The sequence below is a fragment of the Cryptomeria japonica genome, chromosome 1 (genome assembly GCF_030272615.1).
Source record: "Cryptomeria japonica chromosome 1, Sugi_1.0, whole genome shotgun sequence".
NCBI lineage: Eukaryota > Viridiplantae > Streptophyta > Pinopsida > Cupressales > Cupressaceae > Cryptomeria > Cryptomeria japonica.
Window position 1 is genome coordinate 431,378,894 of NC_081405.1, and position 576,716 is coordinate 431,955,609.

Sequence of the window (576,716 nt, forward strand, 5' to 3'; positions counted from 1 at the left end):
ACACATAAAAAGAATCAACAAAGCTTCTAAACAACAAGAGCTACACCATCTAGGGGGATTACAATTATTTGGTTATCCTCATACATTAGCGAGATATAACCATCAACAATTGGTTCCCAACTAATAAGAGCACTCCCCTATTCTTGATCTTAATTTGTAGGTTTTTGAACATGAACATGATAATTTGGAGATTCAGGGAAGGAAACTTGCTAGAATTCAACCATTTGGAAGCAACAAGCTCATGTGAAGCGATTTGATGGTGAGCCAAATTGTTAAGGCCACTTGTAGGCTACATGATCCCTTACTTGTCTAGAAGACGATTGAGAGCCATGTGATTGGGAGCAACAATCTCTTTTGGTAGGTTGGCCATGTTTGTGGGCTTGCATCCACATGGAGAGGATTGACCGTAATGGGAGGCAAAAGAAGGTGACACTTTTGCAGCTAAACAAGGGGAATTGCTTTAGTGATCTAAAAGCACTTGCAAATACGCAACTTTAAATTCAACTTTGTTTGCTTGCAACCAAATCTACATAAATACATTGAAGCATATCATAGTTTTAGCGTAAAAGAAAAACAAATATCAATTACAGAACTAGTAAAATAGCAAATTTTTTAGTCTTTCCGTATGCCAAAATAATCTCCACTTTGAAAGTATGCCAAATTTGGGCAAATTTAAAACGAAGGCAAGGGGAATCTCCCAACAAAACTATATGCCATGAAAATGGGTTAGGCTTGAATGACTTAAAGTAGTTGCGAATCCAAGTCTATGTTTCTTACATTGAAACAAAATGAAAAAATATGTGTTTGGGAGTTTTAGGTTGTCTACAAAATGGACAATGAGGATTGAGGACTCTCAAGTGAGACAATTTGGATTCAAGAGGTCTTGATAAATAATACTCCAAGTAAAACAAGCAAGCTTGAGTTCAAGAATGGTAGATCATACAATCTAGAATTTGTGGTGCCAAGTGCCCAAAGATGATTGGAGGTACTAATAAAGATGTTATTGAGCCACTATGGAGAGATGAGGTATAAGTCAAATAACCCTTGTGTGATTTGTAATTGTGAAATGGTGTATCAAGATACCAATGGTGTATCAAGATACCATTTTCAATCCTTCCACTAGGGCTTGAAAGTCTTAACCACAATTTTGTGAAATTGAGAGTTTTAGGTTGTCTACAAAATGGACAATGAGGATTGAGGACTCTCAAGTGAGACAATTTGGATTCAAGAGGGCTTGATAAATAATACATCAAGTAAAACAAGCAAGCTTGGGTTCAAGAATGGTAGATCATACAGTCTAGAATTTGTGGTGCCAAGTGCCCAAAGATGATTGGAGGTGCTAATAAAGATGTAATTGAGCCACTATGGGGAGATGAGGTATAAGTCAAATAACCCTTGTGGGATTTGTAATTGTGAAATGGTGTATCAAGATACCATTTTCAATCCTTCCACTAGGGCTTGAAAGTCTTAACCACAATTTTGTGAAATTGAGAGTTTTAGGTTGTCTACGAAATGGACAATGAGGATTGAGGACTCTCAAGTGAGACAATTTGGATTCAAGAGGTCTTGATAAATAATACACCAAGTAAAACAAGCAAGCTTGGGTTCAAGAATGGTAGATCATACAATCTAGAATTTGTGGTGCCAAGTGCCCAAAGATGATTGGAGGTGCTAATAAAGATGTTATTGAGCCACTATGGGGAGATGAGGTATAAGTCAAATAACCCTTGTGGGATTTGTAATTGTGAAATGGTGTATCAAGATACCATTTTCAATCCTTCCACTAGGGCTTGAAAGTCTTAACCACAATTTTGTGAAATATGGGGAGGAATGTCTTGAAAAACTATCTACTATCCCTCATTATCCTAGTTGGATATTTGGAATTCGACTTGGCCTCAAGTTAAGATAAAACAATCTTGGCTTGAGTTCATTTAAAAGATTTAGCAACCTTTTGACTCATCTCTTATTAAACTTTAAGTTTCAAACCTAAGGGGCTTTAGTTAGAGGTTGATCTTGACAAGAAAGAGTAGTGACCTCTAGGTAGAATGATTAGTGGAAAGACCATTGCAAAAATAATTATCAACCTACAAAAGCCTAGGCTTGATGGATTCCCAAGCTTTCCAAATGCTTTTCATAACAAAGGTCACATGTATGAAGCCTAAGGCCTTTCCAAGTTGGATGCCTAGATGGCACACTAAAGGAAATACAACGTTGAATGAGGACTCCCTAGTTATCCTCACATTCTAGGGCCCTAATAATCCATTTCGCACAAACTACTAAGCCTTGATGATAGATTGAGTGTAAGCCTAAACCCGTAGAACCATGGGGGAGACAATAATATTCCCAAGCTCACATAAAAACATGAGTAGAAGCCGAAATTTAAGAGCACACAAAATGTATTAGATATAGCAAAAGATTCAGTAATTCACTAAGCCAATGTTTTTGTAGTTCTAGATGTAACAATTTGCTATAAAGTAGCAAGGATTGCCAAGAAATATGAAGAACTCCCCATGATCAATCTAATTCCAATCAAATGGATTTAACCAATTGGGTTGAGGAGGGAATGTTTTTATTGAATACTTAAACTTGAATACTTGTTGAATATGTCAAAGTCATGAAAAGCTTGCTTTACATTATCATCGTCTTCAATCAAAGTACAATTAGAAAATTTAAATTGACATATTACAATTTTTTAAATTAATTCATCCACTAAAATAATTATATAACAATTTAATTCATTAAAACAATAATAATATAGAATAATTTAAAAATAAAATATTATTTGATAAATTTTAAAATTTATTTTTTTATGTTTAAATATATAATTCTATAAATTAAAAAAAATATTGGAAAACTAGAAAAAATTAATTATATATTATTATGTTATAAACTATAAATGTACATTAGAACCTAATATATTATTAAGTAGCATATATATATATATATCATAAATTTTAATCTATATAATATATGTCGAGATAAATCAAGACATTGATTTTTTTAAAATTTCATAATGCATGTTGAATAATAAAAAAATTAAATGCCTCGATATGTCTTGACATATATTATATAGATTGAAGTATACGATATATATGCTAGTGGTAGTCGCGTGGCGCAACACGAAAACCATAAAATAAATCAATATATAATTATATAGTATCTTTTATTTAAATTGAATTATATTATAATATTATTATATTATTACATGGAGATATATGAAATTTTATATATCTATTTAGACTATTTTTAAATATGCGTTGCTAGATCAAAGCATATACTAAAATCTAAGATATATTAAACTTTATTTAATGATAATATACAACTATTTAATGGCCAATATTATGGTTAGAATTAGTGTTAGGGTTAAGGTTATTGTTAAGGTCAGAGTTAAGGGTTACATCATGGTTAGGGTTAGGGTTATGATTAGAGTTACGATTTAGGGTTAGGGTTATGTTATTAGGGTTTATATCATTGTTAGGGTTAGCATAAAGGTTAGGGTTTGGTTTAGGTTTAGGATTATGGAGGGTTTATGATTATGATTAGGATTATGGTTAGGGTTTAGTATTATGATTAAGTTTATGGTTAGGGTTAGGGTTTAGTGTCAAGGTTATAATTATGTTTAGGGTTTACATCAAAGTCATGGTTAGGGTAAGCATAATTATAGTTAAAGTTAGGGTTAGAATTATAATTAGGGGTAGGGTTAAGAATATGATTTGGTTTGTGGTTATGTTTTCGATTAAAGGGTAGGGGTTTGGATAACGATAAATGTTATAGCTAAGAAAAGGGTTGCGATTGCAGTTAGGATAGTGATAAATGTTAGGGTTTGGATTATGAAAATTATCATGTAATGAGACAAGATCAAAATCAAAGAGCATATACATTGAATTGTTTTTGATTAACAAGCAACGTTCACTAGGGCGTCGATCCTTTAACATAGTTAGAGACTATCAACAACACATTAAAAACAAAAACTTGTCAAACCTTCAACAATTCAAACCCAACTCAAGGAGGGGTAGGGACACCCGAACCTTGACAAGGAGGGGTTTGGGGGGGTGTGTGGCGAGAACTTCCCCTTTCGCCTGCGACAAACAACAGTCTAGGTGATATTATCATTGAGACCATCAAGAGAATGATTAGGTGGTAAGGATCCAACTTGGAAACCATCAATAGAGTCAAGAGAGAGCTGCTGCTGGGCAGGAGTTGGTTGCTACAAAACAACATGGGGCTATTGTGGAACAACAACAGGTTGTTGTAGAGGAGCAACATCAGGAGTAGAACCAATAGGTGTAGAACGAAGTTGCAAGTCAGAGGTGACATGAGTTGAATCCAAAACAAGAGCAACAAGAGTTGAATCCTCATGGACATCAATAGTAGCATCAATAGTAGCATTATTAGTGGAGGGCAACTCATGAGCTGAGTCAGTAGCATAGACAGTTAGGTGATCCAAGGTGGCATCCTTCCACCAAGTAGTCGCACCCTTGTGACGTCGGAGGGAGCAAACTGATGCTAAATGACTTGTGGCAAAGCATTTTCTGCAATGAAAGGGAAGGCCCTCAAAATCCAACGGTTGAGTCCAAGGCCTATCCTTGACCATGAGGACCACATCCCAGGGAGGGGTGAGGAGATGTCAATGTCCACTAGGATGCAAACAAAGTTGGAGTGGCCCATGGAAGACGTGGCATCATCTACCATCAAGAATCAACCAAAAGAGTTGTGGATGGTTTCATAACAAGAGTGCTCCCAAAAATGAAGAGGAAGATTCAGAAGATGAACCCAAACTGAACGCACATTGAGTGGTTTAGTAAGGGGATTGAAAGAAGTTGTCTAGGGCTTAATAGAGAGGGAGTGAACTCCCCAAGATCAGGTCACGATCAAATGAAGAAGTAAAGGAAGCAATGCAAAAGATTTTAGCATAGGGAAAGAGCTCAATATTATGAGCAACTAGACGCTTCCATGAGTTACTCACCTAGCAGTGAAGATTTGGTAAAGAAGGCCAAAGGCCAGAGAATCTGCACACTAGAGCACAACATTGGTAGAACCCAATGTTGTCCAAAACGTTTTGTCCACAAACCACCACAAGGGGAGGACTTGGCACAGGGAAGAGGATGAACCCCCTTAGAAGTCTGGGCAATAGGTCTAGCCACATGAGCAAAGCTACGCTTCCCAGCAAAGGAAGGTCTAGGCAAAGCATTAGCACCCACAAAAGGGTCGCCAACAACATCATCAACCCAAGGAGAGTCCTCATTAACCTGAGCAACCCCAACAACAACAACCCTATGAAGGGCATCCACACCCAAAACAAGAGCAGAGACACCTGCCACAAGGGAACCAACTGAGGAATGATCAACCATTGCAGAGGGCGTGGGTGTAACAGGGGCATTTGCATCCACGTACACAATAGGGCATCCACCACTTGCAAAACACCGTGCAGAAGGAGGGACACCAGTGTCAAATCCGTTAGCGCTAGCAAGGGGGTGTGGGGGACACAACCCAACAATACCAGTGGCAGCGTGAGACCTAGTAAGAGCCTCAACCGTCAGAGATCGCCCAAGCCCAGACACAGGAGTGGGAGTAGGAACCGTTAGAGCCTTTTCAAAATCGTTACATTGAACTGTTATTAGCATTTCTATAACAACAGTTTTCAAATTATTTAAAAAAAGAATTTAATATTAGATGAAATGTGTAAAAAATATTCAAATTAACAATTATTTCACATGTATTTTAGACACATTTTATATTTCATACATATTTGTCACACATCCACTTAAAAAATATATTTAGTGTCACATTTTAGAGATTCACATATATTACAAATAAATAGTAACAAAATGTGTTATGAAATTAAAAATATTAGAAGTGGAAGTCTTATACATTGCCACACATCCACTTCAATTTTTTTTAAATAAAGTATTATTTCTCTTATATTATAATATAAGTCAAACAAAATTGGTAAACCTTTCTAAAATACATGTCAAATATTTGTAAAAGAATGTCAAGAATGTTTCATATTTTGTTGCCATACATTTAATATTTCATATATATTTTTCACATATCCATTTCAAAAATATAGTTTAAGTCACACATTTTAGAAAACCACATATATCACAATTAATATTGTTGTCCTTTCAATTTACATAAACGAGGAAAAAAAACATGGTTTGCTACAATCAACTTAAATAAATAAGAAATATATTCAAGGTCAAATAAGAAGTAACTATATTATATTAATAACACTTCATTGTAATGGTGAAAATACATCACAAATTCTTGGATGATGAGATTGGTATTACAACCTTAATTTTCATAATGATCACAATATACTTCTTTTAGCATATTTGGAAATTCAGCCACTATTACAGATGCCTCATGAGCTTTTTTCACAATATCTTCCATTTTTAATATTTCACGTTCTGACATCGTCAATCATTAAGTTTGGGTTTTCAATTTCTTTGACGATTTTGTTGTAGCATTCTAAAACTATTCTTACTCATTTGTTGATATGGGTTTCGACAAAATTGAACGAGTTTATAGAGGCATTTGGGCTTTCAACAATGATTTCTGATTTCGTCTTGTCAAACATCCATATTTTTAAATATTTACTGAAAATAAAAAAATAGTTAAATTAAGGTTAGTATTTAGAAACGATAAGAAAAAAACTATCCATAATTTGTGATAAAAGTAGAAATAATAATATTTAGTAATACAAACCGTGCATGAAATAAATAATGAAAATAATTAATAGTCATTGAAGCAAATTAAACCATTACAATAAGATGTTAGTTGCCTTACTATGTTTAAATGTCACCAAAATCTTTTAAAATAATACAAAAAAATATAAAACTATAAGAATATGATGTTACATAAAGAAAATTAGTCTTTATATTTGATCAATCTATTAAATTGAAATACATTCGATGACTTACTAAACATTGACAAATTTTATACATAATGATTATTTGTGTAAATTAGATAGGAATGGTCATTCGTGAACATGCCAATTTTACTTTTCAATCATAATATGTAGATATAATATCATATTAAAGTTATTTAAAATAATTTACAACTCATAAACATATTATTTAATGTAATATATTTTTGTCTAAATAAACCTAAAATATATTAAAAAAATTAAAAATTGAATATACAATCTCTAAATAATTAACTTGCGTCATTCAAGGTGTTTCAACTAACACACCCTTCAAAAATCTAATAAATTGAACCACACGTAGATTTTTATGACCAAACATTTGCATGAAGAGAGAAAGGATCATGATAGCAAGAGAAGAGAAGAATTGAAGCATTGCTAATTATTTAGAGGACAAACTGCAAGAGTGTGTTAACAATATTTATTTCATAAAATGATTTCTAAGGGTTTTAGTTTGTTTTCTTCTTCCTTTCATCTAGCAACTTGTTTTCCCCTCTTCATTTTTTCATATATGTCATATGTGAAGGGTGACACAATTTGTAGTCCTTGCAAATATTTCACACGTGATATTGTCACAAATACGAGACCATTTCTTTTAGTGGGGCCTATATCAATAGTAGTTTTGTCTAGTTGCCGACCTTTGTAATTTGTGTATGGTTAAAGGCCAAGCCAATCTCAATGAAATTTGTTTTGTGCTAGCTTTGTCAATTGCTGAAATTGGAACTCTTTGGGGATAGTGATTGTCAAATGAAATTCCTGAGTAACTGTCAAGATCTATAATTACATATGATGGTGGTAGAGGTGGTGCACTTTAGGTCTATTATTGTAAGAAATTTAAATATTAATCACATCTCCAAAAATTTTATGACTATTTTCTAAAAATGTTTGTTGAAGATGAGAGTCCATGTTTTCGAGTAACCTCTCTCGCAGTAAGTTCATTACATCTATTAATATGTATTTTATGTGAAAAATTTCCTCTTGGAAACTTGTAAGTCTTGTCCCTTGTAGTTCACTGAATTCTTTTATCAATATTCTCAACTTAGAATGAATCGTTGATGCTCCAATGTTGAATGCTGCAACTCCTGTTGGTGCAAGTAGATGTAGAGGAGAGCATCGTGGAGGTTGCATTTTGAAATGCTTGAGTAATTGCACAATTAAATATGACTTACATGTTCCTACCATGCCTTAGATTATCATATATAAGGGTTATGCATGTTGATATGTATGATAGTGGGAGATTATAATGTTAACTCCTTTGTTTTGTTTGTCACAGAGGTTTCCACAGTCCACACATTGTTGTATGTCATCATGAATAAGACAATCACTATTTCTCATTATGTTAATGAAATTTGTAGCTTCATTTGTGTATTGTTTGCTTTGAAATTTTTGACACTAATTTGTTTGTTGATCTATATCTTTTCTACCTAACATATCTAGGAAAGACTCTTACAATAACAATTATTTTCCTTGGACTCCATTTGTTCTCACCTCTCCTTTTTTGGTTATATATCCATGATTTTGCAACATCAATAAGGCACACAATTTCCATAAATTATGGCTTGTTCTTGTACATATTGATGGAAGATATGGTATGTTTCTCATTGTCATCATCAACATTTAACTCTACACATTTGAATACTTCCCTTGAAATATTTAAGTTGACAAATATTCTACTGCTATATATCAATGGAAGTTCTAGTTGTATGTGACTTATTTGTCGAGCTTCAATATCCCTTTCTATTAGTGTTTCAAATAGAAGCTTCATATGCTTTTGCTGTTAAATCATCAGGTTTTTCTACAATTGCTAGCCATAATAACATCTAATGGTATGATTCTAACCTTTTTTTAAGCTTTAGCTGCATACTTTGCAATATATTTAATACAACATGTCCAATCAATATCCGCTCTCCACAGTTGGAGTATGTATCGATTGTATGAATTAACTCTATTGTCATTTCTAAATGACTCAAATTTCATTTCACCACTTTCTATCTTTATATATTTTAGATCCTTAAAAATTTGAAGGTCATGGGCATTATACCTATATGTCATTCATATGTTTTATTGATAAATTAAGTGATATATTGAAGGAGGACAATATTTACATTTGAAATGAATAAAATTGGTTATGAAGTATTTACTTGCAAACCAATTTTCCTCCTTTATTGCGTAGACATGCACCCTCTCTACACATTGTGTGGATTTGTACGGTGTTCAAAATCTCATCATAGTCATCATTGAAAGGAGTTTCTACTAGTTGTCTTGTGCTTTTCAAACATGGGTGTAGACTAAAATTTTTGTATGCTTAAAATGTAAATTTAGATTAGTCAATTTCTATTTCTACTTATTTTAAAGTATGACGTATATTAAAAAAATGGTTAATTTGTTAATTTATTGTAATCGTACTTGTATGTTCAAGAGGTGTGTATCTTGTCGAAGGTTACATGCATGAACTAAATCATGGAGATATGATTAAGTACAATACAATTGATTTGGATTATTCCAATCAATATTATCCATATTTGGTTCTCCATTTAACTATATGAAACCATGCACGTGTGCAGATCCCCTATGTTGCCCTTCATATCTACACCAATAGTCTTTGACATTCATACCATTCATGAGTATCTATTTTTTGAAAGTTGAGTGTTGCAAATGCATGTATTGTAAAAGAATGTGTGGGTAATTGATGACGTTTTCTTTTCACCATAGTTGTGCTTTTCACGGATTGTTTGGTGGTTTTCCAGGGATCAATGCATGCAAATTTGGCAAACATAAGTCTGTTGTACTTAATGTGAATAATACTTGTTGGTGTTCTAGTTTGATGAAGCATGTTTGTTAATTCTTCTCGACACTTTGTCCAATAATATCTTGTTCCCCTTAAACTAGTTCTAAATCGCATCAATTTGTCTGCTAGATGCGATTGTGGTGTGTTATCCATATGTTCACAAAACTCTTGTATGGTTATTGATATTGTGCAGACTTCTTTTAACGCAAACAGTTGTGGAGTTTTGTGCTTGATGTTATATAATCATATTCATCATATAATAATGAAACCTGAGATGGCCGTCAAATCTATTATCTCTATATCGTAGCAAGTGCTTGGAAAATTCGTGTAGATGTATTTTCCTTAATCGTGGTTATAACCAATTAGATTTACCATTGAGAAATAAAGAGGAAAAGTCATGTCGAACTAGTCTGGTGTAGATATTCATTTATGTTTTTTTTCATTTGTCTCTATCAAGGGGCCACAAAAACAATTTCATTTATTTTAGAATCAAACTCCATATGCATAGTTTTTAACTCATTGAAAATATTATAATTTGAATTTGATGATACATTGTCAAGGGCATTTTCATCAACAATAACGTCAGAGTAAAACTTATCATGCTAGATTTTGTATCGTAGGGTTGTGTAGAGATGAGTTGTATTCACTATAAAATTATAATTTGTTCCACGCCGATCCTTTTTGCGAACTACAATCAATGGAAGATCTCTAATTATATGTGGCAATTTCTTTGCCACATTTTTAATGTTATGTGTAAAGATTATTGTGTGTCCTTTCTATTTGAATTGACCAACAGTTGCACGTGTCACCTATAAAATTAGGCTCACGTGTGCAATCAATATTTCTTCCATTTGAGTTAGATTTGCCAATTCTATCGGTTGGGGTACAAGATCCATATTGTTTTTGAGTGAGGCTATGTGGTTGCCTTTTCTTGTCTGCATCTATTACAAACATGCCCTTGGGGACTATGAGACACACTAATTCCAATGTAATATTCTTGACAAATACAGTACATTGTTTCAGATGAAGGAAAAAATAGGTTTTGAAGGGGCCCTGAAACCCTTTACAAGAGAAAAAGATCAATTTTGGCTTAACAAGACATTAAGCCAAAACAGACCACAAGAACTAGACAACCCCATAAGAATGATTTTCAAAATTACATCAAGAGGGCAACGACAAAACAAACTACCAAACAAATACAATACATTGTTGGTGATGCCTACTTTTCTATCTTATTATGAAAAGCTATTTGAAATTTGTCTCTAGTAATTCATCGACATTTAGGATTTCATGTTGAAATGTTTGAAGAGTAGATTGCAATGCATGTTGATTTACATTTTCAAGCGTTTCTACAACAAATTCTACTGACCTGAAACTTGCCTCTTCTATATTTCTTTCAAAAGCTACTCTTCCTTTATTATCTATAGGATGTACCTCAACATCATTTTGATATCTTATGGCTTGTTGTGAATGTGCCTCCTTAAATATGTGTTGTCGTGTATTTCTATTTGTGTTTCTATGTTGTGGGTTGTCTTGTTCCTTGTCTTGTTGTTGGGAATGAGAGTGATGCTCAGGTATTTGGTGGGCTATATTTTTTTTAACATTTTCCTTTGCTATTGTTTCACCTATAACTATTCAATTGTCACCTTTGTTCTACGTTTAGCATATCTTTCTCTATCAGCTTCATTCCTTTGGCTTCTGTAATATTAAATGAAATATGAGAATAATTTACTTATTTGATTATAGATTTACCTAAAAAAATGAAGAAAAGATCAAATGTTAAGAACTCTCCTATTAAACTAATTTTATTAATTCTGGAGATGATTTCCCTACAACAAATTCTACTGACCTGAAACCTTCCTCTTCTACATTTCTTTCAAAAGCTACTCTTCCCTTATTATCTATAGGATGTACCTCAACATCCTTTTGATCTCTTATGGCTTGTTGTGAATGTGCCTCGTCAAATATGTGTTGTCGTGTATTTCTGTTTGTGTTTCTATTTTGTGGGTTGTCTTGTTCCCTATCTTGTTGTTGGGAATGAGAGTGATGCTCAGGTATTTGGTGGGCTATATTTTTTTTTAACATTTTCCTTTGCTATCGTTTCACCTATAACTGTTCAATTATCTTTCTTTATTAGCTTCATACCTTTGGCTTCTATACTCATCTGATTCAACATCTGTCATTTGTTGCATACGTTGCCTAAGATATTCTCGTTAATAGTCTCTTCATTGTTGTTTTCTTTGTTCTTCCGTCTCAAATAAGTTTTTTCTTGGTTGAACCACATCTAATGTATAATACTCACATAGAAGTCGAATGAACGGAAAATATATTTTATCTATTATTTTCATAAAAAATGGAATTTGAGGAATAAGTAGAGTGCATTCTAAATATTAATTTTCTTTTAAAATATTATTCGAAAGTATTAGAAACAATAATTAAAAAGTATAAATCCTAAAAATAGTGAAGACATAAATACATAAAAAATGTGCATTTGTATTATATATAAATGTAAAAAACATAGCCCAATATTAAATGCGTACTTGTATTATAAAGATACTAGCTTGCGATTCATCATTTATGTAATATTAAATGAAATATGAGAATAATTTTCTTATTTGATTATAGATTTACTTTAAAAAATGAATGAAAAGATTAAAAGTTAAGAACTATCCTATTAAACTAATTTTAGCTTTTCTGGAGATGATAGATCCACTCTTATGTAGCCCTTATTTTATAAAAATATTAGACTATGCTATTAAACTAATCCAACAACCATTATTTTATAAAAAAATTATTTGTGACTTTTAAGACTTCATTAATAATGTATTTTATACGTTGTGGCAATTGTCGATTGTATATTACAAGCAAAAGAAAAAATTGTCTATTGGAATACAAACTATTTTTTGTATCAATAATGTGAAATGAAGAGATAATTGTTTCATGCATACTATTGAACCATTTTTTTTATATTAATAAATACAAAATTTTATTTTATTTTAGATACAAATTTTATTTGTATTTCAAATACAAAATTGTTTCTTTCATACTACTACAAATATTTTTGCATTACATTTTCTTCATAAATCCTTTAATGCGTTTGACATGTTTAACAAAAGCGTGCACATCATATTGTTCATAGAATAACTCTCTAACAAAGTTTGCAAAATTAACATATTTCACAGATGTAGTGCGAAGTATTTTAACAGTTTCTAGAATTTACGTAACATCTTTACCTTTAATTGCAAGTATATGAGATCTTGTGAGTGTGATACTCTGAATGAGTTCTTTGCATTGGTTCCTAACATCTTTTGCCACTTCTTGGAGTTCTGTGTCATTGAAGTCATTCAAACGAATGCTTGAAAATGTAAGACTTGTGATAGAGACCTTAGAATTAGTATCTAGAACATTGATCATTTCTATTTCTTTCATATTGTCTTCCATGCCCTAAAATGAATAATAGACTTAAATCATTTATATTTGAGAACAAAATAAATATGTTGACAATAGTCATATTTAAGCATCTTAGTTTAAACCCATAATTCGTAAGGAAAAAACTATCCAAACCTATAATTTAATACATAGTTGGTCATATATATATGACTATTGTAAACACATTCATTTTGTTCTCATCTATAAACGATTCTTCTATTATTCATTTTAGGTCATGAAAACCATATGGAAGGAATAGAATAATTGACGTTCCAAATACTGACTTTGAGTTCTCTGTTACAAGTCCTACATTTTCAAACTTTTGGTCGAATGACTTCAATGACACAAAACTCTAGGAAGTGGCAAGAGATGTTAGGAACCAATGTAAAGAATTCATTCATAGGCTCATACTCACAAACTCTCGTATACATGCAGTTGAAGGTAGAGATATTATAGAAATTTTAGAAATTGTGGTAATATTCTACACCACATTTGTGAAATATGCTAATTTTGCGGACTTTGTTAAAGAGTTATTCTATGATGGATATTACAATATGCACTCCTCTGCTAAACACGTCAAATACATTCAAGGATTTATGAAGAAAATGTAATGCAAAATATTTGTAGTAGCATGCAATAAATATTTGTTGGGAATGCTACATTAGAATCAATGTGTCTCGTAGTCCCCAAGGGCTTGTTTGTAATAGATGCAAACAAGAAAAAGACAACTACAAATTATCACTTGAAAACAATATGGATCTTGGGCCTCAATTGATAGAATTGGCAAATCTAACTCAAGTGGAAAATATGTTGAATACATAAGCGAGCCCTTATAGGTGACACATGCAACTAGTGGTCAGTTCAAATATAGAGGACACACAATAAGCTTTACACAGAACATTGAAAATTTGGCAAAGAAAATTGCCACACATAGTTAGAGATCTTCCATTGATTGTAGTTCACAGAAAGGATCAGTGTGAAACAAGCTATAATTTTATAGTGAATAAAACTCATGTCTATATGACACTATGATAAAAAATCTAACATGATAAGTTTTACTCTAATGTTATTGTTAATTAAAATGCTTTTAACAATATATCACCAATTTCATATCATAATATTTTCAATAAGTTAAGAATTGTGCATATGGAGTGCAACTCTAATATAAACAAAATTGTTTTTGTGGGCCCCCTAATGGAGATAGATGAGATAAACATAATAGAGCACACAACATCGATGGCTTCCAAACCGCCAAATGTCTAGAGAGAAATGGAGTTGATCCATACATCGGTCAACAACCCTAATGTAGACCCAAGAATAATGATTGATTGACCTATGATTGGTGTGTCTCCCATAAATGAATATACTATGTACTAGACTTGTTCAACATGACTTTCCCCTCTTTATTTCCCAATAGTAAACATGATTGGTTGGAGTTGTGACTGAGGAAAATACATCTACGCAAATTTGTCAAGCACATGCTATAACACAGAGGTAATAGATTCATCAAACATCCTAGGTTTCGTTATTATGTGATGAATATGAATATGAGACATCGAGCATAAAACCCCACAATTGTTTGCATAAAAAAAGTCTGCACAAGATGCCAATCACCATATAGGAGTTACATGAACATATGGATAACACACAAAACTCATATCTAGTAGACACATTAATGCGATTTGGAACCAATTTAAGGAGAACAATATCTTATTGGACAAAGTGTTGAGAAGAATTAACAGACACAGTTCATCAAATTGAAACACCAACATTATTTTTCACATTAAGTGCAATAGACTTGTACTGGCTAGATTTTCATGCATTGATGCTTGAAGCACCACCAAGCAATCCACGAGAAGCACAACTATGGCAAAAAAAAAATGTCACCAACTACCCACACATGTTTCACAATACATGCATTTGTGACACTCAACTTGTAGAAAAGAGATCCTCAAGAATGGTATGAGTGTCAAAGACTATTCATGCAGATACAAATGGCAACATAGTGGATCTGCACGTGTATGGTTTCATATGGTTAAATGGAACACCAAATATGGATAATATTGATTGGAATAATCCAAATCAATTGTACTACGCTAAATCATATCTCCATGATTTAGTTCATGCATGTAACCCTTGACAAGATACACACCTTCAAACATACATTTATGATTACAATAAATAAATTAAGCATTTTTGTTAATATACACTTTACAATAAGTAGAAATAGAGACTGACTAATTTGAATTTATGTATCAGGTATATCGAAATTCCAGTCTACACCCATGTTTGAAAAACACAAAACAACTGATAGGAACTTCTTTCAATGATGGTTATGATGAGATTTTGAACACTGTACATAGACACACAATGTGTAGAGAGGGTGCATGTCTACACAAAAAAAGAGGGAAATTGGTTTGTAGGTAAATACTTCCTAACCAATTTTATTAATTTCAAATGTAAATATTATCCTCCTTGAATATATCACTTAATTTACCAATAAAACATGTGAATGACATAAAGGTATAATGCTCCATGACCGTTAAATTTAGAAGGAACTAGAATATATAAAGACTTAGAAAATGGTGAAATGAAATTTGAGCCATTTAGATATGACGATAGAGTTAACTCATACAATTGGTACATACTTCAACTATGGAAAGTGAATATTGATTGACAACTTGTTATGTTGAAACATGTTGTAACTAAATATATTGCAAAGTATGAAACCAAAACTGAAAAAGGATCAGAATCATACCATCAGATGTTATTACGACTAACAAATGTAAAAATCTTGACGATTTAACAACAATAACAATATATTGAAGGATTCTTACTAAAACACTAATAGAAAGAGATATTGGAGCTCAAGGAACAAGTCACATGCTACTAAAAATTCCATTAGTACAAAGCAGTAGAATATTTGTCAAATTAAAATTTTTAAGAGAAGTATTCAAATGCGTAGACTTAAATGTTGACGATGACAATGAGCAATAGACCATATATTTCCTTGATGTATACAAGAACATGCCACAATTTATGGAAGTTATGTGCCTTATTGATGCTGCAAAATCATGGATGTATAACCAAAAAAGGAGAGGTGAGAACAAGTGGAGTCCAAGGAAAATAGCTGCTATAGTAAGAGTCTTTCCTAGATTTCAATCAATTCCAACACATCACTCAGAGAAATAGATTTATTTTTTCTCTTTAGAGCTGTTGCTCTATGAACCTTTTCGTGAAATTCACACAGATATTGGCCACACTGATGAATTGATAGTTGCAACATGAGATAAATTTAGATATAATCAATGGCACCTAGAAAGAAGAGGAGATATTGAAAATATTGAAAATGAGATTATTCAAAATCTAAAGATAACAACGCCCAAGGTACTACTACAAAGAATGAATAACAAAATTTATCTAGACTTCATCATGGACAAATTATGCAAGTTTCATAAATAGATATGTTGGGCATAATAGATATAGATCAACATACATATTGGTGTCAAGAATTTCAAAGCAAACAATACACAAATGAAGCTACAAATTTCATTAACATAATGAGAAATAGTGGTTGTCTTATTCATGATGACATATTGCAATGTGTGGACTATGCAAACCTTACTGACAAACAAAACAAAGCAATTAACATTATAATCTCCCACTATCATATATATCAAAATGCATCGCCCTTATATATGAATCTATTCCAAGGCACAACATGAACGAGTAAGTCATATTTAATTGTTGCAATTAGTCAAGGATTAGAAAATGTAATGTTTTCACAACACCCTCCTCTACTTCTACTTGCATTGACATGAATTGTAGCATTTAACTTTGGAGCATCAACAATTTGTTCTAAGTTGAGAATATCGATAAAAGAATTCAGTAAGCTAGAAGGGACAAAAATTACAAGTTTCTAAGAGGAAATTTATCACATAGAATACATATTAATAAATGAAATGAGCTTCTTGGGAGTGAGGTTACTCTAAAACATAAACTCTCATCTTCGACAAGCATTTCTAGAAAACAATCATAAAATTTTTGAAGGTATGTTTAATATTTAAGTTTTTTAGAATAATAGATCTACATTTTTGTATATTTTCTTCATTACTATTATATTACTAATTTCGAAATACATATTGTTTGAAACATACGTATTAAAATATTTTCCAGGCATATCTATGATATTGGTTGGAGATTTGACACACTCACCTCCTGTCAACGATAGATCGACGTATACGGAAGTAGAAGGTGTGCAAGTCTACTATGGAGAGAATTGCAAATTGTAGTTACTTTGAGTCATATTTCCAGATAGGGTGGACAAAGCAATGCGAAAGAAAGATTTGTCTTCTTCTATCAAACATAAGTGATACAATCCCTACAATAGATGGTTGGATGTTACTTGTGTCAAGATCAAATGTAAACATGCATATTGCAACAAATGATCAGTTCAAAACAGTGTATATTTATTCTCGAGAAATGATAATGTGCACAATCATAAGAAGAGAAAACTATATTCATTATCAAATGATAATAGGACTACAAATTATGCCACCCTTCACATATGACAAATATGAAAAATGAAGAGGGGAAAAGAAGTTTCTAGAAGAAAGGAAGAAGAAAACAGGCTAAAATCCTTAGAAATTATTTGATCTAATAAATATTGTTAACATGCTCTTGCAATTTGTACTTCTCTAAATAATTAGCAATGCTTCAATTCTTTTGTCTTCTCTTTCTATCATGATCCTTTCTCTCTTCATCCAAATGTCTAATACAAATCTACACAATTCAATTTATTGGATATTCAAAGGGTTTGGAGTTGAAACACATTGATTGATGCAAGTTTATTATTTGAAGGGTAAAAATTGTATATTCATATTTTTATTTTTTAAAATATATTTTAAGTTATTTAGACTAAAATATATTTCACTAAATGATATGTTTATGAGTTGCAAATAATTTATATAAATTTAATATGATAATATATACATATTATGATTGAAAAGTAAAATTGCCACATTCATGAATGACTATTCCTATCTAATTTACACAAATAATCATTCTGTAAAAAAATTGTAACATCTAGTAAGTCATTGAATGCATTTCAATTTAATAATTTGATCAATTATAAAGGCCATTTTTCTTTATTTAACATCATTTTCTTATGGTTTTATATTTTTTGGTGTTATTTTAAATGATTTGGGTGACATATAAACATAGTTGGACAACTAATATCTTATTGTCATAGTTTAATTTGCTCCAATGACTATTAACTATTTAAATTATTTATTTTATCCTAAATGCTAACCCTAATTTCACTGTTTTCTATTTTCAACAAGTACTTGAAAATATTGTTATTTGACAGTACAAATTAGAAATCATTGTTAAAAACCCAAATTCCTCTATAAACTAACAAATTTGTTGAAACCCATATTGACAAATGTGCGAAAAGAGCTCCCATGGCATCTAATAGTGGTTGGATTTCCAAATATACTAATTATGATATATGTGGTTTTCTAAACTATGTGGCTTCAAATATGTTTTTGAAATGGATATGTGAAAAATATATATGAAATATTAAATGTGTGGTAATGTAATGACCCACCTGGGCACATATATGAAATATTAAATGTGTGGTAATGTAATGACCCACCTGGGCACATATATGAAATATTAAATGTGTGGTAATGTAATGACCCACCTGGGCACATTGGGGTTTTGAGTTTGTTTTTGTTTGATTTTGCACTTTTGATTTTTTTTTGGTATTTTGGGAATATGTTGTTTTTTTTTTTGTTTTTTTGATTGAATGGCATTCACACAACAACACGATACAATGAGAATTTTTGGATGAAATGAGACAACAACGTGTCTAGGGTTTAGGATTATCAGGGTTATCATGACGCCCTAACATTGGATATTTGATCTGAATCGTACTCCGACACCACATGCAACTCGTACGATACAATATTGTTGTAAATATGTACAGATGGCTAGTGGTGATTTGGAGTTGCAAGAATATGATCCTAAACCAAACTCCAATAATTTTGTGCTCTTTTAATGTTGCAACCTATGAATGAATATATTTTACCAATTCCTCTAAAAAAACAATTATTTTAGTCCCTTGAAAGGTTTTGCACTCTTGTAAGCTTGTGTCCCTACAACCTGCAAAGCTGCCTTAAAGATTTTCCAAGATGCCCAAATGAAGCCTCAAAGTTGCTTTTATCCTTCCAAAACCCTAAACGTATTTCTTTTAATTTTTAATATTCCTCTTCAGTGGCTAGACGTAGCCTTTTAGTCTCATAATGTTTTATTTTAAAGTCATTTAGTATAGTAACTTTATTTTATAATAATAAAGTCACATTTTCTTTATTTTAATAAAATAGCCTTGTTATTTGAAAAGTCACTTTAAAATATAATATTAAAGTAACTTTATTATTCCCTCATAAAGTATTTATTATTATAATATAAGAGAAATAATACTTTAAAAAAAATTGAAGTGGATGTGCGACAATGTATAAAACTTCCATTTCTAATATTTTTAATTTTCATAACATATTTTTTTTTACTATTTATTTGTATTTCTCTAAAATATGTGTGATTAAATATATTTTTGAAATGGAAGTGTGGCAAATATGTATGAAATATTAAATGTGTTTGAAATACATGTGAAACATTTGTTAATAAATGTTTACACATTTTTTTACACATTTTAACCAATATTAAATTCTTTTTTAAAACAATTTGAAAACTATTGTTATAGAAATGCTAATAGCAATTCAATGTATATGGTCTTTGATTTTGATCTTGTCTCATTATGATAATTTTCATAATCCAAACCCTAACATTTATTACTATCATAATTACGAACCCTACCCCAATTATAACTAACCCTAACCCTAACTATAATTATGCTCATCCTAACCCTAACTTTGATGTAAACTCTAAACATATTATAATTCTAACCCTAACCCTAACCCTAACTATAATTATGCTCATCCTAACCCTAACTTTGATGTAAACTCTAAACATAATTGTAACCCTAACACTACCCTAACCCTAACCCTAATCCTAATCTTAAACCAAACCCTAACAATGACGCTAAGCCTAATTATGATATAAACCCTAACCCCAAACCCTAACTCTAATCATAACCCTAACCCTAACCATGATGTAAGTGTTAACCTTCACCATTATACTAAACTTAACCCTAACACTAATCGTAACCATAATACTGATCATAAATAACATTCTGTATTATCATTAAATAAAGTTTAATATATCTTAGATTTTAGTATATGCTGTGATCTTGCAACACATATATATTATTAAAAATAGTCTAAATAGATATATAAAATTTCATATAACTTTGCTTAATAATATAATTAGTAATGATAAATATAGAAAAATCAATGAGATAAATTTTATTTTATTTAATTAGATATTTTTTTAAAAACATTTAAAAAACTATATTATTACTATATTAAAGTTATATATGTTTTAATATGTAACACTTATTAAATTTCAACCTTACATTTTTAACTTTTTATTCTTCAATTATTTCGTTGTATTGCTAATTGATCACCTCTGTTTGAAGTTGTATTTCACTTAACTCTCATGCTTATAATTCCATACTAAGAGTTTTGAATTTTGTATGCTTATAGTTATTATAAATGACATTTTTAAAATGATTAAAAAATCACATTGAATAATTTATTCATGATTTAATCTGGAATGGCATTTGTATGCTTATAGTATTATAAAATATAATATCATAATACTTCATACCGCTAGCTCTATGTGATTCATGAATCTACAATATGATCCGTGAATCCAATAAGAATTGTCATTTTGAATACAGGATTCTGTTGAATGGTACATAGCAGAGAGCTGTATATATGGAGATTGCTACCCATGCAAAGGAGGGACTAAGCTCGAAAACTCATTATAAGAATAAAATTATATTGAGGAGGTACCTGCACAAGAAAATGAGCAGCAAAAACTTGGAAATTTTTTGCAGATTTAAGTTTAAATAGTGATGTGAAGAGGCGCAGCGGGAGAAAGTAAGAGGCAATGTGAGTCCTCCAAAGTGAATGCCAACAGTGAAATTAGGATGAATTAAGGAGCTAAGAAATGTGTTTAATATGGTTTTAGACTTTGACCAAAACAGATGTTGCAGAATAAGAAAGGGTGTAGAGAATAAAGAAAAGATTTGGAGCGAAGGCTTCGGATTTGGTTGCAGATTTAAAGCGAGCAACAGAGTATAAATTGACAAGAGGAGAGGTGCACTTGATGAGTAGGTTAGCAGAAGATTTGGCTTTTATAAAATATTTCATAATTTTTAAAGAATAGAAGACGGATGATGAAAGAACAGAGAAATTATATGCTGTTCAATTGAAGTTGAAAAGCTGTGTAAAATTAAGAAATTTGTTCTTCTGAAATTGTTGATTTGATTAAATGAATACATGAAGTGAATTATATTTTGTGACATTGCACAAAGCATTAATATTAATTTACTCAACCTTCTCATCAAATTTTCTCATCAAATTTTCATCGATTCAAAGATATAAGTAAAATGGATTGAGAATAAAATATTGAGGAGGTAGTAGTTTGAGATTCCAATAGAACTTGATGAATTTATATAAAAGGAATGAATACAGTAAAATCCTAATCCTACATTTTAGAACACGCTGTATTAAATATGTCCTGGTTATATTTTATGTTGCAGCGACAGTATTTCAGACAAATGTAATTTTATTCTAACAATAACAGGTAACATTTTTAAATAGACAGTATTTGTAAACAGGGAATCTAAAATAATTTTTTTATTTTTAGATTACACAAACGATAATCATTATTTCAATCTAGTTGTATTAAATTAGGAAGGGTCAGTTGAAAGAGGCATACCTGATTTTGATGAAACTACAAGGTACACAACAGAAACAAATTTTATGCACATAAAATGCAATGTAAAGAGCAGATTGATATCTTCAAAGAAACTGTGGATTATGATGCTCTTGAACCTGCAATTACATACATTTCTTAATTCCTAAATACAAAGAAAAATTAGATTAAAAACGAATCATGCCAATCTGATTGTATTAAATCAGGAAGGGCCAGTTGAAGGAGGGATACCTGCTTTCAATGAAACTCCAGCAGAGACAAATTTTATGCACAGAAAATGCAATGTAAAGAGTCGATTGATTATAGCTTCACAGAAACTAGGGATTATGCTGCTCTTCTTTCACCGCCGTTGCAGTTACGAATGAAACAACTGGTCTTCGATTATCATTGCAGTTACAGATGAAATGAATGATCTTCTACTCTTCATAATTGCAGCAAACGAGGTTTGTAACGGATATAACTCCTCAGCGTTTATTATGCAGCTCTACTCATGAGCATTTATTAGATTGCAGATAAATCACTCGCATATTAGAGAGGGGAATGCCATAATTTTATTTAAAGAGATGTATAATGTTGACAAATATGAAACAAATGATCTTTCACTCTTCATATTTTTAGATATTGCAGCAAATATTCCTGACAGTATTGATTTCCATTCCACGTTGCAGACAAATGCGTGTAAAGAGAATGAATTGGGGAAAATATTGTAAAGATTGATTCCGCACAATTCATTTCAGAGAATGGTGTAACTGCCCGCTTCATATTCCGATTCCATACTAGTGGATGTGAGTTTTAACAGACAGGAATATATATATATATATAGATTCGCTGAGTTCTTATTGTTAAATTCCATTTTTTTTTTCCAAAATTAATTTATTATTATAATAAAAAATTAAAAAATAATTTATACTACAATGAATCAAAAATAAAAAAAAATAAAAAATGGAGAGCACTTATAACGTTTGAGGAATGGGGAAAAAAACCCCTTTAACAGTCACACGTGATATTCTTCTATGACTGATTTATATTCAACTATATACTATTTAATGTGGATAAGTGTATAGTGTATAGTGTATATTAGACATTTTAGGGTATAAAGAACTTTTGACCATATCTTTTTGGATTGCAAATATATCAACTAGTTACGTACCAACAAATTATTGTTAGAATGTTTCCTTTTCATTTTTATAAATTTACGCATATGTTCGTTAATGGCACCCTCTAATAACAACTATGACTAATAGTGGTATTTAGAGAATCTTCAAATGACCTTGAAAAATCAAATATGTTTTGCTAAGAGTTCAGATGCACGTTTGGGGCACTAGAATTAGATCATATACTTATATTAATAAGTTTTATAGTCTAGTAGAGGGCAAAAAGATTTTGGGAAAATTTGAATTGAAGATTATATGTAATAATTTATCTATTTTTGTTGCATTTAAAGTGTTTAATTGAATTGATTTTATAATAAAAGAGTAAAATAATATTTTTTTAGATTTTAATTAAATAAATATAAACATTAAAGTTGATAATTAAAACTGTTATTAGGATTTTTCTTTTAAATTGTAGAAATTGGGTTGCTCCCTATAATCTGTAGCACATAGGTTAAAATTTTTAACGTGACCAATAGCATTGATGCAACATGTATTCTAGTACCCTCGAACCTCATGTCTACCATAGGAAGTTCTCACCAATCAAGCTAGGGCCATAGCCCATATTATTAGGAAATTAATAAAGATGGTTGCAAAATATTATCTCTTCATTGATTAATGGTATAGAGGTCTAAAGGTGGTTGGAAATGGATGAAAGGAGGATTTTGGAGCTTTGTGGAGTGCAATAGCAGAATCTCAAAAATTTCAAATACTTGTTTTTTAATTTGAGTGTTGGCATTTGGTTTGATTTTTTTGCAATTTTTGAGGTTGCTCACCCAAAATTTATAAGCCTTGTGATGTGTGCTTATTCTTGATGTGGAATTTCTAGTTTTGAAAAAAATGATGGCTAAGCAATATAAGGAAGAAAAATACTAGTAGAATTATTTGGCATATTTTAGATGCAACACATAGTAGGTAAATTAAGGAGTGTATGATCTCCGAGTGATGGTAATGGTGGGGTGTGCAAGGTTTTGTAGTTGAGGAATAACTTGAGGAGGATGTTTAATTTATGTTAATTTGTGCAAATATAATGAATGAGAGATAGGGAGATGTAATAACTACTTGATATGCAAATTAAGGATAATGTTGAGAGAGGAATCTAAGGAACTAATTTCCAACTAGAAAGAATGGAAGAAGAGATATTTGAAGCTAGGGTCTTGGGAGATCAATGGAGGTGTAACCTAGCTAACAAAATGAGGAGAAGGAGACAATGGGAGTGAAGGAAGTGGAGGGCTCAACACTAACAAAATGAGGAGAAGGAGACAATGGGAGTGAAGGAAGTGGAGGACTCAACACTAACAAAATGGAGGCACAAATGTAAGATTTCAGCTATGGAGGGTGTCTGAGAGGTCAAGGAAGATCTTTGAGACACTTGCAAAAGAATCATTAATGAGATTAGTGAACTTAGATTTGAAGAATAAGAGTGGAATAGGAAATTGGCCTTTCTAAATGAGGGTGATGGTGAGTTTATAGGGAGATTCAAGTAGGTAACCATTGTAAAATATACCAAGGAAGCATTAGGGTTAGGTGTCCAACAATTTGTAGATTGGAGATTGATTTTTTAAAACATGGAAATCGACATTTGGGTGCACTTGTGTCCAATTACTTGACCTCCAAACTTTTACGGCTCTATAAGGATAGAAGTTAAGGTCTAATAATGTGTGCATTGCATACTAGTGACATGTTTAAGATATGAAATAGGTTACATGAGATGTGAAACATGACTATTGGAGTGGACACCAAAATGCGTGCATAAATATAAGATGAAAAGTGCGAAGTATGCAATTTTGGACCTCGCACGTCCTATATCATCTGCACATATTTCACTAAAGAAAGTAATCAAAACATATATATTACTATGAGTGAATACAACACATGATGTACCTTAAAAATGAGAATTTCTTGACATTCTCACCGTAAGGTATCACTATTATGAGACTCCAATCCAAATTATTTCCATCACCTAGCCATTCAATAAGATTTTAATGGAAATAGCTAGATAAATTACTTAATCAAAGGGTTAATTTTTTAATAGCTTGTAATTTATGTTGAAAATGTAGCAAAATGAATGAACAAATGCAAAAAAAATATTACACATTCAAAATTAATAAGGAGCTATCGAATAAATCTTATCTATTCACCATGAACAAGATCTTGAACATATGAGTACAATGTTGGACTCAAGACACCAAATTGCATTGCTCAATTTCTTTGTTTGGTAGAGTAGTTTTGGATGATGCCAATAAATGTTTATGAATAGTATAGAAAATGATCACCATGTGTCGAGAGTGTAGAACACAAGGTATGAGATGAGATACATTAATATCTTATTAAACAAGTTGATTGATGTTAAGAATATGAAGGACATATGTAGAGTTGGGTTTCGCTTTGATTTCTTTAAATGCACAATGTTGAACACGTCCACTCAAATGTTGCCTAATAATCACATTATTTGATTCAATGAGTTGGAGATGTGTGCAAAAGTCTTATTAGAAATTGTTGGTAAGAAATTGTGAATGCAATATATCTTGCGAGTTGTATATGGTTGTAAGGAGATAGCTATCTTGAATGATATTTATCTTTGTTTATTTTGTAGAAATTTATTCATGACTAATAATGCATCCTAAGTATTGAACCTAAACAAAACCTTAGGTGCACTTATGAAATTTGGTATTAACTTTTGTATAATTTTTTTTGTGAACATTTTAAGTGGGTGCATTATGCTCTTTTCTAGCATTGATGTGGATAATAATGCCATCTTAGTAGGGAATGATAACAATATAAATGAGAGGTCACAACATATCATTCATGAACCTCGTGAAGGTTGTAAGTGCATTTTTCTTAAATGCAGCATTTTAAATGTCTTTGGAGCTGTTTGGACTCATTTATATCTAGTTTGGAGATCGATCTTTATGAAGAATTGTGCACCTTGAAGTGAATGCAAAATATCATAAATAGAGGTAAAGGATTCTATTTTTTAGAGGGATCTTGTTTAGTGTTGTCCAAAGGACAAAGGCAAAACCATATGGAACAATTTTTTATTTAAAAACAATAATAAAGATATAATACAACATGTCACACTTGCACTACAATGTGTAGACAAATATCATACAGAACTCAATGACACAAAGTTAACAATGACAAAAATGACTTCACCCTTGCATAAGCAAGGTGGAACTAGTGGAAGACTTTATAGTCGCGGGATGAAACCACCATGATGAACCTACAAGAGAGAAGGAACATCACCTAAAAAATGACCAGTTACAAACCCTTGACCACATTCCCTTGCAACACCACACAAGGGTATGATGGAGCCATCAACCTCCAATACATGCCAAAACACACTTAGAAACCAACATAATCAAAGGGATACCTAGGAGCTAACACTACTTGATTAGATGATATGGTAAGTGCACAAAGTTGCTGTGCAAAAAAGTGGACATCCTCTCAAAAAAACTTCTAAAAACTACTAACGTAAATGGGTTATTTTTAAATTTAAATAACCCATTCACGTTAAGGCTCGTATTACCATGAGTTTTATTTATTAAAAAAGACCCGATTGCATTTTTAGTTTAAAAAACCCATTCGTGTTTTTAGTTTTAAAAACACGTTCATATTTTACTATCAATAATTTTTTTTTGACTACGACCGACTGGGTCACTTTCACTTGCTTCCATGTGAGAAGGGTTTTCTAGAAGAGTCCAAATCACATATACGCGATCGGGTTTTGAGTAAAAAAATATCATACATAATGCCATGGCGACAAAGAGGTATGTAACTCATTATTTTTTATCCATTTTATGTATTTGATTAATTTTATTTGAAATTTGAATGTAATTTCATTGTTTTTGATTTTGATTTTTTTTTTGGTTATAAATATATGTCAGATTCTCAAAACACTACTCCTCAACAAAACATACCTCCTAATAATTCAGGGCAAAACCCACAACAAGACCCTCAAGATACAAACCCTCCATCTCCTCCAATAGAACCTTCACAAACGACACAAGAGGATTTGATAAACCAATTAACACAAAACATTGCAAAAATAACTAGATTGGTGAATAGATTGAAGACCTCCAAGCATGAACATCATGCATCCCTTGCCAGAGTCCTAGAATCAATTGCTAATAGTGCCAATAAAGTTTCCAAACAAGTTACAAAATGGGGAAGCTATAGGGATCAATGTCGTGCATTTTATGCTAGTGGGTTGTCCTATAATGACGTGAAAATAAAAATGATAAGTAAAACACAAATATGTGCTCTTTTTAATGACCCCAAAACCAATGAGACCTTACCTCTTAATTCAAAGAGGTTTCCTATACACTAGTGTAACCATTTGGGGATTAAAAATGCTTTTTGGGAGAGGTGGTGGATGGTCTTTGACCAACCAGCTTGTAATAAATTTGAGGTTTCATCATATTTTTTGAGAAAACTATATTGCGAGTTTGTCCTCAATCAGAGGCCAAACTGTTTTGATATGAGAGACTTCTAGGGTAGAGGTGGAGGCTTTGCCTAGGATTAACCTGGAGCTCAGAGGGTACTAAACCCCCAATATCGCATCGCTCTAGCAGGAAAACCCTTTGTCCATGTCATGGTCCCAATAGCTCTGAAAGAGTTTATGGACGTACAAACTCTTTAGGTGGCCACCGCATTGACTGATGTCATCATTCAACATGGCACACAGTTATCACATCCTGTTAGCCCAGATGATGATGCATCAACTAAACCATTTAGCCTTGGTGACCCCATTCGACATGTGTGTCCCTGCTATTCAAGTATATGCTCTGGGACAGACACCAATGCTCATGCAGATGGTTCCACGTCCCATGTGTGTACATGTTGCGAGGCTAGATGTCAGTGTTACCTAATTTTGCTTTCATCCCAATTAGGTAGAGCTAGTTAAGTTTTCGTAACTAAAATAAAAAGTACAAACAAATTTTTGCTAAGTGTTCATACAAGAAAGAGATGCTATCAAATGAACAATAGATTCAATGCAAATGTTTTACAAGAAACAAGAGTATACATCTTTGCACAAAAGAATTTATTTTCTTTAATTATAAATTTCAAAAAGTATAGTGTCCCACACAAGCCGTGGGAGTAATTGATTCATTGCATCATAAAATAAAACTATACATTTGAAAATGAAGAGCATAAGAAAATAATAGGGATCCTTCATTGCCTAAATGACGAACCCCAAGGTCTAATTGTTGAATCTTCATCTCCTTCTACTTGTATTGCTTCAGAAGTTGCTCAACTCCCCTGAAATTGTTTACAAGAGACGAAGAAGTGGTGTTAGAGATCAAGATGCCTAATCAATTCAAATGTAACATCAACAAATATATAATTTACTCTCATAAGGCATTAGATCAGACTATGCAATCATTTCATGTATCAAATAGAAGCAGAGAACCATCACCAACATTCATCAAGATCAAAACTTCATTGCTTTATCTAACATGTTTGTTCACTGTGCAAGTACAGGTATGATATTCCTTATTGGAATATTTCATATTTTGCATTGATATATTAAATATCATAACATGTGGAGTAAAATGGGATCCAACAAGGGTTGAGCCCAACATGTTGCAATCTAGTGTTTAACAGACGCAAGGATCTTGATTGTTTCATGGTAGTTCAATCAATAAGGGGTTCATCATTCACAACAGTGAATTTATATATAACAAATCACTACTCAATGGAACCGCACTGAAACAATAAAGATCAATCAACCAAGTCACACCAAAGATCAAATGGTGAATTTAAGTCATGTTTGAATGATTTCTTGACAGATCTAGAATAATAACAGTTCATTCAAGGCATCAATAACAGTGGATAAGAATTAAAAAAAAAGATGTTAATGAGTATGATATCAAATAATAATAAAGCCATTACTGGAAGGACAAATCTGGGCATCCAAAGACAGTTTGGGTATACAGTCTTGAGCAGCTCTGAGCAATAATAGAGCATTATGAGTAATGACCATGATCATTCAAGAGATTAATTATCATGACAACTATAGTAGACATAACAGTCATGACCCATAGCATTTATGTAGGAGCATGATCAACAACCATATATGTTTGTATTGGTATGGTAGTGACACAGTCATGACAGTGACAAAGCATTTAAAGATACCTTGGAGGATTCATAGAATACAATGCACATAAAGGATAGTGAGCACATTCAAACATAAAAGCACTTTGAGATCATTATCATAAAGACATATCGACATGACAATTAAAAGATTGAAATAGTAGTCCATTCATCTTAAGTGCAGTCAACATACAATAAAAGGTCATAGTCTTCTAATAGGGATAAGGTCTTAATGGTGATGAACAATCCTCATCAATAGCAACCTTTATCAACAGTTAACAATTACCTTACAATGTCCAAAATCTTGGTCTTAATCAAAACAATCTTTCACAGTCTCAAAGACTGTGGCAGCATTCAAAGTAATTTCATAGTAGCAGTCTGAAGTCTAAATAAAGAGCATCAATACAGAGTCAAGAAATAAATTAAAGTCATCATCAAGCCACAACACAAAGACAAAATCTAGTCTTGGAGTATATAATGATAGAGGTTGACCATCATGTCCATTAGCTAAGATGAGGACAATAAGGATTCGTTGTTCTTATTTTCAAAATTTGTTGTGGAAGAGTATTCCCAGAATACTCCAAAGGATAACATTGACACCAATAATAGGGCTTGAAAGCTTATAAAAAAGACACTGGAAGTTAGGAAAAAGTGCAAGGGTTTCAAGCCATGACTTGCCTTATGACCTTATAATGCAACATCAAGATTTAAACAAGTAAGAATGTACAAAGTTTTCCAGTTGCGGATTGCATAATGAATTCAAACTCGCAAATCTTTCTAAGATTTAATCATCAAAAGGAGCTACAAAATCAGTCATCAAATGCAGAGAGTAACACTACTACCGATTACCCTCACAGTCATAGATGAAGCTGAAAGAAATGTTTTCGTTCATAAGCGATAAGACTTACCATGGCGGCCTAAATGTTACTTCCAAACTTTAAAAAAAACCTTGCAGAAATCCAAGCATGGTGTCTTCAATCTTGTGATCGAATCTCTATTTCAGAAAATCCTCAAGAAAACCCTCGAATGCAAAGAGCATGATGGCGCCCAACAAGGTGAAGCAGGAAAAAAATGAAGGAATGATTAGTGGCTGCGATATCTTTAGGGTTTCTTTTACCCTGGTTCATCACTTGGGCATTTTTGCCTTTCTTTTATAATTTCTCCTTCTTTACTAATCCCCTATGGGCATTAGAGAATGTTCAAATGCTTTGCAATAATATTTATTAAGTGATTTATAATTTGTCACTTAATGAATACCATCAATGTATTTAATATTTATTAAGTGATGAATTATAAATTACTTAATAGATATTATTTATGGAGCAAATAATTACATGTGTTGTCAAGAGCCAAGTCAAAGTGATATACTTGAAATTTATGAGGAAAGGCCAAGTATATTGGGAAGTTGCAAGACACTTGGAGAGTATATAGGGGGTGGTTTTGAGTCAATTTAGGGGAAGTTAAAGTATTTTTGGAGGCCTTTATGATAGAATTGGTCAAGGTTGACATTTTCTCCATTTTGGAGTCTTTTAGGGGGCTCAAAAATAGGCTTTCTAGATGCATTCGACCACAGTTCCTATTTTCATGCAACTGCTTTTGAGAAGCATAAGTATTGATCACATTTTATTTTTGAAGTTCTTATTAGTCATTTTCTGGCTACTTGTAATTGGAGAGAGATTTCTTTTGGTAGAAGTGATAAAATTTGTAACTTAATTTTCAGAGATTTAAACAACATTGTAACACCTTTTGACAACAATAGAGTAGTTTATGTTCCCTTTCTAGGAGATAAGCAGATGAGCATGGTTGGCCTATTATCTGGGTTCTTGTAGGTCAGTCGAATGGTTAGGGGGATCATTTTGAGAGGCATAGAGCTTTGCAAGGGCTCTGTGAACTATGTTGAGCATTTATATGATAGTTCCTACTTTAAGGGAAGTCTCCTATTTTTTAGGGAGAATTGGCAGTTGACTGGATGACCACCCGGGGGACCTCGAAGTAGAGCAGGAGACTTTTGAGCAGTTTCTGGAGTTTGGAGTGAGGTTCTTATTTTTTAGGGCAAGTTCCTATTTTTTAGGAGGAACTCCCAGTTAGCATGCATGACTCACGTGGCATCGGTGACCACAATGCTTCAGACGAAATTCATATCTGAGTCCCGGATTGCATTTTGTGAGTAAATAAAGAAATATTATTAATATTTCTTAAGTTATGGATTTAAATAAATTATATTTAAGTGATATTATAATCACTTTATAATAAAATAACTTATAATAAGTTGGCCCCCTTTTTCCTAGGCATTTGACGCATAAAATGTTGTAATAAAAGGGGAAAACATTATAATAATAAAATATAATGCCTAAGGGGTCGAATTTTAAAGAAAGACTTGTATTTTATTAAAAATAGTAAAGTGAAATCATAAAAACCCTAAAAAGTGACGACCTGGGGTTTGGAGCCTTTTAAAAGGCATTTGGAGGTCATTTTTCATGATTCTTGGTTATTTTTCTTCATTACAAATTGAGGCAGAGCTCTGGTCACAGAGATTGCAACATTCCTCCTCAAGAACGAAAACTCTTGAAGAATTTTCAGGTTGGACGATACCCTAGCTTGCCTGTGGAAGAAGTTACATTGATTTATCAGCTTTTTGAGCAGATTGGTGGTTGAATTTGTTTTGATAATTCATATTGGTAAGTGAGGAGGCAGAAATCTTATTCAGAAGATACAAATCAAATTTGTTGCAATTGAATTGGGGTTTCTTAGACCCTTCATGCCAACCGTACCTCCCTAGAGGCCCACGTGGCACTTGCAACAACAATCTTCAGTATCTAGGATTGGAAAATGGTTGGAATCTCATTGTTAGCAGAAACAAAATAATTAAATAAAGGTTTCTTCAGTCTTTGCAAGGCATACATGAGTGGAATTAGCAAAACATTGAGGAAATTTGCTCCATTTGGTCACCTTGCCTTACAACTTGGAGGAATTAGCTTCAGATCTACCTATTATTGCAATTTTTTTTTTGATAATTATAGTTATAGCAAATAAATAGCATTGGATCCATTATCTTCACTTGGAAGCTCTTGTATTTCTCAATTCATCAGTTCTGGCAATAAATACGCCCTTCCCAGATCAACATAGGACTCCTGGTATGCCACCTCTGATTCAGGATGTTATAAATTGTTCAAATTTTGGTTTTAGTGTTTGTTGCAATAAAAATCAGAAGTCTGCAATTTATCATCAGTCCATTGTTAATTTATGTTTTGCATTCAATTTCCATATTGTATTGGTAAACAAAAAAAAAATCAATCCAGGGTGAACTCACAAAGTTGGTTCCCACTTTTTGGTACATCCTGATTTTTGCTGAAATCATACATTTTTTGGAAAATATAATTATTTAAGCTTTAACAGGTCCCATTTGAAGTAATTAATAGAAGAGAGTTAGATCAAAGGCTCTTAGATCAAAATTTCTTGGATAGAACCTCTCTACTTCTAAATCATACTTGAAATGGAGTCTCCTTTGCATCTATCAAATGCTGATAAAAAACCAATTTTACGTTAGCTTTTGAGGGGTCAAACGAATTCATTTAGAAGTTTTGTTTTCTTAAGGATTTAGTCCTTATTATAAGTTTTCCAAATAGTATGATTTTTAATATATTTAAGTTCATTAATATATTTTTATTTTATTTTTTATGAATGTAGGTTTTTCACCGAACATGAACTTCTTTGTTCAATGCATTGGGAAAAATAGTAAACTAATTCAAAAAAAATCTGAAAAATATCTATGCCCTAGGTATTGATGTCTTCTTTCTAACAAAAAAAATAAAACTTAATTTTGATTATTATAGAGCAAGTTATGTGTTCAAACGTACACCTATATCTAAATTATAATTAGTCGGACTTCAAAACTTAATAAAATAAAAAATATTAAACATATCACTATCAAACCAACTGCATGCCTTGGGTATTGATGTTAAAAACCAAAATTTAAAAGAGATAAGTTTTTATCATTTATAGAAAAAAATTTATACGTTTCGGGATGCACATCACTCTTAAAAAATGTTGTTTGCTGTAAAAAACTACTTTTGAGGGAGATGGAAAAAACAATAAAATTTTATTCAAAAAAATTTGAAAAAAATATATTTAGAATCTACAAAAAGGATGTTACAAATCACTAGTTTACATCATCTTCAAATTCTTAACTATTTAAAAGTTATAGGTGTCGGAAAGTGAAGGTTTTATGCAAAATGTTCATCTAAGTGTCAAAGTTGGTCAAAAAGTGGGAACTAGTATTGTGAGTTCACCCTCCACTTGTTTGCATACGCTGGTCAAAGACAATCATTCAAACCTAAACTCATAATTCAGGGCAGAAATAGAGTTGGGGACCTTCCATTTTGGCCTTCTCATATTTCCAATATTGTGTGCTTGGTGATTGATGCATTTTCATGTGAAGTATCATGTCCTTGTCATTGTGTCTCATATTAGCACCTTTATGCAGGAATACATACATATTTGCAGGTTAAAGTTGTGCCAATGGTAAAATCAGTCTCAAGTTGTGAGGAAGCATCTTTCTCCTACTGAGACTGATTTTATTTTAGCCTTCCTATAAATTATTGATGTAAATATTATGAGTCTCTGAGTTGTGCATAAGAAGTTTTATTATTGGTTATTTTGTGTGTTGGTCAACTATGCAAATTTCAGATTATCTGTTTGTGGCATCACCTTTAGGAGTTAGTGTTTATTTTCATGTTTCCTCCTAAAGATTAGTTTTAATTAGTTTTTAAGTGAAGTATCAAGAGGAAGCCGACCTTCTCCGGAGGTTCATTCTCACTACAGGTTACCGACAACCTGAGAATGTTCCCATGTATCAGTAGATTGCTGAGTTTACTTAGCAGGGTGCAAATCTAGGTGATAATAGTCAAGCTAGTAGAGTAGAGGATATTACACTGATTGATGATTTTATGGATATGGCATTTGCCAGTCAGACGCAGACACAAGAGTGTTGATTTGAATTGATAACATTTTATTTATTAATCACTTAAAACTTGTAAATGTAAATAAATTTTCATTTATAGATCAATTTAAATTGATATGAACAATATGCATTTCAAGATGCAGCAGCTAGTGTTAATACACCATCTCATATTCCTCCCACTTTTGTTGCAACTGCAACTTCAACGTTTGAGGTAAATTTTTTGTATCATGTTAAAATAGAATAGTACCTTGAATTCAAAATAATATTTAATAAGATATACTAACTCTCTTTAATGTATATTTATTTTATGTTTTATAAGCATTGTCAAGGGATCAAATGTCCCAGATTGTTAATGTCACGCTTTTGGCCATTGATTTTGGCCTAGAAAGCTATGCGGTATCATATTTTGCACACCTCTTATTTATGTATTTTTTTGAATATGCGAGTGTATACACATAAAAATGGCTATGAGCGATTAAATAAATATTTTATATTTATTCTTCTATTAAATAGTTAATTTGAAAAAGGTTAATTTATTTAATTCATTTTGTGTCTTTCTATTAATTAATTCATCTATCCTATTCCTTTAATTAATTAAGTATCTAATATTTAATTATTCTTCGGTCAATCAATCCATCGGAAACCATGACCATTGGGTTAATAAAGAACAAAGTGGCAACCGGGGAGGCAATGCACCAGTTTGCGCCACAACCGATGGTTCAAACAGAGAGAAACTCAACCAAAAGGAGAAAGGAGAGCGCAACCGGCAAGAGACTCAACCAAAGAGCACCCCCATCGATGAGATAGTCAGGATTCCATGTCAATCGGTGGAGGCAATACTACCAGTTAGCACCGACACCAACCAACCCATCAGAGAAACATCATTTGGAAGGAGAAGACAATCGGTAGAGACCACTACCGACAAACTCAACCAGAAAGCATCATTACTGGTAGGATAAACAGACCATATCAACCGGTGGAAGTTCAAAAATGGGGTAAAAAACTAGTCAGAAAGACTCGGTCAGAGAGCCAAGGGGAGGTCACCAACGGCTATCGCCAATTTAGAGAGTCTATCAGCCTCTCCATTACCTTCCCTATAGATGTGGCTAATCTGAAATTCATCAAAAGTGTCTAACAACACCAAAATCGGTTGAAGCCATTGGTTAAGGCGCTAACTACAGATGTTGTTATAGAAGACCACATTAACCACATTTAATGAGTCTCCTTCCAGATGAATTCTCTGCACCCCAAGCTCCTTCCCTAGTTGTAGTCCTCTTAAAGCCACTCTAAATTCAACTTCATTATTAGTAGCAACTCCAATCTTTTTGGAGATTTATTTTATACAGATACCATCAGAATTCCTCAATATACAACCAATACCACTTTGACTTGGATTTCCTGCAAAAGCACCATCAAAGTTTACCTTGCTCCACCCAGACTCTGGCGCTTCCCATTTGACACCCACTCTTGGATTGACCTGATCCACCGGGGTTCCCTTGCCAAAAAGCAGTGGAATGAGTAGATTTGGAAGAGCTAGCTTAATCTTCCAATCCCAGTCTGTATACAAATTTTTCTTTAATGAATTGGATTGAGCAACCTCATTCAGGAGCTCAGTCAAGTGGTTCTCAATTTTCCCACATAGAGACATTAAGCTCACCTCTTTACCCTGGAAGATTCTGCGATTCCTTTCTTTCCAAATTTCCCAAATCAGAAGAGATGGTAAGATATAAATCGCATCAACAAAAATAGGCTTTCTTGCCGGTTCAGGCCATTGCAAAAACCACTCATCTAGCCCTGATGGGAAGGGGCCAAAGATTTTCAGTTTTCCCATGAAATGCCACCAACAGTGGCTGGAGAATTTGCAGTGGAGTAGTAGATGATCCGCAGTCTCTTCATGCTTTTGACATAAAATGCATCTGCTAGGTCCATTGATACCCATTGAATAGAACCTTTCTTTAGTTAGGATCTTTTTTTGACAAGCCAACTAGGCAAAAGAGCCTGCTTTGGGAAGGAGATGTCGTTGCCAAAAAAGGTTCACATGCCAATATTTTTTTGTCTATAGCCGCTTCTTTCAATTTGTAGCCAAAACATACTTTATATTTACCATCAGAGGAACCACACCACCTAATAATGTCCTTTTCAGGGGAGGGAAAATAATCCTTTTGCTCAGAATGTCGGCAAACAAGTCTTTCTGATGCTGATCCAAGTCCAAGGGATCCAAGGAGTTCCATTTCCACTTAGCAATACCATTTTCTTGGATAGGATAACCATAATCATAGATATTGTGCCCCCAGAGGCGACATGTTTCTACCATAATAGGTTGCAGTGAAGGATTGAGACATAAGGCATCTTCACCAGCCCAAGAGTCAATCCAAAATGAGGCATCCCTACCATTCTTGACATCCCAGGTAACTTGATCACTTATGATTTCCCTACTATCCACAATAAAATTCCAGATGGCCGAACCTCTAGGGGGGTTGTTGATAGTGAGAATCCTTTTTGGCTCCAAGGAGTCCAGATATTTATGTTTTAGAAGCCTTGCCCATTTTTGTTACCACCACTGCAAATTTCCCAAACCAATTTTGCACCCATTGCTAAATTCATAATCGAGATTTGTCGAATGCCAACACCCCCTGCCTTTTTTGGTTGGCAGATCTTTTTCCAAGCTACCAAAGGAAATTTCCCTTTGTCATCCGAACCATTCCAAAGGAAATTTCTCATTATAGAGATCAATTCATCTTCAATTGCCATCGGTAATCTCAGACAAGCCATGGAAAAAACCGGTAGCGTAGAAAGGACCGATTTTAACATAGTGTGTTTTCCCAGCAGAGGATAACCACTTGCCTTTCCAAATGGCAAGCTTGGATTTTCACTTATCAATAAGATGCTTCCAATAGCGAGTTCTATTATTGACAATGAAGAGGGGGGTACCAAGAAATTTCCCTGGGAAGTTTGCAATTCTGAGATTAAGAATCCTTGATAAGACACCTTGCAAGTTAATCAGAGTATTGACAAAAAACACTTCAGATTTGTGCCAATTGATTTTCTGCCCGGAATCCATATAGTAATCATCGAGGCATGATTTGATTGTTCTTGCCTCCCTCCTACAAGCTGAACCAAATAGAATGGTATCATCGACAAACTGCAAGTGAGTCATTTTTTCAACCCCTATTGCCACATTGACTCCAATCCAACAATCAACTTGTTGAAGAGCTCTTATTGATCGACCTAAAGCTTCAGCCATTATGATAAACAAAAATGGTGACATTGGATCACCTTGTCGAATTCCTCTTGTCGAGGAAAAGAAGCCATGAGATGAGCCATTAACCAAAATGAAGAATTTGGGGGAAGATAGATAACTCATGACCCATGAGATCCATTCCTTGCAAAAACTAAATTTATTTAGTATATCAAATAGGAAACCCCTGTCCACCATATCATATGCTTTCAGAATATCTAGTTTTAAAATCATGCATGAATCCTTGGTTTTCCTGGCCATATGAAGCGTTTTATGGGCAATGATAATGCCTTCCACAATGGATCTTCCAGGGGCAAACCCACTTTGTTCATCAGATATGATGTGTTTAAGGAGGGGCTTCAATCTATTGGCTATGATCTTTGTTACAATCTTATAGACCGTGTTGCATAGAGCAATGAGCCTAAAATCACTCATTTGTTGAGGGTTTTGCTTTTTCGGGATTAAAGTAAAAAAGGTGTGATTAATAACACCTAACATAGTCATTTTCTTTCCTGATTCTTCTACTACAAGATGTAGATCTTGAGTGATGATATCCCAAAAATGTTGGAAGAAAGCAGCAGGGAAGCCATCAGGGCCAGGAGTCTTATCAGGTTTCAGCTGGATGGTAGTTTTCCTTAGTTCATCAATTGAAATAGGAATAAAGAGAGCTGTATTTTGACTATCAGATATTATGGATGGGATTGAGTTGAGAATTATGGCTCTTGCTTCATGATCGATCTGGTGACCACCATTCAATAAAGAATCAAAGAATCTTATAGCTTCTTGCGCAATGTCCTCATAGTTCCTGACAATGTTTCCATCCGGTCTCATAATCTCCGATATTTTGTTTCTATTACGAATGGCAATGGCCAATCGGTGGAAGAATTTGGTGTTTTTTTCGCCTTCCTTGAGCCATAACTCCCTTGATTTTTGACACCAATGGATTTCCTCACACCGAAGGATTTCATTTAGATCAGATTTAAGAGTATTTTCTTTGTTAAATAAATCCTCATTCATTCCTGAAGTAATAACAGAATTGGTTATTTCTTCCAACTCAGCCTTAATTCTTAATTTCTCCATATGAATATTCTTGAAATGGCTCCTATTCCATTCTTTGATCTTAACCTTAATATACTTGAGCTTCTTATTGAGTATGAATAATCTCAAATGGTTCCCTAGAACCGGTTCATTCCACCAAACAGAAATAAGATCATATAGCTTAGGCACTCTGAACCACATTTTCTCAAACCGAAAAGGAGTGCCTCCCTTTGCTTGACCCATGGCGACCTCCAGGCAGATCGGGTAGTGATCTAATCCAATAAGCGGGAGAATTGATGACTCTAATGCTAGATTTTGTCCTAGCCAATCACCAGTAACAAGAAACTGGTCTAGCCATTCAACAATATTAGTAAATCCCAATCTCCTATTCATCCATGTGAAAACTCCATTTTTAGGAACAATGTCTAGTAGGTGATTCTTCTCAACAAATTCCAGAAAGTCCTTCTAGGCCGTACCAATCCTCTGAATACCCCCACTTTTCTCAATGCTAGAAAGGATCATATTGAAGTCCCCGACTACCACACAACTGCCATCGGTAATACTATTAAGCTTGATGGTTAAGAGATCCTAGAGAGCACGTTTATCACGAGTAAAAGATGGCCCGTACACATTAAAAAGATTGAAATTCTCATTTCGTCCAAGGATAGTTACTAGGCAATGTTGCCAATACTTATCTTATCCAATAAGAGAGATCCTAACATTCATGGGATTCCAAATGATTCCCAAGCCACCAGAGGCTCCTTCTGATTTCCTAAATAGACCATTCCACTGTTTCCAAACTCTCATTTTTGCATCAATCTTAGCCTTACTCCATTTAGTTTCTTGTAGTAGCCAAATATCTCCTTTGGTGTCATCTATCTGGCACTTAATCAAGCGCCATTTGTCAGGGGAATTGATGCCCCTAACATTCCAAGATAAGTTTCAATGCTCCTGGGGAAGGGTATTTCCCTTCCCTAAATTAATTTTGGTTTGACCACTAGCAACACCAGCCATTGCTAGCATAATTTTTTTTGACTTGCGCCCCCGCACACCTTTTGGCTTAAAATTTGGTTTTTCAATAGTTGAATCTGACTTCCCAAAGCCTTTTGCAGTAACTTCCAATATAAGATCAGAGTCAGGTTCAAAGTCTTCATCCCCCTCCAAGGAGGAAGACTCAATTTCACCATCTTCCAATTCAATACCTAGCGAGGAGAAAATATTACCTCCCATCTCCCCCAGAGTACTAGCCTCCATACCTTGAGTGTGAATTTTACAATCTTCAATTACTAGTTGATTCCTAGGCACAAGAGGAGAGGGTGGTAGCGAATCCACTAATTTGGATTCAATATCCACCTGTAAGGTTTTAGTCTTTTCCAGAAGCATGAGAAGATCTTGTTGGCTCTCACTTTGACCAAAGGAGGGAGGAGCTATGTTCAAAGGAGTTGCCTCAGTCAATGGAATATTCTCATTATCATGAGTTTTGTTGCAAAAATCCTCCCCGATATCAGTGGAGATAGGAGGTTCCGGTTGCAGATTTTCTTCAATAGGAAATTGCATACATGAATAACTTCTTTGTATCGTAGCTGAAACATCACAACCTATGCTGGTGTGATCCAAGGAGAAGCATTTAGGACAAATATACATCTGATCTTCTCTATCAATCTTTTGGATCCAGATCTTCCCAACACCAATAATTTTGACTTCATCCGGGATCTTGGTGATTTGATCTGTGCTAATGCAAATTTTGAGGAAACTTCCCCATAATTTATCCTCCAAAATGTTATCAACTGATACAAATGTGCCAAGGTTTTTTCATATATCCTTAATGACATCAATGTGCCAGTAATCAGAAGGACAGTTGTAGAATCTTATCCATACCTTGCTGTCCGGTAATACATGAGTTCGGGGATTGAAATTGGGCTGCCAATCAATGATGTGAACTTCAATGCCATCCAGTATATATGGACCTTTGTTTTTAGCTTGCCATTTCTCCTCATTGCTCATAAATTCAATTATAAAGAAATCATTTGGGAGAATATTGATGTTAATATCCTTTCCCCATTGTGCTCTACACCAGGATTCTAAGTTGTCCTTAACCCTTTCCACCATGCCACTTGATGAAAAGGCAAAACTCAAGCAAACTCAACCTAGCAGAATTAATTCTATTTTTATCCAAAAAGATGGTAGGTCTTGAAGTTTTTCTTACCGGTTTAGGATGACGGGGTCGATGAGGGAGGAAGGTCCGTCTTCGGAAGTCAGCGTTTCTCTCTCGGTCTGACCAAGGGTTCTAATTTTTAGGATGGAAGTTAGATCTCCAAAACCTGGCATGGCCCTTGAGTTATCTTGCCCGAAGCGCCCATTCCACATTTGGAAATTACCATGAGCTTTCAGAGGGACCAGATTGGGTTCAGAGTGAGGATTGCCTCTCTCAATTGCTGCATCGGGGATGCTAGATTCAGGTGATGGATGCTAGTTTTGGGGGACCTCAAAAGTAGGATGCTTGGCTTTGTGAAACCAACCTTTGTTATTCCAAATGAAACCATTTTCCTTCCATTTATGCGGGCCAATAGGGCACTGGTTTCCACTTGAATACGGATTTCCATAGTTCATCTGCTGTCTGGGATATCTGTTACCCTAGAACATGTCTGCTTTCCCAGAATTAACCGGTTTCTGAGTGGGTTGCAATCTACCCGTTTCAAGAGGAAAGGAAATATCCACTTCATCGCTCCATGATCCAACCTTCGCGGCCTGAGTGCTAGAACTTTGCACATTGGTAAACCTGCTCCTATCGCTACTGCCGATCTTGCTGCCTTCAAACGCCGCCATTTCGCTTCCTATGATAAGAAAAATGAATTGCAAATTATTCTTCTGATCAATTAATCGAATATCTAAATATTTAATTATTTCCTTCAATCATTTGAATATCTAATATCTAATGGTTATTCTTCTATCCTATAGTCTCAAATATTAAATAATTCTAAATTATTTAATCCCCTTTTCCAACTCATTCTTCCATCTCCACTTCATCTTCCCTTTGCCAACTCATTAATCATGTGGCTAAAGATATTAATATTTATTAAATATTAATTCATCATTTATCTTCAACCTCCAAACTTAATGAAATATTGTGTACATACACATATTTCATAACCTTCTTCTATATTCTCTCCAACATCCCTACATCTTAGGAAGGACTTGAGTCCACTTGTCCTCTCATGCCTAAATTTTCTCCAACCATCCCTAGATTCCCTTAGTCAGCAACCCAGTCAAGGTGAGATGAGTGACACTTTTCTTCTCCTTCCCCCTTTCTCTCAACCTTCACCTTTGCTCACATACATCCAAATCTACAGATTTGATCATGACCATTGATCCAGGCCACATCATCTTATCCTCTCATGGTCTATAAAATCAGGAGTTTGAGTTGAGAGAGAGTTATTTTTCAAGTTAGTCTTCAAGTGAGTTTTCAAAGCTAATCATTTGTGAAAACTTATGCATTCGTGAGTTTTAATAATGAAGCAAATAGCATAATCATTTAGCATAGTCATTTAGCATTGCATATCATAGCATTAGTTAACTATCAGTTATCAGTCCATTCTTCATATGCCATCTTGGAAGCTATCAATGCTTGTTTGAGAGCACACCATCTGCAACCAGGAACAATGGAGTTAGGACACAATGAGACATAAATCATGAAGGTAATAATAGTATTTTTATTTTATATGTATTTCATGTAGTTTCATTGGTTGAGTTTGGATTTCCTGTAGCATTTCCTTTGTATTTTGTGAAACTAACATGTTGCAGGTAGTATTCTAATGATGAAATTCAAGTTGACACAATGAGTCATTTAAATTTAGATTTGTTAAATTATATTTAATATTATTTACTGATATCTCTTGTGTTAATTTTGTTTCTTATAGGGTACCCCTCGTGTGTCTAGGACACCTCCTATGTGAAAGAAATCCTTGAGGATGCCTAAATGTCAAAAGGTAACTGAACACATTTTTAATTGACATAATTGTTTGAAAAGATCGATATAGTCTTAATCGAAACTTGTTGACTGATATAGTCTTTTTTGTCTCTTTTATATACAACGACAATTGGGCTTTGTAGAATTGATGAATGCACTTGATATGCCAGAGGTTCAAGAGAGGGAAGAGGTATGTATCTCTACTTTATTTTATTGATTTCATGATTATATGCACATGTACATGTGAACTTTAGATAAATTACAATCTTATCATTTTTCATACAGGAAACAACCATAGCTACTTCATCAATGATGAGCCCTCCTAGGTCAATAGGAGAACCATTTCAGGCTCCGGTACACTTTTGTTCTATATATTGTAGATTTTTAGTGTTTTTGATTTATATATGTTATTACCTTGTATTAATTGTAATTAACCTGCAATAGGCCCCTTCACGGTTTGGCCATAACATGGATCCTCTCCCGTACCAATTTGCCAAGACTCCTAAAACTGACATGGCAAGGAGAGAAAAGATGGTAGATCCCAGATCAACACATGAGGTAATATACAATTAAACTGCAAAGAAATTATAGTTAAATATATAGTTATTTTGATAATTGTGAACTATTTCTTACGAAAGGAATCTAATTTCTCATTTGAATTATGGTTGTGCAACCATCTACAAAGCCATGTACTGCATCAAAGAGGCTCGATTTTGATGATCCACCACAACTATAGGATCATAGTGTTAATAGTTGTGGTCATTGAAGGACCAATACATGTATATATTCAATATTTTTATTGAATATCAATTTGGACATGCCATATGCCACATTTTTGTAAAACTTTTATTGACTAGGCATATATGCCATTTTTGTATACATACACAATTATTGTGCATTTTGATATATATAAAAGCTGATATTTGATCCAATTTTTTCATTGTGTGCATGTCTTTGTACTTTGAAACTTAAATATTTACAATTGAAATGTGATCCAATTATAGCATATGTGGATTTATCAAATTAAAATCCAATAGAATTTATTAATTTTTACAATAGGCTTTGCATTGTGGTGTGAGTCATGATCATTACATAGAATTTGTTTGACAATTTTATCATTGATGTGCTTCCAAATCTTATATGTGTACTATATTTTTGTATATTTACATGTTTAAGACACATCAATCGTGAGGCACACATAAATACATATGTTGAAAACATATCAGACATGAAGCGATCACATGAATACATAAGACATATGAATATACATGCAACCACATAAACACATAAGACATGAATATACATAAGACATATGAATACACTCAAGCATAAAGTAACTCCTTAATGTAGGAAGTATTCACATGAATGCATGAATATACAAAGCATACTAATAGTATCCACTCAATACATGTATTTCTAGATTATTTCTTATTAACTAGAATAGTTCATTGATTTGTCTTTACCTTGCAGGATTGTAGGATCTGTTTAAATTAGAACCATAAAGCAAAAAAACTCAGATAATTGAAACTAGAAAAACTTATGAGAACAAGATACACAACTATTTATCCTGGGAAAACCCTCCACCCGAGGGTGAAAAACCCAACCACACATTTTTTTTAATTGAATTCTCGAATTGAGTATAGAGCTCTCACGCTAAACAGTCAATCATCTAACAATGATTGATAATACTTAAAATTAAAAGAAGACTACCAAAGTACTGCTTACAAATAAAGTTGGAGAAGATGATATGAGATCAAATCTTCACACACAAATGATCACAACTGAACATAAATAATTATACCAGAATAACTGAAGATGATGCAAGGTCGCAGCAGCAGATATTGATCAGCAAAATCCTGATCTTTTCCACTGATAATCATCAAATACCTAAGAATATCAATCACCTTAAACTTCACACCCCTCGGCATATATATCACATGAACATGGCCTGATATAACTCATGAAGAAGGAGGACAAAAGGCCAAGCACCAAAAGAATTTTTCAGTTACACAACCGACATACACAAAGAGCTAATGAACTTTCAATGAATGAGATCCATAATGGAATAAACTGCTGCCAACACATTCACAAGTCAGAGATGATAATAGAGGAAGTTGTAATACTGCCAGCTAATTGTCGAACAAGAAATAAAGAACAACAAGACGATATAACAACCATCGAAGAAATAAATAACTCTCTATTCTCCTTAAGCTACAACATTAACAGGATCAAATCTTTGATACCATTTGTGATGTCCCTTACTAGTTTTAGACCTGTTTTAACCATAATTAATCTACTATATTTTAAGCACATCCCCATGCATACCACAAATAACAAGCATTTTATTTCTTATAACTTATTAACAATTATGATCGCATTTGATCCATAGTAATGATCAATGGATGCTTTTAATTCCTTTCCTTTATATATCTCAATGTGAGGGAGAGTTCACACCTCTTCATCATGTATGCCCTTTGGAAAGAGACACACCCTTTCACCATTATCATCCTTTGAAAGAGTGCATCTATTCATTATTTGTCCCCTTTGAAAGGGACACAACCTTTCACAATCATACCTACACTTCTCCTTCCCCATTATCCTTCTAAATTGAGGTTATTTTCTCCCTTTTTATATCTCATGTTTGAGGAGTCACAAAAAGATAGGCATGCTTTGAATGGCCAAGAATGACAAAGATAATCTTGAATTGGTGCTCCCAATATCAAAGATGAGAAATGTTCCAATGTTGTAAAGAAGGTTTGTTGTATTTGAATAAATAATAAAATGACATTGTTGGTTGGAGAAGTCAATAATTGCACCTATTTTGCATTGTGCAGAACTCCAAAATAAGAAAATAAGGGCAATATTGACTAGATAAGTCAATAAATGCAATTGGCAAAGGAAAAGATCAAATCCCCAATTTGCATGTAGTGGTGATGGATTCAGTCAATTTGCAAAATAGGCTAAGTTTCATTCCGTTCGTCGTGTGCACAAAATATCAACACGAGTGCATCCGGGTAGGAAGGTTTATGGTAGGTATGCTCCTATAGTGCACCCCAACTCGTCAAAATGTTCAGAGCCATACCCTACTGATGCTATCTCTCACGTGCCCTAAGTCCAAAAAATTCTCAAACTTTGACAAACTGTTTCTTGAAATCCAAGACACATATGAATGATCTGTTTGAAGCTATAGGGTCATGTGAGGCCCATTTATAATGACCTATCTTAGATTTTGAATACTCAGAGCCGTTTTCATAGGGTATCATTTTTTCAGTTGGTGTGAAAACTATTAGATGCATGCAATGCAAGGTTGCAAGATAGCTTAAGTTTCATTCCGTTCATCGTGGGCATGAACTATTAGTACGAGAACATCTGAGTAGGCAAGTTTATGGTAGGCATACTCTTGTAGTGCACCCCAACTCGCCGAAATGTTCAAAGCCATACCCTACCGACACTATTTCTCAAGTGCCCTAAGTCTAAAAAATTGTCAAACTTTGACAAACTGTTTCTTGGAATCCAATACACATATGAATGATTTGTTTGAAGCTATAGGGTCTTGTGAGGCCCATCTACAATGACCTATCTCAAATTTTTAAGAATCGAAGCCATTTTCACAAGGTAGCATTTTTTTATTTGGTGCGAAAACTGTCAGATGCATGCAATGCAAAGTTGCAAGATAGATTGCACATAAACTAGTTTCTCTGGAAACTAGGCCCATCTAACCACCGAGCTCTATGTGTATTCATTATATACTCATTAAATAGTTTCTCTTGAAACATTTTCATAAATTCAGCTACACATATATTGTTTTTCACTAACTCGCATCTCTTCCATCTTTAACCCCATATGTGATTGTCTTCTATTTTCCAAAAGAAACTAGTTTCTTACCAATTTCATGTGTTCTCTCTAAATGTAGACATTTAGGTAAATGTTGAAAACCACCACATGTAGCAAGAACCTTTCAAACATATCATCTTAAAATAAATGCAACCATCATCTCTTTTACATCGTACACTTGAAATAAATTCTCTTGGTGACTTAGAAGGTGCTTGTATACTAAATTCATGCAAAACATTGTTAGTGTGCAAAGTACAATAGATATGACGATAAATATCATAGTGCATGGAAAATTCAATATACATCCTACAGCAACACGTGGTGCGTACATGATTAATCTTAACATAAAAAAGTCTTGCCATTTCAAAAAATCTCTAAATAATTATTATTTGAGGAAACTTTTGAAGGAATCTTTCATATAATTTTGTTTGAGTCATATCCAAATAGTATTTGGCATGTGGTTCATGATTTCTAGATCCAATTTTCCTTCTAACAACATCTCTTTGGTTGGGAGAAACCCTTGTGTCGTCATGCCAAAAATTTTCAATTAATGTTTTTAATGCATCAACAACAACCTTGTCTTTGCATGGTAGTCTACACGAGAATGCCCAAAGAGAATGATTGTTAGTGTAGATAGGAAATGTGGAAATCATCACAAGCAATAGCAAATTGGACTAGTTCAATCACGAAAACTAAAATGCAGTGATAACAATCCTAAAAACATTCAATGAAAACATGAAGACAAGACATTCTAAATGAAATCTAAGCAAACCAAATGCAAATGTCTCCTTCGTGTGGCTCCATTGTCCTTCTTTCTCCTTCAAATTGCTTTGTTTTGTGGATCTCACCTACAAGTGCATAAGCATAATGTGAAAGCAAGTAGACAAGATGATAGCACAAGAATACTAGAAGCATGATTGATTTGACCAGGGATCAGGGGATTCGAAAATGCGATCAATTGGGGATCAGGGGATTCAAAAATGCGATCAATTGGGGATCAGGGGATTCGAAAATGCGATCAATTAGGGATCAGGGGATTTGAAAATGCGATCAATTGGGGATCTTTGATTGAAGAAATTCATCCAATTTATAGACAAATTGGAGAAAAGATCAGATTAGCATTAAAGTGATTTGAATAGAAATTCAAATCAAGAATAGCAAAATTATGACATGCGTATGACAACTTGCTATGCAAGGATTTATGAAAATTTATGACAAATTGCTATGCAAGGATTTATGACAAGAATTTGAAATAGAAATAGACATTTAGGAATTTAGAAATGATGACTTGGAAATTAGGAAATTGATGCAAATTAGGTAAATTAATTAATAATTTCTCATTCATTAATTAATTTACAAAAATAGGAAGAATTAATTAGCCAATTAAATAAACATTTAATTGTGACAAGAAGACTTAGGATAAATAAATAAATTATTTATCCTAAAGAGAAAATGGAGAGAAAATGACAAACAAGGTTAAATGAATAAATCATGAAACCCTAGAAGATAAATTAGAAATGCAAGGACGACAATTAGGTCTTGATGTAAGATTGATTTGATGTCGATTCGATCATGATTTTGAATTGATAAAAGACCAATGCTGATAAGTGATTTGATTAACAAATGCACCAATTGACATGATTGAAGAGGACAAGGATCGATGACAAATTGATCACAAAATTGACAAGATTGACAAGGACGAGGATCAATGACAAATCGATCACAAAACAACAAGATTGATAAGAGGACAAAACACTAATTCAAAAGCGATAAAAATGAGGAATGCAGAAGAAGGACTCAATGCTCACAAATGATAAAGACCAAGTACGCAACATAGAAGAAATGTTAATGCGACGCAAAAACCTAAAATAAGGCAATGCGCCAATGTTAAAGTATGACTCCGCAAGCGTTGACCATTTTTAGGTGTCTACATTTTGCCCCTCTTTGAGACAATGTGAGTTTAAGCGTTGTTTCAAAGAACAATAATGAAAATGCCCTAGACAATGAAAATGACATATGCATGCCCCCTCGAGGAATTGGCTGGAAACATCCAGAAAAGAGGCCAATTGATCGATAAGAATGATAGAACACGATAGGAACAAATAGACTGACAATCGGAGACCGGATGCACGACGGACAAGCAATTGAAGGTGCAAAAGACCGCGACCAACATGAGATGGAGAGAGTGCATGTCCATCTATGCACTGACAAAGATCTATAAATGAGACAAAGAGAGTGAAAATTGCTCATTTGCACTAGCCCAAGAAGAGGATTTGTTGCTCTGGAAATAGACACTTGCAGAGAGATGGCAAATATTCCAATGGCAGATCACCTCAGAGAACGTGTACACACCTACAGATGACCGGATGACATGGGAGCAACGGTATGTATCTCAAAAACCCATATTGTCAATTTTATGAATTTTGATCGCTTGTGGGACATTGCGGGGCCCACAGGGAATGCAGAAACTGACTTCTGCGCCTGTGTGAGCGCATCCTGTGCTTGTGTAGGGTATCCTATGCTTGTGTAGGGTACACAGGCATAGGTTGTTGCTACATAGGTGCAGGACTTAGCACACAGGCGCAATTGTGCATTGGGAACCCTAATTTGGCCAAAAACAGCATGCGAATGATCCGAAAAGGGGGGATAAGAATAGGATAGGTCAAAATAGATGAAAAACACCCTGATTTGGACATGAAACAAGGAAATGTAGCCCGTAGAAGGAAACCCTAAAACTGACAAAATGTGCCCCAATTGTGATGCAGAGTCGACAATATCCATTGATCATGCGGTAGAACCGACCAGACAGCTTCATGTTACGACATAGACTCAGGAGCACGGATAGAGATACATTAGCAGGACTTGGGATATACTATATCACATTCATGCCCGAGATTAGGGCAAACACAGTACTGCTTACCGCATTGATAGAGCGATGGCATTCAGAGACCTCCTCATTCCATCTAGCGACTGGAGAGGCAACTGTGACACTAGAGGATGTATGGCGTATCCTCCGCATTCCGATTCATGGAGAGATGATAGAATATGACCCAGTGATAGGGAGAGACGCTTTGTGTCAATTATTTGAGTGCGACGCAGATGATTTGGATATCGTAGAGAGGGAGATTGGCTGGGAGACCATGGCATCAGAGTACGATCGACGATATGTGGTGATAGCAGTGGTGATAGCATGCCTACTAGCAGGGGACAGACAAGGACATGGATTCCCTATTGGATGGGGAAGAGTGCTAGAGCGGATGGAGATAGAGGGGATTGTGTATGGATGGGGACCATGTGTACTTGCTATGCTATATTTTCAGTTGCATCAGATAGCATATCAGGGAGTTCAGACCTTGAGCTGTGGAGTCACACTATTACAGGTATGGGCATTTGAGCACATAGCCGTATGTCAACTGATTGCAGAGAGACAGGTATTACCACACCGACCATATGTGTATTGCTATGGGGGAGCACTGAGACAGGGTCCTTTTGGATACATATTGTATTGGCGACATGAGCTAGAAAGATTGAGAGAGTTCACATGGAGGCCATATCTTGATTGCCGTGGATGGTCAGATGATAGTGATTAACTATCGTATTGCAGACAGGAGAGATACCTAATTGGGTGACCAGTGAATTGCTAGAGAGTGATTGAGATGTACCTACCAAAGAGAGTCAGACGACAGTTTGGAGAGAGGTAGGATGTTCCTAGAAGGACTGCACACTTTGCCCGATCTCACAGAGAGACGAGTCAGTGGGGGAGGATGATTCAGCCACACATTGCATATGCTAACTTCACACAGCTACAACAGAGACAGCGGGATTGGAGATCAGATGTAGTGGACGCCAGGACGATAGAGGAGTATGAGCAATGGTTTGCACGACGACGGCCAGTGCCATTGACAAATCTTGATATTCCAGTACCGAGGAGACATGAGGATTTCCCACTTGCAGGAGAGGAGGGAGATGATGAGGAAAAGGAGGATGAGGATGGGGAGGAGGATGAGGGGGATGATGAGGATAGAGATGATGAGGATGAAGATTATGAGCCAGATTCAGCCGATCAGGAGTCATTGCAGGATATATCCATAGAGCCGGAGACAACAAGGATAGAGGAGATGGAGATATGCAGGGCTACCATAGCGAGTTAGCATGATCACATTGCGACATTAGAGAGACAAAATGCCATCTTGAGGACAGAGCAGGATCAGTTTAGAGTGGGGATAGCCAGACTTACAGTGGCATGAGATACAACAATAGCTCAGGCACAACGAGAAGAACAGAGAGTCACTGAGTATATTGGGTCGATTAGGGATGCCAGTGTACGGGAGATGGCACAGATGTTGGTAGAGACTGGAGAGGAGATATGCCATTGGAGGACACTATATGAGAGTGTAGTTCCACCAGAGCAGAGAGCAGCGTCATATCGGGCATGATCGAGGACAGAGAGCGGGGCACGCTCTCGGAGGTCAGTGAGTAGCATGGGGGTGAGTGGACCTATGAGACCACCATAGCCAGGACCAGGAGGGACATCATCTGTGAGACATGGCAAGGATGAGGAGGACAGAGGGAGCACCCAATGATAGAGGCACGTGCTCCTTACGAAAGAGACATATGTAGTTGGACATTTTGTAGTCAGCCTGCGGGCCATACTTAGGACAGACAGTCCAATTTTGTACTCCGATATTATTTGGATATATGATATGATATGCATCGATATGATGGAATGCAATGTGTTATGACTTATGTTATTTTCCATGTATGGATGGCTTACGCACTGTTGATGTATGAATGTATTTTTATGTATTTTTGATGTATTTATAATATGAAATGGATAAAATGCTTGATGTGATGTTTGATATAATGCAAATGTACTAACCAATGAATGCAGGATGCAACATATGTGTTTTTGTGTGGAGATTGGAGAACTAGACTGAACTGACTACCCAAACTGATGGAAGAAATGTTAGTAAGAAGAAATGAGACAGAGGATAGTTAGAGACGAAGAAAAACTTGCTTTTAGTAATGCACTTTGTAGGTGAGAACCTTTATTTTAATGTAGCAAAATGGATGCGTAGCATCATGGCATTGAAGGCCAGAGCTGAAATGCAACCCTTTTTGCAAAAGACAGACACATCGTAGACAAACAACAATCACAACAAAAAAGAAAGGGACCGTGAACCATCCCGGTCACTCTAAATCACTCAGTGACATCATCGAGCAACATAGGAACATGATCGAAGATAAATCAATAAATGATAAGACTTGCTAATTTCAACAAGTCAAACAAACATCTTGATCTTCATTGTCAAAAGTTGAAAGTGTTGATAGGACGATCATGCTGTCTGGTTTTAGGACATGTGGTACCCCGTCTAAGACAGGACATAGTCTGGTTTCGAGCATACCACACCCTGTATAAGACCCATGATAGTGTGCCAAGGACCAATGATATTGATGTTAACGTTTGATCGAGAAGACAATTGTGATCAGTTTGAATGTCTGGTTTGATTGAAAAAGTTCATCTATTAAGGCATGATTTGTAGTAAATCATAGTGTGTGATTGCGTGTTGTCGGAGGGATGTATGCTCAACGATCTGTCTATGCACAAAGGGGATATTTATTGACAAAATGCAAAATGCCAAAGGAATTGTTTTTGGAATTTGAATGTTTTGAATTTTTTTTTTTTGTTCGTTTTTTTAGGACATTATTTGATTTTTTTGGATTTTTTCAGGACGTTATTTGATTTTTAGGGATTTTTTTCAGGACATTATTTGATTTTTTTGGATTTTTTTAAGGACATTTATTTGATTTTTTTGGATTTTTTCAAGACATTTTTTCAATTTTTATGATTTTTTTTTTTTTTTCAAGAGAAGATGGACACATGATAGGGGATGGAAGAAGGACTCAAGTGTCTTTTTGTTTGGATAGTAGCCTTGAAAAAAAAAGACCATGACCTTTAAAAATATGCTCAAAGACGTTAGTAGGATAAGGACATAGAAAATAAGATGAAACTAAGGCAAGGATTTATGTAAAGGATGGGATCAAAGGGATCGAAGGATGGAAAATATGCATTGGATAATGGATAGGGTATTGGAAGAATTGGGCTTCAGTGGACGGAAATGTAGACAAGATCAACATTGGCACACACCTTGATGGGTGGTGGATTGATGGAGGAAAAATGGATCTCCGATTGTGAGATTTGGATGGAGAAATAGCTTGGGATTTTGGGACATAAGGGCCCAAAATGGATGAAGAAGGTGATGGAGGAACAAATTTGAGAGGGTTGGATGGAGGAATAGCAAGTTTGGATGCCAAGTTGGATGTTTCTTTAGGCTTTTGTGCTTCAAGGAGCCGCTTAGGGATCCACATGGTTTTTGATTTTTCATGCTTTTGTGGTTCCTTGGAGTGCATTGCTTTCACAAGGGATTTAGGAACCCATATATATATTGACTTTGCTTTTTGAGCAATGGGACTTTGTGGCCTTTTGGATATTTCTTTTTCTTTATAGATAATATTGTTCTTTGTTTTGACATGTCGATTATATTGGACATGTTGATCCTTGAATACATGTGGATTTCTAGACTTATGACTTCTATACTTGGCATCCAAATTGCTTGGAGGGGGAAAGGAATGCATGGATGGATATGAATGAAATGGAGTTCTTTTGGATTGATGAAATTTACTCAAGGATGTGTGCCTTTTCTGACCTTGCATAGAGGACGAAGGGATATAAGGACCTAAGATGGATGGAAAGTATGATGGGGAAGGTGTATGTTTTGATTTTGATGGAGGGATACCAACGTCTTGAGAGTGAGTTGTGTAGACATGACCCTTAAGATCTTCTTTCATATTGAGGAGTTCTTTCTTGTGAAGGTCTACCCCTTGGCCTTTATGAATATCTTGACTTGTAGGATACTCTTTTCTTTGGGAAGAAGACGCGAGTCTATTATGAGGTGGATATGATATGAGAGAAATAATGAGATCTTGAAGTGGACCGGATTGCACCAAAGTGGAAGAACCCATTATGCATGTCAAGGGTTCATGAACATCTTGCACTGACACGTTAGAATCATGAGTGGGATTAGGATCGTGAGGGGGACTAAGATTGTGTAGTGGACATGGTTCAATGACAGGCTCTTCAAGAGATGGAATGGGAGGAATAATGGGATCATCAAAAGAAATGCGATCTTGGAGTGGATATGGAGCATTAGGACAAGGAGGTGGAGGAACAAAAAGATCCTGTGAAGGATTTAAAGGAATAATTTGATCTTGACAAGGAGGAAGATCATTGGAATCCTCTTTAAAGGTGCTTTTCTCTTGACTTTCAATGGGATCATCGGAAAGGATGGAAGGGATATCTGGATCTTTCTTAGGAAGTGGAATGTCAATGGGATTTGAAAGGACATTTTTTTCATGAAATGGAATGGGATCGTTTGGGATTGGATGGACTGGGATATCTTGAGCTTGCTTGGGAAAGGGAGTGTCAATAGGACTTTGGATAGGATGGACAAGAATAGGGGAATCATCGTGAGTGTCTAGGAAAATGGGATCTTGGTCAACAATTGGATGGGATGATAAGGTTTCAAGATCTTGATCTTCATCTATTTCAAGACATGTTTCTTCATGCTCTAAATTATCCTCTTGACATGAGGTTGGACTTTGGATATGCATGGGGGATTCTGACAAGGGATTAATGCTTTGGCCTGAAGGAAATGCACTTTGAACATTTGTGATGGATTCTAGCAAGGAATCAATGCTTGAACATGAGGAAGAGGGACTTCAAATGGGGTCTTCTAAAACAGGTAATTGCAATAAAGTGCATGGTGGCATTGGGTCTTGTATTTCTGAAACATGACAAGGATGTGCATCATGAATTGGATTATCTTGGCAATCAATTATGGATAGCCCTTGGATAATTTCATCCTTGGGTGTATTATTTGATGAGGACAATATGGAAGGTTCTTGTGAAACTTCTAGAGGTGTAGGGATAGATGCCACTGGAGAGTCAATTTGTTTATGGGGGGATGAGGCATTGCTAGACATAATTGTATTATCTTGATCTTCCTCAAAGAATTCACTTGGTAATTTTCTTTAGATCATTGCAATAAAGCAACCTTTCTTTCGAGGTTTTGACATGGTAGTATCTGGAATTTGAACTTGTTTGGCAAGGATTTGGTTTTGGTTTGATGTCATGTTTTGATATTGGACTTGGTTGAATTGTTCCGACATGTTTGAAACTTGGCTTGGTGTGGGCTGCAACCTTTGTTTTTGAATTTGTGATTGTGGTTGTTGACATTGATATGTTAATTGAACTTGTTGATATTCCACCATTGGTTGAACTATTTGTTGACATTGTATAGTTGGTTGGACATATTGTTGAAATTGGACCACTGGTTGTGTTGGTTGAATATGTTGAACCATTGGTTGTGTCTGTTGGAAATGTTTGAACTATTGAACAATTGGTTGTGATGGTTGAAAATCTGATTGATAGTAAACACCTTCTTGTTCTTGTTGTGGAGGCACATAATGTCGAAATTGATGTTGTCTCTTTTCTTGAAAATGTTTCATCATCTCTATTTGGGAGAGGAGAGCTGGTATGTCTGATCGTTCAAGAAGAGATCTGACATCAATGGGCTCAATCTTTGGATTTCGACTTGGAAATTTTTGAAACATTTTGGACATTTGTGATCTATTCTTCTCAATGTTTTTCACTCTTTGTTCCAATATCTCCTCTTCTTGAGCTAGTTTCTCCTCTAGTTTTTGTATTTGGACATTTACATCATCATGATAAGTTTGATCCAAGTTCTGAGACATGTAAAGATTGGATTGACATGATTGATTGCTCAATTGTGATGACATGGCTTTGTAAGAAGGTTGAGATCTCATTTCAACAAACATGTCACTATGCAATGCAACTAATGGGATTGACAAATGCAACCTAAAAGGATGACAATGCAACTTAATGTTTTTGTTGTTTTTCAAGATTTTGACAAACTCATGAATGCAATTCTAAAAATGAGACCCTTAGGAAATTGAAATGATGTCTAGACCTCAAAGGACAAAAGGACCAAGTGACAAAAGGACAAAATGACAATGTCTCCCCTATATGCTTGGATACTAAGCTAGGTTTGACCAAATGACATTGATGACAAAAGGACAAAAGTTTGATAAGGTCTAGACTTCCTAATAATAACTTAGGGTTTATTCAAAGATTTGGATTACTCAAGTATGACAAAACCTAGTTTTTGAGACTACGTGCAAGAAAGCAATGATTATGATAATGACTCAGGATATGATATGACAATGTAAAGCAGTGACATGGCATGAGGGACATGTCAAGAGGTTTTTGAAACTATGTTTAAATTTTGCGTCCTTATGTCAGATCAAGATCAAGGAATGAAAAAGAATGTATGGATAGTGATAAGATATGGATAGGATAAACAAGACCAAGAATGGATAAGGGACATGGACTGAAGGTCGGGATTGGCTAAGGGATAGTGGCAGAAAGTTGCAATAAGATAGGGAATATGGATGAAAGGTTGTATTTAGCAAATGGATAAAGACCAAAAGCTATGATAGACTAAAAGCTGCAAAGAAGATGCATGATGCTCATGACGATCCTCAGCCTTGTCAAGATCATCAGCCTTGTCAAGATCAAAGGTGGAAAGAGGAAATGGACATGAGGGACAATAGGATAATGGAGGAGTATGACATGGTATGATAGGATAATGAAGGGCAATAGGATATGAAGGAGTATGACATGGTATGATAGGATAATGGAACAATGAAGGACAAAAGGATATGATAGGATAAAACCTATCCCCAAGTATGGTGTGCAAGAAGTTCATAAATTATGCATGATGCCTGTTTGCCAGGTTTTCACCAGTGGACGAATTATTTTTGCTTTACTTTTTTCTTTTGGCTTTTTTTTTTCACTTTTTTCTCTCTCGCCTCTCTAATGCATTCCATAATGTCGTTCTACTTCTATTTAATGACTTACTTGTTTTGCCTATTAAATGATCTTTTTTTATTTTCTTTCTCATTATGGTTAATGTAATAACACATCGAGCAACATTAGAATCTTTAGTACATGATTTTGAACCAATTGCTTGATATGCATAAAATAGATTTCTCACAATAGTTCTTTCACTATTATTTTCGGATGATGTTAATCTAAGAATTTTTATTCTCTCTAAATTTCAAATTTCTAATCATTTCAATAATTAATTGGCATCTTGCAATTTGATTTAAGCTTTCAAAATAGTGTTTCTATATTCTTTTAACCATTCTTCTACAAGTTCGTTTGTGTATTTTATCAGAATTGGCTTCAAAATATTCTTATTAATGCCAATTAGATACTTTGGTTTCCTACAAATAATTCTAGGAGGTGTTAACATTGGTGCATTATGTGCATTAGGTACATTCGTTACATCAAATTGAGTTGGTGTATGCTCATCATTTGATTGATTATTGATTGTGGCTTCTTCTTCAATTGCATTAGGTTCATTTGGTAAATCAAATTGAGTTGGTGCATGCTCATCATTTGATTGATTATTGATTGTGATTTCTTCTTCAATTGCATTAGGTTCATTTGGTACATCGAATAGAGATGGTGTAGATGACGTACCTTCTTGTCCCATTCTTCTTAGTTCGCGTAATCTCTTCATATGCTCCCTTTGTCTTTCCTTTTCTGCCTCTCATTATTCAGATGTTCCTCACTTGTTCTTTCCCATTGTTAATAACGATTGTCCTAAATAGCATCATTTTGCACATATATGTTACAAAAACTTATACAATAAAATCACCATAAAAAATGTGTATTATCATTACTTTTAATAATCAAAACTATTAAACAATCAAAATAACATTGAACAAACCAATTAGTAGGACAATTCAATCATTTGAACTCATACAAAGCAAAAGGTTCACTTACTTTGATGTAAACTATCGTAGAATTGCAAAATCAGTTGTAGTGGGGCCTTCATCAAGTTCCAAAAGTGCTTATGTGGTCATTGACAATAAAAATTTATGTGAAAGAAATGTGTACAGGTTATGTTTAATTAACCCGTTCATGCATTTAGTCCCTAAAATACCCCAAGGAACCAACGTTCATAATTCCAATAACCCGTACAATTTTATTGAACAAACCTCATTCACATTACTTAGAGTAAAGAGAGAGAGAGAGAGAGAGAGAGAGAGAGAGAGAGAGAGAGAGAGAGAGAGAGAGAGAGAGAGAGAGAGAGAGAGAGAGAGTCATGTCGTGTACTAGGATGTTATAAGGGGTCATATGGTGTCCTAAGGGGTCATATAGTGTCCTAAGGGGTTATATGGTGTCCTTAGGGGTCATATGAGGTCCTAAGGGGCCACACATGTGTTATAACACTATAAGACCCCTTAGGACACCATATGACCCCTTACAACATCATATTGTCCTAAGGGGTCATATGGGGTCCTAAGGGGCCACATGTGTTAGAACACCATATGACACCTTAAGATACCATATGGTCCTAATGGGTCATATGGTGTCCTAAGGGGTATATGGTGTCATAAGGGGTCATGTTGTGTAATAGGATGTTAAAAGGGGCCATATGGTGTTCTGAGGGGTCATATGGGGTCTTGAGGGGTCAAATAGTATTGTTAGGGGTCATATGGGTTCCTAAGGGGCCACACATGTGTTAAAACACCATATGACCCCGTAAGGAATCATATTGTCCTAAGGTATGGTGTCCTAAGGGTTCATGTTGTGTATTGGGATGTTAAAAGAGGTCATATGGTGTCCTAAGGGGTCATATAGTGTCCTAAGGGGTCATATGGTGTCCCGAGGGGTCATATAGTGTAAGGGGTCATATGGTGTCCTGAGGGGTTATATAGTGTCCTAAGGGGTCATATGGGGTCCTAAGGGGCCACACATGTGTTAGAGAACCATATGATCCCTTAGGACATCATATTGTCGTAAGGGGTCATATGGTGTCTTAAGGGGTCATGTCATGTACTAGGATGTTAAAAGAGGTCATATGATGTCTTGAGGGGTCATATAGTGTCCTAAGGGGTCATATCATATCATGAGGGGTCATACAGTGTCCTAAGGGGCCATACAGTGTCCTGAGCGATCATCTAGTGTCCTAAGGGGTCATATGGTGTCGTTAGGGGTCATATGGGGTCCTAAGCGACCACACATGTGTTAGAACACCATATGACCCTTTAGGACATCATATAGTCCTAAGGGGTCATGTCATGTACTAGGATGTTAAAAGGGGTCATATGGTGTCTTGAGGGGTCATATGGTGTAACTAAGGGGTCATATGGTGTCGTTAGGGGTCATATGGGGTCCTAAGGGGTCATATGGTGTTGTTAGGGGTCATATGGGGTCCTAAGGGGCCACACATGTGTTAGAACACCATATGACCCCTTAGGACACCATATGACCCATTAGGACATCATATTGTCCTAAGGGGTCACATGGTGTCCTAAGGGGTAATGTCATATACTAGGATGTTAAAAGGGGTCATATGATGTTCTAAGTGGTCATATAGTGTCCTAAGGGGTTATATGGTGTCGTTAGGGGTCATATGGGGTCCTAAGGGGTCAGATGGTGTTCTGAGGGGTCATAGAGTGTTGTAAGGGGTCATTATTAGTCCCAACCAGTGCTGAGAGGGGAGGGGTGAATCAACACTATACTGATTTTTACTAGATTTAACCTTAATCAAAGTTTCTATTCAAACTTAACACTTATCAGTATAAGTAGCATTAATAAGAAACATGCACACATAAAATAAAACACACATGACTACCAAGATTTATCACATGGAAACCCAAATGGGAGAAAACCACGGTGTGAGTAGAAACTCACAAAATCTGCACTCTTCTAGAGTACACCCGAAGAGGAGCCATCCCTGTTAGGAGATTACAAAAACACTATTAGGTGCCACCTAGTTAAGGGATTTTCATTAAGGCCTGTTAGAATCTTTACCCTGTTAGAGGTATCCTTGTTAAAGGACTTAGGATCATCAATTGAGATGTCACCCAGTTAAGGGATTTTACAAAGGGACCTGTTAAAGTCCACCCGGTTAAGGGATTTTGCTGTTGTAGTTAATAGAAAACAACAGAGAGAATGATCTGCTATAGTAGCTAATCTTAGCTTAATCAGATCCAATTGAAGCTCTTTGTTTTGACCACCAGTTACACTTGCTCTGCACTCTACTAGTACTCTTCATTTCACTTGCTCTGCACTCTACTAGTGCTTTGCATTTCACTTGCTCTGCACTCTACTGGTGCTCTGCATTTCACTTGCTCTGCACTCTACTAGTGCTTTGCATTTTGTCTCTACTCTTCACACTATCCGAGTCCTGCACACTCTCTTCACCACTCTGCTATTCACTTAGCAGTTCTGCACTCATCTCACCTTGCTGGATCGCCTCTCTTCAAAATTGCAGTTAGCAATTTTACAATCAAACTTTTTGGTTTTTGCCAAAAACCTTTATACCATATTTTGCTCACACATACATGCTGATTTCTAAATGAGTTTACACCTAACACTCGGTAGATTTGAAATTCAAATCTTCCCGCACTTTCTTTGCACGCTCTCCATCAATCTCGCCAGCAACTCATCCTTATTTGCCACCGCAACTCATAATTCTACAAACTTCTAGGTCATGTTCTGCCTTTTTAATGCGAACCGAAAAATCCGCACAAATCTCACCTTAACTGGTTGTTAACTGTTGTAGACTTAACTAGCAATTTGTTTTGATGATATCTCACCATGACCGACTCACCTTTGGTCATCACATCTAGCTTACCGGTCACTGCTCTGAGATTCTCGGTGGATAGCATTCCTCAACCTGTATCACCAGTTCACTGGTGTAACTCTTCATCTTTTGCCACTACTCACTGATCATCAACCAAGCTAATCACCTACTGTCCAGAGTGTTCCAGTCGTGCATAAGATTACTAAACTGCAATTTGAGTCACCTCTTGTGACCTTATCATCATTTCAACTGTCTGTTTAAGAAACTGATCTCAACACCTATCGAATGCTTGCCCAAACCGGTCAGCTATTCTATTTAGCCTTCAACCAATTAGTCTTTGACCAACACACTAATTGATGAACCGGTTGTGCCAACACCATCAGTTATGCCAACAATCATATGATGTTGTTAGGGGTCATATGGGGTCCTAAGGGGCCACACATATGTTAGAACACCATATGACCCCTTAGGACACTATATGACCCATTAGGACATCATATTGTCCTAAGGGGTCATATAGTGTCCTAAGGGATCATTTCGGGTACTAGGATGTTAAAAGGGATCATATGGTGTCCTGCGGGGTCATACGGTGTCATTAGGGGTCATATGGGGTCCTAAGGGGCCACACATGTTAGAACACCATATGACCCCTTAGGACACCATAAGAGAGAGAGATAGAGAGTATTAAAAAGGCTAAAAGGAGACAAAGGGAGAGAGGTCCTAAAAGGACTTAAGGAGAGAGAGAGAGAGAGAGAGAGAGAGAGAGAGAGAGAGAGAGAGAGAGAGAGAGAGAGAGAGAGAGAGAGAGAGAGAGAGAGAGAGAGAGAGAGAGAGAGAGAGAGATGTCTTAAAAAGACTCAAGGGGTGGGGGAGAGAGAGAATACAATTTGCGAAGATATTGAGAGACGACACACACACACACACACACACACACACACACATATATATATATATATGTGTATTTTACATACATATTCACATAGACATGTTATATACATATATATTTCTATACATTGGTATGTTTTTATGTGAACATAACCGACATGGGTTTTTAGAGCTAAAAACTGCGATTGGGCTTTTATATTTAAAAAAACCCATTCATGCTTTTATTATAAAAAACCCGATCGCGTTTAGGCTAATTAATAGCCTTGGATAACAAGGCTAGGGCTTGGGAGTCTGATTTCCCTCCATTTCCCTTCTTTTTTATGTGTTTTATTTTATCAAATTGGTTTCTCAACTTCCTCGTCATCAAGTTTACACCTCATCAATTGGGTATTTGTAAAATTACCACCATAATTTTACACTTCTTCTAAGCTTTCAAACCATATAATTTTTTCTATATTTGGAAAAAATCAACATATTAAAGTTTAAGTTTTTTTACCAATGTCTCCATAGTTCTCAGAGACATGTGTACCATTTTTTTAATAAATTTTGATTTACTTATGAAAATATAATTTTTATTTTATTTTAGTGCACTTGATTCTTTACACAAAAAAAAACTGCAGAGAACTACAATTCTGTTCTTTTTGCATCTTTTAATTTTGAGTGCATGATTCTCAAATTGCTCTTCCAAGTTCAGGTTTACTTGATTTCAGAAAAAATGTGTCCACTTATACCCTCCTTTTTGCACACCATCTTGGTACACTTACTTGACGATATCATTGATTTTCAAGATGAGGAATAGGATGAGGGCCTTGTCATGTCCAATGTACTCAATAAGATCTTAGACAACATCTAACACAAAGCCAACCTACATAGTGGTTGCCTAACTAGGAGGTACAAACCCTCCACCAATTGGCACAACGATAAAACTCTTCTAGGCACAAAATGCTTCCCAAGGCAAGGATATGCCATAAACCTTTAAGCAAGGTACTCGTCAATTAAATGATGACTTAGGAAGACTCTAGAGGTCAAAGGTTCAACTTTTGTGTTCAGGGTTTTCCCAAGAAGTGACAAAAAACCACTCGTGGAAGACAAAACAAAAAAACTAAGAAACTAAGGACACTAACACATGAATTGGACACTAGCACCTAGAGAGAATATTATTGCTCATGCATTGGAGTCCTATTTTAGTGTTAGAATTAATGTTGGAGTGTAATCCCAATGTTGTAGTCATGATAGGGCACTCTAGTCCTAGAAATGTGTTGGTATTTAAACCATTGAGTTAACTCAAGCTAGGGGTGGATTCCCATGACATGTTAATCACCTCAAAACTACTCAAGATATCTCAAGAAAAAAAATTGAACTTGGAAATGTCAAAAACATCACAAGTTGAAATGAAGAATTCCATCAATCGATAACACAACACGACAAACACACAAATGGGAAGGTATCCCCTAGGAGTACAATGACCTCCAAAAAACTCCTACATGTTGCCCTAAAAGACACCAAGAAAATGAGATGCAATACATTTCCAATTTCACAAGGTTACACAAGAGGCCTTGAAATGAATCGAAAGGACTCAACACCCTAGGGATGAATGCCAATAGATTCAACAACCACATGATAGGATTACAATACCATCTTAAAACATTTCAAGATACATTATGTTCATTTTTCAGTCCAAATAAAAATGTCCTACATTTATTTTAAACCCAAATCAAAAAGTTTCTAAGTTCATTTTGTTAGGAAATAATGTATCAATTTCATGTTCATTTAATCCATTTCATACATAACCCACGAGAGAAAATAATGCATACAAGCTTACAAAATAATGATTATGCATAGATCAAATAGACAAGTTGGGAGATAACTCAAGATATAACTTGGTAAAACCATAAAAAGAGAAAACCCAACCTCTAAAACCATCCATGCTTCATTTTATTAATCAACAACAAAGTAATTCAAAGAACTTATAGAGTTACAATGAATACTTTTGAAACATCAAGTTCTTCAATGCATCTTCCTTGTGTCCAAGCATGAATCCACACATCCCATGCCATTCTTCACATATGCACTCCTTAGAAAGACTCGATAATGACAACCCACTCACCCAACCATCCTAAACCACTAAAAATGTGCTTGCTTATATAGACATAGACTCACACAAATACAACCAAGTGGTAAAGTAAAACCATGTGACTTAAAAGCATGAGTTTGGAAAATCATTGACCCTATTGGTTCCTAATAATGTCCTAGTAATTAAGACACATTTCCTTGACCTAATGATTCAATTATTTGCATAACTTGGTTACTAATTCATTAATAAAAGCTCAATCACTTGTCAACCCAGGAATGTAAACTTGAAATAGGTCTGCACTATATGTGCACTAAGAAACTCATAAGGAACACTAACTCTATCTTGAAACAATTGAATAAGGAATTAATAGAATGCATTGAATTATAGTGTTATTTCTATAGATACCAATCTAACCTACCACATATGAAATTTATAACTTCGTGTAGAAAATAAACTAACCAACTAGTGATCTTAAACTCTGCTTTCCTTTGGCTGCAGGAACATACACAAAATGGAGTTTCTATGGCTGCAAGACAGTCAACTGAAAGATTTTAACCAACAAATATAAGCTTTCTAATGAACTCACTCAGTAGATCATGGAAGTAAATGGACGTGGATGCTCCCCAAGTGGGCCCCCTTGGATGAGCTTCAAAAATCTTAACTTGATCTAAAAGTTACATCAACATCATAAACACATTGATACTCTCGACAACAAAATGTAAAACTGAAATTTCTTTATTATTCAGACTATGAAACAAAGTACACTTAATTTTTAAGAGGGATAAAATTACATTACATACTCCATCCTTAACCAACAGATTTATAAGAGATTCTACAACTAGCTTCCTACATAGCCAATCCACTCTGAATAAACTAGGAGGACATCTTTTATTAGAAATAAAAGCATAGAAAGATGAATCATTCTAGGACTCAGTCTCATGCATAAATATATGCCAAGGTTCCCTCTATATTTCCTTGACAATCCGACACATGTTTAGAAACAAATAATTGCATCAACCACAACTAGGAGTTTTGTCACAGTCATCTGCTACTGGCTTGACCGGTTCAATGGTCCTATTTGATTATGACTGCAATTCTTCAAAACAACAATAGATTTCCTTTGTTGACTTAGTCCCTCCTCCATTTGCATACATAGAGGTTAACACACACAACATACCTTTGCATAATATCACCTTTAATCACCATTCAATCAAGCATTCCCTTATCATTAATATGGATTTAGTATATCATTTATAAGGTTGTTCAATAGATAACAAAGTTCATAGATTAAACAAAAAAATGCATATATCTATCACAACCATAATGTCTGAGTCATAAACTGACAAATCTAACTTAATATAAAGTTCATATAGAATGACCAAAAAGGTGACTCATCATTTCCACCCAACCTAACTAATGCTTGTCCTTAAGCATTGGCATGCTCCTCAAATGTCTCAACTCCAAAATATGTTACTTTTGTCTCCCCTGTATCTTGAACAAACGAATCCCAATAAAAACCCTGGCTCTCTTCTATTTTGTTCCATTAGGAGTCCTCAGCTTCTTTGTCAGATGATTGGAGATTCTTCCAATCTGGAACATGGTACAATAAAAGTGGAGGGTGAAATGTAAGAGGAATCCACCTCTCCTGCAATGACCTACCCAACTGAATATACTTTACTACCCTTTTCAACATTGCATAGTAATTTTGCAGAGAGTGTCGTTCCCAATGCTTTAACTCATCTGGCAACCCATTCCATCAGTGAGAAAGGTATCCAAACAAAATGTGTGAAGAAGTCTTACCCAGTGCTTCATATTCTTGGTACACTTGTTCCCTTTTTGCCAAAACAATGTCCCTGTTTTTGTTATCACGTAAAATTTGATTCCACTGGCACAATACATTATCTGAATTAGATGTCTCAACTCTCAATTTTAATGGGGCAGTTAACTCCAAATCTCTATATTGTCTAAATTGTTGTCCCCAACTATTCTAATTTTGAATGTAAGACATGAATGCCTTAAGCTAAACATCACTAATGTATAACAAAGGGTTCCAATGGGTGTCAACTGGAACAACATAACTGTGCAAATATAATTCACAAAGCAAATTTTTTATCAATAGAACCCGAAGTCTCATATGCACATACAAATTCTTTTTGAGTTAATAAATAAGAACATATACTAAAAAATTCTCTTGATAACTAATATGAAAGATATAGTTCTTTTATATGTAAAGAATACACTTTGGGTGGAGGTCGACATTGCACAATTTGGGGAACTAATTCCATGACCACTCCCATACTGGTGTTTTAGTTTCAGAATTTCTTTATCCTTTTTATTGATTTCATTCTGCAATTTTTCCTTTTCTCTTCTCCAAACTTCCTATTCCTCTTGAATGGTTTGGTACATTTGAAACAACAATTCTGGCCACATGAATTGGAAAGTGCATCCTAATTTTCACTTGACTTGTAGAAGCTATCTACTCTGCAACTTTTGCAAGCTTATCTAAACTAACCATCCCTTTAGTTCTTGATTGACTAATACCTTGTACTGGCGCATTTAGGTCAACTAATAGATTTATCCCCTCTTCCTCCTTCATGCCTATATTTTGTGGTGGGGAATCATCTGGAAAAGGCGTCTTAGTTTGAACTCTAGATGACGATTTATTGTACATCATTTTCACCAATTCTCCTACAGAGTTATTATCTAACTCAGTTTCACTTTCTATGACCACCTGCTATGGAATTAACTTTGCTTTTCCTTTAGCTTTGACTAAATTTTGGCTACTGTGCCTTAAAGGCAAATAAGAGGTTTCGGGTAACATTAATTTTGTTGTGACTGCAGGAGGAACTACAAGCAAGAGTTTTGTTTTCTTTACTATAATTAAGCTCCCGCGGACTATTCTTTTTAACATCAGACACTCTTTTCCTAGAGATTTCCTCCTATCCCCTAACCATTTTCTTTAATGGTGCTTTGCCTTTTACATGCTCCTTTTTCTATTTTTTTAGAAGGGGCTGAAGGAGCTAGGGTTTGTGTTTCTTCTGCATTTTTAGGGTTTATACTTCCTTCTTCAGGAAAATATTTCTCATCATGGGTTGTTCGAGAGGAGGCTCCTACTATTTAGTTTTTTGACTTTTTCCTTCTAGGAACATTGGGTCAAGACTCAAGCCCTACATTATGAATTTTTTCACCCGTGAGAAAACTATCCCATGATAACCCAGGATTCATTTCTTGCACACTTCTCTCTACTAATAACTTAATCAAACAATGGTGGGACACAAATGAGAGAGGAGTTTAAAATGTACAACATGTTAGTTAGATGAGAGGGGGGGGTGAATTAGATAAACTCACAATTCAAAATATTCATCAGATTCAACCTCGGTAGAACTTACTTGACATGCAACTATGACTGTAAATCATTCAAACTCATAAACTGATAAACTTGAAACATCAAAACACATTTAACACCAGATTTAACGTGGAAACCCAAATAGGGAAAAACCATTGTGGGATTTCAGACCCACTAAGAAAATATACTCTTCTAGAGTATGCTCAGTTAAAAGACAATCCTGTTAAAGATTACATAAACACATTGCTAGATGTGACTCGGTCAAGGGATTTCCCTCAGATCTATCAAAATCTTGCACTTTGTTAGAAGTGACCTTGTCAAAGGATTTCAAACACTCATTCAGAATGTTACCTTGCTAGAGGATTACAAATAAGACTATTAGGTCCACTCGGTTAAGAGATTTCCTGTCACTTACAAAAATAAATAACAGTAATAAAATATATCTGCAACTTCACATCTGAAATGTTAAAGTAGACTCTATGTGCTTAAAATAATCTTGTCAAAAGACTTATCTTACTCCTTATTGGGCTTCTCAATCTGTTCTTCAATCAGATCTTCAATCTTCTGTACTCGGTAATCACCTCTGCAGTATCACTACTCTTCTATTTGCCCGCATCCTTTGTTCATCAACTTTTCTTTATTTATAAGCAATTCCTAACTGCTTAATCTCCTTAATCACATTTCCCATGATTAATCTTAGCCATCAGATCTTCAAACTTGACAAGGTCATTGAATCCTTCGAACTGAAAAATGTTTTATCTTGCCTTGAAACTTGTATTCCTTCCTTGGTACTTGTGCTCGGTTATGACCGTTCAATCTGTGCTGTAGATCCAACTCTTGAATTTTCATTTCCGTTGATCCTTAACAAACTTCTTGCATGACATTCCAATCTTCTATAAATCTCCAGCTTATTAGCATCCTTCATTTAATAATGTATTTATTCATCCAATGCATTCTGTTACTGCTCGGTTGATACTCGGTAAATACTAAACTTTACTCGGTAACTTCTTTCTTCTTTAACCGACACTGATAACCTTGGTGTTTACCAACTAGCTCCTTACTCGGTAAATTAGAACAATATCAAACCTTTACTCATTCTATTACATGAAATCTTTTCTCCTTCTTATTCAGTCTTCAAATACATATATATAGGATATCAAAACAATCAAAATAACATAATCTCATCACTATCTAACTCGATAATAGTTGCCCATTGAATAACTTATTACTCCCCTTCATTTTCACATTCTTTCTTGTCACTTACCGACATCTTTATACTCATCAAAACATACTCTTTAAGATATGGCAACATCATACTGAATCAGAAAATCAATTGCTTGATATCAATGACAAAATAATATTATTAAGACAGTAATCATCCTTTATCAATTATATCATCAATCTTCAACAACCCTCTCAATATCATCATACCAACAAACTTAATGTAATGCCAACAATCTCCCCCTTTGGCATTGATGGCAATACCAACTTGATTTATTCCAATTGATTCAGACTGCTGTTATTCTTCTCCTGTTATCCTTAAGCTGTAAACTTCTCCTATAATCTTCTCCCCCTTTGACAACAATGCCAAAAGTAAAACTGATTCATGATTACTTCCCCTGTGAAGTAATTTCCTTGTTGTTAAAACATATACAAATGTATCATCTCAGTCTTGGCCAGGGCATCTTGTCTTCATTCACTGTTTCCTGCACAACTTTAGGCAACCTCCTAAAGTGTGTAAATCAACATCAACTCACATATAGTATTCTGTAGAGTCATAGAATTGATGCTTTCACCGAACTCTGTCAGTGAGTACTAGATAGGGGTAGGACCCCTAACTTACTTCTGAGATACTCAAAAGTGTCCCTTGGCAGTGGCTTTGTGAAGATGTCTGCTATTTGTTCCTTTGTGCTAACATACTCTAGCACAACTTTCTTTTATTGAACTTCTTCTCTTAGATAATGATACTTTATAGAAATATGCTTTGTCTTAGAGTGCATTACCAGATTCTTTGAAATGTTAATAGCACTTGTATTATCACAAAATATAGTTACTGGCTCGGTAACTATCTCATTCATACCTTCCAACAATTGTTTGATCCATGCTATATTGGTACAATTCAATGCTGCAGCGACAAATTCAGCTTCAACAGTTGACTGTGAAATGCATCCTTGTTTCTTGCTAAGCCAACTCACTAGTCTTTCTTCCAAAAAGAAAGCTCCACCGCTTGTGCTTTTCCTATCATCAATATTTCCTACCCAATCAACATCAGTATATACTTTTAAGTCAAAATCATTCCTCTTTTTATATAGTAAACCATAATCTTCAGTGCCTCTCAAGTATCTGAAAATTCTATTGATTATTGTCATATGGGTTTCTTTGGGATCTACAAAAAATCTTGCAGCTATACCTACTGCATGTGCTATATCAGGCCTGTTGTGAACTACATATTGCAACTTTCCAATCATAGATCGGTAAAGTGTCTCATCAACAAATGCAGATTCATCATTCTTTGATAGTTTACAATTAGTAGTCATAGGAGTACTTACAGGTTTAGAATCCTCCATTCCAAATTTCTTCAAGATTTCCTTTATATACTTGGATTGAGTAATGAAAATCTCATTTTTCATTTGCAGTATTTGTAAACCTATAAAATACTTTATTTCACCGATTAATGACATCTCAAATTCTTTGCACATTTCATTTCCAAAGTTCTTGCATAAATAATCATTTCCACAAAAAATAATATCATCAACAAATATGGCTGAAATCAGTATTCCATTATCCTCATCATTCTTCATATACATGTTGCTGTTTTCACTAGTCCTCATAAATCCAATCTTGATTAAGTAAGAGTGCAAACTTTCATGCCATGCTCTAGGTGCTTGCTTTAGGCCATATAAAGCTTTGTTCAACTTACATACCTGATCTTTATTCTTCTCTTCAATAAATCCTTCAGGCTGTTCAATATAGACTTCTTCTTCTAGTATACCATTAAAAAATCCATATTTAACATCCATTTGATATACCTTGAAATTTTTGTAAGCAGCATATGCCAACAATGTTCTCACTCCCTCAAGTCTTGCCACAGGTGCAAAAGTCTCACCATAGTCTATTCCTTCTTCTTGAGCATAACCTTTGCAAACTATTCTTGCTTTATTCCGAATGACCTCACCTTTTTCATTTAGCTTATTTCTGAAAATCCACTTTGTACCAATTGCATTTTTCTCTTTTGGTCTTGGAACCAGTGTCCATGTTTCATTTTTCTTGATTTGTTCAATCTCTTATGTCATAGCATTCACCCAATCTTCATTGCTTAATGCCTCTTTTACTATCCTTGGTTCAAACTCAGATATCAGACATGTGTTCTATCTCAGTTTGTTCCTTGTCATCACCAGATCATCCTTATCTCCTATAATCTGACTTGATGCATGATTTCTTCTGACATATTTTGCTAATATAGGCTCGGTAGGCTCTGTATGATCTTCTTCATCACTCGATAACTAAGTATTTTTTTCATCGGCTTTCTCGGTTAGACTTCTTGGTTGTACATATACAAACTCTTCATAATCTTCTGGTTCTTTGGAATTTCCTTCATCATTCCTTTCTGCAAATTCATCAATTTTTACATTTGCACTTTCCACTATTTTGTTAGATGATTTGATCAGACATTTAAATGCTTTACTCCTAGAGGAATAACCAAGAAATGTTCCTTCCTCGCTTTTCTGATCAAATTTTCCTTTTCTGTCATCTTTGTGAACATAACATCTACTTCCAAATATTTTAAAATAACTTACATTTGGTTTCTTGTCATACCATATTTCATACAATGTCTTCATAGTTCCTTTATTCAGTTGTACTCGGTTCAGGGTGTAAACTGCAGTGCTTATTGCTTCTCTCCAAAATATTTGAAGTACTCTCTTCTCTATCATCAAAGTTCTGGCACAATCTACAATTGATCCGTTTCTTCTTTCAGCTATCCCATTTTGCTGTGGTGTTCTCGGTGCAGATATTTGTCTCTTTATACCCTGATCATTGCAAAATAAGTTAAATTCATTTGAAATGAACTCTCCTCCTCTATCAGATCTTAGACATTTCAACTGTCTTCCTGTTTCATTTTCAACTCTTGCCTTGTACCATTTGAACATTTGAAAGGCTTCTAATTTCTCTTTTAAAAACATAACTGACATCATCCTTGAGTAATCATCCACAAATAATATGAAGTATTTATCACCATAATAACTTTGAACTTTCATAGGACCACAAAGATCAGTGTGTACAAGATCTAAAATTCCTTTAGAAGTGTAAGACTTACTTGTAAAGCTTGATTTTGTCATCTTACCCATCTGGCATCCTCGACATATTGCATTCTCAGGTTTTTCCAAGCTTGGTAGACCTCTTACTTGGTGCTTCTTACTTATTTTGATCAGGTTATCAAAATTTACATGACAAAACCTTTTATGCCATAACCAGGTATCTTCTATTTTTGCATACAGACAATTGTTCCGAGTTGAGTCAAGATGAAAAGTATTACCTCTTGTTTGAGTCCCAGTAGCAGCCAACTTTCAATGTTTGTCATGAACTTTGACAATTCCTTTCTGAAATTCTATTCGGTATCCTATATTGTTTAGATGTGCTACACTCAACAAATTGTATTTCAGACCTTCAACCCAATATACATCATCACATTTAGCATTGTCAAGAAGTGTGATAGATCCTTTGCCTTTCACAGGACATGGTGCATCATTACTAAATCTTACATAACCTCCATCATAATCTTCTAATTTAACAAACTTGTGTTTATCACCAGTCATGTGATGTGAGCATCCACAATCTATGGTCCAAGAATCATTATTATTTATGTGTGATATTAAGGGTTTTTCTTCATACCTTTCTTCATCTGATCCATCTTTGATAGCCACATATACAACTTCCTCTGTCTCAGTCCCATCAGATTTATCATCAGCTAATAGGCATGTCTTTTTATCTCTCCTTCTGAAGTCTCGGTGCCCTCTGTATTGGTTGTCTTTCTGTCTGTCATCTCGGTATTCTCTCTTTTCACTAGATTCTTTGTAAGGACAGTTTGAAGCCATATGTCCAATTTTATCACAGTTAAAACATTTCAAAAGTAACTTTCCTTTATACTTACCTTTGCCTCTCGGTAACCTTCTGGCCAATAATGCTTCAAACTCTTCTTGCTTTCTGATTTCCTCATATAGTTTGTGTACTTCTTCCATGTTTTTGTGAAATCTCTCACTTGCTCCACTGTGATTTCCTTCAGCATACTTATACATTCTATCATTGTAATCATTAGATTCATCAAGATGAAAAGAACTGAATGCAAATTCAACTTTGTTAATCGAAGACCCACTGTTATCAAAATTACTCAACTCAAAAGCATGTAGCTTACCGATAGTAGCATCCAAAGAGACTGGCATGTTTGGTACAGACCTTAATTCATTAATTGCAGAGACTCGAATGGCATAAGCAGGTAGAAGTGTTCTCAGCAACTTACTTGTTACATCCTTTTCTTCAATAGTTCCTCCTTCTCCTTTGATTTGATTGACAGTTTCCTTTAACCTTGTACTGTATTGGATTATGTTCTCACCTTCATTCATTCTTATGGATTCAAGTTGTCCTCTTAGACTGTCTACTTTTGCTCTTTAAACCAGTTCATCACCACCATACACAAATATAAGCTTATTCCACATAGCTTTGGCATCATTACAACCTTCTAGATCATTAAACTCTGAGTCGGTCAATGCTGATGTTATTTCAATCATTGCTTGAATATGTTCTTGCTTTGCCTTTATCTCTTCCATTGTCATAGGGTAGGTGTTAGGTGCAGTGTAATCATTCTCCAAATAATATGTTGCATATTCTCCAATTCCTGATAAGTGCAGCTTCATCCTTTTCTGCCATGTGGTGAAACTTGACTTGTTCAACTTTGGTGCATCCCTTTTATACATCTTCAGATCTTGCCTCAAGTTCCTTTAAACTTTTCTTTTGGAGTTATAGCTCTGATACCAATTGTTAGTTAGATGAGAGGGGGGGGGTGAATCAGATAAACTCACAATTCAAATATTCATCAGATTCAACCTCAGTAGAACTTACTTGACATGCAACTATGACTGTAAATCATTCAAACTCATAAACTGATAAACTTGAAACATCAAAACACATTTAACACTAGATTTAACATGGAAACCCAAATAGGGAGAAACCACTGTGGGATTTTAGACCCACTAAGAAAATATACTCTTCTAGAGTATGCTCGGTTAAAAGACAATCCTGTTTAAGATTACATAAACACATTGCTAGATGTGACCCGGTCAAGGGATTTCCCGCAGATCTATTAGAATCTTGCACTTTGTTAGAAGTGACCTTGTCAAAGGATTTCAAACACTTATTCAAAATATTACCTTGCTAGAGGATTTACAAAGAAGACTGTTAGGTCCACTCGGTTAAGAGATTTCCTGTCACTTACAAAAATAAATAACAGTAATAAAATATATCTACAACTTCACATCTGAAATGTTAAAGAAGACTCTATGTGCTCAAAATAATATTGTCAAAAGACTTATCTTCCTCCTTGTTGGGCTTCTCAATCTGTTCTTCAATTAGATCTTCAATCTTCTGTACTCGGTAATCACCTCTGCAGTATCACTGCTCTTCTATTTGCCCGCATCCTTTGTTCATCAACTTTTCTTTATTTATAAGCAATTCCTAATCGCTTAATCTCCTTAATCACATTTCCCATGATTAATCTTAGCCATTATATCTTCAAACTTGACTAGGTTCATTGAATCCTTTGAACTGAAAAATGTTTTATCTTGCCTTGAAACTTGTATTCCTTCCTTGGTACTTGTGCTCAGTTATGACCATTCAATCTGTGCTGTAGATCCAACTCTTGAATTTTCATTGCCGTTGATCTTTAACAAACTTCTTGCATGACATTCCAATCTTCTATAAATCTCTAGCTCATTGGCATCCTTCATTTAATAATGTATTTATTTATCCAATGCATTTTGTTACTGCTCGGTTGATACTCGGTAAATACTGAACTTTACTTGGTAACTTCTTTCTTCTTTAACTGACACGGATAACCTTGGTGTTTACCGACTAGCTCCTTGCTTGGTAAAATAGAACAGTATCAAACCTTTACTCATTCTATTACATGAAATCTTTTCTCCTTCTTATTCAGTCTTCGAATACACATATATAGGATATCAAAACAATCAAAATAACATAATCTCATCACTGTCTAACTCGGTAATAGTTGCCCATTGAATAGCTTATTACTCCCCTTCATTTTCACATTCTTTCTGTGTCACTTACCGACATCTTTATACTCATCAAAACATACTCTTTAAGATATGGCAACATCATACTGAATCATAAAATCAATTGCTTGACATCAATGACAAAATAATATTATTAAGACAATAATCATCCTTTATCAATTATATCATCAATCTCCAACAACCTTCTCAATATCATCATACCAACAAACTTAATGTAATGCCAACACAACATGCAACAAATATTGCCGACTCTCACAAGTAAGATACCTGATAATATATACTACTCTAGGAGCCCATTCTTCTGGCAGTGACATCCTACTTGTGCCCTTCTTGGTAACCATTAATGGAGGATCTCTAGGGAGTGTGAATTCAGCCCTTGCCGACCTTGCATCGAAAGGGTCTAAACACTTTTCTCCAACTGCAGGTATCCAGGTTACCTCTGCTATCAATTCCTCTATAGCTACTACCTTGATTCCTTGTACCATGGCTTCCCCCTGCTGGAATGTAGATACAAATTCATAGGAAATGGCATTGCCAAGACTGTCGAGCTTTAGAAAATAATCTAACCATCCACTTTCTCGAAACACAGGTTCACATTCTACATCTATAAGAAGAAGATCATGGTGCACATGCTCATGCCTAATAGGTGGTCCACCCATCTCTGCTGACTCAGATACTTTCTCAGCACAGAGAAACTTCCTTCTGAAGCTTATCAATTTCCTAACTTGCTACCCACAACCTTCACATATTTTCGGAACTAATTATAACACTTTATTTATCACACGCATGAACTGAAGACAATAGGGTGACAAGAAGGATAAATTGAAAGGTAAATGACTTGAGACTTAGGATAGCCAAAATTAATTTTTTTACAAGGTGACTAATGTGGGAATTTGCATATGTTCCTATAACTTCCTTTGCACACTGCACAAAAAAAACATCTCAAATAACCCGTCCCCCAACCAAAAATTTCACATGGGTCCACACATGGGAAGAGATATCAATAAAAGCAGGTTGAGAAATAAATGATAAAAAAATAATGATAAGGAAATAACTTAAATGAAATGCGATTAATAGTAATAAGTACAAAAATATGTGCACATGTACCTGATGTTTGGATGCATAACAAGTAATAAGTACCCGAGTTGATGTGATTGGCAACAAGAGTTTAATGTAGCAACTGATCCAAAGAAAATGAGTGCGTATGAAAAGTGAAAGATAGAGATGAGGTGGAATGATGGTAGAAGACAAAAGAAAAAGTTTTCATGTGAACATGAAAACTTTATTTGGAAGATGGAAAGTGAAAATTCATTCAGCACGTGGCAAACTAGGAAGCTTGCCAAATGTTTCTGTAGCAAATTGGAAATTTGGATTGTCTGCGAATTGTTGCAGGAACTCGTGTTTAGAACTAGGCCTGTAATAAAGGTGAAGTCGATGGTCATTTACCAACAACAAAAAAATGGATCGGATCTATTGTGGTGAGTCATACAACACCATTGTCAAAGACCTCAACAATCTCATATGGTCCCATCCAACATGTCTGCAGCTTGCCCTGGTTATCCTGATATTTGGAGTCATATAAAAGTGGCCAATCTCCACATGCAAATTTCTTATTTCTGATATGCTTATCATTCCATTTGACACACTTCTGCTGAATGAGATCTGTATGATGGAGAGCTTGCTTTCTATATTCATCAAGGGAATTAAGCTGGATGATGCACTCTTGTTGAGCTTTAGCAATATCTATATCTAGGTCGAGGGCTATTCATAGAGTCTTGTATTTAAATTCTATTGGAAGAACAATTGTTTTGCCATAAAGTATCTCAAATGGTGCGAAACTAGTGGTTGTCTTCCATGTGATCCTGTAGGCCTAGACTACCTTAGGTAACCGAGATGCCCAACCCTTCTTTTGGAGATCTACAGTTTTTGTGAGAATGGCCTCAATCTCCCTATTGGTGACCTCTGCCTAGCTATTGGCTTGGGGATGGTATGGAGTTGACTTTTTATGACGAATATTATATTCATTCATCAGGGTGGTTATTAAAGTAAAGTAAATTGTGGCCCTTGATCAGTGACTAAATATCTAGGGACTCCATACCTAGTAAAAATTTCTTCATAAAGGAATTTTGCAACTTTATTATCCCCAACATTCTTCATAGCTCTAACCTCTACCCATTTGGTAACATAATTAGTATAAACAAGGATATAAGGGTCACCATTAGAAGGCAGATCAATAGGACCAATAAAGTCCATTCCCCATTTATCAAATGGAGTGATATCTACCTGGGATTGCAGAGGCATCTCATCAGATTTAGTCGGTCACCCCATTAGTTGACATCTATCACACTTTCTTGCATACTTGATGGCATCCTTGTGAAGTGATGGTCAATAGTAACCAGTGTTGAGTATCTTCATTGATGTCCTTTTTGTAGTAAAATGTCCTCCACATGGCTCATCATGGAAGGCATGCATACTATCATATGTTTCATCTTCTCTAACACATCTGCGCATCACATGGTCTGGTCTAGTATAGTATAAACATCCCGCAATCCAAGAAAATGGAAAACTCTTTTCAACTAGCAACCTTTTCTCCTTTGGGGAAAAATAGGGAGGAAATTTTCCTAAAGCTAGATAGTTTTCTATGTCTGCATACCATGGGGTGGAGGTACTGATGGAAAATAGGTGCTCATTTGGGAATGAATCATCAATGATAGACTCGGAGGTAGATGTGGTAAGCCTTGAAAGGAAATATGCTACCACATTAACCTTCCCTGGCTTGTCCACTATTGTGATATCAAAATCTTGTAGTAGTAACAACCACCTAGCTAACTTGCCTGCTACCAAAGGTTTGTTAATAAGATACTTGATGGTTGTATGATCAATATGAACAAACACTGGACAACTAGTGATATAATGCCTACTGCTAACATTTCCTTTTTTGTCACTATGTAGTTCAACTCAGATCCCTGCAGGTTCTTATTGATAAAATATATGGCATGTTCACTGGTTCCTTCTTTTTGACCCAAGACTGCTCCAACTACATAGTCAAAGGAATTTGTATGGACATGAAATGGAAGTTCCTAGTTAGGTCCTCGAAGAATAGGTGTTTCAATCAAAGCATCCTTGAGTGTGGAGAATACTTGATCACAAGAATCTGTCCAGTTGAATTCAACATCTTTTGTTAATAAGCCATACAGTGGGCTAGCTATTTTGCTAAAGTCTTAGATAAATCTTCTGTAATAGCCTACATGCCCCAGGAAGCTCCTTATATATTTTGTCTTTGTAGGCACTGCTAGATTTTTGATGACTTCTATTTTAGCAGGGTCCACTTTGATGCCTGATTGAGATATGTGATGGCCTAAAACTATACCTTCTGTCATCGTTATGAAATAGTTCTCACTGTTTAAGGATAAATGATGATCTTCACACCTTTGTAAAACCTTTTCCAAATTGGATAGGGCTCCATCAAATGTGTCTCTGTAGGTTGTGAAATCATCCATGTATATTTCTATATGGTTGAGAGAAATATCAAAGAAGATGTTGATAACTGCCCTTTGATATGTTGCAAGGGCATCGCACAAGCCAAGAGGAAGAACTGAATAAGCATACGTACCCCAAGGGCAAGTGAAGGTAGTTTTCTCTTGATCTCCAAGAGCAATTCTGATTTGTTATATCCACTAAACCCATCCAGATAGGAGAAATATTGCTTCCCTGCTAGATTGTCTGAAACCTGATCAATAAAAGGTAATGGGAAGTGATCCTTCTTAGTGGCCACATTCAGTTCTTTGTAGTCAACACACAATCTACACTTGCTTCTTTTATCTGGTACAATGACCAAAGGAGATACCCACTGGCTATCAGAGATAGGATAGATGAATCTTGCATCTAAATATTTTTGCAATTCTTGTTTAACAATTTCTCTTACGACAGGGTTCACTCTCCTTTGAGGTTGTCGGATTGGTCTACTATCTTTGTTGATGTAAATTATATACGTATAGAGAATAGGATCCAATCCCTTCATGTCATGATAATCCCAAGCAAACACATGTTGGTGGGCTTTTAGAAGGGTTGTCAAAGATTCATGCTGGGTCCTAGTCAATTTATTGTTGATATTTGGGAATCTTCTTGGAGAAATCTCTAATTGCTCAGTCAGTTCTATCATAGATGTTGTACTAATAGTGGGGGTCTTGACTTTATGTGGGAGTAATGTATGCAACATGTGTGACTGGTTTTGGAATTTAGGGGCAGAGGGTGATGGTAAAAGCATTTGCAAGGGACATGAGAGATGATTCTCTGTTTTAGTTCCCAACTCATAATTATTCTGGATAATTTGGGATAAAATTTCATCATCATCTTGCATTTGAAATATAGAACTCCTACCAATCATCATTAACGATTGTAGAGAATTAACCTCCTCGACATCATCACTAAAGTCAGGTCAAACTACAATATCATTCTCTTCATTAGGCTTAGCTAGTGGAAAAAGGATGAGCTTTTTAGTGGTATTTCCATTTGAAATGGTCATATCTCCAGACCTACATCCTATATAGGCATCTGCAGTGGCTATCCATGGTCTTCCTAATATAACAGGATATCCCCCCAGAGTAGCTTTAGGCGATAGAATCATGAAATCTGCTAGATACTCCTAGGAATCTAGGGCAACAATAAGATCTTCAACAACTCCATCTGGTGTAACTGTGGAACTGCTCGCCAGTTGCAACATAGTGGGTGCATGTCTTAGATTTGTGATGTTTAAATTCCACATCAGACTTTTGGTCATTACATTTATAGCAGCCCCTAAGTCTATAAGAGTATTTTTAACCAAAACCCCATTAATGGTAACTTCTACCACTTGACTGTCAGGATCAGAATACTTAGGAATTATAACTTTCCCCAACATAATATCTGCTAATTGGCCCATGACATGAACGGTTTGGGGATCTTTTCTTTTTCTGCCAAATTTCTTTAGGCACATTTCCCTTATGGCTTTACTGTAGATAGGTAAATCTTTGATGGCCTGAAATAAGGGTTTTTGACACAAACATGTTTAAATTGGTCTAGAAAATCAAAGGTTGGCACTGCTTCAGGCTCTTTTACTACTAACCTTTGAGGAAATGGAAGTTTTTGCTCAACTGTTTATGTATGCTTAGGTTGGCCTAATGGAGTAGTCTTGGTGACTTGAGGATATTCATTTTCTATTTTATTCCCATGTTTTGAGGAAAGATTAGTAATAACAGGAGAATGGGGGTTCCTCAAGTCTTTTCCTGAGTGTAATTGCATATTACTGATATTCACAACATAGGCAGGGTATTGGATAGGATTAGTAGAAAATGTTTGTTGATGTGTTTTGCTGTTAGGATTTGGTGCAAGTTGTGCTGGTAATTGAGTGGGTCTAGGTGCACTGGCATTTGGGCTAGCTTGAGGCAATAAGGCTTGTTGAGGAGGAGGAACAGGTGGTTGCATGTAGCCAGTAGATTGGTTTTTCTATTGTTGTCCTTCTCTCCGTTGAGGTAATGATTGCCAGTTCCCCAGAGGAGGTTACCAATTACATTGAGGTGACATATTTTGATAATTTGGCCACGAAGGATGCTGGTTTCCTGAATAATTCTGCCCAAAATTTGACCAAGTGGGAGGATTTGGGGATTGCCAATTATTGTTATTAGCATTGGGATTTGCATAAGGAAGATTGAAAGAAAGAGGATCTTGAGGCATGCCTTGTCTTGGTGCCCATGGTCTCCTTTGTGCCGCAAAGAAGACTTGTCCTTCCTCATTCTCTATTGGTCAAAATTCTAGATAATCAGGCTTGCTCTCAATGCTTGAAATGTTTTTTACATCTGCAATTTCTCTTCTTCTGCCTACAATGAGGATAGTATTTTCCTAACATAGCTTCTGTTTCAACATGCTTCTTGTTGGTTTGAAGTGTGCCCAATTGTGTTGCCAGATTGTTGATAATATCTTCCTTGAAATACTTCAGAAAATGAGTTATCTCTATCTTGGAAGCTGTTGAAGGTGCTTTTTCTGCTATAGAGCCAGTCCTATAGTGTGTTCCCTTCTTGGTAGAAGCCTTGGAATATTTCTAACAAATGCTCCCGATTTCATCCCATTTAGCTTGAGTAATGTATCCTCCTCCCATGAGGTCAAATGCTTCAATACAATCCTCATTGATTCCCCTTAGAAAAATCAATTTCAGAGATTCGTTACTTAAAGCGTCGTGCTTGGACTTTTTGACACTGAACAAAAACCTTTCAAGATAATCTTCCATACTTTCATCCTCCTTTTGTGCCATTCGGAAGATATCATCACCTTGTCGATCAATTCCTCTGCAATAGTCCTTATATTTCTCCAAAATTTTTGTCTTCATTTCATCCCAAGTAGTTTTTGAATCCCTACCTAAACTTATAAACCACCTAAGAGCAACTTCTTTCAGTGTAGCAGGGAATAATTTGAGTTTATGGGCATTAGTGGTATAATCATAGCTTCTACATAGGATATCAAATTCAAACAAAAAGGTATCTGGGTCTTCTGTGACCAAGCCATATAATTTTGGAAGAGAGGAGGCTAGAATATTCTTTAGGTTTGCATTATCATGATGGTCAGGAATAGGGAATTCAAAAGGAGGATTAGGAGGTGGGTTGACCCCTCCACCAGGAGCTGCCATTGGAATTTGATAGGGGACTAGAGGTAAAATATTCTCTTCAGGAGGTTCATTTAAGAAATCAAGGTCTCCTTCCAACAGTTCAAAAGTATCTCGGTTTCTAGCTTCCACAAAGATTTCAGCAAAAGGATTTATATCTGGGGCTTGGTAAGGATTTATTTTAGTATTAGACTGAGAGGGAAGAAATCTTCCTAATGCATCTCTCCTTTTTCCCCTATGCATGCAATTTTTCTCTCAATTACCAATATGGCTACACAAAATGCTGGGTGATAGGTTTGTGATTGTACTTTCAAATGATTCAAAGGTGTCTCTACCTCTAATAACATCAAATTGGAAGCTTAAAAATTCTAAATCCTATATTTCCAATAAGTTCTTAGTTTGACACCGTCCCCGACAACAACGCCAAAAACGTTGGTTCCTAATAATGTCCTAGTAATTAAGACACATTTCCTTGACTTAATGGTTCAATTATCTGCATCGCTTGGTTACTAATTCATTAACAAAATCTCATTCACTTGTCAACCCAAGAACATATACTTGAAACAGGCCTGCACTATATGTGCACTAAGAAACTCATAAGGAACACTAACTTTAGCTTGAAGCAACTAAATAAGGAATTAATAGAACACATTGAATTCTAATATTATTTCTATTGATATCAATCTAACCTACCACATATGAAAATTATAACTTCGTGCAGAAAATAAACTAACCAACTGGTGATCTTAAACACTAATTTCCTTTGGCTACAGGAACATACACAAAATGAAGTTTCTGTGGCTGCAGGGCAATCAACTAAAAGATTTTAACCAACAAACATAAGCTTGCTAATGAACTCACTCAGTAGAGCATGAAAGCATATGGATGTGGATGCTCCTCAAGCGGGCCCCCTTGGATGAGCTTCCAAAATCTTAACTAGATCTAAAAGTTACAACAACATCATAAATACATTGATACTTTCGAAAACAAAATGGCAAAACTAAAAATTCTTTATTATTCAGACTATGAAATAAAGTACACTTAATTCTTAAGAAAGATAAAATTACATTACATACTCTATCCTTAACCGATGTATTTATAAGAGATTCTACAAACTAACTTACTACATAGCCGATCCACTCCCAATAAACTAGGAGGACAACTTTTATTAGAAATAAAAGCATAGAAAGATGAATCATTCTAGGACCCAGTCTCATGCATAAATATAGGCCAAGGTTCCATCTAGATTTCCCGACAATCCGACACATGTTCAGAAACAAATGTCTGCATCAACCGCAACTAGGAGTTTTGTCACAGTCTTCAGCTACTGGCTTGATTGGTTCAACAGTCCTATTTGATTATGACTACAATTCTTTGAAACAACAATAGATGTCCTTTGTTGACTTAGTCCCTCCTCCAACTGCATACACAAAGGTTAACACACACAACATACCTTTGCATAATATCACCTTTAATCACCATTCAATCAAGCATTCCCTTATCATTAATATGGATTTAGTATATCATTTATAAGGTTGTTCAATAGATAACAAAGTTCATAGATTAAACATAAAAAAGGCTTATATCTATCACAACTGTAATGTCTGAGTCATAAAATGACAAATCTAACTTAATATAAAGTTCATACAGAACGACCAAAAAGGTGACTCATCAAATGCCACATTTAATATTGGATACTTTATTAAATAAGTTTTTCTAATGTTCAATAAATACAATTTTGCAACTTGCATTCAAATATACCAATGTCATACAACACATAACGTGGCCCTAAGAATGTTAACTCGCTGTGGTGCACGTACTTCTAGTCCCCTTAGGTTCACCACACACAATAATAAAGTAAACATTATGCAAAGTGTACAACACATTATCACAACATTCTCCCACTTGTTTTATACATTGCATAAGGTTCAATCAATGAAATACATTATCCTAGCCATACATGAAACCACATGAATCTCCAACATGCTCTCTCACTCCATCAAGATACTTGCAATAAATCCTCTCATCTTCCAACATACCACCTGTGGAAGAAAATGAACAAGCCAAGGTGAAGATGCACCAATCCAAGAACACAAGCATCAAATCCAATGTAATAACAAAGGCTCCACGCTACTATCATAAGACAAAAAATCCACATGATTGATAATGACATCCACAACACATGCCAATACATCCAACCATCAATACCTCTAAGGTATCAATAACATTAGTAAACTCATGCCAACAATATATGTTAATCTATAAAATGTAATCAAGCTCCCTAAATCATACTCGTCAATGAAGAACATACATATACAAGAACTCCTATTACATGGGTAAAATTAAATATGAAAATAAGCTCAAGGCATATCAAGTCTACCAATCAATTCTCATATTTGGGTGTAATAAGTAATTAACAATGTAGTACCAAGAACAAATACAATGATCCACACATGCAACCCAAATAGTTGCATACCCTGCAATATGTCATCATCCTTTCAAATCATATAATCATGAATATAATGGAAGAAACCATAGAATGAAGAGAGAAAACACATAAAACATAAATTATCCTTCTACCAATGCCTCAAAGAAGTAGCCTTGTGTTCAATATGATCTCCAAAATTGACCAAATGAGAAGCCATACCAACACCCAACTCGTTCAATCTCATAGATCAAACAAACATATGTATCATGTGTAATGCCAACATGGGTGTAAGATTCTCTAACCAAGAAGCTCAAAATTATAATAACCATTCCCAATAAAAGGAAAAAACCTAATAAATCATCTCCTAAGATCTTGATAATGACATCATAATACCAACTCAAATGCACAATGATATAACCAATGCCAAACATCTCTCAAAATCAATCCTCTAGAACCAACCATATATCCATAGCTCAAGATCCACATCTGCAGAAGATAAAGCTTAACACATAACTCATCTAAAACAAGAGTGGGCAAGTACCTTTTCAAATGATACACTGTAAGGTATACCAAGAGCGAGGAAAGAGAATGCTCTTCTAGGATATGATCCAGTGTTATGTTATAGATCTAGTTGCAAGCCAATAAAGTTGCTAGAAAGGCTTCCCCCTTATAGACAACTATTGCATAGTTGGTTAATGCCCCTTGTGCTATTGCTCATGTGTTACATTCTCTTAACAACAAGAATGCCTTTTTGCATAGATGTTGTTATGGTTAAACCTATAATGTTTATTCAAGTCGTGATACTTATATGTCCTAAGGATCTCAATATCAACAACATGGTTGGTCCTCCCACCATATGGGCAACCTTTTGCTTCTCACTATCACATGGCCTCTCTAGTTGACATGATAATGAGAAGTTTCCTTAGCTAAACCTTGCTATTTCACCTATTTACACAAATTTTGATGATCTAAAAGAAGAAAAATATAAAGAGGATGCCATGAGAAGATGGGTTCCTATTCTTGATGCCTAGGATCCTTTGGATGACTAGGGAAAACCCCTAATAATGACCTCCTCTAATTATTATAGCTCTTGTTGTTTAGTGACACATCTATTTTTAGTTGGTTTTTGTTAACTTCCAACACTCTTAGGATTGTAGTTTCACTCCACCCATATTTTATGTGAGTTGTGTATTATAGTTTTATATTTTTAATACAAGTGTATTGCTCATCATAAAAATATAGTTAAAATTGATTATTTCTTTTATAATTTCATTGCCAAAGACATAATGGTTAGTTATATTACCAAAAAGAAGACATAATAGGCTATGGTGCCATGGAGGGAGGGCTTGCTAAAATTTCTAGGTGGATGTTGCTAAGGAAAAGGAGAAGCCCATCTTAAAGAAAAGGGTCTCGTAGATTTTTAATTTCTCTATTAAAAAATATAAAAAAATATAGTAACTAAATAATAATTGAATTTATTTATTTATTCATATATATATATATATATATATATATATATATATATATAAAAGCTCCTAAATTGGTGAAGGTAAATTTCAGTCTCCCTCTCCACTACTTGAGGGAGTGGTTCCATAAGCAATCTCATTAAAGTAAAGAAAAAAACAAAAAAACTATAAGATTAAAAGGAATATTATCCTTCAAAATAGGAGCCTCACATTTATAGTTGCTGGTCTCATGGAAGATGATCGACCTTTTATTTCTACTTCACAAAGCATTCTTTCGTGGGAGTAAAAAAATGTAATCACAAGATTAAAATCGATATTTTTAGTAAAATAAGAACCTTACATTTATAGGTACAAATTTGTGCCTCATGAAAGCAGTTTGGACTTCTATTTTCATTTTGTAGGTAATTCCATGTAATTAAAAAATACAGCTACACAATTAAGATAAATATGTTCCTTTAAAATAAGAGCCCCACATTTATACCTACAAATTTTAGAAAGGTAGCAGAAAAAAGTGTTGAAATTTTCCTCCCCCAGCTTAAGAACTTTATAAAGATAGTACTATTATTAATTATTTGCTATAATTTTTCAATTAAACATCTTTTTAATTTGAAAAATTTTAATTAAAAAAAATTAAATATCTATGAAATCCTTATATTTAAATCAGGTCTTTTTGGGTTCACTGAGAATAGTTTTTTAATGGCATTATTCTTAGATAAGAATTTTTTGTACTTAATCTAAATCAATATAAATCTTGCAGCTATAGATATGAGATTTTTTATTTAAAAAATAATAATATTTTAATTCTTTCATAAAATTATATAAAATAAAGATACAAATCCAATAGATATGCTTGAAAAAATCATTCAACTCCAAACTTTATTAAGTATCCACCTAATAAATGTAAAATTTTAATTTTATCATATCAAAGATGAAAGAGTAAAGCCAACCTTTAACTAAAGTAAACGGAATACATATAAATTGCATCAAAATCTTTGATGATACTAAATTTTTTGAACATCTGTAGACGAAGCATATGATAATTCCATTGGATGATGATGAGCATAAATTACTAAGTCTTAATAATAAAATGTTCATCAATATTATACTTAGAACCGCTTATTTTGTAAATATAACCCCAACAAAAAATTAAAAATTGTATGATTCCTTTAGCGAAGACAATGTGTTGGTAATATTAAATCCAATGTCAGTCGAATCAACAAAATAAAAAACATACTCGACAATCTTTATACAATTATCCAAGCCCAAATTATAAAATTCGTTTACCAAATTTGCAATTGACGTTCGTTTTAGGATTCTCAACTCAATGAGCTTTGATAAACTTATTGATTAGGAAAAAATTATATTTAAATGAAAATATAGGAAATCAAGGTCCATATATCCATTTTTATAACTACTGTAGAAAATGGATCAAGGTAATTGTATAGTGATTTGCAAGGTCAAAAATGGGACCATTAGGTTCCAAAGTATGGAGAGAAGAAATTTATACAATCTTGGTTTTTAGGCATTTATATTCAAATGGGATGAAGAGGCTGGTTCTAAAGGAACAAATCCTCGACCCCCAAATACAGGACGCATGAATGTGTCATCAAATTTGCGCCACCAGTGATGCACAGTAGATGTAGGAGCGTGAAAAAGCGCCTGAATGCTATTTCTCCTTACAACACTTTGAGCTTCCAGATCCTCCCCATTGTCATTATTAAGAAGTGGAGTTTGTGAATCCTTTGGGATAATGGGCTCTGATTCGCTATTTTGCCTGTCCTTTACATTTCGAAATAGCATAAATCTGATCATAGGCTTTGTCATAAATCCAAATACCTGAAAAGAAGAAGCAATTGATCTGATACTCAAACAAGTAAAATAGACATTATCTTAGCTATAGAAATTGGTAATTTGAAAAAACTTTTTATGACAAATTTAGGTTAATTGAGTCATCTTATGTCTTATGCCTATTCTAGAGAATGAAAAGAAAAAATAGAAGATTTGTAAACAAGGTTTCAAGTCCGTTCAAAACCTATTTTATTCTTTTATCAAAACATAAAAAAAAAATTGAATGTCTGCTTGTATTGATTTAAATATACAATCTCTATCCCATAAACTAAACGTCTAAGAATTGATTTCTATCTATGAATAGTTTATTCTTCAAACTCCTTTTTTTTTTGGTTTCTATGTAAAGCAATTCAAGATGGTTGATTAAGAACATTTATACAAAGGCCGAGATACATTTTCTTATATCAAGATCAATTTTAAAAATCCTTTCCTAAAGGAAAAATAGACCATCTTGGATTAAGGAAAAAGAGACCAAATCTATCCTCTACAAAGATACCATCTTGAGTGATTAATAAGATTGGAATAATAATAGGTTGAGAATTTGAATCTCTAAGCCTAACAAAAAGAAAAGAAAAAAAATGCCATCTCATTAGGCATGTTGCGAATGAAATAGAAGCTTCAATGAGAAGTGAAGATATATGGATGGATTGAACAAATAAATAACACAATAGGAGAGAACTTAGTTTTTGATCTCTTACTACTTTTGTGCATATTAATAAAGAGTTCAAGAATCGTCCATCCCTTCTTTTAGACGAGAAAATATTTTCTCTCTGAATTAAAGTGCTTTTTTACTACCTCGGGAATCATTTGAGTTCACAAATAATGTAAGGCTCAAACTAAATGTTTAGCTATTAAAAGTGAAAACAAAAGTTACCAATTACAATTTAAAAATAATAATGACCTGATAGAGTACTTTTCCCTCCTTTGGTTGGGAATGATAAGAAAGTTGAAACTATTGATGCTCTTTATTCAATACTGAAAATAAGTTACAGTGTGATGATGTGAATGATTGTGGAAATGATGTCTTTCAAGAGGCCTAGGTGGAAGGAAATTTTCTAGTTGTGCACTTCTTGTAAAGTAGATCAATGTCTTTGTTATCATTTTAGGTATTAATTATTAAACATCAAGAGGAAGTTAGGCAAAGGAAATATAGTGCCATAATGAAAATGGATCTTGGACTTTGGGTCCTCTTGTTGATCATAGCAATCTAATTGCAAGATGGATCTATTAAGCATAAAATTGAAGGTAAGTTTGAGAAATATACAGGTAAGAAAGAACTTGGACTTTGGTTCCTCCTATTGATGATAAGTTTGTGATTGCAGATAGGTTTATAAACTAGTGTGATTCTGAAAGAAATTAAAAAAACACAAAGCTACACTTGTTGCTTAGGAAGCAAATTGAAGGAGACAATTAGCATAAGCTTTTGTAATTATAAACAAAAAATTATTAAATTAATGCTAGATTATTTTTCTTGATGATTAACACTTGTTGCTTAGGAAACAAATTGAAGGAGACAATTATGCAGAGGCTTAACTATAGGCAAAAAATTTATTAAATTAATGATAGATTATTTTTCTTGATGGTTATACTTTTGAGAAAATTTATTAGGCAACCAGAAAATTTTATTATCCAAGGAATATAATTTCGGGTGTGGAAGTTGAGCAAGTCTTTAAATGGCCTCAACAAAAACTGAGAGCGTGATATAATGTAATGTCTCCTTTTCTGCTTTAGTTTGTTTTGGGCCCTGTTAGCCTATTCTGGAGACCCGTAGGCTAGTCGAAAGCAAAAATTAGGGTTTCCTACCTTTGGGAGGATGTTTCTGCAATTTCAAAGGCTTACATGTTGGAATTTGTTAGTTTGGATTCTGGATTCCTTCTGGGTTTTCAGAAAGCTTTGCAGTGAGGGTACATGCATAGCAAGTTATGGAGTTTGACCAACTTAGTCTTTTTAGTAAGTGGAGGCAGAAGCAATTGAGTTCTCTGGGTTTTTCTGGGTTTTCTGAGAGCTCTGCAATGGTATAACATGCAAACCAATCTGAAGACCTTTTTCAGGACTTACTATTTTTAATAAGTTTGGCAACTACTCAGAATGTGGTAAAAATCACTTTGGAAACACTTAATATTTTTAGCAATATGCTATTTATAGTAAGTACTATTTTTGGCAAGGATTCTACAACTCAGCTCAATGGCTATTTCTGGCAGTATTAATTTGGTAGGATCCTGTATTCACTCAAAAAACTATTTTTAGCAATTCAGTTCAGAGCTCCAACTTAGTTCAGTTTTGGTGATTTCCAACACTTCAGTCTCCGACTCAATTTGACATTAATCAGTATTTGAGAAGGTATTTTTAATATATTAATACCTTAGGCATGAGGTATTAATATTTGATTATTTTATGAATGGATGATTTAGGAGAGGAGAAAATATTAATTTTATCCTAAGTCTATTTGGGCAAAATTTGCATATGACTTCAAGGGGGTCGTCATGGTGTTAATAATTAAATTATAACTCAAGGCAAATGGGACGATTTTCTAAGTATATTGCCTTAGTAATATTTTTTATTTGGAAGTCATAGTTGGGCGCCCAATTTACACTTTATTTTATGATACTTATATTTATTAAAAAGAGCGATTTTGGGTGAATGTGAGTTGGGCGAACTTGTGCAAGGAAATGAAATGAAATGCAACACAAAATGTGGATGAAATGGAATGGCATTTGGTTTGGGCGCATTTAGAGAGCATTTGAATTTGAATTTGGTTGGCAAAAAGTTATAAATACAAGCCTTGGGCTCTCATTTGGCATCCATGAAAATTTGTATAACGGAGTGCTGCCGAAATGGTGCCAGATTCCTGCTTCGAAGTTGCGAGCTTCCTAGCCTATGTCAATTTCATGCTTGAGAGATAGCACCTAGCTGCGGAGAGACTATTTCTCACTCAGAGGAATAGATAGAGCATATTGGGAATGGTTGCTTCAGTTGGTTTTTTGTTTTTGGTGTGAGTTTGTGTGTTTCCGGGTTGCTGGATGGCGTCATGGCTGAAGCGTATTTTCACTCTTAGTTTCCTGTACGGGCTCCTGTTGATTTTGGGTATTGGCTCTAAAGATTTCTATGCTCCCAACGATAAGATTTTTAAGTTTATAGCCCCTAGTATTGAGTTTCCAAATTTTAATTGCAAATCAAACTTTTTAGCTTAGACGTTTTTGTTGGGGAGTGGATTGGGTTGCGTGCTGAGTGTTTGGGGTTATATTGTTGTTGTTTTCTTGTTGGTTCTTAGTCGCTATATGCTTATTATCAGTTTCGGTGTGTTGTTGGGTGATTTGAGTGGGTTTTGAAATAGTTGGGAGCATTTTGGTGTGTTTTGGTGTTGCTGGTTATGCATTTCCAGCTTGCTATCATAAATATCAGATTTATGAAAATTGGTCATTGGATGTGCTTTTGAGAGTGTGAGTAGATTGGGTAGTTAGATGATGATTGGAGGTGTTGTTGCAGTTGTCAGCTCATAATCAACACTTGGCTATCAAATTTCATATTTATTGTAATGCTGGTTAGTAGTACTAACAACAACATTTTGGCTTTTTGCTGTCCCACTGCATAAGTGGAAGAGGCTGGCTCAACCGCCTATCTTAGATTAGTAATATTTCTTATATTCCGAAATCTTGTAATGAATTTATAAAGCTGGTTAGTAGTACTAACAGCTATCTTTCAGATTTCTTAGTTGGCTCCCACTGCATAAGTGGAAGAGGCTAGCTTGGCTGCCTATCTTGAGTTTGTAATTCTGTCCTCCCGCTGAATAAGCGGTGGAGGTGATATTAATTTCTATTTCTAGTCCTCCCGTTGCACAGGTGGTTGAGTGATTGCATTCTTCAGTTCTTTGGCTTGTCCTTGGCTGGTTGATCGCCAGGTGATTGCATAGTTTTCAATATCCCGTTGTATAAGCGGAAGGGGTTGGCTTGCTGCTTGAACATTGTAATCATTTTCAGTTATTGGCATCTAACGATCCCCTCGACACTGTAAGCTCTCACCCTCCCAGATTGGGCTCTCGGTGAACAAAAAGTGGAGGGTTACTTATAGCAGCATTTGGTTTTCATTTCCTAACCTAGAAAGTGTTGTGTTGAATGTAATTGTGGAAAAAATAAGGGGGATATTACAGTGGTATGAAAGTTGGTTTTCCTACCAGCCTATGCATTCAGTTGATTAGAGATCTCCATGACCGATAGAGAAGTCCGTTACTACATCAGAGAATCAACAGTTGACACTATGGCAGAGAGAATGACATAACATAATGAGTTCGCAGAAGCAAGAGTAAAAAGAAAATTTGACACCATGATGGACATGATGTCCCAGTTGCTGTCCAAACTTAATTAGAATTATGGTGGGACTCATAATCAACCCATTAATGGAGCTGAAGCGAGCATTTATAATAATCCTGGAGGAACACTTGGAGGGTCAGTTTCAAAACCTTTGCAACCCTTCTTCCTACCCAAGGAAGTGCCTCAAGCTGAAATTGAGATATCAATAGTGGATGAAATAAGGAATAGTTATATGGAGTATGCTTCTCTCCCTGCAGAGATTCAAAATATCCTCTCCTTTGACCAGTTTAAGAACCAAAAGAAGAAGAGAGGTGGAAGATATGATAACCACCCTTATGCTCCACGAGATTATCAACAAGCCTTTGGAAAGGTTACTCTAGCCCACTTTTATAGGAGTGATAAGTGTTTTGCTAGATCGTGGGTTCAAAAGTTGGACAATTATTTGTCCTTGAGACCAATGTCGGATACGATGAAAAAACAGTAAGTGAGGTTGTGCATGATGAATCTCTTAATGTTTCTTATGGAGCTAGTGATAGTGTTGAATGCACTCATGTGCTTCTAGAGGAAGAGCAGATGAAAATTGAAGATATTAAACAAGGGGAAAAGGTTAACAGATTGTTGGATGGAGATTCATGTCATGAATCTGAAAATATTGCAGCTAATGATGAAGTTTCTAATGACCAAGAGGCTGTCCTATTTTGTGAGTTTAAAATATACCAAGATGATGACATTCAAGGGGCAGATTTAGAGGACCAATCAGAAATTGCATTTCAGAATAATGGTGTTGAGACTCATAGTTTGAAGAATGAGCTTGACCAAATTCTGAAAGTCTTTGACTTGGAGCAGTGTCCTAAATTGAAATTTTCAGATTTAGGACAGCAAGATAGTTGGTCTAAGTTGGAAAAAGGAAATAATTTTCAGATTGTTGATAACCAATTGTTTGAGATGGGTATAGTGAAAACATATGACAATCCACTTTTTGAGTGGGAAGATGGAACATCACTTGGTTCTAGCATTGCACTTGGTAAAAATAACAATGTGTGGAAACTAAGAGAAGATTCGAGATCTAAGTTGGATGATACTTGGAGCTATGGTGAGCACTTCTTAACTGAGCAAAGTAATCAACCTTTTAGTATTTGGGATTCAGGTGTGAAGGCAGGTAAGGACAATGAGGAGACCGTGTGGGATGAATTTCCCTTTGATCCGGATGATGAAATGGAACTTGATGACGATTCTATATCAGCAAACAATGGTGACGTTACACTTGATCTTGGAGGTGCCTTCTCGTTTGATCAAAGTGACAATGAGGTGGAAGCAGATTTAAAAGTCTATAAGGCTCCTGATATTGAAGGGTTTGATGGTGTTCTTGAACATAAATCAGATTTATTAGTGCACAGTGCTAATCATCATCTTGGTGTTGAGCAATGCCATCACGTGGATGATGTGGGGTGTGAGACTAAGGACAACCAAGGAGTCGTTGAAGATAAGAATGAAAATTTTGATTGTAATCAAAGGCTCGAAAAATTGGTGAAGTCCAATCCTATTTATGATATTGAGCATTTTCAGCTAGTTGGAGTTAGACAAGAGTCTTGGAGTAGCTATGGGAGCAATAATTGCAAGAAACAAAGTTCTAATTTTTTCTTGCAGCCCATCAACAACACACCATCTGTGTATTCTTATGAGTGTGATAGCTTCCAGGTTCTTGATAACCCTTTCTTTGAATTGGCTATTGAGAAAAGTTATGAAAACCCTCTCTTCGTGATGGATGATAAAACATGTGGTGAAGTGATCGAACATGAGACTTAGTATGGTTTCCAGTGTATAGATGATTTCAACATCTTTGGCATCAAGGTGTTGTTGAAACACAGTTTAGCAGCCGTACAAAGTTTCATTGCAGCAACAAGGAGTGCAGATTTCAGACTTGTTACTCATGAAGTAGGGGAGAAAGGACCAGAATGTGGTGATTGCATGCTTGACAACCTATTCCTTGAGTTGAATGATAATGAGGCTCAAACTAGTCCATTTTGGGAGTTGGATTTGAGGACAACATTTGTTCCATACTCCAATGTTGTTCAAGCTTTCATGGTTAGGCTTCAAGGGTTCACTAGAGGAGAAATTGATTTCTTAACTATGCACTTGGTGATGTGTTGATTTTTCTTTTCAGTATGTTGGAAATCACTTTTGGTTGGGTATCCAGGCTCGAGATCATCAACGTGGTTGTATGGAGCTTATTACATGTGGAGAGAAGGAACTTTGGAGGTATAAGGAGCAATTTTTTAGTCTTGATAGTGTTGTTTCCTTCTTTACCAGCCATTTGATGGTTCTTTTTGCTCATCGACTAGTGGATTGGGAAGATATTCTGAGCAAAGGATGGTTCTATGTAGAGTTGGAGTCACTAGAGAGGATATTTTCCGCCTTGCACGTGAGCAAATGCATTGTTTTGAGTGACGATGTCTTGTGTTTCAGCAGCTGTCCATCTTATTGGATGCTGATTCTCTTAAAATCATATCTCAAGTCAATCATTTCAGACTTGGTGGGCTGCTGGTATACTCTTTTTCAGACTTCACAGTCTCCTGGCAAGACGGGTTTATGATCTCAAATGAGAGGTATGGCGAGTTAGGGCAATCAGTATCTGTGTATGGAAAGTGTTCAAGCTATAACTAGTGGTTATTCTTATGCCCTCTCTTCTACTTATGATTGGGATAGTGAACCTTTGCTTTCTATGGTTCATCATTTTGAGGTGCTTGGAGTGGGAACTATAAGAGATTTCAGAAGTCTCCATGGTTGTATTAGAATAATTCAATTGAGGCCTAGTAGATTCATGTGGAGTTATGAGAATGAATTTGTTGAGCTCCTGTAAAGGATCGTTTTGCTCCTTGGAGGGAGATTTGGAGAAGTCACATTTACAGTCATGGCTCTGCTTGACCCCTTTTGGGAGATATGATGTGGAGTTTGATTGTGAGTTGAGTAGACTTTATTTCCTATTGCCCATGCTTGTAATAGATAGTGGCATTGTTGATATTGATTACTCAGAGCTTTATGGGCATGAGATGCTGCATGATATTGATTTCAGTCCTTCAAGATTTTTCAGTTTGGGTAACATGGATGGTAACATTTTGGAGTTACAAAGGAGGTTAGTGCAGTTTTGGCGTGATGTTTTCACCGATGTGATCAAAGTGGCGTAGCATCGGCATGGTGGGTTCTTCCTGAGACGAACATGGGACCCTGGGATCGTGCTTGCTTTGGTGTGGATCAGTTTAAAATTTTCTGGAGTTGTGGCGACATTGCTTGAGGACAAGCAATTTTGGGGAGGGTGGACTGTAATGTCCCCTTTTCCGCTCTAGTTTGTTTTGGGGACCGTTAGCCTATTTCGGAGACCCATAGGCTACTCAGAAGCAAAAATTAGGGTTTCCTACCTCTGGGAGGATGTTTTTACAATTTCAAAGGCTTACATGTTGGCATTTGCCAGTTTGGATTCTGGATTCCTTCCGGGTTTTCAAAAAGCTTTGCAGTGAGGGTACATGCATAGCAAGTTATGGAGTTTGACCAACTTACTATTTTTAGTAAGTGGAGGCAGAAGCAATTGAGTTCTCTGGGTTTCCTGAGAGCTTTGCAATGGTATAACATGCAAACCAATCTGAGGACCTTTTTCGGGACTTACTATATTTAGTAAGTTTAGCAGCTGCTTAGAATGTGATAAAAATCACTTTGGAAACACTTACTATTTATAGCAGTATGCTATTTATAGTAAGTACTATTTTTGGCAAGGATTCTGCAGCTCAACTCAATGTCTATTTCTGGCAGTATTATTTTGGCAGGATCCTGTATTCACTTAGATGACTATTTTTAGCAGTTCAGTTCAAAGCTCCAACTTAGTTCAGTTTTGGTGATTTCCAACACTTCAGTCTCTGGCTCAATTTGGCAATAATCAGTATTTGAGGAGAAGGTATTTTTAATATATTAATACCTTAGGCATGAGGTATTTATATTTGTATTATTTTACGGATGGACAACTTAGGAGGGGAGAAAATATTAATTTTATCCTAAGTCTATTTGGGCAAAATTTGCATGACTTCAAGGGGATCGACATGGTGTTAATAATTAAATTATAACTCAAGGCAAACAGGGCGATTTTCTGAGTATATTGCCTTAGAAATATTTTTTATTTGGAAGTCATATTTGGGCGCCCACTTTACACTTTATTTTATGATACTTATATTTATTAAAAAGGGCGATTTTGGGTGAATGTGAGTTGGGCGAACTTGTGCAAGGAAATGAAATGAAATGCAACGCCAAATGTGGATGAAATGGAATGGAATTTGGTTTGGGCGCATTTGGAGAGCATTTGAATTTGAATTTGGCTAGCAAAAAGTTATAAATACAGGCCTTGGGCTCTCATTTGGCATCCATGAAAATTTGTATAACGAAGTGCTGCCGGAATGGTGCCAGATTCGTGCTTCGAAGTTGCGAGCTTCATAGCCTATGTTAGTTTCGTGCTTGAGAGATAACACCTAGCTGCGAAGAGAGTATTTCTCACTCGGAGGAATAGATAGAGCATATTGGGAATGGTTGCTTCAGTTGGTTTTCTATTTTTGGTGTGAGTTTGTGTGTTTCCGGGTTGCTGGTTGGCGTCATGGCTGAAGCGCATTTTCATTCCTAGTTTCCTGTGCAATCTCCTGTTGATTTTGGGTATTGGCTCTAAAGATTTCTATGCACCCAGTGATAAGATTTGTAAGTTTATAGCCCCTAGTATTGAGTTTCCAAATTTTAATTGCAAATTGAACTTTTCAGCTTAGACATTTTTGTTAGGGAGTGCATTGGGTTGCATGCTGAGTGTTCGGGGTTATATTGCTGCTATTTTCCTATTGGTTCTTAGTCGCTATATGCTTATTATCAGTTTGGGTGTGTGTGGGTTTTGAAGGAGTTAGGAGCATTTTGGTGTGTTTTGGTGTTGCTGGTTACACATTTCCAACTTGCTATCATAAATATCAGATTTTCGAAAGTTGGTCATTGAATGTGCTTTTGAGAGTGTGAGTAGATTGGGTAGTTAGATGATGATTGGAGGTGTTGTTGCAGTTGTCAACTCATAATCAACACTTGGCTATCAAATTTCATATTTATTGTAATGGTGGTTAGTAGTACTGACAACAACATTTTGGCTTTTTGTTGTCCCATTGCATTAGTGGAAGAGGCTGGCTCAACTGCCTATCTTAGATTAGTAATATTTCTTATATTCAGAAATCTTATAATGGATTTATAAAGCTGGTTAGTAGTACTAACAATGTAATGTCCCCACTTTAGTAGTTGACCAAGTGTATGTGCGTTAGCCTAGCTCTACATGGTCCCGAGGGCTAACGAAGGGTTTAAAGGGATCCTTGAGTGTTTTGGCCTAGTCATTTCCAGTTTGGGCCAAAACGGAGTTGATTTACTTAGTTTCAGGTATACTTACTATTTTTAGTAAGTCAGCAGGACACAATAGAGGCTATTTTTGGTGATTGGATTCGATACTCCTCGCCAAGAGCTTTCTGACGAGCTATCACTCGCGCTATTCGGAGTCCGATTGCTAATATATTTTAATGCCTTAAGTGTTATTAAAGTAACATTTAATTTAATTGTAAAATATTAAAGTGTTACTTTAATATTTATTTTATGGGGATGTGTGCAAATCAAAGGGGCACCCAAGGGAGACATAAGGGAATATTTTAATATGTTTTATATTGCACATCTTTTATCCCACATTGCTCAGGTGAGTTGGGTCGACCCTTGGAGAAAGAATAAAAGGAAGCTTTTGTGGCTTCATTCAGCATGTTGAATATGAGAAGAAATTGATGTGTGAGTTGCAGATCCGTTCTTGGCATTAAAGGACGTCTATCCTCTCTTGTGACATTCTAGACGTCATTCCCTTGGAGTTTGGCCTTTGGAATCCATTGCTATCAGCTTCATTAACAGGCAGATTGGGTGCATCTCCAGCTACAAGCAGATTTGGTGTTTTGCTCATACCTTCTTCACTTCTTGCCCAATGCTTATGCCATTCCAAAGGGATGATTTTATGAAGATACTGGACTGATTGAAGACTAATTAATACTGTAGCAGCACTATAGCGTAGCACTATTCACGTTATTGTAGCACGACACTATTCACGCTACTGTAGCGTGACACTATTCATGTTACTGTAGCACGACACTCTTCATGTTACTGTAGCAGCAAGATGGGAAGTCATTGTTGGAACATTATGTCAAAAATGCTGGAGTATTTAGTGAGTTGAAAAATCTGCTATGTATTTGACTTTATTAATTCTGGAAATAATATCATATCAACAGTAGTTCAATCTTCATGTTGCATATTATTGTCATTTCCTTCTAGTTCATGTTATGTGGTTTTAAACCTATGCAAAGACTTAAAAACAAACAAACATTTCATTTCCGAAGCCATAAGAGGTTTAAACATTAAACGGAGAAATAAGGAGTTGGATGCAAACTGTTTGACTAAATTCCTATCAACAGTTGGTTTAGTTTTTGGGCATTCTAGGGTGTCCATTACAGTGGTATCAGAGCTTGTTTTTTCTGCCATCTTATGAGGGTTTCATGCGTCCAGTACATCAGTGTTACTTGAGGAGAAACAGGTCAAACAAAAACTTACAGAATTCACCAGAGATTGAAGAGGAGGGTGACCCTTTTTCAGCACCAGCCATGGGTGACAGAGATGGGGAAAGGGGAGAACCTAGCACTAGGGAGATGCTCAGTGATCTTGCTAGGGGTCAGAGGGAGCTCCAAGCTACATTGCAGCAGATGGCTATAGCCATTACACAACATTTGATGAGAGTAGATCAAGGCAATAATGGCAACCAAGGTAATAATACCAATCAGGGTAATAATGCTAACCACGGAGGTGGACAGGGTAATGGAGGTAATAGAGGTGCATCGGTTAACAGGGGAACCGGGACATATGCTAGAGCAGGTTCTTCCACTACGAGACCACTCATGCCACAGTTTCCTCTGAGACAGAATGACTAGAATAATGCCAGTCCTACACAACAAGAGATTCAAGATATGATTATGGATGATTGGAGGGACTCTAGCCCTGAGTTACAGGCTGAGATGACATTCAGGGAATATATGGATGTTAGACTCAAGAATATGCCCATGAGAGGAAACCGACAACAGAATTATGAGATGAGGAAGAAGTTGGGAAAGTTGTCTATTCCATACTATGATGGTAGAGGGAAGGCTTCAGCACGGACATGGGTCCAGAAATTAGATACTTATTTCTAGCTTAATCCCATGCTTGAGGAGGATGCGATTAAGTATGCTGCATTGCACTTGGATGGGAGTGCACACGAGTGGTGGCACCATGGTATGGTCACATTGGGCCATAACCAGATAGACACATACATAGAGTTCACTGAGAGGTTGATTGACAGGTTTGATACGAAGGATCCAGAACTCCATTTCAAGGAGTTAGCCCAGTTGAGACAGTGAGGTCCTATCGTAAGTTACATCTCAGATTTCCAAAGTCTATCAGTGTTGGTTACAGACATTTCAGAGAGGAGGTTGATTGTACTATTTGTGGATGCATTGTCAGAGCCTCTTCATGGTTGGGTGAAGGGACATGATCCCCTCACATTGCAGGATGCCATTCGGAAGGCAAGATATCTTGCACCTTCCGCTTCTAGGAGTAAGTTCACTCCTAAGGATCCACACTTCAAGAAGGATAAGGATAAGAAACCTCTACATAGGGATTCTCAGCCTCAGAAAAAAGAATCAAAGAGGTTAGACAATGAGACAGTGAACGAGTTGAGGCGGAAAAAACTATGTTTTCAGTGTAGGGAACCGTGGGATTTATCTCACAAGTGTCCTCTGAAGGCTAAGGCCAACCAGATGGAGTACTTCTCTGCTAAGGAGTCACAGTCACAGGATGAGGAGCAGTAGTCAGAGTCTGATGGTGAGAGCAGTGCCACTGAGGAGGGTTTAGGGTATGAGAAGCCCCTAGCTAGATTGACAGGTGCTCAAAAGGCAATTACTTTTAAGGTGCGTGGCACCATACAGGGACAAAAGGTGGTTGCTTCGCTGGACACTGGGGCCACACATAATTTCATAGATTCACAGTTAGTGTCTAGGAGAGGGTGACAAACTGAAGAACATTCAGGATTCCGAGTTATGGTAGCTAGTGGTCACAAGTTACTATGCACACAGAAGATTATAGATCTTCGCATCAGATTGGGAGATGGTTATGAGCTCCAGGATGAGTTCTACATTGTGGACATGGGTGATTATGACGTTATCTTAGGGATGACTTGGATGGTATCGTTGAGAGAGTTTACTCTCAACATGGAGAGAGTAGAGATGAGGTTCTAGCATGAGGGCAGGACCGTGGTACTCAGAGGATTATCAGATGGTAGTTGTAGGGTAGTTTCTTTGAGGAGGATGGAGAGGTTGTTCAAACATGATGATGTTGAGTGGGCAGCGGAGTGCTTGATTATGCCAGCATCACCAGAGCCATAGGTTAAGAGTCATCCCCCTGATATGTAGGACATCCTTGATAGACATGCCAAGGTATTTGGCAATATTCCACATGGCGTTCCTCCAAATAGGGGGATAGAGCACGCCATTGAGTTAGAAGAGGGGGCTAAGTCCATTATGATCACGCCCTATCGTTATCCGAAGAAACACAAGGATGAGATAGAGAAAGCCATCAAGGAGTTGTTGGAGATGGGGCACATTAGGCCAAGCAAAAGCCCTTTTGCTTCAGCAGTTGTTTTGGTTAAGAAGAAGGATGGAACAATGCGCATGTGCATTGACTACAGGGCCTTGAACAAGAAAACCATTAAGAACAGGTACCCCATTCCGAGGATAGATGAGTTGATAGATGAGTAACATGGGGCATGCTTCTTCACAAAGATAGATTTGAGATCAGGGTATCATCAGATCAGTATGAGGGCAGAGGAAATTGAGAAGACAACTTTTTGGTGTCACTATGGTCATTTCGAGTTTCTGGTTATGCCATTTGGGCTAACCAATGCTCTTGCTACTTTTCAGAGTTGCATGAACCAAGTGTTCAGGGGGCAATTGACGAGATTCGTTTTGATTTTCTTTGACAATATTTTGGTCTTTAGCAAGACATGGGAGGAGCATTTGCAGCATCTTGAGGAGGTGCTATCTATCTTGGAGAGAGAGTCACTGTATGCCAAGGAGTCTAAGTGTGAGTTCGGGATGACATAGCTTTTGTACCTTGGTCATATTATTAGTGCAAAGGGAGTTCGGATGGATCCTGAAAAGATTAGAGCTATTGTTGATTGGCCCATGCCTATGAACCTTACTCAGCTTAAGGGGTTCTTTGGCTTATGTGGTTTTTATAGGAGGTTTGTTAAGGGGTTTTCTCAGACAGCTGCTCCCTTGACAGATCTTACTAAGAAGGGGGCTTTCATGTGGACAGGGGCAGCACAAAGGTGTTTTGAGCATTTCAAGCAGGTGATGTCTTCATGTCCAGTCCTAGCTCTACCAGACTTCACGAAGCCTTTTGAGCTTCATTGTGATGCATCGGGTGATGGGGTTGGAGCAGTATTGATGCAGGAGAAGCACCCCATCACTTTTGAGAGTAGGAAGCTCCGAGGTGTGGAGAGGAGCTATTCTATTTATGATCGTGAGATGTTGGCCATCATGCATGCCTTGGCCAAATTCCGATCCTACTTGGATGGAGGGAAGTTTGTGATCAAGACGGATCACAACAGCATAAAGTATTTCATGAGCCAACGAGACTTGAATGACAGGCAACAGAAGTGGGTCACTAAATTGCAGGCTTATGACTTTGACATTGAGTTTGTCAAAGGGAAGAAGAATGTAGTAGCTGATGCCTTATCCAGAAGACCTCACATTTGTGCTCTTGCAGAGATTACAGGAGATTGGAGGGATAAGATTATAGCAGAATATGTCGGAGATACTTGGGCTTCTGGTTTGATTTCAGGTACTATACAACATGATCGCTATGAGGTGATAGATGGATTGATCAGATTTCAGGACATGGTTTATTTGATTCCGTCATCACAGTTGAGAGAGGCGATACTGAGGGCATTTCATGATGCGCCTACAGTTGGGCATCCGGGGGTCTTCAAGACCTACAGGCAGATCCGAGAGCGGTTCTCATGGAGAGGGCTCAAGGATGATGTTCAGAGGTATGTCAGGGAGTGTGCAGTTTGTCAGCAGAATAAGGTAGAGCACACGTTTCCTGCAAGTTTACTACAGCCCTTGCCCATTCTGGACAGGAAATGGGAAAGCATTTCTATGGACTTTATCATTGGTTTACCACGAGTGCAGGGAAGAGATAGCATTTATGTGGTGGTAGACAGATTGACGAAGTTTGCTCACTTCTTTGCTATTCCTTCTACTTACACAACAGCCCAGGTGGCAGATTTGTTCTTCAGAGAGATTTTTAGGTTGCATGGGCTACCGAGATTTATTGTTAGTGACAGGGATAGCAAGTTCATGAGTGCCTTTTGGCTGTGCGGTACAGATCTTACACCTAGTACGAGCTACCATCCTCAGACTGATGGGCAAACGGAGATAGTAAATAAATGGGTGGAAGGTTATTTATGGAACTATGTGACTGCGCAGCAGAGAGCTTGGGTCAGGTGGTTACACATGGGGGAGTATTGTTACAATACCACATATCACATGACCATCAGGATGACTCCATTTATGGCATTGTATGGGTATGAAGCACCAAGCTTCATGGATTTGACTTTGGGGGACATCAGAGTGCCCAAAGCCAAGGATCTGTTGCATGATAGTCAGGATATCTTGAGAGCGCTCAAGGAGAATATACAACAGGCTCAAAATCAACAGAAGTCGTATGCTGACCAACATAGGGTAGAGCGCAAATTCGAGGTGGGGGACATGGTGTATTTGAGGCTACAGCCATATAGAGAGTCATCGCTCAAGAGGAGCGGAGCAGAGAAGTTGAAGCCTAGATTTTATGGCCCCTACAGGGTGATTCGCAGAGTGGGCGAAGTCGCCTATGAGCTTGAGCTTCCAGAGGGCAGTTGGGTACACAATGTATTTCATGTGTCTAGGCTTAAGAAAGCCATTGGTCAAAGTGTAGTACCTTCTGCAGATTTACCCCCTTTGGATGAGGAGGGGAAGCTCGTGTTAGTACCTAAGGCTATTCTAAACACCAGATAGAGGAAACTTAGAAACAGGATAGTGAAGGAGTATTTGGTTAGATGGAGAGACCTGTCAGAGGAAGATGCTACATGGGAGAATGAGCAGGTGATACAGCAGGCTGGACTGAGATTGCTTGAGGACAAGCAATTTCAAGGGGGGCAGACTGTAATGTCCCCACTTTAGCAGTTGACCAAGTGTATGTGCATTAGCCTAGGTCTACATGGTCCCGAGGGCTAACGAAGGGTTCAAGGGGATCCTGGAGCGTTTTGGCCTAGTCATTTTCAGTTTGGGCCAAAACGGAGTTGATTTACTTAGTTTCAGGCATACTTACTATTTTTAGTATGTCAACAGGACACAACGGAGGCTAGTTTTGGTGATTGAATTCGATACTCCTCGGCGAGAGCTTTCCGACGAGCTATCACTCGCGCTATTCGGAGTCCGATTGCTAATATATTTTAATGCCTTAAATGTTATTAAAGTAACATTTAATTTAATTGTAAAATATTAAAGTGTTACTTTAATATTTATTTTATGGGATGTGTGCAAATCAAAGGGGCACCCAAGGGAGACATAAGTGAATATTTTAATATGTTTTATATTGCACATCTTTTATCCCACATTGCTCAGGTGAGTTGGGTCGACCCTTGGAGAAAGAATAAAAGGAAGCTTTTGTGGCTTCATTCAGCATGTTGAATATGAGAAGAAATTGATGTGTGAGTTGGAGATCCGTTCTTGGCATTAGAGGACGTCTATCTTCTCTTGTGACATTCTAGACATCATTCCCTTGGGGTTTGGCCTTTGGAATCCATTGCTATCAGCTTCATTAACAGGCAGATTGGGTGCATCTCCAGCTACAGGCAGATTTGGTGTTTTGCTCATACCTTCTTCACTTCTTGACCAATGCTTATGCCATTCTGAAGGGATGATTTTATGAAGATATTGGACTGATTGAAGACTAATTAATACCGTAGCAGCACTGTAGCGCAACACCATTCACGTTACTGTAGCACAACACTATTCATGTTACTGTAGCAGCAAGATGGGAAGTCATTCTTGGAACATTATGTCAAAAATGTTGGAGTATTTAGTGAGTTGAAAAATCTGCTATGTATTTGACTTTATTAATTCTGGAAATAATATCATATCAGCAGTAGTTCAGTCTTCATGTTGCATATTATTGTAATTTCCTTCTAGTTCATGTTATGTGGTTTTAAACCTATGCAAAGACTAAAAAACAAACAAACATTTCATTTCCGAAGCCATAAGAGGTTTAAACATTAAACGGAGAAATAAGGAGTTGGATGCAAACTGTTTGACTAAATTCCTATCAGCATTTGGTTTAGTTTTTGGGCATTCTAGGGTGTCCATTACAAACAACTATCTTTCAGATTTCTTAGTTGGCTCCCATTGCATGAGTGGAAGAGGCTAGCTTGGCCGCCTATCTTGCGTTTGTAATTTTGTCCTCCCGCTGCACAAGCGGTTGAGTTATTGCATTCTTCAGTTCTTTGGCTTGTCCTTGGCTGGTTGACCGCTAGGGGATTGCATAGTTTTTAATATCCCGCTGTATAAGTGGAAGGGGCTAGCTTGCCGCCCGAAGATTGTAATCATTTTCAGTTATTGGCATCTAACGATCCCCTCGACATTGTATGCTCTCACCCTCCCAGATTGGGCTCTCGGTGAACAAAAGGTGGAGAGTTACTTTCAACAACATTTGGTTTCATTTCCTAACCATAACAAGTGTTGTGTTGAATGTAATTGTGGAAAAAATTGGGAAAAAATTAATGGGGATATTACATATAACAAGATCAATGGGGACTTTGTTGAAATGATTTAATTCAAAGTATTGGGTAACAATCATTTTTATGATGTGTAATCTAGTGAAGGCTATGTACTTGTGAAATGTGCACTATGTGGATGATTTGATTATCATAGGTCATGATGATGATGTAATTGAAAAAATGCAATATGAATTCAAAAGTCCCTTTAAAATGCCCATTCTTTCTTGCAAATCAAGTGAACTGTGAATCATGTAAGGTATTCTTATTTTCTCAATCTAGGCTACAGTGCTACCAAGTCATGTCCCAAGTTTAATAAGGAATATTGTGAGCCTATTGGTATATCTTTTGAGGTTGGATTCAAACATCTCGTATAATATCTAAATTTTTTAAAGTGGACTATAAGTTAACCAAAATGTTTGTTTTTATGATTCTTCATTTGTTGGTCATTAGAGAGAATGTTTCTTTTGCGACTAGCATGATTCTAGAAACATGGAAAATCCATACATAGAGCATTTGAATGCATGAAAAGAGTCTCTAGAATAATTTTTCTTATACCATGAAATAAAGTAAAATTTATGATTTCAACTTTTTGGCTATATTGATTTTGATTGGCTTGGTGATGTTAATAACAAAACATTTATTTGTAGTGGTTTGTTTGAAGTTAGTTTAGGCTTCATAAATAAAACAGAAAACGCTATTGCTTTCTCTTCCATAGGAGCATTGGGTATATGCTATGTCCTTAATTTTGGAGTTGTATTCAAATATGCATTAGCCATCTAGGTACACATTATCTTTATTGTTAGATCCTAGATGGAATCATTATAGGCTGTAATGTCCCCTTCTAAAGCATAATCAATTGGTGGACAATTAGCCTATTTTCCAAATTTTCCCGTAGGCTAACTATTGAGTAAAGGAGAACTCCAAATTTCTTGGAGAGCAAAAGTTTAGTTTAGCAGGGTTGTTATTCGTGGCAATGAGCTTAATTGGTGGTGTGGTTCCTCATGACACTTTCAGAATTGATTTCTAGCATTTTGATAGCTCTCTAAACTTCTTGGAGAAAAAAAATAAATTTTAGTAAGCCACCCAGTTGCTTCAGTTCATTGTCCTTATTAGACCTTAGGATCACTTTGGTATGGTCAGAATTGCATAGTTACATCATTCTGGTACGATCCAGCAACTCAGGTAAATTATTGAGTAATTAATTAATTTTTCACTTTAGTTGTCTAATGTTGAAATAATAATGAAAAAACAACTTAGTGTATTAGCTTGTTATAAAGGTACTCAGTTTCTGTTTCAAGTTGGACAGCTAGGGAAGAGGTGTTTTGCACATGATAAATATTGTTATTTTTCACAAAGGTCATTTTGGAGGATGATGATTGTTATTTTCAAATTATTGTTATTTCCCTCTAGAAAAGAGATAAAAGGAGTCCGAGAGCTCATTTGCAAGGTTATCCATGAGTTGATATTAGATTTTGCTGAGGAGAAAACCTAAGTTCTGCCAAAATCTTTTGAGGACTAAAAATCTCTTAAGATTACTAGTTTATAGGGATGAAAACCCCCTAGCTAGTTAGTATGATTTCATCCAAGAATCACCATTGTGCTACAAATTGAAGCTTCAAATTTTGAGTTGTAGATATGTAAGTTTTTTATGTATTTTGGGTTATAGATTTTTGGTGTATTTTCTATCTAGTTTCAAAGATTATTGAGGGTTTTTGTTTGAGGCTGATTTGGAAGATCAATAGCTGGTCATACCATTCACGTTGGCAGCCTCTTTGTGGGTAAATTTCTGAGTGTCTCTTCTTTAATATGTAGTTTGGTTGCCTTAATCCCATCTTGCAGGTCGTATGTTTCACAAAAATGCTATAAAAGAGAGAGCTGGCCATAAAAAATTTGGTACAAAAGCCGCACCATGATCAAGGAGGTGAGGCATGAGAATCTTGGAATGAAGCGTTGAAGTTTTAGTGCTCAAATGACCTTTTTTAGAGATGCCTTGATCATACTTGCAATCTTCAGGACAATTTGTGGTGAACAAACTACTGTTTAGTGAGTTTTTAGAATGGATGTGATGGCTGTACCTACAACAGCCCCTATATTTTATCTCGGATATATATTGATTCAATATGTATTTATTTGAAAAGAATTATTATCAGTAGCTGGAAATTGGGAAAAAATAATATAAATATTTTAAGCGCTTTATGAAGTTAAATTAAAATCTGATTGTTGGCAAACTGTTTGATGGAATGTCTCTATGAACAATGTCATAATTTAATGATGAAATTCTGTTTAGAATTTTAGTAGCAGCAGTATTCAATGTTAGAACTCCTGAATTCCTCATATTGGGTTTAACACAAAATATTTGCCAAAATTTTAGTTACGTAAAAATAATTTTTTTTGCAAAAGTGTGACAATTTTTGGTAAGGGTTGTTACAGTGGTATCAAAGCCACAAACCTGCCAGCCTGTGTGTTTTCTATTCCAGAATTCAGTAGTGCAGGGTTTGTAATTAGCAGAGTGAAAAGGCTTGCATCCGTTGAACAGCAAAAAGATTAAGACAAATCAAGAACTCATGATGGAATTTTTGCAAGAACTCTAAAAATATTAGAACAATCTTATAACATTGTTGGAGAATCCAGAGATGCTGAAACCTCACTTATACATTAGAAAGATAGGAGAATCTCATGGTGCACACAAAAGAATGGTTTAACTGGAAAACATGTTGAAGCTAATCTTTCAAGAGCATCTCTAAAGGAAGAAGAATACTTGAGCAAGAACCAATTGAGAAGAGAACAACATTGCTTCACATGCTACGAGGCCTAGACACCTACTCACACGTGGAAACAATAAAGGTGTATTAGTGACTCCTATCACATGTTTAATGCAGCATAGTGATAATGAGAGCAAAGAAGGAACTGAGAGAGCTCAAGGAAGTAGAAAAGAAAACATCAGGGACCATTGAAATTATGAGGGGCCCCGAGGATGATTCAGATGACATAAATTTTGAAATCACCAATGATAATATTTTGTTTGCTGCAAATTCCATATTAGAAGATAATGATGAGCACTCATATCAAGCCAGTGAAGTATGTTTTGAAATTGAAGGAGAGACGTGAGACTTGTGGCAGCCTGTAATGTCCCCTTCCTAAGCCATTACAACATGGTGGAGTCATCAGCCTATTCAATTGATTCCTGTGGGCTAATGATTAGGGTTAGGAAATCTTGGAGGCATTATCAAGTGTGATTTCATATTCTGACGATTGAGCGCAATGCTCTTTTCTGGAGCCTTTTCAGGTTATTTCTTCTACACTATTTTTAGTAAGTCAGTTATGAGCACCAACAGAGTCAGTTGGCATGCTTGCTATTTTTAGTATTGTCAGTGGGTTCAATTTTGATGATCATCTCGACTTTTGACATAGTCCAAGGAATTAAATTAAATAACGATAAGTTATAAGTTAATAAAGTTAAAATTAAAGATTTAACTTTATCATTATTTTAATTTATTTAATGAAGGGACTATAGAGGCCAATTAATAAATTAAAGGTGATATATTTTAATGGATGGGCCTTTATTATTTAATGCTACATTGGGAGATTAGAAAGGGAAGTGATTTTTGTTAAATAACAGCAAAAAAAAGCATTCTCGAAAAAATAGCAAAAAAAACAAAAAAATGTTTTTTGAGAAAAGCTATGAAAAAGGCAAAAAACATTCACAAAAAAATAGCGAAAAAACAAAAAGTGTTTATTTCGAAAAAGGAGCCCAAAAGCCAAAAAAAATATAAAAGGAGGATTGGGGTTCTCATTTGGGGATATGTTCAGTTTTGATTTTGATATTGCTTCATCATCTTGGTTTGTGAGGATGAAAACCCTTGCAAGTAACATTGTCTATGTTGTTGAGAGATACAATCTGGAGAATACTTGGTGATTTCATTTAGACATCACATTTGGACATATGGAGATCATATATTAGACTTTAGAGCTTATTGTCAATCATATTTGAAGAGAACAGATTTGGAGAAGATTGAAGAGGGTTTTATTTCTATCTGCTGGTCATCTCTTCTTCTAGCTGGCCGCACCATTCCCAGCCAGCCATACCACTTCTTGAAGGCCCACGTGAGGTTTCTAGGGCAGCCATTGGATTTATTTAAGTTGGTACCTGCATTTATTGGAGTTCTTTGCGTTGACATTTCCAAACCTAGCCATCCTTTTTGGGAGCATTTTTGCACCTCTAGAATTCATATTTTGTGAGCAGCTCCAGTTATTTCTTGGCTGCGTTTTGTGGGTATCTGAGATTTAGACGTCATTTTATGATCTGGGTATTATATTTGAGAAATATTGAAAAATCAGATCAAGAATAAAATCTGGAATTTTCAGCTACTTGTATTTCTAAGTTTCTTTATTTTTCTGAGTTGTTTATTTAGCATAAAGTACTTTATTATCTGCACTTTATTTAGCAACTCAAATCCATTGCATAAACACTCAAAATAAAAAGAAAACAAAAAAATCAAAGCACAAACAAGGTTGCATGCTATAGTGGTATTAGAGCAGTCTATCCTACCATCCTGGAGGGTATAGAATGAAAAATCAATGATATGTTAGGGTTTGATCAGCCACCTTTTACACACCATTATAACACATGTAGAAATAGGTCAAACTCAAATTTGGTTACAGAAGAATGGAGGGAAACAAAAGAACAGAGAGCAACTGAAGTACATGCTACAGAAAATATGGGTGAAAGGAATACCAGAGATCAAGGAGAAGAGAGGTTTTTGAGTTTGTTGGATGCACTAGTTAGAGGGCAACAAGCTACAAAATGAAGGGCACAACAACAAAATCAGCATTTGGAACTATAACAGAAATGATGGGTCGCCAAATGGGGATAAATATTGTTGCAAACAATAATGGAGGTAACAATGAAGGCAACAATAGAGGCAATAACGGCCAATGAGAGAACTCTGTACATGGTGGAGTTCCAAATTAGCAAACTATAACCATAAATTTGAGGCCTCTTATGCCTACTTTTCCACCTAAGACACCAACACTAGTTGACAATGAACCTCAGATAACAGATTTGTAGGATTAGTTCAAACGTGATTGGGAGAGTGGAGATCTTGAGTTCCAGGCTGCTATATCATTGAGGGACTCTATTGATGTCAAAATGAGGCATAGACCCCGCACTGGTGATAGAATACAAAACTACAATTTGCAAAAGAAGGTGGGAAAAATGAACCTTCATTTTTATGATGATTTAGGGAAAACTTCAACTAGAGCTTGGGTTTAGAAGGTCGATACCTATTTTTAGCTCAACTCTATGCCAGAAGAAGAGGCCATTCAATATGCATTGATATATCTTGATGGCATTGCACATAAGTGGTGGCATCATGGGATAATCACCATGGGCATGATAGGATTACTTCTTATGCATATTTTATAAAGAGGTTGATTGAGAGATTTGATAAGAAGGAACCGGAGTTGCATTTCAAAGAGTTGGCACAACTGAACAAGTGGGGTTCAGTTGACACATATATTGCAGAGTTTTGGTACTTTTTATGGATGGGTTGACAGATCCATTGAGAGGTTGGATTAAGACCCTCAATCCACCTACTCTATAGGAGGTCATAAAAAAGGGTAAAACATGGAGACTTCTACTTCTAGGAGTAAATTTCAATCTAAGGGATTCCCTCATAAGAAGGACAAGGACAAGAAGCAATTCCAAAGGGAATCACATCAGCCCAAGAATTATTCAAACAAGTTGGATAGTGAGCAAATTAAATGAACCCGAAAGGAGGAAATTATGCTTCCATTGCAAGGAGCCTTGGGATCCCTCACATAAATGATAAATGCAATATGAAGGCAAAGGCTAAGCAATTGGAGTATTTTTCTGTTGAGGAATCTGCATCAGAAAAATCAGATTAGCCATTTGATTTAGAGAGTAGTGAAGAAGAAAATACATCAAAAGAAGAACCGAAGGAATAGGACCATCGCATAACTTACTAGTGCTTAAAAGGCAATCACCTTCAAAGTAAGAGGTGTAATATAGGCGCAATGAGTAGTTGCTTTGATAGATACTAGAGCTATAGATAATTTCATTGATGAAAGGTTTGTAGCTAAGAGGGGGTTGCAGACTGAAGAACACGATGGATTCAGGTTGATGGTAGCTAGTGGGCACAAGCTTTCTTGCACTCGTAAGATTACAAATTTGAGTATAAAGCTAGGTGATTATGAGCTAAAAGACAAATTCTATGTGGTTGACATGGGGGACAATGATGTTATACTTGACATGACATGGATGTTGTCACTTGTAGAATAATCTTTCAACTTGCAGAAGTTGAAAATGAGGTTCAAGCATCAAGATAGGAAAGTGGTACTCAGAGGACTTTCAAATGGAGGACCTAGAGTAGTGTCAATCAAGGGGATGGAGTGATTGATTAGGCATGATTAAGTAGAATGGGCAGTAGAGTGTCTCATCATGCCAATGGTTCCCGAATAACAAATCAGCAAAAGAGGAGTTATCATCCTAATGTTCAAAGGTTGCTATCTAAGCATAGCAAGGTGTTTGGGAGTATACTTCATGGAGTTCCACCTGAGAGAGGAATTGAACATGTCATTGAGCTAGAGGAGGGAGCCAAATGTAATGTCCCCTTCTCAATGATGTGCTTTCAGTGGTCCATTGGCCTATCTCAGGGACCTGTAGGCTATGTGGAATGAGGAATTAGGGTTTCAAACATTGGTGCAACATGAACTTACTATTTTTAGTAAGTCAGGGATTGACTGTTTAGATGGTGCTATCTTACTGAGTTTTCCATGTTCTGTCACTGGGTGCGAAGATGATGTTTTTCGGAGCTATATTGCTTGACTTACTACTTTTAGTAAGTATTAATTCAGGTGATTCTATTTATAGCAGGTACAAAACTGGACGGCAAGCCAGCCCCTTCCACTTTTCAGCGGGATGAAGAACAAGAACTTGGCGGTAAACCAACCAAGGGAACAAAAGCATAACTAGAACCAAATCACTCTACCGCTTATGCAGCGGGAGGGAGGACTTATGCATAAAAACTATCACTCAACCGCATATTTCAGCGGGAGGACAAAACCACTCAACCACTTATTCAGTGGGAGGACAGAAGCGCAAAGAAATTACAAACACTAAGGTGGCCCAACCAGCCTCTTCCACTTATGCAGTGGGGATTACAATAAGCACTTCAAGTTCAATAAGAGGTTAGTACTACTAACCAATGATACAAGATGATTACAATGAAGTACTACAACATTCTATCATAGTCTAACACTGATTTCAGGCTAAAACATAAAAACAACAATTTGATATAAATACCAACATCTCCATAAATGGGCCAGCAACATAGAAATGCACATGACTCTTTCGAATCAGCTCCAAAATGCTCACGAACTCAGGCGAACAACTGCTATGACCAGGGCGAACCAACCAAGAGCTCAAACCAACACCAAAATCACCACACACAAGTGGCATGTAAACCAAGGCACTCCAGGAAAGGTACGACTAGCTGCAAATTTTGATTTGCTCTTAAAAAATCCACTCAACACCAAATCCAATGCCCTTCTAGAGGAATGATCGCCTCTCTAGTACGCTTCCGACAAGCCTCTCCCCAGAAGAAACGGACACTCAGGCAAAGAGTTATGAACAAAAATATGCTTCAGCCACTCCAAACCAGCAACATAGAAAACTCACCAAAACTCTAAAACTGAAAATCCTCACACCAAAAACAACTCTCATGGAGTTGTTTTTGGTGTGAGGATACTTCATGGAGTTCCACCTGAGAGAGGAATTGAACATGTCATTGAGCTAGAGGAGGGAGCCAAATGTAATGTCCCCTTCTCAATGATGTGCTTTCAGTGGTCCATTGGCCTATCTCAAGGACCTGTAGGCTATGTGGAATGAGGAATTAGGGTTTCAAATATTGGTGCAACATGAACTTACTATTTTTAGTAAGTCAGGGATTGACTGTTTAGATGGTGCTATCTTACTGAGTTTTCCATGTTCTGTCACTGGGTGCGAAGATGATGTTTTTCGGAGCTATATTGCTTGACTTACTACTTTTAGTAAGTATCAATTCAGGTGATTCTATTTATAGCAGGGCAGTTCAAAGATTTAGTTCAGTCTGGTGGATGGTTCAACACTTTAGTCCTCAATTCATTTGGGTTTTGAGCAATATTTGGCTTGCAGGATGATTTATTAAATATTAACACTGCATTCTAAGGTTAATATTTAATTATATTATTTTGGACGACTTTGGGAAATAGAAGTTTATTTTATTCAAGTGATTTTATCAATTTTTCCTAAGTCAATGGCATAAAGGAAATCGAATTATTTCATGAGCATCATTCAATGTCTTGTTTGCAAGTTATTATCCTAGGCAAAAGTTCGAACTTGCCTAAGGGAAGGGGACACCATCCTTGAGGGAATTATTTTATATTTTTCAAATGTATTTGGGCACCTTTGGGGGAAATAATGAAGTGACATGTAATTTGGATGTATTTGGGCGCATTTGCATTTGAATTTAGGGAGCAAAAAAGTTATAAATAAGAGCTTTGGGCTCTCATTTGGAGGATCTAAAGAATTTGCATTGTTATGCTGCCGAAATGGAGAGCAAAACTGAGCTTCGGAGTTGAGGCTTCCTAGCTAGCACAGTTTCGTACATGCAATATAGTACCTAGCTGGTGGGCGTGATTGAGAGTTGTTTTTGGTGTGAGGATTTTCAGTTTTAGAGTTTTGGTGAGTTTTCTATGTTGCTGGTTTGGAGTGGCTGAAGTGGATTTCTGTTCATAACTCTCTACTTGAGTGTCCATTTCTTCTGGGTAGAGGCTTGTCAGAAGCGTATTGGAGAGGTGATCATTCCTCTGGAAGGGCGTTGGATTTGGTGTTGAGTGGATTTTTTAAGAGCAAATCGAAATTTGCAGCTAGCCGTACCTTTCCTTGAGTGCCTTGGTTTGCGTGCCACTTGTGTGTGGTGATTTTGGTGCTGGTTTGAGCTCTTGGTTGGTTCGCCTAAGTTCGTGAGCATTTTGGAGCCGATTCAGAAGAGTTATGTGCATTTCTATGTTGTTGGCCCATTTCTGGAGATGTTGGTATTTATATCAGAATTATTGTTTTTATGTTTTAGCCTGAAATCAGTGTTAGACTATGATTGAATGTTATAGTACTTCATTGTAATCATCTTGTATCATTGGTTAGTAGTACTAACCTCTTATTGAACTTGAAGTGCTTATTGTAATCCCCACTGCATAAGTGGAAGAGGCTGGCTGGGCCACCTTAGTGTTTGTAATTTCTTTGTGCTTCTGTCCTCCCATTGAATAAGTGGTCGAGTGGTTTTGTCCTCACGCTGAAATATGCGGTTGAGTGATAGTTTTTATGCATAAGTCCTCCCACTGCATAAACGGTAGAGTGATTTGGTTCTGGTTATGCTTTTGCTCCCTTGGCTGGTTTACTGCCAAGTTCTTGTTCTTCATCCCGCTGAAAAGTGTAAGGGGCTGGCTTGCCGCCCAACATTGTACTTGCTTTATAATTTCCAGCAAATCAGTGAGCTAACAAACGCCTTATCACCGTATGCTCTCACATTGGGCACTTGGTGATCAGAAAGTGGAAGGGTTACAATTTCAGCAAGCATTGAGATTATATTTTCTAACCTTAACGGGTTACGTGTTTGTTTGTAATTCTTATTGTGCTAAAAAGCAAAAAAAAATTATCCAAGATGCTACAGTGGTATCAGAGCTGGTTTTCCTGTCAACCTGTGAGTTTTAGAGGGGTCAGAATTCTCCATGAATGACATAAACGTCCATTACTACGACAGAGAACAAAAGAGACAACAATTTCAGATTCCTATAGTGCCGGAAGAGGATACCTTTTCAGAGGTATTGAGAAACAGAGGGAAGGAATTGGATTCTGCAGATTCAATGGATCCAATGGCAGATAAGGCTACAAAACATAATGAGGCACCTGATAAGAAGGCTGAGAGATAATTCAATGCCATGATGGATATGATGTCTCAATTGCTGGCCAAACTTAACCAGAATGTTGTTGGGACCCCTAACCAACCCAACAATGGACCGGAAGTCAGCACTTCTAATGCTCCTGTAGGAAATGGAAATGTGAATAACAATGGGAGCAACAGTGTTTGTTCAGCCCCAAGACCTCTACAACCTGTCTTCCTGCCAAGAGAAGCACAACGAGCTGAAATGGAGATACCTACAGCTGATGAAATAAGAAACAACTATATGGAATATGCTTCTCTCCTTGGAGAGATCCGAGATATCCTTACTTTGGATCAATTCATGAATCAGAAAATGAAGCGAGGAAGGAGAAATGACAACATATTTTCTACCCCAAGAGATTATCAACAAGCTCTTGGAAGGGTGACTCTAGCACATTTTGATGGGAGCACTAAGAGCTCAACTAGAGCATGGGTGTAGAAGTTGGACAATTACTTGTCCTTGAGGCCTATGCCTGAAGAAGACGCCATCAAGTTCACTACTTTGCACTTGGATGGAGTGGCCCACGAATGGTGGTACCATGGGTTGGTCACCCTTGGTCATAACTTGATCACCACATATACTGATTTCACCAATAAGCTGATTGAGAATGTTTGACACCAAGGATCCAGAGGTGAAATTTAGAGAACTTGCTCAACTCAAACAACAAGGTTCATTGGACACTTATGTAACTGAATTCCAAAATCTATCAGTTATGGTAAGTACTATTTCTAAGAAGCGGTTAGTGGTCCTTTTCACGGAAGGACTTGAGGAACCCTTGAAAAGTTGGGTTAAAGCATTTGATCCGCCCACCTTGGCAGAAGCTATTAAGAAATCTTGAAGCATGGAGTTGGCTACCCCAAGGAACAAAATTCAGTCCAAGCCTTTCCCTTTCCGAAAGGATAAGAAGAAATTTACAAATTAGACCAAGAGGTTTCCTTCGCGAATGGATGATGAGCTCCGTCAAGAGCTTCGAAGGAAGAATCTTTGCTATTCTTGCAGAGAACCTTGGGCCCTAGAACATAAGTGTCATGGGAAGGGTAGTTTGCATCAAATGGAGTGCTATTCTGCGGATGGATCAGATTCTGAAATTTCAGAACAGCAGATTGAAATTGAGGACAGCGAGTATGAAGAGGCTCTTGAAGGGCCTGAAATTGAGTCAGAAGACAAAGGAGTGGTTGCTCAACTCTCGAGCATTCACAAGAATGAGTCCTTTAGAGTTCGGGGTGTGATAGGAGAGCATCGTGTCATTTCTCTCATTGACATAGGAGCGACTCATAATTTCATTGATGAGAGGATTGTTGCAAAGAGGGGGCTAGTGGCAGAGGAAGTAGAAGGCTTCAAAGTCATGGTAGTAGATGGCTCCACTATATCTTGCAACTGGATGATTTCCAACATGTCTATGAAGTTGGGAATCATGAAATTAGAGATGATTTCTTTGTGGTTAGCATTGGTGGGACTGATGATGCAGTCCTCAGGATTCAATGACTGAGATCTCTTGGTGAGATTACATTAAACCTGCAAACCATGGAGCTGAAATTCATGTCTGAAGGGAAGAAGGTAGCATTGAGAGGAATGTCGAATGGTGGACTCAGAGTTGTCTCATTGAAGAGGATAGAGAGGCTGATCCGCCATAACCAGGTGGGGTGGGCAGCAGAGTGTTTGATAATGCCATCAAATCCATTGGTAGACAAGGGCAGCTATGTCGCAGACATTCAAGCATTGGTCACAGATAGAAGTTAGGTCATGGTTATGCCCTCTAAACCACTAGAAGAGAATCGAAGCTATCCTGAAGATATTCAGGCCTTGATAACCAAGAGGAGTAAGGTGTTTGAGAATCCACCTCCTGGTAGACCTCCTAAAAGAGGTGCAGAACACATCATTGAGCTTGAAGAAGGAGCTAAGCTGGTTATGACTACTCCTTACCGGTATCCCAAGAAACAGAAGGATGAAATTGAGAAAGCAATCCAGGAGTTGCTTGACATGGGTTACATATGGCCAAGCAAAAGCCCCTTTGCCTCGGTTGTTGTTTTAGTGAAAAAGAAGGATGGGACCATGCGCATGTGCGTGGATTACTGGGCCCTGAATTAGAAAACTATTAAGAATCGGTATCCTATTCGGAGAATTGATGAGCTCATTGATGAGCTACATGGTGCAGTGTTCTTCTCTAAGATTGATCTCAGGTCAGGGTATCACCAGATTAGGACGAGAGCTTTAGATGTGGAGAAAACTGCTTTCAGATGCCACTTTGGGCATTTTGAGTTCCTAGTCATGCCCTTTGGCTAGACGAATGTCCCTGCCACATTTCAGTCATGCATGAACAAAATCTTCCAGAAACAGTTGAGGAAGTTCATATTCATATTCTTTGATGACATACTCATATTCAACAAATCTTGGAAGGAGCACTTACAGCACTTGGATGAAGTGTTAAGCATACCGGAATCTGCATCCCTCTTTGCCAAGGAGTCCAAATGTGAATTTGGAATGGAAGAATTGCTCTACCTTGGTCTCATTATCAGTGAAGGTGGTGTGAAGGTAGACCCTGAAAAATATTAGAGCCATCATTGATTGGCCTCCTCTTGAGAACATAACACACTTGAAGGGATTCTTGGGTCTATGTGGCTTTTATTGGAGGTTTGTGAAGGGATACTCTTAGTTGGCTGCCCCCCTCACAAATCTTACAAGGAAAGGAGCTTTTGAATGGTCCAAAAAGGCACAGACAATTTTTGATCAGTTTAAGGGGATCATGATTTCCTGCCCCGTTTTGGCTTTACCCGATTTCACCAAACCTTTTGAACTACAGTGTGATGCATCTGGGGAAGGTGTCGATGCAGTCTTCATGCAGGATAAACATCCTATAGTCTTCGAGAGTAGGAATTTGAGAGGGCTTGAAAGGCTATATTCGATATATGACAAGGAAATGCTTGCCATAATGCATGCCCTTGCAAAGTTCAGGCATTACCTTGTGGGGAGTAAGTTCATTGTTAAGACTGATCATAATAGTCTTAAACACTTCATGCATCAGAAAGACTTGAATGAAAGGCAGCAGAAGTGAGTGAGTAAGCTATAGGCTTACGACTTCAATATTGAGTATGTCAAAGGGAAGAATAACATTGTGGTTGATGCCTTGTCCAGAAAGCCCCATTTGAGCTCACTGTGCGAGCTTAATGCTGATTGGAGGGAGTTGTTGCTTGCTGATTATGCCAAAAATCAGTTTGCAACCAGCATTATAGAGGGTACTTTTCACGATGAAAAGTACAAATTGGTTGAGGGGTTGATTCTATACAAAGGAAGGATCTTCATTGTGGCTGAGTCTAACCTGAAGGAGAAGATTTTGAAGACTTTCCATGACATTCCCCTTGCTGGTCACCCAGGTTACTTCAAAACATACAGGCAAATCCGAGAGAGGCTCTCTTGGAAGGGACTTAAAAATGATGTCTTGAGGTACATCAAGGAGTGTCATACATGCCAGAGAAACAAAGATGAGCACACTCTGCCAGCTGGTTTGTTATAGCCCTTGCCCATTCCCGGTCAAAAATGGGAAAGTATATCCATGGACTTCATCACTGGGTTGGCACGGGCTCAAGGAAAGGATAGCATTTATGTGGTGGTGGATAGACTCACTAAGTTTGCTCACTTTTTCGCCATCACCAGTTCTTTTACAGCTGCTTAGGTTGCTGAAGTGTTCTTTCGGGAGGTGTTCAGGTTACATGGGTTACCGAAGAACATTGTGAATGATAGGGACAACAAGTTCCTAAGTGCCTATTGGCTGGAGATTTTCAGATTATGTGGTATTGTTCTCACTCCAAGCACAAGTTATCACCCACAAATTGATGGACAAACCGAGATAGTGAATAAGTGGTTGGAAGGATATCTTAGAAACTATGTGTCGGAGCAGCAGAAAACATGGGTGATATGGCTTCACCTAGGAGAAAATTGCTACAACTCCTCCTATCACATGTCCATCCAGATGTCACCATTCATGGCATTATATGGGTTATGAAGCTCCTAGCTTCGCTGACTTGGTATTTGGTGATAGCAGAACCCCTCAGGCGACGGATATGATGCAACAAAGTCATTATATTTTGAGGATTCTGAGGGACAATCTCTAGCATTCGCAGAACCAGCAGAAGATGTATGCTGATCAGCAGCGAATTGAGCGCACCTTTGAGGTGGGTGACATGGTTTATTTGAGGCTCCAACCCTACAATCAATCTACTCTAAAGAAGAGTGGAGTTGAGAAATTGAAACCACGATTCTATGGGCCTTTCAAAGTCAACATGAGGATTGGAGAAGTGGCGTATGAGTTGGAATTACCGGCAAGCAGCAGGATTCATAATGTATTTCATGTGTCTCGTCTTAAGAAGGCTCTGGGACATAATGTTGTTGCTTCAGCTAAGTTACCTTCGCTTGATGAGGAGGGAGAGCTAGTTTTGGTTCCTGAAGCTATCCTAGATTTCAAGGAACGTCCTTTGAGGAGAAGGGTGATCAAGGAATACTTGATCAAGTGGAAAAATTTGCCAGCAGAGGATACTACATGGGAAAATGAGGATATTTTACTGCATCCAACCTTAGAGTTGCTTGAGGACAAGCAATTTTCGGGAGGGCGAACTGTAATGTCCCCTTCTCAATGATGTGCTTTCAGTGGTCCATTGGCCTATTTCAGGGACCCGTAGACTATGTGGAATGAGGAATTAGGGTTTCAAACATTGGTGCAGCATGAACTTACTATTTTTAGTAAGTCAGGCATTGACTATTTAGATGGTGCTATCTTACTGAGTTTTCCATGTTCTGTCACTGGGTGCGAAGATGATGTTTTTGGAGCTATATTGCTTGACTTACTATTTTTAGTAAGTATCAGTTCAAGTGATTCTATTTATAGTAGGGCAGTTTAGAGATTCACTTCAGTCCGGTGGATGGTTCAACACTTCACTCCTCAATTCATTTGGGTTTTGAGCAGCATTTGGCTTGCAGGATGATTTATTAAATATTAACACTGCATTCTAAGGTTAATATTTAATTATATTATTTTGGACGACTTTGGGAAATAGAAGTTTATTTTATTCAAGTGATTTTATCAATTTTTCCTAAGTCAATGGCATAAGGGAAATCGAATTATTTCATGAGCATCATTCAATGTCTTGTTTGCAAGTTATTATCCTAGGCAAAAGCTCGAACTTGCCCTAGGGAAGGGGATGCCATCCTTGAGGGACTTATTTTATATTTTTCAAATGTAATTGGGCGCCTTTGGGGGAAATAATGAAGTGACATGTAATTTGGATGTATTTGGGCGCATTTGCATTGTTATGCTACCGAAATGGAGAGCAAAACTGAGCTTCGGGGTTGAGGCTTCCTAGCTAGCACAGTTTCGTACTTGCAATATAGTACCTAGCTGGTGGGTGTGATTGAGAGTTGTTTTTGGTGTGAGGATTTTCAGTTTTAGAGTTTTGGTGAGTTTTCTATGTTGCTGGTTTGGAGTGGCTGAAGCGGATTTCTGTTCATAACTCTCTGCCTGAGTGTCCGTTTCTTCTGGGGAGAGGCTTGTCGGAAGTGTACTGGAGAGGCGATCATTCCTCTAGAAGGGCATTGGATTTGGTGTTGAGTGGACTTTTTAAGAGCAAATCAAAATTTGCAGCTAGCCGTACCTTTCCTGGAGTGCCTTGGTTTACATGCCACTTGTGTGTGGTGATTTTGGTGTTGGTTTGAGCTCTTGGTTGGTTCGCCCTGGTCATAGCAGTTGTTCGCCTGAGCTCGTGAGCATTTTGGAGCTGATTCGAAAGAGTCATGTGCATTTCTATGTTGCTGGCCCATTTATGGAGATGTTGGTATTTATATCAAATTGTTGTTTTTATGTTTTAGCCTGAAATCAGTGTTAGACTATGATAGAATGTTGTAGTACTTCATTGTAATCATCTTGTATCATTGGTTAGTAGTACTAACCTTTTATTGAACTTGAAGTGCTTATTGTAATCCCCACTGCATAAGTGGAAGAGGCTGGTTGGGCCACCTTAGTGTTTGTAATTTCTTTGCACTTCTGTGCTCCCACTGAATAAGTGGTTGAGTGGTTTTGTCCTCCCGCTGAAATATGCGGTTGAGTGATAGTTTTTATGCATAAGTCCTCCCTCCCGCTGCATAAGCGGTAGAGTGATTTGGTTCTGGTTATGCTTTTGTTCCCTTGGTTGGTTTACCGCCAAGTTCTTCTTCTTCATCCTGCTGAAAAGTGGAAGGGGCTGGCTTGCCGTCCAGTTTTGTACTTGCTTTATAATTTCCAGCAGATCAGTGAGCTAATGAACCCCTTATTACTGTATGCTCTCACCTTCCCACATTGGGCACTTGGTGATCAGAAAGTGGAAGGGTTACAATTTCAGCAAGCATTGAGATTATATTTTCTAACCTTAACGGGTTACGTGTTTGTTTGTAATTCTTATTTTGCTAAAAAAAAAATTAAAAAATATCCCTGATATTACACCAAATTAGCAATCACCCCTCCTTATCGACATCTTAAAAGGCATAAGGATGAAATAGAAAAGGCAATTAAGGAGTTATTGGAATGGGGTGCATAAGACCCAACAAGAGCCCATTCACATCAGTAGTAGTTTTGGTGAAGAAAAAATATGGAACAATGTAGATCTGCATTGATTACAAGGCCATGAATCAAAAGACAATCAAGAACAAGTATCCAATTCCTAGAATAGATGAATTGATTGCTGAGTTGCATGGGGCTTGATACTTTTGTGAGATAGATTTGAGGTCAGGATACCATCAGATTTGAATGAGGAAAGAAGGCATTGAGAAAATAGCTTTTAGGTGTCACTTTGGGCATTTTGAGTTCTGGGTAATGCCCTTTGGGTTAACTAATGCTCCAACTACTTTTCAGTGTATGAATCAGGTGTTTCGAAAGCAATTGAGGAAATTTATTTTGATTTTTTTGATATCCTACTATTCAGTAAGACTTGGGAAGAGAATATGCAGCATCTTGAGGAGGTATTGAGCATTTTAGAGACTGAGTCTCTTTATGCTAAGAAGTCTAAGTATCATTGTTGGCTGTAAAATGCCAACATAGGAATAATATTGTGATTATCTTAGTTAATTGGCCATGTAGGGAACCTGTAGGGGTTAGTTGGCGGTTAGGCGACAGTAGCTCCACCAGCTGCCGAGTAGTATTTATGCTGTGTTGTAAGGGAACCCCGACGTTAGTGATTATTATATATGCAAAATAAAGATATATCATTCTAGCCATATTGTGAATTCAGTTTATGTTCTGTGAATTACTTTATAAATAATATCTGTGTACTTTCTGTAATCTAATTTGACACCGTAGCGGTAAACATTTTGGCGCCATTGCCGATATGAATTTTGGAGATCAATATGGGAACAGGCGGTAAGCACTAATGGGCCAACCATTCGATCAACAATTGATAGTAACCGAAAGTGATACACAGGAAGAGGTGACACAAGCAAAAGCACGGGAGCAACTGATGGAAGACTTGGGGACCTATGGGGGGTTTCAGTCACCCAGTACGTGCACAGGGAAACTTGGGAGAGAGCTATCCTTGAATGCACGGTACGTGGCAAACTCACGGTCAACCCTGTTGTATTTGATCTTCTCGGGAGCCTTCCGAGGTTGTTGGTGCGGAACCTCATTGAACTACAAGACTGAAGGGAGGAAACCAATTGTGAACGTCGTCAACAATAGATACTATAGAGGTACGAAGAACAAAACTATAGGGAAGAGGAAGAGAGGGATACGAGTAGACATCGTACCCTTAGCAATTAATGCTCCTATGGTCGAACAAAGACTGACGACATACTAGTACCACCTGAGAGGTAGGGGAAGGATCAGTACAGAGATCCCTCTGTATAAGAGAGCAAAGTGAGCGGAGACAGTGGCTAAGGGAAATTGCTGAAGGCTCGGAGAGTCCGAAAAAGTGAAGTAAGAGTCGGAGCCGTATTTAGGAGAGGTAGAAATTGTGTATGTGGAACTAGTTGGTAGAGGTTGCGAGGAACCTACCACTTCCAGAAGTAGCGGAGGAAGATCTCGCCGACCAAGCCAAACACTCGATGTCGAGTGAAGAGTCCGAAACCGAGTTTGAGAATAGCTCGTTCGAACACTCTAAATGTGACGAAGAGGTAGTATGGGACCTTGAGGGCAAGGTTGCCAAAATTTTTGAAACCAACCTATATAGAATTGGGAATCTATCTTTGGTCGAGCAGTCAAAAATAGGAGGGTTTGAGCCGAAGACTCCTAGAAGGAGAGAATATAGAAACGAAGGTGACCAAGGTGCGGAAGACGCTAAAGGTGGACGTGTAGAGGGCTCGTGCGTGGCCGAGAGTGCAAAAGAGGCACCGGAACGCGAAGAGAAAAAAGGTCCAATCTGGTCGAACACACACAGTACCCTCCAGGCGACACATAGTACCTTCCAAGCGGCACACAATACCTTCCAAGCAAGAACAATGTTGCAGAATCAAAATACTCTAGAGAGGCTAAAAATCCCAAGATTCACAAGTGATAGGTCAGAGGACCCCGTGCGGCATTGTAAAACATGTATAACGATATGGGAGGCAAATGGCCAAGATGACTAGGACTACTAGCTGAAGGCGTTTCCTGCTACCCTTCAAGGAATCGCCATTGAATGGTACACAGATCTGGACGCCTAGCACAAGACGAGATGGAGTGATCTGAAGAAGGCGTTCCAAGACTAATTCAAACTCTCGAGGGATGACAATGAGATTGTGGCCGATATATACAATATGAAGCACGATAAGGCCGAGAGCATATGAGCATTCAATCGACGACTGAAGGAATTATTGAACAAAATGGAGAACCAACTGGTTGATGGACTGAAGAAGCAATGGTGTCGAGGGATTGATTCCCTCTCTTAGAAACAAAATGAAAGTTGTCCCTCCGTCCTCGTACGTTGACGCCTACAATCAGACGATGGACATTGAAAGAGAGAGCAAAACATCCAAAGGGAAGAAAAGCTCAGCGATGACGACAATACAAAGGAGAGCAACGACGGAGAGTCCAACACCATACAAGCCCTCCGTAGGGATATGATGCAGATGATAGAGTTGAAGGCAAAGAAGGAGAGTGGCAAAGAGGGTAAAGCACTTCGGTGCATCAATTGCAAAGCAAAAGGTCATACTAAGGGAACATGTCCAAAGAAGTCTTTTTGTGACATCTGTCGGGTACTAGGACATTGCATCAAGAAATGCTCATACAATTTGAAGACAAGAAGCACACAAGTGCTCTTCGTCCAAGGGAAACAAGCTACCCCACCAACCACACCACCCAATCCACCAGTAAACTTCGATGCTTCACCAGGAAGATACTACAATACTCAGCGAGGGAACAATTGGTCCAACAACAACAGGCTGAGAAGTAAAATCCAGTACAATGCCAAGGGAAGGCCCATGATCCAGTGCTGCAAATTCAATGAGTGGGGCCACTTCGCTCGTGAGTGTTAGAGCATGAACAATAACAAAAGTTTGTTGTGCAAGTGGTGCGGTCCTAGGAACCATGAGGACACTGACTACCCATAGCAGAAAGGGGTAAATACGCTAGAGATCAAGGAGCCAGACGAGGAGGTACTGGCAATCAAGAGGTTATAAAGAAAAAAGGTAGTGTACCCCAATCCCCATATGGAGAAGGAAAGACTCTAAGAGGCAAAGACGGATGTTGAACGGGTAATGGCAGAAGAACGAAGGGCCTCACATGACGCCGCCAGTACCGCACTGAGTAGAGTCTGAGAAAACTATAATAAAACAAATGTTGCAGGCTACCGTGCTAGTATAGGTATCTAACCTTCTGCAGACTATGCCACAATTGAAAATGGCCCTCACAAATGTAGTTGGCGAAAACATCATCGGCCAGGAATGCTACAAGCCAACGACAAAATCATCTAGCATGTTTGCCATGGACCCCTTGCTACTCACCGTGAGTATTGGCCGAAAGCCAGCCGTAGTAGAAATGGAGATTATGGGACGGAAGTTGACAAATACCATCATCGATGATGACTCTGGAGTAAGTGTATTGTTGAAGGAGACAGGGAGGGGTCTGGGCAAACCAACTCTTTGGCCACCAACATTCCACCTTGTAGGTGCCGACCAACACAGTATCAAGCCCTTGGGAACACTGAACGACACAATCTACAATTGGGCGTCCTTCCTCTCAGACAAAATCAGGGAATTCCTAGGATTGCAGCATAAGGCATTTTACGTGTCGCATCATGTGACTGCATCATTTCTGGAGGCCATATGAACAAGAATGCCTACAGACAGAAGAGGGCATTTTCAACCACTCCCCAGAGTGGAACCTTGCAATCTGCCAATTTTCTATTGGACACACTTGGATACCATGGCAATTGGCGGGGACCAACCTCAAAGGAAAAGACGACGACAGGATGTGGTGAAGTCAGGCAGTATGGGAAGTGACGCTAGTGAGGAGGACACTCTGGAAGCTTCATTGTTCGAAGGGGACAACACAGAGTATGATACCTTTAGGGTGGTGGCAACCGTAGTTTGAGGGGAAGATGAAGTGGAGGTAGTTGGCGAAACACCTTTAGTGAAGGGCGTAGGAGAAAGTAGAGTTTCTCTGGAAGTTCTGAAAAAATGAGAGATGCCGACATCCCTGCATCCCTTGGTAGAGGTGAGCAATTGAGAACGTCAAGAATTCTTAGAAGTCAGGATACTTCGGTTGGCAAGATGGAGAATGTGACACTGTCAAGGGAAGGAAGGATCTAGGATGTTTCAAAATGAGTGATTGTTGATGTAGTCGATGTGGAGGCATCACCACCACCAAGGGCGACATCTTGGGCAGGAGCAACATTGACACATTTTGCCATCTGGCGGAAAGGAACTGTTGGTTGAAAATTTTGTACACTTTGGGAAATATACAAAATTATGGCTTCAACCACAGTGTGTGAGTAAAACTCTCCTAATTAAGGGAAGGCTCCCCCTATCTATCTAATACTAAAACTAAAATAGGAAGGAACAACAATCTTTCTTCTTTTTTCAAGAAAGCCAATATCCTTTTCTCTCCACAGAAAAGTGATAGCAATTTAACGTAAAATAGCAGTAACAACTTTTGAAATAAAATGAGAGAAAGGAAATGAAGTTTCTTGAAAGCTCAAAGACTTCTGTCAGTTCCTTCGGGACGGGACAACAATATCAAGTTCAAAGACTTGAATATATGAAATCCTATCTACCCTTTTCTATGCTAATGATATCAAGAACAAATTATAGCAACACAAAGTTTGAAATATTTTTTTTTTCTCTTTTACACTAAACAGTAAGAACTAGTATGAGCTCAAAGACTCACAACTATTTCTTACCACAAAATCTATTTCTAATCTCTCTCAAGAACAAGTGTAAGCACAAAGTCTTACAGCTCTTCCTAAAAGAATATTTACTCTAATTGATATTAACCTCCAATACTTGCAGCACAAAGATTGCAAATCAAATTCGATTAAGCTATCTAAGAAACACTTGCAAGAAAGATAATATGGAACACAAACTCAAGAATGTAGCACAAAGTCTTAAAACTTGAGCAATCTTCTTCTATTCCTTTTCAATTCTTCACTTTACACATAAAAGATCAAAGACTTCTTTGCTGTAAATTTAATAGAGTTTTTGCTTGCTTTCCAAAAAGATAAAGATTACAATAGATCCCCTCAAGTATTTATAGGAGAGGAGTCATGAGAAAAAGGTGGGAGGACCCTAACTAGCTAGAGAAATTCTCTCAACCACCAAGACTTATTCAATAACTAACAATGACTTATTCAAAGTCACAAGTCCTATTCTAAATTGACTTGTTACTCGTCTACTTGTAATTACAAAAGTGCAAGTAATGACATAACTTGCAATTTACAAAATGTTTTTACAAGTAAACATGTCAAAAGAGAAACTACAACTAAGAGATTACAATTCTGAAAAAATGCAACTATGCGTTGAAAAACACTTAGGTTGCAGCATGTGAAGACATGAATCCTTCGAACTCCTGGATGATCATTTGCAGCTCATCAGGATTCGGTTCATAGGTATTCTTTGCCACGACCATGGTTTTCACAATAACATCACTACAACGAAGGATTGTGGCATTATTCTTCTCAAAGGAAGACTGAATTTCCTGCAAGAAGACTTGATAGGCAACCAAGGCTTGAATAGATATAATTGAAAAAGATTCACTCTTCCACTCATGATGAATCTTCAACTGTAGATCTGAGAGAACCCTTTCTTCTGATAATAACTCCCTATTGTGATCCAAAATATTGCAAGAAGCTTTCTCACAACGAGAAAAATATCTTGAAATACTTCCAATCGCAGTCTCATGGTATCATCAATGTCTTCAACAAGTGATTTGAGAACAAGGGCATTGTTCTCCAAGAGCTCCTGATATTCTAGATACACAACTCTCGAAGGAATAACCTGATGTTCTAGAAGACCACTCAATTTTTGTTGAGGGATTTTGAGCCAAGTTACCAAGCTATCTTCCACCTTTTCCAAATTCTGTTTGAAAGTATCAGAAACTTGGTTCAATTGTTCTTCAATGGTCTTCAATTTGACCATCATTTGGAAAACCTCCCTCAAAACTTGTGCACATAAATCATGAAGCTGATCTACCCAAGATTCCAATGCTTATACCTTTTGAGCAGTTCTCTCGACTCCCTGAATTAATTCTTGTGAACCAGGAGAACTTGAAGGATTACTCCCTTCACCAGCAGGTTTTGTGATTTTATGAACAACTGCAACAAGTTGCCTATTCTCCTCTTCTAGCTTGTCTTTCTTCGCAAGAAGCTCATCATACTATTGTACTAGTGAAGCTACAAATTTCTGGGCATCATGCTTGACCACTTCATGCGTTTGCTTACCCAATTCTACCCTTGTGACCCTGTAATCGGCAGCTTGCATTTCCTCGTGTGGCTTATCTACAAGGGGCTCAACAATTTCCGCCATTTCATCTTGTTGCTGTCAACTGTTACCCTTGAGATCGTCTTGGCTCTTTTAGCAACTTTGGGCCTGAATTGCTTAAGCTGCTGATAATCAAAGACATCAAGAGAAATTTCCTGCTTCTTCCTCTCGAGAGTGAAAGAACTAAGCCATGGAGGTAAAACCATTAGTTCTCCTTTAGTAGCAGCTGAAAGCAAATGAGAAACAGTTTCTGTTTGAACAACTGTGGTCATCCTAGGGGAAGTATCTGTCTGGATGGCAACCATGGCTTGTTCGGTAACCAAAGGGCATGAAGATTGTTTCCTAAACTCCTCAAAGCTGGAAGTAGAGGTATCAATCTTTGACAAATGAATGCATGCATGAGCATCCTCGAAGATTTCCAACAAACTCTCTTGTTGATGATCAAGAGGTGGCTCAACTGCTGAAATAGGAATGACATTCTGAGGGGAGACATCTGCTATTGTGTCAGGAGAAGATAGAGGTAGCTCCATGGGAACTGAGGAGGGAATCTCATGAGATGACTCCGAAGCTAGTGACTTAGGAGCATCATCTGATTGCTGTCCTTCTTCTGGATCATCAAGATCAATCACATGAATGTGAAGTTGGGATTTTTCCTTCCCACGAACTGTCGCCTCCTCAAGAGGAAGCACCATTGCTCGACTAACCCACAACTTGATCCTTGTGTCCAAAGATGATGCACCTTCCTTGTTATCTATCTGAATCTTAGACTTACACCTAAGGAGTCCTGTAGAATCATCTTCTTTTCCAACCTTGATCTTGATGAGCCTAACACCATTACCTTTGAGCCAAGTGTTGGTGTTAGCTAAGATGGGCTGAAATCTCTCAAGAATGGAAGTGCATTCTTTGTGTGACCACTGGATTAAAGGAAGTGGGTCTTCATCAACTCTTCGTGAGACGTACTCTGGATCAAGCACGTTCCCATTATCAATCATCCCTTGCGGAATGTCCACCAGGTTCAAATCAATAACTTGCTCAAGGTTGAGCCTGCAGTAATCCATCTTAAGAACTTCCTTTTTTGTACGAAGATCCACCCAAATATCTTCTATGCGATGCACATGTATGAAGGACTTTTTGATTCTCTCCTTCATACCTCGGTAGTCAAAATCTGCCCTTGACTTAAACCTTTTGAGTTTTATCCCCTGCATCTCGGTCTCCATAGCTTTGGCTTTGGTGGATGTGATGAGGGAGTACCGGCCAATCTTCAATGTGTTAGTTGTAGAAATCCCCATTCCAACCTTATGCTTGACAGATTGATGTGCATGAACTACCATGATCTGTCTTCCCAACTCCACAGGAATAATCTTATTAGTTGAGTATCTAGGGAGCATGTATGACTACCCACTGTAACATCCAACTCTCATATAAGTGAAAGTCAGGAATTGAAGGAACAAGCAACCATATCCATTCACTCTTTCCCATGCCTCATCTGATATTCTTCCATTCTTTAGAGTCTTGTCAAATTGACACATGAAATAACCAAAGAATGCATCATGTACCCTTCTTAAATGTAATTTGCTGGGTCTCAAAGACAGTTGATCATAGTACTCCCACACAGGTATAAGCGAGCGATCACCCTTGGTAGAAAGACCAGGGAAGTGTCTAAGTGATGCTGCTAGATACACCAAGTATGAGTTCATATAGAATGTCATGGTAGTAGGGACTGTTGCAAGTTGTTCACACAAAGCGTTACTGATAATTTCTCCCCATGAGATGTGATGGGACTGCCTTATGAACATGATAAACTGATACATCCAGGGCTCAAAAACATTAGAATGCTCTAGTCCCAACATCCTGCTGAGAAGTGTAATGATGTCTCTAATTTCCCACTTGAAGTCACAACAGTACAACTTAGCCCACCTTGTGAAAGCGGCTCGTGGCTCATGGATCCACCTGTTAATGTGGCATTTGCAATCCTTCTCTCTCTTGACATAGTATTCAGCTGCACTATCTTTGGAAATCTCCATATACACAGGTGCTGACGGTATTCTGAAGACTTTCTCAATAGTATCCGCATCAAGGTGGATTATTGCCTCCCCATCATCATTTCTAATGGTTCTTGTCTCCTTGTCAAAATGGTGAGCGCAAGCAAGAACAAATTCAGGTTCTAGGGCAGCCACTGGAAAAGAAGATGCATGATGAATGTGGCTATCCGAAAACTACTGCATATTACTATCATGCGGATCCTCCACCCTTTTGATGAATTCTGACATGTCAACATGCCTAATTTCCGTATCCTTGATATGATCCAAAGGAGAGGAAACTTGTGAAGGGGAGACCTCATTCTGGGATTTGTCATATTTGTATTTCATCTTCTTTGGAATGGAAGATGATGGTAAATCTGACATTGAAGAACAATCTGGCACGTTGCGATTAAGACTTAAAAGTGTCAAAGCAACATCAAGATCAGCTGCAATTAACATCTTTCCTTCTTCAAATGGGAAAAACTCTAACCTTTGCACTTCACAACTTTGTGAAAGGAGGATGGGGAATAAATAAGGATGCTCAAAACTTGGCTTTTGACCAATTTTGGATCTTGGGGAATGTTTTACAAGTATACAAGTGGGGAAGAACAAATGTGCAATCGGACTTTTAAAACCCGAATGCAGGTATACTTGTAAAAAGGAAAATGAAGAAGTGGGTGAAAAATGAGATTTTGACATGTGGGAAATGGCGGAAATGGTATGTACGGATAAGGGCAATGAGTATGAACAAAAATGGAAAGATTTGGGAAGATCATTTTCAAGAAAATGGGAAGAGCTTTCAACTTGTAATCCGGTTTTAAAAACCCGATTTTGAAAGAATGAGTATTTTCCAACTTAAAAACTTGGAATTTGACCAAAAGATGGTTAAAATTTTCCAACCAAAGGGAAGGTCAATTATTTTCATCTTACTTGCAATCGGGTTTTAAAATCCCGAATGCAAGTAAAGAGGGAAAATGGGGAAGACAATGCAACTTGCAAATTGTTTTGCAAACTTGGAACAAAGGGGAAAATCTCTCACAAAACCGATTTTAGGCAAGAACAAAACTAACATATATACAAATTGACCAAGGAAACTAAACAAACAAGAAATAAAAACAAAGAAGAAAGGAAAGAATCATACCTTAATCAATCAAAATGCCCTCCAAGAAGCAAGAAGCAATCCTTGAAAGAGAAGACAATGAACCTCTTAAATAGATACAAGAAGGAGATTCAAACCCTAGCCACGTTTTTCCAAAACACCTTATGCAGCAAAAAAAGGCTATCAAAATGGCATGAGAATTGGTCAAATCTTCATCCAAACCCCACATCTAAGCAAGACAAGCAAAAACGACTAAGGAGGAAGAGGACTCGTGGCAAATTCCAAAGGCAAATCGTGGTATTTCTACAACACATGTTGCTGTTTCAATGCCTTATAACCAGCAAATGAATCCACCAAATGGTGTGGAAAGAGTTTCAAGATGCGTGAAAAATAGGTATGAAACCAAAACGCCTTCCTCCTGCTAAGATTTCTCCACAAAAATCGGATTAGAAGTCTTTGCAAAATCGAACTCTAGGAAGGAGAATGCTGGTCGGGTTCTTGGGAGAGAACAAGAAGTTTAAAAAATGCATGCAACAAAAGAAATCGGGTTTCTTTCACCTTTTTACATGTTTAAAATGTTCACTTTTCCCCTCATAAGGCAAAATCGGGTTTGTGAGAGCAAACAAGTTTAAAGTACTTGTAATAGGGAAATAAAACTCCCTTTACAAAATTTTTAAACAAAAGACTAGTAAAGGGAAAATAAAATTCCTTTAACAACTAAAAGTGACTTTATAAAACTTGTATGAAGGAGAAAAACCCCTACCATAACTTAAAATCACTTAAGTGGAACTTTTTAAATGAATTACAAGTTTATTTAAACTTTATAATTTAAAGTTCACCTGTAATATGTCTACAAAGTTCCTACAATGACTTAAAAAGCCAAAAAGCAACAAGGGGGAAATAAAAAGTAAGTTACAAGTTCTATTTTCATAAAGTGCACTTGTAATTAACTTAAAATTTCCCTACAACACTAAAACAAAGGGAAAATTAAAACTTGCAACTCAAGGAAAATTTCCCACCTGCAGTCAGGGAGAAAAAACACGAAATTGAAGGAAAAACATAGCAAACGAACTCAAAACGCAATGAAATTTGAAACGTGGTTTAAGGATGGACTGAGGATTAGTCCAGTCCAAGGCTAAGAGGAAATTCTTCCTCGGGAAGTGTGACATAGAGTAAAATTTTCAATTTTTGACAAAACTTCATGATGTATGAGGGGAACCGCATGCACAACAGGACCCACAAGGGGTTGGCGAGCACACAGGAGGGGAGGAATTCTCCTCCCCAAAGGTAGAGGAGTTGGTGCTACGTTTGGGTAGGCCCAATCTAGAGGACCCCGTCAATACTATGCAACAATGTGTGTCTCAATTAGAAGGGATTGTAATGGACACCCTAGAATGCCCAAAAACCAAACCAACTGCTGATAGGAATTTAGTCAAACAGTTTGCATCCAACTCCTTATTTCTTCGTTTAATGTTTAAACCTCTTATGGCTTCGGAAATAAAATGTTTGTTTGTTTTTAAGTCTTTGCATAGGTTTAAAATCACATAACATGAACTAGAAGGAAATTACAATAATATGCAACATGAAGATTGAACTATTGCTGATATGATATTGTTTCTAGAATTAATAAAGTCAAATACATAGCAGATTTTTCAACTCACTAAATACTCCAGCATTTTTGACATAATGTTCCAACAATGACTTCCCATCTTGCAGCGACAGTAAAATGAATAGTGTCATGCTACAGCGACGTGAATAGTGCCGCGCTACAGTAGCGTGAATAGTGCCATGCTACAGTAAAGTGAATAGTGCTGCGCTACAGTGCTGCTACAGTTTTAATTAGTCTTCAATCAGTCCAATATCTTCATAAAATCATCCCTTCAGAATGGCATAAGCATTGGTCAAGAAGTGAAGAAGGTATGAACAAAACACCAAATCTGCCTGTAGCTGGAGATGCACCCAATCTACTTGCTAATGAAGCTAATAGCAATGGATTCCAAAGGCCAAACCCCAAAGGAATGACGTCTAGAATGTCACAAGAGAGGATAGACGTCTTCTAATGCCAAGAACGGACCTGCAACTCACACATCAATTTCTTCTCATATTCAATATGCCAAATGAAGCCACAAAAGCTTCCTTTTATTCTTTCTCCAAGGGTTGACCCAACTCACTTGAGCAATGTGGGATAAAAGATGTGCAATATAAAACATATTAAAATATTCACTTATGTCTCCCTTGGGTGCCCCTTTGATTTGCACACATCCCCATAAAATAAATATTAAAGTAACACTTTAATATTTTACAATTAAATTAAATGTTACTTTAATAACATTTCAGGCATTAAAATATATTAGCAATTGGGCTCCGAATAGCGCGAGTGATAGCTTGTCGGAAAGCCCTCATCGAGGAGTATCAAATCCAATCACCAAAGGTAGCCTCCATTGTGTCCTGCTGACTTACTCAAAATAGTAAGTATGCCTGAAACTAAGTAAATCAACTCCATTTTAGCCCAAACTGGAAATGATTAGGCCAAAACACTTCAGGATCCCCTTAAACCCTTCGTTAGCCCTCGGGACCATGTAGAGCTAGGCTAACGCACATACACTTGGTCAACTGCTAAAGTGGGGACATTACAGGGATAGCCAAGTTTCTGAGTAATGTGGGCCACATGGTGAAGGATATTGATGTTGGGCCTGATCCTTGGGTTGCTAGGGTGGCAGAATGACTTCTGTCATTCATGAAAGAAGGGTATAAAAGGGAATTTTTCCGCTGCTCACAACTAAGGGATGGCCGAAATCTGAAACTCAGGATATGTTGGATGAATGGACTGCCACTCTGGTGGTAAATGATGGGCACGACATTTGTGGATCCCTACGCAAGATGGAGATTGCCTTTCGCGGTTTGGTCCTCAAATACCAGAGAATGGTAGTAATCTGGATGGAGTCAGTGATTGCACAACGAGACTAGACAGTATGCGAGGTAGAGGCGGCAAGGAAGACATTGGCTAATCATATTCAAAAGAGCCAGGAGCACTCACGGGTGACATCTCTGGAGGAAACGGTGGCAAAGCATATTTAGGAGTTAGATGTCAGAGACAAACAAAAGGTCGAACAGGAGGAGAAGGCGACATAGTTGGGGGCGAGCTTGGCACGAAAGGAGCAGTTTAAGGGACAACGTGTGGAGCTTCAGCAAGCACGCAACAAGGTCATCGAAGCTGCCTACATGGTAAAAACTGTGTGGGAAAGGGAATTGGCCGCCAACCAGCGTCTCCAACATCTACAGCAATGGTCAAGCACCTCCCAGTCTTCGGTTTTACCAGGGACGCCCTCTAATCCTTCTCAGCAGTGTTTTGTAGGTTAGGTGAGCTCCCATTTTGTTTCGTTGTCTGGAAGACGACTACCTTTTTTTGGGGGGGGCTAATGTTAGTCGTAACATGCCAACATGGGAATAATATTGTGATTACCTTAGTTAATTGGCCATGTGGGGTTCCCATAGGGGTTACTTGGCAGTTAGGCAACGTTTGGTATCTCCGCCAACTACCGAGTAGTATTTATGTTGTGTTGTAAGGGAATCCCGACGTTAGTGATTATTGTACATCCATTTTGCCTGATGCAATAGAGATATCATTCTAGCCATATTGTGAATTCTGTTTATGTTCCTGTGAATTACTTTATGAATAATATCTATGTATATCCATTCTGTTACTTTGTAATCTAATTTGACACCATAGCGGTAAACAGTCACTTTGGGATGACAAAACTTCTCTACTTGGTTCACATTATCACTGTAGAGGGAGTAAGAGTGAACCCTGAGAAGATCAAGGCTGTTGTCAAATGGCCTACTCTACAAATCTCACACAGCTTAAGGGATTCTTTGGTTTTTGTGGATTCTAAAGGAGATTTGTCAAAGACTTCTCACAGACAACAACCCTTCTTACAGACTTGACTAAGAAGGGAGCCTTTGAGTGGTTAGATTCAACACAAAAGTGTTTTGAGCACTTGAAACAAGTGATGTCTACATGTCCAATGTTGGCAATACCTGATTTTATCAAACCTTCTGAGTTGGAGTGTGATTCTTCAAGAGAGGGTATAGGAGCAATTTTGATGCAAGAGAAGCACCCCATTGCATTCAAGAGCAGAAAATTGGGAGGTGTGGAGAGGAGCTACTCAATGTATGATAGAGAGATGTTGGCCATTATGCATACCTTGGCCAAATTTAAACCAATATCTAGTTGGGGGCAAGTTCATCAATTCAGACCACAATACCATCAAATACTTTATGAACCAAGAGGATCTCAATGAAAGGCAATAGAAGTGGGTCAACAAATTGTAGGCATACGATTTTAATATTGTTTGTGTCAAGGGAAAGAAAAACATAGTTGCTGATGCACTTTCTACGAGACCTCACATATGTTCTTTGGCAGTGATTTATGCTGATTGGAGAGAGTTAATTGCAGCAGAGTATGCCAAAGACTCATGGGAAACAAGAGTTATAGAGGGCACACTTCATGATGATAGGTATATAGTGGTCAATGAGTTGATCATATACAAGGATAGAATCTATTCGGTGCCTTCTTGACAACTTAAGGTGAAGATAATGAGGACTTTCCATGATGCACCTATGGCTGGTCACCCGGGTTTCTTTAAAACTTATAGGCAAATCTGAGAGAGGTTTACTTGGAAAGGACTTAAAAATGAAATCCTTAAGTACATCAAAGAGTGTCCCACTTGCCAGCAAAATAAGAATGACCATACTTATCCGATTGGTTTACTTCAGCCCTTACCCATTCCAAATAAAAAATGGGAATCAATCTCTATGGACATTATTACAGGGCTACCTAAGGTACAAGGTAAAGAATGCATTTATGTGGTGGTTGACAGGTTGACTAAATTTGCACACTTCTTTGCCATTTCAATTACTTATACAACAACACAGGTAGTAGATTTGTTTTTTAGAGAGATCTTCAGATTGCATGGGTTTCCCAAGAATACCATTAGTGATAGAGATAGCAACTTCTTGAGCATTTTTTGGTAGGAGCCCTTTAAATTGAGTTGCACTAAGCTCACTCTTAGCACCAGCTACCACCCACAAACAAATCACAGGCAAAAGTGTTCTTAGAATATTCTGTCAACAATTGATATTTCCAATCAGCTGAAATCTCAATAAGAGAGCAGAGTGTAGGTCTCTTGGAAAGAGCATCAACAACGATGTTCTTTTTTCCCTCAACAAATTCCACATAAAAATCATATGTCTAGATTTTGCTCACCCAACTCTGCTACCGTTCATTCAAATTCTTTTGTTCCAAATTAGGCTAGCACAAATTCGGTACCCACTAGATACTATCTGAATTAGGCTAGCACATGCATGATGGCTAGCATCTCCTTATCATAAGTGGAGTAAATTTTTTTTGCATCCCTCAGTTTTCTGCTCTTGAATGCAATCTGATGACGATTCTGCATCAAAACTGCACCAATTCCATGTCTTGATGCATCACACTCCAAAACAAATGACTGCGTGTAATCTGGTAACGCAAACATTGGACCAGAGCTCATGACCTCCTTGAGCTTGTCAAATGTCACATGTGCCTTATCAGACCAATGAAATGCGCCCTTCTTAGTAAGGTCTGTCAAGGGTGACGCCAACTATGAGAAGCCTCTCACAAATATCCTGTAGTAACAACACAATCCCAAGAAGCCTCTCAACTTTGATATATTCTTCAGTGGTAGCCAGTCCAGAATAGCCTATATCTTCTCCTGGTGTACTTTCACACCGTTAGCTCCAATCACATGTCCAAGATAAAGTATCTCGATCATCCCAAACTCACATTTGGAAGCCTTTGCATATAGCGACTGAGCCTCCATGATGCTCAATACTGTATCCAAATGTTGCATATGATCATTCCATGTCTTGTTGTATATCAGTATGTCATCAAAGAAGACCAAAACAAATTTCCACAATTGCTCACGGAAAGTGTGATTCATGCAAGATTGAAATGTTGCAGGTGCATTCGTGAGTCCGAATGGCATGACAAGAAACTCAAAGTGTCCATAGTGACAACAAAATGCAATCTTATGTATGTCTTCTTCCTGAACACGTATTTGGTGATAGCCTAAACAAAGATCAATCTTAGAGAAATACATGGCCCCGTGCAACTCATCAAGAAGCTCATCAATCATGGGAATGGAATATCTATTTTTAATGGTTTTCTTGTTTAGCGCTTTGTAATCTATGATTCTATGCACATACGCATAGTGTCGTCCTTCTTTACTAGAACAACTAATGAAGCAAAGGGATTAGAACTGGGCTAGATTGTCCTATACTTAGCAACTCCTTGATTGTTTTCTCAATCTCTTCTTTAAAATGGCATGGGTGTCAATAGGTCATAGTAATATCTGGTTTAGTGCCCTCCTCAAGCTCTATTACATGCTCAAACCCACAATCAGGGGGACGACCTAGGTGAAGGTCTCTAAATACTGTACTATGCTTATCCAACACTGTATGGATATCAACTTGATACTATGACGCACTATGGGAAGTAGGCTTAGAAAACATAAAACACTGAGTTGCCCAATCCGTGTCACCGTGTCTGAATAGAGCCTCCATCCTCCTTGCTGAAACTACTCGTGGACCACCATCTGACATTGCCTTAAGCACTAACTTTTTCCATCAACCATAAATTCAAGTTGCATCTGGTTAAAGTTTGTACGTACCACCCAAGTGACTCTAACCACTAGAGCCCCAAGACGACATCTATATTGTTGATCCCAAGCTCATAGAAATCATCTGTCAAGGTGTAATCTCCAATCTGAATGCTCAGTTTGGGAATCACCCTGGTGCAACTCAAAGTAAAACCATCAGCAACAACAACACTGAATCCTAGGAAGTCCTCAACCTATAGACCATGCTTCACCATTAATCCTTCATCAATAAATTATGCGTGGCTCCACTATCCACTAGGCAAACCATCTGTTGCCCCTTAAGGACACCTCTCAACCTGAAAGGGCGACTTCTGGGAACTCCAGATAGTGTGGCAATAGTATAGCGTGGAAATTCTTTGGCTGAAGTATCCTCCAATTCTACCTGCGGTGTTTGATCCTCATGCTCACTATCACCTCCAACACAAGCCTCTTGCTCTTCTTGTTCTTCATCATCCGACGTGACCTCAATCAAATGTACTTTGCCTTTCCCAAGGCAACGGTGTCTAGGCTCCCATGGTGCGTTACAATGGAAGCATAAGTTTTTCCTCCTTAGTTCATTCTTGGACTCTTGATCAACTTTTGATGGAGTGTTCTTCTGCTGATTGAAACCTTTTTTATTGGTTTCCATGGGCTGAAACTTTTCTTCTGAGGGTGAAAAGGTGTAATCTCAAGGTCAAGAGCTAACTCAATGGCATCATGCAAGGTGTTAGGCTTATGTGCCTTGACCAATCCCCTTAATATGTCACTTAGGCCTTCTACAAAGAGCATAGTGACTCTCTTTTTTGACATATCTGGAACCATGATGGAAATATTTTGCAACTCATTAACATATGATTCCACATGCCCAACCTATTTATTGAGCCAAGTCCCTATAGTAGACCTCTACATCTTTCCGGTCAAAGCGAGCAATCAGCTTATTAACAAATTCTTCATAAGAGTGTATCGTGGCATGATCCTGTGACACTAAACCATGGTGTCACCAGTCATATGCTACTCCCTCCAAATGCATAGTGGCAAACTGTATTGCCTTTTCCTCCTCCATGGGTTTCAATGATAAAAAAGTATCTAATTTATACCCATGATCTGGCACTGGTCTTTCCGCGTCCATCAAAGGTAGGCAAAGAAACCTTATTTAATGCATCCTTATACTCCATAGGTTGAGTGCCTTGCCTAGTTTGCTCTCTAGGCCTCTTTTCTTGCCTTTCTAATCTGAATCTAGCCTTATCTTTCTGTTGATTCATGAACTGCTTCAGATTTATTAATCCTCTAAACTTCTCTAGGAGTGCCATATAATCATCATAAGCAGCCATGACATCATCTGTAACATGTGTTTCTTCAACCTCTACCGCAAGACCACCTTCCTCTTCATCTCTTCTTGGCAAAAAGGTGGGACAAAGTGGTCGATCAGACCTTGTATTTGCTGTCCTAACAGCATTAGAGGCTGCTCTACCTTGATTTTCATGCCAAACCTCACTTCTTTCACCATCATGACTCTGTGCCTGAGGCTGGATACTCAAATTACCAATTGCATTAAGAAGTTGTTGCTGTGACTACATAAAAGTTTGCATCATATGTTGTTGCTGCTGAGCCATTTGAGCCAGTACCTCTTGTATGTTGGGTTGTCCATTTCCACCCCCTTCTTGTTGTTCTGCCATATTGCCAAGTTCAAACAAAAGTTCCCGTTCTTCAACTATTTCTTCTAATGGTTGTCCTGCTCTACATCTGGTGTAATATCTGTGAGGACCAACCTCTCTCAGGATCATAGAGACAACTCCAGATAATATTGAACCCTACTGTAGGTGAATTCTGACATGCAACTAAAACCCTCACAGGCTGGCAGGGTCACTGAGCTCTGATACCACTGAAATATTCTTTCCTTTGCCAACAAGTAAATTTGTAGAAGTAGCTTGTTTTGTTTTATTGATTTTACTCACAGCCAAACTTGTTTGATTTATAACACCCCAAACAATGAAACATGTGCAGTTAAACTGAAAATTGTCTTTCCTTGGTCGAAGTCTTATTACATAGAACAAATTCACAAACAATTCACATTAAACTGAACATATTAAGCAAATAATTCGCCTGACCTTATTTCTGGAATTTCAGACTTAATTGAATCCGAATATTGATCGCCATATTCATGTGCCTAGAGCAGTGAATCGTGAAGTCCATGAGCCACAATTTTATTGAAGACCAAGGGACGTGAGAAGGGTTTAATAGGCTGCGATTCCTATTCAAGCTGAGCCACCTCAATTACCAATGCTGACTGCTATGCTCAGGCTGTGGCGAAGTATGGAAATTGAATCAAAATTTGCATTGGTGAGTAGATCGAACCTTGCTAAAACCCTCAATCTATGACCTGTAGAAATTCAATGCCAAAAAGCTGATTGAATCGTCTCTTTTGAGCGCCGAATTGATGAGCTGATTTTTGCGAACTTGGAATCTGATTACCATTGACTTGCCCTGGGGTTGTGTCCAAAACTAGTGCTACAGGGGTCCTGAGCCAAAAATCACGTTTTGCAGAGAGAATTGATAAAAACATAATACGATTGTCAAGAATAAAGTCTTCAACTTCATCGATGCCTTTTATACTTCTTCATAAGGGTCGATTCATTTATATTTTTTGATGTTATCATTTAGCATTTAATGCTAATCGCCCAAAGTAATTAAATTTGACCCCATTAATATTGAATTGTCCTAGGTGATAATTAAGTTGTCACTTAAAATGGCCCCAAGTAATAAATAGACATGATGATTTATTACTTTACCCTTTTTCCTCATGTTAAATAATTACCTTATTCCCTTATTAATTAATTTTGTGCTCTAGCCTTCGGGAATAGGAAAGGCTGGCATAAATTACTCATGTCTGAATGTTAAGCGGAAAGGGACATTACAAGGTGCCTCTCATTAAAAGATATTGTTGTCTCTTGCTGGATTGGTGTCCCGTTGTAGGGGATTTGTGTCACATGTGGGTTGGTGCCTATGAAGCTTTGTAAAGAAGATTTCATTTTGTTGAGGCTGGATTTGGACAATAGATCCAAGTAGCTATTTGTTGTGGTTTTCTCCCAAAAGGGTTTCCACATAAAATCTTGTGTGTTTTATTTGTGTGGATGTTTTTGTTTGGCTCATAGCATCTGATGTATGCGTAGATGAAGGAAGTTAAAATGCTTTTACTATTAATTGTACATTTTGTATTGCAGGTCTCAATAAAGTGGGTTTGGCAGCTTTGTATGACATTCCCCTCTTTTGATTAACTAAGTCTTTTTTATTGTTTAACTTAAACTGATCCCAACTCTATATGTATTTGCACTACTCAGTCTCTGCCTTCAGCTGAATAGTATAAGCATGGTAGTTGTAGGGTTTACTTTCAGTCCAAAAAAGCATAAAAAACTTTCACCGCAAGTATAAGTGTGTTTTAGCCTTTGCCCTAGGTGAATCCAAAAAGACACCTTTAGTTTGTTTGGTAAGCATGTGCCACCCCAAAAAACATTGTACAAATTGTGAATAGCAAGAACATATTGTTTGGATTAGGTTAGTTATTGGAGCTTCCTCTTTTTATTTGCAGAACAATTCTACTATAGGTGTTATTCTATTTTGTGTCAAACTAAAAGGGACAAATTACAATGGAATACTATGATATTGCTCTATAATGTGGTTGCCTCTTTTATTTCAAATAAACCATTTCTATTATTTTTACTTGTGTGAACTCTATAAAGCATTAGTTTCTCTCTATTTCAAGTTGGAAATTATATAACATTTTTCACTCACAACATAGAGTTGTTTTAATTAACAAAAAATAAAAGTGGAAAATAAAAAGAATATAGCATGATTTATGTAATAATATTTTTTCAAAATTAATTTAAGTAAAAATAAAAATTTAAGGAATAAATGGCATGATTAACTAGATGGACAATAAAACATATAAATATCAATCCTTTTGATATAGGGCACTACAAAAAGTCATGATCTACATACCCCTGTGCTGAAAACTACCACAATTATGGTGCTTGTAATCATACGAGCATGGCCTTGTAACTTTGTAGTTCCCGAAGTTGTAAACTACAAAAGTTAGAGGCAAATAGTTGTAAAATACATCAGAAATATGTATTTCAATATCCAGCTAAGAAAGACACTATTTTGGTCAGCTTAGTGAAGCATTACAATCTTGCAGAATCCCACCCTGTCAAATACATTTCACCAATATTGAGAAAAAAAAGAACATTTTGACTTTATCATTCATAAGTTACCTGTCTGTAAGCCAGTGCCATGGAAACTGAGCCTCTCATTAGACCAGACCACCATATAATGATCTAGTAAAAGAATAAGAAGATGAATAAGATGCTCACATTAAAATCAATATTTGTCATGTTGAACTCAATATCACGTAAGTGTCATAGAAGGCCACATCAAGAAATTTTACCTGTTGCTTATACTCAAGTTTGGCATCAAGTGCTCTGCAGCAATTCGACAACCATGCAATGGGGAAGACAAAAGCTGCCCTTCCTACTAAAATTAAGCTCAAGAGAATGGCAGCAATTTCAGCAGATTTACCTGGACTGCACTAGAAAGGATTCAATCATTATACCAATTTCGAAATATCTTTAAGAGTAAATAAATATTCATATACAAAATGATCTATACGCATACATTAATGCCCACTTCTTATTTATATGTTTCTTTCTTGTGCCAATGTGACCTAAACAAAAATTTACCTATAAATACTAAAATGGTAATAGCACAGTTAAGAGAACGTAAGAACATATGAGACACTGATTCCATAAATAATTCCCTCATGTCTATAATATTTTTATATAGTTACCATTTAAATTATGCCTTCAAGATTACTTCATTGTGGATAGGCAACTCAAGGTTTTGATGGCTCAAAATCAAACTTAATGCTTTTGGCCCATTGAGTACGTATACTCTTTCTTTTACCTCATCTAAGTTCATTTTATTTAAAAAGAAAGGGTATTTAAAGGGAATAAACATAGAGGGAATTCTTGTACACACATTAGCTTGTGTGTATAAATATCACATAGCATCGTAACATAGAAAAGAAAGTTCATCATACAACACAGGAATATCTATCACACAACATATGGGTGATAATATTTCCATATGGTAGGATAAGGTTACACTTTGGAATGGGAATAAGTACAGCAATTGAAGTTCAGCCCATAGTAACCAGCAGTCTACAAAATCTTGACTAATTCTTCCTAGCCTTATCATATCACACGATAAAACATTCCTCCACATTCTTTTCTTTAATTATTACAAAGTTCCAATACAATCGAGAATTTTCCTCTATCCCTGCTAGTTCAGGCATATTTGTGATCCCTCACAACAGGATGGTGTAGATTGTGACTCTACTTGGGTCTCCCTCATTTGAGGTGGAGTTGGAGCCAATGGCAAGACTAAAGTAGTTGTGGACGCGTAAATCGTAGCTTTCAATGTAGGACATGGTGCTTGAGGCGAACAAACTCCAAAATGCTATCTACCACATGATATATGACCAATAATATCTCCACACAACATGATATGATTATACTCTAAGAAGAAATGACATATAATGTCTAGAAGTAGGAATTGGTACAACTATTGTACAACCTATGGAAACTAACCATATATTATGTCTTGAGTAAACCCTCCTAGCCTAGTCATAACACATAACAAGACATAGTACATTAAATATTTTCATTTCCTTATTACAAGGCATTTTATACAACCAAGAGTCTATGTCCATCCCTAATAATAGAGGGTTTTTTAAATTGATCTTTAAAAAATGGAGATAGAATACAATTAGAAATTAGAGACTTGTCACCATATTTGTAATGTCCCCATTTTTAATTTCTCTAGCATTGCAGCTGGCTTTGACCTTATCAGTGAGTATCTATGTTGTCAGAGGGGTTGTTTGATGTTGCTAGTGAGCTCAATTAGTCTTTAGGCCACTTATGCCACATTTCAAAGTGAATTCTGACTTCTGGTGTTCTCCAAGATTCTTGAAGAGGGCGTTTATTTATAGTAAGTCACTTGATCGGCCTTTATTTTTATTTTTCATCATCAAAATCACCCCAATGCAGTCACATGTTGATTTCAATGCTTTCTGATAGTTTCCACAAATCGGGTGTATTATTGGCTTTAATTTAATTATTTTACTAAGGTTGCTTAATTTCTATGTCACAAGGTTTGAGTTTGAGTTCGAGTTCAGCAACAATAAAATTCAGATGAAATTCGCCAAGGAGAAAAAATTCAACCAAAAAACGGAAAACATTTGGTTTATATAAATTTAAGAATATTAAAATAAAATACTAATACATGTAAAATTTAAAAATATAAATATTATAAAAGCTAAATATAATCAATTAGTATATTAAAAATATTAAAGTATAATATATAAAAAATTAAAACAATAAATAAATTAATACATTTAAATTTTTTAATTTAAATATTATAAAAACTAAATATATTCAATTAGTATATTAATAAATATTAAAATTTAATATATAAAAAATTAAAACAATAAATAAACTTTATTTTGTTCAGTATTATAAAACAATAGATAATTAAATAAAGGAAAAAGAAAAAAACATAAAAAATAAATTATACATAAATATGGAGTTGGGGGAACAAGTGAATGCATATGTATTTTTAAAAATCAGGTATGTTTGAAATTGAGAGTCTAGCTTGACACTCGAATACCCATTGAAATGGCCAACTTCCCCTATTGAGAGCCGCTTGCTACTTTTGATGGGTCGAAAAAAGAGATCGATGACCACATACAATGAAGTTGCAAAAGTCATTTTGTAGGACACAAACATTTGCAACCTGTAGGGTGGATTTTGAAAAGCCCACAATGAAGTTTATGATACCCTTTTTAATCCGAAAAATATAGATGAAAACAAGTTTTAAATATATTTCCAAAAAAAACCCTAACTTAGTTTTTCGTACATATTTAAGGTGGACGAAAATGATTTTTTGGGGTTTTTAAAAATTCGTTAGATTGCAAATTTCATGGATGAAATTTGCTGAACTTTGTGACACAGCTTAATTTTATTTAAAGAAATCACCTTAGTGTTATAGTTTGTTGGAACGAGAATAAAAGGTTTTAAATGATGGATGCTTCATTAAGTGATTAAGTGCAAGCAATAATTAAATAATGAAATAAATCACTTTTCGAGGATATAAATCTTATTTAATTTATAAAGTGACTTTTTATTGTATATCCTGAAAAGTTCCCAAAAAGATTACAAAAGGAGATTTGGAGTTTGGACAACTCATTTAGCATTATGTAGATTATTTTCATTTCTTTTGGGGAAAACCATGAGGTTCTATGGGATTGAACTTGGTTCATCTCACCTGTTTAGAGGATGGAAACCCTCTCTGAGAATATTAGCCACTGTGGTGAAAGATCTTCCCTGGTTAATGCGGCATGGTTCACTCAAAATCATGGATTGTGTTGAAATTTTTTTTGCAAGTATGGTCAAAGATTAGTTTGGGGAAGTTTTGTAGAATATTTTTAGATAGTTTTTGAGAACTCCATGATAGACTAGAAACAAAGTATTGGATGATTTTCAATTAGTTGTCTGGCAAGATATTATAGCTTATGAAGGTATGAATCTTTTATATTCCTATTGAGGCATTAAGTTCTTAGTTTAATCCAACAGTTGGGCGAGAGAACTATAGTAGGTCAAATAGTATATTGGTGTAAGACTTCAATACTCAACGCTAGAATTTAGAATAAAAAGAATAGAGTCAGAACCCAGAACCATGTGAAGTAGGGGGTCTTCCATCGAACGCCATACGTAGTCAAGGCATTAGGTGATATTTATGGGACACAAGTGTAAGGGAACCATGGAAGAAGAAGAAGAAGAAGAGGAAGGAGAAAAAGAACTTTTAACATCCATGACGCTACACATTGAAAGAATATGGGATAGTCAACCTTGCCATCACTGACTTTTGCATTTCGGTTCTTTTTCTATACAAGCTGATGATGAGCTCCCCTAGTTTCCCAACAGCCCCCTCATTGAAAAGACTATACCAAGAAACAGTTGTCAAAACATTATCATAATTGCTCTTGATGTCTCTATAAGCATCACATTTCAAAATGAAGTGTCTTTCAAATTCAACTACCTTAGAAGTGCATAAGATACACACCCTTTCTTCCCATGTTTCTTTTGGCCTTTTCCACCATCTTGTTTCACATCAAAGTTGATGAGAGTTGGTTCTTAGTTGAGCAATTAGAATTTGGCTCTCCAAGGGATACAAGCCTTTATGTAAGCTTTTTGAAAAAGACCACATGTGGGATTGAACTCCTCAACATAATAACTCTTTTCTCTCCCTAGCTCTTTATTCCAAGTATGCTTACTAAATTTATCTATAACAAAAGCCTTAATCTCTTTTCTATCTATGGGGCAAGCATTTAAATAGATATTCCATTTGCTCATCCATCTGTTGTTTTGTCTCATCCATGTCTTCTTTCTTTTGCTCAAGCTTATCACCAAAAACAATCTTAGGCCATCTACTTGCTTCCATTTTTTCAATTCTTTTTAAATATCCGATGAGACACATCATAGCAATTGCTTCAATAGGGACTGCCCACACTTCACTCAACAAAATATCATAATTAACCGAACTTTTAATTTTAAACTTGCTCATGATCAAGCCCTTTTAAATTTTCTCAATTTGTTTCCACTTTGAAATAGAAGTGCTGCTAGCCCACAATTCACACCCATATTTATATTTGTAAAGTTCCTCACTAAATAACACTTCATAGTTGGCAAGAAATGTCATTTTAAAGAAGGAATTAGGGACAATAGCAACTAAACCTTAAGGAGCCATGAGAAATAAGGAGGGGATGCAAATGATGAAAACATGACATGGAAATAAAATCTGGTTTAGTTATGTGGAAGGGTCCAAAGGAGATTATTGACTCCTACGTAGCATAGGAGTCTTCCATAAAGTTGTAATACAAGATAAAAGGTATGTCGTACATATGATATTGCAAGTAAGGTGGGTTGATTTCATGAAGGGGAGCTTGAAACTCATTATATTTTCCAACATGGCCTCCATTTGGAATTTTATAGCTGTTGTTAAAACTTTATGTTGTCTGTAATAGGCCATCCTATTTGCTAAAAAAAAAATTCACTTTTGTAACGTCCCCTTTTCCGCTCTAGTTTGTTTTGGGGACTGTTGGCCAATTCCGAGACCCGTTGGTCAGTCAGAGGTAGAATTAGGGTTTCCTATTTTTTAGGAGGATGTTTTGGCATTTTTGGCGGCTTGCATGTTGGTGTTTTACAGTTCGCAATGATGGTACATGTGTAGCAATCAGTGGAGTTTGGTAAGCTTACTATTTTTAGTAAGTGGGGGCGAGGACATCTCATTTTTCTAGGTTTTCTAGTTTTCAGAGAGCTTCGTGATGGTGTGACATGCAAATGAATTTGAAGACTTTTTGGGACTTACTATTTTTAGTAAGTTGCGACGGCTGCTCAGAATGTGGTTAAAATGCATTTGGACACACTATTTTCAGCAGTATGCTAATTTTACTAAGTACTATTTTTAGCAGTGCTATGTTTAGCAAGGTTTCAACAGGTTTGTTCAGATGGCTATTTCCGATAGGTTAGTTTGAGCAGTTGGTCTTCTAGAATTTTTGGAGCTATTTTGGCAAGTCTAAGCTTATGTTGGGCGAATTCATGGTTGAGGAAAAAATATTTTATAAGTGAATTATTAATAAGGCAAGATGGACGCCTTAGGAAGAAAAAGTTAATTTTATGAAATAATTCACTTATTTACTTTGGATGCCATAATGCACTTTCTTGATATTTTTTATAAAGTATCATTTTGAAGACATAAGGTGGGCGTCCATTTTACAGATATTACATTTAAAGATTATAACCTTTAAAGTGTCGAAGAAAAAGTTGATTTTGGCATCCCTTTTGGAGGAATATGTGATTTAAAATAAAGGCAAATATTGTATTACTATGGGCGTCCAAGTTGGCATTTGACTTCATTTCATTTCATGTCAATTTGGAGGGAGCTGAATTTGAATTAGGAGCTTCAAAGGCTATAAATAAGAGTGTTGGGCTCTTTTTTTGGGTATCCATTGTTATTATAACGAAGTGTTGTCGAAATTATTCCAGACTCTTGCTTCAAGGGATGCATACCTCCTAGTACCTTCAGTTTTGAGCTTGAAAGATAGCCCTTAGCTGAATATTGTGACTGTTTCTCATTCAGAGGAATAGATTGAGCTTAACGAAGATGAAAATATTTGTTGTTTTCTGATTTTTGAGTGTTGTTTTCAGTTTTGGAGTTGCTGTTTTGTATGGTGCTAAACATGAAATTCATTCACAAGTCACTGAGAGTTCAGTCGTTGCTTTTGGGTATCCTTCTTATGTTTTCCTCTTGGTTAGGTGATTAATTTTGGTAAGTTTTGTGGATTTTGGTGTTGATTTGGATTTTTCGTACAAAATCGCCCTTCTTGCCTGGTTGTACCATGCTGGAGGCTGCCTTGGGAAGCATGTAGTGATATTTGTTCAGATTTGTAGCAAGTTGTTGACTTTGGCTTGGGTGCCTTCTCTTCAGGGATCATTCGCACTTGATTTCAAGTCATTCGGAAGAGTGTGGGTCAAGTTATGAGCATTTAGGTGATTTCTCTCCTTGCTGGTCTGTTATTTCAGTTAGCTGTTCTTTATATCAGACCTGAGTTATTTACCTGTTTGGTTACTTTCCATATGCTGAATAACTCATATTTGTTAGAGAATCAATTCCTAACATCTTGGTCTATTTAGATATCAATTTCTTATTGTAATTTGTAAGCCAATGCTCTCATTGTAACGCTGAATTCAATAGTACTGATCAGCCCTTACTTATGGCATTTTACATTTTGTATTTCCCATTGTAGAAGTGGAAGAGGATGGCTTAGCCGCCTATCTATTACTTCAATTGGGTTTCAAGTCCTCCTGCAGAATAAGTGGTTGAGTGATTTTCCTTTCAATATTGTAATAATTGTCCTCCCACTGAATAAGTGGTTGAGTGATCTTACTTTCAATATTGTAATAGCTGTCCTCCCGCTGGAAAGTGGTAGAGTGATTTTACATTGAGTTGTTCTTGCCCGTTGAATAAGCAGAAGGGGTCGGCTTGCCACCCAGCATTGTACTTCAATTGGTCTTTGGAGCTAAAGATCCCCTATTCACTGTATGCTCTCACCTTACCATATTGGGCTCTTGGTGAACCAAAAGTGGAAGGGTTACCTTTCAACAACACTAAATTTCACTTTCCTAACCTTCACGGGTGCTTTGATGTGTTAAAAAAAAACGAAAAAAGTAAGGGGGACATTTCAACTTTCCCTACTACTTTATCGCTCAGGAATTATTTTAAATAGTCGGCATACATTCATTGACAAAGAAAATCAACTTGCTAGAAACTCACATAATGATTATAATAATGCTGTGATAAATACATATGAAAGAGTGATGAGCATTAATTTGCATAACAAAGAACATTTTTTTTTCTCAAACTTCATCTATTGTAATGAACTCCTTGCAAGTGGATGAATCTTAATTTCTATGCTCAGAAATTACTTGCTACAAGATAACAAAAATAAGTTAACAAACAGATCTATGACCTCTATTAATGCCCAACAATTTAATATTTGAATGTAGCGATTATCCTTACCAAATCAGCTAGCTAGGAGGCCTTTTGCTTACAATGGGACTATGTTCATATCCTTGCAATCTTCCATTTCTAAGGTAATTGAGCTTCAAAATTTGTTGATGATGCGTTCCAAAAGTGAATAGTAATGATGGAATGAGTTATGCAGGTCTAAGAACTTTCAATTAACACATCCGAACTTCTTCTTCCACCATACTAATAGTCTAGAATGATAAATATTCATCCAACAATCTTCTTAACCCTTTCCCTAATGTATGGCACTTTGTATTAAAGATGCAAAAAACATGAATATAAACAAGAATCATAAATTTGAACATTGAATTAAACCCAATTTAATCTTCTTACCATAGCGCTTGGATTAGATTGCTGTAATGTCCCATTTTCTGCTCTAGTTTGTTTTGGGGACTATTGGCCAATTCTGAGACCCGTTGGTCAATCAGAGGCAAAAATTAGGGTTTTTTGTTTTCTAGGAGGATGCCTTGGTAGTTTAAGTGGCTTGCATGTGGGATTTTTACAGTTCTGATTCCAGATTCCTTCTGGGTTTTCAGAGAGCTTCGCGATGGTGTGACATGCAACTAAATCTGAGGTCTTTTCCAAACTTACTATTTTTAGTAAGTGGGGGTGAGGACGACTTACTTTTATGGGTTTTTATGGGTTTTTAGACAGCCTCGCGATGGTGTGACATGCAAACGAATCCGAAGACTTTTCCGGACTTACAATTTTTAGTAAGTTATGACGATTGCTCAGAATGTGGTCACTTACTATTTTTAGCAGTATGCTATTTTTAGCAAGTGCTATATTTAGCAATGCTATTTTTAGCCGGGTTTCAACGGGTTAGTTTAGATGGCTATTTTTGGCAGATCGGTTTGAGCAATTGGTCTTCCAGCATTTTTGGAGCTATTTTGGCAAGTTTGAGCTAATGTTGGGCAACTTCATGGTTGAAAAAAATATTTTATAAGTGAATTATTTATAAGGCATGATGGACGCCTTAGAAAGAAATAAGTTAATTTAATGAAATAATTCACTTTATTACCTTGGATGCCATAACACACTTTATTGATATTTTTATGAAGGTATATTTTAATGGTTAAGCCTTATATTTATTTTATTTAGACTTGGACGACTTGGAGAGGAGAAATAATATTTTTATCCTAAGTCTATTTGCCGAAATATTTTACCTTCATAATGGAGGGGCAAAACTGCAGTTTAATTTTATAACTTATGGTTAGACGCCTTTGGAGGAAATTCTCATTAAAAAGGTTTATACTTAGTGTTATTTTGGCAATGGCTAAAGTTGCCATCCACTTGAGAGAATAATGTATATGTTGCCAAATAAAATATTATTATTCCTTGGGCAATTTGATGAGCAAATGAAACAAAACACAAATTAAACGAAATTTGAATGTTGTTGTTCAGTCCCACATTGGGGGGAAAAGGAGGTTCGATTTGGGAGAAGGTTATAAATAAGTACCTTGGCCTTCATTTGAGACTATCTATTGCTTATCATAACGAAGTACTGCTGAAATCATTTCAAACTTTGCTTCAAGGGATGCTTACCTCCTAGTCTCCTTCAGTTTCGAGCTTGAAAGATAGCCCCTAGCTGAATATTGTGACTGTTTCTCACTCAAAGGAGCAGATTGAGCTTAATGAAGATGAAGTTTTATGGATTTCTGATTTTTGGGAGTGCTCTAGTGTGTTTCTAGGTGGTTGTTTTCCAGTGTAGCTGAAGTGTGTTTTCTCTCGTAGCCTCTTGAGTGTGTGTTAGCTCGTTCTAGGTGTTTGCTAGATCAATTCCTATGCCATGGGCGATTTATCCTATAAGTTTTTGTTGAATATTTTGGAGTCTTGGATTTTATATTGCAAGTTGTATTTTTCTGCTGTAGATGCCCTTGCCAAGAGGTGTTTGGGTTGCGTGTTATGTTGTTTCTGAATTGTTAGTGCCCTTTTCTCAGTTCTGCCCTAGTCGATGTATGTCTAGAGTCTTTGGGGGTGTGTTTCGAGTTAATTTGGGTGTGTTGGGAGTGAGATAGAAGTGTTTTGTGGGGATTTTATGTTGCTTGTCAGTATTTCCAGCCTGCTGTTCATTCATATCAGATTCAGTTCTTCAAGATTGAGGTTGGTTTTCAGATGTGTGAGTTCTTTGGTGTGGTGAGAGGAGTATTGGTTTTGAGTTGCAGCTTTTGGTTTGGTTTTGAGCATTGAATATCTATTATAAATCATATTGTAATGCTGGTTAGTAGTACTAACAACAATTTCTCTTGATTTCTCTTAGTCCCACTGCATAAGTGGAAGAGGCTGGCTTTGCCGCCTACTTCTGGATAGTGATTTCTAGTAATTCTAATAATCCATGTTTGCATTGTAAAACTGATTAGTAGTACTAACAACTATCTACTTGGATTGTTGCTCTTAGTCCCACTGTATAAGTGGAAGAGACTGGCTTGCCGCCTTCTTATTTGTTGTAATGCTGTCCTCCCACTGAACAAGCGGTTGAGTTGATTGTTATTTCATTTTCAGTCCTCCCACTGAATAAGTGGTTGAGTGATTGTTGTTCTTTCAGTTTTGTAATCTTCTAATTGGCCGGTTGCACCGCCATACTATTGTAGAAGTTCTTACACCCGCTGGATAAGTGGAAGGGGCTGGCTTGCCACCTAGTATTGTATTTGAGATTTCATTTCCAGCAGTTATTTGAGCTAACGATCCCCTTGACACCATATGCTCTCACCCTCCCATATTGGGCTCTCGGTGATCAGAAAGTGGAAGGGTTACTTTCAGCATTCCCTTTTTGTGCAAGTTTGATTATTCTAATCTTAGCAGGTGAATCTTGTTGTGTTAAAAATCAAAAAAATAAAGGAGGATATCACAGTGGTATCAGAGTTGGTTTTCTTGCCAGCCTGTGAGTTCAGATTGATAAGAGTTCTCCATGAGTCACAAAGGCATCTGATACTACAACAGAGAACAAAAAAGACGTCAGTAGCAAATTCTCGCAGAGCTAGTTGAAGAGACTTTTTCAGAGGTAGCAGTTGATTCTATGGTAGAGAGAACAACAGAACAGAAAGAAACCCCTGATGCCAAAGAAGAAAGAAAGTTTGATGCCATGATGGATATGATGTCACAATTGTTGGCCAAACTTAATCAGAATTATGGTGGGACTCCTAATCAGCCCACTAATGGACCTGAAGCTAGCACTTATAATAACCTTGGAGGAAATGGAAGCAACAATGGAGGAACACCTGGAGGGTCAGTATCAAGACTTTTTCAACCCATCTTCCTACCCAAGGAAGTGCTAGAAGCTGAAATTGAGATACCAACAGTGGATGAAATAAAGAATAGTTACATGGAGTATGCTTCTCTCCTTGCAGAAATCCGGAATATCCTCACCTTTGACCAGTTTATGAACCAAAAGAAGAAGAGAGGTGGAAGATATGATAACCACCCTTATACTCCACGAGATTATCAGCAAGCCCTTGGAAAGGTTACTCTAGCCCACTTTGACGGGAGTGATAAGTGTTTTGCTAGATCGTGGGTTCAGAAGTTGGACAATTATTTGTCCTTGAGACCAATGTCGGAAGAAGATGAAAAGATAGTAAATGAGGTTGTGCACGATGAATCTCTTAATGTTTCTCATGGAGCTAGTGATGGTGTTGAATGCACTCATGTGCTTCCAAAGGAAGAGCAAATGAAGATTGAAGAAGATACTGTCATTGAGATTATAGAACCAGCTATGATAGATCAGCCACAAGGAGATATGAATTCTTTTGGTTTTCCGCTAAATGAGTCTAGCATTGTTTCATCACCTTCACCTTATCTTGGCAAGGAGTCAAACCATAGTTTGGGATCTATTGAGTATGATGATGAGACAAGCTTTGAAGAAGAGCTACATGAGACTTGGGGCAGCCATGGAATCACTGCTGAAAGGTATGACAAAGATTCTAATTTTGGTATTCATCATAGCAGTAGTTCACTTTCTTTGGAAAATCAGTTTGTGGTTTCCAATAATAACCCATTGTTTGAGATGGGTATAGTGAAAACATATGACAATCCACTTTTTGAGTGGGAAGATGGAACATCACTTGGTTCTAGCATTGCCCTTGGTGAAAATAACAATGTGTGGAAACCAAGAGAAGATTCAAGATCTAAGTTGGATGATACTTGGAGCTATGGTGAGCACTTTTTAACTGAGCAAAGTAATCAACCTTTTTGTATTTGGGATCCAAGTGTGAAGGCAGGTAAGGACGATGAGGAGACTATGTGGGATGAATTTCCCTTTGATCCGGATGATGAAATGAAACTTGATGAGGATTCTATATCAAAAAACAATGGTGACGTTACACTTGATCTTGGGGTTGCCTTCTCGTTTGATCAAAGTGACAATGAGGTGGAAGCAAATTTAAATGTCTATAAGGCTCCTGATATTGAAGGGTTTGATGGTGTTCTTGAACATAAATCAGATCTATTAGTGCATAGTGTTGATCATCATCTTGGTGTGGAGCAATGTCATCACGTGGATGATGTGGGGTGTGAGACTAGGGACAACCAAGGAGTCGTTGAAGATGAGAATGGAAATTTTGATTGTAATCAAAGGCTCGAAGAATTGGTGAAGTCTAATCCTGTTTATGATATTGAGCATTTTCAGCTAGTTGGTGGAGTTAGACAAGAGTCTTGGAGCAGCAATTGCAAGAAAAAGTTTTGCCTTTTTCTTGCAGCCCATTAGCAGTACACCATCTTTGTATTCTTACGAGTGTGATGGTTTCCAGGTTCTTGATAAACCTTTCTTTGGAGTGGGTATTGAGAAAAGTTATGATAACCCTCTCTTCGTGATGGATGATAAAACATGTGGTGAAGTAATCAAACATGAGACTGAGTATGGTTTCCAGTGTATGGATGATTTCAACATGTTTGGCATCAAGGTGTTGTCTAAACACAATTCAGTAGCCGTCCAAGGTTTCATTGCAGCAGCAAGGAGTGAAGATTTCAGACTTGTTACTCATGAAGAAGGGGAGAAAGGACCAGAATGTGGTGATTGCATGCTTGATAACCTATTCCTTGGGTTGAATGATAATAAGGCTCATACTAGTACCTTTTGGGAATTGGATTTGAGGACAACATTTGCTCCATACTCCAATGTTGTTGAAGCTTTCATGGTTAGGCTTCAAGGGTTCACTAGAGGAGACATCAATTTCTTAAGTATGCACTTGGTCCTCACTAGCACTTGGGGATGTGTTGAGTTTTCTTTACAGTGTGTTCAAAATCACTTTCGATTGGGAATCCAAGCTCGAGATTGTCAACATGGTTTGATGGAGCTTATTACATGTGGAAAGAAGGATCTTTGGAGGAATAAGGATCAAATTTTCAGTCTTGATGGTGTTGTTCCCTTCTTTACCAGCCATATGATGGTTCCTTTTGCTCATCAACTAGTGGATTGGGAAGATATTATGAGCAAAGGATGGTTCTATGTGGAGTTGGAGTCACTAGAGAGGATATTTCCAGCCTTGAACGTGAGCATATGTGTTGTTTTGGATGATGATTTCCTGTGTAGCAGCAGTTGTTCATCTTCTTGGATGCTGATTTTCCTAAAATCAGATCTGAAGTCAATCATTTCAAACTTGGTGGGCTGCTGGTGTACTCTTTTTCAGACTTCACAGTCTCCTGGTAGGATGGGTTTATGGTCTCAAATGAGAAGTATGGCGAGTTGGGGCAATCAGTATCAATGTATGGGAAGTGTTCAAACTCTAACTAGTGGTTATCTTTATGCCTTCTCTTGTACTTATGATTGGGACATCGAATCTTTGCTTTCTTTGATTCATCATTCTGAGGTGCTTGGAGTGGGAACTATAAGAGATTTCAGAAGTCTCCATGGTTGTATCAGAATAATTCAATTGAGGCCTAGTAGATTCATGTGGAGTTATGAGAATGAGTTTGTTAAGCTCCTACAAAGGATTGTTTTCCACTTTGTAGGGAGATTTGGAGAAGTCACATTTACAGTCATGGCTCTGCTTGACACCTTGGGGAGATATGTTGTGGAGTTTGATTGTGAGTTGAGTAGACATTGTTTCCTATTGCCCAGGCTTGCAATAGACAGTGGCATTGTTAATATTGATTACTCAGAGCTTTATGGGCATGAGATTGATTTCAGTCGTTTAAGATCTTTCAATTTGAGTATCATGGATGGTAACATTTTGGAGTTACACGGGAGGGTAGTGCAGTTTTGGCATGACGTTTTCACTGATGTGATTAGAGTGGTGTAGCATCGACATGGTGGGTTCTTCCTGAGACGGACATGGGACCCTGAGATCGTACTTGCTTTGGTGTGGATCAGTTTCAAATTTTCTGGAGTTGTGGTGGCATTGCTTGAGGACAAGCAATTTTGGGAAGGGTGGACTGTAATGACCCCTTTTTTGCTCTAGTTTGTTTTGGGGACTGTTGGCCAATTCCGAGACCCGTTGGTCGATCAGAGGCAAAAATTAGGGTTTTCTATTTTCTAGGAGCATGCCTTGGCAGTTTTGGTGGCTTGCATGTGGGAGTTTTATTATAGTTCTAATTCCAAATTCCTTCTAGGTTTTCAGAGAGCCCTGCAATGGTGTGACATGCAAACGAATCCGAATACTTTTCTGGACTTACTATTTTTAGTAAGTTACGACGGTTGCTCAGAATGTGGTTACAATGCATTTGGACACACTTACTATTTTTAGCAGTATCCTATTTTTAGCAAGTGCTAAATTTAGCAGTGCTATTTTTAGCAAGGTTTCGACAGGTCATTTCAAATGGCTATTTTTGGCAGATCAATTTGAGCAGTTGGTTTTCCAGCATTTTTGGAGCTATTTTGGCAACTCTGAGCTTATGTTGGGTGACTTTTTGGCTGAGGAAAAATATTCTATAAGTGAATTATTTATAAAGCATGATGGACGCCTTTGAAAGAAATAAGTTAATTTTATGAAATAATTCACTTTATTACCTTGGAAGCCATAACACACTTTATTGATATTTTTATGAAGGTGCTTACCTCCTAGTCTCCTTCAGTTTCGAGCTTGAAAGATAGCCCCTAGCTGAATATTGTGATTGTTTCTCACTCAGAGGAGCAAATTGAGCTTAATGAAGATGAAGTTTTATGGATTTCTGATTTTTGGGAGTGCTCTAGTGTGTTTCCAGGTGGTTGTTTTCCAGTGTAGCTGAAGTGTGTTTTTGCTCGTAGCCTCTTGAGTGTGTGTCAGCTCGTTCTGGGTGTTTGCTAGATCAATTCCTATGCCATGGGGGATTTATCCTGTAAGTTTTTGTTGAATATTTCAGAGTCTTGGATTTTATATTGCAAGTTGTATTTTTCTGCTGTAGACGCCCTTGCTGAGAGGTGTTTGGGTTGCGTGTTATGCTGTTTCTGAATTGTTAGTGCCCTTTTCTCAGTTCTGCCCTAGTCGATGTATGTCTAGACTCTTTGGGGGTGTGTTTGGAGTTAATTTGGGTGTGCTGGAAGTGAGGTAGATGTGTTTTGTGGGGATTTTATGTTGCTGGACTATATTTCCTGCTTGCTATTCATTCATATCAGATTCAGTTCTTCAAGATTGAGGTTGGTTTTCAGGTGTGTGAGTTTGATGTGGTGAGAGGAGTCTTGGTTTCGAGTTGCAGCTGTTGGTTTGGTTTTGAGAATTAAATATCTATTATAAATCATATTGTAATGCTAGTTAGTAGTACTAACAGCAATTTCTCTTGATTTCTCTTAGTCCCACTACATAAGTGGAAGAGCCTGTGTAATGTTCTGAACCTGTACGGTGCCGAAAGGCTGATCTACCGTACGGTGGAAGGGACACCCGTATGGTGGCTGGGTGGTCGTTCAATGACTAGGAGTCACTTGTACGGTGTTGGGTGGCCGTACAGCGACTGGGGTCACCCGTGTCTTGGGGGTCGTGCGGTGACTAGGGTCACCCGTATGGTGGCTTGGTAGCCGTACAGTGACTTCTCTCCTTCCGCGTACCTTACACCTGCACACCCTTTCACTGCGTATTTGCCTTCGTCGATAATATAATTGCCAGAAGTAATATAGTTCAAGGTCACAAAGATGGTGGGTTGCGTCGAGAAGAAATGATGAACAAAAAGTAACCAGGGCAAGATAGCACTTCAGATTAATAATGATAATACTTCAGATTTCAATAATGTCGAACTAAGAACATAGCAAAATAGGGTGAGGGATGAGTCCCACCAAAACTACAGATACCAAGTAGGCAAGGTCTTTCACCTCCGAAATGGTGGACAACAGAACTCCAACTAGAATTCACAGAAACAAAAGAAATACCAAATTTGCATACCTACAACAATGACTAACTCGACCATAAATATAGGCTCCAGGAAGTTTCCCGAAGGGTTACAAATGGGCCGACACCAAAAAAAGTTTATAACTAACTAATTAATAAAAGGGGCCCGAAATATATTATGAAGTACGAGGCCATACAATAAATTATTTAAATTGACTATTTAATTATATCGGGGACATTACAGCCTGGCTTTGCCGCCTAGTTCTGGACAATGATTTCTAGTAATTCTAATAATCTATGTTTGCATTGTAAAGCTGATTAGTAGTAATAATAGCTATCTACTTGTATTGTTGCTCTTAGTCCCACTACATAAGTGGAAGAGGCTGGCTTGCCGCCTTCTTATTAGTTGTAATGTTGTCCTCCCGTTGAACAAGCGGTTGAGTTGTGTTTGCCCTCTCGGGTAAACGGTTAAATGTAGAAAGTAAATGCACAAAACATAATGGAAATATATTAAATAACCAGTCTCTATATTATTCAACAGTCCATGTACATCAAATGCTTATAACATTACATTTGACACGACTATCATGATCATACTTTGAAGAAAAGGTACACAATATATAATACCCGAAGGGGTACGACACAACCGTCGTGACTCCAACTACCTACCCGTCGGCTAACTAACTGACCGCCGTAACTCATTATTACTGACGACAACATAAACATAATATAACAACATAACATAATGATTATTCCCGTCAACATCATCCCCCCCAAGAAAAGAAGTCGACTCCGACGACTTAATACAAAATAGAGATGAACGGCAGAAACTACTGATGCCAGTCAGGCCCGGATCTTATACACTTCCTGCGTCCTCGCCTGAAAACCCTTTTCTACTACCATCCGATGCTCAAGTGCGGATTTCACCAATATTGCTTCCTTTGACATCAAAGTCCTCCTGTGCCTAAACCAACTTGTCTGCAAAACACGTTTTTCAGTCTCAGCTTCCACCAACTGCTACTCAATTGATACTGTCTCCCTAGCCAATTTGTCCTCGATAGCCACCCGTGCTGCTCTCCCGGCATCCAACTCCTGGGTACGTGGAACTAAGTCTCACGCGACTATTGCCTCCAACCTGGTGGTCAGCTCCTCCCGAGCCCTCTTTGCATCCACCAAGGCAACCTCACGTCCAGCCGAGACATACTCCGAGTTCCTCAAAGCGTACCAGTCATGCCTGGAGGTGGCCACAATCCGTTGGCACAAATGCTAGGAGCCACCTCAAATCCTCCATCACACTCCCCAAAGGCTAAAAACTGAACTGAATAACTCCCTGGTGTCATACAACTGCGCGGACCTGCAATGCCTTCCCTCAAACTCTGTTTGTTCGCAACCTCCAAATCCGTCTCCCTCTATGGCTTATGGCTTCCCTGCCAATGCTTAGCTGTGGGCTTCTTTCGCACAATACGGACAACCACAACACTTCCCGTGGTCTTTTGTAGCTCAAAATAAACTGGGGGTCTGGGGGCAACGCCCCCAGCAGGGTCGAGGGGCAGCGCCCCTCGCGGGGTCCTGGGGCAGCGCCCCAAGTGCGCTACTCGCAGTACAGAGCGGGGTCGAGGGGCAGCGCCCCCGCCGCCAACACCAATTTACAACCTTCAGAACCCCACGAAAGTCCATGGCGCGCATCATTTCTGTGATATTTTATGATGTCAAAACCCTTCTTCTACACTCCAATATTTTCAGTGTCCAGGCTCCAGATGTCATCGAATCATTTTTCAATCCGTCGTCGTTTTTTTTTTTTTTAGGCACTGTAATGTCCCCGATGGCACCCCGGCCATACAACCTCCCTGTACGGTCAACAACAACACTGGCACCTCCAATCGTGCGGCTGCTTGGTCTACCTGTGGTGGTCGTTTTGCCCTTACGTGGCTGTGTGGATTGTGCGGGCTTGGTCTCTTTTTTTTTTTTTTCTTTTCCCTTTTGCGGCTGTTGCACGTTGGTGTGTGTAACCCTTGCTGTGCGTGTTGATCGAGCCGTGCGGTGCGTGGTCGAGCCGTGCGGTGCGTCTTCCTCCTCCTCTATCCCTTGCTGTGCGGGGGTGCGGTGCGGTGTGCGGCGTTTTAACCTTGCATGGCGGTGTCTTCATGCAGCGCTTTATATTTTTCGCGGCCTTCGGTGGCTCCCACCGCACGGTGGTGCCACCGTCAGTGGTTCCACCGCACGATGGGTCCACCGTCGGTGGTTCCACCGCACGGTGGCTCCACTGTCGGTGGTCCCACCGCACGATGGTTCCACCGTCGGTGGTTCCACCGCACAGTGGCTCCACTGTACGATGGTTCCACCGCACAGTGGCTCCACCGTCGGTGGTTCCATCGTACGGTGATGCCACCTTCGGTGGGCCCACCGTACGGTGGCCTTTTTCTCTTTTTTTTTTTTTTGGTACTTTTACCTTTTTTGTTTTTTTATATATATATATTTTTCCTCCAACCGTACGGTCATCTGTCGTACGGCCCCGTACGGTGGCGTTTTTTTCACAATTTTTTTTTTTTTTTTTTTGTGTCCCTTACAATCGCTGTCGTACAGCCGTACGATTTTTTTTCTCTTTTTTTTTTTTTTTTTTTTTTGGGTAAGTTGTCTAAAGAGTCTTCGGCTCGGGTCCCCTGTCTCTGGGATCGCCCTTCATCCTTCTCGGTTTGCCTCGCCCGAGAGTGTCCCGTTTTGGTCCTGTGCCTGGCGAGTCGCTTGCCCGGCCTCTCGGGTCCCCTTCCATCCTCTCGGGTCCCCCTCCGGACTCCCAGGTGTCCTTCCGGCCTCTCGGGTCCCCTGCGCGCTTCGCGTGGTAGGGTTTCAATTTGGGCCTATTGGTGGCAAGTTGATTTTCCATGGCCATCCGAAGACCTGGAACCACAAATTCTACAGGGACCACGGTCTCCTTCCCGTACATAAGAAGAAGAAGAATAATAAAGATTTTGAAGACTGTGGTCTTCCACACAGGGTTCCAATCATTGCCAACACTCTTCAGATTATCTACGTCGCCAGGGTTTGGGGCGTCTCCCTTCCAATATTCTTTGTATTCCGGCAGGTACACCTCTGTTGGTTGCTCTGGTTCCTCTACTTCAAGCCTATAGCTTTGGAACATTTCGTAATCCTCCATTTGCCAATGGAAGAGCCCGTTAAATGAGCATACCTCATCTTCAGAACATCCCTCCAATTCGAGCACCCCTTCACTGTTCGGCTCCATCGCGTTCTTGCCCTTGCTTTCATCAGGAACCCCTTCCCCTTTATTAGAGTCCTCTGAGTCCGAGTCGAAAGAGGCGAGCTCTTCGCCAACATCTTGGGTGTGTAGGTCAATGGTATATTTCCGCCCTCCCTTCTCCATGGAAAGTGTATTTTTCTTCCAATTGTGGTTTACCCTCGCGTTGATCAACCACACTCTCCCCAGGATGGCGTCATAGCCTTTCTTCTTCGAGGGAATAACCACGAAATCTAACAAGAATGGTTGCGTACCAATTGTCACTTGCTGGGCCATCAACAGGCCGAGTGGCTTAATGCCGTGTTGGTCCGCTTCCACCAGGTTGAATGTGGGTGGCCACAGGGTGGGCTTCCCCAGCCGCTTCCATGTTTCTTCTGGTAGTACATTCACCCCAGATCCACCGTCCACAATGGTGTCCTTCAGAATGGTCCCACGGATACCCATTTCTACCACAGCTGGGTGTCTACCACTGCTCACGGCTAGTAACATCGGGTCAGTCGAAGGGCTGACGGAAACCTCCACTTGTGGTGTACTCTTCGAAGCAGTGGCGGGAACTCCTACCTGTGGTGCACTCGACGATGCGGTGGCGGGAACCCCTACCTGTGGTGCACTCGACGATGCGGTGCTTTGCACATTGGTGAGGATGGCAGTCCTCAATTGTGGCATAGAGTCTAGAAGGTCTTTTACCTTTATCGGCACCTCCATCTGCACTATTTGCCCAATGATGTTATTTTCCGCTTCCGTACGGGATGTACTTGCCACCTCGTTGTCTCGTCGTTCGGTCGTCATCTCACGTTCAATATTGGCCTTTGCCTCCCGTAATCTCTCCTTCTCCGTACGGGGGTCGAGATAAGTGGCTTTTTTCGTCTGGGCGCGGGTGATCGCCAATACTTCTTTCTCACCAGTCTTCTCAGCCTTCTCAATGTTGAGGAGGTTAACCCTTGCCTGCGGGCAATTTGCGTCCTCATGGTCGCCTGGCCCACACCAACGGCAGAGGCGTTGAGGGGTGGCTTCCTTCGTGCAATCACGGGCGAAGTGCCCCCACTGATTACAGGCCCTACATTGGATAATTGGCCGGCCCTTGGCGTCATACTGGAGACGGCTTCCGTTATTGTTATTGTTGCTATTCCTTCCGCCGCCGCGTCTATTGTCCCGGTATCCTCCAGATGATGCCGTTGTGTTAGTATGTTGACCGGTACCCGCTAGTGCGGATGTTGTGGCCTGCTCTGTGAATAGCACTTGGTTCATTTGTGTACCTCGAGTTTTCATGTTTTATGGGCACTCCTTGGTGGAGTGTCCCATCACTTGGCAAATCTCGCAGAATGCCTTCTTTTGGCAAGTACCCTTTGTGTGCTCTTCCTCTTTGCACTCAGTGCACCATATGTCCCCTTCATTCCGACCAGTGCTTCTCATTATTTTGAATTCCTTTCTCATTCGCTCCATGTCTTTCTGGAGCGCTTGCACCCGTTTGCCAGCCTCGTCGTTGCTGCTGCTTTCCTGTGAAGAGTCATTGTCCTCGGATGAGGATTTATTACTTTTCTTCTTCTTTGATGTTTTGTGTTCGCTCTCCAGGTCCATCGCCCTATTATAAGCGTCGTCATATGACGTCGGGGGTACAATTTTCATCTTCCTCCGTAGGGAGGATTTCAACCCTTCAATGAACCATCGTTTCTTCAATCCATCTGCGGGTTGGCTTTCCATTTTACCCAAGAGTTCTTTCAGCCTCCGACTGTATGCCCGTACTGTCTCCCTGGTACCTTGTTTGGTATTGTATATCTCCGTTACAATTTCATTGTCATCACGGAGCAACCGAAACTCCCCCGTGAATTCTTTCTGTAGATTGGCCCACGTGGCCACTTTTTGCTTGTCCACATCGGAGTACCAATCTATGGCAACTCCTCGTAATGTGGCTGGGAACTGCTGTACCCAGTCATCCTGGTCTGTTACACCGTTGGCGGACCAAATGGTTTCACATGTACGGCAGTGCCGTAAGGGGTCTTCCTTGCCCTCCCCTGTGAACTTTGGCAATTTTTGTTTACTCGCCATCCCACCGCTGGGTCTCGCTCCTCTAATTCCTTGTGTGCTTGTACCTAGCGATCCTCCGCCTCTTGCAACTGAACCTCCACTCGTGGGTCCTTCGGAAAAAGTTGCTGACACCGAACCAAACAAATTGCCTCCCGTACGGTACCCTTGTGCTCCCTTGGCACCTTCGGTCGTACCGTCACCTTCCGGTGTCTCCCTCCGGTTGTCCTCTAAAATGGACAAATTCTTTAGCAAGTCGCTGGTAGCGTCAATCAGGTTTAGACTTCGCCTTGTTTGTTCCACCAACTCTTAGCGGCTTCTTACCCTACGGTGGTATTCTGGCGAACTGTAGAGTTCTCCTTCGGCACCCTCCGTGACTCCTTCTGGCAGCCCTACAACAGTGTAGACAGTGTAGTTCCCTCCGTCTATCTTTGCCTCCGCAACCTCCGTGACACCTCCTGGGTTCCCTTCGGGCAACCCCTCGGCCGGTCGTCCCTCGGCAAGCTGCCTTAGCCTATGCCTTCGTTCTATCTGCTGTCTGAGATTCAACGCGGTTTGTGCCACTTCCCATTCGTCACTCTGGATCTTTTTATTTTTGTCCTTATTTAGTCTATTGGGCATAAGTCAAAGGTTCAATTTCCTCTTGGCCTGGCGCCATCTCGTTCTGTTTCCCGTCGGCTGTTCTCTTCGTAGCGTTGCAGGATTTGTCGCTCTTCCTGGGCAATCTCCTCCAGGTGGGCCTGTTGTGCTAGTGATGCCTGTACAAGCAACCGGGGGAGGTGGTTCATCAACCAGTTTACTGCCGGGCTAACCTCCAGCGCTGTCCACACGGCACTTGGTGGGATTTCTGCCTCCGCCGCTTCTCATCGAACGTATGTCTGAATGGCTACCTGGAGCAAAATTGAAAATTCTCGTGTTGCCGTGTCTTCTCCTGTGTAAAGTTCTGTCTGCGCGTCGTCGGCCTCCGGGTTTACTTCACCAACGGGTAGGCCCATTGTGTCTATGCGCCATCCATGTCTTCCGTTCCCGAGTTCGTCTAGGCAACATAACATAATGATTATTCCTGTCAACAACATAACATAATAACAAGTTGATTGTTATTTCATTTTCAGTCCTCCCACTGAATAAGTGATCGAGTGATTGTTGTTCTTTCAATTTTGTAATTTTCTAATTGGCTGGTTGCACCGCCATACTATTGTAGAAGTTCTTACACCCGATGGATAAGCGGAAGGGGCTGGCTTGCTGCCCAGTATTGTATTTGAGATTTCATTTCCAGCTTTTATTTGAACTAACGATCCCCTTGACACCGTATGCTCTCGCCCTCCCATACTAGGCTCTCGGTGATCAGAAAGTGGAAGGGCTACTTTCAGCATTCCCTTTCTGCGCAATTTTGATTATTCTAATCTTAACGGGTGAATCTTGTTGTGTTAAAAAACAAAAAAATTAAGGGGGCTATCACGATTGTAGTTAAAACTCATGCCAAGATATCCAAATTCCTTCACCAACAATCTCCTCATGTTACCAGAGGTATTATCAAAACTTGGCTTAAAGAAATACGAAATCTCTTATTCCATGCGAGCTCCACAAAGCACCGAAGCTTACAAGTCAGCCTTCAACTTCAACAATTTATAAATTGACCAGCTATATTTAATAACAGGTATCAACCCACAAAGGTGAAGTTCCATGCTTCAATCAATATCGCCCAACACTCTGTTTTGTCTTTTCTTTAAGGTTTGTCTTATTTGAATGTGTCTTCATGTAGATTTCAATGCCAGCTGAAGTTCTCTTCCCACAATCGTCTTCTAGCTCCACACCTGATTTGTCTTCTATTATTTTTGTCTCAAGCACCCACACAGTCTCTAAAGCCACGTCTTTTCCTTACCCCTTTGTCTTATTTGAAACCCCTACGTCACAAGGAAAAGACAAAATAGTGCCCAATCTAGATAGAATAAGACAATTCGTGGATAACTCCAATGATACCAAATACGCCCAGTAAGTTTTTTTTTTTTTTAAATGAGGAAATAATCGACTAAGAAGAAAAGCCTATTACACCACCATAAACATTCAACTTTGAGCCGCAACAAGCATTTTTAAACACGACGCCTTCAAGGGGATATGAATCGCCCAAGGTAATTTCATTGCCACTTCGTCAAACTCTCAATTTGTCTCCTTTTCCTTTTTTTATTTTTTTTTGTATTTTCTGAGATCTATCTCATATCCTTTCATCGGCCGTATTAAACTCAGTAGGTTTAACATCAATAGCAATATTTATCAGATATTTAATAATCTTCAATGAAGCACACAAGCACATAGGTCAAGAGAAATTCTCATAACCAGAACTACAAACCTAATGAAACTTGAAATACCAAAATTTTCAATTTCGAAACCTGCAAACACACCCAAGCTGAGACTCTATGCAAATCCCACAACATCAACCAAGGTGGATATCTCACCAACATAGCCGATCTTCTTCATAAGGGTTTTTGTGCTCCGGAAGGATGAAACAACAATATGGTTTTCTAGAGAGAAAATCTTATAATCTTCAGCATACCTTATGATCAGCATTTTGGAGGGTGATCTGCACATTGGTGGCCAATTTGGACAATTTAGTATCAATTTGCTTAATTTCTGTTAGAATTTATTGTCATTGATGTCAAAGGAAGTCAAAGGTTAATTGGTGTCATTAAAATCGTTGAGAAAGGAGTTTGTTAATGTTGATTGGCAGCCTTGCATGAAGGAAACTAATCAAATAATATTCTGGCCAAACCTCCTGGTCTTTGGCGCCTTGTCTTGAAGAACAAAAAATTAAACTAAAATATTGCTTGCTAAGGGCTGACCCCCTATTTTATGCTTTCGACCAACTCCCCCCAAGTGTGGTGCCCATTTTTGTAGCATTTAAAATAAAATAAATATTTTTTTTCTTTTAGTAAGGGCCAACCTTTCTTAAAAAGGTCGCCCATCTTGATAGAGTCACATCCCTTGGGCAAAGGGGCATGTTTGATCAAGTATAAAACAAGGAAGAGGGAGATGTATTTGGTAAGAAATGATTAAATATCCTTCTATTTCAGAGCAGATCTAGAAGAATAAATCAGAGTTTTGGAGCAGCTATATGGCAGATTTATGAGAAAATTATTGAAGATTATATTAAAAATTTGTGAGTAGATATATTGCACATTTGTAAGCAGATATTAAGGCAGTTTTTGATGAAGTCATGAGTGGATGTGTAAAGGAAAATAAGAGCAGATCCAAGAACTTTCAAATAATTATCATACTATGCATTTGGAAGTTGGTGCCTCCTAACTGAGGAGATCGAGAAGTTGGTGCCTCTCATTAATGGAGATTGGTGTCTCTTATTGGCTTGGTGCTCAGTGGTGGGGATTGGTGTCTCTAGTGGGTTGGTGCCTTCAAATCATCAAGAGGGGTTTGGTGTCTCCAGTGGGTTGGTGCCTACGAAATTTGTAAGAAGGTTTTATACAAGTAATATTTTGTTGTGGTTTTCTCCTATAAGGGTTTCCACGTAAAATCCTGTGTCTCTTATGTGAGTGGACTTTACCATTGCTTCATTGCAGTTATTCAAGTTTAATAAGTAAAAGATTGTCTTATACTGATTCATCCCCCCTCTCAATATAAGCTTGTGCTCTTCAATTTCTACATTTTTGTAGGGCAATTGGCATTGGAAATTTCAGAGATATTGTGATATTATTCAGTCTGTGCTTGCGTTGATGTTTCTATATCAGATCTAAAGTTTGATGACATTTTATGCTTCTCTTATACAATTTTCCAACCATATATTATAAAGATTAACACTCATATATGATCAATTTTCAGTATATAAGGGTTTTGTATTTTCTTTCTAATGAAATTGAGGGTTTGAAATAATCAGTCAGCTATCTACATTAGTTATCAGCATTTTATTTTATTTCCAAATTTTCCGTTCCTTAGAAAAATCAGAAAATATGGAAAATTATAAATACGAGACATCACATTATAACCCTTTTTGGCTTCTAGCAAATGTATGCCAATCAAGCTCTTTGTAGCTATTAGTCCTCCTAAAAGTTGCTAACAAGAAAATAGAGATAATAAAGAACTATTGACAACTATCATTTTCATATTGGTTAACAAATTTGTGGTGCAACTCATTTTTGTATACAAATAAGGAGGCCATAGGCGGGAGAAGTGGACTTTTGAATTTTGAATCTTCGAGCGCTGTTGCAAGATCCGTTGGTGCAGGCACTGTGGAATTGCAGGCTGATACGGCGTAGGGACCAAGTGGAAAGCAAGGTAAGGAGGAATCAAATGAGACCGACTAGGATAAAAATATTCAGGTGGACCTGGGGGGAAGATTGACTCGACTAATGGCAAGCATCAAGGGGGGAATGATATGGTCAAGTCTCCTCGGGTGGACTCCCCTATTCCCAACGATAGTGAAGATCCTATTGGTATCACAAAAAGACAGGAGGTTGAAAAGAGAACCCATTATGAGGTTGCAGCCACTGGAGGTGAAGGGACTAAACATAAATCATGGGCGTCTCTGTTTGGAGTGAAACCTACTGGTAAATCTGTATTCCCTCCAGTCCGTAACATCTCTGATCCGGCAAAGGGTAAGTTCGCTATTTTTGTCCCTGACTTGGTCATAGATCACAATATTTCTCTCATGGGCAAAACGCTGGCTGGAAAATTTATGGGCCCAGGGCCAAATATTGAAATTGTTAGGGCCTTTGTCAAAAAGAAGTGGAGAACCAATGGTCAAGTTCTTGTTTCTTCTCTTCCTCAAGGATACTTTGCTCTTGAGTTTTCCTGTAAGGAAGATATTTTGGCTGTGAGGAGTGGTGGTCTATGGGTTATAGGCAAGTCCTCCTTGGCTCTTAAGAAGTGGACCACGAACCTGGATCTTTTTGATTCCATTTTTTAATATGTCCTAGTCTAGGCCAGACTTCCTGGCCTTCCACTGGAATATTGGAACGAGGATGTCTTCAGTGGTTTGGCGAACTCATTTGGAGAGCTTTTGTCCATTGATCCGATGACGTCGGCTAGGAAGAGGCTAGTGTTTGCAAGAATCCGTGTGGGAGCCTCCCAGAATGTTGACCTTCTGTCTTCTATTGAAATAAAATCGAAGTTGGGCACTTGGGTTCAAGCTATTGAGTTCGAATCGATCCCTTTTGCTTGCTTCAAATGCAGAAAATCAAGGCACTGGGCAAAGCGATGCCCTCTTAATGTCAACAAGGAAAAAGAGAAACCCCACCCTAATCCAAAGAAAATCTGGGAATTGAAGTTTGAGGGGGATGGAAATGAGAAAAAAGGAATACAAAACGATGAGAGAAATAGTAAAAGGCTAGAGGATCCTATGAACGCCCCTGAACAGGAGGATGTGTTGGGAAGTCAGGTTGATTTGGAGAATCGGGAACCAACAACCAATATGCCATAAATTGAAACTAGTGGGATGGTGAGATCGGTCTAGAAAACATCCCAAGCCAGGGTTCTACTGTTCCGATTAAAGAAGTTAATTTGGAGGTGAACATTGGGGATCCCAACATGCAGTTGGATTCTGGAGGTAATGGCCTATCTAGCCAAGATTCAACCAAGCATCAAGACCCAAAAAATTATCAAGAAATTGTTAAGGATACCTATGGGGACTCCAGCAAGACTATGGAGGACCCAAGTGAGAATGTGGGTCAAAACTATAACGGAATGATGGATACACTTCCATCGTCTCAAAAGGGGCTATCAAACAGAGATTGGGAGCCAGAAAAAGAGAATATTATCAAGATGATTCTGATAGAGATGATGAAGATTCTCATATTAGGAAGGAGCTAAAGAAAAACAAACTGCAAAGCACACTGTTAAGGGTCTCTACCAGATCTAGAGCTAAAGCAGATTGCAGGGCCACAAAGGGCAGTCAAGGAAGAAGATCTTCAAAATGGCACAGGGAGCATGGAAGCTTTCAGGATATAGCAGATGGTATTCAGAAAACCATACCCAAAATTTGTAAGATCCAATCCCCTGGTAAGATATGAAGATTATGTCATGGAATATCAGGGGGTTGTGTTGACGTGGCTAAAATCGTATTGCTACAACTCTATCCGGCCAACGCAGAATAGAATTTACTCATTGAGTATCCTATCCTCTCTTGTATAAGGAATCCCTAATGTTGTTTTAGTTGATCAATGGGGACAACCTCAAGGTTCCAAATGTCAGTTCTTGACTGCAGGATAACTCAACGGTCGATGTGTTTTGCTGGGAGCACAAGGGGCCTTACGTTTACAACAAGTTGGTCTGCTGCGATTCTCAGACTGCAAAATAAAAGCAAAAGAAAAGGGATAGGAGACCTAAAATTAACAAGACTGGTGTGTGGGTAGACAAATTCAACATAACCAATCCTTGCTTGGCCAGAATAACTCACAAGAACAGGGCAATCTTCAAGGGGACTTAGAAGATTTTCAGACTGCAAGTACATGGCTAAGCACCCAATTCTAGCGCAGCTTAGACAGACACCTGCAATTGAACTAAACACAATTTTAATGGCTCAGACTAACAATACACATGGATACACAATCAACATATCCCCAATGGTATGAACTTGAATCCATCAAATACCTGCACACCAAAAAGATCTATCTAAACTGATGAAGGAAACCATGCAAACAGAATAAAATCAAGATGATAAACACCAAATCAATGTCCATTATATTGATTCTAGTTGCTATTACAACAATTTCTACAACATTTCTACTCTATTCCTAACTACTAAATTCTAAACTTCTAACAATCTAACCTATTCTAACTGTCTACAAAAACTCTTAACTCTTTACAAAGACAGGCCTCTACCTTTTATAGATTTTACAATTTGAATCGAGGCCAGGATTGACTGCATCCAAGGGCCCTGATCTGCCTTCTAGAACCTGGCAACTTTAGCCCATGCCCAATCAATCCATAGTTATCCCCCCAGCCACTCTCCTCAGCTACCGACCACTATTTGACATCAATTCAAGTCAATATGGTAGTTGGAAATAACTGTCTTGTGTTCCTTTGTTTTAAATATCTTGAATGGGGCCCACAGGTAGTTCTTTACTTTAAACAATTCAGTTTTGCAAATTGATTTTCTGGAATATTTTCCAGCCATATATCTTTCTAAGAACGCACATTTTGGGTGCTCCTACGTGTTCTCTGTCTTCAATCTTGAGGATGAATTTCATCTTATGGTTTGGTGATGGTGCACTTCCCCATGCTTGGTTTTGATCCTCTACAATGCACTCTTCATTAGCAGCACCTAGCTTTGTCGTTTTGATCTTGCTCTTTGCATTTTCGCTTCTCGACATTGATCACGATCATGCTTCGATTTGCGATTCAGGTTGACGCCGTCGATCTGCAAACAATGAATTCCACTTTTAATAATCATTTTGAAAAATTAAATAATAATTTAACAAATATTAAATTTAGGCGATGTTGAGTTTGGTTTGGTGAAAATGGAAGACGTTTGCCTTTTAAAACAATATAAACCCCCCTCTACTCCAGTATGAAATTAGGTCCTTACGACGCTTGGGTGATTTTGAACTTACAACACCCTCTTTACTTGATGAAATTCGGGCATTAGCGGCAATTTACAAGCTTTCTTTTTAAGACTCTTTAGCAACATTCGGCGATTTCGATGGAGATGCGCAACCTGCACTTTCCTTTTCCTCTCGGCTTATAAGCTTATTATTTCGCAATTTTAGTCTTTCTTGGCAATTTCGGCCTAAATGCCCATTTTGCAAGCCTTTGTTGTTTTCGGCCTATAAGGGGGTTTTGCGAGATTATGACCTGTTGATCATTTTTCGGCTAAATGAAGGTTTTGTGCGAATTTAATCCTCTTAGCCTTTTCGGTCTACAAGCCGATTTTGAAACTTCCCCTCACATTTCGGCCCTTTAGGCCGATTTGTGAGCTTTACTTCATGTTTCGGCCTTTTGACGACTTTGGCACGAACTTAACCTTTTAGTTTATTTCGGCCTGAAGACTCTTCTTGCGCGATGTTCTCTTCAAGGCAAATTGGTGAAAATGTCCGAAGTTTCATTTTAGATTCCTGCCCTATCATCTTTGTGCGAAGTCCAGGGCCATCCTCGGCATTTCAAAGGCATGATGCGAGGGTTAATTTCGGATTTAACGAGCAAAATGCCCGAGACTTCTTCCTACCTTTTGCATTGGCATTTGGGGGCTTTCTTCAGTGAATTGAAAGGGATCCAAGAGAAAAGACTTCATCCTCACTTCATGCTATGTATCCCACGAGATTTCATTGGGGATAGAAGGCTCATGGTCGAAAATAAGACCCCGCCTCATCAATTCCTGAACTCAAATTTTGCTCAGACTTGTTTGGAAGATTGAATGTGACTATGGGTCTAATTCGGGTTTTGCATTGGGTTACCAACGAATGTGATTCAAGCACGAGCCTCTCTCCTCTACACGCACAAAAATCGGGGGGTCCCTGTCATAGACGGGGTGAGGTGTGCACAACGCACAACAAATGGCGACTCAGCTGGCAAATGTTCCTAAAACAAGGCATCGGGTCCTGACGGATTTCCTATGTTCATCTTTCAATGGTTCTGGGAGATTGTGGCCGACAATGTGGTGAATGTTGTTAAGGAGTTCTTTGGTTCAAGATCCCTCCTTAAAGACCTAAATGCTACCTTCCTGGTCCTCATCCCTAAGCGCCCTGGAGCTTCGGACTTTGAAGCTTTCAAGCCTATCAGTCTCTGTAATTCTTTCTATAAAATTATTTCTAAGGTTCTGACCTCTAGATTGTTGACTATTCTCCCCTCCTTGATCTCCCCTCAATAGAATGGCTTCGATCCTGGTAGGTGTTGACGTGTATTTTGTACACGATCATACACAGAATAAAATACCCAAAGGCATCTTATCCTCTCTTGAATAAAGTCTCTAACTGCTGAAGATTCGCATGAAGGATCAGTTAGGATGACTCCAATGTTCTGGTTAGTAGGGTCTCTACGTGTGGACAAGCTCGCCGTGGTATGATGTGATTTGCTGTATCCTCAAGGGGTCTTACGCTTCCGAAAGCCTGAAATTTTACTAAACTAAGAAGCTTTTCAAAAAATAACAAAAGGATAGGGTTTTGCAAGAAATATAATCTAATCTAACCCTAAGAATGACTTCGTGTGAACAAGTCTTGGCACGGTTCAACCAACTTCAATTTTGCCATAAGATAACAACTTAATTGAAATTGATGCGATCTTCTAAGGTAACAAAATGATTTTCAACACATCAAAGATCAAAGACACTACCACGAAGGTACATATCCAAGATACAATAATGATTGAAGTTTAAATGATTCAGGTATTCTCCAGTCGACCACGCAAGGCGTTCCTACAATCAGCAAGAAGCTAGTGGTTTGGATTACGAATCCTACCAAAGATCAAGTCTCACACTATGTCCTTCAAATTAACACTCTACTTTGATTGAGCATGATTCAAATAAATTGAACAACCATGAAGATAACCAAGAAAGTTGCAACAAAACACCATAACTTCAATATTTCATTGATTTCAAAGTCATCATGTACAACAATTGCTTGAATTCCTTTCCTCAAACTCAATCTTGCTACAAAAACAAATTGCTTCTAATCTCTCTAATACATCCAACTTTCTCTCTTCTCTATTACATTACTATTCTATATCAAATGAAATGAAAATGAGGGTATAAATAGCATCCTCAATTACAATGAAAGGTCCAGATTGAAAGTAGATCAACGGTCAAGATCATGACACCTAAACCCTAATTAGGGTTTGTTATAAATGGCCTCCTTTTTACTGAACAATATTAAATGCATAGCCAAATATTAAATTTGGCACAAAAACCTAGGAGACATAAACCAATGACAAATAAGATGCCATGTCATCTATAACAACCTCTCATCTAGAATCTTATTCCCTTTCCAATGTTCCTTTTTAGCATATGCAATGAATCTTGATACGATTCCTTCGATCTCAGCAATTGGAATCTCGGGAAGATTCTTCATACTTTCTTCCAAATGGATGACTTGATCGAATGCATCTAGAAGAGCTGCGTCCCATGAAGATTCAAGTTCCTTTGTTCTTTCAATCAGGAGCAAACATCTGATCATATTGCTCGTCTGTAACATTAGCGTCCTTGCAAAAGATGACCTTGATTCTATCCTCTAATTCCTGCATATCCACATCTGTCTCGACCTCGATCCTCCTACCAAGAATGGTACGAAGTACCTCAAATACTTTGTCCTGGATAGGATTGATCACCTCCTCAACTTGGCTACATTTAGTACTGATGTCCTCGAAGAGAACACTATTCATATGGAGTAAGGTTGACCACTGAAGCAAACTGTGAGGTCCTCCATCCATGATCTTTTCTTGCGCTAAGACCTTCCTCGATGTGTGTCTAATTACTTTCAAGACCGGAATGATAACATCTTTGGTACGAGCGAATGCGGCTACTGTTATCATCAAATTGTGGATTATCTCAAGAACCTGGATAGCTTGATGAATAATCTTCATCATCCTTGTTACAAACTCTACGGCAACTGTATGAGATTTATCCATCCAAGTACTCGTACGCTGGACCATATTCCTGAATCTTTCTGCCTCATTAATTGATTGAAGGGGAAGTGCCTGTATAGGTGATCTCGCGGGATCCTGACGTCCCAAAGGTTCATTGAGATGACTGAAATATGTCCTCCATGCACCGACCTCTCTCTCAAGCTTTCTACTCTTCTCCATTTCTTCTCTAAGCTTGTCCTTCAATGCCTCAAAGGAATCTGTGGCATCATCTAGTGTCTGCTCAGCTGTGGATGGACCTAGCTCAAATGTCTCTATACCATATTCCTCTGCTAAGATCTCACCTTCATACTTGTCTACTGCTGGTGTAGCTATCTGTAATTTTCTGGATCCAGTCTCATCTCGAATCATCTTGGACATCCTGGTAGCCTTCCTCTTCTCTGTTACTTCGTGAGAACGTCCAACAAGGCTCTCTAAATCAATTGCATTATCTTCGTCCTCTATCACGATCACCTTGGTTAATCTTTCCTTTAACCAATCTGGGATAGCCGATCTTGTCTCTTGAACTTGAATTTCCTTATGCACTACTTCTTCTTGTCTGGGAGGAGATGCTATTTCGTTGCCTTCTCTATCTTCATCTAACTCATAATCCTGGAGAGATCCATCTGGTGACCCTTGCAATGCCTGTCCTTCCTCCTGCCTATCATTCTGTACCATCGACTCCATGGATTCTTCCACTTGAAGTGTCTTCTTCTTTGGTTTAGAAGATGTACCGGATGAACGATCACGATTGACTCCTTGTTTCCTTTTGGAAGATTCCTTCTTTTCTGATTTTTCTTTCCTCTTCGAACCTCTTGGATGGAGATTGCCCTCACTGGCACATCGAAGGTTACCTTCACCTGAATTTCTAGGATTAGGATTGCCTTCACTTACACTAGCTCCACCTTCGGCTGGCTTCTCTTCCAAAGTGAAAGTCATAGCTATCCCTTGCTCTCTCAACTTTTGATGCTGCACATCAACCCATCTGCGAGTACAAGACAAGACTGGAGCCATCAAAGCATCTAAATCCACAACCTCGGGCTCATTCCAATCTAACCTTACTGACTTACTCTCTCGATCATAGGATGACTGGATATGTCTGCCACTGTCCTGTGCTTGGTCGGCCACTCTGTAAATCCTGCATTTCCTGATGAAATCCAAAGGCAATCTAGAATGCATTTTTCGTTTCACTTCAAGATCATCTAAGAGATTCATCATAAAATCTTCAATTTGGTACTCATGCTTAAACTTCCTACAGACTGTCTCCTCTAAATGTCCATGTGGATCAAAGCTTTCTCTCAAAGCAAAGGATGAAAAAGAATACAAGGCTAACTCCTTCTCTGCGTCATCCATGGCTAAAGCATTAGGACATACCTCAACTGAATTGCCCAATATGATAGGTACCGGAACTCCATTTCCATGTCTGTGTTTGAATGCCTTTGCATAAGCTGCCAACTGTCTTGTTACCTCGAGTAACACAATTCTGTCTGTCGGATATCTCGGCAACATGTATGGAGGTGAAGGACATCCATGAACTCTGATATAAGTAAACTTCGGAAATTGGATAAACCAAGCACCGTACCTCTTTACTAGTTTCTGTGCATCCTGAGATAATCTGTTGTGAATCCCACCTTGCAACGTCCTCGTGATGTTCATCGTGAAGGTATCATTAACTAGCTTGTAGTTGCTTCCTGGCGGATGATGCAAGTGGACATAAGAATCACAAACTCTGACCTCGCCGGGTCCTCTTCCAATCACTCCTCTGTGAGGTAGTCCTGCGTACTCGAAGCTCCTGATCAAGGCACAGATGACGTATGAACTCATGTGGAAGGACTTGGTAGCCTTGAGTCTCCTCAACTGTACGTCCAAGCAATGGCTAATCATTCTAGCCCAATGAATTGTTCCTTTACCCTGAACTATCACCTGAATGAAGTAGAACATCCACTTTTCAAAGTAAAAGGCTTGAGGTGCACCCGTGACTCGGTTGAGCATTGTAATCAAATCTCTGTACTCCTCCTAGAAATCAATCCTGTGTGGTGTGTTCGGTACCTTACTCAGGCGAGGACGACTCTTGAGTAACCAGTTCTTGTTAATGATGCTTAGGCAAGCATCTGGATCATCTTCATACATTGACCTGGCTCCTTCTATGCTCTTGTATATCATGTCCCTGTGTTCTAGAAGATGGAAAGCTTCACTTATAGCTTCCTCCGAAAGATACACCAAAGTGTTTCCCTCATTGGACACGATCGTTCTGGACTGAGGATCATAATGACGAGCACACTCGATCATCAACTCATGACACTGTACTGCTGGAGGGAAGCCGGCCGCCTTAATGATGCCACTTTCAATTATCCTCCAGGCGACAGGTGATGGCTTGCCAATGTAAGGAACATCTCGAAATTTCTTTGTGCTGAAGTTTCCCAAGTTAGTATCTCCAATGTTGCTCCACTTTGACACGATCTTGGTCTCCACTTCTTCGGTCTTTTGATCTTCCTTCATGAGAGCTGGATGACTGGTGGATGCTCCCGCCTTCGGGGTCGCCATACCTACACAACATTTCACAATAAGCAACTGGATATTGCAATGAATAACATAGATTAGAGAATAGATTTTTTAGGAAACATCATGATAAGTCTTTGAGTTATCATTTCCTAAAAAACGATCGAGCTAGGGGAATTCAAAATTCAAAATTCAAAATTTAAGCTATGACGATCAACGTTCAAAATCAAAACAATAAAACCAATATCGCCATACCTCACTAGAGAACTAACTCTAGAATGCAAAATGAATAAAATCGCCTAGGCAAAATTGATATTAGATGGCTTCAACGTGATCTCCTCTTCAAATTAGCAACTTCGCCACCTTTGATATGCCCTTGACGTCCTTGGCAAATTCACCCAAGTGAAACTTCAAGTTCGCCTCTCCTTTGGATAGTAGTTTCGCACCACCTTTGATTGGATTCGCACCTTAAAACACAACTTGCACTCTTCCTTTTGTCTTCCTCAAATCGCACTTGAAGGATAAAATGGTAATGTGAAAATAACAATCTTCACCACCCTTTATAAGCGCTCATATCACCAATTCACTTAGGCCGACTTTGTAAAAAATAAGGCAATTAAAATGATTTTTTAAATAAAAATAAAAGGCCGACCTCCATAAACCAAGCGCTTCATTTAATTTTTAATTGATTAATAATTAATTATTAAATGCCTTTATTATTTAAATTGTCAAATTCGATTTTTACAAAGGCAAAAAAATAACTAATAAATATCAAACACAATATTTAAATGCTAATTAATTGAATCTTTTAATTTCTCGAATTTTAGCATTTAAAATAGATTCAAAAATATTTATTTAAGCGCCAAATTTTGAAGATGAACAATACATACCTCATCGCCCTGGTCCCTGACAGAGGGACAGGAGCGATCCATTAACTTTGTCTTGATCCTTGCATTTTTGACGTTCAAAGTCTTCATCTCCACGTTGAATTTGCCATTTTCGTTGGGTTCTTCGAGCTTGATTGATTTGCTTGTGTGAACGAGTGCCCTTTATGACCATTATCGCCCTGGTCCCTTGGAGAGGGACAGGAGCGATCTAGATGTTTTCACTTAGATCTTGCATCTTTAATCTCCAATTTTCATCATAAGGCGAATAATAACCTTATTTCTTCATTCTATGTTTGTTTCACTTGACTTCTACAAGGCGTTTAGATGTTTGGAGGATCATCGCCCTGGTCCCTTGGAGAGGGACAGGAGCGATCCATGTGTTTTCTCCATTTCAAGCTTAAATTGGTAACATCTTAACGCTCACCTACATTGTATCGCCTTCCAAATGATGTTTTTAAACCTTGTGCAACTTTGCCTTGATGTGATCTTCAACGGATAACAAGTGATTTAACAAATATCGCCCTGGTCCCTTGGAGAGGGACAGGAGCGATCCTTGTGTCTTGGTCTAAATTCACCACCTTTCAATCTTTGTTCTTCGTTCATTGCCTTCCAAATAACGTCCTTGATCTTGTTCAACCTTGCTTTGACATGCATTTGAAGGAAGATGAAGGTTTTAATAAAAATCGCTTTGGTCCTTGTCCAAAGGACAGGAGCGATATAGCTTCTTTGTACAAATTGATATTCATTTAACGTTTAAAACCCTTGTATATCATCTTGTTAAGACGCCTTAGACCTTTTATCACCTCGCATGATCTTTGCTTAACGTGATTTTTGAAGGATTTGGCAACTATAGTCAACATCGCTCTGGTCCCTGCCTGAGGGACAGGAGCGAACTTAGGTATTTTGAGCTCGTGTTTGCTTTCTTCAACTTGCAATTACTATCATCATGTAAAATGAAGTCCTTTTGATCCCCTTGGACACTTGAAACGTGATCAATTTTCGAAATCTAGGTCCTCATGAAGATTTCGCTCTGGTCCCTGCCTGAGGGACAGGAGCGAACTAGGGTATTTTAATGCAAGTCCTTCATCTTAGTAGTCTTTGTAACTTTGTGCTTGATTGAGATGCCTTAAAACATCCTCGCCACCTTGTACATCGTTCTTGGAGCGGTTTAAACTTAGCGAAAGGGCAACATAATCACCATATCGCCCTGGTCCCTGACTGAGGGATAGGAGCGAACTTGGGCATTTGGGTCCCTTGTAGACGTTTGGTAATCTTCAATTTGTCTTCAACAGGTTCAATTCACCTCCTTTCTTGCCTTCGAACATAAAACTTGCTTGATCTATGCCCAGAACATGCCCTATGAAGGATTTCGCTCTGGTCCCTGGGAGAGGGACGGGAGCTACAATGGATTTCGCCCTGGTCCCTGACTGAGGGACAGGAGCGAACTTGCAATTAAGTCCATCTTTCTTCATGTTTGTGCCTTCAAATTATATTCAACAGGTAAAATGTACTTCCTTGGACCTCTTCAAATCGTCAAGTTGTTAAAATCCTGCAAGGACAAAGCAATATTTGATTTTGAGCTCCGGTCCTTCACTGAGGGACAGAAGCGATTTTGCTCCCTGGGGCATTTCCGTGTTCGTGAAATTCTTCAATTTATATTCAACGGAAAGATCACGCCTTTCTCTATCACTTCCAATTCGAAATTCATCTTGACCCTGCAGAGACAGTGAGATTTTTGAAAACAAGCTCCGGTCCTTCACTGAGGGACAGGAGCGATTTTGCTCCTACAGGCCAAAATATCATGATTTTACAAGTTTAATCACTTCACAAGGCAAAAACAAATCATTCCCCATGCCCAGGATCAAATATCAAAAAACTCAAAATTTGGTCAAAATTACTCAATTCGATAAAATTCATATTTTCATCATCAACACTTAGGCAAATTAAGACTCTGCACTAAAAATTCCAATTGAAAATAGACCATTCTGGCGAATTCATTTTATTCAAAATTGCATCCTACAAAAGGAAGCTTAAAAAACTCAAGACTGACTGGATTCTGGCCTGAAAAGACAGAAAAGGAAACCCTAAGGCTTGACCCTAAATCCAGACAACTGACAAACTACCAAAACCCTAAAAAGAGCAGAGAAAAAGAACAAGCAGAACGAGCAAAAAGAGGGGGTCCCCATTTCAAATGGGGCGATGTGTGAAATGGTCACAACAGTAGGCAGATCCTTGATTCAATTATTACTGTTCATGAAAATGTTCATTCTCTTGTGGAATCTAAGGATGAGGGTTTTCTTCACAAGTTAGACATTTCGAAAGCTTATGATCGTGTTGAATGGGACATTTTACTCAAAATCATGAGGGCATTTTGCTTCAGCAATAGAGTCCTTCAGCTGATTGGTCAACTCATTTCCTCAACTTCCCTTTCCACCATTGTGAACGGATCCCCTTCACATTTCTTTAAGACTTCTAGAGGGCTCAGACAGGGAGACCCCATTTCCCTTATTCTTTTTACCATTATGGCAGAATGCCTTGGTAGGAACTTGAAAAGGATGGTTGGGTAGGGATCCCTTATAGGTTTGAGGCCTTCATCCAGTAATCTGGTCTGTTCTCACCAACAGTTTGTGGATGATACCATGTTGATGGGGAAATCTTCTGTGGCTGAAGCAAGGAATCTGAAAAAGGCCTTGGATGACTATGAGTCGGCGTCTGGCTAGATGGTTAACAGACAAAAAAGCTCTTTATTTTTCTTCAACACTCCGGAGCCTAGGCAAATTAAAATTGCCAGAATTCTGGGATGCATAGTGGATTCTATACCATCTACTTATCTAGGTTTGCCCTTGGGTACTAAACCTCATGATTCCTTCTGGAACTCATTGATCGATAGATTCAGCAAAAAGTTAGCTGGATGGAAGGGTGCTCTTCTTAGTCAAGCATGTAAAATTCAACTTCTTAAAGCTACTCTTCAGAATCTTCCTATCTATGCTTTAAGTCTTTTCAAAATCCCCTCTAAATTTGCTAAGACCGTTGAAAAAATTCAAAATAACTTTCTTTGGTCTGGTGTGGAAGAAAGAAAAATAATTTCGCTTATTAGTTGGGAGGTTGTTTGTAGACCAAAAAATGTGCGAGGTCTGGGTCTTAGGCATATTAAAACTATGAATAGGGCTCTCCTAGCTAAGCAAATCAGGCGAACCTTTTCCTCTAATGGTGACTGGAACAGTATTTTAAGGAGCAAATATTTGGCCAATTCTGGATCTCTTAAGACCTTTCTTGAATCTGCTATTTTGCCTTGGGGATCGACTCTCTAGAATGATATAATTAGAGGAAGGAAAATTATTGAAATGGGAATCGGCTGAAGCATAAGAAAAGAGAATCAAGCAAGGTTTTGGGAAGATAGATGGATAATGAAGGAGCCCTTAATTTCCTATGAAAGCTTCAATGTGTGGGGGTTGAAACTTGCAAGGTTCTATATGGTACTAATGTTAAGGACAATTGGAGGAATGGTGGATGGGTGGATCTTTGCTAGATCAACATGGATCTTGCACTGATTCAATCGTCCTTGTCGGCTGTTCATATGGGATCGCATCAACAGAATGATCTGTTAGTTTGGAATCCTAACCCGTCTAGCAACTTCTCAGTCTCTTGGGCTGTCTCGCTAATGTCCTATTCTTCATCACCCCCTCCCCTTCAGGGTAAAGCATGGCTTAAACACCTTATACCTAAGGTTAATATTTTCTTCTGGATTCTTCTTCAGAACAAAGTGCTCACGGTTGATAATCTCTGCAAACGTGGCTTTCAGATTCCCAATCGATGCTACCTATGTAAGGAAGAGGCGAAAATGATGAATCATCTTTTCCTCCACTATCAGTACGTGACTATTATTTGGGGAAGAGTTATGTCTCTATGAAACCATAGAGGACCTCTTCATCCAGTGGAATACACCCTCTCCGAATCCCACTATTCGCAGATTATGGTCTTTTATTTTTCCCCACATTGCCTAGGGTGTATGAAAGGAGCGCAACAATAGAATCTTTAGGGACAAGGAGGCTCCGGAGAATATTGTGTTCGAGAGAATATACAGGCTAATTGTGGAAAACATAAATTGCATCCCATGTAATGAGGATAATATGGAGGCTGTGGTTTGTACTGGCTATGACCTTAAGGTGGCAAAAGAGTGGCATTTCAAAGGTGATGTCTCTAAGGCTTCTAAACCTATGAAAAAGTATCGTGAAGGTGTTTGTTGGATTCATCCCCCAAGGGGTTGGATAAAAGCTAATTTTGATGGGGCAGCCAAGGGTAATCCAGGGCTGACTAGGAATGGGGGAGTGTTAAGAGATCATAATGGCAACTTCATTTCGGTTGTGGCACTCTCCTTGGGCTCACAGTCTAATCACATACCTGAAGCCATAGGAGCTTTCCAGGAAATTGATCTTGCAAATAAAATGAATTTCAAAAATATCTGGATTCAAGGTGATTCAAAAAACATTATTGAGTGCCTTCTTAGCAAATACCCCCCTCATGGACTATTAAAAGTTGGATGGAAGCTAAATCTATCTTATCCAACTTTGAGAAGGTTAGAATTTCTCATTCCTTTAGGGAAGCTAATAAGGTGGCCGACTATTTTGCCAATGAAAGGGTTAAGCATATGGGTCGACGGATGTGGCAGGCTTATACTGAATTGGGTGCTAACGTCAAAACCTTAATTGATTATGATATAATTCATGGGAAATCTACCATTTTTAATAATGATCAAGCAGAGTAGATATTGGTACAGTGTTATCATTCGATATGGTGGCAGTGACTTAATTATCTCTACGGGTGACGAGGGCTGGCATGTATTGTGGGTGCTTTGGTCTCGTTGCTAGCTCTTTGTTGAGCTTCCTTGCTCTGCAATCAACAGAAGATTTGCTTGTGAAAAAATGGGGGGCAGCAGGAAGAGGGTTGAGCCGAACAGTTGTGAGAAGCACAAGAAAAATATGAATATCTGGAGGCATATCGAGAGGGGGGATTGAGTCCTTTTCTCGGAAAGCTCCATGGTGCTAACCCTAAAAATATAGAGCATTTCGCCAAGAACTAGAAGGAGGATGGGATTGTCCTCTCTGGAAGAAAGGTTAAAATTGATGAGAATCTCATTGGGGAAATCATTGGGCTCTCCACAGAGGGGATGAAGTTCTTTCGTGACAGAAAGTTCTCAGATGAAGCGGTCATCAATTTCCCCAAAATTGATGAGGAAAGGGAGGTGCTGGTCAAAATCTCTAACAGTTATTTTGATGCTATGAAGATTAAGACGCTTTGGAGGGAGGTGATCAGAGTTATCATGGAATATATCACAATAGACGACAGATTTACCAGAGTCTACGGCTACCACTTTGCCGTCCTCAACCATTTTCGACACAAGGTAAGGATTTATTTTCCTTACTACCTGTTTTGCTCTCTAAAACATAGTAAGAAACACCGTAAAAGCCCTAGGAAATACCCTATCCTGCATGCGAACCTTATTCTGTTAATCCATGACCATTTTGTTAATATGTCGGCCCCATCTAACCCCATTTCGCCTTCGGCCTCGAAAGGTTATAATACTAATATTAGCCTATCTGAGGACGAAGGCGAATGGGATACCGATTGGGAAGAGGAAGAGACTCCCCCCCTAAGTTTGAGTCGAAGAAATCCTTACAGACCAAGCCCTCTAACAAAAAAGTCTCCTTTGTGAAAACCCTCACTGGCTCATCTCAAAAAGCTAATATCAAGGAGAAAGCCCTTCCCAAGAAAAAGTTGGTTTCCTACTCTAAGGATTCCCTAGAGGACTCTTTCGTTGCCCTAGATTCCTCTAATGGCTCCCATTCCTCTCACCCTCAAACCAACAGAGAAAATAGGCCCAGATTCCTTGGTGATCTCAGACCTGAAGACCACTACTTCAAGTCTGACAGGGAATTTCCTGATGATATTATGGCAGTAGCTAAAAACGGGGTGGTTGACTATTTCAGAATTATTAAGTGGGTTTTTCATGAAATTAAGGACCTCAGTATAAAGAATAGAGTTGTTACTAGTAAGCTGGATGAAATGGAAGCTAAAGGGGTGTCTCAACAGGTTGATGGGGTTTCATGGACTGAAGAAGAGAAGATGTCGATGGTCGAATGCCTTCAAAAAACTATCGAGCATATGGATAAAACAAAGAAGGAAAATGAGAAAAGGATAAATCTGTAAGAGGCAATTGGCAAAATCCAGGTTACCATGAATTCCATCATGAAGCAAAGCCACAAAATTGTAAAGAATTCTGCTACTACAATGAACACCTTGGTGGATAAGTTGGAAAATACTCAACAGGGGGCCCTGATTGATGACTTGGAAGCTGACAAAGACAAAAGCCAGAAAGAGGATTTTGGCCCTTCTAAGAGGACTAGAGCCAACCTGAAAAGAAAATTGGATTCTGCACCTCAGGACATCCATGAGTTGAAGAAGGTGGCTCAAGAGATGAATAACCTAGAAGCCGAGATTGCTGAAACATTAAAGTCCTTAGGCTAGCTTTGTTTGTCTGTTGCTAGTCTTTTGCTGAATTTTGTCTCATTGTTGCTGTCCTTTTGTGTCTGTTTAGCAGCTGTCCTGTCTTAGTGGACTTTATTTGAATATTTTATCTTGTTTGTAAACTCCGTGGTTTCGGGTCCTTGTAAAAACCCTTTTTTCCTTAATCAAAAACTCATTTTTGTATACATGTAACCTTGTAGGGATATCTTATATGGTCTATAATTTTTGGGGACAACTAGGTTGTATAAGTATGTGGGAATCCCTTGGTTTTCGTCTAATAACACCTTACAGTCAAATGAGATTTTGTGTCAATTCATCATTCATTTGTTTGCTTTTCACTCATAACCTAGACAAACACAAATATTATTTTCCATTGTCCACATTGCAGGAAGTCTCCAAAAAATTTCTGGCTAAAGTTCATAGGAATGCCATTTTGAAAAGCTTAAACATGCTTTGTTTTCAACAATCTTCATATCTAATATAATCAAATAATCTAAAAAGCCTTTCTCATTCAAGGAAGAGTAAGAAATTCAAACATCTACAATTATGGATGTATGCATACAATCTACTCAATGAGTGATAATGACCGTGAATAAGCTCTTAAGCTTTTGCAAATAATTGAGCCTTACCTTCCTTCCACCATTTTCCATTTATCAATATCCAATGCATCCATGCCCACATAGAGGAAGATAAAAGTTTCAGCAATAAAGGACATAGTTGCAAATGCATGCCTGCATCCATAGAAATAATGCAATAAATTTATTAAATAAGAAAAGAAAAAAAAGTATAGAATTTTAGTGCCAACACATGCTCATATTTGACCAATGACAATAAACAGCAAAAGGCAATGATTGAAAAAGTACAAATTACAAAGAGCATCCCATCAAAGATGAATATTTTTAAAATAGCCTACTATGTTATATAGGGTCATAGTTTTAGAATCATTTTTTAGACATCAAACCTTATTAGAAACCTTTCCATTACTAAACTTTAACCGAGGATGCATAACAAATAAAAAATACCAAACTATAATCAATATAGATTGAGCGATTTTCCTGCCTATCAGCCCATGTATCTATGTATATATCTTTAAAAAATATGGGTATTATTGAATTAAAAATTAAAATACTATTATACATATAGATTTCCTAATAAAATATATTTTTATACTTTGCTAAATGAGGATAGAATGGGTCCCCAGCTACTGGGATACAAACTTCCATTCACTTTTATTAGGTTAACACCTATTAGACAATTAGACAAGACCGAAGTCCTAGTGGTAGGAGAATTGAACAACATACACATGCAGTTGGCATCTGATCCAAGAGTGCAGCAATTCATTGAAATTTCAGTAGTGGATATTCTTGACAGATATGGCATGCTTCTAGGTAGAGATTGGTCTAGGAGATTCAATGGGTATGTAGCTACCAATTTTTCACAAATGTGGTTTCCTTGGAGAGGAATTTCTAATCAGATAAGGATAGAAAGTATGCCAAGATTGAAGCTCATGATAACGGAATATGGTGAATACAATGAAATTTTGTTTCTGGAAACAAACCTTGGTCTCTATAGGCCAAAAGTAGAAGAAGTTTTAATGTTGCATGGTTCAAAGATGGAAGAGGATTTGCAAGAAATTCCAAATTCTACTAAATTACTTGTTGAAAGTGATCAGGATTCATCATTCAAAGAAAGTGAAAGTATGTTTGAAAGTTTAAGGACTTTTGTTCTCAAAAGTGTAAAGCAAGGGATTGAATTGGGAAACTGTGCATGTGTCCAAGATTTGTTGTTACCCAACTGGTGCAGAATACATAATGCTTCTCATTTCGAACTCTCTTGCGCAATGTGTAAGACCACTCTAGACCAGGTCCAAAAAAGAATTCCTAAAGCATTGATATTTGAGAATTTTAAAGTGCCTGAAAGCGGTAAATGTGATTCTAATGAAGGCTTACCAAAAGTAGAGATAGTGGAAAGTAATGAAGTTGAGTCAAAGCAAGACTAAATTCCAGAACAAGTGCGTAAAGAAGTTAATAACAATCAAGATCAACTTCAAAGGACTCAAGAAAGTAACCAGGTGTGGACATTAGGTTTGATGGGTCTAAATCCAAGAAGGGAGCTAGGACTAGTTTTTAATTGATTAGTGCATCCAGAGAAGCTTATTTGGCAGCACACAGATTACAATTTCCATGTACAAACAATGTGACTAAATATGAATCACTCATTCACGGCTTATTGCTTGCTATTAGAAAAGGAGGTAAAATTCTACATGATTTTGGAGATTTTGAGATAGTTATAAGACAAGTAAGAAACAAATATGTTAGTTATGACAAAAGATTGAGCTGATGTTGCAACCAGTGTGGGATCTCATAGAAAGTTTCGATGCCTTCAACATTAAGCTCACATATTGATCAAGCAACCAAGTAGAAAACTCATAAGCTCAAGTTGTAAGTTCCTTGGAACCCCTCGCCATGGAAGGATTGAAGAAATTTATAGTTGAACTTACTCTAGTGCCTTCAATTCCTGATAACATTACCAGTTTCCAAGTGCTTGAAATTGATAAGTATATACTAGACTTTTTAACGAATCCAAATATATTTGCAGCTCAAATAATTGATGAAGAAGAAACGGAGGAAGTTGAGTTTGATCCAGAGGGGAATATAAACTTGAAAACCAACACTATCCCTAGGGGTATGATCCAGTTGGAAATAATTTTAGATCCTGATAGGTGGAATGCCCTTAATATTTGAGAATTGAAGGGACCAAGTGTGAAATAGTGAATCTAAGAACAGAAAATGAAATGAAAAATGTTTTCAAAGGGAAAGTTTGTACGCTGAAGAGAGGGCATACTTAAGAGCATAAGAGAATTTCCTAAGGTGTTTGCATGGAGCTATGAAGATTTGAAGACATATGCTACCTGCATCATCACGCACACAATTCCTCTCAAGCCTAGAAGCAAACCCTTTCGACAACGCCAGAGTCTAGTCAATGCACTATTGGCACCACTTATTTATCAAGAAGTGACAAAATTATTGTCAATAGGAATTATCTTTCCAGTGTGACACTCAACATGGGTCACCAATTTAGTCCTAGTTCGAAACAAGAATGGATAAATAAGATTATGAGTTGATTTATGGAACCTTAATCTAGCTTCAAAAAAGGACAATTATCCTTTGCCATCATTAGACGATGTCTTGCAAGTCGTGAATGGATCTCAAATGATGTCCTTTTTGGATGGTTATTCAAGATACAATCAAGTGATAGTTGAACAAGAGGACAAACTCAAGATTGCTTTTACGAAGAAATGGGGTACATTTGCATATCCAAGAAAGCCATTTGGTTTGATCGACACTGTGCAACCTTTCAAAGGACAATGGACATTGCTTTTTAGGACTTAGTGGGAAAGTCCATCATTATTTATATGGATGATCTCAAAGTATTTTCCAAGAAAAGAGAAGATCATGTAGACGATTTAAGGAAAAAATTTCAGAGATGCAGAAGATATAGGGCTCTCCCAATTGAAAGAACTGTATATTTGGGTCACAGAGAGAAAGTTGTTAGGACATGTGATTTCAAAGAAGGGAATTTTGATTGATCCCAATTGTGTAGAAGCAATTTCAAAGATAAACCTGCCTACAAGTAAGAAAGAATTGAAGTCCTTTGGGAAGATCAATTTCGTGAGAAAGTTCATAACTAGATTTGCCGAGATATTTAGACCTTTCAATGACATGTTGAAGAAAGATGCAAAAATGGAATGGACCCCACCAGCAAAGAGAGCCTTTGAAGAAATCAAAAAAGCAATTGTCGATGCTCCTATTCTTGTCAATCTAGACTATACAAGGCCATTTTACTTATACTCATTTGCCTCATATCATAATTGTGCAGCTATACTCACTCAAAGACGGAGGAGAAAGATGAACATCCCATTGCATTTATGAGTGCAACACTCAAAGATGCGGAATTGAGATATCCAAATGTTGAAAAACAAGGATACGCATTGGTGAAAGCTATCAAAAATTCCAAGCACCATTAACTTGAGAAGTAAAGTTCATGCCATAGTTCCAAACATAGATGAAAAATATCACATAAAACTCACGACTCGCGAGTACTCGCAAGCCCTAATCTAGTGTGAGGTACTCGCCTAAATACTCAGCAACGATTTTTTACCTCACCCACGGCAAATAAAACCCTTAAAAATTGCAAGAAAATAGCATGAAAACTGTGAAAACTTGGCAGAAAAGTTAAGCCTAAAAAATGCAAGACATATTTACAAGTTTCTGGCCATGATAGAGGGAAGATAAAGACGTGATTAACAGAGGAATAGCATAGGAAGGACGACGCAATTAGGGCGCAAATCGAATCGATTTTTATTTTGTATGGTAAAATCATATTGTGCTTAATCTTACGTCTCTCGAATCAGATATTTTACGGTAAAAATCATAATAGCAATTACCAAGTACTTCATAGGCACAAAAATAACGCATACTGTTTTGAAATGTGGTGACCACAAAACAATATATTATTAATGTAAATAATGTTCCAAAAATATGACATTGATTTAAAACTATAAATGATTAAATGTAAATAATGTTATAAATAATCTATTAAATGTAAGTAATCCCATCAAATATTTATTAAATGTAAATAATGTTATAAATTATTTATTAAATGTAAAATAATACTATAATTTTTTATGAAATGTAAATAATAATTAGAAATTATTTATTAAATGTAAATAATGCTATAAATTATTTACAGTCAATTTGTAGTTTTAAATTCTATTTACGTTCAATTCGGTGTATATGAATGTTTTTTAAAATATTTTAAGAAATTATATATTTTCAAATGTTCAATAACTTTGCCGTTTTTTGCCAAGTTTTTTGGGAAATCTCAAGTTTTTTAAATTTTTGGGCCAGCCGAGTCATTGTCGAGTCCGAGTTTTCAACAATGGTTCCAGATGCCACAATAAAAACACTCTTAATGTAGAGCATGCTAGGTGAAAGAAGAGGAAGTGGGTCGCCACTATCCAAAAGTATGATATAGAAATTCAACCAATAAAACTAGTTTGTGGACAACTACTGACACAAACAATAGCAATTGAGGGGCCTAGATTGGTTCAGCAAATTACTGAACTCCAAGACGTATCTCATGATGAGTGGTACAACGACATTGTGTGCTATTTCTTCATTGAAAGGTGTCCTCATTTGAATGTAGTACAAAAAGAGCATGGAGAATGAAAAGTAAACGTTTTATGCTCCAAGGCTCAATTTTATACCGAAGGAACCATGTGTTGTCCGTATTTTTGTATTCACAAAAATAGACAAACCCTTTAAAAAATTTGTTTAAAAATGAAAATTTTACTCAAGACACGCTTCCCGAGGTAAAAAATTATTCGCCCTTGGACTAGCTTAATCCTCAATCCATCCTCGATCCACGTTTCAAATTTCATCGCATTCTAAGTTCGTTTGCTATGTTTTTCCTTCAATTTCGGGTTTTTCCTTCCTAACTGCAGGTGGGAAATTTTCCTTGGATTGCAAGTTTTATTTTTCTCTTGTTTTAGTGTTGTAGGGAAATTTGAAGTCAATTACAAGTGCAGTTTATGTAATTTTAAAACTTGTAACTTACTTTTTATTTTCCCCTTGTTGTTTTATGTCCTTTAAGTCATTGTAGGAACTTTTTGGACATATTGCAAGTGAATTTAAAATTGTAAGCTATAAGAACTTGTAATTTCTTATAAAAATTCCTACTTAAGTGATTTTAGATGTGATAGGGATTTTATTTCCCTATTACATGTTTTTGGTCTTTAAGTTGTTTTTCACTTGTAGTAGGGATTTTATTTCCCTATTACAAGTCATTTTTAGTTTTAAGTCATTTAAACTTGTAAGGGGGATTTTATTTCCCTATTACAAGTATTTGTGACTTGTGTTTTGCACTTTCAAACCCGATTTACCTAACAAATGAAAGTGAAGTAAATTTAAACTTATAAAACAGTTTCTAAAACCTGATTACATGTCTTTGAAGGCATTTTAAACTTGTTGCTTCCCACCAAGAACCCGACCAGCATTCTCCTTCCTAGAGTTCAATTTTGCAAAGACATCTAGTCCGATTTTGGTGGAGAATCCTTGAAGCTAGGGAAACGTGGCAAGTAGAGATCGATTTTTATGCATTCCTAGCTACGTTTTGAAACACAATGCTGTTTTTGGAATGCATTTTTTACCAACAAAAGTCATGGCTTTGAGAGCCACGTTTTTCCACCATTCTTGCCACGAAACTTCCCTTTGCCTAGTCATTTTGGTTTCTATCTATCATATGTGGGCTTTGCAAGGCGTTTGACCTATTCTTCCTCCATTTTGGTAGCCGTTTTTACTGTTTATGCTTCAAATCTGAGTTTGCAAAAACATGGCTGGGGTTTTGGAGCTTAGTTTGTTGTCTATTTAAGGAGGCGGTTCTTCCATTCAAGGATTGTTTCATCTCTTTGCAAGGCATATTGATTAAGCAAGGTAAGGTTTATTTTCTATTTTGCTTTCATTTTCTTTCTTTTTTGCTTTCTTTCCTTGTTTGATCTTTCTAGATGTATGTTTTGTTTTTGATTTTGTTCAGGTTTGAGAAAGATTTTCCCCTTTCTATCCAAGTCTTGAATGTAATTTGAGAATTGCATTGTCTTTCCCCTTTCTTTTTTCCCTCTTTACTTGCATTTCGGTTTTTTTTAAACTTGATTGCAAGTAAGATGAAAAAGTGAGGTTTTCCCCTTTGGTTGAAAAGACTTAATCATCTTTTGCCAAAAGTTCAAGTTTCAAAGTTATTAAAAAGCTTGTCCTTCCAATTTCGGGTTTTAAAAACCTGATTACAAGGTTTTTCCCATTCTTTTGAAGATGATCTTCCAAAATTCTTTCCTTTTTCATTTGCATTCATCATCCTTGTACACACATTCCATTCCCATTATCTTTTCCATGTCAAAATTCCATTTTTCACACATTCTTCCATTTTTCTTATTACAAGTATGCTTGCATTCAAGTTTTACAAACCCGATTGTGAATATGTCCCACCCCACTTTCATACTTGTAACATATCTCCCAAGATCCAAAATTGACCAAAAGCCAATTTCCAAGTGTTCCTATGTATTCACCATTTTCCTCTCAAAGAGGGATAGAGTTTTTCCCATTGAAAAGAAAAAATATGTTTCATTTCGCTGACCTTGATGTTTCTTTGATACTTCTAGATCTTCATCGCAGCGTGCCAAGTTCTTGTTCAATGTTTGATCTATCATCATCTTCTACTCCAAAGAAGATGAAATACAAATATGACAAGTACCAGAATGAGATCTCTCCTTCTCAAGTTTCCTCTTCCATGGAGCATATTAAGGATACGGAAATAGGGCATGTTGACATGTCAGAGTTTGTTAAAAGGGTGGTGGATCCAAAGGATAGTAATATGCAGCGCCTATTGGACAGCCACATTCACCATGCTTCTTCTTTTCGGTGGTTGCCCTAGAACCTGAGTTTGTTCTTGCTTGTGCTCATCATTTTGATAAAGAGACAAGAACTATCAGAAATGATGATGGGGAGGCGATTATACATCTTGATGCAGACATTATTGAGAAAGTTTTCAGAATACCACCAGCACCTGTGTATATGGAAATTTCCAAAGATAGTGCAGATAGATATTTTGTTTCAAGGGAAAAGGATTGCAAACGCCACATTAACAGGTGGATCCATGAGCCACAAGCCGCTTTCACAAGGTGGGCTAAGTTATACCGTTGCGACTTCAAAATGGGAAATTGGAGACATTATTACTCTCCTCAGTAGGATGTTGGGTCTAGAGCATTCTAATGTTTTTGAACCCTGGATGTATCAATTTATCATGTTTATAAGGGAGTCTCATCACATCTCATGGGGTGAAAATCATCAGTGATGCTTTGTGTGAACAACTTGGAACAGTCCCTACCACCATGATGTTCTACATGAACTCATACCTAGTGTATCTAGCAACATCACTTAGACACTTCCCTAGTATTTCTACCAAGGGTGATCGCTCGCTTATACCCGCATGGGATTACTATGACCAGCTGCATTTGAAACCCAGTAGATTACATTACAAGAGGGTTCAGGATGCATTCTTTGGTTATTTTATATGTCAGTTTGACAAGACCCTAAAGAATAGAAGAGTGTCAGATGAGCCATGGGAAAGAGCGAATGAATATGCTTGCTTCTTCCTTCAATTCCCGACTTTCACTTACATGAGAGTTGGATGTTACAGCGGGCAGCCGTACATGCTTCCTAGATTCCCAACTAATAAGATTATTCTTATGGAGTTGGGAAGATAGATCGTGGTTGTTCATGCACATCAATCTGTCAGGCATAAGGTTGGGATGGGGATTTCTACAACTAACCCATTGAAGATTGGCCAGTACTCCCTCATTACATCCACCAAAGCCAAATCCATGGAGACCGAAATGCAGGAGATAAAACTCAAAAAGTCCTTCATAAATGTGCATCGCACAGAGGATATTTGGGTGGATCTTCGTACAGAGAAAGAAGTCCGTAAGATGGATTATTGCAAGCTCACTCTCGAGTAGATTGTTGATCTGAACCTGGTGGACATTCCGCAAAGAATGATTGATGATAGAAATGTACTCAATTTAGAGTATGTTGAAAAGAGAGTTCATGAAGCGCCACTTCCATCAATTCATTGGTCACATAAGGAGGGTACTTCCATTCTTGACAGATTTCAGCTTAGCTTAGCTAACATTAACACTTGGCTCAAAAATAACGATTTTAGACTCATTAAGATCAAGGTTGGAAAAGAAGATGATTCTATAGGACCTCTCGGACATAAGTTTGAAATCTAGATAGATAACAAGGAAGGTGCATCATCTTCGAGCAAAAGAATCAAGTTGCTGGTTAGTCGTGTTGACGTGTCTAAAATCGCATCACTACGACTCCATCCGGCCAACGCAGAATAAAACACTAATAATCCTATCCTCTCTTGAAATAAGGAAATCCCTAGTGCTGTTTTTTAATTGATGAATGGGGATTACCTCAATGTTTCGGTTGTCAGGGCTTAACTGCAGGATAGATTAGCGGTTTGATGTGTTTTGCTGGAAACACAAAGGGGACTTAAGGTTAGACGGACGGATTCGAGCAAGTTACCTAAAGTTTAACAGTCCTATATCATTTGATTTCACTTGGGTAGATACTATCTCAGCTTGACTGTATGGTTTCTTCTTGATAAAAAAAGGGGAAAAGGAAAGGGAAAAGAGATAGAGAATATCTAATTAATCACTGCCGAAAAGGATATGTATCGGGCCCGTGCTGAACAGGCCGAGGGATACATCGATAAGCTCCTGCGGCCATTACACAACCCCTCTGAATCCCATATTCCCCCAATGGCATTGGCGCAAAGGACCACAACTGAATTTGAAGGAATTCGGGATACCGCAAAGGCTGTCAAGGAATGGGTGCAGGACATCAAGAAGAAGGGAGAACAGATCCTCAAAGAAGTAAAGGAAATGGCTCTCCATCAAGAGCTCACTCTGGTCAGGTTGTTGGAAGTAAAGAGGGAATCCCTTCACATGTATGAAGTAGCGGCCTCTACCCTTCCCCTCCTAAGAGCTCTTTTTTGGACACATACACAGATTCCCACACTGCCTGACATCCTAGATCCCCATGGCATCAGTGTTCTCAAGGAATGGTACTGGACCGTCACCATGAAGAACGACGCCCAAGAAATTATTGACAAAGAAAATGACGCATGTGAGACAATTCTGGGGAACATGCAAGAACTAGGCAAGACCATCCTCCGATCAATGGTTTCGGGATGGATAAATGACCTATCCGACAGTGTAATCCGGCCGGATTGGGAGGAAAGGTTGGGAGCAGATAAGGTTTCTTATTCCATTGAAGACTTGAGTTTTGCTGGTCAGTTCCATTCAGACATATTGTGCTTCGAGCGTAATCGCTCCAGCTGGAAGGACGGTTTAAGGCACGTAGACCAGTATCTCGAAGGCATGCAGTACAAAATTCGCCACCCTCCCATGCCACCTTTTAGTCCCCTCTTCCAATTATGCATCAAGTTTCAGGAATATGTCCGCAAGGAACGAGCAGCAGGTCGTGATTTATGGCGAGAATACCTGCACGGCGAAGACCAATTTCTACAGAAAGAATGTGAAACCACAATAGAGAAAGTAGTTTCTCAAAAGTGTCTTTTTTCCCTCCAAGTCTTAAAAGGTGCACTTTTGTCCCAAAAAGGTGACAGTTGACTTCTGGTCAACATATTGTAAAAGTTTTTGTACACCTCCTTTTTTGGATTATTTCAAAAGTTGTAATTATCCTTTTTGGTAGTTATTGCTCCCTTTGGGGTAGTTGTAGATATTTACCCCATTTATGGGTGTGGGTCCTCCTTTTGTAAGGATGAATCTGGGCCACTTGTCTAGATTAGATCTTGGCCATTCATCCATTTTTGGAAACCTATTTAAGGGGACTGGTTTTCCCTCATTTAGGAGGAAGTTCTTGAATCGTTGCGAAAGCTCTGAAGGAATTTTGCAGGAATTAATACAATGGATTAAAATTACCTTCAAGTTTCCTTGTGAGTGCATGGTCTCCTTCTTCATTTAAATTAGAAAGCTTTTAATTATGTCTATTCATTTTGCACAGCAGTTCTTACCAAGCATCTGATAGAACCTTCACAGTCCATACCATTAGAGGATAGCTGATTGCTTTTTTTTTCCTTTCTGCATGGTTAATCTGGGCTATTTTATGATTCAGTTCGATTATCGAATATATACATATCATGAATGTAGAAGTTCTAATATTGTATTTGGTAATATGAAAATCTAGTTTCTCCTTTGAAGATTGCACTAAGTTTATGCAAACATTGTGTCTGAATGACTGATGATGCTTAATTTGGTTTCCTGGAGGTGTCTGTCTGCTTGAGTGAACCTGCTGTCCTAGTTAGAATTTACAGTTCTCTTTCTCCCTACCCTTCCTTTCTTTCCTCCCAACTTTATCCCCTTTTTTTTTTAGAAATCTGCAGTCTTGCTAAATCAGCTTCAAATTAACCAACGTCACCTGAAAGAAAACCGTAAAAAGTCCCCAGGAATTTATACATGGAATTGCCAATCAAACGTAAGTCCCCTTGTGTTTCCAGCATAAGCACATAAAGCCACTGAGAGATCCCACAGTCAAGACCTGACAAAAGAAACCTTGAGGTAGTCTCCTTTGATCAAACTTAGAAAACAGCATTAGAGACTTCCTTATCTCAAGAGAGAGTAGGATAATCAGTCGGCTATTCTATTCTGCGTTGGCCGTATGGAGTTTGCAGCAATGCGATTTCAGACTCGTCAACAGGAGGACAAGTTAAAGACCACCTTTGTGGTGAAGCATGGAGTATATGCATACAACCGAATGCCCTTCGGTTTGTGCAATGCTCCGGCAACATTTCAGAGGATAGTTCTCCACATCTTCGACAAAATGTCTGTGGGAAACTTTAAGGCCTTCTTGGATGTTTTTACTAGCGAAGACACTCACTTGGTAGCACTGCGGGAATGCATGGAGAGATGTCGAAGGGCCAAGCTGGCCTTGAATCCGAAGAAATGCAGATTTATGGTGCCGCAAGGGAAGCTGTTGGGTGATATTGTTTGCAAGGCTGGATTAAAAACTGATCCCGATAAGGTATGGGTAATTGTGGAGATGGAGCCGCCCATTGACATGACTGGAGTAAAATCCTTCCTAGGACATATAGGATATTACCGGAAGTTGATTAAGAACTTTGCTCAACTTTCATTCTCATTGGACAAGCTGAGACAGAAGGGCCAACCGTACGTGTGGGGACCGGCACAGGTGGAAACATTTGATGAACTCAAGAGGAGACTGGCGGCCACACCCATTCTGGCCTATCCAAATTGGGACCGAGAATTCCACGTACATGTGGATTCCTCGAACTATGCCATTGGGGCTACGCTAGCACAGGAAGGAGGACATGGGCTGGACCACCACATATATTTTGCCAGTCACTTGCTGTCAAAAGTCGAGAAGAATTATAGTACCACCGAGAGGGAAGCCCTCGGAATGGTCTATCTCGTACAAAAATTTTGGCGCTACTTGTTGGCAACACCCTTTACTTTTTATGTGGATCACCAGGCATTGATGTACTTGGTGAATAAGCCCATTATTTAAGGCAGAATAAGCAAGTGGCTACTACTCCTTCAAGAGTTCACATTCACAATAATTGTACAGCCAGGTAGGAGCCATGTGATCGCGGATCAATTGTCCCAGAGTAAGTCGGGAGAGCCACCAGAGGGAGTCAATGATGACTTTCCCGACGCACATCTATTCCAAATTGCCGCACTACCTTCGTGGTATACAAACATTGGGGAATATTTGTCCACTTCTCGATTCCCAGCCGATATGTTACCAGGTGAGAGACGGAAATTGGTCCTAAGAAGCAGGACATTCTAGCTGATTAATGGGTTGCTATACAAAATGGGACTTGACCAAGTCCTCAGAAGGTGTGTGATGGAAGAAGAGATTCCAGGAGTGCTACGAGAAGCACACAAAGGGCTTGCAAGAGGCCACATGAGTCCAGACACCACCGCACGTAAAGTATTGTTTGTCGGACTATGGTGACCCACCCTATATAATGATGTGCGGGAATGGGTGGTGGGTTGTGATACTTGCCAAAGGGCACGGAAACCATTGAAGCAGAACTTTATGCCCCTCAACCCATCCCATGCCCAAGAACTGTTCGAGCGATGGGGTCTAGATTTCATCGAACCACTAAAGGCCAGTCATGCACGACGACGTCGGTATATTGTGGTAGCCACTGAATATTTGACAAAGTGGGCAGAGGCACAGGCACTACCAGATAACTCCGCTTTGGGCACTGCAAGGTTCATTTATGAACAAATCATTACGCGATATGGCATTCCTATTCAATTGACAAGTGATAAAGGTGGGCACTTTGTGAATAACGTAGTTAAGTTACTCATGACGGAGTTCAAGATCTTTATTCCCTGTCAAGCCCGTACTATCGCAGGGCCAACGGTCAGGCAAAGGCCGCTAATAAAATACTGGTATCGGTAATCTATAAATCATGCGGGGTTGAACAAGAAGACTGGGTAGAAAAGCTACCATCTGTATTGTGGGTGTACAAGACTACGTACAAAGTGACAACAGGGCAAACACCCTTTCAGTTGATGTACGGACAGGAGGCCATTGTACCGGCAAAGTTCATGGTCCTGAGTCTAAGTATAGCAATTGAGAACCGGCTAGGAGATATGGAAAGCCTGCGGGAGCGACTGTACGTGTTGGGCAAGTTAGATGAACGAAGGATGATGGCCCAATGGGCTACCGAAGCCGCCCAGTGGGTGCTGAAGTACAACGGGCGAAATGAGATCAAACCTGGAAAATTCAAAGTCAGATGGCTGGGCCCATATAAAATTCACGAAGTAGCTGAGAACGGAGCCATTAAGTTATCTACATTCGACGACAAACCAATAAAGGAGATGATGAACGGGTTGAAATTAAAAGTCTACCACCACAGGCAGTAGTGGAATGACCCAGTTCATCCGTAGGTGGGGCCTAGCCGACCAATTTGACAAGATAATTATTTTTAATTTTATTTTTAAAAAAAGGAAAATGATGGACAACTTACCGTAGGGTTTTGTCATTAAAACCGTACGGATTCGATAAAAAAATAAGAACAGCACATGATGAAATCCGTACGACTCAAGCGCAAATAGTACGGTTGTCAACATTTTCGTACGGGCAAGTAAATGAAATTTTGTACGTTGGCAAAACAGAGCCAATCGAAATTCGTACGGCTACAAGAGGAGAGGAGCATACTGTACGGCCACAGGAGGAGCATCGTACGTATGGAGCTCAAAGGAAGTCGGAGCCAAATCCATACGGTGGGCAAGTCGTTCACGCTAAACCAGAACCGTTTGTACGCCAAGCATATAAGCAGGGAGTATAAGCAGCCGTATAGGTGAAGACATACGGTGATTCCGTATGGTGAGGGCGAGATTTATTACAAGGAAATCGTCGAGGTCAATGCAAAATCGTATGATCGTGATTGTGGTGGCACTCGGAAATCACAGAGTCCGTACACCCATTTGTCCGTACAAACCAAGGAGTGCATAATTGGAATACGTACACGTGGTTCATACAATTGGGTGAGGGTTCCGTACACAGCTGGCTCTAGCAAGTTGTTTCATGGACATGAAGTCGTACAAGGTAATGTGTGAAGAACCAAATTGCATAGACCGTACAACGGCCCAGGGAAGTAACGGAATTTGAAAAATAATGTGTTGTCCCGACAATTAGAAGAGTCAATTAAATGGAGTTAGGAAAACCAAGACTGGGGAAGCTGGACTGGCGAAAACAGTTGCAGTAGTTAGAGCAACCGTCTAAGTCAGGAAAGCTGGTGGAAGCAAGCATGACAGGCATGGACAAGGGAAAGAGAGTATTGCAATCTGGAGTAAAAGTTGCAGGGCCAACAGACACAAAGGGCAAAAAGACAACAATGCTGATAAACATTACATCCGACACCATTACATTTGAAGGACTAAGTGGCAGTGTATGCAGAACCTAGTGGCCAGAGACCCCAGATAATAATTTGATTAAGCAATCTCTCACGAAAGCACGGTTGCACTGGGCAATTCAAATGCCCATCTTTGTGATCAGGGATTTTGAGCCCTATGTGCGAATGATAGTGGCCACATATGACAGTGCAACAAGGGCATCGACATTCTCTTATCAGCAGAGCACTGTGATAGTATCATTTGCACCCGAGGATTTTGCCAGGGTCTTTCGCATACCAGATGAGGGGAAAAACATAGACAAGAACGCCACTAAGATGTCACCAGAGAGGAAGGAGTAACTGCTACAGCTGATATGTCGAAGTGATCTCTCAGAACAGGAATGGGCAACGATTAAGGCACCTAAGGGCAGAGGATTGAAAAAACCGTACATCATTCTAGGAGAATGGCAATGCCTGCTAGATGTCATGAAAAGAAGACTTACTGGAGCCAGCAGGGCATCGAACATGGCGATACGCATGATTGCACTCATGAATGGACTGAGGAATGGGACGGTGTACAACTGGGCTGCAGTCTAGTCCGACAGAATTCATGAATTTCTAAACTTACGACACAAAGCTTTTTATATGCCGTTCCATGCTATTGGGTTATTCCTTGATGTTGTATGCACACAAGTCTCTCCGAAGAGGCATGTCTGGAAACCTCAGGAGACCTTGGAATCTTTGCAGCCAGCTATATTCTATTGGACCCACCTGGATACCGTCACAAGCAGTGGGGAAGCCCATTCCAACAGGAAGTGAAGGAGACCACCACAAGTGGTAGTGTCAGAAAATGAGCAAGAGATAGAGACAGTTGAAGAAGATGCAAAGGAAGAGGTCGATAATAGTACAGAGGAAGGGGAAGATTCCGATGATACTTCTTCTAGGAGCAGCCAGAGTAATGACGCATTCCGCCTTGCTAGTCGAACAAAAGTAGAGAAAAACCCCTGGTAGAGAGGAGAGGTCGAAGAGTAGTGGTCGCGTGGTGTCTTTTGGGCACGTACCAAGAGGTATTCTTGGATTACCGGCGAGTGGAGTGCGACTTGCGGCAGTAGGCCGACTGGTGTTTGCACCAGCAGTATTTACTTTGGATGGAGGATTGACACCCCTCCCAGCTTCGAGGGTGACGGTGGGAGCAATACCATCCGTGCCCATTCCAAGATTTGAGCAGTTGAGACCCCAACCTCCATTGCCGACACCCTCTAGTGTCACCACAGCAGTCCCGGCGGGAGACATACCAGTGCTTCGGGCACAGAATGTGGCAAAGGAAGCTCCAAAAAGTGTCATCGGTTCACAGCGAACCTCCAGCGAAGGGCACAGTGACTGGAATGGACACAAGTGATGATGCCACCATGGATGAGTGGCTGAGTCGCTATGAGATGCCTCCTATGCCACTAGGGGGACCCCAGCCACGTCCTTTTCCCGAGATTGTGGACCTAGATGAGGGTAGTTCTCATCAAGAGGAGGGGCGGCAGGGGTTGGCGATGAACTTCCTGCAGGACACCGTTGGGTTTGGGGAGGAGACAAGAGAGATGCAACAGCAGATGAGGGCCACTACAGAGAGCCAACCAGGGATCATGGAGATGTTTATGGCGGAGATGGGAGCCAGTACGCAGAGAATGGTAGCGGAGGTCGAGGCCAGTGCACGGAGATTGGCAGCCTCTATTCAGGAGCAGGCTCTCGAGCAACCCGCAGTGGAGGGTCTCCTAGCCTTTGCCACATGAGGGTGTGTTGAGGAGTTTGGCAGATGTTTTGAGGCCAAGGGTTGACCTGTTGTGGAGACTCCGGAGATGTTGACAGAATGGCGGTGCGAGGAGACAATTGGGGCTAGTGGGGTACACTTGCTTCTTCAGAGGGTGGAGCAAGCATTCCAGGATGTGTACTACCAACTTAGGCGTACCCAACATAGTGCATCTGCAGCAGAGACAGAGCGGGTGGTGTCCATCACAGCTCGGGAGCAGCTAGTCACTCACCTGCACACGATAGAGATGGAGTTGGCACAGCAGAGGGGCTTGTTGATGTGTATTTTGTACACGACCAAACACAAAATAAAATACCTAAAGGTACCTTATCCTCTCTTGAATAAAGCTCCCGAATGCTGAAGATATCGCAAAAGGATCAATCGGAGAAGCTTCAAGGTTCCTGTTATGTAGGATCTCTACTCGTGGATAAGCTCTTTGTGGTATGATGTGATTTTGCTAGAATCACAAAGGGACTTACACTCGATGACCTGAACGTCTGATTTGCTGGAATCACAAGATTTCACTGGCCTAGACTTTGAAAAAAAAGAAAAATGATGAGGGCAAGGAAAGGATCTAATTCTGACACTAAGAATGTAGGAGCAATGAATAACCTTTGGTGAAATTCTAACTAAGTCTTGTTTTGACATCCCAGGACCATCTCCACAAGGTTAGTGCGATCTTCGGAGGAAAGCTTTATGATGTTCAGATCATCGCTATAAGCATAGACACCATCAGGTTGATGCATATTAGTGAAGAAGCGACAATTGAAGTTAAGCTTAAGCTAAATGATTCCAATTGACTACACAAGGCAAGTCTACAATCAACAAACTGCTAGTAGTATGGATATACAAATTTCACCATCAATCAAACACATTTCTTCCACTCATCTAATAACATGAAATCAAATCTGAGAAGTATAAAGACCATGCAAATTGTTGAATCGACCCATAGATTTCACCATTTCTTCAATGAAGTTTTACAAGTCATTTACAACAACATCTTGGCAACAATCTTTGCCTTCTCTTGCTATTCTATTCTAATTGTTATTCTATCAACTGGTTATTCACTATTAGCTAATTATTCACCTTCTAACTACTGACTATTGACTAACTATTACTCTTTACAAATGAGGAGCCAGGGCTTATATAGTGCCCACAATACAATTCAATGGCTTAGATCAATGGCCAAGATTTTACAATAAACCCTAACTAGGGTTTGTTACAACAAACTCAATTCTGGCCAATGAAATAATTGCATTATTTGGACACATGTCTTCTCTGTAATATTCGACCAATGGAGAACCGGGGTAGGTACATCGAAGTTTGTGCCATCTCCCATGAGTCAGGTACATTGAATTTGGACACGCTGAGGTGGACCAACCCGATTGGAGGAGTGATGACTGGGATGCCTCCTTGTCCGACACTTGGTTGATGTTTAATTTGGTGATGTTTAGAAGCTAACTTTAATTAACTCTTCTGAAACTATTGGCTTCTTCAACGAACCCTTGCTTTAACCTCGTTTGTCTTTGATGTGTAGGATGGATGGTGTACCTTTCCTTCAAACGCTGGACTGGAAGAGGTCGTCCTTGATGATGCTGGGCTGGAGAAGGCCGTCCTTGATGATGCTGGGCTGAAGAAGGTCGTCCTTGTTGATGCCGAACTAGAGAAGGTCGCCTTTTAATAGCAAGACAAACAAAAAGATGATTAAGGACACATGATAAATTCATTTCAACATAGCATTTTCAACTTAAATCATCAATGAAAAGATATCAACATGAAACTTGCCCAAAATTTTCTCCAGGAACAAACCCTATAAGAATTTCGCCCTGGACCCTTTGGAAGGGTCAGGAGCGAAATTCCAACTTTAGCTCAAAATTCACATTTTTGAAGGTCAAACATCTTTCCAAGGCATTCCAAATAGCTTTTCTCACCCTAGTCCAGGCCTGACTTAGCACAAAATTTGGAGAAAAGGATGGTTTTAGTGTTTTTCGCTCTGGACCCTTTGGAAGGGTCAGGAGCAAATTTCTCTGTTTGTAGCTCATTTTTCATCATTCCAACTTCAATCCACTTCACTAGGCAAGGAAACACTTTTCTTCTCTCATCCAACCCAAGTTTATCTTGATTTTGCAAGGCAAAATAGGTGATTGAAGGATTTTCGCCCTGGACCCTTTGTAAGGGTTAGGAGCGATTTTCTTCCTCTGGCCTAGAATCATCACTTTTGGAAACAAACATCAACTCAAAGGCAATCTCAAGGGCATCTTTTACCTTGGTCTAGGCATAGCTTAGCATAAATTTGAAAGGAATAAGTAGATTTTAGGATTTTCGCTCTGGACCCTTTGGAAGGGTCAGGAGCGAAAATCTTGTTTTAGGGCTATTTTGCCATCCTTTCAACTTCAAATCTCCTCCAAGGCATAGAACATCTTGTCTCACTCCTCTCCAGGGTATAAAAACCAAAATCTTGTCTTGATTTGCAAAGAAAAAGGAAATCTTAGAAATTTCGCTCTGGACCCTTTGGAAGGGTTAGGAGCGAAATTTTCATTAGGCTTCAAAATTTGCATTCTTGGCAACCAAAATACACTCTAAGGCAATCCAAATGACTTCTCTCACCCTTGTCTAGGTTAGACTTTGCTCAAATATTGGAAGAAAAGATGGTTTTTAGGATTGAGAGAAAATCATTTTTAGGCTTAATTCCTTCATCTTTCATGGTTTCTAGCAACTTAAAGTCACTCTCAGAGGCAACTTCTCCTTGATTTTACCTTAGCCCACACTTGATCTAGCAAAAAATTGATAGCAAAGAGAGATTTTGAGAAAATTCGCTCTGGACCCTTTGGAAGGGTTAGGAGCAAAAATCTCATTCTTGACCCAAAATCATCATTCTTTCAATTTGAAACTTCTTTGCAAGGTAGAATCTCATCCTTCATTGCCCTAGGAACAAGGTTTCATGTCCAAGAAAGGTCAAAAAATAGGCTTATAAGGAATTTCGCTCTGGACCCTTTGGAAGGGTCAGGAGCGAAATTTCCTTTCCTAGCTAAAATCCTTCATTTTCACAACTTCCAAACACTCTCAAAGGCAAGATCATGTCCATTTCCCCTTTCAACATGCTTTGGACATCACAATTTGGTCAAATAGGGAAGGAAATGAGGTCTAGGAGGATTTTCGCTCTAGACCCTTTGGAAGGGTCGGGAGCGAAAATCATGATTTGGGCTTGATTCTTCCTTTTTCCAACTCAAAATCACCTCAAGAGGTAACTAAACATCATCCTTCACCCAAGGGATAAGGTCTTAAGCCAAAACAAGGTCGAAAGAATAGGCTTGCAAGGAATTTCGTTTTGGACCCTTTGGAAGGGTCAAGAGCGAAATTCACCTTCTTGGCTAGTATCCTTCATATTTTCAGAGCTTTCAAACATTTCCAACGTCCAAACATGTCTACTCTTCCCTTCAAAATGCCTTGAATATCCAAATTTGGTCAAATAAGGCCAAAAATGAGTCCTAGGTTGATTTTCGCTCTGGATCCTTTGGAAGGGTCAGGAGCGAAAATCTTGATTTAGGCTTTAATTGCTCATTTTTCAAACTTCAATCTTCCCCTGGAGGCAAATATAGATTGTTCTCCACTTGAGGAACCAGGTTTTAAGCCCCTTCAAGGTAGCAAATGAGGATTATAGTGAATTCCGCTCTGGACCCTTTGGAAGGGTCAGGAGCGAAATTCCTAATCTTGGCCAAAATCCTTCACATTTCTATGTTCCATCACCTCAAAAGGCAGAGACATGTTATTTCCTTCCCAAATTCGCCCATGGAACAAGGTTGGTATCCAAAACAAGGGAGCAAATGAGGCTTATGAAGAATTTCACTCTAGACCCTTTGGAAGGGTCAAGAGCAAAATTCCTATTTATACTTTCAGGATGTTTGAGAGTGCTTTCAGACCTCCGCGAGTTATATTGCAAAATCTAGTTTTTGGAGAATTCTTCAGTTTTCCAGACTTAGTCAAATTTCAGGATCAGGACATTCCAGACTTAGCCAAATTTCAGGATCAGGACATTCCAGACTTAGCCAAATTTCAGGGCATTTGAAGATCAGGATGACATTTCAGACTTCATCACTCACCAACTAGACCTAGCTCGGACCTTCAGGAATGATACCCACTCACAAAGCAAGACACAATTAGCAACGAGAGCAAAACCAAGCCCTAAGGAAGACTCTCAAAGAAACCCTAATTCTGGGGCCCTGTGGACTCACCCTGGCTCAAACAAAGCCTGTAATCCAACGATCCCCTCGACAGCACTCATCCTGCAAAGGCCAACAGACAAAACCCTAAAAGACCTAGAAAACAAACCCTAGAAAGCAAAAAGCAGGGGTCCCCATTTGCAATGGGGCGATGTGTTAATACGTCACAACAGGGTTGAGCGACCAGTCTGGAGGAGTTGGCTTGTGCCAAGGCAGAATTCGCCCAAGAGACGGCAAGGCGTGCACAGGACGTGGCGAAGCGACCATCCCTTGAGACCTGTCTCACCTCTACCCTCGAGGAGTTGAACGGCAAGCAGAAGGAGCTCATGCAAGCAGTTCTTATGGTGAAGAAATCCAAGGAGAGGCAGTTGGTAGCTCAGCGAGATTTGAGGCATAGGACACAGCAGGTCCACCAACTGAGCGAGCAGTTGGCAGAAACAACACCGTCGGGCCCTTCTTCATCAGGGATGCCCTCTGTACCCCCTCAACTTTGATTTTTCTTGTTGTCTTGGTGTCATTCCCCATTTTGTTTGTACGTCATCTGGAGATTCCCTTCTATTTTCGGGGGGATGATGTTGTCAGGTAATTAAGTCATGTCGTAATTAGAATGTTAAGTGTGTTAGGGGGAAATAGTTACCTAACAGTTGCCGACAGTTGGCACCGAACAACCTATACCGTCACCTATATATATGTACTTGGGTTTCTATTTCAGTGTGTGGATATTGCTCAAGGAAACTATGTTTTGAATGTACTGGCATTTTGGAATCAATGAATATAGACATATCAGTTCTTACTTGCATCTTCGTGTACTGTTACATTTCCTATATCTTTGTACTGCTATGCACTGAATGCCCCTCTAGATACTTGAGAAACTCTATCCCTTCAATGCAAAGACTAATAGCAAAGACTCTAACACAACTGAGAAAGCAAAAAGTGGGGGTCCCCATTTGCAATGGGGCGATGTGTGAATACCTCACAACACTTCTCATCATCAATGCACAATACCATCAATGAAAGTCACATGCTTGATTTGCATCCATTATATTTCCATCCACCAAAATTTGCTTAGGAATATCCATCAACAAATGCAAGCGTGGAATGGTCTTCTCTTGAACATCCAAAAATTCATCACATGTTGTGAGTATGACCTAAATCCTATCCTGAATGGATACAAATCTTTCATATATGTGTATTGATTCCTCAATGAATTCATTTTCTTTATCAAATACATTTCCAATCCATTTCCTTGTTGCTTGTGTTGTCAACTCCATTCCTTTCAAATCTTCAACTAACTCCCTTGAAAGTGTTGCAAGAGGGACGAATGTTCCTTTGGCGTGCTAAATTGGATTCATCAATTGTCGTATATAATCCTTCAATTCCTTTTTTCCACTTTGAGCTGATTCTTCTTTTCTCAATCTTTCCTTGATTGCTTTCAGTGATTCATCCAATTCCTCAGCCTCATGTTCCTTCGTTGTCAATCCCAAGTCAACAGTCACAATTTCATACTCTCTTGGAGTTATATCCTCTTTTGCCTTGTCAACCTTTGGAATTGCAACTTGCACCATGCAGGATCTTGAAACCTCTTGTGTAATCTTAGAGTACTTCTCGTCTTTCTTCTTCTCTACGGTCTTACCAATCCTTCCTAGAAAATCCTCCAAGTTATTAGCTGGATCATTTTCCAGCTACTGTAGCTTTCTTTTTCATTCAATTCCTCAACCATTCAGGAACCGTTGACTGCTCTACAGCTTCATCTAATTCTTCATGTTATTGGCATCCTCGAAGTGTTGATATAATTCCTCCATCAAAATCTTCATTTGGAAAACTCATGCCTGCATCTTTCAAGACCTCTTCAATTGGTATTGTTCCTAGCTCCACTATTTGACCATAAGGAAGGGCTTCCATATCATGAGAAAGATTTTCCCCTTGGTTTCTTTGTAGAATAGACTCCAAAGATTCATTAATACTTTGACTAAAATGTCCCCCTTAGTTTTTTTATTTTATAACACAACAATATTCACCTGTTAAGGTTAGGATAATCAAAAACTTCCACTAAAAGAAAATTCTGAAAGTAAAGCAATCACTCAATAACTTGTTCAGCAAGAGGACTGAATTAAGCAAATGACAATCACTCCAAAACTTTCCAATGGGAGGACAAGGAATAACAAAACTATCACTCAACCACTTATTCAACGGGAGGATAGGAGTACAATATAAAATAGAGATAGGCGGCATAGCCAGCCTCTATAACCAAACTATCACTCAACCACTTATCCAGCGGGAGGACCAAAGTACAATATCAAATAGAGATAGGCGGCGAAGCCAGCCTCTTCCACTTCTTCAGTGGGCATTAAGAAACAATTCATAATGAAGTTGTTGTTAGTCCTACTAATTAGCATTACAATAAGTAACATGAATTGCAAATCAAGAGGTATTGGTATCCAACAGCAGCAAATGATGTCCAATGTTATTCTCAAGTTTCAAGCGACTCTCCACCAAAGAAACAACCCCCCAAACTCCAAACCCTAAATCTGATATACTTAACCGGCAAACTAAAAATACAGACCAGCAACATAAAAACTCACTAAAATGCTCATAACTCCTCAAAACTCAATGGAAAGCCTTGAAATCAAATGCTGAAGAAGGCTAGAGAGGAGATGCCAAAACCCAAACCCCTAACAAGCAGCAAATCTCACCTAACAAAATATTGCACACTTCTCAATGCAGCCAAAGGCATGGTACGGTTTGGGAGAGAGAGCGAACTTCACTATAAAATTCAAATCTGCATTAAAACCTCTAAAAATTTGCAAAAAGGATCGCCTACGCCAAAGGAAAACATAGAGAGAATACCCAAAAGCAACAAAAACCCTCTCGAAGACTTGTGATTGAATTTCACTTTTAGCTCCCCAATAACAAGCAAACCGAAAGCTCACAAACACCCCAAAATATCAGAAAACTGAAAAAGACTCACTAAAATCCATCTCAATATAGCTAAATCTATTCCTCTGGATGAAAAATAGTCTCTCCAATCAGCTAGGTGCTATCTCTCAAGCACGAAACTGACACAAGCTACGAAGCTCTCAACTTCGAACCACAAGTCTGGCACAAATTCAGCAACACTTCATTACAAAATATTCATGGATACCAAAACAAGAGCCTAGCACACTTATTTATAACATTGGTGTCTCCAAATTCATATTCACATTCCCTCCAGATGGATGCCAAAACCAAATGCAAACTAATTTCACCTTAATTTGAATTTTGCATTTCATTTCCCCTCCTTTTCCAAATCGACCTTCACATAGAAGCAAATATATTTTATAAAAATGACAGTAAAATCATAATGTGGTGTCCAAGGTAGATAAGTGAAATATATTATAAAATTAACTTATTTCTCCATAAGGCGTCCATCTTGCCTTATTAATATTTCACTTTATGAAGTATTTTTCCTCAACAATAAATCGCCCAAACCTTGTGACATAAAATAATACTTTATTACCTCGAGTCGTCCCCCTTAGTCATAATTAGAAATACATAACTCATACACCTATGCCAAGGGGGGGGGTATTAAAAAAAGTTAAAAATACTTTTCCCATGTGCTGAACCACTGCCATAATGAGTTGAAGGCCAAAAGTATTGAAAATTGTACTACCAAAAAATAGCCTCTGAACTGGACCACTGAACCCTACCAAAAATAGCACTTACTATAAATAGCATACTGCTAAAAATAGTAAGTGTTTCCAAAGTGATTTTAACCACAATCTCAGCAGTCGTCGCAATTAACTAAAAATAGTAAGTTTGGAAAGGTCTTTAGATTCATTTGCATGTCACACCATCGCAAAGCTCTCTGAAAACCTAGAAGGAATCCAGATTCAGAACTATGAGATTCCAACATCCAAGCCACCAAAACTGCCATAGAATCCTCCTAGAAAATAGTAAACCCTAATTTCTACTCCCGACAAGCCTACGGGTCTCGGGAATAGGCTAACAGCCAACTGAATTGATTGCTGCTGAGAAGGGGACATTACAGTCTGCCCTACCCAAGATTGCTTGTCCTCAAGCAATTGCAAGCCTAGATGTTGCAAAATATCCTCATTCTCCCAAGTAGCATCCTCCATAGGTAAATTCTTCCACTTCATCAAATACTCCTTAATAGTCCTAAAAAGGCGCTCTCTAAAATTGATGATCTCTGTAACCAACACCAACTGTCCCTCCTCATCCAATGGAGGCAAATCAAAAGAGACAACTACATTGTGTCCAAGTGATTTCTTGAGGCGAAACACGTGGAAGACAATGTGAACTTTGCTACTTGTTGGTAGCTCCAACTCAAAGCCACTACACCAACTCTCCTGATGACTCTGGACGGCCCATAGAAATGTGGCTTGAGTTTCTTTGCTCCACTCTATTGACGTGTCTAAAATCGCATTGCTGCAAACTCCATACAGCCAACACAAAATAGAATAACCAACTGAGTATCCTATCCTCTCTTGAGATAAGGAAATCCCTAATGCTATTTTCTGCGTTTTGATCAAAGGGGATAACCACAAGGTTTCTTTTGTCAGGTCTTGACTGCGGGATTTCTAAGTGGCTTGATGTGTTTATTGCTGGAAACACAAGGGGGACTTACGTTGGATGGGTAATTTATAGATAAGTTCCCTGGAACTTTTATAATCTTTCTATCAAATGATTTCGGTTAAGTTGATACTGTTTTAATGGGACTGCAGATTTTCTGGATAGAAAGGGGGGGAAAAGGAGGGAAGGATAGGGAGAGAGAGAGATACATGAAATGTAAATTCTAACTAAGATAGCAAATTCAGTCAAGCAGACAGACACCTCCAAGAAACTAGATTAAACATCACCAGCTACTTAAGCACAATGTTTGCATAAATCCAGTGCAATCTTCAAAGGAAAACAAGATTTTCATGTTATCAAGTACAACATTAGAACTTTTACATTCATAGTGAATGTTCAATAACCGAACTAAGCATGAAAGGTCCAGATTAACCATGCAGAAAGAGAGGCAATCAGCCGTTCCCCAATGGTGTGAACTGCGAGGATTCTATCAGATGCTTGCTTGAAAATGCTATGTAAAAGAAATAAACATAACTGAAAGATTTCTAAATTAAGTGAAGAAGGAGACCATGACCTCACAAGGAAACTTGAAAACAGTCTTAAACTTTGCATTAATTCCTGTAAAATTTCGCTAGAGCTTTTGCAACAATCCAAGAATTTTTGACAAAATGAGGGAAAACCAGTCCCTTAAATAGACTTCAAAAAAGGATGAATGGCCTAGATTTAATCTAAACAAGTGGCCCAGATTCATTCATAAAGCATGCCTGCCCATACCCATAAATGGGATGCAAATATCAACAACCACCCCAAAATGGGCAATAACTACCCAAAAAGGGATAATTAAATCAATTTGAAATAATCCAAAAAGGTGTATCAATAAAGTTTTACATTTTGTTGACTAGAAGTCAAATGTCACCTTTTGGTGCAAAAGTGCACTTTTAAGATTTAGAGAGAAAAAGGCACTTTTGAGAAATCACTTTCTCTATTTCAATCTCAAACTCCTTTTCTAGAAACTGATCTTCGCCATGCAAATATTCCCGCCATAGATCATGACCTGTTGCCCGTTCCTCATGAACGTATTCCTGGAACCTGATGCATAACTGGAAAACAAGACTAAATGGAGGCATGGGAGGATGGTGAATTTTGTATTGCATGCCTTCGAGATACTGGTCCACATGCTTTAAACCGTCCTTCCAGCTGGAGCGATTACGCTCAAAGCATAATATGTCTGAATGGAACTGACCAGCAAAACTCAAGTCCTTAGCGGAATAGGTAATCCTATCCGTTCCCAATCTTTCTTCCCAGTCCGGCTGGATTGCATCATCGGACAAGTCGTTTATCCATCCCGAAACCATTGATCAGAGGATTGTCTTACCTAGTTCTTGCATGTTTCCCAGAATCACCTCACATGCGCCATTCTCTTTGTCAATAATTTCTTTGGTGTCGTTTTTCATGGTGATAATCCAGTACCATTCCTTAAGAGTACCGATGCTATGAGGATCTAGGATGGCGGACAATGTAGGAATCTACGCGTGTCCAGAAAAGAGCTCTCATGAGGGGAAAGGTAGTGGCAGCCACTTCGTGCATGTGAAGGGATTCCCTCTTTACCTCTAATAACTTGACTAGAGTGAGCTCTCGATGGCGGGCCATCTCTTTTACTTCCTTAAGGATTCGCTCTCCCCTTTTCTTGATGTCTTGTATCCATTCCCTGACGGCCCTTGCGGTGTCCCGTACTCCTTCAAATTCTGTTGTGGTCCTTTGCGCCAATGTCGTCGGGGGAGTATGGGATTCGGAGGCATTGTGTAGTGGCCTTAGGAGTTGATCGATGTATCCCTCGGCTTGCTCAGCGCAAGCCTGATACATGTCCTTTTCAGTTGTTATCTCTTCGAGCTACCTGAGTATATTCTGCACTGAATCCTTGAATTCTTCTTTTTCTTGCTCCTTAGTGGCTCATCCAATGGGGAAAGTTGTGATGCTATAATCTGCTAGTGTAATCTGATCTGCTAGCTTGTCTACAGGCGAGGTGGCAATATGAAGAGTGTGGTTCCTTTGCTCGTCCTTGGTCACTCTAGAATATGCTTTGGGCTTTTTCTTCCCCTTAGCTTTTGCTTGGTCTATGCGCGAGAAGATATCCTCTAGATCAATAGGTGGTTTGGTGGCGGCCTTGCGCTGGGCTCTGGCAATCAACCACTCTTGAGGCACTGTCTGGTCTGATAACAAGGTTAAGTCTGCATTCCGTTCTTTGATGTTTTCAGCCGACTCATCACAGATTCACAGCTGCTCTACTACCGAAGGAGTGGAAGAGGTGCGATGTTCTTTGCTTGCAGCCGAATTTTCTCCTATTTCACTGAACAACTATCTGGCATCTTCATGTGATGGTTGTTCTTCAGTCCTTTCGAGCTCATGAGTCTCATCTATCCTTTGCTCTCCTTCGACGGTAGAGTCATCTTTAGCTGTATTGTGGAGTAGTAACTCGGGGCGGCTCTGTTGAGTGGGTTAGTTGATTTGGGAGTGATTTGGGGTGTTTTTGGGTGAGTTTCGAGAGAGAAATGAGCATTTCATAGTTCCTTGAAGGTGTTGGTCTACGTGTTGTTGATCCTAGAATTTCATAATTGCATGTTGAACGATCTTTTGAGAGTTTGTAACTGTTTGAAGATATTTATAAGTATTGGACAGCAAGACTTCTCTATTATATCTCTCTATTTTATATTGGAAGGTTAAGTAGAAGTACTACTAACTATTTCTGGATTGTAAGCATTCCCACTGGAAAGTGGAAGAAGCTGGCTTGCCGCCTATATTTTGATATTTGTTACTCAGTCCTACTGCTACATAAGCGGTTGAGTGATATTTATTGGAATGATCCTCCCGCTGCATAAGTGGTTGAGTTGAACCTGTTTGGTGTGTTCAGTCCTCCCGCTGAAAAATTGCGGTTGCATGATTCGTGTTTTGGGAGTGTTGCTCTCCTGGCTGGTTTACCGCCAAGCTTCTTTATTCACCCACTGGATAAGCAGAAGGGGCTGGCTTGCCACCCATTATTGTATTCAGCACTTCAACAGATTATTACTAACGATCCCCTACTACCGTATGCTCTCACCCTCCCAGTCTAGGCTCTCGGTGATCAAAAGGTGTAGGGTTCCCTTCAGTTGTTTGGATTTCATTGTTCTAACCCTAACGGGTGATTGGTGTGACTGTGATATTGCTATCGAAAAATAAATTAAAAAATTAAGGGGAATATTACAATGCTATCAGAGCTGGTTTTCCTGCCAGCTTGTGAAATTCAGAGTGATTAGAGTTGTCCATGAGTGACAGAGACATCCATTACTACAACAGAAAACAGAGGAGAGAGAAGTTTCAAGTTCCTTCAGTGTCGGAAGAAGATACCTTTTCAGAGGTATTGAGAAACAGAGGGAAGGAAGTGGATTATGCAAATTCAGTAGATTCAATGACAAAGAAGGCTGCAGAATAGAATGACACCTGACAAAAAGGCTGAGAGGCAGTTCACCGCCATGATGGATATGATGTCTCAAGATGGGTATACGGAGGTCGCTTTTCTGATTGTAATTGGTCATTCGAGATATATCAGCAGTTTGGGAGTCTTTGGGGATGTTAGGTGTGAGTAGTGAGTGAGTTTTATGCATTTTAGTATGTCTGGTTGTTGCTAGTTGTGCATTTCAGCTTCTTGTCATAAAATTACAGATTTCCAGAAGTTGGTGTTTGTGTGTGCCTTTCGTAGTGTGAGTAGGTTAGTTGATTTGGGAGTGATTTGGGGTGTTTTTGGGTGAGTTTCGAGAGAGAAATGAGCATTTCATAGTTCCTTGAAGGTGTTGGTCTGCGTGTTGTTGATCCTAGAATTTCATAATTGCATGTTGAAGGATCTTTTGAGAGTTTGTAACTGTTTGAAGATATTTATCAGCATTGGACAGCAATACTTCTCTATTATATTTCTCTATTTTATATTGGAAGGTTAAGTAGTAGTACTACTAACTATTTCTGGATTGTAAGCATTCCCACTGGAAAGTGGAAGAAGATGGCTTGCCGCCTATATTTCGATATTTGTTACTCAGTCCTACTACTACGTAAGCGGTTGAGTGATATTTATTGTAATGATCCTCCCCCTGCATAAGTGGTTGAGTTGAACCTGTTTGGTGTGTTCAGTCCTCCCGCTGAAAAATTGCGGTTGCATGATTCGTGTTTTGGGAGTGTTGCTCTCCTGGCTGGTTTACCGCCAAGCTTCTTTATTCACCCACTGGATAAGCAGAAGGGGCTGGCTTGCCGCCCATTATTGTATTCAGCACTTCAACAGATTATTAATAACGATCCCCTGCTACCGTATGCTCTCACCCTCCCAGTCTAGGCTCTCGGTGATCAAAAGGTGTAGGGTTCCCTTCAGTTGTTTGGATTTCATTGTTCTAACCCTAACGGGTGATTGGTGTGACTGTTGTATTGCTATCGAAAAATAAATTAAAAAATTAAGGGGAATATTACAATGCTATCAGAGCTGGTTTTCCTGCCAGCTTGTGAAATTCAGAGTGATTAGAGTTGTCCATGAGTGACAGAGACATCCATTACTACAACAGAAAACAGAGGAGAGAGAAGTTTCAGGTTCCTTCAGTGTCGGAAGAAGATACCTTTTCAGAGGTATTGAGAAACAGAGGGAAGGAAGTGGATTATGCAAATTCAGTAGATTCAATGACAAAGAAGGCTGCAGAATAGAATGACACCTGACAAAAAGGCTGAGAGGCAGTTCACCGCCATGATGGATATGATGTCTCAAGATGGGTATACGGAGGTCGCTTTTCTGATTGTAATTGGTCATTTGAGATATATTAGCAGTTTGGGAGTCTTTGGGGATGTTAGGTGTGAGTAGTGAGTGAGTTTTATGCATTTTAGTATGTCTGGCTGTTGCTAGTTGTGCATTTCAGCTTCTTGTCATAAAATTACAGATTTCCAGAAGTTGGTGTTTCTGTGTGCCTTTCGTAGTGTGAGTAGGTTAGTTGATTTGGGAGTGATTTGGGGTGTTTTTGGGTGAGTTTCGAGAGAGAAATGAGCATTTCATAGTTCCTTGAAGGTGTTGGTCTGCGTTTTGTTGATCCTAGAATTTCATAATTGCATGTTGAAGGATCTTTTGAGAGTTTGTAACTGTTTGAAGATATTTATCAGTATTGGACAGCAAGACTTCTCTATTATATCTCTCTATTTTATATTGGAAGGTTAAGTAGAAGTACTACTAACTATTTCTGGATTGTAAGCATTCCCACTGGAAAGTGGAAGAAGCTGGCTTGCCGCCTATATTTTGATATTTGTTACTCAGTCCTACTGCTACATAAGCGGTTGAGTGATATTTATTGGAATGATCCTCCCGCTGCATAAGTGGTTGAGTTGAACTTGTTTGGTGTGTTCAGTACTCCCGCTGAAAAATTGCGGTTGCATGATTCGTGTTTTGGGAGTGTTGCTCTCCTGGCTGGTTTACCGCCAAGCTTCTTTATTCACCCACTGGATAAGCAGAAGGGGCTGGCTTGCCACCCATTATTGTATTCAGCACTTCAACAGATTATTACTAACGATCCCCTGCTACCGTATGCTCTCACCCTCCCAGTCTAGGCTCTCGGTGATCAAAAGGTGTAGGGTTCCCTTCAGTTGTTTGGATTTCATTGTTCTAACCCTAACGGGTGATTGGTGTGACTGTGATATTGCTATCGAAAAATAAATTAAAAAATTAAGGGGAATATTACAATGCTATCAGAGCTGGTTTTCCTGCCAGCTTGTGAAATTCAGAGTGATTAGAGTTGTCCATGAGTGACAGAGACATCCATTACTACAACAGAAAACAGAGGAGAGAGAAGTTTCAGGTTCCTTCAGTGTCGGAAGAAGAGACCTTTTCAGAGGTATTGAGAAACAGAGGGAAGGAAGTGGATTATGCAAATTCAGTAGATTCAATGACAAAGAAGGCTGCAGAATAGAATGACACCTGACAAAAAGGCTGAGAGGCAGTTCACCGCCATGATGGATATGATGTCTCAAGATGGGTATACGGAGGTCGCTTTTCTGATTGTAATTGGTCATTCGAGATATATTAGCAGTTTGGGAGTCTTTGGGGATGTTAGGTGTGAGTAGTGAGTGAGTTTTATGCATTTTAGTATGTCTGGTTGTTGCTAGTTGTGCATTTCAGCTTCTTGTCATAAAATTACAGATTTCCAAAAGTTGGTGTTTGTGTGTGCCTTTCGTAGTGTGAGTAGGTTAGTTGATTTGGGAGTGATTTGGGGTGTTTTTGGGTGAGTTTCGAGAGAGAAATGAGCATTTCATAGTTCCTTGAAGGTGTTGGTCTGCGTGTTGTTGATCCTAGAATTTCATAATTGCATGTTGAAGGATCTGTTGAGAGTTTGTAACTGTTTGAAGATATTTATCAGCATTGGACAGCAATACTTCTGTATTATATTTCTCTATTTTATATTGGAAGGTTAAGTAGTAGTACTACTAACTATTTCTGGATTGTAAGCATTCCCACTGGAAAGTGGAAGAAGCTGGCTTGCCGCCCATATTTTGATATTTGTTACTTAGTCCTACTGCTACATAAGCGGTTGAGTCATATTTATTGCAATGATCCTCCCGCTGCATAAGCGGTTGAGTTGAACCTGTTTGGTGTGTTCAGTCCTCCCGCTGAAAAATTGCGGTTGCATGATTCGTGTTTTGGGAGTGTTGCTCTCCTGGCTGGTTTACCGCCAAGCTTCTTTATTCACCCACTGGATAAGCAGAAGGGGCTGGCTTGCCGCCCATTATTGTATTCAGCACTTCAACAGATTATTACTAACGATCCCCTGCTACTGTATGCTCTCACCCTCCCAGTCTAGGCTCTCGGTGATCAAAAGGTGTAGGGTTCCCTTCAGTTGTTTGGATTTCATTGTTCTAACCCTAACGGGTGATTGGTGCGACTGTGATATTGCTATCGAAAAATAATTTAAAAAATTAAGGGGAATATTACAATGGTATCACAGCTGGTTTTCCTGCCAGCTTGTGAAATTCAGAGTGATTAGAGTTGTCCATGAGTGACAGAGACATCCATTACTACAACAGAAAACAGAGGAGAGAGAAGCTTCAGGTTCCTTCAGTGTCGGAAGAAGATACCTTTTCAGAGGTATTGAGAAACAGAGGGAAGGAAGTGGAATAAGCAAATTCAGTAGATTCAATGACAAAGAAGGCTGCAGAATAGAATGACACCTGACAAAAAGGCTGAGAGGCAGTTCACCACCATGATGGATATGATGTCTCAAGATGGGTATACGGAGGTCGCTTTTCTGATTGTAATTGGTCATTCGAGATATATTAGCAGTTTGGGAGTCTTTGGGGATGTTAGGTGTGAGTAGTGAGTGAGTTTTATGCATTTTAGTATGTCTGGCTCTTGCTAGTTGTGCATTTCAGCTTCTTGTCATAAAATTACAGATTTCCAGAAGTTGGTGTTTGTGTGTGCCTTTCGTAGTGTGAGTAGGTTAGTTGATTTGGGAGTGATTTGGGGTGTTTTTGGGTGAGTTTCGAGAGAGAAATGAGCATTTCATAGTTCCTTGAAGGTGTTGGTCTACGTGTTGTTGATCCTAGAATTTCATAATTGCATGTTGAAGGATCTTTTGAGAGTTTGTAACTGTTTGAAGATATTTATCAGCATTGGACAGCAATACTTCTCTATTATATCTCTCTATTTTATATTGGAAGGTTAAGTAGTAGTACTACTAACTATTTCTGGATTGTAAGCATTCCCACTGGAAATTGGAAGAAGCTGGCTTGCCGCCTATATTTTGATATTTGTTACTTAGTCCTACTGCTACATAAGCGGTTGAGTCATATTTATTGCAATGATCCTCCCGCTGCATAAGCGGTTGAGTTGAACCTGTTTGGTGTGTTCAGTCCTCCCGCTGAAAAATTGCGGTTGCATGATTCGTGTTTTGGGAGTGTTGCTCTCCTGGCTGGTTTACCGCCAAGCTTCTTTATTCACCCACTGGATAAGCAGAAGGGGCTGGCTTGCCGCCCATTATTGTATTCAGCACTTCAACAGATTATTACTAACGATCCCCTGCTACCATATGCTCTCACCCTCCCATTCTAGGCTCTCGGTGATCAAAAGGTGTAGGGTTCCCTTCAGTTGTTTGGATTTCATTGTTCTAACCCTAACGGGTGATTGGTGTGACTGTGATATTGCTATCAAAAAATAAATTAAAAAATTAAGGGGAATATTACAATGCTATCAGAGCTGGTTTTGCTGCCAGCTTGTGAAATTCAGAGTGATTAGAGTTGTCCATGAGTGACAGAGACATCCATTACTACAACAGAAAACAGAGGAGAGAGAAGTTTCAGGTTCCTTCAGTGTCGGAAGAAGATACCTTTTCAGAGGTATTGAGAAACAGAGGGAAGGAAGTGGATTATGCAAATTCAGTAGATTCAATGACAAAGAAGGCTGCAGAATAGAATGACACCTGACAAAAAGGCTGAGAGGCAGTTCACCGCCATGATGGATATGATGTCTAAAGATGGGTATACGGAGGTCGCTTTTCTGATTGTAATTGGTCATTTGAGATATATTAGCAGTTTGGGAGTCTTTGGGGATGTTAGGTGTGAGTAGTGAGTGAGTTTTATGCATTTTAGTATGTCTGGCTGTTGCTAGTTGTGCATTTCAGCTTCTTGTCATAAAATTACAGATTTCCAGAAGTTGGTGTTTGTGTGTGCCTTTCGTAGTGTGAGTAGGTTAGTTGATTTGGGAGTGATTTGGGGTGTTTTTGGGTGAGTTTCGAGAGAGAAATGAGCATTTCATAGTTCCTTGAAGGTGTTGGTCTGCGTGTTGTTGATCCTAGAATTCCATAATTGCATGTTGAAGGATCTTTTGAGAGTTTGTAACTATTTGAAGATATTTATCAGCATTGGACAGCAATACTTCTCTATTATATCTCTCTATTTTATATTGGAAGGTTAAGTAGTAGTACTACTAACTATTTCTGGATTGTAAGCATTCCCACTGGAAAGTGGAAGAAGCTGGCTTGCCGCCTATATTTTGATATTTGTTACTCAGTCCTACTGCTACATAAGCGGTTTAGTGATATTTATTGTAATGATCCTCCCGCTGCATAAGTGGTTGAGTTGAACCTGTTTGGTGTGTTCAGTCCTCCCGCTGAAAAATTGCGGTTGCATGATTCGTGTTTTGGGAGTGTTGCTCTCCTGGCTGGTTTACCGCCAAGCTTCTTTATTCACCCACTGGATAAGCAGAAGGGGCTGGCTTGCCGCCCATTATTGTATTCAGCACTTCAACAGATTATTACTAACGATCCCCTGCTACCGTATGCTCTCACCCTCCCAGTCTAGGCTCTCGGTGATCAAAAGGTGTAGGGTTCCCTTCAGTTGTTTGGATTTCATTGTTCTAACCCTAACGGGTGATTGGTGTGACTGTGATATTGCTATCGAAAAATAAATTAAAAAATTAAGGGGAATATTACAATGCTATCAGAGCTGGTTTTCCTGCCAGCTTGTGAAATTCAGAGTGATTAGAGTTGTCCATGAGTGACAGAGACATCCATTACTACAACAGAAAACAGAGGAGAGAGAAGTTTCAGGTTCCTTCAGTGTCGGAAGAAGATACCTTTTCAGAGGTATTGAGAAACAGAGGGAAGGAAGTGGATTATGCAAATTCAGTAGATTCAATGACAAAGAAGGCTGCAGAATAGAATGACACCTGACAAAAAGGCTGAGAGGCAGTTCACCGCCATGATGGATATGATGTCTCAGTTGCTGGTCAAACTTAAACAGAATGTTGTTGGGACCCCTAATCAACCCAACAATGGACCGGAGGCTAGCTCTTCTAATGCTCCAGGAGGAAATGGAAATGGGAGTAATAATGGGAGCAACAGTGGAGGTTCAGTTCCAAAACCTCTGCAACCCGTCTTCCTACCTAGAGAAGCACCACAAGCTGAAATTGAAATACCTACAGCTGATGAGATATGGAACAGCCATATGGAGTATGCTTCTCTCCTTGCAGAATATCCTCACCTTGGATCAGTTCATGAATCAGAAAATGAAGCGAGGAAGGAAGAATGACAACCAATTTTCTGCCCCAAGAGATTATCAACAAGCTCTTGGAAGGGTGACTCTAGCACATTTTGATGGAAGCAATAAGAGCACAGCTAGAGCGTGGGTGCAGAAGTTGAACAATTATTTGTCCTTGAGGCCTATGCCTGAAGAAGACGCCATCAAGTTCGCCACTTTGCACTTGGATGGTGTTGCCCACGAATGGTGGTACCATCGGTTGGTCACCCTTGGTCTTAACTTGATCACCACATATGCTGATTTCACCAACAAGCTCATTGAAAGGTTTGATACAAAGGACCCGTAGGTGAAATTTAGAGAACTTGCTCAACTCAAGCAGCAAGGTTCTTTGGACACTTTCATAACTGAGTTTCAAAGCCTTTCAGTTATGGTTAGTAGTATCTCGGAGAAGAGGTTAGTGGTCCTATTTACTGAGGGACTTGAAGAACCATTGAAAGATTGGGTAAAAGCCTTTGACCCACCCACCTTGGCCGATGCAATCAAGAAGGCTCAAAGCATGGAGTTGGCTGCCCCAAAGAACAAATTCCAATCCAAGCCTTTCCCTTTCCGGAAGGATAAGAAGAAGTTTACAAATCAGACCAAGAAATTTCCTTCACGAATGGATGATGAGCTCTGTCAAGAGCTCCGGAGGAAGAATCTTTGCTACTCTTGCAAAAAACCTTGGGCCCCAGGACATAAGTGTCATGGGAAGGGCAATTTACATCAAATGGAGTGCTATTTTGTTGATGGATCAGATTCTGAAATTTCAGAACAGCAGACTGAAATTGAGGATAGCAAGTATGAAGAGGGCCTGAAACTAAGTCGGAAGACAGAGGAGTGGTTGCTCAACTCTCGAGCTTTCACAAGAATGAGTCCTTTAGAGTTCAGGGTGTGATAGGAGAGCATCGTTTCATTGCTCTCATTGACATAGGAGCAACTCATAATTTCATTGATGAGAGAATTGTTGCAAAGAGGGGGCTAGTGGCAGAGGAAGTAGAAGGCTTCAAAGTCATGGTAGTTGATGGCTCCACTATATCTTGCAACCGAATGATTTCCAACATGTCTCTGAAGTTGGGAAACCATGAGATTCGAGATGATTTCTGTGGTTAACATTGGAGGGACTGATGATGCAGTCCTTGGGATTCAGTGGCTGAGATCTCTTGGTGAGATCACATTAAATTTGCAAACCATGGAGCTGAAATTCATGTCGGAGGGGAAGAAGGTTGTATTGAGAGGAATGTCAAATGGAGGACTTAGAGTTGTTTCATTGAAGAGGATGGAGAGGTTGATCCACCATGACCAAGTGGAGTGGGCAGTAGAGTGTTTGATAATGTCGTCAAATCCATTGGAAGACAAGGGCAGCTACTCTGCAGACATTCAAGCATTGATTACAGAATAAAGTAAGGTCTTTGGGAAACCACCACTTGATAGACCTCCTGAGATCAAGGTCATGCGTTCCAAATCACGAGAAGAGAAACGCGGCTATCCCGAAGACATTCAAGCTTTGATTACCAAGAGGAGTAAGGTGTTTGAAAATCCTCCTCCTGGAAGAGCTCCTGAAAGAGGGACTAGCATATCATTGAGTTGGAAGAAGAAGCTACCCCAAGAAGCAAAAGGATGAGATCGAGAAAGCAATCCAGGAGCTTCTTGATATGGGTTACATATGGCCAAGCAAGAGCCCATTTGCTTCAGTTGTGGTCTTGGTGAAAAAGAAGGATGGGACCATGCGCATGTGTGTGGACTACCGGGTCTTTAATCTGAAAATTATTAAGAAACGGTATCCTATCTCGAGAATTGATGAGCTACATGGTGCAGTGTTCTTCTCAAAGATCGATCTCAAATCGGGGTATCATCCAATTTGGATGAGAGCATCAGATGTAGAGAAGACTGCTTTTAGATGCCACTTTGGGCATTTTGAGTTCCTGATCATGCCCTTTGGCTTGACTAATGCCCCTGGCACATTGCAGTCATGCATGAACAAAATCTTCCAGAAACAATTGAGGAACTTTGTGCTCATATGCTTTGATGACATACTCATATTCAGCAAGTCTTGGAAGGAGCACTTAAAGCATTTGGATGAAGTGTTGAGCATACTGGAATCTGAATCCCTGTTTGCAAAGGAGTCCAAATGTGAATTTGGAATGAAAGAATTGCTCTACCTTGGTCACATTATCAGTGCAGGAGGTGTGAAGGTAGACCCTGAAAAGATTAGAGCTATCATTGATTGGCCTCCTCCCAAGAACATAACACACTTGAAGGGATTCTTGGGTCTTTGTGGTTTTTACCGTAGGTTTGTGAAGAGATACTCTGAGTTGGCTGCCCCCCTCACAAAGCGTAGAAGGAAAGGAGCTTTTGAGTGGTCAGAAAAGGCACAAACAGTGTTCGATCAGTTCAAGGAGATCATGAGCTCAAGCCCTGTTTAGGCCTTACCAGATGTCACCAAGCCTTTTGAATTGCAGTGTGATGCATCAAGAGAAGGTGTTGGTGCAGTTCTTATGCAAGAGAAGCATCCTATTATCTTTGAAAGTAGGAAGTTGAGAGGACCTGAAAGGTCATATTCAATATATGACAAGGAGATGCTTGCCATAATGCATGCCCTTGCGAAGTTCAGGCAGTATCTTGTGGGGAATAAGTTCGTTGTTAAGAGTGATCATAATAGTCTTAAGCACTTCATGCATCAGAAAGACTTGAATGAAAGGTAGCAGAAGTTTGTAAGTGCACTCTAAAACTTTGAGCTTAGATGTAAATCAGATTGCTTTCAACAAAAGAGGCAAGTTGTGTTGAGACTTTGTGCCCATTCAAGTTGTTATGTGACGACATTTTCTGGAGTTGATTGTGAGTTTTGTTCTATTGTTCAAGAGGGATTTAAATTCAATCTTGCAGTCTGAAACTCTTAAACTTTTGGTGAACAAATACATGCAGCTAACATATCTACGCAGGAACTTATCTCCCTCTCAATCACCATACCTTATCATATTTGAAGCTAGTGTAGAAAGCTCAAGTGGTAAGATAGCTTGTAGACTTTGTGTTGCTTCTATTTTTAGGACTTCTGCATGAAAGGTTAAGTGCGTCATATAGACAGACTTTGAGTTGTTGTGTGTTGTACATTGTTATCATTTTGAGAAGGTTGATAGCACAGTACAAGTGCTGAAGACTTTGTGCTTTCATTTCTGTTTTCCCGTCCCAGGGAAGTGACGGAGGTCTTTGTGCTTTCATGGAAACTTTGCTTCCCTTTATGTCCCAAAAAACCTACAAAAAAGTCTCATTTTTGTATTTGCTATCATTTATTTCCAATTGCTATTACTTTTTTGTGAAGAGAAAAGAGTATAGTTTTTTCTTGAAAGAAGAAAGAGTATTGTTTCACCCATATTAGATTAGGTTAGTTTGTAGATAGGGGGAGCCTTCCCTAAATTAGGAGAGTATCATACTCACATGCTGTGGCTGAAACCACAATTTTGCACATCCCCCAGATGTACAAAATTTTCAACCAATAGTACGGCTTGGGAGAGAGGGCAAACTTCACTATAAAATTCAAATCTGCATTCAAACCTCTGAAAATTTGCAAAAAGGATCACCTAGGCCATAGGAAAAACATAGAGAGAATACCCAAAAGCAACAAAAACCCTCTCGAAGACTTATGATTGAATTTCACTTTCAGCACTACAATAGTACGGTACCAACGGAGAAAGATGAGTTAGGGGATATACCGATGACGGGAAATGGTCTGGAAGAGTTGGCAGTACTAGAGACACCATAGAAACGGGACTCGCCCAGACTCGCCCGGACTCAGCGAGTCCGAGTACAAGTCATGCTCGGCGAGTCCTAGGGGCTCGGACTCGGACTCGTCCGAGTCTAGCGAGTAAAATCGCCAGACTCGCCGAGTTTGGCGAGTTTGAGTCTGAGTCTAGCGAGTAAAATCGCCAGACTCCCCGAGTTGGCAAGTTTGGCTCAAACTCGGCGAGTCCTGAGCCCCAAACTCAACTATTGCCTAGCTTAAGTAAAATGACAAAAAAAAACATTTTAAAAAGTTTTTTTAAAATGAATGGTCTCGTCTTTGTTCACTACAACCTCCGCCTGAGAATGAGAAAAATTAGGGTTACAACATGTTAGCCAATAGAAAAATAACACCCAACGCCTTTATTAATTAATAAGTTTTTTTGGCCTCGTGGGGCGCTGCCCCTCGACCTCGCCCTGTATCGCAACAGGGAGTGCGCAAGGGGCGTTGCCCCTTGACCCCACCTTGGGGGCGCTGCCCCCAAACCCCCGTCGAAAAATATGGGGGGAAAATGCATCAATAGAAGTAAGGAAAATTTAACCTCCAAGTCTGACACTGATTGGATCGACCAGGTAGATATAGAGGCTGAGACTATAGCCATGGCAGAGGAGGAGCGGAGAGCACGAGCATAGACTGGAGATTCAGAGGCAAATAGTGACACGGATGTTCCTAATGTTGGTGAGCATGGCATGGTGTCACGGGGAACGGCCATGGCTATCCAATTATCCAGGACCTACCTTAGACGCCTTCGCAGGGGGTTGGGGCCGAAGGGTGCTGCCGTGCAGGCTCCTCTGAGCCATAGGCTTGTAGTTGTATTTACCTTTGGTATTCGTATGAAACATTTGATGATGATCATATGATGACATGTATTTTTTATTCCATGAGTTTTGTAATATTGTATACATTTGACAATATTTATATATCTATGTTTGTTATTTTCTTCAGCTACAATTTGCGTTTATGCTTATGTGATTGATGTATACTTGTGTATGTAATCAAATGAGCCGAGTTTGATGATGTTATTGTGTCTTTAAGGTGTATTCAATAAAGGGTGTCTGAAACAAGTTTTAAATCTTCAAAAATCTCTAAATTTCTTGAGTTTTTCACTTTCTCGAGTCCAGCCGAGTCTAACGCCGAGTTCAGAGTCCGAGTCCAAGTTGGCCTTGCCGAGTCCGAGCCGAGTCCGAGTCCCGTTTCTTTGACAATAACCAACAACCCAGAAGCTCACAAACACCCGAAAATATCAGAAAATTGAAAAAGCCTCACTAAAATCCATCTCAATATAGCTCAATCTATTCCTCTGGATGAGAAATAGTCTCTCCAATCAGCTAGGTGCTATCTCTCAAGCACGAAACTGACACAAGCTAGGAAGCTCTCAACTTCGAAGCTCAAGTCTGGCACAAATACAACAACTTTGTTACAAAACATTCATGATACCAAAACAAGAGCCCAACACACTTATTTATAACCTTGGTGTCTCCAAATTCAAATTCACATTCCCTCCAAATGGATGCTAAACCCAAATGCAAACTAATTTCACCTTAATTTGAATTTTGCATTTCATTTCCCCTCCTTTTCCAAGTCGACCTTCACATAGAAGCGAATATATTTTATAAAAATGAATAAAGTCATAATGTGGCGTCCAAGGTAGATAAGTGAAATATATTATAAAATTAACTTATTTCTCCATAAGGCGTCCATCTTACCTTATTAATATTTCACTTTATTAAGTATTTTTCCTCAACAATAAATCGCCCAAACCTTGTGACATAAAATAATACTTTATTACCTTTATAATCAGAAATACATAAGTCATACGCCTAGGCCAGGGGGGGGAGGGGCCAGTAAAAAATATTAAAAATACTTTTCCCATGTGTTGAACCACTGCCATAGTGAGCTAAAGGCCAAAAGTACTAAAAACTGCACTACCAGAAATAGCCTCTGAACTTGACAACTAAACCCTGCCAAAAATAGCACTTACTATAAATAGCATACTACTAAAAATAGAACCATATTCTAAGTAGATGTCGCAACTTACTAAAAATAGTAATTCTGGAAAGGTCTTCAGATTCATTTGCATGTCACACCATCACGAAGCTCTCTAAAAACCCAAAAGGAATCCGGATTCGGAACTGTGAGAGTCCAACATGCAAGCCACAAAATCTTCCATAGAATCCTCCAAGGAAATAGGAAACCCTAATTTCTGCTCCTAACTAGCCTATGGGTTTTCGAAATAGGCTAACGGCCAACTGAATTGATTACTTCTGAGAAGGGGACATTACATTGACCATTTCAAATTCTTAGGTTTGATTCATTTTCCCTGTATGGCTCATTCTCAGAAATAGATCTTGTCCATGGAAACAACCTCCTGCACTGAAGAAGTGCTAGTTGATGAGTGAGTTACTCGTCTTTTGCTTTTTCTGATTTGGCTCTTCACTAGGAACTTCCTTTGTTTTTTTTCTTCTAAGGTTGTGAAGTTTCGGCCATGTTTTTCCTTTTCTTGTGATTTTCACCCTCTTGCCTACTTTCTTGCTCAACATTGATTTCTTGTTGACTTTCCATCATTTCATCATCAAAAGACTGCAACTCCACATCTCCCATCAAATCATAAGTTAGGGGGATATCCCATGCTTTCAACTTTACAGCTTGTTGATCCGTCCATTTTCTTGTAAATGCCACAATTGGTCTCATCAATTCATTTAGGTCCACTATTTCAACTTTTGACCAAGTGGAGGAAGAGGTCTGCTCCTTTCTTCTTCAAAATGATGTTGGACATAATTCCATCATCTTCGACTTGATCCAGCACAAGAAATAACTGGAAAATTCTAATTCTATATTGGTAATCTAGAATACATTCTTCTTCTAATTTCAAAATCATCCACTGCATTCACTCAATGATCTTCAAGATGCGTTTTGTGTCAGTATTTTCTTCCATTTGTTCTCCCTATATTATTATAAGGATCAAAATTCATTCTTGATGGATGAACCACAAGGGAGTAGAATTGCATCTCTTCCTCGGATTTCTCAGTCGGTTGAATTGAAGAACTCACTTCAATTGAATTTCCAAGAATGATTGGAAAGGTTTTCCCAGACCTGTGCTTGTTTTTTTGAATCTTGTCATACATGGATATTTACCTTGTAACCTCCAACAATATCATCTCGTCTATTGGGAACCTTGGTAGCCTTTAGTGAGAGGATGAAAATCCCTACAATTAGATGTAAGTGAATTTAGGAAACTGAATGAACCATAAACCATACTTCTTCGCCAAATCCCTAACCTCTTGTGTCAATCTCATATGAGTGCCTCGTAAAATTCTTACAATATATATTGAAAAGGCATCATTCACCCTTCTAAAATGAGCAGTATTATGAAGGTGTAATTGAGGGTAACATTCATAAACCTTGATTTGTCCTTCATCGTTCCCAACTGGTCCTTTGTATGTTAGTCCTTTATACCTATAACTCCTTGCCAACATGTACACAATATATGAACTCATATAAAAACATCAGGAACGCTCCAACTTCGTCAATTGGTCATCTAGATTGTCACTGATTATATTGGCCCAATTTCTTCAACATAATAAAAAATTCATAGCTTGAAATTGGAAGCTTGAGGGCATCTCATGAATCTATTGAAAAGTGGGACAATATCTCCATATTCCTCTTTGAAATCTGATCTATGAAGTCTCTTAGGCATCCTGAAATGATGAGTTCTTGGTTTCAACAACCAAGAGTTATTGATGATTTCTGCACAAGTATCAGATCCATCCTCATACATCTTCAAAGCTTCTTCCTTTGTCTTGTAAACATTGGAATTATATACGGGAATATCAAATGCCTCTAAAATAGCCTTCTCTATAAAATAAGCTAATACTTTTCCGTCAGGAGTGTTAAAATAATATTAATATCTTCTATAATGGTCATCTTCTATTTTTAGCAATCATCTTAGTTGTAGACTTATTTAGCTATTTAGCTTTTAGTTGACTTATTTAGCTTGTTAAGTTAGCTTTTTAGTCGACTTATTTAGCTTGTTAAGTTAACTTTTTATTATGTAATTAGCTTTTAAGCTTAATTTAGCTTTTACGCTTAATTTAGCGTTTAGCTCTTTAGTCTTTTACTTTAACGTTATGTTCTAATTATAGAATATCGTCTTGTAACCTCTTTATATACATATGTATATCATTCAATGTAATCATCCGATTATTGAATCATTCATTCAATTTATTTATCATGGTATCAGAGCATGGAAATTAAAAATTTCAAAAGTTTTTGTTATTAAAAATTTTCTTTCCAGGATGCTCTGCAACATGAGCCTGCTCCTGTTCCGAGACCCTCTCAGCCTAGATTGCACAGATGCCAACAATTTCCTGCAATATTTCTTCATATTGCCAAACAGGTGACAATAGTTACACTGTACACTTTTCTTCTTTGAAGACTGTGAATATTGACCTTGCCCCTTTTGCTAGAATGACTGACCTTTACCCTTGTTCTTATCCAAAACTGTAGCTTTGAAGGCCTGTTCAGTGGACGAACTAGTGTTGCTTCCAAATTGCTGCTTCCATCGATCCTGTTGTAGAAGCTTATTGCAAAGATCAGGAAACTTCAGATCAACACTAGTAGATGAGATATTGAGAGTATCAATGAAATGCTCGTACGATTTGGGAAGGCTTTTCAGCGTGATCACTACCATATCCTCTTCCACCATGGTTCAGCCTATAGCTTCCAACTAGTCACGGATCTCCTTGATCTTCGTGAGATGAGCTTGGATGGAAGACTTCTCATCCATCATGATAGAAAATAGCATATTCTTCAGAAAGAAAGCTCGTCTCTTGTCGAACGTTTCATGAAGACCCTTCAAAAAATTCCAGATCTCTTTAGCTATTTTACCTGAGGGAGTTGATCATCTGTGACTGAGAGTTTGATAAGCATGACAGCCTCTCGATTCTCCGTATCATGTTTGTCTTGATCTTCACCTGCTGCTGTAGGACGAGGAACCTCGCCAAGAACAATTTGATCAAGGCAATGATATTCAAATATCGATAACATGCGTTGTTTCTAGGTGTTGTAGTTGAGGCCGCTGAACTTTTGACTGTGTTCCAACATGTTGTTGGTCAAAGATGTCATCACGGAAATCGAGGTTGAACGAGGTCAACCGAGTGAAAGCAAGAGACAGAAGAATCTATTTTTTTTAAATCAAAATAGAAGCAGCTACTGAAAAAACTAAAACCCTGGAGGAGAATTCTAGCACAAATTCCAAAGCGCAAATTTCGAGGTTTGGAAGAAACCCAAAAATTAAAAAATTTTGCAAACTTAAAACAAGAAATTTTTCCTTAAAATAATCAGAAAAATAATAATTTGCAGAAAATAAAAAAATACCTCTGATTTTTTTTGCAAAAAAAACAGAAAAATATAAACGGTTAAATGCAAAAAAATAGGGGCAGAAACCCTAAGTCGGATGTACAACATAAACGGCGCCCAGAAGACACCAAAATTCCCGACGTCAACAAAATTAGCAGAAATCGCGGACTGTTTTTAAAGTCCAAGGCAAAGTCGCTGGCACAAAATTCGAGGCATGGAAAACAAGGCACCCAAAAAAATATGAGACCAACCCAAAAAAGCTCTTGAAAAACCCACCAAGAATCTGAAATCAGAATGCAGATCCGATGGCTCAAAAATCAAGGCATGGAAACGATGCACCCAAAAAAATCTGACGAGGACCCAGTTGAGGTCTCGAAAAACCCACCAAGAATCTGCAACCAGAATAAAATTTCCACTTGAACTGAAGGGTCAAAACCCTAGTCGAAAATTGCAAAAACCTTACAAAAAATTTCAACCTGCAAAAAAAAAATCCACCGAGGAAGAGAAAAAGAACCTGCTCTTTTTTTTCAAAAAAAAAAACAGTTTTAAAAAAATCTCTTCCATAAAAACTTCGAAAAATTTTAATAACAAAAACTTTCGAAATTTTTAATATCCATGCTTTGATACCATGAAAAATAAATTGAATGAATGATTCAATAATATAAAGAGGTTACAAGACGATGTTTGATAATTAGAACATAACGTTAAAGTAAAAGACTAAAGAGCTAAACGCTAAATTAAGCGTAAAAGCTGAATTAAGCTTAAAAGCTAATTACATAATAAAAAGTTGACTTAACAAGCTACATAAGACGACTAAAAAGCTAAATAGCTAAATAAGTCGACAACTAAGATGATTGCTAAAAATAGAAGATGACCATAATAGAAGATATTAATATTATTTTAACAAGGACCTACCATGTGTCTTCCCTCAAGAACATAATACTTGGCACATTCCACTATCAACTCACTAACTACACCGTATTGCAGGGGGAAAACGGCAGCATGCACAAAACCATTATGTATCATCCTCTTAGCTATCTTCGACAGATTGCGCCCATACATTCAACCTTTGAAATTTTCCACGTTTTATGTGTACTAGGTATCTCCAATCTTCTTCGATCATGCGATGATCCTTGACTCTGAAAGTACTCCTTTGGCATTGTTCTTGATTTGAGTTTGCCTTGACATCTCTCCGGTCCTAGCACCTAACATCTATCCCTCAAAGAAAAAACGTTGTATTACCATGGCGAATAGATTCTTTGTTAACCTCAAAGTGTTTGAATGAAGTGCAAGACGTTGATGATAAGAAAACGATAATTCAAAGCCTTGCACTCTAAATTCATATTGAATAACCCTTATAGAGATTGCATAAATTCAATCCTCAATTAAAAAAAGCATGAAACAAAGCAACAACAAATTCAAGTTTTCACAAAGTAATTCATAATCTCCAACCCTTAAGGAAATAAAATCCTTCACATCCTTGTGAAAAGTCAAGTGATTAAAGGCGCTGAAGGAGCTGATTTGAAATCTGCCATTGTTGGAGTAAGGGGTGATTTTGTCTAAGGCATCATTTGCCTCATGGTTGAAGGTTGCTAGACCTGAAAGGGGTGGCACCATGACTAATTGAAGTCTGAAACAACATTTCCAGCCACCTTTCATTTGCAAAACATTGTGTCTAGCTGTCATTTCCAGGCCAAGACGTGATCAATTCCTAGCCTTTCACATTCTGCATTGAATTTTCCAGAAAATCGAACTTTAAAGCATTTTGATTTTACCTCTAGCAAGTTGGAATTTCTAAAAAAGACACCTCGAATCTAGAGATTGCCTAGTTTGCTCAAGGAATTCACTAAGATCAGAATTTGAATTGTCTTCCTCCTCACAAACTTGCACCTTCTTGGACATTAGACCTGATTCGCTCCTTGATGAAATTCTAAAATTCAGTCTTATAATCTTGGAATTCAGTCTTCTTTTATTGGTCCTTAGAGCATAAGAACTTCTCCAATTCTATAGGTCCGCATATCAGCTTCTAAAAAGAGGATTTCATTGTTTTCTCCATATTCTGTTATCATCAATTTCAACCTTGGTGTACTGTCGATCTTGATCTGATTGGGTAGTCCCTTCCGAGGCAACCACGTGTGAGAAGTCTATCGCTACATATCCATTTAGTCTCTGGGACCAGTCTCTAATTAAAAGCATGTCATACCCATCTGGGATGTCTACCACTGAAATATCTATGAAGTTCTAGATTTTGGGGTCAGCTGCTAGCTGCATTTGAATATTATTCAGTTCTCCCACAAATGGGACTTTTGTCTTATCAAGTTGAGTGACTTTCTTGTCTATAGGAATCGAAGTAAGACCTAATCTTCGACATACTGCAAGAGGCATGACATGACTGGATGCGCCTGAATCCATCAAACAATTGTGCAACATTTTAACAAAAATTCTAATGAATAAAAGGAATGGAGTTGGTTCATCTTTTCCTTGGTAGAAATGACCAATTTGTCCTTTTGAAACCTTGGCCTTTCTTGAGGCTTTCTCGGCAATGGCGACCCACTTGCAATAGCTTCCGAGTTCTTTTTATTTGTCACTTTGTTTGTTAGAGCTTCTTCATTTCTAATGGGTTTTTCCACTTTCACGCAACCATCTTTAGTTGTGGCATTTGTATCTATGGTGAGTGATTTCTGACTTTCAAGTACATTTTCTTTCTTGACTGATTGTTTACTTCCCGCTACATTGACATTTTCGGGTGTACTTGTACTTTTGGACTGATAGTCTTCCTTTGGTGAATCAAACGAACTCTAAACTATATATACTATGTTCGACGGCTGCCAAACATCATTGGATTGATTCTAAGAGGCAAATGATACCACTTGGACCACATTAGTGTTCCGAGACATGTTAGACTGGAGAGCACTCGTCTAATTTTTGGGGAAATTGGACGCATTATAAGTGGTAGCCTTTGTTGCAGCAGCGTCGTCTAGACTTCCTCGGATTTCAGGTACTCTCATCAATTCCACTAGAGAAAGGCTCACTTTGACTTTCTTAAACTCTTCAAGCACATATGAGCTCAATCTTTTCACTTCACTTTGAGGAGTGGTAGCTTGGTTTCTATTCTGACCTTGAAGGATAGCATTGTTTGTTTGTCCTTGAGGCAGGTTAGTGTTCCTCATTTGAACTTGAGGAGGTTGTGCCCTATCTATATTCAGGTGCATCTCTCAGATAACCTGGAGTGTTACTCACATTTGGGTTTGGCAGAGTCAGGAAATTATTGGGAGGAATTGACGAGGCTAACAAATCTTGTGCTCGATTGTTCCTCTATTAAACCCTTGGTCGATAATTGTATGATGACTATAGTTATGTCTGAACTTCCCTTGTTCCTTCTACTAAAACACTATTGCCAAGTGGAGGAAATACATAATGTGATTCTTCTATTGATCCATTGGCGGACAAACGCGGAGACTGGGAACCTAGCAGTACCGTAGGACCATTCGCCAATGCGGGTGGAAATCTACCAAACTGGTCTGGCATCTCTTCGTCCATTATGGGCGGAAATCGAAAATCTTCAATGATTAGAGCTTGGTCATATCTTACTATAGGGATTATCTCATATCCCGTCGTTGGAGGATTCTCTACTGTTTCATTGTTGCGCACCTCCTGTTGAAATATGTCAGCTGCAACTTTGAATCCACGACATTGCAATTCCAAATGCTGACTTGTGTTATGCAATCTACACCAATTTGATAAGGTTGCCTCTGCAAGGAAGACCTTGTCAGCTGGTCGGTTTTTAGCTATCGGCGGGTTGTCTAAAGGTGAAAGAACATTACCATTGTTAGGCGCAGTGTTCCACGTCCTCTTCTGGAATCCCTGATTGTTATTACAAAACCCTTGACTGTTCCCTTAGTAATTCTGGTTGTTTCCTTGATAATTCTGGTAATTCCCTTGGTGGTTCTGAAAACTCCTTTACATGTTTTGCGATTGATTATTCTAGTTCCCCAAATGTGTGACATCGAATGATAACTTCTTTACTTGTTCAATCAATTCTTTCATTTATTCCTTTTCTTCCGGCCTCCTTGTGGATGTCGATGCACTTTGCAAGTACACTGGATGTGTTTGGGAAGCTTGTGAAGTTGGATCTCCTGTGTGTAGCACCAGTTTATTGGATGGATGTGTAGCTAGGTATGCTGATAATGGAATTGGATTCAATACCGGTGTTTGATGGATCAAAGCTTGGCTTATTCGTTGAATTTGGTTTGTCGGGGCTGACGATCCCATATGAAGTAAAGATCCTGCAATGCTTTGGCCTAAGTCGTTGCTTACTTCCACAACCTTTGTGTATGTGGTGTTCAGATCTATTGGAGCTAGATTAGATTTCACAAACATTGTCCTGAGAGGCTCTAAGGTTGAGTAGTATATGTCCTTTACATCTGTTACAAGGTAAGGAGTTTTCAACCTAGTGTATGCCTTATGGAACCTGTTGTTGTATGAGTTGATTGGTTCGTGTTTTGCCCTTCTGCATTCAATAAACTATCTATACAGCTCTGCGGGTGTTACTGGGAGGCCAAACTTACCAAGAAATGCATTCTTTAAAAGTTCCCACAAGGTAATAGAAACCTGTAGGTAGATGGATGAACCAAGAATGTGCCTCATCCCCCAAGGAATAGGGAAAGAGCCTGCAAGCTACATCTCCATATCGGATTGGTCTATTTCTCAAGAGGTGTTCAAATAACTTGATGTGATATTTTGTCGTCCGGTTTGGATTGTTCATATTGAACTTTGAGCAGAAATTCTCTAGATTCTTTGGCATATCATTATCATTAGCATATTGCAATGGAGATGGAGATGGATTAGTGACCATCCAAGTCACACCATTTGGAGTCGTCGTCGGATTGTGAGACATTGTGCTTCTGCTTGGTTGAGAACTTGATTGGGAACTTGATTGATTAGTTGTTTGCACAATTGGTAGAGTTACGTTAGCCTGACTAGCTCCTTGATCTTGATCAAATCCTTGCTCTTGATCAACTCCTTGGTCCTGATCTTGATATTAATGTGGTGGAGTTGCCAATAGGCCAAAGATGTCTTCGCCACTAGGTGTATCTCAACTGGATGAAGTTGAAATGTCCCCCACAATGTTTTTTCAATTTTTACATACAATACATTCACCCATTAGCATTAGCATGATAAAATGTAGAGAGCAATACAAATTGGCGATTGGACCGACCACTTCCACTTTTCAACGGGATAGAGAAAATTGGAATTTAACAACTAATTGCCGGTGTAACCAGCCAATTACAAATCCAAAATGACTGAAGTAAACAAGACAATCACTCAACCACTTATTCAAAGGGAGGACTGAAAACAATAATAACTATCAACTCAACCGCTTATTCAGCAGGAGGACAGGAGTACAATGAAGTAAGATAGGCGGCGAAGCCAGCCTCTTCCACTTATTCAGTGGGTGTTATGAAACAATTCTCCAATAAGATAGCTGTTAGTACTACTAATCAGCATTACAATACATAACAAGGATTTTTCAGATCAAGAGATATCGTTGTCCAAAGATGCAAATAATGTTCAATCCACTTCACAAGCTACAAGAGACTAACTACCCAAAAACAACTCCACGGTCCAAAATTCTAAATCTGATATACTTTTCCAGCAAACCGAAAAACACAGTCTAACAACATCAAATCACACTAAAATGCTCACAAATTCTCCAAAACTCAACGGAAAGGCTCGAAACTGAATGCAAATGAATTCTCTAGGAAGGAGGCGACCTAGCCAAGACCAACAAACAGCTGCAAACTTTCTAAAAACATTAATGCACGCCTCTCAAAACAACTTCAAACATGTTACGGCCTGGGCATTAGGGCGATTTGCAATATAAAATCCAAAGCTTTGAATTACCCTCTGAAAATTGGCATAAGAGATCGTCTAGGACAAAGGAAAATTATTAGAGAATACCTAGATGCAACAAAAATTCATCCTTGGACTTATGATCAAAAAAACCACTTCAACTCTACAACCAACCTGCAACCTGAAAACTCACAAACACCCCACATCAGAAAACATCAAATGTTTCTACAACAATAAACTCCATTTGTTCTTCAGTGTTCTCCCAATCTCAACTCGTTGCTATCTTTCAAGCAAGAAGCCAAGAACTAGCTAGGAGGTATGCATTTCTCGAAGCAATCAATCGAAATTTCGGCAACATTTCATTGCAAATAATCATGGATACCAAAAGCAAGAGCCCAATACTCTTATTTATAACTTTTTGAAGCTCCAAATTCAAATTCAACTCCCTCCAAATTGCCATGAAATGAAATGAAATTACCTCCAATTTGGATGCCCAAGCAAAAATAATATTTGACTCTAATTAAAGTCATGTAATTTGTTCAAAGGGGGAAGCCAACTTAAGTCAAAAAATATTACTTTATTCACCAAATCGACCCCCTCAAGGTAGCAAATGTACTTTATAAAATATTCATAAAGTGTGTTTTGGCGTCGAAGGTAATAAAGTGAATTATTTCATATAATTAACATATTTTTTCTAAGGCGTTCATCATGCCTTATAAATAATTCACTTGTAAAATATTTTCCCTCAACCATTAATTCATCCAACATAAGCTTTGACTTGCCAAAAAAGCTCTAAAAATGCTGGAAGACAAACTGCTCAAACAGACCTGCCAAAAATAGCCATCTAAACTGACCGGTTGAACCCCTACTAAAAATAGTACTGCTAAAAATAACACTTACTAAATATAGCATACTGCTAAAAATAGTAAGTGAATTTAACCACATTCTGAGCAATCGTCGCAACTTACTAAAAATAGTAAGTCCGAAAAAGTCTTCAGATTCATTTGCATGTTACACCATCGCGAAGCTCTCTGAAAAACCAAGAAAAACCCAGAGAAATAAGCTGTCCTCGCCTCCAGTTACTAAAAATTGTAAGTTTGCCAAACTCCACTGCTTGTTATGCATGTACTGTCATTGCAAAGCTTTCTAAGAACCCAGAAGGAATCCAGAACCAAAACTGGCAAACACCAACATGCAAGCCACCAAAAATGCCGAAACATCCCCCTAGAGGTAGGAAATCCTAATTTCTACTCCCGACTAGCCTATGGGTCTCCGGAATAGGCTAACGACCAATTGAACTGGTTACTGCTGAGAAGGGTACATTTCAGAAGTATCCTTCTTCCCACGTCTAGACTTGGGAGTGTATCTCAATTCCTGACATTCTATTTCCCCTGGAGTAGACCATAGAATTCTTTGAAACCTCTCTGGTGAGAATGAGTTGATGTGCTCCAATGTGTAGTCTTATGAAATCTTGAATTTCTTCAAGGGTATGCGAGGAGTGGAAACCTTTGATCAAAGAGTACTCTTTCAATAGCGACAATGATTTCAAATCTTGCTCTTCTTCGTCAAGCACAAGATGCACTCTTATATATTCGTCATCACTTCTCCTTTCTTTCCAAGCAAGATAATTCAACCCTAAAAGAATGTCTTTCCGATTGCTGTCAAATCCCAAATTAAACTATAACACTAGAAAGAGGCCTCTATGCGGTAGAACCATTGCTGTTCATGCTAAATCGTTTCTTGGAAGCGATCTTTAAATCTTGATATCTCAATCTCCTTACTGACGTGCAGGAGGAGCTGCTCCCTTAATCACAACTAGAGGTTGTTGTCCCAACTCTTCTTTTTTTGTCAATGACAATCCTCACTTGTCTAAATTCGGCTGCACTACTCTTGTTTCTCCAAGCGAGAGTGTTGAACTGTGAGATGATATCTTGTTGTTCACCCAAGAGTAATTCTTCTTCTGTAAAAACCATATGACTTGAATGATTTGTCTTTGAAGCAGACGCCCTCCTTCTAGCACAAATTTTGTTGATGCGCGGAGGAGGGTAAAAAAAGCTCTAGATAACTCCTACAAATATGACTTGATAAGTTCCACTGTTTGTGGCTTGATAATGATCAGCCCTCCTAGCATCAATTCTATTGATGATGTTTTTATGCACAATCGAACAACAGAGACTTCTCAAATGCTAAAGATTAGCAAGATTCACTTGAGACAACTCCAAGGTTCTCGATGTCAGGTCTTGATGTGCTGGAGAGCTTCAAAGGTATGATGTTTTTTTGTTGTACTTGTGAGGGGACCTAAGTAATTGTTCTTATCACTTCAATTCAATTCAAGCACAAGGGAATGACATTCTTCGAATGATGTTGCAATATTGCTCTTTCCTAATACTACTAATCTTTGATAAAGTAATGAAAAAGGAGCAAGGTTTAGGGATTCTATGCTAATGCTAAGAATGCAAGACAATGGATAACCTCAAGTGAGCTCGACTAAGCTTTGCTTTGACATGCTATGAACATCTCCACAAAGCTAGCGCAATCTTCTAGGGATAGCTTGATGATTTTCAAATCACTACCACAAGCTTTTGCTAAGATGAGTTCAATTGACTATGCAGGATACTTCACCATCGATGGAGTACTAGTAGTATGAACAATGAGCTTCACCATCAATCATGCACATGCATCTTTCATTCATCTAAAATACTTAAAGCAAATTCTATTCTAATTATTTTTGTCTTTTCAAATTTAACTTCTCTCATAAAAATGTTAAGTTTGGTGATCAGATTATATTTAAAATTATTTGATTATGAATTAGTTTCACCTCTCAAGAAAGTATCAACACAGTTCAACCTATGGGTTCGATCTGCCCTATGATAATCTGATGGTAAGAACAGAAATCACCCCACAATGAGTGATCTTGGTCTGATTGTTGTTTGTGAATGCGGACTGGGAGATGACAGCAAATCTGCAGGACAAGGAATATGATCTGCAGAGAGAAACGTAATCTGCCTGGGACTTCAATCTGATTTGAAGCAAATATGACCTGCTGTTGATGATGGGTCAAATTCGATGTGTAAGATATGAATCTAATCTGTTTCTTATTTCACTAATCCTTATATTTCTATCCTCATCGAACTACTAATAGAGGGAGAGATCGAACTTATATACAAACAACATGTCTCTGTTTAACCATCACGTCTCTCCCTCTTAGATCATTTAAGAATCAACACGCTAAATGACTACATTAGTTAATAAGATTTAACATCGAATCAATTCATATATTAATCACTAATCGATTCATATATTAATCGATTCAGTAATCATTTCATAGAATCGAATCATACATTAATCGATTCTTGTATAATGCATATTAATTATCATTTTATCATATCAATATATAGTTAATTGTTAAACTAAGTTCTCTAAGGCCGATTAGGCCAATTAGACAACTTTGTTTGACTCAGTCAGATCAGTAGATTACTGACCGACGTTATCCTTCAACAAAAAGGAATGAAGAAACAAGCAAATGCTTCAAAACTCAATAAGTCACCAAAACTTCACTGATTTTAACTATTTTTGCAGCATCGAGCAACAATTCTTTAAAACAATTCTAATCGATCCTTTACAAATGAAATGAGTTGAGCTTATCTAGAGCTCTCAATTCCAATGAATGGCCAAGATTAAATCAAAATCAAGGGCCCGGATTATGCCACCTAAACCCTAATTAAGGTTTGTTTGAACCAAAATACCTAATTATTGCAAATTATTAAATATCAACCAATGGGAATGTGACATCCATTTGGCACAAAATATGAGGAAAAATCCTCCAATAGGAAAAATGATGCCACATAGGATCATGACAAACTATCTTCTAGAATCTTGTTGCCCTTATCCTTTTCTCCTTTTGCAAATTCAATGAATCTAGACATCATGGGTTCAATCTCAATTATTGGAACTGCTGGTAGGTTCTTCAACTGTTTTTCCAAGTAACTGACTTCTTCCAAGGCTGAGGCAAAAGTTATCTCCCATCCTGACCCAAAATCTCTTGTCTTACTCGCAAGCACTGTAAATGAGTGTATATCGTCCAACTACTTCTCATAAGGTGGTCCGTTTGTTCCAAAGAATATGATCTCCACTCGTTCATCTAACTGATCAACATCAATATAGATTCCTCCATTCATCTCCTACTTGAGAATGATCTCAGCTACCTCCACGATCTTGTCATGTATCAAGTTAATTGCTTCATCGACTTGGGTGCATCCTATGCTAATATCCTCAAATATGAACTTTCTCATGCAAAGCAAATTACACACCACTTCTAGAAATCGGGTGATTGCCCATCTCTCAATACTCCTTCGTTCACCAAAGTGTGTATGGTAAAGTCTCTGTGTAAATGAAGGTGTCATACGCTGCCATGAGAACCTGAGTTCTTTCAAGAATGCTCACAACTATATCAAATATCTTCACTAGCTCCTTTATGAATGCATTCACCCCTTCGAAAGTCTTACTTATCCAAGTATCCATCAATTGTGCCAAGGCTTTCATCTTTTCAAAATTGTCAACTGAGTCTGGAGGAGGCAATGGTGGTGGTGTAGCTAAAATATCATGTTGCCTCAGCGGTAGCTTGAACTTCTAGAGGTGATCTCTCAACACATTGATTTCTCTTTCCAACTTCTTATTCTTTTCTACTTCCAACTTCAGCATGTCGTGCACTGTCTTCACTATATTGTTCATATCTTCCAATGCTTGATCAGTGGTAGGAAAACCTAAATCAATAGTCACCAAATCATACTTTTATGTTGTGATCTCACCCTCGGGCTTATCTCCTTTGGAGTGGCAATCTGTACTATTCGAGATCCTTCACCATCTCTTGTCATCTTTGACATCTTTATTGCTTTCTTCTTCTCAGTCTCTTGGGTTCTATCCAGGAAGTTGTCTAAATCAATAGGATCTTCCTCTTCAATTATCACTTCCTTTGTTAATCTCTCCCTAAGCCATGCAGGGATAGTTGATTCCTCTTCTCCTATCTACACTTCATTCAATTACTGATCTTCTCGGGGTGGAGATGTTACTTCTTGATCTTTATCTTCAATATTCTCTAGTATGTTATTGCTTGTCTTGGCATTGACTAGCTTAGGTGAGACTGACTTGTCTTGACCCAATGGTTACTTACCCTTATTTGTCCTTTCACGTCTTTTGTTTTGAATTGTAGACTCCATGGATTCATTCACTCCATGATCAATGTTTTCTCTAAGTGGGTTATCTTCCCAAGCAACTACTTAATTCATTTCCATCTCATGCATGAAAGAAGCACTCGTAGAAGGGCGGCCTGAACTTGACTTGTGTTTCTTCTTTGGAGGCTCTTCTTTGTTGGTTTCTTTCCTCTTGGATCCTTTGGAATGAGTCAACTAGGTGGCACATCCACTCTGGCTTTCACTCTCTGTATAGTCATCGGAAGACTCTACCTCTCCCATCAACTCAAATGTCAGTTGGGTGCCTTAACTCTTCAATTTATGGATTTGGTAGTCTACCCATCATCTTGTGTATGCTAAGACTGGCTTCATTAAATCCTTCAAGTTGGTGATCTCTACATCAATCCAACTGACTTTTACTTCTTTGTCTTTCTCTTGCTCATATATCGGTAGGAGGCATCTTCCATTGTCTTGTGCTTGATCAGGAATGTCAAAGACCTTGCATGCTCTGACAATGTCAATAGGTAGTCTTGAACACATTCTTCTTATGTCTAGATCATCTTGAGCATTCATGAAATGATCTTCCAATTGTAACTTATGTTTGTGTCTTCTTCCATTGGATCTCCTGATGTTGTCATAGGGATCAAAGTTGTCTTTGGAAAAGTATGGGGCAAGGAGAGACTTAAATTCCTCATCCACCTTCTTTGGCGCTTGCAAAGATGGGCACACTTCCAATGACTATCCAACTGAAATGGGAAATGGAATTCTTGACTTGTGTTTATTCTTCTGTACTTTGTTGTATGCCACCAATTGCCTCACTAATTAAAGCAATACTAGCTTATCATTAGGATATCTCGGTAGCATGTAGGGCGGACAAGAGCATCCCTATATCCTTATGTAGGTGAACTTGGGAAACTGGATAAAAACAAGCACCGAAACTTATCTATTAGCTCTTTTGCCTGTGGGGATAATCCTTGATGAATGCCACCTTGCAAATTTCTTGTTATGTGCATTGTGAAGGCATCATTCACTCTTCAGTAATGTGTCTTGCTACGGTAATTTAGCTATGTGTATGATTCACATGCTCTTGATTCTCCAACTCTAGTACCAACTAGACCTCTATAAATCAATCCTACATATTCATGAGCTCTAGCAAGAGAATATATGATGTATGGACTCATGTAGAATGTCTTGGTTCGCACAATTCTCGCTATATATCAATGTTATTGCTTATAATCCTTACCCAGTTGATCCTCTCCTTTCTAGTTGATATGATCTCCATGAAGTAGAACATCTAATTCTCGAACTAAGATGCTTCAAGGGCTCCTACAATTCGGTTAAGCATAGTGATCAAGTCACCAAATTCTTCCGTGAAGTCAATCCTGTGGAGCTTGGCAGGTATCCTGGATAGACCAACCATGCTCTTCAATAACCAATACTTGTTAATTATAATTGGCATTTATCGAGATCATCATCATAAAATGTCTACACTGCTTCCTTGCTCTTGTAGACCATGCCACCGAATTCAGGTATGTGGAAGGCTTCATTGATATCTCTCTCGGATAGATAGGCAAGTTCTCTACCATCAGATGCTACTATCATCCTTTTTCTTGCATCATAGTGCTTGGCACACTCAACGATCAATTCATTGCACTACACAGCTAGAGAGAAACCTACTACTTTCACAATCCCGCTCTCAATTATCATCTTCGAATATCCGGAAGACTTGGTAGTGTACAAAGGTCCTTGAAACTTCTTCATGTTGATTTGGCCAAGGTTGATGTCTCCTACATTGCCCCAAAATGATGCAATCTTAGATTCCATCGCCTCTCCCTTTGAGTCCTCCTTGATGAGAGTTTGTCATAGTCCTACCATGTTCTACCTGTGAGAGTTGTCCAAGTTAGCTTAATGATATGGTATCAATCACCTAAGGTAACAATTTTTGTTCTAGAGCTAATAATTCACCAAAATCTCCAATATTGCTAAAACCCTAGGTGCATATGTTAAAACCCTAGATTGCAAAACTTGATTCTACTTTAACATGATCATCTAAGCTAATGAATTACGCCTTAACGAATACTTAGATGATTGGAATGCAATGGATCAAAGCATCATATGATCAAAATCATGAAAAAACAAAAAGCAAGAAGATGTACCAGCACCAAACAAGGTCTGATTTCCTAGAAAAATGATTAAATGAACTTGTTTCAGACCTGCCAATTCATTTAAAATGGACTGATAACTTTGAGTAAATCAATCTTTTGGCAGAATTGCCTTAAGGCCTTGTCGATGTCAAATGGTTGGAAATCAATGAATTCCTGATGTAGAATCGGTAATCTCCTTCCAAAACTCGATTGTTGATCAATAATAGGTTAGCTGAAGTTTGATAGATACAATGTCACTGATCTCCAACAGTCACAATGTCACTACCCTTGATGATAAATTTGCTGATCTTAATGACAAATTTGCTGTGAATGATGATTAAATTCAATGCCTCAATGACTTCACCTTTTCCTTGATGAAAATTGTTATCAACAATGAATGAATTCACACTCCAAAAACAGCAAACTCGACAATATAGAATCTCTGCTAAGCCTGATCAGAATCGCTGCCTTCATAAGAGCATTTGCAACATCGATTTTGTGTTGATCAAATGCAATAATCAACACAACTTTGAAGAGTACACAAATATACTGAGGGGGGGGGGATCAGTATATTAATAAACTTTCACTTTCTCAACTTTAATCATAACCATATAACTTATCTCATAAACATATTCATTGCATATTATCATTCACATGAAATCTAACTACTATGAACACAAATATAACACAAGATATATGTGGAAACCCTTAAGGGAGAAAACCACAGCAATAAATGCTTATATGAATATCTTCTTTTACAATATTTGTAGGCACCAACCCCTAAGTTTGTGAGCACCAACCCACTGGAAGCACTGGAAGCACCAACCCACTGGAAGCACCAATTCCCAATATGAGGCACCAACCTCACCAATATAAGTTTCCACCTTAACAATGTTGCTATCTCAACAGATGATGGATCCACAATTTAGCATAACTCTCTTCCACAAAACTGCTATATTAACTTCCATAAATGTGTTATGATCTCTTCATAAATCTGTCATAATTTCTTCTTCAATAATCTCCCTCTTTCACTATTTCCATAATCTGAAAATAAACAATCACAAAGTATACATTCTTTCCTTTCAGATCTGCAATAAAGTTCTATGTGCTTCCTTCATAATCTGATGTAAACTATAGTGTTAGAACATACACCAATTCTTCCTTTTTTCTCTCTTACTTATTTACACACACCACTTACTTACTCATCATTCAATGAATTGCAATCTTATTAAACATATTTAAGCTTCTACGAGTAGACACAACCCTTGAAGAAAGACAGCCTTCCTCAAACCATACGCAACTCTTCTTAACTAACTACCTTATTAAGTCGGTGCTATTATCTTCTTTGACAAGCACGCATTCCTTCTCATATGGCATCTCTTTCTTTTTATTATTATTATTGTTCTTTATTAACAAAGACAAAGGTCTTTACAATTGTCGATTAACTCTCCTCCCTTCGTATCTTTCATTACCAAATCACATAACTATCACTAAGTCTGCAAACAGGGAATCTGTTGCTAATACTTTGACCTTCATTATTCTCATGGCTTGAATACTTCGACATTCATTATTATTGGAGAGTCGATCTGCATTTTCTCTTTTATCATTACCACTTAACTGTGTCTTGTATTTCTTGTGACGTCCAATGAAGATCTCGGCATCCAGACCTGCCTTCATATTTATGTCGACTAACTTCATTTATATAATCGCTGGCTTTTAAATCAATCACACCTTTCTTGATATAGGGCGTTGGTTTATGTTATACCTCCACTTTGTCTTATATCTGTCTTGCACTTATCATCGCTGCATACATAATACAGTATTGCTGCTTACTGAATCATTGTTTTATCAATCAAATTGTCTTCTTTAATTGCTGTTACTTAAAGAAGCAGTGTCTTTGACTTGTCATTAGTTATTACTAATATAACTGCTTGTCCATACTTATGCATAATCGTTGTCCTCCTCAATATGGGTCACTTAATATTAGATAATCTCAGAGTTCCGTGACTCGCGGCGAGTCACGCGAGTCACGCAAGTCCGCGGGCCAAGTGACCTCCGCCGGGTCACGGCGACCCTGACCCGGGCCCGGACGAGTCACAGGGTGTGACTCGCCTGACTCGCCGAGTCAGCGAGTCACCCCCTGACTCGCCGAGTCCGAGGGTCGTGACCCGGCCGGCGCAGCTGGAAAAAGTGGACGCTAAAACAAAAAAAACATAACACATTTATATTATGTTTTGTGCCATTTGCCTTTGTTATAACCCTAAAAGGGATTGCCATTCAGTTTTATGAGAAAAAGAGAGGAAAAAAGAGAGGAAGAGAGGAAAAAAGAGAGGAAGAGTTTTGCAACCAGCTAAGAGGAAGAGGTGAAAAACTTGCACAAATCACATTGGGGCAGCACTACAGTTGCATTGAGAGCATCAAGGAGCTCATTTCAAACACTTGTCAACAAATTTGAAAGAGGTAAGTTTTAATTTTTATTGATTTTGTTGGTTTTTTTTCTATATTATGGATTTTTTCATTTTTTTTTAATTTTTTTTTTAACTTCAGCTTTCTAAATCTGTATTGTTGCTTGCATACTTCAATGATTCAATCACAATGACATAAATAGAACAATAGCATAGCAAACCCTAGACTTTTTTTTTGAAAAAATTGTATACATGTATTTATAATTTTTTCTAAAAAAAATCTAGGGTTTGCTGATTTTTCTGAATTGTTAATTTCTTTCTTTGAAATTTGAAAATTTTCAAGAAAAAACACAATGCACAAATTAGTCTTTGCTGATTTTTTTTAATTTGTTTAAAATTTTAAATTTAAAACTTTGTCAAACACAATGCTCAAATGGTGATTTGTAAAATTGTCTTATTGCAGCAGCCCTCACGTTTTGAAAACAATTTTTTTTCCTAATGGCTCATCCTAATCCTCCACCTAGGAAACATGGTCAAAAAAATGAGGCATGGAAATACACTGAAGAATTCCCTGGTAGACAGAGAAATCAAACCAAGTGTATGTTTTGTAAGGAAATTAACCATGGGGGGATAAATAGATTAAAATATCATATTGCTGGCATACGTGGTCATGATACTGAGCCTTGTGACAAGGCAACTCCCGAAGCAATCTGTTTTTGTTACGTCCTATTAGAAAATTTTGAAATACATAAGCAAACCAAAAAAAGACAAAGAGAGGAGTTATGTCATATTGGTTCCCCTCCATCCACATCCGCATCCGGCTCCACATCCACAGCTGCATCCATAGGTTGTGTTGGAGAGGGTTCTTCTATGCCTCCCTTTCGTCCTAGTGCTTCTGCTAGTGCCAGTACTTCTATTCCTACTCCTAGTCACACTTTTGGTCCTAGAGTGCGAAAATCCAAGATAGACAATTTTTTTGTACCACGCACTACTCCTGGCGCACAACCCTCGCTTGAGAGCATGTCTTGGAACAAGGAGGTCCATGATGCAGGAAGAAAAGCAATTTGCAAGTTTTGGTACTTCTGCAACATTCCATTTATTGCAGCCAGGTACTTTTTTATTTGATCGTTTTAAATTAAAATTTAAAATTTTATGGTTTGAATTTGAAAGTTGAAATTGAAATTGAACTTTTCTTATTTAATCTATTTCAATTTGTGACAAGTCTCCTTATTGGCAAGGCATGATTGATGCAGTAACCGTTTGTGGGCCGGGGTTTAAAGCCCCTAGTGATACTGAGTTGAGTGGCCCTCTCTTGTTGGAAATGGTGGAAGATATGAAAGTTGACCTAGAGGACCACCGCCAATCTTGGAACTAGAAGGGTTGCACCATCATGACAGATGGTTGGACTGATAGGAGGAATAGAACACTCCTAAATTTTCTTGTTTCCAGCGGAGGTGATTGATCATTTTACTTCTCTATATGCATTGTGATTGAAATTGAATAATTTACATTCTAATTTATTGATAATTAATTTGTTTTATTTTTAAGATCCACCATGTTTTTGAAGTCCATCGATGCTTCCTCACATGTCAAAAATGCGGCATACTTATGTGAGGCTATTGAGGAAGTTATAGATGAGGTGGGGGAAGAAAATGTGGTGCAAGTGGTGACGGATAATGCAGCAAGTTATGTTGCTGCAGGTAAACTTTAAAAGTTTTCTTTTAACTTTTAACTTTTAACTTTTTAACGTTTAAATATTAATGGTAAAATTTCACATCTAATTCTTTAACTAATTTAAAATTGTTGCAAGAAAACTTTTGATGGAGAGGCACCCAAAAAACTTTTGGTCTCCATGTGCGGCCCATTGCCTTGACCTCATGCTGGAGGATATAGGTAAGCTTGGATGGGTGAAAGAAAGGGCCAAGAATATATGCAAATTTATTTACAATCATGCATTGGTCCTTAGCATTATGAAGCAATACACGGGGGAAAGGGAGTTGGCTCGTCCTGGTATAACGAGATTTGCCTCAAATTTCCTCACATTGAAATCCTTGTTAAAATCAAAGGCATCTTTGAGGCGCATGTTTGTTGGTGAGGAGTGGACTTCCTCATCCTATGCTACGACCACTGCAGGGATGGATGTAGTAGATTGCATTTTTGATGAACCAGGTTTTTGGATCCCTTGTGCAGAGATCGTGCAGGTAATCTTATAAATTTATAATATTATATGCATATTTTTGTTTTGTTTGCATTGTGCAACTTTTCAATTTTTCTTATTTTCATGCACACTTGTGAGTTAACTATTTTTGTTTAACATTATTTGCAGGTCACTGAGCCCCTAGTAGTTCTCCTACGAGCTGTTGATGGGGAGAAGCCCGCTGTGGGCTACATATATGAGGGCATGGATAGGGCCAAGGAGGCCATTAGATCCATATATGCTGGAGTTGAGGATAAGTATAGGCCCATTTGGGACATAATTGATAGAAGATGGCATAACCAACTTCATAGGCCCATCCATGCAGCAGCTTATTACCTCAATCCATCATTTCGTTTCCGTGCTGATTTCAAAGCGGATGAGGAGGTTCTTAGCGGGCTATATTCAGTAGTACAACGGATGGTCACTGATACCACAGCTACACTTCTTGAGATGGATGCATTTAATAATGCATCGGGGGCAATCTTTGCCAGCCAATTGTGCAAAGAGGGTCGGACAAAATTGCAGCCAGGTAGAAAATTCTAAAGTTTATGACATGCATTTTAATTTTTCATTTTATAATCTACCTTTAAAGTTGGAAATGAGACTAATGTTTTTTTCTTTTCCTTATCTCAGATAGATGGTGGCAAATGTTTGGGCCTTCAACCCCAAACCTTCAAAAAATTGCCATCCGCATATTGAGCCAGCCGTGCAGCGCTTCTGGATGTGAGCGCAACTGGAGCATGTTCGAGCACATCCACTCGAAGAGGCGAAATAGATTGTCTGTGGAGAGGTTGAATGATCTAGTCTTTGTTCATTACAACCTCCGTCTCAGGACCAGACAGATTTTGGACGATGACTCCTCTCCGATCACTCTAGAGGAAGTCGACCCCGAGTCCGATTGGCTCACTGAGTCCACCGATCCAGTCTTCACTGATGAGGACCTTGAGTGGGTTGACCAGGCAGACAGAGAGGCTGAGGCTGTGGCTATGGCAAAGGAGGAGGATAGAGCACGATCAGGCACAGCACCTATGGCTACTCAGACTGGCACATCACAGGCAGAGACTATGGCTACTCAGTCATCCAGGATCTACCTTAGACGCCTTTGTAGGAGGCAGATAGACGAGGCTGAGCCTGAGCCTGAGCCATAGACTTGTTTTTTTTTACACTTTACAGTTAGATATATGTTTGGGAACATTTGAAGTCATGGATTTTATATTATACATTGGACAACATTTATAACTCTATACATCTATGTTTTCTAATTCCTTCAGCTACAATTTACATTTCTACGCATGTGATGGATGTATGTTTATGTATGTGATCAAATTAGCTTCTATTTGATGATGTTATAGTGTCTTTAAGCTTAATTCAATAATGGGTGTATGAAACAAGTTTTAAATCGTTAAAAATCTCTAAATTTCAAGGGTTTTCTTATTTTGCCGAGTCGTTGCCGAGTCATTGCCGAGTCCGAGCCGAGTCACAAGTCGAGTCAGCCTTGCCGAGTCAGAGCCGAGTCCGAGTCTAGGAACTTTGGATAATCTTAACAAGCACATCCTTTTTGTCTTGACCAAACAAAGCGCTGCCTTGATAGGATTTGTTAATGCCTTTTAATCATAGACTCAACTTTTAATATGTGATTATTGTAGTTAAATATTTTCTCATTCAATAAAACACCAGTGCTGACTTTTCATTATTCCATATTCTAATGAATCGTATTTAAGCACATAAGCATTACTCCTTCAATCATTGCTGTATTGAATGCTGCCATTTATTTATATCAATTTGGAATTCTGAAGATGTAAGTTTGCAAATCTTAGAGTAATCCCTTGTCGACATCCTTCTATCTGCTGCAGTATTCATTTCTCTTCATTGCTCTTGGGTCTATTAGCTGCCATAATACAGTCTGATCAACATCTCAACTCTAACATATACTCAACCATGAAGTCGCTTTATTAACAACTTGGTCCTGTCTTTATATTGGATCGGCGGTCTTAGCTCATTGATCGATCTCACAGCTATCAATCTTAATCGCTGCACTTATACATAGATATTTGCAGTTGTAGTCTTAAACGGATCGCCGTCATGTGTTACTTTTACTCTTAATTATATGATCACTCTTAATCATTGTCTTCTTATAAGTTTGTCACTGTAATATTCCCACTTATTTTTTTCAGTTTTCAAGCACAACAATATTACAATGCACCCGTTAAAGTTAGGAAATATAATTCCAATGCTACTGAAAGGTAACCCTTCCACTTTTTGATCACCAAGAGCCCAATGTGGGAAGCTGAGACCATACGGTGACAAGGGGTTCGTTAGCTCACTAATCTGCTGGAAATTACAATGCAAATACAAAACTGGGCAGCAAGCCAGCCCCTTCCACTTTTCAGCGGGATGAAGAACACGAACTTGGCAGTAAACCAGCCAAGGCAACAAAAACATAACAGAACCAAATCACTCTACCGCTTATGCAATGAGAGGACTTTTAAATAAAACTATCACTCAACCGCATATCTCAGCGGGAGGACAATATCACTCAACCACTTGCTCAGTGGGAGGACAAACTGAATTACAAAACAAACAAGTGCCTAAGCCATCCTCTTCCACTTGTTCAGCGAGAAATGCAACATAGAATGAATTGGTCAGTACTACTGAGGCAACTCTTACAATGATAGAAATGTGAAAGAAGATAGAGTGAAGTACATATCTTAAGAATTCACTAACACATTCGAACCAAGAATACTACTTGTTGTTTTGAAATCAGATACAAGGAAAACGCAGAACCAACCATCCCGAAACCCACTAAATTGCTTGTAACTCTCTCAAAACCCAATAGAATCATGCTAAACCAGAAGCTAATGAAGCGTATGACATAAGCAAACAAAACAATACCTTGAAACTGCAACTGGAGAGCATCAACAAAAATGCACGCAACCCAAGGCAATTCTGGAAATGGCGTTTTTACTGAATAGTTCGATTTGCAACTAAAAAATGGAGAGTTCTCCAAATGCCACGCCAATATAGGAGAACTATTGTCTCTCCGGTACGCTTCCAACAAGCCCTCACCTAAAACGATGCACTCAACACACCGGCAGCTACAGCAAAATGCACTTCCGGCCAACACACCAGCAACACACAACTTCTTCACCAACACACCCGAAAATCACCAAAAAGCTCACAACTACGCACCACAACTAGGAGTGATGTCTCACACTCGAAACCGGAAGGAAGGATCTAGGAGGTATTCACCCTCAAAGAATGTCTGAAGTCATTCCGACAGCATAACGATATATTTTCTCTGGATGCCCAAATGAGGAGCCCAACACCTATTTATATAGCTTTTGCATTCTGAAATTCAAATGAAACTGCCTCCCAAATTCGCCTCATTCAAATTGCGTTTCATTTCAAGTGGTGGACCCAAAGTGGCGCCCACTTTCCTAAGTCCCAAAAATCGCGCCTAGGAAGAAGACCACGATTTTGGCATGATATAACTTTGGAGTATATCGAAAATAAAGTCTCATATATTCATTAAATAATTTGCCTAGGCAAGACTTAGGAAAAATATCAATTTCTGCACAATTCCTCATAACATCAATCAGTAATAAAATAATTAAATAAGAACCTTAGGATAAGGAATAATATTTAATTAAATTGCCTATAACTCTAGTACTGATTATCAACAGAATCCAGATGAAGTTGACCAATGAGGATCACTGAATTGTGCCGGAACATGACCAAATCCAAGACTACCAAAAATAGAATGCCCCAAACTGCTACTTACTAAAAAGAGGAAGTCATGAAATAATGCTCCAAAAATCGTTATCTTCTCAACCAACGAAAGAGCTTGGCGATCTTAGCAACTCTGTACCATTCCGACAGCCAAACCCTAACTTACTAAAAATAGTAAGTTCACATTCCACCCCTGACAAGTCTGGTCGGAACTACAAGGAACATGGGAACCCTTAATTCACCTTTCCACATAGCCTACGGGTCTCCGGAATAGGCCAATGGACCATTGAATGCAACATCACAAGGAAGGGGATATTACAGTCACCTTTATGTTTATCAATATAAACATATTGACGACCTTCAACATTAAACTTAGACAATGAATTCCTTCCTTAATAGCTTTGGCATCAATGACAATCTTGTCATCACAACTCTAACATCTATGACAATATTTCCAACAAACTTTGTAGTTGTTGAAAGGGTATGATAGCTCATCACAACGCCAACTTGTCATTACCATTTAATGATTTGCAATTAAAGATAAAAGGCCGACTTGTGATCACAAATTCAAATTTAAATAAAATGATCTTCCTTCAATATCGAGGGGCCTATTCAAGGTGGTACACTGTTGAAATGTGGCGACTGATCAATAAAGTATTGTACACTCAGCACGTATCCTTGCCGGGTCCAGGGCCGGGCTGGGCCCCGGGCAAGGGTTCGGGGGCGGCAGCCCCCAAGGAAATTTTTTTTGCCGTTTTTCATTGATGAAAACCGACATTGTAATAAAACCCTAAAAAGGCCGACTTTGTTTGTTGCCCTAAAAACGCATGTTATAAGCAGCTGGGATGCTTAAGGCATTGTAAGGTTGATGTACTATTTTTGCTGGATAATAAGAAAGATTGGACGGCTGTGTATGGTGGACGTAACCCATTTTGGGTGAACCACGTTAAATCTCTGTGTTATCTGTGTCCTGTTTTATTTCTTTATCTTTCGTATTTAAATCTGCATATAATTGTTAGTTCATATTTGCTTCGGATCTACTTGAAACCCTAACAATTGGTATCAGAGCGAGGTTTTCTATAAATTGGCAGGACTTTCAGATTTGAGTGGGAGCAATGGAGGATTCCAAATTCAAGGTCGAAAAGTTTAACGGCTAGAATTATCAGTTATGGAAAATGCAGATGGAGGATTACCTGTATCAAAAGGATTTGTGGCGGCCATTGGAAGGAAAGGCAAAGAAACCGACCACAATATCAGATGAAGAGTGGGACATTTTAGATAGAAAGGCACTGGGATCCATTCGATTGTGCCTTGCGTCGTCTGTAGCATTCAATATAATAGAAGCAAAAACGACTATAGATTTGATGGCAACATTGGCTAAGTTGTATGAGAAACCCTCGGCTTCGAATAAAGTATTTCTTATGAAGCGTTTGTTTAATTTAAAAATGAGTGAGGGAGGATCTGTAGCAGAGCACTTAAATGAATTTAATACAATTACCAGTCAATTGTCTTCGGTAAAAATTACCTTTGCAGAAGAGGTTAGGGCTCTCTTGATTTTATGTTCTTTGCCAGAAAGCTGGAATAGCTTGGTTATGGCTGTAAGTAACTCTGTCTCTGGTAAAAATACTTTGGTATTTGATGATATTGTTGGTGTTATCCTAAGCGAGGAAATGCGAAGGAAAAGCACAGGTGAGACTCCAACATCATCGAGTAGTGTTTTGAATGTGGAGAACAGAGGAAGATCAAAGGAAAGAGGAAAAGGCCCTGGGAATGAGAAGTCACGAGGGAAGTCAAAGAAAGGACGCTCTCAATCTAGAGGAAAGAAAGATTGCTGGTACTGCGGAAAGCCTGGTCATCTAAAGAAAGACTGTTGGTCTCGAAAAAACAAAGGAGACAAAAATGAAAATGACAGTAAGGAAGCTAATATTGTAAGTAATACTTTACAAGATGCTTTAATCTTATGTTTGGATAATGTTAATGATTCCTGGGTAATAGATTCTGGGGCTTCATTTCATGCTACACCCCATAGAAAATATTTTCTAGATTATGTTCAAGGTGATTTTGGACAGGTATATTTGGGTGATGATGAGCCCTGTCAAATTGTTGGAAAAGGAAAGATAAAGATCAAGTTGCAGAATGGTAATGACTGGTTTCTGCAGGAGGTAAGACATGTTCCTAATTTAAGAAGAAATTTTATTTCTGCAGGGCAACTAGGTAGTGAAGGTTGCATAGTTACCTTCTCAGACAGTATGTGGAAGGTCACTAAAAGATCATTCGTAGTAGCTAAAGGTGCGAAGGTAGGCACATTATATCTGTGTACTGGTAACACTTACTCTACCTTAGCTGCTACAGATAAAGTTACTGCAGAGACAACAACAATAAATGTTGCAAGAACAGATTCGATAATGTGGCACCATAGGCTTGGGCACATGAGTGAGAAAGGGATGAAAATCCTTCACTCCAAAAATCTATTGCCAGGACTAAAGAAGATTGATTTAGAGTTCTGTGAAAACTGTGTTTATGGTAAACAGAAAAGAGTCAAATTTCTCAAGGTTGGGAAAGAGAAGAAGAGTGAGAAGTTAGAGCTTGTACATTCAGATGTATGGGGACCGGCTCAGGTATCATCTCTTGGTGGCTCTTGTTATTATGTTATTTTTATTGATGACTCAACCAAAAAAACATGAATATATTTCCTAAAACAAAAATCAGATGTTTTTGAAACTTTAAAGAAATGGAAAGCTTTGGTTGAGAATGAGACAGGGAAAAAGTTGAAGTGTCTCAGATCGGATAATGGAGGTGAGTATTGCAGCAAAGCATTTGAAGATTACTGCTCCTTAAATGGGATTCGAAAGCAGAAGACAGTTCCAGGAACTCCATAGGAAAATGGTGTGTCAGAGAGAATGAATAGGACTATCATGGAACGCGCGAGGAGCATGAGATTGCATGCTGGATTGCCCTTACATTTTTGGGCAGATGCTGTACATACTGCTGTCTATTTGATAAATAGAGGACCTTCAACCCCTTTGGATGGTGGTATTCCAGAGGAGGCATGGATTGGTAAAAAGGTAAATTATTCTTTTCTAAAAACTTTTGGTTGTGAAGTTTTTGTCCATGTTGATAAAGAAAACAGAACCAAGCTTGATGCTAAATCTCAGAAATGTACCTTCATTGGATATGGGATAGATGAATATGGCTATCAGTTATGGGATTTTGAAAATAAGAAAATAATTAGAAGTAGAGATGTTATATTCAATAAGAAGGTTATGTATAAAGAACAGATGCAGGAAAAGAAGCATAAACAGGACAAACAAGAATATGTGGTGTTGGATGAGATTCCTGAAAATGAAATGCCACAGGTACCTGATGGTCAGCAACAACAGATTGTCCCACAAACTCCTACAAGTGTTAGACGTTCTACGAGGACAGTAGACCCCCTGAAAGATTTTCTCCTTCTTTGTATTCTATTTTATTAACGGATTCTGGTGAACCAGAAGAATATGAAGAAGCAATGCAGGTGGATGCCAAACAACAGTGGCAGCTAGGCATGAAAGAGGAGATGGACTCCTTGATGAAAAATAAGACTTGGGACTTAGTCCCTTTACCTACAGAAAAAAGAGCCTTGCCTAACAAATGGGTTTATCGGCAAAAGGAGGAGGAAGGAGGTCAGAAAAGATATAAGGCCAGACTTGTGGTAAAAGGTTTTGCACAAAAAAAGGGTATAGATTATGATGAAATATTTTCTCCAGTTGTAAAAATGACTTCAATTAGAACTGTACTTAGTCTTGTGGCTGCAGATGATTTACATCTTGAACAATTAGATGTCAAAACAGCTTTTCTCCATGGAGATTTGGAGGAGGAAATTTACATGTTGCAACTACAGGGATATGAGGTCAAAGGTAAGGAGAACTTGGTGTGCAGGTTGAAGAAAAGTCTGTATGGCCTAAAGCAAGCACCCTGACAATGGTATTTAAAATTTGATAGTTTCATGGCTGAACACGGTTATCATAGATGTCATTCTGATCATTGTGTATATTTTAAGAGATTTGATAATGGCAGTTATATTATCCTGTTGCTTTATGTTGATGACATGCTTGTTGTTGTGTCTAACATGCAACATATAAATGATCTTAAACAAAAATTAGCCAAGTCATTTGCTATGAAGGATTTGGGTGCAGCTAAGCAAATTCTCGGTATGAGGATTACACGGGACAGGAAAAATAGAACCTTGAATTTGTCCCAAAGTGAGTATATAAAGAAGGTGTTGAAAAGATTTAACATGCAGGATGCAAAAGCAGTTAGTACACCTTTGGCTAGTCATTTCAAATTGACTAAGGAGATGTGCCCAAAGGCACAGGAAGAGGTTAATAAAATGTCTAACATCCCGTATTCATCAGCTGTTGGCAGTCTGATGTATGCAATGATATGCACAAAGCCAGATATTGCACATGCGGTGGGAGTTGTGAGTAGGTTTATGAGTAATCAGGGTATGGAACATTGGAATGCTGTGAAATGGATTTTTCGGTATTTGAAAGGAACTACTACGAAGGCATTATGTTTCAAAGGATCTAATGCTGCTCTAAGTGGATTTGTTGACTCTGATCTGGCGGGTGACATTGATTCACAGAGGAGTACTACAGGGTATGTTTTTACTATAGGGGGAACTGCAGTCAGTTGGGTTTCTAAGCTGCAAAAGGTTGTTGCACTTTCAACCACTGAAGCTGAGTATGTTGCTGCTACAGAAGCCAGCAAGGAAATGATTTGGTTACAATGTTTTCTGGAGGAATTGGGTCAGACACAGGAGGATAGCCCATTGTATACTGATAGCCAGAGTGCCATTCATCTTGCAAAGAACTCTGCTTTTCATTCAAGGACAAAGCACATTCATCTCAGGTACCACTTCATCCGGACTATTTTGGAGGAGGGTCAGTTACGGCTTGAGAAGATTCACACAAGTGAGAATCCTGCCGATATCTTCACAAAGGCAGTTCCATAGGAGAAGCTGATTTCTTCATCAGTTTCTGTTGGTCTTCTTGATTGATAATTGTGGAATTTATACCAATCAAGTCCTAGTGTTTTATCCAGCGGATGTTGCATGTACAGTGGTGTCGTGTAGTATCAGTCTCCAAGTGGGAGATTGTTCGGTGTGGAGCCTGATCAGTCTCCAAGTGGGAGATTGTTGAAATGTGGCAACTGATCAGTAAAGTACTGTACACTCAACACGTATCCTTGCTGGGGTCCAGGGCCGGGTTGGGCCCCGGGAAGGGGTTCAGGGGCGGTAGCCCCCGAGGAAATTTTTTTTGCCATTTTTCGTTGATGAAAACCAACATTGTAATAAAACCCTAAAAAGGCCGACTTTGTTTGTTGCCCTAAAAACGCATGTTATAAGCAGCTGGGATGCTTAAGGCATTGTAAGGTTGATGTACTATTTTTGCTGGATAATAAGAAAGATTGGACGGCTGTGTATGGTGGACGTAACCCATTCTGGGTGAACCACGTTAAATCTCTGTGTTATCTGTGTCTTGTTTTATTTCTTTATCTTTCGTATTTAAATCTACATATAATTGTTAGTTCATATTTGCTTCGGATCTACTTGAAACCCTAACATACACATGTCAAATGCATCTTCTTTACAAAATGATATTTCCTTAAGTCACACATTTTGGGGGTCAATGGAATTCACTCATCCTTAGTCACTCTTTTGAGGTGCCAATGGCAATCACTCAACCCTTAAGTTGCTCTTTTGGCATGGAAAAGGAAGTGATCAATCTCTTAAGTCGCACTTTTAGGAAGCCAAAGGATATCACTTGATCTTAAGTCGCTCTTTTGAGGGGGCAATGGAAATCGCTTGATCCCTTAAGTCACACATTTTGACCCTCAAAGGAAATGAAATTCAAAATGCCTAAGTCGCTCATTGGGAGCTTGATTGGGTGTAGAATCCCCCATAGTTCACTGATCCAGGCAATGAAAGGAAGTTATTAAAATCTTAAGTCGCTGATCTAGGCAATCAAAGGAAGTGATTAATCCTTCCATACTTGCGATTGTTTGAACCTCCTAGCAACGTACTTGGTGAAAACAATGATCTCAAACAAAGCAATGCAATGCAAGACCTTGGTTCGCTGATCTAAGGGGTCAAAGGAAATGCTTAAGCCGCACATTTGAAGGGTCAAAGGAAGTCTTATAAAAATCCAACTTTTGGTATCTTGACCCGATTCATTTCCAGCTCTTCATGATAATTTCATCCTCAGCTCCCTTTCCCTTAGAATGTTGACCTCTAAAACCAACTTGCCTTAGCCAAATTTGCATTTCATTCATTCAAGCAAGCAAAAGAAGTGAATCATTGACTCTCAAAATGTTGGATGTGAGATAAACTCAAACTTATTCATCTAAAAGGACCGCTCCTAGCAATCTAATCTAAAACTGAAAGCAAAAGAGGGGGTTCCCATTTGTGATGGGTTGATGTGTGAAATGTTCACAACAAGACACTTAGGAATCTTTAGCACATTCAAGGGACTCTTGGAAGTCCCCTAGACATCATAATGGACATCCCAGCATTTGCCACAGATCCCCAAAAAAGGGGGGAGTCCCAAAAAAGTCCCCTTTGAGAGCCAGATGTACCAAAAACATTCCCAAAACCTTGGTGGCGGTTGTGGGACAACAAGGGCAAATCCTATCCAAATCCCCATGTCTCAAGGATGTCCCCATCCCAAAACTGTGAGGATTTCACCAAGCCATGGTCTACTAGCAAGTTGTATTAGGGTCAAGGTTCAAGCCCCATTGGTTATGTTCCCCATGTAACTTCAATTGTGATATTGTGAGCTAACATGTATGAGGTTGAATGCAAGTCATAGGTGAATGTTATTGGAATGATATATAGACATTAGATACGGTTTCTAACAGAAACAAAATCATTAGCTTGAGAGTTGCATCCTACCGTGCAATATTAAGATGATAGATGTTTCTTTTTCGATATTTCAAGAGATATTTGTTTCAATAATAATCATGTGAGTTGAGTTTTCAGAAAGGAAAGAAAAAAGAAAAAAATTCAAACAGACAATTTCCATGCGACAAAAGTTGAAGAAAAAGTCAGTAATAATTCATTGTGTTTTATTCCTATGTAATCATGTAAAAAGTCCCCTGATTGAGCATAACTGCAATAAAACTATCCTGGTTGCAAGTAATTATGAAAGGATAGGGAACACAGAACTCAATTAAAATGCAGCCATGGAAAAGAATTGTAAATCATAAAGAGAATTGAATACAATTACTATACATAAGTAAGAGAGATCTCCTTGCAGTGCAGGTAGGGTACCATACCTGGTTGTAATCCTTGAGCTTTGAGTAACATTGTGCCACGTATAATGAGACATGACAATGCCACAAAAGAAAACGGTCAGAATCCCACTGAGGTTGCCCAGCTGCCACAATGATCCCCAAATTAGAACTCAGATAGGAAAATGCAAACCATATGATTTCTCATTTTAGAAACCAAAACAAATTAATTTCCAGATGCAAGTGCCATGCACAAGATTTATATGGGATGTTATTACTTCAGCTAGCATGTATGATAGATAAGCCATGAGCAACATAATTGCAATTTCCCGATCAGTAGAATGCCTGCATATATAGTTGATATCAACAGCATTATAATGAAATACACAAACATTTTAGTGCCATTAAAACTACTGAAATAACAACTATAAATAACCTTACATCTGAGAAACTGAAGAAAAAAGACAAACTATAATCAAAAAATTGTTCATTCACTACCTTTAAATATACTGTACTAGAATTAAGAAATCAAGCAATTAGGATCTGAAAAAAGGACTCAGGCAAGAAAACTAAAATATGGGAATGAAATTGAGAATAATGGCCATGCTTGACTTCATCTCATGTGAACTACCTTGAACAAAGTAAAAGAAAACCGCTAAGATAATACAGATGAAATCTAAGTGGCAAGAAAACAATGAATGTGTGCAGTTTGGTTCCCATCAAACCTTCCAAAATACAGTTTTTTGATGATATAAGCACTTAGAAGGCCTGCCTGCAGCATCATAAAAGACCACAGTGCTTTTAAATATATAAAAACTCATCATGAATGAAATCAATACTCATAATTTAAATGCATAGAGAAATTAATTTCATACAAAGAAAACATTTTTTCCTTAATAGGTATTTTACAAAAATAAAAATAAAAATGGTTTGGAACTTAAACTTACCGCAATACCTAGTGCAGTGCTAGTTAAAATAAGATAAATGAAGTTCCCAAATAATTTTAGGGCTGCCATTCCATCAATATCACTGAGATCGGCATTAGAAACTGCATTGAAAAGTACAATAGAGGTAGCATCGTTTACAACACCTTCTCCAAACACTAAACTATAAAGCAGAGGTGTCTCATCCTGGTTGAGAACCTGCACCACACTAGTTTATAAAAAACCATCTTCAACTGTATGAAGCTAAATGTAATGAAAGCACCAATTTTGACATAAAACAAACCACAATATATGTGCCTTCCCACCCTGGCCCAATTACCTGGAGAGTACAAACTGAGTCTGTGGCAGAGAATATAGTTCCAATGGCTGCAAATACAAAATTTGACTCAACTACAATGCAATGAAAATAATAATAAACAAAAACCCAAACCATGTTCTAAGTTACACCACTCACCTAGATAATCCCCAATACCCAGCGACTGAATATCAAATTTCTGAAGGAGTAATAATGAACCTGTGCAAGAACCAACAAGTTTGTATTTGTCACCTAAAAGCACCTTTTAGCAATAGAAATTTAATTCTATTGACAAAACTATAAAAATATATTGCAATAAGATTACAAAGATCAGTGAGCCTGAAAGATCCCTGATAGATCTTTGCTGTTAACCTGCTGTAATTTTTTTATTTTTAATTTTGTTTTCCTGTTTATTTAAGTTTTTCTTACAGAACTAGACAGAAGTGCAGAAAGGGTTGTTTGTTTTTGTGTTTTTGATTGTTTAATAGCATAGGAAGGAATAGATAACAGCAAATATGAAGCAATACTGAAATAAATGAGGTATACAGCAAAAGTCAGAATTATTGCAAATCGTACCAGGCAGATTTGTCTGAATTACAAAGCCAAACAATGAATCCAATGTATTTCCCAAGCTCTCATACAAATTCAAAGTCAAACTGGAAGATGAAGAATGTTCTCCAACCCCACATACACTGGAAGTGAATACAAGCAATACCCTATACACCACGTGGTGTATTTGCTGCAAATGGCATTCCTCCAGCTGCAATGAACCACGTCTCCACTGGAAAGATGGTAGGCCACGCTGAAACCCTACTGAGAATTGATGCCTCTATCCTTAATCACCACACACAATGCCTTATAAGTCCGGTGCCAAAGATTGCTGAGGGCTACGTCCCAGCCAATCCTAATCCTGGGGTTTGCGTCCCAGTCTAGAAATCGCTCTCCAGAGCAAATTCATACAAGTTGTCAAATATGCAAAAGATGATGATAGAATGAAGCTCCTATCCCCTTATAACCCCTCTCAATTGCAAATCGAACCCTAATTGTCTCCAAGTGGCATGGTCTAGTGGAAATGTTATAATTTCTTATTTTAAAGTGGTCATGTTACTAGAAAATGACCTTTTTCCTCATAGACATAAATCCGCTCACTGAATTGCCCTGAGACCAAAGAGAAAGATTTAAAGAATTTCAAGATCTTTCCAACGAGCTATCACACAATAGGGTGCGCATCCAGATGAGGCCAAAAATCCCCTTATTACTCCAAAATGGCTAACAACTTAGCCTTATTTAATTATTAAACGCTAACTTAGGAAATATTAAAAATATAACCCAAATAGCCATAAAATGCCCAACTGACATTACAAACCCTAAAATCATCCTGTCACCTGTCTGTGACTGAAGTCGGAAATCAAGGATTCACTGGTAGTCTCATCCCTAAAATCTAGGGATGCTCCTAAAATTTAGGAAACAAGCCCAATCTCTCTGAAACTGAACCCAAAGAGGCATCTCATGGAGACCCAACCTTGGGCATGATCAAACCTCCTAAAAATTAGGAACTGCCTCCTAAAAACAAGGAATGTCTCCCAACTGATCAATAACTGCTAGAATACCAAGTCTCCAACACTGAATAACCATACCGGGTCTCTGTCCAACCCTGTCAGCCTACAAGACCCCATAATAAGCTGACTCACATGTCTCTGCTAGACTGAGCTAGAGTGGGGACATGACAGAGCCAACTTTCTTGAATTCTGAAAAGAATTCAAAGTGCTAGAAACAGAAACAATTACTTTATGAGAAAGCTTTACATCTCAGATGGATTCCCTGTAGCAACACTTCAAATAAAATACGGAAACAAAAAAGACAAACAAAATGTAAGCAATAACTGGTCAAAATCAAAATGAACTTCAAAGGAGGAATGCTTCAGATGAAGATTGAAAGGATTTAAGATACTTTTAGAATGGGATCCTATTATACAGATTCATGTTGTAAATGCTATAATGCCAGTAAATTTGCCTTCAGAATTTTAAAAAGGATCAAGAAGGTGCTCAATATTCCACAAGTAAGAGTTGAGTCAGGTGATTACCACCAAAAAAAATATGATTTTCTTCTTTAATGTGAGTAAAAATGAACCAGGTTTTCGGGATTTGAAAGGGTGGCATTATCTGGATTCTGGATGCCTACCAAATCAATGTTAAGCGCAAAGCCAAAAACTTACTCTTGCTCAAGTTGGTGGGCAGGTTGAGAGACAGATTGGCTACCTGAAAAGGGAATGAATTTCACATACAGGCAGGTTGACTTTCATCATAGTTGTGCTTACTCATTTCTATCCCTTGGTTCTCCCTTTTGTAGACCCTCAAGGATATATTAAGGAATTGGATAACATCATGTGGTTTTCTGTGGTGAGCACATGTGTGAATAAAAAGTTAGTGCCAACAGATTAGCGTAGGGCATAGAGGATAGTTTGACTTATTCATATGGTGGAGGCATAGATGAATGATGGTCTGCAACACATGCAAGTGTGTGAATACCTTTATCATGTGGTGGCTCAATGCTATGTAGCATTCCTTGAGGTGGGTGCTAAGGTTATTTGTTTGCCTAGCAGTTCTTTATTCCTCTAATTTTGCAACGTGCTTGTGTGTAGTGCTTGGGGTTTACAGCACCGCTGCCATATAGTGGGTCCAAAGAACCTCTTTGCAACAGCAAGGTCTCTCACAATCAACTCAGAAAAAATTTCAGTTGCCGCCTTCCCACTCTACTACATTTGGTGAAATGTATCTTAGTTAAAGAACAGTTACATGATTGTTAGCATTTCAGTTTGAACCTTTCAGTGCAACACAAAATGGAAGAGATGTGCAGCAGAACTGCTCTTTGAGTTAGAAGAGGAAGATCCCAGTAAACAAAAACCATCCTAATTTGCACAATGTGTACTTACTATTTGTTGTCCTCATTTTTGTTCTCAAAAATGAAGGACCATTACATGAAATTTTTGTGAAAAAATGAAAATTTTACTCTATGGCACGCTTCCCGAGGCAGAATTTTGACTAATCCTTGGATTGGCTTAATCTTCAATCCATCCTCGAACCACGTTTCGAATTTCGTCGCATTCTAGATTCGTTTGCTATGTCTTTTCTTCAATTTCGGGTTTTTTTCTCCCTGACTATAGGTGGGAAATTTCTCTTGAATTGCAAGTTTTAATGATTTCCATTGTTTTGGTCTTTGTAGGGAAATTTTTGGCTAATTACAAGTGCACTTTATTGAAAAATAAAAACTTGTAATTTGCTTTGTTGGTTGAAAATTTTGTACACTTGGGGAAATATACAAAATTGTGGTTTCAACCACAGCGCACAAGTAAAAACTCTCCTAATTAAGAGAAGGCTCCCCCTATCTAACTAAAACTGAAATAAAAACAGAATGGGACAGCAGTCTTCCTTCTTTCTTCAAGAAAGACAATATCCTTTTCTCTTCACAGAAAAGGATAGCGATTGAATATGAACAGTAGTAACCACTTTTAAGTAAAATGAGAGAAAGGAAATGAAGTTTCCTGAAAGCGCAAAGACTTCCGTCACTTCCTTCGGGACGGGACAGCAATATCAAGCTCAAAGACTTGACTATTGGAAGTCCTATCTACCTTTTGCTATACTAAATTTTACAACGAATAAAAGATAACAGCTCAAAGACTGGAATAATCTATTCTTTTAACACAAAGATAAGAACTAATGCAAGCTCAAAGACTTGCTGCTATTTCTTATCAAACAGTAATTTTTCCTCAAGAATAGATGCAAGCTCAAAGACTTGCTACTCCTTCTAGAGATTTTCCTATTTTAATTAATCTTCTCTACTTGCAGCTCAAAGACTTCAAATCAGATTGGACTAAGCTCCTTTAGAAACACTTTGCATAAAAGAAATAAAAAGATTCAAACTCAAACATGTAGCTCAAAGACTCAAAACTTGAGTAATCCTTCTTTATTATTCTTCAAAACCTTCAATTCACATACATAAGCTCAAAGACTTCTTGCTATAAATTTGGCAGAGTTTTTGTTTGCTTTCCCAAAAGATATAAATTGAAATGGACCCTCTCTTCTATTCATAGGAGAGGAGCCCTGAGAAAAAGGAGGGAGGATCCTAACTAACTTGAGAGATTCTCTCAACCACCAAGACTTATTCAATAACTAACTAAGACTTATTCCAACTACAGTCCTAATCAGACACAACTTGTAGTTGCCTTACATGTAATTACAAAAGTGCAAGTAATGTGTAACTTGCATTTTACAAAAAATACTTTTACATGTAACTTGTCAAAACAAAATTACAAATGCATAATTAAAACTATTCCATGTGTCTAAAGACACGACTCTAACTGCATCATCCTTTGTCAGTGATGATCTTCGTGTCGCTTCAGGATGCTAGAAGTTGAAGTATTTTGGATTGGTAAAGACATCTTGAATCGGAATGGGAACTTGCACCCTTATCTTCTTGCTTGGGGTAGTACTATCTTTTCAGGAGGGAAAGGGTTGCCTTCCTCTTTTCACGTCATGACCATCTTTGTCTTGAAAGCATTCCATGCTCTCAACCATGAATCGTTGTATCTCTTCTTTGTATCGTCATCCATTCTTGAAATTTGCTTGCAAAATAAGGCCCATGCCTTAATCCATTGATTTGGTAGATCGTGTGTGCAAACTGAACTGACAAGGGAAGGGATAAATTGATGCAAAAATGGGCTCACAAGTGAATTTCGGGTTTTGGAAGCTGCATTACATTTGTGGGAAAAACAAGAGCATTAACTTGCAATTGCGAGGAACAAACATGCAACTTCATGTGTGTAATGGGTAACTACAAGTTTGCACTTGTAATTGGACCTTTAGAACTCATTTTCAAGTGTTTTTTTAGTGCAATTTGGACCAATTTCGGGTTCTGGATGGCTGATTGCAGGTAGACTTTAAATGGGAAAATGAATGAAGGTGTGAAATAAATGGATGAAATGGTATGTACGGATGATGGAAATGAATATGAAAAGATTTTGGGAAGATCATCTTCAAGAAAATGAGAAGAACTTTCAACATGTAATCCGGTTCTAGAAACCCGATTTTGAAAGGATGGGTATTTTTTCATCTTTGCAACTTGGAATTTCAACAAAAGATGGTTAAATCTTTTATCCGTAAGGGAAGAACAATTATTTTCAGCGAACTTGTAATTGGAATTAAAAATCCCGAATACAAGTAAAGAGGGAAAATTTAGGGAAGAACAATGCAATTCAAAAATTGCATACCAAGGGAAGAATCCTCTCACAAAAATCGATTTTTTGGGGGAAGAACAACACATGACAAAAAATGCAACTAAGAACGAAAATTAAGAAAACGAGAAAATAACAAAATGAAGGAAAGAAAGGAAAGAGAACATACCTTTCTTGAAAATGCAAAATGCTTCTCCAATAATGCAACAATTCTTGGAATGAAGAAGCAAAATCAATCAATAGAAGCAATCCGTAATGTCAAACCCTTATCATGTTTTTGCAAGAATGTCTTATATGGAAAACATGGCAGCAAAATGCAAACTTGGAGGCACAAGAAGAGGTCAAATCTTCCTCAAATCCCAACGCCTTAGCATGGAAAGCAAAAACGATTCATCTTGTCAAAGATTCGTGGCATTAAACCCTTCCAATTTGCAGCCAAAGGAATCATGTGGAGGAAAAACGTGGTATTCAATGCATCATTGATGGATCATTAAATAGCTTAAATCTTATCCCAAACTCCACGCCTAGGTGAGAGAAGGGAAAACGATTTAGAAGAATGCAGATTTGTGGAGTGAAAAACGCCCAAAATGTGAATTGAAGGAACCACGTGTTAGCTGATTTAGCTCAAAAAACCAGTAACAATAAACCCTAAATGGCGTAAAATGTGTTTGTAAATGCATGAGAATAGGATAGAATCCTAAATGCCTTGCATCTCCAACAAATCTCCACAAAAAATCGCTTTGACATCTTCAACAAATCCGTTTTTCTTGCAAATCGGGTTTTGGGAGACAAACAACAAGTTCGAATTGCCATGAAACAATGAAAATCGGGTTTTGGGGAGGAAATAACAAGTTTGAATTTCACTTTTTCAGCTTACAAGCCAAAATCGAGATTTTTTAGACAAACAACAAGTTTAAAATTTACTTTTTCCACTTGCAAGGCAAAATCGGGATTTTTGGAGCAAACTGCAAGTTTTAATTTTACTTTTTCAACTTACCAAGCCAAAATCGGGGTTTTTGGAGCAAACTGCAAGTTTTAATTTTAATTTTTCAACTTACCAAGCCAAAATCGGGTTTTTTGGAGAGGACTACAAGTTTTAATTACTTGTAAAAGGGAAATAAAATCCCTACAACAAGTTGTTAATGCATGGTAGCTTATGCAAGATAAGATCTTCCTAACCTTCCTTGTTCTGTTATTTATCTACATGCTTCATGTCTGATTTATATTAAATGCTATAAATTATCGGGTTAAATTTGCCGATACATACTTGCTATCGGATGCATAAACATTGGCACCAATTCACATCTGTTATCGGGCTTAATTATATCGAGCATATTTGTTATCAGGTTTAATGAATACACCGCTTCATTTGGCATTAACATTGGTTAACAAATGCACCGGTTGGATTATATTCATCGTGCACTTTGAATCATCGGTGTTTGTATGAACCGATTCATTAAATTGATCAGTCATTATATTATGATATTACAATATGCTATCGGGGGTTTTTGAACCAATAATCAGTATTGTGTTAATGGTATAATTGTAAAGGCACCGATCAATGGGTGCATTGATCGGTCATGCCTAAAAGGCATGACCGGTCAATACACCAATTGACCGGTTACCTAAATAATATATATGCCAATTGAATTCATTTGGAAAAGACATAGAAAATATTAAATGATCTCTCTCCTTCAGACCTGCAGATAGAAATCAGAATTATTAGACATTGACATAATTCCTCATATCCATATATAGCATTCATAGTTCATAACTTGTTCTTTAATTGAAATTGAAATAACTTTACACAAGTAAGAAAGACTTGCACATATGTAATGGGGATTTAAAATCCCTATTACATGTAAAAACCATTAAAGTAGGAGTTTTTGGAGAGAACTACAAGTTTACTTGTAATTTAGCCAAAAAATCCCTATTTTAACTAAAAAAGACCAAAAACAATAAAAAAGATAAAAACAACAAAGGGGAAATTTAAAACAAATTACAAGTAACATCTTTTAAATAAAAGTGCACATGTAATAAGTCAAAATTTCCCCTACAAAGACCAAAACAATGAATATCATTAAAACTTGCAGTTTGAAGAAAATTCTCCACCTGTAGTCGGGATTTTAAAACCCGATTGAAGGAAAGACATAGCAAACGAACCCAGAATTTGACGAAATTTGAAACGTAGTTCGAGGATGGACTAAGGATTAAGCCAGTCCAAGGATTAGTCCAAATTTTGTCTCGGGAAGCGTGCCATAGAAGAAAATTTTTCTTTTTTTCACAAAAATTTTATGTAGTGGTCCTTCATTTTTGGAAACAAAAATGAGGACAACATGCTTTTTATTTCCCCTTTGTTGTTTTTGTTGTTTTTTGGTTTTTTCAGTAAAAATAGGGATTTTTTGGTTAAGTTACAAGTAAACTTGTAATTCTTTCCAAAAACCCCTACTTTAATGGTTTTTACATGTAATAGAGATTTTAAACCACTATTACATGCGTGCAAGTGATTTAAAACTTGTTGTGGGGATTTTATTTCCCCTTTGCAAATGATTTTAAACTTGCATCTCTCTCAAATAATCCCGATTTTGCCTTGAAAATGAAAAAGTGACAATTTTAAACTTGGACTTTGTCTCCAAAAACCCGATTTTGCTTATAAAGTGCATTTTTGACATTTTAAACTTGCTATTTGGTCAAAAAAACCCGATTTTGCCTAACATGTTGAAAAAGTGAAATTTTAAACTTGCAATTGCATTTTTAAAACCCAATTTTGCCTTGTTGAGAGAAAAGTAACATTTTAAACTTGTAATATGGGAATTAAAACCCGATTTTCACTATTACATGCAATTTTAAACTTGTTCTTTCCCAAAAACCCGACCAGCAATATTGGAGGATTTTGTTGGAGATTTGAAGCAATTTGTGTGGAGATTTTTTGGGAGATAGAAGGCGTTTTGGATTCCTCCCTATTTTTATGCATTTTGAAACTCTTCTCATGCCATTTGGTGGATTTGTTTGCTGGTTTGAAGGCATTTGAACAGCAAAAAAAGTTTTTGAAAATGCCACGTTTTACTTCTTCAAATGCCACGAATCATACCTCACCTAAGTCGTTTTGGCTTCTTTCATCTTGGCGTGGAGGGTGAAGTTATTATTTGACCGATTCTTCTTGCATTTGGTGCCAAGATTTGCTGCAAATAACGTTTTGTTTTTTTAAAACGTGGCAAGGGTTTTGAATGCGGTTCATTGTTTATTTAAGAGTTTTTCTTTCTTCTTCCAAAGATTAATCATCTTGTTGAAGAAGCATTTTTAGATTGGAGCAAGGTAAGATTTTTTTTCTTCTTGTTTCATTTTTCTTGTTTTCAAATATGTTGGTTCTTCCCCAAAAAATCGGTTTTGTGAGAGAGATTTTCCCCCTTGATTAGCAATTTTAGAATTGCATTGGTCTTCCCCATTTTCCCTCTTTACTTGTATTCGGGATTTTAAATCCCGATTACAAGTTGGATGAAAATAATTATTTTTCCCTTACGGTTAAAGAATTTAACCATTTTTGGTTGAAATTCCAAGTTGAAAAGATGTCAAATACCCCCTCTTTCAAAATCGGGTTTTTAGAACCGGATTACATGTTGAAAGTTCTTCCCATTTTCTTGAAGACGATCTTCCCAAAATCTTTTCATTTTCACTCATATTCATTTCCATCATCCATACATACCATTTCATCCACTCATTTCACACCTTCATTCATTTTCCCTATTTAAAGTCTACCTGCGGTCAACCATCCAAAACCCGAAATTGGTCCAAAATGCACTCAAAAAACACTTGAAAATGAGTTCTAAAGGTCCAATTATAAGTGCAAACTTGTAGTTACCCATTACACATATGAAGTTGCATGTTTTTTCTCCACAATTGCAAGTTAATGCTCTTGTTTTTTCCACACATGTAATGCAGCTTCCAAAACCCGAAATTCACTTGTGAGCCCATTTTTGCATCAATTTATCTCTTCCCTTGTCAGTCCGGTTTGCACACACGATCTACCAAATCAATGGATTAAGGCATGCACCTTATTTTGCAAGAAAATTTCAAGAATGAAGGATGATACAAAGAAGAGATACAACAACAATTCATGGTTGAGAGCATAGAATGCTTTCAAGACAAAGATGGTCATAACATGAAAAGAGGAAGGCAACTATTTCCCTCCTGAAAAGATAGTACTACCCCAAGCAAGAAGACAAGGATGCAAGTTCCCGTTCCGGTTCAAGATGTCTTTACCAATCCAGAATACTTCAAGCTCTAGCATCCTGAAGCGACATGAAGATCATCACAAACAAAGGATGAAGCAGTTATAGTCGTGTCTTTGGACACATGGAATAGTTTTAGTTATGCATTTGTAATTTTGTTTTGACAAGTTACATGTAAAAGAATAACTTTCTAATTGCAAGTTAACTCATTACTTGCACTTTTGTAATTACATGTAAAGCAACTACAAGTTGTGTTCAATTAGGACTGTAGTTGGAATAAGTCATAGTTAGTTATTGAATAAGTCTTAGTGGTTGAGAGAATTTCTCAAGTTAGTTGGGATCATCCACCTTTTTCTCATGACTCCTCTCCTATAAATACTTGACAAGTTACATGTAAAAGAATAACTTTGTAATTGCAAGTTAACTCATTACTTGCACTTTTGTAATTACATGTAAAGCAACTACAAGTTGTGTTCAATTAGGACTGTAGTTGGAATAAGTCATAGTTAGTTATTGAATAAGTTTTGGTGGTTGAGAGAATTTCTCAAGTTAGTTGGGATCATCCACCTTTTTCTCATGACTCCTCTCCTATAAATACTTGAGGGGGTCTATTGTAATTTTTATCTTTTTGAAAGCAAGCAAAATCTCTGTCAAATTTGCAGCAAAGAAGTCTTTGAGCTTTTATGTGTAAATTGAAAGATTGAAAGGAATAGAAGAAAATTACTCAAGCTTTGAGTCTTTGTGCTACATTCTTAAGTTGGTGTTCCATATTTCCTTCTTTGCAAGTGTTTCTTTGAGAGCTTAATCGAATTTAATTTGCAGTCTTTGAGCTGCAAGTATTGAAGATTAATTTAGTTAAAGTAGAAGTTTTATTGGAAAAAGTTGTAAGCCTTTGTTCTTACACTTGTTCTTAAACAGAATTTAGAAGTAGATTGTGTGGGAAATAGCTGTGAATCTTTGAGCTTACACTACTTCTCATTGTTTTAAAGAAGAAAAGAATAAGGTATTTCAGTCTTTGAGCTGTCATAACTTGGTCTTTATAGCATTAGTGTAGAAAAGGGTAGATGGGACTTCATATAATCAAGTCTTTGAGCTTGATATTGTCGTCCCGTCCCGAAAGAAGTGACGGAAGTCTTTGCATTTTCAGGAAACTTCATTTCCTTTCTCTCATTTCATTTGAAAGTGGTTACTGTTGTTTATATTCAATTGCTATCCTTTTCTGTGAAGAGAAAAGGATATTGTCTTTCTTGAAAGAAGAAGAAAGATTGTTGTCCCATCCTATTTTATTTTCAAAGTTGTAGTTAGATAGGGGGAGCCTTCACTTAATTAGGAGAGTTTTACCCACACGCTATGGTTGAAACCACAATTTTGTATATTTCCCCAAGTGTACAAAATTTTCAACCAACACTATTCATAATTTGTACAATGTTTTATGGGCTGGTTCATGATCATGCTAAATAAAAATAAATGTTTTTTTGGGGGTGAAGGGTAAAATGCTGAAGATGAAAGGGTTTATGCTTTTTGACAAAAAAATAAATCCTACTAGATGCTTACATTGTTCAACTAAAAGTAAAGACAAGACAATGCAAGTACATGTAAGGATTAAATAGGCTAAAACCATAGAAACGGAACTCGCCTAAACTCGACGAGTCCGAGTCCGAGTCATGCTCGCTGAGTCTCTGGGGCTCGGACTCGGACTCGTCCGAGTCTGGCGAGCAAACTCGCCAGACTCGCCAAGTTGGCAAGTTTGGCTCCAACTCGCCAAACTCGGCGAGTCCCAAGCCTCAAACTCGGCTACTGGCTAGGTTAGTAAAATGACAAAAAAAAATACATTTTAAAAAGTTTTTTTTAAATGAATGGTATCGTCTTTTTTCACTACAACCTTCGCCTAAGAATGAGAAAAATTAGGGTTACAACATGTCAGCCAATAGAAAAATAACACCCAACACCTTTATTAAATAATAAGTTTTTTTGGCCTCGCGAGGCACTGCCCCTCGACCCCGCCTTGTATCGCGACAGGGAGCGCGCAAGGGGCGCTGCCCCTTGACCCCACCTTGGGGGCGCTGCCCCCAAACCCCCATCAAAAAATATGGGGGGAAACTGCGTCGATAGAAGTAGGGAAAATTTAAGCTCCGAGTCTGACATTAATTGGATCGACCAGGTAGATATAGAGGCTGAGACTGTAGCCATGGTAGAGGAGAAGCAGAGAGTACGAGCACAGACAGGAGATTCAGAGGCAGATAGTGATGCGGATGTTCCTGATGTTGGTGAGCATAGCATGGTGTCACAAGGAGCGGCTATGGCTGTCAAATCATCCAGGACCTACCTTAGACGCCTTCGTAGGGGGCCGGGGCCGGAGGGTGCAGGCTCCTATGAGCCATAGGCTTGTAGTTGTATTTACCTTTGGTATTTGTATGAAACATTTGATGATGATCATATGATGACATGGATTTTTTATTCCATGAGTTTTGTAATATTGTATACATTTGACAATATTTATATATCTATGTTTGTTATTTCCTTCAGCTACAATTTGTGTTTATGCTTATGTGATTGATGTATACTTGTGTATGTAATCAAATGAGCTGAGTTTGATGATGTTATTGTGTCTTTAAGGTGTATTCAATAAAGGGTGCCTGAAACAAGTTTTAAATCTTTAAAAATCTCTAAATTTCTAGAGGTTGTCACTTTCCCGAGTCCAACTGAGTCTGGAGCCGAGTCTGACATCGAGTCCTGAGTCCGAGTCCAAGTCCGAGTCGGCCTTGCCGAGTCCGAGCCAAGTCCAAGTCCCGTTTCTTTGGCTAAAACACATACGCAAGATGATATAAGGTAAACGTGATAGTTGCATTTAAAGCTACAAATATCAACCTAACACCTACTGAAACACAATATGTTTAGTAATTATTAATTTTTAACTCATAAAAGCACAATAACACAAGGTAAAACGCTTCAACATTAATTTAGAAGCAAAATAGGCATTCTGTTCTCTCGCAGGTTACTATGGTTATCAGGCTGAATAAGGAGAAATTTCGTAGATTTCTTACCGACAGACACACAAGAATTTTTATCTTTGAACTTTCTCATGGCTATACTTGGGAAATGATGAATGTCGAACAAACACCCTTTGTCAACGCCCTAGATGCTCTCATGGAAGAAATCAAAGGTAATGGTCAGCTGGTTCGCCAACAAATGGTACATTCTGCCAGAATGCTGGATGATCGGAGGCTGGTCTGGATGGAAGGCCACTCAAGAAGGATCGCTTGGATTTAGCTCAGAATTGCCTCATGGTGGATATATATAGATGGACAGTTTTTGTATATACCTCTTTAGTTATATAGCTGCACAGATTTTGTATATGTTTCTTGAGTTGTATAGGCCTGTATATGATTCTCATATATCTCAGGTAGGGGTGTATAGACTTTGTGTATATGTTGACGGGTATTTTGTCTTAACCCATATGTCAATATCCTAACCTTTACATTCTCTCTGATGTGATTACCTATCTAGAAGGGTACCATGATCTGCTGATAAAGCTCTAACTATTTTCTATCACAGTTTACACGCTATTATCAATACAAAAAAAACGCTTCAACATTAATTTAAAAGCAAAATAGGCATATTAAATACTATTGAATGAAAAGTTTGAATGCTCAGACTCGCCACGGACTCAGCAAACCAAAAAATTGGACTCGGACTCGTGAAAGACTCGCAAGAGGACTCGGCAAAAAAAACATAAAGAAATTAATGCATTTAGAGAACATAAGAGCCATAATTGAAACATTACACATGTCATATGATCTCCAAACACTCAATATTTGAGATTTCATCATTCATACTCATAGTTTCAAACTTTAAATTGTATAATAGCAGCATAAGTTTATAAATGTTGACAAAATTACATATAATGATAAGTCCAAATGTAAAAAACAACAATGAACAAACTAAAGACAAGACTAGATCTTCCTCTTTTTCTGTTTTAATCTTGCTTCCTCTCCTTCTTCAAACCCTACAAACCTATTTTCAGCAAGCAACAATGCCAAATGAGTGAAAAAAGAAAAAAAAAGCACTTTAACCCGTGGCTAGGTGTGCTAATTGGGCGACGCAAGTTCAAGGAAAAAACTCGTGCAAGTCAATTAGAAAAACTCGCGAGTCTTTCATTTGGACTCACCAAGACTCGGCTTGCGAGTCCTTAGCGAGTCGACTCGGCCTGCCAATGGACTCGCGAGTTTGTGGCGAATCCAGCGAGTCTTAAAACTATGTTGAATGAATAACAAATTCTAGAAATAACAATCTTGAATACTCGGTGAACAGCAATTTCAAAAACAAGTTTCATATCCCTATTTCAAAATGATTTAATTGCAGAAATAATTTAATAATAATATTTTAAGTTATGCCAAGTCACTTTATTTTAAATGAGCAACTTAAACATTATTATTTTTTTGAAGTGCTTTTAATCACTTTAAAGGGATTCTAGGAGAGAAAAGAAAAACCGATTGAGGTCACAAAAAACACTTATAAAGCAAGTCAATTGCTCAAAGAAAATCATCCATATTTTGTAATCAAATCCTTTTCCGAGCTCTTAGAGTGTTCATTTTCTCATCCAAGGAAAAAACCCTTAGTGTGCGAAAATTCAGAGCACAAAAACCCTCGTCTATGTGAGGTGATCGTCTATGTGAGGTGATTTCATTAGAAGATGACATTTGTGCTGATTATAAATTATGGTTTCAGCCACAGCATGTGAGTTAAAAACTCTCCTAATTCTAACGGAAGGCTCCCCCTTTCCTACTAACCTATAAATACTAATCTAACTTGGGAGGGACAACATCATTTTCTCTTTTTCAAAAAGATAATATTCTTTTCTCTTTTTTCAGAAAAGAAACAACTTAGAGTAACAAATTCAGAAACTTTCAAGAAATTTCAACAATTACAAAAACGCTTATACAATAGGAAGCAAAGTTTCCATAAAAGCACAAAGTCTTATGTCGCTTCCCCAGGACGGGAAAATAGAAACAAAAGATCAAAGTCTTCAACTCTTCTATAGTCCTATCAACCTTTTAAAATGACTATTATGGTAACAACGTGCAACATAAAGCATTTCTAAGTCTGTCAATATAATGCACTCCTAAACTGCTATGAATAAGAACAATTACAAGCACAAATTCTTGTAGCTTCTTATCATGAAGACTTAACTATGCTAAGTTAACCCTCGATATTTGCAGCACAAAGTCTGCAAAAAATATCGCAAGTATATGCAGAAAAATATATCACTGTGACATAAGAACGCGGTGTATAATACAAAGTATCAACACAAAGTCTGAAAACTCAAATATTATCCTTATATTGCTTGAGAGTCAAATATACAAGTATAAAACACAAAGTTTTTATCCCTATAAATTTCTGCTTGCCAAAAAGATTCCTATTACATAGACCACCCTCCAATATACAGGAGAGAGGCTAAGAGAAAAACGTGGGAGGAGCCCAACTAACTAAGACTTGTTTCACAACTAACTATGACTTGTTCCAAATTACAGTCCTACTGTCTTTCAACTTGTAATTTGCTTCCATGTAATTACAAGTTACAAGAATACAAGTAATGTGACTACTTGCAATTACAAGTTTTGATATTACATGTAATTTGTCAAAAGGAAAATACATCCTACAACAAAACAAAAACATAATTCAAGTGTTAGGAGACACTTCTTGTCCTTCTCTATTTTTGGCCATGAAAACTTGGAATTTGTGAATTGACTCCTACAATTCATCGGGATCTAGACCCGTTGTATTTCTTGCAATAGCAATAGTTTTGATGATGACATCAAAATATCTTATTGTTGCTACTCTATGTTCCTAAAAAACAGTTTGCATCTTATCAAGAAAGATTTGGTAATTTACAAATTTAATGATTAAAGCCACTATAAAATGTTCAAATTCAAGCTCCTAATGAAACCTTGACACCAACTCAGAGTATCACATCTTCAGGAAGCAGTTTTTTATCTTGACTTACCACCTTGCAAGACATTTTCTCAAAACTAGAAATAATATCCTACTCCATTTCAGTACTCATTTCTAGAGCAACTTCCACATCTTTGATCAGGTCCTTGACAACCAATGACTTATTGATCATGAGCTCTTCAAATTCAATGTACCTTTCTCTAGTTGGTATCACAGTATTGTTGCACAAGATCTTTAACTTCACTTGATCCATCTAATGCCAAATTTTCAAATCTTTTTCCATAGATTCTAGACTTTGCTTAAAAGCTTCAAAAGTCTAGTTTAGCTTCATCTTTGCTATTCTCACATTGATCAGCACCTGTAGAGCTTTCTTTACCACTTGAGTAATTTGACCTACCAGTTGATCTACCCAAGAAATAGCTTTTACCTTTTGTGCAGCTCTTTCAACTTGTGTGATGGATTCTTCGGAAGTGGAAGATGTCAAGGGATCGACCTTTTCTGAAGATTTGGTGATCTTTTGGATCACTAAAATGAGTTGTGCATTCTCCTCCTTGAGTTTGTCCTTCTTTACTAAGTGCAATAACCCCCGATTAATGAATATATAGACCCTGGTACTTAAATTGTCAAAACACATGGATCAATTGAGCAATTAAAAATAATAAATCATTAATTATAAAATTGTTATTTATAAATAATAATAAGTGATAGATGATAAATTATTATCAAGTAAATAAATAATAAAGCATTGATCATAAATCGTTATTTGTACCAATAAATGATAAAATAATAATTGTATAAATCAAGGAAAATAAATAAATAAATGATTAATCAAAGTTTCTCTTAAAATAAGAGTAACTAATGGATAAATAGAGAAAATTAAATACTAACATGTAAATTAAGTTAAATAGGGAAAAATAATAATAATAATAATAATAATAATAAAAAGTAGCAAATGGTAAATAAAACATTAATAAAATCGAAAGGCATATAGAAGGGACATGCGCGTAAAACCAAGAGACATGCCCAGGAGTCATGGCCGATGCTGAAGCACCCCACAAAGCATATATATGGTTCGTCTGGAAAACACGGGGGGGAAGGAAGAAGGAAAAGAAAAAAGGGAGAGGAGTATAGAGAGGCACGAACGCAGAGATCGACAACACTGCCGTCGTCGGGTTCGTATGCCTGTGTAACCCCGTGCACAGGCAAATAGGAAGAGGATCGACATCGCCCTGCATTGCCCCTACACGATAAACGGCAGAGAAAGAGACCCTAGTGCAGACGCTCAGAGCAGAGGGTATACGCAGTCTACGGGATCCACAGGTAATTTAATATTAATAAATTATTATATTTTGAGATGTTTTTAATTTTAACGCCTTGGTCCTACACATATATATATATAGATAAATTATAACAAATTAAATACATATATCACTACATTTTTTTAAATATTAATTTTTACAAAACCCTTAGCACTATTATAATAATGGCTAGTGCGAGATTATAGTCCTAATTTTAAGATAAATTCAATATGAGGGATCAAAAGTTAGTGTTATATTGGGTTTAGTATACCCGACAAATATAACGAATGTGATCCAGAGGGGGATTCATAACGAAACCCTTAGAGACAATATATATATTGTAGAGATTAACCATATGCATATGTTAGAGCTAGAGAGGCTTGAACAGGGGTGGGATCTCTACCAAGCTTTGAGAGCATTAATGATTTCACTCATTAATAGAGATCCCAAATAGAGACCTTAGGAGGACGACATCCTAGGTTGCTCCTAACTGAGAAATATTTCTCAATAGAGGGTTGAGTCAATCCAGGTAAGGTCCAACTGAGTATTGTATCCTTTTTTATAAATAACAATAAATTAGCTTAACATTATTTGTTAAATATGTAGAATAATGTATAACATTCTTTCTTGTATAATTGTCCAAACAAATATATACGTTTAATTATCTTTCATATTGTTTGTATACTAACATTTGTTTGCAGGACTTGAACACCAAATAATCCAATCCCCAACTGGGAACATTACACTAAGAGCTCGTCATAACTCTGAACCAATGAGGCTAGAGAGTCTTGAGCATCATGCATCACTCCAGCATGCGTCTGCTTTCCTAGCTCCACTCTCGCGAACCTATAGTCAGATAGTTGCATTTCCCCTTGTGGCTTATCAATAAGAGGTTTTGCCACCTCTGCATACTTCATCTTGTTACTATCCACAACCACTCATGAAACTATTTTGGCTTTCTTGGTAGCCTTTGGCTTACACTTTCTAAGCTACTGAAAGTCAAACACATCAGGAGAAATTTCCTACTTCTTCCTCTTTGGAGTGATTGAGCTCAACCATGGTGGTAACTCTCACAAGCTTACCTTAGTAACAACAACTGTAATTTGGGTAGTGTTGATGTGTTTTTCATGCACATGTGAACACAGAATAAAATACCTAAAGGTACCTTATCCTCTCTTGAACAAAGTTCTCGACTGCTGAAGATCTCGCCAAAGGATCAGTCAAAGTAACTCCAAGGTTCTGTTATGTAGGATCTCTACGTGTGGATAAGCTCTTTGTGGTATGATGTGATTTTGCTGGAATCACAAGGGGACTTACACTTGACGACCTAAACGTCTGATTTGCTAGAATCACAGGATTTCACTAGCCTAGATTTTTTGAAAAAAGGAAAAAGGATGAGGGCGAGGGAAGGATCTAATTCTAATACTAAGAATGTAGGAGCAATGAATGACCTTTGATGAAATTCTAGCTAAATCTTGTTTTGACATCCCAGGACCATCTCCACAAGGTTAGTACGATCTTCGGAGGAAAACTTTATGATATTCAAATCATTGCTGCAGGCATAGACACCATCAGGCTGATGCATATCAGTGAAGAAGCGACAATTGAAGTTAAGCTTAAGCTAAATGATTCCAGTTGACTACACAAGGCAAGTCTACAATCAACAAATTGCTAGTAGTATGGATATACGAATTTCACCATCAATCAAACACATTTCTTCCACTCATCTAATAACATGAAATCAAATCTGAGAAGTATAGAGACCATGCAAATTGTTGAATCAACCCATAGATTTCACCATTTCTTCAATGAAGTTTTACAAGTCTTTTACAACAACATCTGGGCAACAATCTTTACCTTCTCTTTCTATTCTACTCTAATTGCTATTCTATCAACTGACTATTCACTATTTCTAAGTATTCACCTTCTAACTACTAACTAACTATTAGCCTTTACAAATGAGGAGCCAGGGCTTATATAGCGCTCTCAATACAATTCAATGGCTCAGATCAAATTGAGATCGATGGCCGAGATTTTACAATGAAAACCCTAATTAGGGTTTGTTACAACCAACTCATTACTGACCAATGAAATAATTGTATTATTTGGACACGTCTTCTCTGGAATATTCGACCAATGGATAACTGGGGTAGGTACATCGAAGTTTGTGCCGTCTCCCATGAGTCAGGTACATTGAATCTGGACACGCTCAGGTGGACCAATCCGACTGGAGGAGTGATGACTGGGATGCCACCTTGTCTGACACTTGTGACTTGGTAGATATTCAATTTGATGTTGCTGAGAAGCTAGCTTTAATTAACTCTTCTGAAACTGTTTGCTTCTTCAACGAACCCTTGCTTTAACTTCCTTTGTCTTCGATGTTCAGGATGGATGGTGTACCTTTCCTTCGAATGTTGGACTGGAAGAGGTCGTCCCTGATGATGCTGGACCGGAGAAGGCCGTCCTTGTTGATGCTGGACTGGAGAAGGTCGTCCTTGTTGATGCCGGACTGGAGAAGGTCATCCTTGTCGATGCTGGACTGGAGAAGGTCATCCTTGTCGATGCCGGACTGGAGAAGGTTGTCCTTGTAGATGCCGAACTGGAGAAGGTCGTCCTTGTCTTGCCCTGGTCCCCTTTTAACTGCAAGACAAACAAAAAGATGATTAAGGACACATAATAAATTCATTTTAACATAGCATTTTCTTCCTTAAATCATCAACAAGAAGACATCAAAATGAAGTTTGTTCAAGATTCTTTCCAAGGACAGGCCCTATAAGAATTTCGCCCTGGACCCTCTGGAAGGGTCAAGAGCGAATTTTGCATTCTTGGCTCAAATTGTTCTCACTTTGCAACCATACTTGCTAGATACATGCCCAAGGACGTCCTCATTCAGAACCAACACCAAGCTTGATGTCAATTTGAGGCAAAAATGGAGGTTTTCAGAATTTCGCTCGACCCTTTGGAAGGGTCAGGAGCGAAATCCTTGGTTTGGGCTAATTTCCATCATTTTTCAACACCAATTAACTTCAAAAGGCAAGAACATGTCTCCTCGCACCCATCCAAGCCATGAAAACCTAACGTTTGACTAGACTTGCAAGGAAAATAGGTGGTTTTAAGATTTTTGCTCTGGACCCTTTGGAAGGGTCAGGAGCGAAAATCACTTTTTGGCTCAATTCCTTTAAATTTGATAATCATTGCTAAGTCAAAGTCATTCCTGAGGACCTCTCCCATCAAAACTCGCCCTAGTCAGCACTTGGCTTGGCACAAAATTGGGAAAAAAGGTGACATAGAGAAAATTCGCTCTAGACCCTTTGGAAGGGTCAAGAGCGAAATTCTTATTCTTGACCAAAAATCATCATTTTTTCAACTTGAAACTTCTTTGCAAGGTAGAATTTCATCTTTCATTGCCCTAGGAACAAGGTTTCATGTCCAAGAAAGGTCAACAAGTAGGCTTATAAGGAATTTCGCTCTAGACCCTTTGGAAGGGTCAGGAGCGAAATTTCCTTTCTTGGCTAAAATCCTTCATTTTCATAACTTCCAAGCATCCCCAAGGATTCCAACATGTCAATTCTCTCCTTCAACATGCCTTGGTCATCAAGATTTGGCCAAACAAGGAAAGAAATGCCTCTTAGAGAGATTTTCGCTCTAGACCCTTTGGAAGGGTCAGGAGCGAAAATCTTGACTTGGGCTAGATTCTTCATTTTTTCAATTCAAAACATCTTCAAGAGGCAAAGACAAGCTATCTCCCTTCCATTCAATTCATAAAAGACCAAGAACTTGACCTTCTTCAATGCAAAAATAAGAGTTTTTAGGAATTTCGCTCTGGACCCTTTGGAAGGGTCAGGAGCGAATTTTGACATTTTAGCCTCTTCGTCGGGATTATTTTATGGAATATAACATTTAAGTATAAGTTCTTATACTTTAAGTTATATTCCATATATACTTCCAGGATGTTTGAGAGTGGTTTCGGACCTCCAGGAGTTATATTGCAAAATCTAGTTTTTGGAGGATTCTTCAATTTTCCAGACTTAGTCAAATTTCAGGATCGGGACATTCCAGACTTAGCCAAATTTCAGGACATTTAAAGATCAGGATGACATTCCAGACTTTATCACTCACCAACTCGACCTAACTCAGACCTTCAAGGATGATACTCACTCACCAAGCAAGACACAATTAGCAACAAGAGCAAAACCAGGCCCTAAGGAAGACTCTCAAAGAAACCCTAATTCTGGGGCCCCAAAGACTCACCTCGGCTCAAGCAAAGCCTGCCATCCTAGTGATCCCCCTGGCGACACTCGAAAAGCAAAGGCTAACAGACAAACCCTAAACACCTAGAAAGCAAACCCCAGAAAGCAAAAAAAGTAGGGGTCCCCATTTGCAATGGGGCGATGTGTGAATACGTCACAATAGGTAGAAACAAGCTCAGTTTGTATTGCAATTGTTTTTCTAGGGGAGGTCTCGGTTTGAATAGAAACAAGTGTTTGCTTGGATGTCATATCATGATAGGCTTCAGACAGACATACTTGATAAGATGGCATATGAAGGATTTGCATCAAAAACATTCCCCAAGTTGGCATGTGCGGTATCTAAAGATATTTCTATAACGGATGATGAAACAATGGCGCAAGTGGATACACTTCGTGCAACAAGAACAACATGAACCGTAGAAAAGGAATCAATATCTATGTCTATCGGAGACATAGGGGCATCCAAAGACGTGGGGAAGGGCAGTATGAGGAGAGTCTGTGCTCGAAGTAGTGGGAGATTCTGGAGCATTCTCCTCTTGTTGTTCATCCTCAGGATCAATAACCTGAATTTACAATTGAGGTTTCTCTTTTCCTTTCAGCGGTACCTCTTCTAAAGGAATAACCAAAGCTCTACTTGCTCTAAGCTTGATTTTGGTACCAGAAGAAGAGGTATCCTCTTTGGTCTTGGCTCTTACTTCTGATTTACGCCCAACAAGTCCTATTGAATCATCCTCTGCTCCAACCGTAATCTTTATGGTTTTAATATCATTGCTCTTCAACCAAGCATTGGTATTAGAAAGGATAGATTGAAATCTATCAAAGATCGAGGTCCATTCTTTCTATGACCACCATAAAGATGGAAACGGAGCCTCTACAACCCTTTGCTTTGTATACTCCAGATTGAGTATTTTTTCGTCATCCACCATGCCTTTTGGATTCTTAATTAGATTCAGATCTACAATTGAAAGATCCCTGATGGATCCCTTTTCTGATCTGCTGTAATTTTTATTTAATAAGCTAGGTTTTTTGTAATTTTCTGGTGATCTTATAGAATAGACAGAAGTGCAGAAAGGGGGTTTGTTTCTTTTTGTTTTGGAGTTTTGAAGATATATATATTAAGAAACAGTAAACAATAAGAGTGCGAAATAAGAATGGGAACAATGTTCATAAATTAGAACACTTACAATCTAAAATACTACAACTCGTACCAGGACAATAATCTGATTTCCTTGTATTCCAGCAATTATCATTTACCAATTTGGAGCTGCTACAAAATGAATTGACCAGCAATGAATAAGCAAGATACAATATGCAGATTTCCAGCTCTTCACACTAGCAACAAACCAAACGTGGACAGCAAGGAAGAATGACACCACCACAACTCCCAATGGGCTGCAGTTGTAGTCACGTGCCAGCTGAATAAGGTTAGCTGCCTTGATGAAACCCTCTGAATGCAATCTGAATCCTTTGCAATCAATAGCGCACCCAATCTCTGTCAACCAATGCCCAACACCCTGAAGTATCTACTGACAAACTACTGCTGGGGGCTACATCCCAGCCAGTATCCAACCTGGGGTTTGCGTCCCAAATGAAGAATCGCTCTACCAGAGCAAATTCGCAAGAAGCAAGTTTTGAATGTGTAAAAGATATCCAAGAGTTAGGTCACAACTTCCTTATAACACCTTCCCACTTAGCTCGAACCCTAAAAGTGACTCAATGGGGCATTTAGGGTTAAAATGTTATATTTCTCATTTTAAGTTGCCAAGTGTATAGAAAAACGACCTTTTTTCAAATATAAAGAAATCCGTTCACCGAAAGGATCTAAGTCAAAAGAGAAATATTTAAAAAAGTCCAAGACCTTTCCAACGAGCTATTACACCAAGGGATACGCATCCAGATGAGGCCAAAAACCCCTTATTACTCCAAAATGGCTATAAACATAGCCTTATTTAAATAATAAACGCTAACTTAGGAAATATTAAAAATATAACCCAAATAGCTGCAAAATGCTCAAATGACACCACAAACCAAAAAGTCAACCTGCCACTTGTCTGTGACTGAAGTCGAAAATCAAGGATCCACTGGCAGTCTCATCCCTAAAATCTAGGGATGCTCCTAGAAACTAGGAAACAAACCCAAATCCTCTGAAACTGAACCCAAAGAATAATCTCAAGGAGACCCAACCCTGGGTATGGTCATAACCTCCTAAATAGTAGGAATATCCTCCATAAATGTAGGAACTGTCTCCTAAAAATAAGGAATTGCTCCAAACTGATCAACTACTACCAGAACACCAAGTCCCAGACACTGTATAACCACACTGAGTCTCTATATCGCTATCAGCCTACAAGACCCCATAATAAGCTGACTCACATGTCTCTGCTAGACAGAGCTAAAGAGGGGACATGACAACAATCTATTCCAAGGTGAGCCTGCTATAGTCCATCTTCCTAATATCTTCCTCTATACAAAGCTCGACCCAGATATCCTCGATACGAAGAACATGAGTGAAGGCCCTTTTGATTTTATCTTTCATACCTCAGTAGTCAAAATCCTTCCTAGCCTTGAACTTCTTCAACTTAATTTCTTGAAGCTCTATCTCCATTGCCTTGGCTCTTGTTGACATTGTCAAGGAGTATCTACCAATTTCCTATGGATTGTGTGAAGATATATTCACACCTGACTTATGTTGAGCTAACTGGTATGCACGAACTGCCATCAGCTGTCTCCCCAATTCCATCAAGATGATCTTGTCAGTAGGCTATCTTGGAAGCATATATGGATGACCTTCAAAACAGCCAACTCTCATGTAAGTGAAAGTTGGGAACTGGAGGAACAAGCATCCGTATTCATCTACTTTTTTCCAAGCTGCCTCAAACACTCTTTTGTTTTTAAGTGTCTTATCAAACAAACACATGAAATGACCAAAGAAAGCATCCTGCACTCTCCTGTAATGAACCCTACTAGGTCTCAAGGTGAGTTGATCATAGTATTTCCACACTGGTATAAGCAACCTGCCACCCTTGGTAGAAAGACCTGGAAATTGTCTTAGTGATGCTGCTATGTATACCAAGTAGGAATTCATGTAAAAAGTGAGAGTGGTTGAAACTTGTGAGAGTTGCTCACACAATTTATCACTAATCACTTCATCCCAAAAAATATGTGACTAAGCCTTCCTCATAACCACAATGTATTTATACATCCAGACCTCAAACACATTAGATTGCTTCAACCCCATTATCTGGCTCAGAAGTGTGATCATGTCACTGATTTCTTCATTGAAATTAGAACAGTATAACTTGGGCCATCAAGACAAGCTGGTTCTGGGTGTCTTGAGCCACTTGGAATTAATGTGCCTTATGCAATCTGCCTTTTTCTAATTATAGTGATCAGGGGCACTCTTCATGGTGATGTCCACATACACTAGAACAGCAGGAACCTTAAAGTTTTGTCAATGGTTTCTGCATCTAGTCTGATGACAACATTGCCATCATCATCCTTGATCATTCTGGAATCATTATCAAAACGAGTAGTGTAGGTGAGGTCAAACTCTGGTTCTAGGGCAGCCACTGGAAAAGTGGAAACACAGTGAATATGACTGTTCAGAAGCAACTGCAAGCCATGATCTATTGATGTTTCTATTCTCTCAAGGAACTCGAACATATCAACAAGCCCAATTTTTGTATCTTTGATTTCATCAACAGAGGAACTCACTTGAGAATGAGAAATCTCATTCTGATATTTATCATATTTGTACTTCATCCTTTTGTTTGAAGGGGATGCTGGTTCCTTTGTCTCTGAGCAACAATCTGTAATGCTGCGATGAGAGCCCCAAAGAGTTAAGACATCATACCTTCTTTAGATGAAAGAGTTTGTATAGTAATGCCCAAATCTTGACCTATCATGATATTTTATCACAGGGGAGGGAAAAATGAGTGGACTAACTTGTATGACATGTTATGAACAAGACACATATGGAGACAAAAGGCAAATTTCAGATCTTGGGAGGCGGAATGCAAGTGCATATGGAACGTAGTTAACTTGGAATGCAGAATTTGAGGGACACGAATTGGGAGGAACAAAGATGTTTACACTTGCGATTGGGGTTTCCAGACCCAAATCCAAGTGAGCATGATTGCAAGTACAAGGTAGGTATAAGCTTGCAATCGGGTTTCTAGAACCCGAATCAAGTGTAAGGTATGAAACATTCATGTAATATTTGCTTGCAATCAGGTTTTGGAGGCCTGATTGCAAGTGCAAGGGAAACATGAAGGTAGGCGAAAGAATAACATGCTTGCAATCGGGTCTTTAAAACCCGATTGAAAGTATAAAGCAATATGATATAAGGACTTGCAATCAGGTTCTAGAGACCCGATTGCAAGCATGACAACTTGCAAGAGAAAGATAGCAATTACATACTTGCAGTCAGGTTACTAGAACCCAATTGCAAGTGAAACACGATCGCATGACAAGGGAACAAGAACGAACAATACGCCACCGGATTCCTAAACCCCAAGGAGAAAGCATTCGAAAATCAAAAGAAAAATGCGGCGGAAGAAGAAACACGGGCTTGCACAAACAAGAGCTTGGAACAAAGACAGAAAGGGAGACAAAAACACTTATCTTGAGACGAACTTCCAAAAATACCGAGAAAGCTTGCCCAAATCTCAAACGCGGCTCCAAAGAAAGGGACTAAATGAAGCTTTAACACTCAACACAAAGGCTCATATAGACGCTTGAAGGAAATACAATCCTTCTCTAACCCAACAACTAGTGAAATAAATGAAATGTCTCCTTTAACGTGGGATCAAAAGAGGGCAAAAACTAAACAAAGAAAAGGAGAAGCAAATCAGGTTTTGAAATACCCGATAAAACTTCATTCCATTTGCTTGTAATCAGGTTTTAGGAATCCGATTGCAAGTTATAAATACTTTACATAATTACAAGTTAACTTGTAATCGGGTTTCTAAGATCCAATTACAAGTAAAGAGAAGACTTGCAATTTGAATAAAAAGTCCCTACTTGCAAAGAGGGACTCAAAACCCAATTTTAAACAAAAGGCCAAGACAAAAACTAAGGGCGATAAAAACTTGGACTAAGATGACAAACACACCCACTAAAGATTTGTCATTAACAAATAAGAGTTTTAAACCTCGTAAAACATGAGGAGAAAACTACGAATTTTGAATAAAAATTTGCAGCTGTTGTCTTAATTTTTTGAAAATTCAAAAAAATAAGACAACAATCTTTAAGATTTCAACTGTGAAGGATTTAGATTGATCGAGTAATTGCAAGGAAATCAAATCGATATTAAGGAATTTTTAGACAAATTGCATTATTACTGCTATTGGACTTGGGATTTCCAACCTTTGTATATCATTGAAGTCAACCACATACACCAGATGATGTTGTACTAATTTAAGAAGAGCATTATAAGGTTCTAAGGCTTTCGCACCACCTTCTTGCTACTGTGAAGCATTCTATAACCCAGAAATCATTGTACCACAGCCATCATACTATCTACTCAACCAGCCACAAGATATTTTGTGAGTTGAATTATTGATTTTGGTCTGAAACAATTTTGTATGAAGGTTTAATCAAATATTGCTGCTCATATTAGCATTTTGTAATTGCCCAATTTCTGCAATATCAATTATATTATTTGGAAATGTAAAGATTACATTATTTACTATTGTTATTAAAAGTTTATGTAAAGTGCTAGGGTAGTTTTTTAATTTATTTTTACAAGTGTTTTATACCATGCCCGTAGTGAAGTATTCCACTAATTGTGCATTAAACCAAGTATTTAACGAAATGATAATTTAACAATCAACTAAAAGTGATATGTAGATATTTACCATTCAAGAGAAATATTACAACAATTTCCATACATCATAATGTATTCAGATTATAGAATTCACTTATTAATTTAGAGTAGATCTAACCTCGCTGATAAAAACCATGAAAATTGCTGTAGACTGTAACAGCAGACCAGATAAACTCAGTTTGTCTTCTTTTCCAGACCTATTCAACCTCTTAATATTTCTACAATCATTTATATTGCCACTGACCTATTCACTACAGTCAAAAAAAATGCATCAATACTGACTCAAATGGCAGCAATTACCTCCTATTTTTTGTAGGCAGCAAAAATGGCATCTAAACCTGCTAATTGGTGGCTGGGAGTTTTGGATCTTAGATCCCTCTTGTATGGTGCAGTGATTCCCCATGAATACTGTCACACCCTTCTCCACATTTGACCAGCAAAGGTAATGGGTGATAATATCCACAAACAAACAAACTACAACATTTTATGTTACATTCAAAATTATACGTGCGGTGGTGTAGACTGAAATATGCTCGTCTCTATGCTGCTTGCAATCACCAATGAACTTTGGAAAATACTTCATTTATCCCCAAGGAAGCTCATGGTTTTCTATGAATGCCAATGGACGAATCTAATTTCCCCATGGCAATAACTGAGGTAGGTGATTTTTTATGCAATTGCCTTCCTGTTTAGCCATTCATTGTAGTGATTCTTCATCTAAAGCTAAAAAATATTTACGAACCCTAAAACCTTTATACCAAACTTTAATGTCTCAACGAATAAGATGGTAGTCTTATGTTGTTTGCCTAGCACAGTGACTAAAAACTATTTGCATTTTAATTTGCACCCAAATGTCTTATTGAAGGATTATGTTAATTGACTAAATGACATAGGACTGGATTCCTTCAAAATTGCTTCACACATTTGAGAGGAGTTACGATCCTTCCCAAATGAATTGTTAAGGTTGGGCGCTGACCATACACACAACCTATTAGAGCTCAATAAAATTGATAAATGATCTATAAGAATGGTGTCAGTTCAAGTCATTATTCAACTGGTTCTTTATGATGAAACTACTTTCAAATTCTACCACCTCCTCAACACTAACTATTAACCAATGTCTAACATGGCGTGATACTCCATACATTCCAAGATATATCAAGATCAACAAAAGTGAGGAAAGTTGACAAATGGAAACATTGTGCTTGTTGTTCCTAGAAAAGACACTATCAACTTCAGCGAGGTCAAATATGGGTTTCATAATTGTCAATAGGGTTTGATAGTCATCAATGGCAATTTAGAAACTGGCAATCTACACAATGTGGTAGCTTTCCTTCTATCAAGTGACAATTTTGAATCCGATAGCCATACAAGGTGGCAATTTTGCCACTCACTGCACATGGCCAATGATGTCATCCAAAGATAAAAAGCAAAATACATCCAGCCTAGTGTAGATAAGGATGCTTTTTGTAAGATTACATTTTCAGCTAAATTAGTATAAAGATAGGAGCAAGTAGAAAGATTGTAACATACTAAATACATTGAATTTCCATGCAGCTATGAGTAACATCAATTGTGGAGGTTACCTTGTAAGTTTTTTGAAGGAATAGCAAACTGATTCGAAGATGTGATAATTTGTGTATGCTTCCACATTTTTAAGGTTTTTCATTATTGTGTGATTTATACAATGTTATTTAGCACCAGGACACAATCACCAGCCTATGAAAACTTTCTTCACATTATCATCCATACATTCAGAATCTTACCAAAGTTTAGCGTGGATGTTGTAACTGGTTACCTCCTACATTCTTGTAAATCATAAATAAAGAGTAAAGGGATGATTCACCTTATAATCAAGGAGGAAAAATATGCTCGATGCATTGTCATTGTACCTCTTATCCTTGGAAAAATCAAGTGCTCCAAAAGAGGCATGCTTTATAATATTGGTTTGACTTAAACTGGCTTTATTTAAAAAGTCAAGAAGTTTAGTTAACTGTTTACTTCCACCATTTTCCATTTCAAACATTAATGGAATTTGTCAATATTGAAAAAGAATGGTGGCCTATACTTTGTAGATATGGCTACCCTCAACCTCCAATGACATTTGAATGAGACAGTAAATGATTAGCATTGATGAGAATTTGAAGTGGAATAGAGTATTGAAAAGAATGCAAGAATCATTTGGAGCTGCATGATTATTCCCCAAATGAACATCATTGTAAACTACATAAAAGTGGGCTGTGAGCACCCTCAAGTGAACATCATTATAAACTACATGCTCTTTGAACTCCAAAGTGTAACTTTTGCAAGCATAATTATCATGTCCATGGAAGTAAGAAATAGCAAGTGTGATCAACAAAGAACTTTTAGCAATCTATCTATTACTAGTGTTTCCAAGCTATCATAGACAATATAGCTATAGAATATTGTTTCTCAAAAACCTTTTGATTGTTTTTAAAATACTATAATCTCTCCCAATTTCCAGTCCTTGATACGATTTCATCAGAATAAGCAGTGTTTTCTTCATATCTCTCCCTGTGACTAGGCATAATTGGAGATTTTGAGTTCATTTTGTAATGTGTTCTCCTATTGATTTTCAAATCAAAAGCCAGTTCCAAATTTTATGCCTTAATATGTAATAGGCTATCCTATTATGCAAATCAAGGTGACTTTTTTTTCTTTCCCATCCCTCTGTTTAACTGTGGTTTAACTGAACCTGCTGCGTTTGGTTTTTTTGCCTTACAACATTCGCCAAAAATTGTACAACTAACTGATAGAATAAGTTACAAAAAATGATGAACAGCATCGACCATTTGAAAGCATTTATCCCAGTAGTTATGAATAACAAGAAGTTCATTCAACTAGTACTAAAGCAATGACTACCCAGCTATCATTGAATTTAATAATGCTTCAATCTCAAAAGTATTTTGTTCTAACATTTGATATTATCACAGATTCTCAAGCATTCAGCTCCAACAGTAATACACAATGTCCCAAACTCAATATTAACACAAAGAACCTGTTTAACCATGTAGTGGAAGAACAAGACTTAGTCGCTGGCTAAACTCCATGGTTATGACAGTGCAGACCGCTACTATTCCTTCATTCCCACGTCCAAGCCAAATCCCTGGTCACCACACTGGGGAAAACTGGGTGGCATACATCAGCATTCTCTACGGCACCCTTGATGACTGTTTTCAACCTCACAGCATGTGCCAAAGGTATCGCGCAGCTGTGACTGTCAATTGCGGACTAAGCACTGGTAAATCAGCAGAAATATAGGCTTGCTGGAAGCTATCCTGTGGGTATCGTGTTTTTGCTAAACCCAGATAAATTGACACTTCTACAAAGACTTTTCAATCAGCAAAACATTCTTAGGCACTGGAACTACTGAGACTGCCCAAACACAAATTCTGCATTCTTTCCATCTGAGCATTCGCAAGCTATACTGAAAATGGCAATGCCCCTTTTCATTCAATACCAATTTGTTTTTTATTTCCTAGACCCAGTCTTTCATAGGCATGGAAAATGTTGCAAAAGAGGGTGTACGTCCTCCAATGCCTGAAATAACTCCAAAGATAATCTCCAGAAAACACAAACTCCAAGATTAACAATTTCTAAGATACACAGCCAACATTTAAAGCTCTTATTTATAACTCCATTTGGGCACAATTACCAATGCATCATAAATGTGGGATAAATAATTTTGTAATAAAATATTAATATCCCCTATGTCTCCAAAATGAAAGGGAACTTTTAATTTTTCCCTTTAAACATTAGTCCCAGCATTTAATAATCACTAAAGTTAAATATTTAAATTTAACTTAGGAACTTTTAATTTAATCGCCCAATTAATTAATGGCTTATTAAATAGGCAAACCTGATGAAGAATTAAATGCACCAAAATACTAACATCCAAAAAATGCTTCAAATATTACCAGTCAATGAGCCACAGATGACTTACTATAAATAGTAAGTATTTGGAAACCCTGTCGAAACACCTCCGATTGGCCTGAAACTGAAATCGCCTAGGCCAAATCCTTCACTGATCCTTGTAAAGTCCTGGTTAGCCCTCAGCACCATGGCAAGATGGGCTAACAACAAATCACCTCATGTCAAGCTAAAAGGGGGTCATTATAGTCCTCCCCTCTTGAAATTGCTTTTCCTCAAGCAATCTCATCTTTGAATGTTGTAAAACATACTCGCCTTCCCAGGTGGCATCCTCTATCGACAAGTTCTTCCACTTTACCAAATACTCCCTAATGACCCGCGTCCATAAAGTGCGCTCCCTAGTATCAAGAATGGCCTCAAGAACCAAAATAAGTTTCCCCTCATCATCCAGAGGAGGTAACTCTGCTGAAAGTACCACATTATGACCCAACGCCTTTTTGAGGCGAGATACATGAAACACATTATGCAGCTTACTGTCTGTCAGCAACTCAAGCTCATAAGCCACCTCACCTACCCTCCTAATAATTTTGAAAGGTCCATAGTAGCGTGGCTTCAACTTCTCTGCACCACTCCTCTTGAGAGTGGACTGTCGGTAAGGTTGCAACATAAGGTAAACCATATCACGGACCTAAAAAGATCTCTCCACTCTACACTGGTCTGCATACTGTTTATGTTGATTCTGAGCTTTTTGCATATTCTCCTTCAAGGACCTCATTATATCCTGACTCTCATGTAAGAGATCCTTAGCCTTCGGTACCCGGCTATCACCAAACAACAAACCCAAAAAGCTCGAAGCCTCGTAACGATAAAGAGCCACAAAGGGTGACATCTGAATAGACATATGATAAGTGGTGTTATAACAGTATTCTCCTAAATGCAACCACTTCACCCATGCCTTTTGTTGCCCTACAATATGATTACAGAGGTATCCTTCCACCCACTTGTTCACAATCTCTGTCTACGGGTGATAACTAGTGCTCAGTGTAAGCTCTGTTCCACACAACCTAAAGAGCTCCTGCCAAAAATTGCTCATGAACCTGTTGTCTTTGTCACTAACAATGCTCCATGGCAACCCGTGCAACCTAAATACCTCTCGGAAAAATAACTCAGTTGTCTGAACAGTTGTATAGGTGGATGAAATAGCAAATAAGTGTGCAAACTTTGTCAACCGGTCCACCACAACATAAATGCAATCCTTGCCTTAGACCTTGGGTAGGCCCGTAATGAAATCCATCGACACATTGTGTAATATCCCCAACAATTTTTGTTTTGTTTTTTAACAATTTTCAACACACCAAACATCAGCTAGGGTTAGAATAATGCAATCCAAACCAACTGAAAGGAACCCTACACCTTTTGATCACCGAGAGCCTAGACTAGGAGGGTGAGAGCATACGGTAGCAGGGGATCGTTGGATGCAACACTGAAAATGCTGATTACAATATTGGGCGGCAAGCCAGCCCCTTCCACTTTCCAACGGGAAAACAAGGGAACTTGGCAGTAAACCAGCCAAGGAAACAAGAACACAATCACACACAAATCACTCTACCGCAATATTTCAGCGGGAGGACTTCACTGAAGGACTCAACTAAACCGCTTATGCAACGGGAGGACAATTACAAACTAAAAATCACTCGACCGCTTATGCAACGGGAGGACAATTACAAACAAAGATCACTCAACCGCTTATGCAGCGGGAGGACAGAACTACAAACTGAATTACAAACACTGAAGGCGGCCAAGCCAGCCTCTTCCACTTATGTAGTGGGAATTACAATGAAGTTCTTCAAATACGATAGTGGTTAGTACTACTAACCAACAATTACAATGATGTGTACAATAAAGTAACAATGAACAAAACACTGAAAACTTAGAGAATTACAAGCTAAAACTCAATTAGACAAATCTGATATAAAAATACCAGCACTCCAGCGAGAGTCCAGCAACACTGAAAAGCTCACCAACTCCTCCAAACAGCTCCGAATCGCAAGTGAACATAGGCAAACGATAGATATGATCTAGGCGACCAAAATAGGAGCAGAAAACCACAACAAAAAAACTGACAAAGAGTGGCACACAACCCGACGCATCCCCAGGAAGGGGCGGCCAATAGTAGAAGTTCGATTTGCCTCTAAAAATCAGAATGCACACCAAAAGCCACGCCAAAATAGAAGAATGATCGCCCTCCAAATACGATTCCAATGAGCCGATACCCAGAATCATGGGTTGCACAGGCAGGGAGCTATGAACAATTATTCGCTTCAGTCACGCCAAACCAGCAACATAGGAAAACACTCCACACTCAGAAATTCTAAAACACCCACACTGAAAACTGAAAACACACTCACAAAACTTCTCCAATAAACACACTGGTCAGCTAGGTACTATATTTCAAGTACGAAACTGTGCAAGCTAGGAAGCCACAACTCCAAAGCTCAAACTCAATCACCATTTTGGCAACATAACATTATAATTTCTCCAAGATATCCAAATGAGGTGCCCAACCTTGTATTTATAGATTTCTGAATCTGAAATTCAAATGCAAATGGCGCCAAATTCACTTGAAATTCATTTCATTTCATTACATGACCCCCCCTCAAGACATGGCATCCACTTTTCCAAGTATGCCTAGTCGCACATTTCCTAAGGCATACACTTGCAACATACAAAATATTAAATACATGAAATATATGCATTTTGACGCCAATACCAAACTTAGGAAATAAAATACCACTTAGCATAAATGATATTATTTTTCCCTCCTAAATCGTTCAGCCCAAAAATAATCAGTGAAATAATTATATATCAAACTTTAGGATAAAGTAATAATATTTAATTAAGCAATTATAAATCAACCACTGATCGCTGCCAAATCAACCATGTGAACTTAAGTGTAGAAAACACTAATCTGAACTGAATTAGAGCTCTGCTCAAGACTGCCAAAAATAGCACTGTTTGAACTGACACTTACTACAAATAATAAATCACGAAAACAACTCCAAAAAATTTGCTCGTCGAACCTTGAGAATGAGCTCGGAAAACCCAAAAAAACCTCAAAATTCAGTCCGCTGCCACCAACTTACTAAAAATAGTAAGTTCAGAAACCACTTCAGAACAAGATGCATGTTATACCTTTGTGAAGTTCTCAAAAAACCCAGAAGGAATCCACAATCAGAATCAAAGAATCCCTACTAGATCATCATCAATTTTCTCTCACAGAACTCCACAAAAATAGGAAACCCTAATTCCTCATTCCAGTTAGCCTACGGGTTTCCGCAATAGGCTAATGGACCACTGGTTACTTCCTACTGAGAAGGGGACATTACACATTGTCCCACTTCCTCTCGGGAATGGGTAGGCACTGCAATAGTCCTCCTCAGAAGGAGTGCTCATGCTTATTCTGCTGGCACACAGGGCACTCCCTCACATACTGTAAAACCTCTGCCTTGAGCCCTTTCCATGTAAAGCGCTCTCTCACCTGCCTATAAGTTTTGAAATACCTTGGGTGTCCTGCTAACAATGAATCATGGAAAGCTCTCAAGATCTTCCGCTTCATAGTAGATCCTGGCACTAAGAAGATCCTCTCCTTATAAATGATCAAGTCATTTACCATTGTGTACCTGTCATCCTAAATAGTGCCATCAATAATCCCAGTGGCCCACTTGTCCTTTGCATACTCTGCAGAAATCAACTCCCTCCTATCATCCGCCAACACTCCCAAAGCACACAAGTGAGGTCTCCTGGATAAAGCATCAGCAACTATGTTTTTCTTGCCCTTGACAAAAACTATGTCAAAGTCATAAGCCTGGAACTTGCTGACCCACTTTTGCTGCCTATCATTCAAGTCCTTCTGCCCAAGGAAATGTTTCAAACTATTATGATACGTCTTGACTGTGAACTTGCTTCCAACTAGGTCCTGTCTGAATTTAGCCAAGGTGTGCATTATCGCCAACATCTCCTTGTCATATATGTTGTAGCTCCTCTCAACACCCCTCAACATCCTGCTCTCAAATGCAATGGGGTGTCTATCCTGCATCAATACCGCACATATGCCTTCTCCTAAGGCATCGCAATGCAACTCAAAAGGTCTACTAAAATCAGGAATGGTCAAAACCGAGCAAGTGCTATCAATTCCTTAAACCTGTCAAAACATTGTTGAGCTCTATCTGACCACTCAAAAGCACCATTCCGAGACAAATCTATAAGGGGAGCAACAATTTGAGAAAAACCCCTCACAAAGCGGCAGTAGAATCCACACAACCCGAGAAATACCTTAAGCTGCGAAATATTCCTAGGTGGCAGCCAATCTATGATAGCCTGAATTTTTTCTAGATCCACACGAACACCCTCAACATTGATAATGTGACCCAAAAAAAGTAACTCAGTCGTTCCAAGTGCACGCTTAGATATCTTTGCATACAGGGACTCCCGCTCAAGAATGCTCAGCACAATATCAATGTGTTTCAGATCCTCCTCCCAAGTCTTACTGTAAATAAGTATATCATGAAAAAATATCAATACAAATCTCCTCAACTGATCTCTGAATATCCTATTCATACAGGACTGGAAGGTAGTTGGTGCATTAGTCAAACCAAAGGGCATTACTAAGAACTTAAAGTGTCCAAAATGACACTCGAAAGTTGTATTCTCCATATCATCTTCCCTGACCCGAATCTGATGGTAGCGGATCTCAAGTCTATCTTAGAGAAGTAACAAGCTCCATGTAACTCATCTATGAGTTCATCAATGTGGGGAATTGGGTATCTGTTTTTTTTTTTTTTTTTATTCAACTCCCTATAATCAATGCACATCTTGAAAGTCCCATCCTTCTTTTTTACCAATACAACTGCGGAAGTGAATGGACTCTTAATAGGTCTAATGTGCCTCATCTCAAGAAGCTCTCTGATAGCCTTCTCAGTCTCATCCTTATACCTCTTTGGATGCCTGTAGGGTGTGGTAATAACGGGTTTAGCCCCATCCTCTAATTCTATCTCATGTTCAAATCCCAAGTCAAGAGGTCTGCCTGGCAGTATATCACCAAACACTTGGGAGTGTTTGGTCACCAATGATTGCACCTGTGTAGGATATTCCTGCTTTTGTTGTCCCATTCCCTCTGGCATCACCAAAATCTCAGCAGCCCAGTGAACCTGATCATGATGTATCAAACACTCCATCCTTCTAAGTGAAACCACTCTAAGCCCCCCATCTGATAAGCCTCAAAGTACCACCTTCCTTCCCTAATGCTCAAACTTCATCTCCACCTTCTCCAAGTTAAATGTGAACTCCACCAATGAATCCATCCAAGTCATGTCTAAAATCACATCATAGTCCCCCATATCAACCAGATAAAAGTCATCCACTAACTCATAATCACCTATCCGCATATGCAAGTTAGTGATTTTCTACATGAAAAGGATTTTGTGTCCACTAGCCACCATGACTCTAAACCCATCATGCTCCTCTGTATGTAGGCCTTGTTTCTCCACCAACTGAAGATCAATGAAATTATGTGTGGCCCCAGTGTCAATCAAAGATATTACACGCTGCCCCTGTATCACTCCATGAACTTTGAAGGTTCTGGGTACCTGTCAAACGTGCTAACACCCTATCATCACTAGAATTCCCTCCATTTGCTGATCCAACATCACTATTCCCAGAAGCTGATGAATTTTTTGAACTCTCAGAAGTTGTATCCTCTACTGAAAAATATTTAATCTATTTGTGGCCTTGGCCTTACGAGGACACTTATGCGAAGGGTCACATGGCTCCCTGCAATGAAAGCATAGTTTTTTCCTCCTAAGCTCATTCAGCTGATCATTATCCAATTTCTTAGCACCCTCACATGGCCGTTGTGCGTCCTTTTGGAATGTTTTCTTATCTTTGTCTTTCCTCAAATGAGAGTCCTTAGACTGAAATTTACTTTTATAGGATGATGGTGCCAAGTCTCTAGCTTTTTTAATAGCCTCCTGTAAAGTCAAAGGATCATGACCCTTGACCCAACCTCGTAAAGGATCTGAAAGACCATCCATAAACAAAACAGCCAACCTCCTCTCTGAAATATCAATCACCAACACTGCTAACCTCTGAAATTCAGCAACATATGTATCAACTGACCCCCATTGTCTAAGTTGTGCCAACTCCTTAAAATGCAACTAAGGGTCCTTAGTGTCAAACCTCTCAATTAGCTTCTCCGTAAACTCAGCGTAAGTGACAATTTGCAGATGTCCCAAGGTCACCATGCCACGGTGCCACCACTCATGAGCATTGCCATCTAAGTGTAAAGTTGCATATTTGATGGCATCTTCTTCCGACATTGGGTTAAGATGAAAATATGTGTCAAGTTTTTTAACCCAAGCCCTTGTTGTAGTCTTTCCTATACCATCAAAGAAAGGTATTGTGAGCTGCCCTATTTTCATTTTGAAGTCAAGATGTTTTTGCCTAGTGCCCCTAAAAGGTAAATGTCTCATTCTAACATCCATGTGATCTCTAGATGACATTTCAGCCTGAAAATCTAACCGAAAGTTCCTCCAATCATTTTAAATCTGATCCTGTACCTCCTGTTGACTGGGTCCATTGTGTTGATCATCTTGTCTTAGTGGAAAGTGAGGCATAAGAGGCCTAGTGCTTTCTGATCTTGCTCTATTTTGTTGTCTTGCACCCCCATTATTAACCGAGCCATCATCATTGCCATTGTTCCTAACATTACCATTGTTCCTGTCATTCCCTTGTCCACCTAGATTTAAATTACCTTGATTCCGGTTGTTTCCGTCGTTCATTAATGCTAAATGCTGATTCATAAGAGTTGCCATCCGTTGTAATCACATCTGAAGCTCTCATTGTCCTCTAGCTAAATCATTAAGCATATCCCTGGTACTTGGTTCTGCTCTTTCATCATCCCTATCACCCATATTTTCTGTTGAAAATAGGTCACCCTATTGTGACGATGAACCTCGATTGATGCCCAAAATACAAGACACTGTTTCACCTCTAGGTATTGGTGGTGGCTGCCACACTTTTCTCAACTCGCGCTAATAATACCTCCTTTCTCTATCACTCATTAACCCTCACAGGTTGGCAGGACTTGAAGCTCTAATACCACTATAATAGGCTGTCCTATTCTGCAAATCAAGGTGACTATTTTTTTTTCTTTCCCCTCCCTGTGTTTAACTGTGGTTTAATTGACCCTATTACGTTTGGTTTTTTGGGTTTTTTTGCCTTACAACATTCGCCAAAAATTGTACAACTAACTCATAGAATAAGTTACAAAAAATGATGAACAGCATCGACCATTTGAAAGCATTTATCCCAATAGTTATGAATAACAACAAGTTCATTCAACTAGTACTAAAGCAATGACTACCCAACTATCATTGAATTTAATAATGCTTCAATCTCCAAAGTATTTTGTTCTAACATTTGATATTATCGCAGATTCTCAAGCATTCAGCTCCAACAGTAACACAATGTCCCAAACTCAATATTAACACAAAGAACCTGTTTAACCATGTAGTGGAAGAACAAGACTTAGTCGCTGGCTAAACTCCATGGTTATGACAGTGCAGACCGCTACTATTCCTTCATTCCCACGTCCAAGCCAAATCCCTGGTCACCACACTGGGGAAAACTGGGTGGCATACATCAGCATTCTCTACGGCACCCTTGATGACTGTTTTCAACCTCACAGCATGTGCCAAAGGTATCGCGCAGCTGTGACTGTCAATTGCGGACTAAGCACTGGTAAATCAGCAGAAATATAGGCTTGCTGGAAGCTATCCTGTGGGTATCGTGTTGTTGCTAAACCCAAATAAATCGACCCTTTTATAAAGACATTTCAATCAGAAAAACATTCTTAGGCACTGGAACTACTGAGACTGCCCAAACACAAATTCTGCATTCTTTCCATCTGAGCATTCGCAAGCTATACTGAAAATGGCAACGCCCCTATTCATTCAATACCAATTTGTTTTTTATTTCCTAGACCTGGTCTTTCATAGGCGTGGAAAATGTTGCAAAAGAGGGTGTATGTCCTCTAATGCCTAAAATAACTCTAGAGATAATCTCCAGAAAACACAAACTCAAAGATTTTCAATTTCCAAGATACACAGCCAGCATTTAAAGCTCTTATTTATAACTCCATTTGGGCACAATTACCAATGCACCATAAATGTGGGATAAAGAATATTCCAATAAAATATTAATATCCCTTATGTGTCCAAAATGAAAGGGAACTTTTGATTTTTCCCTTTAAACTTTGGTCCCAGAATTTAATAATCACTAAAGTTAAATATTTAAATTTAACTTAGGAACTTTTGATTTGTAATATCCCCAATGGTTTTTTTTTTAAATTTTAACAATTACAAGCACCTGTTAGGGTTAGAAAATGAAAACCAAATGCTATTGAAAGTAACCCTTCCACTTTCTGATCACCAAGAGCCCAAACTCGGAGGGTGAGTGCATTGAGTGAAAGGGGATCATTAGATACAAATCTGAGATGTTGATTACCATACTGGGCGGCAAGCGAGCCACTTCCACTTATACAGCGGGTAATGGAAAATCGTAAAATCACTTGGCAGTAAACCAACCAAGGAAAATACAAACAACTGAAATGAGCAATCACTCTACTGCTTATGCAACGGGAGGACTAAAATCAAGATTACTATCAACTCCACCACTTATACAGCGGGAGGAAATTATTACAAACAAAGATAGGTGGCATGGCCAGCCTCTTCCACTTATGCAGTGGGAAATACAAATAAGTTGCAGCAAGAATGATTGATCAATACTACTGAAACAATCTTACAAAATAGAGATAAAGGATTAGAGAAGATGTTTAATGCTGATCCCAAGCAAATACTTCCAAAATCACACAAAATAAAAACACTACTGCTGTTCTAATTCTGCAAGCTAGAAACACAATGTCCAGCCACTACGGGAAACACCAAAACACTCATAACTTTCTCAAAAATATCCGGAATTACACCAAATCAAATGCAAATGACTAATATAACATAGGCGATCAATCCAATACCTCAAACCTGCAACTTGGAAGCCTCAAATGTGATGCATGCATCCCAAGGTAATTCTGAAAATGGCGCTACAGCTGCAGAATTCGATTTGCAACCAAAAAACAAAATGACCACCAAAAGCCACGCCAAGATAGAAGAAGGATTGTCTTCCCAATACACTTCCAAAGAGCCAATACCCAGAACGATGGGCCGCATAGGCAGGGAGATACGATCAAAACTTCGCTTCAGCCACACCAAACCAGCAAAACTGAAAATCCACACCATGCTGAGAACTGAAAAGCACACTGAAAACCTCACCAACAATCCACCGCTCAGCTAGGTACTATGTCTCAAGTATGTGACTGGCTAAACTAGGGAGCCACAACTCTGAAGCTCAAGTTCACTCGCCATTCCTACAGCATAACGATATAATTTCTCAAAGATATCAAAACAAGAGCCCAGCACTCCTATTTATAACTTTTATGAGCCCCAAATTCAAATTCAACTCCCTCCAAATTGCCATGAAATGAAATGAATGGCATTACACTTGGGCGTCCAAACCAAAATATCTTTAACTTGGCAAAAATCATATTTTCCCCCTTAGTGGCCGCCCAAATAATCAACCATCAAATGTAATGTAAACTTGTAATTCATTTTAATAAAAAATACCTCCATGGGCGTCCAGACTTCGGAAATAAAACATTAATCTATCCTCAAAAGGGTCATCAAAAGCATAAATGACATCACAATATAAATCAAATTTATCTTTTTTAATTCAATCCCTTATCTCTCCATAGTGGCGTCAAAATATTCAACTATAGGCTAAAGTTCTACTAAATATTTCCCAAAAGGGACACCAGAATTAAAAAATTATTTCAACAATAATATGTGATGCCAAAAATAAAATATAAAGTCATTTAAATGATAAATGACTAAGTCCATTAAACTGCACTCTGAACTCAACTCTACCTACCAGAAATAGAACTGAGTTGCTAAGTCATCCCAAAACCTGCCAAAAATAGTCGATGTTGCCTAGGTCAACTAAAACACTAAGAAAAACATACTTACTAAAAATAGTAAGTGACTCGCAGCTCCGTTAGGGCACAAACTGGGACCAACTACTACTTACTAAAAATAGTAAATCCACTAAAGACTAGTCAGATGAAGTTGCATGTAATACTGCCGAAAAGCTCTTGAAAAACCCAAAAAAATGTGTTATTTTGATCCTACTTACTAAAAACAGTGAGTATGCAAACCTCAACTGAACGCAATGCATGTATCATCACTGCGAAGCTCTCTGAAAACCCAAAAAAACTCCACAATTAGAAGTCCTAAACTCCAACTGCTTCCCACTCAAAATCCTCCCGGAAGATGGAAACCTAATTCTGCCTACGGGCCTCCAAAATAAGCTATTCTCCACCAGGAGTGATCACTGGCTAGAAGGGGACATTACATAATTTAATCGCCCAATTAATTAATGGCTCATTGTATAGGCAAACCAAAGTTCCCAGACTCGGACTCGGCTCTGACTTGGCAAGGCTGACTCGGCTCGTGACTCGGCTCGAACTCGGCAATGATTCGGCAATGACTCGGCAACGACTTGGCAAAATAAGAAAACCCTTTAAATTTAGAGATTTTTAACGATTTAAAACTTGTTTCATACACCCATTATTGAATTAAGCTTAAAGACACTATAACATCATCAAATAGAAGCTAATTTGATCACATACATAAACATACATCCATCACATGCGTAGAAATGGAAATTTTAGCTGAAGGAATTTAAAAACATAGGTATATAGAGTTATAAATGTTGTCCAATGTATATAAAATCCATGACTTCAAATGTTCCCAAACATATATGTACCTGTAAAGTGTAAACAAAAACAAGTCTATGGCTCAGGCTCAGGCTCAGGCTCGTCTATCTGCCTCCTAGAAAGGCGTCTAAGGTAGGTCCTGGATGACTGAGTAGCCATAGTCTCTGCCTGTGATGTGCCAATCTGAGTAGCCATAGGTGTTGTGCCTGATCATGCTCTATCCTCCTCCTCTACCATAGCCACAGCCTCAACCTCTTTGTCTGCCTGGCCAATCCCTTTTAGGGTTATAAGAAAGGGAAATGGCAAAAAAAATCATTAAAAATTGTTATGTGTTTTTTGTTTTTTTTATTGCACTTTTTTAAGTGACGTCAGTCGGGTCACGACCCTCGGACTCAGCGAGTCAGGGAGTGACTCGTTGACTCAGCGAGTCAAGCGAGTCACGCCCCTTGACCTGTCTCAGCCCGTGTTAGGGTCACCGTGACCCGGCAGGGGTCACCCGACTCGCTGACTCGCGTGACTCGTCGCGAGTCACGGAACTCTGAGGCAAACCTAATGAAGAATTAAATGCACCAAAATAATGACATCCAAAAATGCACCAAATATTACCTAGCTTACCGGGTTCGCCCCCAGACCCCCCTGGTTCAGGTCCGGTACGGTCCAGGTCCTTGGTTCATGTTCGGTCTAGCCTTGGTTCAACCAAGGTTCGTGTTTCCCAGTAGGGGTTAGACCTGGCTCAAACCCGAGCGGACCAAGATCGAACCAAGTCGAACCCGGGCGGCTAGGCAGCCCAAAAAGGCATATTTTATGCAAATTTTAATTTTTTTTTGGAATCCACCATGTAAAAAGTTAAGTTTATACCCTAAAAGTGACTTCTAAAACATAATCTTGGCTCATTTCTCCTCATTTGTGTTGCAAACAAAAGTTTTTTGACAGCAGGTTGAAGAAAGGGTGAACAAAGTTTGGCTTCCAAGATCAAATAGGAGTTGAAGACTGATTTTTGAAGCTTAAACAAGTGTTGCAGCATCATTTCCATACATTTGCAAGCTCCCATTGGCTACAAGAGGTAAGTTTTTTAACATTTTTTTCCAACTATTTTTGTTTCACAAATTGTCAAACATGAAACATTAATTGTTTTTCATTATTTTGTTTTTGTTTTTTAATATGTTTATGTTATTTCTTGCCATAGGAACTACAATGGCATCTACCTCTTCCTCCATTGCCAATGAACAAACAATTACAAAACAAAGAAATGATCCAAGTTCTCCCTTATGGAAGTATGTTGACATTTTAAACCCACTTCCAGGAGCTGGGGGATTCCGTTGGAGATGCCAGGGATGTGGTATTGAACGTAATAGTTCATATTATCGGGTGGTAGGCCATTTGTGTGGAATAAAAGGAAGAGGCATCAAAAAATGCCCTGGAAAAGATGGTAAACCTATACCAGATGAGACAGTGATGAAATATATTAGGGAGCATGAGGAGGCAAAAGAGAGAGAAGCCCGTAGATTGAATCAAACCGCACCAAAGAAAACAAGGGGAATGCAAGCCCCATCTAATCCCGATGTTGTAGCAGAAGACCACCCCTTCTTTTCCACAAATGAACCTGAAAGTGAACCACCCTTGACACGCAAAAGAACAAAGGGACCTTTAGAAACCGCATTTCAAAATGAGAGTAGAGACATTGCTCACCAAGATGTAGCAAGCTGCATATATGCAAATGGGTTGGCTTTCAATGTTGTTCGCTCCCCATATTGGAAGCAAATGTTGAAAAGTGTTAATGAAGCTCCAAGAGGGTATAAGGACCCAAGTTATGAAAAGGTACGTGGAACATTATTGGAGAAAGAGGTGAAGGGGGCTGAAGATGCATTGAAACCCATAAGGGATTCATGGGTTGAGATAGGTATAACAATTGTTTCAGATGGGTGGAAAGATGCTAAAAATCATCCCTTGATCAATGTCATAGCGATGTCCCCTAAAGGGGCAATGTTTTTTTTGAAGTTGTGGATTGTGAGGGCCAAGTAAAAGATGGCCAATTTATTGCAGAAATTATCATCTCCGCCATTGAGTCAGTGGGACCCCGCAAGGTTGTCCAAGTCATAACGGACAATGCAAGAAATTGTAGAGCTGCTGGTTTGTTGGTTGAGGAACGCTATGATCACATCTTTTGGACACCTTGTGCGGTCCATTCACTCAATCTTATGCTACAAAGGATTGGGACTAAAATAAAATGGATCAGAGATGTGTATACAGAGGCTGAGGACATCCAGATGTTCATCACAAACCACCACACGTCTCAATGGATTTTTAGATCCTTTTCAAATTTGGAGCTATTGAAGGTAAGTGAAATAGTAATTTAATTTTACATTTTGTGATTTTTTTAATTTCAATGTTCATAATATCATTGTGTAAGCTATATTGTGTATTCTTCTTTAAAGTTTGCGTTTTTATTTTTTAATCATTTTGGCATTAATGTGTTATAGGTTGCTAAGACCCGTTTTGCATCAAACACAATCGTCTTAAGACGACTTGTGAAAGTTAGAGTGGCACTATGCAATATGGTGATCAGCAACAATTGGACTGTATGGAAGCAGAGTAGTAGTGAGAGGGCAGAAAAAATTAGGGAGAGAATATTGAATGAGAAATGGTGGGATCTTGTTACATATCTCCTAAGTATCACTGAGCCCATTATGAGAATGATTCGCTATACCAACATGGATAGGCCTTGCATTGGTGAGATTTATGATGGCATTGATTCAATGCTTGAAAAAATAAAGTTCACTATAAATGCAAAAGAGAATGACCCTACGCAGAAATTCTTCAAAGAAGTGAAAGCAATTATTGTAGAAAGGTGGAATAAGATGACCGCTCCTTTGCATCTTCTTGCCTATGCCTTGACACCAAAGTACTATAGCAATCAGTTTCTTGATAAACCAGGAAGGATTCCACCATGGAGAGATCTAGAAGTATCTAATGCGTACAAAGCAGCATTTCCTAGACTATATCCTGATGATGATTTGCGAGATATTGTTACAAATAAGTTCATAGAATTCGCAAATGGGAATGGTCTAAGTGTTGATGCACTTCGTCATAGATCCAAGAAGGATGCTCATAGCTATTGGTACTTCCATGGTGCATGCTTCCAACAGCTACAACCCCTCGCTGTAAAAGTTTTATCACAAGTAAGTTTAATTAATTAAAATTTATCACAAGTTTATTTATAGTTTACTTTGTCTTCATAGGTTGCTAGTAATTTTTAATTTTAATTTTATTAATGTATAACTTTAATTGTTTACTTTGTCTTCATAGGTTGCTAGTTCATCTGCTTTAGAAAGAAATTGGAGCACATACTCTTTCATCCACTCAGGAAAGCGCGATAGGTTGCTATCAAAAAGAGCAGAGAATTTAGTATATGTGCATTCCAACCTACGTCTTTTTCACACAAACAACGTGACTACAAACAAGGGGAAACGAAGATGTGGGATATAGAGCCAGAGCATACGGATTTGGATGCTCCCGCTTCTTAGCTTCTTGCATTGACACTTGATGACTTGGAGAGTGAGCAAACTTATAGTGCAAGTGCAAGTGGCATTGGCTCACCTAATGTCAATGTCAATGATGAGGAGGATGAGGAGGAGGAGGATGAGGAGGAGGAGGATGAATTAGCTGATCCATTTGATGATTAAACTTTATATTGTTGAAAGTTGAAACAATGATACTTGAATATTTTGACCTTTTGATATTAAACTTGATGTATATGATGCTATTATGGTATGATCATGATGCTATGATTACAAGTTTATGTTTGTTTTGTTGTTTATACGATGCTATGTGACATGCTAATCTTAATTCATGCTTATAGGCTGCACAAATATTAAAATATATATATATATATATATATATATATAATTTACATGTTTTTGTACTAATTAACCCAAACCCCTTTTCAAAATTTTGTTGTACCAGTGTACCGGTTCTTCGAACCCGAACCCGAACCCACAAGCTAGAATATTACCAATCACTAAGCCACAGCTGATTTACTATAAATAGTAAGTATTTGGAAACCCTGCTGAAACATCTCTGATTGGCCTGAAACTGAAATCACCTAGGCCAAATCCTTCACTGATCCCTGTAAAGTCCCAGTTAGCCCTTGGGACCATGGCAAGATGGGCTAACGACATATCACCTCAAGTCAAGCTAAAAGGGGGACATTACATAATAAAATTTTATCTCTTCTATCTTTGTCATCCATGTAATTACCAATTCACTCAATGGGCCCCAAGCATTCAATCATTCTCTTCATTCTCCGTCTTCATGTGTTTCAGAAAGGTGGTGAATGTTTATTTTCTTTGAAATATGTTTTAACAATGTGTCTAAGTTTCCTGATGGCATCAATCACATTTCAGTGACCCCTACAAAAGTTTTGTTTTGCCCAAAGTGGCTACCATTGACTGCAATCTCTCCAATAATGATGGAATCCATGACAAGTATTATTTACATGTAATGATATTATGCAGTCACCAATGTTATCTTGTTTAATGTTCTTTCATCATAAACAAGATCAATGTTTGCATTTGATTCAAAAGGAACAAACATGAAATCAGGTTTGGATTTCTTATCTAGATATTGATGAATTAATAAACATCATTGTAATTGAACATAAAAAAAAGGTTACTGATATGGATCAACAAATTAATGCACCATATAGAAAAAAACAAAGAAATTGGTCCTACATGTTGCATGTGAATCTGGTCCACTTACAAGAGCCCCAAACTCAATCCAACAAATCTCAACTTTACTATCAAAGAAGGCTTCAAATGTGAGGAGTGACTATACCATGAGAAAAGTAAAGATAGAAATTGTCAATTTGTTTGTTAGAGACCTTAGATTGAATGTCATATTTTAATTTGACTTTGAACCCAACCAGGTTCTTTCTATTGAAACCTTGAACCCAACTAATGACATTTCCACTAAACCGTTGAAAATTATTTATTCCTGTCCAATATTATTTTTAGATGTTTTCCATACATTGGAAATTGTGAATTTGGAAAGTATTGGAATATTTACGGATTTTCATTTTGGTATTAGATATAAAGTAGCAAAAGAATTACATCAGCCACAGCAGTTCAGCCTGTCAACTACCCAAGGATAGCATTACAACTTATCTGGTATAACAGAAGTTCGGAGAGAAGTGTATATACGGATTAGCCATGCACAAAAATTACATTGCAGAAAACACAGATTATACAAAAAAACCAACTGCAAGACAGCACATTCAACTGAAGATAATCTCTTTCTCAGGGTCTTTATTATCTCATATTGGGGGGATCCAAGCAGTCCACCCGAGAGTGTCATCGTTCCAGACTTTAATCACTCCTTCTGCAATCTGGTTTTTGTATGGGTGGGTAACCTGTGCCCGAATTTGTACTTCCTCCCTGCGTATCACATCCATCCTTATCTACCTCTCTTCCAATTCAAGCACAAAATTGTATAGAGCCTGCTCAAAAGGAGACTTGTCCCAATCCCCTCCCTCCCAAGTGTAGTGTTGGTGTCTGTTTTATCATCTACCAAACATTAGAATAAGATACCCGAAGGTATTCTATCCTCTCCTAAAAAATCACTGCTGATTCCAAGGTCTATATGTGCGAACAAGCGACTTTAGTGGGATAGCTACTCGGGTAGTGTTTGCTAAAAATCTCAAGGGGGACTTACGTTAACAATTGTCTTTGAAGCTGCTGGACTTAGACGGATATAGCAATTTTAGGCTCTCTTTTTTTTTTTGATTTTCAGGGATTTAGACTTTCAAAAAAAAAGGAAAAAGGATAGGGTTTGAGAAAGCTGATCTAATCCTACGAACTGTGGAGACAGTATCAATTGGGTGCTCTCGGGAAACCACACTTTGCTTCGCCACACTGAGGACAACTACACAAAGTGGGTGCAATCTTCAACGGGTTGTGCTTATGATTGAAATATTGGCATGCACAGAGGATAGGCTCAAACTAACTTTGCACAGTGAGATGGAAATCAACCATTCACCAAAAGTATGAGCAGAGATACACCGTCAATTAACACTTATCAAATCCTCCATTCAATTCTAACAACATGAAAGCAAATCTAAATTAACTTTCACTAAGTGTTGAGGAACTTGAAACCATGCTAATCATTAGAATAATAGAGATTACAAAGCCTTAAGAGAAAGCGCACATGCAATATATTATTCAAAAATGACCTTCACACAACAATATATCAAAAACCTCACACTCTCCAAATGAGAGGAGGTAGCCTTATATAGTTTTTCAAAAATAAATGAACGGTCGAGATCAAACAGTTATCAAGGGCCCAGATTGAAAGTTACAAACCCTAATTAAGCTTTCCCAAAACTCTATTAGTTTGAAAGAATGAGAAAGTGACATGTGGCACAGCTACTATTGTCACTGAGGTGAGTGTCCAGTTTCCCCTTTTGCAGATTCGATGTATCTAGACACAATGAGCCTGACCTCCTCCATAGTGACACTTGGCAAGTTGCTAATCTAGAAGTCGATGATGTCCACATCATCAATACATGTGGCGAGGATGCCTTCCCACTCAACTGCTTGGGCAAGAAAGGTCTCGTCAACGAAGAGAAAACTTGCAATCTTTGAAAGATCGCCCTTATCAATCATCTCGGAGTTTTTGAAAAAACTCGACTGAATCCTGGCTCTCAGGTTCTCTGCTGCAAGTGCTTCTCTCTTACAGTCTCTTTCTTCCAGATCTCTGATGCTACACGAAAAACCTTACTCAAAATTTCCCTGACACTTTCCTCTGTCTCAAAGCACTTAGTCTCGGATTTCTTCAGGACTTCAATCCTGGTGAATAAAGCATAATACCAGGTGTTAAAGTCATATCTATCCCCAGCCTGTATGACACCTGCATCCACCAAACTCCGTTTTGGCAGGCCTTGGATAACCTTCAATTGCTTAAGTATTTCATCTTGAATTTCTTCAACATCTTCCCAATTTGCAGCTAGGTCCTGAATTCGATTGACTAATGAAGAGGCTGACTCATGTGTTGATACTAAATTTTCTACAAGTATGTAAGCACGTGCCGAAGAGTCTAAAATCCATTCCTTGGCCTGTGTGAATGTGCCCTTCATGTCCTCGTAATCCTTCATTGACTCTTGTTGGAGAGGCTGCAGAGGAGTGACCGGTATCTCATGGTTGAGTGGCCGGGTGAGATGGAGAACATATTTCCTCTATTGTTGGTTCTCTTCCTCTGCCTTCTTCCTTTTCTCCCTCTCCTAGGCTAGACTCGCCTTGAGGGCGTTGCAGGAGTCGTCAAAGTAGTGAACTTCTTGGTCCTGGGTAGGCTTACCCAACTCTATAGTGGTGATCTTATAATCCTCTGGGGCAATATTGTCCCCAGTATTCCCTTCCTTTGGCACAGCTATCTAAAGTGTCTAAAACCCTGCACTATCTCTCTGAATCAAAGAGAATTTTCTGGCTGGCTTAGGTGGCTTGACTATGACTAGTTAGTTCACCTTTTCCAGAAATGTTGTATTCTCTTCAGAATGGGTTTCCTTAGGGATCTTAGCCCTTATCCTATCCCTCAGCCAATCAGGAATGGTTGACTGCTCCACAGTATTTTGATCAAACCCATCATCTGTCCTTCCTGGTCCAGTAACTATACCATCGAGGAAAACTACTGGGGGCTCAGGGTCTTCAACTTTTGTGGCTGCATTTGAAACCTGTTCCATGTCTGGACTTTGGACAACTTTCATTATTTCCTCAATTGAAGGAGAAGGCACGCTCACTTCATTATTTACCATATATGTGTCCATCTCTTGCTCTTCAATTGCATTTTGATCAGGCACAGCAGACGCGGCACTCAAGATGGAATGACTTTCGTTGGACTCTCGTCTCTCCTCGACAATTTTCTTTCCTCTGGCCTTTCCAAAGCTTCCAACTAATTTCTTCCTTTTTCGGGACCCAACACTCTTTGGATTCCAAGCATTGCCTGCAGAGATACAAGGGTTGGAGAACAGAGAGTCATCCACTCCCATTAAATCATAGCTCAGCGCCACACCTTTAGACTTCAATTGTTTCGTCCTCTCAAATGTCCACCACTTAGAGTATTCGACCACCGACCTCATGAGGTCTGCCAGATCTAACTTCTCTTTTTCTAACCAATCGATCAAGGCTAGTGGCTTATTCCTCATCTTCTCAAAGCCTGGCTGTTGAAGCTCAAGACTGCCTTCCACTTGATCAACAACTCTAAATACCTCTATTGCACTTATCATGCTCAAGGCAATCCTTGACCAAAATCTCCTCCTGATTTCGAAACTATCAGCTGCGTTAGCCCAATAATCTTCCAAATCAGCTCTGTGCTCAAATGCCATCCCTTCGACCCTTTTCATCCTATGGAACGGATCAAAATTCTTTCTTGCTTTGTACTAGTAAAAAGGGTACCAAGCCAGCTCTTTCTCAGCAGTGGCAGCGGCTTGTGATGACGGGCACGTCGCTAGTCCATTTCGAATCGTGAGAGAGGAAGTTCCTGCCTTCTTCTGCTTATCTCTTTGAACTGTCATATATCCCTCCAATTGCCTTACCACCTCCAGTAGCACGACTCGGTTGGTAGGATAAGCTGGGAGCTTATAAGGAGATCCGGAAAACCCCTGAATTCTGATGTAAGTGAACTTCGGGTATTGAATATACCAATATCCGAATCTACTGACGAAATCCATAGACTCTTGAGAGAGTCTCTGATGTAGTCCACCTTGCAGCGTCTGTGTGATTTGCATGAGAAATGTGTCATTCACCCTCTTGAAATGGAACTTTTCTTCCATGTGAAGCTGGGGATAACAGTCATAGATAGGAAACTGATTTTCTTTGTTTCCCACTTCCCCTTTGTAGGTGAGGCCTCTGTATCTGTAGGTCCTAGCCAGGGAATAGAACAAGTACGAGCTCATGAAGAAGGTCCTATTTGCTTCCAGATTCTTCAGTTGGTTGTCCAAGTTATCACTTATCATTTGAGCCCAGTCTATCATCTTAACTCCATTCATTATTTCATTTATAAAATAAGACATTAAAGGCTCAAATGGGGCACCTTGGGGATTACCCATTATCCTATTCAGTAGGACAATCATATCTCCAATATCTTCCTTGAAGTACGCCCTCACCAAGCTCTTCCTTTGTAGTTTGGAGGCACCTTTCCTTGGTTTGTCCAGCCAGGAATGATTGACGATGGCGTCATACTCCTTCAAATGATCCTAATACATGCGATCAGCTTCATCCTTGGTTACGTACAGCGTACACAGCATTATGATACTCTCGAATTCTGAAAGCTTCCCTGATGGCCTCATTGCTGATGTTTGCCAACACTCTCCCATCTGGTGAGACAATATCCCTACTGGCAGGGTTGTAATGCCTAGCACACTCAGCTACTAACTCAGTGCATTGCATGGTAGGGAGAAAACCGGCAGCATGCACAATGTCACTCTTCATCATCTTTCGTGCAGTCATGGTAGGCATGAGGTTGTCCAAACCAAACATCCTCTTCTTGAACTCCCTCAGATTAATATGCCCGAGGTTAGTGTCGCTAACATTCTTCCATTTCGAGGTCATCCTTGACTCAGGAAGAGCATCCTTGTCCACTTCGAATTTAATTGCGCTTGAAATCTGCAAGCAAACATGAAGCTTAAGTTAGAAATCAGATCTTGGATTAAAGAAAATCGAGGCTACGAATGGCTAAGTGCTTGGAGATTTATTTTATTTTCATACTTAGCCACAAAAATGGGTTTTTCACATGTAAACAATTTAACCTTAAGGACAATTACGATTGTAATCCAACAAACCAAGTGTTATAACTTCAAAATTTTCATTCCATTTAGTCAACAAAATGACTTTTTCTCACTAAAAATTTGAATAAGTCCACAGAAATTACTTCCAACGAATCTGGAAAACTCAGGAAAATGCAATAAATCTGCATTTTAAATCCAACTTCACCTTCGAATGAATGAGAATGAGGCTAGAAGATCTTAAGAAAACTCAGAAAAATTAACAACTCTGCCTTCTACCAGCTAGTTTCAATCTACAATCTGCAGATTCTTTCATAAGAAAATCAGAATTCCTCAAGAAGCTTGCCCAAACTGCAAGCAATACCAAGATTTTCCTCCAAATAAACTTCAATCTGCGAAATACTTCTCAATGCTTGCTCAGAAAATTCGAACTTCTTGGTGTAAGAATGAAGAAACAAAGAATGTATTTGTAATGAAGTTGATTTCACAATTAGAAACACATGAACACCATCCAACTCGTGTTTCTAAATTCAACTTAAACCTTGGGAATGTTTCTTATCCAATTTCAAGTTCTGTTGTCATCTCTTTGAGTTCGAAAATCTTCTTCTTGTGCAAGTTTCTAAATTGGATTCAGTCCATAAATTTGAACTAGGCCTATAGATTGGCATCTTCCAAAAGGTTTCTAATTTGGAACTCAGTCTAAAGATTACTTCAACCTGCAAATATCTTCTGTCCAATTTTAATTCATAGTTCCAACACGAGTTTCCATTTTGATTTCCCAGCTCATTGATCTTCGAAAATCTCTTTTTTCAACTTTCTAAATTAGTTAGAAGTTCGAATTTTAGGAAGATTTAATGACATCACTAGCATTTGAATTCGATTTTGAACTTGTTGTTGACTTTGTTTAATTTCCAAGAGTAGGGCAGAGTTTTGAGGCTTCAACTTCATGCTTGGGTGGAGTTTTCATCTTCTAATATGATGCTTAGGCGGAGTTTAGAGGTGCCTCTATCATCATGTTGGAGTTTGCTTGCCTTAAAATTCTTTCATCCCATCCATAGGGCGGACTTTTGAAGGCTTCCATTTTATGGCGGACTTTTTGGATGACTTCTAATCATTATAGTTTGGGCGGAGTTTTGGACTCTCTCCATGGCAGACTTTAGAGACCACTCTACAACATCAAAGAGGGCGAAGTTTAGGAAGGACACTATCATGGGCGGACTTTGATGGCCCTTCCTTAAGCATGGCGGACTTTTGAAGTACCCCATCAAACATGGCAGAGTTTTATACTCTCTCCAAATGGCGGAGTTTTTGAAGGACACCAAGGAGGGCGGAGTTTGAGGCTACCTCCAGCAAGGTGGAGTTTTTGAAACACCTCATGGCGGCATCACCAAGGCAGACTTTGAAAGGCATCTCCAAGGGCGACCTTTTGGTCTTTCACCAAGGATGGCGGACTTTGGAAGTCATCAAAGAGGGCGGACTTTGAAAGGCATCAAAGAGGGCAGACTTTGAAGGCATATCAACCAATGGCGGAGTTTTTGAAGGTGCTCTCCATGGGCGGACTTTATTCACTTCACCATGGGCGGACTTTGGGCATCCCCCATAGCTTGGGCAGAGTTTAGACATCTCTCGATGGGGCGGAGTTTCTTCACTTCACCATGGGCAGACTTTGGTGGTCCCTCCAACATGGTGGACTATGGACTACCTCCTCAAGGTGGACTTTTTGGATGACTTCCATCCCATAGGGCGGAGTTTCTATCACCTGCCATTACACTCAACATCATCCATTAGCAAGACTTAGAAAAATATTTGGAAAATTTCAAAATTTCACAATTTTACCAATTTTAACCAAATTGACTTTAAATTTGAAATCCACACTCAGGCAAACGATCTGAAGCATCATGACCCCTATAATGTAGGAACCTACCTTTTTAGGTCAAAACTTGGAAATTTTTTGGTTGCGATTGAAGCAGTCCAGTGGTATTAGTGCAAACCCTAGGTCCCCACTCTGAAAAAGCAACAAGCAGGCATCCCTAAAAAATAGGGAAAACTTTCTAAAAATAGCCATACCGGGGATTGGGCTAAAAATGCCAAAAATGAAACTTCCTAAAAAATAGGAAAAAGCAAAAAAGCAAACTTTCTAAAAATAGAAAGTTGTTCAAATTTGTCCAAATCAATTGCGATCTTTGTCCTTTGGCCTTTCTAGGCACTTTGACAACATCCGGACTTTGGTATCACTTGGCTTGCAAAAACTAACTTTCAATCACTAGAACTCGAACCATTCAAAACTGAGCAAGGCTTGGCGAAACTAAAGCGGAAGGCCACGAGAAGCTAACAAAAACCCTAGAAAGCAAGAAAAGAGAGGGTCCCCATTTGCAATGGGGCGATGTGTGAAAAAGGTCACAACATGTAGTCATGAGGGGGCCCCCTAATATAAATTGTTGTTGAACCCTCCTCTATCCATCGAGCAAATTTGTCATCCTCTAGTTTGATGACCACAGTTACCTGCAATGCAAGAAGCTCCAAAATGAGTCTCCTCAAAGACTCAGTAAGGTTTCTAGTCTTACCATTAAAAATATCATTATTCTGAAACTTCCATATTAACCATAAAATCTCTAGAGATAAACAAGACCAAAAGTAGTTAGCAATCTTCCTGATGCCCTTTATGTGACCTAGGATAACATCAACATAAGACAAATAATGATCTCTAAAAGTGATGCCAACACAGTTCCACACCTCTTTAGCAAAAAGACAGTCATAGAAAATATGTTGAACTGCTTCAAGAAGGCGGCACAGTTTACAAACAAAATGAGTACCATCCCTATCTTTTAGATGCAGCTTGTGTAAGATAAGTCCCCAAAGAAAAAACTTCTTTTTAGGTTAACATGGACCTTCCCAAATTCTGTCCCATGCCTTATTCCAATATGAACCATCAAAGTCCAGCTTCCATTTACAGTTAATATGGTAAATAATAGCAAAATTATCCACAAGGAAGTTATAAATAGTTTTGGCCTTAATGAGTGGGCAGGAAGTATTGTTTGGCCAACAGAAGGAGACAGGAGAGGACTTAATGCAGGACATAGGGCCCAAGGCAAGGAGGGAGCAGAGAGCATCCTTCAGAACCGCATATGTTGTGAACTATGTTAGAGGCACACCAAACTTGTTTGCAATATCATCCCAAGACAGGAGATGACCATTCTGCACAATGTCTTCAAAGTTCTTGATACCTTTATCAAACCACTTGAGGGCAAAGCATCCTTGAACTATTGCAAGGGGTTTACCCTTATCTCTGATATTCCACCACAGTGACCTGTCACCATGAATACAACCATTGGCTGGAGCGAACTTATTATTCCCAATAAACTGCTTTACAATTTCCCATGCTTTCCACAGTGATTTAAATATCTCTGAACCAGAGGGAGAGACCTCAAATTGACCAACAATTAAGTCACTGAAGGGGAGGCCTTTCCATTTTCTAGCTTTTTGGGGCACAAAATTCATTATATTAGCTCTAATTAAAACTTTCCATGGCTCCTCGCATTCAATGGCTTTGAAAATCCATTTCGCAGCAAGAGCAACACCTTGAAGGTTAAGATCTTTCAGCCCCATGCCACCCCTCTCTTTCCTCATTATACACCAATCCCACTTGAATGCATGTTGTTTTTTGGTGCCTTTTCCATCCGACCATAGGATACCCCTGACAGTTTTTTGAATATGATTGAATTCATAGTTATTAAACAGCCAAGCAGAGGAGTACTAGATGCTAAAAGAAGATAGAACCTTTTGACAGACTTGAAATCTCCCAGCTAATGATAGGAAGTTCTTGTTCCACTTGGCAAGTTTTTTGTCTATTTTATTCTTCACCCACTCCCACATTTCCTTCAAGTTGAGCGAGACAGAGAATGGGATACCCAGATATCTCACAATCTGATTAGGACCTCCCCACATGAGGTCAAATTTGGAGAACCAACTTGGGGGAGAGCAATCCCAACCCAGCATGATGAACTTATGTAAAGAAATATTACTCCCAGATACTTTACAAAATATGTCAATATTCTCAAGTAGAGCCACAAGGTTATCCTCTTCTAGCACCAACAATACTGTTGTATCGTCTGCAAACTGGATATTAGCAACTTCCTCCTTATTAGGGAGAGTAATACCTTTGACTCTAGGGGAGAGTTCATTAGCCTTTAGCATATAATATAAAGCATTTGCAGCAAGAGTAAAAAGAGCGGGGGCCAACGGGCAACCCTGCCTGATAGATCTAGAGAGCCCAAAGTTGTCAGACCTTAACCCATTCACTTCCACACTTGCATTAGCACCAACGAGAAAAGTCTAAATCATTCTGCAATATGTGTCAGGGAAGCCAAAACTCTCAAGCATCTGAATAATAAATCCCCATTCAATTCTGTCATAGGCCTTTTCAAAGTCTATTAGCAGCATTGCACCATTTTGTCCAGTGATCTTTGCCTAGTTCAATGATTCCCAGCATGTAATGAGATTTTCTAGGATATATCTTCCCCTTACAAAACCCCGTTTGGGTGGGGCTTATTATCTTGGGAAGTATCTTTTCCATTCTAATTGCCATTGCCTTTGCAAGAATTTTATATGACACGTTCAGTAAAGTGATAGGTCTCCAGTTCTTAATTAGTGTCCTATCTCCATCTTTTGGGATAAGCTATATTAGGCCTTGGTTAATTTCTTTCCCCAATGTACCCTTACAGATTGACTCCTCATACAATTTGGTTAAGTCATCCGGGACCCAATCAATATTCATCTTATAGAACTCAATTGGGAACCCATCAGGTCCCGGGGACTTATCATTGCTCAAGGAAAGAATAGCATTCTTAATTTCATCTCTTGTGATAGGCATAGCACAGTAGTCAACATCCTCCTAATTAAATTTCTTAGGGATCAAATTTCTAATGAGCTCTCTGGCCTGCTGCTAGTCACTACTCGGTCTTCAGAAGTGAAAAGGTCCTTGTAGAACTTGGCAAAGCAATTCAATATTTCCTTTTGGATCCGAGATATTGGAGCTACCTTCCCAAATGCTCGGGATCCTTTCTTTGGCCTCTTTCATCTTAAGCAATTGAAAAAAGAATTTGGAACCCTTATCACCAACTTCCAACCAATTGAGCCTTGCTCTAGTTTTCCACCCTTTTACTTAACAATTTTGCAAATTTCTCAAAACTGCCTTTGTTTTAATAAGATCTTAAGTAAACTATTCATTTTCTAGGTCACTTTGCAGATTTTGTTCGGCCCTACAAATGCACTCTTGCCAATACAACTCTGAAATTCTAGCATCCTTAGCCCTTTTCTTCCCAACGGTTTGACATAAGGTTTTCCAGCTCTTGATGTTTTGGTTCCACTTGTCAATGTTGGAAACAAGAGACATATTGCCCTCATTAAAAATTCTAATGATATACAAGGCATACCTTACATCTTCGTCCTCCAGGAGATTGACATTGAGCAAAAAGGATTCAGACCTAATGGTCTGGGAAGGACTCTGTTTAGAGAAACCAATGGACATTTAAATTGGGTGATGGTTAGATAAAGTATAAGGGATAACCGAGTATCTGTCACCCAACTCATTCTTTTGAATAGTAAAGAAGTCTTTATTGTAGTAGAATATGTCTAGCCTGCAGTATACCCTCCTGTTATGTTGTTGATAATTGCACCAAGTAAACCATACAGTGTTCATCTCATTTTTCCTCCCTGCAATAGGATCCACCATGTTCATTTTATTGATCATTCTATTCCAATGCACTCTCTCCAATCCTTTCCATTCAAATCTAGATCCACCCCTCTTGTCTTGTGCACATTCAACCATATTGAAATCGCCACCAATTATCCAAGGTACATTCTCCAGTTGAGAAATCCAATTCCAAAGCTCACTACATTCTCTATAATCATTTGAGGCATATAGGGAGCATATACCAAATGTCCTATCCTCCACTTTATGGATAGCCCATACTGCCCTTGTGCATGGTGATTGCCCCCACCTAACCACATTATTGGCCCATTTATGGCTAAGGAGGATGGCAGCTCCCCCTCTTCCCTTCGGGTGATTAGTGTGAAAATATCTTGCATCCCTACAAATCCATTTTAGGCTTATCTCAAGAGTGAATCCAATAGCCTTTGATTCCTGGAGCATAAGATAGTCAATGTTTTTATGCATATGGAGGAAACTCTTGACTATGTATTTTCTATCAGGAGACTCAAGTCCCCTAATATTCCATGAAACTGTGTTCAAAATCATTTTCATAGTCAGTTAGATATGTCCATGGGGCTTTTAAAGCTGTCAAAACGTTTGGGCCACTCCTCCTTATTATTTAGATTGTTTGAATCAAAGGCCACAGAGGAGTTAGGCCTACCCCTTTTCTTTCTATTTTCAGAAATCTGATCAGCCCCAAGTGATTCCCTCCTAATACATGGCTCTTTGGTACTTTTGGGGGTTCTGTTTTTTCTTGATTTTTTTTATTTAACCTCAATGAAACCATCTTTTTGCTCCCCTATGCCAGGTACAAATTTTCATGACTGGTCATAAGGGACAAGCTCCTTACAGAAGTTTTGTGAATCGCTTCCAGGAAGATCCATCTTGATATCCTCGTTATTCAGCAAGAGGTCAAAATCCTTGTTCAGAATAGGGGTAAGGACAGCAGGGGGGCAACCAAGTCCTTAATTAGGGCACTAGGGAGGGACCTTTGAGTGTCCATGCCCAGTTGAGGACCCTCTAATTCATTGTATGTTTCAGGGACAGCCTTAATGCTTTTTAATCGGCCCTCTGGAGGAGTATTTTGAACCTCCTTGATTCAAGAGCTACTGTTCACTTCTATATACTGATTAGGGTCTTCATCCATAATTCCTGGTACACTATTGGGAGGTACAGTGTCATCCACAGGCCCCACGGTGTCACAATCAACAACAGGGGTGCCAACCCTGTTACCCTTACCACTATCCTCAACAGAGAACAGGGGTGCTTCAAAATCAGAATTCCCTTTTTGGGTATCAATGGCAATTTCAAGTTACTTTCTAGCTTCTGCAACTCTCTTGAGTTTATCAAGCACAATCTGTTGTGCATTTTGGGTCCTAGGGCCTCGATTATCATTCTGCAAATCTGAATTATCATGAAGTGAAGATCTAGGTGGTTCAGAAGCAACCCTAGCATCTTTTAGGGCCTGACAGTATTTCAAAATGCTTTCTTCTATGGAAGGGGCGGAAGGAGAGGGAGAAGCATGGGGTTGAGCAGCAAGGAAATGGCTAGCCCCCTCCTCACGGGAAGGACTAGGGTCATTCTAAGGTGGTTGTGGAATGGGATAAGCAGGGGTCGGGCGGCGGGCAGCAATCAAAGGGCAGGATTTCTTGAAATGACCACTCCTCTTGCATACATGGCAAGCATTCAAACCCCTGAGATATTCAATAGCACACGAGAAAGACACATCCCCCAAATTAATAACAATTTCAGATGGAAATTCCACACCTGGATGGAAGGCAATCAAAACCCTAGCATCAAGACGCAGCAATAAAGTAGGAGAAGAGTCCATTTTTATAATTCTACCCAAAGGTTCCACAATTTTGTGTATATAGGACCAGAGAATCGGGGGAACACTTTTTATGGTTACCCATCGAGGGTTAGACAAAGCCAATATTTCCTCATGACAGCAATCTGGATCCCATTTGATTGCTCTAAAACATGAATTACCAATATAACAAAACTGCTTTTCGATAGCTTTCTTTTGGCTACCCGAATCATTGAAAAATAACAGAAATAGACCTTTTTGTATCATTCTGCAGTACGAGTAATGAAGCCCTAGTTTATTAAACCAGACGTCTTGCAGCCATTTATTCAAAAATTGCCTAGATGGCACCCTATCCACATCTAGGGCAGCCAGGAAGATGGCACTATCTTTAAGCCTAATTTTCTCCCTAGAAATCACAGCATTCATGCCTTCGTTCGGACTAATGACAATTTTATTGGCAGAGGAAGAAACCTTACCTTTTTCGTTGAGGGTATCGATCGCATCATGATTTCTTGGTTCTGCAATGAATTTAGGTTTGCTTGGCATCATGGACCGTTCACCTTCCAGCACCTACTTGAACGATTTTGTCGACCCGAAACCTAAACCTTGGTTTTGGTTTGGAGGCCCTTGAACATTGTCGTTTTGGAGAATGTTTGGGGGAATTTTATCCCCATCCTTATAAGCCATAAGTGGAAGGTAAGCATTTACTGCAGGAGACTCCTAGAACGGCTTGGGAGTCGTCTTGAATATTATTTTGATTAATTGAACACACTCACTCATAGAATAGATGATTATTAATATTCGAAACACACAACTAACAATCTACTGCTATGTAACTGCAAATCTGCTAATTATAAACAATATTTCCTTCAATTCCACTACTAAGATTTTTAAGAGGGCTCATTTATGTTGAAAACGTATAGCTTCAGTCAGATAATCATTTAATTAGTCAAATGTCTAATTGGCCTATCGGCCTTAGCCATTTGTATAATTAACTATTATCTCTATCCTTAATTATTCTCTTACTGCAGATCAGTAATTAAATTGACTAAATCATTATGTTAATTATTATTGTTTTATATAAACATTTGAATCGGTTAAATATGTGTTACCGATTCTATGTGTAATTAATAATAATCTTTTATTATTAATTAATTACACATAGAACAGTATTATGCTACACCGATCAATTGTTATTTAGTAAATTGCTTATCGCTGTTATTAAATAAAACTGAGTCGTGCCTCATAGGGTTACGACTCTATGTGGAACCATGTCGGTTCCACATAGAGTCGCAACCCTATGCGACCGACCATGTGTATATATGGTGCCACATATGTATGTGGTCAGTGATCAAGACAATAGATATTTTGTATAACATAGGCAGTACGAAGCACGATAAACCCTTCATATCGTGTCAGAACAGTGTGCGGTCTGCAAGCACAGTGACAGTATAAAGTATTCACCATATTCAAACTTGGACAGTTCCAATATCAGAATTAAGGAATTCTGATCTATCTATAACAGTGAATAAGAATTATATTATTTATCAAACATATATTATACATCGAACCAATTGATATTGAATACCTGAGCTAAAGTATTGAACATATAAGTGTTATTAAAATTTAAAATTATCTACCTATTTAAATCTGATCAAATTTAACATGGTATCAGAGCCAGGTTAAGGAAAAGATCAGATCTGATTTACAAAAGCGAGATTATCTTTCTACTACCATCTTCAAAATCATCATCTCCTATCAACATCAAGATGGTGAATGGGATTAGAGTTGAAGACAGACTCGAGGGAGCATCTTATTTCATATCTTGGAAGTTCAGAATGATGCTTGACTTGAGTGAAAATGAATTAGATGGATTTGTGAAGAAAGCCATATCGGAACCAGAAGAAGAAGATGAAAAGCTTCAATGGATGAGAAAGAACAATAAAGCCATGAAGATGTTAGTTGACTCGGTGAAAGATAATATTGTGCCAATTATCTCCAAGATGGAGACTGCCTATGGCATGTTCAAATCATTAGAGAAAATGTATGAGATAAACAACACAAGCCAAGCTCTTGCTCTAAAGCAACAACTCCATCATGTCAAAATGACAAAAGGTGAATTCATCACCTCATACTTCATGAGGATTACTGAATTGAAAGATCAACTCTCTACTATAGGTCACACAATAGAGAGCAAAGAATTAACCATGCTGGCACTAAATGGTCTCCCCTCCTCATGGGAGGCATTTATTCAAGGGTAAGCGCAAGATAAAAACTTCCTAGGTTTGATCGATTAAAGCAAGATTGCATTCAAGAAAAGTCTAGATTAGCTATAAGAGGCATTGGTCAAAGCCCCATAAATGAAGATATTCATGTAATTGCCTCTCACTCGTCAAAGATGATAGCTAAGAAAGGACATTTAAAAAGGAAGAAAGATAAGGAATCTAACGGTGCTCCTACATTCAAAAGAAGGAAGAATATTTCAGAAATCCAATGCTTTAGATGTGACAAATATGGTCACTATGCAATGCAATGTCCTACCAGGACTATGCCTCAAGCTTCCATTGCGGATGTTGGTGAAACTCTTCCACAAAAGGATTCAGATGGATTCATATTCTGACTTGAAAGAGATAAGTTCTTCTTTTATGATTGAATAATGTTCATGAATTTCATATGTAGTTATTAATTCATGCAATTACATTATGTGTGTTATTTGTGTCTTGTGAATCAACATTGTTAGCAGATGTTTGTTTACAACAAGCTACATCTCGATATCCTATGGTTAAATTTCTTCAATTTACTATGAGAAACTTATCCCTTACATCCAAGACATCCTTAGGATCACAGCTTGTGAAATTTTAGAGTTCTATTTGTGATTAAGAGATTGAAATTCAGGAGGAATATGCAGAGGACTTTAGTGGAGATTCTGAAATTTTGAATTTCCATTTTTTATGAAACAATATTTACTTACAGAAGTGCTACAGTCATCTTTGAAAAGCTATAAGTAATTTTTGCAAGGCTCAATCTTATGACAGTAGATCCACAGTGGTTTGGATCTAGCACTTTCAAACGTATGAGGATCATACCAGAAAATGAGAGTCTCCTGAAGCAAGATATCTTCCATGATTGGGTCCATGTGAGCAGGGGATGCTTCCGTGATAGAGGGAGCAACTAAGAAGATCTACTTCAAATTAATATCCAAGAAACTTGGTCATATTGATTCAGAGGGAGTGGACTATGTCGAAATAGTTTCTCTAGTAATTAATCAGAGAATTATGATTCATGAGATGAAATCCAATGGATATAAATTGTAAGGTCTTTATACTAACTCCCAGGCCATGATAATTCTGAATAGATGAATACTTGACAAGCTTCGAATACACCAAGAGTGATGCAGACTCCAACCTTGTATTTCACAAAAGGTCAAGGCATGTGGAAAGGTATGCTATTCAGTTAAGATACATTAGTACTAATGAGCAAACGATGGACATTCTCACGAACCCCCTTCTTAGTATAAAGTGTGTGTACTTTCGGGATAAGTTTGGTATGGTAAAGAATGAAACCCTAGCTGAGATTGAGTCTCAACATAATTGATTTAGTTATATGTTATACTAATGTATTCTTCTATTTGAGCAAAGATGTTTAAAATGTAAACTCTTAATGCAACTTATTAATCTGATATGGTTCATGATTAATGTCATGTGTGTGACTCCATGACAACATCACGTGAGAGAATCCGTGATGGCCTTCTTATACTTTTGTGTTCACCTTCTGGATGAGCCATGGTGGATATCATTGTGAGGTGACAATCTCTCAATGATAAACACTTGTATATCTGATCATTATTGTAAGGTGACAATCTTACGATATTGATTGAACTCACCATTATGATGGATATCATGAGACGTGATATCTATAAATATGTCATGATGGTTGATATCTCTAGAAGTAATATCTATGGATATACCATAATGGTGGATATCCTGAGACGTGATATCCGTGGATAAGCCATAATGGTTGGTGTTACATAAAGAGATATTCATGGTGGATATTATGAGACGTAATATCCATGGACATGCCATGATGTAATACCCCTAAAATGCCATAATGGTGGATATCATGAGACGTGATATCCGTGGACAAGCCCTAATGGTGGATATTACATTATAAGATTTATGGTGGATATCATGTGACACGGTATCCGTGGATATGCCATAACTCATGATGTCACAATGAGGTGATATCATTATCTCAAACAATTGATGAAGTTATTGTGTCCATGACATCACTATAAGGTAATGTAATATTTAAGGATAGATATATTCCTCCCTAGCTAAGAGGGAGAGTTGAAAATATATAGCTTTGGTCAGTTAATCATTTAATTAGTCAAATGTCTAACTGGCCTATCGGCCTTAGACATTTGTATATTTAACTATTATCTCTATCCTTAATTATTCTCATATTGCAGATCAGTAATTAAATTGACTAAATCATTATGTTAATTATTATTGTTTTATATAAACATTTGAATCAGCTAGATGTGTTACCGATTCTATGTGTAATTCATAATAATCTTTTATTATTAATTAATTACACATAGAACAGTATTATGCTACACCGATCGATTGTTATTTAGTACATTGCTGATCGCTGTTATTAAATAAAACTGAGTCGTGCCTCATAGGGTTACGACTCTATGTGGAACCATATTGGTTCCATATAGAGTCGCAACGCTATGCGACCGACCATGTGTATATATGGTGCCACATATGTATGTGGCCAGCGATCAAGACAATAGATATTCGGTATAAGATATGCAATACGAAGCACGATAAACCCTTCATATCATGTGAGAACAGTGTGCAATCTCCAAGCATAGTTACAATATAAAGTATTCTCCATATTCGAACTTGGATAGTTCGAATATCAAAATTAAGGAATTTTGATCTATCTATAACAGTGAATATATATCCCGGATATTTTTTTTGTTTTTTTAAGACCAATAAGAATCATCAACCAACATATAACCTCAAAGCTTGCTGAAAAATGCAACCCTTCCACTTTTTGATCAAAAAGTGCCCAATGTGGCAAGGTGAGAGCATACGGTGAAGAGGGGATCATTAGATCACAAATCTGCTAGAATGATAAAGTGAATACAATATTGGGCGGCAAGCCAGCCCCTTTCGCTTATCCAGCGGGAAAGAAAGAATCTTGGCTGGTTCAAGAATCTTGGCGGTGAACCAGCCAAGAGAAACATACAGCAGACACAAATCACTCAACCGCAATATTTCAGCAGGAGGACTGAATTACAAAAAACTCAACTCGACCGCTTATGCAGCGGGAGGACCATTACAACCAATCATCACTCGACCGCTTATGCAGCTGGAGGACCATTACAACCAATCATCACTCGACCGCTTATGCAGCAGGAGGACTAAATTACAATTTAACTAATATAGGCGCATGCCAGCCTCTTCCACTTTTCAGGGGGGTGAGAATTTACAAGCCAAAATGGGTTAGTAGTACTACTACTTAACCTTACAATAACAGAGAGAGTGAGAGTAGAAGAGTAATGCTGAACATCAAAGATAATAAACCTGAAACTCGACTAACATCAAAACTGCAGGGTGGAAATGCATAACCAGCAGCCTATGAACCCACTAAATCACTCATATCTCTCTCAATACTCACCCAATTCACCCAAAATCAGTCCTAAACCAACACTAGACCAGCAATGATGAAGACAAACCAAAGGTAAGCTATCAAAACACAATCATTTATTTGGCACGCATCCCAATGCACCCTCTAAAACCCACGCCTAACCAAATAATTTCGATTTGCAATATTAAATTCCATACTCAATGCAAGGTGCTAAAACTTGCAGGATAAATCGCCAGTAGCAGGAAGGAAGAATGAGTCGGTACCCAGAATGACCAGTCACTCAGGCAGAGAGGTGTGATCAAAAATGTGCTTCAGCCATAGGTAAACTAGCAACTCCAAAAATCTCTCCAAACACCAAAAGGACTAAGATATGCACTGAAAGATTGGTAGATTACAGTACACAGCTAGGTACTATATTTCAAGTACGAAACTAGAAAGCAATAGGGAGCCGCACTCCGAAGCCTCAAAGTTTTGACGCCAATCCGGCACCATAACAATGCAAATTTTCAAGATGTCCAGAATGAAAGCCCAAGGCTCTTATTTATAACTCCACGCCTCCCCAAATGCAAATGCAAATGGCGCCAAACTTCTCTCAAATTCAACTTCATTTCACCTTATGTCTCCCCACTCACTTGGCGCCCACTTACCTCTCCTAGGTAAGTTCGAACTTCCTCAAGGTGGCGTCATGTTTTGCAAAATAAACATTAGACCATAGATGTTTTAATCCTCTAAATGGCCACCATAATTCACCCTCTGACTTAGGAGATAATCAAATGAACATTACTTAATTAATTTTCCTAAGTCATCTCCACAATTAATCAGTAACTATAAATATTTAAATATTAACCTTTGACAAGGATATAATATTTAATTAAATTACTTATGACATTCATACTAATCATTAACAGAAACCAGGATGAAGCGGAGTGAAGAAGACCAAAGAACTGCTGCAAGACCAGGACCCTATCCACTACCAAAAATAGAAATACTAAATACTGCCACTTACTAAAAATAGTAAGTCATGAACTACTACTCCGAAAAGCATGATCTTCGCACCCAGTGACAGAGCATGGAAAGCTCAGTAGGACAGTATCATCAAAACAGCCAACCCCTGACTTACTAAAAATAGTAAGTTCTAACTTCTCGCCTCATCAATGTTTGAAACCCTAATTCTTCATTCCGCATAGCCTACGAGTCTCAGGAATAGGCCAATGGACCACTGTGAGTAGATCATCGAGAAGGGGACATTACAGATCAGTTATTAAATTGACTAAATCATTATGTTAATTATTATTGTTTTTATATAAACATTTGAATCGGTTAAATGTGTTACCGATTCTATGTGTAATTAATAATAATCTTTTATTATTAATTAATTACACATAGAACAATATTATGCTACACCGATCGATTGTTATTTAGTACATTGCTGATTGCTGTTATTAAATAAAACTGAGTCCTGCCTCATAGGGTTACGACTCTATGTGGAACCATATTGGTTCCATATAGAGTCGCAACCCTATGCGACCGACCATGTGTATATATGGTGCCACATATGTATGTGGCCAGCGATCAAGACAATAGATATTCGGTATAACATATGTAGTACGAAGCACGATAAACCCTTCATATCGTGTGAGAACAGTGTGCGGTCTGCAAGCATAGTTACAGTATAAACTTAAAGTATTCACCATATTCAAACTTGGACAGTTCGAATATCAGCATTAAGGAATTCTGATCTATCTATAACAGTGAATAAGAATTATATTATTTGCAATACTGAATACATTAAGTTATCAAACATATATTATACATTGAACCAATTGATATTGCACATATAAGTGTTATTAAAATTTAAAATTATCCATCTAATTAAATCTGATCAAATTTAACAATTTAAATGCCATCAATGTGACCTTAAATTATATCCGTAGAACAAATTCTCTCTGACTTGAATTTTTATATGACATTTGATTGAACTGCCTTGCGTTTGTTGTTATACCACTCCAGGTTGAATTTTTTGGTTTTGGTGGTTAATCCTATGGACCAGGGTTAAGGTGGCATGCTCATAACTTCCTTATAGATGTTTCCCATGGAATTTTCATCTCTGACAACGTGATTATGTCTATGGTCCGGTTGAACTTCTTTACTTTTCTCTCATTTAACTCGATACCTTCTTCAGTATTGGATTGATATTTTTCCACCATCTTGAAGATTTAAAATTTCCACTTCATGGCTTAAGTTATTCATTTTTTGGGCTGTAATGCACATTCACACTAGATTTGTTTCAATACTTGGGTTTTCCAAATCAATAATCCAAAGTAATAGAACTAAACCAAGCCATAAACTACTATAAAAAAAGAATACAAATGGGCATTGATATGATTTAACTCCGTTGGTAACATTTTTACCCTGGTTTTGACTGACACAAGGACATTGACATATATTTTGCAGGAGTATGTTTGCATTGATGGTGCCAACAGTCTCGAAAGAACAAAAATTGAGCATTAACAATTATTCATAACATTGACAATACAAGAAAATATAATGCTTAATATGCATACCTCAACTTTTAGACTTTGTAAAAATATTGCTTTGTCCATACAAATGGGCTGTCAGAAGTATAGACGTGCAAATAATCCTTGCTTCAAATAAACAACTCACCTATAGATATAATACAAAAGGATACGAAGGTACCAACTGCTCCAAATAATGAAATGGTCATGAAGTTGTGAAAAAATTGTTTCTTCTTCACCTGAAATCTGAACGACATATGTATATGAAACACATTGAATAAAATATAAAAACAATCAGCTAAAAGAGGTTGTCACAAATGAATCTAGCATCATTTTAGCTTTCCAACAATATAATCGGCTACTTTATAAACAGAACTAAGCCTTTGTAGTTTGTAGTTAATACAGGTTAAATAAAAGATTATATATTAATCAAAGATGAAATGTTATAACAACCTACTGTGAGCCTAGTAAGAAAGCTGAAGTAATCAAACAGACCACAAACCAATCTGATTAATATACCTTGAGCAAAACAAGTCAATGTTATCACTGATGCAGAAAAGTTTGGGAAAGAAAGGAACCATAATAATTCCTTCAGCTTCCTCATGACCACCCTTAAACCAAAAAATAGACACTAACACATATTGACTAGTTTTGGATGAAGAAAATAGCTCGAAGTTTAATTGAATTCTAAAAGCTCTTAGCTATAGAGTGAAAAACTTCCCGTAGATGCTAAATCTTATAATGAAAAATTTGAGAAGGAAGACAGCACATTAGTTGCATATGCACAAGATATTGTCTGCAAAAAAATTTGCAACTATATACAACTATAGCCTATAGGCATAAATCAATTTAAGAGAAATAGTTAGGCCTTCAAAGATATGAATATAATATAAATGGTCTCCAACATATCAATTTTGACTCACATAAGGGTAGTTGGTGGAAAAAAATATATATTATAGAAGCTTACAAATATGATTTATGCGAGCAACTGATTACAAATGAGACTAATACTTAGCTCCTTACAAGTATAAAAGAGACTAGCACTTAGGAGCACTAGTAAGACCAATACTAAGCTCCTTTCAAGAATTAATCAACCAAAAGTGGCCGGACTTTTGCATGGTCATTGAATAGAAGAGGTAGGGACTTCTAGGGGGCATCAACTAGAGCACAAAAAGATCGGACTTTTGAGGTCACATTGACCAAAAGTGGTCGGGGTTTTAGGGGGGGCATAGACTGGAAATGATCGGGCTTTTTGGGAGGCATTGACAATGCCTCCAAACTTCTTTGATGATCCATCTTAACCTCTCCTTCATCATACTTGATGTATTAAATTCATCTTTCCTTGATCATTAGCATAGTCATCCCCTTAGAATCTTTCTTCTATCCTTGGGCAGAGATTTTAGCATGCACTAACAGTCGTTCAAGAAGGTCGTGGTTTTGAGGGGGAACTAACTAGAAGTTAAGGCAAGGTGGGGTTTTGGGGGGTCACTGTGTAATATCCCAGTAAATTTCTTTTTGTTTTTTAACAGTAAGAGTTACAAGCAAACACATCAACCCGTTAAGGTTAGAGAAATAATTCAAACTGCTGAAAGGGAACCCTTCCACCTTTTGTTCACCGAGAGCCCAAGCTGGGAGGGTGAGAGTATACGGTGTTCCGGGAATTGTTAGCACCATAAAACAAATTGACTTTACAATGCTTGGGTGGCAAGCCAGCCCCTTCTGCTTATCCATCAGGATAGAAACCAAACTCTTCGCGGTAAACCAGCCAAGGGAAAATAACAAGAAACTGAAACTCAATCACTCTACCGCATATTTCAGTGGGAGGACATTACATTAAGCTATCACTCTACCGCATATTTCAGCGGGAGGACCATTGTATTAAAACTTATCACTCAACCACTTATTCAGTGGGAGGAGTGAGTACATAAACTGAATTACAAGCAAGAAGGCGACAAGCCAGCCTCTTCCACTTATGCAGTGGGGATTACAAATAAGAACAGCAAGAATGGATGATCAGTACTACTGAAACAACCTTACAAAATAGAGATAAGATGAGAAGAGTAATGCAGATTTCTACAGCAAGAATATAAATTTCTGTTACAACCAATCTGCACGCTGAAAGTACAAATCAACAGCCTATGGAAACTCCAAAATGCTCATAACTCCCTCATTTTTCACCCGAACCAACTCAAATCAGTCCCAAACCCACAATATATCACTCACAACAGCAACCAATCCAAACAACCCAATATTTATTTGGCACGCATCCCAATGCAAGTACAAAATCCCATGCTATGCCTAGGAAGTTCGATTTTGTCTAGGAAATTCATTGCTTAATGAAAATTGCTAAAAACTCACAAAATGAATCGCCATTGTTGGGAAGGAGGATAGAGCTAATACCCATAACCGTCAGTCGCTCCAGCAGAGATGTGTGATTGAAAATGTGCTTCAGCCATAGGCAAAACCAGCAGTCTCCAGAATCACTTCAGCATCAAAAATGTCTACGGCCAACTCTGAGAATGTAAGAGAACACAATGCACAGCTACGTACTGTATTTCAAGTACGAAACCAAGTAGCACTAGGGAGATGCACTCCAAAGCCTCAAGTTCTGTCGCCAAACCGGCAACATAACATTACAATTTTTCAAGATCATGCAAATGGGAGCCCAAGTCTCATATTTATAACTTTACACACCTCAAACTCAAATGCAAATTCCTTCAAATTCAATGCCTTTCATTTGCATTTCATTCCACTACATGTGGACCCAAGTGTGGCGCCAATTCCCCACAAGTCCCTCAAGCCCAAGGCTTGGACCCACGTTAATTACTTGGCAAATAAGAGAGATGCAATATAAAATAATATCCCTCCAAATAAATTCGACATCCCTTATTACACAAGAATTTCGCCAAATACTTAGGATAAAAAATAAGCATTAATCCCAAATTCAATAAATCAATAGCAATTAATCAGATTAATTAAATATTAAACCATATGATAAGGAAATAATATTTAATTTGTCACATATGACTCCTATACTGATAACTGTCAAAACCCGGATGAAACTGAGCCAAGAAGACCACTGAACTGCTACAGAATCAGGACCCTATCCACTGCCAGAAATAGAATTATGCCATATTGCCACTTACTAAAAATAGTAAGTCAAGAACTAATGCTCCGAAAAGCATGATCTTCGTGCCCAGAGATAGAGCATGGAGAGCTCAGTAGGGATAGTGTCACCAAAATAGTCATTCCCTAACTTACTAAAAATAGTAAGTCCTCGTTTCATCAATGCTGGATCCCTCATTCTTCATTCCACCTAGCCTACGGGTCTCAGGAATAGGCTAATGGACCATTGGAAGGTCGTCAATGAGAAGGGGACATTACACACTGACAATGACTGAACTTCGCTCAAACTGTGAGTAGTAGCACTCGCCCCACCTCAATCAAAGGGTCCCTCATCCTCATCAAAGCCATTTCCATGTTGTCTAAGCTTTCACCTTGCATCTATCATCTTAATTCTCATGACTGATCTTCATACTTGCCTTCGTTGCATTTGTCTCTAAAGATGATGATCAAATGGAATGATCATCACATATCGTTCATAGCCAAGGCATTGAGGAAAAAATCAACTCAACCTCACTCAATCTACAGGATCTGACTGCTACCAAACCTATCTAAAACCTAAACTGAAAGCAAGAGAGGGGGTCCCCATTTGTGATGGGGTGATGTGTGAAATGGTCACTACACAAACCACAAGAGACACCAATCCCCTTTAGATAATTTGTCGGCACAAACCTACTAGAAACATCAATCCCCACAATTGAGCACCAACTCAAAAAGAGACACCAATATCTTTGAATACGAGGCATCAACCTCCAATAGAGCAATAGGATAATTATTTGACCACCTTCTTGAATCACTTCTAATTCTCCTTTATAAATCAACTCAAGACTCAGCTCAATACTTGACCAAAATCTGTCTTAACATATGCTTAATATATCTCTTAGATCTGCCCAAAAACCTTCACAAATTCGCCCCAATAACCCTTGTAAATCTGCTCAAAATGGCTTCTCTAAATCTGCAAATAATCTTCAATAATTTCTACTCAGAAGTCTGCAATGAATCATCTTTTGAATCTACTCTTAGGTCTGCTCTAGATAGCAATGATCTTCATTAATTGCTTGCACAATAAACCTCAAATGATTTTCTATTTATACATGCTAAAGCACCTCTTCATCCAACAAATGCAACCCTCCAAACCAGGTCGGCCAAGGCACAAATAAATTATATTATTTATTTTATTTGCATTCTGAATTTTAAATGGGCACCAAAAATACCAAGCGTTGGCCTCAGCAAAATGCTACTTTATTTTTGTTTCTGATTCTTCTTAACATGGGTTGGCCCATTACAAAATGATAAGAAGATTATTTACAACTTTGAATATCTCCAAAAGAGGTCAGCCAACATTAAATTCAGATTTATTATTTACATTTCTTTCACCCAAGGTTGGCCCATGCAAAGAGGCCTCAAAATTGATTTTAAATTATTCTCAAAATGGGGCAACTAAATTAAAGAGGGGCTGCACACATAAGTTGAAGTTACCACAGCAACATCACCAATAATTTCACCAATATGGGCACCATAGTTTGGACACCAGCTTTATTGAATCTTGATCTTCACCAATCTTGCCTGACATTCAATAACCTTTGACCTCAATAACAACTAATTCTAACAATCTCCCCCTTTGTCATTGATGACAACCTTGTAAAGAATAACCTTTTGATTGCAATAGGAGCATACATCTCTCCCTGACTGAAATGCTCCCCTTATGCTACTCCTTCCCCTTTGACATCAATGGAAAAGGTTTTCTAGGGTCAAAAGATAAGACATTGAATAGCTCCCCCTGAACACATGCTCAAACTGATGAACTTAGTGACTAGATGAGAGTGATATTGTGATGTCCCCTTTCTAAGCAGTTCAGTATGGTGGACAGTTAGCCTATCAAGTGGGTTTCCGTCTAAGTTACCGATTAGAGTACGGGTTTGGGTACGTGGATACGGCAAAAAAATTTCCTCCGATACGGGTATAGGTATGGCGGTATATATATATATATATATATATATATATATATGATGAAGAGCATGAATATTATAATCGATTATGTTTTGAATCTTCTTTGTGTAATGACATTTTGAGACTTGAGTATTTTCATTTTTGCAAATAATGAATAAGGTGTCAAAATATTCTATTCTTTGATATTTATAGGCAATTATGGATTTATGAGTATCATTCTTCTTATATATATATGTGTGTGTGTGTGTGTGTGTGTGTGTGTGTATACGAGCATACCCGTACAAGTATGCTCGTATACATGCATATATGTATATGTACACACACACACACACACACACACACACACACACACACACACACACACATATATATACACACATACATACATATACATACATACATACATACATATATATATATACACACACACATACATATATACATATGTATATATATATATATATACATACATATACATACATACATACATATATATATATATATGGATATGTTCAAACATTAAAATTATAAAATATAAACTATATCAGTAACTATAAGAAGAATGATACTCATAAATCCATAATTGCCTATAAATATCAAAAAATAGACTATTTTGATACCTTATTCATAATTTGCAAAAATGAAAATACTCAAATCTCAAAATGCCATTACACAATGAAAATTCAAAATATAATCGATTATAATATTTTGTTCTTCATCAGAAGCATCAATGTCAATATCAACATTTGGTTCAATTTCATTTGAACCACAATCAATTGGATTGCCACTACCACTAGTTGTTTCAAGTGCGGAAGCTGGTTCAATTCCATTTTTCAAACATTTGACAAAATACCAAATCATTAACAACACAAGGAAAGTTATTTCACAAAACATAAGCAAAACGCTGCTACATTGCATAATGTAAATCAACTAAAATCAATCTCATTAATGCTGATATAAAGTTTGCTAACCCCATGTTCATATGTATAGCTCACAAATGCAACTGAAATAATATTTAATTGCTTGTTTGCTGGCATATTTTGATAAAAAATGATGTCACAAAGTTGTGAGAGTGAAACTGAGGTTTTAATTTATGAAACTATGCTTGGGTACAACCCTGGGTTCTTCTTGGGTAACTGGTCCTCTGTGGATGAAGGACCCACAGGGAACCCAGGCACCCAAGCCGTATGCAAGCCGTACCCGAATCGTACCCATACCCGAATAGTATCCATACCACGACCAAGGCTAAAACAGAAGAACCCGATATATATATATATATAACCTAGAGAAGAAGACTTGCCTATCTCCATATGGGTCATAGTTCTTTCTGCAGATGGGTACGAGTCTTCATCGATAGGTTGTTTCCCGATAGAGAAAGATTTTATACGTCCTATAAAATGGTAGGGGGGGTGGGTGGGAACTATAGCACATCGCTATAAAGCAATCGAGTAACCGAAGTTTTGGGCCATAAGAAGCGGTTCTCCTTGTTCCAACAAGGTGAGTGGGAAACTATAGTTTTGAAGGCCCCCCAATATTAAATTGTGGGTGGGAGGAGCCTCGGAAACTACTTTATTCTGGATGGCCTCCTCCACCCAGGCATCTCCTCCATCAAACTTTCTCGCCGATGAACCGGCAATGACTCGCTCTCTAACCACACCGAGAACCGGCTACTAAGAACCCTCTTTTGCATGCACGTTGAGTAAATGCTTCAAGAAACTATAGTTGGGGCACTATCACCACCGAAACACTTCCCTCCCTATAATATATATATATATATTAGAATTTATTTTATTGCTCATTTTAAATATATTATATATAATACATTTAAAATAAATATAATATGAATATACTAAAATAGTAAAATAAATATATAATAATAAATAAAAAATGCATCTAATATATATAAGATAATAAAATATGTTTAAAAATTTAATTTAGAATATTATTAATATATAATAATATAAATAATAGATATATTATAATATAGTTTAATTTAAATTTTAAATATTTTAAATTATTATACAAAATTTCATTGAACTAACTACCGCAAAAATTAAAATCAATGAGCCTTATATATATAATGGGCATAATATAAATCAATTACTTGCACCTTAATAAAGTTTTATAAAGAAATCATGCTAATAAATCGTGCATAGGAAGACACTAAGGCACCCACGGACATGGAAGAAGACATGATTTTCGAATGAAATTCAGAAGGCAAAAATTTTTATATCCACCAAATCTAGGACAAACCCAGGCTAAACCAGACCCAAACCCGTACCAGGCCTCAATTCCAACCTTAGACTGTCGATTCCAGAATCTTAAGTTCCCATAGGCTAACGTGTGAGAGTTAGGGAACTTTGGGGTCAGTTTATCCAACAGGATAGCGGTATCAGTTGTTTATTTGAGCTCTGACAATTATTATGTGCACAACGCCCTTTTTGGGGGCGATTTTGGGTGAGTTCTCCAATACTTACTATTTTTAGTAAGTTTCAAGCACCAACTGAGCTAGCTAGCAAGGTTACTATTTTTAGATATGTCAGTGGGAGCAATAGGTATCATTATCTTGATATTTGGTTTAGTCTGGTGATTTTAAATAAAATAACGATAAGTTAATATTTTATAAAGTTAAATTTAAGATTTCACTTTATTGTTATTTAAATATTTTTAATATAAGACTATATGGGTGCCCAATATTAAAGTAAAGATATTTAAATTTATTAAATAGGGCCTTTTGGAGGGGGACGACACTTTGGGGACATAAAGTGAATAAACTATTACATAAAATATACCAAGAAAGTGGACGTAGCCTTTTGGGGAGTCTATATAAACAGTTTTTGGAGCTTATTTTGGGATATGTTGGATTTGATATTTGATATTGCTTCTTGTTTTGGAGGAAATCGCTCTTCTCAAGGTTTGTGAGGATGAAATCCCTTATAGGCGACATTCTCCATGTTGAAAAGCACAATCTGGAGGATTTCTTGGTGTTTTCAATTCAAGAAACACAATTGAGCTGATTGAAGATTCCATTGTTCATATATAGCTGGAATTTCATTGCAAATTTGATTTTGAGGGCCAATTGAAGGAGTGGTTGAGGAGTTTTGAAGTTGTTCATGTTCTTTTTGGCTGGTAGTACTTTCTCATATGCTGGTCGTACCTCTTTGTGACTGGCCATACTCTTTATTTGTTGAGCAGTTAGGGTTTGAGGAGTCAAGAGTTGTTGTCTGGAGGCGTTTTGGGCCTGCTTTACATTGCCTATCTTCTACATGGGTTTTGGTGGAGTCTTTGGAGAGTGGCGTCCACTTTTGGCACCTCCAGTTTACAAATTTCTACATCAAACCAATCTTCTTTGTTGATGCGTTTTGTGGGTATATTTGAAATACATATGTAATGCTATTTATGGACTAGGTTGCTCATACTTTGGAGAAATATTGTATACTCAGTTCATAAAATAAAGCTGGAATATTTCAGCCTTGTGAATTTTTGAATATAGTCAAATTTCTAAGTTGTTTATTTGCTGCAAGAATCTATTATCTGCACTTTATTTATCAATCAAAAACAACTGCAAAAACAAATCAAAAATAAAAATAAAATACTCAAGGAAAAACAAGGCAACATAGTAGAGTGGTATCAAAGTAGTGTATCTTGCCATCCTAAAGGATACAATATGACGGAGTAGTGATATGTCAGGTTGGGAACAATCACTTTTTTCACTACATTATCACGAGAATAGGTCTGCTCCAAATCTACTTGCAAACGAGCAGAGGGCAACAAAGAAATAGAGGGTAATAGAAGGACAAAACACAAGCACTATGGGTGATAAGAACGCAAGAGATACAAGAGAAGAATGATTTTTTAATTTATTGGATGCCTTGTTTAGAGGGCAACAAGCTGCAAAGCAGAGAGCACAACAACAAAGTCAGCAATTAGACCTTTTAACAGAACTAATGGCTTGACAAATAAAAGTGAATATTGGTCTCAACAATGCTATTAATGTAAATAATGTCAATCAAACTAATAATGGAGGTAATAGTGGAGGCAATAATGGAGAGAACTCAATTCATGGTGGAAATCCAAATCAGCAAACAAGAACCATCAACTTGAGGCCTCTTATGCCTACCTTTTCACCTAGGGCACCAACACAGGTTGACATTGAGCCTCAAATAACAGACTTGCAAGATCAACTCAAACATGATTGGGAGAGTGGAGGTCTCGAGTTGCAAGCTCCTATTTCATTGAGGGACTATATTGATATCAAGATGAAGCATAGATCCCACATTGGTGGTAGAGCACAAAATTATGATTTGCAGAAGGTGGGAAAGTTAACTCTTCCTTATTATGATGGCTCAAGGAAGACTTCAACTTGAGCTTGGGTTCAAAAGGTAGATACCTATTTTTAGCTCAACCCTATGCCAGAGCAAGAGGCCATTAAGTATGCAACGATACATCTTGATGGCATTGCACATGAGAGGTGGCATCATAAGATGATCACCATTGGACATGATTGGATCACCTCCTATGCTGAGTTTAGAAAGAGGTTGATTGGAAGATTTGATAAGAAAGATTCAAAGTTACATTTAAAGGAATTGGCACAACTGAAGCAACAGGGTTTAGTGGACACCTATGTAGCTGATTTTCAGAGACTCACAGTGTCGGTTATAGATATCTTTGAGAGCAAACTCATGGTGCTTTTGATGGATGGCTTCACAAATCCATTGAGAGGTTGGATTAAGGCCCTCAATCCACCTACTTTGTAGGAGGCCATCAAAAGGCTAGAGATATGGAGGCTTCTACTTCTAGAAGCAAAATTCAATCAAAAGGATTCCCTCAAAAAAAAGATGAGGACAAGAGGCAATTTAATAGGGAATCAAATAAGCCACATAATGACACTAACGGGTTGGATAGCGAGCAACTGATTGACCTTCAAAGGAAGAAATTGTGCTTCCATTGTAGAGAACCTTGGGACCCATCTCATAAGAGTAGTGTGAAGGAAAAAGCAAAGAAATTGGAGTACTTTTCTGCTGAAGAATTTACATCAAAAAAATCTAAACAACAATCAAATGCAAATCAGTGATTGGGAGAGTTCATCAAGTGAAGAGCAAAAGAGTGATGGTACCATTGCCCAGCTTTCTAGTGTTCAAAAAGAAGTCACATTTAATGTAAGAGGAATTTTATAAGGGCAGTGAATCATAACTCTTATTAATAGAGGAGCCACTCATAACTTCATTGATGAGATTTTTGTGGCTAAAAGAGGATTGCAAACAAAGAAGCATGATGGGTTTAAGGTCATGGTATCAGATGGGTAAAAACTCTCGGGTACTCATAAGATTTCAAATCTAAGTACCAAATTGGGTGATTATGAGCTGAAAGATGAATTCTTAGTAGTAAACATTGGAGGCATTGATGTGGTCTTAGGGATGCATTGGATGTTATCTCTTGTATAGTTCTCTTTGAATCTGCTGAAAATGGAGATGAGATTTGAGTCTAATGGCAAAAAGATAGTGCTTAGGAGGCTATCAAATGGAGGACAAAGAGTTGTGTCCCTCAAGAGGATGGAACAATTGATTAGACATGATCAGGTAGATTGGGCAGCAAAGTGTCTTGTCATGCCTACAGTCGCAGATCAACAAAAGAATAACTACCATCCGGATATTCAAAATTTATATCAAAGCATAGCAAGGTGATTGGGAGTATCCCTCATGTAGTTCCACTTGAAAGAGGGACAAAGCATGTTATAGAGCTAGGGGAGGGTACCAAACTAGTGATCACCAAGTCATACAGATGTCCTAAGAGGCATAAGGATGAGATAGAGAAAGCAATTAAGGAGTTACCGGAGATGGGGCACATCAAACCTAGCAAGAGTCCATTCGCATCAACAATTATTTTAGTGAAGAAAAAAGATGGCACAATGCAGATGTGTATTGATTACAAGGCACTAAACAAGAAGACAATTTAAAAAAGGTATCCTATACCTCAAATAGATCAATTGATTGATGAGTTGCATGGGACTTGCTATTTTTCAAAGATAGTGTAATATCCCCACAATTTTTTCCAATTACAATCACAACAAGAACCTATTAAAGTTAGGAAATCAAGATACAATAATGCTGAAATTGTAACCCTTCCACTTTCTGATCACCAAGTGCCCAATATAGGAAGGTGAGAGCATACGGTCTTGTGGGGATCGTTAGCTTCAAATAACTGGAAATAATACAATGCTTGGGCGGCAAGCCAACCCCTTCCACTTTTTCAGCGGGATATGGAGAATATTAAAAATCACTTGGCAGTAAACCAACCAAGGATGATGCAAGAAACTGAAGAACAATCACTCTACCGCTTATACAGCAGGAGGACTAGAAATGAAATAGCAATCAACTCCACCGCTTATTCAGCAGGACGACTGAAAATGAGATTACAATCAACTCAACCGCTTATTCAGAGGGAGGACAGAGTTACAATAGATAAGAAGGCAGCAAGCCAGCCTCTTCCATTTATGCAATGGGCCAAAGAACAACAATCCCGTAAATGTTTTTCAAATTCCAATTCAATGATCAAGGTATATATATAATGTTGTTGTATTTCAATGTAAATGTTTATCACAATATAATTGTTCTGGTGATTAATTATATTTTGTGTATTGCAGGTGGAGATAGAGCATTAATAATTTTCGATGTCTTCTCCATTTATCATTGATCAATATATATAAAAAAATAGGGACGATCAAGTGACACCTTGATCGGACATGTCTATTAGACATGGCCGATCAAGGTGCCACTTGATCGTGCCTTTTCATTTGCAATACATAACCAATCTAATGCCGATATTAATCGGTGTCAATGCGTAACAATGAAGCCCGATAACTAATCGATGGCATTAACAATGAAGCCCGATAACAATTGGGATATCAAGGTTACTGTTTATTGTTAGATTGCAATGTTTATATATTAACACAAATCGTGAAATACTATCCTAGCATGATCGTAAATTTAACATCAGTTTGTATGATTATAATCGGTAAAACCGATAATGCACCATATATATAAGGAGAGCAATTATAATAGTAATATTAGATGATAGAACAAAAGAATAATAAGTGAAGTCTATTATAGTCTATCGATGAGATAGATGATTGAATGAGAGACTTCATTTATCTCTCATTTAATCATTTATCTTACCGAAGCTATCATGTATCAACAAATCCAAGTATATAGATGTTAGTACTACTAATTAGCTTTACAATGCAAACATGGATTACAAAATTACTAGAATCACTGTCCAAACCAGGCGGCAAGGCCAACCTCTTCCACTTATGCAGTGGGACTAGGAGAGATCAAAGAAATTGTTGTTAGTACTACTACCAGCATTACAATATGAATCATAGAAGATAAGAATGAAGAACCAACAGCTGCTGTCATAACCCCTCTTTAGACATTGGATTATTGTGATTAAATAAATACGATAATTAAAACATTTATTAAATAGGGACTTACGCAATATTGGTTTGAGTGGAGATGATGGGTAGTTTGATAATAGTCATCAGTTATGGTTAGTAGCGATTAAGGAATAATATTGATTATCATAAGGAAGGAGTTAACAGTATCACCAATGTAAATTTATTAAATAATAATTAAAGAGGAAATAAATCATTAAATATGGATTAATTAAATAAGGTTAACATTAATAAATAATTAAAATATTAATAGATTTAATACATATAAAATAATAAAAGAAAAGAATTATCAAACAAATGATTAAATTGGTAATACATTTGATATATTAAATAATAATGGAAAGTATTATAAAGTAAATGGTTAAAATGTTAATGGGTCTAATAAAGTAAATGATATTATAAGTGAATGGCATTATAAAGTAAACGATTAAAATACCATAAAGAATATAAAAAACAAAGAAATATATTTAATACTAAAGACTACCCCCCCTACCCCGCACGAAGTGATGCTAAAGACTACCCTTGCATCCCTTCACGTGGAAAGGGACCCGTGGAGGGATGCAACCTTTCCCCTCCACGGGATATATAAAAAGGGAGTTCAGCGCAAGGATAAGGGGAGAGGAGGTGGACAGGGAAAGGAGTTTAGAAGGAAGTCTGGGAAAGGAGCAGACTGCGAACAGCAAGGGTAGAAATAGAAACCACTGCTGCAGTTTACTAACAGGTAAGTAATGAATATTGTAATTTATATGTTAATGAATAAATATTTTAATATACATGTTAATAAATGAATATCTTAATGTATATGTTAATGATTATAATTAATGCATATTTAATATATATGTTTCTGAATATAAGTAATGAATACTTTAACAAATATGATAATGAATGGTTTTTTTATATGTTAATGAATTGTGTAAATATGTTAATGAATAGGTGTAAGCATATGTTAATGAATAGGTGTAGATATATGTAATAAATACATATTAATGAATGGTTAGGAATAGTTATTATAATTGTGAATATATGATAATGGATATCCACGAATATATGTTAATGGAATTTGTCTTGTTTTCTATTTGCATCCTAACTGGATCTGCTCATTCGAGCATTCATTGCCTTTGGCATAAAGATTGCATATTTCAAAGTTTATATCAGAAATAGCACCAAGATATTGCACGTGTTTCAAGTACAAATCAGAGACAGCAATCGTACTTCATCACTATATATGATTGAAGTGAATTATCAGCATATTACCATTGCCAGATCAGACACAGGTCTTGTAGCATTATTGCTATAATCCACAAAGGAGATTCAAAGCATATATTCCACAGTCACACATCAAAAAGAGCAGAATTCTCTTTACTTCTGCAGATTGGAGATACTATGCAGACCTACGTGGAGGAAATCGACTATGGGTTAGATCGTTGAACATAAGGATCGTCCAGATCAGATCGGAACTGTTATTAATTAACATCATTATTCTTGCTGGTGCGTATGGGAATTTGTTTAATATGTATGCTTATATATATATGAAGTTCGATAATGTTCTTCTGCAGAATATAATAATAATAATAATAATAATAATAATAATAAAATAGTAATATCAGTATGGACTGCAATATGATGACAGCCAAACTTAGTTACACATACAGTGGCAGACCAAATCTGACGTGCGTCAGATCTGTCTGCCTTTACAACCACTGAATATGGTAATGATTCTTGATTTAATTAGTAGATACATAAATATCCCCAAAACAAAGTATTTATTAATTGATTGATAATAATAAGTATTTATTAATTAAAAATTAATGAATGTGTAAATGATTTATAAATCAAAAAATATGAATAATTATTTAGTATGGTGAGTTAGCTAGTACTTGATGGACTAAAGAAAAGGTAGAACATCCTAGGTTGGATTCATGTTAAGATAGTTTTGTCTCTTAATCGATTTAGTTAAGTTATAAATATATTGGAAATCAATTAATTACGGTTAAAACGGTCTTGAACCAAGTAGGGGACATTACAGCTGCAAACAATTACCAAGATCACTCTCTCTCCACAGAAAAGAACCCACACACCCAATAACCAACTCCACACAAGAAGACACTCCAAAACGGAAAATCTCTAAATCTGATATACTCCCAACATGCTGAAAACACACAGACCAGCAAGCTAAGAACTCCCTAATTTACTCATTACTCTTTCCACACTTGTCAGAATCACCTTCAAACAGATGCAAATGAGAGATACAATGATGGCGATAAGGATGGAAATGAAAGACATCAGCTAACCATGCCCAAACCCATGGCACACAACCCAAAGCACTCCCAACATAAAGCGTTTACAGCAGAAAACTTCAACTTGCATAATAAAATTCAATACTCCAAGAAAACCAACAAAAAATTACTAAAGATGAATTGCTCATGACATAGGAAATGAATGAGAAAATACCTAGAACAAACAGACCCTCGAGCAGGAAGATATGATTGAAAATCACCTACAGCCACTCCAAAAACTAGCAAACTGGAAACACACCAAAAACTAAAAATCTCCCAATCACTTCGATCAGCACAATCTATCTCTCTGGGTGAAAGATAGTCACAAATAATCAGCTAGGCATTGTCTTTCAAGTACGAAATTGATGGTTGCTAGGAAGCTCTCAACTCTGGCACCAATTCAGCAACACTCCATTACAAATATTCATGGATACCAAAAACAAGAGCCCAACACTCTTATTTATATAATTTGTATCTCCAAATTCAAATTCGCATTCCCTCCAAATGAATGTCAAACCCAAATGCACATTCACTTCACATTATTTTGAAATTACATTTCATTTCTCCTTTCTCCAAGTCGACCTCATAGAAGCAAATATACTTTATAAAAATGACAATAAAATCATAATGTGGCATCCAAGGTAGATAAGTGAAATATATTATAAAATTAACTTATTTCTCCATAAGGCGTCCATTTTGCCTTGTTAATATTTCACTTTATAAAGTATTTTTCCTCAACAATAAATCGCCCAAGGAATAGTAATATTTTATTTGGCAACAAATACATTATTCCCTCAAGTGGACGCCAACTTTAGCCAATGCTAAAATAACACTAAGTATATACCTTTTTTTAATGAGAATTTCCTCCAAAGGCGTCCAACCATAAGTTATAAAATTAAACTGCATTTTCGCACCCCATTATGAAGGTAAAATATTTCGCCAAATAGACTTAGGATAAAAATATTATTTTCTCCTTTTTCCTAAGTCGTCCATCCATAAAATAATCAAATATTAAAACCTTATGCCTAAGGTATTAGTATATTAAAAATACCTTCTCAAATGCTGATTATTGCCAAATTGAGTCGAGGACTGAAATGCTAGAAATCACCAAAACTGAACTGAATCGGAGCTCTAAACTGAACTGCTAAAAATAGTCATCTGAGTGAACACAGGATCCTGCCAAAATAATACTGTCAGAAATAGCCACTGAGCTGAGCCACTACCAAAAATAGTACTTACTATAAATAGCATACTGCTAAAAATAGTAAGTGTTTCCAAAGTGATTTTTACCACATTCTGAGTAGCTACCAAACTTACTAAAAATAGTAAGTCTCGAAAAGGTCATCAGATTGGTTTGCATGTTATACCATCGCAGAGCTCACAAGAAACCCAGAAAAACCCAGAGAACTCAATTGCTTTTGTCTCCACTTACTAAAAATAGTAAGTCAAACAAACTCCATAGTTTGCTATGCATGTATCCTCATTGTGAAGCTTTCTGAAAACCTAGAAGGAATCCAAAACCCAAATTGAAAAATTCCAACATGCAAGCCTTCGAAAATGCAGAAAAATCTTCCCAGAGGTAGGAAACCCTAATTTATGCCTCCGACTAACCTATGGGTCTCCGGAATAGGCTAACGGTCCCCAAAACAAACTAGAGCGGAAAAGGGGACATTACAGATAGATTTGAGATTAGGGTACCATCAAATCTAGATGAGGAGAGAGGATAGAGAAAACAGCTTTTAGATTTCACTTTGGACACTTTGAGTTCTTGGTGATGCCATTTTGCTTTAACAAATGCACTAGGCACTTTCCAAAGTTGCATGAATCAATTATTCAGGAAACAGTTTAGGAAATTTGTGTTGATATTCTTTGATGACATCCTGATCTTCAATAAAATTTGGGAAGAGCAAATGAGGCATCTTGAGGAGGTCTTGACCATTTTAGAGAGTGACTCTCTATATGCTAAGGAGTCCAAGTGTGACTTTAGTATGACAGATTTTCTCTACCTTGGACACATAATCAATGCAAAGGAGGTGAAAGTTGATCCTAAGCAGATCAAGGCTATCGTTAAAGAACCCATTTTTAACACAACAAAGCCTCAAAGTGAAGAACCCATTGTACATAAAAAATCAAAGGGACCTTTGGAAAGTGTATTTCAAAATGAGAGTCAACACATTGCCGACCAAGATGTAGCAAGATGTATATATGCAAATGGGTTGGCTTTCAATGTTGTTCGCTCCCCATATTGGAAAAAGATGTTGAAAAGTGTTAACGAAGCTCCAAGAGGGTATAAGGGCCCGAGTTATGAGAAGGTACATGGCACCTTATTGAAAAGAAAGGTCAAGAGGGTTGAAGATGCATTGAAGCCCATAAAGGATTCATAAATTGAGACATGTGTATCCATTGTTTCGGATGGGTGGAAAGATTTAAGAAATAGTCCCTTGATCAATGTCATAGCAGTGTCCCCTAAAGGTGCAATGTTTTAGAAAGTCGTGGATTGTGAGGGGTAAGTAAAAGATGGGCAATCTATTGTTGATCTTAAAATCTCTACCATTGAGACAATGGGACCCCATAATGTTGTTCAAGTCATAACGAACAAAGCAGAGAATTGTAGAGCTGTTGGTTTGTTGGTTGAGGAACAATATCACCATATCTTATGGATACCTTATGCAGTCCACTCACCCAATCTTATGCTACAAAAGATAGGGAGTAAAATTGAGTGGATCAAAGAGGTCTATATGGAAGCAAAGCAGTGCTAAGAGGGCAACAAAAATTAAGCAAAGGATATTAGATGACTCATGGTGAGATAGTGTGGAATATCTCCTTAGATTCATCGAGCCCATTATGAGCATGATTTGCTATACTAATATGGATAGGCCTTGCATTGGAGAGGTGCACGATGACAACGACTCAATGTTTGAGAAGATGAAGTGCATCATAAGTGCAAAAGAGCAAGACCTTGAGGAGTGTAATGTCCCCTTTTGGGAGGACACTAAATTTTGCCCAATAAACTTGTAGAATTATTGCAGGTTGTCTATTTTCAGTCTGTTGTGCTAATTTGGACAGATTTAGTTTGATGTTGTTTCCCTCTTTAAATGGACAGGTCTGCTGTTTATATCAATCTGATCTGGTGCCTATACTCAAATGTGTGTGTGTGTGTGTGTGTGAGAATCCTTTCTATTCTGTCAAGTCTGATTCTCTGGTTATTGATTTAATATTTCCTCTTCTTTTCCTTTCAATGCCTGCTTTATTACCGTTCGCAGATTTGTATTTGTGTTTTGATCTCTTTGATAAATGTTCATATCATTCTTCCAGGTTTTCTTATAATTCTGACTTAGGTCTGCTCCTAAATCTGCTTCTAATGCTTCATATATTTTTTTCTATTCCATGGATCCCTACTTCTCAAATGAAAACTTCTCCACTTTATATCCTCCAATGTGAGGGAGAGTCACACCTCTTCATCATGTATGCCCTTTGGCAAGAGACACACCCATCCTTTGAAAGGGACACAACCTTTCACAATCAGTTCTGTACTTCTTATTTAGCCCAGATCTGCACCTCTGATTCCCAAATTCTACCCCTTCTCAAATGAGGTTCTCTTCTCCCTTTTATAAATTATGTTTGAGGGAGTCACAACTTTTCCTTCCATGTCTTTTGACCATTCATTAACTTAATTAAATTTTAATTATATTTAACCATAATATTTTATATTTTAGTTTAAATTTTATTTTTATTCTTTTGTATTTTAATATTATTATCATTATTTATTATTCAATTATATTTCAAAGTGGGGACATTACAAGGAGACTTTCTTTAAACAATTGCATGGAATTGTTGAAGAAAGGTGGGACAAGATGACCACTCCATTACATCTTCTTGCCTATGCATTGACTCCAAAATATTACAGTTATTAATACATCGATAGTGCTGGTGTTGGAAATAAGCCACACCCAGACCGACAATGGACTGGTCCAAGAGGGGCCAGTAGCTCAGTGGTAGAGCACTCCAGCAGTGTATGGAAGGTCCTAGGTTCGAGTCCTAGCTGGTCCATGTCTCAACATGGTATCAGAGTCAGGTCCAGGCTAGGAGCCCTAAGCACACGAGAGGTGTGGCTTAAGGGGAGGTGTTGGTGTTGGAAATAAGCCACACCCAGACCGACGATGGACTGGTCCAAGAGGGGCCAGTGGTAGAGCACTCCAGCAACGTATGGAAGGTCCTAGGTTCGAGTCCTAGCTGGTCCATGTCTCAACAGATAGGCCAAGAAGACTTGCACAATATAGAGATTTAGAAGCGTCTAAAGGGTACAAAGAAGCATTCCTTAGACTCTTCCCTAAAGATGATGGGCGAGATTTGATTACAAATTATTTCAGAGAATTTGCAAATGCAAATGGTCTAAGTGTTGATGCTCTTCATCATAGGTATAATAAGGATGCTCATAGTTGGTGGTACTTCCATGGCCAATGCTTTCAAAGCTTGCAGCACCTTGCAATCAAAATTTTATCACAAGTTAAACAATTAATGAATATTTATTTTTTGGTATTTATAGCTTCTTCTTTTTTTAATTGAAAAAGCTATTAATAAAATTATAAATGTATAACTTTAATTGTTTACTTTGTCTTCATAGGTTGCTAGTTCATCTACACCAGAAAGAAATTGGGGCACATATTCTTTCATCCACTTAGTAAAGCGCAATAAGTTGCAATCAAAAAGAGCGGAGAACTTAATATATGTGCATTCCAATTTGCATCTCCTTTCACACAAGCAACATGACTACAAGCAAGGGGAGTCAAAGATGTGGGATATAGAGCCAAAGTATACTGACTTTGATGCTTCCACTTCTTAGCTTGTTGCATTTGAGGACTCGGAATGCAAGAACATTATTAGTTTAAGTACAAGTGAAAGTGGCATTGGCATTGGTATTGGTTCATCTAATGTCAATGATGATGTTGATGATTTAGAGAATCCATTTTATGATTAAAAATTGAAACTAAAATTCCAATTGTTGCAACAATGATACTTGAACTCAATATTATCATTTTGATATTGAACTTTAAGTATATGATGCTATGATTACAATTTTATGGTGGTTTTGTTTTTTATATGATGCTATGTGCCATTCTAATATTAATTCATGTTTTCTAATATTAATTCATGTTTCTAGGCTGCATATATATATATATATATATATATATAGACACATAAACACAAACACACACACACACATACACATACACATATACATATACATATACATAGGTTTTGTACTAACAAAACCCAAAACCCATTTCGAAATTTTGCCAAACCGGCAAACCTTGTTCTTGAACCCGAATCTGAACCCAAACCCAAATTGGCAACTTAGTCCTAATCCAATTGAGATTCTTTAAACTTCTACCTACTTCACATATGATTCAACTTCTCTATGATTTGGTCTAGATCTATCTTCTTTGGCTTATTTGTCTATTGCTTCTTGATTGGCATGTAGTCTATCTTTGCTAGGATATTTGCCATTGTTTAATGTAGATTACTTGTATGAGCTCCATAATTTTGGCAAGCTTTCCCTTCTCATTCTATATCATCCTTGAAATGAGTCTTTTGTAATGACAGGGAAGACTTACCTTGCCTGTAATGGTAGGAATACACATGTTACAATAATTGGTTGAACGCCAAAAATTAGGGTCGCCAATAACCTATACTACTATGATCATATCATTGAGATGAATCCAACAACTATTATCTTGCATGAAGGTACAAAACCCCAAACCCAAAATCTTATAGCTTTTTACACTGTAGTTTGTACAATGGAGAGAAAATCACTAAAGTTCTTCTTGGATTAGGACTATCTGATTGTGAGTCTAGGTTTTCAAACTAGAAGACATTAACCTATAAGTTAGCTTAATGTAGCAATTTCCCAATCAGTAGCTCTAGGCAGGAAAGAAAAGAAATTTCGCAAAAATAATTGTTTTACCTAGAATACTGATTTTCACTTACCTCTGTCAATGTCCAAATGAAAACTATTATACCACTTGTAATGAAATTGCAATAACGCATGACTAGAATAACAACAATTTGCAATAAATACAATGCCCACAAAAAAATAACCCACACTTTGCAAAGCAATAAAATGCCCAAACAAAATAACAACACTCCACAAATAAAAGTAGAACGGAAAATATCCATGCAATATACACGTTGATTAAAGAACTAAGCAACTTAAGAGGGGCAACCTCCTACAACCTTACAAAGAGAATAGAGTTCATAGATATGTGTCCAGTAGTAAACCACTACCTCCTATTTATAGCATAATTTGGTTAGGGTGACCCTATATTTCCGATTAGAGTAATTACCACCATTATTGAATCTAGTAATGATTGAACAACCAAATCAACGGTTGCACACCACAAGTCAACCACTCCATAACCCGATACACCTAATAGACTAAGGGCATAATAATTACATCTTGACTATACTATTAGGTATATTGGTGAAAATTGCAAACCTCATAGAATCGTGATTTCCTTTTTGCTAGAGTATCAAGGTGAAATAAGTTTTGCACATGCAATATAAATATGGAAATGGCCTAAAAGGTAACTCGTTGGCCATTTGACAATGATGAGTTGTAAGTGTTGAGAAATATATAGGTTCAATACCAAAGATTGTGAAGATCAATCTCTATCCAATAAGCCGGTCAAAGGATGAAATACAAGGCTTGGACAACTACAACATGAAAATCTAAAACTTATATGCAAATCTGAAAATTAAGTTGCCTTAAAGTGGAAAACCATGCTTAGATCCTTTTTCTTAATGGTGTCAAAACACAGCCTACATATCATGCTTAATGATCCTATGATTCCTATCTTATGTGAACTTATAACAGCAAAGAAAACACCACCATAACACACCACATAAGATAGCAGCAATGAAGCACAAACCAGCAACATGAAAATACCACATAACACATGACTTATATGAAGTAACCCATGCAAGAAAAAACTCCACCAAGAAGAGAGGCAAAATATGCATTATCAACAATAAATGTGATTACAATACAGTCACTTCCATTCTCCTCTTTGCCACCAACATAGTAGCACCTATGTATCTGTGAACAACCTCCTTATGCCTCCCACCTATCCCTGTTCCTGCAAATTAACTCTACGTTCAACTGTTCTTCATTTCATTGTGCATTCTACATCCAAAGAGCTGTATTTATAGAATGGCAAGAGCACCAAAACCACCAATAAAGGTGTCCAAAGAAGGCTCTTCATTCCAAATGACCACAACCCTTGGATTGCCTCCACCAACTTGAGTTGCTAATCTTGCAAGATAAACATTACATTAAATGTAATAATGACTGAATACCAAAAGACACATGTTGCCTCTTCCAAGCCCCCACTTAGAGAACCCCAAAGGTCACTCATTTGTCCTCTTCCTAAGTCATTAATTATCTCATTCTAGGCATCCACATGTGGGGAAAACAATTTTGAATAATTGTGTCCACAACACACCTTTACTACTGCTAGTGGAACTCATCACCCCTTATGAATGTATTACAAACAATAGTGAGAAGAAATATTACAAATATATTTTCTAAATACACCCTAAAGTGCCTTAAGACACTATCCAAGGATGTTGGAACCATATCCTAGGATTTACAAGGTAAATGGCACCTTAATCCTGACAGTAAGGTCCACGACTCCATTGACATTTCTTGCAGCGCAGCAATACTGTAACACAGAAGGTCCTAAGTTGTTATCTCACTTGACCTTCTAGCAATTACAATCCTTAAACATTGTGTTTATACTTATTGCCTATGAAATAGTGATAAGAACATTGTAATGTTTTGAGATTAGGATTGTAACTGATTAGTTTGAAATGACGTTGGAATTTCATATAAGAAAAAGATAAAATAAAGAAAAGGACATGATAATGTACTCAGCCCAGAGGATCGGTACACTGCTTTGACACTATGGAATGCAATTTAAATAGGAGCTAGTACCATTGATACTGTCAAGTGAATGGGGACACTCCTGCTTGTCCAAATGACACCTTGTTAACCATGTTATTCTACTGACTACATGAAAAGACAGTGATGGATATAGATCCTTTAGGGTAAATTGAAGACCAAGAAATGTAACCATTCTTAAAGTCCTTTAAATTTATTGATCTTGCAATATGGAGATGTCAACAGGATCTGATTTATCTCATTCCTAAACTGCACATGCTTGAGAAAATAGCTTCCTGAGAATTCAATAAGAAATAGGAACATAATTGAGGTTACATTTGGCATCAATGATAAGAGGGAATGTACAATGCATCAGGCTTAGCTCTTAATCATATTTTGCATGCTTTGGAAACATCGGATATCTATGATAGATATATGCTTATGATCTTACTTTTCAATATTATAAAAGATGGGGGACTGTACCGACATATTGTACTTATAAGCATCAGATTGATATGGCAATTTGACTAGTAAAATGTGATAGGAATCATTGTACCGTCCAGAAAGGAGAGTTTAACTTTTATGTTATGGAATGCCTTGCATCATAAGTCATGGTTACCTTAATCCTTAAGAAGAGTAAAGAATGACTTGGATGATTAATATGAATAAGCTAACTCTAGGAGTTAACCACCTATTTTTCAAGACTTGCTCGAGATAGAATTATAGGTAACATTTTGATGGCATATTGGCCATTGCATAGTGCATTTGAATAAACTTAAGAATGACTACTTGTTCATTAACAACGTTGATGAGAAATAGTAGAGCAAGTGCTGCATAGTTGGGTATGGATGATTACATGGGAGACAATGTCATCATATATAAACAACTTTGAAACATTTCTCTACATATGTAGATTGTTAATTACTTAGTAAGTTAACAAGTATATTGATTTGATGATAATGCGAAATTTTGTCATTTTCTACTTTGGTTTTACTGTGTTGACTAATCAAAGGATGCCTATTTTTTAAATTGATTTATGGCTTAGACTAATTGAGCAATTAGCTGAATTTAATTTGAAGTCAAAATCTAGGATTGTCAACTGCATGGTAGTGCCAATCGAAGTTATCTAAATTGCATGGTGATTAAAAATGATTATTGATGTAGTATTTCCAATTTTAGCAGTAAAAAAATATATTATGAGCTATTTATGGAAATTAGAACATTGCAGGCATGGTGGCTTCATTGTCAGTGACAATTGTTTGAGAGCGTTTTGCCCAACCAGATATGCCTGGTGGTGGAGTGTCAAATTGGTTTAAAACCCCAGTAATTAATGGATTCGGAGATGCAGATAGTACTTGGAAAGATGTGCATGAGAGCTTGGGGGCAACTCCTGCTCTTAACTGTTTCTTCAAACACGCACTAGCTCTTATCAAGTCCGTTAAGGACTGTTGCTGTAACAAATGTCTCTGTTCTGGTGATGGATATGCTTCAGATCCCATGTTTCACTGTGTTCTCTGAGTTTTCTTGTTTGCTCTCTCAGTTTGTATTTAGTGTTTCTTTCAGTTTGTATAAGTGTCTGTATGTAGCATTGCTATCAAGCAGGTACACAAAATGCAATTACCTTTATAACTTTGTAAATTTTAGATATGAAAAGAAGTATGTCACATTTTGTCAAATGTCTGGACTCGCTGCAGAGCCAATGAGGATTGTACGTACCGTACGGTTGTTGTCTCCTACATACCGTGCAGTTGTTGCCTCGTACGTATTGAGTTAACCCATACGGTAGTTGCCAGTGCTGACCCGTACGGTGGTTCCAATGGCGTACGATAGCCGCGGTGTAGCATCCATCGTATGGTGGTGTCCATACATAGTTTGATGACAGCCGGATGGATGGACAAGTGACAAGGCTGTCAGTAACTGTTTTTTGTGTAGTGACAGTTAACGCACCAGGTTTCATAACGGATTGTAGTGTGTATAAACTGCTACAAGTTTCATTGGGAAATGAGTGTGATAGAAATTCGGGTTGATTGTAATACAATCTGAGCCTGTGCAAAAAGTTTGTTGTCAATTGTATGTAATATTATCTACTGTAATACAAAGGAGACACTCGGCTTTTTGGTGTGTGGGTTTTTTCCCGAAAGGGTTTCCCACGGTAAAAATCTTTGTGTATATGTGCATGGTCTTTATATGTGCTCTATTCTTCTACTTAAGTCATCTTAAAATTCTGCAATTTAGGAAGTAGATAGGTATTGTTGCTTACATCCTCTGCGAATTGGCATTAGGAGAGCGTTTCCGCACCGTAGCTTTCCTTACAAGTGGTATCAGAGCCTAGCCAGTTGTTGTTATCCTTGTTGGGTAGGGTTGGTTTTTTGTGTCAATTTGTTTTCAGTCGGAGTTTGCAAAGTGGTCATCGATTGTGTCTGGAAATTGAGATGGTTGGCACGTCAGGGAGAATAGACATTGAAAAGTTTAATGGCACAAACTTTGAGTTGTGGCAACTTAAAGTTGAAGACATGTTGGTTGACCGAGATCTGTGGATCGCTATGTCTGGCAACAAGCCTCCAGACGTGAAGCAGGAAGATTGGGATCTAGCGGATCGAAAGGCCAGAGGACTGATAAGATTGAGTCTTGCAGATTCTGTTCTGTTGAATGTCCATGAAGAGAAAACCGCACATTCTTTGTGGAAGAAGTTGGAAGACATTTATCAGGGCAAATCCTTGGTAAACAAGCTCTTCCTGAGAAAGAAGTTGTACTCTCTGAAGATGGATGGAGGAACGTCTGTGGCAGATCATCTAAACACGTTCAATATGGTGATTGCACAATTAACTTTTGTTGGTGTGTCTATTAGTGAAGAGGAGCGTTGTATGTTATTGCTGAGTTCTTTGCCTGATTCGTGGATCACCTTGTGATGGCCATCAGAAGTACTACTATCAAATTTAAAATGGATGAAGTAGTTGCTGCACTTCTGTCAAAGGAGATGCGAAGGAAATCCTCTGAGGCAGCTAAAGAGGCTCTCATTGTCCGAGGCAGATCTAAGGACAAAAGCAAGAAGAAGGACACGAATTCAAAGTCATAGGAGAGATACTCTACTCTTGGAAAGAAGTCCAAGGCAAAGTGTTGGAACTATGGGCAGAAAGGTCATATCCGGCAAGATTGCAAAGAGGAGAAAAAGAAGAAGAAGAAATGTACTTCTGACACTGAATCTTCTCAAAGTGACGTTGATGCCTTTGTAGTAGCCTTGGCAATGCCTGTATCCGATGATGTATGGCTAGTCGATTCGGGAGCATCATTCAACATGACATCTCATAAAGAGTGGTTCTCAAAGTATGAACCGTACGATGGCGGAAAGGTGTTTCTAGCAAGCGATTCCACACTGGAGATCGTTGGAAGGGGAAGAGTCAGAATTCAGTTCCCCGATGGTAAAGGGAATTGATGGTGTACTTCATATACCTGGTCTAGCTCGGAACTTACTCTTGGTCAGCAAACTGAATGATGTTGGAGTTCAGGTAACTTTTGTGCATGATGGTTGTAAGATGACTAGGGGTTCTATTGTTTTAGCTAAGGGTGAACGCATTGGAACACTGTATAGGTTAGATGCCAAACCCGTGTGTTGTAATAGTGTCTCGGTAAAGTCCAATCAAGCTGCTATGGCAACACATGATGTGAATTCAATGGAAGTTAAACTTCCAGCAGAGAAAACAATGCTCTGGCATTATAGACTTGGCCATATTGGCGAGAAATGTTTAAAAACCTTGAAGAATAAAAACCTGGTTGAGGGGCTGATTGACTGTAATCTTGAGTTCAATTTCTGCGAACATTGCATATATGGAAAGCAAAGCCGTGTTCAGTTTTATTCTAGTTCTCAAAAGTCTTCTAGTTTGCTAGACTATGTTCACTCTGATGTATTTGGTCCTATGGATGTTCCTTCTTTGTCTAAATCAAGATATTATGTGTCGTTTATAGATGATTATTCAAGAAGAGCATTCGTTTATTTTTTGAAGAGTAAATCAGAAGTGTTCAGTCGGTTTATGGAATTTAAAAGCCTTGCAGAAAATCAGACTGGGAGAAAGATTAAATGTTTAAGAACGGATAACAGTGGTGAGATTTGCAAAGCAGATTTTGATAAATTTTGTGTAGATCATGGAATTAAGAGGCATAAGACTACGCCTTATACTCCACAACAGAATGGAGTAGCTGAAAGGTTGAATCGATCTTTGATGGAGAGAGCAAGAAGCATGTTGAGCAATGCTGGTTTGGAACAAAAGTTCTGGGCTGAAGCAGTGGCTACAGCGTGTTACTTGTTGAATCGTTCTCCTACTGCAGCATTAGTCGACAAAAGGCCTATGGAAGCATGGTCTGGTAAGAAGCCCTCGTTGAGACATTTACGTGTCTTCGACTGTGAGGCATATGCTCATGTACCTGATGCTAGAAGGTCAAAATTGGATAACAAAGCAGTGAAATGCACCTTCATTGGTTACGGCATTGGTGTGAAGGGATACAAATTGTGGAACCCTCTCACTGAAAAGGTGTTGTACAACAGGAACATTATCTTTCATGAGATGAAACCTGTGTCTACAAATCCGCAACCAGGGAAAACAGAAAAAGGAAAAGAAGCAGTTGAAATCCCTTTCGCTTCTAAAAGGGAGATATTACAAACCCTAAATGTGTCTGAGACTGAGGACCCGAATATGTTTGAGGATGAGGAGAGCTCGAGTGGTTCTACAAGTTCAGAAGAACATGATCATGAACCTCATGTCGTACCTCGTGAAGACTCACCACGGGAAGTAAGGAGATCCACACGAGAGAGACGACAGCCTGATGGGTACGGCTATTCACCAAAAAGGTTTAATTACTCAATGTTGAATGTTAATTGTGCCTATGCTTTGCTTACTGATGTTGATGAGCCTAGGACTATGAACGAAGCAATTAATATGCCAAATTCAGATTCTTGGTTGGAAGCCATGAAAGATGAAATGAAGTCATTGGAGAAAAATGGAACCTGGGATCTGGTACCTTTGCCTAAAGGTAGAAAGCCTGTGGGTTGTAAGTGGGTATTTAAGAAGTATGGTCCAGATGGAAGCATTGACAAGTACAAGGCAAGAATGGTTGCAAAGGGGTATTCTCAAAAAGAAGGGATTGACTATGGAGAAATCTTTTCTCCTGTAGCTAAGCTAACATCCATTAGGTTTTTGTTGTCACTTGCAGCAGCACGTGATTTTGAAATTGGGCAGATGGATGTGAAGACGGCGTTTCTATATGGTGATCTTGAAGAGGAAATATATATGTCCCAACTGGAGTATTTTGTGGAGAAAGGTAAAGAACACTTGGTTTGTAAGCTTAAGAAATCTCTTTATGGTTTGAAACAATCACCCAGAATGTGGTATCAGAAGTGCGATTCATATGTTTTATCTTTGGGTTTTATGAGGTCTAGATCAGATCATTATGTGTACTATAAAATTGAAGATGATCATATACTTATTATTGCACTATATGTAGATGATATGTTGTTTATAGGCAATAATAAGGGAATGGTCTCAGATTTAAAATCCCAGTTGTCCTTGAAATTTGAGATGAAAGATTTGGGGGCAGCTAAATTTATTCTAGGGATGGAAATCAGGAGAGACAGGGCTAGTAGGAAACTTTGGCTCAGCCAGAGCAGATGTATTACCAATATTCTTGAGCGGTTCAATATGACTGATTGCAAGAAGCAAGTAGTTCCAGTTTTACAGGGAACGAAGTTGTCAGTTAATGACAGTCCAAAGTCTCCGGATGAGGTTGAAGACATGAAGCGGTACCTTATGCGAGTGTTGTTGGCAGCCTCATGTACGCAATAGTCAGTACAAGACCAAACATTGCCCAAGCAGTGGGAGTATTGAGTCGGTTTATGGCAAATCCGAGCAAGCTGCATTGGGATGTCGTGAAAAGAGTGCTTAAATATTTGAAGGGTACGACACAGTACGCTTTGTGCTATCAAGGTAACTCAACTAGATCAAGTAGATCTGTTAGCATTCAAGGTTATGTAGACGCTGATTGGGCAGGGGACGTTGACAGAAGAAGATCCACCAGTGGATATGTGTTCACGGCGAATGGTGGTGCCGTCAGTTGGATGAGCAAACGGCATAGCATAACTGCATTATCTACAACTGAGGCGGAGTACATGGCATCTACTCATGCGTGTCAAGAAGTTGTTTGGCTTAAGAGCTTGTGTTCTGATGTTGGTTTTGATGCAGGGCAAATCACTATCTTATGTGACAGCCAGAGTGCAATTTGTTTGGCAAAGAATCCTACTTACCATGCCAGAACAAAACACATTGATGTGCAATATCACTTTGTATGTGACATGGTTGAAGATAGGAAGGTGAAGCTAGAAAAGGTTGGCATTGAGGAGAATGTTGAAGATGCATTGACAAAGCCGATAAGCACAGTTTAGTTTAAATGGTGCGCAAGCTCCATGGGGCTTAAAGCCCCTGACTCTTATTAGTCTTGTTGAGTAACTCCGTGGATATCAGTATGTACCTCGGCAAGTGGGAGTTTGTTGAAGTACGTACGGACACGTACGTACCGTACGGTTGTTGTCTCCTACATATACCTCGGCAAGTGGGAGATTGTTGAAGTACGTACGGACCGTACGGTTGTGTTGTGACCATTTCACACATCGCCCCATTAGAATAGGGACCCCCTCTTTTTCGCTTTGTTTTGCTTGTTCTTCTCTCTGCTTTTAGGGTTTTGAGTGAGTGAGTTGTCTGTCTGGACTAGGGCTAAACCTTAGGAGTTTCTTTTTGATGTTATTCAAGCTGAGTCCAGTCAAATTTTGAAAGTTGCTAAGCGTCCTCCCGAAGATTGAGATGATTGAAATAAGGTAGGTCTTTTAGGAGAGTCAAATAGGTCTCAGGTTAGGTCTAATAAAGGTTTTTAGGGTGAAATCCAATTTTGACTAAGTGTTAGCATTTTTTAAGGTGAAATTGTGTGTTCTTGCCTAGGTGAGTTTTGATCAAATTTTTGAAGCAAGATGATGCCTGAAACAGACAAATCGCTCCTGACCCTTGCTAAGGGCCCAGGGCGAAATTTATCCTGAATACCATTTCTTGTTTTTGATGAACTTGCTAACTGGTTCCTGACCTTGAAAATGACCTAACTTTGCCTTGTGAAGCAGTTTGGGACTTAAATTTGAAGCAGTTTGGCCTAAAAGGGTAAAATCGCTCCTGACCCTCAGAGAGGGCCCAGGGCGAGAATGTTGTTTAAGTCATATTTGTCACTGACTTTTCTAAATTGCTTTGTCCAGGGTCTCCTAGAAGGATGATTGAACATGACTTAATGCTTTGGACGGTTTGGAGACGTGAAAGATAGTGAATTTTGGAAACTAAGGAAAAAATCGCTACAGACCCTCAGAGAGGGCCCACAGCGAGATTTTGATTTCCTTCATTTTGCAATGAAAAGAGACCAAATTTTGATCATAAATGGAAAATAAATGACCTTCTCCACCCACCTAAGGAAGTTTTGGCTAAAAATGATGAAGGACCTTATTGAAAACAGAAAAATCGCTATAGACCCTCAGAGAGGGCCCACAGCGAGAAATCTTATAGGGGTCATTGCAAGCTTTATTTGGTCGATTTGAGAGGTCAAGAGCATGATGAAGGATAGAATGAACATAATGAAGTATCCAGACTTGATCAAAGATGATGAATTGAAGGAGTTTTGCCCAGGAAAGGAAAAATCGCTACGGACCCTTAGAGAGGGCCCACAGCGATTTTCTTTGTGTGCACATTTTTGGACCTTTCTTGGACATGAATTTTTATTCATAACAAAGAACAAGATGATATCTTCCTTGGCAAAGTGATTTTTAGATGAAAAGTGAAACATTTTGGTCCAAGTAGCAAAAATCGCTACGGACCCTCAGAGAGGGCCCACAGCGAGATTTTCAAATATGCATTATTCTTGCAGGATCAAAGTGATTTTATGATTGGAAGGGATGAAGGAAAGCATGTTCTATCCATTAAATATAATTTGGAGGATCAACACAAGAAGAAATCAACCCAAAATGAAAAAATCGCTCCTGACCCTCACTGAAGGCCCACAACGAGAAATCGCTACGGACCCTCAGAGAGGGCCCACAGCAAGAAACCTAAAATGGGAAGTTTTCATCCAAGTTTGAGGAAAGCTAAGGTTAGGCATGGGTTAGAAACGATGTTTGAAAAGCCTTGAAGTGAAAAGAAATCGTTGAGAATCAATATTTTGAAGGCAATTACAAAAATCACTACGGACCCTCAGAGAGGGCCCATTGCGATTTTCCAGTTTTCTCTCCTTGGTTTGAAGAATTGAGATGAAATCTTGCTTGGACAGGAGGAGAACGTGATGTGTTATGCCTTGGAGGTGATTTGAAGATTAAAAGATGAAGGAATTTGCCTAGAACCAAAAAATCGCTACGGACCCTCACTGAAGGCCCACAGCGAGATTTTCAAAAAATGTATGTTTTCTTCAAAATGGTGCTAAGGCAAGGCTTGGACAAGGAGAAAAGACCTCCAAGAGCAGGATGAATATTATTTCGCATTTAAAACTTGATGATTTTGGTCAGAAAATGAAAAATCGTTACAGACCCTCAGTGAAGGCCCACAGCGAAAAATCGCTCCGGACCCTCAGAGAGGGCCCATAGCGATATTGTTGAAAATCCTCATTTTACCTTGCAACAACAAAGCGAATTTGGTTGGAGTGGATTAAGGGAAGGCATTGCCAAATGATGAATGAAGTTTGAATGAAAAATGATGAAGAATCAAGCCTAAATTGCAAAAATCGCTACAGACCCTCAAAGAGGGCCCACAGCGAGAAACTTCAAAATCACACCTTTTCTCCAAAATTGGATTGAGCTAAGTTTGCAATTCAGTGAAAGGACCTAATTGAAATGTCTTGAAGAGATTTTGGAGGTGGAAAGGTGCTAAACTTGAGCAAAAAATGAAAAATCGCTCCTGACCCTCAGAGAGGGCCCATAGCGAAATTTGCATTTTCACCTATTTTTCCTCATAAAAAATGTCAAATTTGAAGTGCAACACGTTAACGGGATATCAATTTACCCTCCAGAAGATTTTCAAGTTGAAATGTGGAATATTCAAGGCTAAAAATCAAAAGTCGCTCCTGACCCTCAGAGAGGGTCCAGGGCGAAATCCTCAGGAAGTTTCATTAAGCCTTGTTTTAAAAATTAATATTCTCCAAATTGCATTAGATCGCCAAAATTGCTAATTTTGAGGCATTTGAAAAAATTAAAATTAAATTGGCATTAAATAAAAGACATTTTGGCATTTAATAAATTAATTTTAAGCCTTAAAAAATCGAACTTTTATTGTGAAGGCATTTAAAATTAATTTTTATCAAATTAAAATTAAATATGAAGCGCTTAAGGCCTTATTTTCATTTATTTTGCCAAGTCGGCCCCCCTTTTTGGGAATTTTATTTATTTTTTAACCCCTTTTTGCCAAGTCGGCCTAGAGGGAGCAAAGTGGTGAGCGCTCTATATATTGGAGGTGTTTTTTTTCACAATTCAAATCATTCAATCATTGCTTCAAGTGCGAATTTGGAAGGCTAATTGAAGGTGCGAAATCTGGTTTGTTTGGAGCGATTTTCTTTCAAGTGTTGAAGGCTAGAAGGAAGTGGAGCTGATTCTTTTGAAGGCTAAAGGAGGCGCATTTTATTCAAGGGAGAACTTTGATCTACATTTTGCCTAGCGAAATTCACCTATTTTTGCATCATTTCTTAGAGTTTAATACTTAAGAGGAGGTATGGTGAAATCATCTTGACACCATTGTTGAAGATTTGAATTTAGAACTTTTGTTTTGAAAATTCTAAAGGTTGGCATAGTTAATTAGGAAATGATAACTCAAGATTTATCATGAAGTTTCCTAATTAAAATCTTAAATCTTCCTTTCTACTCTATATTTCTACGCTTCAAGATATATTACTAATTGTGAAATGTTGTGTAGGTGTCAAGATGGCGACTCCAAAGGCGGGAGTATCTACTAGTCGCCCGGCTCTCATGAAGGAAGATCAGAAGAACGAAGAATTGGAGACCAAGATCGTGTCCAAATGGAGCAATATCGGAGATACCAACTTGGGAAACTTCAATGTGAAGAAGTTTCGAGAGGTCCCCTACATTGGCAAGCCATCACCTACTGCGAAGAAGATAATTGAAAGTGGCATCATCAAGGCGGTCGGTTTCCCCCCAGCAGTCCAGTGTCATGAGCTGATGATCAAGTGTGCCCGCCATTATGACTCACAATCGAGATCGATCGTATCCAAGGAAGGAAACACTTTGGCTTACCTTTCAGAGGAGGCTATAAGTGAGGCTCTCCATCTTCCAGAGTATAAAGATATGATTTACAAAAGCCTAGAAGGAGCCAGGTCAATGTATGAAGATGATCCCGACACTTGCCTGAATCTCATCAACAAGAATTGGTTGCTCAAAAGTCGTCCTCGCCTGAACAAGATTCCTAATACACCGCATAGGATTGATTTCCAAGAGGAGTACAAAGATTTGATAACTTTGCTCAATCGAATTACAGGGGCTCCTCAAGCCTTCTACTTCAAGAAATGGATGTTCTACTTCATTCAAGTGATTGTCCAAGGGAAAGGAACGATTCATTGGGCTAGAATTATTAGCAATAGCCTGGATGTGCAGTTGAGAAGACTAAGGCCTACCAAGTCGTTCCACATGAGCTCATATGTCATATATGCCTTGATCTTGAGTTTTGAGTATGCAGGGCTACCTCACAGAGGAGTGATCAGAAAAGGACCTGGAGAGGTGAGAGTTTGTGACTCTTATGTTCGTTTGCATCATCCACCTGGAAGTGACTACAAGTTAGTCAATGATACCTTCATGATGAACATCACTAGGATATTGCAAGGCGGGATTCACAATCGACTATCTCTAGATGCACAAGAGGTTGTGAAGAGGTATGGTGCATGGTTCATCCAGTTTCAAAAGTTTACATACATCAGAGTTCAGGGATGTCCTTCACCTCCCTACATGTTGCCGAGATATCCGACAGATAAAATAGTGCTACTTGAGGTAACCAGACAATTGGTAGCTTGTGCAAAGGTATCCAGACTCAAGCATGGAAATGGAATTCCCGTACCTATCATATTGGGGAATTCAATTGAGGTATGTCCTAATACTCAAGCTTCAGAGGACGCAGAGAAGGAATTAGCCTTGTATTCATTCACCTTCTTTGCCCCACGGTAGAATTTTGATCCTTATGGTTATATGGAGGAGACAGTTGCTAGGAAGTACGGACATGAGTTTCAGGTGGAAGACTTTTGGATGAATCTCTCAAGTGATTTAGAAGTGAAAAGAAAGATGCATTCCAGATTACCTTTAGATTTCATCAGGAAATGCAAAGTTTACAGAGTAGCCAATCAAGCTCAAGACAATGGCAGACATCTCCAGTCATCCTATGACAAAGAAGATAAGAGAGTGAAGATAGATTGGAGTGAACCTAAGATTTCGGACTTGAGAGCTTTGATGGCTCCAGTTTTGTCATGTACTCGCAGATGGGTGGATGTACAACATCAGAAGTTAAGAGAGCAAAACATACCAATGACTTTTACTTTGGAGGAAAGACCAGAAGAAGGAGGAGCTAGAGTAAGTGAAGACAATTCTCATCCTAGAGGCGCAAAGAGGAAAGAAAGACCTGAGAAAAGAGAACCCTCGAAGAAGAAGCAAGAGGCCAATCGAGATCGCCCATCAGGCACATCTTCTCGACATGGAAAGAAGGCAAGTCAAGCTGAAGGTCAAGAAAAGATGGTACCTGAGATCGATGAATCTATGGAGTCCATGATACAGAATGATAAGTCAGAGAGGGGACAAACACCTCAACATTCATCGAGTCAACCGCTACAAATTGATGAGCTACAGGAGAATCAGGGAAATGACGATGAGGCAACATCTCCTCTACGAGAAGATGAACCCTTACTTAAAGAAATACAAGTTAGAGAGACAAGATTTGCCATTCCAGATTGGTTGAAAGAGAGACTGACAAGGGTGATTGTGATTAAAGAAGAAGAAGATGTAATTGACTTAGAGAGCCTTATAGGGAATTCTCAAGAAATAACGGAGAAGAGGAAGGCCACCAAGATGTCCAAAGTGATAAGGGATGAGACAGGATCCAGGAAATTGCAGATAGCTACACCAGTAGTGGACAAGTATGAAGGTGAAATTTTTGCAGATGAGTATGATGTAGAAACATTTGAGCTTGGTCCACTCACTACTGAACAGGCAATGGATGAGGCAACCGATTCATTTGAAGCACTTAAGGGCAAACTTAAAGAAGAAATGGAAAAGAATAAGAGGCTTGAGAGAGAGAGAGGTGCTTGGAGAGGCTACTTTAGTCATCTTAATCAGCCCTTGAGACGTCAGGATCCAACAGTATCTCCTGTGCAAGCACTTCCTCTTGAATCAGTTGGCGAGGCAGAAAGAGTCAAGAGCTTGGTTTAGCTTATGAGCTCTTGGATTGACAAATCCCACACGGTAGCTGTTGAATTTGCAACAAGAATGATGAAAACAATCCACCGAGCTATCCAAGTCCTTGAGATTGTCCACAATCTAATGATAACTGTAGTTGTTTTCGCTCACACTAGAGATGTTATCATTCTTGTTCTGCAAGTAATCAGGCAAACACCAAGGAAGATCCTAGCACAAGAAAAGATAATGGATGGAGGAGCTCATAACCTACTTCAGTGGTCAACTCTACTCCAGATGAAAGAGGTTCTTTTCAAAGACATCAGCACCAAATGCAATCAAGTTGAAGGCGTCATCCATCCAATTCAGGATAAGGTGTTTGAAGTGTTGTGTACCATTCTTGGCAGGCGGATCAAAGTTGAGACGGATGTGGACCTCCAAGAATTGGAAGAGAGAGTCAAGGTCATATTTTGCAAAGATGAGAATGTCATCACAGATGAGCAACGGGAAATAATGTTCACTACTATGCTCCTGATTGAGAAGATCAAACAACTCGAACCTGGATGGGAAGCGGCTCTTCTCACTGCCTTTGATCAAATTATCCGCTTGGAGGAACGAATGAAGAATCTTCTTGAGATTCCCATTGTTGAGGTTGAAGGAATTGTGTCCAGATTCGTTGCATATGCTAAGAAAGAGCATTGGAAAGGGAACAAGGTTCTAGAAGAAAGGTTGTTATAGAATGATGTGGCATCTTAATTATCATTGGTCTATGTTTCCTCGACTTTTGTGCCAATTAAATATTTGGCTATGCATTTAATAATGTTCATCTAAAAAGGGAACTTTTTGTAACAAACCCTAATTAGGGTTTAGGTGTCAGAATCTCAGCCGTTGATCTTCTTTTGATCTAGGCCGTTCATTGTAATTGAGGATGCTATATATACCCTCACTCATTTTCATTTTGTCATTAGAAAATTAGAAGATTAGATCAGATTAGATTTTAGAGAAAGAGATTAGAGAGCTTAGAGAGAGTTATTTTGTAGCAAGATTGAGTAGTGAAGAGAGAATTTCGAACAATTGTTGTCTATTTTGGCTTTGAGATCAATAAAATATTGAAGTTATGGTGTTTTATTGCAATTTTTGTGGCTATCTTCATGGTTGTTTACTTTCTTGAATCATTCTCAATCGAAGTAGTATTTAAGTTTGAAGGACTAAGTGTTGTGCTTGATCTTTGGTGAGATTCACGTTCCAAACCACTAGCTTATTACTGATTGTAAGGACGCCTTGTGTGGTCAACTGGAGATATTTAGATTGCTTGAACCTTCAATCATTATTGAACTATTGATATGTATCTTTATGGTAGTATCTATAATTCTTGATGATTTGAAAATCACTAATCACCTTAGAAGATCACATCAATTCCAGTAGAGTTGTAATTCCTTGGCAATACTGAAATTGGTAGAATCTTACCAAGCCTAGCCTAAATTGAGTCATTCTTAAGATTAGATTAGAATTCATCTCTTAAAAACCCTATCTTTTGATCTTTTTTAAGAATTTGTTAGTGTTAGGAAATTCTTGTTCCTGCAATCAAGTAAGAGTAACACAGACCAGCTTTCAAAGTGCGTAAGACCCCTTGAAGAAACAGCATTCACAACGACCCCTGGTGCTTATCCACACGTAGAGATCCTACAGCAAAGAACCTTGAAGTCACCCTGATTGATCCTTTTGCGATATCTTCAGCATTCAGAGGCTTTACTCAAGAGAGGATAAGGTACCCTTGGGTATTTTATTCTGTGTTTGATAGTGTACAAAATACACGTCAACAGGTTGTTGTCTCCTACATACCGTACGGTTGTTGCCTCGTACGTATTGAGTTAACCCGTACGGTAGTTGCCAATGCTGATCCATACGGTGGTTCCGGTGGTTGCCCAATGCTGACCTGTACGGTGATTCCAATGGCATACGATGACCGCAGTGTAGCATCCATCGTATGGTGGTGTCCGTACATAGTTTGATGACCGCCGAATGGATGGACGAGTGACAAGGCTGTCAATAACCGTTTTTTGTGTAGTGACAGTTAACGCATCAGGTTTCATAACGGATTGCAGTGTGTATAAACTGCTACAAGTTTCATTGGGAAATGAGTGTGATAGAAATTCGGGTTGATTGTAATACAATCTGACCCTGTGCAAAAAGTTTGTTGTCAATTGTATGTAATTTTGTTTACTGTAATACAAAGGAGACGCTCGGCTTTTTGGTGTGTGGGTTTTTTCCCGAAAGGATTTCCCACAGTAAAAATCTCTGTGTATATGTGCATGGTCTTTATATGTGCTTTATTCTTCTGCTTAAGTCATCTTAAGATTCTGCAATTTAGGAAGTAGATAGATATTGTTGCTTACATCCTCTCTGAATTGGCATTAGGAGAGCGTTTCCGCACCGTAGCTTTCCTTACAAGGATGACCTGCAAGTTCTTTAGCCTCAAGCCAGACCAGACTATGTTAATTTCTGATATGTTAATACAAGAAGCCAAATATAATGAAATGACTAATTCTGCAAAAAATGTTTATCTCCATACGCTTCTGGTAACATTGATTTTCGTATAAGAAATATATTAATTTCAGCTCGTCAATTTTGTCGCCATTCTCTTTTTGACCTCTCATGCTTATTCTTTTCCATCTGACAGTAATTGCATTTGCAACTCCACAACAAATTCAAATTTGGAGAGTTCATTTCTTTCCAGGACAGTCGTGTAACAATGATTCCAGAGTTCAGTATAGATATCGGAAATAGTCATACTGTACCAAAACTAACCCTCTGTTTTAAAAGCAAATAGGATATAGTTCATCCTGGAGATATATAATGACAATGATTTTTATACAAGTGCATACCCTGTTTAAGACTTAAATTTTGGCCAATGATGGTGAAATTTACTGCATTTGTCATGTTAGATGTGTAATTGACAACAAATTAAAATATCCGGTCATCGTCAAAACTTACCCAGCATTGAAAATGATTGGTGGCAGAAGATAGATGAAGAAGAGCTCCTCGTTGAACACCAGAATATGAGAACTCTTACCTTTGCTGATTGCCAAAACAATCACTCCAGTGACGATGCCCTGCATTTCACCAATATATAGGTCCACATTCCCTCAGTTCATCTCAGAAATGCATAACCACGCTCTTTACAAAAACTGATTATACTTACGATTACAAGAGCTGTAATTGACTCATTCATCCATCTGTTCTCCTCCAAAAGGTGACCAATTATGATGCAAAGACAGAGCAGAGAGACGAACAATGTTATGGAAACTACAGACGAAACAGTTAATGAAGTCCCCAAGGCCATGGCATAAGGATCTGCCATCTTGCAACTAACCCATCTGAATCTCTCAAGTCCCCAATGCCTCAGGACTTATTAACCTGGAACTAACATCAGAAGGTTGGGAGTGGTCATAATCAAACTTCTTTTGCAGTCTAGGTACTACAAGAAACGCATCAAACAATTTTGTTTTTGCGGGGAACGGAATGGTGGTTGGGAGAGTGGACTGTTAAGTTCCGTCGGCGGTAGATATCAGCTCAATGTAGGAACCTTAAGCTTTCAAACTCTTAATGACAAAATGAAAAGTACGGTCGAATTTTATAGGGGTTTTGAGACACGAGATTTTTGGTGTGGGTAACCAATGATCTTTTTGTGGTTTAAACAATAAGATAAATTTTAATATTTATAACATTTAAAAAATTGAGATATGTGAGTTCAATAAATTTTGTTGTGCACTTTCATATTAATTTATCTTATCACATAAAAAATGATAATAGTTATAGTGATGTACATACTGATGTTCATGTCATTATAATCATTAATAGATTTTAATTTTGATTTTGAATTGGATTACATATATGTTTTATAAAAAATCAATAGGAAGAAAGATAAAAGGCATTTTTACAATTATTTAAAGTTAAAAATTAAATGTAGATTAGAATATTGTTGCTCAATTTTTTTTAGTTTTATAAGCTTAGATGCATTAGTATTCCTCCTCAAAATTGAAAATAAAATAAATTGGATATAAAATAGCTTAAAAATATATAATTATTCATTAATTTTTATTAAATATTGTTTCTCTTATCGTTAATTCTTAAAATGTTTTAAATTAATAATTATAATTTTTAATTGTTTTATTGTTAATTATTTTATTCACAATCTCTCATTTTTTTTCTATTTCACATTTCCAATAAATTAAAATTGACTTAAATATGGTAAAATAAATAAGTTGTATTTATTTTCTCTATTTCATCTTTTCAACTTTTCAATAAAAATAGAAATAATGTCATTTATCAAATAAGATAATAAATAAAATTAAAAAGTGATATGAAAATAAGTTTGTATTATTAACATTTTATAGTCAAATTAAAAAAAATTGAAAGATTCCATAGCTTGCATCACACTAATAAGATTGTTCACAACTTTCATCCAATAGAATGGTAGATGAACTAATTTTGATAGTTTAAAAAATTAAGGAAAATTATACTTTATAAAATTTGGCCAATTTATTTTAAGTAACATCTCATTAGTTCATTTTTTATCAACTAATAAAACCTAGTGAATGCATTAGTATTGGGATTGAAATTGAGCATAAGCCCAATCATGCAACCACTTACTCAGACTTCAAACAAAATTTATGATACAACACACAATCTATCTTCATAATTCTAATTCTAAATTGAAATATTACATAACAATAAAAATATGACCACACATGGCCCTTCTCATTACAAGTCTTCTTTACAATGCTAGTCCATCCACTTTTCATCTCCTTTACTTCAATATGTAATTAACTTTCCCAATCTTCTCTTCTTCAACCTTCAAGCACATTATGCACCCAGCCAATCTTTGCATTTCCTTTGTTATTGCATATCAACTCTAACCATGTGCTCACTTCACATTCTTATACACTCGTTTCACATTCTTCCTACCACACTCTTTCTATTCTTCTTTCCTTACTCTCTTTACTCACTTTCTAAAGACCTCAAATTCTCTCTTCTATCCACAATATATTATTTTCATAACTTCTCTTGCCACATTACACACACAAAATTGTCATCTTTTCTCTTATAAATCTACAATTAGAATTGTTATATATTCAAAATATTCTTGTATCTGCAATAAAACTGAGGCTAGGCACCCACTTCCCATTATATCAACTATTGTTCAAATGTTAAACTAATCTCAGCATTGATCTACTTCATATCTAACGCCTAAGCTACATTCTCAAACTCCAAGGCACCCACACCTTTCTCCACACTTTCACTCAAAATCTGCAAATGTTTTCAAATGTTTTAGTCTTCAAACAATGTGTTATCCTCTCTTTTAGTGCAACTTCCTCTCCTTAACTCTTCCTCTTTCCAACACACTTTGCTTCTTTTTATTCATGTCATTCATTTATTTCTTCATCGTTGCTTCTTATTCTCTTATTTTATCTCTCATCTTTAAATTAAACTCTGCATATTCCTCATGTTGTCTTCTATGCCTATGACCTCATCTTCACTCATGCCTCTTCCTAATTTTGTGCCTCTTCTTTTTAGCTAGAACTTTTTTAAACTATTCATTCCCTTCTAAGTAACACCCCCTCTAGTCTCTCTATCCAAGGACTTGCCTAAGTCAACACAAATTTCCTTTATTTATATTTATGTATTTTTGTCTTTATTGCCTCTTCAATTCTCTCTAGCACATTTTTTGTTTTCTTCATGTATTCTTTCTACCGTGTTATTCAAATATTAAAGCCAAACGATTGAGATAAATTCAAATTCCAAATCATTTTTTTATTTTTTTTGCAAGTGGTGTTTGTCCTCCTCTTGGCATCAATATCCTCTGACAACGAAGCTCCAAATTGCATAACAAGGTGAGACATTTGTCAATGAAATGGCAACTATGTGTAACTGCATTGTCACTACCCACTTTTTATTGAATAATAAGAACAAAACCAAAAATGGAAACAAAAGAATTCAAATTCATTTTTTTTGGATGATGTCAATTACTCTTCACCCAAGAGACTCCTAAATAAGACATGTTGAGTAAGAAGTTTGCGAGCATACCTCACAAAATGGGGTTGAATGGTTGAACCATCCTTTCAAATTGCAACAATCTATAGTGAACTCCATCAGTAAAACATGCACCTCAAATTTAGTTGTTCTTTCTCCTCTGCCAACACCTAGTTAGAACAAGCATTCTTCTTCTCTAACAACTATGCTCTGGACTCCCCTTTCTCAACGTGGAATCGGTTCCACCAAACTAGACCTCCTCTAGCAGTTATAATCTTCAATCATTTCTAATCTTGTGGGATCCAACCCACCATATATCGAACACCTCTGCCAATATGCCTTTGCACTATCATCATACAAAGTGTTCTCTACACACAAAAGAAAGTCCATTTGTGATAATTTTTCTTCATCACTCACTATTTCATTCATCACAACATGAATATCATCTTTCTTTACCTCTTCCACTTGTTCCTATGTACTACCTCTTGCCACATCTACACACCAGACAACACTCAAGTCATCATACAAGTGTCATGGAAATTAACAATTCCCATTTTCTCTCTTTCGCCATGTTGCATCATTTTGTGTTCCAAAGGACCAACCACTACTACAATTTATTCCTCTTGAGTGCCATCTACTTAACACTTTGTTGTCTCCTTAGTTTCTCCTATCATTTATTTTTCGAAGAACCTTTCTATGCTGCTCATCTACTCTATTAGTAGGAGATCATCTTCATCTTCCTCAACTCCCACAACTTAGGACTCTCTAAATTCACTTTCTAAACTTCCTCCTCTTCTACTCAAACCTGTGAGATACTTTTACCTCCCTTACATTCTTTATTTTCACATTCTTTTGAAATGGTTGATTAATCATTTGCAGTGACCTTTTTCTTCTCCTTACTTGTGCTACTTATGTGGGCTACTCTCACATACTTCTCTTTTCATGTTCCTTCTATCCAAGGACTACAACTTTTCTCTTCTCGAGTCCTCCTTATACTATGATCCTCTTTCAAGAAGAATTTCTTCTTCTCAAATCTCTCTTTCAATTTCTCTCTCCAATGCATATAATCTAGCCTGAATCTTCTTCAATTCTTCACAAAGCTTCCAATTTCCTCTTCTTCCCAATATTGTTCCTAAAATGAAGTTATCACGGGTCTCTTCATGACCCAACTCATCCTCCCTTTTAAAATCATTCTTCCTCTTTGATAGTTCCCTTAGAAACTTCCACGTCTCTCAACAACTACAAGACTCTACTTGCAACAAAACTCACTCTTGCTTATCCTCTACCCAACAAATAGGACACACTTTTGTCTTGTGCACTTTCAATACAAACTTAATCTCTATTGGAGAATAACTAACTCACACACACTCTGTAAATTCTTATCTGAGGATGTTCCAACTACTTTTATCTTCACCATTCTTCGAGGAAAATAACTACAACTTTCTCATTTCACAATCTTCTCAATGGCAGCAATATTATGACACAGACAAGATTGAGGAGAAGCCCAATCTCACAACCACTAACTCACACTTCAAACAAAATTTATGATATAACACATGTTTTATCTTCATAATTTAAATTCTTTCAAATAATTACATAACAACAAAAATTTGAGCACACATGGCTCCTTCACATTACAAATCTTCTTTCTAATGCTATGCCAACTACTTTTCCTCTACTTTACTTCAAACTCTAATTAACTTTCCCAATATGATCTTCTTCAACCTTCATGCACATTATGTGCCTACCCAATCTTTGTATTTCCTCCATTATTACATGTCAACTCTAACCATGTGCTTATTTCACATTCTTATGCACTCATTTAACATTCTTTCTACCACACTCTTTGTATTTTGCATTACTTACTCTATTTAATCTCTTTCTGAAGACCCCCAATTCTCTCTTCTATCCACAATATATTATTTTCCTAACTTCCCCTGCCACATTCACACTTCAAATTGTCATCTTTTCTCTTAAAAAACTATAATACAAATTGTTATATCTTCAACATATTAATGGATTTGCAATTAAACTAAAGTTAGGCACCCACTTCTCTTTATATCAAATGCTATTCAAATGTTAAACTAATTCCAACATTGTTGCAATAAAACTAAAGTTAGGCACCCACTTCTCTTTATATCAAATGCTATTCAAATGTTAAACTGATTCCAACATTGTTCCATTCCATCTTCAACACCTAAGTTGTATTCTCGCACTCCAATGCACCTATTTCCTGTTTCCACGCTTACACTCAAAATCTACAAATATTTTCAAACGTTTTTGTATTTAAACTGTGTTATCCTCTCTTTTAGCATAGCTTCCTCTCCTTAACTCTTCCCTATTCCAATGCACTCTATTTATTTTTAGTCATGTCATTCATTTATATATTCCTAGGGATGTCCTTGTTCTCTTATTTTATCTCTCCTCTTTCAATTGAACTCTGCATATTCCTTGCGATGTCTTTTGTGTCTGTGCAGCCGCCTCTTCTTTTCAGGTTTAGGTCATTTTTCTATTCATTCCCTTCTAAGTAACGCCCCCTCTGCTCCCTATGTCCAATGGCCTTCCTAACTCAACAAAATTTTCTTTTATATTTGTTTTTGTCTGTCTTTCTTTCTTTCTTTCTTCTTTTCTTTCTTTCTTTTTTTTTTTTTTTGTCTTCTATGCCTCTTCAATTCTCTTCAGCACTCTCTTTTTTTTTCTTCTTTTTTCTTTTTTTTGTGTGTTTTCTTCGAGTATTATTTCTGCTATGCTATTCAAAAATTTACTTTTTTTGTTTTTCTCAAGTATTATTTCTACTATGCTATTCAAACATTGAAGTCAAACGGTTGAGAGCAATTCAAATTCCAAAACAATGTGGTGTTTATCCTCCTCTTGGCAATAATATCTTTTGACAATGAAGTTTCGGATTGCATAACAAGGTCAGACATTTGTCAATAAAATGACAACAATGTCCAGCTGCATTGTCATTACTCAAGTTTTTTGGGATGATGTCGATTGTTGTTCATCAAGGATGCTCCTACATTAGGTATTCTTGCAGTAAAAAATAATAATATGACAAAATATAATAACAATAAACAATATATAAGCACACATGTTTTAAGTGATGGATTGAGAAAATCATAATTCTAGAGAACCACCTATAGAGCATGCTCATCCAACACATTTAAAGTTACCCACCCATCCTAAGAAGCCAACTACTCATGTAGTGTTAGGGAACTAAACACATTACCCAAGCATAGGATTTATCATCAATGGTAGATTTATAGACTACATAATCATGGATGAATGTGAATGCATGATTATAGCTTGCATGGAGTTAAAAACCTTTCTATGATGGGAAGCGGACCACCCATACCTAATTGCTAGTGGTTAGAAATAGCTACAGTTACAAGAGCAATTATGGCTGCATTTATGAAAAAGCCAAAGGAGGTGTCACATGACCAATGTCATCTAGAGGAACCTAGCTTATGGTGCACAAGGTACTCCCCCAATGGTTGAGCAAAAGTATTATAAATGTTGAAATTCCAAGACCACTTTCTTTGCCTATGCCTAAATATGAAAGTGAATAGAGGAAACCACATTCATTATCTTATTTAGTTAGAAAATTCAACTATCATCCTCATTGAACAAAAATAGCTCTTATTTCTAAACTTCTAGAGGTACAAAAGAACTACAAATATTAATTTATTTAAAGTCTAGCAATGTAAGTAGATCAAGGCGCATGACCCGTTCATGGGTTCCAAGGGTTAATCTTTTTTGCAAGAATCATGGAAATAAGGAGGAGATTTGGTCAAAACCTAAGCGAGGATGGGTTAAGATTAACTTTGGCGAGGCTTCGAGGGGTAACCCGGGTATCTCTAGAGCGAGATGTGTGGCTTGCAATGTTGAAGGAAAGGTTCTTTTTATAGGTGCAAAAAAACTACAAGATGGAACTAACAAAGACGCAGAGGTGCAAGCGGCTTTGTTAGCAATTGATTTGGCAGTGAACGTGAAGGTTTCAAAAGTCCATTTGGAGGGAGATTCTCAAGTTGTGGTTAATGCTATCATGAAAGGTGTAACCCCGAGTTGGAGATTAAATAAGTTTATCACCTTAATCTGCTCAAAATAAAAAACCTTTCAAGATTTTTGTATTTCTCATGTAAGGAGAAGTGGAAATGTCATTGTTGACGGTTTGTCCAATTTGGCATGCAATTTAGCTAAGGGAGAGGTGAGGTGGTGGGATGGAAATGACAACATCATTAAATGGAGTTAAGACGACCTGCTAAGTACAGTACCATTGGCATAATTGAAATGTGCGAAATGTTTTTTTCTCCCTAGTTTGTGTGTTGAGGCTGGCTCGAGGATTATAGGCAATTAATGTCGAATTCATTTGCAATGGCAGCGGATGTTGAGAGAGCTTCATTAATAGTTAGAAAGGGAATTTATGTTCATTTAGTGTGGCTGATGAGAGATTTTGGTGGTGGTGATAGCGATTTCTGTGCAGATTTTGGCGGTTTTGTGTGGTGTTCAATATGGAAGCCAATTTCACACTCAAAACTTCTAAACTCATGCCTACCTTTTGGGGTCTGGTTCCTGAAAAAACGATTGGAAAACATGTTTCTGGCGAGGGATCCCCTGTTCTTGAGGGTTGGTCAACTAGTTCTTGGTGAGGAGGTTCTTATCATTGGCCACAAATACTGAACAAGGGTGGATATTTATTCCCTAGTTATGGCATGGGAGCTCAAATTCGTCTATTCCTGTGAGGAGGTAAGAAATTTGATGACAACGATAATGTCGAAAGATTATCTACTTATATGGAATCTTTGTTGGAGTGGGCGGTCTTGGGATGGGGTTTTAATGTTTCGGAAGGCATTCAAGAGGAGCATGCAGAGCTTCAAGGTAGGCATATGAGGATTCCTTTCCTACGATGCAAGAAGAAGTTAAAGCAAGATTTTGTGATGATGCAAGGAGAGGGTGGGAAGGCTTGAAAATGTACATTCAAATTATGGAACTGGAGGAAATTATCAGGCAGGCAAGGGAGGAAGTTGGGGTGGGGGATGAGGTGCAAAGGAAGCGACCAATAACCAGGCGCCTCTCTACGGAATTGGCAAACAAAATGAGTCGCTAGATTTCAGAGTGGTTGGTGGAGTGAACAGGGTGGGGGGTGTTTCGAGTGCACCAAATGTAGAGGAGGTGAAGAAAGAGAGATGAAGACACTGCGGGCCAGGGTACCTCTTTGTGTCATTTCCTTTTTTTGTTATATTTTTTTGAAAATCTTAGCTTTCAGTTAGAATTTGCTTGAACAGTATATGTCAAATTTAGTATGGCATGATGTCTATGGACATTTTTGTACTCGTAGAAGTGGGGTAGGGTTTGTGCAGGGTACTGGTTTGAGAACATATTTTTGTTGATGGGTGGTTCGAGATTTTGTGGGTGGTTTTTTGGGGTAGTTTGCTGGTTATTTTCTGGATGTAGATGTACTGCTAAATAGTTTTATTTAATAAAATCACAAATATTACCGATAAAAAAAAAATAGATCAAGGCACATGTCCCTAAAAATATCAATTCTCTAAGGGGACTTTGAATGAAAGGGAGCATAAATGTCATGATTTTATCATGAATGTTGGCCTTTGTTGTAGTTTTATCAATGTTTGTTACTATGAATGTCAACCTTTGTATTTTTAAATATAATAGATCATAGTCATAATGGTTCAACCTCTATATTTTAAATTTAGCATATCATAGTTATAATCATTTAGCTTATGTGTATTTGTTATAATAGACTATGTTGGTTTAAATAGGTTCTACCTATGTATGTAATCGAAGAAGTTACTAAGTTTGCATAAGCCCTACACACATATATGCATGTGTGTATGTATATGTATATATGCATGTATGTATGTGTGTGTATGGATATATATGTATATATACATACACATATCGTAATATTGTAATATAGGGAAAATGGGATTCACTAACCTAAACATGTGAACTAGGAATCAAACCCAATCCCAACAATTACGTTGGAGAATAATTAATTTGCCCAACTAAAAGCCCTTGGGTGAGATGGGCACAATAACTGGTTAATTGTTCTCTTTTGTGTTTGATTGAATGGATATACTTAGAGATTGGAAATGCAAGAACTAGACAAAATAGTGTAAAAGTACCAATAATAAGCATAAACAAACAAATGCAACTATGAGAAATAATTAAGATGTACAAAAATAAAGAGGGGGTGCAAAGAGGAACATGTGCCTAAATTCTGATCTCAAAATGGGTGGACATTGTGGCTAGCCACACTAGTCTTGACAAATGATCAATTACGCATGGAAAATAGATCTAGAACCCTAAGACTCTATAATGTCTTCTTGTCAAATTTCAACTCAAATAGGGAGGACTATGGCCTCATGTACCCTAGCCTTGGAGGACTATGGCACTAAGCACCTTAGCCCACCCTAGAGGACTATGGCTCTAGGTGCCCTAACCTTGGAGTACTATGGCGCTAGGCACCCTAGCCCGCCCTAGAGGACTATGGTATCCTTGGAGAACTTTGGCACTAGGCGTCCTATGCTTGGAGGACTATGACACTAGGTTCCCTAGCCCTAAAGGACTATGGTGCTTGTTTTTAGCACCTATGTGTTTTTTGATTAAATTTATAGAGATATTTTGGGGGTCTTGAGTGCTCATGTATCTTCAGTTTGGGACTGAGATCTATTTCTAAGTCTACACATGTACAAAAGCACATGAAAATGGTGTTGAGTTGTATAGGGGCTTGCCTAAGTCAAACCATGGGTTGGAAATGACCCTACAACAATGATGATTAGAAAGAGATCTTATCCTTGCACAAAAGAGGATAAATTTGCAATGAAATGCTTGAAATGAAATGTTAACATTAAATGATTATACCTTTTGGTGATGCAATGCTCTTAGGATAAGTCCTCCAAGTGTTGATGTAATATGTGATAAATCATCACAAAATCCATCATGAAAACATAATTGAAGACAACTTTTTGTAGCTTGATGCTACATAAACTCATATCTAGTCTTGAAGAACAATAAGTGATCTTGAAATGAAACTTGTAGATGATAAAATGAATTAGGGATGATATCTTATATAGGGTTCTCAAGGTAATTTCACTTTTTGGCTGACTTACAACAGTCATATCCCAACTTCAAGAATAGATTTGAAAATGTCAAGGCTGACACATTATTCTCCTGAAATTTTAGCCAAAAAATGTCAAATTGTGTGGCCAAGCCACATAGTCTTGACAAAATAGGCTTGATTTTTTAGGGAAATGAGATAATAAGGCCTTGATACTATATCTATAATTTATATTAGTATTGGTGACATTTAAGTGGGGGGAAAAAGTGCTTTGAAAATTAAAATAGGACAAAACCCAAATAAGCTTGAAATGATATAGGAAAAAATGACACACTAAAATAAGAGCCCAAAGAAGAGTGTGTTGAAGTTTTAAAATACGATAGGACTCATATTCTTGAGTTGAAGATTGATTCAGGGTCAGAAATGGCCCTAAAATGCTTAGAAGAAATGGAAAAACTAAAATAAGTGCTATGGAGATTGTGAAATTGGACTCGTAATTAAAGGATTACAATTTAAATTGCTACATATATATGTATGTATGTATACATGCATACATACATATATACACATACATATACATACATAAATGCATGCATACACACAAACGTATATGATGCTTTTATCCAAAAAGATAGTAATACTTAAAAATGGTACTCATATCAACTTATATGTATAATATGTACTCATATGAGTACAAAGATAATATTTTCTTGATATTAAATTTAATAAGTTTATTTAATAGAGATTTTTTGGAAGATGGTAGCAGTGGTGGATACAGGCAACAGCAATGGTGGTGCGTTGCAGAAGGAGGGACTAGCAGAAAGTGATGGAGATGGTAGAAATGACCCATGGCAAACTGTTGGCTTTATCATAGGTACTAGAAAGGAGAGCTCTGCGAAGGTGACCCGTGACTCTTCTTTGCAGGTGGACCCAGGTAAGAGCCTGACTCTTAACAATGGTATTTTGACTTTCAGGATACTTTGGGTGTTGTCGGGACTCATGGTAACAATGGTCAAAAGAGTCCAATTTTGGGGCCCAATGATGTTGTGTCGAGTGAAGGAAGCAAGTGCCTGAACTCAAATTTGAATTTGGGTGAGAAAAATGGGGGAGGCAAATCACCTTGGGTTTCACTCTTTAGAGTTAAACCAAATGGTAAATCTTATTTTCCCCTTGTTGATGTTACATCAGACCCTAAATTTGGTGGTGTTTCAATCTCTATCTCGGATTAGATTGTTGATCATAACATTTCCTTGATGGCCTTATCCCTGGTAGGAAATTTCATGGGTCCAAGATTTAATATTGAGACAGTGTGAGAGTTTGTTAAGAAAGAGTGGCAATTGAAGGGTCAAGTGGAGGTAGTGGCACTGCCGAAGGGTTTCTTTTCTTTCAACTTCTCTTGTGAAGAGGACATTGTTGCAGTTCGATGTGGTGGACCTTGGGTCATCGGTAAGTCATCTCTGGCTCTCAAGAAGTGGACTCCAAATGGGATTGAATCAGGAAGTTGTTTTGAAGTAGTCCCGGTCTGGCTTAGGCCCCCTAGACTTCCTCTTGAATATTGGAATGAAGAAGTCTTTAGAGGAATAGCAAGTTCATTCAAGGAATTATTATCCATAGATCAAATGACGACAGCAAGAAAAAGGTTGGTCTTCGCCAGGATTTGTGTAAGTATTGTCCAATCCTCCGACCTTCCTTCATCGATTGAGATTATGTCAAAACTAGGGAATTGGGTTCAAAAGATTGAGTTTGAGACCCTCCCCTTTGTCTGCTTTAATTATAAAAAACCAAGACACTGGGCTAAAAATTGTCCCAATATGGCTATGAAGTCAAAAAATAACACAAAGAAAGTATGGAAGGAGAAAAAGGAACCTACTGGAAAGAATATTCTGAAGGAAAATCAGCCTAGAGAAATATTGGAGGAATTTTTATTTGATATTCAAGAGGGAGAATTTCATTGTAAGGAATTAGACTGTGAAGCTCAACAGGGAGTTACAGAATCAAGAAATAGTCAGGAGGCAAGAGAAAATGATGATTCTAGAGTGGTTGTGGAATCTGAAGATGTTAGATCCTATCTTGTTGGAAAGAAAACTAACATGGAGATGGATCTTCTAGAGGGGATCTTTGACTCTCCCTCTCTGTCCTCGGAGGAAGCTATTAATAGTCAGATGGAGAATTCTCCCCTTCAATCAAATGACTCTGTGAGCCATGTGAAAGCCACTACTCCTGATGATGGATTGAAAAGTCAAGTTAGTGTCTCTCAACCCATCCAAGAGAATAAAAACTAGAGCCTAGTGGTTGAGATAGCTACCAAAAGCCACTGATTAGAAAAAAACTTATGACTCTAACAAAGAGTACGTGAGTGTAGAAGAAACAGACTTTGAAGTGGATAGTGGTTTTACCACTGTCACTAAGAAGAAAAAAGCAAAAAGTAAGCTAGCACCCGAGATGACTACCAGAAATAGAACCAGAGCTGATGTGGGGCCAAGAGGCAGCGCAGGAAGAAAATCCTCAAGATGGCATAGAGAACAAGACAGTAGTCAAGATGTTGCAGATGGGATTCAACATACAATCCCTGAGATATGTAAGAATCTCACCCCTGGTAAATAATAAAGATCTTGTCATGGAATATGCGGGGGTTAAATAGCTCCCACAAACAAGAAATTATCCATATAGGGATCATAAACCTGATATTGTTCTGGTCCAAGAATCGAAAATGCCTAAAGATAGAGTTGATAAACTTAAGTTTTTTTCTTCTAGTGGAGTGCATGGGAACAACTATGTTGGAGCTTCAGGGGGAATCACTACTTTCTGGAATCTTAGCTTCATCTGTGGTTTGCAGGTGTGGGAAGAATCTAATCATGTCACTACTAGGTTTCACCATGTTAGGGATAATTTTAGTTGGATCCTTTCTAATATATATGCTCCAAATAGTAAAGCAACAAGAAAATTTTGGAGGTCTCTGGCAGATTTTAGATCAAAATATCCTAATGAAGCCTGGATAGTTATGAGAGATTTCAATACGCCTATCAATGACTCTGAAAAAATTTGGTTGCTATAACCATGGTTTGATTGATTCGGAGCTCAAAGGGGCCTCGTTCACTTGGACAAACTGGAGAATTGGGAATGATCTCATTTACGTCAGACTTGATCGTGCCTTGATCTCAAATGATTGGTTGTGCTACTATTTATGCTCCCTCTCAACTCTCTCTAGGATTGGTTTTTATCACTATCCTATCAGTTTTGTTGCTGACTCTTTGTTAAGGAAGAAGAACTTTCCCTTCAGATTTGAAAAAAAGTGGCTTTCTCACCTGTCTCTTTATGATAATGTTAAGTAGTGGTGGAACATCAGTGTCAATGGCACTGCGATGTTTAGGGTGGCTAGAAAGTCGGGGGAGGTTAAAAGGAGAATTAGAATTTGGAATAAGGAATCATTCGGACATATCTTCTTTAATAAATCAACTATCCAGTTGAAGTTGAAGGAAATCCAGGATAAAATTCAAAAGGAAGTCTACTAGGAGGGTTATTTGGCAACTCAGAATGAAGTTTTTTTCTAGTTACCATGATATTATCTCAAAGGAATAAGAGTTTTGGAAGCAAGGATCAAGGGCTATCTGGTTGGCGTCTGGAGATAGAAATACAAAAATTTTCACCTATCCACCATGAAACACGGGGCCTCTAACAGAATTAATTATATATTTAGGAATGGGACTAGGTTTGACTCTAAGAAGGGTATTAGCAAGGAAGTTGTTAGGTATTTCAGTGAGCTTCTCATGGCTGATAATGTTTTGATTCCTGAAGCACAGGAGTGTGTCTTATTGATGCTATCCCTAAGATTCTAAATGATGGTCCTAATAAGATGTTGGTTGCCATCCCGTCTCACCTTGAGATCAGAAAGGTTGTCTTTTCTTTTGAAGGTAATAAGGCCCCTGGACCCGACGGTTTCCCAATGTTTTTCTTTCAGAAATTATGGGATATCGTGGCTAAAGATGTGTGTAATGTTGTGAAGGAATTTTTTGATGCTAGGAGAATCCTTAAAGAAATCAATTCGACCTTCATAGTTCTTATTCTGAAAGTGCCTGGAGTAGACTCTTTGGATGCTTTTCGTCTCATCGGCCTTTGCAACTCATTCTACAAAATCATATCAAAGGTGCTCACTACTAGACTGTTGACTGTGCTCCCTTCCATTATTTCTTCTCAACAAAAAGGGTTTGTGCCAGGTAGATAGATTCTTGATTCTATTATCACCGTGCATGAAAACATCCATTCTCTTGTTGAATCAAGGAAGCATGGATTCTTGTTGAAATTGGATATTTCAAAGGCCTATGATAGAATGGATTGGAGATTCCTTATGAAATTCTTGGCTACCCTTGGCTTTGGTAATAAAATTTTGGATCTCATTTGGCAACTTATCTCTACTACTAATACTTCTATTTTGATTAATGGATTGCCTTCAAATTGTTTTCGATCCATAAGGGGGCTGAGACAGGGAGACCCCATTTCCCATGTCCTCTTTACTATTATGACGGAGAGTCTTGGAAGGTATTTACAGAAATTGGTCAGGGAAGGTAATTTGAAGGGGTTTCACTGTTCTTCTGATTTAGTTGTTTGCTCTCACCAACATTTCGTTGATGACACTATCCTGATGGGTATCTCTACCATTGGGGAAGCTAGAGTTCTCAAAAAGGCTCTTGTTATCTACGAAGAAGCCTCATGGCAATTCATCAATAGAGGCAAAAGTTCTATTTTCTTTCTTAACACTCCAAAGGAGAGACAACAAAGAATTGCTAATATCTTGGGATGTACCATTGTGGATTTTCCCTCTATCTACCTTAGTCTTTCTCTAGGAACTGCTCCACCTGAATCTTTTTAGATGTCTCTGGTGGATAGATTTAACAAGAAGTTGGCTGGCTAGAAAGGAGCTATCCTTAGTCAGGCTGGTAAAATTCAGGTTTTGAAGGCCACTCTACAAAACCTGCTTAGTATGGTCACAATGCACCAACTTTAAGTAACAAAGTGATAGAGGAATACTTGTGTGTACACCTCCCCCCCCTCAAAATTTGTATTGCTAGACTCTAACGGAGAAGATGAACCCAAATAGATATCCCCCTAATAGTGATCCGTAACTCTTTGAAATCTTATGTAAATAAGGATGTATGTATTCAAATAATATGAATAAAACCATTCTTGTTTCCAAAATGTGTTGAGTTTTAAAATAATTTTCTTAGGGAGCTCAAATAAATACTTATAATTGAGTAGATATTTTTGCAATATGAAGTTAATTCTAGTGTTATTCCCACAATGACGCATAGTCAAGCGTGGGTAGGGTGCTAGTGTTATTCCAATGGTGACAAATAGTCATCACAGGGTAATACGGTAGTCATCATGGGGTATTCAGATGTCATATGCTATGAGAGTCATGTTTTGAGAACATTTTTTTGAAGACTATGGTAATTGTGAAATTCTTGAGAAATATAATAAGAAATATCTTTGCCTGTGATTTTTTAGTAGTATAATTTTACCAAGTTTTTCCAAGTAAATATGTTTGTTTATCATTTATTGTTTTCTCTACATAATTTTGCATTGTAAATTTTCACAATAGATTTGAGCGTGCACTTATTAATTCACTGAAGCTAAGAGAATAATTATACCATAATGGTCTATCAAGTGCAATAATGGTGAAAATAAGAGTAAAACTTGGAATTAGTCAAGATGGTTTTGGTAAAGAAAATCCTACAACAAAGTTGGATCAAATCTTGAATATATTGAATGCAACCAAAGAAAGATTGGGATCCTTAGAGTAGGAAGTGGAAGGGATAAAAAACCATGATAGTGACAAGGAATAGAGTTAGCGAAATGGTGATAATCAAGACCAAGAACATAATTATTGTGAAGAGGAAAGATAAGATGAGAGGGAGCTAGAAAATAATGAGGACCCAAATGATTTTTGACCAATGAACTTACAAGGGATATGAAGAAAAATACCCTACCAAAGTTCAATGAAACAATGATAGGAGATAGAGCTATAATATGTCTCACTAATATCAAAGTGTTTTTATATAAAAAAATTGCTAAGGTAGTTCAAGGATCCTATCAATTGCCGAGTGAAGAATACAGTTGGTGGATGAATAAGAAGACTAAATTAATATTAATTTTATTGAATCCAACCTAGGACCAATTTGTGATTATTTTTTGGAACCTTAGCTGCATTTTGATAATAAAAAAAAAACACATGGATTTCCAAATTTTGCATCTGGCAAACATGTCAATAACAAAATATTGGGAGAAACTCACTAGACTATTGAAGTATGTACTACAATACCAATGTGATGAGTGATTTGTATAAGAAAAATCATCATGGATCTGAATGCCAAAATTAGAGGTAAAGTAGATATTCATGGTCCAACTACCACATACCAAGTCTTTAAGAAGGAAATTAAGCAAGAATGAGTATATCAAGATAAGACTAGAAAGAAATTTGGATGGTCCAAGTCTTCACCATCCTTAAGAAGAAGAAATTAAATCAAGATTCAAAGCTAATTCAAATGCAAAAGGATCCGGAAATAATAGAAATGACATTTTGTAAGGATTTCAAGAAAAGATAGAATCTCAAGAATGTTTGTTCCACAGAGAAAAAAGGCTTCTGGGTGAGTTTTCAATTATAGAGTTTTACATTTCCATTTGCATATGTTTATATATAATTTAGTAAAAAAGAATATACATTCTCTTGAAAGGTTGTGAAAAAAAATATTAAAGAAAAAATAGAAATAAATAAATAAATAATAAAGATTGAAAATAAGAGAATTTTATTTGAAAATATTTAATAATCTTATCAATATAATCTTTCTTTATTGGAGTTGATCATTCCATATTTGATGGGTATGATTTGTTGAAGGAATTATGACATATTTCTTTGTATACATGTGAAAATCAAGAAAATGATTCTTTATTTGATGAAGGACTAATTTAGATTTATAGATTTTTTTGTATTTTTTTCTTAAACAAATATTTTAGATTAAACAAGGGTTGCATTCTAGCATAATTTGTAGTGCATTTGTTAGGGAAATTTTATTAGGGCTTTGATAATGTAATTATGCTTATAGTTAAAATTTTGCGTATGATCTTAAATTATTTGCAATAGTATCAATGGTATTGCATAAAATTGAAGAATGAAATTTCTCCCATAGTTGATTATCAATTTGTAATTGCATCCATCTTTGTTGCTCTAAGCCATGCATTTCAATCTGGAAAAAATCAGAGAATCATTTTTAATTGAAGCTTTCGATATAGGTGGATGATCTACATCTAGTGTTGGGAGGTCAATAATGACTAAAGAATCTAATTCAACTCAAACTACTAATTCAACATGCGAATTTTATCAAACCTAATCTCATGGTATTGACCCTATAAAGAAGGCTCTACGTGCCGTCAAAATATCAAATTAATAAAAATACAAATTCAACATGAAGAATTATTTATCGTATAATATACATTATATATTTTATTATTTATATATTGTGTTTACAAAAAATATTCAATTATGGATTGCTTGTAGTTTTCTAGTAGGGAAGAGGGTCCACTAATTGAGCACCCTAATTTTGTGCCTCTCAAAATCCTACCTAAATTTTTTTAGATGCTTCTAATTTTTTCTAACAACTTACTTGGTAAGTCCCTTGCCTATAACGAAGGTTTCAAGGCCACATCACCATATATGATGTCACATTAGTATATTTTTTGTTGATGTGTCCAAAAAGACTCCAAAAAAAGTTAGACCCGTAATTATGCACTAAGTCATGTTTTATTGGTGTGTTAATGTGGCATCACACGATTTATTGTTTTTTAGATGTAAGAAATATATTTCATTCACTTATGAATACTAATTATAACAATAACAACTTTAAAATTACAACTATTAATATCATATTATCAAATTTATTAAACATTAAATTAACAAATGTCAAATAATATTAGAAATCTAGATACATGATTTAGTAATCAACAAAATTTTAATCTAGAAACAAGTGATGTATTGTATAAAGACTTCAGCATTTCTTTTTGTGGTTGGGCAAAAATTAACCTTATGCCCTTTACGTTTTTTTGTGACACCTCTGGCAACATGTAAATTGGCGATTTTTGTTCTTCTGGCCTTACTTATGTTTTATTCTGACACCTGTGGCAGACGTTGGCAGACGTTGAGTAGATGGTGAGGTGGTATGAGGGAAGACTAGCGCGTCAAATCACCCTGCAATTTCTGACAACTCCCATACGGAGCGCCAACCATTGGACGAGAGAATAGAAAAGTTCACTGTCAGATTTCATCCTCTTAACTCCAAGCTGTTCGTTTAAGCCTAAGCACTGTGTGACAGATAGCTTATTTGATTGACATAGATGCTATCATCATTCTTTTATTTTATGAATAAGTCCCGTTAAATAAGGAAAAGTGGTTCAATGGTGGCTCTTAAATTCAATTGTGCTAGGAGAAGAGCATCAGTAGTCGTCATAGTTCTAATAACCGTACATTTATTGTCATAGTGAATCCCCAATAGCTGTTATTGTTCCAGTTTTTGGAAAGCCCATTAATAAATTTCACATGTATCAATAGCCGATCACTTTTTGTCAATTTTTGTTCATAATTGGTCCATTTGTGCACCACTATTGGAACATTTGTGCACCACTATTGGGACATTTGTCCACAAGCACTGACGATTTTGAGTGGACGGATACTGGAACATCTTTAATTAGGTATCAGGTGACACTTTGAAATGTGTACTTTTTGACCTTTGTACGCATAGCTGATCCCACAGCGTGCATCGTTACTTCCCAGAAGCCAGAACAATAGCTATAAGCAGTTAAGTCGCATAGGAAGACAACTAAAATAAAGTCATCAAAATCCGATGTACCATTTAGGATTTGTGGGTGTGCAAAGTTAGCTATGACGGCTACTGGTGCTCTTCCCCTATATAGATAACGTTTCCTTCACCTAAATATTGATGCTTGTATGGACAATGAATTTCATTATTTGTGTGTGCCTAAAGCTCTTTCATTGGTTTAATATCTTTATGGAAGAACTTTAGGGAAAGTAAGGCTTGTTTGCGCCAAATGTTAAAAATCATGGAAATGTTAGAGATTGCACTAAAGAGGATAGTGATTTCAACTTTCTATGGCAAAAACAATATTTAAATATAGTTTTCATTCATTCTTTAACATAAATCATTTACTTTTATATGATTATGAGCAATCATACAAAAATGGATGTTAGTAATAAACAAACTTATTGTTTAGAAATTCTTACGGAAGGCTTATTCAAACATGTTGCTATAACATACAACTTGAAGTTGTGAGGATTGAATTATTCAAATATTGGTTGCAAATATGAGAAAGCGTGACAAAGAGATCCAAGTAACACAAGACTAGTATGACAAAAAGCATGCAAGCAAGTGTAACATTTAATGCAAAAATTAAATGGGTGCCAATTTTTTTATGAGATTCAACAATCTTGTCAAGTTTTGACGAGGTTGTCGCAACCTTATTGGAATCCAACGAGGTTGTCACAACCCATTGAATGCTGACATACTATTCACAATCCATTAATATTATAAAAAAAAGAAAGAAAAAAACTAAATTTTAAAAGCTGTCAACTTTTCTAACAGTTCGAGAACTAATTTTGAAGATGAAAGCATTTTAAAAACCTCTTCCTTTTCACCAATGGCCAACAAATACAAAAAACCAAACACAAAGGTGTGCAAACCAAGCAGAGGTTTCGCCCTCTACCACTTCATCTAGAAAATCTTTACCTCTTTTCCCTTTCAAGCCTTCAGGGTCAAGATGAATTTGAATGTTCCATCTCAAAGTCAAGATAAAAAAAGAATTTCAGGAGACTATTGAAGACTTGGAATTTAGAATAATTTGGATCTCCATGTGTCGGTGAGGCCTCTAATGAATGATTTGACAAATGGGTTTGCACCAAATGGGACATTCTTTTCTATTTATATGGAGCTCAATCGTTGAGTTTGAATCCTAAAGAATTTCACCACTATATAATGACAATGTGAATTTTTCATAGCAGTCGCACTAGATAAACCAAAATTTGAAAGCTAGAATATCCATATCTTGCACTATCAATTGGACCAAGCTCAAGAAAAGAATTGCCAAAGCATATAAATAAAAAATATTTAATAAGAAAACTTCCATGTGTCAAAAGGAAGTAGGACATTTCCTTGTGAGTACAGGTTTTGTTTGGGATCAAGAATACCATGTAGATGCTTATATTTTGGATGCAGTAATAAGAATAATAATAATAATAATAATAAAATTAATAGTAACAAAAATTGTTGAAATAATTAGCTTCAAATTATTTAGATTTTGGGTCGGTAAGTTGTAAAGATATGTTGTATTGTAGTTTATTGTGTGTTGTGGTTTCTCTTGGATTCTTTAGAGTCGTGTAATGTTTAATGTCAATCTATTTTGTACTATTTGTAAGAGGGTCTGAATCCTTTCAAAATCTCCTCATGTCGTAATCTCCTCTTACCTGTCTCGTATATGAAATAGATTCCTCGTTATCAAGACAAGTCTTTTTCTTTCAAAATCTCCTCTTACCCTAATAAAAAACAAAATATTAGTGACCCATTCAGACTCCTCATTATCAAGACAAGTCTTTTTCCTTTCAAATTAATTTTATATATTGAAATCTTAACATTGACATCATATTTGCCCAAAACTCAAATTTAAAGAAGCTTTAGGTGATCTGTGACAACCAAGCTATGCCTCTGGATTTAGTGTGTAGGAGGTGTTACTAAACTTCAAGTCACCTCACATGCACAAATTTAATTTATTTACTTGGGTAAATGTAATGTAAAGAATTGACAAAGCTGAATTCGCTATTGTGTAAACATCACATTATATGATTGCTGGAAACTTGTAATTAATGAAGAAGTGGGACCTTGGCGCGCTGCAAAACCTGCCTATTTTAAAATGAATTAATATCTCACGTGGAAAGGGCGCCTGGAGTAGGCAGATACTTATGTAATCATTCAGTTCTATTTTTTAAATAATTTAACCAATTAAAACAAAGAATTTAAAAGTTTGAACACAATTTTTTATAATTTTATTTAATTTTCTATTTTTTAATAATTGTAAAAATATCATTTCTTATTGATTGCATTAAGAAAAAAATTCAAAATTTCTTTTTTAATATTACATATTTCATTTCATTAAATGAAATGTCAAATCATGATCAGATTTTCTATATTCTCAAAAGTTCAATCAGATTGTCCCTAACTCTGCAGCATATTTTTTTTTATTAATGAATCTTTTTCTAGAGTCTTCGTCATTGTTTTTGGCCACATTCTGTACTTGGGTTTCTCCAAATGGCAGTAAATGTTAATTATTTTTAATAAAACTAATCAATAAAAATCTTTAAAATGTCAATAAGAAATGCAAATTGTTATTACCTTTTTAACTATGGTTAAAAACAAATTAATATTACCTTTTTAATCAAAGTTAAAAGCAAATTTTTAAATAGTAATTTTCTGACAGTTTGCCCCCATTTATCACCAGACAAAGGTAAAAAGTAGCAAACCACGGGTAGATGAAAAAATTCAAAGATGTGATCTTCTACTATGTCAGGAGCATACGATTAAGAGTTAAAAGATAAGTTTTTATTTTAAAAAAAATAAAAAATTCAAACTTTCAGTCGAGCTGGCATTATTTTTTTCATTGAGTTATTTAATTTAAATCTTAGATCTGATATGTCATATATATTTTAATGTATTTTCTAAATCTAGATCTAGCATTTCACTTTAACAGCTTTATATATTACCACTTTCCATTTTTTTTTTAATTTATTATTATTATTTTATTTAGTTAGTGCTCTTTTAAATCTTATTAATTATATTTATACTTTAGGTCATTCTATTAAATATTTTGTTACTCAAATTCATATATATATATATATATATAAGGGAATTAATACATTAACATTTTTCAAGTTTAATCTTTTTTTTTAAACTAAATTTATCAAGGTTAATCTTTTTTTTTAAACTAAATTTATCAAGGTTTGTTAGGTTAGTAGTAACAATATTAATATTACTAAATTTATATGCAATTCTACATAAGAAAACAAAGATCCCTTAAAATAAAATATTAGTGTAAAAGTGAAATTAGAATATCTTTCTTGTAAATTTTTATTTCATTTTGTGTATATTCTTTGAAGATCTTAATGTGATAATATATTGAAAAATGATATATTTTTGTATTGAGTTTAATTCACATTTTGATTTTGATTTATATTTATTTATCTTCATTTTCTAAATCTTAAAACTTCAAATTCATATTAAAATTTAAACTTCTTCAATCCTTTATATTAATCATTATGAAGTAGTCCAATAGATTTTTCATAAACTATGTTGTGATGTCATGATATATAATAAAATTAAACACATAGGCTTTCTCCACAGGCTATTGTTAAAATAAAATAAAACAACATATATACTTATCTATATATCTCTATCATACTGCAAGGTATATCTCTATTTGTCCCCCCCTCTATATCTATCTATCTTTATCTCTCCCTCTCCCTATCCCTATATACTTATCTCTTTCTCTTTATTTATCTACCTTTACCTCCACCACTACCTCTTCCTTTCTATTTGTCAATTATCTTATCATTGTTTCTCTGATTTTGTCCCTCCATCTCTATCTATTTCTCTCTCTCTTCCTCTCTCATTCTATCTTCATCTCTACTTTTATCTACTCTAAACTAACCAAACTAATGGCAGGAACATGATGCTATGTGTCCCTTGTTTAAATAGTACCTATTTATTTCAAACAATAATAACAAGTCATAAAAATGAATGAAAATCTTGGTTTAATCAAATTGACAATAATATTATTTTAATTTTTTTTAAAAATTTTAAATTTTGCATGTTAATTTTTTTTTTGATAGGTAAATAGCTCCAGAGGGGCAACACCTATTAAATTAATATGAAAGATTTTTACATGTATAGGTTTTGGAAATATGCCTTGCTTTCCTACTGCCTACTAACCCCAAAAAGGCCCGATGCCCATGATTTACATTCGAGAATACCAAAAAACTGTCATATAGAACATTACTACTATCTACAGACACTCCTACCACCCTACATAGTATTATGCCACAATTACAAAATTATAGGCTACTGCCTGTTTGTTGTGCTAGAATACAAAAACAAAGAGAGAAACATCACCCAAAGGCTCAAACAGAGCCAACATCCATCTCCTCAGGATCTACGGCCTCAGGTTCGTTGTTATCCTCCTCCTGCAGGTTTTGCTCGTATTCTTTAGATTTCTAAATCAAGACCGCTCTCAACACCACAGGGCATTCCATCCCGCAATCTGCATGGACCTCTGAATCTGCCATTTCTTCCCGGAGACGATCGTCGTTCAATATCCATTCTTCACTGTGGCCAAAGCCCCAAACATTGTTGGGTTCAATCTCATCATTTTCCTGAATTCCAATGTCTTGTCTTTCACTCGAGCCCTCCACCAAAACAAACCGCCTCATCCATGCCTTGTTAGGGCCCAACAGAATGCCAATTGCCTTAAGCAGGAATGAAATGTTCTAGTCCTTCCCATCCCATTCCGCAACCAAGTTCCCTTGGTCTAGGGCTTGCACCACCACAAACTTCTTGAACTCCACACCCGTTCCCAGCGACATGTAGTAGCTTTATGGCAATGGGGTGCACAAGTTGGCATCGATATTATCCAGGGTTGCATCAATCTCACCAAAAAAGCAATGCTTGAATATCATTTGAGTCATTTTCTTGACTCGCTGCTTGCTCACCCCCATATAAACTAGCATGGCGATGAACATGGTTAGGATATCTGAGTTTACCGGTACCAGTGATATGATCTAATGAAATCCCCACCCAAAAGTTTTTTTACAACATGCAAAATAAGAGGATGCTTCGTGGCCATAACTACTAGCAACCGTTTGTCAGAGATTTCCCCCAAGAAGGTCATTTGTTGTTTGGTGGACTCCAACATAACATGTGTATCCATCCCTAGCAACCCTAGCACACTAATCCCAACCGCTCCAAGATAGCTTAACTTTACCAAGCAATGTGCAAAAATTTGAGGGGTAAGTTCTATAAATAGACCCAAACATACACTCTCATGATTGCCAAGGGGAAGTGGGATGTCCTAGAACTTCTGTCATTAATGATCTCTCATGTTAATCAACTCATAAGTCGTCCCCCTTGTAGTGATGCTAATATGGGATATTTGTACCTTATTGAGAAATATCAAATCCAATCTTTTCGGGAGGGTAAGGAAAATTAATGATCTCACTGTCCGAGAAAAGCGAGGGTGACGTGTCATGTGGGAATATCAGACACCGTTGAGAATATGATGTGAGCATGGTACCATTTAATCATGTATTGACAGATTGCACCACTGCTTTAGCTAGATTGTCTGCTATCACATTCCCTTTTGATACACATGGCTTAAATACAAAAATCTTCAAAATCGTTCAATAAAGATTTGATTGGTTGAAGCCATTGATTGAGGATCTAGCTTGCAGTTTCATTTTTCCTAATTATATTTACCACATTTAAGGAGTCGCCTTCCAAATGGATTTTTTCGGGTCCCATTATTGACCCCTACCTATAGTCTGCGTAATGCAGCTTGAAACTCTGCCATATTGTTTGTAGTATGGCCAATGTAATCTGAAACTTCCTTCAAAGAATTTCCAAATTCATCCCTAATCACACACCCAATGCCAATAGGGCCTAGGTTGCCCAACAAAGCCCCATCAAAATTTGCATTGACCCAACTAGGGTCTGGAGCATTCCACTGAATTGGGGGTCTAGATCAAAGCATGGGGTTGTAGGAATTGCTTCCAAAGAGAGTGGATACAGAGAGGTTTGAGAAGGTGAGTTTTAGTCTACTATCCCATCTTGTATATAAATTTTTCTTCAAAGTCTTCCCTTTTGCAACTTCATTGGTTAGATCAATCAATAAGGTTTCAATCTTTTCACAGAGGACTCCTGAATCCATTAGCTTGTCTTGAAATATACGCCGATTGTGCTCCTTCCATAATTCCCAAATCAGAAGGGATGGGAGAATTAGCCATAAATCCCCAAATACCGCCTTCAAGATCCTTTATGATCATATTTTAAACCAATCATCGATCCCTGCCGAGAATGGATAATAAAAGTTTAATTTATGCATGAAATACCACCAACACTTGCAAGAAAATTCACATTACAACAATAGGTGATCAGTTGTTTCCAAATTCTTCCCACATAGAACACATCTATTGGGACCCTGCACTTTAAAATTCAGGAGCTTATCAGTACTAAGAATTCTCTCTTGAAGAGCCAACCATGCGAATACCTCGACTTTTGGCAAGCAATACTTGTTCCATAATAATTTTGATGGTCATTCTTGATTAGCTCTTGCAACTTCTGTGATCTTGTAGCCCAGACTGACCTTGTAGTTTCCATGCTTAGAGCCACACCAACCAATGATGTCTTCCTTCCCTGATGGGATGACCATGGGATCATTCGAAATATTTTTCAAGGTATCTTTTTGTTGTTGATCCGCATTCAAATTGTCTAGAACCCTCCATTGCCATTTCGTTACTCCATCATGTAGCACTATTTCTCCAAAATCACATACCTTTTTTTCCCCATAGCCGAGATTAATCCTCCTTTATTTCATTCAAATTTGGAAGTGAGCTCAAAATTTCTCCTCCTCCTCATGAGTCATTCCAAAAGAACGCATTCTATTTGTTTCCAATCTCCCAAGTAACATGACTGCCAATGATATCCCTGCATTCCAGTATGTAGTTCCAAATTGCAGAGCCTTTGGGAGGGTTGAGAGTCGTCAGAATTCTTCTTGGTTCAACAGAATCCAGGTATTTTCTCTTGAGGATTCTGACCATTTTTGCTCACCCACACTACACATGGTCCGTACAAGCTTGACACGCATGACCAGGTTCATTAAAGACAATTGGCGAATGCCTGCACCCCCCGATTCCTTGGGTCGACTGGTTTTCTACCAGGCTACCAACGGAAACTTGTCCTGAACACCAACTCCATTCCACATAAATTTCCTCATGATCCAGATGAGGTCATCTTCTACAACCGAAGGTGTTTTTAAGCATGCCATTGAGAAAATAGTGATCGTGGCCAATACTGATTTGATCATTGTGAGTCTTCCAGCTAAGGATAGCCACTTGCTCTTCCAATTTTCAAGATTTACCTTGCATTTTGCAATCAGTGTTTCCCAGTAGCTAATCTTGTTTAGCCTTGTAAACAGAGGGGTACCCAAAAACCCTCCAGGGAAGTTTGCAGCCCTTAGATTTAGAATCCTAGATAAGTCTCTTTGTAGCCTTGGTTGTGTATTGATAAAGAAGACTTCTGGTTTTTTCCAATTAATGCTATGTCCAGATGCTTTGCAACATTCATCCAGACAAGATTTAATGACTCTAGCCTCACACTTGCTCGAAGCACCAAAGAGGATTGTTTTATCCACAAATTGGAGATGAGAAGTATGCTCAACTCCATTTGCTACATTTACCCCCTCCCAATTCCCATCTCGGTACAAACCACAGATAGATCTTCCCAAGGCCTCTGCCATAATAATAAAAAGGAAGGGGGAGAGAGGGTCTCCCTGTCTAATTCCTTAGGTGGAGGAGAAAAAACCATGAGCGAATCCACTGACTAACACATAGAAATTTGGGGTAGCTAGGTAGCTCTTTACCCACTTGATCCAGTAGTCACCAAATCCAAACTTGTCCAAAACCTCAAAGATGAATTCCCTATCCATTAAGTCATATGCTTTTGGAATGTCCAATTTTAGAATCATGCAGGCATCCTTGGATTTCCTAGTGGAGTGTAATGTTTCATGAGCCGTGATGATGCCTTCAACAATTGATCTACCAAGGGCGAAACCACTCAGCTCATCAGAAATAATGAAATTGAGAATTTGTTTCAACCTATTTGCAATGATCTTTGTTACAACCTTGTATACTGTATTGGAAAGTGCAATAGGCCTGAAGTCCCCCATCTCCTAAGGGTTTCTCTCTTTTGGGATAAGAGCAAGTAAGGTGTGATTGATAGATCCCATCATAGTCATCATCTTTCTTGAGTCTTCCATCGCTCGATGAAGATCTTTCCCTAAGATATGCCAATATGATTGGAAAAACGCTACAAGAAAACCTCCAGGACTAGGGGCCTTGTTCGGGTTAAGCTGGAAGGTTTCTTTCTTAACTTTTTCTTCATCAATGCATCTATATAACTCTTTGTTTTGATCTTTAGATGCTATCACTGGGATGGAGGCTAGAATCTTGTTAACCCTATTTGTAATGGATTCAAAAAATCTCACTACTTCATTATTGACTTCCGCCAAGTTCTGAGCCATGCTACCATCTGCTTTCTTTATTTGTGAAAACCTGGTCCTGTTTATATTAGTGATTGCTACTTTGTGGAAGTATTTGGTGTTTTTGTCTCCTTCTTTGAGCCATATCTTACTTGATTTCTGTCTCCAATGAATTTCTTCCCTTTTCAAGATCTCATTGAGCTCGTCTTGAAGCATTTTTTCCTTGAGAAATTCATCATTACTCATGCCATTGCAAATGACAACTTCATTGATTCTTTCGAGTTCATCCATCACCCTCCTTTTCTCTGCAAAAATATTCTTGAAGTGCTCCTGGTTCCAATCTTTGATCTTCATTTTAATGTATTTCAACTTCTTACATAATTTATGCAAGTGTGAGTTATGTCCTACATCAATCTCATTCCACCAGACTGAGATCAAACTTTGTTGATTGGGGTCCCTTCACCACATCTTCTCAAATTTGAAAGGGATGCCTCCTCCAGGATGGCATGAGGAGATATCCAATTGAATAGGGTAATGGTTCGAACTTGAGAGAGGAAGGATAAGGGCTTCAATCAGGTGATTATGTGAAGTCCAATCCCCGCACAATAAAAAGCTATCCAATCTTTTTGCAATATTGGAGAAACCTACCCTCATGTTTGTCCAGGTAAAAACACCATTCTTGGGGACAATATCCATAAGTAGATTGTGGTCAATAAAATTCGGTAAATCTCTTTGGACAACGTTGGGTCTCTAAATATCACCCGCCTTCTCTTGATCATTTAGGGTTGCATTGAAATCCCCAACAATGATACTTTTTGCACTATTACTTTCATCTAGTTTGCTCGAGATGAGGTTCCATAACTCCCTTTTTTCTAGGATGGTAGTAGGCCCATAAATATTGAAGATAAAGAAGGATTTATTGCAACTTAGCAGAGTTATTCTACATTGTTGCCAATGCTTCCCCTCATCCACTACTTCTCCTTTGACCAACAACGAGTTCCAAATTATGCCTATACCTACCGAGGCACCCTCAACATCCATAAATTTCCCATTCCATTGCCTCCACAATCACATTTGCTTATCAATATCTGATCTATTCCACTTTCTTTCTTGAAGAACCCAAATGTCACCTTTTGCCTCATCAATTTGACTCTTTATCAAGCGCCATTTGTCAGGGGCATTTAAGCCCCTGACATTCCAAGTCACGATCCTCATTGCTCCTAGGGAATGTGAGCACCCTTCCTTGTTAAAAGTTTGGTTTGTCCAGAAGCCATTGCTGCTAGTTTCAACATTGCTTTGTTTGATTTGCGACCTCTCCTTCCCTTGGGCTTGCTGTTGGGCTTGCTGATTTTGGATATGGTGACCTCGAATCCTTTCCTGCTGCAATCACCCAGCTCTTCAACTTCCCCAACATCATCCTCTTCTCATTCCAACCCACAATCCTCATCCCTAATCTCATCCTGCTGAAATTCCTCATCATGAGCATTTGTGCCTTCCTCCCGATCTCCTATGATATGCTCAATGTGCATGCATCTTTCCTTCTGCAAACTTTGATTCTCAGATTCAGATCTAGCTACGGTGGTTCTCTCTTCCTTATCCCCAATGCGGAATATGGATAGTTCCTCACCATGTGGAGTTGGTAGGATCTTCATCTGTGATTCTATCTCTGATTGAAGGGATTTTGCCTCTTGAAGTAGTGAGTGCAACTCTGCCACATTGTCTTCCTCTTATTTGTCTGCATGAATCTGGGCTAAGTCGCTTTGATGTATAAACCCCTGATGAGATCCATATGAAGGGATGACAGGGGTCTCAGAAACTCCCAAGTTTTCCTCATCCAACAATTTCCTTTGGGGCACAACATTGTCCATCACATCATTCATCCGCTTTGATAATTTAGAATTCAGGGGGAACCTTGCTCTGTTCTATGGTCTTGTTGTCTAACTGTGGTGATTCAGCCATATTTGTGCATGAGTATGCTTTGGAGATTCTTGCTGACACGACACACTCCACTCGAATATGCTCCCTCGAAAAACATTTAGGACAGATGAACATTTGGTCTTCTCTGTCAATTCTTTGTGTCCACCCCTCTCCATTGCCCACGATCCTAATTTTATCCAGCATGCTTGAGATTTGCTCGACACTAATGCAAATCCTTACAAAACTTCCCTAGATCCTGTCTTCCAAAATTTCATCTGCAAATATAAAGGATCTGAAACAATTACCGATTTATTTCAAGGCCTCGGTATTCCAATATTATGATGGTATATTGTATAGCCTCACCCACACCGGACATTCAGGCAAAACGCGGGTCCTGGGGTTGAAGTTCAGTTGCCAGTATATGAAATGAACTCCAATGTCGTCCAATATATAGGGGCCACTGTTAAGAGTTTTCCACCTCTCATTTCCATTCAGGAATTCAACCAAAAAGTAATCATTTGGGAGCGATATGACTTTAATCCTTTCACCCCATTGATCTCTACCCTAGGTGGCAAAGTTGCCCCTGCCCCAATGTCCCCCACCCCATTTGGTGAAAAAACATCTATTTCAAAGATCTTCCCTAATTTCATTAATTCTGCTATCATTCAAAAGGATTGTCAAAATGGAGGGGTCACTCACCTGATTATGAACCTCTGTATGTTTCCAGGAGCATTTACTAGTGTCTTTGGGATCTCTCTTTCTTTTCCACATTTCGTTGGTTCGCGTGACAATTCCTAGATTCTTAGATCTCCAATTGTTATCCTGATTTACTTTCGGGATATTTGTTTTCCTGAACCACCCACTCCTGCCTTTCTTAAGCCCCTTCTTTCGGAGATTCTCAGCCACACTAACGATCGGAAAGGTATCCTGATTCCTTAGGTTTTGCTGCGGGAATGGCATCTGTCTTGGCCATGAAGGCCCTGATTTTTCCAGTTGTCTCTGTTGCCTTGCATATTGATCCCTTCTTAGGGAAGACCCTGCTTGGTGCAGATTTTGGAAGAAACGGTGGCATCTGTCAACCCATCTGCCCCTTTCAAAAACCCATTGGGGCCGATACTCGCCTGTATGAAAACCTTCTTGTGGCGCCAATGGGTTCAGAGTTCTTTTGGAGTTTGTAGCTCTCCATTTTTCTTTGGCCACCAGATCACGAATGGTCTCCATAGGAATGGCAGCCTCTGCTTCCTGCACCCAGATGCCATGCTCCGCATAGGCTTCGCCCTATTGCACCCTTAGAAATTGTTGTCGATTTGAATTTTCGACAGTTTGCGCCATCTCCTCATTCACATATTTAAATTTTGCATGTTAATTTTACAAAAGGTAATTATTAGTATTATTCAGAGATGCATTTTTTAGAAAAATAAGATCATCTTTAAATGAAAACGTAAGTTACATCATATATATAAATTTATGAATTTCAACTTTCAATTAAAATCTCAATTCAACTCAATTGCTATGTATAATGTCTATGATGAATGGTCTATGAATGTATTAATCTTCATGCTAATTGATTTGCATTGTGATAATTTAATAGATTTTAAAACTATTGTCAAATCCAATGAAATTTCAAAAACCTCATTGACTCCCAAACATCCTTTGAAATCAATCTTTTGTGGAACATGAGAAATATTATATGTTATATCATATTATTTATAAAATTTATAATATATAAATAATAAATATATTATTAGTACTTGCCATTAGGCTAGTACTATTGCAATCTATTGCACTCTATTTCGGTTAACTCGTTATTATTCAATTGCATTTTCACTAATTGAAACTATTAATTTTTTCTTTTGATGTTTTTTTTCAATTTTAAAAAAGTCAAGATGCATGATTTTTAAGTTCTTAAATTATAGAAATTATTTTTCTCCAATCCAATTGGCTAAAAAATTTACATCTTATTACCAGATTTCACGGATCTACTATCTAAATGAATTTTTGTAGGCAAAGTTTTAAGTACATTAAAATAACCTTTAGTATGTTTAATTTTTTTTTCAATTTTTTTTTACACATCTAATAAACAAATATTTAAAAAATTATCTAAATCTATATCTAAAATTTTTAAATTATATATATATATATATATATATATATATATATATATATATATATATATATATATATATATATATATATATATATATATATATATATATATATATATATATATATATATATATATATATATATATATATAATTTGTTTTTTTTTGCTCGGTAATAATAGTTTTTTATTGATATTCAAAATTTCGATACAAAAATAGATAGTCTTCCATCAGAATTGTCTAATTAGCCATAAAACCAACAAACCCCCATCTATAACATGCCATGACAAAAAATTTCATATAAACAGTGCCACTTAAAGTTCCAAAAAAGAAATTACCCCCACTAAACACTATCCTGCTATTAAACAACAGTAGCCTAAAAAAGATAACCACCTCAGAAAAAAACTACCCAACCCCAATAACTGTCAATATGCCAACTCACAGCCTTCTCCTTTGTCGTGGGCCTCACACATCAATTGGCTTATGCACCTCCGCTTCCTTTTGTTTCCTTGGGCGCAAGATTCTCCTCCCACCACTATCCTCTTCTGCCTTTGCAATTTTGATCATAGTCTCCAATTCTTTGATTTCAACCAGCAATTTTAAAGCCTCCCATCCCTGCCTTGCCTCCTCTCAACGGTGAAACTGACATAGCCCCTTCAGCCATCATAAAAATGGAATAACACCTGCTCTGCAACCAAAAACATCTTCCACCAAGCCTTCCCGCATGTCGAAACCCACACCCGACATCGCCCACTCTAGGAACGAGTCCATCCCAACCAAGAAATCTTCATGTATTGTCATCTCCATCACTTTCCTCACCGATCCTGTACTCTCCCCAAACTCCAAGCCCCATGCCATGATCAGTGAATAGATGTCCATTCGTGTCTTATATATGTGCTTTGCTAGGCAAAAAGCATTCCCTACAATAGGAGCCACACATTGTGGCAATAACTCGTCAGAGAACTTGAAAAAACCTTGGATGGTGATATTACAGTCAGGGAACTTGAAAAAACCCTGGAGTCTCCTGACTGTAATATCACCATAAAATGGACAAAGTTGGCGCTTGGAACGCAAAGTAAAGTTGGCCTCCATTACTTAATTCCACACCGCTTCACCACCTCACACAACTCTACTCTGTTTCATACCTTCCCTGCAAAGAAACCCTGGAAATCTCTCCTTTTTTCCCAAAGACAACACTAAATTAGAAAGGAATTCACTTCAATGTTGTTTGCAATCACTCATCCTCCAACAATAACTATCACTTTAAGTGCCCGCCATCTCCAGCCTTTACTACACTGCAATCTGTGCGCTCCTTCGTGTGAAGTAATTATTAGCCGCTTGTCATCCTAATCATCTTCAAAAAGCTTCTGCCTAAAGTCTTCGAGTCTTAAAACTCCCACCTTATTAAATGACAGATCCCATTTCGATAGTATATTTGCCTCCATATTACCTATTCTCCTAACATGGCTAATTTGATATTCTTCAAAAAATTTAAACTCCTCTATAACAATAGCAATCAAATTTTGTAAATGTCACACCTCTATACTTCCCTTCATTAGAGCATGAATGATTATCAACGAATCCCCCTCAAGATGTAACTTCCTAACACCTAAACGTTTTTCCAGTTTGACTGCTAACAACGTCGCCATTGCTTCTGCAACATTATTTGTGCCATTTTCAAGTTTCTGAGCACCTACATCAACTACATCTCCCTTCCAATCTCGAACAATAAGCCCCGCCCTAGATGGTTCTGGATTACCTTTAGGGGCTCTGTCAAAATTTATTTTCATCCATCCTTCCGAGGCCATATATATATATAATTTGTTATTACAATGAGTTTTATATTTTGAATTTAATTGGTTATTAAAAATATTATTTGAACTAATTGCATATAAGTATTTTTTATGTTTTTAAATTTTATTTTCTTATCTACATGTGTATTTTTTAAGTTTATTAATTAAAACAATAAATTTCTTCACAATGATTGAACAATATTTTATTAACAAATTTTACCTATAACATTAGACCAAATTTACTCTTTCAAGTATGTTGATCTATTCACCATCGCTCAACAGTTCAAATTAAAAGAACTTTTGCAATGAAATTCAGAGATAGGTAAAGGATAATCTTATATTGTTTTAAGGGTTTTAATATAGTTAAATTTTTAATTTCTTTCCTCTTACTATAGAGCCTAAACTTCAAAATAGAGCACTACAATGAAATTTTAAGCAATAATGATTTATAAAATATCATTATAATAATATATAAATTACTTTTTAAATATATAAAATTAATTAATAATAATTGTTATTATATTTAATTTTAAAAATATTATAATAACAAATGCCACGTAGTGGCCAGTACTTGCCTTTTTAGTTAAAAATTGTTTAATTAATAAATGAGTTATAGAATATCAATTTAGACATGGGTTTCAACAATAGTTTGAAATAGTATATTTTTTCAAGGCGCATATATTGCAACTATCCAGTAAAGAGTGCCCAAAATTGTAGTATGTAATGAACAAATTGATATTCAAAGTTGAAGGTGTTTTATTGATTAAACATTTATAGTTATTGCATAATTATTCTAATTTTTAAAATAATAATTAATATGTTCAAACTCTAACATCATATAATTATATAATACACTCATTTCTATAACTTTAATTCTGAATTTAACAACCCTTAACCCTTGATCTAAGTTTAACCCTAACCTTAATTTTAGTCTTATGCCTAGCCTAGTTCAAATTCTAGTTGTAACCATAACCCTAATTCTAACAATAACATTAATTTACATTGTAACCCTAATGCTTATCTTAATTATAACATTAAATACAATCCTAATCTTATTTTTTCCTTAACTCTATCCCTAGTCCTTAATATAAAAGTCTAACCTTAATTTTAGAAATAGTTTGAACCTCAATTCTAACTTATTATATATTACAAACACATATTTAAGGGGATTAGAAATTTGAAACTAAAAATAAATTATTAAACTTGTGTCACATAATGGTTAGTACATATCAACATTATCTAAACTATTTGTTTCATATCAATTTAGAAACCTTCTTTTAACTGTAATATTTATTTTTTATTTTTTACATAAACTTTAAAAGTATTCAATCTTATCATAATTTAATATATTATATAAAAACATATTATGCATTTGCACCATCTTATGAAAAATAGTAATTACAAACATGCTAATACATTTTAAGTAATAAGGATTTATAAAGATCACTTAATTTATTTTATGCCACCATTAAACTTATATTAAAATTAATTATAAATTATTTTAAAATGTTTATAGTAATTATAATTATAGATTATGTTGTAATTATATTTATTATTAATAATTATAATTAGGATTAAAATTAGAATTATAACAAAAGTTAGTGTTAGAATAAGGGTTAGCGCCAAAGGTTACAATTGAGGTTCAAACTATTTCTAAAATTATGGCTAGAGTTTTAGATTAAGAACTAGGATAGAGTTAAGGAAAAAATAGGATTAGGATTGTATTTAATGTTATACTTAGGTTAAGTATTAGGGCTCCAATGCAAATTAATGTTAATATTAGAATTAGGGTTATGGTTACAACTAGAATTTGAACTAGGCTTCAAATATGACTAAAATTAAGGTTAGGATTAAACTTAGATCAAGGGTTAAGAGTTGTTAAATTTAGAATTAAAGTTTAATAGAGATGAGTGTATTATATAATTATATGATGTTAGAGTTTGAACATATTAATTATTATTTTAAAAATTATAATAATTATGCAATAACTATAAATGTTGAATCAATAAAACACCTTTAACTTTGAAAATCAATTTGTTCATTACATACTACAATTGTGGGCACTCTCTACTACACAGTTTGAACTCATGTCCAAATTGATATGTTATAACTCATCTATTAAATAAATAAGTTTTTACTAAAAAGGCAAGTACTCGTCGTGGCACTTGTTATTAATATTATATTATATTATGTATTATTTATTTTATAAATAATTGTGTCTAAGGCATTTCCTATGTAAAACTAACCAAACTAAGTTGGACAATCAACAACCTATAGTGTCAATTGAAATGATCTCAACTATCGTTTTTTGCCATTTATTTTTTCACTCATTATTTTTTGTAGAGAAGAAAGTGTTGTAAGTACATAAAAGAAAGAAGCAACAACCATAAGCATATTGATTTTGCACAATTTGTGTTTGTCAACAATGTTGTTAAAGTCTGTCATTTGCGAGCACATACTATCTAGAAATTGTTCTCGAGCTATTAATGAAGTCGCCAATTTGATTTGTAGACTTTGTTTCCTTGTAATTTTTTCTCTTAAAGAATACCTTGGTGATAGGCGTGATGGCATTTCAATGCCCATGGAGGCAATATGCTATTTATTTCCGATTGTTATTTTATTTTGTTTTGTTTTTTGTATTGTTGTAAATAGAGTTTTTATCAATTTGATTGATGTAGTTAGGGTTTTAACTGATTTAATTTTTGTAGATAGAATTTTAATTGATTTGCTTCTACAACAATTGACATATTTAATCATAAGATCCATGGGTTGGAATGCCAAGGTAGTAAAGATTATAGGAATTTTTGAAAAACTTTACATAAATAATAGGAAGAGAGCCTAAGAATGCATTGATGAAAGATGCAAAACAATTTGCATCTATTTTATCCCCCTTTCAATTGACACAATCTTTTAGGTAGGGCTTATAAGCTTTTGAAATCCATATTGTTCATAAAATTCATGTTAGAAACATTGGCATAATATTTTAGGTAGAGATCATATGCTTTTGGAGTTCAGGTGAGAAACATTGAATGACATATTCAAGAATGTAAGAACTTATAAGATTTGAAATCCATATTGTTCATAAATAGAAACATTGGCACAATATTTTAGGTAGAGATCATATGCTTTTGGAGTCCAGGTGAGAAACATTGAATGACATATTCAAGGATGTAAGAACAAATGTTATGATGGAGGAAGTTTAATATTGATCTATGTAGTAAAAGTTAATACATAATTTTAATGATTTGTAAATATTTTGTATTTGTAAATAAAGATTTATTTTAATGTTTATATTTGTAATCAAGACTTATGAATTTGAATCTAGTGTGTGGAAATGAAAATAAATCTATGATTAGCAAATTTTGTATATTTGTAAATAAATGTTTATTTTCATGTTTATATTTGTAATGAAGAGTGGTGGTGTTGATAGAGAACTTTGAGAGTTTTCTTTGTCAAGATAGCTTCTTTAAAATAAGTCCATGGATCATTATATGCTAGAACGAAAATTGGGTCAGGGTTAATTTGGCACAACTTATTTCTGTACTGGGATTCCCACGACAAAGAATAGGCCTGCAAATCTATCCCCAAAAGGATATTGATTTCCAGAGGGGATGTTGAAGATGTGAGATGAAAGATTCAAATCATGCACCATTTGTGTGTGCATCCTAATGTTGTGGCCATCAAAGGGATTTATGAGGATTCAATAAATATGCATATTGTCATGGAGCTATGTGTTGGAGGTGAGTTTTTTTTACTGGATAATACAAAAGGGACATTTAGCAAACAAAAGGCAGCTGAGTTATAATTTTGGAGTTTCACTGAATTATAAATTTGGAGGCTCGCTATTTTATTACAACTCCGACATATCCTTCAGCACTTTCAAAAGGTTTTGTTCCAAAGCTGGTGTAGGAGCACCCTCATGCTCAAAATGCTCACATTTGGGTTTTTGTCTTGTTTTTTTGTTGTTTCATGTAAATAAAATCCTTTTGGGCCATTAATGATCATTTAGAATCATTTGTCAAAGTTTGGGGTCATTTGAATAAAAGATGTAAAAGTTGCTCAATTGTTGTTAAAGTTGCCATGACAACTTTTTACATTTTAATGACAACTTTTCAACAAGTTGTTAAGGTTCAATTTGAGGTCGGTTGGAGGATGGAAACCACTTGATCAATGAACATATCATTTTCCTGTGCATTCTCTTACGTTTTTGCTGCACATCTAACTTGTACGGTCTGTACTTGCAAATCCACGGCTTTAGACCAATTGGGGATGAAAATGGCTTGAGTCTACTTTATTTTGGTCTTGGTTTCATCCGTTTTCATTAAGTATCAAGGAAGATATTGTATTTTCATTCTAGACTGGTAAAAACCCCAGGTAGGGTAACCAATGGAAAGAATAAATGTGTAACTCTGTCTCCCACCGTTGAAAAATCACCAAAATGGGTTGAAAGACCTGTAATAATGTTATGTATCGTATCGTATGTATGCAGGGCTCCATGAAGAAGGTTGCACGTGCTTATGAATGACTGTTAGTCTGATATCTAGATGTATCAAACTGGTAAGACAGTGAAGGGTAAACTTGAAGACAATAGTGCATAGTCTAGGCTTCTTGTGTTAGGAAAGGGAAGTGGAGTGTGTATGAAGGTTTTAAAAACCTGTCCCAATATATTGTAGATCATTGTGATAGCCACATGCCAAAAAGTCATGACTGTCCCAAGGGAATGAATGTGTCAGAGCAGCCCACAGTCAGTAACAAGTTAAGTCAAAGTTCGTTGTTGTGTGTAGACATTCACTACTCCATGAAATCCCTTTGATGAGTAGGTGTAAAGAGGTTCTAAGTCAGTGATTGAGGGTTAGAATCAATAGTCTTTGTTTGGTTTTGTTTCCTCCTAATTGTCATTCCAAATCCCAACAAGTAGGTGCAAAAACCTAAGTATTGATGCAAGGTTGGAAGTCTTCATTGGAAGTTGTTCATTGGCCATTATGCCACATTATAAGGTTGGTGCATTCTCATTAAAAGGATCAGTCCCAAGACAAGGGTCTAGAGGGAAGCCCAAGGGTCACACTCATGTTGTAATGTAGGAAGCCCTTACCACTTGACTTGTTAAGTCTAACAAGTCCTTCCTCTGCATCAGAAGCAGTTCTGAAAACCGTTCAAAAGCCCGACATATGTTTCAAAACCTCTGCTCTGAATGAAAGCGTAGCATGATTACTAAGTACTACGGCATCTGTCAAAGCACAATGTAAGGAGATATAACAGATTATAGTCGTCCATAGAAGCACAATGGGATAGGCGAACATTGTTTTTGCAGCTGCGCTGGTAGGCATGTATGAGATGGATTAAAATACAATCTGTGGAGTGCAGTTATCCATCAAAGCATAATCACAAGCAGATTCACGTCAAATATTGTGTTTGTAGTGCATGGCAATCCTAAGATTTCATGCCTAGGTTTTATGAATTGTCGAGAATGAGCAATGCATTAGAAACTCTATGTGGTAGGACAATCAAAAAAGACAAACTTCAAATGCTTGGAAAGAATGTCCAATTGTTAAGGAAAATGAAAAGTCGCCTTATTGCATTATTTTCTTGTTTGCAACGGGCAAAACAGCCATGGGCACCTGTACAAAACTACAACACATATGCAATAGCTACAGTCACATGCAAACGACTCAGACAGTAATGCATTGCTACATTGCTGTACTAGTGGTTTTGTTATTGTGTAAAAATATTTCTGTTTTAGCATTGTTTGTGATGGAGCTCTTAAATATTTGAATGAGGATTTGTTTTTGAATTCTCATAATTCATAATCCACTTTTTAAGAGACTTTGATCATAGAAAAACTTACTGGGTTCGGAGACATGGGAATTTTTCCCCTTCCACGAGGTATCATGTTGGTTGGCTTGGTTCTTTCCCTTGATGCCAATCTGCCAAGACTCCCATGGCCGTCTCCCAGTCTCTCTGACCTTTTTAGCAAGACAATGTCTTCTTCCAACTTGAATTTGCAAGACCAGGTTTTAAATAGAGGGTAGGAGTTATCCTTCCTCTTGTTCGTCTAACATATATGGCTCATATAGATGCAATTTGTCACAATCAACTATTGTGTTCATCCACATGAATAGAGATAGTTTAAGCCTGAAAGCATTCTCTCCAGCCTACTCCAAAATGTTAAATTTCCCATTACTAAGAGTTTGAACTTTCTAGCGGGTTGTTGGAGTCCCTCATTGCTCAAGTTCAGGGACACCTTGTTTCCTACTTTGACCATGTGTTCTTGATGATACTGCTCATAACTAGCACTTTGAGTTGGATTTGTTTAATTATCTCAGCAAAACATTCTGCCTTTGTCACCTTTTATTTTGTTTTTTCTTACTTTTTTCTATCTCAAAGCAACATCGGGTAGGTTAAATATGCAAATAACCCAGACAAAGTTCAAAAGGTGATATTCATGGATGTACGAGCTGCCCTGTTATAAGATTGCTGTTTGTATGTCAAAGACAAATCCCATGTCCTTGGATGCTTGCTATTGTAGCCTTTTATAAGCTGAGCCAATGTTATATGTTCAACTTTTGTTCAACCATCAGTTTGAGGGTGGAAGGCTGTGCTTATTTCAACTTGATATCCAACTTGCTCCACAAGGTGATGTAAAATCCTCCAATTCTCTCAAAGCCTTGCCCAGTGCTAAAGAATTGGACAAATCAAAATGCACCCAAACATTAGCAATGGAGAACTTAACTGCTTCATGTCTCTTTATTGTTGTTCTACATGAAATTATAACATACATCTTCTTGAACTTGTCTACAACAAACAGGCATGTCCATGTTTTGACATAGGAAAAATCTCCCACAAAAGTTATATAGATATTCTTTCATGCTTTAGTTGGTTTATGTATGTGCATGTACAGCCCTTCTTTCCTAGCTTTAGAGTTGCTTGTACAATGTACAAAATAACTTCAGTCTTATGAATTTTGAAACTTTTTCTTGCATTTTGGTTGAACTTGAAACTTTTCTAAATAAGCCACCTGTTTTTTCCAACACGCCAAATCGATTCAAAAGTTTGGAAATATGTTGCTTCTCGTATGAGTAGAATTCTTTCCTCTTTTGGCAACGTAGTTTGTCCAAATTATAGAGTAGCCCATCTTTGTGGTAGAAATCAGGTTGGCCTTCAACATATACTTCCTTTGTCTTTGATTGGTGATGTCTCCCCAAAATCTATACCTTGACGATTCTTGAGCATATGTTTCTCATAAGTGTCTTGGTTGAAAGGTTCAAATTGTGAAATTGCACGGCTGAAAAATGCTTTGCAATTAGTGGCCTAGATAGCATATTCACCACTGTAATTATTCTTCCTTTATTGTATTTGACCACTGAACGGAGTTGGTGAAGAAATCCCATTAACTTCTACTCCTGTGCATGTTATTATTTAGTTTGCACTTCCAAATATTCATGAGGTTTACAATTAGTATGAACAATTGTTTCTTTGCCAAAAAAGTATGCTTCTGTTCTATAATGGTTTGTAAAAGTACATACATTTCTTTCCCAGACATAAGCTGTTCCATTATGGTCTTCGAAAATTCCTCAAATTGATAATAAACTGGCTTACCTCTTTGCAATAAATTATAAGACTGCACACATTGCATACTCACTTGCATCTGTTCAAATAATGAAACATAAGCAACTGTACATTGGCAATTTTATATTTTATTGAATTAAAAGTGTTCTAGCAAGTTCCTTGTCCCAAGAAAAAGTTTATCACCTGCTGCGTGGCATCCAAAGGTGCCACTATTGTGGAGGATGAGTGAATGAATTACTTCATCTATTGAACTGTTTCAACAAATCTTCCTATTTCTCTAGCATCAGGTCTATATAGAGAACTAAGTGCTTCCTATACTACCAACAACTACTAATAATAAAAATCCGCATGAGTAGCAGAGTTGGCTTGAGCCGTGAGTTTGTTCCCTATTGGTCTCAAGTTCGACTCTGAGGCTCCGGTTCGCTTCATGCATGTGGCTTGCAGGCGGCTGCATACATCCCTAGAAGACTAGTCTAGCCTCAGCTCGCCCCAACTTGGCAATAAATAAGCCCAAGGTAAGGCAGGTGGGCACTGGGCTGGGTCGCGGGATAACTCTAGAGTAAAAAAACAAAAACTACTGATAATAAACTAATTCAATTGAGAGATTTCCTTTGTATATGATATTTCAGTCATTCATGGAGGGCTAGGAGTCTATCATTATTCTTGTCTTTATGTATGGGATCTTTTAACCTTGTTGTCAGTTGTATGCATCTGAAATTGCAAGGAGAGTATAGCTCTTTTTTCTTTCTTTCTTTTTTATGTAGACTGCAAGAATTGGATAGTCCCTATAAACTGCAGTGTATCGGATAAACTTTTTAATGTGACTGGTGATGCTGACATGACACGCTGAGAATATAGCTCTTTTGTTTTTCATGATTTACATTTATTTTTTTAGACCTCTATGCTAGGTGGGACTCCAGCATATGTCATTGGACAATGATTGGATCCTCCTGGAATTAGTGTGCGTTGTCTCAGCGCTTATGGGCAGTGCTGTTTGCTAGCTTAGCCCAAATTGGGTATGGGGAAAAAACCTATGCACATGGCTGCATATGATTGGAGGCTTTCTCTCCAAAATACTGAGGTATACTCATCGTTAATTGTCTCAGTACTTTATTAGGTAGGTAGTTCATTCTACTTATGCTTTGTCGGTAAAGGAAATGATACTCTAAATGTGTCTTGTTTTTGAGTAGCATCTTTTAGAAATTTATCTATCCTTTGTAGCACTATAAGAAATTTTATTGAATAGGTGCGTGACCAAACATAGCTTATGGTCAAAGCAAATAATGGCAGAAAGGTGGTTATCATACCACACTCAATGGGTGTTCTATACTTTTAAAACAATAATGAATACTGGAGGACCATTTCTTAGGGGTCCCAAAAGCTGTCACGGGATTTTTTTCAGCTCAATCCAAAGATGTTGCTTTTGCTAGGTAAGACTCAATTATGCCAAACCTTAACTGTTCTCCATTCTTCTATTTACATGGTAATTAAGTACTACCCATACAACCCTTTGTCCAAACAAATTTAATAATGATGGTGATCCATAATTCTTGGAAATTTGTCAACTATTGGAGGGAGACATGAGATTTTCATTTACTCAAATTTGTTTACCTTTTCTGCCCTTTCTCGTGTAATTAGAAAGTAAAAGTGCAAAGGCAAAGTAATAGGCTTTACTTAATGTGTTTGCAAATCAAGTATTGGATGGTTCAAATACATAGATTTGGTAAGAATATTATATGCAATGCCTGTGCCGCAAGAATATTTGGATGGCATACAAAATATAACATCATTGAAAATAAAATGAAAAAATAGATGCTAAGTTATTCAAGTACGTTCCATTATCCCTTTTACCATCATTTTATCATAACTAAAAAGTTATCTTAAGCTTCTTTAATGAACACTGGAAAAGACCTTCAATACTTTCACAACAAATTTAACTGTTAAAATCGGTTCCCGATTCCCACATGAAGCTGGTCCATTGACTGAAATTTGAATTGTATCCTTAAGTTATACTCTTCCGATTTTCTTAGTGGGCAATTGTTCCAAAACAAGTATACAGGTGTACACTAAGTGAAAACATGTATGCATAATACACAATGCATGCAACACGCTGTTGTGAAATACTTCCTAATTATTGATAGGTTTGTGATTAGCTCAAGCTTCAATCACTTGGCTTCCCATGGAGACAACTTCGATGCTGAATATAGCCTATCTTAGATCTTAAAAAATCATACACGGTACAGCGTAGTCTTAATATTTTGTTATGATTTTATTCTATTTGTTGTGAATATTGCAAGGTAAAGTACCAATATTGTAGGAAAATGCTAGGACAAATTGTGGTCAACAATTTGATTGAGTTTGTGCACAAAATGATCAAATTCAGGTGGTCAAGTACCTTGGAGGACTTTGTGGTCACATAAGAAGGCAAGTCTTGGTGGCCAAGCCCAAGATTAATAATGGGGTCTGCTCAATCTTATTACGTTGAGATGAACAAGGAAGGGAGCAAGATCCATTATCTTCTTCAAATTGGTTGGGTACATCAAGACCAAAGGTCAAGGTTATATGGAAAGGTAATAGAAATGTAATTACATTTGAGAAAAAAAAAAGATGGTAGAAATCGTTGAGAGTATTTCGATGTAGTTGGATTTATAAGGACAATGTTGGAAATTTGGAAATCATGTTTGGTGTAATGTCCCAACTTTTACTTTAGAACATTAATGGACAAAATATGGACCAACAATATTTTTCTTTATATGACAAACACCTCACAACTCAAGCTCACATGCCTGATGTTGTCAACATCAAACAACATCCTAACTAAAATACATAATGAAACTACCAAGTGCATAATAACATAAGGTCTATATAAGAAAACAAAAACTACATGAGCAAAGGCTTACATGACTAGTGGGATAACACTGACACAATGAATAATAGAGATGTACTCTCCTCAATCAATGATAGAGTGCTTAGCTCTCCTCACTATATATAAAGGGTTTTGAAAATATATATCGATGAACAATTTTATAACTTGCAAAGCGCAAGGTATCATGGAGTATATGCATGTACATACATACATACATACATGTATACATACATGCATACATATGTATGTATGTATGTATGTATGTACATACATACACATACATACATACATACATAGTATATATATAACTAGCAATTGCACCTTGGTGTGCAATGGGTACGCCGAATAAGCATAAAAGGACAATTGGAGTTAATTTTGATTATTTTTTTTCCTACATTTGTGTAGTAGATGAGGTCAATTGCTTGACCATTTAGCAAATAATGTTGTTTGTCCAGCATAGGTATGAATGGAGAAGTGATAGCTTCAAATCAATTATGCATCCACTTACAAGGATCTAAAGGTGATTGAAAAATCTTTGAATTAGGAAGATAATCAAGTTCAATTACCAACAAGGTCATGTTATATTTGCAACAAGGAGAGAGGAGGGTGGGAGAGATAGAGGGGTAAAGAGGGATATAGAGAGAATGAGAGGGAGAGATAAAGAGAGAGATAAAACAAAGAGACATGTAGCTACAAGAGATAAGTATAATGAGAGGGAGAGAGAGGGGGAGAGAGGAAGAGATGGATCATGGTAAGAAGTGATATAAGGAGAGGAGTAAAGAGAGGAATAGTATAGGGGTAGAGGGATATGGAGAGATAGATATAGAGAAGCAAAAACATGTAGGTATAGAGGTCTAGGAAGAGGGAGACATATCTAGAAATAGAGGGGTGGAGAGAGAGAGATAGAGGGAGAGGTAAGGTAGATTGATGTAGGGAGATAGAGAGATAGAGAGAGAGAGAGAGAGAGAGAGAGAGAGAGAGAGAGAGATATAGATATAGATATAGATATAGATGATGAGATAGAGTGATAGAGAGACAAAGATATGAAGAAATACAATAAGATATATAGAGAGGGGGGAGAGGTAAATAGAGATAGAGAGATAGATAGAGAGACATTTAAATAGAAAGAAGTAGAGATATATAGATAGAGATGTAGAGGAGGGAGGGAGGGATATGAGGGGAGATAGAAGATGCTTGGAGAGGGGAAGAGAAATAAGTAGAGGAAGGAGAGAGAATAGGGGTGAGAGAGGGAGAGAGATAGGTAGGGAGAGAGGAGAAGAAGAAGAGGAGGGTGGACAGAGGGAGAGATATTATTTCTACATTGAATAAAAATTTATAAAGATTTACTTTTAACACAATTTAATAATGACATTATATGAATAAATTAAATTTTATATTATAATAATATTACATATATATTCACCATTTAATAATAATATAAATTCAATAATAATTTTAAAAAATCTCAAAATAACATTGATAAAATACCAGATAAAAAATTAAATAAAACACCCAATAAAAAAACTAATCGGGTGGCATAATAGTTTGTATAGGCAAATCAAAATAAGACGTGCATAAAAACGTATGAGAAAATTAAATAGATAATTGGTCAGTGAAGAACTCCCTTTGGTAAACTCACTAATATGTGGTAGTAGGTAAAAAAGTAAGTTATCTACTTTTTAATACAATGTATGGAAAGCAAAATGAAAATTCGATACCGGCGTGGAGATGAGAGAAGTTTACTGCGTGTTCATCAATTCACGTGAGAAGTGGTACGTAATATGAATATTTGTGCCGATTCCTGCATACATAATATGAATATTTGTGCGGATTCTTTTGCAGGAAAACCAGTAAAGTAGTATAACGAGTAAAACAACAACAGTATGCAATAGTAACGACAGAATGTTGATGCTAAAATGATTTGCATAAATGGAAAAGCAGCCAAATCCAACAGTGAAAACTTACGCAATTCAACGTAAAAATATAAAATTAATATGTTGAACTAGGTAACTTGAACTAATATCTCATTCATTAGATATATCTAAAATACATATTTTTAACTATATATTGGTAAAAAATAATCTGATTGAAATTTATATCTATTGTATATAATTTTATAATTCTTTATTAAAGTACAAATAATTTAAAGAATCATATAGTTTGTTATCATATTCAAAATTTTCAAAAATATTAAAAAAATTGTAAATCATTTAACATGACAGAAAGTGTATTTTTTAAAGCATGTATTTATTAAAAAAATAATAAATTTGAAACTAAAATTTTAACAATCACAAAAAAAAAAATAATAATGCTAACAAAAATCACTGCATACCTCCACCATTGACATGACTTTGACGGTGTTCTACCATGATTTCTTAGATCCCACCATCTCCATAAGTTTCGCTTCATTCAGATAATCCTCCCGTAGTTTTGGTCGACAAATTGTATTGAAGAGGCGGTGTAAAAGCGGGAGTAATAAGTAAAATATTGTTTCACTGGGGGCTTCATAATATGAAACTAAAAGTGCCATCTGTTTACGGTAGTATAAAAATGTTATTTTAATTGCCATTTCATGTTTGTCGGGGATTAATGCAAAACACGATAAAAATCTATTATGAAGATTCTTTCCTTGTTCATCCAAGTTATTAAAGACCGATTCATCGGTACAACCAACATTAAATTACAATACAGTCACGTACAATCAGCGAGCCAGAATGTCACCATCACGTACATACTTCTGCAAACTTTCACGTATAGCCAACAAGCCTGGAAAATCAACAGACGAAAGTTGTTCAATTGTCTTGCATTGCTTTTTAAACAATTCTGAGTCATTGATTTGCAAAAATTAGCCGGTGCATTCCATAGTAAGAGACGCCTTCGGCGTAAATATACATATACATACACACACAAATACATACATATATATACATATGTATGTATGTATGTATGTATGTATGTGTGTGTGTATGTATGTACGTATATGTATATGTATATATAAATATACATATGCATATATATATATATATATATATATATATATATATATATATATATGTCTATGTATGTATATGTCTATGTCTATGTCTATATATGTATATGCCATACACATGCATACATGCGTGTGTGTATATATACATATATACACATACACATACACATACACATACATGTACACGTACACGTACACATACACATACACATACACATACACATACACATACACATACACATACACACACACATATCTAGGGGAAAGTTATAACTCTTGGAAAACATCTCTTTAATTGGGGTATACCAAAGAAAACTTTGAAAATTTGAAATTGCCTCCATTTGAGCACGTCGTTCCTATGGATGAGGTTACAAACTGGGAACAATGGTCATAAGAGGAATCATCAGATTTAGTATTGAAAGGATAATATTTAAAAAAGGTAATTTTTGGCAAGTAGAAATTAATATTTCAATTTCTTGAGAACCTTTGACAAGCATCACTACTTCTCACCATCTTCTAAACATTAGTAAAAAGAATAGCAAATATGTGGAACTTTTGTGCTATAAACTTCAAATATGTGAATATTTCAGTAAAAATATATATTTATACAAGCATTCGCTATTAATTAAGGAACAATATATGGATTTGATTCTAGGTTCCAAATTGCCAAATAAAGTACCACAAAGAATGAGTCCTAACATGACTCCACAATTGAATTAATAAATTGAATAAGTGCTATAATGAGGTCTGATTAGAGAAAGCCTAAGTCCTTGTAGTTCTCACAATACTTGTGTAGAAGAAAGATGTTCAAATCGTTTCCATCAAACACTGATCACCATCCAAGTTAATGCATGAACAATGGACGTATAACAATTTGAAATTAAGCTCTTTAATGCCAATTTCTTGAGAACCTTTGACAAGCATCACTACTTCTCACCATCTTCTAAACATTAGTAAAAAGAATAGCAAATATGTGCAACTTTTGTGCTATAAACTTCAAATATGTGAATATTTCAGTAAAAAAATTATATTTATTTGGTGTTTCAAAGTTGTCTATAAGTGTTAGTGTGTGTGTGTAAAATCTTCTTAGCCTTATTTTGACACCACAAAATTTAATTTTTTATGTCAAAACAATAAGCATTGTCAGACATTATAGAACTTGTCAATCAACTCTAGCTGTGATTTTATAGTGATGCCACATTAGTTATATTCTCATCATTATCTTTATCCATCCTTACAATGTCACGAGTAATGAGGTTTATGTTGAAAGGCAATCCCATTCAAAGAAGAGTTGTCCACCCTTTATTTTGACTAAGGCATAATGGAGACCTCCTATCTTTTCCAATTCCACACTCTTGCAATAGGATTTGGGATCCACCACTCTGACACCACAAAATTGCGCTAGGCTATTCTTTTATTGATAGATTGCAAGGGGCCCACTCCACATGGCATGATTCCACAACAACACACAACTGAATAGACTCGGGATGCACCATTTTCCAAAATTCCAACCTCAAACCAATTTTGTGTGAAATTGGGTCACCCTTGGCCCACTTCCATGAGGATAGTCCCTTGTCTAATCCATAAGTGTTAGAAGTTTTTGTTTTAAGGTGAAGTGTACAATGTTCATCTTAGTTGATTTTTTCCCTTGCCTCATCGTGTAGACTTTTTACTTTATTACATTTGGTCTTATCCAAATGAACCTACTAAGCGCATTATAATACAAGAGGGTTATAATGCAAAGGCAACAAACACTTAATCTTTTGGGTAGGTTGGGGAAGGTAAGGCTTGGGAATTGGTGAAGGAAAAGATAGTTGAGGGGTCATTCCAGGATCCAACTGCATGGGAGAAGGATTATTGAAGAAAGGCTTACTCATTTTAGAATGTTGACGAACAACGTCGTCTCTTGCGTTCTTTTGCATTGTGAATTCGTCTAGTACAATAGGAGATTTTGTGAAGGAGCAATCGGGATATCACCCAACATCGATGAGCCTTTTCCTCCTTTGTTCTTGGAATGAAAAGAGGAATAAAAGGAATTAAACATGGCAACAATAAATGTGAACCTCTCATCAATTTACCTACCCCAACCTATGGTAAATAATTCATGCAAGTTGCTAGAGATGGATTGATGACCACGCCTCAGGGGCATTATGCAACACAACACCACCACTTTGGGGGTACATCAATAGATATATGAGAGTCAAAGTCAAACAAAGCAGTAATCTTGTTGCATATTGACCTTACACACACACACACACAATTAACAAATATCTCTGCAATATATCAGTAATGTCAATGTTAAGGGTTGTATAATAAGATTTACAATTCGAGATATGATAGCATAACATGCATTTTTTTATAGGTAATCAAGATCAATTGTGGTAACTAAATATTTTGGTCAATGTTGAGAAAAGCAAATTGTTTTTTATTGTCCAATTTATGGGTAGTTGTGATAATACTTATCCCCTTTACTTACTCAGGGCTTTAAGTTTTATTAGTTTGAAATCCAACATGTTTTTGTCAATCATCTACCCAAAATTGTTGTGATCATCCTTAATCCCTTTACTTACTCAGGGCTTTAAGTTTTATTAATTTTAAAGCCAACATGTTTTTGTCAATCATTTACCCAAAACTATTTTTTTACCTACATCAAGTGTATTATATGTTTTGTATGCTTGTTTGATTACATTGATTGCTAAATGTTAAAAATTGATAATTGATGACATTCAAATTAAATTGATTATTCAATTACATACAAATTTTTGTTGTCCAATAATGGTTCAAGTTATACAATTCATTTGTAGTTGTATTAGGTATTGATGTCTCAAGTAGTGGAGGTATTAAATTGGCATTTCAATTTATATATAGTCCTTAACTATGTACAATGTCAAACCCCATTACAATAAAAAACATATCATATACAACATTAAAGGTTACATATAACTTGAAAACAACATTATACTATGATATGTTTAGAACCCTTTTGTAGAGCAATTAATTAAGCGGTAACCAATTAATTGATAGTAATCTACACAAATATTATGATATTATTATATCTGTAGACATAGACTAACACTAGGATATATAAACTTGAAAGATGAAAATATTAGTATTCTAAACAACATTTCAGTTAGTTACATAATATAATTGTATTGTCAAGAACAATTTAATCAATCACATAAAAATATTCTATAGACAAACTTGGTTCTTTCTATATAAATGGATCACATTCAAAACAATGGTAGAAATAAAATTGACATGCAATCTATCATGTTTTGTTAATATATAATTACACATGACTCCTAAAAACTATTTGCTCCTTACAATCTAACACTATAAATTCAAATCATGTTAGAAAGGAGAATCTAGACGAGGGTGTGGGGTTTGTTGATATGTTGTTTCTTGGTGAACCTTACCCAACCAACTAGTCATTTGTGGTTGTTGTCTAAGAAGATGTACGACTACTATATGAATGACCCTAGCTAAAATTTGTGTTAGGCATCTTACTAGCCTCCACTATATACATAATAAATTTGGTGCAATATTTCATGCACTCAGCCCAATCGGAGTGCCCAATGGGCTAACCTAATGTCCTAAATAAAGGATCATTTAATTACCAACCAGGGATGTATTTTATTCGATGATGTCAACACTATATGTACATTAAGGAAGCCTTATAGGTTTTTATATCAATGTGTATAGGAAATAAACTGAAAGCAATAGATTGAATTCAAAAAAATACAATGTTGGAAATAAATCTAACTACACAATAGTGGTTGCAGGTTGACTGGTTATTTGACACAATAGTGCTTGCAGGTTGACTGCTATAAACTAATATATGTTGAAACAAAATCTATCCTAAACAAATCACTACTAGCAGTAAATCATAATGACTAACAGTCTAAACTATTATAGATCTAAACTAGTATGGAATCATAGTTCCTCAAGTGGCCCTTGCTTGAGTTGCTTCAATCTTAACTATTAGTATTCTATCTTCAATATACAAGCTTTATTTTTCAAATCATATTCTTATTTCAAATCAAATATTACATGGATGGATATCAGATTTGTTGATTGAACAAAGACACTACTAATAAGACTCAATGTCTAACTAGATACTCTCTTTTTTCAATTCAATAAAAGATCCAATATTTGTAGATACAATCCTAGAGTTGGATTAATTACAGAATTTAATCAACTTGTAACAAATGCCAAATATCTCACAACAACAAGGAGATTAATTATTCCTCAACAAACTAATAATAAAGACATAACTAAATAGAGTTGATGGTGTCACAATCCAAATCAAACTCTTACAACAACAAAATACTGAAAAGTATGTAAAAACCTATCATAATGATTTGTGAGTCATTTTATATCATTTAAATAGGTTTCTCCTTTGTTCCTTTACTTCAATAACTCCAAATCCATGAGATAATCAAGAAGTGGAAGAGTCCAAATTGAATTAGATCTCATTCCTTAACTACTGCCTTCAAATCTATCAGTTTTGTCTTGGTCAACGTTTGGTGAATGTTGCTCATTAACTATTGTGAATAAACTCAACTTCTTTAATGGGTTTTTAGATATCCTTTTAATCTTTCCAAATCATTTTAAGATCTAATTTTTTGTAAGAAACAAGGGAGATATGCTCATTTTACTGAAATTGGTTTTTTGACTTTTTTCTGGACTTCTAGTCAAAAGCTACATTTGTCAATTGCCAACGTGTTCCTTCTCCTTTTTAGCTACATGAATGACTCAAATTTATCACAAACAAAATTTTAATCCCTCCAAAATACTTAACATTTAATAATAACCATTCATCATAATATATTACCATTATTTAGTATTAACTAGCTAAACATACAAATGCAAATCAAACATCATTAATCCTAATTAATGCTTCATATGATCAATGTAATGTTTGGAAATGTATTATATTGACATTGTAAACATGAGATCCAATATAATAGAACATGGAATAATATGGATAATTTATAGGCTCATCACTCTCCCCAGCTAAAATATTACTTGTCCTCGAGCAAGGGATATACATTGGTTATTCATGAAATTTTGTAACTGTCATATCCTTTGTTGTTTTAAGATTGTCATTTCCTTTTTCTCATTATATTTTCTAATACAAGGGTCTTAAAATGTTCTTTCCCTATTTTTCTAGTTGTCATTATTCCTTGATCTTGTTCAATCATCTCCTCTACTCTATAGTCAATTTGTAGAAACTTTCTATGTTTCCACTACTATGCTTCATTCTTGACATTGCCTTGCCAATCTCCTTCCTCTCGTTATCATACTTTGTTCCCTTTGTGGTCTCCTCATAATATGATACATTTTAATTGTTATTTCCATTGTTGATTGCTTCTGTGAAGTATTTATGTGACTGCTCTTTACCTTACTAACACCTTATTTACTTTGTTTGTCCATGACTCTCAAGATCTCCTTCTCATCATTCTTATATAATGAGAAACCTTTCTAACACCTTTTCACAAATCATATCTTGCACCTTCATCTTTAAGATTGTTGTCTTCACTTCTTATGAAGAATATCTCTGCTAAAATAGTCATATTTTTTTTAACAACAGACTATCCTCTTAATTCATTATGCTCCTTTAAAGGCTTCTCTCCACTATCATGCAAATTCCATAAGAACATCATATGACTACCTTACAACATAATGAATCATTGCTATAATGGTGTAAACCATTTTTCAAGGACATTGCAACTTTAGTATTGAGAATATTATGCAACATTTCACACAAATCTACCATTCACTTTATCATCCTAGTTTTGATACATATGCCCTTAAATACTTTATCTTTTGTCACTTTGACACAATAATGGCAAAGAGAAATGAATACAACATGTCAAATGAATCAAATATAGTCATGAATGTAGGAGATAAGTATGAAGATATACAAGAAATTCCATCCTCCTGTGGTCTGAGCCAAGAATACAAAGCATGCATATTGCCCCTAGCTGAAAGGTCATTTGTCCTCAAATGACAATGAATGGATGAGTGTGGCAAAATAAATTAGTTATAAAGGATGTAATTAGAACAATGATGACTAATGAAAATATTATAATGCATGGATAATGAATTAACTAAAAAATAATTAAATATTACAAATAAATGGGAATCATAAATGTAAGTACCTTTAGTGATGTGAAATGCTACAAATATGGTGAACAACTGGAAGTATAGGACCTAGAATAGTTGAATGCATAGGTCTCTTTAAGAGTGTTTCATATTTGACATCTTTAGTTGTTGAAGGTTTCTTGGAAGTCGGTATAGTTTGATTGCTTAGTCACACTATACTTGTTATAGATAACCTAAATAGTTACTACGAAAAATTCTCTCCTTCCAATGACTTTTGATACAACTTTAAATACAATCCATTATCATTAAATAAAATCTAATTAGACCATTTGGACAACATCATATGGATATACATTCTTGATCCTATGAAGGGCCAACTACCTAATGGATTTTTTTTTATAATACATGCAAATACTCTCTTTCAAAATTGAAGACATGTCTGATTCACAACCTTGAAAAATAAGTGACCTTGAAATATGACCAGCCAACCAATTGTGAACACCTTTGGAAAAGTCATTTAAACAAGAAAATTGGGGAAATAACTCCACCAAACAACACCTAACTAACTATGCCTCATCAATTAAAGAAAAAGACACCTAAGACATTGTACAAAAATATTTATTGAATGAAAAACCTATCACACCCGACATTAACTAGCAAACAAGAGTTGTTAAAATAAAACCATTCATTGGTTCTATGAAATATTTGCCTTTTCTTAGAAACTTACAATGATTCACATGTTTATGAGCAACCCCATTAATAGGAACTTAATAAAAAGATGCAATAATTTTGGAAAGACACTAACAAACTCACTTACAACTTCAATTTGACAATACATATTACTATTTTGAATTGGATAAGAGAGTTAAAACCATTCTCCTTCAGCTACAATTGGAAATATAGCTTCATCTTCAATTGTATCTTCATACTTGGGTGCAAACATAACACGTGATGCTTTGTTTTCCTCCATCTCAGCTAGATATCTGATAGGAAATCCTAATGAAAGAAAAAATTTAGAACCCTCCTTGTTGGCTTTGTGCTCATAGGTTGCTTCTTTATCCTCTTCTTGATTTGTAAACTCCATTTTGTGTGACTGATTTGTTAGAAACATAGAAGTTTCTACACTTTCCTCATGTTTCTCATGATTTTTCTTTGTAAAAGATACTAGTTTAGCATCCAAATTTAAGAAAAACTTCCCTAATTCATCTCAAAAATTGTCTTCTTCAATATACTCTTTACTTTTCAGCATGAGAGGACTAATTTTTTCTTTATGGTAAGTCTCTTCTTGAAGTAGGAGTTCTAATTTGACATCATGTTCATATTGACCAACAACCTTGTGTATGTCAACTTCTTCATTTTACAAAACAAGGGTGTCTTCATTTGCCTCGTCATAAACTAACACCTTGTCATCAATACATCAATAAAATTCCTTTATGATGTTGGAGAACATGTCTTCATTGATTTCCAAATTTGTTGCAAATGATATTTGATCTTGGTTGTTATGCTTCGTGGATGCAAAATCCTTTTTTTTGTTGCTATATCTTCTTGTGGTACTTGCAAAATTTTAACAATCCTAGGTGCTTTGAATGAAAACTATGGTTCTAGGAAAACAATAAAAAGATTCTACAAACCTAGGGACTCTCCTAGCTTAACACCATCCTCAACAACGGTGCCAAAAATGACTAGCCTCCACTATATACATAAGAAGTTTGGGCAATATGTCATGCACTCAACCCAGCTAGAGTTCCCAATGGGGTAACCTAATGTCCTAAACTGGGGATCATTTAAATTACATTTGGAAACATAAGGTTGGACCATGAAATTTACACTTCAAAAATGTACCCTCTATGTACATTTTGAGTAGCTATAATACACATCATCTTTATGTACTTGTGATAGAGGTATTTCTTTTTATGTGTTCAAAGGATAGAATTAAACTTTTGGTGTTTATATATTCAATTTCTAAATATAATTTCAAAACCCATAAGTAAAAACTAAGGTGACTATATTGGTAGAATTATTTTCTAATTTTGTTACCATTTAAAGATGTCAATATGCTACCCACTACTAAAGTATGTGAAACAATCATTGTAGAATAGTGTAGTAGAAAATATTGTGCCTTGATACCATGTAAAAAATGATGACACAACCATGAGAAGAAAAAATCATTTGTAACTAGAAATCATTTGCAAGCAAAACACCTGTCACACAAAAGAGATCAAGTAAATATAATATGCTCAATAATAAACTGCAAATTTTGTATTATTGCACACAAGAATATTGGAGATCCATTACAATGAATGAATGACTTTCTTTATAGACAACAAGAGATATTTTAATCCTAAAACTAGGACAGCTAAAGAAAAGTAGAGAGCAGCTAAATAAAGCTCAACTATAGCTGAACTAAATCTATAAAAGCATAACTCTAGATGAAAAAAAGTCACCTAAATTTAGCTTAAGCAAAAAGGTAATTAAATGACCTAATTAATGAATAATTGGATAAGGTGTCCTAATTACTCCAACACCCCCCTTATGATTAACTTAGGGATAAGCTAAAGATGAATGCAAAATGCATGCATGAATGAGTCCTGAAAAATGAAGGCCTAGTCAGGTACTCATGTACAAACCAATGCAAAACAATTCAACTCAAACAAATGTAGCTCTCACAAATGCAGGAAAGAAGAGAAATCCAATGGGATAAAACTCCTCTCCAAAAGAGAAAAAATACAATAAATTTACTAAAGAGGAGGAAAGGAGGACTTTATGTGACCCCCCAAGGACTGCTTTTGTCACAATAGTACAATGAATGTCACCCCATAAGAGAGAGAAAATGAGGATAGGAGTACCCCTAATGAAGAAGTAGCTCTTGTACCAATGATAAATGCATGAAGATAGAACATGATCCACAACTTGTAAACAACATTTCTCCCCTTAGGAAGAAACAAATCCATTTGAGATAGGAGAAGCCGCTCCCATAAACTAGAAGATATAAGAATTCAAATTCAAATATTGTGTGCCTCTGGAAACTACTCCTATGTTGCTATGTCCATGATAGATGATGATTCCATTAACCAATCAGGTACACACCCAATCAATGTAGGAGGTGACAAATCAGGACTCTACAAAAACTAATAAAGAACAAGCTACATGGGCAATGAAGATGGGTTGACAATGCTAATGAGGTTGTCAACAAAGAGGGGGTGAATATGCGACTCGAAAAACAAGGTTGATACGTCTATAAGATATGAATCCCAAGTAGCTGTGTCTGGAAGAATAATGTCCTAGTGCATTGAATCAATGGGGCTATGCATGAGTCGATGCCAAAGTCACCAGGAATAACAAAAGATGAAGATGATTGAGATGGGGTTTCAATGCAAGGAGTAGGAACATGAAGACAGGCCTATGATCCTTTAGAACATGAAAGACTTGTGATATACTCAATCTCCTCTAAAGTATCATCACAAAAGGGTATGTAATTTGTATGTGCAAGGGAAAGAGGACAATTTGTTGCAATATCCTCTAGGAATGGAGAGATACGAGGGTCTCCATGCATCTCCAAAGTAGATTCCAAAATGTACGAGGACACTCAAGGTCCGATATAGCACACAGTGTCATAATCAAAACTAGAACAAATCACACCTAAAACATGGTCCATGATATTACCCCCAAATAATCTAACTCCTGAAGTGACTAGTACAAGTAAGAGTCCATAGAAATAAGGCATCATATCTAGCCATCTAAGATGTGTTAGGATGTCAAGTCACAAAGACTCATAATTGCCTTTTGCTAGGCTGATAACAAAAGGATGAATAGAAAAACCCATAATACCTCCTCAAATGAAATCATTAGACCCCAATAATATCAACACATGTAAAACACCTCAAATATAACCCTCTCCAAAAAATAGATCCATCCCAAGTGCCAAACATCCAAGTAATTGACCAAATTATGAAAACACAAAAGTCTAAATAAAATGTATCTAGGGAAAAATCTTGAAATAATTTGAGATATGGATAGAGGACTCCACTAGCTTTCCAATGATGTTTGGTTTTCAAAAAACAAAGTTTGGATGTGTAAGATGTGGCCTTGGAAGTGTAAAAAATGAAGGCAAACTTTGGAGGCCTGGTACATGAAACTGGAGTGAAATTTGACAAAATGACTTGTAGATTTGGATCGACATCAAAACTATCTTGCTAGTGATATCTCATTTTCATGATTTCAAACTTGTATGACATTTTTATGGCCAAAAAATCACACCTAGGTTGATTGAGATTTAGAGGCTTGAAATGGGTCGATGGATTGACTATACCACTGACATCAAAAAAATATTCTTAGAATATTTCATTGGTCAAACAAAAATGAACTTGGCCAGAAAAAAATTAGGTTGACATAATATTCTTTGTACCTAAAGAATATGCTTCCAAAACTTCCATTGACAATCTCTTGCTAGATTTATCTACCATTTTAGGAGGGCATCCAAATTTGGTCAAGGTCGCCTAATGTAATACCCCACTAAGGAACCCTAGAGGATAAGAGAAAGATATACAAGAAATGCATGAAAATATAAATTCTTTTAAAGTAATGAAGTGTCATCATGTGTTACATATACAAATATAACACTCGACCTTAAGGTAAGGTCAATTATTAGTTAACATGTAATTCCCCTCTCGTCTTCTTGTTTGTATTGCATACTTCTTTATGTGGACTTATCTTTGTGTCGTGGATTGCATCTCTAGTAGTTTGGATGTGGATCATCTTGTGGCATTCAATCTTCTTTGGACACTTTATTGTTGCAGTGTATGTGATTTTGAGTGTTTATCTTATGCTCAATTTTGATTTATGCTTGTGATCGTTCTAGATCCGTGATGTGTTGGATTGCATTATGGTGATTTGTGATTATACAATAGCATTGAGATGCATGTGACCTATTGTGCCTTTGATGATTATGATGGACTAGTGTAGTGATTCAGAACTTCCATGTGTGAGATGCTAATTCGATTAATGATTGGAATGTGACAAGTGATATTGAATTGATTGGTTGAATTAAAAAGAGCAAATTATGTTTGTGATTTTATTTCATTAAAGATATTAAATACTTATCGATGCAATCGATGATATGCATGTGGGATTTAGTAGACTATTGTTGGTCTCCTTTTAATGGTTTTAGTAACTAGGCCCTAGAACCATAACTTAGGGATTGGATATCCATGCTAAGTAGTTATCTCATCATTATGAAGGCACATTTTCTGTCAACCAGGGGCATATACTTGAAATGGGTCAGTAAAGTATATGCACTAGAGACCAATTGTATCCATGCTATCTATGACTAAAAAGGAAATGGTATTGAAAGTAAAGTGCATGGAAAAGAACAAATCAAATGCTTAACAACAACTATCATCTAAATTGAACTCAAATGAATAACAACAATCTAATCCATGGTAAGCAAACATGAAACTTCTTTGTCTTCTTTGGATGCAGGAACAGTCACAAGATGGAGTTTCCAATGGTTGTAGGAACAGTCAACCGCTAGGATAGCAACTAAATACTGCATGAAAAATAACTACTGAACACAAACATTGGAATTCTCACTAAGTGGCCCCCCTTAGTGAGTCTTCCCAAAGCTCAACTAGGTACTGTATACTACAATATCATCTTATTTATCCAAAAACGTTGTTACATCACAATGTAACTGAAACTGTTCTTCAATAAACTAAAACCAAGAATTATAATATTTGAAGTTCTACTACCCTTTGAGAAGGGGCATTTGAACTTTACTTATTTATAGCAAGAAGACTCCTAACTAATTCTAACAAATATCAAGTCTACTCCCAAGACATTAGGAGGACGCAATATATTACAATATAAGAAAAGGGAAGGGAGTTATGCTTTGAATAGGAAACAACCAAGTTGTTTCTGCCATAGAGGAAATCTATCATAAATGATCCCCCTAGATCTACTCTACTACAAACATGAACATTAAAGTCTCATATTTACTCCACATGAGCCGTAAATAATCAGTTGCTGACTCTTTCAATGTTCATCTTGGCGTGACTTTTTCTTCAACCACTTAATTGGCATGAACTCCCATATTGTGACGCTTTGACCATTGTTGCTCCTTCATTTATTCCCGCATCATGATATTAGCATGTACAAAACAAAGGCATATCCATTGCACATCAAAATAACATTTATTTAACTAAGTGTAAGATTAATATGAATAAATCACATAGCAAGGTCACCTATCATCTTTCACCATTTAATAAAAAAGGAAGTATAAGGGTAAGTTCATGCCCACTTTTGTCAAGTTCAGGAGAACAACATAGAACCATCATTAACAAAGTCTTGAGACTTATAACAGTAGCTAAACCCCTAAAAGAACCAGTAAAAACATAAAAGATGTAGACATAATTAAACCATTATTCGGGCTTATCAACTGCTATGATGATAATGTTATGATGCTAACCGTTTGGAGAATAATTATATGTATTGTTGCAATGAAATAATATCGATGTTGTTAATTAATGTAGTAAATTATATGAGATTATTATCATTGATATTTTATTGATGATTAGATGTGAAAGGGATGATGTTGCATCATTTGAATATATTAGAATGCATGCAATTATAAAATCCCCTTCTGATGATTTTAATTACTTTGATTAATTTTATATATGTGTATGTGTATGAGCAAGTACACTTGGCGTGTGAATGTTTTGGTGGTTACAGGTACATGGCATCAACTCCACCTAGCTCCACAAGTTTGAGCGTGTCGATATCCTCAACGATGGTTAACAAGAGAGAGCACATTGGCCAAATACCCAAGAAAAACCCATTACCCCTTGGTTAGGGCAAATCCCTTGATTTCCGTCTACTACAATTGGTAGCTTTTGAAAAACCCTGTCGTCATGTTGAGTTGGTCCATAATGATTTTTTGGACATCATCATTCGATTGAGATATGTCATCATTTATCACATGCATCAATTGTAAGTTGATATTGTTGAAGTGATTCAATATGAAAATGTAGAATATGTCTTATTTGTGTTTGATATATGCAAATTCAATGATTAATCATGGGGGTCTTTTGGGAGTATATTTTATAATTTGATTTTAATTTAGTTTTTTATTATTATTATATTCGTCATAGAGAGTGAGTTTATATTTTGGAGTTGAGTTCATTTTCTAAACACTTAGTTTGTTTTCTTCCTCTTGCTCTCTCCCAAAACCCTGTATGTTGAAAATTGGATTGTTGATTTGGGGAGATTGGGTGGATATTTTTTTGTGGGCATTGGCTTAACAGATTGGTGTTGATGAGTGCTTTGGACTGCTCAGAGGATCTGGCTTCTTCTAGTGTATGTGGTTTGCATTTCAAGTTTGAAGTTTTCATTAGGGTTGAGGTAGGAGCTTTAATTTATCCCTCGAGTCTCAATTGAAATTAATTAAGTTGCAAATGGTTTGTGATGAAATTTAAGCATGCTTTTTATTTGAATCTCCTTGTTTAATTGAATTTATAATTTGTATGTTACATTTTTTGAAAACTAGAGTTTATATGGGAGATGTTGTCTAAATATTTTGGGAGGGGTGTAATGGTAATTTGAAATCGCTTTTTTTTTGGGTGCCATGAGGTAGTTCTCAAATGGGTTGGTCCCCAATTTGGCCTCCTATGCTTCATCTTTGTCAAACTTGATGTCCTAGATGTCTTTTCAGAGTAGAATCACACAATTACACTCAAAATCATGCAATTGCACTCAAAATTATGCAATTACACTTAGAAACGTGCAATTTCCTAGCAATGAGTTGATTTCAGGTCTTAGTCTTCTTTATTGTCCTGTTTGAGTTGTTTCTTCAATTTGCCTTGATTCTTGGGTCTGATTGGCCTTGAGTGAGATGAATTTTGATGTCAAGGTATGTTTATATGAGATGCCATAGAGAATTGCACTTGTACTTGTGGATTGGGATTAATCTGGGATCAAATCCATGATTTGGAGACCTTTAGGTTGCTCCTTGAGTAATGACATTGTTAAATGCATTGTTTATATGATCTCATGATATATTATTATGATGATTAGTATATGTATCTATGCATTATTCTCATTCTTGTATGAGCCTCGGGTGTGGGTGTTATAGTATGTTTGATTTGCATTGAAGTTGATATTGATACTTGACCCATACCTTTCTGGGCGGAATGAATCGATAGCTCTTCACATGAGAGATTGTTATGAAACCTTGAGTGCTTATGGAAATTTTTGAATGGATGCCTTGTATCTTCTTAGGTGATTTCATTTCATTGTGGGATCAAGTGGATCTATTCTCTTGGTAATATGACCTATTGAGTGTGCCTTGTATATGGTTGATAAGGAATTATGTAAAAGAGGTATTTAATGTTATTGAGTGAGACGAGCCTAAGTCTAGGTACTAAAGTTTGTTTAGGGAGTGGTTCCCAACGCGTACCTAACCCAAAGTGGTATGTAGACAATCATGTTATTAAAGAGTTTATTAATCATGTGATAACATTAATTTAAACTTGGGATGTGATTAAACATTAATAAGATAATTGGTGACTCGGGCTTACCTTGAGTGCTAGTATGATGCTAAGGATATATTGGGAAGGCATGCTTGCACATGTAGGTGTTGGATCTCACCCAAAGTGGTATGCTCGCACATGTAGCACTAGGACTTGCATGATCGTCATTCTCATTCGTATGAGAGAATGCTTGGTTCCATGTGGTGTGTCCTCACAAGCACACATGAAAACACTCCCTCAACTAGCACTTTAGTACCTAGGCCCTGATAGTTGATTAGAATCCTATGGATTTATTGTTGCTTGATATTTTGGTTATATAATTGTGATATATGTCATATGGTTTATTTGGTCTTGTTCTTGTGGATGCCTCTTTGTCCTTATTGTTGTTGACTAAGGATGCTTCCTCACTCTTTTGGTGTTTTACTTATTGTTGGTCGGGAAACCTCTCTCTTACTTAATTGTTTCTCTTTGATGTGAGTGATGCATTATTGGCATTTTTATCTTGTTGTATCTTTATGACTCTTGTTGGGTTAATATGTTCATGTTGAAAAATGGCTCCATGTTTCGCTCTTGTGTGAATCCATTGCTCTCCCTTGTATACGAGTATGAATATTTTGGGTTGAGTGAATATCTCAACAAACATGTTGGGGTGAACCTGAGGGTACCACATTCTTGGGTGACATTGCCAACTACTGTTGGGGATCAAAGGACTTGGTTCGTAACTAGCTTGATGGATTTTACCTCCTTCCTCAACACTGGATCTTTCTCATTTTGTCTCTTTCTTTCTCTTGTGAAATGTAATCATTTGTATTGTGGAACATGTATTGTATCATTGATCATGTATGTATTGAATACTCCAATTGGAGATTGATGTAATGATTGCTATTGGATATGTAAATTGGTATTGCTTTATGTGCATCAGTGTTGAGATCTGGCACAAAATATGATCTCTTATGATTCTTTATTCTACATGTATCATGATGTTACCATAGGAACATTTCAATTGGTGTTTTAAAATAAACACTTATTTATTTAGTTTAGTTTTGGAGGTTCATTTAGTCATCTCCTAGTGGGTCATGAGATATCAAGCTAGTCTTGAATGTGTTACCTAGGTAGTGATGTTAGGGAACCCTTAGAGGTGACTTGAGTTATCTTAGATGGAGTGCCAAGAGTTTAGACTTTCACACGTGTATAGTTGGTTAACTAATAGTTGACCTTACCTTGAGGTTGTTTGTTATACTTGTATATGTAATGCACGATGACACTTAGTTACTTTTGTAGACACTGAAAAATGTCTTTTTCATTGTCATTAATTATTCATCCTAATTTATTAAGTAATTCTTTAATTAAGATAATTAATTCTTCTGAACTAATCTAATCATCACCATTCAACATTTCTAATTATCCAATTTCTATCTATTAATTGATTCATCATTGAACCCCTTTTTCAAATATTAATTAAATATTAATTATTTAATTAATTATAATTAATTTTTTTTAATTAAATAATCTTTATTATCTAATTAATCACATTTCTAATGTTTAAATATTTTCATTTCAATTATTTAAATTAATTAACTTATTCCTCCAATTCCCCAAATGCGAATTTCAAATAATTCCATCTAAATTCATTTCTCTCAAATTCACAATTCCCCAAATGTGGATTTCAATTAATTTCATCTAATTCCAAATCATCAAATTAACATTTCACCAAATCTGAATTTCAATAAATTTCAGTAAATCTCATGTGCATTTCAGCATTCGAAAGTTCAAATTTAAATCCAAATTGAAAATGAAAATCAAATTCAACTTCAAAATCCTAGAACACATGTTGAAATCATAACTGGTTGATCAAATCAATTGACTAATTAGTTAACTCAGTCAACTCTTCAATTTCCCCTTTTCACTCAAAATCACCTTTTCTGAATAATCAATCCATTCAGCCATCTAATCCATCTATTCAGTCAACTAGATAATCTATTTAGTTCACTGTTCAATCTATTTAGTTGACTACTCTATCAATCTGAGTTAACAAATCAATCAACTCTGTTAACTGATCAATCTAAATCAGTTCACTCCCAATCAAGACTTGAGTTCAAAATCCCTCCGGGCCATATGTGTTGAAAATATATATAAACAACATCATTTTCTCAAATCAAACTAGATCACACTCTTCAAAGCAATTGCCAATCTATGCAGGAATTTCAGTGCAATACCTGAGAGCCACCCACGCAATTTCGAAGAAAAACAATGGAAGCTACAATGCTTGAGGGGGTTTTTCAATCATTTAATTGTTTAATTCTTTCATATTTACATTTCTTCTATTGGTTTATGTTTGTTTTAGCAAGATTACTTAAGAATCTGTGATCGTCCTTTTAGCCTAATTAGCATAATTTACATGATTTCAAGCATGAAACAACTTTAATAAAATTATATTTTCATGGATTCCTTGTATATTTTTCTCTTATCCTCTAGGGTTCCTTGGTTGGCCTTTACACATAAAGGCTACTTATTTCAACACTTACATAGGCCTGACAAGCCTTGCACCAGCTTGCGTAGGCTATTGACTTTCATACCTTGCAACTTTAATGCCCTTTTTCAAAAAAAAAAACCCTTGTATAGACTTTAGGATTATTTTTTTGCATAATTTTTTTAAAGGTTTTTTTACTGCTTGAGTGTGATGGAGGGATGTCCCCTAGGGTAAGGTGGTCATATGGTCATAAGATTTCTATAGATTTTTGTACCCCCTAAAAAAATTGTAAAAAAAATTATGACCTTCGATTTTAGGGTTCTCGTGCCTTTTGAGTGTGATAGTGACATCTACGTTCATGCTAAAGTGCCCAAATTTTTCAGCCTCCCCTAAATTTTGTCTTGATTTTTGTACCCTTGAACAAGTGGACCCAAAACTTCAGCTGCTTGGATTTTGCTGAAACGATAGTCAATCTTAGGTTTTTGGGATGTTGCGAATGCGATGACAACCTTCATTTCAGCCCATTGTGCATAGAAGAAATAGTCAAGGTTGGATCCCTAAAGCATGTGATAGAAACTTGAGAAATTTAATGCTTTGATACCATGTAGGAGCAAAGATTGTGCTTTAATACTATGTATAAGTTGATGATACAACCACACAAGCCAAGAATCATCTACAAGCAAAACACCTGTCACACAAAAGAGATCAAGCAAAGATAATATGCTCAATAACAACCTAATAATTCTATATTATTGCACACAAGAATATTGGAGATCAATTGCAATGAACGAATGAATGAATTGCTTTATAGAAAGAAAGAGATGCCCTAATCCTTAAATTAGGAGAACTAAAGAAAAGCAAAAGAGGAGCTAAATAAAGATCAACTATAGCTAAAGTAAAGCTAGAAAATTATAACTCTAGATGAAAAAAAAACCCAAGTTTAGCTTAAGTGAAAAATTAATCAAAGGACCTAATTAATAAATAACTAGATAAAGTGTCCTAATTACACCAACAAATGTCAATATTCCACCTACTACTAAAGTATGTGGAACAATTAATGTAGAATAAATAATTTATTAGAATATACAGAATTGTTCCCTAAATATTGAAGCAACAGTTCATACATATGGGGTTTCACATTCAAAGAAGGCCATATCCAAAGAGAATACATCCAATGAAGTAAAGAGATGTAAGCAAAGTGGTAAGAAAAATAGGAAGACAAACAAAAGGCCTAAATTCTCTACAATTCTCCTTTGTAATATAAACTACTGAAATAATATAACCATAGAAATATTTGTCAAAGATCAAGATAAAAACTTTCAAGAATGGTGAAATCATCTCCTAACACATTGAAATACATAAACATCTTTTTTCCTTAATTTTTTTTTTGGATGTTATTATAAATCTTCAAATTTCCTACATACATTGTTTTCCCAAGTTTTAAAAGCAAGAAATTTCTTGTAATATCAATGGAAGAGCGGGTTGCATACAATACTTTTCCCACTTTTGCAAACATAATCCATCTTGGAGTGTGAGCTTGATGGAACCTTCAATAAACACTCTCTACCAACATCATCTAGAAGACTTGAAAAAATATTTGTTGCCATTTCTCTCTTTGCAATCCTCTCAATTTATCAAATTCCCAAGTTGTAGTGGCAACATTCCTGAAAGATTATTTGTATGAGGACTCCTACACTATATACATACAAAAGATAAATATCAAAATCAATATTAAACTACTTGATGAATCTGAGTGTGATGTAAAGAATGGTTTGTTGAGATTAAGACTCTACACTATGCTTTGAAGAAAAAATTATAAGCAATCTATTTTTATTGTATTAAAAACACATCTTTCATGACTTAAATCTACATGAGTTAAATCCATGTCTAGGGATCAATTGTGCATTGACTATAGCTAATCTATACTCCACAAATTTGATTCGGTGAGTTTAATACTTATAGTTTCAAAATTTTTAAATTCCCTACTCTTTGCTAATTGTCAATGATTGATATTATTTAAAAATATATAGGGGAAGTTGTTGGATCATAAGGTTCAAGTAATGCTAGGTCAACCTCGATTTTTTTTATTGGTAAAAGTTTTTTATTTTTATTGATACACAAAAGTAAATACAAAATATTGAAAATGTGGCCTTTATCCACTAATTTGTACATATCTTCAGTAGTTCCTAAGCATTCCCTACTTTAACAATGAGATCCATGTAGGGCCAAATAATTGTTCATCTTGTTAAAGTAATGCAGACTCAACTACTCTTTACATAGCTCCTACCTCTATAGTGAGAAGATTAGCCCAAAGGGTTGTATCACTAAACTATCACGTTGACTCATTTTTCCCTTTTTGGAGGAACACAAATTCTTTTGATTCTATGTGATGTGCTTCTTCCTCTTCACTTTATTCCACCCTTGGCCATCTCAATCGCTGCACTATCCTACTACCACGCTTGTTATCCTAACAACCTGCAAACACTCAGGGGTACTCTCTAGTTCTGAGTTCTTCTAGGTTGGATCTGGCACTCACAAAGGGGTTTCACCATCAATGCCTTCTCTATTGGGAAAGGTGGAGGGAACTCATTACGAGGAGAGGAAACCTTCTTGACCTTCGAAGAACCTTGAGATGGATCAAGATCCTTGAGAGAATTAGGAGGAATGATATAATGTTGAACTTAGACACTAATCCACCATGTCATCTTACCAAAGTTTTAAGATCCCCTTGAAACTGTTGGCATTTGCATGAAGATTGCATTAATTATATGTTATGTTGTCATTGATGTCAATTGAACCAGTAATGATATTGTTGATATTGTTGTTATTGTTGATATTGTCTTGTAACTGATAGGAAGAGCTTTGTGAAGGATATTGTAAACTGGTATGTAAGTTTGTGAGTTGAACTAGTAACCGGTGTATAAGGTTAAACCCTTCTATGTTATTTAACCGGTAAACCCTACCAGTTGTTTTTGCTAAACCCTAATCAATTAAGGTTGTTGAATTGGTTATGTTGGTTTATGATCTAATGTTGAGCGGTAATGATGGTGACACGTAAGGTCATTGTATGAAGACAAGTTCAATTGTTTTGGCGTGTTTATTTATTTGTCTATGGAATGAGTAAAGTGTATTGCATCTAATGCAAAGCGCGTGATGAGTTACTAAGCTCGATGAAGCGATAATCAAGGAGCAGTTGAGGTTTTCTTGATTGATGTGTAGAGATTGCTATGAAATCCAACGGTCATACTTGTACCAACTTGTTTGTAATCTCGATGAGAGGATTAGGTTTTTTTTGTGTTGCCAACCTAATTGATTTGTATTTAAGGTCGATGAAGTTATTTTATTTAGTGTTGGCAAGAGTTGGCTGAAATCAGTTGAGTGTGTGGTTGCCGAACTGGATAATGAATCTGCAATTTGAGTAAAGGCAAATAGAAGCTTAAATGGATCTGATCAAGCAAGTGTAGTGCTATTCAGACATATCAAGCAAACTCCTGTTGTTTTCTAATAATTACAGCAGAATTGAAATCCCTTAACTAGGTAAGCTCTAACAAGCTTGCTTACTTATTAAATCCTCTAACAAGGTGGTCTATTAGTTTGGATTTTCAAATCCTCTACTGAGGTTACTCCTTATAGGGTATTTACTTCTTACAAGGAATTTGTAGTCAATCCCTTAACCGGGTGATTCCTAAGAGGATCGGTTCTTAACAGGACTTTTGTAAAAGCTTTAACAGGCTTGGCTCCTAATAGGGCGAACTTCAGAAGAGTTTAGATATTTTCTTGTGAGTTCCATCTCACCGTGGTTTTTACCTATTTGGGTTGTCCACGTATAAATACTTGTGTCATGTGGTGAATGGTTTTGTGATTATGATCTTAAGGTTGATTTGATTAACTACTTAACTACTTATGATAAGGCATGATAACCAGAAGCATTGAGAAATGAAGTATGTTGACATATGATAAAGCATTTGGATGTTTACAAGTTTGATGTTGTTTACTGTTAAGTTGTTGTAACAGTCAACCAGTATTCTTATGAGTATTACAATGGTATTTCATTGATAAAGTTTACTTTGTGTGATTGAGTTTGAGTTTGGGAAAGTTTGTATCAGTTTTTCTATTTACTGATTCACCCCCCTCTCAGTAATCTACCAGATACTTATTCTTTCATCATACCATCAATTGGTATCAAAGCAACTCAGGTCCTCTAAATTCTAATCCTAATAGCTTGAGGAAAAGATCTGCTAGATCATGATGAAGAAGGAAGGTCTGAAGTTCAACAGAGAAAACTATATGATATGTAGCGACAAGATGAAGATTTACATCAAGAGTCTGGGAAGTCAATATTGCGATCATGTAGATACTAAGTATATTGCACCTACTGGGACTCTGACTGATGATCAGAAGAAAAAACAATAAGAAAATCATCAAGCATTGGAGGCTATTATCAGTTCCCTATCTGATGTTGAATATGTAGATGTTCATGGTCTTGAAACTGCATATGAAGTATGGAAAAAACTTGAAGAGATTTATAGCGGTGATGAACATGTTAAGATTGCTAAAGAGGAGAGTCTACGAGGAAATTTTGATGACATGAGAATGTCTGAAGGTGCGAATATCCAATAGTATGGTTAAAGGATAAAAGAGATAGTCGGTGAAATTAAGAGTGCAGGAGGGAAAGTGGAAGATGCCACAGTGATCACTAAGATACTGAGAACCCTGTTATCGGTCTATGCTATTCGAGTTGCAGTTATTCAGGAGTTGAAGTCCATTGACAAAACTAAGGTAACTCTTGACTCCATCATTGGCAAGCTTACTGCTTTTGAATTAAATGGTTATGATGGTAGTGTACATAAATCTGAGTCTGCATTTAGAGCTTCTATTTCTAACCCATCTGTGAGAAAAAGTAGAGATACTAGTCATGGTTATGAATCTAGATCCAGCATAGATGATGATGAAGACAGTTTAGTGGAGCTTGAAGCATTATTGCCAAAGTGGTTGCCTAGAGGCATTGGTAAATATAGAGGTAAATTACCTTTAAAATGTTTTAAATGCAACAAGATTGGTCATATAGCAGCGAATTGTCCTAATGGTGAAAATGAACACAAGAGAGATAAATTCAAGAAGTATAAGGGTAAAGGCAAGAAAGATTGTCCTATTGCTATTGATAGTGGTACCACTGATGAAGAATCTGATGATGATGCTAGTGAAGATATTGTGTTTGTAGCTATTAAGGAAGAGATATCAGACCAGAAGGCATTAGTATCCAGGATGGATAACTCTGATGATTGGATCATTGATAGTGGTTGTTCACATCATACGACCGGTGATCGGAGCAAATTTCTTTCCTTTAAATAATTTGATGGCAGTGTTGTTAGATTTGGCAATGACTCACCCTGCATGGTTAAAGGTAAGGGAGTTATTTCTCTTAATGGGAAGAGTAGTGCAGATGATGTCTCCTGGGTTAAAGGTCTAAAGCACAATATTTTGAGTGTGGCACAACTCAATGACAAAGGATACCCATTGGAGTTTTAAAATGGTATGTGCAAAATCTTTGACAACAAAGGTGAATTGATTGCAACCGGGAAGGTAACCTGTTTCATCTTAATTCTAAAGTTAGCAACTGTTTTATTGCAAAAATAGGTGATAGCTGGCTTTGGCATAGGAGATTTTGTCATATAAACTTTGATAACATTGTTAAAGTGATTAAGTCCAAGACAGTGAGAAGTTTGTCTCAGTTAGACAAACCGGTTAATGCTCTTTGCAATGAATGTCAGATAGGAAAGATGACTTCTTCAACTTTCAAAAGCAAATCCTTTTCAATGGAGCACTTGTTAGATTTGGTTCATACAAATCTTTGTGGACCAATAAGAATAAAAAGCATTCAAGGTGACAGATATTTCATGATTCTCACTGATGATTGCTCAAGGATGATGTGGGTCACATTCTTGAAAGATAAGATTGAAGCTTTTGGTAAGTTCAAGGCATTCAGAGCCTTGGTTGAGAAAGAGAGCGGAAAGAAGATAAAATATCTGAGGACAGATCAAGGCGGTAAATTTACTTCTGAGGAATTCACTAGGTATTGTGAAGAGAATGGTATCAAACAACAACTTTCTGCAACAAGGACACCACATCAAAATGGTATAGCAGAGAGGAACAATCGGTCAGTTGTTGAAGTTGCCAGGACAATGTTGATACAAGGAGGTGTAGCGAAAACCTTTTGGAGAGAAGCTGTCAGCACAACTGTCTACACAATGAATCGGGTTCTGGTAAAGAGAGGTAAGGAAAAGACTCCTTATGAATATTGGTATGGAAGATCACCTAATGTTAGCTATTTTAAGATATTTGGAAGCAAATGTTTTATTAAGAGAGATGATTACATTTGCAAATTTGAGGCTAAGAGTGATGAAGGTATATTTCTTGGCCATTCCACCAAGAGTAAGGCCTGCAAATGTTTTAACAATCGGACACAGAGAATTGTTAGGAGTGTTGATGTTTGAGTGGATGAATTTCCTAAAGTCTCAGAAGAAACTAGTTCAGAGAAAAAGGATGAAGATCCTTGCATTTTGTTTTTGAAACCAGAAACTGTGAAATCTGAAACCGGCAAAGCAAATTCTGATGCACTTGTCCAATCGGAACAGATAAATTTAGAAGAGGATGATGACAACGAAGAAGCTGAACCTAAAGATAATGACCATGTTATTACTAGATATGTGAGACTGAATCACAATCTTGAGCAGATTATTGGAGATAAGGATGTCGAAGTACTACCCAAAAGAAGAATCAGAGAGAATTCTTGCATGATCTCCACCATTGAACCAAGAACTGCCAAGGAAGCATTTGTTGATGATCATTAGGTTAAAGCTATGGAGGAGGAATTGGACCAAATTGAGAAGAACAACACTTGGACCCTAGTACCCCGATCGGTAAATAAGAATGTTATAGGTACTAAATGGGTATACAGGAACAAGTTGAATGAAGATGGTGTTGTAGTTCGCAACAAGGCAAGATTAGTCTGCAAGGGTTATGCACAAGAAGAAGGAGAAGATTATGGCAAAACTTTTGCACCAGTAGCAAGACTGGAAGGTGTCAGAACTTTACTTGCATTTGCAGCCCATAAAAAGTTCAAGGTATATCAGATGGATGTTAAGTCTACATTTTTGAAAGGGATATTGGAAGAAGAGGTATACATAGAGCAGCCAGATGGTTATGCTTTGACTGATGAGAAAGATATGGTATGCAGATTGCATAAGGCTTTATATGGATTAAAGCAGGCACCCAGAGCATGGTATGAAAGGGTTCATACAAATCTAATGAAGATAGGCTTTCTGAGAACCAGTGATGATAGTAACATATATCTCAAGTCTGAAGGAGATGAAATACTGGCCAATGAAGTATTTGTTGATGATATTATATTTGGAGGTAATGATGTCATGAGCAATAGTTTTGCAGATGAAATGATAAATGAGTTTGAAATGTCTTTAGTAGGGGAAATAAAAAATTTCATAGGCTTGCAGATATAGCAAATGAAGAATGGTATTTTCATTACACATTCTAAGTATGTGAAAGAGGTTTTGAAGACATTCGGTATGAGTGATTGTAAACCAGTTGGGACACCAATGGTTATGGATTGTAAGTTGTCCAAGGAAGATGAATCTAAATCTGTTGATGAGAAGGAATACAGGTCAATGATTGTCAAATTGCACCATGTTCTTCACAACAGACGAGACATAGCCCATGTGGTTGGTATAGTTGCTAGATTCCAGAAGAATCCTAAGGAAACACACTTGATAGCAACCAAGAGAATATTTAGATACCTGAAAGGTACTGTTGACTATGGATTATGGTATCCATATGGAGGAAACTTTGATTTGAAGGCATACATAGATGCTGATTGGGTAGGAAATGTTGATGACCGGAAAAGCACAACCGATGGAGCATTTTTTCTTGGAGGAAGGCTTGTTTCATGGAGTAGTAAAAAGCAAAGTTGTACTTCACAATATACTACTGAAGCTGAGTATGTTGCAGCTTATATGAATTGCACTCAGGCTATTTGGATGAGGCACATTTTGGAAGGTTTTAAGGTGAAGATTTCAGAACCTATAAAGATTTTATGTGATAATACAAGTGCCATAAATATTTCCAAGAATCCTGTTTTGCACACACGGACCAAGCACATTGAATTGAAGTATCATTTCTTGAGGGAAAAAGTTCAGAGTAAAGATGTTATCTTAGAGAATGTTTCTACCAAGGAGCAGCTTGTAAATATTTTTACCAAACCTTTGCCTAAGACTACTTTTGAGTATCTTAGAAGTCAGTTAGGGGTTGTCCCTCTTCATGAAGCTAGTTGAGCATGATGTTGACTGCATCAGTCCCTGAATTACTTGCAAAATTTTACAAGGGCTGATGTAGAAGTGGATGTATTCCACAGGGGGAGCATCAAGTTGTAGTATGTTGTTGATGCACAGTGAAAATTTGACATTACATTTTTTACTTTCAATTTGGCATTGTTGTCAAAGGGGGAGAAGAATTATGTGATTATGAGAAGGAAAACAAGTGATAGACTGAAGACAGAGAGAGCATGTGAATACTTGGTAATGTAAACTAGGATTCCTATTCACAATCACAACAACAAAGCAATGGCGTTGATATTTGTATTGCCATCAATGCCAAAGGGGGAGATTGTTGGCATTTGCATGAAGATTGCATTAATGATATGTTATGTTGTCATTGATGTCAATTGAACCGGTAATGATATTGTTGATATTGTTGTTATTGTTGATATTGTCTTGTAATCGGTAGGAAGAGCTTTGTGAAGGATATTGTAAACTGGTATGTACATTTGTGAGTTGAACTGGTAACCAGTCTATAAGGTTAAACCCTTCTATGCTATGTAACCAGTAAACCCTACCAGTTGTTTTTGCTAAACCCTAACCGATTAAGGTTGTTGAATTGGTTATGTTGGTTTATGATCTAATGTTGAGCGATAATGATGGTGACACGTAACGTCATTGTATGAAGACAAGTTCAATTGTTTTGGCGCATTAATTTGTTTGTCCAGGGAATGAGAAAAGTGCATTGCATCTAATGCAAAGCGCGTGATAAGTTACTAAGCTTGATGAAGCAGTAATCAAGGAGCGGTTGAGATTTCCTTGATTGATGTGTAGAGATTGCTATGAAATCCAACGTCATAATTGTACCAACTTGTTTGTAATCTCGATGAGAGGATTAGTTTTTTGTTGTGTTACCAACCTAATTGATTTGTATTTAAGGTCGATGAAGTTGTTTTGTTTAGTGTTGGCAAGAGTTGGTTGAAATCAGTTGAGTGTGTGGTTGCCGAACCGGATAATGAATCTACAGTTTGAGTAAAAGGTAGATAAAAGCTTAAATGGATTTGATCAAGCAAGTGTAGTGCTATTCAGACAGATCAAGAAAACTCATGTTGTTTTCTAACAATTATAGCAGAATTGAAATCCCTTAACCAGGTAAGCTCCAACAAGCTTGGTTACTTATTAAATCCTCTAATAAGGTGGTCCATAAGATTGGATTTTCAAATCCTCTACCGAGGTTACTCCTTACAGGGTATTTGCTTCTTACAAGGCATTTGTAGTCAATCCCTTAACCGGGTGATTCCTAACAGGATCAATTCTTAACAGGAATTTTGTAAAAGCTTTAACAAGCTTGGCTCCTAACAGGGTGAACTTTAGAAGAGTTCAAATATTTTCTTGTGAGTCCCATCTCACTGTGATTTTTACCTATTTGGGTTTTCCACGTATTAATACTTGTGTCATGTGGTGAATGTTTTTGTGGTTATGATCTTAAGGTTGATTTGATTAACTACTTAACTATTTCTGACAAGGCATGATAATTGGAAGCATTGATAAATGAAGTGTGTTGACATATGATAAAGCATTTGGATGTTTACAAGTTTGATGTTGTTTACTAGTTAAGTTGTTGTAACAATCAACCGGTATTCTTATGAGTATTACAGTGGTATTTCATTGATAAAGTTTACTTTGTGTGATTGAGTTTGAGTTTGGGAAAGTTTGTATCAGTTTTTCTATTTACTTATTCACCCCCCCCCCCCCCCCTCTCAGTAATCTACCAGATACTTATTCTTTCATCATACCATCAAAAACCTTGTTCATGACAATGGGAAGTTAAATGATCCATTGAGAAGCAAACCTAGCATCTAAAAGGATTTTTTCATAATCCATAGGTTTCTTCCAACGTTTGGTACTCACCTTCAAAAAAATATCAGTTGGAAGACCATTAGTTAGATCCATTTCCACATAGATGCGAGCACTTGTTGAATTTTGGTTGTTGATAGTTTCTATAGAAGAGCAGTGATACCTTCTAAGACCATTCCCAATGTCCCTTAGACAATCTAATTCCCAAAATTTAATGGGAAGATATGGAAGCCACACCCACATAAATATTGTAGTGTAAATTTCTGTGTGTGGATCAAATTTTGGAAACTTAGTTTTCATACACAAAAAATCCCCTTAGAAGATCCAAGGACCATTCTCCAACACCATCCCATTTTATTTTGGAGTATCAAACTCTAGAATAAATAAGCCTTTGGCACAAGGGAAAATGCTCTTCCCCTACTAGATATTCCTTCCAACTCTCATTGACCAATGCATGTAATTCACATAACTTTGGCCATGTCTTTGTGAAGCGAAAAATCAAATCATGGTCCATTAAAAATTCCTCCCTGTCATTGCTAAATTGTCCAAACAAATTTTAGGGGTTGATAAAGAAGGATGGATAGGAAAATGATAATTTTGATTACCCATTGAATCATGAATGTTCGTAGTTGTGTCCACCATGATCGAGACATTGGATCCATGCACAAAGCCTCTTTAAAGTTATTCCTAGGGTTTGGCTTAGGGGCTAGATTAGGGTATCCAAAAGCTTCCTTCACCAATGTCTAATTCCTGAAATCCACTAGTTTCTCGCTCTCCTGTCTCTCGGTGGGCCTACAAAGACCCGTTAAAGCTTGTGCAAAGGTTGGCGACCACATCTCATGTTCCTAATCCTAGAAGGAGAATCATCGAACATCTCTCTCCAAGCCCTTACCCCACTTGCACCACCATTAAACTTGCACCTAATCCCTCGTGTAGAAGGGAAAAAGTGATCCACTTTGATAGGCAAATAACCACCTATCAGGGACTCACCAATCAACCTTTTCACTTCGGATGTGGTACAGAGTCTAGGATTGTTAGGTACCCCTTAGATGACATTGAACGTGTCATAGAGGTTCGCTGACACATCCAAGTGACATTCTATCTAACTAGTAACAAAGAGGAAAGAAGGAAGATCTATAATCTCATAGTTGGTCCATGCTTAAAGTCTCCAACTAGGTCCCCCAATCTACTCGACAACTTGCACATAAGGTGAACGAGGATGGAAATGATGTGTTTGTGTTTTAGAGGCCTACCATTATCGAACCCCCACTTCGGTGTTTCCACCTCCATGAACAACTAAAACAAATAGATGAAATGATAGATAAAATAATAGATGAAATATACAACAACAATATCTTGATAAATATTCTATGGAGATGATGAGAGATAGAGGAAGAAGAAAACTCCCCTTCCACACCCAAACTGAGAAGCCTGTCGAGTGAAGAAGAAGAAGAAGCCAGTCTTTTTCAAAGCATCATAACTATACTGAAAGCAAGTGAGAGTCAAGAGAGCAATAAAAGAGCTTCAAAGTGAGTGGATGGACAAGTGAAGATCGAAGAAGTGTTACTAGAATCTTCTAAGCGTAGTGGTAATGCTCAGATGACCACCTTTAGACTGTCTAATTCACGAGATGTTAGTGTTGTGCATGAATGCCTCTACAGTATGATAGTGTCTAAGTGTCAAACAATCAACAAAGTTGAGAAAAGGACAAGGCGGAGGCTAAAAAGGAAAGCAAGGTGGACAAAGGGACAAAATGGTTAAGAATGTCTCCAATCGGTGTAAAGCAAAGGTGCTTATGTAGTGTAGAATTACATTAGGTGCAATTTATGAAACTACATTTGACCCACACTTTAGTGAGAATATCACCATCAAGATGGGAGTTAAAGTAGAGATATTACCAACTCTCATAGGGGAAGCAAATTCCTCTAATTGTGTGGAGGTGCCCCCAAGAACCTTTGAGTGATGCTACTAGACTGTTCCATAAAAACATGTTAGTTGCAGACAAACATGTTAGACAAAAAAGAAAAAATAATTACGATATGATAGACAATAAGATAACAAACAACGATCAAATAGGTAAATAGATAAATGGATTTCACTAGTATAGGTGGAAAGATATGCTAGATAGCCATACAATAGGATGATCTCATATCATAAGATAAAAAAGATTTTGCCGATATGGGTAGCAAGATATGTTAGATAGTCATATGATAGGGCAACCTTAGATCATAAGATAAAAAAGATTTTTTCAGTTTGGGTAGCAAGTTTTGTTATGTTAGATAGCCATACGATAGGGTGACCATAGATGTTAGGGTTTCAAGCAGATCCGAAGCAAATATGAACTAACAATTATATGCAGATTTAAATACAAAAGATAAAGAAATAAAATAGGACACAGATAACACAGAGATTTAACGTGGTTCACCCATAATGGGTTACGTCCACCATACACAGCCATCCAATCTTTCTTATTATCCAGCAAAAACAGTACATCAACCTTACAATGCCTTAAGCATCCCAGCCACTTATAACATGCATTTTTAGGGCAACAAACAAAGTCGGCCTTTTTTAGGGTTTTATTACAATGTCGGTTTTCATCAACAAAAAACAGCAAAAAAAAATTTCTCGGGGGCTGCCGCCCTCGAACCCTTGCCCGGGGCCCAGCCCAACCCCAGACCCTGGCGAGGATACGTGCTAAGTGTACAGTACTTTGTTGATCAGTCGCCACATTTCAACAATCTCCCACTTGGAGACTGATCAGGCTCCACACCGAACAATCTCCCACTTGGAGACTGATACTACACGACACCACTGTACATGCAACATCCGCTAGATAAAACACTAGGACTTGACTGGTATAAATTTCACAATTATCAATCAAGAAGACCAACAAAAACTGATGAAGAAATCAGCTTCTCCTGTGGAACTGCCTTTGTGAACATATCGGCAGGATTCTCACTTGTGTGAATCTTCTCAAGCCATAACTGACCCTCCTCCAAAATAGTCTGGATGAAGTGGTACCTGAGTTGAATGTGCTTTGTCCTTGAATGAAAAGCAGAGTTCTTCGCAAGATGAATGGCACTCTGGCTATCAGTATACAATGGGCTATCCTCTTGTGTCTAACCCAATTCCTTCAAAAAACATTGCAACCAAATCATCTCTTTGTTGGCTTCTGTAGCAGCAACATACTCAGCTTCAGTGGTTGAAAGTGCAACAACCTTTTGCAGCCTAGAAATCCAACTGACTGCAGTTCCCCCTATAGTAAAAACATACCCTGTAGTACTGCTCCATGAATCAATATCACCCGCTAGATCAAAGTCAACAAATCCACTTAGAGCAGCATTAGATCCTTTGAAACATAATGCCTTCGTAGTAGTTCCTTTCAAATACCGAAGAATCCATTTCACAGCATTCTAATGTTCCATACCCGGATTACTCATAAACCTGCTCACAACTCCCACTGTATGTGCAATATCTGGCCTTGTGCATACCATTGCATACATCAGACTGCCAACAGTTGATGAATATGGGATGTTAGACATTTTATTAACCTCTTCCTGTGCCTTTGGGCACATCTCCCTAGTCAATTTGAAATGAGTAGCCAAAGGTGTACTAACTGCTTTTGCATCCTGCATGTTAAATCTTTTCAACACCTTCTTTATATACTCACTTTGGGACAAATTCAAGGTTCTATTTTTCCTGTCTCGTGTAATCCTCATACCGAGAATTTGCTTAGCTGCACCCAAATCCTTCATAGCAAATGACCTGGCTAATTTCTGTTTAAGATCATTTATATGTTGCATGTTAGACCCAGCAACAAGCATGTCATCAACATAAAGCAACAGGATAATATAACTGCCATTATCAAATCTCTTAAAATATACACAATGATCAGAATGACATCTATGATAACCGTGTTCAGCCATGAAACTATCAAAATTTAAATACCATTGTCGGGGTGCTTGCTTTAGGCCATACAGACTTTTCTTCAACCTGCACACCAAGTTCTCCTTACCTTTGACCTCATATCCCTGTGGTTGCAACATGTAAATTTCCTCTTTCAAATCTCCATGGAGAAAAGCTGTTTTGACATCTAATTGTTCAAGATGTAAATCATCTGTAGCCACAAGACTAAGTACAGTTCTAATTGAAGTCATTTTTACAACTGGAGAAAATATTTCATCATAATCTATACCCTTTTTCTGTGCAAAACCTTTTACCACAAGTCTGGCCTTATATCTTTTCTGACCTCCTTTCTCCTCCTTCAGCCGATAAACCCATTTGTTAGGCAAGGCTCTTTTTTCTGCAGGTAAAGGGACTAAGTCCCAAGTCTTATTTTTCATCAAAGAGTCCATCTCCTCTTTCATGCCTAGCTGCCACTGTTGTTTGGCATCCACCTGCATTGCTTCTTCATATTCTTCTGGTTCACCAGAATCCGTTAATAAAATAGAATACAAAGAAGGAGAAAATCTTTCAGGGGATCTACTTGTCCTCGTAGAACGTCTAACACTTGCAGGAGTTTGTGGGACAATCTATTGTTGCTGAGCATCAGGTACCTGTGGCATTTCATTTTCAGGAATCTCATCCAACACCACATATTCTTGTTTGTCCTGTTCATGCTTCTTTTCCTGCATCTGTTCTTTATACATAACCTTCTCATTGAATATAACATCTCTACTTCTAATTATTTTCTTATTTTCAAAATCCCATAACCGGTAGCCATATTCATCTATCTCATATCCAATTAAGGTACATTTCTGAGAGTTAGCATCAAGCTTGGTTCTGTTTTCTTTATCAACATGGACAAAAGCTTCGCAACCAAAAGTTTTTAGGAAAGAATAATTTACCTTTTTACCAGTCCATGCCTCCTCTGGAATACCACCATTCAAAGGGGTTGAAGGTCCTCTATTTATCAAATAGACAACAGTATGTACAGCATCTGCCCAAAAATGTAAGGGCAATCCAGCATGCAATCTCATGCTTCTCGCACGTTCCATGATGGTCCTATTCATTCTCTCTGACACACCATTTTCCTGTGGAGTTCCTGGAACTGTCTTCTGCTTTCGAATCCCATTTAAGGAACAGTAATCTTCAAATGCTTTGCTGCAATACTCACCTCCATTATCCGATCTAAGACACTTCAACTTTTTTCCTGTCTCATTCTCAACCAAAGCTTTCCATTTCTTAAAAGTTTCAAAAACATCTGATTTTTGTTTTAGGAAATATACCCATGTTTTTCTAGTTGAGTCATCAATAAAAATAACATAATAACAAGAGCCACCAAGAGATGATACCTGAGCCGGTCCCCATACATCTGAATGTACAAGCTCTAACTTCTCACTCTTCTTCTCTTTCCCAACCTTTAGAAATCTGACTCTTTTCTGTTTACCATAAACACAGTTTTCACAGAACTCTAAATCAATCTTCTTTAGTCCTGGCAATAGATTTTTGGAGTGAAGGATTTTCATCCCTTTCTCACTCATGTGCCCAAGCCTATGGTGCCACATTATCGAATCTGTTCTTGCAACATTTATTGTTGTTGTCCCTGCAGTAACTTTATCTGTAGCAGCTAAGGTAGAGTAAGTGTTACCAGTACACAGATATAATGTGCCTACCTTTGCACCTTTAGCTACTACTAACGATCCTTTAGTGACCTTCCACATACTGTCTGAGAAGGTAACTATGCAACCTTCACTACCTAGTTGCCCTGCAGAAATTAAATTTCTTCTTAAATTAGGAACATGTCTTACCTCCTGCAGAAACTAGTCATTACCATTCTACAACTTGATCTTTATCTTTCCTTTTCCAACAATTTGACAGGGCTCATCATCACCCAAATATACCTGTCCAAAATCACCTTGAACATAATCTAGAAAATATTTTCTATGGGGTGTAGCATGAAATGAAGCCCCAGAATCTATTACCCAGGAATCATTAACATTATCCAAACATAATATTAAAGCATCTTGTAAAGTATTACTTGCAATATTAGCTTCCTTACTGTCATTTTCATTTTTGTCTCCTTCTTTGTTTTTCCGAGACCAACAGTCTTTCTTTAGATGACCAGGCTTTCCGCAGTACCAGCAATCTTTCTTTCCTCTAGATTGAGAGCATCCTTTCTTTGACTTCCCTCGTGACTTCTCATTCCCAGGGCCTTTTCCTCTTTCCTTTGATCTTCCTCTGTTCTCCACATTCAAAACACTACCCGATGATGTTGGAGTCTCACCTGTGCTTTTCCTTCGCATTTCCTCGCTTAGGATAACACCAACAATATCATCAAATACCAAAGTATTTTTACCAGAGACAGAGTTGCTTACAGTCATAACCAAGCTATTCCAGCTTTCTGGCAAAGAACATAAAATCAAGAGAGCCCTAACCTCTTCTGCAAAGGTAATTTTTACCGAAGACAATTGACTGGTAATTGTATTAAATTCATTTAAGTGCTCCGCTACAGATCCTCCCTCCCTCATTTTCATATTAAACAAACGCTTCATAAGAAATACCTTATTAGAGGCCGAGGGTTTCTCATACAGCTTAGCCAATGTTGCCATCAAATCTACAGTCGTTTTTGCTTCTGTTATATTGAATGCTACAGACGACGCAAGGCACAATCGAATGGATCCCATTGCCTTTCTATCTAAAATGTCCCACTCTTCATCTGATATTGTGGTCGGTTTCTTTGCCTTTCCTTCCAATGGCCGCCACAAATCCTTTTGATACAGGTAATCCTCCATCTGCATTTTCCATAACTAATAATTCTGGTCGTTAAACTTTTCGACCTTGAATTTGGAATCCTCCATTGCTCCCACTCAAATCTGAAAGTCCTACCAATTTACAGAAAACCTCGCTCTGATACCAATTGTTAGGGTTTCAAGCAGATCCGAAGCAAATATGAACTAACAATTATATGCAGATTTAAATACAAAAGACAAAGAAATAAAACAGGACACAGATAACATAGAGATTTAACGTGGTTCACCCAGAATGGGTTACGTCCACCATACACAGCCGTCCAATCTTTCTTATTATCCAGCAAAAACAGTACATCAACCTTACAATGCCTTAAGCATCCCAGCCGATTATAACCTTACTTTGCTGATCAGTTGCCACATTTCAACAATAGATAGAGTGGATTGGCCCCCACAAAAGGTGATAAGATAAATAAAGATCCAGTGGTTTGGCCCCCGCCAAGGTGATAAGATAAAAAGATCCAATAGTTTGACCCCCACCAAGGCGATAAGATAATAAGATCATTAGAAAGATAGAATAAGATAATAGTGATGCAAATGCAGATATGCATGAATCATGAAATGAAGACGCAATAGAGATATGACAAATAGACATGAAAGTCCTCTCTTAGAACAATATGTGTGAAATACATGTCATTCTAAGGAAGAGACATGTTGTGTCACGTCAACATTATGAGATGTTTTCGTGGAATGCCATATTTGGCGGATGACACATAAGACCCACAACATCAACAAAAACACAAGGGCATACGGGGATCCACTGATTCAACATCAGAACTCATAAAAATGAAATGATAAAGTATATAGTTGCATATAAGTATTTCATCATGGTGTCAAACTTTACAAATCATATGAAGAAGACACATGCAAACAAAGAGAAAAGAAAATTCGGGTCAACATGGAAGAGAGCCTAAATGCCCCCAATGATTTGCATTGTCTCCAATATCAAAAAACAAAGATATGGAAAATAGAAGAAAAGTGATTAATAAATAGAGGATGTTTTACGATGATAAATCTCCTGTTTTTTAGCACCTACGAGGTAACTTGGGTCCTCCAAGAGATCACAATAGATAAAGATAGATAACCTCTCATTTCCAAGTACAAATAGAGTAACTTGGGTCCTCCAAGAGGGAACAAACACATAAAGCAAGCATGGGGGAACATATGCATGCACACCCTAACTAAAAGATAAAGAAAAGGAGGCACTGTCTCATAGGTCACCTCCAAATAGGTCATCTATTGGAAAGCAATAACACTAAGAGGGGGGGTGAATCAGTGTTATACCAGAATAGTAAATTTTAGCCTTATTAAAACATGCATACACCAATGGGTATACCGGTATAAACAGAATTGAAAGAAGTAAAGCAACTAATAAGCCAATCACATAAATGAGAATCATAACACATAGACTTATACGTGGAAAACCTCAAAGAGGAAAAACCACGGTGGGATTTGTGACCCACAATATCAATCCACTGACTATATGAAGAGATATTACAAAATATGAGGGGCCTGCACTTGTAGGAAGGCTTACAGCCTAGAGCACACTGCTTAATCACAATAGGAGCCTCACTGACTACATAAAATTCTAGATTACAATCCGAAGAAGTGTGAACTTCTAAGATAGCATCTTCTATGCCAGAATACGGTTCTGGTTTAAGCTTTGTATGTTCCGGTCTGAATCCCTAAACCCTTTACCGAAATAACCCTTACAATAATTTCCTCACATACATGATCTCTCTGATATATTTCACATCATATTACATTCATATATACATATATGTCTCTTGTATATTTTAAAATGATCTATCAAACTGTCCTATATACCCTATACAAATTTTACATGCCTTATGTCGGCTTAGAAAGATATATATAATATCAAATTACATGTCGACCAGATAACATAAATGCATAAACATTAAAATCAATTGTCGATGCCAGGTCCAAGATATGTCGACCTTCAATATTGATAACCTTTACTAAACTATGTCGGCCTACATTGTCGATGACCAAAGAAATCCTTTTGTCCTGTCGGTGCCAGTGTAGAATCTGTGAAGTGTCTGTCAGTACACCATAGAATCAAAACATGAAGTCGAAACACAAAATCATGTTGTCATCAATGACAACATAGTGAAACCAACCAATAGAGTGTCAATTGCCAACATCATCATCCTTTCAATATTGATCATACAAGGAGGGAGGTTGAGACCAAAGAGAGACAACCACGAGGGAAGCATCGCAAAACCAACAACAAGAGCAAGGGACGAGTGATCTTCCACATTCTTATCCAAGAGCTCTTGAGAGGAGAGAGCCAACGATCATGTAAAGATCATAAACAACATTGAGATATCATGTAAAGAGTCAAACAAACACCCCTCAATAGAAGAGGTGGGTGACTTAGCTTGAGGCAACTGAACATGAGCCACACTGCCAATCTTCGAAAGAGGAGCAAAAGAAAACTTTAGAGGAGGCGTAACCTTCTAAACAAAACAGATAGAAGTAGACAATGAAATTACAAAATAAACAAGTAAAGAAATAGAAACTAAATCCATCGGTACCAACTTTCGTCAATTAAACTTAGGCACAAGGCCTTGCTCAAACTTTCACTTTGGTTTTTTCCAGAGGTGGAGGCCCTTGACCAATTGTATTAGGCTTGAGTACCCCAGGAAAATGAGTTGATGTACAGGCAGTTGCAAAGCAGGGGGAGTAAACAATGTTGCACTAGACAGTATTTGTGTATGCAACATATCTACGTGTTGGGATATGAAGGAACGTCTGGTAAAGAGGTGATGAGGGGAGGCTCCAAGGGGGGAGGTTCCAAGGAGGGCCAGAGAGATAAAAACCTATACCCTTTTAGGGTGAGGCTCATCAGTAGTCCCTAGAGTGGGTGGAAACAACATAGAGGATTAAGCAGGAGTAGGGATAGTAGGATCAATAGGTGTAGGAGCAAGTATGAAGATGGAAGAGTGATAGATAAACACCACTGGTTCACTCATGACTCTCGAAGTGGCCTCACACTTGCGGGCCATCATCTAATTATCATGATTACGTTCACGTGTTCATTGATTACGACGTAGATGGGGTCGAAGAACAAAAGCCTAAGGATGCTCAACAAAATCATGCTCCATGGGAGAGGCCTCTTGAGTCGGAACTGGAAAAGTAGAAGGCTCAACTAATGAAGTAGGAGATGCAACTGATATAGGTCTAACATTCACAACCATAAGCATCCTTCCTCGTTTTTCTCTAGGAGAAGTTTGAGGAACAAGAAGTACCCTCAAAGGTTGTGATGTGGGAGCCAATGGAGATAATCGAACATGGGGTGAGTGCCTAACCTTATCATATCGGGCAGGATGAGGTATATCTGCAAGGATGGGAAGCTAGAAGAGAGGGAAGGACACAAATCATGGCAACATGGATGCCTTTCCTTTGTTTGTATCAGGTACAAACATAGAAACAAAAGGCACCACTAGAGGTTGCATGGTCCTAAGCTGGCGAGGAGGTATACCCTAAGGAATGTGTTTAACCTCAGCCCTCGATGAGGAAGGGGTAGGAGATACAATATGTCACAACATAGGAATGGATGAACCAAAAATTAGTGTAGCAAGAGCTAAAGAGACTGTAGGTTGGGTCGATGAAGAAGCCAACCCCCCTATCTTATATTTGTAATACACTTTACACAATAGGTCTCCATGGGGAAGCACATGCCCAATTATAATAGGCCAGAAATGGTCTAACATAAAAACCCCACGGGCAATCAACGACTGAAATTTAATGTCTTGGACAGTATGCACAGTGCCCTCGAAAGGAAACATCAAGCATTTATGCACAACTGAAGGGACTGCTTCCATGGTGATTAGCTAGGGAATACCTATCTTAACCTGGAAGAGATCTGATTCAAGAACAACCATAAAATTATTTGAGACAAAGGCATGACACTCATCATATCTGGCCCTATGACAACCATTAATGAATAAGGCCTCCTATGTAATAACATCAACTCGACGTGAAGGATCTACCATCACACTTATGACCGTGTGATTGTTGATCTTAGCCAAAATGTACAACGAGGTAGGATTCCCATTATAAGGAGCATCTAAAGGTGTAAAAGATATGTCTTTATTTTGCATCGTCTTGCTAGGGGGCAAGATAGTAGTGATAGTGACCATGTTTACAAACACGCCACCACCTTACTTAGAGTTTGATGATGTAAAAATGATAAAGGGGTAAAATAATGAATAAAAGATATAGGAGATGAAACCAATCTAAAGATGTAGAATAAAGTTCATGTCGGGTTCACCAAAATGTAGAGGGGAAAAAGTGATAGACTCTGATAGGCGAGTGAGCACCTATCAGGGACTCACTAATCAACCTCTTGACTCGAGATGCAGTACAATGTCTAGCACTATTAGGTACACCTTAGATGATATTGAATGTGTTGCAGAGGCTCTCTGACATAACCAAGCGACATTCTATCTAAGGGTTCACACACAGGTCTAAGACGACAGTGCGACACACTGGCATCCTATACAGATAGAGTCACAAAGCTGGTACAAAGAACAAACTGTGATGAAAATCTACCCAAAGAATAAAAACTAAGTGAAATAACAATGTGAAAAGTAATTACGACTAACTATCAAGTAACAAAGAGGAAAGGAGGAAAAGGTATATTCTCACAGTTGGTCCATGCTTGAAGTCTCCAGGTAGCTCCCCAAATCTGCTTGAAAACTTGCACACAAAGCGAATGAGGATGAAAATGTTGTGGTTGTGTTTTAGAGACCTGCAGCAGTTAGACCCCTACTTTGGTGTTTCCACTTCCATGGACAACCAAGAAATATTGATGAAATGATAGATAAAATAATAGATGAAAGATACAACACCAATATCTTGATGAATATACTATGGAGATAATGAGAGATAGAGGAAGAAGATGACTCCCCTTCCACACCCAAAGTGAGAAGCCTACCAGATGAAGAAGAAGAACAAGCCAATCTTCCTCAAAGGGTTGTTACAATGCTAAAAGTGAGTGAGATCCAAGAGCACAACAAAAGAGCTTTGAAGTGAGTACATGGACAAGCGAAGATCGAATAGAATTCCAGGGAGAATGCTAGAGAGCCAACTAGAGAGCAAAAATGAGGCCAAAATGGGAAGATAAACACGTTGGAATGAAAATGAATGTTAATGGTCATGAAGAGGTGTTACAAACATCTTCTAGACGTAGGTGTAAGGCTCAAATTACCACCTTCATATCGTTAGATTCGTGGGATGCTAGCACGATGCGTGAATGCCTCTGTGACGCGCTAGTGTCTACATGTCAAATAGTTAATAGAGTCGGGAAAAGGACAAGGTGGAGGTTGAGAAGGCAAGCGAGATGGACATCAGGACAAAATGGTCAAGAAGGTCTCCAATCAACATAAAGCAAAAGCATTTATGTAGCATATAATTACATGAAATGCAATTTGCGACACTGTACCTAGAAACCCCTAATCTCCTTGTCTAAGCAACAATCACGCACTAGAAGAGAAAGAAGGGAGGACATTCCAAGCACTTTTGGTAACAAAGACATCACAAATAGAGAAATGTGTGGAAGGGAAGGAGTGGTAGTAGGCTATTGCAAGGGCTCATTCGATTATAGGTCAACATTGTTAATACGAACAACTTTATGACTATAAAAAATTTAAATGATAGATATCCAAAGAAATGTATATTTATAGGTAAATTTTGAGGAAAATTAAATTCATTCGAGTCATCCAAATAAAAAATATTCCCATAATAAATCCTCTAGGAAGTTAAATTACTATAGGTTGTGTTATCCAATTTGTATTACTAGGGGGATTCATCTTTTAAACTTTATGTTTGCCTTACCTTTTATCCCAGGTCCAGAGATGGATGAAATTTTCCAATGAAAAGAGTTTTAAATGGTTTATTTTATGATAATGAATTTTAAAAGCGGGGGGGGGGGGGGGGGGGCTATTAAGGGGTTTTAAAAGGTTATTAGTATGCTAATGTTTTAAATATAGAGCTTTCTCTACATTTTTTGAAGTGAAAAATGCTAAAATCAAGAAGGTTTTCATGTGCCTCTTTTGAAGAGCAACGTTTTAATGTTCTTTGGAGGGTTTTTTCATGAAAAACATCAACAGATGCAAATTTGAAGCTTTCAACCCATGAGGAGGTAGAAACCTCTCTTTTTTTTCTCAAAGTATGCCCTAATTTCAGCACAAGATCCACTTCTATGGGTGCCATGAGGATTTGTTTCAGTTCTTCTTCCACCCCTCTTCAAGTTGTGCATGAGAACAATTGAGTTTTGACATAAATAAGGAGAGAGGTGGATTTGAAGCAACCATTTTAGAGGAGAATCAAGAGAAGAGAGCCATAGGCGTGATTCAATCATATCTTGAGATATACGAACTGAGTTTTCATAATTTTTTGACAAAGAGATGAAACAGTAAAATGAAAAAACCAAATAAATTTCCTACAAACCTAGTTTGTATTTTTTGAGAAAACTTCACCAGTCTTGAGCAGGGGCTTTCTACCAATCAAAGGCCTAAGATTTTGTAGAGTTCATTAGCGGTCATGGAAGCATAATAGAAAGGAGTAATTTTTAGGACTCATAATGGCTATTTTGATAGATGTAAAGTATCCCTTGTGGATATGCATGCACTAAGGAGTAGTTTGAGGTTATTATGACTCATTTTGTAGAATTTATGAGGACTTTATGGCCCAAATTTAGTTGCATCCAACCCCAACTGATTGGAGGCAAGAGGGATAGTTGTGGCAACGTGTAGAGGGTATTTAGGAGAGATTGGTGATTTGGACAGTTGGTTGAGAGAATTTAGGGGGCATTTGAGGACCTTTTCCAGCCACTCCGAGGTATTTAGAGATGAGATTTAAGAGCTTACCTACATACCAGTCAAAGAGGGAAGTCATTCTTCTTCAATGTTGCAGTTTGGAGAATTTTCAAAGGTCTTAAATGACTATTGAAATTAGTTATATCTGACCCAATAACTATAGAAGACTCTTTGAGCATTCAAGACAAGGACAGTAGTCATGTTACTCATATTTCACATGTTGTAAATGCACTCAACAATGTAATTTATAAATAATTAGCTATCAAGCTTTGAGTTGGAGTTATTGTTGTTTTAGACTTGATATTGTATCCTGAAACAAGGTTCTTTTCTGGTCTATATTATATTGTAAATCAATATTCATTTTTAGACTTATACAAGCTATTGTAAACACATTCTTTATCAAGAACAGTTATGTTATTTTGCCTCTAAAGAAGTTTTTTCATTGTGCCATTGTATGGTTGATGTTCCTTCTCGTTATTTTATATAAAATCCTTGAAATTATATCTCATCAACAACACCTTTTGGCAAAAAATATGTATTTTGTACAGGTTATAGGTTGTGTGGATCATATAAATAGTCTTAGTTGTGAAGAAATGTTCATTTTCCTTCTAAGATGATGAGAATCATGACCTTCCTATGAAGTGCTAATGCATGAGTATATGAAATTTGTGAGTTGTGCATAGGAAAACATTATCATTGGTTGAGTTGTGTGTCCAAAACAACGGTATAGGTTCTGAAACCAACTTGGTGCATCACCGTAGAAGTTATAGGTTTCATTTCAAGCATATCTCTTTCTCTTTTCCTCAACAAGTAATAGTTTTAGGTGAAGTACAAGGGAACCGACCTTCTTTGGAGGTTGACCTCTACCTACAAGTTACCCACAACCTTAGAGGTCATCCCATGTTTCAAGAGATTGTTTTTCACCATAGTTTTATTAGGGTGCAAATCTCATTGATAACAAGTTGATTATATGTTTAGTTAATTCTCAAGTGAATGAATTTAAATATAAGATCACATCAATTTGTCACATAAACATGTGTCAATCTAATCCAACTAGCTAGTGAAAATAAGTGGAAGTTGATAATTAAAAAAAAAAAACATTAATGGTGGATCAAATTAGCATCATATTTTTGCTCCCCTATGTTGTATATAAATAAATCATGATAATAATTGTGGTATCATGGGATTTAGGATGAATGCATATAAAATCTAGGCTCATTTGTGATGGGAATAAATAATATTAAGTAATTAGAGACATATGTAAGGCAAGGTGTATAGGTATGTGTTTAAGGAGTAGATGAGGGATCAAGAAAGAAACAAATACTTGATGTTTTTAGCCGATAGGCTTTGTTTTAAGTGGACTTGCCAATCCACATCTTCTTGGCAAACGTGTCTCATGCCTAAAAACAAGTTTAACCCATCGTTTAACAGTATTCAAATCATTGGAAAAAGTTGGAAGTACTGAATGTGTATAATGAGATAAATATGTGAATATTATGTGAATTGTTAGTTTGGAATGGGGAATAAGTTCGTGCAAGTGATAAATCCTACTTTCTTAGTGCCTAAATTTTGGTGAAAAGGTCCACTCAATGATTTCCTTAATGCTAATGAATAAATAAAGATAATCTTGGACTATTATTCATGGTGTTGAGATGTGCAATACCATTTTCATATTTGAGGGACATATAACTGTTTAAAACAACTTCATATATGGAAAACATTCTTCACATCACATTTCTCTACCACATGCAACTCGACAATTGTACTTGCATCTGAGCTTTTGTTGTAATATTTACTGCGTTTAGCTTGATTTTGCAAGTTTGCAATGCTTCGTTTTTTATATTTTGGTAAAGTTAATGAAATTGGTAAAAATTTAAGAGGATTTCCGTACATTGAGAAAACAGGAAGTCCTCCAATTAAGTTGGGTTTTTCAATGTGTGATTCCTCGCAGTATATAAATATTAGTTACTAAATCATGGTAGCCGTCAAGATGGGAAGCATTTAAAGGTTTGTAAAAAAAAAATCATTATTAGTGGGAGAATTTGTTTTCCTATTATTTATTTAAATGATTGAAAGAAATCAATTTTTTTGAAGTAAAAAAATATTTTTCTATTATTTATTTAAAAATTGAAAGAATTCAAATATTTCTTGAGAAAAAATTATGATACATTTATTCAAAAATAATTTAAATTAATTCAAAAGTTTGAAGGAAAGAGTTTTCAAATTTAAGATTTAAGCAAAAGTTAATAAATAGTGCATTAATTCATAAATAAAATTTTTGATTCAATTAGAAAATTTGTTTAGGTTCCAATGTTTGGGGTCTCTAAGATTAAACTTAATGTTGTAGCCAAATCAAAACCTCATTTACAAAACCACACATTAAAAAATAAAATTCATTGATTTGAATCTACACAAATTTTATCTTTCCATTCCCAAACTCTTGATCTTCCAAAAACTATATGCCCCCTCCATTATCTTCACTTTGCCATTTTTAAAACTCTTCACTTTCCAACGCATGGATAAACAAAATAATTCAATGCATTCTTGTTTTTTGTTTTTATTTTATCTAGATTTTAAATTTGTCAATAATTTTTTAATGAAGAATGCAATTTTTAAGCCCATAGGCTTTTAGTGAGGACTTTTTGCCCACCGAAGTGTAAGACATTCCAGCGAGGGGTCTTTCTCGGGGACCGGTAAGTTTTCTCGACGACCGACAGGTGGCTTCCCAAAGTGTAATACATTCCGGTGAGGGGTCTTTCCCAGTGACCGGTAAGTTTTCCCGGCGACCGACAAGTGGCTTTTGCATTCCCTTTGTTGTTTATCGACGATGTTTACATGTGTCCTCTGCACGTATCTCAAAGAAATGACAAACCCTAAGTGGAGGCGTCGTCTTTTGGTTTTCATTTCCCTTTTTTGTCGGATGTTTTTGGTCTGCAAGTTTTTGTTTGTTTAGGGTTTCATCTATCGTTCGCTTTGTGCATTTGGTGATTGCATTACAGGGGGTCGAGGTACGCTATTTGCTTCGTTAAGGTTTTGTTTGACGTTCGTTTCAACTTGTAATTTTTTTGATGTGACGACCCTCTGCATTTTCGGTGTGTTCCTTTTTTATTAGGGTTCTTTGGCGTTGGCTCGAAGCACGCCTCTGCAAGTTTTCGCTTGATTAGGGTTTTGTTTGTTGTTCGTTGAGTGTTGAATGCATTAGAGCATGTGGAGGTGAGCTATTTTCACCACCTACAAAGGTTTTTTTACTTTAATGTTAACACAATTTAAAATTATTTCCTATATGTTGATTAGGATTGTTTGGCGTTGGCTCGGTGCAAAGGCTTTCTTATTGTAATGTTAACAAAATTCGTAATTTTTTCAATCTAACAACCCTCTGCAATTTTTGTTTGTTTTCCTTTGTTTGTTAGGGTTTCGTATGGTGTTGGCTGAGTGCAAGCGTTTGCGAGTTATCCTTTGGGGTTTGGCCACAAACGAAAACACACTAAAATTGTTGAGTGCAAGCTTCAGCTGCCAGTGCATTTGTTGAATGCAATAGAGCTGGTAGAGGTGCGCTACTTTGACCGCCTATGTATGACATCATTCTAATGTATTGAATATTTGAGCTATATAATTGTAAGATCAGATGCTTTGGATGTTTATAAGTAGGTGTAAGATATGTTAAAACAATTAGCAAATGTTTTTCTCAGTTTAATGGTGTATAGTTAGGTATATTAATTTATGTTTTACATGACTGTCTAAGTGTGTAATTTTAAGAAGTTGAAGTATTTTTACACAAATTTTAAATTATGGGAAAAGGATAATTTGAAATCTTTTTCTATTTTAGCGGAGTGGTTATTATTTAGAAATTGTCTAGTGGTAAGATAGAAGCAATTACCATTAATGCTAGATGCAATACCCGTCACAATTTAGCTTCTTAGATGAAAGCTATCCTGGGTTGTATACTTTTATGGTATGCTCTCTAAGTAGTGTAACCCCGTTTGCCTAAGCAAAAGAAACACAAATATGAATCTACTGCTAAGACCGACACGCTTTATAACAGCATATGACTCTGAACCTGGTTTTGAGTACGAGTTCGGGTCTTCCTTAGAATCTTTCACCGCTTTGTAAATTGTACTGAATTTTCTCAACCTTAACAGCTCAACAGGCATAAACTGTAAGTGTCCATTGAGAGATGGGGATTTTAGATTAAAATGACAAATGGGTATGTAATTAATAGTTTTGGAGGGGGAGACACGCACTTTGGTCATAAAAAATGTTAAGCAGTCCATCCTAATTGAATTAGAATGTGGCCCATTTGGGTGCCCTTCATATGACTATACTGAATATTTTTGATGTTGAAACTGATACCAAATGATATGGAAATACGTGAGATATAAACATGGAACAATATCTACAACAAGCTTTTGATACACCTCCCAATGAGTTTGTAATTAAGCCGATATAAGTAGGTGTAAGATATGTTAAAACAATTAGCAAATGTTTTTTCTCAATTTAATGGTGTATAGTTAGGTATATTAATTTATGTTTTACATGACTATCTAAGTGTGTAATTTTAAGGAGTTGAAGTATTTTTAATGAATTTTAAATTATGGGAAAAGGATAATTTGAAATCTTTTTCTATTTTAGTGGAGTGGCTATTATTTAGAAATTGTTTAGTGGTAAGATAGAAGCAATTACCATTAATGCTAGATGCAATACCCGTCACAATTTAGCTTCTTAGTTGAAAGTTATCCTGAGTTTTATACTTTTATGGTATGCTCTCTATGTAGTGTAACCCTATTTGCCTAAGCAAAAGAAACACAAATATGAATCTACTACTAAGACCGACGCACTTTATAACAACGTAGGACTCTGAATCTATTTGGACACATATATCTATATATACAATGAAGTCTGGATGAGTACTTGATATAGCCTGGCATAATTCTCTCATCTTTCTAGTAACTGACAGAGAGCAAGTCTTGGAATGAAGTCAACTAGTTTCTCATAATCTGTCAAAACATTCCAAACTGCATCAAGAGGAGCTTGCACTTCAATTTTTGCACTTTTCTTCCTTGAGTTTTTCTCATTATTTTCAATATTGAGCTTAATATCCTCCACATCTTCAATCCAAGCTTCCTCGTCCTCAACACTCTGATCGGATAACGCGTCTCCTTGAAATGTTGAGTACAAGTTCAGGTCTTCTTTAGAATCTTTCATTGCTCTGTAAATTGTATTGGCTTTTCTCAACCTTAACAGCTCAACAGGCATAAACTGTAAGTGTCCATTCAGAGATGGGGATTTGAGATTAAAATGAGAAATGGGTATGTAATTAATAGTTTTGGAGGGGGAGACATGCACTTTGGTCATCGAAAATGTTAAGCAGCCCATCCTAATTGAATTAGAATTGTGGCCCATTTGGGTGCCCTTCATACGACTATACTGAATAGTTTTTATATTAAAAATGGTACCAATAGAAAAATGGAAATACGTGAGATATAAACATGGAACAATATCTGCAACAAGCTTCTGACACACCTCCCAATGAGTTTGTAATTAAGCCAATAGGCTTTTAGTGAGGAATTTTTGCTCGCCGAAGTGTAAGACATTTCGGCAAGGGGTCTTTCTCGGTGACCGGTAAGTTTTCCCGGCGACCGACAGGTGGCTTTTGAATTCCCTTCATTGTTTATCGGTGATGTTTACATGTGTCCTCTGCACGTATCTCGAAGAACTGGTGAACCCTAAGTGGAGGCGTTGTCTTTTGGTTTTCATTTCCCTTTTTTTTGTCGAATGTTTTTGGTCTGCAAGTTTTTGTTTGTTTAGGGTTCCATCTATCGTTTGCTTTGTGCATTTGGTGATTGCATTAGAGGGGGTCAAGGTACGCTATTTGCTTCGTTAAGGTTCTATTTGATGTTCATTGAGTGTTGAACCCATTAGAGTGGGTGGAGGTGAGCTATTTTGACTACGTAGAAAGGTTTTCTTATTGTAATGTTAAGACAACTTGTAATTTTTTCGAAGTGACGACCCTCTGCAATTTCAGTGAGTTTTTTGTTGATTAGGGGTCTTTGGAGTTGGCTCAGAGCATGCCTCTACAAGTTTTTGCTTGATTAGGGTTCTATTTTCTATTTGTTGAGTGTTGAATGCATTAGAGAGTGTGGAGGTGAGCTATTTTCACTGCCTTCAAAGGTTTTTTTATTGTAATGTTAACACAATTTAAAAAAATTCCCTGTCTGTTAACACAATTTAAAATGTTAAGAGTATGACAAATTGTAAATTTCTATGTTCAAAAACTATTCATGTCGATCTATTTTCTATTCTAAATAGTATAATTAGTTTTGTAGATAGAAAATAATGGAACGCTCCTTAAAACAATGTCTTCAATGTACCCTTTAGTTTCAAATCTTATGCCACCGATCTTCACCTAGCATTGATGATATTTGTTAGCTTGTTAATAAGTTATCTTTAGGATTACAACCACTCCCTCCTTATCACACATTTATTTATGCTTGTTTTCTCAATCCATTATGTCATTCTATGTCTTCTAATAAGGAAATTTACAACCTCCTTATAATGTGTTTGCTAATAGGGTCAAAATCAACTTTATTCTGCAAGGCAACATACCAGTCCAGACGACAACACTCCTTTCCTCACAGTGAAACTGAAATCATTTTTCCACTAAAAGTCGGGTAAGTCGTCCTTCTCTTACAATGTGCATCTTTCTTCTCTGCAAATGAAATGCCTTCTTTTGTGTGGTTAAATAAAAACATGCAAAATTATGTCCATATCACTAATTTATTGATTTCTGCACATGTCTTTATTCCGTGAATAACTTTGTTTCAAAACAACCTATGCAATATTCAATTTTTAGAAAAATTAAAACATATGCTTACGAAATATTATAAGAGATTGTTAATAAATGTGTACTCTTATGCACATTTAGTGCTACCATAGAAGAGCCTTCCTCTTGATTTTAAAGATCTCATTTCAATATGTCATCTCCATTAGCTCCTTCTAAATCTTCATAGCAGTCCGCAACAGACTCTTCGGTAAGATGATATGTTTTGCCTTTTTAGAACCCCAACTTTGTGGTTATTACTTTCATAATATCCCTTGTTCGTAATACATTTTTAATTGATTGCATGCCTTTCATTTGTACATGCTTTTATATACCATTGCCGCATTCAATGGTTCAAGATTCTTTAATTGCATGCATTCCAAAAAACTCAATTGTATGTGAAGGGATGGTCATATATATTTCTTACTACCCATTCACATTAAGTCCTCAGTGTTGATATTATCTTTTTGTAGGAACTTGCCCAAGAGTGTGCCCCTACCCCATGTGCAATTCAATCTATCAATGCTGGAGATGACCTTCCTTCAACATTGCTCCGGGTTTTGTCATTCCAGAAAATGCAGGGTGTCGAAGATGACATGCACATATATAAACTTTTTTTATCTGATGGCACATACATGCAACTGGCAATTCTGCCACCTAAGTATGTAAATCTGATACTTTAAGACACTCTAAAAATAGGTTCCATGGTTCTCTTGACAAGTTATACTTGCAAATATGTATGGAAAGCAAGGTATGAAAGATATTATGTTTGTAATAATATCCTTCTTTGATATTGAATCCTTTGCTGCAACAAACTTCACAAACTTAAACAAAACTATTTTCATTTTACAAGACTATTATAATACTTTGTCTAGAGGTCAAAAAAAGTAATTGCCAATTCTTTGGTAAACCTGTATACCTATTCAAAGAACAACAACCAAAATTATTGGGCCAAAAAACACGTTCATCCTCTAAACGTTCCCTTCAGTTTGGGGGTGCACTACCATCTCCACAAAGTGCAACCTCTGATAACATAAGCCCTACCAAAAGTTTAAATCCCTACCAAAACAAATGGACAATCAAGGGAAAAGTCATCAACAAACGCCAAATATATCCACATAGTACACCTAACAAGAATGGGCAAGTCTTCAGCTTTGACATCGTAGACACCAAGGGTTGTGAGGTTAGGGTCACATGCTTCAATCAAATAGCTCAACTACATTGTGATTGTGTTGAGGTGGGTGCTCACTATGTCATTTCAAAGGGCTCCATAAAGGAGGCGAACACAAAATACAATAAATTAAACAGTCATCTAGAGATCTTCTTATCTGATGCTTCAATATTGAAACGTTGCACCCCTGATGTTGATTATGCTCAGCGTCACTCCCCTTTCACCCCAACTAGTGAAGTGGTTTAGTTGACTAATAATAGATTGGTTGACATCATCGGTATTGTTGTCTATGTTGGAGATGTCATCGCAATCCATATAAAGGATGGCAATCAAACTAAGAAGCGAATTGTTAAAATTAATGATCTGTCCAGTTCCATAATTGATGTCAATCTATGGGGGGAAACATTAGAAAAAAGAGGCCATGACTTAAAAAATATGTTAACCCCTGATTTTGTTCTTATCCTTGTTGTACGCAATGGTCGTGTAGGGTACTTTAATGGGAAGGTTGTCAATATGACATTTGCAACAACACTACATATTAATCCTCCTTTCCCAGAGGCAGAACCCCTCACACTAAGAGGACCTCTTCCATTGAATCCTCATATTGGTGGAAGATACAATAGGATGACTATTGCATCAATCAATGAACACATGAGTGCTAGACCAGAAACAATTCAAACCACTATAGCTATTGTTCTTAGATTTGTGAACATAACAGATGATGACTTCTATTACGCAGCTTGTCCATTGAAAGTTAATGGTAAACCTTGCAAAAAAAAGTGCACTCAGCAGGTTGATGATTCATGGTTCTGTCCTAAATGTCAAATGAGCATGGCAGAATGCAATTACAGTTACCTTTTACCAATCAAATTGCAAGATGCAACATGAACTCTTTGGGCAACTGCTTTTGATGAGGTAGGAACGGATTTGATAAAAAAGAATTGCAGAAGAGCTTTACATGCTCCAAAATAACGTCAACACAACACATACACCTTGTGTTGTCATTAATCCAATTGTTTCACATCGCTACACATTCACATTGTTAGATTCTATCTGTAATGCCCCGCCAGGAAACCCCGAAGGGATAAAGCTAAAACACAAGAATAGAGTGCAAGTGTTTTTTTTTTAATTAAACACAACATAATGATACAAAGAATTATCATAAGCTCTGATAACACAGCGTAAGAATCAAATAACACCTAAAGAGTTTCCCAACGTGATTACTTAATTCAACACTTAACTCAACTCACACTAATTAATCCAATTAAGTTGATTAACTTAATGACATGATAATACTTTAAAACAAGGTTACAATTATGGATATCATCATTAAGTTCATCCATTAAAATTTAACCATACATTACATCTAATATTACATTAAAAACATATGTCATGCATCTACTTTCCAAGCATACTTTAATTGCATTATCAACTAATGAATACATTCCATTATTCAGATCTACATTCTTCATGATCCAAATTACTGCATTTAATAAGATGACTACATACATAAATTTAAGATTAACATCATCTAATCCACATTATACATTTTAACCATAATTCCATCCATACATGCTAAATTAAAAAGGAAACAGAATAACATAAACACCACATAACACCGAAATGATATCGGAGTTCACCCCTAGTGGGCTACATCTTCGGGTCTTCTCAACTGCAAGACCCCTATGATAAACTAATAGGGTGAAGAATACATAAGGTTCACATCATTTACATCCTGCCATCAAGGTGTACATAAACCAATAATACATATGACCACATCGGTCCAATAGATACACGAATGATCCCTGAATAGGAAAGGATCCAACTAAACATAATAAGAAGCAATACACAAATCAACTGGAGCACCCGTGAAACTAAGTCTTCGCAACCCATCATAATCAACCCATGGTCTAACATGAATATCAAGTTCTCATAAGGGGATAAACAACAAGAAAGGACTCCACAACAATGCTCCTATCAAAGTCAACACCAACTGCACACTAGCAGACATAAGGGACAAGTGTCATCACATAACTTGGTATGGCTACCATGGCAGACCTCCATAGGTTCCGACCCCATCTACTGGGTTACCCTGGCAACCTTTTTTGAACCTTCGGTCCATCCAAGCCTCATGTGGACCCAACACATCCTTTCGTGAAGACAAGGTTGATGGTTTTCCATTTCAGGCCTTCTCACTGCATGTCGAGTCTATACTAGCACTCATCCCATGCGTGAGGCACAATTATCTTACTTAGTATTTTCATTAACTCACTCTCTAATATGTTATTAGGTTATCACTTATTTAGACACACTTTCGATGGGTTACTTTGCAACCACTTTGGGCGCAACCCCCACTCAAAAGCCACTTTCCCATATGACACTAGACCATAATCAAACAATCTCCTAAACCAAGGAATACACCAGGACAAGATTACAGAGTTCAATATGGTAGGAATACCCACATGGTCAAACAAGTCTTCATACAAGGTGCACTGACTAATGGTACTCTGACTAGAGACATGACTAGCTATGGTCAACCACATACCGACATAACAACACTCGCATAAAGGACATGACCGGATACAACACCATCACATGAAAATAGTCAAAACTCGAGATCAAGGACATAAGCGGATTCCGAAATAAGCATACGACAATATCCAACATCACAATCAATGACTTGCCATTTCTTAAGCAAATGTGAATACATAAAATTAAACATGCATAGGCATAAATCGGAAAAGACAATCTTCTTCCATATTGTTTAAACACAACAATCGATCCAGTTTTCTAATTGTTCTAATTTGATCGTGAATTGTCTACCTTGTCTAGGTACATGTCGCTCATGGTTTACTAACTCACTAAAGTTCGTTTCGCATCATAAAATAACATAAATATGTCATCATGAGTTTTCAAACCAAATTCACATGAATATAATTAAATAAACATTAATCAACTAAAATATGATATTTATTCTTCAAACTAACACATCATTCTCATACTGGTTCAAAAACAATTTCTCAAAACTCATCATTTCCAGAACCAAGTTACACTTTTTCAGATTAAGGAAATATACATTAAAGAAACCAAAATAGATAAACATTTCCCAAATAAAATGATGCTTCCTTGCATATATATTATAATTTTTTTTTTTAATTAATTTATTAATATATATATATATATCCACAATTAATAAAATATATACTAATTAATAATTAATAATAGAATTACAAATTAAATATTAATTAATATATATTAATCCACAATTAATAAAATATATAATAATTAATAATTAAAAGTACTATTTAATTTTTTTTAATAAAATAATATAATTTTTTTTTTAAATAAACCAAAATTTGAAACTACGATAAAATCCTTTTTTTATTTAAATTTAAAAAAGAAGAAGAAGAAGAAAGAAACCGCAGGGCCCACCTCCATCCACGAGAGTGGAGGTTGTGCCCTCTCTGCGGAGGCTGCGGCCACCAGTGTGGACGCAGACTCGCAACATCCACACTGTGGACGTGAGTCTCTGCGGCCACAAACATCCAAGGCTGCGAACCATGGGAGGGGGGCGCGGGTTGAGCCTCGGCTCCCTCGCCCTACAAAACCTAAAATATGCCCAAAATTTTTGTTATATATATATAAACTTTTAAAAAGGAAAACCCCTGTCCTTTTTTTTAATTCCCAGTCTCATACAGAGACTAAAACAATTTTCCAGAATGTCCATGATTATCAAATATTAAAATTTGTTGAATAACCCGACTAAAATAGGCAAATTTTCTCAACCAAATATTATATTTTGGCAAAAAGAATCATTTCTCACCAATATGCCAAACCCCAAATTAATTTCCCATATGAAACTTAATCTGAGAACATTCAATGGGGATTTAACAAAGTTTATTGAGAACAACCAAAATTTTAATTTGGAGGTTTGGTAAGAAAGCAAGGAGGGTTTGAATTGGAGGTTTAATTACCACTCTTCCATTTTCCCCAAAATATATGGGATTAACAACAAACACAACCAGATTTCTTTAAAAAAAAAAATCTCTATTAAACAAAGAAACCAAAGAGATAACCAAGAATCCTGCCCGATTCAACAATCCTGGAAAAGATTTGATGAAGAGCCCTACTTGCAAGCTCAAGAAAATCCTTCTTCCCCAAATGCCCAAAATTTGCATCCCAAAATCCTTCTCTCCAAAAATATTTTCCAAAAACAACTCTCCAAAAATAATCCTCCAAAAATATTTTCCAAAAATAACTCTCAAAAAACAATCCTCCCTAAAATATTTTTCAAACCTAGGTTAAATGGAAGAATGTTTGACCAAAATTCTCATTTTTGGATTTAAAATACTTTCTTTAAAAAAAATGAAAAATAATTCTTTTTAACAAATCAAATATACTAAACTTGCTTTTCTTTTTAAAAATTGATTTCTCAATTAATTGAAATTAACCTTTCTATTTCCAAAATGCCAAAAAGGTTAAATTATTTCTATTTCAAATAAAATTTAATCTTTCCTTTCAAAATGCATAAACTGAATAAATTCACCATTTAAAATTAACCATTTAATCAAACTTGCTACAAACATGAATAGATCAATTCGAATTAATGATTAATCACACAAAGGGGTCCTATTTAATTTAGTCCCTTAAATTTACTAATGCATAAAAACACATTTAATCAGAATAAATACTTAGGATTAAATACCCAATCTTACCACACGCAAAACACGCAACCCAAGAAAGCTAACCAGATACATGACCCGCATACCCAACCAAAGGGAAAACTGGCGGACGACTGATGACACTCACTTGAGCATGACAAGGGTAAAACGAGGGTCTTACGACCACTTAATCCAATCTCTAGGACCAATGAGGAACACTCAAACCTGCGAATCCAGGTGGAGACGAACCTTGTACCTATGCAATACTGTACCTACAATCTCCTGCAACCATGAGTCACACATGCATATATATATATATATATATATATATATATGTATGTATGTATGTATGTATGTATGTATGTATGTATGTATGTATGTCTATGTATATGTATATATACATATATCTATATATATGTATGTATACATATATCTACATATATCTATAATGAAAGTGTTAGCCTGAGATTAACAACACGAATCAAGAGAACAAATAAACTTAGATAAGAATCGATGTGAAAACCACATTTACAGGTACACACAATAATCCTAATATCTGACTATAACATTATATCATGGTAAATCAACCATCCAAGACTGCCACATAAAAAGTCAACCAAGGTCAAACCGGTTTTACAAATCTGATTAGGGTGGGGGTACTACACTATCGACACATACAATTTTGAGCCTAAGTTGAAGGTTGTAATTAATAATGTCTGTGAGGTTGATTATAAAGATGAGTGCAATGCTTTACTTGTAAAGATTGCTCGCCTCTCTGCACAACCTTAGCTCTATACTGCACCTCTTGGCTATTTAAAATACTTTGCTCTCATATAAGACTTATCACATTTCCTCTTTTGCATTTTTATATGTTTTACATGCATACAACCCTGCTACATTATAGACAATTATATGACAATCATTATAATGATAGATAACCAATATGTTTCTAAAATTTTGAAGGCATTGACAACAATGCCTAACATTTTTGGTTCTAATGACGTTTGTTAATAGCTAGCTATACTTTATAGGTCTTTGCATTCACCTAAGACACACATACAAATGTATTCACTAAAATCTTTTCTATGTCCAGTTACATGTATGTACACATACAATCATTGGCATTCCAAGTGTTGGACTCATTCCTATTTTGATGATAGCGTTGTTTGTTTGTTTGCATAGGTGTAGCTGCATATATGTTTGATTCTTCTTTATAACTGTTTGTGACCTTTTTTAAATTCCATATCTTGCTAAAGGCTTGCCTTACTGCAACAAACATTTCATATGTGCACATACACATATGTAGGCATAGGGGTGTAGGCAAAATATGTCTTCAAGCCCACAAGCTTATATGTACACACACATGTATAGTTACCTATAACGTTTTGTGTTTGTATACACTTTTTGGTATTCCTTTCATTCCTAAAATATCTACAAGTTTCTTTATATGCCTCCATGTGTATATGTGCATATATTTTTGGTTCCGATGCCTTCCTAAAGGCTTCCCTTTGTACAAGAAGGGTTTCATATGTGAACATACACATATGCAGGTATAGTAGTGTAGACAAAATAGATGTTTAACCAAACAAGCTTATATCTAAACATAATTATATAGTTAGTTGTACCTTTGTATGTTCGTATAAGCTTGCCACTATTCCTTTCATTCCTACGTTGTCTGCACCTTTGTTTATATGTCTTCATGTCTTTATGTGCATACATGTCTGGTTTCTTGTTCTAAATGGTGGTGTACCTATATATATATCTTACATTTGTAAATTCTTCCTCCTATGTCAGTATGTTTTCCACTGTGTTTCACTCTATGCAATGATGAAGAAAAATATACTCCTTTTATAACTTGTTGACCAAATGTTTGTCCATTATCCTTTGCATGATGTCTTTATTCTATTGTTCCAAATATAAATGTATTGCAAAACAAGATATAACTAAGTCTATTCTTTCTTTTATATCTTATTTCTTTACAAATGCTTTCCTTCTATGATGCTTACACTGTACTTTAAACTTTCTCTTCATTCAACTTTGTTTCCAACTTTCGAAATTTACTTTCAAATTTAGTTTTGCACTTCATATTATAGTTTAAATTAATTCATTTTTGTAGAGTTACATGTTCTAATATAAAAAGGCTTCCACTTCTTTATTATATAAGTAACTTTTTTCTTTCAATGTCTCCAACAAGAATTACAAGAATGTGTGTCTGTGCTTGCATGTTTGTATATAGATGCACCCATGTACATATATATGTATGTGCTCACACATTGAACACTAAGAATGTGCATCTCTGCATATAGATAAATACATATGTAAATGTACTTGCAAATATACAAGGTGGTTAACATCTGCTACAACACTCCTCCCTGCATTGCACAATACAAGGCCCCAACCTCTGTCAAACTTCAATGTCTTCGAATACATACTCATCTATGCTGGTTATTTTCCTTGCAGAATAAATTTGATTTCCTTGTGATTTCCTCCATATATAAGTACTGATTGTTCATACACATAGAAAACATAAAAAAATAATATGCATGCAAACTAATATACACATACATATTTATTTATATATATATATACATATGTATATAAACATAGACATGTACATTTCTATATATAAATTAACACACACACACACACACACACACACATATGTATGTCCAAATAAATATATATACATAGTTATACAATTGTATATACATATACATGTAAATATATATGTGCATATATGTCCATACAGTTATACACATGTTTTCATTCATATATATATGTGTGTGTGTGTGTGTGTGTGTGTGTGTGTGTGTGTGTGTGTATTAGGTTACCATTACACAAACATAATGTTTGTGCACAGTAAGTAAACACACCTAGAGCTCTTCTAATGCCTTCAACAAATGGTCTCGCAGCCAAAGCGTGCACTCAGGGAATGCCAAATAGAACCCTAATGAAATGAAAACTTGTAGACAAAAACCAATGTAAGAAATGAAAACCAAAACAGAAGGCCTCCACTTACGGATCACTGTTTTCCTCAAGATGCGTGCACAACACACATGTCACCACCGCCACTAGACAACAAACCAAACCACTCAAATTAAATTATGGTGCAAGCAAATACGTTTGTATACACCTAAATATGTCCACATAAATACGTATATGTGTGCTTATATACTTTTATATACATATACACGTATTTATATATATGCATATGTCTCAATACAATTATATATGTATTTACATAGATACGTGTATCTATGTACATATGTATGTATGTATGCATATGTATATGCATGTGTGTATATATACAAACGTATTTATGTATATAGAAATATGTAACTATAGATATATATATTATATGTCTATCTATGTGCCTTGATTTTCTTGCAATTTCATTAGTATAAAACACTATAACTGTATCTTTGTTGTCATACATGCTTGTATCCCTGCCCTCTTGAATTATTATACTTCTAATACACTTTTCTTCTCTTACAACTACTAGATATCCTTTCAACCTTCCACACAACAAGGTGATGTGGTCAAATCCAAGAGGAAGGAAACAAATAAAATTTACTATGCAAAGAATAGAGTGGATATTTGCAACAAACAACAAATGAAATGATGCGCGCAACAAGTGCCCAATATTGGCTTCCAAACATTTTTGGGAATGCAAACCGATCAACCTCAACCAAACAATATTCCCCAAACACCTCCCATTGCTCCTGAACTCATCCTCCACACTCCTGCGTTTCAACACACATTGTCTAACTTTCGAAAAAAGATTGACAAGTTGGGACTCCCACAAAAGTGTTGTGTTTGTAAAGAAAGCTACGTGGGCATGATTATTAAACATGCAGAGCATGCTATTGTTTGCATGAGGTGTTCTATTGAGAGAGGCATTCACCGTTTCTCTTCGTCAAACAATATGGACCCAGGTGAGCAGCCTTTTATTTTAAAGCGTCTTTCCCAAGTAGAAGAAATGCTCATAGCAAGGGTTGCTCTTGTTTTGCAAGTTACTCATGCAAGGGGAGGCCAATATCAATATATAGGCCACATAATTAACTTCCCACAGGACATTTCAAAAATTGTTATTTCCTTGCCATGAAAAATACAGTATTTAGAAATCCTTATTGTTTGTAGAACTAATTTGGGAGGGCTAAGTTATGATTGTTAGGTTAATAGGTATCACATCATGGATGCATTGAATTGCAAAACTCAGCATGACCAATATTACAAAGATGTACTCATTGATATTGCTGCACTACAACTATTGCCTGGAACAAGTACTGATGTTTCAAATTTGCTACATAGAGTTCAGACACCTCAAGAACAACCTATATAGAACAATGAGGATGCAACCTCCACCGACCATAAAAAAGATGCAGTGGAAAGCGCTTCCTCATTTATTCCAAGGTTTCCATCCTCAATGCCTAAACTAGATACAATGAGGACAATACTACATCTAGATACTACCGAGAACAATGTGATGCCTTGGCCACAAATTAGTTCCTCACCTATCAATGAATACAATACAAAAGGTTTATTTTCAATGGAATTTCCAACATTGTTTGCTAATGGATTGGCTTTTCCACTTCAAGATAGATCAAAACATGTACATTTCATGAATATGCTTTGCACTTAATTAAATATCATGATCAAAGATTTGGTCAACATGTACGATTCATATATTATATCTACAATCTTATGATGAGGCACCGCTCCCAACAATCAACTGTTGTTTTCATAAAGATAAATTTGGAAGATTATCTTCTAGGCAATATTCAAGCACTAAGGGAGCACTTGCAAAACACACCTTCAAATGAATTGGCTAACCACACCATGCGCTATGCTGCTTCCTTACCCGACGCACACACATTTTGGAGAAAATCTCGTAGGGACCTCACCATAATGATAGAATAATTGGGACCACCAACGCTTTTGTTCACGTTGAGCTCGTTTGATACAAAATGGTCTAACCTGCATAAAATGTTCCCAAACAGTCCTCCAAATATTTTACAACCCACTAGAAAATAATGTATTGAGAATCTTGTCAATAACCCACATATAACCGCTTTATACTTGCATCTAAGATTCCAGATTTTTCGTGATGAAGTAATTGTCAATTTGTTGCATGCAACTGACCATTGGTATATGTATGAATGGCAACACCGAGGGTCCACACACATACATGGCTTTCTATGGTTACCAAATGCACCTAATATGGACAACCTTGATTGGACAAATCATGATACCGTTCAATCAGCTAAAACCTTCTTTGACCAATACATCACAACATGGAATCCACGCAGTGAAGTCGCACGATCAAATAGGCAATATACACCTGTTGTTTCAGATCCATGCCTATCAGACACATATGCCATTTTAAGATTTGATCCTTCCACAGACTATGCCGAATTAATGAATGTTGTTCAACGTCATACAAAGTGTTCAGAGTTTACTTGCTTGAAAAAGAAGAACACAACTCTAGAATGTTGTTACAAAGCACCTTGGGTTGAACAAAAAAATTCAACATTGACAATAGACCATAATAATAGCCCATGCTATAAACCAACAAGGAATGACAGTCGTCTCAATGTTCACAACACAACCATGCTAGCCATATGGAGGGCAAATGTTGATTGCCAACCTGTCTGCTCCAAAAAGGCAATTCTCCAATATATTTCTAAATACACATAAAAAATTGAACGAAAAATCAGAGAGCTCCACTGACAATGCTCAAATGAATTGTTGCATCAACAAATATAGAAGATACAATTCTTTTAGCATATTAGAGATTTATGATGGGCATTATTGCTGATAGGGACATTAGTGCTCAGGAAACTTGTCATATGCTGCTCAAACTCCCCTTAATCTCCCGCACATGTCAATTTGTTACCCTCAATGTTGGCAAAAAATTCTTCTAATGTATAACAAACCATGATGAACCTTCTCAACCTTCCATTTCTTTCATTTCCGCCTACATTGAAAGACCGACCGAATTATCTAACGTTACTTTGCTTCATTCAGCCCAACAATATACATACATCCAACATCGCAACAAAAGTAAATGGTAAAAAAGAAAACTAAAACCCATTGTAAATGTCTTCCCCAAGTTCAAATCCTTGCCTGCAGAAGATGACAACACATTTGAATCTTGTTTGTTAGAGTGAATTACTTTTGTACAAGCCTTTTTGCAACATTCCTCTACACATAGGAACATCAGCTGATGAAGTTATACTAAATTGGAAACACCTTCATAGCACTCATTATGTCTGATGGTATGTTAATGGTATCCAAGAACATTGCACTCATGAAAATGATGAAGATCCACTCTTAGAAGAAATTGCACAATCTACTGATCAAGAACTTTATGAGTGGGAGTTCCTCTCACAAATGGGTGCTTCAAACAACTTTGATGTGACTACCCTGCAAATGCTTGGCAGGCGTGATTATGACCTCCAGTGTAATTGGAGTGTATCCACGCCTAATGAATTACTTCATAGCATAGATCCTCAATTCATTTTAACCGAAAAAAGTCAATTGGTTGCCACCCTTGGCAACATTCACTCAAGTCACCTCAATACTTTTGAAATTGCATTAAATTAATAACTTGCACTTGATATTATAACCTCTCACACTGCACAAAATTTGAATGCCTCACCATTACAGTTGATCATCCAAGGCACAACAGGTACTGGGAAATCATTTCTTATTGACCGCATACGAAATAAGCTAAATATTAGTTTAAATCCAAAAGTATACCCACTGCTTGTGCTTGCACCAACAGGTGTGTCCACATATAACATTCAAGCAACAACAATCCATGCTGCCCTCTGCATACCTATTCAAGAATACCGTCCTTTAACAGGGAATTCCTTATTAATGTTTCAAGAGCAATGCAAGCATTTACGGTACATTTTGATTGATGAAATGAGTTTCCTTGGCCCACAATTACTCATCAAAGCTGATAACAGATTGTGACAGACATTTCCCACCAGACAACATGAACCATTCATAGGCCTCTCAATCGTGTTGGTCGACTACCTCAGCTAGTTGCCTCCAGTTATGGACAAACCATTGTATGCATCCCACTCAACAATGCTCGCTTTATGGCGCTCCTTCACTAATATCGTCACCTTAGATGTTTCTTTCTGCCAACAAGGGCTCTCCCCATCACATGTGATTCCGCAAAATTTTGCTAAATGTATGCAATGCAACACCAGTGCAATCAGACTGGGAAACTTTGTAGTTGCGCTCAACGCATGCCCTGAATCTTGACCGAAACATGCATTTTGACCAAAAAAATATTTGTTTGCAACCAATGCAACTTCAAACTCGCACAATATTAAAATGTTAAAGCAATTGCACTTACCCATTGCGTGTGCACCAACAATCATAGCAACACACAGAGACAAACAAAGTGACCAAGATGAGAAGCTCCCATTTGAAATTCTTCTTTCTATAGATGAACAAGTCATGCTCATTGCAAATTTATGGATTGAAGTTGGTCTTGTCAATGGTTCTTTGGGACAAATCAAAATGATTGTCTACGATGCAGGTTCTAAACCACCAGATTTACCAAAATATGTTGTTGTCCTCTTCCAACATTACACTGGACCACCATGGGATGCTGCCAACCCAAAATATGTTCCCATTCCACCAATTAATAGAGGAAACCATACACAAATCCCACTAACAATGGCTTGGGGTATTACTATCCACAAATTGCAGGGACTCACACTAGACTTTGCAACAATTTACATTGGAAAAATAGAAAAACAGGGTCTCATGTTCACAACACTATCTCGAGTAAAGTCAATTGAAGATCTCTGAATTCACCCAACCTTCACGTACGAGAGGTACTCCAAATTGCAAGGTGGTCCATCAACCATTTCCAGAAAGAACGAAGAAGCTCGTTTGCTTAAGCTTTCTGAGATCACAAAGACAAAACACTTGCAAAAACGTCCAACACAGGTACTGCAAGTGCAACATCTATACCCTTTTGCATATCGTATATCTTATTTCATGCATTTCCACATGTCATAACACTTGCATCTTGCAGGGTCATCAACAAATGTAAAAGGTTCCATCGCAGCAAGAAAGTTTTCCAGCTACACTTATCTTTTGTTCTCCACTGCTTCTACAATTTTACATGCTTGTCTTTCTCATTGCCGTTCACATTCAAATAATACAGGTTTGCACAACACCTCCACTCACACTTCACACTGTTCTCCTTGCTTGTTGTTACCCTCTTTCTATTGTTTATTTCCTACAATTACAATATCTCCTGTCTTGTTAATACTTCTCTCTTTGTTCTCATCCTTGCAGGCCATCAAAAAAAGATCGTTTTAAACCACATATGATACAAGGCTATCTCAATCTGTTTGACCTTCCACTTTAGTAATGCTAACTTTTGCTTGCACTTATCATCTTCTTTGTAGATTTAACAACCACAACAAAGTTTCATTAGACATATCGTCCATGTCACTTTCAACACTTGTGAGTGCCATCCTTTCCTATTCTTTTCCATCTCCAACTTTTTCCACTTTCAATTATTTAATGCACCTACAACTTTCTAATACAATTTTAATGCTGACAGGTACACAACAATGACTTTGATATAGTCTACAACAAAATGCATGATCGACACTGCCTCAATAAAATACAATACAACATTGAGATTACACGATTCTAAGGGTTTCTGCACCTCTACATCAAAATGCCTTTCACAGAGTGGCAACTCCTTAATGCCTTCATCCACTTTTAGACCAACATATTAGATGACTTGGATTGTGTACTTCACAAAAATCTACTTCAAATGGCTAGATAACTTGCTGGCAATACCAACATGGGGGTTGGAGGGTGGATCATTTTGATTTTCTGGGACCAACACATCAAATTGGCTGGGTTTTATACAGTCTAATATACAACACTTTTATAATTTTGTATAGCAAAAATTTTTGTCATACAAGTTACCATTGTAATAACACCTTTATAATACTCCGTGGTACTGTACATCATGCTGCCTTCCACAGCATGGGGGTTGGTGGGTGGTTAAATTCAATTTTGGGACCAACTTCTTACATTGGTTGGGTTATGTACAGTTACACATTTTCATATAATAAAGTTTTCACTTCTTTCTTTGCTGATACTACCAAAATAGACGACAACACTACTTTCCATGCTTGATCTTTTACTTCTCCTAACTAATTTTCACCTATCGGTGTCCTGTTGTAGGCACTTCCCCTGTAACTGCTAATTTTTACTTGTTTGCATATGTGGTTTTGGTTGGAAAGGTGATTACTTGAGTGAGCAAGCATAAAGTGGATGAAGCATTTCAGGTAGAAATTATGCTACACTTTTTATGGTTTGTTTTTAGTCACAGATCTTTTGTTTTTTTATCATGAATAGTAAATATGTGGGGTTTTATTTTATTATTTTTATTTTCATTGGATTTGTTAGATATGTTTTTTCTATTTTACAATGTAATGTGGGTAAATTTTTTTAGTGTATTTTTTTTTGGTAGAAATTATTAATTTAGAGGTTTTGAGTTGAACTGTTAAGGGATTAATTAGAATCAATCTAAGAAAATGTTTCTCTTGTTATTGTCTCACTATACACAACTCACAGGACTTGTGAATAAATAAAGCCACAATTAGTATTGGTGAAACTAGAAGACAAGACCTTACATTTGTAACAATGTCAAGAAAAGTAAAAAAATGAAGCTTTAACCTCTTTTTTAAAATTTTAGTTGTTTATCTTTAAATTTACATATGTAGTAAAATATTTACAAATTATGGTTTTCTTAACTAGCAATATTGTGATACAATGCATACAAGTGTCAAGACTTTTAAATAGAAGCTACAAAAAAGATATAGAGATGTATTGATTTATATTTTAATATTATAAATTTTTTATAGTAAAATTTATTTATATTTTATCTATAATTTCCTATCGGCTTATCCCTTGAATCTCTTAAAGGTGCAAGTGCTAGTTTATTTTCAATTATATGTCTTCAAATACAAAAGACATGAGGAATTCTCACATAAATCTCTAACAAGTCGACTCCTAGTAGCTATAGAGAAAGGATGGTAATCAATCTTTCAAATTTATAATTTTTCTTTAAGTTAGTTCTATACAATGTGGAATCACTATCACATGATATATGAAAATAAGTATATATCTTACAAGGATAAGGATGAAAGTATTGAGATGTTTGTAATTTAGAGTGATTAAGGATGCAATTAGATTGTGGAAGGAGCCAAATTTAACATAAGATTGAATAATGAAATTCTATCAAAATAGGAGAAAAACTAAATTGGAATTGGCATGGTTATGCAACTTCAATCATTGCAATCATATTTAACATTAAAAATTAAAACAACCATGCCTAATGATAATTATTGAGGTCTCATAAAGATGCAAAAAAACCAAAAAACTTCATATTGTTAATCTATGCTAATCAAATAAAATATTATTTAACCAGAAATATGTAAGTAAAAAAAAAAAAAAACATTTAATAAATTGATTGTAAAGATGTTAAGCACTTAGGATCGAATGAGATTGTGGAAGGAGCCAAATTTAACATAAGATTGAATAATGAAATTCTATCAAAATAGGAGAAAAACTAAATTGGAATTGGCATGGTTATGCAACTTCAATCATTGCAATCATATTTAACATTAAAAATTAAAACAACCAAGCCTAATGATAATTATTGAGGTAAGATGCAAAGAAAAATAAACTTTTCATATTGTTAATCTATGCTAATCAAATAAAATATTATTTAACTAGAAACATATAAGTTAAAAAAAACAAACATTTAGTAAATTGATTGTAAAGATGTTAAGTACTTAGCTTTTGATATGTGGAGAGCAAATGAATGTTGATTTCTCGTTGAATTAGTTAGCGACCCAAATATTAGAGAAATATATTAAAAGAATTTGTGAATGAGAAAGTTAAAGTGTTTTAAATTAAAAATGGATACTTACGATGATTTCAAAATAGGGAAAAATAAATAAATAAATTAAAGGTGCCATGATAACCTGTCACTGCATATAAACAACACCGAACTTTGTATATTGAGTACCTCCTAGAAGGGGCCTACATTCAAGCTTTCTAGCGTTTTTCTCCTAGATCTTTGATTTTTCGATCTTGATGGTAGTCTCTTCCAAGTTCAAAATATACGAGAGAAGTTGAAATAGTTGTAGACAAAAGAGCAAAAAAGAGCATATTAAAATGTTGGTGCCAAAAAAAGAAGAAGAGATGATCAAAATAGAAACAACAAAAAAATATTAAAATCTTACTAGCCATCTATTGCCTTTCTAATTTTACCTCAGAAAACTATTGACTCCTATACAATTAGTTTGAGGTGATGACACAGTTAACTTATTATAAACCAAAGTGATCTAGACTTGGAACAAAAGTTGAATTGTTGTGGAAGTCGAACTTGAGTTATGGGTGGCTCTAGCCATCGATGCCATGGTGCATCGTAACAGTTGGATAGCCGCTTCCCAAATATAATGTCACATCAACATCTTTTTTTGTTAAGGTGTCCAAAATGATCTTAAAAAAAAAGACCAATAATTATACACTAAGTTATATTTAATTATGCACTGATGTAACATTACATAATTAATTGATTTTTTAATTTAAAAAAATCCTTTTTAAAATAAATATTTAAATGACTATTTAAATGTTCTGTTTAAACCTCATATTTATAAACTTTCTATTTAAACCTCATAATTATGAACTATTATCTCCACTCAAAATCAGCTCCACGGTAAGATCCTCTCCCCTAACTTTCTCCTCATGACCTATAATAAAAGATCTCATCTCTTAGAACTATCTCGTACCTCTTCCCATCTTTCTTCTAAAACATTCCATCTGATTTGGTGATAGAGGTGCGAATTTTTTATTATCATTTAAATTCGATGTCGTAAAAAATTCCCACAGGAAATATGAGGATCGGAAATGATGAGCACCCTATCCGTTGGTGTTTCACTTTTATCTGTTTGTTGACCAGGTTGAGTCCAGCAAACGAAGAAATGATGTGCGTGCAGCATACTACCTAGATTTTCAAGATGATAAAGAGATTGTCGGAGAATGTGAGCAACCTCCGGTTGCTGACGAGAAGTTGCTCACTTTATTCTTCATGGGGAGGAAGTGCAGCTCCGCCCACGTATGCGTGGAAGGTTGCAGGGGAAGACCCCTCATCACAAAAGCAATTGAATGGCGTCCATGCTTTCCAGTGTCCGGTAGGATCTCTAATACTTTGTGGTTTATTCCTGTCATCTCAACTGCTCTTGCCCTAGAATTTATGAATAAGGCTTTGTTTTTGATCAGGACAAGTCAGGAATAATGGCGAAGTTGACAGAATGCATAGCTTCTCATGGCGGGAATCTCATAAATGGGGACGTCTTTGTCAGCAGTCAGAAACAGGTCTTCTACTCTAGGAGGTGTATATCAACAAACCCACATTTTAGATCGATATCTCTGTCTCTGTCTCTAATTACTTCATTACATAATGCTCTTTACATTTTTTAGGAAGCCATCGTTGTGAACTACCTGATTGTTTCCTCCAATAGAAGGGACGTCTTGGGTAAATTGGTTTTGCTTTCTGTTTTTTGGCACCTGATTTTGATGGAGCATCTGATTTTTTGGCACCTGTTTTCAGTGATTTACTGCAACAATATAAAGCGATTAGAGGGTGTCTTTTCGATTGATAAAAAAATTACAATACCATGAATCTCCTTTCCGGCTCCTATTATATTATCGGGCTTTGAAACACTTAACTATCTGATAATTATGTTCTTTAACTTCCACCCACTCATGTAAACAGGGGTCTGAATTTTTCAACCAATAGATTGTAAATTCAGTGCATTGGCTGTCATGGTTCAGGATCTAGTTGGACCCTTAAGGACCTTCAGTCCGTGGCGAATGTCTCTGTTCTGTCCTTCACATGCTTTTGGCCTGCTGCCGTGATTAATGTGCTCATCATGCCTTCCCTGAAAGTAGATTAACCTATCTACAAACAGCATTTAAGAACATAAATATAGGTCCTCACTTGTAGGCAGTGGTAATTTTGGCAAGCAATCCCTTTTCCTCTATGGCACATATATGCATTTTGAAATTTGCTCAATTTGGCAAAACATAGTCAGTTGATCACCGGTATACAGTCCAAGTTGGGAATCTTGTTGGATTATTTAATGTTTATTTGTGTTTATTCCTTGGATCTGTACACTGTTGTATCTTTGTATCAATTATCCACTTTTTCTTATTAAGTCATTTAAGGGCTCATGGGATTTGCGTAGAACCTGTCTGGGCGTTCTCGGTGTTTCTCATCTGTGCTTGTTTATTTACACACAGCACAATATGTATGTAATTTATAATTAAACTCCATCAGGATACCATTTGGCGTTAGTGTGATATTTCCTGGCGAACTACCAAGACTCAGATTCAGGAATGACTCAATGAGGCAGAAGAGCTAGAATCCAGCTTATACTTGGCAAACAATCTAGCTGTGTTTCAAATATTCATGATATTTCATTTTTCCTTTTCACAACAGATTTACACAGTACACTTCAGAATAAACATATCAACATATGTATTTAACAGGGAGAATCTGAAAGAAACCAACTTGTACGAAACACACAAAAATACAGGATTTTCAAAACTAATTTCTTTCACCAATTTCTAATAACCAAAATGCATTGATTCCATAGAAAAAAAATGACTGTTTCTTTTTACAGTTACAGAGAAGATTGACAGTAAACCTCGCTGATACAGAACAGAATATCTAGATCTGCATATATGAGAATTTGTTCAGGATGGAAATTATATACAGTCCAGGCCCTTGGTGACACAATTTCACATATTGCCTTGCGTTTCCAGGTGCAGGCAATATTTAAATCGTTTGCTGGTTATAATCTGAATGTCTCAACTCCTGTTGGTAGAGTATTTTGACATTTGATTCTCAACAGTCTGGCGGAGTTATCTCCTATGCTCGTGTATGTTGATGGAAGTGTCTTCGATGCTGTGCCTCTGATATTGGAAGGCCGCAAACTCTTCTAGGGCCATGCCTGGTTTCTATGAATCTCGCTTCAGATCCTATCGATCGCACTCAGACTTTCCTTGTTGTAGACAAAAGCAAAGTCTGATAATTTTTTTCCAGCCCTGGGCGCCTCACTTCGGTGCTACCTTGATTCTCATGTCTTAATCTCCAGATCCGCACTTTCCTTGAATTGCAGTAGTCTGTAGTCACGACAAAATCCAGATAAAGATAAACTAATAGGTTTGGAAATAGCTTGAAAGAGACAATTTTCTAGGATAGGGGTCTTCGTCCCAACCTGGTAAGGGTGTTTGGGTTGTCGTCTAGAACTCCTGTGTGCACTCAGGCAGTGAAATGTTTTCTCCAAACATGCTCAAATGGTAAGCGTCCACCTTTATAGTACTCTTGTGCTGTGTTAGGACATCACCGACCCCAGGTCGGCCCAAAAACAAAAACTTTATTAAAAATTATTTATTAAACTAAAACTTCCCAAGTCGGCCTAAAATTGATTAGGGAATTTAAACGATTTCATTTGTTTAAAATTCCTAATTTATTGAAAATGATAAAGCAAACAAAAGGAAGAAGGGATGTTGTGAAACATCATCGGGCCCAAAGGCCTTCCCTCAAATCGGGAACATCATAGTTCTCCCATTTTCTAATTGCTTGACCTCAAGCAATTTCAGATTAGGATGGTCGAAAATGTCTATCCCCTCCCATGTTGCATCTTCTGATGGCAATCCCTTCCATTTCACCAGGTATATTGGAATCACTTTGTTCCTTAGCCTCTTCTCTCTCACATCCAACCCTGTTTCAGGTTCCAATATTAATTTGCCCTCATAATCAAGTGGTTGCAGCTCCATTGAAGGCATGACGAGACGTGAAATGTGTTGTGAATTCTACTGTTAGGTGGCAACCCACCTCAAACATTCTTTCAGTTTGGAGCCTATCAGCATATAATTTTTGTTGATTCTGAGCATGTTGCAAGTTTTCCTTGAGAGCTACTATAACATCCTTGCTTTGCTGGACCACATCTTTAGCACTAGGGACTCTACTGTCAGTAAAAATCAAATCTACAAAAGAAGTAGCATCATAGCCATAGAGTGCCTTGAAGGGTGACATATTGATCGACATGTGATACGTGGTGTTGTAGCAATACTCACCCAAATACAACCACTTAATCCACGCGGTTTGCTGACTTGTAACATAGTTTCTCAAGTAACCCTTGATCCATTTATTTACTATTTTGATTTGTCTGTCTGTTTGTGAATGGTAGCTGGTGCTAGGTGTCAATTCTATCCCTGTCAAATGGAATAACTCTTGCCAAAACATAATGAGGAACCTGCTGTCCCTATCACTTAGAATTGTTTTTGGTAACCCATGAAGTCTGAAGATTTCTTTAAAAACAGTTCTGCCACTTGAGGTGCTTTAAAATCTGAGGAAATTGCATGAAAATGTGCATACTTTGTGAGTCTATCAAACGCTGCATATAAACAATCTTTACCTTGGACCCTTGGCTAACAGTAACGAAATCCATAGATATGCTCTCCCATTTCTAATTTGGGATAGGCAAAGGCTGCAATAACCCTGCTGGGAACACATGCTCCTCCTTGTTTTGTTGACATTCCTCGCATTCTCTTACATGCTGCTTTACATCCTTTTTGAATCCTTTCCACAAAAAACGTCCCCTTACTTGTTTATAAGTTTTGTAGAAACCTAGATGTCTGGCAAGTGGGGTATCATGGAAAGCTTTTGGAATCCTTTCCTTCATTTTAAAATCAGGTGTGATGTACACTCGTCCTTTGTAAAGAATGAGCTCATCTGCCGTTTTGAACTTGTCATCTTGCACCTTGCCTTCCAAAATATCATTAGCAAATGAGTTTTTGACATACTCAGCTGTAATTAGTGACCTCTAATCAGCAACAATATCAGAAATAGAATGCAAATGGGGTTTTCTAGACAATGCATCAGCCACCACATTATTATTCCCCTTTACATATTCAATGTCAAAGTCGTAAGCCTAAATTTTACCCACCCAATTCTGTTGCCTATCATTCAAGTCTCTTTGATTAAGGAAATATTTCAAACTTTTATGATCAGTCTTAACCAAAAACTTGTTGCAAACTAAATATTGTCTAAACTTGGTCAAAGCATGTATTATTGCTAGCATTTCTTTGTCATAAATTGAGAGCTTATGCTCAGCTTCCTTGAGCTTCCTACTCTCAAATGCTATGGGATGTTTATTTTGCATCAAAACAACCCCTCTTCCTTCACCGGAGGCATCACATTCTAAAACAAAAAGGGAGTGAAAAATCTGGAATTGCCAAGACGGGACACGAACTCATTACCTTTCTCAGTTTATCAAAGGCCTGTTGAGTTGATGGAGTCCAAACAAATGTGCCCTTCTTTGTTAGCTTTGTTAATGGGGCAGCAAGAAAGTGGGAGTAAGGAGGAACAATAAGGTGTCCAAGAGACCCTCTACCCTAGGCCCAAGAGCGGAGTGAGACTAGAGCCCCCTTGGCCTCATGGAACCCTAGGTCAACTACCATGAGGTGATCTACCTAGTGAGGTATCCTGTCACCATTCCCCTTCATCACTTCCATCCTTATCCTTCTCTTGAGGTTGGAATTCCCTTAATTCCATAATCAACAATGAGAGTGTTTGGAAAGATACAATAGGGTGTCTTGAACGTCCTTCCCCCCTCTAAGTCCAAGAGCGGTGGACTCTGTCTACACCCCCTTGGCCTCATGGGACCATTGGTCAACTACCATGAGGTGGCATACCTAGAGGAGGACCTCGTCACCGTTCTCCCTCCTTGTACTTCCTTATATTACTATCATGGCAGTTAGCTCAATATATATAATTGTCCATCAGTGATTGTTCCTTATGCTAGATATAATAAGAATTATGTATATCATTCATAATTATGTAAATCATAAATAAATTCTTATTGTATTGTTTATTACCAAGAATGATACACCCAATATAATCGGCCACAAGGTATTGTATAATTTTAATAGACATTCGATCTGCAATTATAGTCTATTATGCTATAAAGTCATGAATAGGGAAGATCATACCAGATCTGCATTAACTGATAATATGGTTGTAATTCTGGCTGGTCCTTTATATTTCTAATTTCTCACAGTTCGCTGATGTAGCAGTCTGTTATATATTTCATGGCGTTCTCCTGTTCTTGATCCCTTTAGTTCGCTGATTATTGAAGATGCTTCTCCTTTATCTGAAGTTTGTTATTTATATTTCTCACGTGATTCAATAATCTCTGCTGTGTATGCTTCTTCCTTTCTTTTCCATAATCCCCATGCATACCACCAAGAACAAGGATGTTACTGCCTGTAACTTAATAACAGTTCTGATCTGATCTGATCGATGGTGCTGTCATTGGAGGCTTTTGATTCCTTTCCTTGATATCTCTCAATGTGAGGGAGAGGTTACACCTCTTCATAATGTATGCCCTTTGGCAAGAGACACACCCTTTCACCATCAGCACCCTTTGAAAGAGTGCATCTCTTCATTATTTCTTCCCTTTGAAAGGGACACAACCTTTCACAATCAGATCTGCACTTTTGATTCCCCCAAATTATCCCCCCTCAAATGAGGTTCTCTTCTCCCTTTTATATCTGATGTTTGAGGGAGTCACATCTTTTCATTTTATGTCTTTTGGCCTTTTTTTAAATTCTATTTAATTCTATTTTTTAATATTTGAATTTTATTATTATTATTTATTATTAAATTCTATTTCAAAGTGGGGACATTACATTGCCAAGACTGGCCACGAACTCATTACCTCTTTTAGCTTATCAAAGGCCTGTTGAGCTGGTGAAGTCCAAACAAATGCTCCCTTCTTTGTTAGGTTTGTTAAGGGGGCAGCAAGTTGTGAAAAACCACTTACAAACCTTCTGTAATGTCCCCTAATGGGACCTTCTTATATTCTGACCTTGATTCACAATTTTAGTGCATAGTGATTAGAAATTTACAATAGAGGGACACTATTGTCAACTAAGCTTGGTCTGAACTCTACACAACAAGAACGACTTTACTCCCTTTCGAACTTTATTTCATAATAACTTAACACCTTTGGTTATTAATTTCGGCTTGGACAAGGGGGAAATAAAAAGCGCACACCCTTATAAAAAAATGCCAAACTTAAACTTTGCTTCCTTTTAAACACAAAATATGTTTCTGACATTTCTAGGAGTTTAGAAGGGCATGATATCTTTTATTTGCTTTGATTTTAAATCCTTGTTCGTTGTTTTGATCGGGTTTGGAGACAAAATAATTCATTTTTTTAAAAAGATGCCCGAACCTTTTCTTTCTTCGACTTGTTAGCACCGCTTTGACACCTTTCGGTGCTTATTTCGGTATTGACAGGGCAAAAAAAAGGCTTGCGATTTCATTGTGTTCTTTGTGTTTTAAGAAGTTCGGACATTATTACTTGATTCGTTGTCTAACGTTTTTCGGTATTCTCATTGGGGCAATAAAGGAAAGAAGCAAACAATTCACGATTTTACTTGTTGGTTGAAAATTTTGTACACCTGGGGGATGTGCAAAATTGTGGTTTCAGCCACAGTATGTGGCATGATACTCGCCTAATTTAGGGAAGGCTCCCCCTATCTACAAACTAAACTAATCTAATATGGGTGAGACAACAATCTTTCTTCTTCTTTCAAGAAAAACTATACTCATTTATCTTCACAGAAAAACAATAGCAATTGGAAATAAATAACAACAAATACAAAAATGAGACTTTTTTTTTTGGTAGGATTTTTGGAACATAAAGGGAAGCAAGTTTCCATGAAAGCACAAAGACCTCTGTCACTTCCTTAGGACGGGAAAACAGAAAGAAAGCTCAAAGTCTTCGACTATCTATTCTCCTATCAACCTTTTTAGATGATTTTCTGGTAACCAAGCATAGTATGTAGCAGCTCAAAGTCTAACTATATGATGCATCTCTTATGCACAAACATAGAAAATAAAAACAGCATGAAGTCTGCAAGTTACCCTCTTTGCTTGAGCTTTCTACACTGGCTTCAAACGTGACAAACAACTCGAAGTCTGCAGTATCAAATCTTAAAACCAATCTAAAACTCCAAACGCAATAATCAGCTCAAAGTTTACAAGATTGCATTTAAATTCCTCTTGAACAATAGAACAAAGATAACAATCAACTCCAGAAAATGTCATCACATAACAACTTGAATTGGCACAAAGTCTCAACACAACTTGCTTCTTTATTGAAAACAATTTGATTTACATCGAAGCTCAAAGTCTTAGAGTGCACATACAAACTGGTAGAATTTTGTTGCATTCTGCACATACAAACTGGCAGAATTTTGTTGCATTGCCAAAAGATAAAAATTACAATAGATCCTCTCAAGTATTTATAGGAGAGGAGCCTTGAGAAAAAGGTGGGAGGATCCCAACTAACTTGAAAAATTCTCTCAACCACCATGACTTATTCCAACTACAGTCCTAATTTAACTCAACTTGTAGTTTCTTTACATGTAATTACATTTTACAAAAATGCAAGTGAAAGTGACACTTGCAATTACAAAACTTATTTTTACATGTAACTTGTCAAAACAAAATTACAAATACACAATTGAAACTATTCTAAGTGTCCAAAGACACGACTCCAACTGCATCATCCTTTGTCTGTGATGATCTTTATGCCGCTTCAGGATGCTAGAACTTGAAGTATTCAGGATTGGTGAAAACATCTTGAATCGGAACAGAAATTTGCATCCTTAATGATCTTTGTGTCCTTGGCCAACGAACTTCAATCTTATCTTCTTGCTTGGGGTAGTAATGGCTTTTCAGGAGGGAAGTTCTTTGCAAGGTTGATGTAAGAAACTTATCTCTGTTTCGAAAGCATTCTATGCTCTCAATCATTCACATCCCTTATGCATCTCCTTGCATGGCTCTGTCATGTTGTTGTTCTTTCTTTGTATCATCCTCCAATCTTGGAATCTGCTTGCAAAATAAGGCCCATGCCTTAGTTTATTGATTTGGTAGGTCGTGTGTGCAAACAAAACTGACATGGGTGAGACAAAAGGACTGCAAAAATGGGCTCAAAGCTCAATTTCGGGTTTTCAAGACTGCATTACATGGTAGGAAAACAAGAGCATTGACTTGCAATTATGGAGGATAAACATGCAACTTCATATGTCTAATGGGAAAACACAAGTTTGAACTTGTAATTGCATGCTAGAGACTCATTGTCAAGCGTTTTGAGTGCATTTTGGACCAATTTCGGGTTCTGGAAGGCTGACTGCAAGTGAAGACATACCTGCAACCGGGTTTTAAAATCCCGATTATAAGTAAGCTTATAATGGGAAAAATAAAAAGGGGGAGAATCTTACACATTCACAAATTGCTTTGCAAATGACTTATCAATTGGGAAGAACATTCTAAAATCCGAATTCTAAAATCCGAATTCAAGCAAGAGCAAGATATTTACAATACATAAGCAAACTAAGAAAGCAAAATAAAACCGAAAATCACATACCTTGCTAGAAGAATGCCCTAGATCAAAGCAAATGAACTTGGGAGAAACCGTAATGCTCTTATAAATAGGCGAAGAAGCCACCACGTTGGTATCCCAAGCAACAAACTAATCGGTTTTGCATTTAACTTATTTCACAAAAAATGGCTTGGAAGGAGAATTACGTTTGATGCCAAACACTCTTCAATGAATGAAAGATGCAAAACGTGTGCCAAACGTGGCAACCATGGCAGAAAATGTGCATCCAAAACGCGGAGCATTCCCAGCAAAAAACGGAGCAAAAACACTTCACACTAATATGCAAAACGTGGCAACAACCATCGATCCCCCAAAATCGTAGCCAAGATGATAACCGAATCCAACTAAGAATGCATATACTTGGGTTAGATTCCACCAAGAAAGCCACAAATCGATGCCAAAAACGTGGTTGGGTTTTGCATGATGAATAGCATGTGAAGGGCACCAAAAATGGGACAAGGAGATGCAATCGGGTTTTAAAAACCCCTTTACAAGTTTTAAATTAAAACTCACTTTCCTTCATCCCAAGCAAAATTGGGTTTCTAGGAGAAAAAAGCACAAAAAGAAAGAACAAAACAACTTGTAATAGGGTAAAAAAATCCCTATTACAACTAAAACGATAAAACATAAAAACTTGTAATAGGGAAATAAAATCCCTATTACAACTTAAAAACATAAAAACTCATAAAGACTTGTCATATGGAAATAAAATCCCTATTACAACTAAAAAGCACAAAGTAGGAACTTTTATGAGAACTTACAAGTTCTCATTAAACTTGTTTTTTTTAAAATTCACTTGTAATTTGTCCAAAAAATTCTTACAAACAACTTAAAAGATAAAAAGGGGAAATGGGAAATAAAAAGCAAGTTACAAGTTACAAGTCTTTTATAAAGTTCACTTGTAATTGCTTGAAAAAAGCCCCTACAACACAAAAACAAAAGAAAACTCCTAACTTGCAAGAGAAGGATAATTTCCCACTTGTAGTTAGGAGGAAAAAACCCGAATTTGAAAGAAAAACATAGCAAGCGAACTCGGAACGCGATGCAATTTGAAACATGGATTGAGGATGAACTGAAGATTAGTCTAGTTCAACAAGAAGCAATTTTTTTGCCTTGGGAAGCATGCCTTAGAGTAAAATCTCCAACTTGCAATGACTTCTCTGAAACCCGAAATTGCACAAAAAAGTAGGAAAATGAAGGCCAAAACTTACCAAAACTTGGACAGCAATGGCAAAGACAACCCCTGATGATTTGACACTAACAAATGTGAGTTTTGCTCCTCGTAAAACATGCCTTCGAGACAAAAATGACACATTGTGAGCAAAAATTTGTAGGGGTTGTCACATTTTTGAAAATCCAAAAATGAGGATAACATAACTTCCCCTCCAAAAATCACGACCTTTTAATTCAAAATGCGATGCCGAAATTGTTTTTCGGGGCTTCTACCGTGTTTTAATAGGGTCATTTTTTGATTTTGGTCCCTTATCGAACTCTGAATTTTGGCTATTAAGAGATTCAACCATTTTTGATTTAAAATGTGAAGCCGGTAGTACTCTTGGCATTATCAATAATGAAAACAATTCATGATTTTGTCCCCCTCCAGAATGCCGAACTTGGCGCCTCGCAAATGTTTTTTGGGGGTGGTTTGGTTTTGACGTTTTGAGGCAATGTTGGGCTTTCTTCGGGCTTCTTAGAGGCGAAAATTTCATTCTTTTTAAACTCCTAAACATTGCCTTTTCCGTTTAAATGGTAGGTGGTAACACGACCTTCGGTGTTAGTTTTGGACTTAGAAGGGGAAATAGCGATTCTCAAAGGACTTCGCCAGACCTCATGTGTGTTTTATCGGTCTCCTACCAATGCATATCAATGAATCTTCTAAGTCCTAAGACTATACTCCTAACTACAAAATTTTATGAATGTGACTCATACTCTTTGGCTTTGATCAGAAATTTGGCATTTGGAAGGCAAAAAGCTTGATTTCACACATCCAGCATCTCTTCTCTCTCTCCCAGAGTAGGCTAGAAGGAGGGGGTCCCCGTCAGAGAAGATGTGGATGTGTGCTACGCACAACAGAAACAAGGGAAATCAATCTCACTATGTGACTAAATTTCTGTATTGCTTTCATATGTGTGAATATCATCACCATCCAAGCTATCCAAATGACAAATTTGTTCCTTACTAATAAGATGTAGAGTTGGTTCACATGATGGAACAGTAGTAGGATTCAAACCTCCACATAGCTGGTCAATCAATGCTGGTTTGGCAAACTCCGTGAACGCATTTTCTTCAGCCTTGTGGTTGTCATGAAGACTTATGTGTTCTCCACTTGCAGTTGCAATAGTTGATTCTTGCTTATCCATATCCTCATATGGCTGAAGTGAACTTGTGAACATGGCTTCTTCCTCCTTAGGGGTTCCACATGTTTGGTTAGGACTCCAAACATCTAGACATGTTGACTGATTTTTGTCTTTCCCGTGATCATTGGTAGGCTGTAAATCACCAGCAAGTGATTCCTCTTTCTTTTCTATCCTTTCTTCAATAGTAACTTCTTTGTTTCCTTCTCTCAAGAATGTTTCTTCTGGCTTCTGCTCTTTATTCTTCTCATTCATATCAGTCTCTTCATCCAGCTTGTCTTTAAGACAATACCTCTTCCTCCTATGTCCTCCTTTTCGTTTCAGTTTGCAGTATTCGGTGAAGGTCATGGCATTATGGACTGCTACACTCAAAGTATTGTATTGAGCATGGAGTCGGTCCATCTCATTAGCTTGATTAGGTTGTCCTTTACCCCTGTCATTTGGAGGCTTATTACTATGCTGATGCTGATTGAAACCTCTCAACAGTTGGGCCACTTCCTTCAATGTTTCAGACATGCCGACGTGAAGTTCTTCTGACCTCTTAAAGAAGGCCTTTGTTTCATCTTCACCTGTATCACCGATACTGGTACCTTGTTCATCAATCAATTGCCACAGGGTGGTAGAACTTTAGGCTTTAATACCACTGAAATGTTTTGGCTCAAAAGGTAGAATGCACTTCACACAGAAAATTGAAAAAAAACAAAACACTTTGCAAATACATATGCATTAACAGAGGTCTGTAACAGATTTCCAATTTGCTCAATCAAGATTTAATGTGAAATCTTAATACATTCACAACTATAACCTTTAATAACATTCAGAACTCATACACTGGCGGAAACAATGTTTACAACCTAGAAACAAATAAAACATGAGCAACAATGTTCTAGAACCTGACCATTCAATATGACCCGGCTGGAATCTGTCTTCCTTGGGAATCAATATTATCGATTTGTCTTTGCTTTGCAGGTGTTGAAGACACACTGCAAAGGAAATCGTGAGACTGAGGGTAGGCTCAAGTTGAGTGAGGCTTCCATTACTACCCAGAAACTTACTAACTTTAATTAATTGCTAGAACAGAGATTCACTCCTTCTGCTACCTGCTCTAGGTACACGATTCCAATTGCATTCCCTGTCTGTTTTTGAGTTACACGATATGTGTTTGTTGCTTGCATTCCCAAGTGCAAGTAATAATGGCTTCTGGAGACTCCTCTATGCTCTGCGTATCCTGATATGATTCCAAGAGATTGCCCTTAAATGTATGGCCTCCTTGCAATCGCGTGGGATCTTCTGCTTGACAGATTCAATTTTCCAATATTCTACGTCCTGTGGATGAGTTGTACTCAATTATCCTCCTGCCCGTAGCTTTTGTATGCTTTTTGTGGATAGCTTCTATATGCTCAATAATCTTTGCGGCAGCCAGAAATAGTATAGCGAATTACTTATATCTGCAATACTTCAAACTCACCACTTCATATTTATTTTACCCGACTTTAGGATAGTCGGCCAAAAATAAGATTTGCTCATGATGCTTAGAGCCTTTTAATAGCTGCTGTAAAGTTAAGACCTCAGTGTAACTAACCCTAGATCCTTTTTGCTACCCGTAGAGTAAGTTTATTGTAATTGCAAATAACCATCTTGGATAATTGTTAATTGACTGCATAACAGATGAGCCAAATAAGTTTATTTTAATTGCAAATAACCATCTTGCATAATTGTTAACTGACTGCATAACAGATGAGCCACATAACTCATAAGTAGTAATTGATGGTTAACCTTTTTAGGACCTAACAGATAGATTCCTGCATAACTGGTTTATTCCTGTTTCCATGACATATTTCTGCAGAAACGATTTTTTTATGCACTAATTTGTTTTCTTTGTAACTTATATATTCTTGCACAACTGAGTTATTTCTCCATAATATGTAATCTTTGACAACTATATAAAGACATCGATGGTTAATGTAATGTCCCTTTATGTCACAAATCCAGAATGAAACAAGAGCAGACATAGTTAGGGATATAATCTCCATTTAAGAACAAGATGAGATAAGCCTGGTTTTTGAAACCCGCAATGAGTTTAGACAACAATGTAGATATATCTCATGAAATACGTCCAATTCTAGGGTTAGGATATGTATAAACCAATATCAACAATTACATGGAAACTCAACCATAACGAGGGTTGAGTTGGAAGACATGATGAGGTGCCCCACGTATCCTCTACCCTAGGCCCAACAGCAAGACCTTATCATCTGTGGCCTCATGTGGTCGTTAACCGATGGTCCTCAACCATCATCATGAGGTGGCGTACCTAGTGAGGGCTTTACACTATTCCCCTCCATCATATCAACCTCTCACCTCTCATGATTGATTCACTTCAACAATTGATCCATGTGGAGATAGGAGGGAAGCTACAATAAGGTGCCTCTGACCCTCATCTGGTCATCATCCTAATACCTTAACAATTTTACTTCTTGTATTTGTGAGCCATGGTGGAGAGGAGGGGAAGATCATGGAGAGTGCCCTAGAAACCATCTCTTCCTAGACCCAAAGACTGTACCCTTTGTACTCCGTTGGCCTCTATGGGCTCATCTTGTCCCACTTTGAGGTGACGTCTCTAGAAGGATGCTCAAACGCTGTACCCCTCCCACAATACTTTCACCATTGTATTCACCATGTTCACAAATGCTTATAAAAAATGAAGAGTCGAAATATATATATTTGTATTAATTATAATATTATTGAATTATTTGTTAAATCCTTTTAATAATTAATTGTATTAGATATTGTTTATTATCAGTGTAAAATTCCTTAACTAGGAACTGATTGCAAATAGAAATATGTCCAGGTTATAACAGAAACATATTAATTAACACAGCTGTAGAATTCCTTGGTTGCAACTAGAAAATATGTCCAGGTTATATTGTTCAACACAGCCAGTGGCATACCAATGAATATTTTTTAACAGTACTATTATTTAATATGCAGAGGCTCAATTCTATTCAATGATAAACATAGTATCTATCAACAGAGAACTGGACAATCATTATTCAAGGAAGCTGATATCGAATAATTAAGTTTTCCACCCGGAAATAGGTTAGAGAATTTCTTTCATGGTGCACCTGATATTTAGCAGTAACTGTTGATGCCAAACTTGTTGCTAATGCCACCGAAGAGTCTTCATGAATTCACCGTTCGGCAATGTAGAAGGAGGCCCTGCATAAACGGTTCACCCTGAACTTAGTTCCACGGGATAGCAGTTTGCACGACAAGTCTAGGTCACGGCTCCATCGCGGTGTGCTTCCATCTCCACTACGCGAGGGCTACGGTTCTCCATTACTGCAGTGACAGACCATATGATACACCCGATATCGGGTTACTGAGCCACGGGAGGAGGAATGAGTTTGCGTGCCGTCTCTCACCCTCGAAGCTTCCGATGGTCTTACTACCACCTCATGTGTAAGAAACATGCGCGTCTGTAATACATACCAGGACTCACGCCAATAAATCACTCCTCTGCTTCGCTATATCACGGTTCCACTCCAGAACCTACGTCCAATAGGCCAGTCAATGGCTGATGAAAGGAAATTTTATTGAATATGTTTGCTATCACGCAGATAACCAATCTTCTCTTCCACGCCTATTCGCTCCATCTGACGCCATCCTTTTATTCACCAAAAGTTGGTTTTATTTCCCGTAGAAAATAGTTAAGAACTATTAAGTAAATAATTACGGTGTGTATTTTAATGCTTCAATAATATTAATTATTTATATTAATGAAGGGAATATTAATATAAGATAATTAATATTGTTTCAAATTGAATTTAGGGGACACTACAGTCTCCCTTGCCCAAATGTTGCTTGCCCACGAGCAACTGTAATTCCGGATGCTGAAGAACTTGCTCATTTTCCCAAGTAGCATCATCTAATGGTAAATTCTGCCTAGATCTAGAAATGAACAAATAAGAACAAAACACAATTACCTTGGGAAAACCTCCTAGGAGGAAAAACCCAGCCAGAAAAGATCCTCAGATCTGATTATGGATTATATTCATATGAAGATTACAACACTTATCTTTAGTACTTGAAGATGATTGCACATAGGGCTTGATAAAGTCTTCAACAAGTCTGCACTTTTGTAAGTCTCAAGCCTGCCCCATTTAACACAGTAATTAGCAATCAGATCCACACCCTAGGTCTGCACTTTATTGTATCTTAAGTCTACACCTTTGCCTGAAACTGGATTGCAACCCTAGCTGCTTGAATTTGGAATAGTTCGCCCTCCTTGTAATGGTATTTGCATAATAGTTCGCTCTCCTTGTAATGGTATTTACCCTTGATATTAGTGCCTTTTATGACAGATACAAATCGCCAATATTACTTCTTCAAACTTCGCATTTTAGGCAGAGGTATAATTTGCATGGAATGATGAATGAGTGAATGATAATGTGAAGTTGTTATTTATTTATATGGGGAGCAATGTCTTTAGTCATGTCGACTTGCTTTATAATTTATTTTATTTATTACTTTTCCTTTTAATCTTGATGGAATAGGGTCGGCCCTATTTTGGAGGAGCACGTTGAGTGTGGCGTGAGCAAGTTTAAGTGGTGCCGTGGGGTTTAGGGCCCAGCCCTACATGTTGAAGAAAGGGGCCAGCCCTTTGGGCGGATTCCAATGTTGCCCAAGGCAATTGGAATCCGCCATTCCCTAATTACAATCAACACTCCCTCTTAATTAGGGAGGAGAAACATAACCATAATAACCATAATCTTCCATCTTGCACACAAACAAAGAATGGATTACATAATCAGAATATTGTAATCTTCCATCTTGCACACAAGCATATAATGGAACTACGAAATATAATCTTCCAGCTCGCACACAAGCATAGACTGGATCCACCTTACATTGCCCGTAGAGGGTGGAGAGGATATTTTCTACCATCTTACATTGCCCGCAGAGGATGGTTAACAATTACTCTTCTCCCTGAGAAGATTACAATACCACCTTACATTGCCCGCAGAGGGTGGTTTGATACAACACAATGTATTACTGAGGTTGAGACTCCGTCTCAATCAGGGTTTCATTTTCCAAAACACCGAGTTTGTCCCTGAAGTACACAAACTTCACTTTGGATAGAGGCTTGGTAAGAATATTTGCAACCTGCTCATCAGTGCTGACATACTTCAACTGAATGGCGCCTCTTTGCACCATATCTCGAATGAAGTGATAATGAGTTTCCACATGTTTTGACCTATCATGAAACATTGGATACAACTCTGATTATCACAATGAATAACTGAAGGATCCCAAGGCTGACCAAACAACCCAACAAGAAGCTTACGAAGCCACACTGCTTCTCTAGAAGCTACGCTTGCTGCAATATACTCAGCTTCAGCAGTACTTAGTGCAACTGAGGATTGTTTTCTGCAAGCCCAAGAGATCACTGCGGATCCTAAGCTGAAACAAATGCTGGAAGTGCTTTTCTTGTCTTTGACACTTCCAGCCCAATCTGCATCTGAATAACCTTCCAAGGTTATTGAAGTGTTAAGTGGATACTTCAGCCCATAACCAACTGTGCCTCGCAAGTATCTTAGGATGTGCTTGGCTGCAACAAGATGAACATGTTTGGGCATGCTCATGAACTGGCTGAGAGCATTCACTGCAAAGCATATGTCAGGTCTAGTGTTAACTAGATACATCAGTGAACCAATCAACTGCATGTAATCCGATGGATATGCAAAATCAGAATTAGCTGCAGAAACACTTAACATCTTTAAGTTAGATTCCATAGGAGTAGACATAGGTTTACAATCCATCATTATAAATCTTTTCAAGATATCAATAGTATACTTTCCTTGACTTAGAAAAATTTCGTTAGATCTTTGCCATACTTCTAGACCTAGGAAATAATGCATTAGACCTAAGTCCTTCATTTTAAATTCTGAAGCTAGTTCTTTCTTACATCTAATGATAAGTTCATCTTTACCAGTAAGAAATAAATCATCCACATATAGAACTAGAATTAGCATTTCATCATTGGATAACTTAAAGTAGATATTAGAGTCAGCATCATTTTTACAAAATCCTCAACTTAACAAGTATTTGTCAATTCTTTCATACCAAGCACGAGAGGCTCGTTTGAGGCCATATAGGGCTTTCTTAAATCTGCACACATGAGTTACTCTATCCTGAGTCTCATAACCCTCAAGATATACCAAATACATACTCAAGATATACCAAAGTAGCTGGAACTCCCTCTCAGCAACAGCTGTGTCCAATCATAGCTTCCAAAGCACTCGAACTTCCTTCGAGTGTATGCCCATCCCAATAATTTCCCTTGAAGAATTAGTATGCCCTGTTTCAGAAGCACTCCAAGCCACTGAAAGATCCAATCAATTTCCTGTACTCAAGGATAGGAAATCATACACTTGAGCATCAAGTCAGTTCAATCATAATGAAATTAAAAATGCTTGACCCAAGGAAAAAAAATTCCATGCTAATACTGATAATAAAAAGGTAATCAACCAACATAAGTTAGAGTATACCAAACTCAGAAGGAGGCGCTCCCTCTTAACTTCTGCACAATCAATATTTTATGTTAATTTCAAAGATCTTGTCCATCTATCTTTCAATCAATAAGGTGGACCCATAGCACAATTGTTGAGATAAGATGAGGATAACTTCCGTCAAGAGATTACACAACAAGATTACCAATCAAATGTCATCAATAGAAAACGAAAATCCTAAGAGATCAATTGCGAAATCTTTCAAAGAGGAATCACAAATAGAGTCACAGATTTGTAGAAGATAGTTTCAGCCAATGAATAGCAACATCATGCAACGTTAGTAAGACAAGATATAAATTCAATCTTTTGGAACAGACGACAGAGTAAGCATAATAAAGAATACTCAAACCTCACAAATCATCCAACCGTGCCCCATCAACCTCTTATAGGAGAAGTGATGAATCTACAATTATCAGAACTCAAGATTCCATTAAGGTCCATAGTTGATCATTATCTTTGGTATTACAAAACCAAACAAGAAAGGTTTGCACTAAAACATCAAGAGCAAAAAGGGATCTTTAATACACTTCTAAAACAACAAGGAGCCACACATAACGTCTTCATAAAACATTTATAGTAGATCTCATTCTTCACATCAATGGTCAAATTTGAAGGTTGAGAACATCTCAAGGCTATGTTTTGAAACACATGATTACTAGAACAACTTATAACATTGGTGTAACAATAAACGAAAGTAATAGTTCACTCAAATCAGAAGAAAGAACATAGAAACGACCAAAGACTGAATGTAGCCATAATATCCATTAGTTCATCTATTTGCAGTTCAGTCTATGTTGTGACGTTTTCACACATCGCCCCATTGCAAATGGGGACCCCTGTTTTTTGCTTTTTAGGGTTTGTTTTTTTAAGGTCTTTTAGGGTTTTGTCAGTTGGCTTTTGCATTTTTTAGTGCTGTCGGGGAGATCAATAGGATAGCAGGTCCTGCTAGAGTGAAGTCCTGATCCTGAAATTTGGCTAAGTCTGAAAGTCCTGATCCTGAAATTTGGCTAAGTCTGGAATGTCCTGATCCTGAAATTTGACTAAGTCTGGAAACTGAAAAACCTCAAAAAATTAGATTTTGCAATATAACTCCTGGAGGTCTGAAACCACTCTCAAACATCCTGAAAGTATATATTATACTTAAATGTTATATTCCATAAAAATTATCCTGATAGAGAGTTCAAAAAGTCAAATTTCGCTCCTGTCCTTCATTGAGGATCCAGAGCGAATTTCGTTCCTGTCCTTCACTGAGGATCCAGAGCGAATTTCGTTCCTGTCCCTCTCCAAGGGACCAAGGCAAAGCGCTCTTGTCCCTCACCAAGGGTCCAGGGCGAAAAGGCTTATTTGAGTCATTCCTGACCTTGTTTGGTCAAATTGGAACATCAAAGGCATGGTGGAGGACGAAATGAACGTGATAGAGCATCCAAATTTGATTAAAAACAATGAAATGATGAAGTTTTTGCCTAGAAGGTCAAAAGTGCTCCTGTCCCTCATTGAAGGACCAGAGCGCTTTTCTTTATATGCACAATTTTAGACCTTTTTTGGACATTAACTTTTATTCATAGCATGAAGTAAGGTGAAATCTTCCCTAGCAAAGGAATTTCGAGATGAAAAGTGAAAAGATTTGGCCTAGAGGGCAAAATTCGCTCCTATCCCTCACTGAAGGACCGGAGCTTGAATTTCAAAATTTGCATTATCCTTGCAAGATTAAAGTGATTTTACGATTTGAAGAGGTCAAGGGAGGCGTGTTTTGTCCGTTGAATATAACTTGAGTCGACCACAAAGGAGGGAATCAACCCAAAAGACAATAATCGCTCCTGTCCATCTCCAAGGGACCAGGGCGAAAATGTTCTAAGGCACGCTCCTTCTAAAGATCAAGTGAATTAAACTCAAAGTTCCAAATAAAAATGCCATTTTGGATGCCAAGAATGAGGTTTTGAACGTGAAAGCAAGGAATACAAGGTTTAAAATGCAAGAGCGCTCCTGTCCCTCTCCAAGGGACCAGAGCGAGGTTATTGACATTCGTTATTTTTTACCATGCTTGGGCGTTAATATCCTCCAAATCGCATTAGATGCCAAGTTCGCTAAAAACTTCGAAATATTTTAAAATTTTTAATTAAATTGGCATTTAATAAAGGTGCATGGGTATTTAATAATTAATTTGAGCCTTGGAAGATCGATTTTTTTAATTATTATTAAGGCATTTAAAATTAATTTTTATTAAATTAAAATTAAAAAGGGGAGCGCTTGAGGTATCATTTTTATTATTTTATTAAGTCGGCCTTTTCCTTTTTAATTTTTTTTTTTTTTTGGCCTATTTTCATCAAGTCGGCCTATGGGGAGGTGAAATGGTGAGTGCTCTATATATTTGGGGCATGTTTTCATTATTCAAATCATTCACTCATTGTTTCAAGTGCGATTTGGAGAAGCAAAGAAGAAGTGCGAAAGCTGGCCTATTTGGAGTGAATTTTCCTCAAGTGTTGAAGACTAAAGGTGGTGGAGTTAATGCTTGTGAAGACTAAAGGAGGCGCATTTTGCTAAAGGAAGGACTTCAATCTACATTTTGCCTAGCCAAAATTCACCCTATTTTTGCATCATTTTTTAGAATTAATTCTCAAGTGGAGGTATGGCGAGATCATCCTAGTCCCAATGTTGAGATTTTGAATTTTGAACTTCAAGTTTTTTAAAATTACATGGTTAATTAGGAAATGATAACTCACGATTTATCATGAAGTTTCCTAATTAAAATCTTAAATCTTCCTTTTGAATCCTAATTTCTACACTTCAAGATATATTATTAATTGTGAAATGTTGTGTAGGTATCAAGATGGCGACTCCCAAGCTCGAAAGATCTACAAGTCGGAAGGCTCTCCTCAGGGAAAATCAAGCCAGGACAAGGGCGACCTCCTCCAGCCTAGCATCGACAAGGACGGCCTTCTTTGGACTAACGTCATCAAGGGCGACTTCTCCAATCCAGTATTCCAAGGTGAGGTACATCAATCATCCTGCACATCAAGGACACAAGAAGTTAGAACAAGGGTTCATTGAAGAAGTAGATAGTTCCAGATGAATTAATTAAAGCTAGCTTCTCAACAACATCAAGTTGAATATCTACCAAGTTACAAGTGTCAGACGAGGTGGCATCCTAGTCATCACTTCTCTAGTCAGTGTGGTCCACCTCAACATGTCCAGATTCAATGTACCTAACTCATGGAAGGTGGCACAAACTTCGATGTAACTACCCCAGCTATCCATTGGTGGAATTTTCCAGAGAGGACATGTGTCGAAGCAATACAATTTTATCATTGGTCAAGCATTAAATGTTATGTAATGGTTGTAACAAACCCTAATTAGGGTTTTCATTGTTGAATCTTGGCCATTGATCTCAAATTGATCTAAGCCATCGAATTGTATTGAGGGCACTATATAAGCCCCGACTTTTCATTTGTAAAAGATAGATAGAAAGCAATAGAATAAAGTTAGTGAATAGAGAGGAGTTAGAAGGTGATTAGAATAGCAATTAGAGTAGAGTAGAGAGAGAAGGCAAAGATTGTTGCCAAGATGTTGTTGTAAAAGACTTGTAACTTCATTGAAGAAATGGTGAAATTTATGGGTCGATTCGACAATTTGCATGGTCTTTATACTTCTCATATTTGATTTCATGTTATTAGATGAGTGGAAGAAATGTGCTTGATTGATGGTGAAATTCGTATATTCATACTACTAGCAGTTTGTTGATTGCAGACTTGCCTTGCGTAGTCAACTGGAATCGTTCAGCTTAAGCCTAACTTCAATTATCGCTTCTTCATTGATATGCATCAACCTGATGGTGTCTATGCCTGCAGTGATGATTTGAACATCATAAAGCTTTCCTTCGAAAATCGCACTAACCTTGTGGAGATGGTCCTGGGATGTCAAAACAAGACTTAGTTAGAATTTCATCAAAGATCATTCATTGCTCTTACATTCTTAGTGGTAGGATTAGATCTTTTCCTCGCCCTCATCTTTTTTCCTTTTTTCAAATCAAAGCTAGTAAGAGCCTGTGTTTCAGCAATATTCAAAGCAAATCAAAAGTTCAATCATCAAATGTAAGGCCCCTTGTGATTCCAGCAAATCACATCATACCACAGAGAGCTTATCCACACATAGAGACCCTACATACAAGAACCTTGAAGTCATCTCGATTGATCCTTTTCGCGACATCTTCAGCATTCAGAGGCTTTATTCAAGAGAGGATAAGGTACCCTTGGGTATTTTATTATGTGTTTGATAGTGTACAAAATACACGTCAACAGTCTAGAGGAAGTAATCAGAAGTAAATCAAAACAAGCGAGCATTGATAAAATTGATCTAACAACAACATCATTCTGCAAAATGATATTAATAAAATACTCATTAGTTATACTCTTTGATAACCACCAAGCACAATTTATACTTGATCAAAACCAAACAGATCTCAAGGTAGTTTATGATAGTAGAAGAATCCCATACGTCAAAAAGCACATGAAGAAGATCTATATTATATGAACTACAAGGCTGTGTAATAGACAGGAGAAATAAGTTTCTTCGTCTAGCATTAACCCTTGCATACTACGAACATGACTGCAGATCATCTTTCAACTAAACTTTTCTATCAGGAACACCTATTAGTAAAATTACACATAGGCCAAAATATTAAGTCAAAGTGATCTCGATCTGTTCATTAGGCCAAAATTACACATAGAACATAAAATTCCTACACCTTAGTTGGTATACTTATATCAATGATGCCAAGGCAAACAATCATTAGCTCCTCATGACTGTACACATCTCCATAAGTCATTCATGTCAAGTAGAATTCAAGTCAACAAAAAATGTCATGAATGAAGATCATTAAAAAAACATATAGCTACTCACTTAGAATGCATATAAGTATTCATCACAAGAATACTTAGAACTTTTAGATCAAAAGTCAATAATAGAACCAGTCCATATTATTTAACATGATAACAATATCTAAATCACATATGTAGAGAACATAACAAGTATTTAGATCAAAGTTATATAGATGACAACTGTGGATGATGAGTCCAAGACATTCTTGATTCCAATCAAAACATTAACGAAGAATCGATCTATAATACCTTGCAACACTCAAATAGAAATTTAGAATACCTTCTAAGTTCTAACAAAAAGAGTATGCAAATCAAAGATCATGATGATATCTAAATAATGTTCTATATTAGATAAGTCTACCAACTAAGGCAATTAGAATCATAAAATCAATATGACCTAGTTCTAGGTCAGCCAAACGATAATACTTCAATCTTTTGGATAAGCTGAGTATAATATATCTTGCAATCAAGAATGCAATGACTCAAAAATACTTAGTTTGAATGACGCTGAAGAGTTAGATCTTCAAGCATACAGGACCAAGATGTGACCATGCTAAACCTTTGATCACAAAAACCTTTTCAAACTCTCCTCGATCCTGGAACCCGTCATTAATTTTACGACAGCAAGAAAGTGCAAGATCTAGGCTACAAGATGCTAGATCTGATTACAACTTGGCTCTGATACCATGTTGATTTTATACTTCCAGATTAATGTAAAACTTAGAAATCAGAATTTAGTTTCTAATTAAATTGTTTGTTGTAAATTTTAGAGATTTCTAGATCTAGGCATAGCATAGAAATGAACAAATAAGAACAAAACACAATTACCCTGGGAAAACCTCCTAGGAGGAAAAACCTAGCCATAAAAGATCCTCAGATCTGATTATGGGTTATATTCATATGAAGATTACAACACTTATCTTTAGTACTTGAAGATGATTGCACATAGGGCTGATAAAGTCTTGAACAAGTCTGCACTTTTGTAAGTCTCAAGCCTGCCCCATTTAACACAGTAATCAACAATCAGATCCACACCCTAGGTCTGCACTTTATTGTATCTTAAGTCTGCACCTTTGCTTGAAACTTGACTGCAACCCTAGCTGCTTGAATCTGGAATAGTTCACCCTCCTTGTAATGGTATTTGCCCTTGATATTAGCGCCTTTTATGACAGATACAAATCGCCAATATTACTTCTTCAAACTTCGCATTTTAGGCAGAGGTATAATTCGCATGGAATGATGAATGAGTGAATGATAATGGGAAGTTGTTATTTATTTATATGGGGAGCAATGTCTTTAGTCATGTCGGCTTGCTTTATAATTTATTTTATTTATTACTTTTCCTTTTAATCTTGATGGAATAGGGTCAGCCCTATTTTGGAGGAGCACGTTGAGTGTGGCGTGAGCAAGTTTAAGTGGTGCTGTGGGGTTAGGTAAGATTTGTTCTGATTGCCTTAAGGCAACATCCAAACCCATATAGGACTAGGTCCTATCCTTAAGGGGTAATGTGCCCCCAAGTTAAGTTCGGCCCCATACCTCCACGCCACCCTAAAAAGCACCACGCCTCAATAAATAAATTGGCGCCAAAAAAGGATGAAGGCCAACTTGGGATATATGGGTTAAAGATTCATATAAATAAAGTCAAATTGCAAATACAATCACTCACTTCATCTCTCATGCAATCAGCGAACAATCTCTGCAACTAAAGGTGCGAAAAATAGAAAAGGATTGTGCGAACTTGTCCAAGAGGATATAAGGCATTTTGGTGCAGACTTGGTGTATTTAGAAGGGCAGATCTGATATACAAAAGAGGATCAGATTTGGAGAATCAAGCTAAGTATTGTATTTGTACAATTAAGAGTGAATACATAATCCGACCTGTGGGTCTTTAGTGCTGGGTTTTTCCTCCTTGGAGGTTTTCCCAGGGTATTTTGTGTTTGTCTCCTACTCTCTTGTTTCATTCTTGGATTTACTTGATTATGATTTACTAAATGCTAACATATAATTAAATGTTACAAATCTGATTACTGAACTAGGGCACAAATTTAACATGGTATTAGAGCTAAGGTGTCCCTAATTTCAGATTTTAGTAAATCATTTGTTGCATATAGTTGTTGTTTGTTTTCAGATTAAAATGTCAGGTTTGAGGGCTGAAGATAGACTTGATGGAGCCCTTGATTTTGCTGCTTGGAAAGTTCGTATTCTTTTGATCCTTGAAGAGAATGATTTGTTGAAATTCGTAGAAGAAGAAACGCTGTCCCCTCCAGAAGATGCTGAAGAGCTGAAGCAGTTCAAGAAAGACTCCCTCAAGGCTAGGATGATCATAATTGAATCCGTCAAGAATCATCTTGTCATTGCCATATCAAAATTTGTGTCTGCCAAGGAAATGATCAAACACTTGGAAAGGATGTATGAAGTCAACAACTTCAGCAGGGCTCTTGCTCTAAGGCAACAGCTTCTTCACATGAAAATGAAAGAAGACGACTCAATCATAGCCTATTTCATGAAGATGAATGAACTAAAGGACAAGCTAAGTACTCTTGATTGCCAAATTTCAGATAAAGATCTTGTTATGATTGCATTAAATGGTCTACCTGATGAATGGGAACCATTCATTCGTAGCATTGGTGGAAGAGCTGATTGTCCCAACTTTGAGCGTCTTCAATCTGATTGCATTGAAGAGGAATCTCGAATTGAGGTAAGAGGAAAACTCAAGAACTCTCACAAAAATGATAATCATGTTCTCTTAGCTAAATCTAGGAAAGGTGGACATTGGAAGAAAGAAAAGAGAAGCAAAGATTTTAGATCCTCCTCCTATGATCCAAGGAAGAAGTCAAGAGATTCCTCTCACATTCGTTGCTTCAGATGTGATAAGTATGGTCACTATGCCCGAGATTGTCAGAATGATCCCAAGGAAAGGGAAGTCAATTTAAATGAAATTGCTGAACAAAGTGAGGATTATCTTCTTATCTTTGCTCTGTCAAGCAATGTCCCTACGAACAATAATACTTGGATAATTGATAGTGGTGCCTCCAGACACATCTCAGGTTTTCGTGAGCATCTTTCAGATCTGATTGAAAAAGATACCAACCTTCATGTGGTAATCGGTGATAATGTTAGATACTCGGTATAAGGTTCTGGTACTACCTCTTTAAAACTAGATTCTGGTATTTCCTTACAACTCTGTGATATCCTTTTTGTACCTGGTATTAAAAGAAATCTTATTTCCGTTTCTGCCTTAGAAGATAAGGGTTTGCAAATAGCATTTTCTGAAGGGAAGGTACTTGCTTGGTCTAAGAAATCTAATTTCAAAAGTGCTCGTGTTATTGGAAATAGATGTGATAGTTTATATAAGCTTGCAGCTAATCCAATTCAAGCTCTCATCCATGAGGCCCCCGAATCATGCTATGGCATAGAAGACTTGGACATCTACACTTTCAAGCTCTTCCCACTCTCGGTAAAATGGTTAAAGGTATGCCTAAACTTAGTTTATCTCATGATGATGCTTGTAAAGGATGTGCAATGGGTAAGAATGTAAAGAACCCTTTTCTTAAAAGTGATAGTAGGGCTAAAGAAAAGTTAGAACTTATTCATTCAGATTTATGTGGCCCTATGTCTGTAGCATCTCCTAGCGGCTTCCTTTATTAAATTATTATGTTATCTTCATAGATGATTTCTTTAGGAAAACATGGATTTACTTTCTTAAATCTAAATAGTCTGAAGAAGTCCTAAACAGATTTAAAGATTTCAAAGCCTTAGTTGAAAACACTACAGGAAATCGAATTAAACGTTTAAGATCTGACAATGGAGGTGAGTACACCTCAGGTAGTTTCTATGATTTTTGTGTTAAGGCAAGAATTAAGAGGGAGTTTTGTGTTCCCTACAATCCTCAGCAAAATGGAGTTGCTGAAAGAAAGAACAAGATCATTGTTGAAGCTGCAAGAGCCATGATTCATGATTAAGACTTACAACCTTTTCTATGGGCGGAAGCATCCAAAACAACAGTTTACATTCAGAATAGATGTCCTCATCGTGCTCTAAGGGATGTAACTCTTGAAGAAGCCTTTACAGGAATCAAACCTGACATCAGCCACCTAAGGATATTCGGGAGCCTGGTATATGTTCATGTGCCTAAAGAAAAACGAACCAAGTTGGATCCCTCTGGAAAGAAAGGCATCTTAGTGGGATACAGTGAATCTTCCAAAGCCTTTAGGATCTACATTTCAGGTCAAAGGTATGTTGAGGTAAGTAGAGATGTAACTTTTGAAGAAGATATTGCTTTCAAAAGATCTAAAGGTTCATTATCTGATAATAATGATATGGTGATTGAAAATCAAGATTCAAAAGTTGATGCTAACCTTGAGATACAGAAGGAGTCCACTAACCTTCCGAATCAGGAAGTTCAGGATGACCTAGCAGAACCCATGGACTCTACAGATATACCTCAGGATATTGTGGTTTGCAAGAAGAGACCACTTTGGGTGAGAAACACGATTCAAGATGCTGAAGGATTTGCTGCCCCCAGAGGAACCTTTAGAGATAGCAAAGACTCCAAAATCACGCCAACTACATTTCTGTGATGTGTAATATCATTGAGTCTGAACCTCACAATGTCGAAGAAGCTATATCCCATCATGCTTGGAAATCAGCCATAGATGAAGAGTATGGGTCTATCATCAAGAATGATGTCTGGGACATTGTACCCAGACCCAAAGGTAAGTCTGTTGTTTCTTCTAAATGGTTGTTTAAAATTAAACATAATGTTGATGGTAGTATCGAAAAATATAAAGCTAGGTTTGTAGCTCGTGGTTTTTCTCAAAAGGAAGGAACAGATTATGAAGAAAATTTTGCTCTTGTTGCTAGATATACTTCTATTAGATCTATAATAGCTATTGCTATAGCCAAAGGTTGGGAGCTGCATCAAATGGACATTAAGACAACCTTCCTCAATGGTGTCATTGAGGAGGAAGTCTATATTGAGCAACCGGAAGGTTATGTAATCCATAAAAGAGATTCTCATGTTTGCAGGTTGAAGAAAGCCTTATATGGGCTCAAACAGGCTCCTTGTGCTTGGTATGAAAGAATTGATAAGTACTTACTAAGCTTAGGGATTTTGCAAGAATGATGTTGATGCTAACATTTACTTGAAGATTTATAATGATGATATTCTTATTTTGGTTTTGTATGTGGATGATTTATTTCTCACTGGTGAAAATAAATTAATCATAAGATCTAAGAAGGAATTAGCCTCAGAATTTGAAATGAAGGATTTAGGACTAATGCATTACTTCCCAGGGTTAGAAGTATGGCAAAAATCCAATGAAATCTTTCTAAGTCAAAGAAAATATACTATTGATATTCTAAAAAGATTTAGAATGATGGATTGTAAACCCATGCATACTCCTATGGAATCTAACTTAAAGAAGTTAAGTGTTTCTGCAACTAACTCTGATTTTGCAGATCCATCTGAGTACAGGCAGTTGATTGGATCCTTGATGTACCTAGTCAATACTAGGCCAAATATCTGTTATGCTGTGAATGCCCTCAGTCAGTTCATGAGCTTACCTAAACTTGTTCACCTGGTTGCTGCCAAGCACATTCTAAGATACTTGCGTGGCACTATTGGTTATGGACTGAAGTATTCACTTAATACCTCAATCTTCTTGGAAGGCTACTCAGATTCAGATTGGGCAGGAAGTGTCAAGGACAGGAAAAGTTGTAATGGACACCCCTTGTTCGGCACTAAATTTATGTCTTTTTTACTTCATGTAATTTTGTCAAACAGTTGGCTTGCAAGCTGACTACTGGATTTTTTGGTTCTTGATTTGCAATAGGATAAATTGGATAAACTGATATATTATTGTAAAGCTTTCAAAGTTTATTCAATATAAAAACAATCAGACATATCAAATACCAAAAACAAGAAGATTAATGCTGATGGTATTTATTTAATTCCAACTTCAAGCATACAAATCAGATCTGAAGAACATTACAGACCATATGATAATAAACAAATTCAAACCTGAACTCCACAAGTATAGAACTTGCTGAAACACTATTCACACACTGTAGCTGCACTATTCACGACACTGTAGCATTTTTACTATTCACGCGGCATTGTAGCAAATCACTATTCACGCGGCACTGTAGCAAATCACTATTCACGTGGCACTGTAGCAAATCACTATTCACGCGGCACTGTAGCAAAAACACTATTCACGCGGCACTGTAGCAAAAACACTATTCACGCGGTACTGTAGCAAAATCACTATCTTCAAATCTGCACTTTCAAACCCCTGTAAAAACTTCATGCGAGAGCACCAGATGAAGCCCAATGTGTTTCTTGAATGAAAACACCATTAATCCTCTTGACTGTGTCTTTCAATAGCGAAGAGAATGCTAGCAAAGAGGGATTCCGTCCTCCAAGCCCAATAATCAGATCTCTACGAAATCCAACAGCATAACATTAATCTCATCCCAGCATACCCCAAAAAAGAGCTCTCAACCTCCATATATATCTTCTTCCTGGATGCAAAACACTTCATTTCCTAAATGTGGGATAATACATTTTAGAATAAAATATTATTTCCCACAATGTACACATTAAAGGGAAATTTTAATAATTTAAACATTACTTTATATTTCCAACCTTATAATATAACGATAAAGTTAAATATTTAATTTAACTTTACACTTTATCGTTAAATATTAAAACATTGTTGATAATCTCTTTAAATCATTGTCGCCTTCAAACATTTTTACTGATAATTATGCCAACCAGGGAAACACTAAAAATTTCAAGTCACTGCTTGGGGACTAACTTACTATAAATAATAAGTGTCTAGAAACCCTGTCAGAGCAGCACCGATTGGCCTGAAACTGAAAACACCTAGGCCAAAACACCTCAGGATCCCACCAATGTCCTTGTTAGCCTTCGGGACCATGTCAGAATAGGCTAATGACACCCCATATCATGTTGCGCTAAAAAGGGGACATTACAGTCCACCCCCCTTGAAATTGCTTGTCCTCAAGCAAATTCGGTCCTGAATGTTGCAATACCTGCTCATTCTCCCATGTAGCATCCTCATCTGGCAGGTCTCTCCATTTCACCAAGTATTCCTTAACGATTCTGTTCCTGAGTGTTCTTTCCCTGACATCCAGAATAGCTTCGGGTACTAACACAAGCTTCCCCTCCTCATCCAAAGGGGGTAAATCTGCAGAAGGCACTACACTCTGACCAATGGCTTTCTTAAGCCTAGACACATGAAACACATTGTGCACCCGACTGCCCTCTGGAAGCTCAAGCTCATAGGCGACTTCACCCACTCTGCGAATCACCCTGCAGGGACCATAAAATCTAGGCTTCAACTTTTCAGCTCCGCTCTTCTTGAGTGATGACTGTCTATATGGTTGTAGCCTCAAATACACCATGTCACCAACCTCAAAACTATGCTCCACCCTATGTTGATCGGCATACAACTTTTGCTGATTCTGTGCCTGCTGTATATTCTCCTTGAGCGCCCTCAAGATGTCCTGACTATCCTGCAATGAGTCTCGGGCTTTGGGTACTCTGCTATCCCCCAAGACTATGTCAACAAAGCTCGGCGCCTCATAGCCATAAAGTGCCATGAAGGGTGTCATCCTGATAGACATATGATATGTCGTGTTGTAACAATATTCCCCCATGTGTAACCATCTCACCCAGGCCCTCTGTTGTGCAGTCACATAATTTCGCAGATAACCCTCAACCCACTTATTCACAATCTCTGTCTGACCATCCGTCTGTGGATGATAAGTAGTGCTGGGTGTGAGCTCCGTACCATACAACCGAAAGAGCTCCTGCCAAAAAGCACTCAAAAATCTGCTATCCCGATCACTCACTATAAACCTAGGCAACCCATGCAATCTGAATATCTCATTGTAAAAGAGGTCTGCCACCTGTGCTGCTGTGTAAGTAGATGGTATAGTGAAGAAATGGGCAAACTTTGTCAAGCGGTCTACCACAACATATATACAATCTCGCCCTTGCACTTTAGGTAGTCCGGTGATGAAGTCCATGGATATGCTTTCCCACTTCCTATCTAGAATGGGCAAAGGCTGAAGCAACGCTGCAGGAAAAGTGTGCTCTCCCTTATTCTGCTGACATGCTGCACACTCCTTCACATATCTCTGCACATCATCCTTAAGTCCCCTCCAAGTAAACCTTTCACGGATCTGCCTGTAAGTTTTGAAGATCCCAAGATGTCCAGCTGTAGGCGCATCATGGAACGCCCTTAAAATTTCCCCCTTGAACAGTGATGTAGGAATCAAATAAATCCTATCCTGAAATCTGATCAACCCATCCAACACCATATACCTATCATCATGTATGGTACCTGCAACTATCCTAGAAGCCCAAGTATCCCCTACATACTCTGCTATAATCCGATCTCTCCAATCCCCTGAAATCTCAACTAGAGCGCAAACATGTGGTCTCCTGGATAAAGCATCGGCCACCACATTCTTCTTCCCTTTGACAAACTCTATGTCAAAATCATAAGCCTGCAATTTAGTGATCCATTTTTGCTGCTTGTCATTAAGATCACGCTGGCTCATGAAATATTTTATGCTATTGTGATCAGTTTTGATCACAAACCGTCCACCTACTAAGTATGATTGGAATTTGGCCAATGCATGCATTATGGCCAACATCTCCCTGTCATAGATAGAATAGCTCCTCTCAACACCTCGGAGCTTCCTACTCTCGAATGCAATGGGATGTTTCTCCTGCATCAATACTGCCCCTATCCCATCACCTGAAGCATCACACTAAAGTTCAAATGGCTTCGTGAAATCTGGTAGAGCTAAAACCGGACAAGATGACATCACTTGTTTGAAGTGGTCAAAACATCGTTGCGCTGCTTCTGTCCATACGAAGGCTCCCTTTTTAGTGAGGTCTGTCAAAGGTGCTGCAGTCTGTGAAAACCCCTTAACAAACCTCCTGTAAAACCCGCATAAACCAAAGAACCCCTTAAGCTGTGTGAGGTTCGTGGGAGTAGGCCAATCTACTATAGCTCTAATCTTTTTAGGGTCTACTCGAACTCCATCTGCACTAATAATATGCCCAAGGTATAGTAATTCTGTCATACCAAACTCACACTTAGACTCCTTGGCATAAAGAGACTCTCTCTCTAGGATAGATAATACCTCCTCCAAATGCTGTGAATGTTCCTCCCAGGTCTTACTGAAGACCAAGATGTCATCAAATAAGATCAAGACAAATCTCCTCAACTGCTCCCTGAATACCTGGTTCATACAACTCTGAAATGTAGCGGATGCATTGGTTAGTCCAAATGGCATAACCATAAACTCAAAGTGGCCATAGTGACATCGGAAGGCTGTTTTCTCAATGTCCTCTGCTCTCATCCTGATCTGCTGGTATCCGGATCGCAAATCAATTTTGGTGAAGAAGCATGCCCCATGCAACTCATCAATCAGCTCATCAATCCTAGGAATGGGATACCTGTTTTTAATTGTTTTCTTATTCAGTGCCCTGTAATCGATGCACATGTGCATTGTCCCATCCTTCTTCTTTACCAGAACTACAGCTGAAGCAAAGGGGCTTTTGCTAGGCCTGATGTGCCCCATTTCCAACAACTCCTTAATTGCCTTCTCTATCTCATCTTTATGTTTCTTAGGATGACGATAGGGAGTGATCATCACTGGTTTGGCTCCCTCCTCGAGCTCAATAACATGCTTTGCACCCCTGTCAGGAGGAACCCCGTGAGGAATATCATTGAATACCTTGGCATGCCTGTCAAGAATCTCCTGTATATCTGGTGGATGACTCTTCACCCGAGGCTCCGGTGAAGTTGGCATAACTAAGCACTCTGTTGCCCACTCTATGTCATTATGTCGAAAAAGTCTCTCCATTCTCTTCAAAGAGACTACCCAACTCCCATCTGAAAGTCCCCTGAGAACAACAGTCCTACCCTCATGCTGAAACCTCATTTCCAACTTCGCTAGGTTGAAAGTGAACTCAACCAGCGATGCCATCCATGTCATACCGAGGATGACGTTGTAATCTCCAATGTCCACAACGTAGAAATCATCCTCCAACTCATAACCATCTCCAAATCTAATGTGAAGATTTGAAACCTTCTGAGTACATAATAGCTTTTGGCCATTAGCCACCATGACCCTAAAACCATCATGCTCCTCTGTCTGTAAACCTCTCCTGGCTACCAACTGTGTATTTATAAAGTTATGTGTAGCCCCAGTGTCAATGAGAGATATCACTTTCTGCCCTTGGATAGTACCCCTGACCTTAAATGTGATTGCCTTTTTGGCCCCTGTCAAGCGTGCCAACGATCTATCATCCTTAGGAATGCTGCTCTCCTCTATCGTGTTACCCTCATCTGAATCGGAGTGCTGATCCTCCCCCTCTGACTCTGACTCTTTTGCTGAAAAATACTCCATTTGATTTGCCTTAGCCTTGAGAGGGCATTTATGAGATAAGTCCCAAGGCTCTCTACACTGGAAGCACAGTTTCTTCTTTCGAAGTTCATTCAAGGTTTCACTGTCTAGTCCTTTTGATCCTTCTTTGGGTTTGTTATACTCTTTTTGAAATGGTTTTTTGTCTTTGTCCTTGCGGTAGGAAGAATCTGTTGAATGGTATTTTCCTTTGTATACCGAAGGGGCTAAATCTCGTGCCTTTTTAGTTGCTTCTGCTAAGGTGAGTGGATCATGTCCCTTCACCCAACCACGTAATGGATCAGCAAGCCCATCACAAAATAACACCACCAATCTCCTAGGAGAGATATCAGTGACAAGTACAGACAAACGCTGAAACTCGGCGATGTAAGCATCCACTGAACCTGACTGTTTTAACTGTGCTAGCTCCTTGAAATGTAACTCGGGATCCCTAGTGTCAAATCTCTCAATCAATCTTTCTGTGAATTCCTCATAGGATGTAATCTGATTATGCCCCAGAGTCACCATGCCATGATGCCACCATTCATGCGCAACGCCATCCAAATGCATAGCCGCATACTTGATAGCCTCCTCCTCAGGCATAGGATTAAGCTGCAAGTATGTATCTACCTTCTGCACCCAAGCTCGTGCGGTCATCTTCCCTGAAGCATCATAATAAGCCAAGGAAAGTTTTCCAACTTTCTTTCTCAGCTCAAAATTCTGATTCCTCCCTCCTGCTCTAGGCATATGTCTCATCCTCAAGTCCATATAATCTCTGAGGGAAATATCTGCCTGAAACTCGGGTCCACTGGCCTCCCAGTCCCTCTTGAACTGACCCTGTAACTCAGTAATCTGTGGTTCGTTCACTGGTTGAACCGGATCCCTAGGTGGGAAGGTGGGTAGAAGAGGTCTCGAGCTCGCTGTTCGAGCTGGGCGTGCAACGTGTCTAAAGTTATCCGCCTCATTCCCATTGTTGCCATGTCCATTATTACCATTAATGTTATTCTCAGGGCCATTGTTGTTGCCTCGGCCTTCATTATTATCATTGCCCCTATTGTTATCGTTTCCCCCATTGTTATTGTTTCCATTGTTGGCATCACCTGGATTAATATTGACGCCCATCTGTCTAGCCATAAGCTGCAACATCATGTCCATTCGCCTATTCTGCTCCTGCTGCATATGCTGCCCTTGCTCTAACGTACCCAGTAACTGTCTGAACATTACCTCCCCCTGATCTGGAACGGTATTCCTATCATGTCGGTCACGCATACTGCTGTCCTGATCAAAGAATATTTCCTCTATGTCTGTATGACTGGATTCTATGTCCACCTGCACGGATGAACTAGATTCCTCGCTCTGTGAGTTCAAATTTCTGTTTTGTCTTGCTTTGGTATGGCGGAAGTTATAAGGCTCCTGTTGCATGCTTAAACATACATGCTTAGCATGTTTTTTAATTCATTAATTTCTGATTTTAGTGTTTTGATATTTCGTCAAACACTTTTCCCTCTATCCGGCTGTTCCAAAGTCTCTGTAAGACCTCCACAGGATGGCAAGACTTATAGCTCTGATACCACTGTAATGGACACCCCCTGTTCGGCACTAAATTTATGTCCTTTTTACTTAGTGTAATTTTGTCAAACAGTTGGCTTGCAAGTTGACTACTGGAGTTTTTGGTTCTTGATTTGCAATAGGATAAATTGGATAAACTGATATATTATTGTAAAGCTTTCAAAGTTTATTCAATATAAAAACAACCAGACATATCAAATACCAAAAACAAGAAGATTAATGCTGATGGTATTTATTTAATTCCAACTTCAAGCATACAAATCAGATCTGAAGAACATTACAGACCATATGATAATAAACAAATTCAAACCTGAACTCCACAAGTATAGAACCTGCTGAAACACTGTTCACACACACTGTAGCTACACTATTCACGACACTGTAGCATTTTTACTATTTACGCGGCATTGTAGCAAAACACTATTCACGTGGCACTGTAGCAAATCACTATTCACGCAGCATTGTAGCAAATCACTATTCACGCAGCATTGTAGCAAATCACTATTCACGTGGTACTGTAGCAAAAACACTATTCACGCGGTACTGTAGCAAAATCACTATCTTCAAATCTGCACTTTCAAACCCCTGTAAAAACTTCATGTGAGAGCACCAGATGAAGCCCAATGTGTTTCCTGAATGAAAACACCATTAATCCTCCTGACTGTGTCTTTCAATAGCGAAGAGAATGCTAGCAAAGAGGGATTCCGTCCTCCAAGCCCAATAATCAGATCTCTACGAAATCCAACAGCATAACATTAATCTCATCCCAGCATACCCCAAAAGAGAGCTCTCAACCTCCATTTATATCTTCTTCCTGGATGCAAAACACTTCATTTCCTAAATGTGGGATAATACATTTTAGAATAAAATATTATTTCCCACAATGTACACATTAAAGGGAACTTTTAATAATTTAAACATTACTTTATATTTCCAACCTTATAATATAACGATAAAGTTAAATATTTAATTTAACTTTACACTTTATCGTTAAATATTAAAACATTGTTGATAATCTCTTTAAATCATTGTCGCTTTCAAACATTTTTACTGATAATTATGCCTACCAGGGAAACACTAAAAATTTCAAGTCACTGCTTGGGAACTAACTTACTATAAATAGTAAGTGTCTAGAAACCCTGTCAGAGCAGCACCGATTGGCCTGAAACTGAAAACACCTAGGCCAAAACACCTCAGGATCCCACCAATGTCCTTGTTAGCCTTCGGGACCATGTCAGAATAGGCTAACGACACCCCATATCATGTTGCGCTAAAAAGGGGACATTACAAAAGTACTTCGGGTATCTGCTTCAACTTGGGCTCTGCAGTGATCTCTTGGGCATGTAGAAAGCAATCTTCCGTAGCATTAAGCACTGCAGAAGCTGAGTACATTGCAGCATCTGTTGCATCTAGATAAGTAGTGTGGCTTCGCAAGCTCCTTGTTGGATTATTTGGTCAAGCTAGTGGTCCTACCACCATTCATTGTGATAATCAAAGCTGTATAAAGATGTCAGTAAATCCTGTGTTCCATGACCGGTCCAAACATGTGGAAACACACTATCACTTCATTCGGGATATGGTGCAAAGAGGCGCAATTCAACTAAAGTACATTAGCACAGATGAATAGGTTGCAGATATCCTTACCAAACCCTTATCCAGAGTGAAGTTCGAATACTTCAGAGACAGACTTGGTATTGTGGAAAATGGAACCTTGATTGAGAGGGAGCTCCAATCTCAGTGATTCTATCTGTAGCTCTTTGATCATTCTTTGCTTGTGTGTAAGAATGAAATGTGTCCAATCTATGCTTATGTGCTAGATGGAAAATTGTAATTATGTAAAGACCCACTTGGGTATTACACTTTCTATGCTTGTGTGCTAGAACCATCGTATGCTTGTGTGCTAGGTGGAAGCTGTAATTCTATGCTTGTGTGCTAGATGGAACTCTAAAGGTTCAGATTATGTATTCACTTCTTCCCTAGTTAAGAGGGAGTGTTGTTTGTAACTAGGTAAGATGGGTTCGGATTGCCTTAAGGCAACATCCGAACCCATATAGGACTGGGTCCTATCCTAAAGGGGTAACGTGCCCCCAAGTTAAGTTCGGCCCCATACCTCCACTCCACCCTAAAAAGTACCACGCCTCATTAAATAAATTGGCGCCAAAAAAGGATGAAGGCCGACTTGGGATATATGGGTTAAAGACTCATATAAATAAAGTCAAATTGCAAATACAATCACTCACTTCATCTCTCATGCAATCAGCGAACTATCTCTGCAACTAAAGGTGCGAAAAATAGAAAAGGATTGTGCGAACTTGTCCAAGAGGATATAAGGCATTTTGGTGCAGACTTGGTGTATTTAGAAGGGCAGATCTGATATACAAAAGAGGATCAGATTTGGAGAATCAAGCTAAGTATTGTATTTGTACAATTAAGAGTGAATACATAATCCGACCTGTGGGTCTTTAGTGCTGGGTTTTTCCTCCTTGGAGGTTTTCCCAGGGTATTTTGTGTTTGTCTCCTACTCTCTTGTTTCATTCTTGGATTTACTTGATTATGATTTACTAAATGCTAACGTATAATTAAATGTTACAAATCTGATTACTGAACTAGGGCACAAATTTAACAGACATTACAGTCTCCCCTGCCCAAATGTTGCTTGCCCACAAGCAACTGTAATTCCGGATGCTGAAGAACCTGCTCATTTTCCCAAGTAGCATCATCTAATGGTAAATTTTGCTATTTAATGAGATATTCCCTGATTGTCCTATTCCGCAAATGCCTGTTGTGGGTCCCCAAAATCACTTCAGGTATCACTGCTAATTTCCCTTCCTCATCTAGTGGTGGTAGATTTTTTGAAACTTTTACCTGTTGACCCAAAGCTCTTTTGAGACAAGATACGTGGCACACATTATATATTCGGCTTTCGGCAGGTAACTCTAATTCATATGCCACTACACCTACCTTTCGAACCACCTGATACGACCCATAAAACGAAGGCTTCAATTTTTCAGCCCCACTATGCTTGAGGGATGACTGCCTATTATAGTGTTGTAATTTGAGATACACCAAATCTCCTATGTCAAAGTGTTGCTCAACACGCTTCTTATCTGCATAAATTTTTTGTTGATTCTGTGCACATTGCAAATTTCCTTTAAGTGCTTCCAATATATCTTGGCATTCTTGAAGTACATCACGAGATTTGGGTACATTACTCTGATCAAAAGCAAGATCAATAAAAGATAGTGCATCATACCCATATAATGCCCTGAAAGGAGTCATATCGATAGATATATGATGTGTAGTATTATAGCAGTATTCAACGGACCCAGGCTTTCTGATGTCCAGATACATAATTACGAAGGTATCCCTCAATCCACTTGTTGACTATTTCTGTCTGTCCATCGGTTTGTGGATGATAACTCGTACTGTGATTCAACTCTGTACCTATCAATCTGAACAATTCCCCCCAAAATATACTCAAAAATCTGCTATCTCGGTCACTGATTATATTTTTTGGTAAACCATGTAAACGGAACACCTCTCGAAAGAATAATTCTGTGAGTTGGACATCTGTGACTTCTGTAGTGATAGATGCGAAATGTGCAAACTTAGTTAATCTATCAACCACAACAAAAATGCAATCTTGACCTTGTGATCGCGGTAGGCTTGTAATGAAATCCATTGATATACTTTCCCATTTTTGTTCTGGTATGGGTAATGGCTGCAATAGACCCGTAGGATAAGTATGCTCTGCTTTATTCTGTTGGCAAGTGATGCATTTTTTGACATAACGAAGGACATCATTTTTTAGTCCTTTCCAAGTGAATCTTTCCCTTATCCGCCGGTAAGTTTTGAAGTATCCGGGGTGCCCTGCTAAAGGAATATCATGCATTGATTGGAGGATTTTCTCTTTCAATTTTGATCCTGGAATCAAATAAATCCTGTCTTTGTAATAGATAACATCATTTACAACCTTATATTTATCATCTTGTGTATTACCATCTAGCAAATCACAGGCAAAAGAATCCTTAGAATATTCGACCAACAATAAAGATTTCCAATCAGCTGTTACTACAGATAATGCATTTATTTCAGGCCTTTTAGATAGTGCATCTGCAACAACATTTTTTTTACCTTTCACATATTCAATTTCAAAATCATAAGCTTGGATCTTACTGATCCATTTTTCCTGCCTGTCATTCAAGTCTTTCTGTCCCAAAAAATATCTCAAACTGTTATGGTCAGTTTTGACTACAAATTTGCCACCAACCAAATATTGTCTAAATTTTGCCAATGCGTGCATGATTGCCAACATTTCTTTGTCATAAATAGAATACAATCTCTCTAGATTATTAAGTTTCCTGCTTTCATATGCTATAGGATGTTTATTTTGCATTAAGACGGCTCCTATTCCCTCATTGGATGCATCGCATTCCAAGACAAAAGGCTGATTAAAATCTGGAAGTGCAAGTACTGGGCAAGAACTCATTACCTCTTTTAGTTTCTCAAAAACGTGTTGTGCCTCCTCTGTCCATTGGAATGCCCCCTTTTTGCTAAGATCTGTCAATGGTGCCCTGAGCTGTGAAAAACCTCTGACAAATCTTCTGTAGTGACTGCATAAGCCAAAGAATCCTCGTAAATCTGGAAGATTTCGTGGCGGTGGCCAATCCAAAATGACTCTTATCTTCTCCTGATGAACTTGTACACTTGTAGCACTGATCATATGCCCTAAATACAAAAATTTTGTCATTCCAAATTCACATTTAAAAGCCTTTGCATAAAGTGATTGAGATTCCATAATACCAAGAACAATATCAATATGTTTCAAGTGATCTTCCCAAGTTTTGCTATAAATCAATATATCATCGAAGAAAACTAGCAAATATTTCCTCAACTGTTTGTTAAAAGTGTGATTCATGCAAGACTGAAATGTTGCCTTAGCATTTGTTAAACCAAACGGCATAACCAAGAATTCATAATGACCATAATGACAATTGAAAGCAGTTTTATGGATAACTTGATCTCTTAACTTAATTTGATGATATCCTGACCTCAAATCAATTTTAGAAAAATAAACAGCACCATGTAATTCATCTAACAACTCATCAATTCGAGGAATTGGATACTTGTTTTTGATTGTCTTCTTGTTAAGAGCACGGTAATCTATACACATGCGAAGAGTTCCATCCTTCTTTTTGACCAGTACTACTGATGATGCAAAAGGACTAGAACTAGGCTTGATATGCCCCATATCCAACAATTCCTTAATTGCCTTTTCTATTTCATCTCTGAATGTTTTAGGATGTCTGTAAGGAGTTGTGATAACGGGTTTGGTACCCTCTTCTAATTCAATGGTATGTTCAAATCCTCTGTCGGGCGGAACTCCTGGAGGTATGTCACTGAAAACCCGATTATGTGAATCTAATACTTTCAACAAATCATCTTGATAATGTTTAGATTCAAATCCTGATACCTTGTTGGAAATTAAACATTGTGACGACCATGCTACATCTCCATGTCTGTAAATAGCCTCCATTCTTTTAGCACTAACGATCCTGGGACCACTGTTAGACATACCCCGAAGCACTACTTTCTTATCATCAATCTTAAAAGAAAATTCCAATCTTTTAAAACTCTGAGTGTACTCATCTAATGTTTCCATCCATTGAATGCCTAAAACAACATTTGTATCAACCAAATCAATCACATAAAAATCATCAGTAACAGTATAATTGCCAAGAGTAATACTCAATTTAGGAACTTTATGAGTACTGGACAAATTAGTTCCACTTGCTACTCTAACATCAAAACCTTCATGTTTTTCAGTTTGCAATCCACGTTTTTCCACAAGAGCTGCATTTATAAAATTATGAGTAGAACCACTATCAAGCATCACAACCACACGCTGCCCATTCAAAACTCCTCTAACTCTGAAAATATTATAATGAGGTGTCCTTGTCATAGATGCTATTACCCCTTCTCCATGTTTAGTACCTGTCTCTAATTCTGTGTTTGGGGGTGCAGGTTCTATATTAGGTTCAACATTCTCTTCATCGTCACTATCTAACATAACCTCAATGTAATGAATTTTTCCCTTTCTCAAACATCTATGTCCTGGCTGCTATGATTCTGTACAGTTGAAACATAGTTTTTTCCTTCTGAGTTCTTCCCTCTCCTCTTTATCTAACTTGTTTTTAGGGAAATTATCTTTATTGAAAGGTTGTTTGTCATTTTCAGGTTTAGGTGGTGGTGCTTTATTAAAATTTTTCCCTTTTGAAGATGGTTCCAATTCTCGTGCTCTTTTAATAGCTGTTTGTAAAGTAGGAGGGTTCAAGGACTTAACCCAACCTTTGAGTGAATCAGACAATCCATCTATGAATATCACAATTTTATGTCTCTCTGAAATTTCAGTTACTAAAACTGCCAATTTTTCAAATTCAGAAATGTATTGTTCAACAGTTTCAGATTGCTTAAGCTGAGTTAAATCTTTTAGATGAAGTTCAGGATCTTTAGAGTCAAATTTGTCAATAAGTTTCTTAGTGAATTCAACGTATGTAATAATTTGATTATGACCCAAAGTTACTTGCCCATGGTGCCACCATTCGTGTGCTACACCGTCAAGATGTAATGCTGCATATTTGATTGCTTCATCTTCCAACATAGGATTTAATTGAAATTAGGTGTCTAGTTTTTGCACCCAAGCCCTGGTTGCGGTTTACTCTGATCCATCAAAGTAAGGGATAAACATTTTACCAATTTTCCTCTGTAGTTCACTGTTATTCCCTCGCTGTCCTCTTGGCCTATGTTTCATTCTGACATCCAAGTACTCTCTAAATATCATTGTTGACCTAAAATCATCCCCTGATAATAACCAATCTTGGTGTATCTCAACTTGTAATTCTCTAATTGTCGGTTCGTTTTCTGGTTGCACATTCCTAACAGTGAAAGTTGTTATAAAAGGTTTGGCTGTTTCTGTTCTTTCCGGCTGATTATTATTGACTGAATGCTCATCTCTACCCCCTTTGTTTGCTCCAACGTTATGGTTTTGATTATTCCCATTATTTTGATGCTGATTAATAAATTGGGTCATTAAATTAGTCATTCTGTTGACATTGTCTTGCATATCTTGTTGACTTCTAATTAGAGCTGTTATGAGATCCGTATTGTTTTTAGGTTCTCCCATACTGTTTGTTTCAAAAATAATCTCTTCGTTAGTTGCTATATGGCTGTCTTCAATTTCAAACTGGATGGAAGAGCTACTTTGTGCTAAAGACAAGTTTTGATCTTTGTTTTGTCGGACCCTAGCATTCCGAAAGTTATAATTTCTCTGGTGCATACTCAGCTACACATAGAATTTTCAACTCAAAAACACCACAGGCTGGCAAGATTTCTAAGCTCTGATACCACTGTAAAATTTCTTAACTAGGAACTGATTGCAAATAGAAATATGTCCAGGTTATAACAGAAACGTGGTAATCAACACAGCTGTAGAATTCCTTGGTTGCAACTAGAAAATATGTCCAGGTTATATTGTTCAACACAGCCAGTGGCATACCAATGGATATTTTTTAACAGTACTATTATTTAATATGCAGAGGCTCAATTCTATTCAATGATAAACATAGTATCTATCAACAGAGAACTGGACAATCATTATTCAAGGAAGTTGATATCGAATAATTAAGTTTTCCACCCGGAAATAGGTTAGAGAATTTCTTTCATGGTGCACTTGATATTTAGCAGTAACTGTTGATGCCAAACTCGTTGCTAATGCCACCGAAGAGTCTTCATGAATTCGCCGTTCGGCAATGTAGAAGGAGGCCCTCCATAAACGGTTCACCCCGAACTGAGTTCCACGGGATATCAGTTTGCACGACAAGTCTGGGTCACGGCTCCATCGCGGTGTGCTTCCATCTTCGCTACGCGAGGGCTACGGTTCTCCATTACTGCAGTGACAGACCATATGATACACCCGATATCGGGTTACTGAGCCACGGGAGGAGGAATGAGTTTGCGTGCCGTCTCTCACCCGCCAAGCTTCCGATGGTCTTACTTCTGTCTCGTGTGTAAGAAACATGCGTGTTTGTTATACATACCAGGACTCACGCCAATGAATCACTCCTCTGCTTCGCTATATCACGGTTCCACTCCAGAACCTACGTCCAATAGGCCAGTTAATGGCTGAGGAAAGGAAATTTTATTGAATATGTTTGCTATCACACAGATAACCAATCTTCTCTTCCACGCCTATTCGCTCCATCTAATGCCATCCTTTTATTCACCAAAAGTTGGTTTTATTTCCCGTAAAAAATAGTTAAGAACTATTAAGTAAATAATTACGGTGTATATTTTAATGCTTCAATAATATTAATTATTTATATTAATGAAGGGAATATTAATATAAGATAATTAATATTGTTTCAAATTGAATTTAAGCAACGTATTTATTAGGGGACATTACAATCAGCTCATATTATCTTGTCATTAATGCAGTAACATCAGTTATCATTTATGCAGTAACATCAGTAATATTGACTGTATTATATTCCATAATTTAAATAATATCAGCACTGTTATGTGTTAATAATATTGACTTCATATTAAACACCTTTTTGTTGTATAAGTAATGTTAGTTTCATATACTAGCTTATTTTCTATCAGTAATGAGTTAACATTATTGAATCAGATTACCTTTATAATCTTATGTCTGATACAAACTTCAAAAATGATTATTAATGAATGTTGTATTAGTTTCTTTATATTATAATATTAACACTTGTATTAGGCTGAGAACAGCCCCTATTATCATATTAATGAATGCTGTATTTTATCCAGTAAATAAATATAAAACAGTCCTCTACGAATTATCAGACTTAAACTTACCAGTACTAAGTGTGATGGTTGCTGGTGAAAGTCCCTCTTTCTATTCTTATTGTTCCTGTGTGTTTTTTCCAGTCAATGTGACTGCTGGTGTATTCCTTATTTCCGCTTTTTTTTTCTATGCTCCTCTTGGCTGGGAAAGACCGACTCTATTTAAAGAGTCTCAACAGTTATGTCTCTTCCCTTAAGAGACGTGTGAAGCCTTATGACTTTTGACCGTAGTCTTTGCAAACTAAAGTAAGCATCGGTCCATAATATTTATTGATACTATTTATTTTTGAATATAATTTAACAGTAATTATTATTGCAAATTAATATTCATTTTGTTTATTTAATAATTATTGTGAATATTATTTAATAGTAATTATTATTGATTGCAAACTAATATTTATTGTGTCTATTTAATAATTATTGTGGATATTATTTAACAGTAATATACATGAACAAATAAATAAATAATTTAGATCTTCTACAAATAGAATGTAAATACTCTAAATATAAGGGATATTACAGTTAAGACAAGGGCATATCCTTTTAGGCATAATGTCAGCATCTCTGCATGGTCCTTCTTCCAACCTTAACCTTGCTTGGTTTGACTTACTTCCCAAACAATTGTTTGAGTATCTTTGGGCTCTCCTTTGTAGCATTCTCTGAAGGTAGACCCTTCCATGGAATCAGACTTTTTGACAACACTTTTGTCTTGAACATCTTCTCCCTAGTGAATAGAATGCACTCCAAAATCAAAAGAGCACGCTTTTATCCTCTAGTGGTGTTGAGGCATTGAAACTTTCTACATTTTCCCCAACTTTCCTTATAATATGTGATATGAAGGTATTGTGCGTAAGATCCCCAAATAAATGCACAAATAAAAGACACAAATAAACTCCAGCAATAATTATATTTTTTAGTTTTCTTTAAACAACATACTTTCAAATCTGAACTCCTTTGTTGATCCTAAACACTTCGCAATATGCAAATTTGAATGCCTTGATGATCCTGATGCCAGTCTATACGATCTTGGTGATACTCTGTACCATGGACATCTTTTTGAGGTTTCCATCCTCAAGATAATCAAGTTGGCACATCTGTAGGTTTCCATCTCCAAGTGCCCAAGCTGCTGTAATCAGTGTCACATTCCTGGGAAAGAAATTGAGTTTTTTTTTCTAATTTTCAGAGGTGTCTTTTGTTTTTCCTCCCAACACTTTTTTTATTTAATACTCTTGCATGCCTCAACCATAGGTATTGATAGATCCATACCGAAATTGATGGCAAACTCAAACTGAACTGAAATTTACTGATAACTGTTAGGTGTGAGACCAAGTCAGCCACCTTATTCCATCAATCAATTTTTCCTAACTGACAGTAACTGCAGTTCTAACTATTTGTTGCATCTACATTGACAATCCACTTATTAAACAGCTGTGTATTAGATGTACGGACCCCTTGCATCATGAATGTCAAAAAGGGGACATTACAAGTCCTCCCTCCCTCACTTTGCTTGCCCTCAAGCAAGACAAAGCTGGATGGTAAAAAATATTAGCCAACCCCCTTTGGTGAGAAAAGACCTATTGGTGAGACCTCATCTCCACACTTTGCCCCATGCATGGCTCAAGATCCCCCTCATCAACGGAGTACGTACACCTCTATTAGATATACTTGCCCCTTTCCCAGCACCTATGTCCAGGTCCCAAGGCACCTTGGAACTGAAGCATACTTGTTTCCTCTGCATCTCATTGCAGGTCATGTCTCCCGATTGTTGTCTCCTAAAGGTGTGTCCTGTCTCATGTTGACTAGAAGTTTGAGAGGGTATAGCTACCAATCTTTGCAGAAAGGTTTGTGTGGAGTCCTCTGCTGTTGTTGTGGTGCTCTTGTGATGTGCCAGGTATAGTGTTCCCCAATGCCAATGATTTAGAAGAAGGGGAGATAAAGCAGTTAGATGGTTCCAATATCAAGACCCTTTTGATGACTACTTCCAATGAATCTGGTTTGTGGGCTTTTATTTAAACCCTTGAAGGCCTTTTTCAATTCTTTCATGAAGAGGAAAGTTAGACACCTCTGTGACACATTAGTTTCCATCACAACTACCCTTTGGAAATTAGCCATATATGCATCCAGTGTATCTTGGGACTGTAAGTGTGTTAACTCTCTAAAGTGCTTTTCTGGGTCTTGCCTTTCAAATCTACCGGTCAACGTCTAGAAAAAATTCTTTGTAGGTGATGATATGGCTATGCCTTTGAGTGACTAAGTCTTGATGCCACCACTCTTATACAACTCCTTCTAGGTGAAGAATCACAAATTCATTTACTTCCTCTGTAAAAACACCCCTTAATTTTTTTTTATTTTTTGCCAAATGAAAGAACAAACAATACAAATGCAGATAGAATCCCCTGCTGATATAACTTCTGATTATAAGTTTTCCACATCACATAAACTGCTGTTATAGATTTCCTAATGGACATTCATTCATTTCAAGGCTCCAAATTCAAAGAAAACATTAACAATAATTATCCAAATGAAATTACCTTCATTACAGGTGAGCATGCAGGTCCAAAATAACGCAAAGAGACTAAGATAGCTTGGCTGTTCCTGAATCTGTGAAATATGGTAGCCTTCATAGACACTTAGAATCTCCGTTATGGTGAATCATTAAGACACTCTTCCAGCTCTGCGAATACCTTTAAAATGCACATGACAATAATTTCCAGGTCTGTTTTCCTTGGACCAAAGTTGCTGGGCAGTCACATGGTCATGGCACAAGGCAGGTGTGATCTGAAAATTCCCACAAAATCACCTCCAACTGATCAGAAACTGAGCATAAACACCTGCAATTAATTGCTAAGGCATACATGCCTTTTCTTGGTGCAATAAACCTCCAAACCCAAATCAATAGACTCCACAAATTCCCACGTCAACTCCCTAGACAGGTACAGCCTACACAAAGTGGTACGACCTTTCCAGATAATTCAATCTGCAGCAATAACTCCTGAGAAACAACACTAATTTGGTCACCCAGTCATGAGGAAGTGATTTTAGAAGGAACTTGGAGTTTGTGCAACATTTTCACCAATTTCTCAGCATAGATAGGTGGTACAACCCTCCCTAGATAGTTGTTCGGCCAGGCTGAAACCTGTGCAATATTACCACCAAAACGCTCCAAAATCTTCTGAAAATCAATACTCAACTTCACCATAATCTGCACTTAAAAATACCTTCAAAAATTTCATTTTTTTCTGAAACCCAAAACTCCATTACCTCTGAAAAACCAATGTGATTCCTGTCTGAAATCACTCCAGCTAGGATGGATCCTTCACCACTGAAAGTAGTGTTATTTGATGACCAGTTTTTGTCCTAAATCAACTCTTGGAAGTTGGAAGAACTCTTCGTTTACTCCAACATCTTTTTTTGTGTGCAACTGAATTAATACCAAATGAGAGTCAAAATCCCCTTTATATAGAGTTGGAGGGAAAAAGAGCAATTTAAAATTCAACTTAATTCATTTCCTTCGAAAAGGCCTTCTATAATTTTTAATTAATCAAGTCCAAGTCCCCTTTTCCCTTAGGCCTCCAACTTGGGGGAACATAACATCACTTTATTTAAATTTAAAACACTAAAGTAAATAATATAATGCTGCTTTATAACTTCAGTGCAATAATTAAAATAATCCCAATCATATTGTGGAAAGCACTGCCAAGGCATCGAAAATTAAACTGATCATGCCAAGAAGATATTGATGCTGAAGAATGATGTTGGGTGCTAAATACGGGACTTACTAAATATAGTAGTGGCCTCCAAGATTTTTGGAGAACAACTCAGAAGGCCAAAAAATGCTACAAAGAGCGTTGCCACCAACTAATACCGCAACTGATCACCAGACTGCTCTAGGAAGCCAAGAAAATGGATATCGAGCTCTCCAAGAATGTTGTAGTCCCCTAACCACCACCAATTAGCCTATGGGAATCCAGGAACTAATGGGAATCAACAACTGACTAGGTCTGAAAAGGGAACATTACATCCTCCTCGTACCTAGAGCTCAATAAAAAGTAAGTTTTCAACTTTTGGATCCAAGCTTGGGCTGATTTTTATTTGGATCCTGTAATGTCCCATTTTAGGCTAAGTCAGGAAAGCCGAGACAGTTACTACAACTTCCCCTTTCAGTAATGGAAGATAAATCAAGATCAATTGCAATTCCTGATATCTTCAATATAAATGTGTGCAATTTGATGTATCAACAACAATGTCTGATATGACTGTTATGAAATATGCTATGTAAATGTTATATTATCATTTATAGTGATACGCAATATCTGATATATGCTTTGATTATGAAATCGATATTTATTGCTTTCAGCAATGGCTGCAATATATGATCAATTTGATTATTTATGTAACAACTGATGAGAGGATATCGCCAAGAGGGATTTCGATTGCTATGTCTGATCTTCCTTTATAGTACATGCAATAGAGTAATATGTTGCTTTTAGCAACAAGATTGCAATTTCTGATATAAAATTAGATACATGCAATGTACGAAGTATCGATCACTTTGGAAGCGAAATACTTGCTGATGCTGTTTCTGATTTGGAATATAGATCATGCAAATTTTATGGTGCTGTTTCAGATGTGAATATTGCTCGGTTACATGCACATGATTTGGGGCCTTCAGCCTCTGCTTTTTATGTGCGATCCAAACTGGATGATAAAAAAAATTTAAAATCTCCACGATGCCCTCTTAGAATGAGATCTTCTCTCCTACGAGGCGAACGTGATCACTCTCTCTCCTGATGTCCAGAATGGTGAGACGACTCCTGCCAATTCTCCTCCTGTCTCGGTCCTAATCGATCAAGAAGATTTCTGAAGTGCATTAACCAAATGTGGAATTGCATCACCACCCTGCTGATCCTGCTGCTGCTCCTCATGGTGTGACTTCAGAAACCTTAGGACGAGGATTTCGTCGAGTACCCATACGACCACAACGATCACGACCACGACCACGACCTCTACCTCTAGCAGGCAGCTTGTCTAACCAAGATGCCAAAGAATCTATAAGCTAAAGCTAGGGCAACAAATGCAAGAGAAATAACAAGCAGGGATAAACCGCTGGGCTACCCCATGCTAAGTGCTAACACGCACAATGGGCTCATGTGAAACCAGAGTACCCAGTGTATGAACCTGAGCTCTGATAGCAGATGTAATGCCCGTCAAAATACCCTAGAGAAATAAACATAATCTAACCAAAAACAGAGATATTTTTTAATTTTTTAAAACGTCTACAAATTCAACATGTGCAACTAACAACTACCATATACATATCAAGTGCATCATTTACTATCTACAAGAACACATAGAACATCATGAACATGATCATAGTAACATATAATGCAAGCGGAATAACATCTTAACCATTAACATATGTACTTTAACGCCTCTACTTACTGGCAACAATTCAATAGTACATCCATATCATGAAAACAATAACAATAGATATTTTACTCATTACCTTCTTATCATGAGATTATGAACTACCAATACATATCCTTATAACCCCATTAACTAACTAGGTTCATTTTAAAACACCAACTCAAATGTTCCTAATACCCTTAATTTTTTCATCATGAAACTTCCTACATTTTACTCCTATAAATGGAACTGGATTATTTCCTTACGAATATCCTTTACACAATGCATCAAGGTTATAACAGGAAGTTCTACTCTACTTTCCATTTAGATACTCATGCTATTAAACCAAATAAGAATCATATGACATAACAAGAATTCACTAAATCTAATTATCCAATTCCTAGTCCTTCATAAGATCTCAATCCTAACATAATGAACATTTCTACAACACGAACCATGAACCATGAACCATAGGATAAAACATCATCTTATTTCATTTCAAGATCATAGTCTTACCATCAATATCGTATCCTATTACATAAGAGTACATGATACAAGTACATAGTCTTCTTTACATTTACAATGCCATCATGAATACATTACACAATCTAAATACATAGAAATCAGTTGCACGCCCATTGCATAATGAAGAATTATGGAATCCATAGCCACGCATACTAGCATCAAAGAAGAACATCCTAATGGAAGAAGGCATCAAACCACCCGACCATGTGGAATCAAATAGGAACCACCCCCCTGTGCTAGGAGATTGTTGTCGGGAATAATCATTATGTTATGTTGTCGTTGGTAATTATGGGTTACGACAGTTAGTTAGTCTTCTCGAAGGGCAGTTGGACGCGACGGTTGGTCGCACCCCTTCGGGTATTATATATTGCATACCTTTCCTTCTTAGTAGGATCATCATGGTCATATCTAGATGTGATGTTATAAGCACTTGATGTACATGGACTGTTGAATTAATACATAAACTGGTTCTTTAATATATTTCCATTATGTTTTGTGCATTTACTTTCTACGTTTAATCGTTTACCCGTATGTGGCAAACATCTGGCACCGTTGCTTAGACATACTCGGGAAAGGAAGGAGTGGATGGCGTACGGACATGATGGGCCTACCCATTAATGAGATTAACCCAAAGGCCGACGACGCGCAAACGGAGCTCTACAACGGAGAAGACACTGCAACGAGGGAATTCTCAATCCTGCTTCAGGTGGCCATTGAGACCTACGTCCGAAGAGAGGCCACTGAGGCTGATGTCCCAACAAGTGCCGTGTGGACCGCACTGGAAGTTAGCCCCGCAATGAATTGGTTGATGAACCACCTCCCTCGGTTGCTTGCACAGGCATCATTGGCACAACGAGCCCGCCTGGAGGAGATTGCCCGTGAGGAGCGACGCCAACAGGTCCTCCGACAGTACAAAGAAAACAATTGTCGTTGGGAAGCGGACTGTGATGGCAAGAGGCGAAGGGGAACTTGAACCCTGAACCTCTGGGAGAAATAAAGAACAGTCTATACTATAATAATGGTGTTGTATTATTGACACAAATTGTATCCGACGGGATGAATCAATAAAGAAGTGTTCTATTTTTTATGTGTTGCTATTTATGGAGATGTACGGGAATTAATGCCCAACTTATTAAATAAGGATAGAAATAAGAAGGCACAAAGTGAGGAGTGGGAGGCCGCACAGAGGGCCTTGATTCTGGACAGAGGCTAAGGCAACTTGCTGAAGGACGACCTGCCGAAGGGAACCGAGGAGGTGTCACTGAGGGTGCAGAAGCCGAAGGAAATTTCTACGCGTCGCCAAAACACCATAGGGTGAGAAGCCGCGAAGAGTTTTTGGAGGAAACAAGGCTACGAAGAAATCTGGTCGAAGAGACCCGGGATCAGTTTAGGAACTTATCCCTTACTCCGCGCACGGAGGACCATCGAAGGGAGCAAACAGAGGACGAGGGTGAGAACGGGGGAGAGGGCAACCGTACGACCGTAGGTGCGGAGGAGGCACAGGCACACGGCAGACAGGACCCCCTCTTGGGACCCATCACACCAATTACGCGGGTACAAAACACCGTACCCCCATTTACTCAAACAGGAAACACCATCGGCGCAGGAGGGAGTGGCGCGGGTGCACGATAGACACAACCACCTCTGGGGACACGACCCCCATCAATGGCCAATCGGCAGAAGCTGCCCAAATTCACCGGTGACGGAAAGGAGGATCCCGTGAGGCACTGTAGAACTTGCGAAACCATATGGACGGCCAATGGTGTCACGAACCACGACGAATGGACGACGCAATTTCCAGCGATAGTACGAGGAGTTGCCATCGACTGGTACTTGGATATTGATAAAACTGTAGTGGCCACATGGGACACGCTGCGGAAAGCCTTCGAGAAGGAGTTCGCCTACTCCGGGATGATAATGAAATAGTTGCAGAGATATACAGTACGAAACAAGGACAAAAGGAATCACTTCGTGCCTATGGAAGGCACCTAAAGGAGCTAATTGGGAAAATGGAGAGTCAGCCAGCCAACAGACTCAAGAAGAAGTGGTTCGTAGAAGGCCTAAAACCTAGTTTGAAGAAGAAAATGAAGATAGTCCCTCCTTCGTCATACGATGATGCATACAATAGGGCTATGGACTTAGAAAGTGAATACAAAACGTCCAAGAAAAAGGGAAAGTCCTCTGAGGAAAATGACTCTTCCTCTGATGAGAGTGGTAACGAGGGGTCGAAAAAGAAAGTGACGGCCCTGCAGAGGGACATGGAGCGTATGATGAGGGAATTTAAAGCGATGAAAGGCTCTACTAGCCGGACCGAAGGAGACGTGTGGTGCACGGAGTGCAAGGAGGAAGGACATATGAAGGGTACATGCCCGAAGAAGGCCTTTTGCGAAATTTGCCAAGTAATGGAACACTCCATCAAGGAGTGCCCATACAATATGAAGACCCGAAATACGCAAGTGTTGTTCATTGAGCAGGCCACAACATCCGCACCAGCGGGTACGGCCCAACGAACCAACACAACAACATCATCTGGAGGTTATCGAGACAACAAACGCAGTGGTGGAAGGAATAACAACGACAATAACAATACCCGAAGCCGTGTCCAGTATGATGCCAAGGGCCGCCAATGATCCAATGTAGGGCCTGCAATCAGTGGGGGCACTTCGCCCGAGATTGCACGAAGGAAGCCACCCCTCAGCACCTCTGCCACTGGTGTGGGCCAGGTGACCATGAGGATGCAAATTGCCGGAAGCCAGGAGTAAACCTTTTGAACATCGAACCCACGAAGGCAGAAGTGTTGGCAATCACAAGGGCATAGGCCAAAAAGGCCACATACCCCGATCCTCGCATGGAGACCGAGAGAGTGTGGGAAGCAAGGGTCGAGATCACAAAGGAATTGGCCGCACAAGGACAAAGTAGCCACAAGGCCACAAGCCCGTCACGGACGAAGGGAGAAGAGAGAATCCTACGACAAATATTGCAAATAGAGGTACCCATGAAGATTCAAGACCTCCTTGAAACCATGCCGCAGTTGAAAACGGCTATCTTAAACTCCGTACCCACACAAGCTAAAACGAGGGAGGTCGTAAGCCCCACGGTCGACCCTATGTCGTTAGTAGTCAACAACGGATGCCAACCGACAGTGGTAAAAATGGGCATCCTGGGAACTACCTTAACGGACACCATTGTGGATGGAGGTTCAGGAGTAAATGTGCTCCCAAAAGAGACATGGAAAAAACTGGGAAAGCTTACATTGTGGTCCCCCACGTTCAACCTGCTAGGGGCAGATCAACACGGGATTAAACTCCTCAGTACCCTCATGGGCCAGTGGGTGATGATTGGCACGCAGCCATTCGTGCTAGATTTTGTAGTGATTCCATTGAAGCAGAAAGGGTACGACGCCATTCTCGGACGTGGGTGGCTCATTGCAGCAAAGGCGAACCATAACTGGAAGTGGAATACGCTTTCCTTGGAAAGCGCAGGGAGGAAGTACGTGATCGATCTCTGTACGCAGATGGTGAGCGAGGAGTTGGCATCCTCCTCCGAGGCAGAATCTGAGGGAGACCAGTTGGGTGAGGATGGAGACGGACGCCGTATGGAGCCCAGTGACGGAGGAGTATTAGAATTGGAAGCATGCTCGGGGGATGACGGGGACTCCATGAATGGCCTCTTCCACTGGCAGATGGAGGATTACGAAATGTTCCAGAGCTACAGGCTCGAAGTAGAGGAACCAGAGCAAGTAACTGAGGAGGTGTACCTGCCAGAATATAGAGAATATTGGAAGGGAGACGCCCGTGTGAGTGACACCACCGCACACCAGTTCTCGAAGGAAGAACCCATCAGGTATCAAGAGGTAAAATTGAAGGAGACCAACCTCGGTGACGTAGATAATTGGGAGATCATTCATGTCGGCAACAATTGGAACCCTGTGTGGAAGGCCATAGCCTTCAAAATCTTTATTCTTCTTCTTCTGCTTCTTATGTACGGGAAGGAGACCGTGGTTCCTGTAGAATTTATGGTTCCAGGTCTTCGGATGGCCATTGAAAATAGACTTGCCATCAACGGGTCCAAATTGAAACCCTACCACGAGAAGCACGCAGGGGACCTGAGAGGCCGGAAGGACACCCGAGAGTTCGGAGGGGGATCCAAGAAGGATTAAGGGCGATCCTAGAGGCACGGGACCCGAGTTGAAGACTCTCTGGACAATTAGATTAGGAAATTAAAAAAAAAAAAGAACAAAAAGAAAACAAAGAAAAAAAAAAAAGAAAGAAAATCGGTGGCCATGGTGGAACCGGCGACAGAATACCACCGTATGCCTGAAGGAGCACAGCGACGGTGGCGACGGTTTTTTTTTTTTTTTAAAAAGGTGAAAGGAAAAATACCATAGCACGGTAGGGATAAACGGTGGTGATGGTACGTGAAAAGAAAAAAATGTGTTGACAGCTCCTCACCCTATTCTGCTTTTGTCGAAGTTGGTGTAATCTGTTGTGCGTTCATTATCAATATAATTGCTTTTTACAAGTGCGAATCCACAGGTTATTTCTTCGGCAAGAAAAATCTCCTTCTGTCACTTGCGTTGGGCAAAGTATAATTATTTCCCCTTTCTCTGTGCAACACCGAATTGTGACTTGCGTTGGGCGTACGGAAGGAGGACCATACGATGTGTACGTGGGCGGTTGGTGTTGATCGTACGGGGTGGTCCGTACGGTAAGGAGGGTGTTGATCCTACGGGAAGGTTGCCGTACGACTGGGGTGTCAAGGGTCAATTTCAGTTGTTGTTGACCGTACGGGGAGGTTGTTGTATGGCTGGGGTGCCATCGGGTACATTACAGTGAAAAAAAAAAACTAGAGTGGAGAAGAAGGTTTTTGGCATCTTAAAAAAAACAAAACACCGACAAAAATGATGTGAGCCATGGACTTCCGTGTGGACCCCACGAGGGGCGTTGCCCTAGACCCCCAGTTTATTTTTGAGCTACAATACACTTTTGAGTTGGGCGAAGGGCATCAAAGAAGCCACGGTAAGTGTTGGGGTTGTCCCGTACTGTGAGAAAGAAGCCTGAAGCTAAGCATCGGCGGGGAAGCCATACGACGTAGAGGAAGACAGATTTGGAGGTTGCGAACAAACAAAGTATGAAGGAAGGCATTGCAAGAACGCGAAGTCGTACACCACCAGGGAGTTATTTAGTTCAGTTATCAACCTTTGGGGAGTGTGATGGAGGATTTGAGATGTCTCCTAGCCTTTATGCTAGAGGGTTGTGGCCACTTCCAGGCATGAATGGTACGCTTTGAGGAACTCGGAGTATGTCTCGGCTGGACGTGAGGTTGCCTTGGTGGATGCACAGAGGGCTCGGGAGGAGCTGACCAGCAGGTTGGAGGCAGTAGTAGCATGAGACTTAGCTCAGCGTACCCAGGAGTTGGATGCCGAGAGGGCAGCGTGGGTGGCTATCGAGGACAAATTGGCTAGGGAGACAGTATCATTTGAGTAGCAGTTGGTGGAGGCTGAGACTAAAAAGCGTGTTTTGCAGACAAGTTTGGTTTAGGCACAGGAGGACTGTGATGTCAAGGAAAAAAAAGAACTCCTTGCGGAATGGTGAAATCCGCACTTGAGCATTAGATGGTAGCAGAAAAGGGTTTTCAGGCGAGGACACATCAGGTGTACAATCTGCGCGCATGATTGACACCAGCATCATCATCAGCCCTACCACTTGTTGCTTCAGGGATGCCCCCTCAGCCCCCTTCTTCTTCTATACCTTGATTCTGTTTAGTGTATGAACCTCATCTCTATTTTGTATTAAGTCGTCCGAAGACAACTTCTTTTCTTGGGAGGGATGATGTTGTCGGGAATAATCATTATGTTATGTTGTCGTATTATGTTATGTTGGGTTACGGCAGTTAGTTAGTCTTCCCGAAGGGCAGTTGGACGCAACGGTTGGTCGCACCCCTTCGGGTATTATATATTGCATACCTTTCCTTCTTAGTAGGATCATTATGGTCATATCTAGATGTGATGTTATAAGCACTTGATGTACATAGACTGTTGAATTAATACAAAAACTGGTTCTTTAATATATTTCCATTATGTTCTGTGCATTTACATTCTGCGTTTAATCGTTTACCCGTATGTGGCAAACAAAGATGACATGGGGTTCCAACTCACACTCAAGACCTAGGCTAACACCTAACAACCAAGGGACTCAACATGACAACTACAAGATAGCAACCAAGAACAGTGAATCAAATCACATCACAAGGTTGAATCAAAAACAATAAACTCCTAGAGGCATGAACAACAAATCAAGGCATAAGGATAATGGACACATGTAGGGAAGAGTGTCATCACATGCTAGCCTCATGTGGAATCCGCCTCAACCTTGGAGCCAAACAAGGGAGGTCGGTCTACCGCACCAATGGTCTTTCCAATCATAAATTCCAAAACCATTTCCCTGGAATGTGCTGTCCCAAAATCATTTCCCTGGGACCCGCCATTGGGGCACACAACTCAAATTCATTATCTAGATTAAGTGAATCCTATTTACCCAACCCACTAATCAATTATTAAGGTTATCACTTGCAATTACATATAAAAACTCTTCATGTGGTTCCTTAGCTGGTCTAGACCCCTCTTCTAGAAGTCTATTGCTCACGACCCTGGTCCACACATGCAAGAGCCCACTCTCCCGACCATGGACCATAATCTTAGGGTAAAACCTACATCAAAATAACATCACAACAACATCATGAAGGCTCACAAACAACATAAACACAATCATACATCACTGATACAATCTAAAACATAAATGATACATACGCTCAAAGACTGAGCGAGAGCCTCCATCAAACAATGCAATAATGAACCAAAGCATAAACATGAAATCAAGACTAATCCAAGAACAATTCCAATTTCCATCAGTGAGGCAACAACATCCCACTGGAATTCACATTAGAATTCCCTAACAGCGAGGCATTCTTCCTCTTGCTTGGACTTTATAATAGATAAGCACAATCCTCAACGGTAAGGTGTAAAACCTCTTACTGGAGCACAAAATCAATATGAAAAGGTCAAGATGACATCATGGACAACTCAGAGAAACTCAATGCAATCCAACAATGCCTCTGGAAAAAGCACAAAATCTGGAAAAACCAACCATACAGGTCAAACTGCCAAATCTTGCACCCCTGGAGCAGTTCAGCACTCTCAAGAGCCAATATAGCACATCTGGGAGCCAGATTAGCGCTCCTAGTACTTCTTTTAGTGCTCTGGGTCTTAGCATTAGCATTCTGGGTATGCAAAATAGCGTTTTGGGAAAAAACGCATAAAAACTGAGAAAACGGATAAGATAAGAGATGGAACTTGCCCAGTTTGGCATACGGGCACTCAAATGATCCAAAAGACACTCCCATGAGGTGCGGGAAGTCGAAATAACATGAAGGAAACACAAAATTAAAGACATTATGAGCATTCAAGAGCATCCAACATCGAAATCATGTCACATTGCACTCAGAAGTGCACAGGACTTGACCAAAACTTTCTTGGCAACTTAAGGAGATTCAACAATGCAAAGATGGGCCATAAATCATCATTACAAGACAGACCAATGCCAATGTAACAATATCCATCCACTGGCCAAGCTAAAACAAGGATGCATCTTACAGCAGTTAGGAAAACACATCTCCCGACAATGACATAATCACTCCCAACTTACAAATTTACACAAAATCTTAAGGAGATGGAGAAGAATACATAAGAAGATTCAAACATCGACCAGGAGCTTGTTATAGCTCAACAAAACCTCAGGAAAAAGGAATACACGGTCATACAAATAAAACATTCATTTCCGGCAACTCATTTGAGATATTTACAAAACTCAATACAGATTAATCATTCAAAAATTTTCTCCTCAAGACCAAACTGAAAACTCAAATATCAAATCCCTTTCCAAAACAAACATTCGACAATCACAATTGCAGACAATCTTTTCGAAATAAAAATTGCAGAGAGGAAAGAATGGAACTCAACTTGGAAAATCGCAATCCCGGCAAGAGTAACTTGGTGAAGGGTAATCAAATCCAGTAACTTCAAAATCCAAAACTTCAATCCAATCTCCCAGCAATCCAAAAACCAAATTCAATCAAAATCCAAAAGTTCTAATTCAAAATTGTAGAGATTCTAACCCCGACAACGCACAAAAAATACTATTAAATAGAAAATTAAACTTGAAACTATAGAAAATCACCGACCAATCAGAAAATTCGATAAAACTATATTTTATACCTACCTTGCATAGTAGCGAGGTAAATATTATTTAATAGTATTATTTACTTACCCATTCAAAATCAACCAATAGAAATAAGGGGTAAGTAACAAGATAATAGTTGTATTAACACAAATAAGCATTTAATAAATCATACCCAATAATAATTAAATAAATGAATTAAATGGGTGAAAGCCATATAAATAGAAATTCATAATAAAATATAAAATCAAATCAATAATAAAACATAAACAATAAATAAATAAAACCATAAATAATTAATACAACTCAATTAAACTTTAAATCAAATAAAACAAATAAATTAAACTCAATTAAATTAATCAAGCCAACTATAAAACCTCAATAATAAATAATCCAAATATTTAAATATCATACTATATGATAAATTAATTTAAACATTAATAAATTACATTAATCCAATTATCAATTAAATAATAAACATACACTCACATCACCTCAAGCAACCCGACAAAAGGGTCAACATCAACACAATACTCTAACCACCACTTACGACACGACACAACTGGCAAGGTGAACAACTAAGCCTAGAGTATGAGAGGGAAACACATGCCATCTCTGACAACTTGCCATTGGGATAGGACACACTCAAACCTTTGAGACCAGGTGGAGTCGATGTCCGGTACCTGCAATCCTGCATCCACCACTAAAATACAATACAATACATATACATATCATGATAAACAGGCAAGTGAAAAGAAAATCGCAACACCATGTCATGCTTGCAATAAGTGATAAGGCAATGTCCCTTTCATGAAGATAATCACACAATAACATCAATGCATCGCAGGAACCATAATCACGAAATAGTGGTTAGAACTATTATAACATCATAAATCATATAGTCCGCATAAGAATATCAAGTGCATATTGTTGTGACCATTTCACACATCGCCCCATCAGGATGGGGACCACCCTTTTTTTAAGTCCTAGCCTCTTAGTCTAGTCTCTCCCTCTCGTAGGTGAAATGAGTAATTTCATAGGGTCTAGATGTCATGTGAGTCAATCATGAGCTGAACCGAAGTTGTTTCAAGAAACCTTATCTTGTAAGTTTGAATGGAGAAAATGAAACAAGGTGATGAGCAAATAGGCAATATTTGATTTCAATTCACCTCATTCTCCAAGCCCCCAAAACCTTAACGTCATGTTGAGAGGTAGGAGAGCGAATTTCCCTTGAGTGCCTTGTTTGAGTATGTGTGTGAATATGAGTTTGAGTGTTTGAATGAGATAATCCAAGGATTGAATCAATATGCAACAAAATGATTGAACACAGGCTCATTTGAAATCTACTTCATCTCCAAGTCTTCAATAGGTTTTGCTTCATGTTTGAGCATAAGTTAGCAAATTTCATAAATTCAAGGAGGAAAGCGAACTTCATGTTTATGCCTAAGAGAGCGAATTTGTTTGCTTACAAACAAGATGCAAATAATAGATCATTTCCTTGAGCTAATTTGATGCCTCAACATGTTTAGGAGAGAATGATTTCCAATTTGGGATAATGAAAGGCAAGTTAACTTCATGTTTGAGGCGAGACAAGCGAAGTTCACAAGTTGGAGGAGATAAGCGAACTTCACAAATTGGAGGAGATGAACGAACTTCACAATTTGAGGGAGATGAGCGAATTTCATCTTTAGTAACATAGGCACGAACTTCACAAGCTACGGAAAGAGTGGTTTTAAGAGCAAGATCAAAGGCGAAGTTCAAAAGTCACTTCATGTGATGGATGATAGGATCTAACTTCACAATTCAAGGTAGATGAGCGAACTTCTCAAATCAAGCTATATGGGCGAACTTCAAAGATCAAGCTACATTAGCGAACTTCACAAATTGGAGTATAAGAGCGAACTTCAAGATTTGATGAGGATGAGCGAACTTCATGTTTGAAGCTATACGAGCAAACTTCAAGGATCAAGCCCCATCAACGAACTTCATAAATCAAGACACGAGCGAACTTCCCAAATGAAGCCACATGAGCGAACTTCATGATTAAAGGGGGATGAGCGAAGTCAATGTCCAAGCACCTAAGAGTGAATATCATGAATGAACTTCACAAATTAGCCTAGATGAGCGAACTTCAAAAATTGAGGTATATGGGCGAATTTCATATTTGGAGATGGATGAGCAAACTTCAAGAATCAAGGGAGATGAGCGAACTTCACAAGATGGAATACATGAGCGGACTTCACAAATTCAACCACATGAGCGAACTTCATGTTTCAAGGTAGATGAGCGAACTTCTCAAATCAAGATGGATGAGCGAACTTCAAGGATTAAGATGGATGAGCAAACTTCTCAAATCAAGATGGATGAGCGAACTTCAAGGATTAAGATGGATGAGCGAACTTCAAGAATGAAGCTATATGAGCGAACTTCAAGATTCAAGGGAGATGAGCAAATTTTTTAATGATTTAATGCACTAATCAAACATTGTTTTGGTGCCCCTTTAACATAAAATTTAAAATTCAAATAAGAAGAGGTAAGTCGGCCAGCTTGAGAGTTTTGTTTTTTTTAATTTAATTTAACCAAGTCAGCCTATATGGGAAAAGACAACCTTTCCCTAATCGCCTATAAGAAGAAGAGCAAACATTCATTTCAAACATCAATCAAAGCAAACTCACCCCTCTAATTAGCAAACTTCAGGAGTAGATCAGTGAATTTTATCAGCAAGAAGGCGAATTCATTATCATCAACAGCGAATTCATCCCAAAGGAGCAGCGACTTCATCATCATAAGGGCGAATTCTAACATTAAATTTGCAGATTGAAAGGCGAAATTTATCTTTCAACAGCAACATCAGTCAAAGATTAAAGGCGAATTCAAGAAGATAGCAAACCCTTGGACATCAACATTCATATCATTGATTAGATTTTGAAGTTAAATATCAGAAATCAGAAGTAAGTGCATTATTTAGACTGATACAAAATCAGGTACAGGTCTGATTAAGGTCAAAAATTGATTTTGTTTAGACAAATTAGACCTCCCTAATTCATCTAGAAGAGCGAATCAGTCTTATCTAGCAATTGATTTCATATTTATTAAGATGCAAGATTCATTTAGATTAATTTGATAGCTGAGTAAATAGGTTTCGTTACATCAGTATTTCACCACCACTCTAACTTATATATCTCTCATAGGTGAAAGATGGCGGCTCCTAAACCGAACAAAACCATTACCCGTCATACACTAATCAAGGAAGATTTGAGGAGCGGCGCATTCCAAAGCAGGATCACTTTGCATTGGAGCAAAATAGGAGACACCAATCTCGGGAAGTTTGACACCAAGAAGTTCCGGCACCCGTCGTACACAAATGAACCTATTGCTACAACCAAGAAGATGATTGAAAGTGGGATCATAAATCCAGCTGGCTTTCCTCCTGCAGTGCATTGCTACGAGCTAATTGTCGAATGTGGTCAACATTATGATTCTAACACAAGAAGAATAGTAGCGAAGGATGGAACAATGCTCGCATATCTCTCAGAGACAACAATCAGTGAAACATTTCATTTACCTGAGCCTAAGGACATGGTCTACATAAGCATGGAAGGAGCTAAGTCCACTGATGATGATCCAGATGCCTGTGCAAAAGATCATCGACAAGTTTTGGTTGAAGAAGAGTAGAGGTGGTAGGAGTAGATGGCCCAACAGACTACATATGGTGGACTTCAATGATGAATTCAGAGACTTCATCACCCTACTCCATCGATTGGTTGGTGCACCCGAGGCTTCATATTTTGAAGATTGGATGTTCTACTTCATAGAGACTGTTACTCATGGCAAGGATGCAATCAATTGGGCGAGACTCATCAGCAACAACATTGATCTATAGTTAAGGAGGCTGATGCACACCAAAACATTCTATATGAGCTCCTACGTCATATACTCCCTTGCAAGAAATTATAAGTATCCAGGACTTATGTACATGGGCGTAGTCGGAAGTAGACCTGGAGAGATAAAGGTGCATGAGTGTTATCCGCAGCTTAATCATCCACCAAAACAGCACTATAGGAGAGTGAATGATGCATTCACTATACACATCACGAGGACGCTTCGAGGTGGATTGTAGTGAAGACTCTCTCTAGAGGCACAAGCATTGTTAGAACAACATGGTGCGTGGTTCATCCAGTTCCTGAAATTCACCTATATTAGAGTTCAAGGATGTCCTTCTCCTCCCTACATGTTGCCGCGCTACCCAACAAATAGAGTGGTGTTACTCGAGGTGGTGAGACAATTGGTGGCATATGTCAAGGTATATAGTCATAAGCATGGAACCAGTGTTTCTTTTCCTATCATGCTTGGAGATTCTATTGAAGTATGCCCTTCCATTCATGTAGCTGAGGATGCCGAGAGAGAATTGGCACTCTCTTCACTCAAGTCACTCATGCCTAGAGATTGATTCGATCCATATGATAATGTAAAGAAAGTTTTGGGAAAGAAGTGTGGACATCAGTGGCAGTTAGATGATTATTGGATGAACGTTCAAGATGATGTAGAAGTGAAGAAGAAAATGTATTCCAGGCTACCTCTCGATTTCATCAGGAAATGCAAGTTGTTTCATGTTGTTGATGAAGTTCAAGATAGCGGCAAATATCTTCAATCAGCCTACGCCAAAGAAAATAAAGAGATCAACATCAAATGGGTCGACATGGAGGTTGTTGATTTGAACGAATTGATGAAACCAGTTTTGGAATATACTTGCATATGGATAGATATACAGCAGCAGAAATTGAAAGAACGGAACTTAGCAATGACATTGCACTTAGACGAAAAAGAAAATGGCAAGGATGAAGCGAGTGCAAGTGGGAGTGCACCTCAACCATCTTACTCAAGGGGTTCGAAGAGAAAGGATGATTGTGGAGAGGAGTCATCAAGAAAGAAGCATAAATCGAGTGCTAGTCATCCTTCCTCCATACATGAAGAAGAGTCGAACCAGGATGAAAGACACAAAGAATAGAGGGTAGAAAAGGAGTTGAATCAAGGAGCAAATGAATCAATGGAATCCACAGTTCACAATGATAAAGGCAAGGAGAAGTCATCACAGAGGCTAGAAGATCTCACTCATCACACTAGAGAGGTTGAAGGAGGTGAAGAAGAGGATAATGACGAGACTACCTCACCACCTAGAGATGAGCAAATGCATGAAGAAACACAGATTCAAGAAGGAAGATCCCCTATTCCTGAATGGCTAAAGGAAAGACTAGCCCAAGAAGTAATAGTAGTTGATGAAGAACCAACATACGGCATATCAAGCCTTCTAAGCTACACTCGAGAGGCCATCGAGAAGAGGAAAGCTATAAAGATGTCCAAGGTGATTAGAGATGATTCGGGATCAAGGAAGTTGCAAATAGCTACTCCAAAGGTTGATAAGTATGAAGGTGAGATCACAACAAATGAGTATGATATGGAGACTATTGACTTGGGTTCACTCACCTCTGAGCAAGCTATAGGTGATGCAACTGATTCATTGAAGGCAGTTAATGACATGTTGAGAGCTGAAATAGAAAAGAATAGAAGATTAGAAAAGGAGATAAGTGCATGGAGGAACTATGTCCAGCAATTTTAGCAACCATTGAGACATCAGAGTCCAGCAACTACACCACAGCCCTTGCTTCCTATGGAGTTAGTTGATCACATGGAGAAGATGAGGAATTCGGCACAATTGATGGATACATGGATAGAAGATTCATACACTAGAGTTAGCAAGTTCATGAAGGGCATAATGAAGACACTCAACACAGTCATAAAAGTTCTTGGGAGAACTCATGTCCTCATAGAAGCCTTTGAAGCATTTGCTCATGCTAGAGATGTCATCATTCCAGTACTGCAATAAGGAAAACACCCAATGAAGTTTTATCAAGAGAGAAAATAAGAAGAGAAGGATCTACACCCATCTTTATACAATGGAGCAGCCTACTTCGCACAAAAAAGATCATTTTTGAAGAGATTGGAAACGGATGTAGTCAAGTTCAAGATGACATGCACTGGATTCATGATAAGATACTAGAAGTAGCACACGTTGTTTTGGAAAGAAAGATTGATCCTGGGACGATTATAGAAGTTAGAGAGTTGGAGGAAAGAATAAGAGTTATCTTCCATGGGACTGATGGAATGGTCACCAAAGGACAATTGGATGATATGCTTGAGTTCATGGTATTAGCTAGCAAGACTCAAGAACACGAACCTGAATGGGAGAATGCCATCGTCAAAGCTTTCGATGAGGTCATGCACATGGAAGAGCAGTTGAAGTCTCTACCTAAGACCCCGATGACAGAGATAGAAGGCATAGTGACCAGATTCATTGAATATGCCAGAAGGGAACGAGAGAAAGGAAACCAGATTCTAGAAGATAGTTTGTTATGATCCTACTTGGCAGTTCATTTTCTCATTGGAGGATGCTTCCTCGATTTATGTGTCAACACATGCTATTTTCTCATTGGTTGTTTCCATGGTGATGTTTATCTAGATAGGGTTTCATTTCTATCAAACCCTAATTAGGGTTTAGGTCGCAAAATCTTGGTCCTTGATCTTCATTCGATCTCGGCTCTTCATTGTATTTGGGAGTATTATATAAACTCCACTCATTTCATTTGTAAAGGGTTAATATAGTGAATAAAGAGTCAGTCAGTGATTAAGCTAGAGAGATTAGATATCAGAGATAGAATTTAAGAGTGATAAGAGAAGGACTTGAAGAATTATTGTTGTTTGGCTTTTGGATTAATAAAACATTGAAGTTATGGTGTTTCTATTCAATCTTTGAAGCTTATTGCATGGTTCTTTATCCTCTCAAGTCAATCTTTGATATTAGTTTAAGTACTTAGATTGAATGATGGAATGTTGTACTTGATGTATTGTGAAACTCGTAATCCATACCACTAGCCTCTTGCTGATTGTAAGTGCGCTTTGTGTGGTCAACTAGAATGATTAAAAGTGCTTAAGTTCAATTGTTGCTCAATCATGGGTATGTATTCAAGTGATGGTGTCTAAGCTTAGTAACAATTTGAAAATCTTAAAGTATCCTTAGAAGATTGCACTAGTTTTGGTGGAGTTGTTCTTGTATGGCGATGCTAAGACTAATAGAATTTCATTGATGTCGTCTTCATCCATTCATTCCTAGGATAGCTTGGAACCTTTCTAAACCCTCATCTTTTGCCATTTTTTGACAGACATTCAATAGTAATAGGAAATAACTTCACCGCATATCATCCGTAAAGTGTTTCATGAAATCTCTTCTTATGTAAAAGGCCCCTTGATGAAACAGCAATCACAACCACCACTCATGCTTATCCACACATCAAGGCCTGACATTTATGAACCTTGGAGTTGTCTCAAGTGATCCTTAGGCCAATTTTCAACATTTGAGAAGCTTTGTTCAAGTGAGGATAAGATACTTTTGGGTATTTTATTTTGTGTTCGCATGTGCATAAAAAACATATCAACACATATAATCCATCCAATGTAAATCCATCCATCAAGTAACCCAAAATGTATCATCAATCATATAAGTCATCCAACACCATGAGTCATATCAAATATCCATCATCATCAATAAGCATCTAGAGTCTAAATAAGATCATAAGTGTCAATCAAATATCATCAAAACATCAACCATGAGTCTAAATAGGTCTATCAAAGCATAAACCAAAATGTAAGTCTAGGAGGGACACTACAAATTTGACCTAGATGGAATCACTTCACATGGACGAGGGTTTCCGTTGTCAAATCCAATAACGGAGACCAAGAGGGATTTCATCCTCTAGATCTCTCACACGAAAGGGTTTTCTTCCTCAAGCACTCAATCTAAAAATAGAATTGATGCCAACAATGGATGATACAAATGACTAATTCGCTCTCCTTTTACAAGCTCCTTTTGGGCCCTCAATTCGAATATTATTTTTCCCTCCAAAGTGTTTAAAAACACTTTTTACCTCTAAATTGTTGTTTAAAATAAAATATTAAAATTTAAGGTGCCCTTTTTATTTAAAGTGATTGGGCACAACTTAAAATATTATTATGAGTCATTTCTCACATTTTATTCCTTAGTCTATGGGAGATGAAAAAATTGGTTACAGGTTCTCCCAACAGATTTAACTTTGAAAAGGGAACATGACATAATATCAATAGCCATTTAAATAAGAGAGTGTTCTTCATATTTTTTTGGTTGTAAAGATAATAGGAGATTTTAAATGGGGGTCCTACCCCAGTCTGAACTGGCAGGATCCATGATTAGGTAGAAACACAACAATAATCATCAAGTATATTATATTTATCTGGTTCCACATCACATCGAAGGCAAGTTTTCCTGCCCTCATATACAGTTACTCGGCCTTACAATTTTAGATCTCAGATTAGGTTTCCATATATCAAAATCCCATATAGTATGTTGTAAGCCTGCCAAGCAGCAACCAAAAGTTGTGATTATGACACAGATCCTGGTTCAATAACAGCATTTTTAGTGTGATTGCCCTTGGAAACTACATTAATTTTTTCCTTGGTTTTATTTTTCCTGTAACTTGTTGTTACTTCAAGGCACTATCACCCTGATGAACACCCATATTACATACTAAGTTCAAATGGTTTTCCTTTCACAACAGGAAATAAATTAAAGGAATTATGTTGTATTGCAGGAGAATTTCTCGTCCTCAAATAATACTTCTTTAGATAATCTCATTGTGAGGATCACAACACTACAAAGCCTCATGATTCTATGCTAGGTTTATTAAGATTATTTGTCTTTGATACATTTGATATTTTTTCTCTTCCAGGCAGGAATTTAGATATTTTAATATCAAGCAGTAATTATATTTTGCTTCCATCTTTTTCTTCTGCAAACTAACCATGTACATGGATTCTCACACAGCAAGTCAGTGAGTTTGTCTATGATCCTTTGCAGTGGCCACGGGTAGCTATGGATGAGGATTTTGGGAAGCTGGCAAAGATGTTCAGTGCCCAGAAGTCAATTGTGAGAGTGCCAGAGATAGATGCCAAATTCAAGATTGCTGTCCTGGCTTCACGACAGGTATCTTGTTGCCATAATTGGTCTATAGATTTGAGGAAATATTCCATGCATTTATGTTCCTTCATCTGACTTCTTTTTGAGCAAGACACTTCAATAATTTCGTTTGTCTAGGACCAAGTATAGTTTTTGTTTAAAACATGGTGTGTATTAGAGTATTGAGGGAAAAAACCAAGGAATATGCATGGTTTAGGATTTGTCTATGCTATACCAGAATAGCTATTGAATCTTCCAAAGTCTAATGTAATCATTGGTTTTGGCCCTTTGGGTTATATTTTAAGAGGCCACTGGAATTAAGCTTCTCTATTGTCATTATTGAGCTTTATCTGAGGCAGAATCTATTCTTAATCAAACTCATGGTGGACAGGATCATTGCTTGGTTGATTTATTGCATGAATGGCAGGAAGGGAAACTTCCCGTTGAAATCACTTGTGTAATTAGGTGAGGCTTAGTCTGAACTTTACCTGTGTTGATTTTCTCAGGCCTCTTAGAAAGTTTGGAGCTATTTTTTCAGGCTTTCCAATCTCTGAAGAATTTAATATTTAATTGAGTTTCCTCCATTGACAGCAACCACAACAGAGAGCCAAACACTCATGTTATTCGGTTTCTTGAACGCCATGGAATTCCATACCATTATTTTCCAATAAGCAAAGAAAATAAGAGGGAGGAGGAAATCTTGAAATTGGTTGGCAACACAGACTTCTTAGTACTGGCTCGATACATGCAGGTAATTCTCCTTGCAGTGAAATTTAAATCTGCTTTCAAGTGAATGAGTTTGTGACTTAATATTGGGGTGTTCAACTTCACTCTATATCATATTGTACTAGTCATCATTTGAGTTCAGTGCACTCTTTCTTTGGTAGAAAATATATAGATTTCTGCGTTTCAGCACAGCCAAGTTTACATTTCTATCTAAAATTAGTGTGGTTATGTAATATTTGATTTATAAAAATTCAGTAATTCAAATTGAGTTTCTTCTTTTGTAGAGGAAATTATAGAAATGATTTCTTCTAGCAAATTCCTTCCAGTTTTTCAGTTCTTTTTTATTGCATTTTGAGCATGACTGAAGATTTATTAGGATCAGAAGTTCTGAGAAGATCATTTTTTTTGAGCACAGGCAAAAAGAAGATGTTTTATTGTGACTTTATCAACAATTTAAATCTATTTTACATTTCTGGAAAACAACTTTGTCTAATTTATAGCTTTTCCAATCTACTACAACAATTTCAAGAATTTCAGATAGTTGAATATTTAGGCAGCCCAACAGAGAATTGTACCTGACTGTACACCATCATATGACATCAAATCCAAAATAGTACCGAGTATATCAAATCCAAAATACTACCAACCCAAACAAGGGTGAAGCAGGGGAAGACCAGCTGATCCTAACACCAAATCTTTTGGGATCTCAAAACTTGACTGCAAGGATTCCTTCTTTCTACATTTGTTATAAGAGAACGGTGTCCAAACATCCTGATCCAAGTCAGATCTGACTACGACATTCTTGATTTGCTGACAATTACCCAGTCCACCGGAGGAACCCAAATTCAAAATACTGCAAGGAAGGATCCAGGAGGGGAGGAGAAGGCACTGCATGGAAGACCATCTGTTGTGAGGAAGAAAGCAAGAGAGGAATGCAATCTCCAAAAGCAGCTTGCTCCACAGAATGTAGCAGAGGATGAAGTCTTAAAACCACTCTGGCCACTACAAGAGGAAGGGTTGAAGAAGAGGGAGTTGGCTAAGGAAGGAGGACCCCATCAGCCTGCGGAGACTTTAGGGGAGCCCTAACAGCCATTGCACAAACTGAAAAGTGGGAAATTTTAGCATCCTTGGACTATGTAGCTTGACAATGAGATTTTTCTTTTGCAAAGGAACAACCATTCGCCATACAACTTGTTGATGTGTTTTTTATGCACATGCAAACTCAAATTAAAATACCCAAAAGTATCTTATCCTCTCTTGATCAAAGTCTCTCAAATGTTGAAGATTCGCTTAAGGTTCTTATATGTCGGGTCACGACATGTGGATAAGCTCAATGGTTTGATGTGATTTGCTGGGATCACAAGGGGCCTTACGTTGAATTGTTGAATGCTTGAATTGTTGGAACTTGATCATCTGATGTTACAATCTTATGATACTTTTAATCCTAAACTAGCTTGTGTTGAAAAAAAGAAAAAGGGAAAGGGTTGAGGAATTTATCCTAAAGCCTAGAACGCAAGAAGACGGATGAATGATTAGATGGAATCCTACCGGGCAAGGTCACACCATCAAATTGAACAATTTGACACAAGCTCAGTGCAATCTTCTAAGGGATAATTCAAAGATATTCAAATCATTAACATCAAACATTGATTACCATTCAAGTTAATGCATAAACAATGGATATATAACAATTTGAAGTTAAGCTCATATCATTCCAGTTGACCACACAAGGCACACTTACAATCAGCAAGAGGCTAGTGGTATGGACTAAACAGATTCCACACAAATGCATTCAACAAATTCCTCCATTCAATCTAATCAACTTGAAAGCAAATGAGAAGTAGAAACCATGGGACTTGTTGAAATAACACATTGCACCATAACTTCAATGAAAAGAGTATCTCATTTACAAGTCTTGACAACAATTCCTCCTCCTCCTAATCTAACTCCTGTTCTATCTTCTTAATCTACCTATTCTTGGACTACACACTATTAACTCAGCCTTTACAAATGAAGAGCTTGAGCTTTATAGAAAGAGCTCATTACAATGAATGGCCAAGATCAATTTGAGATCAATGGTCCAAATTTTACAATGAAACCCTAATTAGGGTTTGTTACAACAAACTTTATTCTGGCCAATGAAATAATTACAATGCTTTGACACATGTCCTCTTTAGAATATTTGACCAATAGACAATGGGGGTAGGTATATCCATGGGTGAGTCAGGTGCACTGAAACTGGACATGTTGATGTAGGTCTCCTTTGATTGGTGGAGTAGTGACTGGGATGATGACTAGGATGCCATCTCATCTTGCACTTGTAGACTTGGTAGATCATCATGAAAGAATGTTGAGCGATATCTCTTGATACTCAACATTATCCGGTTTGCTCAATGTGATGATGATGAGAAGCATTGTCATGAGCTAACAAACTTTGATTAACTCTTCTGAAACTATCTGCTTCCTTGATTGTGTTCGATATAGGCTTTGTGTGATGACCTTGATTGATCCTCCTTGTTCATGATACGTTTGATGAATTGTGCACCTGGTGGGATTAGACTCCTTTGGGAATCCAAGATTTGTAAAACTTTCTTTCATCATGAAGTTGTCTCCTCCATGCTTCAGGACCTTGATTCCTTGACTTGACCTTGACGTTGTTTGCAGTTCGTATCTTGATCCTTTGTTACCTGCAAAATAAACAAAGATAGTGTTAAACACTCATGGATAGGTTTTATGAACTTGTAATTTGGTATATCCTCAAAATGGTGATGAGATGGTGATTCTATCTTTCATTTCCATATCTGATTTCGAAGTGCTGTAAGGTCTGAATCACATGTGTAATGTCCCCATTTTAGCAGACTTGGATTTTGTGAGATTAGCCTATTATCCTGACCCTCGTAGGCTAATGTGTTGGATAGAGGGTCTTTTGAGGATTGGTATCATCTCCAGTGTTCAGAGTGCTTCAGTTTGGTCTTCGTTTGGCATCATTCAGACATCATTTGCTCTACTTCCTATTTTTAGTAAGTCTTGGGATGTTAGAGATGGACCCCTGCTATTTTTAGTAAAGGGGCTATGGTCATATGTAGTCTCCTCATGTTAGCTCCCCGTTCAGACGACGTTTGAAAATACAAAGTATTCATGGAGATATTAATGTTTAATTGGCTCAATTAAACATTAATTATTTGGAGATTATATTATTAAGTTATAAAATGACTTTATATTATAAAGCACTTAAATGAGGGTCTATTTATCATGATAAGGGGGCCAAGTTTATTAATAATTTATGAGCACATAACCCAAGGTTTAATTACATTATTGATGCCAATGAAATATTATAACATTTTAATGTTAATTAAGAGCTTTTTGAAGAAGTTCGAACTTCTTGAGGAAATATAAGTGTGCAAAAGGAATCGAACTTCATTATGTGATTGGAGTTTTTGATTGAAGTTTCTCTGGAGCATTGAAGTGTAGAATACCAAGGGTTTCTGCAAGATTCAAAGCTTGTCGGCATTGGAGAGCATGGCTTCTTCATTGTAACAACATATAGAGGGTGTGCAATATCATCTGATTATGCTTGTGAGAGTTGGCTTCATTCAGAAGTCAATATTGTGCTGATTGGAGATTTATTTTCAGATTTATTGGCATAGCTGAGAGCATATGTATATGGCAGACTGAGAACATCATACAGAGGTTTATTTGCTGCTATAGTGTGCGCTACAGTGCCATGAACAGTGCACATGAACAGTGCGCTACAATAGTTTGAATTCTATAGAAGGGGATTTAGAAAGGTGAACAGCTATATATATTTGACAAGGGCTTTGCGTATGAGGAGAATCAAACCAATATATCAAGGCAGCCATTGAAATTCCAGGTTTTCTATCTATGGTCATTGTATTAGAAAATCATTACTTCATTGCATCATTTTCTATTATGATTATATCATGAAATACTTGGAGGTTGCATATGTTTAATGGAGATATAAGTTGCATATTCCACATTCATTGTAACATTCAACATTGATCAGCCACTTAGCTTTCATGCCAATTGTTTGCTTAAATGCCTAATGGCTGTAGGTATACATTGGGATGCATGACAAGTGTTTGTCTTAATGTCAACTAGCTGTACTAGTTAATTTCAGTCATTACATGTGTGTGTAAAGGTCTAAAACAGCTAGTATATCATTTCTATAACAACTTTGCATTGTTAGAAGCTTTCCATAACTTCATTTGCAGCCTACAAACCCAAAGAAGACAAATAAAGAATTCACTACAGCGGCTTCAAACATTGTATGCCAAGTGTTTGACAATATTCCTTGGGGTTCAAATAAGCGAAACAGGGTCAGATTAGCCAAGGGATATTACAGTCTCCTTTGATTGTAGTGACTGGGATGATGACTAGGATGCCATCTCATCTTGCACTTGTAGACTTGGTCGATCATCATGAAAGAATGTTGAGCGATATCTCTTGATACTCAACATTATCCGGTTTGTTCAATGTGATGATGATGAGAAGCATTGTCATGATCTAACAAACTTTGATTAACTCTTCTGAAACTATCTGCTTCCTTGATCGTGTCCGATATAGGCTTTGTGTGATGACCTTGATTGATCCTCCTTGTTCATGATACGTTTGATGAATTGTGCACCTGGTGGGATTAGACTCCTTTGGGAATCCAAGATTTGTAAAACTTTCTTTCATCATGAAGTTGTCTCCTCCATGCTTCAGGACCTTGATTCCTTGACTTGACCTTGACATTGTTTGCAGTTCGTATCTTGATCCTTTGTTACCTGCAAAATAAACAAAGATAGTGTTAAACACTCATGGATAGGTTTTATGAACTTGTAATTTGGTATATCCTCAAAATGGTGATGAGATGGTGATTCTATCTTTCATTTCCATATCTGATTTTGAAGTGCTGTAAGGTCTGAATCACATGTTTGGAGATCTCATTCCACTATTTATATGCAGATGTAAAAGTGATGGCACACAGATTTTGACTAATCTTTGCCCAGGTTGTTTTTAGATTGAACTGAAGATGCTGATAAAATTCTCCAAATCAGTATTGCCTTCTTTGTAAATGTGTCTTTTGATTAATGAAATGATCAAATTTGCTCTTAAAATTGCTAACTAGAGATAAATTTGCCCTTCAAAATCGTGATTTCAGAGATGAGGATCTGAATGTTGATATCCAAACTGACTTCTCCCTCCTTGTAAAGAAGAGTTTGATGATTGATCAATGAAATGATCAAATCTGGGGTCACAATCGCTACTGTAGAGAGAATTCGCCCCTCTTGATCATTTGAATCTGCACCCTTGTGACTGAATTCGTTTTAGTGCTGATTAAAATTCGCGTTCTTGCTGATGAATTCGCTGTTGAAGGAAGAAATCGCTTTGATTTGGTGATTAGATGCTTGCTTCAAACCTCCTTATATAGGTGTCTTGAGGTAAGAATCATGTCTTTCAAGGGTGAAGGCCGACTTAACATAACATAAAAATTTAAGTTTTTTCTTTCCATAGAGTGACGGACAGCATATAAGTCTTGACATTTGTTTAGCGGATTTTTACAAGACCTTTGCCCTTCTAACCTTAGTCGGCTAATTGAGGTGGCTTTGCCATATGACTTCAAGGTGGAAATTTTGGGGGGCTTTGCCATCTTAACACCTAGTCGGCTTTAAGAGGAGCTTTGCTCTTCACGTAGGATCGACTTTTCAGCTTACCTTTGCAAGTTATTGATCTAAGAGGCTTTTGAAATGAGCTTTGCTTGCTTAACCCCAAATCGGATTTTGCAATGACCTTTGCCATTCAACATTAAGGCGGACATTTAGGAGACCTTTGCCATCATTGCTCAAGTCGGAATTTTGAATGACCTTTTCCATCATTTCTAGAGGGCGGTTTTTGAAGGAAGCTTTGCCTCTTAACATCAAGTCGGAAATTTAGGAGACCTTTGCCACTATTGCTCAAGGCGGAAATTTGAGAGACTATTGCCATCATTGCATCATGGCGGAATTTTGGATGACCTTTGCCACTATTGCTCAAGTCGTAATTTTGAGAGACCATTGCTAGTCATGACCTTAGGCGGCTTTTTAGAGGACCTTTGCCACTTTCATACTTGGTGGATTTTGGAAGCGCCTTTGCCATTCATCACTTTGGCGGATTTTGGAAGCACCTTTGCCATTCATCACTTTGGTGGCTTTAGAGAGGACCTTTGCCACTTTCATACTTGGGCGGCTTTTGAAATGAGCTTTGCTTTCTTAACCCCAAATCGGATTTTGCAATGACCTTTGCCCTATGCACATCTAGGGGGGTTTTTGAGTGATCTTTGCCACATGTAGACCTGGGTGGAATTTTGAGGGGGCCTTGCCGTGTCATTGTTTGATCAGATTTCTCAGCCACCTTTGCAATTTAATACTTTGATCAACCATCTTAACTTAGCTTTGTAATTCACTTCATTAGTCAATCAATTAAGTGACTTTTGCAATTGATTTGCATCCAAAGTTTCATCATGATTTTGAGACTAAGCTTGGCAAATTTTGAGATCTTGATTCAACACTTCATCTATTGGCCATTTAAGGTTTCTTTGCACTAGGTCCTGATGCTTTAATACCATTGAGACAAATCTTCATTCAAACCCTAATTGACCTAGACTAGGCGACTCCAATGATCTTAATCCTTCTACATACCTCCTAATTCATGAATTTCATCTTCAACTACTAAGATTGGCAACGCTCTTCATTTGGAGTCTAATCCTAGGGATGCTAGCCATTTGAAGCTTTAGAGGGCAAAGGTAGTGTTGCACCTCATTTCATCCTAAAGAGAGACTTGATTGTGCCCTGAGCAACTACATGCGAGAAGCTAATAGCAAAGACACGACAACAACCAAAGGCTAAGCTAAGACAACTATCCTAGAAAGCGAAAAAGTGGGGGGGTCCCCATTTGCAATGGGGCGATGTGTGAAAACGTCACAACCCAACCCATGCTAAAACACTTGTGTCAATGGATCCAAAGCTGCATTGATACAGGTACAGATATAAATGTGGATTTAGATATAGATACTACCAATTTTTCAAGATCCCTAATATGGGTATGCTAGATATGAATAGATAGAACATTCATTAAAAACCCATACATATTGATATAACATGAGTTATTAGAGGAGATTTTCATTACTTTAGAAGAAATATAGACAAATAATTGCTACATATCTGAAAATCTTTATGTTTAAGTATAATTTCATCATCAAAGGAAAATTAAAATACATTATAGAATCAAATGCTATTTAAAAATATCATCACTGTTCTTTTAAAATTGGAGTTTTAGATCATTAGGATTCTTAGAAGAGCCAAAATAAGTGAATTGAGTAAAACCACCAATTAGATTCTTAAAAACAAATGAAGATGTACTAGAGGATCCTCTCTTGCTTTCTTATCATCACAATCCAAAGGTAGTTCCAGTATCATAATCCTCAAGCTGGATATCTATGGCTTCCACTACAGGCTTGCTATAATCCATCCAACACAGATTTGTGCATAGGCTAGCTTTAACTCCTAAGCAAGCTGTAATGAGCCCAAATGATTCCCAAGGTCATTCCAATAAACTAAAGAATGATTATACACCCTGATCTAAACTAGAATGCTAGAGGGCACATCCTTCATTAGATCAACGTTTTGATGGTATGGCTTGATGAATAAGACTGTTTGCTTATAGAAATATGGCAAAGATATTTTAGAAATGATCAACATATACTCTTGCTTTCAATTTTTCAGATCCTTTCCCAAAATTTTTTGGAGAACTATGGAAAGGATGTCATAAATATTCATCATGGGCTTTTGCCATCTTTCAAGGGAGGAAACCCTTTCAGACAGGTCAATAATCTCGGTTCTTGTTGTTTTCCCTTGCCACTGGAATCATATTTCTCTGTTTTATCTGTCTTAGGAGCATCATGTGGCTGTATCATTCATATCTTCAATGTCGTCCAGGCTTTTGATGCAGGTGTGAAATTGATTGGTGCGACAAGTCATTTTGTAACAGCAGAACTTGATTGTGGGCCTATCATAGAGCAAATGGTAAGAGAATGACATTGACTTTCCTATCTGTTGCATTCTTGTGATTGTAGGGGCCTGAAGCAGCATCTCATCATACTTATTTTGTTGCTTATTTCTTACTTACTATTGATGAGTCTGTGCAGGTACAGCGCATCTCTCACAGGGATACATTGTTATCATTTGCACAAAAATCTGAGAACCTTGAAAAACAGTGCCTAGCAAAAGTAATCAAATATTACTGTGAGCTTCGTGTTTTGCGGCTGGGTGATACCAAAACAGTTGTGTTTGACTGATAATAAAATTTAAGAATTGATTTCCTGCATCAGGTACATATAAAAATCATAATGATGCCCTCAGTAATTTAGTTTACAAAAGTATCTACCGATCCAAATGGATTATTAATTTAATAATTTTTTCTGTAATACTGTTGCACCCTGCTGAAACATGCTCAAGTAATGCAGTTTTGTGCTTATACAAGCATGCATCACCTAAGTATACGCAGAGGATAAATATTTTTTAGGTCTATTCATATTGAGAATGTTTTCCTTCCCCTAGGGATTATGAATTGTCTCAACTTCAATTATTTTCGTAATATCCCGTTTATGAATTGTAGGTTATTCGTGTTTATGTTAGCATTTTAGTTTTATGACTCAATGGGTGATATCTTTATCCATTATTTTACTTTTTAGGATGCTTTTAGTCTTTAAATAGATGCAGCAATCAAAGTTTTTTTCCCTGATGAAATAGAGTATATATTTTACTTCTGAAAAAAGGTCCATCCTCAAAAAATAGTGGATGGAATGGAGTTGTGACCCGAAGGCACACAAATAGAAGACATACGACATGGTCCCCCAAAAGGAAACAACCTCAGCCTCTATTAAAAAAAACAAAAAACACAACCGGTCACATTGTCATAATGTTATAAATCTTTAAAAATTATCAGACGGAATGGAATCATGTCTCTAAGTCTCACCAAAAAAAAAAAGAGAGTCCACATTGTCACCCAAAAGGAAACAACTACACAATGTTTTACGTCTCTTATTTCTTATAAAGCTCGTACTTGAAATAATGAGCAGATAGAGTAAAAAAAATATGTTTATTCACACAGTTCTTAAAAAAAATAAAAAATCAAAGATGATCAACTAAGGAGTGGACTACTTTTCCTAACTACACAGTTTATTTAAAGAGCTTGACCGTTGTTAAGCAAAACACGGCCGTCTATTAACTCTTGTAACTACATGAAAGCCGACTAACAATTACATATACAGATAACCATATTAACAAAACATAATAAAGGCATCATTGACTATATCATCCCCTCCAAAGAAAGTCAGTTTCCTCACGTCAAAGAAAACGAGTAGTCATTTAGTAACATCAGGTAAGGTTTTCCAAACTGGAACTGGAATGGTGTTGTAGATGAATACTAGTATATTTATATTTTAAAAAAATATATATAAAATAATGTGGAGAGATATCACATAATTGTCTTGCATGTTTATTAGTTGTCAAGGACATGAAGTTGAATAATGTTGCACTCTTTCACACTCATTAAAGATGTAACAATTTCATATACTTAGAGAAAAGTGGCAATGATTCTATTTTATTTAGAATAATAAAATAATACTTATAGAGAAACTAAACATGCATGCATTTACCTGTCAATCTACACGCCAAATTTATTCAAAATCAACTTTTTGTTTACGGATATTTGTTTGTCATTGTGGATGCCTCTTGGCATAATTACTTTAATGTTGACGAGGCTTCAGACTGATTATGCTGAGAGGCATTTACAATGACATACAAATATCCGTAAACAAAAAAAAGGTTTTGAATAAATTGTATGTTTCAGTTTCTCTGTAAGTATTATTTTGTTACTTTGAATAAAATAGAATCATTGTCACTTGTCTTTAAGTATATGAAACTGTTACATCTTTAATCAGAGTGAAAGAGTGCAGCATCCATGTCCTTGACAACTAATAAACATGAAAGAAAATTATGTGATATCTCTCGACATTATTTTACGTTTTTTTTTATAAATATAGATATACTAGTAGCTAGAACAACTAGATCATAACCTAATCAGTTGATAACTAGTGAGCATTCCATGACCAAAAAAAAAAGAAAGATGAAGATTTGGAGTGATTGTTTCAGTTGGAAACTTTTTATCATTAGCAGATGAATTACATGTGGAGCTTTAGTAGAACTAGCATAGTCAGAACATAGGACAGTGCATGGAGAATGAAATTGACAGCGACCATACAATTAAATGAATTCTGGTTGAGGACCCAACAAACAAGGAACCCAATTCGGTTGCACACTAATCTTTGAAAATTTGTTACTCATGAGAGCATTGCATTCAAATGGTACTATAGACCATAGTTACCAGAAACGTGGCGGGAGAACGTCGTTTTGCGTTTCAACGGTCGAAATGCGTTTCCCGTCACGTGATGGCCATTTGGAAGCCGTTATGAAAGCAGTTCAGAAAATAAAACTCGCTGCATTAACGCTCTGTTTCATTTATGAATTTTAGAATGTTATTTACCAACCAACTAATTAGTAATTTAAAATTTTTATTTACCCACCAACTAATTCGTTGGAAGCACAAGAGTACACGGGAGTTACCTATTAGTTCTTTAGTGTTTAAATTGCAGATCTGTATAGTTTTGCGCCCTCAAAAAGTATTAAGTTATTTGAAATGTGCTTTTTAAGCATGTATTTCTAAAATTATTTACTGATTAAATTGTTTTTAAAAATAGTTCTGATTTAATTTAAATATGTTTTAATAATAATTTGTATGTATTTTTATTTAATTATGTTTTATTAATAATTTATACACACATACATACATACATGCAGATTGATACACATGCACACATGTACAAACACACACATGCGTGTGTGCGCACGCTCACCTACACATGCACACGTACACGCACGTGACACAGCCTCACATGCGTGCATGCACATGCATACATGTACGTGTACATGTATGTGCCGCACACACATATATTCGTTTCTTATATGCAACCTTCAAATATCTCATTTTTTTTTGTCATTATTGTTGTTGTCATCGTCGTCATTTCCGTTTTTGGTAACATAGCTATACACACTTCAAAATTATCTCCATAATAAAAATCCTTACTTTTCTTAGAGGCTGGAAAAGTGTCTTCTCCAAATTCATAAGTTTGGATGAAGAGTTCTCTATTGTTGCTAAAGTTATATTTTGAGGGATTTACAAACAAGGATTGTTGTAGTCCTAAAAAGAACACATATTTGGTTAGCTAAAAAGAAAGTTGAGACCACAAAAGTTGCTCCAAAGGACGCAGATAAAGCTAGAGGGCAAAGTAATCCCGATTTTGTGAATGTTTCTTCATTTGTTCCATCTACATAGGCAAGAAAAATAAGTACACCGGGTGGGAACGAAGGTCACGATGAACCTCTTAAAAAGGAGAAATCCCTTGAAATGAGGTGTGGAGAAGGCCCATTGCCAGATGTAGGAGCGAAGGAGAAAAATAAATAAGGAGAAGACAAGGGCAAAGAGAAGGAATAAAATAAGGGAGGAGAAAAGAAAGATATAGGAGAATAAGAGCAAGCAATGGGAACAATAGATGTTGACCCAGAGGCAAATCCTACAAGTGGTGAGACAAATTCCTCTTTTCCTTTTGATTTACAAAACATAGAGAGAATACCCTCGGTGAAGAGAGCCTTATTGTTTACTCACGATTCCTTAAAAAGTGTCATGAGAACACTTCACTCTCCATCATGGTTAGAAGCCTCTCTATCTAAGAAATGAAAAAATGGGTACACAAAAATGCCACCCAATGATGCAATAAAGCAATTGTTACAATCTCCCCCTTCTCCTAAAGCCAAGAAGCTCAAAACTACTTCAAGGATAGTGGAAGATGAGACTACCAATCATTTATTTTTGGAAATCGCTTGCCCTTCTACACTAAAGGACACTAGTCAAGCCATGACTACTGATTTCAATGACTTGTATTGATATAGTACGCCCTAGTAGGGATGCTGATTTACACAATTTATAGGTGACAACTACTCAATTGATGAAAAGAACTGAGCAAGATAAATGTGATAAGGAAGAATTGAAAATGATGGTAAACATACTTACAACTTGCTTGAGATTATTAGTAGATCCGACCTTCCAAGCATCCTGTTATTTAGGATTTATCTTTGACCCAAAATCAAATGCCAAGAAGGAAATGATAAATAAAGTGTAGGTTGATAGTCATTTCGGTCGAACCACATAAGAATGGGTCAATAAGTCAAAGCTAAAGGAGGGCCTTTTATTGATAGTACGAGGAAGTGTATGTCAAACTCATTATGACTAGAAATGGTGTCAATTCAAAAGTGGAGATCACCAAACAATAAGAAGCTACATGCCTACAAACAATAGAGTAGCTCAAAGAAACAGGCCATAGGTATAAATACTACCATTGCTGAAAAGATCATAACAAGTGCCTAGGATAACCAGTGCATAATATTAATAGAGGCTCAAGTGGAAGGATACTTTTTGAAGCAAAATATCAAATAACAAAACAAGTTGCTCAAGGATGTTAACATGATGTTAGGAAAGATTGGATAGGAATTTACAGATATTGGTTGTCAAATCCGCAAGCAGGACAATACTGGAGATGCTACAAGTGACGAGCTAAAGGTGCATTCGATGATGCCATTGACTCTTTTTCAAATCCTAAGGCTTTAAATGGATATAATCTAAATAGGCTAGCTAGAATTGACTTTGCTTTGACTTAGTGTCCAAATCATGCTAAACCTTTGCTACCAAGAATGAGGCAATCTGATCTAACAAAGCATTGTGGAGATTAAGAATGTAGACTGTTCTTGATCCTAAGGAGAAGGAGATCCCTACTGTCCTAAAGGCATTGAAGGATTACAAATCTAGGGTGGTGCAACAACAACAAGCTCAACAAGACGGCACCAACTTGGACCAATAAAAAACACCACCTCATCCATAACTTTCTTCCTTATTTTATTTATGTTAAAGGTTATTTTCTTTGGGTATTTGAAAAGACTTTATTTTTTCTTTAAAAAAGAATTAGTTTCAAGAACTGTTGAACAGTTACTTATACATACACTATAAATAGATGTTTAAGGGACTTTGCAGGGGTTTGAATTTTTTATCCCCATTATACTGTGGTATAAGAGTGAAAAACAATTAGAAAAGAATATCAATGAATTTTGTTTGTTCATCTATGGAAGATCTTATTGTCTGTGTAGTTTAAGTGAATTGGTGAATGTGATCACTTCTTTGGGTGAAAATATTCATTGAGGCGATACTTGTTTTATCTTTGGAAGTTCATTGAAATTAAATTTTAATGAAAGTTATATGCTCATGTTAATATTCCAAATCTATGTATTGTTATCAAAATTGATTTAATCTATGTGTGCTCGCATTTCACTCAACTGTGGTTAAAGGTTTTGTCTCTATTTTTGGGCGATAAGAGTCTATTATAATTATTTTTGAAGAGGCAAATCTATTAGCCAACACACCACAACTTAGAATTGCCACCAAATGAATGGAAACCCCATCCCCTTTAATCATAATTTATAATCAATTTATTCTGCTTGCCACATGAGGCAAAGGCTCATTGGAAGGAAGAATTAGTAGCCCTTGAATGATTTACTCAATTAATGATTGAGCCTTAAAAATGTGGCGATAATCTTCGTACCCCTTCCACTTGTAATTACAATTTTCCCAAACAATCCATAGGAATGATCAAGATAATCCATTTGGTCCATCTATCCTTTTGTAGATACGCACAAGAAGTTGCAATGATCATTCTACTTATGCTATAAGTACACTCCATTTATTATGTTTTCTCATAGGAAATGAGATTAGTACCGTCAACCTGCACATTGGCTTCTCTATGGACATGATTTGTTGTGAAATTTCTTTGTTATAAACTTCCAATCACTTCCTCTAGCATTTCATTTAATTTCCAATTTTGCTTAGCTCAAGTCCTTATTGCATTAATAATTTAAGATGAGGACCCTTATATCTTCAATTCTAATATTCTAAGCTTGATAATGAGTTTTAAACCAATTATGAGGGCTTGAAGTTCTACTTCGTTGTTCATCCTTTTAAGCAAAGGAAATGACGTTATGCAAACCTCTCCTTATCCCTTATGATGCATCTTGCATCGGAGCTCACGGGGTTAACCCTAGAAGCCCCATTGAAATTTAATTTGAACCTACCCTACAACAGTGGGCACCATCTAGCCTCCAATCTTGCCCTTTTGGTCTCATCCTCACTAGCACCACAAACTAACGAAGGATGAAACCTAAACTAACACTTCACCATTTTATTATCTCAAGCTTTCCAGCCCTTTTTATTTGAGTTTGGACTACTAATTCTACTTTTAACTACTTCAACTATTGTCACTTCTACTTTATTTAGGAATGAGGGCAAGCTAATTTCTTTATCTTGAAAAACCCTCCAATTTCTTTCTTTTGAAGTTTCCCATACCATCATTGAGGGGTGTGATTACTTCTTTGCGTGAAAATATTCATTAAGGTGATAATTGTTTTCTTTCTAGAATTTCATTGAAAGTCAATTTTAATCAAAGTTATATGCTCATGTTAATATTCCAAATCTATGTATTGTTATCTAAATATTTGTGTTGAAGATTTTTGGCCCATTTCAAGTTAACTTGCTTGAACATCTTCCATACTAGCTTTTCTCCTATAGCCTTGCATTGAGACATCTGTCTTTTCAAACCAACGTTGCCCTCTTTTGGCTTACATACTTTATCCCATGCTTTGAGTGCCATTTTATCTTTGTTGAAAAATCCTTGCCAAAAAAAATTCCTTTTTGCTTGATTTACCTTGTGGCTGATATCGCTTGATTGACCTTGTGGCTTATATCGTTTGATTGACCTTGTGGCTTATATCGCTTGGCATGGCCAAACTCGACTTTAAGTAGCTTGGAAGGGTTGATAAAATTGCTTCTAGTAGCGCAAGAGAGCTACACCTTCCCTTCCATGTCGCCACCTTGTTCGACACTTTGTTTAGCAATAGATCCCACAAATTGGAAATTCTTAATCTTGTTGCTAGTGAGAGACCAAGATATGTGTTTGGGAAAATGGCTAATTTGAAATTCAGTACCCTTATAATCTCTTGTTGTTTCCTATGTTTCCTTAGTATAGGCTGTCAGGTTTTAGTTCATTTGTTTGGTCTCTTTCCTCTTTGTTGCATTGAACAACCTAGTGTTATCATGAAATTGTAGATGTGATACAAATGGAAAATTGTGTAATTTGAATTCCTTCTAATTTTCCCTCTTCTTTCTTGGCTAAAAGACGTAACTGGGGCATATGATATTAATACAAAAAGGAAAGGAGATAATGGATCCCCCTATTGTAGACCCTTGGACACTTCAAAAAAACCTTTCGGGGAACCATTAACCAAAATTGAGTACATTGTGAAAGTGATGCAATTGAAGATCCAATTCATCCAATTTGTTTCAAAGCCAAAGGCCTTCAACACATTTAAGAGAAACCTCTAGTCCACCCCGTTGTAAACTTTTTAATGTCTAATTTGACTAGCATTTGTTGCTTCCCAATTTGTTGCAATGGATATATATTTCTTGAGCAATAATGATCTCATCTAAGATTGATGTCCCAAGAACAAAACCTATTTACTCATCTGCTATTATCTTAGGAAGTATTATTTTGAGTCTATTAACTACTCCTCTTGCAATAATCTTGTAGACTATATTGCTTAAAGATATAGGTCGAAAAATCATCCATCAAGAGTACTTGCTCCTTCCTAGGTATCAATGCTATAAAAATAGTATTTACCTCCCTAAGTAACTTGCCCTTACAATGTGAATCTTCTATGGCCTCATAAACATCCTTTCCAATAATGTGCCAACATTTGTAAAAAAGCTTGCTAGGAACTCTCGTCTAGGCCTAGGGCCTTGTTGGGAGGGAGTTGCTTTGCCACTTCCTTGATCTCTTCCTCAGTGAAGTTATCCATCAACATCTTATTTTGTTCTTTAGTAATCAATTTTGGAATGCATTCTAAGATTTGATGTTGAGAAGCTAGATTTGAGCCTTCCTAGTTATTGAGTAAATTTTGAAATACCTCATTGTTGGTTGTTTGATTATTTTTGGATCCTTAGTGAAGGAGCCATTTTCCAATTTCATCATGCTAATTTTATTCTAATTTCTCCGAAATTTAATGGAGTTATATTTTTTTTTTGAATTTCTATCTTGACTTCTGTCTCCAAAAAATCTCTTCCTTTGTAAGAACCTTTGAGTATTCTCTCATTAGTTTTTTCTCAACCATAAATTTGTTCCGATCTATTCCTTGAAGAGTGCTCAAAAATGACATTTTAAATCTTAGTTTATACTTAACAACTCTGTGTATTTTGTTAATTAATGTGTTTGGCAGTAGACTATATATTTGCATGTTTACTTCTTTTGCTCTTATACTTTACTAATTAAAGTTATATATTAGAAATGGTATTTTGTATTGAATGCATTATTTCAATGGCTAAATCAATGAAGAAACAACCATTATCATGAATCTTTGTTATTTTCTTGTCCTACTTTTCTGGATATTGTTTTAGATGTTTTTAAAGGTTGTTTGAGTGCGTGGAATTGTGAACTCCCTGTCCAGCGATGTGGAAGTCCTAATCATGTTCTTGGTCACTCCAGCTAGGCAATGCAACGGTTCTCTTCAGTTCAACTTCATTGGTTGTCTATGAAACTTCCAGTTTCATCAACAATAAATAAAACATTGTAATTAAAAACATAGTTTTTTGTAGTTTAGTTGCAACTGTTACTCATCTAGGTGGGTAACGCATCATTTGAAATTCAAATAAGGATATGCCTATATATCCATATGTTCTCAGTAGAAGATAGCCAATCATTAGTTCTCACAATTTTGTCAAATTTCTTTTGTAATTTCCAAACTTTGTTTTACTTCCTTCTAGGAGCCAATTTGGATGCAAGCTAGAAGTTGATTTAAAATCTTGGTGCTAAAGGATCCCACCAGAGGGAGAGCAAGGCTCGCTCAACCAAAGGGATGTGAGCTTGATTTGTTTCTTTATTTTCATTTGTCTTGTGTTTTTTTTTCAATTATTTTCTTTCTACAAGTTCATATGTGAAATTGAAAATCAAAAATCATTCCTAATCAATAGTTATCATTCACAAATTACTTTAGTAGATTCGTGTTTTTATCTATTTAAGTTTGAATTCATGGAATAGATTAATTGATAAATGCATTTTAGTTTTGGATTTTAACAAGTGACAATGGTGTTGATACACAAATCACCAAATGATGACTACTTTTATAATATTACACACATACATGCACACTTCTAAATGTGTTGATAAGGTTATTTGAGTATATATTAAATTTAAAATGGTTAAGTGAATTCTACATTCTCACCCTTGTTATGAAAGTGATTTAAATAATTTATTTAAGTTGAAAAATAGTTGAAATATATGTATGATTATGATGTTAGGAACCAAGATAATCAAATTGTGTGTATCTTTACTATCATGATTTTTCTATCAATATGCAAAAGGGCCTCAAATATGTATGTCTTAATCATGTTATATATGCTTCTTGTATGTAAGTTTACTATGCAAGAAATAATCTACTTTACTCATGTTCAATGATTGGATAAAGAAATGAAATTTAGTGTGTCCTTTCTAAATACCATCATTTTGTGTATAGGGAGTGAGATATGTGTAAATAGTAACCTTAATCTCTAATTACCCTCTCTAACACTAATCTCTAATTACCCTCTCTATAGGAAGAGAGGGTGAGAGAAAGAAGTATATTGTATGAAATCTACTTCATGTTAAAACTTTAATTAATGCTTAAAAAGAAATTGAGGCATTGATTATGATTTCTTACGTATGTTCATTTGTAGAGTATGACATTAGATAGTGATACCTATATGTCAATTAGAGGGAGGGTGAAGTCGTGTCTATCTGGATACCTTTAATGGTTGTTTGTGTGGTAGCTCCCCACTATAGTTAATATTCTATCGTAATATGTAGTGGTGTTACATCGTGACATTCAACACCCTTTGTAGATTTGGGTGGAGTCATCTCTCTACTTGTATGTCATCTAAATGCGTATACCACAAGTTTGGTGTTTGAATGTAACAATGATTATATACGACAACATCCATAACTTCATTGTTTGATCTTACATATATTAATGTTACAAAATGTTGATTGTGTTTTGTCTTTTTATAATCCACAGTCCATAATATTCATCGCTACTCCTATCTTTAAAATCAATTTATAAAAGATTGATTTTGTTTTTGTTTTCATCTTATGTAGGGGAAGAGTACCAATAGATAACATAGTTCAAATAACCGTCACCTTATTGCCATGTTGACCCCCCAAAACATAAAAAAAAAATTGTCAGTAGACAAATATAAAAATACCAGTAAATATTTATTTTAACACCAATACATGTTCACAAATGAATTAGTAGTTGACCACAAAAAAGTTAAAAAAATAAATAACTACTGGTACATTTCCTATTTCAATACAAAACAACTTGCACAAATAATATACATTTTTAGTTTTAAAAAAACTTAATGTTTACATTTGCCACTTTATGCAAGTGGCTAAAAAAATGTACTCCAATTACAATTACATATGCACAACTATTGGTGCATTACATGACATAAAAATGATCAACTTTAGACTTCTTAGACACTCAAGTGTACATTCTTCCAAATATCACTTCACAACTTCATGCATTAAATGGATTTGCATTTGGTACCTGCATTTGCAACAACTGGTGTAAGACTCCCCAGTTCTGAACAATTCGAAGCAATGGAGGATTGCATATTTAATATGACATGATCGACTGTTTCCCACAAAAATTCAAATTTGAAAATAGCTAGCTACCACAATCGAATGCATTGCACATTCGAATTATATTATAAGACATAATTTTCTGTGTCACTTTCATTACAATCCAATTCATTGCATATTCCTGAGCTCTGCAAATACCCTCTGCACATTCCTTATTCAAGGGCGCACATTCAGGTTGGTACACACATAATAACTAAATTCCCTCTGCAGTCAACGTTAAAATGCTATAAATCTTTCAATTGAAATTATACTGTTTTCAATAAACCAACATTTCTTTCAATATAGTCACTGTAAATAATATTAACAGCCATATTGGATGTCTAATGATGGTTTAGCTCCTTCGTAGCTGTATGATGCTTTGTCTATTGATGATTTTTTTTCTTTGTATGTGGTTTATAGTTTCATTTTAATGCTCTCTTATAGTTTAATGTGCCTATATGGTTATTGTCCATTAATAGTGTGAACTTTACTCCAATTTGTTTGCTTCATTATAGTGTGAACTTGACTCCACTTTCTTTGCTTCATTTTGCGATATAAGTTTCATTTTAATGCTCTGTTACAGTTTAATAATGTTGAAATCTTTACAGTATAATAATGCCGAAATCCTCACAAAGAATGACAAAAAAAAACATGATTATCTATTTGTTTTATTCGAAACCCCTTCATTATTTATCATTTCATTTGATGGGTGCGCTGTTAAATGGTGTCTCTCTGTTTATAATGCCAAATTAATTACATAGAATGCAAAAAAAATGATTATTGTTCATAATTATTCGAAACCCCTTCATTATTTATCATTACAATAATGGGTATGCCTGATACTATTACTTATAGTGACTATATATTGGCTATAAGGTGGTTGTCCACACACACACACACACATATCTATGTGTGTGTGTGTGTGTGTGTGTGTGTTATTGTCGACATATAACAACCTTCTCACATACACGTTATGGGCCACTTGACACGAATTACCGCCAACTACATTGCCTTAAAAACTTTGGGAAATGAAGATTTTTTGAGGCATTTTCATTGTTTGCTCTTGCTTCAATTTGATAATACTCACTGTAAATAATATTATCAGGCATACAATATATTACTTCCAATAAATTTCATATTAGAAATAAACAACATCATTCAATTATTAGTCATTTGAGAAATGAATCTGCATCTTAATACTATATCAATAATATCCAGTTTTTAATCACATCACCCTGATCTGACGATGAGATGCAGGTTATGGTGGGCAGTTTTTAGGCCGAATCCATTAAAAAATGGTATGCCAGGGAGGTTATGGTGGGCAAGTTTTAAACGAAGGCACCCCGATCTGACGATGAGAACAGTAGAAGGAGTGGACTCCGATAGGGTTATTATGCTTCAACCTTGTATTGTTGCCTCTTTCTATGACAACTTGGAGGTAATGTACAACCTCAATCACTATGGGAGAAGTCAGAATTGGAATTGTGATGAGACTGATGTGCAAGCTGAGAGGAATCGTGGAATGAGAGTGATAGCCAAATTGGGCCAGAGGTGTGTACCGCACCTAATTTCCAAGAGTAGAGAGTGGATTATTGTTTTGGCATGTGTTAATACATGTGGTTTCAACATTACTTGATTTTATTTGTTCAAGTTGAAGAGGCATATCCGAAACTACATTGCAAATTGCGAGCCAGGAGCATGCATGACAGTCCAAGAACATGCATGGATGACAAAGGAGTTGTTCTTAAATTGGTTGGAACATTTTGCACATTCAATCCCTGGTGGAGTTTCACCCTCACATAGGGCCCTACTGATCTTCGATGGTCATGGCAGCCATGTAGCCTTTAAGACAATTGAAGAAGCAAGGCAGATAGGTATAGATTTGGTAACCCTTCCTTCTCATACAAGCCACAAACTACAACCACTTGATGTTTTTGTATTCTCACCTTTCGAAAATTATTTCAAAAAGTAGAGAAGTATATGGATGTCAAAGTACCCACAAATTGAAATTGGAAGGGAAGAGTTGGCAACTCTTGCGAGCAAGGCCTTTGCCCAAGCATTGACGCCGACTATTATAATCAGTGGCTTCTGCAGGACAGGGATTTGACCACTTAAGCGACTTGCATTGCAAAATGATATGAGGCCAAGTGAGGCATTTGAGGTTGCAGTTGATATACAACCAACTGTTGGAACATAACATGACGCCACTTCAAGGGATGAAAAACTCTAATATATGGCAATGGAAGCTTGCTTGCAGTTGGTTGATTTTAATGAGGAAAACATTCAAGATTTTGTAGAACACCATAGCGGAACACAAGCAACGGTTGAGGGTACAAGTTTGACACCACAAACTACCGAACCAAGTCTGCCCCCACAAACTAGCCAACCAAATGAGGGTTGGGAAAGTACATTAGCAGACATGTCTTTGCCAACACAAACTGCCATACCAGACTGGACCCAAGAAGCAACCAACTGTGATGATGCAACCCTTTCCATGCCAAGTCTGCCAGAAATTGATCCAACAGATGTGATACATTACTTCACCAATGCAGTCAACTGAGAGCAACAAGATGGTGTTGATTGTGAAGACAAAATTCACATAAGTGAAGACGAACTTGATTTTGTGCCATGTACAGAAGAGGATGGGTAGCAAGTGCCAAGGCAAATCACCAGATTCTTAAGACTTCCAGTGCAGAGAATGAATCAATCTTCAAGTGGAGGTAGGAAAGGGGTGCTACGTCTTAGTAGCTAGTCATAGATCTTGACATCTGATGAGTACATTCAAAGGGAAAAAGATAAAGAGGCTGGAAGGAAAAGAGAGAGGAATTGGCGGAACGAAAGAAAGAACAAATGAGATAGAGGAAGGCACAACATGAAGCATAAGCGATAGAAAAGGAGGCTATGAGGGTGAAAAAACGAGCCAAAAAATTGCAGGATTCCCAAGAGAAGTTCATTCAAAGACAAGAGAAGGCAAAGAACGATGCAGAAGCAAAGCTTGAGAAGGCAAGGAAGGCAGCTGAAAAGGTAGCCAAGCATGCAAAGAGGATGAAAGATATGGCCACATTCGTAGAACCTCTACCCATTCGACACCCAATTTTCATGGAAATGATGAACCTCTTATCCCCAACCTTTGCAACTATTAATACTATGCAAGTTGAGACTGCACCTAGATCCTCAGACACCATGCAACTTACTTCAGGTGTCAACCAGGCATTGCTTGCTCAAATAGGAAGTTGCTTACAAACCCCTCCTAGCCAAGAAAACACCGCTATTAGGCCATACCCTAGTAGGCCATAGTCTATTGGGGTTGGATTTGTGGCACCTCCTCCATTTAATACCCATATGAAGAATTGATCGAGTCTATGATCAATTATATTTTGTGAGCCCTCCTAAGAGCAGATTTTGAGTTTCAATATAACTGTGATGTGATTATAGAATGACATACTACCATATTTTGTAATGTTTACAGATTTCCATTGTTTTCAGATATCTCAGATGAATATTCCAATGAATTTATGGTGTTGTTATAAATCTCATATGTTTTTTTTTTTTCTTATGTGATATTTCTCATATATCAGTTGAACTGATCTTGTATATTTCTCACTATCAAAAGAGGCCACATAAGTGTTCAGATTTCTCACTATAAAAAATGCCATAGCAGTGGCATCTGATTATTTAGATGCCACTGATATGTCCTCTTTTGATAGTGAGAAATCAAATTGCAATCATCATATATAAATTGCAGTGTCTAATATGTCTACTAGGTCATTGCATCAAAATGATAAATGGAAGTGTAAAAAGGCACCGGACAAAGAACTATTTTCTAGTGCCTTACAAGATATCTTGTTAGCTGTCAAGTTTTCCTTACTGGCAGTATCTACCAAAATATCTTTTAAGACACTATTAAACAATTCTTTGTCTAATTTTTTTTACAAATGGGGCACTTCCTTTTGATCAATAATATATATATGTATGTATGTACATACATGCATACATACATATGTGTGTGTATGTGTGTGTGCGTGTGTGTGTGTGTCACACACACACACACACACACACACACACACACACACACACACACATGTATATGTATATATAACACAACGACATAGGTATATAAATGTTGAAATTGAAACAAATTAAAGTCTCAAAAAGAGATGATTGAAACATAAACAAATTAGAAATTGTATTGTCTAAAAGATCATTGCCAAAGTAAAGTCCCACAAAGAGAAGGTTGAAAGATAAACAATTCAAAAAATGCATTTTCTACTAGATTTTTTTTCTAATGTGAACTAAGTGTGTTTCTTGCAGCCATATGAACTAAGTGAGAAATTTAAACAAATTGAAACATAAACAACTCACAAATTGAAACATAAACAAATCACAAATTACATTGTCTACTAGATCATTACCAAAGTAAAGTCATATTGATTTTACCTGAGAGGAAGGCTTGTTGTCTTTGACATAGTGACTCCTTATCATGTTTGTAATTGTCTGCCATAACAATCACAACAAAATGCAAAACAAACTAAAGTGTGTTAAGAAACACATTTAATAAGAAATGCATAACTAACTAAGATATCTACACAAATTAATATAAAATGTAAGCATTAAAGGCATAATCTCCAAAGAATTGAAGTGTGCTAATAAACACATTTACATTGATATGACGATCTTCCACAATTATGGTTCTTAATCGAGGGTAGCGTAACATTGTAGAACCAAGGCGCCTGTCACGATGTCGTCTGCCGCCCTAAGGCCGTCTGCGTTTGCAGCTGCCACCTCCGCTGCCCTAAGGACGTCCGCTGCAGCGAAGCCGTCTACCCTTAGGTCGGCTGGTGATTCCATCCAGTCCCCTGGTTCCCCTGGTGCAGCTGGTGAGACTTTGCCTAGTGCTGTGAATGGGAGCTCTGCGGGGGTTTCCTCTATGGATGGTGATATGGTGCATCCAGCGCCCTCTGCTGCTGATCGGGGTATCCGTGGCTTGGGGCCTGTGGCTGTATCTGTTTGCAAACCTCTGGTTTTCAAGGTGTTTGCTGATACTGATATGGAGATCATCCACACTTCCTCTGTGTTTGAAGCTTATGGTTTGATCTGTAGGTTTCAGGGTTTTTGGCCAAGCCTTCCTCAGCTGCACACTTGGATTTCCCAAAGCTGGGAACCGATCATAAAAGGTTTAGTGAACATTTTTCCTTCAGCTAAGGGTTTTTTCATTGCTAAATTTGAATATGCAGAGGACAGATCAAAAATCTTAGGGATTAATCCTTTCAGCTGGGAGGACAAATATGTTTTGATGGTTAAACTCTGATTCTCAGGCTTTAACCCATCTACTGATTCATTTAATGAGATTCCTATTTGGGTTAGGCTCCCTAACCTTCCCCTTCATCTATGGACGGACTCTCTGCTAGAGGAAGTGGGGGAGGCTTTAGGCGAATTTTTAATGATTGATAAGGAATCTTACCAAATTTATCATTCTACTTATGCTCGTATTTTGGTTAAAATTGATGTCTCTAAAGGGCTTCCAGCTGAGTTAGAGATTGAATCTTCCTTGGGATCTTGGGTCCAACCACTCGACTTTGAGGGTATCCCCTTTCGATGTTGAAAGTGCTTCCAGACTGGAAATGTTGCTACAGGGTGTGAAACATATAAAAAGAAAAAAAGATCTATTTCTTGGTGGAAGGGTGCATCCTCTGAACACTATTTTGTTAAAAAGAAAAGCTTCTCCCAGGTGGTGGCACATGTTCCTTAGACTGAGGGTACGCCTCTTGTTTCTGGTGTTGCCTTGCCTCAGGAATGTGTGGATGCCTGCGGTGGCATCCCGAGTGATAGTTTGAAAAATTATGGATCTTCCTCTTCGATGGATGACCCTCCCACATCTCAGATTGTGGATGTTGTCTCTGCCTCTCTGGATGCTGGCTCTGTTCCTCCTGATAAGAGGAGGTCCTCTATTCTGGACCCATCCTCTTGGCAAAAGCCTGATGCTAGGGTTGAGGAGGGATGGATTACTGTTAAAAGTAAAAAATCTAAATTGTCCCAGTCCTCTTTTGATATGACCCTTCGATCCCATAAGGGTAGGTCAAATTCTTGATCCTTCCTGGTTGGGTTAGGGCTGCTGGTTTTTTGCAGCCTGTAGGTTTTTGGTGGGGGTTAATGTTGTTCCCTTTCTTTTGATTGGCTGGGCCAAATCTCTTTTGTGTTCTATTTCTTTAAGTGGTCTTTCAAGTTTATCTTTCGGTTCTGGTTGCAGGTCCTTCTAAAACCTGTCTTGTAAAGGGTTTCTGGTCCCTTTAAAACTTGTTTTTCCTTAATCAAAAACATTGTCACAACAAATAATCTATACATTATTGAATGTAAAACAACTTTTTGACCGTCTTTAACATTTGACAACATGCATACAATCCTTACACATTCATACATACATATTCAAATGCATAAGTACATACATATACATATCTACCTACATACATATGCACATGTACATAGAATTGCACATATGCACATATACATACATACATATTGCAAACATATAGCTACATAAGGAATGTGCAAAGGGAATTTGCAAAACTCAGAAATATGCAATGAATTGGATTGTAATGAAAGTGACATGAAATTTTGTCTTATAATATAATTCGAATGTGCAATGCATTCGATTGTGGTAGCTAGCTATTTTCAAATTTGAATTTTTGTGGGAAACAATCGGTCATGTCATATTAAATATGCAGTCCTCCATTGCTTCGAATTGTTCAGTTTTCTTCTATGCTTTGAATTGTTCAGACTATAATGAGTCAAGTTCACACTATATATATGTATTTTGAAACAATATAATGAGTCAAGTTCACACTATAATGAGGCAAATAATTTGGAGTCAAGTTCACACTATAAACCCTCAAGTTCACACTATAATGAAGCAAAGAAAGTGGAGTCAAGTTCACACTATAATGATTAAAAAATAAATCCATTTCTGCATGTACCAATGAGTACAAATCCATCATTGAAAACCTTTGAACAAAAAAAAAATGCTATTGTGTGTGTCTACATACACACGCGCACGCACGCATACACACACACACACGTGTGTGTGTGTGTGTGGACAATAACCATATAGGCACATTAAATTGTAAACCACATACAAAGAAATCATCAATATACAAAGCATAATGCAACTATGAAGGAGCATAAACCGTCATTGGACATCCAATATAGTTGCTAATATTATTTATAGTGACTATATTGAAATAAATGCTAGTTTACTGAAAACAGTATAATTTAAATTTAAAGATTTATAACATTTAACATTGACTGCGAAAGGAATTTAGTTATTCAGTGTGTACCAATCTGAATGAGCGCCTTTGAATAAGGAATATGTTGTTGATTACAACAAGTTCTGTGGCTATATGGTTGTTGTCCATATACAATTACACATTTATATAGACAATAACTATATAGCCACAAAACTCGAAACAACCATCATTATAGAACATATTATGCTATTGTGTGTGTTTCTACATGTATACATCTACATGAATATATATATATATATATATATATATATATATATATATATATATATACACACACATACACATACATGTATATGTACATACATGTACACATGTATACATATACATATACATATATATATATATGTATATGTATGTGTATACATAGATATGGACAATAACCATATAGACACAAAACTTGAAACTATATATAACAAGGAGACGAACTAAAAACATAAGATGCAGGAGTAAAATATGTAACGGTGATGTGATTGAAAACTGGATATTGCTGATATTCTATCAGATATTGAACAATTCCATCATTGAACATCTTTCAACAAAATAAAAATGCTACCGTGTGCCTGCCTATATATATATATATATAGAGAGAGAGAGAGAGATGAAACCCTCAATGCCATTGAGATAAAAGATGAAAAAAAAAATCAATTTCTGCAGGTACCAATGCATACAAATCCATCATTGAACATCTTTGAACAAAATAAAATGGTGTTGTATATATATATATATATATATATATATATATATATATATATATATATATATATATTCACACACATATATAAATGTATATATATGTGGACAATAACCATATAGGTACAAAACTTGAGACATTATATATCAAGGAGAGAAACTAAAAACAAATATTGTATTAAGATGCAATATTGTATTAGATATTGTTGATATTGTATTAAGATGCAGATTCATTTGTCAAATGACTAATAATTGAATGATGTTGTTGTATTTCTCATATGAAATTTATTGGAAGTAATATAGTGTATGCCTGATAATATTATTTACAGTGAGTATATTAACAAATTGAAGGCATAGCAGCCTCAAAAAATCTTCATTTCCCAAAGTTTTTAGAGCAATGTAGTTGGTGGTAATTCGTGCAAAGTGGCCCATAATGTGTATGTGAGAATGTTATATGTCCACACACACACACACGAGTATATATATGAGGACAACAACCACACACACACACGAGTATATATATGAGGACAACAACCACACACACACATGAGTATATATATGAGGACAACCACCTTATAGCCAGTATCAAACATACACATTATTGTAATGATAAATAATGAAGGGGTTTCGAATAAAACAAATAGATAATCATTTTTTTTTGCCATCCTCTATGAGGATTTCAACATTATACTGTAAGGATTTCGACATTATTAAACTGTAACAAAGCATTGAAATGAAACAAAGAATAATAATGAACAATAATCAATTTTTTTTGCATTCTCTGTAATTATTTTGGCATTATAAACAGAAAGATGCCATTTAATAGCCCACCCATAAAAAAAATGATAAATAATGAAGGGGTTCCGAATAATTATCAACAATAATCAATTTTTTTTGCACTCTCTGTAATTATTTTGGTATTATAAACAGAGAGACACTATTAAACAACGCACCCATAAAATAAAATGATAAATAATGAAGGGGTTTCGAATAATTCTAAACAATAATCAATTTTTTTGCATTTTTTGTAATTATTTTGGCATTATGAACATAGAGAACCATTTAACAACTCACCCATAAAATAAAATGATAAATAAAGGACTTTCGAATAATTATGAACAATAATCATTTTTTTTTGCACTCTGTAATTATTTTGGCATTATCAACAAAGAGAAACCATTTAACAATGCACGCATAAAATAAAACGTTAAAGGGTTCTGAATAACTATGAACAATAACCAATTTTTTTTGCATTCTCTATAATTATATTGACATTATAAACAGAGAGACAATTTAACAACGCACCCACAAAATGAAATTGTAAATGATGAAAAGATTTCGAATAAATATGAACAATAATCAACTTTTTTTGCACTCTATAATTATTTTGGCATTATCAATAGAGAGAAACCATTTAACAACGCACCCATAAAAAATGATAAATAATGGAGAGGTTTCGAATATTTATGAGCAATAATTAATTTTTTTGCATTCTCTATAATTATATTGACATTATAAACATAGAGACACAATTTAACAATGCACCCATAAAATGAAATCATTTATAATGAAAGGGTTCCGAATAAATATGAACAATAATCAACTTGTTTTGCTTTCTCTGTAATTATTTTGGCATTATCGATAGAGAAACCATTTAACAATGCACCCGTAAAAGAAAATGATAAATAATGAAGGGTTGCAGAGAAAAAGAAAGATAATCTTTTTTTTGCTATTTTTTGTGATGATTATGACATTATTAAACTGTAATAGAACATTGAAATGAAACCCTAACCAGCATTCAAAGAAATCATCAATAGACAAAGCGTAATGCAACTACGAAGGAGGTAAACCATCATTGAACATCTAAAAAGGATGAAGGAAGAGCCGCAACAATTACCTCGCACCGAAGTGAGTCGTTGTAGAGCTAAAGCAAGCACAAAACATCGACGACAGATATATAACTCACAGAGAGAGCACATCAAAAGAATTAAGGAAATTCCAGAAATTCCAGAAATTCCACATTTTAGAGCAACGTAGTTAGCGGTAACTAGTGCCACGTGGAACCATTTTTGGCGCAAAGGTGCCCATTTAAAACATTATTATATGCATCCTTGCTTTTTAAAAATTCATAAATTGTTAAAATTTTTTTTTTTTGAATTTTAAAAATGTGATAATTATAGTGCATATTGGACATTTAAATAATAGGTGCGCAGACACAAAAGAGATCAAGTATTGGTCATCACTTTGCATAACGCCAAATAAAATTTGAAATCCGATGTACTGTGTAAGATCTATAGATGCGTGAAGTTACCTATGACGACTACTAGTGGTCTTCCCCTAAATATCAAACAAGAGAATAAAAAAAAATAGACCAAACAACATCTTATGATACAACCAAATTCCTAGTCTTTGGTTTATAGTTTTTTTATACTTAAATAATAACGTTGTATTCCGCATTACTATAACAATAATAATATTGGCTATCTATCTATCTTCAAAACTATCTTCGTCATTGAATTTGACCAGACGTTACGGAAAAGATCTACATTTAAACACCAACCCGTTATTCCGTTGACTGGCCGTTGGTTGCTCTTATCCCATTTTTCTACTACCATTCAAGGTCAACAATGTAATTAATAAAATATGAAAAATATCCATTGAAACTTTATGTGCATTTCAATTCCACGGCAATGGAACCCTGTGAAATAACACAGTCCCCAAACAATACAAATAACATGTTCTTCACATAAAAAACTTAAAACAAACAAATGCCCTAATTTTGCCGTAAACATTTCTGCAGAGAAGACCGCCCTGTCGGTCCTCATTGGAAGCTCGTCCACAAGCCCTCAGCCATGACCGCGCAAATTAAAATCCTCTCAATAATGTAATTAATAAAAAATGAAAGAATATCCAGTGAAACCCTCTGTACATTTAAATACCACAGCAATGAAACCCTGTGATATAACACAGTAGCCAGATAATTAAAAAACTTCTTGCTCATAACAAAAAATTTAACAAATAAATGCCCTAATTTTGCCGTAAACATGTCCGCAGAGCAGGCCGGCGGCTCCTTCCAAATTGAAAGCTCGTCCATAAGCCCTCAGCCATGACCACGCAAACTAAAACCCTCCCAATAATGTAATTTAATAAAATTTGAAAAAATATCCCTTTAAACCCTCTGTACATTTCAATTCCAAAGCAACGGACCCCTGTAAAATGACACAGAAGACAAATAACCTGTTATTCACATCAAAAAATTAAATAAAATGCCCTAATTTTGCCGTAAGTGTCCGGCCAGCCAGCATTGGAAGCTCATTCATAAACCCTCAGCCATGACTGCGCAGATTAAACCCTCATTGTCGTGAATTTGGGGCATAAATAGCGGCATCACCAATTCGGCCAGGCTAAAACTGGAATCTTTATATCAATTTAACGGGAGCCGGAGACGACGACGACACGACGGGTACGAATAACGCCGAGACGAATTAGGGCATCTCGAACCCGTGGAATTGCCCTTGTGACACACATCCTAATCTCATTGATCATGCAGTGCAGCTTCCCCACCAGTACTGTTAGATACCTGGAGGGAGGCAAGTAAAGCGCCAGCGGCGCAGCAGAGAAGCAGACGGCCAACAGAATTTGCAACATGACCTCTTGGTTTTGTGGAGGAGGTGAAGCGTAGGTCCAGCGCATATTTAATGGTGGCAGAGTCGTGTAAAATGTGGCCTTCCGTGTGGCGTAGAGGCAAATATTATGAGGATTGTTTTGAAACATGCGATATATAGATCCGTGAGGGATTTTCCTATTATTCTCTTAAACGTGTCGCCTTTCTATGCCGCGAATTTTACCGATGGCTTAGTTTTTATTATTATTATTATTTTTTTGGGTCCAATTTATATATTAACTTGCCCCGCAAGAACGACAAAAGTTTCACTGCTTATGTTTCACAAGGCACAAATAAATCTTGTTATTTTATTTTATTGTTTAAGAATGTTCCTCAATGTCTTTGAACTTTTAATAGTTTTTAAATTTACTTTGTGATGTGTAATGGGGTAACCATGCTAATAAAAAATAGTCAAAAGGACGATATATATTAAAAAAAAAAAATTATATTGATTTATAGTGTGTAATGGTGTAAGCATATTAATAAAAAAATATTAAAAGGATGGTATATGTTTTAATAAAAATTAAAATTGACTCATTCATGGGTTTTCTTGGGCTAATCTTTTGTGCAATGATCTTGATATTGTAGAGATGAGTTGGTCAAAACCTGAGCAGGGCTGGGTTTCGATGGGGCTTTGAGGGGGAATTTGGGCATCTCAGGAGCGGGGTGCGTGACCTGTGATAATGAAGGGAAGGTTCTCTTCAAAGGTGCAAAAAGATTACAAGATGGAACTAATAATGAAGCCAAGGTGCAATCGAATTTGCTAGCTATTGATTTGGCAGTGAATATGAAGGCTTCGAAAGTCCTTACAAGCAATTAATGTTGAATGCTTCTACAATGGCGGTTGTTGTGGTGCGTGCCTCTTTAATAACTAAAAAATGGAATGTATGCTCATTCAATGTGGTAGTTGAGCGTGTTTGGTGGGGGGGGATTACGAATTTTCTGTAGAGCTCGATTGTTTGGTGAGGCTTCAATATGGAAGCTAATTTTACTCTAAAATCCTCTAAGTTGATGCCTATGTTCTGGGGTCTTGTTCCTGTGAAGAGGCTTGAAAACATGTTTTTGGCGAGAGACCCCCTGTTTTTGAAAGCTATCCAATTGGTTCTTGGCGAAGAGGTGGCGGTCATTGGCCATAGATATCGTTCGAGGGTGGATATATTCTATTTAATCATGGCTTGGGGTCTCGACTTGGGCTATTCATGCGAGGAGGTTAGAAAGGTGATGACGATGATAGTCCCGAGAGACTACCTTCTAAACATGGAGTCTTTGCTGGAGTGGGCAGTCTCGGGTTGGGGATTCAATGTTCCTGAAGGAATACCAGAAGAAAATGCAGAGCTCCGGGGTAGACACATGAATATTTCTTTCTTGTGGTGCTGTGAGGAGGTTAAAGCTAGATTTTGAGATGACGCAAAGAAAGGGTGGGAAGGACTGACGATTTATGTTCAAATAATGGAGTTGGAAGAAGTTATCAGGCAAGCGAGAGATGAATCTAGGATGGTGGACGAGGTGAGGAGGAGGCGGTCGATTACCAGGCGACTTTTAGTGGAGTTAGCAAGGCAAAATGACCTGGGTAGCTGTGTGGCTGGTAGAATTAACAGGTTGGGGGACGCTTTGAGTGCACCGAATGTAGCTAAAGACTGAAAGATGAAACATGGCGGATTAGGGTACCTCTTGGTACCAATTTTCCTTTCGTTGATGTTGATTTAGTTACTTTTTTGTTAATTCTGTCTTGAACAGTTATGCCGATTTAAGTTTGGCTTGATGTAATTGACTTTTTTTCTATAGTAGTTGTGGGGTAGGGTTTTTGAGCTTCTGGCTTGAAGAACAACGTGTTGTTTGGTAGGGTGGTCTGGTGATTTGAGGGTGGTTTTCATATTGTATTGTTTTAGCTAATCTTAATAAAATCATAAATATTACCGATCAAAAAAAAAAAAAAATTGCAAATAATTCTTTAGATAAAGTATGTGTGTGTGTGTGTGTGTGTGTGTGTCTCTCTCTCTCTCTCTCTATATATATATATATATATAGAGAGAGAGAGAGAGAGAGAGAGAGAGAGAGAGAGAGAGAGAGAGAATATATATATATATATATATATATATATATATATATATATATATATATATATATATATATATATATATATATATATATATATATATATATATATATATATATCTGTGTGTGGACACATTTATTTAAGAAAATAATTCTTTAGGCAAAGTAAATTTTATCTCTTTCTATATATAGATAATGATTTTTTTTTTTAATAAGTACTTAAGTATTTTTCTTGATGTTTTTAGATAGATGTTCTTAAGATAACAATTTTGATTATTATTATTTTATTGTGTGTGTGTTTATTTTCTTGAGGTTTGGGATCAAACTACATGATCCATCAAGCCAAGAGAACATAATCATTTAATTTCAATATATAAAAACATTGAGCGATATCTTTCTTGAGGTGCTCATTGCACTTATGAATGTCCATTTGAACAAGAGACTCATAGTGCTACTAAAGAATTGGGTTAAGATCATAAAAGAGGATTTGCTTATTAATTTGTTAAAAATCACTACTGTTTTTTTTCAAATAGTCTAAAAAAGAAAGAAAGGAAGAAATACATTTTTCAAATTGTTTATTAAAATTTGATTTAAGAATGTTTTAAAAAGTCATTTAATTTCAATATAAAAACATTGAGCCATATCCTTCTTGAGGTGCTCATTGCACTTATGAATGCCCATTTGAACAAGAGACTCATTCAAATATTTAATTAGTGCTACTGAAAAATTGGGTTAAGATCACAAAGAAGGATTTAATATAACCAAAACAATTTAATATACAAATATGAAAAAAATTAGAGTACAAATATAACCAAAACAATTTAATATATTAAAAAATATAATAGAAAAATTTATATGTAGATGGTGGATGAATTGAAATCAACAAAATAATTGCAAATTGTTAAATAATGGGTAGAGATAATGAAATTTGTTAAATTGTAGGTAGAAATAACTTCTAAATTAAATTATTTCTGTTGCCATGTCATATTCATAACATTATTCACTATCATTCAAAAAATTAATAGGGTCAACAATTTAAGCACAAAATTTAAAGCATTACAACTTTTTTTTATAAAAATTGAATGATAAATTAGTTTTGCAATTACCATTACTAAAATCAACCAATAAAAAATATACAATAAAGTCAAGATATGACATATACTATTGTATATGTCATTCAAATCATTAATACAATTGACATTTGATTGATGAATTAAATGCTTTATGACATATCATTTTTTAAAAAGAAAATATTTTGATTTTGCCTCTATTATTTGTATTATAAACCAATAGAAAGACAAATAAATGATATTTTAACAATCATTTAAAATAAAGAATCAGATATAACTATAGGTATTTTTTTCAAAACTTTTAATTATATGCTATGAATATTAAAATTATTGAAAAAAATTAAATGCAACGAATGCATAAGTATTCCTCCTTTGATAGGAAATAATAAAAGTATACAATAAGTAACAAGAGACACAATGCATCAAGTTCCTGCATAATTTGTAATGATATTAATTATTTATAGATGATGGGTGAGAGTTGAAGGAGCTTTGGATGATGCTTGTTCAACTTGCAGTGGATGGTGTTTACTGTACATGCATTCAATTAAAAGACATAGCATTTAGGCTTGATGGAAAACATATGCTTATGAAGAGTAGAAACACCTTTGAAGCAAATATACAACCGTGCAAGACACTTTGGATGTAACCTTTTCAACCACTTAAAGATGTTTGACTTATAATTTCTTATTCAACTTGAAATTTCAACTTCTTGCATGTATGCAAAATGAGAAATAATGCATGGGTTTTGTTTGTTATTGGAGAGACGACTTGATCAGACTAGATAAAATGTGTCAAGAAAGAGAGGACATGAATTAGAAAAAGGGATATGGTTGAGTCCATATAAGAAATTTATTTGTTCTGCAAGATATCTTTGATTAGATGCGAGGAGGTTTGTTTCACAAGGGAAAACCTAGCAAAAAACAATACGGTGATTCAAACACACTGAGAATTCTCATGTGTTATTCTTGTTTCTTTAACGTGTTCTTAGGCAATACCTGTTTTAAAAACTTGCCTAAAGCATCCTGACTTAGATACTCGAAGCCTTATCGTTTTCTTTAGTAGCTCTCAAATACAATTGTGTTTGTATTAATGGGTTCCATACTTGTTTACACATTTGATGGTGTCAGTGAGGGTCACATCATAGCAAATAGCTACTAATCTTTGTAGTGTGCATATAATACTAATCTTTGTAGTGTGCATATAGCATGAAAGCAATAACATGAACATATTAACAATGGAGTAGCTATTGAGATGTTTTAACTACCATGTCAGCTTGGGGCAAAAGCATGGAGTTGTGTCACACTTTGGGCCAACTGAGGGTAGTTTGATTGGATTGAGTTCGACCGGACTCAGTTCGGTTGGACTCCCTTAGTTCAAATGCTTTCATTAAAAAAAAATTCTTTTTTTTTTATTGCTAGAACTAAGGTTAGTCTGACTGGATTGAGTTCAACTGGACTTAGTTCGTTCGGCCGAACGCAGTCTGACCAGACTAGCCTATGTGTCATGTGATGTGGCACAAAAAAGGTGAAAAACTTTGTATTTCTGAAACTTTTCACTTCTGCTCAATTTTTCTTCAAGCAAAATATTTTTTTTACAAAAATTGAAAAATACCCTTTTGTAGAGCTCGAAGTCACAAATCTAGACATATAATTTTTTTAGTATTTTGATTAATTTTAATATTTTTTATTAATTAAACATTGCGAGTAGCTTTTTAAAGTTAAAAAAGAGACTGATAAAAAATTAAAAAAAATATTAAATGAGTGAAAAAAATTAAAAAAATATTTTTCACTAGATGAGAGAATCTTCTCGAAAAGGGTTTTTTTTTTTGGTTAATGATAAATTTAGTAGTCAAAGGTGATGTCGAATGAAAACAATCAAATTTAGTTATGTTGGACTTCAAAATATTATAATGAGAAAAATATACATCACATTTTATTTATTTATTTTTTAACACTACATATATATGTTCTCTATTTGTAAAAAAATCCGGAAAAATAAAGTCCATTTTCTTTTTTTTGATGATGCCAACTAGAACCCCTGATTTTCAACATTTTCAACAATGAAAAATCTCTTTAAATTTATAAAAAAACATCAAAAAATAACATACCTAAATTTCATTAATATTTCTACTTTTGATCAGTTTACATCATTTCAAAATTCAATTTAGAAATTTCATTTTTATGCGGTTGAAGTTAAATAGTTTTAGTTGTGTTGGTTGGTTCTTTTATAAAAGTGTGACACAGGTTTGTGCTTTTACCCCTTGAAATGTGAAAAACTAAATCATCATATGATGTAAATCTAGTGATTTCAAATATAGACAACTGTATTTTAACAATCTTGAATGGTTTGCCAATATTTAATGGTTTATTTTGAAATTTGTAGCTTACAATAATTTT

The 576,716-nt window shown here is 37.2% G+C and overlaps 3 protein-coding genes across 10 annotated transcripts; 1 reads left to right on the forward strand and 2 right to left on the reverse strand.

The window, feature by feature from the left end:
* Positions 1 to 35,586: 35,586 nt before the first annotated feature.
* On the reverse strand, positions 35,587 to 36,192 carry LOC131857628 (uncharacterized). The gene has a single exon (XM_059210321.1). The coding sequence runs from the start codon at positions 36,190 to 36,192 to the stop codon at positions 35,587 to 35,589; it is 606 nt and encodes a 201-aa protein (XP_059066304.1).
* A 45,808-nt stretch (positions 36,193 to 82,000) lies between these two features.
* LOC131064997 (sodium/hydrogen exchanger 1) lies at positions 82,001 to 361,796 on the reverse strand. 2 transcript variants are annotated; one of them, XM_057999375.1, is made up of 14 exons: positions 361,391 to 361,796; positions 361,183 to 361,301; positions 323,157 to 323,254; positions 256,146 to 256,205; positions 256,011 to 256,057; positions 255,695 to 255,889; positions 255,473 to 255,519; positions 255,026 to 255,092; positions 254,793 to 254,893; positions 182,301 to 182,402; positions 140,445 to 140,580; positions 140,272 to 140,334; positions 140,000 to 140,083; positions 82,001 to 82,360 (listed from the first exon to the last, which is right to left on the reverse strand). In XM_057999375.1, exons 1-14 carry the CDS (start codon positions 361,547 to 361,549, stop codon positions 82,310 to 82,312), a joined length of 1,329 nt encoding a protein of 442 aa, XP_057855358.1. In that variant the 5' UTR covers positions 361,550 to 361,796; the 3' UTR covers positions 82,001 to 82,309. The 2 variants fall into 2 exon arrangements, with proteins under 2 accessions (XP_057855358.1, XP_057855349.1); XM_057999366.2 differs by lacking the exon at positions 82,001 to 82,360 and adding an exon at positions 85,426 to 86,048.
* A 111,399-nt stretch (positions 361,797 to 473,195) lies between these two features.
* LOC131064966 (formyltetrahydrofolate deformylase 2, mitochondrial) lies at positions 473,196 to 549,295 on the forward strand. 7 transcript variants are annotated; one of them, XM_059218483.1, is made up of 10 exons: positions 473,196 to 473,322; positions 473,445 to 473,676; positions 473,765 to 473,877; positions 493,756 to 493,927; positions 539,779 to 539,937; positions 540,302 to 540,375; positions 540,502 to 540,661; positions 548,400 to 548,498; positions 548,613 to 548,699; positions 548,822 to 549,295. In XM_059218483.1, the coding sequence occupies exons 2-10, from the start codon at positions 473,503 to 473,505 to the stop codon at positions 548,969 to 548,971; spliced, it is 1,188 nt and encodes a 395-aa protein (XP_059074466.1). In that variant the 5' UTR covers positions 473,196 to 473,322; positions 473,445 to 473,502; the 3' UTR covers positions 548,972 to 549,295. The 7 variants fall into 7 exon arrangements, with proteins under 7 accessions (XP_059074466.1, XP_057855288.1, XP_057855309.1 ...); XM_059218484.1 differs by lacking the exon at positions 473,196 to 473,322 and having other exon boundaries at positions 473,329 to 473,676; positions 539,812 to 539,937; XM_057999305.2 differs by lacking the exon at positions 493,756 to 493,927 and having other exon boundaries at positions 473,276 to 473,676; positions 539,787 to 539,937.
* Positions 549,296 to 576,716: the final 27,421 nt, after the last annotated feature.

Coding starts and splice junctions, on each gene's coding strand:
- LOC131064966 (XM_059218483.1), top strand. CDS start 473,503: ATGATAAAGAGATTGTCGGAGAATGTGAGCAACCTCCGGTTGCTGACG. Junction 540,662..548,399: donor TACTGGCTCGATACATGCAG/GTAATTCTCCTT, acceptor TCAATTTTTCAG/ATCCTTTCCCAAAATTTTTT. Junction 548,700..548,821: donor GGCCTATCATAGAGCAAATG/GTAAGAGAATGA, acceptor GAGTCTGTGCAG/GTACAGCGCATCTCTCACAG.
- LOC131064997 (XM_057999366.2), bottom strand. CDS start 361,549: ATGGCAGATCCTTATGCCATGGCCTTGGGGACTTCATTAACTGTTTCG. Junction 361,302..361,390: donor CAATTACAGCTCTTGTAATC/GTAAGTATAATC, acceptor GGTGAAATGCAG/GGCATCGTCACTGGAGTGAT. Junction 323,255..361,182: donor CCAATCATTTTCAATGCTGG/GTAAGTTTTGAC, acceptor TATGTCGTTCAG/ATTTCAGGTGAAGAAGAAAC.
- LOC131857628 (XM_059210321.1), bottom strand. CDS start 36,192: ATGGGTATCAATGGACCTAGCAGATGCATTTTATGTCAAAAGCATGAA.